This window comes from Myripristis murdjan, chromosome 18 (genome assembly GCF_902150065.1).
Source record: "Myripristis murdjan chromosome 18, fMyrMur1.1, whole genome shotgun sequence".
NCBI classification, from domain to species: domain Eukaryota; kingdom Metazoa; phylum Chordata; class Actinopteri; order Holocentriformes; family Holocentridae; genus Myripristis; species Myripristis murdjan.
In genome coordinates this window covers 18,416,326-18,993,041 of record NC_043997.1, presented here as the reverse complement: position 1 = coordinate 18,993,041, position 576,716 = coordinate 18,416,326, and the positions used below count along the sequence as shown (strand labels likewise).

The window sequence follows — 576,716 nt, the reverse complement described above, 5'->3', positions numbered from 1 at the left end:
GGCACTATAATGCTGAAGCAACAAAAACAGAAGCTAGGTTATGCATCCAGAAAATTTACTAATTTAATAGAATAATTTTCATGCTAGACAGCCCGCTCCTGCAGCAGAGAATCTTTATAATCCCTCATAAAGTCTATTTTAACCTTCATTTACTTTCTTCAGACTCAGCACAATGGTAAAATTATAACTGTGCGGTATACACAGTATTGTATATATATATAAAGAAATAGAGACATAGAAGTGTAGCTAGTGCAGCGCTGAAAAAAAAGCAAAACACGTTGATGGTCTGTTGTTTTTTTACCCACTTTGTTTGGAGACGGCGTTTTTGTGCTGAATTGATGGGAAACCACAGGGAGCTGCAGGCAGGCTGAGACACTGACCACAGGCACCCCAATCCAGACACTGTGACAGACCTTGTGGTGACATCTGCTTTTACTCAGGGAAAGCACTTCAGCACTTAATAAAGCATATAATCACACTGTTGTAACTCGGGAGCAGACAAAGCATCGCAGCGTACAGTAAATACTCCCATAATCTCCTCGATACTCACTTTTTCTGTTTGAAAAAGCTGTCTGTTTTTGCTTTTCTGTTCATTTTAATTTACTCGCAGTTGTACTTTAGGAACCGAAAGAAGAGAGAACGCTGCCTCAGATCGATATGATTAATTATGGGTCTTATTGCACAAACAAGTCATTGACAACAAAAAAGGTGTTGTTGCTCTCTTTTTTTCACATACACCTGCATGCAATTTTCGAGATGTAAGTGCACAGGAAAAGGGAAGGAGTTGTGGTTAACATTTTTAATCCCGATATAATTTGGGAGGGCGAAAGCTGCATGTCACAACCAACAAAAGGGGGTTTTGTGGTCTTCTGAGAGCTCTTCATGACAGCTGGGTTACAGTTCTTCTTTTTTGTTATCACCTGATAGGACATGCTGATGTGGCAGACAGACTTTCCTGCATAGCTCAAATATTTCCCCTTCAAAAGATGACTGATAGACAAAAAAAAAAAAAAAAAAAAAAAAATATCTCCCAGGTTGTCTCTCAGGTTCTGCACTGACACTCCGGTTGGGAAAGTTCGCTTTGCAGTGCAGGCTGAAGTGAAAATCACTTTGAGTGTGTTCTCTGCATCTCTTCTCATATTTCAGCTAAACGGCCTCCGCCAGGGCCGAGGAATGCATCAAGCACCATAAATCAGGGCCTTGATAGGAACTTGGCGGTCGGACAGCGGCGCAGAGAGCTATGTTATGTAGCCGAAGCACAGTAAAGATGTTTTAAGGTGAACATTACCATCTTGGAAGGAAGAGAAAAACGAGGGGGAGGACTCTTTGATTCAGGGGAGTTTTGTCCAAATGACAGAGCAATGAAAGCCTTTCTCACCTCCTTCAGCCCTTTGCATTCCTGCAGTCGCGAATCACTATGATCACTGGAAGAATACAGGCCTCAAAACTGCTGTCTGGCACTGTCTTTAATTTTATTTATACTGTACAGTGTGGACTCAGGGAAGGAGTCATTTTTTGGTGAAAGGAGCGTGCACGCCTGAGTCTTTGACTTTGTTTGGGACCTATCTCGCATCTCTTTCTTCTCACTGTCATGGCGAAAGAGAGAGAGAGAGGGAGAGAGAGAGGTGGTGGTGGTGGTGGTGGTGGCGGTGGGGGGTTCATGTAAAGGAGGCAGCCGGTGCTGTGTGCCAGGTTTGTTTGTCACATCTCTGCCTGTCTGCGCCTTATGCAAATGGGCAGGGGGCTGGGAGGGACGGCTCCATGGGAAACTGCTGGTGCTAATCCAGCATGTTGAACAGGGGAGGAGAGGAGTACTTTTCAATAAAGCGCCCCCACCCCCCTGTCAAGTCATACACACACACACACACACACACACATACACACAAAAACACACACATGTGCGCGTCCACAGACAAACACGGCACGGATGTGTTGTTTTCTTTTTATATATGCACACATGCTCGTGCACAGACATAAACATCACAGAGTGAATCGGAGGCAACACAAAGATGGGGGGACGCACACATGCTTGTACACTCTCTCTCTCTCTCTCCCTCTCCCTCTCTCTCTCGCTCACACACACACACACACACACACACACAAACAAACACCGAACACCTGTTTCTTTTCTGCACATCCAAACAGACATGCTTTAATATGTGAACAAATCCCACGGTCTTAAGACCTACACTCAATCCACTGGGTGTAATACTAGGGCGCTTTCAATGAGATAACAACAAGCCTCAGTGTGATGGCCCTGTACCACGACCTATAGATAGACTAATAACAAGCATTAGCCAGAGTCTATGACTTAGACTATGAAATTTATGCAAATTTGTGTGGGAATACACAGCGCTGAGAGCACTATTTAAGACTAGTGCGGTGCAGAAAGCCCTCTTTTATTCCCCAAGCTCTCTTCAACCAACTTTTTTCGCAAAAGAGAGATGCCGGCTGATGTCTGAGTTCTTGAGTGTCACTTCATGAAGGGCTAAGTTCTCCATAAACAGAGGGCGGCTTTCATGAAATTTCTTGCCTGTTAGAAATCTCCAATTACATTTCGGTGAAGCAAACCCAGCATCATTATCGCAACTGATTATTGTGCCTCTCCCGGGGTGTAACTGCAGCACGACGCCCCCTGCTGAAACACACTTGTCCTGGATTTAGGGGCAAAAGTTTTGCTTGCTTCCGATTTTTGCGGCATTTTTTCTATCAAACATTAAAACCCGCACTTGTTCTCGCACTAATTGGAAAAACAAATCGCATACATAATTGCTGCTTTAATGAATTCCTGGTAGACAGAGTGTGTCACAGTTAAATTGCACGCTGATGCTCACAATTCCAGCGCCTCGCAGGATGAATATGATATTCTGCCCATAAAACTTGGTGATGTGACAGAGCTCTTTGTGTGGGCACTGGCCCGAGTCCAAGAGCCCGGTCCAGCCTCTGCACTCGCAGGTTTGTGTGAGAGTACTCGCTGTGCTTTCCCTCTCCATCCTCCCCGCGTTGCACCGTTGGTCACCGAGGGCAGCGCCTCTTCAAGGTTTGGAGAGCCGCGAGGCGCCGTTACCTCTCGCCGATCCGTACAGGAGAAGAAGTCGAGAGAGGCAAAAAAAAAAAAAGAGGACAAACACAAAGAAAGGCAATCAACAAATCCCCTGCGCTTGAGCCCTGTGAAACATAATAAGGCAAAATCGTCATCTATTTAGCTTCGTCAAATCACTGACAGCAGGCCTTGATAAAAAAGAATGGAAAATATGTAGGGAACAAGACTCTGCCAAGACCCTCACCGACTGGAACCCCCTATTGAAGCCAGATGTTGACTCAACTGCCCAATTTTGATAAATGGCATAATGATTACCATTATAGATCGGGTAATTTTATATCAGCGTGCCACAATGTTGGTCCTATTTAATGATAGCCAAATGAGCGCCGGTTTACGCCTGAGGCCAGGTGGGGGCTATCTGCGCGCTCTGCAACCTGCAGTGCCCTCTCCTGCCATGAAGAGGGCGTCTCGGCCGCGGACAAGGTGTCTGATCTCGCGGGGCACAGCCTCGGGGCGCCACTGACGGTGCCCATTGTTGTCATCGAGTGTCCAGCTGAGCCTTGAGCCTGTCACATGGGCCCGTAATGAGACTTAATTGGCGCATTAGCCCGACTTTTGCCTCCTTCGATGTCCTCAATCCCATTATGAGGGCTTAATAGATCAGAGCTTCACAGACTTGACACAGTGACCCAGATGGGCAGTTACCTCGCATGACCCGCCGGGGTCCCAGCGCACAGGTTCCACCGCGGCCCAAACACCGCAGCCCGTCTCCCATTCCTAAGGGATTGAGGCATTACAGTAGATTAGCTAAAGCAATACCGCGATGGAACACGGGGATGTCGGGTCATGAGAGCACTCCGGGACACGGAACCTGCGAGCTAACGTTTACTTTCAGGGAAACCTATCACAGACACATTTCCGAGAATGAACTCAATCCAATTAGGTTGATACTCAAGTCAAATTGTGGTGCTCCCTCTGATCTGACATTGTCCTTATCTCACCCCTGCATCAAATCCTAACCTTGTTTTCCTCCCTCTGCTTGTTTTTCAAAGGGAACACTTTCCTGAGTGACGTGATCCTGTTAGCTTTCAGTCGGCGCTGCCCCACATAGTTTGCACTGGAAGTACAGGTAGCGCTAGATCCCCCAACGCCTCCCGCCCGCCTCCGTCACCGACCCACGTAAATAACAAAGAACTCACGTATGCTGGATTTTCTTTAAATATCAGGCCAATTAGTGTAAGTACAGGAGGTCGCTGGATGTGACAGTTTGCCCCTTCATCCGTTAACAAGCCCAAAGTGATTCTGATGTTAATCCTCTAACTGGAATCTCTGGGTCTCATACAGTTCAACTGGATCAATCAGGGCCATGCAGGAAGAAACACAAGAAAGAGGCACAGCTTGGAAGTCTTTTTTGTAGCATAGCTCATTTTATTGTTTAAACAGTTTTGCATAGGAAATATATCCACTTCCAGTAATTGACTGCAGTAAAAACAGCTGCTAGCAGTATAGGCTGGATATAACAGTAACAATCACAAAAAGTTGAGCCTTTATTTACACTGATTTTAATCTTGTGGCAATTTTAGCCCCTGCACCAAATGTAACCAGCTTGAAGGCGTCGCCTACTGCTTGGCGTTTCTAAAATCAATAATAGAAGAAGGGATATCAAGGCCTTCGCTATACAGTTCACAATGGACACCTGTGGCTCCTAAACTGTAAATGAAAAGATAAAAAAAAAACAAAAACAAAAACAAAAAACAAAACAAAACAAAAAGATTTCCAAAAAGTCCTCTAAAACGTACATTCAGATACATACATAGACCTTTGCACACACTTGCAGTGTAACTACGATCACTACTGGAGACTGTTTACATATTGTTTTGTTGGTGTTGTTGTTGTTGTTCTTTTTTTTTTTTTTCTTTTTTTTTTTTTAGATTCATAAAGTAAATGTGTGCGCAGAGGGAAGTAAAAGTGCCACAAGACCCAAAAGAAATCAACCCTGCAGAGAAACTGGTGACTCATCTTCTTTTTTAACAAAAAAAAAAGACATTATTTCATCCTTTCACTGCGCTTGAATGTAATGTAGCACTGACCCCTCCCACCCCCAACCCCGAAAATAAATGAACAAACAAACAAACAAACAAACAAATAAACAAAAAGAATACACATTTCCTCTCACAATTGAGCAAGCTTGATGTGGGCATTGTGTGCTGACATTATTTCAAAAAAAAAAAAAAATTGCTCTTGACAGAAATAAAAAGCATCAAAGAATGAAAAAAAGAGCAGATATCCAGATGGGTTTGCCACATTCTGTCCTGTATGACGCTGCTGCTTCCTCACCACATATTTATTATGAAAGTAAGTCTATCACATTTTCATCACTATATACAACGGACACTTGGATAGCTTGAACAGGCACTGCATTGCTATCGGTTTTTGTCTTCTTTTGGTGAATGTTACATCCTGTAAAAATGCTGGTTTTCATGTTTACAACAACCTGATGCCAAGTGACTAGCAGCTAGCCAACGTATGGAAGGTGTGTATTGCTCATGTAAAAATGGAGATGAAGTGCTTGAAAGCGCTTTAATGCTTCATTTGTCTGTCTGTGTTGCCCTCTCAGTCCCTACAGAATGCTTGACATTCAATAAAACAAAAAAAAAAAAAAAAAAGAAAAAGAAAAAAAAAAAAGATCACAGATATTGCATGAGCGCCACAGGTCCTCCTTGCATAAAACTGCGCTGCACTCGGGGAACGCGACCGTCGACGCGATAATACTCCTCTCTGAGGGTCGTGCGAGTCAAAAATCCGTCTTTAAATAAGGCCCTTGAAGCGTCTGATGGGGTGCAACACTGATTAAAATGTTTGAAGGCGTAAAGAGAAGAGCGTTTTGAGAGTGCAGAGCTTGGAGGGGCTGCATTCACACCCTGCTTTAGCTATCATAATGCAAAACCATTAACCCGACGGCACCAGATACACTTAGCCTACCTATTATCAGCCGGAAGCTATAGTCTCCTGTGGGGTGAAGCACCTGCAATGTTAATGTTTCTGTTTGTAGTGTGAAGCGTCGGGTTCCATTAAAGTGAATCTACAGTACATCAGGCATAGGAAGGGGCGCGGAAAGTGCAAAATGAGTTATGCCTCGACACCTTTATTTAGCCTTGTAAGGTACAAGCTTGGAATTTTTTTTAATTTTTTTTTTTTTTTAAAGAGCGTCCTCTAAGTGTGAAAACTCGAAGACGGCTCAGTGTTGGCCGACCTGATTCGTGACACTGTAAGACGTGTAGCACCAAATTCCTTGCATTATTCCTACCGAAAAGAGCAAAAACAAACAAAAAAACAACAAAAAAAGAGAAAACAATTCTGATGGACTGAGCGAGGACTTTTTTTTTTTTTTTTTTTCCGTCACTGCAGATATTACCCTGGTGCTCGCTAAGGTCAGGCTCCGTCTCGGGCCCCTCGACTGGTGTCGTGACATCACACGGCCTCCCATGCAGCTGCTACAGGAACACAATCACACCACGGTCTCGGCGGACAACAATTCACTCCCATTTCCAAATAAAACGAGATAAATCACATCACACTCTCTATGGCCACGCTAATGAAAGAACAACAATTGAAATATTCATGACGCGTTTCCCAAATGGAAATTTATAAGTGCTAATGACAAAATAAAAAGCCTTCATTGTTGTTGTTGTTGTTTTTTTTTAATATCTATGGATCTGTATAGAATATTTCCCCCTTTTTGAGTTTACATACAGGAATATAACAGCTGACGAAATACTTTAGATTCTACTATTCGAGGAAACCTGGATAGTTATTACTCAAATCCGGCCTCCAAAAACAAATAACCTAACTCCCTCCTACACACAATTTATTTATTTATTTTTTTCCTAAAATGGAATTGACTCATTTTTCCCCAGAATTGAAGATTTACAAAGGGCTTTAGAGGAGAACTCTCGAAAAAAGTTTACAGTGTACAAACTCCTGTCCTACGGCAGGCTTTTCGATAGAAAGACCCTCATCTTCTCTCATTGTGTAGTGTCAGAGTCACACTATCATACATCCAGCTTGCAACACACACACACACACACACACACACATGCACGCACAGACACACACACACCCAAGCTGCCAAAGCAGAGTTTAACCCCACAGACTACTGCTATCGACGCAATCATGATATTTACCTTTATATACAGTCTCCTATTCAAATAAACACCAACAGCACAATGACCCTGACACATTTTTATCGCACTCACACACTCACGCACACTCACGCACACACACGCACACACACACACACACACACACCTGGGGACAATGCACTTCAGTGGGGTTTCCAATGGCCAAAGGCTGCAAAGCACTTATAGTTTATCTAAAAAAAAAAAAAAAAAAAAAAAAAAAAAAGTAGAAGACAAAAAAAAAAGACATAAAAAAGACAGAACAGTGCACATAGAACGGGGTGACTTTTTCATTTTGTTTTTGTTTTTTCTGCATAAGAAATCTGGGTGAAGACGGAGAGATTGAGCTTGACTTGAGATTTCTTTTTTCAAAAATGTTTTTTTTTTTTTTTCTTTTTTCCTTTTTTCCTTTCCACGTGTTTGTCCTCTGCCGGAGCGCTCCGAGCCAACGTTCACCATCCTTTCACGATTGTTGGGAAAAGAGTGCAAAAGGTGTCAAGACAGCATCCGGGACGCTGCTCTCCGCTTGTGTACGAAAAGACTTTTTTTTTTCCTCTCTCCTCTAAGTAAGAAATGGGAAGATAATGATTGATATAAATAATGCCCTGTAATACGCCTGAGAGATTTAGTTTGAAACACCATACGAGGGGGGAGAAGACGATTGCCTATGTGCTATTTAAGTGCTATGATTTTTGCCCTGGTGGGGTCTATTTTTAGCTCTACTGGGCCACTAGACACTGAGGAAGGAATAGCTAGAAAACACCGCTCTTCTCTAGTTAGCCGACCACTCGCCTGCTGGGGGAGCGACATCTCAGGACTCGACAGAGGTGCATATCATGTATATACATTTATACAAATCTACTACTTATAAAATACTCTCTAAAGGCTTGCTTGAGCCTGTCGCAAACTGATTTCGACAGGGCTCACTAGCATTCGTCGGTGTGTGATTGTTGCGCAGGTCACAGGCCACTTCAACTTGATGTGTTTTAAGGCATCTACTTGGGAATTGCATTCAGTGACTGTCTAGAATAGTTCGGCGCAGTGTTCGATAAGCGTCAAAGCAACGGAACGTGTTTTTCGGGTGGATCGGAGCAAAGCGCGGACGGGGGGGGGGGGTTGGCGGGCGAATCCCCCGCACGCGATGCCCGACTTCGGTTGCTGCCCCAAGATCTACGACATGAAGGGATTTCTTCTACGCAAAATGATTTTATTAAAATGATTGTCACACTCAAGTCAAGCCGTCTCTCCTGTGAAAATGAGTTCCTTCAAGGTCACACGCTAGCACCCCAGGTGGGAAGTGGAAAGTGAGTCTTTTTTGTCACAGTAGACCAATCAGTGACTTTGCAGCCGTAGAAAGACCAAGGGTGCATCTTTTTACAGACACGCTGTAAGTACTTATAGAAAAATACCACCCCCTCCCCTAACTCCCGAATTCAAAATACACTGGAACACCTCTTGCCATCATTCGGTAGGCCTATACTATAAAAAAAAAAAAAAAAAAAAAAAAAAAAAATACGAAGAAGGAAAAAAAAAAGACCTTGTCATACACTGCATAGAAAGCAGTCCCCACTTTGGTCGATAAAAAAGGAAAACACCCACAACAACAACAACATCATCAACAACAACAACGACAAACAACAATATCAACAAAATAAATGCATTACAATATTGTCTATCTCCAAACTAGCCTCTAATAATTGACGCATCTATAAGCACTACCTACATAGGCAAAACTTGGTATTGCATAATTTTCATAAATCTGAATTCCACCCTCCACAATAGTAACTGGAAGATGAACAAAATGAGCATTGAAAATAATGAAAACAAACGCAAGATGAAAGGTTATTAGAAAAACCACCAAAATACTGAAAAAAAAGAAAAAAACAAAACAAAACAAACAAAAGAAATAATGCTGGTTGATTACAAACTTTAAAACGGCGACTATACACAGCCTTGATATGCAATGTAACTGTGAGATAGAGTAGTACATGAAGTTAAAAATCAACAATTTCATTCAGAGTACAAAACAATTCTTATCATAAAAATGTTAATTTTTTTTCTATAATGATAATAAATGCAGCAAAAACAAGTGTAGTGATGTCTCTATATTCAAAGGCAAGGCACGTAATGTGGACTATATGTCATCGTGCAAATTAAGAGTATTGGAGAGATTTTCTTCGTATAAATATGTCTGGACTGGAGAGGCAATGGCTGTGAACATGCCGTGCACAATTCTAGATTTCAGGGACTGCCACCACCTGGATTCATAATTTCAGTTTTCAACCCCTTCCACTGCGGAGTTAACCTTGCACAAACTGTAGCTTTACACATAAGCCTATTGTAAATGTCCATGATTTAACACTAGCATTCCATATTTTTATTTTTTTTTGTAAACACAAGCTTTAGAAGCTGATGGCCAAATGCATTTGCTCTTGATCTTATCGTTAACACTTAAAAATTAAATGCCATTTTTGCACACTACGTGTGTCTCATTTCTTTACTTATGATCTCTTATTTTTCCCACAATAAATAAAAAAAGCTCCCCATAAGGATGAGTAGGGCTCAATAGAAGTGCTGGTTTTTGCTCAGCGCTGCACAGGTAGCTTAGTGCTTGCCTTCAACCGCCTTTCACACTTGATGTTTTTCCCGTACAAGGAGACGCATGTGACTGAAATTAAATTCAAATGTTTTCTTAAACATTTTACGTTTACTCATAAAAACATTTAATATTTATCCCCCTTCCTTTAGAGTCTTAGGGCTGACAGACTGATAGCTTCCCTTCAAAAATTAAATTGCACTTGCCTCTTGCGAGATTTTCTTTTTTTTTTTTCTGTCTTTTAAATCCTTTTCTAAAGGAGATGCAAATTCTTTAGAGGGGTCCAATCTCAAGTCTAACATATAGTGTTTTTTGAAAACCGCATCAAGAGTTCTTAACTCCTTACTGTAAGTGTTTACATTAATCTTGAAGTAAGTAGCAGTAAAGAATAAACAAGTCAACACATTTCTGAACAAAGAGTCGTATCACAGTAAACTGAAATCAAACGGAAGAAGAAACACTCTGAATTCACAATTTTGTTCCTATGGTGTACACAGTGAATCGTTTGACGTGGGATAGCCTCTTTTCAAGAGGGATTATACAGGTCTGAGTTGGAGAGCTTAGAGTCTCAGAGCCATCCACCAGGCAGCCGTTGTTGGTGCGCAGACCCCTTCACTTGTCTGTGTGCGTGTGTGTGCGTGCGTGTGTGTGTGTGTGAGCGTGTACGTGTGTGTGAGTGTGTGTGAGAGAATCAAGTTTTTACATCTTCCCCCTCGACGTGGAGAATAGTAAGAATCATCATCGCTGCTAACAGACTAGAGTGTCATGCAATAAAACATTAAGGCATCTATACATCACAGTATATTTGAATGGATTGAGAAGTTCTGCAAACACAACAACTGACTGGTGGGTGGTGGATCGGGGAGGGGCGTGGGGGGGGGGGGGGGAGGAGGGCGGGGCGGGGCGGGCGGTGACAGCAGACCTGAAGGCTTTTGTTCTTCTGAACCGACCCTCGTCTTCGCGGCCAGTGTCCGTCGTGGCGGGCGGGCTGGGTGGATGGGCGCTTATTAGGGGTGGGGTTTTGGTGAGGGGGGGCGGGAGGACGGGGAAGGTAGGTGTGTGTTTGTGTGTGTGTGTGTGTGTGTGTGTGTGGTGTTTGTGGTGGTGGTGGTGGGGGGGAGTTGTTACGGGAAAGGACGAAGGCGGGGAGGGGAGGACGAAGCGGCGAGTGCGCAGCTCCTCGTGCTGCTTTGCTGGTTTCATCCATGGCTGCGGACACTTCCGGTGCTACCTCTGAAACGACCCCCCCGACCCCCGCCCCCCCGCCCCCCCCCCATACCCCTCGGCGGGGTCATCCGGCCTCTCTGCGTTCAGTTCCCTGTCTCGGCGTGGACGAGGGGCTCACCAATGATGTTTATGCTGTAGTTCTGGTGGACATTTGTTGGCAGAATCGGAGTCCCGTTCGACACTTGGAATGGAACTAAGCTCGCCCAGGTACCAGGACTGTGGAGGAGGCAGAGGGAGGGGGGAGGCGGGGGGGGGGGGGGGGGGGGACAAGGAGATGGAGAGAGAAAGACAGAGTGATGAGTCAAATGCCATCAACTTGCCTAAGCAGCAGTGAAAATCTGTTTTTTTTTTTTATTTTTTTGTTGTTGCTGAATTCCCCTGACTACCGCTCTGCTAACGCCCGACAGGTCTTGTTACTTCTCCTTTTTTTTTTTTTTAACTCTCAGGGAAACATGAGAGGAGAGACGAGGGGTAAACAAAAAGACGACGACAGCTCTGACTTGTTAATCTAAGTTGTACGTGTGTGTGTGTGTGTGTGTGTGTGTGGGGGGAGACGCGGGGACACGGGCGCATAAACCTCGGCTGCCAGTTCACTCGATCCCCAGCGAAGGACATCACATGACGCCGCGCCACGCAGGCCACCTTCCCACACGGAGGCGTCGAAGGCAGAGCGCGATTGGCGGAGAGGGGCTGAGGTGGGTGGGGACGGGTGGAGGGGTGGAGGGGTGTCAAACACAAAGCTGTCCCATCCCTATTCATCTCACGCTAATGGCAAAACAACACAGTGATTGTTCCTGGGGAGCAACGGTGCTAACTGAAAACGCGAGCGGGAACAAACGGCGTGTTGTTCCCGAGGGGTGCCGCGCTACGTACGTGTCAGATAATTAGCCCCACCCCCCCTCGCCCTCCAGGCCCCCACAGGCCCCCACAGCGTGCACTCATACCCCGACCTCCCCCACCAAGCGTGCAAATACCTGTGTGGCACGACTGCTACCCAGTGCACCGACGGCAAACTTTCATGACGTGTTAAAGTGTGGCGGCCTGCGGGGGGGGAGGGGGGGGGAGCTCGGAGAGATGAAGGGACAGAGAGCGAGAGAGAGAGAGAGAGAGAGAGAGAGAGAGGAAAGGTGGAAAGAGTAAGGTCAGGGCAGGGAAAAGTTTACAAGAACAAGTGTGGGGGGCGAAGAGAAAGAGAGCGAGAAGGATGAGAAGAAGGAGAGCCGTTTTCAAGGGAGACACACACAAAAAAAAAAAAAAAAAAAAAAAAAAAAGACAAGGCTAACTCTGTAGAGGTGGAACACTGGCTTGATTCTTTGTGAAGCGTTCCTATTAAAACAGGACTGTCTGTGTTCATGAAAAGCCACTGATCATCCAGTCTGCATTTTATACAAATCGCTAGTCACTCGCGGCCGGGCCCTTTTACTTAAAACAATGGAGGCGCAAATTCAATTCACCTCGTGGCTTAAAAGGACCAGACTCCTTTGCAAATAAGAGTGAGAGACAAAGAGAAAACAGAAAGAGAGAGAATATCCGCACAAGGGAGACGCGGGGAAAATTAATTCAACGTTAACAACAAACATAACGGGAGTTTAGATGGCGGGGTGAACACAAAAAAAAAAAAAATCAAGGCTAATCTTCTCTGGCAGTTTTTTCCCGTCCAAGCCGTCCTCATGCACTCCTCTCTCTCTTTCTCTCTCTCTCTTCTTCACCTCGTTCTCTCTCTCTCTCTGTCTCTCTTTGCGTTCTTCCCTCCCTCCTTCTCTCGCTCACGCCCTGCCAAAAATCATCGGACAGGAAACGAGGGATTAAGTTTTTCCTACCTTGCTGAACAAAGAGCGCACTGAGCGGCCAAGCACCGCAGCTCCATCTTTCCCCGTTGCTCTCTTCCTCTTCCTCCCTCTTTTTTTTTTTTTTTTTTTTTTTTTTTCAAGAATTTCTCTCAGGTAGTGACTTACATTAGAGCGAGGACAGACCACACAGCTACAGAAGTCTGTACGGAGGACTCTGAAGGCAGCGAAGTAGCAAATCAATCGCTGGCGATCCATATCTATGGCCTATGACTTAAAGCTGCAATATAAAGAAGATTTCTAAGTGAAAATACACCTGTCTTGTCGGCCAAAACCCCATCTAGGCCTGGGCAATACATCCATATTAAATCAATATTGTGATATGAGCCTAAATATCGCCTGGGATTTGGGGTGATAGGGTGTAAGTGTCTTTTCCTGGTTTTAAAAGCTGCATTTCAGTAAAGGGATGCACATTTCTTAGCTGTTTCCCTGGATCTCTGTCTTACGAAACCATATTGCCGCATTATCGATACCCAAGATACTGTGATATTTGATTTTGTCCATATTGCCCGGACCGATTCCCATCCTCACTCACTCAGAGACAGTAGATCTGTCCACCTTAAAGGTTTTCTGGGTATTGAAGTTTCTATTTTCAAAGCAGTTGCCTCGTGCTGCCATTTGGAGCCGCCAACAGGCAAAGTTGCCCGGCGCAACTTTAAAATGGCTCCTGTTTTGTTTTTTTTTTCCTCTCCCCGATACAAGTCGCCGCTTTATTTTTCTACACTTCCTGCGGTGCCCAGTGGCTTTGGTCGGGCCTGAAAGCGTGACCTCCACCGCAGCATTTCCTTAAGTAACCTTCACTGCGGCCTCCCCCCTGCCCCGTCCAGCTCCCAAACCTCACTAATTCTGCTCCCTGCAAGCACAGCCCCGGCATACACCGTGCTTCGTTTAAGGATTAGCTCCCCAAATTAGATTATCTAATGGCATCTTAATGGATTGCTGACCCATTTCCTGCACAATGGCAACATGCAAGTCTGGCAGCGTTTTAATTTGGGGCTAGTACTGCAGAGGAGCAGGCAAGACGCTTGGCATAGCCGAGCGCTCGGTTAAAGGGCAAGGAAGATAAAAGAGAAATCCGACTGATTCCATCTACGTATTGAATGGTTTTGCGTGAATAATCCATAAGTCAGAGAGGGGGGAAAAAAAATAATGGAATTACCGAGCCATCCTTGTAGTAAAGTAATAAATAAATTCATTTGGGATCTGTTCTATCTGTGCTCATTACTGTAGACTCACGTGGAGGAAAGAGGAGGAGCCGCTGGTGTCTGAGTGGAATAAGAGACCTCGTGCTGCTGCAGGGGACATTTTTCTCTGCTACCTCCACTGGCCTATTAGGAGGCCTACTGAAGGGGCTCTGCTGTGCGTGTGTGTGTGTGTGTGTGAGCAAAAAGTCTGTAACTTCACCGGGTGCAAAATGAGCTGTACACACATGTACGCACACACGCACACAGACACACACACATACAAACAAGCGCACACACTTCCAGGGAAAAGGGAAAAGGGAGACGTAACAGGAAAGGTTTAGCTCGGCTTGCTCGCTCTGCCCTGGTGATATGGTTCACTTTTTTCCCCCCAGAGAGAAAGACAGAGAGACAGACAGCTACAGTATGGGGCGAGGGAGTTATTTGGGGGGGGGGGTTGTACCTTTAAGTCAGAGAGAGTGAAGCATGAATTCAGCAGAAAGCTTCATTTGTGGACAAAGGGAACAGGAAAAGGTAATTATACGGCTTAAAGTTTGACCTGAAATGACTTGTGTGTGTGTTTTTTGACATCATTAACTTGACTTGTTTTGATAAACAGTTATAAACCTCGCATTATGAAATCCTAATAGCACGAAAACCGATGTTTTTGTTGGGTGTGAAACCACCGTAAGTAAGAGGAAAGCTATGTTTTGGGAACAGTTTCGTGAAATCATTTTGCAACATTTTCCATCTTTCACTGAGGTACAATGAAGCAACCGTCACAAATGTGAAAGGAAGGCAAGTCTAACATGTTGGACTGCTATTTCCAAACAGCTATTGCTCTTATTGAGGGAAACTGCTGCTTATTATGGCTACTGCTATTATCATGGTTTATTTCAATGTCATTTGTTTCCCCAAAACTACTAAAACACCAAAAGCTGCTCTCTAATGCCCTGCCCTTAAACACCCACACAAGAATGTGAGTAAAATCTAAACACAGTAGGAATTAATTTGTACTCATAAATTTGGGAGAAATGGTTAGCTGAAAAAAAAAAAGAAAAGGAAAAGTGTGTCACAGGACAGAGATGAACAAATACTTAAATGTCCTCAGCCGATCCAAACTCAGCAAAAAGAAGAAGCTAAAAATAGACATTACTGGGAGAGGTGGAAAAGAATGGAGGAAAGAGAAGAAAAAGAGAACGATAGAGACATGAGACAATTTGTGATACTCCATAGATGGAAGAGCCACCACTCCCAAAATGTTGTTTTTTTTTTTTTTTTCCCTTGGACATGCATGACCTCGTCCAATGTGCATAACGTCTGCGACCGCATGTCCCAGTGCTGTAATAACAGTCATAGCTACAATGGAGATAAATTACATTTATGTGCAGAAAAAAAAAGACAAAAACATGATCTCTTTTCTGAACAGTGAGATTATTCCAGAATGTGGAAACATTATAAATATAATCGCTTGAGTCTTCACATTCAGTCTATACAATCCAACACCATCCTAAAAAAAAAAAATACATAATTTCAGGGTTGGGAGGATGAATCTAATGCTATACACATGTTATGCATTTGTGCACTGATTGTGTGTGTGTGTGTCCCTGTGTTTTCTGTGTGGTGTGAGAGAGAGGGAAAGAGAAAGAGGAGGAGAGATGACTTGAAAGAATGAAAAGGTTACCTTTGCCAAGCAATCCCCAAAGTGTCGTCAGTGGCACTGGGGCCATAATGCCTGCCGTTTTGAGTCACGCTCCAGTCACACTTCCTCAGCTGTCAATTGAAACCTAGCAGTCAGATCACTGGGCCAACACAACGTCCACTTTCAGAACAACACTACAACTCAAAAACTGTAAAAAAAAAAAAATGCATGCAAAACAGCCTAGAGCACCACTAGCAGAAACAAAGACAATGATTCCACTTGGCCTAGCCGTAACTGATCAATGTGAAAATATTCAGATGAATCACTATATTCATTATTTGGTGGAAGAAGAAGCAGAGGAAGAAGAAGGAGAAAAGGAACATTTAAATCAAATCTATGGATTAAACAGACACAAACAAAAAAAACATGCACAAGTAGTGGTAGCAGCTAACCTGGAAGTAAAAAAAAAACGGAGTTAGTTACAAAATGTGAGTGGTGTCATATTGGCGGTCATTCATCTGTGAGTGGCTGGGGCTTTTCAGCTGGTTAGCCAATGGGCCCATGCAATCCGCTTTGGGTACATGCATCCTGTCAGTATTTATTGTTTGACTGTGAGTGCTCTTTCCGATTCGATGCGGCGTACGCATGCCCCGAAGCATGCTACGTTTTTTCATTAGCTAACTGTTTTTATTGATTAGGGGTCAAAATTAGTTAGACGGCACACACCAGTAAAACGCACGCACGCACGCACGCACTCACACACGCACCCATACCCACGCTCACGCAAACCCCTTTATTTTCCCTCTGAAGACATGTCGACCCAACATACAAATTACAAATTACTGCAACAAAAAGCCACACACAAACTGTGTCTCTTTTGCATGCATTATGCGAGCGCACGTGTCGGCAATCCAGCTGAGAGGTATCTCTGCCAATACCAACCTAACCTTGCCCTGTGGTCAACACATTCATTTAGTAATGCATCGGGATAAAACTGCACGGTTAGCACTCTGCGCGCAGTGGCAGACGTTTTGCAAAGGCTCTTAAGAGGGATTTAATCAGATATATACGCATACGCTGAATATTCAAAGCCATTTACGGCGGTCAAGAAACACGGTCTTTTCCTTTTCCTATGAGCACCTGGACGGACACATCAGCCACTGACGGCGGATTTCAACTCGATGCCGGATGTTTGGTGCTTGATTTTTGTGGGATACGCCTAAGGTGGTGGCAAAAAATAAAACAAAACCAAAAAAAACAACAGAGTAAATCAGGGGCAGGGAGACACACCCTTTCATTTAATCCCCCTTCATTACATTACATGTTAAAGATATTGGTTTTGAATGATAGCTGGTAAATAAATCATAATGAATCATATTGCAGAGCGGCATTCACAAGCATGAGCCTGATTATAAACAACCTATCCAGCTCCAGCATGTTGTTTTCTCTCTGTATTTATCTCAGGTTGGGAGGCTCAAACCCCCATGCTGCTCCCGCGCTCTCCAGCATGCTCCTTTTGACAAAAGCTTGGAGGGAATGTGCCGGCTGGGCCAGACGCTCGGTGCCACCGCTCCTCGAGGGGCTCGCCATCTGTCCGCTGGCACCGGCAGATCAGAGTGGCGTGGGCAGAGGGAAGGGGGACAGAGCCGGGGAACGTTAGCAAACAGATGCGGGCAGATTGTGGATTAGGATCCTTCCTTAGATAATACCAAATGACATCTGATCACGGATCTTTCCCTGCGGAATGGTAGATGGTGGCATTCCCTCGAGGGGTTAACCAAGGCAAGAGATGAATGGAGGGTTTTCACACATTCGCTGCCTGAGAATCGCAGAGCAGGTGTGGGAGCGTGTGGTGTTGTTGTTGTTTTTTTGTTTTTTTTTTCTGAAGCCTACTTATGTGTGTGTGTGTGTGTCTGCGTGTGAACGTACACAAGGACTTGATTTTAATGGTGCAGCATTTTAAAATATGCAGATTTGACCACTGCTCAGAAAGGTAGGCTGTTGTATAGCCTGCACTACTAACTTACCAGATGGCTAAGTTACTTTGAAGTGAAGAAAGTATGTAATTAAATGTTGTAGCTTGAACATGGGCATTTTTTAATAAGGGCTCAGAAGATCAGGGGGTCTATGTGGCACATTATTTAAGACAATGAGTGCTCTAAAAATTTTATTCCCTTCAGGCGATTCACTCTGCTGACATTTCCCTTAATTTAAAAAAATCAATTGCAGCAGCTAAGAGAAGTAGATACAGTGCAAGGCAAGCGTCCCATCCATCATAGAGACAGATAGACACAAAACTGAGCACCTCTCGCCTGATGCATTCTGGTCGAGCCCCAGTGCTGACCGGGCTTGAAAAATGCGACACCTCGGCATCAATGAATCTCACACACCCCGTGCGGGCATGTGTGTGTGTGTGCGTGTGTGCGCAACGTGCTTCCCCCTTCTCACCCAGCCTAGCAACAAAAGGTCTCGAGAACGAATAGAAGTGTCAATAAGTCTCATGGATCCCACACAACAAACATCCCGCCGACGAACGATGACAATGGCGGCGTATTCGGTGACTGTGCTCAGTCCTGAGGGACTTGGCTCCATGTCGGTCCGCTCCGAAAAGCCGTGTCCCCGAGCTTTAAATCATACCACAGGAAAAAAAAAACAAAAAAAAAAACACAGCTGACAAAGAGAAGAATGATGAATAAATGTGAGTACTGTATACTGTTTCCTGAGCTCATTTATTCATTTGGTTATGACACTTAATAATAACGTTCCATAAGGCGCTATTGTCATGGTGCTTTTATCTCCTTTGAAGCCACTGGGACACAAATGCTCTTTCTGAGGATATTTAATCTATTATGTTTGTCTAATTTGTTAGTTTTCTCTCATCACTCAAATCACAAAATGATGTACTGCTATGAAGAAATGCAGCTATAGTTTCCTTACTTATAAAAAATATAGAGTTAAAATTAATTCAAAAATATGTTGAGAATTATTTTGTGTACTGCTTTGCAGGATAATGTAAATTAAATAGTATACGCAAGAATATATGCAGTGTACAAATAAGAGTAATTGCTCTTAATGTTTGATTTGCTCTTCAAAACGTGGAGCAAACAGGCCTTGCAGCCTCTCGGGGCAAGGCTTTGGACAAAATTCAGCAAGTCATGCAATTTCGCTCAGGACGCTGCTGTCTTGTGTAGTCACTTTGTGCTCCACTGACAGAAGTAGCAGGGCTACTAGAAAATGTGGAAGACAAACTGCGCGACATCAGCCAAGTGTATCCTCCTCTTCCTCCTCCCTCTCCTCCCAAGTGGAATAAAAGCATCCCACCACTGCTGACAAACTCTTCTTTTTTTTTTTTTTGTTTTTTTTGTTTTTTTTTTGACTCAACCCCACCTTTAGCTAAACTGGAAAGAGAGAGAGAGCATGAGCGAGAAGAGAGAGGGAAAGAGAGAAACAGAGAGAGGGGAGAAAAAGGGAGAGGGGCGAGGCAACAGAGGCAGGCTTTGTCATTTTTACTCGACATAAAAAAAAAAAAAAAAAAAACGAGGGGGGGAAAAAAAAGCGAGCTGAGGAGAAACCCAGCGATCATTATGTAGCCGCGTGCAGATGCATTCAATTAGTTGTGGTTGGAAAAGCCTTGGCCTCAGACCAGCACTTTCAATAAGAAGGGGTGGGGGAGAGCACCCTTTCCCATCCGACACCACCGCAACACTTCTAACCTCACAGAATCACATACACACACGCATACATACAAAAACACTCACACACACACACACACACACACGGGGTCACCACATCTGTCCTGGGATCACTGCTGGGACAACCGCGTGACGCCAACACTAAACATTCAGCTCATGTACTGTAAATGAGGGAGGATACTGATATATGTGAGTGTGTGTGTGTGTGTGAGCGTGTATGTGTGTGTGTGTCCGCATGAGTGAGAGAGTGTTTCGGCCTTCCAAAGTAATGTCTGACGGAAACAGAGTTGAGCACATTACACTCTCAAAGACACCCACATGACCCATCCGTCTTCTATGCGGCCACCACACAATGACAGTGAATTTCCTAACACCTTTTTTTTTTTTTTTTTTTTTTTTTTTTTTTTTTCATCTGTAAACTGGATGCCATTTTGTTACGCAAGAATTGGCATGAAAATGACTGAAAATGTTTTCTTCATCACAACAACAAATTCAAGATAAAATGTAGACATGCAAAAAAAATATATAAATATAAATGTTGAGTTTTTCCATAATTTTTTGACACTTAACGATAAAACTGTGAAACTTCTATTGAAAATCCCATTTTAGAGAGTGTATTTTGGCATAAAATGGATCTACTCTACTCTCAAATTCAGCTTGCCACACTCTGAAGATAGTATTATTCTCAGTCATTTTCGGAGTCTGTATCAAATGTAGCTCTGATGCACGGTCTTTAAGAACAGTGTGATGGTTTCACTCCCTCTTCCCTGTTTGTTAGAGCTAAATCAGAAATGCCAGCCACATTGAGACCTCTGCTAAGCATAAGGAGCTCAGTGCAGCATGTTGGAAATTTCAAACAAATGCAAAGGGATTTAAATTATCAACATGAACCGCTCTCTTTAGCTACGTTAAGCCACAAGTCCTTTTGAGGTCTGAAAACATTTGACGTGTCGCTTAATTTTTATGTGCACAGTGACGGGGAATCCTATGCTTGATTTCACCCCAAGAGTCACTGCTAGATGTGCTCTGATCTGGGAAGACAGTTTAATACTTCCTACAAACCAGTTTCCAAGTAAAGTGAGCTTTTACGGGGTAGGGCAGGGTTTTGTCAGGGATTTCACGTCTTATGCAGAGGGGAGGAGGGGATAGAAGATAAAAGGGGGAAGAGGAACAAGTGTTGATGAGTGTTGGAGGGTGAGGTCTCACCTGTTGCTGGTGGAGGAAGGCGGGGTCTCTTGGGCTCAGGCCCACAAAACGATTAGCCGTCGGGGTGCCAGGGGCTGAGTAGCCTGGGTGACACATGATCACACACACACACACACACAAATACACATTTCCATTACATTTAGCAGTCCAAGCATTTAGCTGACATTTAGCGGTGACTTAAAATAAGTGCAACAGTGGAATAAGTTCTTCAATCATCAACATTACAAGCAACCAGTATTAGTGCTGTTAAAGTGCTAGGCCAGCAGACATGTGGGGTCCCACAGGGTTCAGTTTTGGGCCCCCATCTTAATCTCTGTTTACCTGCTTTGACTAGTAAAATACATAGAAGACACGTGGACTCACCCTGATGTTTATCCTGGGGAAATCACCTTTTAACTGTGTTTTGGAGAGTGCTACAGAAATTAAGATTACTGCTATTATTTGTTATTATAAAGGTTAGGGCTTTTGTGGCCTTACAATAATCCTGTAAGGTAATACCTAAGCCTATAGAGATAAAAAGCTAAATCATATCGTGAGACAGAAAAAAAGTGTAGTACAGTGTTTTGGCCATCGGAGGCAGTGCTGGGCACTTGCTAAACGGAGTACAACACATGGCGGTCAGTGGGGCTAAATGCAATAAAATCATTATATTTGCTTCCAACTCTTTATGAGTAACTGGGCTATTATTGTCATTGTCACACAGCCCAACATTTATAATGCAGATATAATTATAAGCTGATGTAAAATCGATGGTTGGAAAATTATGGCAATATCAGAGGATTTCCACTAGCACTGAGGCAATGTGGTGGTGGCTGCTTGTATAACTAGAGGATTTTTTTTTTCTAATTAGTTCCAGATTTCATATGTGAAATCTTCCCCTTTACCCCCCTGTGGCTGACCTGCTATATAATGTACCACGTATGACGGATAAGTCCTTGCTGCAGCACCCTGGGTTCAAATCCGGCCCAGGCCCTTTGCTGCATGTCATCCCCTCTCTCTCCCCTGCCTTTCCTGTCTCTTTTACTTTCACTATCCAATAAAGCAGGAGAGCCAGAAAAAAAAAATCTTTTAAAAAAGAAAGAAATATGAATCTTTTAAACTCTTGTGCGCTGGTCATTTTCACCAATGCACAATAAAAAAAATAATAACCTGGAGAGCTGGAAAAGTCCCATTCACCACTGTTCATTTTATTCTGGTAAGACTTTGATCACATGGTCTGTGATGTACATGCACACTCATGCACACTAGGACAAATGCATAAAGAAACACCTTAAAGTGAGTAATAGTTGTAAAGCAAGTAAATCTGTGTCTCTGGTAGCCACTGCTGTACAGGAGTGAACCTGCAGGGTGAATGTGGGTGCTGGGGGAGTATTGTGTGGTTAGTGGTCACTGCTGCATAGTGGGTGTCCCTGCTGGAGGACAGGCACTATTACTCACCTTCTGTGGATGTGGTGATGGGCTTGGTGTCGGGCATGGAGAGCGAGACGGGTCGCACAGCGCCGTGATGTGGGGAGGGTGCCAGGACTGGGGTGAAGTGGCCCGGGACCTTCCCTACCACCTGACCGCTGCTGTTGGGCTACAGTTGGAGTGCAGACAACCGTACAACACAGTCAGTGCAAATACAGGTGTGGGTGAGCCAAACCGGGCTGCGCACTGAGTAACCGCACCTAGACCACTTGATGAAAGTAAGTCTCGGCCCTCTTCCAAGTGAATTGCAGTGTGGTTCCTTCATACGAGTGAGAACGTAATCCAAACCAACTACAGAAAATGACTCCAAAACACACAATTTTACAGTTATAAAGAAGCGGATGCTGAAATCTGATAGCCAGCAGTTACTCATGCTTGGAAAAGGCTTGAATAGCTAAATGAACTCAGTGTAAAACTGTCTGGACTTATGATGCTCATATGCAGCTGTTTCTTCATACGTTGTTCACTGGTGTGACCAGCAGAAAATTAAAACTACAGCACCAGTAAATTAAGGCAACGAGTGCAGACAAGTCCATCATGCTTAGCTAAAGTTATAGGGACTGGAATCCGATTTGTTTTGACTCTCCACGCAGCCAAAATCCCATGGGACGGCAGGCCTACAGAAACTCCGTCCAAAATCAAGCTACTTTGAGTCCATGTGACTTTTGTTTACAAGGCCCGGTTGCCTTGTAAATGGGCAGTGTGAACGTAAACAAACCAAATACAAAAATGTAACAAAGTCAAGTTTTCCACCGTGGCTCAGACCAAAGAGAAAACCAACCGTAGGTGTAATCACACCCTTAGTGGGGCGGATAAGTTCCCTGCCTGCCCCCACAGACCTCGAATCAACCCCTGCCAAAGCTGTGGCTCCTCAGTTCTGTTTCCCTCTATACTTCCCAAGTGTCTAAAATAAAGCTTATAAATAGAAAAGGTGACTGGACCGCTCACACTCCATATATCAAAAAAAAAAAAAAAAAAAGGAACATTTCTTATACTTACCGCTCAGCCTGAATAAAAGATTTTAGTACTTTCAGTCACTGTGTCGTCACAGTTATTACTAAACCTCTGGGGGGTACGGGCAACAATAGATTCTCAGTCACTGACGATGGATTTCCTACATGATTTTAAACAATGATTTTAATGGTGCTCATAAATGGAATTTAGGAGGAGCGAGGCGTGAAAGAGAGAGCTGCGGAGTGACCTCTCACAATGGCATGAATGTGCGTGTCAGAGAGACGGAGTGAGAGTATGGAGGCAGAGCGAGCGGGAGTATATATGGAGGGGAGAAATAAAGGGAGCTAGTGGGAGCTACTCTTTCAGACGGCTGGAGACTGTCTGGGGCGTTCATTTCAGGGCCGCCCTAAGTTCAAAACTCAAACAGGCCTTTATGGAAAAGAATTGTGTCCACAGGGTTCCCTCCGATGTGAATAGAATGTTTAATTAGAGTGTAATATAATCTGCGTTAAAGCAAGCATAAAAACATTCTGGCGCTCGTCCATGGGATTATAAGCGCTGTGTTATTTGCCGAGGTGCCCCCCCCCCCCCTCCTACCCCTCACCCCACCCAACTGGCCTTCTAGCGCTCTCTCTTCCCTCCCAAAACCCCACCTCGCTCGCCCACCCCCGCACCCCCTTTCTCCAGCACCCCAGCAGAGGGCCAGTTAATTCTGCACAAGAGCTGGGCCCCGGCAACGGCAAATATTTACAACCTTTATCATTCCCCGTGGTTTTTCTCTGGAGTAACAGTCTCTCTCCCCCCACTTCCCCCCTGTTCTGGAGATGGAGCCGTCTATGAGGCCTTTGTTTACAGTGAGAACAGCGGGGATATAAAACTCACATAAATATCACACAGCTCTCTCATCTCATAGAGACACCCGCTCTCTCTCTCTCTCTCTCCCTCGCTCTCTCTCTCTCTCTCTGTCTCTCTTCCCATTGCACACACACACTGGCTGCAGTGTGTACCCCGAGTGTATAAAAGTCCAGTGCTATTTGATTTACACTAACTTCTTAATAACATACTTTTGTACGTTATGTGCGACTGGAACTGATATAGTTTAGCTGACTGTTTTTATCGCGTCTTGTTTTTTTTTTGTACGTGGCTCAAGGATGCGCCATAATTTTTTTTTTGGCATGACCACTATTGCAAACATATTAAATATCTGCCTCTCTGTCAAGGGAAGAGTTTCTAAAAGCGGGGTCTGGGGACCCACAAGGGTCCTTGCAGGGGTTTTATAGGGTGCCCAGCAAAATGAGGAGTAGTTTAATTTCACTTTAATTTGTAGCACGAGAAATTGTCACAATTAGTCAGTGTCTTGATGATTATTCTAATCAAAGGTTTCTCTCTTGCCACTGTTAGGTCGCCACCAATTATAATTCAACTAAATCAACAACAAATCAACAATCTGCCCATCCTCAAATATGGTTCATAGCTTAATATGTTTTTGTTTGGGGTTTGTGACATGAAAACATTCCTGATCTAGGTGATATCATGCTGAACATATACAATTTTTAATGACATTTATTGAACACAGAAATATATAAAAGACTGTAGACCAGGGGCAGGTTCCCCTGTAAAATACGACTGCATTTCTGTGCTCACAAGTGCACCCATGAGACAGCGGGGGAAATAAATAAAAACGACTGCCTAATGGTTTATCTTATCTGCATCTCTTGAGGTCAGATGGGAGTAGAGGCGAACAAGAAAACAAAGAACTACTTAAGGACGTTAACGTCTTGGCAAACCCGCCTTTCGTCTGCGGCCTGCTGACCCGGCTGATTGGTCACACCAGTGATTTCCTTGATGTGCTGAACTACTGACCTGGCTGCTCTGCGGGCTGGACGGGTCGTATGACGGCACGTAGCTCTTGAGGGGATCAGCAGGGTTGAGGTGGGGCGGGTAGCGGATGGTGGTGTGCGAGAAGTAAGGTGACGGGGCCGGGGGTAAGATGGCTGAGGCTGAGAACTGCAGGGGCGAGTGGGGCGGTGGGCTCCTTGTTGATATAACTGCAAGAGAGAGTCAGGAAGAAGAGTCAGGAGAAAGATACGGATTGCTCGCACACACATTCTAAAAACGATCCGACTTCCTTTCGAGGCCGGAGAGCTGGCTTCGATTTGGTGGAAGCTGCCAGTGACAGCAGTGACTCACCACTGTGTCCTACACCTGTTAGGCCTGGGTGGTGGTGCTGGGGGAAAGTGCTGAGTCGTGGTGAGGAGTCTTGCGGGGAGGTGGGGCTGAACAGCGGCTTCTCCGGCTTCTTCATGGTAGGGGAGGACATGTCTGCTCGACGCCCACACACACACACACACACACGAAACACATCAATACACACAGAAACACAAACATTAATACACACAATCAGAAATTTCATCAGTCCCATAGGTCCCATTCGCACAGGACTATGTTAGTGAAACACATTTGCGCAAAACAATGAAATCTGTAAGATCACTGCTGCTGCCAAAACAAGTGTGTTGAGTCAAGGTTTTACAATTTGTCACTCTGGCAAAGCAAAACTTGAAGTTTCAATCCACTGAATTAATTATTTACTTGCCCTGGCCTTATAAGGTTTCCGACAAGCCGCTTCACAGTGAATGATTCTTTAAGGCTCACAAGACATGGAGATTTTCTTTACAAAATGCGTTTAGCTCTGTAAACTCAAGTTCATACAAGTTGTTTACTACTGCTGCTCTACACTTACAGAGCAGTGTTCAACTGCCATGGCTTTGTGGTTTCCAATTTTCCATGGTAAGACAAAGCATCTGAAGGGAACGTGATAACAAATAGATGTAAGAGGAAATGGTCTGTGTCTAGTGGTGGTTCCTCTGCAAACATTCATCAAGTGCTTTTGTGGTCTGTCACAGATTCTCCGTGTGTACAAGTTTCAAATCATCCATCTCTTTCCCCAAATTTAGCTGTACAAACCGTGCTGCTGTGGCATTTCCATACTAGCTGTCTATATACTATATTTTCCAACAATGGGGAGGGATCCACCTGAGTGCTGGGAGAAGTGACTCATCTCCAGAGAAGAGTGGGACAAAGGCGACTGGAATCCAGGGGATTTCCCACTCGGAGTTTGCAAGAGGATGCAGGCTTAAGCACTTTCATTTTTTTTTTTTTTTTTTTGTCAGAGGGAGCTTTGAAGAGAGTGATATCACTGCATCATATCGCAGTTATCAAATATCAAAAATAGAAAGTGTTTTGTGAGGTGGATCCTCAGCTTTGCTTCTCTGTTGGCTTTTACATGTTTAACAGAATCAACTCGCTGGCTCAGGGAATAACCGCGTAAAATTATACATATTACACAGTTTAATTTTAAAAATTAAAAATTTCTGCTTTCTGTTTGCTGGTGTATCACATATGTTAATATTGGTATGATAAAAACAAGCAAATCTCTGGATATGCATTTCAGTACCTCCATTATTAAATGGGTACATATGTGTACATGTGTGTGTGTGTGTGCTACACACAGGCCCGTCACATATGGGGAAAAAAATGTAGTTCATAAAGTGTACAATACTTTCCCAAGGCAAAATACAAGACTGAAACGATTCCTTCCACTACATGGTGAGGTTTTGTCGAACAACAACCATGTGCAAGAAACGAGCGCTTGGCAGTCGGGCGGCCTCATATGGGTTTAATATCACCCCACTTCTCTTTTACTCTCTCCTAACAGAATAATGGCTCTCTTTGGAGGGTTTCCTACCCACTGCTTTCCCTTTCTCTTCATCCGTAGTGTCTAAGTATACACAGAGAAATACTCCCAGGCCTTGTGCACAGGGACAGTGTGGTGGTTGGGGGCTGCTGCCTCTGAAATCACATGCACCCACATTGGTCTGGGGTGGAATCCCACCAGAGCCGTCCCTCCTCTGTGTGTGTTCCCTGATCTGTCACTCTGTCAGCCATCCTATTATTACAGTAAACCAAAAATATAAAGTGAAAAAGACTGCTCAATCTCCTTTCACGGAAAAAAAAAAAAAAAAAAAAGACGGCAACCTTGAGACACCGGGAGCGGCCCAAAAGTTTGAATAAAAGCTAAAACCACAGCGGGCCTTGATGAGGAACGGAGGGACATTTTATCTCCAGTGATTTCATCGGTCACAGTCACACAAAACGCTTCACACCACCTCTGCCGGGTGAATCCAGGGGCTGGAGGAGTGGCGGGTGGCAGAGTGTGGAAAGAAGTCAGCAGAGAGGGAGAATGATCCGGAAACACGGGACAGCGAGGCTTTAATTAAAAGGGCGACGGGCTCTGCTCTGCACCAGGAGACAAGGTAATGAGACATGCAAGCTGTCCCGTGAGGATCTCTCTTTCTTTCTCTCTCTCCCGCTTACAGACAGACACGCACACACACTCACACTAATGCGTACACTTTCCCTCTTGTTCTCTCTCTCACTGTCAGCTGCAGGGCTCGCAGGGCGCGAGGCCGGCCCGCCAACTGGGCAGGCCACCTGTTGAGGCCGACAGCTCCATCGAGACCTGCTGTACTCATCTAAGTCAAGCTCAAACAGAAGCCGTTACACCTGCCCGTGCCTCTGCTGACACACCTACACACACAGAAGCACGAAAAGAGAGCACGCTTCTACGTGATTCCAACACCCATACATTGCTGTCTCACACATGCAAAAAGCCTTTGTATGAACTTATTGTTTAGGCTTCATTTCATTATTACATTCTATCTACGTTTGTGCAAAAAAAAAAAAAAAAAAAAAAAAAAGCAGATGCGTGACCAGGAAGTGGTGGCACATGATCAAATAACAGCACTCCTAATGGGGATTTTCTTTCAAGTTCAGCCAAGATATATAGGCTGATTTCCTGATGAGAGATAATGTGACACGTCTGCCCTGCAGGTCTGACCCCCCGACACACTCCACAGAAACATATTCACATGAATCTAGCAGCGGCTTGAAGAGGCCGAGGCTGCGCATATATGAGGAGATTCATTCGTCCCAAACTGTGATTTCTACCATTTGGGGGGAAAAAAAAAAATCAAACTCTGGCATGAAAGTAAAAGCTTATCACTGAAGTTATCAGCTATGTTAAAACCTTTACATACCAAATATTCACCTTTCAAAAACAACAGTATGTGTGGTGTCACAAATCAAGCTCTGAGTTTCAGCCTGACGCTGTCAAAATGGCAGTTTTGAGCCACATTCTTTGCATGCTCAGGAGACATATGTGCAGGAGCCAGCGATGTGAGGATTGCAGTTATATGTGCGAATAATGAGCGGATTGGGCAGGCCGGGTCATAAAAATGTACATTCTGATTCATCGTGGATCGATTCGTGGTGTGAAATAATACATAATTAATGAGGAAAATATGAATCACATTCTGTAAAATGTGAACATATTTTAAGCCTCACTTGTCCGTGCTTCAATGTCCATGTGGGTGCGGGTCTCTAAATTGGAGAAAATAATTCACTGAGTGGTGAGTGGTGGGCGGAGGATTTATGCGTACATGCGGATTTGGATGACACGAGAGCCGATGTGCGCATCACTAATAGGAACACAAACATTCACACAATAGTTTGAATGACTTCAAAATATTTACTGTATGTGACTGGTGATGCCTAGGGCCATCTATGTAATAGCAGGTATTTAAGTAGACCCGAACAAGTTCATGTTCAGAGAGCAAACAACAAGAAACCAGATGCAGTTTTGCTTCTACGCCACAGTGGTTGATGAGAGATAAAAAACAGGTTTAGAGTTCAGCCCCTGTTAAAACAACACCAAGGAGTTTATTTTGAACAGGAACATTCATATTCAGTGAGCACAGATTAAATTAAATTTGAGACCATAGATTATAGAGGCACAAATCCAAATTAGAGAGACAAAGCCAAAAATTCAGGTTGGCAAAGTGAATGAGCAACACTCGCCGTCCTATCTCTCCCTAAATGCTGTCAAAATAGCCTCAAGCAAGGCGACTCCAGCTGAGCTGCGCTGAAGCCAGCAGCACAACTTTGTGGTTTTACTGGGTTGTTCCCGACTGTGAACGTTTGTGTAAGTGTACAAATGCAAAGGAGGGTGTTGCTGAGGAAGAGCATCCACACTCAGCGAAACCCTCCTTGGGCAAACAAAGGTGGTAAAACAAACGAAAGAAATCACCTCCGTCTCGATCGTGCCAGTTTGCACGACTGCTGGCTGGTGAGCTGGGTGAGGAGTAGAAGTCGGGTCCAGTGGGGCTGGTCTCCATGTTCTCCTCCATGTTGACGGTCTTGGGCCTTTTGCTGTGGACAAGGAGATGTTTAGGGCTTCGCACGCACAATTAGCATCACGATTTTTAAAATGACAGACTAGTTTGGGGTGGTTAGCACTGTAATCCATCTAATAAAAGCAAAAATTTAAATAAATGGTTCAAAAGTAATATCTCACCTCCTCATTTATTTATAATTATTATTGCCATTTTGACAATAAGGTGTAAAAAAATAACTGAGATCTCTTTATGTTAATCTTACCAGAAAAAAAAAATAAAAATAAAATAATGTGGATGCATTATAGGAGGGTTTCTCCAGATTGTGACTGAATGCATTGTGGTTTATTTTCACATTACTGAGGGCTTTGTTGAGTCTGAAAATACGATGTCTCTCTGTAACGCGCTTCTACCAACCTGCCAGGCGGGGAGGAGAGCGAGCGATGCAGGCCCACGCTGGAGTTCAGGTCGTGGTAGTAGGGTTGGCTGGGCATGTCGGCCATAGAGAAGTTTACCCCTGCGCCCTGGGTGATGGGCACTGAGGAGGACCGGCAGGAGAGAGGGAAAAAGACAGACATGTTGTCACCGCAGACGGAGCTCTGTTTAATATAAATCAACAGAGCTGTCAGTTTGGATACTGTATGAAAACACTGTTAATGACGAGTGATAACTACAGGAGAGCACTCAGCAGAGCGCAGACCTCCGCCTGACGTTTCTCCCCTTGTCCGAACTGCAGGCTGCCCCACATGGGAGAGACTCAGCGGCTATACTGGCAAACGCTGTTCAAATTACAAATTAAATTACTGTATGATTCAAATATATTACGGCGGAGTTTAAACCATACCACAAAACTCCCAAAAGCCTCTCGAGTTTAGCTTTTTCTTGTTCTCTCTGTATCTGTTTCAGTTTATTACACAAATTATACCAGTGGTTGGGAGCCTATGGGTCGCATATGGCTTTTGACAGAAACTGCATTTCAAACGGAGCACAAATTAAAATAGCCAAATTCAAAATTATTACTGAACACATACGCACACACACACAAGCACACACAGATTAGGCAAATAGTCTGCTGACATATGAAACCGCGATGGCTGTTGTCACTTATCTTTTTTTTTTTTTTTTTTTTTTTTTTTACAGTCAGGCAATGTAACCTTTTTAACCCTCCACTCTGACACTTTTTAACAGAGTTTTTTCCCCCCATGTCTGCTGCATTCTGTTGACTTCCTTGTCAGTAGAGTGTAAAAAAAAAAAAAAAAAAATGCACAACCTAGATTTGTAGACAGAGAAAGAGCGGTGGTGGTTGAGCAAAATAGACAATGAATGCAGAGAGAGAGTGAGTAGCAAAAACATTTTGCAAAGGTTTCAAATTACCGCAACTGCGAGAGGTTCTTCATCACACAGATGTAACTGTGCCCCAAAACGTTTTAGGCTGACAGGCCCGGTAGTTTCTGAGACTAACCATGAACACACATTCTCCTTTATGCTGCTGCCCGGCAGTGAAATTAAATGAAGGGGCATTTTATCTCATTTTCCATATAATGTATACCCATTTAAAGATAAATAACAAAAAATGCGATTCTCATATTTTTATATCCTAACAGTCGTATCAAAATGGCATCACAGATTTTTGAAAAATCTCACCACCTTTGGTTCCTCTCTTTATATGAAACCTACACCTACTCCCTAACCTACCAAAACATTCAAAGTGACCTGTAGTGTGACAGGGCATTTTTGGGTATTCACCCCTACAACATCATGTTTTTGTCTTGATGGCTAGAATTTATTGATGTTGAAGGACACAAATTTTGTAAAAGCTCAAGATGGCACACAAAGCATTTCTGAATTTCTTAAAAACACCTTTGAACATGATGAATGTTAAAATATGAATATGTTGAAATATGAAAGCCAGACAGCGCTGAAAAGCAGTTTCCTTGTTAGTTTCAATTAAAACACAGACAAAAAAGACAAATGTTTCAGGCTGTAGGCTATAGCACCAAAAGCAGGCCTTCGGCTATAATTACATGTGAGTCATTCTTGTTGCATTTATGCATTTTGGTGAAGGACAGAACGATTTCTTATGCTCCAAAGCGGAAGCACTGAATATTGGCAATGAAGTGCAAGTCATTTCCTGTGCCTTTCCACTTAGGGACTTCACAGGTTGAGACTCACACTCCATGCACTTACACCCCTCATCAGCCAAGGAGAAATATCGACTTGCTACCATTTTATCCATTATCTCTGCACCTTGAGTAAATCGCAGTCAACATTAAAACCAATCAACAACCATCAACATCTTCTCGGCGCTGGAAACTTCGGCACAGTTTGCCTGCATGGTGATTTACAGTGGAGGAGGTGTTCGTTTTTTCACTGCGGTCAAGGTGAGGGATATTGTTTCAAGGGAGGATGGGCCCGTGTTTACAGAACAAAAGCAGTCCACCAGTCATCTTCCTCTCTCTCTCTCTCTCTCTCTCTCTCTCTCTCTCTCTCCCTCTCTCTCTCCAGTGTGTGGCCTGTGAGACAGCCTGCAGCCTGGGCGGTTGGTGGGTTTGGAGTCGATGAGAGGCTGGAGTGTGTGGCGCCGTCTGTTGTGGTCTGAGGTTCACCACTGGCACGATCCCTCCACCAGCCTCCGCCCTGGCAGCCCACTGCAGCCCTGGCAAGGCCCCTACCCGCTGCTACCCATACCAGGCTGTGTGTGGAGGAATGCATCCGGCCCGAGGACGCTCAATACGGGATCATTGTGTTGGTGTTTTTTTTCCTTTCATGGCTGAGGATACCCCCGACCATCTCTCTCTGTTGGTTTCTCTCTGTCTGTCTCTCCCGCTCTCTCTCTCCTCTTGGCAAGGCGGCTTCACTTGTGATGCCACTTGGTTGCCCTGCCAATCATCTCATTTAATAATCTGGGCTTTGACTTCTAAGTTGGAAAAAAAAAAATACACTCCTCGCTGCCTCACAGTGCTTTTCCCAGCAGTTTGTCCTATTCGCAACAGAGCAATTATTACCTTATCTTATGAGGGGATTACAGAGAATGCACTGTGTCTTCACAAATTTACCCCAGCAGTTTCTTTTGCCTTAGTATATACTCAGAAAATATTTTTACAAGTACAGCCTGTGCTCCTGTGTTCCAATAATGAGTGTCCTCGTCGACAGGCTGGATCGCAAGTCAGCCTTGAACTCCACAGCTCCCTTTGATGGACTTCAAAGAATGTCTCAACAGTCTAGAGAGTAGAGAGAGAAGTGCGTTGACGGACAAGCGGCTGCTCAGAAATGTACCCGGGGAGTGACCGGCTGAGTGAGTGACAATTCCTGTGCGTCCGTCGACCTTTTTAAAATTCCAATTTGACTTCAGTCGGCCTCGCTGAAACCGGGCTCGGCCGCATGAGAGCAAACACGCCGTCGCGGCAGCCATCTGGTCAGGGGGCAAATTAAAAATGAAACAAAAACAAAATCTTTCAAAGGATATTTAGATTCTCGGATTGGGTCTGCTTTTTCGGAGCACGTATAAAACGGTCAAGGTAGTGCGTCCAAACACCAGCCACGTCAGCATTCAATCCCAGATTTTATTGGATTTTTGTGGAGCTAGCACCAAATTAATGTAACAATCTGGTGAGCTTCTAATTTAGCAGCACCACGGTTGTGCTTGATTCCAGTCTCCACTCGTAGATTTCTCTTGGTGTCTATGCTGAATTAATTTCTGACTATATGTAACACAAAAAATGTGATTTTATTTATGTTTCACACATTATATCACGTGCAGAAGCCTGTGTACATACTGGCCTTCAAATTTCTATGCATTTATTAGTCGGAAGCTGAACGGCATTGGACAGGGCAGACTAATAGATCAGTCTGCAGCTCTGTTCAACCTTCATTGATTGTTACTTTTACTTTTAAAGAGTCATGCATTCTTTTCATGCTCATTTTGAGTACTTTGCCTCATTCTTGCTCTCGAACAGGACTCAATCTGCTCTGGTGTCTGTCTTGTGTGGATTCCAAGCCCCTTTGTTCCTGGTCTCCGACTCAGCTGAGGTAGTCCTGCCTACACCTCGGGTCAACTCTGAATATGAATTAAAGACCAACCTGAGTCCATAACTCACTGCTCGACAGTAGACAAAATATATACACCGAATTCTAAACAAAAGGGCAGGTTTAAGTGTTCTGGATTACGAAGAGCATTGGTATTCTTCCTGCGAAAGAGGTTGTTGAGGGTGACTGGATTCTTTGTGCACCGCAGACACGTCCCGGGCCCTAGCAGAAGCTCATAAGCAGTACAGGTAAATATTGCCTCGGGGCAACACTGTCCTCATCTAGCAGAGACCAGAGAGAGCGGCTTTGCGCAGGGCAGGCATGTCTATACAGACACACAAGTTCATACACACGGGTGTACAGTCAAGTGTTCTGTTCTTGTAAAGCAGACTGGTCAAACAGGATTTACCACACTGCAACTGTACGGCGGAGTGAAGCTACCAAGGCTTGAATTCAGCAGAGGCTGTAATAATTGTAATTTGTAGTGGAGAGATTTTTTTTTTTTTTTGCGACGGTCATGCAAATGAACGCACATAGGGACGGAATGCAGTTTGCCAAATTAGACGTTTCTGTGCACATGTCCTTGGATGTGAACGAACCTGCTGCAAGACGTCTCAATGCATTCGTCTGCATTTGAATAAATATGAAAAACATGTGAAGACGTCAGTGATGTACTCACTTCTGGACACTCGCACCAGCTCTGCAACACTGAAGACTCCTGATTTGACAAAGCTGTCTTCCAAGTAAACTGCAGATACAGAAACACATGGACAATCATGAGAATAAAATCTACAGTTATATTTAATACTGTGGTGGTTATCAGCTAAATATAGATGAACTATTTCTTTACATTCAGCGAATGTTTATGGGCAGTATCAGATGTTGCTTGCCTCGATACTATGTAAAATGATACATATCAGACGGCTACATGTGACTGACAACACTAATTTTACAGCACTTTCAGCCATCTGGATGAAAAGTTTTGGAACTACAGCCCTGTTTGCTCATTTTCTCACATTACCAGTTGCCACAGTTATTGAAGTGTTGATTTGACGGGGCTGAAAATACCCTCAAATTTACACTGTTCTGTACGGTGAAGAATGACAGGACAAGGAGAGCAAGACGCAGAGCATACATCTTAAGCCAGAGTCAAAGTCTCGCTGTTGTCAGTACAAGGAATGAGCCTTAGCTTGCTAAGCCACGGGCGCCTCCATTTCATTAAATACACCACTAAAATTTAACTACTGTCAATTATGACGGCATTATGCTATGCTTCGCCTTCACCATAAGAAATATTATTCCAACAAGTCATTTACAATTCCAATGCTGATTATTTTTTTTATTTTCGAAAAAAAAAAATCCTTTGCATTGTTGTCAAAATTGGGATTATTTCACTTTTTCAACTTCTTTTCTTGAATTAGACATGACGTCAAATGAGATTATCTTGCTCCACTGCAAACGTTTTCCACTTGTTTGCATCAAAATACTATTTTGTAACTCAGTGCCAAACCTGTTAGGGGGGACATTTTTTGCAGTGTTTTAATTCTTGGGAGCCTACTGTGTACAATACAGAATGACCAGCTCAGGATTCAACAACCCTAATCACAGGCTGTCAGTCAAGGAAAACAGCCATACAAGTTATTGACACCCAAGTGACTCTGGTTTGGCTTTGATGTGATGCCAAGGGCGCTCGGACCATGCCAAAGAGATAGGCAGGCAGAGGGCGGCCTCGATTGGCACCTACAAAGCGTAATGCCTCCAGTGAGCCAACGGCTTTCACAGGGAACCGTGCCACTGCTGAGGGCCTCCCAGGCCTGAGTCATTGGCTCACTAGCATGTTTTCCTTGGCACCCATATCAGCAGAACCTGCTCTTGAGGTAGAAAACTAATTATGCTTCTCAAACTATTTTCATTCCTGGATCGTGACGACACAGTGCAGGTCAGTCCAGGGGAACAACGGGGCTGTCAAAGGATATTCTCAGACAGACGCTCTGCTGGCTTGCCCAGACACACTGAGTCAGCCAAAGGTGCAATCTGCTGTAAAATTTTCACTCCAGATCTCGAGTGTCTTTGAAACAAAAAAAAAAAAAGAAAAAAAAAAGAAGAAGCAGTTTTTTTTTTTATTCACAACACATGTTTGATGTTGCCGCTGGGATAATGACAATGCGACTTTTATGATCTGATAAAATTTTATTCCTCCACAGTCCGTGCAAAAGCTGTAGAGCCATTGGATGCCAAACAGGAGAGTACAGCTCATCTAATAATAAGCCCTGCTCCTTATTATCTTTTACAGCAAGTGTCTCAATTTGGTTTAACTGCAATTTTTAGATAAAGGCTCATTCTTTTTTTTTTTTTAACAATACAGTTTCTTCACTTGAAGTATCAAATGCAGCTGTACACCGTATAATTTTAATGTGAAAACATGCCTTTTTTTTTTTTTTTGCATTGCAATACATTGCTCCATCGCTTACAAGTCACAGAGTTCATGGCAGATCAACGGTATTTGGACTGGGGAGGATATGGTGTACATAGGCCGATGTACCGTAGGGAGTTGTAGAGGAACAATAGGGCGATGACAGGAGGGGAGGACGACTGGTACTGTACATACCTGGAGGAGGGTTCTTGCCTGGCTCATTGTTACTGGGACTTCCTGACTGCTGCGAGTCTGCAAACACACAGAAACACACAGAGAGAGAGAGAGAGAGAGGGTGGAGGGATTAGTCAGAGAGAGGCAGGGTAAGAATAGCATGAAGACGCTGACTGACATAACATCTTACTTAAACACTGTATTCTTGTCAACATGGATTATTTTCAGCACGCATAAAGACCTTGGTAGGGTGAAGACCTCGTAACTCCCATTTTGGTGATTCTTGTGTTTTTTGCTTCAACTGAGAGTACATGGGTTGTGAAAGTTTTACAACTCGTGGGCTTGTGAAAATCTTTCCAAACATATTACACAAGCACAAGGCTGTTTTTCTTGGTCCCTGAAAAGCTGATATTTTGGAGATATAATATTGTTACCTAACAACACCAACATGTTATTTTCAGCATTTATTTTATTAAATCTGATCGTTTCGGGGGGTTGGAGTTGAATTTTGATTATTTGCAAAGCATTTATTTGCTATTCTTTCTACTGTTCACCCTAGTCTTGCGTTAAAGTTCAAATCAGGCTACAATGCCTAGCGCGAGTTCGTTTCATGCCTTTGGCGCAATGCAAATTCCTTTAAGTCAATGTTGACTTCACATAAAATAATAACTTCTGACAAGCCTCTTCTCGAGCGCACAAAGAAAACACAATTTTCATTCTTGAGTGCCAAATGTTTTCTCCCCATCTAGCAGCACAGGGGTGCACTGACCAAGACAGATGTGTGTTTGAACCGCATTATCCTATTAATGGGAGGACAAACCAAAGAAAAAGCTCTGTGCTGGACACGAGATAGCCTAAAAGTTTTTTTACCGACAGACCGACGGCTAATTTTTCAAAGGGGGCTTGAGGAGGGTGTGTGTGTGTGTGCGGGCGAGGTTATACAATGTGTTCGGTCCCGCTGTGCAAGGTACGAGCACGGAACAAAACGTGGAGGGAGGACAGGAGGGGTGTGAGGTGGGTGGGGGGTGGAGGGGGGAATGCGAGGAAACACGAGTGGAATTCTTTCCACCGGCTACGCTGCGCAGGGTTTTGGTATGAGAAGGCCCGGATTGACGTCTTTTACCTCGGAGCCTCTCGGGGAGGGGAATCTGTCATTCCGCGGGCAGTTCCTGTCCGGGGCTGATCGCTGACAGGCGCAGGAGCCCTTTCCCGTTAACATCATGCAACGCCAAAAAAGTTGTGAAAAGTCCGCATTGTAAATGTATAAATCATTCCGATCATACACGCTCTTAAACGTCTACACAGTGCGCCCCCATCATGACTGTATAGGAGAGAAAAACCGAGCATATGTGTGTGTGTACACTAAACTGAACGACTCAACTCGGCAAGGCCCCATAACCATACATGGAACAGACGCGGGGTGGGGGTGGAGGGGGGTAGGCGGGTGGGGGGGCGCGCTGAACTGCCGGACCGCCTAACAGTAAGCGGCTGTGTTTGAGCGGACCCCCGTAATGATTTACACTAGCCCGAGCACCCACGTGCCCTGAGAGAGCCCAATGAGAAACACCAGGGAGATATCATCTGCGCCTTTAACGCATAGAGCCGAGACAAGCGGTGAGAGACAGTGAACTCAGATACCCTCGCCTTGCAACAACACCCCTTTTCCTGCCGCAGCTCTCATGAGCTGTGTTTCAGAGGCACCGGAGAGAGAGAGAGAGAGAGAGAGAGAGAGAGAGAGAGAGCAGGGAAAGAGGGGGGTGGGGGGAGGAGGACGGAGGAAAAAAGCTGAAAGATTTATCCTCTCCCGTTCTCGCTCGGTGTCTCTCTCCCCTCTCTCTCTCTCTCTCTCCCTCGCTCTCCCTCGCGCGCGCTCCCCCTCTCCTAAATTTGACTATTAAACAGCACTGCAAAAACGGAATGTTCTTGGCCGAAGCTCAACAATGACAAAGTAGGGAGAAAACAACACCATACGTTAAGCAGAAAAAAATCCCCTCTTTCAGTATGCTTCGCCCTGAAAAGTCACTAACTTGTGGTCTCTCACAATGTAGATCTAACGTTTGGGAAGAAAGTAAGAAAAAAAAAAAAAAAAAAAAAAAAACGCCTGACTGGTGCGTTCTCACAATGCGGGCCAACAGGTCTCAGGGGGGTGTCCCGGCGATGACGCCTCAAAAATGAACCTTCCGATTTTTATATTTCCTTATACACTTCTATACTGTTCTGAAAAAAAAAAAAAAAAAAAAAATGGCGATCGTGTCTTGTGTGCGCCGTTTCGAGCGATTAATATTTAAATCAGTATTGCATTACAAGTTGTACACGCGTACGTCATTGTCTGGCCCCGGCAAAACAGAGCGCTTGCCATCGCTCTCCGCCAATGAAGAGTGAGTCCCTTTAACTGCCCTTACACACACACACACACACACACTCCCACATATGCGTACACACACTGTGTTAAGCAGCTTTTGTGGGCGAGCGGAGGTTTGTGTGGATCTGGCGCGGCACATGTCCATAAAGTGATTGTGGGGAGCGCAGTGGCCTTGCCTCTCTGTCTTCTCCCACCCCCATGCCACTTTCAGAGTCATCCATCAGTCTAGTTACAACTGCCAACTCCGCGCTCTCTCCCCGGAGAGCCGCTGAGACAGAATGGGCGGCGGGGTGGGGTGGGGCGGCGGGGGGGGGGGGGGGGGGGCGGGGGGGCACGGAGCGAGAGAAAGAGACCGAGAGAGATCGAGGGGTGGCAGAGGCGAGGAGGTACGTCGCGAGAAAGGTGGTGGAGGGGAGGGAGGAGAAGACGCTCGAGGCAGAGGAGCACCGATACGTGTAGATCACATCAGATCAGATCAGATCAGATCGAGGGGTTTTGCTTTGTTTTTTCTTTTTCTTTTTTTTTTTTTTTTGGAAATCCGAACAGGCAACCGTGACAAAAGAGCAGATGGCCGCGGCAATTAGAGATCCCAGGCAGCATCTTCCAGCGCGAGGCCCCACCGCAGCACCAGGAGCGACCACCTGGATGAGTCGAGGTGGGATGCGGGCATATGGCGCATCTGCCGAGCCCCTTCCCCTTCCCTACGCCGAGAGCGAGCGAGGCCGCCGCGTGCTCCGGAGCTGGCAAACACCTCGCCTCTTGCACTACATTCGACCTTTGACCCCTGGAATGGGAGCCTCTTGCTTCCTCCTCTTCCAGGGGTGATTATTTGGTTTAGGACGGCGCTTGGAAGTTTGTCAAATAGCGAGCGAGCGCGCTGATGATTCGGAGCGATCCGGCGAGATCCAAACAAACGCTCGATTTTAATTTCGGCTACAAAATGTTTGTTCATCAAAAATAGGTCGACAAACGCCTAAGTTAAGAAAAGCCCAAAGGCATTTTCGAGTTGGATAATAAGAGGCTCCATATCAGTGTCTGAGAGGTGTCCCATGCAGAAGCCCGGCCAATTCGATAGTCTTCAAATAAACAGCAGTGTAACCTGTAAATAAACAGTTGCGGTTGAGGAGGCTGGGCTTTGCCCTGGGAGCTTGGCAGGGCTCGATCACAGGGCCAGACACCACACACACACACACCCTCCTCGCACACACACACACACACACATAAACACACACGGACATACACACGGCCCTTTTCCAAAAACAACATTTCTTGGCACCCTCCGTCCTTGCCACTTGTTTAAACAAACAAACTGGTCCATGAAGGAAGTGAAAGAAAGTACCACGTATGAATCAGATTATCTGCTGTTACTCAGCAAAGAAAACAAGGGAAACGGGGGCAGAGGGGGATTGTGGGTATTTTGGATGTGTCCTCGAGTTGCTACACCTTCTCGTCCGGTGGGATACTTATCATACCATTCTAACGATTAGGGCAATTAGGTGTAATGGCAACAGAAATCTGGCTCGGCGAGTAACTTTCTCAGGGCTATTGTGAGGTTTCTCCACACCCTGATGTGTTACTCGCCTGGATTTTATAATCGCTAAAACACTCACACACACACACACGCACATGCACACACCCACCCTCTCATTTTTTTGGCATGAGACCCCTTCCATTTCCACTAAATTGCCAAACACACATGCACAGACACAGGCGCACACACACACACACACACACACACGGTGTGAATTAAATTAGCCACATAGTTTGGGAAACTTTCTTTTTTTACAGTGGCGGCGCACGGTCCCAGCCCGCAAACCCTCGCGTACAGATATCCCCCCCTCCAAAAAAAAAAAAAAAAAAACAACAAAAAAAAAAAACAAAACAAAACGGTGCGCACGCGCGACGACGCACACACTCTGCAGATGCATACCGCTGTCGACATTTCAGGAGGAGAAGCCTGTCTGGCAGCCATTTTATGCCGAGCGGGGTTCTGTGCACATGTATAGCACTCTGGCTGCCAGAGGCATGGGTCCCGAGCCAAGACGCATTTCAGCAGCCCGGGGAGGCGAGGAGGGGAAGGGGAGGGGGGAGGATGGAGGAGAGGTGGAGAGGGGTGGACTCCCAGAGAAGTAGGGAAAAAGAGAGAGGGAGAGGGAGAGGGGCAGAAAATATCGACCTAATTACGGAGCAGCTCTGATGCGTAATGTTTCGACAATACAGCTGCTCCTGAGTAAATATTTGATGTGGCCAAGCACACTTTCTGTTCGGTGTCCTCCTCCTTCTTTCTTCCCCGCTGCGCCGGACGGCTGTGCTGCCGGAGAGACTCGAGTTCGTCCTATCTTGGACGTGCCGGGCCGGCCGGAGCGCGTGCACGTGTGTGTGTGTGTGTGTGTGTTTGTGTGCGCAGCGCCGGGTCATGCAAGTCTTGACAGTTTGCATAAGTGGCTGTATGTGTGCTGGCATGTAAGCGTGTGTGCATGTGTGTGTGCATGTGTGCATGTGTGTGCATGTGTGTGTGTGTGTGTGTGTTCATCCCGTGTCCTCCTCTGCTCCTGGTTTCTATCATTCACGGCTTCGGCGATGACCTCACACTACATGGGCTGGCTTCCAGCGAGCCGGCAGAACCTGCTCTCTTCTCCTCCAAAATCTGTCTTTCTTCTCCTCGCTATCTGTCTATCGCTGTCTCTGCGCCTGCAACAGTATCCGTCCTCCATTGTATCTTTTCCTACCCGCCTATGTGCGTATCTACTACTTACTGTATCCGTGACAATATCGCTTTATCTGGGGAAAAGTGCACGCATCTTTTCGAACTTACTGAACCTTTTTTTTTTTAATATATCTCCCTTTCTTATGTTCTTCTCCCGCTTTTCTCTTTTTTAATGTTTCCATCTGTGTTAGTGCCCCCCCTCTTTCTTTTTAATGCCCCCTCTCTCTCTCTCTCTCTCTCTCTCTTTCCCTCTCTCTCTCTCTTCTCTCACTCTTTCTCGCTCCCTCGCGCTTTGTTGTCTAAACAAAGTGGCCTTTATCAGGATGAGACGCAACCCAAACAAGCCAAACAAAAGATATGGGCGAGGAAATCTGCCCGGAGAAGAGGGGAGGATCTTATCGTGCCAGCCATTGTGTGCCAGCCTGCCAACTGCCAGTGCCACCCGCCGCTCCAGCCCCCCCACCCCCCCAAAAAAAAAAATCCTGGCATTTCGGCCGCCCCTCGACTCGTGCGCGGCGTTCTGCGCGGAGGGCTGGCACCTGACCTGGCCGAAGGGAGAGTGATATTGACGCCGGGGGGCGAAAGGAAGGTGGACGCCGGAGCCAAACGTGGCGCCATCTTAGGGTGTCCGTGTTCTGCGGGGGGGGGGGGGGGGGGGGGGGGGGTGAGCTCTGACCGCGCAGCAAAGCAAAAATCGATTTGCAAAAAAAAAAAAAATCTTCATCTAACTTTTTACTTAGCACAACTCTGACTGCCCCGACTGCTCTAGGGTCAGTCACTAAGTCGATATCTTAACCATGACTAAAGAATAAAGTCTTATTTTTAACAAACAACAAAATACTAAACAACATATATAATAAGGATGAAAGATATGAACGATTTTTACTGATATCTGATGTTTCCCCACCAATAACAGCCGATATCGATATGAATTTTTATGATATGAATACAAAGCAGGCGCAGCTTTTCAGACCGGCCTGTTACAAGACAATTGAGTGTCTGTAAACAACACATCCTGTTAGTTTTGTTCTATTTCCAACGTAAAAGGTGTGTTAATCGACACACTCCTTGAAAAAAAAAGGCGCAAATCGCCAAATTTCACAATCGGCCAAAATACTGGCTGCAAAAATACTTTTTGGACCGCTTTTTAAAGCTTCTACTGACGAGCGCCGGTCGTCTGCCAATACATCGGTCTATCCCGAGCAGCACGCAATTCTCATCCAGGCTCAATTTTTCTGACTATGAGAAACAACACACACACACACACACACACACACACACAGACACACACATATATATATTTAAAAACCTCATTTCATTGCTTCTTTCCACTGCAGACAACCCCTGCATTATTGTTGGATTTACTATTAGTGATCCCCCTGCACAGGCAGGACAGAATAGCATTGTGATGCTGTGTTCCCTCAGCGGTGCCTACACACTGCGTGACACTGTAATGATTATCTCATAATTGGAACAAGGCAAGTATTTCTTATTGGCTTAAAGGAGCTTCTGGTAATCCGGGATAGTTACCCTATCAAATGTCTGCCTCTGACTGGGAATGCAGGTACAGTAAGATGAGTTACTGCAACAGGCGCGCGCACACACACACACACACGCACACACACACACACACGCACATAAAAAAGAGAGAAAGGCAGAGAAAGTGAGCGGGGCAAAGTTGAAACGTCTGTAAGAACAATGACATTTTGCCTTCTTTTCTCCAAGACAGACACCACAGACTTGTTCAATAGAGCAGGAGGGAACACACACACACACACACACACACAGTAGGACTGTCAGGGTTTTGAGACTTATGGAATCAAGTGGGATCGCAGCCCAGACAAGAACAATGAGAAGCCACACACTGTGTGTATCTGTGTTTTGTGTGTGCATACGTGCTACGTGTGTGCGTGTGCGCGACCGAGCTCACTTGTATCTCTCCGTACGCGTGTGCATCTCCATACGTGAGCATGCATGTGACTGTTGCCATTTCAGTGTGTGTGTGTGTGTGTGTGTGTGTGTGCGCGCGCCAGCATTTGTCTGTGTTTTTGTCTCTAAGTGGCGCATACTAATGCCGGTGAAGAGCGGGCCCTCTTTCTCTCCGCCGAGTTTCTGTGCCTTCTCCTCCGTAAACTCTCACGGCGGTGAAAAGAGGAGAGCTTTTTAGTGCAGCCGAGAGGACAACGGGCTCCTCATTGAGGTCACCAAACAGTGTGGACGGGGAGGGAGTGCATTCAGTGGCGAGTGGGCCTTGAACAAGGGACTGAATGGCCTGACGGATCATTAGCCACACCGGCCCAGGAGAGGAGAAGGAAGAACCTGGCAAGCACAAAGGGACGCACAGCCACACAACCAGGGACGTGGAGGAGGGTTAACCCACCTCAACTCAGTTTACCCAGCTTTTCACTGGAGAAAGAGAGTTTACCCACATAAATCTGCCCTGACATAAACCTTAAAAGAGTTAGCTCGCAGCATTGTGAGAAGTACTGAACTCAGGAGCGGCTCTTTAAAGAGGAAAAAAGACAAATTCATGTTTTTTTCTTCCTTGAAAATCTAATTTATACATACATCAAATTTAGTTTAGACTGCTGTTCCCACTACATCACCGGCCACAACACATGCATGCAATAAACACAAAAACACCTGGGTATGCATACAAGCACACAGACATTAGCTCATCACATACACTCAGATACAGTATATGTGAGTTCATGTTATCCAAAATGACATATTGCAGTAACACTTGAGATATTTTAGCGTTATTGTTGAATAGTTTGTCCAGCAGACTGCATTGTTTTGAGTTGGCAGAGCAGCTTATCACAGCTGAGCAGATGGTGGTGCGGATTGTGTTAAGAAGTTAATAAGTTTAGTGTTCCACTGTAAAATATCAAGCCACCACTACATGCCTCTTTTGCAACGATTTGATTATTAAATGTAATGATTTCCTGCTATGATTCCAAATAATTCACATATCAGCCAATATATCGTTATTGGGAGTTTTTATCAGCCGCAAAAATCCAGTGCAAGTCGGACTCTTGTACTCACGATCGAGCACAAGGACGCGTCCAAAAGCTTTCGTGTGAACGCACAATGCCGTGCTCGAACTTTGCCAAAATGTACACATGTAGTCGTTCTACATATGTGCACACACGCATTTGATTTACACACAATGACACACATGCACGCACAAGCGGGGGCGCGCCCCCAGCGTCCCGCGGAGAGCTGATCTGTGCTGTACATGTGCTGTGCGGTCAGCGGCTGGGCTGCAGACAACAACACAACACAACGCGACACAGTAGCTCATCTGTCCCATGAAAAATGAGCAGGCTGGCCTCCAGTCGGCACACTGCGCCCCACTTAATGTTTCAGCCTCTCCTCCCTCCGCTCTCTCTCTCTCTCTCTCTCTCTCTCTCTGTTTGTCCTTTTTTTTTTAATAGTGTGGCCTTTCCTTCCTTTTTTCTTTCTTTTTCTTCTCTTTTGCTCCTCTCTGCTCTGTTTTCCCGTCTCTCTCGTCTCAACTAACTGCACGCCGCCAAAGTGTACGTCTCTTCCATGACATTGGGCGACATCATGCACCAATATCTACCCGTGCACAATCATCATTGTTATCTAAACTGGTCACAACACAAAAAAAAAAGTTTTTTTCTGAAAATGTGGTCTCATCAGTCACATTTAAACAGCGCTGGGTCCCGTCTGTGAGAAAAAAGCGTTCCGTATCTGCATTGAAACAATGAGCCCATCAACGGCGAAGCTCGCTATCTTTTTGGTATGCACCAAACAAACAATTAGCTTTGTTGCGGTGTAATTGACTGGCAGGACCGGGTGGCATTTACATTCGCCCGCTGTTGCCACCCTGCCATTCGGCGGGCCAAGGTAAAAAAAAAAAAAAAGAAAAAAAAAAGAGAATAGGTTCCTACATGGGTGGAAGGTTGGCCACATCTCTCTGGTTCGAAGACACCGCTTTTTTTTTTTTCTCCATGGTGGCAAACTTCCAAGCAGGGAGCCTTTTTTTTTTTTTTTTTTTTTTTTTTTTTTTTAAATGCATGGCCATGGAGGAAGGAGGGAAGGGAGGGTGCAGAGAGGACGAGACTATAGATTTAATTATGCATGCGTGTTTTCTCATTCATTGTAGTGCGGTGGGAAGGGGAAGGGGGAAGGTGGGGGGGGGCAGGGGGTGGGGGGGGGCAGGGGGTGGGGGGGCGGACAGACCAATGACATTCCGTCGTTGTAGTCCTCCTCCTACAAGCACACACACACACACACACACACACACACACACACACACACGGAGCAGTCTGGGAGCTAGCCGCTATAGGCTAATGAGGTGACACTCACCGTCTGGAGACTAGCCAAAACAGTCCATTAACTCCTAGCCAGTAGTTAAGAGGAGAAGAAGGAGAAAGGTGGGGGGGGGGTGGAGAGGAAGGGAGGGTGTGTGTGTGTGTGTGTGTGTGTGTGTGTGTGTGTGTGGAGGGGGTTGCAGAAGGAGGCGGGTGGCAAGGAGGTGAGGTGGGCGGCCAGCCGATGGGCCGGTGGGCGGAGCATGAGACGGAAAGGAGGAAAAAAAAAAAAAAAAAAAAAAAAAAAGGGAGAAAGTCTGAAGTCTTTCAGGATGTGAGGGTGGGGGGTATTTTTGCAGTTTTGTAGTTGTGAATGAATCAGCGGGGTGGCTGGTTGCGGGGGGGGGGGGCGGTGTGCACGAGCGTTCACTGTCAGCGATTATGCTCTGTGGAGGCAGCTCTTGAGGAAAAGTAAGTCTATGCGTGTGTGTGTGTGTGTGTGTGTGGGAGGGAGGGAGGGATGAGGTGAATGCAGAGAGAGAGAGAGAGAGAGAGAGGCAGAGCGGGCGAGGGAGATAGATCCCCCCCCCCCCCCCAGTCGGGCAGACAGACCTTTGACAGAGGAGCTCTGTGATTCGCCTCTTTCATCTTCAGAACCCCCCCATCCAGTCGGATAATTATGAGACAAATGCACCGGACCCCTGCTGCTTGAGTGGCAATGGGCATGGGAGGCCAGAAACAGAGAGAGAGAGGGTTCAAACCTGCACGTCTCGACTGGTCCAGAGGGAGGGGGGGGGGCAGAGGGAACGAGAGGTGGGAGGGCGGGGGGGGTTGGGGGGTGGTCGGGGGTCTGGGAAATTCCCCACTCTCCCAGGAGAGGCAAGTTGGCCCACAGATCATAGTTTAGGGACAGCCTGGTTGTGATACTACCGAGGCGAACTGATTTTAGTTGCCCGAATGTTACAGAGCCAACTTCCTTTCAACTTTCACACACACACACACACACACACACACACACACACACACACACACACGCTCAGTTATGAAAGTCTGCATTGTTCCATTTTCAAATGCACCTTTCCCCGCCCTCAAGACGTTCTAAACGTGCTCCTTGGATTCCGAATCGCAGCTGGTGGACTTTGCGTCTGAACCAGTTCACAGCCGCCGCCCCCCCCCCCTTCCCCTCCTCCTCCCCCCTCCCCTCCAAATAATGTACTTGACGGCCGCTCTGCTGTGCCCTGATAAGCAAAGCCCAGTTAGGACTTGCAATGGTACCTACTTCTTTATCTCGCACCGAGCACGCCTCACACCCTGATAGCGTTACCCAAAAGCAAACACTCTGCAAATGCGCTGCTGTTTGCACGCCGGGTTGTAATCATGTAAGACAACTGGAAATTCCAATAGAAAATCAATTAAATATGTTAAAAAAAAAACGCTTTGAAATGAAAACAGCCATTTATGTGAAAATAATTGAGAAATCTGAAAAGTAAGAACAAAAAAAAAAAAAAGGGGCGGAAAATGAGCTCTTGTTTTATGATGTGCGGGTACTGATGGCTTCCAGTTTCTATTTACATCAGAAATTCAGACAAAAGTGAGCGTTTTGATCTCTTTGGGCCTTTTGCGTTAATGCGGCCCAATTGCAGTAACAGACACTTCGTTTTTGGGTCCGGGCCTGTGTTGTGTCTTAGAAGCCCGTGCCAGTGATGTGTCAGTGATTGTCAGCGCTGACGGCGGCGGCGGGGCTCGGCTTGGACGCGAGCGCAGCCAAGAGGAGTTCCCACTGGCGAGAGCGGCGGGCCGAGCCAGGGCGACTGGGTGCTCCCGCGCAGGGCAAAATGGCTCACCTCCAGCTGGGCGAGAGGCCACCAAGGATCTCTGCCACCCATTGCCACTGTTTGCACTCCCCGCGCGGTGCCAAGTGAGCGGCGGTAAATGCATACAAACACACACACACACACACACACACACACACACACACACACACACACCTTAATTAGAACGTGGAAGGAATTATCCGATCATGGAATGCCACCACATCTAAAACCAGATCTTGGCCCAAAACAGACAAAGAAAACAAAGCGCGCACTCATTCAGACGATTTTGCTGGCACTGCTCCCTTGGAACGGGACATAGGGTGGAGAAGAGGGGGGAATCAACCACAGAGTTTAATGTGTCATTACAAGCATAAAAACAGACTACTGACATTGCCAACAGATGTCGAGCCAGTTTATTTCTGCCATTACAACTCCAGTAGGGAATGGAGCGGCAGGTGCAAATGAACACAGTCCTATAGCTTTCTTCCTCATCATCCAGACGACTGTGCTGCCGCATCATCATTCCTCCTGATCGGCGATTCAGACGAGCATCAAGTGGACGAGATCCTACTTGTGCAGCGCGCACGCGAGGACAGTATGTTTTGTTGAGGAGGCGAGAAGCAGCCTGAGGTTTGCCTTTAAATGCTCGCGCTTGACGACAATGCAGCTCTGAGTAAGGACAATTTCCAGGTCACGGGTTTCAATACGGCACGTTATAAATACCAACCTGTCGAGAAACATCTATCCCTGGAATCCAAAGGCTCTGATAACGCTGATGCCTATTCAAACTCTGCCCTGCCCCCCAACCAAAAAGCTTCAGTAATGTCCTCAGGTAAGACATTTAAAACTCTTGAGCCGTGTTCAGCTGCACAAGGGCGACGGAGCGGCATGTTGACGGTTTAAAAGCCGGCTGCGTGCCGCATGGCCAGTAAAACCCCCTCCTTTCCTGTTAATGAGCCTGGAGACAGGGCTTTCGGAGGCCCCCAGTCAGAGCTGGCCTGAATCAAAGCAGCCGTGGGGATGGAGGCTCGGGGGCGAGGGGGTTTGCCGGGGGAGTGGGATTTGGGTGTCTCCGCTGGCACAAGACCAGGGAGCGACGCTGCCGCTCTTACGGCAACAAGGGAAATTATGAAAAAAAAAAATTAAAAAATTAATCAGAGGTGTTGCTGAACTGTGAATACTTTCTTTGTTACCGAAGCATGCAGCTACAGGCTGACACATGGTTGGACAGGGAAAAAAAAAGCCTCATTTGATTTAGAAGCAATTTAACAAACCAGCTACACTACCGGAGGATATTGTGCTTGTGAGGAACGCTTCGTATCGATGCACTGCACCAGGTAAGAGCTCATTTGGTGACCTGTAGTCAGATGCAGAGCAATGGTTAAAAAAAAAAAAAAAAGACAGCACCATAAAACAGGTTCTCACATAACTCAAGGGGGAGTGACAGCGGCTTTGCCCGCCACAAGGTCAGAGTGTTGGCAGTCATCCAGAGACAGAGGAGCTCCTCCACTCCTCATGGACCCACCAACTGTCTGGAGATATCTAGCTAGCAGCAGTGAACTGCAGTAGAGGTGCAAAGCATCTCTGCTCTTTGTGGTTGTGGGTCCCAGATGCGCCACTTTCAAACACACACATACATACTGACACAAATTCAATTTAAGTCAATGGCCCATCACTTAACACAACAAATCACCATATAATCATTGCAAATCAAAACAGCTCAGTCTTAGTAAAGATCAAAATGCAAGTATAATCTTTTGACAGAGTATTTCCTTTCCCATACTAAGAGCATAAGGTGGATAAATCATATTTAGGCACATACTAAGCGACATATTCAGAGCGAGAAAGAGAGAGAGAGAGAGCTGTGTTCCACATTCCTGGCAAAAAAGCAGAGAGCAAATCCGCCCTGTGCTCCTAAGGCCTGCTGGGGCAGCCCCCTCTGCCACTGCAGCAATAACAACATGTGGTTTGGCTGCACAGCGCCAGTTTACAGTGGGGAGAGAGGAGCCGCTAAATTAATTTCAGATTCTGTTGTTTGAAAGTCATAAACAATGTTACACAAAGCCTGGCATTCAGAGCGGAGACCACGCTGTTTTTGTCACATGGACAGAAGTACAACACATTACATCAACAGATTCTCACATTTTGGGGATAAATCAGTAGGCAGCAGATACCCGGACGTTCGATTCTGACGGTGTATTTTAGCTCTCAAATGACATGTGTTGAGTGTTACGATAAAGCAGATCATATCTACATAGAAAACTGTACTTGCATTGTTTGCTCTATCTAAAACAAAGGTGTACAGCAGGAATGCAAGCAGGCAGTATCCTCAGGCATGGCAAGCCTGGTCCTCCCTCGCTGTTTAGGACGAGAATGTGAAGGGCCTTTGTTTGTAGATGATTTCTGGGTTCTTGCCAAAATCCTACGATGATATGAAAAACAAAGGCATCTGTCATCAGCCCTAACCCGGCAGGTTTTCGTTTGTTTGCAGGTACCTGGAATATTGTGGTTTCGCGATCACATTAGTGCTCTGATAAAGTTAAGGAAGGAAGCCTTTCTGTTAAAGTGAGGTTAAGTCGGGCTGTCCTCACCGCACCGCCTCACTCTTTCCCACGAGGCTCCTCAGCTATAATCTCTTGAAATATTTGCATGGATGACGGCAGCGTTTGGCTGTTTTGACATGGAACGGCGTGAGCGAGATCGAGCAGTCACTTTTTCCACCGCATTTCAGCGCAGGAACAGGAATTCCCCTTTTGCCACTGTTCCCTGTACCCGCCCGTCCCCAACAAACCCATCTACCCCTCCCAGCGCTCTTTCCTCTACTTCCTCAGCTCGCTAGGATTTGTCCACTTGGGTCCACACCACAGGGGCCTTTACACCCGCCTCACAGCCAGCTCCCAGAGCCTTGCTTTCCACTCATCCGAGCATGTCGTTTTCACTTTATCTGGGATGCCAAAAGTTCACTCACTGACTGAGATCAGGGATGGGGGGGGACAAACAGGGTTAGGGTAAATGCTGGAGTGGGCGAACAGGAGGAGGAGGAACAGGAGGAGGAGGAAAAGGGGTAGTTGGTTGGGGGCACACCAGAGACAGTCCTCCCCCGGGTTGGGCTCAGGAAGGTAAACACTGCAGGGCAAGCAGGGCTGTTCTGTTTATGTTTCATGGGGGCATGTTTCTGGCAGGGCCGGGCACTGAGCGGGGAGCAGCGAGCGAGCGAGCGCTGCCTAGAAAAAGTGGCCCCTGTGTGCATTCTGAGCTCTGAGTGTGACTTGATTCCCTCGTTCATCACAACTGCTCACCCGCACCCCCCGCTGATACGAGCACAAGCTGCACGCAGCACAAATATACACTGTACACGTGCACTCGCGCCGACTCACACAAACACACACACAGATTTTCCATTTTATCTCTCATTTGCTCTGAGGTAGAGCGCACCAGGCCTCTCAGGCAATCAAATGTTAACAGTCATATTATGCTGCCATCAAATGCACTGATTATTTCTGTCTCCCAAATTCCCTTTGCTCAAAAAAAAAAAACCTGTATATACTTTTTTTTTTCCTTTTTTTCCACTATGCCATCTAACCCTTTGAGCCCTCCCAAAATGTTGAATATAATAGTGACATTTATTAACATCCAGGCAACATAAAAATAGAATATTATTGTAATAATTATAATAATATTCTATCATCACATTCACACACGAAAAACTGTTCTTTCAGTAATGGTAACAAGCAGTTGTTTATTGATGACCAAATAAATACCATTAAAAACTTGATTATTATTTCGATAGGTATTATCAATGAAGATATTTGCTATTAATATTTGATATTTCACCAATATTTCAGTAACAAAGTGTCATATCTACTGTTGAGTTTACTCATTATAGGCTAAGTTACAGCAAACAAGCAAAATTTCAATGCTTAACTGCCTCTCATTAGCAAATGTTATAAGACTAGAGTCTTTATATCAAGTAGACATATTTAATACGTCTATTCTATGGTTTCAAAATCTCAAAAAAAAACTTTAATAGAGAAAAAACACATTTGGTGGTTACATTTATAAGAATAATATATGCATTTTTAATCATCGCTAATAAACATTACTTACAAATTATCAAATTCAAAACAAATCTGCAACCCAACACATCTCGTGTCGACATTAGTTTCTGCATAATTTAGAAGCAAGAAAAATACAAGCATGCCAATCAAAATATCACATATTTACCCAATAATACACTGTTCAACCTGAAAACATTAAAGGATCTTGGTTATACATGCTTTGCCTTTGGTGTGGCTTCTATCCAGAGGCCATAAAAACGTAATCTACACTGGAACTAGCCACAGTGTTGCATCATGGGAACTCAGGGAAATATCAAAGGGCCACCACTGGAGCAGACGCTATAATCCCCCTCCTGGCAAGCGTCCACAGATACATCTCGCCTTGCCCCAACCCTCGGCCTAACCTTTTTTTTTTTTTCTCTGAGAGCCTTCTTGAATCTGTGCGGAGAAAACACTATCTTTTCACTGACACTGATGGCAGGCGTGTTGCAGTCACAACCCTCGCCGGCTGGCAGCCCTGCAGAAACACTTCCCATTTGCGGTGCAGAGCTTAGTCCAAGCCACTTGAACTTGGCAGGGCTTACCTGGAACAGCCTACCCGTAGGACTGCCACAGACTCTCACCCACAGCCAAGGCAGGAGGCGTCACTGTGTGCTACAGTAGCTGATGTCAGCCACAACTCCACATAACTAAACATCTAAAATTATCTCCCAGGTATTCATCAGCACAGAAAATTAGTAGCATCAACTTGGCAGTGTATCCTGTTGGGCTTACTGTACTTCTTATTCTTAGTACATTTTTTGAATTACTCAAAGCATTAACATCAAGTTTAAGATCAGCTGTAATGTGTTTGGAACAACGGCCAAAATTATTTACAGAATGATAAATCATATCTGTTACAAGCACCTGGTAAAAAAAAAAAAAAAAAAGTTTGTAACTGGTTGGGGAAAAAAAATAATCTTAAATGTTACAGGGAGGTACTTACATGTGCAACTAGTACCTTTCACAAAGAGCAGAACTGTGCATGCAAGGTGACTTTTTTTTTTATCAGTAAAGAGAGAATTACACAGATCGTATGACACCATATGGAATTCTTTTTACACATAATGTATTTCCTTTGCAGGCGCTGTGAAAGGCAAGGCCTACAGGGAGTCCTCTTTAGGAGGAGGGAAAAAAAAGCTGTATGTATGGTGTGGAGGGGAGGGGGGTCGGGGGGTTTAGTGGGGCGGTCCAAGCACGCTCAGCGAAAATATGCCTCATGCACTCGTTGAACTTGGGGCCTGCGCGGGCTTCTCTCAAGGTTACAGGAGAGGCCTGTGCAGAGAGGAGCAGGAGAAAGAAACCATGCAGCACCGATCCACACGCAACAAGGTTTCCACTGGACGCCATTTTTCACTACTTCCACTTTGGGAAATGTTTTGTTTCTAGTTTCCCGTGAATGCCAAACAGGCTGAAAATAAAATAAAATGAAATAAAATGAAACAAATAGAATTGTGACGTTACATTTTCCACTTCTCTTGTCCACAACCGCACACTTAGTGGCAAAGACTGAGTATCACAGAGTCGAACTCTGAGTGTCTCTTTGCTCAGACAACAGGAGCAGCGAGCGATCGCCTTTGACACTGAGCTTCCTTCCTTCTTGGAGCCCGTCGGGACCCGGGCCATGTATCCGCTGCTGCACCACTGAACCCTCAAGCACACAAAGGTAGGAAGCGGCCGCCGGAGCTGGGCGCATTGTGACGAGGCCACTAAATCACCTCTCGTTTTATCCGCCGCTATTTACGCACGTTTTGCCAAAGGAAACCATAAAGGCAACAAGGTCCAGTAAATACATCTGCACAGGCTTACTGGAAACAAGGGTGGACATGCTATTAGCTAATTGAATGATATAGTTGGTTTTGACACATGAGCTTTTGTTGTCATACATTGCCGTCAACCGCTAGCATCATGGTAAAGCTTAGGTTAATGATATGGATTATTATTACCTGGGCACATATTAAATACTTGGAAATTTGGTTAACATATATCATTGCAATGCATGATATACGTGTGTATGGTAAAAATAACATGTCATAAAGTGCTCATGCTGGAATAACAACCTGGGACATGGGAATTCACCCTGACAGACAGGGGTCAAAGGTCAATAGGTAGTAAACACTGACTGAATGAATTGGTCACTCTGCCTTTCCCCAAGAATTAGCAGTCCATTAGCACCTCGTAAAAACGACCACTTCTCTGCTTTACAACAGATTAGGCCTGCGTTCTTAAAAACAGCAAAGCAAAGTAATCCAACGCTGTGACATACTGTATGGAAAATAGGGTTCCACCGAAAAAAAAAACAAAAAAAAAACACACACAACACTACAGTGGAATTATGTCTACATACTTCAGTGCACAGATATTGCTTTGATATAAGCTTATTGCAGGGACCAAAAACATTTCTTGACATTGGATCCCAGTTAAATTTCCAAAAACAAATTAGCATAAGATGAAGTGGGTCATTCTAATGTCTTGATTAAAGTAGGCCTCAGCTTTGCCCAAGTGGCCAAGCAGCAGACTGCAAGATGTTCAAGTTCGGCTCGCGCGCTGAAGGCCTTATCGGGCCTCTCTGGTAAACAAGACGAGGAAAAAAAAAAAAAATAGCCCATCAAACATAATAAAGGGAGCATCAAAGGAGCTATAGAAGAGAATCAGTCGGAGTATTAGAAGCCACTTGGGGTTGTCAACGTGATGGCTTAGATGTCACTGGAGAACATCTTCATGGAAGCAAAGCAGGCAAACAAATTAAGAGGGATGAGCTCGCACTTGGTGGATTAGTTTTAGATTTATTGGGCCAACTTGAAGCCCACGCAGCACAGAGAGAAAACAAGTTTGCTCTGGCAAGGCTCTCTGCTCGATTGGCAAGGTGAAACACCCGTGCTGTTACTGTGGCGGAGGCAAATCCACATTTTTAATGATACATAAATGAAGTTTAAGAGTATGGAACTATGTCAGGCTGATTGCAGCGTATGGACCTGTTCCAACAAGCAGGGATCTGAGGTGTATTACAAACCGACTTGACTTGACAGGGCACTTTTAATTAATGAAGATTACAACCTCATTTCCCTTAGTTAACCTTGGCAGCTGCAGTACAGTCTGTCCTGTAAACTAAACTTGCCGCATTATGTGTGGAGTGTGTGTGTATTTGTGTGTGTGTCCTGATAGCAGGGTATGCACACTGAACAGTAGCCCCGTGGCAAACACTCATTCTCATCAGCACTTCATAAAATTTGGGCGTGGTGCAGGTGCTACATGAGTGAAGGCGCCTATGGACACACTCCAACCAAAGAGCCCTGGAGTGCTTGAATGTAAAGTGGGATACATTGAACTCAATGAGGAACTATTTACAAATGTTTAAACTGAATGGCAGAAGGTGCAGATTCTCAAATTTGTCTTTTCCAAGAGAGGAGGGGGACACGGTGTTGCTGGCGAGTAACAGTCCTCAAAGCAGTTTAGTGCCATGATGATTTCAGCAGATGAATTTCATTCCCAGCTGCGGGGGCTACATCGTGGGGTCTTGAACGGCCCAAGACACCCGGCGATCCAAATGTGAGGCGATGGGAAATACACATGCGAGGATATTTTTAGGCCAGCGCTATTTCCCTGTGACACATTTACTGCGAAGGACCTCGAGAGTGACAACATGCACAAACCACAGCGTGCTGAGGGGAGTGACAACATGCATGGAGCCACAGGAGAGACAGGCCAATTAATGCCAAGAAGCCCACTGAGTGCAGCCCTCTGTATAATCCCACAACCTACTTTATGGGGAACACTCCTCTCTTTCGCTGATGTGTGTGATCATTAATCACATATCAAATCAAATGCCTGTCCCCCGCCGCAAATGTTCGTTCCCAAAACTCTGCGCTATGTGTGTCAAGCGCTCCCCTTCTTCGCAAGGCAAACTACTCAAACTTTCCACAATCAAATGAAAATTGTCAGGAGAGACGAGTTTAGCAGACTCGCTGGTTGAGGCTCAGAAAACAGTAAGCGTCATACTTTTGAAATGACGCGTCCCTCCACATTTGTTACTACTGCCATGTGAAACAAGTGGAAATACACTTCAGAGAGGAACTTCCTCATGCCACTGGAAGGTTTTTTTTAAAAAAAGCATGAAGGGCTTAACTTAACCGATGCCACCTAAAGACAAGCTCTCAAAACTGTAGCTCAGCACACAGAACTGGCACTTGAGACATGAAAGGGCAGCTGCGACGTTTGGTTTACATTATATCTTAGTGGTTTCCACATTGTGGCCAGGGGATAAGCATCAGGAGAGGTTTATCTCTGTCACACTGCTCTATGGAATATGTAAACACTATGTGTAATCAGTGCTGCAGTGAAATGGAGTGCGCGGGGTGGGGGGGTTGTGTGGGAAAGTGAAGTGCTTTAGGGATAAGCCGCCATCTTACCCCTTTAGCTCAAGGAAAGATAAGACATTGGAAGCAAAGCTGCAGAACCCCTAAGCCTATACGTTGCATTTTCCCAGTATACTGTGTGCTCTTTGAGCCGAAGAAAGAAAGAAAAAGAAAAAAAAAAAACACTCTCAACTGCTTGAATGATGTATGAATCCCATAGAGGCAGTTTTTTTTATTAAAAGTAAACAAAATAATTTAGTTCCATCCAAGTAGTACTCTTTAAAACTTAGCTGCGGAGGACTCTCACTCTCATCTCTCCCTACCTCAAACATATTATTTTTTAAAATCTCTGAGCTTGGCATGACTGATAGTGTGCCTCCCCACCGTGCAGCCAGTGAGGCAACAACACCCCCTCTTGTGGAGGACGGTACTCTTTTTGGTTGAGGAACCCCTCTCCCGTCCAGAGCCCAAGTTTTAATATGGTGTCCAATCAAAAGTGATTAAGCATCGCAGAGCACAAACAATGCTGGCCCTTAAATCTCTGTGAACCCTCTTTCAGGGGAGCGAATGAAAGAGCACTCTGTCTGCAGCAGCAGATGACAGACGCGCGCTTGGAGATAAGTCTTTGCCATGCCCCCTTATCCTATGAACGCCCACCCTCCAACAAAAATAAAGAAATAAATAGATTAGAAAACCCACCAAATGCAACAGAATGGGATCCCATTTTCGGTTTATGATTTACAAAGGCGTCAATGAGGAAGTGGAAGGCTAGATGTTGTCAGTCAGTGCTGCAGTTTACTGGAAAGTACCTTGAGATGATACCTAAAACCAGCCCCACCAGATACACCTAGATGAGTAAGCAAACCACTGTGGACAACTCAGGTGAAAGGAATCAAGTTAACAATCCAAGACAAACAGAGAAACATCCTCAAAATGCACACACAACTGTAACTGATGTTTCAAACTGGTTCTTTTGCCCAATACAGTGACTGCAATAAAAATCAACCAGTTTGCTGGAGTTGCCTAAACCCATGTTTACATGTAAATGATTCACATGATGGGGCTTGCCCTTCCAGCAAAAGAAAACTTTTTGTTGGATAAAATCAAATCATGGCAGACTCTCACATAAATGGCCAACAATCACAACGTATGGAGTACGCTGTATGTAACATGATACCCTGAACTAATGCATTAAATGCATGCGGTTCCTGCAAGACATGCTACAAAAGGAAGATTTGAGGGAAGCTCGATTTTGGGGGCAGTGAGCAAATGCAAAGAGTGCAACGTTTGTGTGGCGCCTTCACAAATGCCACGAGCAGCTTACAGTGGCATGGCGGCTGACTGACAGTTTTCATCTTGTTCATCTTGTTTCTCATGTTCATAAACTATGAACATGAGAAGTGTATCAACAGTGCTGTCTAAATGCACATTTTCAGCACATGAAATGCAATCTTCATTGCGGTAAGCCTCCGTTTGCAGTTGGATTGACTGGGAAGCAACACACTCATGCTGACTTGGCACAGTTGGTTTTAAGTGTGAAAACAGCCTTCAGTGCAGCATTAGCGATCCAATCCTTCGACTAAGAAAACACTCTGAATGAGCTGTTTATTCCTCATAAAAGAGAAGATGTAATTAAATTACTTCTGCTTACCAATTATTGAAATCAATACCATATCCAAATCGACAGTATTCGTGGGAATCTATAATCTAAACACACACACACACACGCTCACAAACTCAAAACAGAGAGTTAAAGCAGACAAGCATCACAACCAAGAGGTCATGAGGGGGAGGAGCTGGCCCCATGACAACAAGACATCACCCGTCTGCTGCTCGCTGCCGTCAACAAGTCAGCTTGAGCACTACCATCTGACTGGGCTTTCCTAACACTGCCCCGAACTCAGCCAAAACTAGCTATTGCTGCTGCTGCTGCTGCTGCTGCTGCTGCTGCTGTTACTGGCTCCTGCTTTCAATTTCACTAGAGTGGGCCAAGTAATGGCTTCAGCGTTTTGTGGTCTGCCGACACATATGGTCCGTGTAGTCCTCTCGTCCTGTCCCCCCATCTAGTGTTGAGGGAGGTGCAAGGAGACAGACACCCAGCCCCTGGACTGGCCACAGTTATGGAAGGGGTGTATGGTTCTTGTTATGACTGCCATGAGAACCGGGCTTCTTTGGGCCTCCGCTGCAATCACGGGTGTTGCTGCCGAGTGTGGGATCAACAAAATGGTGCTCGTTCGTCTGCGTGAGGAAGCCTGAGGCCTTTGAGAAATAACTGGTGCAGAGGGTGTTATGTTTTACTACAATGCTTTTTAACCCTAGGAGGTTAAGGTTTGATGTCTTACTTTATTCAACATCCTAAAGGTCAGATTCTCTTCATTCTCCAGGAACAGGCAGTCTTAGGGTTAAGTACTTTGCTCAATAACACTTTCACAGGTACAAGTGCCTTAGGAATTAACCCCGTTCCTTCAAGGCAGCATCCCTGACCTCACTAACAATTAGGCAACCCCGAAGCATGGTTAAAACAGTAAAGCATGTACTGTTCAGGATGAGTCTTTGTGGCTTCAATTCTGGGCTTTGCTGCATGTCATTCTCTCTGTCCACCCCATCTTTCCCATCTCTCTCTGCTGTTACTGTTCAATAAAGCAGAAATTCCCCCCCAAAAACCCATTAGAGCTTGGACTGATATTCTGAACCCAAAAGTTTTGTCCAAACCCAACCCAATCCGCCAACCAGAGCAAAATGTTGTCAGAGAAAAGTCAGAGAAAATGAACCTGACCTGAACCCTCGATAAAACTCATAACATTCATTTGTACAAATTTATCTTAAGGCCAATCATTAATTGGAGTCTTATGGCCCATGGGGTTTTAAGATTGTAGTGATCAAAATCAAAAGGCTAAATCAAATCTATCCAAAAACTCAATCCGAAATTAAGTTTAAAAGCCATATTAACATTTTTTTAACCAAACCTTAAGCCTTAAGACATTTTTTATCTACCTAAACTTTGCCTCCAATTCTAAGTTTTGATTTGACTCTGTGGTCTTCTTTGCCGTGTGGTAAAATCTGAAACTTGACCTGACAGAAACACTCAGGTCCCATCAGATCAGTCCTCACAAAACTAATGCTAGAAGCAAAAACAAAAGCTTATTTTGATACGTCTAATCATTGATACATTAACAGTAACCACATTAACCTCCTCTTTATCTTTGTCGCTCACATCGAAACTGATGCCATTACTCTTAGGCTACTGCTGCTGCCCCTATCTGGCTGCATGACCTAGATTAAAGGTTATTTGCTCAAGTCACAGAGGCAGTTCCTTCGGCTCGCCCTTGTTGGGTTTCCTTATCTGGGTTTGTCTGGACAAATCTCGGACACAAAGCGCCCATTTTGTGCTCCTCTCTGGAGATCCTGTTACAGTGTTCCAGACACGACGCGGTGCCTCTGGGAGCACGGCGTTTGGCGGGGCGGCGCGATTAGCCGCTTCCTCAACTTTTACGCATATGATACATGTGCGCTCCTCTTACTTCTCCGAGCACGCTTTTGTGCCGTGATGGGGTAAAATGATCGGCGAGAGGGTCAGATGATGTCATGCCGGGAGAATTCAGATATACCACCTCTCCCCCAGAGCCAAAGACAATATAACACGGGATATACTCACACACACAGAGCATGGAGCACCTGATCCAACAGTGCTCCAGGATTCCCCGTGCTCTGTGTTTTGATTGCCTCAGTAATTGCATTATTGCTCAGTGACCTTTGCCTTTTACCACAAATGAGATATACCTAATAATTTTCATGTCAATTTCCTTGGAAGGTCAAGATGAAATTGAAAACAGTGGATGTTCAAAAAAAAAAGGCAACATACAATTGGACAAAAAAATTTCAAAAAGTGGATACCATGAAAAGTATTTTGCACTTTGTTGCCCCACCACCACCACCACCCCCATTTCACAGGTGAATGTAGGGGCATTTAGGTGCATCTAGTGGCCTTACTGGTCTAGTGCTGTGGAAAGAGAGAGAGTGCAAGTGAGAGATAGAGCAAGAGACAGATAGAGAGAGAGAGAGAGCAGTGTTCACTGACCTCATTCCGACAACAAGCCCGGGAAGAGCCTTTCCCTGGAACCATTTCGCAATACCACCGCTGTTTATACAGGTGGTGGGTGAGTCGAGCAAGATATGCAGAGAGAGCCCGCATTTTGCAACACCTCATTATGAATACTAAACACATACAGCATGTCAAATCACAGATACACAGTCATACACACACATACACACACACACACACAAACACTTTCTCCTGGGTCCAAAGTGTGGCTTGAATTTCATTTTAGTTGTGACATTTTCAGGGTGTGCGTCATTTCATAAGCCGCAGCCAACTCATCCCTCTCTGTTTGAATTTCAAACTCAAGTTCCTTTACGCGATCCAGGAGCTGTCATACGGCACTATCCTCGGGTGTCGTCCAATGAATGCTCTTCCCCTGGAACGGAGGCCTCTGGTTGGCTCGTATGTTTGGCTGTGGGGCCGTCTCCAGCAACAACATCAACTTGGCCAGAGTTCAGCCCCGTGGAAGGCTACAATAGCCCAAAGGTGGCTGCCCAGACTATTGTTTATGCAATAGCACACCAGTGCCAGGCGAAAGGGGAAAGAGCAAAACATGGTGGAGAAATATGGTGGACTACCGCTTGCAATAGAAATGTGGTTTATGCTAATCTTCCCCATACAAGGCCAGCTTAGTAAGGGATTTTACTGTTGCGCTGTAGAATTCTTTCTGACATTTGCCTAACAGCAACGACAGTAACTAGGAGTTGTTGACTGAGGGCAAAGTACAACAAGTGATTTCTTTTTACAGCCACCGGCTTCAAAAACACACACACACACACACACACACACAAGAACGGGGGATTAGCTGTATAGAACATTCAAAGTACTGTCATCTAATGCTGCTACAGTACAATTTAGTTTAACATGTGACAACAATGCAATTGCCACAGTCAGAAATACTGTATAAAGACTATCAGCTATAATTTCTGATTGATTTTGCCCTTGTTTTGTAGAAAAAGAAGTGACATAACGTCGCAGTGATACCAAGTGGAAATCTGGCACATTAACCAAAGCCATTTAACTTTATTGCAATCTTACCCAAAATAAATAGATTTCATGCTGTCATTTCTACAACAGTTGAAGCCTGAAAGCAAACTCATGCATAAATTAATGTAGCGCCTAGCTTGTTATCCCCACTAACCAACGAGGTGAACCAAAATCCATTACATTTTGGAGAGTTGCGAAAAAAAAAATCCACAGAACAGCTGTTTGGTAAACATACCAAAGTAATTGTTCCAAATGCCTTATTTTAACACAGATTAAATGCAATTAGAGACTATTTATGTAACCACAACAAGTCTCTCTGCCAAAAGAAAAACCTCTGTCATTGTTTTGAGCAGCTCCGCTCAGAGGGAATACAGCCGGAGGGTCGGATGACTTTTTTTTTTTTTTTCAAACATGGCTTCCTTATGTACAGGAAGGGACTTTTATACACAAACAAACCATATGTTCATTTCTGGCCGGCCAAGTATAGGGGTGGAAAAACGGTTGGTTGGCTAAGGCAAGGGTCCTCTGAGGTGAATATGAGGAATTTAGGTCAGTGCAGCCGAGACGTTTAACCAGCTCAAGCCGCTGCAGCCCGGGTGGAAATAGCATGGGAGGCCAGAGAGAGGGAAACCAGTGCGTCACGGCTCCCGGCCCGCTTCCAGGCCCCCCCGGCGCAAACAAGAGCCATAACTTCCCTAATGATCCCAGATCATGTACGCTTCACACACATTCCACCAATAGGGAGTGCCTCCTCTTCAACTCTGACCTCCAAGTGGGTGTGTCCACCTTTCACTGGGCATTAAGCTCATAATATGAAAGTTAGTCATGGCGCGCGGGGCGGTGGGATGGTTACTTGTCAAAAATTTAAATCTATGGAGCTGAACATGCCATGTTAGAAAAACCGTCCTACATCCACTTGCGCACAAAATCTTACTGCAGCACTCCCACAAATTTTAGTTTAAAACCTAATGTCTTTCATATTGCAAAATCCTGAAAGTCAAATGCTCGCCCATTCCGTTTTCAGTCTCCGTCACACACACTTGCTCTCTGATTCACACACACACACACACACACACACACACACACACACACACACACACATTGTAAACAGTCTTTATTGAGACGTGAGTGCTTGTATAAACATAGACAAGCCCTATTGAGGGTCCGGGGCCGGGTCGAACAATAAGAGGGGGAAAGTTGCTGGACGTTCCTCACAGACGGTGTGTACAAAATCCAATTATCAGAGCCATGGCATTAACATTCCAGCAGTCTGGCAGGTGACGGCTCCGTCTTTTCAGCCCCCCCGCACAGCCAGCATGGGACAGAGTCGCCCAGCAGCACCCCGACAATACACAACCACACAGCCCTCTCCAGCTCCCCCTTCCAAGATCCCCCAAGTATAGAGACATATATAGAGGGAAGAAGGGCAAAGGGTGGGGAGGCAGGATGGAGGGGTGGGGAGGGGTTGGAGGGGGGGTTGTTCCACCAGCGACACTAGTCTTTTCTTCAGGAGATCAGCACGACCGACCTAGCAGGCAGTATCAGTCAATGGGGCATTCTTCTCCTCTCTGTCTCGGGGTGAGAAAATGTTGATCGCTGATAACGTTGCTTTGATTGCCATAATGGGGAAACCGCTTTTTTGTTTTGAGCGTTTTGCCTTCGAACAGTGTGCGCTTTGTCCGTCCTGGGTGACGTTCGCGCCATACAAGATGTTGATTTAAAAAAAAAAAAAAATGCTGTAACGGCAAAACAAAAACAATGTTGTCATTCTTGACTACAGGGAGAGTTCTATTGATAAGGGTTTTACATAAAGTCTGCGCCCGCGGGTCCCTCGGCGACAAAGAGCAATGCAAATGTGCCACAGGCATCAGCACGCTGCATTTCGAGACATATATTTTTACCCAAGATCAACTTAAGATGTAAATTAAAGATCAAACAGGGAGGAAATGTTAAATTTGATTTCTACATGACTCCTTTACCTCTACTCCCAAACTTCTGACACTAATTTCTTTACCTTTTTTCTTTAGTTTCTTAAAGCACTTTACCTTTAGTCGTGTAATCCCAGGTGATCATGCATTACCAGTTGGTTTTCTTCTTTCTCTTTCACATACATACAGTCCCTATTACAATGGGATGCAGTGTACGTGATAGGGTGCATGTGTTACACAATGCCTCTGCCTGGTGTCCTGCCCTGAACCCTTGTCAGGTCCTATATATAAACATTCAGTACATCTGGCCTCCATTCTGCTTTTCCCATCATGTCACCCGGCCAACATAGGAGAGGGCTGTATGCGATACATACTGTACATGTTCCCCACAGATTTATGACGCCATATCGCCCAAGCACCCTGGGCCGGGCCGAATTTAAGAGCCGGAAGTATGTGCTTGTGTGTGTACGTGCAATGTGTGTGTGGGTGATGGAGGAGAAGATCTGCACCTCTATATAATGGAGTAAATGAAAAGGGAGCTTTTTTAGGGAACATTATGTGCATTGAAATCTGTTTGATGTTGTGAGTAAACGTAGGAATAGAGTGCAGGTTTCTGCCAGGTGTGTTATCTCGCCTTGGCATGCAAATCTGGACAGGAAAACTGACAAAAGACCAGCGATGTAAAATGTCAGTTTCAAAGGGAAAATGCCAACATTATCTGTCTGTGTGCGCATGTATCTGTCTGCAGCTCATCTTGCATACGACTGCATGCTAATGTCTTTGAAAAAGCTGTTTACTGTTTTTACCAGTCCAAGCACCAGAGAAGGGGAGATACAGGAGAGATATGCAGGAGGTGCCTCGATATCTCCCCTGTATCTGCCGTGCTCGGACTTAAGTGAAGAACCAGCTGAGGAGTTAGCACTCGACTATAAAACAGGGTTTTCAAAGGTTTTGAATCACCACAAGCATGGGAGGTCCTTGATCATTCAGTCATAACTGTGCACAAAAAAATTAGGCTGATAGGCCGACCAGTATGTAAGATTAGTTGCGGACAGATACACACGACTAAACGCATGATCCCCTCTAGGCTACCGCCTGGCAGAGAGAAAGACGTGGAATCTGTTTTCTGTGAATATAAATTACTTTGAGGGACTTTAGTGACCACATGTGTTGTTGCTTTATGTTTGCTAGAGGCAAAACCCTTGTTTAAAAAAAAAAAAAAAAAAACACATTTGTTCTTAAACACAATGAACATGTTCAAGACACACCTCTGTGAGCTCTTGACATTGTGTGGTTTCCACTTTGCTTTTGGTTTCAACTGCGCCCTTTCATAGCGAGCTGTAAGTCAGAACTCCCCCAAAACAACACCCGTCGTTTTCTTGCTCTTTCCCTCTCCCTCTCCCTCTCTGTCTTTCACTATCCTTCTCTGTGGTGGGATGTGACTTAAGTGTCTTGTGGCTTTCTCAATGGGCTACATACTGACCAGAAGGCCTGCGCGCAGTTAATTATTCTTGGATGGCGGATGAAAAAGTGAGTTCATTTTTTTTTTTTATTTGCTCAGCAGCGGTTTCCCATTCATAATAGTTGGCACTGGCCCTGCACCGCCTGCCAGACATCACACCCCAACCATTTTCATTTTCCTTCATCCATTTGTTTCATTCATGTCATAGATTTGGCAGAGGCCCGCGTCGTTTTCCTGATGGTCGTCCACCCTTCAACACCCTCCCTTTGAGTCCCCAACTCCTGTTTGTGGCCTTGTTTTGCGTCACAGGGTAGAAAAAAGTGGAAGCAAACATGCATTCTGGTCGCTATCCAAGCGAAGCAGTCATGTAAATTATTACCTCTTTTTTAGGAATATTTTTTTGTAATTTAAAACTGAACCAAAAATGCTTCAGTAAGGTTTTGTGAAACACTGCTGACATGCCCTTGGACAGAGAGCAAGACTTCACACATTGAAACAGTATTCTTAGCAGATTGATACTGTTTGTGTGAGTGTGTGTGCATGGGTTTTGAAAGGGGGTGCATCCACAGACAAAAACAGCCATTAAATTACAACGGGGTGCTAACATTCCCGTACCTCCGAATGTATTTTTAACACCTCTCCCAGTAGCACTGTGTGAAAAAGATGTCTACCTCCACAGAATGGCGTCAGGGGAGAGGGCAAAGAGTGAGATGGTATAACACTGTACTTACAGTGGGGAGGGAGAGTGTTTTACACAGAGCATTCAGCTGCCTGAGGCCCCAAGAAACAGTAGTTTATCATCATACAACTACTGGAAATATGCCCGCTGACAGGAAACCTATATCACACAGACACACACATACACACAAGCGCACACACTGCTCCCACCCACCCCGTCAACGACCACTTTGCTAAATCTATCAACTGCAGCTGTGTGCATGTGTTTTTGTGCATGCACACGGAGAGAATTACACGTGAGTCCGTGTGTGCGTGCATGCGTCCGAGTCCAAACACTCTCAGTTTATATGCGCTCCACAGACGCAGCGTGTTCTCATATAGGGCCGTAACCCAATCCTGAAGAACCCCAAAGCAACAACAAAACCCTGATCTCTCCTAGCCTTGGGAACCAGGATTCTCAACATGGAAACAAACAAGATGGCTACTGTGTCTGCAACCCCGGCAGCCCTCGCGGCGCTCCCCAGCTCCCATCAGGCCGCAGTTGCAGGTGCGGAGGAGAAGAGACTCCCGGGGCGGCTGGCTCGGCGAGCAGGACCAGAGGATGGCTGCACCATGGATTAGGGCCCCACAGTGGTCCATTGTTAATTGGGCACCATGTGTGAAAGCTACAGAGAGATTAGTTTGTACAGCTGCTGCCATTTGTCATAGCTGCCCTTAACAAGACACACATGGCAACCCAAGTTACAGCCAGAGGTTTTACAGAAAAAGGGAGGAAAAAAAAGTCTGGTGAGAAAGAGTCTAATAGTTTGCGAAACAGACCTGGTCATAAACAGATGAAGATGTTCCTGGGAAACACCGAGCAGACACTGCTGGAATCCCATTAGAGAGGAGTGCTGAGGCATTAGTAGTTTGGCCATCTGTAGATCAAGTAGAGTCATTATCATACCTAATCAAAAATTTATTTTAAGCCAGCAGAAATAAAAGGGCTACAAGTTGCAAACAACTCTGTCAAGCTATGAGGTAAGATGTTATATTGTGGTGCTGTTGGCTAAAGCTCAGATTAAACAGGGCCTGTATTTGATTGTACAGGCAAGTACCAAGTAACCTGATGATTGTTTTGGCCTGCCGACCAGTTGTTACCCAAACCAAATGTAGGCTACGTTATCACAGGTTCAAGAGACGGGTGTTGAAGTGGAGTTATTTTTTGGTAAGAATCCGCAGCGTAATTGCAGGTTGTAGGCTTGTGCACATGTTGCAGGCCTAATTACAATCTTGACTTGGTAAATCCGGAACAGGCTTTTAACACAGTCTTACTTTCAATTTTTCCCCGACAGACGTTAGAGCGCTGTGTTTATTGAGGAGGTGCGGATGACTGAATCTAAATGCGGGCTTTTGGGAGTGCAGGTGAGCAATAATCTGATGTGTGTGTGCGTGTGTGTAGTAAGTGCTTTCATGGCTCCCTGTATGCACGTGCAAACAGTATGTGTGTGCGTGTGTGTCTGTGTGTATTTAGGGCTGGTTGAAGGGTTTTTCTCAAAGTCAGCACAGCCTAAATACCAGTCTTACGCCAGTGGAGAAAGCGGGCCAATTTGAAAAGAATTCAAGTTATCTGGAGCCAGATCATATAGGCTTTCGGAATGCGCCATGGAAACAAGGCCCGTTCCTCCCCAGTAAAAATAACGGGCTTCATTAACCATCCTGTTAGTGCTGCAGCGGGCTTTAATCACCGAGTCCAAACCGCACTGAACCTGCTTGTTCCTGATACAAGTAGTCCCACAGTGGTGAAACTATTTCATCACCGCTAATCCCACGGGCCCGGCCATTCCAAACGGGCTATCTCGCTTAATGAATTATTTAAATGCGTGCCACCTCAATTCACGTCACGTCAAGTTTCGCAGAGGTTATGGCAAAGGGTTATGCTTATGCTTAACTGATGAAAGTGATGGACGAAGGTCGTTGATCATGTTGCACGTCTTTGTTTTAGCTGTCCTTACTGCGTCTGAAATCCAGTTTACAGTCCCCTTCCCGTAAGTCCGCTACAACTGGATTATGTTTTCCTGTTTCTGATTTTCTTAGCTACGGGTAAAGCTGTGAATCTATGCCACCCTCTGTGCCCATTTCAGCAAACTTTATGCCCATGTCTGAGTTCTCGCACGTTTATGTGGATGCCTCTACTGAAAATTAGAGGGAATTGTGCATTTTGCCTATTTTTTCTTGCTTTCTCGCTCTGTCTATGTCTGTCTTTTTAATGCCTCTACACAAAGAAGCAGTGTGAAAACAAGATATATTTATCACATGGGAGAGAGTAGCTCTTAAGAAACTTTGACATCTGTTGTTTGGGTCGACTTGGGGATTGGAGATTTTCATGTTGTTCCGACCAACGAGATGTCCATATTTCCTCTCCTCCTTTCGCCATTTTCTATACGTCTCACTTTGATTGCAAACTGCCTCACTGCTTAGCTTCAGATAAAAAAAAAATGTAAAAAAAAAATGTAAATGACTTTCCTACTTCCCAGCCTCTCCTGCTGTTCTGCAAACTTTCTTACAAGACTGCTCAATAAATAACAGGGAAAAAAAAAAAGTATTTGGAGAGTTGTGCTAGTTGCTGTACGGAATATATGACACACTCTGCTTATTTTATATTTGGATCCTAAATTTGGGAGCTTTTTGAGTAGTGAACCTGACATATGTGAGGGAGGAGTGGAAGCGCTTTGGCTAGCTTTGACAACTCAATGGGGCGCTGTTGAATCTGTCCCAAGCAGGCCATTCCCAAGCCCCAGACACCATATCCCCTCTTTGACCTGCTGCACTGACATTAGAAAGAAATCCTCTGGGGATTCTCCCCCACCCCAAACAACAGCATGCCCACCCAAAAGTACATTTTGCACAGAGTTGCGATGGCGGGCCTTTCTTTTGCCGTCCCACTCAGGTCCTGTCGAGCCGTCACAGTGACAGGCCATACTGTACTGCCAGACAAAAGAAGAGACAACCATCACTCTGGGCCACTGATCGGCCCTGTCTGGACTGAAAAGACTTTGATGGGGCAAAGCAGGGTGGGGGTGCTGCACGGAGAAGTTAGCGTCTCCTGGGTAACCACTCTGATTGTCTGTCCTTGCCCAAAGTTCCCCATCACACCCCACCTTCTACCCCTTCCCATTTTTTTTTTCTTCCCTTCGTTGGTTGTTCACAAGGCTCCTTCCTGGGTAAAGGGGACTGGCTTTTGCATGCCTCAGCCTGGCTTTAAAGGACTTCTTTTTTTTTTTTCTTGGCTGACTATTTGGTAGTCTACTTTTTTTGGGAAAAAATACAAGGTCAAAAAACATCTTCGCCCTTCCCTCAGTCAACAGTCCTGTTTCTCCCTCTGTCCCCTTCTTAGCCCTCTTTCCATTACAGGCGCAGCTGTGTGACAAGAGCAGTCTAGTGGGCAGACGAGCAGACAGTGAGATAGACTGCTTGGTAGGCAGTTAGGCTGGCAGGACGGCAGAGAGGAGAGGGCAGCCATTGGATGGAGAAGCTCGGGCAGCAGGGAGGGCCTTTGTAAGGCAGGACAGTGAGGTACAGTGTAGCGCCTGGGATAGGGGGTGAATGTACCCATTTGTCTTCATTTGGGAGGGCTGGCGGACAGGGTGGGGGTGGGGAATCTAGCTGGGAGGAGTGGGAGGTGCCGGTCCTCCAGTCAAGTGGCCTCGGGGGGATTTGAAATGCATTCGGGGTCCTCCCCAAAAGCCTGGGAAAGTGTGGTGAAGCTGAGATCTTAACCATAGACTAATGACACAAACTGCAGCCCTTAACCAAGTGTAGCCACAAACGCTAAACTGAAACTCCAGCTGAGACAGAAAAGGCCTTTGAGCACAAGTCCTGCTCCTTAGAATACCCCTGAAAGGCCTCGTCTTGTTTTTGACAGATGCAACTGCGCAAACTGTGACACAAGAAAATTAAACACATCGTTGCAGAGCAAAAGAGAAGTTGTAAATTTTGCTGAGAAAGAAGGCATCCACATTTCTCTGTGGCCTCTGCTCCAAGTTGCCTTGTTTCCATGGAGATTTATGTACACATGGCACACAAAAGAGGGCTAAGGAGGTAACACGGTCTGTTTAAGCCTTGAGGTATTTGCTCGAGCAAAACCCTGCTGCTAATAACACAAGTTTCATACTGAGCCAGGCAACCTGGCTGCACTGCACCCAGGTTTGCATTTGAGAAAGAGCAGGAGTGAAAGAAAGCAAGAGAAAGTCAGACATGGAGATCACTAACAATAAAGGATCTCGCGGAGAAAGAAAGAAAGAAAAGAAAAGAAAGAAAGCAAAAAGAAAGGAAAAAGAAAGAGAAAGAGAAAGAAAGAAAGACAGACAGAAAAAAGAACATAATACTGCAAAACACACATAGCTCCCGGGTTAAAAGAAGAAGGATCGGGAAGACATTTAGTGGGAAGCGGAAATCAATAAGGCAAGCGGTGGAGCTGGGAGGGAGTTCTAAGTGGATTAGATTGAGAGAATGTGTTCGATAGGTTATGGCTCTGAGAGAGAGGTAGCCAGACACCGCAGGCTCTATTGCATACTAATAAGATAGCCCGAATGAGAGCCAAGCAGAGGGTTGTGCGGTTCACTCTGAAGATTTCCACAGAATGTCTGAAGTATATTTCTATATGGCTCTGGAGTCACCAGTTATAGTTTTCCTATGTTTACAGCCTTGCTTTTTTTTTTATTCCGAACATTCACAACTGCATTATTCTTGCCCCAGAATACAATTCAACACATCGACCTAAAACACCTTTCCTGAGCACTATTTCTAATAAGGTCTCACAATGCAAACACAAGAAAATACAAAGAAGTAGAATAGCTTGCCTTTGCTTTAAAAAAAAAAAAAGAAAGAAAGAAAGAAAGGAAGGGAAGACAAACAGTTGTGTCCTTAATGCTGTCTGCTTACAACAAGTTTTGTTTCACACTGCTGGCATCATCCCAGCCACCCTTTCTCTGGCCAAGCGCCTGGGCCCGGGACAGCTGTCATGGTAGGAGTCTAGGGCTTGAGGGAGAGCCAGAGAGAGAGAGAGAGAGAGAGAGAGAGAGAGAGAAAGAGAGAGAGAGACAGAAAGAAGGAGCAAGAGTCACTTGGCTGGGCAGTGTGCCGCAGGGGTGATTCCTGATGGCAGAGGCGGATAGGGGGACGGAGGGAGGGAGGGGAGGGGTAGATGTTGTGCTTAGTCACAGATCTCCACTGTGACCCAGAAGGTCAGGCCTCTGCACTGGCCGCCTGACCAAAGCCTCCAAGGCAGCCGGGCGGAAAACAAGATGCAAACGGCTACCCCACGCAGCGTGGTGAGCCGGCAGTGGCCGGTGCTTCGGCGCTCGAGACCTGCTACCCTACCCGGCCTTGGGGATTGGTGAAGGAGAAGGGGGGTGGGGGAGGTGTCAGTGGTGCCTACTCCCCCTCACTTAGGCCACTGAACCAAGGGACCACCAGCCAGACCAGAAGGGGTGGCGGGGGAGTGGAGGCAAACAGTTGCCAAGAGACCACCGGTGATCCTGCGACCGCCGCGGTTTGACCCCGTTTGAGGAGGTCAACGAGGGGGGCTTACGAGCAGCTCCGTCGCCTCCACCCCTGACCACCACCCCCAGGCAAAAAGTCTTCCTCCTCCACGTGCCTTGGGCCCACGACGGCGTGTTTTCACTGATCTGTTTTGCTCAATTAAACTTCAGAGGACACCCTGCCACATCTCTTTGCAAAGGTCACGACCCCGGGACCAAAGGCTAAGTCTAGCTCTCGTAAAACAAGGTCTCTGTTAACATGGCAGCACGTATTCGGAGGTAATCCATCTGGATCCACAAACTATCAGGATGGTGTGAGGGGGAAAAAAGCAACGTTAGAGTGGGGGGAAAAAGTAAGGTAATGATGTTTTATGGCCGTGTTAACTTTCAGCACCAGAGTAATGGGAAAACCACTTGACCTTGACCTCTCCGGTCTCCCACTAGACTACCTCAGCAATCCTTTCCTGTCATTGGTTATGAGGGAATCCATTGACAACTTTCAAAATGCCCCTTTGTAAAGGAATAAATTTTCTACACATTACCAATTCAAATTAGCATTTCAGATTTATTGCACTTAAGCTTTTTCTTGTCAGTTTTATTCAAAGTTGTGGTAGATTAGATAACATTATCTCCTCAAAAATTTTTAACATCTCTAAATTCCTAAAGATCCTTAATAGGGATTATTTTTCCATCTTTCCATCTCATTATGAATTATTTCTGTTTGGTTTAATTTATTAATTGGAAGCCTGTGTGTTGAGCACAAAGCATCTACCACGACTTTCCAAAATGAAACACATACACACACGATGAATGCTTTCCTACGTTCGCTGAGGATATAGCGGTGAGTAACATCATAAAACCAAATGAGAAGAGGCCTTCCCTGACATGTCGACACATGTAGATTACCTACATGCCTTGTTACATTTAACACTATTCCCCAAAGCTGTCAAACTGGATATGCAAAATATGAATCCAGGTGGGAGGAGAGGAAAAAAAAAAAGAAAGAGAAAAAACAAATTATAATGTTTGTTTGATCCAGCGAAGGTAAGACAGCGTCTCGGAGAGCAACGACAGTGTGCCTGTGAGAAGCCAAGGCCCTCTATTGAACAAGGCCTGCCAGTTGGCACAATGGATGCCACAACCCCCACTCCCTGCCCCCAGCCTACTTCCCAGCGGGCATTCATCTGGGCATGCACATGGGTGCTACGGCTCTGCCTGGCTAAACGCGTCTGTGCCCCAGAACAAGGGGGCTGAGTGCCCTCTCTAAATTCAGCCAGTGCAGTCGCTGCCAACCCGCCGACCTTTCTCAGGCAACAGCCCACGAGAATCGAAAACAAATGCGTTTTTAACTTCTCGTTTTTTGTTTTTTTTTAACACAAAATAGCACGAAAAAAATACTGTTGACTTAATTATGGCAGCAATATATTTTACGTTTTCCAATTTCACTAAACGCTGCATGTGAGGCACTGCCAAACAGCAGGACAGAGAGGAGAGGGGTATGCGCATGAGTTTGGACCCATTTTTTCTAGCAGTTCGCACAAACCCCACATTCTGTTTCAGAGAGAGCCGTTTGGTAGCGTCTTTGTGTTTGATTGTATGTTTGTTTGTTTCGTGCAGTTGCAGCAGAACAAAGGCAGCGGCTTCCATTCTGCCACTGTCAAAAAACTTTCCAACGTGCCCACTGCATTGCGGATGCCAACCAACGAATCAAAGGCACGCTGCAAGCAGACAAAGAGGGTTTGATGCCAACCTCCGAACCTCTAACAACCATTACTGGTGATTTCCCTGCCTCCCTGGCACAGTGCAAAACAAAATGGCGCCGCGCTGCACGCTACCACAATATGGCTGCATTGTCTAGAGATGGGCACTGCTTGGTAACTTGAAGAAAAGGAAAAGACGCTCTTACTTACAAAAACGAGGAAAAAAAAAAGCATGTCCGTCTCTGTGATCCCGGTGCAAGAATGCCATTTTGCATTTGCCAAAGTTTCAGGCAAAAAAAAAAAAAAAAAATGACGACAACTAAAAAATGAGCGCTTGATGCACAATGCGATGTAAGATCAGACAAAATTATACACGGGCAAAATTAGGCACATTATTCTCACCATTGTGGGAAACCCACCGACACATACTGCAAACACTAAAACTCATCTGCTTCACAGTGATGAGCATTTCTGCCAAATGTATTTTTCTAAAATACGAGCTGGTGAAATGCCAACCAGAATGCACAGCACCACTTTATCATTCATGTGTCATATATTATGAAAAAGCATCACTAAATGGGCGCTCTAAGGTTGATACTGAGCAGTTAAAAATGCAGCAGATGCAAACTAGAGAAGCAGCGGCATCCTACAAAAGACACAAAAGAGGGTCTGATGCCAACCCCGGTGCCAATGGCAACCATTATTGTCTCTCTGCTGTGCCTTCTGCTTTCCCTGGCACTTATCAAACACAAAATGGCGCTCAGGGTTTGATGATAATGAGCTAGCTATACTGGCATTTCTTCCTCAGCAGCACAAGTGTTGGTGGTAACTACTGCGTTTGGAGCAACAGAATTAATAAAGGGAGAGGGGATTCCATCAGTGTAGTTGACGTAAAAAGTACAAAATTGTGAGAGAGGTAAATGGCAGCGAATTATAATGATGTGGAGAGACTATTTTTGCAGGAGACGCAAGACTGAAGTGTGTGTTTGTGTGAGTTGTAACAGGTGTGGGCCTAAATTCTAAAACAAATCAATGGCTTCGGTGTCCACATGGCCCCGGTGTCCTCAAGCACCATTGATTATAAATTTGACAACACCTGTCTAAACATTTTCTGCAGAAATTGCACAGTATTCATCTTGAATTATATCCAGTTTTCCCCTCTTAATATGGAATTTCACATCGGACGGTGATTTTTCTACAAGCACATGGTGGGGAAAAAAAAAAGTCATCCTGTCAATTTGGAACAAAGATTGTCTATTTTCCACTGAGAATTCATAGTGAGAAAAAACTGAATTAAATTATGTTGCATATTATATCAAATGTAAAGGTACAGCCAATTCGTTTAATTGTACAAACCACTCTTTTAAACAGAAATCAAATAGAGTAAGTACACCATATTAGCTGAATTAAGACAAGATTGGTTTTAACATTCATTCAAAAAGGAGAGTGTTGAAATCATTTGCAATGAAGGGCAATAAATCTACTCAAGTACTCATTCTACTTCATATTAAAAAAAAAAAAAAAAAATCACATGCTTCACTCTTCACACTGAACACGTCGATGTGTCCTCAAAAGCCTTTGAGCTAAATACACTCAGCTTTTCAGGAATAAAGAAAAGAAACTAACGTTTTCAGTCCAAAACAAACATACAGACATATATTACACACACACACACACACACACACACACACACACACACACACACACACACACGATACATTTATATCGGACAGATATATGTAAAATGTATATAAAAATCCTAAATGCCAGTAACTAATCAATATTCATATAAAAAATCACTCCGGTGTTAAGGCCTCAGCATGACTTATATCTTCAGTACACAAACTCAAATGTGTGTTACTTTTATGAATTTTGTTAGAGTGTACATTAGTTTTTCAAAATGTGTACATTTTATTTCAGAACAAAACTCTTAGTTTCCGAGTGACAACTACCTTTTAAAATTACATAACATCAATGGAAATTGAGGCACCACAAGCCTGTACATTTTTTAATGCACTGTTTTCCATTAAATTAATTTGTTTATTTATTTTCATTTGAATTGGAAACAAAGACAAGAAAAATTAAATGATCTATTCTTAGATGAAAGCAAGGATATGGAAAGTCAGTATTACTAAAATGTGCCACTGCTGGGTTCACCTTAATCTTATCAGTCTTCACTGCAACTTTCTGCAACAGTCAATGATCAGTATGCAAACAAATAGTATTCTATTTGTGTGTGAGTAGGGGTGAAGAAGTGTGTGTGTGTGTGTGTGTGTGTGTGTGTGTGTGTGTGTGTGTGTATGTATGTGTGTGTATGTGTGTGTGTGTGTGTAACTGTGTTTGTATAATATAATAAATATTCTGTCCTAATCATACAAACAATGATAGTAATAACGATGATGTAATAATCATTATTCTTATTTGTATTGTTGTACATTACTAGGAGCCACTACTAATGTACAACAGTGCAATGCTCATTGTTTTCAGTTCAAAATAAAGTAATTAACTAATTAAGTAATTTAATTAAAGAGCACTTTCTGTTGTAAATATATCAGCTGGAAGTGAAACATGTAAAACATGCACTGAGATTCCGACTTTATTTTATTTCATGAGTTTATTTGGCTGGCCGGTGTAGTGGTGATCCCAGCCAGTCTCAACAAGACTGCCAAAAACTTAACACATGTGACCCTTGACCTTGCCAACCTGTCATCCACACATGCGCGCTGGCTCACACACACAGCCAACCACACACACACATACACACTCACACACACACACACACACATACACACAGTGCATGAACATGAACCTACCTTGGTCCTGGACATAATATGCTAGAAACAAGTCCAGCTCCTTGACCGATACTGTTATGTGGTGTGGCTGGACACAAAGTGCTGGGTTGGTGCAATGCGGAGACTTGACGAGGCGCTCGCCGTCTGTACTTTCCAGAGGGATGCCTTTGAAGAGGATGACCATCACCAGGTCCAGGCGCCAAACTTTGTCGGCCTGCCGCAAACAGTCGATCCGGCGGATCTTGCCCTTCTGGTCCGGGTTGGAGAGCACACAGCACGGGTGCTTCTTGCCCGTCACGCTGAGGACAAAGTCTTCCCGGTACTCCTGACGAATGTCCTTACGGAGCTTGGCCAGCAGCCTGGATGCCCATTTCTGCTTCACCTCGGGTTTCTCGCTCAGCAGCTCGTCCTTCACCGCGCGCTCCTCGTCCTTGGACATCCGTTTCTCGTGCTTCTTGAAGTACTTGCGTTTTCTGGCCTGGAGGTTGAACCATGTGTAGGCGATGGCACGGACGTGGGGGAGAAGTGCCTCGATGAAGGGATGAAATTCATCCTGGAGCATCCGAGGGGCACAGTGAAGAGGGGAAGGAGAGAAAGAGAGAAAGTTAATGACAAACTCATGCCCAGAAACATGGAGCAGATATCTGGATTTAGTCAACTGGTAATATTGGCCAGAAGATAAGTTAAACACCAAAATCACATGTCCAGGCTGTATGATAATGTCCTACTGGCATTTTCAGCAGCTTAGGTCTAGAGACTACTCTGCACATAACAACAGTGGTTTTACCATCCTAGATGTATCTGGACGTATTGCAGGTGTGACAAGGAAATTCCACTGTTTACATAAACTGCCAGCACTACAATAGCACCAAGCACAGTGACTGAATGCACTCGCGTCTCCGCTCCCATTTCCCGAGCATGCTCTGAGCGGGACTCCTGTCCTGCTGCCACAGGGAGCATGCGCCCCTCACGCTTACATTTCTCTTATCAAACTATCCACATTCCATTGTGAACTTATCCCATGTTCACGGAGGATGGGGGATAAGCTGGAAGGGCAGCTGGAGCGCAGTCAAAAGAATAGCTGCACAGCCACGGGAGGATGAGGAGATTCCCATTCTCTTGGCACATGCAAACGGCCTCGTATTTAAGCTCTGTACGCTCAAAATGCATTGAATACACAGCCACAGAGTAAACGAAAAAAAAAAAATCCGGAAATTAATCTAAGACACCTGGTAAGAGGTATTACTTGCTACGGTTGAGTTGGGACTTTGCAATCATGCCAAATCATCTCATGTGTTGACGGTAATGCACGGCGTGACACTTGCCCAACCTCATTCCAAAATCTGAGGTTAAGGCAACGAAAATGTAATCTTGGCCTTGTATTTAAATTCTCTGTCTCTCCTTAACGCCGTGATAATTGCAATGTTTAAAACTGTTTCGCTAAGAAATTGTTTCTGAAATTATTACATTTAATATCAGAATATATTTATTCATGACAAATGGCAATTCTCCGTGTAGGTTAAATTGTTTGTACTGGGCATTTCGACGTGGTGAACTTTATATCACAAATCACATATTAGTTATGATTAAGCTTAAACTGAAATGATGAAAATATGAGTCATAGGTGGAGAAATATTGCACACTTCTTTTGCAATCCACATCTGACAGAATTTCTCTGGAAAGAATGACATCTTGCAAGGTAAAAGGACAAATACCAAAAATTCCACCGCAAGACAAGAGTTTAATCACCTATCATCTCTTATTATAATCACAGTAATTATGACCAACTGTAATCTCTCCAGGTTAATTGTCTTTAAGTTTTTGAATGTGCAATAAGGGAGCAGATGATAGAGAAATACTTACAAATTACACTAACTATAAGTGAGAAGTGGCAACATGGACTTATCTTTGTATTAGGTCGTTAAAATGTCAAACTGAATAACCATAAGCCGCCTCTTCTGAATGGGTCTTTGAAGAGTTAAACCACATATTGTTCTTTGTGTAGGCAGGCAGGCAGGCTATGGGAAACCACAGAAATCCACTCCCTATCTCTGCTCGCCGCTGCTGCTCCTCCGAGAAGCCACATTTCTGCTTCACTTTTTCATGCCAATAAAACTACACCGGCATGCTAATGCCAAATTACAACCAGAAATAATAAAGTGTTAATAAAGGTCTGGATACAATATTATTCTCTACAGATGCTGCTTTTTTTAACTGTTTGATAGTTTAAATACTTTTAAAACACTGGTCTGTGGCAAGTCATGCAGAAAGTTTAAAAAAATAATTTACAACTTATTTTAATGCCATGTCTTTGCTATAATGTTGCCAGTGAACTTGACAAAATTAAGTGGAATTTTGGTTGTAAATAAGCTCAGTAGCAACTGTTTCCTACATATTTTACACTTGTGGCTTCCTGCCCAAAAACATCCAAAATATTCGGTTAATTTTTGCAACCAGGCTAAAGCCAAATGCTGTAAAGATAAATGACTTGGCGGAGGCCTGCGCAGTGCTCTTCAGTTGAGGCCATAAAAGCACAATCCTCTTAAGTACAAACTAAACCACATCTCAGTCAATCACTTACTTATGCCAAGTAAAATATAAACAGTAAAACTGAGTCAGCCAAAACAGTCAGCTACTCTGTCCAACCACTGAATCAACCTTATCGTTCGTTTGATCTTTCTACAGTGAACTTGGCTTTATCTTCTTCCAACTTCACTTCCCTTAAGCACAGGGCTTTTCTCTCTAAATAAAATACACAGGTGAAAAAATAATAAACACGGTTGTGAGCGAGGTTGGCAGTGCATGTGGGCTTATTTCAGGGCGCAAACAACCTAATTAAACCGGAGAGGAAATGCGCATACCTGCAACAACAATACAGGATTATCAAGGTGACAGTCTTGGTCTCCTATTTGAGAAAACTATCTTTACGCACAACTTTACGCACACAAAGAGCGCCGGCACGGTTACTTCAGCCACTCTGCAAGTCTCTATAGGACTGTTATAGTGATTTTTCGTAAGGGGCCTTTCATTGGATTCCCAAATCTTGCATGTTAAAAGCACAACCTCTTCCTAATCCATGCACTTTGGATGAATAACCCGCGTTTGATTTGTTTGAATGCCATAATATTATCTAACAAAGCAAATTCTACATGATTTGGCACGAATTATGAAGATATGTTCACTCAGAGATGGAAGTGAATAATCTTGACGCGTTCATACACAGGACTTGGTTAAATTCCTTGTTCACTGCGTGTTACAGCATTAGATCAAGCGAGCGAGGCATAATTGAGCAGTTTGGTATAAAAAGACACAATTACCTGAGTTAGACAAATCGGAGAATACATGACGAGCCAGTTACACAGAAAATAAATGTACTTGGACTGATTCCTCTGATTACTTTATCGCGCCATTCCTGGACCGATGCGCACCATGCAAGACAGTGGAGCAGTTATCCGCGTAAAAAGGAACAACAACAAAAAAAGGAAAGGATTATCCAAGAACATCCATGAATTTTTGCGATCCAAAGATTGTCGTCTCTGCGTAGAAAGAGAAACTATGCAGGCGATTAAAAAAACATAAGGTGCACATGCACAGTCAGGCACTTGCAAAAAAAATGCCTGTGTATTTCTAAAGCCGGTGCAAACGGGGCTGCGACTCCGCTACTACATGGGATCTCAGCGCTGGTCGCTTTCGTGAGATCTCGTTCATAAAAGCATTGTGGAAAGCGTCTGAGGGCGCGGAGTGTGTGATCTTCACCCCCTGCTTTAATAAACTTGATATGAAATCGACCGGTGCACCTTCGGTCCTGCGCAGCAAATCAGCCCCAACTTTTTTCTTTTTTTCACCCACGTAATTACACAGTCACACTCCTCCTCCTTCTCCAAACACACACATACGCACACACACTCACACACACATATATCCCCTATCCACCATCCACCACCTTCTCCTCGGCTATTTGAAAACACAGCATACAATTTATTTACCCCCTCACTCCACCAGAATTATTTTATGAGCTTCGGGGACTTTGGACCAGAGCCTGCGTAAAATACAAAGTGGATTGATTTTTCCCCTCCTCTTTGCAACTCTTGCACCCTTTTCCCGGACCTTCACGTCGAAACAACAACCTTTAACTTTTCCCCCACAAAAAATATATATATTTCATTTGAACATTTGCAATCCATTCACACTAAAGTGAGCCAAAACAGCAGATCAGTTTGTAGCCATGCACAGAGATACAGTGAAGGGTTAACCCACCAAAACTGTTTATCCACCTTTTTTTAGGCTGATAGAAATCCTTATGCAACACATATTATCATAGCATACACAGTAAAAAAGGAGAAAAATGACAGTTACAGGATAGGACAAGACAAAGTCGAACTGAAGCTTTTCTGGAAATATAATTGATTTTTACTACTGGTGGTTGTTTGTGTCAGGATGAACTGGAGGTCAGAGTTTACCCAGTTTTTTATTAACCACTGCACTGCTGCATGTATGCCACTGTTAGGCAGCGAATAACGCAAAAAAAACATGAAGTTGTATCTTTGTAAATATGATCCCGGGCTTGCAAGAGGCAGCTTGTCGGCTTGCTTTGGGCTGTCCCGGTTACTCTGCACGCATGGCGCTGCAGCCTGTGGAGCTGTATGCAGAAATGCAATGGCCTCTGAACCCCTGACACACCGAGGAAACCCAGCAAAACCAAGCTGCTGCTGCTGCTGGCTGTTGGCTGTTTGTTTGTTTGTTTTTGTGCATGCCGCATCATATCTCAGGGCTAAACAACTTGGCTCCACCATAATAACTGTATTTGTTTTGCTGTTTTGGGATGTGAAAAGGGGGGAAAAAAACACCAACACCTCTGCTGCACACACTTAATGCGAGAAAGGCTGAAAGTTAAACATTGTTATAGTGTGCTGCATTGTGTGTGTGTGTGTGTGTGTGTGTGTGTGTGTGTGTGTGTGTGTGTGTGTGTGTGTGTGTTCTATAGAATTGTCACCCTTCCAAATCAAGTTCATTTGCCAATTAAGGGGAGTGGGAGGTTAACGTAGGCTACTGCAAAACCCGTGCCAAGTTTAGCACTGTTTTTGGCCCTACAGTGTCCGTGTTGTGATCCATGTAACCCACTTATTCACATTTCTCTTGGCACGCGCTATTAGCCTAAACCAAACTGCCGAGGACAATATTGCAAAAAAAAATGTTATCACAGGAAAAAAAAAAAAAAGCCGTTATCACAACATGTCAAAGCAGTAATAATCCATGTTCACGTACCATTGCACTGTACTGCATGGATTAATAGGGAATCCTGGAGCCTGGTTGAAACACACAAGCCGGTAGCTTCACATTTCTCACGTTCAACTTTTTGCTTTGGAGGCTTTTCTCTTGCAGTGCTCGCAAAAAAAAAAAAAGTCAACACCGGAAGACAATTCTTGGCAGAAGGCGGTGAAATCAAGTTAGGAGCGCCTCGTTTTTTTCTCTCTTTTTTTCTTATCTTCCTTCCTCTTCAAGTCTTACTTTTTGGATCGTTTTTTGGGCTTGTTCAGTGAAGTTGAACGTGATCCAGAAGAGGCTGAGTTTTCGGGACTGGGCCGGTCTCCGCCTTCACTTTCACTGTCTGACTGACTGCCGCCCTCCGTGGGGCTCGCGGCAGCCACGGTCAAGTCGCACGGAATTAAACAGCTCACTTCCGATTTCACTTTTCAAAATAAAAGACCTATTGAAGACTACAGTGATGCAACTTTTTGTAATTGAATTACAATTTATTATTAATAAAAAAGAGAACAAAAATATGGCTTTGCCTTAATGTTTTTCCAGCAGGGTACAACGTGTTTTGTTGCCTAATGTGTACACACTGATGTTTGGAGTGAAAAGGTGGATAAACTATGACCTTTAGGGCACGCAAATATATATTCAAAATGATAGTATAAATGAAAAAAATGAGTGAGTGACTAAATAAATAAACAAGATCGCCTCTTCAACAGTGTAATACTATTTAATTCTTCCGTAGCCATCATTTTGTTAAAGCATAACATTAATTTAGATTAATTTTCGACACTATTCTGTAAATTAATTGGTTGGGAAATTCATCTTCTACACGTTTTCCCTCTAAGCTATGCCAGCGCTTTTTTTATTTCGTTTTTTCCTTACAGCTCAAAACCTCACCACACTTTTATTGACGCCAACATCTCGCAACTTCCGGTCGCACTCTTTCCCTTCGTGTCCAGCTTGACGCAGCTAAGTTTTGTAATAGAGCTTGCATTCTTGCCTCTCATTGGCCAGAACCACTGGCCCCGGGACTAAACTCTGTACCCTGGGCCCCTCACTTCCGCTCGCCTGACGTTACCGCTCGGGGCTTGTACGCACTCGCTTGACAGAGCCGCTGCTGGAGAGTCGGTGCAGTGCCCGGCACACACACACACACACACACACACACACACACACACACACACACACACACACACACACACACACACACAGGCCTGCGGAGCACTGTGGAAATCACTGCCTAATGTCGGCGTCACAACATGCATCAATAATGGCAATACTTACTGAAGGTCAATGATGATGGATATTATTATCATTATTATTATTATTATTATTATTATTATTATTATTATTATTATTATTATGTTATTGTTGTAGTAGGGCAGTATATAGTAGTATATATAATACAGTAGCAGTAGTACTAGTGTGGTTGCAGTAATAGTGGAGCTTCTGGTGGTATTTGTAGTAGCTGCATTGGCATTAGCAGTAGATGCAATAGTAGAACTAGCAGTGAAGGCAGCAGTATTAGTAATAGTGATAGTAGCAGCAATAATAATTTGTACTAGTAACAACAGTGGCATTATTTGCAATAGCTGTAGCTGTAATAGTATTAATATAAACCGCAGCAGCAGTGGTGATCTAGTGTGGTAATAGTAAAAGTATCAGTATACACAGTAGTATTTATAACAGTAACAGCTATAACAGTAGTAGTGGCAACAATAGTAGTAGTAGTAGTAACAGTAATAGCAGTAGTTTGATGGTAGTGACAGTAGCAGTAGTTGTAATGGTGGTGGTGCAGCTAACTGATAATTTGTGGCTGTAACCACATACTGGGTACCCATAGCCCCCCAGCGGGTCCCCAGCAAATGGGAAGCAGTCACCATGTGAGGAGAATGGGCATCATGATTATATATTTAACCACACTAATCACTGTTATCAACAAGGCTCTGTGTGTTCATCCTGCATCTAAAAATATAAATGTTTTCTTAGATGTGAGACCAGTTTCTGGACCACAGTCAGGACTTTGTCGCTCACGAGTCATTTTTCACATAACAGCAACAACTAAATTAGGATTGAGTTAAAGATTAAGACTCAGTCCTAAAATGAAAAAAGTGATAATTCAGTGATCAGTAAATGATAATTGGAGGTGCGGTTTGCATCTTATACTGAATGTGTCAAATCACATTAAAGCAGACTTTAAACATAGGGACAGCTTTGTGTGATATAATGTTGCTTTAACATTAGATGCAGTTAGATAAGTTGCTGTCATTGTGATTGACATAGGCACACACACACACACACACACACACACACGCACACACACACAGAGTCTGGGATGATGATACATCCTCCTGACTGCTAGGCTTTTAAAAACTACTCCTCTCCCCCCTCCCACTCAATCACTTCAATTTTCAGGACAGTGGCATTTCAAGGTTACATAGTAATCTTAATTAGGATAGCGGTTATTTTACATTATGGTGACTGGAGACTCTGTCAGCATATTTAATGATAATAGCAAATACATTAAATAAATTTATGATAATAATCTCTCTGGATTGCAGCTGCTTCACATTCAGGATCATAGATACAACAAAACCAAATGAGCTAAAACTCCAAGTTTATTTTACTGCTGGATTTTTCAGAGGTTTCCCTTTAAAATTGTGTTGTTCACCCACCTCCCCCACCCACAAAAGCATTTTTTTTTCTCTGTTGCTATAAATGAATGGGATATTATCAAAGGCCAAATCACTTACACTGGACTGATACTTCTTCTGCCTCCACCTACCCAACATCATATCATGTATCAGTCCGTTGGAGCAAATGATATGAGCCTCAGTACAGTGGCTGTGTTCGTCCCTCTGCTTTGTATCTACCGCCCCCATGTGGCCGTGAGCAGAACTGCCAGCTTGTCAAGGATCTACTAGGAGATTGAAATATTGCAGTTGTGCGTAGGTCAAAGATGGAAAGGGAGGAGTGCAGTGGTGCCATTTTTCATGCAACTTCACAGGCCTGGGAAAAGTCTGAGGCTCACGATGACAAGCCCAAGCTTCTTTTTTTCTTCTTGCAAAAACACTGACAGCAAGGCCACAAAGCTCATTGAACAGTCCTAATTTTAAAAACCCAAGTTACTGAAAGGTTTTAACTGGGAAAATAAATAAATAAATAAAGTGTAGTAGTCTGAAGTTTAGCAGTCCTGACTATTAGAGAGATATTAATAATCAGCCCACTATCCCAGCCAAAAAAAATATTAATCATCTAGTGGTACCCTGGAATATAAAAAAAATACCCTGTGGCACGGCAACCTGAATATAAACTTACTATTCAGCACTGCACATGTGCCTTAAGTCGCCATAGTAACATTATAATGATATTTCTTCAGCAGAAAAATAACATATTATTGTTATGCATGTTTTAAATTTAAAAAAAAAAAAAAAAAAAAAAAAAAAAAGGTGTACCAGTGACGGCAAATCAATCTTATTCTGACCTTTGCTTAGTCTGGCAAAAGCTGTTGAAAGCATATTAGGCTTAGGTGTTTGCTTGTTTGCAATTGCAGAGTAGAGGCTGAATATTAAATTATTTCAGGCCTTGCTTTTTGAGTAGCCTGCCTTTTTGTTTAGACAGTGTGTTGTCTTACAGTGCAAGGACAGAAGTTTCCTGACAAAAGAGTTAGTCTGTAAGTGATAACTGACTTCAAGGTGGATTACCAGCGCCACAGGTTGGAGCATGTTGTGGCTCCTTCATCATACCGACAGGGGGCGACATACCAGTGTTGGAAATGTGAGCAGAGGGGGTACAGGTGGACTCAGCCAGAAACAGTGCTGTGTTGTCTGGATTTTCATATTTTGATCAGCAAAATGAATAATTACCATGATGAACAAAAACATAGATTGTCTAGAAAATGCAAATCACCGTTTGTGATTCCTCAGAGGCATTACCATTCAAGACTGATGCTTCAGCTAGATTGGATTTAATCTGTTAGGATTGAAGATGGGAGTGGGTTGGTTTTAATACTATTATTTGTTTATTTACTTGCTAGTTCAGACGTTTATATCTAAACCTATCCCTGGAGTGCACAAAGTCAGTCTCCTAATTTTTTGTGTTCATAATTATTGACTAACTGTCCTTGGTCACAGAGATTATTTATGTGCATATATAAAAGTAGAGCTCTTCCCCTTTCAGGTAATGCACCTCGTTTAGCTCAGTGGGTGTGATCAGGCTTTGCAATACCATTTGCTGCCATCCTATTGACATGTCATAACTGATTTTAATAACTCTCAGGACAACACAGGAGATCAACTGGTAATTATTTAGTGTTTTAATCTGCAGAGTGAACTTTGAACAGCTTCTTGTGGATCTTATTTTCTCGTCGGCCAATACAATACACAATACAGATTACCAAGAGCAAGAACCTCATGTCACATTTTCCCTTCAGCTCACTCTACCTGCCCAAAAATCTTGTCTACCTTTTTCCTGAGCTCTTATTGTATTTCTCTCCCTAGCACATGATGTTACATGATTGATCCCTGGTCATAGAAATATAATAGGAGGACTAGTAAAGGCTTATTCTATTGTTGCAATAGGGAAGAAGTAAGAGCAAAAAAAATGTCATGTATGATTATTTAGACAGTGATTTTAAAGATTCTAATTGCATTTATTACACATAGATATGTTTACACTACTAAAAATACAATACACAAAAGACAGGCGCAAATTGGCATAGATGATGAGTCAAAACAGGTAAAAATAGGATGGCAGACGACAGAAGCAGCAGGTTTGAGCGAACATTGTTTTAGCCAAATTATGCACCGAGACAGACAAAACAAGTGAAACTTAAACACTGGGATGGAGGACAATAAAAGCTTGCCTGTAGTCAGACGAGTCAATAAATATTCAGAAAGAAATGTCAGCCTGTGTTGCCTCTTCAGCATGGGAAAGGCGCGGGCTGGACAAGGGCTCTTTGTCTGGCACTATCAAATTAACACTGCAGAGAGAGGTGCACTTGAGGAAAACTCTTATACTGAAGCAAGGATGAATACTTCCTTTAATTATTCGTCTCAGCAAAAAAAAAAAAAAAAAAAAAAAAGATAATGCTTTTTGAGTACAGTTCACTCACTCTTTATATTGTTTATTCATTTGCCTTCAAAAGTCCATTGTGCTTTGCAATTAAAATGAAGTGAAGCTGGCTTTAAAAGCGAACAATGCAAGAAAAAGTCTCGTCTTTACAAGTCACAAGTGCAACAGCTCCTAATAGAGGAAAACGCTTATGCTTGAAAGAACTTAAGATTACCGGCCTTGAGGAAAAAAATGAATTGAGAAAGTAAAATTTATTGCCTAGGATGCTCTTAATCTTGCTGAAGTGAAAACTGGGAAACCATAAATGTTTTGAGGAGGGCACTTAACATATGACATCCAGAGCTTGCTTTATTTATTTACCTAAACAACAGCAGTATTCAAAGGAGTGCAACAAGATAAAGTGCTATGGTCAAAACCCCTCATATCTCATATCTCATATCAAACAGCCATAGCCATGATATCCCTCACTTATGTAAGTGTGGCTGAGCTTGACCTGGACAGTGGGCACACGCATACAAAAAGACTGAAAACAAACTCCAAAAGACAATTCAAAAATGGCATTACTGAAGTAAATTCCATTTTGAGACAGCAGAATGTTATATTTGGATGAGTCAGGCAGTTGCTAATTTAGAATTGGACATTCTGTAGACATAGACTTAAAAAAAATATCTCATGAGTCTGCAGCTGTGGCACCACAAAAAGGTCAATAAACGCTGAGACAACATATTACATGCAAAAGAATAGATTTTAAATGACACTCCTCCCAGAGGCAATAAAGCATTCCAATAAAGAGAGTGCATGTGAAAAATATAGAGAGAAAAGAGCTGCACTTACCATCCACCAAGTCCTGGCTGACATGTCATAACAAAGCTGCCATTTAATGGATCTGTCTGCCAGTTTCCCAGCCATCCCTGTGCTCCCAGCTCTCATCGGACGCAGCTCGATGTAAGATAAGACACCTAATCAGGAGGACATCAGGGGAGACATGCTGTGCCACATGTAGGCCAATCCTTGACACACTGCATTCTGGGAAAATAAGCAGCAACTTGACCAGTGACTTGAACCTGACTGTGGTAATTACAAAGAGCCATGACCTGCATCCCTCACCACCCCCCTCCTACAACTACCCCCCCCCCCCCCCCCCCCCCCATCCCCCTTCACCCCCCCTCCCTCGCTCTTACACATGCACAAATGCATTAACTAACACTAACGTGCAAGTACTGACAGACAGTTGAAAAAAATAAAATAAAACCTGTTGGATTGCTGAGAAAACCAATTTGCCGATCTTCAGATATCAGGCATACGCACTGACTAGTATAATGGCAATGCTGTTTGCATAACATTGTCTCATGTAGTATTATTACTACGGTGTTTTTTCCATTTATTATACGTGTTGTATTTTGGAGGAAAAGTAGTATAAATGTAACTGCAAGTGATTCTAAGATTTAAGTGAATCAATTGTAAATGAATAAATAAGCAAATAATAAAACAAGCCTCCCAGCATTGAAGGCAAGCACACACATATATGCTCAAACACAGATACACACACACCAGTCCGGGTTTATTTTGAAGTGGCAGAGAACAGGAGCATCATTCTTTTGTAAAGCCTGCAAATTGACTGGTGGGAGTCAGAAGCTGCTTTGTGAGTCACTGCCTGACCTTAGGCGTGTAGTCTTGTCTCTGTTTCAACCTCATCAGCCCCTTATTTGTCCCGGGACAAGCTGCCAGTGCTGGGAGTTATCCATTGAAGGAGCCGAGAAGCTTGGTGTCACTCCGCGGTATTGCGCTAAAGGCCATTTAAAATATTTAAGTGTCTCTGAATACTCAGATCTTCAGGACGTCTGCAAATCAGAATCGGGCTAACCTTTGGTGCAAGTGTTTTCCTGCATGGCATTTCCAGTGACATTAGATAAAATGTAAAAGGATTATCTAATGTCACTGGAAATGTCTCTTCTTAGTCAAAGATGACCACATCTCTCATTGATAAAGTAGTCGCGGAGATAGAGCAGTCGTCAAGAGTCTTGTTACCATAAATTTGCTTCGTACTGACAAGGCTTTGCACTTCATGCCTTGGAGCTCACTGTATTTTGATACATGTATTAAGACATTTGGCGTGTCCATGTAAATGTTATCTGAATGCCAGCTGAAAAGACCTTTTCTCTCCTGCCACATTCCAAACCTCCTCATTGAGGCCAGTCAGTGGCAGCTGGATTTCCCCACATGGATAGTGGGTGGACTTAGCAACCTCATGCACTAGTTACAAGAAATACATGAGGAGAAAAAAAAAAAACCCTCCAATGCTTGGAAATGAAGATGAGGATTTCATTTTATTTGTAGTTTTGGAACATATATTCCTGTGTGGGTTTATAAACAGCTAGCTTTCACCTCAAAAGGACCACTCATAGTTTTATTTTCTATAGACTAGTCTGAGAATCTAACGCTTAGCTTTCCCAATATTTTTTTCCTTTTCCTTTTTATAAATTCTCTGTTCAATGACATCACATTGCAGGGACAGCTAATGCTGGTGGTTCTGTCACAGTCCCATGGTTTTTGGCATATTTTCTCTCTGTCAGGTTTTGTCCCCGCTGTGTTTGCCATTTGTCTGGTGGGCCCATGTGTCCTCACACACACACACACACACACACACCATCCTCCCCCCACCCAGATACCTGCCCACCAATCATATTTCTCCCTCTGTTCCCACCAAGACTCTTGCCCCTCCTCTCTGCATTGCTCATCATCCAGTCATCTGCTTGCCTACCTGTTCAGCTACACACCTGTTGCCTCATTCGCCCAGTAGTATTCACACCAGCCCATGTCCTTTGTTTTTAGACAGTCTTGCATACAGCTTTGCTTTTGTGTTTCTTCAGTCAGTTGTTTATCAGTTTGCCATTTTTTTTGTTCAGTTTCCAGTCAGTTCAGTTGTCGGTTTTCTGTTCAGTTCACTATTCCTGTTACATGCCAGTCTCACCTGCATATTTGCATCTTTATCTTCAAATAAAAACTTAAATTTAATAATCTGCCTGTGGTCTCTGTATTTGGGGCCACCACCCTGCACCACCATGACAGAACGATCATACCCAGCAGACACCAACCAGTCTCTGGAATTCAAGCCACACATCCATCCTTGTGATGCAGATGGTGAACAAAGACCAAAGAACAAGAGACTCCCAAGCCAGTTGACCGTCCAGCCTCCAACCTTGCTAGCCAGTATGCCCCCTCTATTCTATCTACTGTGTCTCCTCCTCCACATCCACCTCAGCTAACTCCTGCCACAAACCTGTTCCTGGGTTCCTTGTCCCGGGGAACCTCGTCACTGCAGCCATGTCCCTATGCTCTGCTGCCGACTTCCCAGAGAATCCTTGGGTCACACTGCCACTAAGCCCGTCCCATCCAGAGTTTCACCAGTTCCTGTCAATCTCAAGAACCTCCCCTATTGCCTCCTGTGTGTTGCCAGCTCAACTGTCTTCCCTCTGCCACGTTGTCGACAGTACCCGCACCACCTGTGCTTGTCCTGTCTCCACTCCCCACTGTGCCAGTGTTGCCACAGGCTACAGTCCCTGCCTTGTCAGCACCAGCCCTATCATCTCCTGGTCAACCTGCAGCCTCAACTTCATCGCCCCTGCTCCAGCCTACACTTCTGGTCCCACTGTTGCAGCTCCAGCTGGCGGCCCCTGTCCCTGCTCGGCCTGTATCCTCCCAGCCTTGTGTACCTGCTCAGCCTGTGTTATCCTCATCAGCTGTTCCTTTTTGGTTGGCGACCATCCGTCCTGCAGTTCCTCACTTCCTGTGCAGCCTGTAACACTCTGGCCGGCGCTCTGCCTGTACTCCCTGTTCAGCTGCTGAAGTCTCAGCCTGCTTCACCTGCCCAGCCTGCAGCACCCCAGCCTGTTGTTTCAGCGCCTCTACGCCACCTGTGATTGGACTGTTTCAGTCCACGTTGCAGCAGTTTCCACCACCTGAACCTCTGAAGTGTCTCCTCCAGCCTTCAGAGCCTCTGCTGCAGCCATCTCAGTCCTTGGAGCCTCCGCCACAGCAGTCCTCACTCCCTGTGCCTCAGCTGCTGCAACAGCCACCAGCCTCTGTGTGTAAGGTGCAGCTGATCCAGTCTTGTGCGCCTGCAGCTGCAGCAACCTTAATTCCCTGATCTTCTGCTGCAGCAGGCAGAGTCTCCTGTCCCCTTACCAACTATGCCTGATCTGGTTCCAGTCGTCTAGACACTGCTGGCCCAACAGTCAGTTGCTTTGCTGACATCATCTGTCCGGCCTGCTGGTCACCATAGCCCAGCGCCCAGGTGTCATGGGTCCTGTCCTCCTAAGGGGTCCTGTCTCCAACGGCCAGAAGATCAGGGGTCTTGTCTGCCACAAGTGTCCAGCTCCGGTTTCCCCGAGGAGTCCTGTTTCCATCTGCCTGAAGTTCAGGGGTCCTGCTTTTTGGAAGGGTTCCATCTTGGAAACATCTTGGGAGGCTTTAGATAATTTTTTTGGTATTTCTGCTTTATTACACAGTCTCAGTGGAGAAAGACAGGACAGGCAAGACAGGGCAGAGAGAGGGGATGACATGCAGCAAAAGGTCTGGGCTGTATTCAAACCCAGGCCGCTGCAGCTTAGCCTTAGTATTACATGGTACGCACCACAGCGCTCCCTTTTGGACTGATTTCTGAATGTAATAATGGTGATTGTGCACTTCTCAGTGTATTATCCCTTAATTATTATGTTACTTAGGATAATAAAATGACTTGATTCATTTGCACGAATGGTTAATTTGGAGGATAAAAAATGTAGGTGAGGAACATAATATCTTCCAAGCATGTAAAATGTGTGGTTCATGCCTTTGGAGAAAGGAAAGCTGCTGAGGGCCAGGCCTGCACATGGAGGCCGTGTGCATCTTATTGATTTTAAGGGTAAAATCGATACATTTCTTCATCTTGATTGGATTAACTGTTTCAAGTTCAACTTTTAATTGGATTTCTACTTTCTGCAATGAGAGCTTATATGAAAATCAATAGACCAATCAATATTCCCATGTTCACAGAGTTCAGCGGTTAAAAATGGAGGAACATAGCAGGCACGTGCGATTAGCATCCCACACAAGCATTACTCCCTGAGTTCTACCAAATGTAATTATGCCTCTGCACACTTGGAAAAATCAAACTACAGAAGTTTTGTGAGCAAACATAAGTCAAAGTGAAATCAGGGAGTCAGTGAGAGGTTCTTATTTGAAAGTTTTAAAGCAGCAACAGCACAAAGTTGTTTTATAATTTTGGAAAAGACTGGCTTATTTGATTAATTTTTTCAGTATATTAATTCATGGAATATGTGACATCTGAACTGAAATAGTGCTCACTATGTGAAAAAAAAGGAAACTAAGCAGAGCAGTTGCTGGGGGTGGCTTGAAAAGTACAAAATGGTGAACACCCATCATGGTGCATGCTAAACATTCCTGGAGGTTTGGAGAAGATCTGGCCCATATGGAAACAAACCTAAAAATGATCAGGCTACTCATAATTAGCCAACAGTTAATAAATTTGAAGTTCCTTTGCCTGGACTTAATCCTTGTCTGGGCTTGGCGAAATGGCTGCAGAGCACGCCAAGCCACTACCTCCAATCCGAGCATAGTTTGCGTTTATCAAGCATGTGGCTAATTATTTCTTTTGTTCAGCCAGATGTCGAGGACTATAAAATAGCAGGTGGCCATTTATTTAATTAATCCAGTTGACCAACCACAATTAGAGATTAGGAGCACATTTAACTCGTACTGCTGTAGACTACTATTATCTACACCAGGGTTCTCACATTTTTTCATCCCAATGGCAAAATTAAATAATTAAGAAACCAGTGGTCTTTTTCTTGACCAGTTTCATCACTTCTGTAGATAGAGATATTATATCTCTTATGTAATGGATGCAGAATATTGTATTTGTTATTTTCCAAGGCAATGTGGCTAAATGTTTCACAATCAGCATAATGACAGATATTAAAACAGGTTAATTTAAAGGGCCACTGTTGTTATCCTATGAGGGACTCATTTGTACGCTGACATGTGGCCACTTGTCACATAAGACAGTGTCTTTTTGTCTTCCATCCATCTCTAACTAGGAACATATTGCGCAATGTGTGTCTAATTTATTCATGCTTATTCACACTAGTACAATCAAGCACTGACCACAAAAAGGTTGGATAAGGACACGTTTGTGGTCAAAGTGCAGTGCAGGGACACTCAGTGGGGTCCAGGTGCTGACATATAGTGGGACCAGTCCTATTCAGTATAAATCTACAGCAACAAAAATCTTCCCATATAGTTCCCTGGGACAAATGCATAGAACAACCCACAAAATGTCTCTCTTCGGATGAAATTCACATGCAGGTTTATTTTATTTCAACTTGCTTCTCCAGAGGAGTTTGAACACAGACATTTCAGTGTTGCATACCTTCGTCCATGTGTGTTAGGTGAGTAGACAGTTTTTAAATTCTGCTGTTACCAGTTGAAGACAACTCAACCAATAGTCATGGTGCTGCACTGACTGTAACTCAAACTCCATCTGGTGGCTAGACTCTGACGAACAAAGCAATACACCACAGCACAAAGAATTCATATTAACTATGAGAAGCTGCAAAGAAAGAAAAAAATATTTGTTTGTTTTTTTTGAATTAGAATGAAAAATCTGGTGGAGTTCATTAAAGGGCAAGACATACATACTAGCATTTCCCCAGTGTTGGTTTCTTTTCAAGCCAGGACCGAACGATCAACTGTCAAAATGTTGAAACAATCACTCAACCAGCTAATGATTCATTAAATCAATATGTCAATGCTCAGAGGCATGTGAGAAAAACCATAAAGTGACGTAAAAAATACAATTTTCAACTTGATGTCCTGACGTTAATGTGGACAAGATAAAACAATGTGTGTGTGTGCGTATGTGTGTGTGTGTGTGTGTGTGTGTGTAGATGCAACCACTTTAGTCAACATATAGTAGATTATGTTCACAGATCTTGCGCACTGAGACTTAACTTTTTTGAACAGTCAATGTTTGGTATGGGACAACTGATGTGCTGCTTGGGCTTTTATTTTGATACAAAGCTACACTGAAAAAATCATAAATATTCAATTCAGACGTTGCAAAATGAGGCTCAGTGGTGTCACAACAGGTGCACACATGCATCCTGTTCAAACATCGGCATACAGATTCTTATGTTTATGAGACAGGTCTAATGTGGACCTACTGCATTCTTCTTAATGAGGCTTTTATTTTGACACCCTAACCTCAGTGACCTTATTCAGCACAAGAACAAGAAGTAGTTTGCAGCAGTTTTTTTCCATGTGCCGTGTCTGCCACTATGTGGGTATTGCTCTTTCTGTGTACAGTATTTCACTACCTCACCCTTTAAAAGAAATGTCCTTTCCACCAAATAGGGCATATCTCCCTTCCAAGACTAAAGGAGATGCATAATAGCCTCTTTGTTTAGTTGGACAGTTGATAGGTAGAGTGACTGAGCAAGATGAAAGGTCCACTTCGTCAGGTTTGTACTCAAGGTTTTGCTTTACATGGCAATAATCTATTTCTGAAAATATATATACATTTATGTAATACATGTAAAACCAGTTTTTATTGATTTATTATTACAATTTTTCTCTGCTAAAAGTGTTTGGTAGCAAAATCCGCAACAACAAAAACTAAAATTGGCAGGTGGGTTGCATATTCCACCCTCTACTCAGGCACATAATATGACACTTTTGGATCCCCAGGTGGCGCTGTAATAATCAAATTTACGTTGTCACAATTAGCTCACTTGGCTTGGCCTTGAGTCGAAATCCTTTCATCATGTTAATCTCTACAGTCATCTGCATCTTTTCTCAAATGGTCCGCTCAAAAAATGACAAATTTTGTGACCTTTTCACAATTTTCTAAAAATCCTGTTTTCAGCATCTGGTCAGAAACCGCTGGCCCAATCACTCCAAAATTTATTCAGGATCATCAACAGACTTCACTAATCTTAAGTTGTTGGAGGAATTTAAATTTGTCAGTCCATATTGATTGGCAAATCATTTCTTTATATTAAAATAGCTAATTTTCAAAAATTTGCAATGACTCATGAATGTGTTGACGTATCAACCTGAAATTTGAGAAATATGTTTAGGAGGTTTCACTGAGCTTATGTATTAAAGTGAATTGTGCTTCACCTCTAGGGGGTGCCACAAATATGAAAAAAATTATCTCGTAATCAGTTGAATGGATTCATGCGAAATTCTGTGTTTTCATGATCAAGTGTCATAACTCAGTCAGTGCATGATATTTGGTAGTGATCGATTTAAGGGTGCATGGCTTATTACAACAAATCTAAATCTGTAGACATTTCATATTCCAAACCTCAACTTAAAAAAAGCTGGATTTTTTTTCAGCACATCCACTGAAATGTGACAAATGTTTGCTATACTTCAACTTATTATCAATCCAAAACTCTACATTTTTCAAAATATGCAAAATCAGTTTCAGTCTTCATTCAAATGTGACCACAAACTGACACCAGACATTCTTTAGATAATTATCACGTTTCAAATGTTCAGATCTGTCAAACGATGAGCCTGCAGTGACATTCATGTGACATGAGGGCTGACGCTGTGATTTGAAACTCAGAGTTCCTATCGCCTTTGCTTTTCCACTGAAACGTACCACCTCAAATTTCAGAAGTCATAAACTTGTCAATAAGCATCCCAGCTCATTAAGGTCTCATGCTGCTTGGACTCATTGTAGTCATGACTTGAAAAAGAAGTTGAAAAAGAGAAAGAACCACCTAAAACGCATTTATTAGAATATGAATACCTATATGATAACCTCTACCATCACAGTACAATTTCCTAATGTGATCAATAGACAATTTATCATATGTATCCTGTAGATAAAGAATGGGTAACATCTTTTCATGTGAGTGTATATTAACTTCATTAAATAAACTTCCCCCAAAAAACGATGTAGTCCCAGTGTTTGATGTTTCAAGTTTTCATGCTCGCCAAAGTCATCCACATTCACCGAGAAGAAAATAAAGCTGGACGACGCAGCCCGAAATGTACCACGAGGCCTGAGTACCGTGGTACGTGGAGAAAAATCGTACAGATCCAAAGACGGAGGCCAGACGGCGGCTGTGACAGGCAGTGAGCTCAGTCTCTCTCTGATGTGATTCTACTTTTCAGCCCTCCAGCCGCCTGCAGCTCTTCGTTCAAATCAAAATGCACATGTTAGCAGTAGGATTAACCTTGGCTGAGGTGACTCAAGTATAAACAAACACAGGGCTGCAACAGTATCCCAATAAGCAGTGCGAGCAGTTAGCAAGTCAAATGAATGAGGCCTAGCCACACATAGTTCAGATTCCATAGTACACATCAGATTTTCACTGTTACAACACAGACGACTTTCATAACACATGGTACTTATTGCTCTTAAAGAATGACAAAGGAAAGAAACTGAAATTCATCAATAATCTTCTTCCTTTATGTACCAATCGATCACATCTGCGTAACCCAACAAATAATAAAAAAATATAAAAGAGTTACAAAGGAATAGCAGCTCTTACACATAAAAATTCACATAAATATCAGTATCCAAGAATCTGATTTTGATTTATATAAAAAAAAAGCAGGCAAAAGAGCAAACTGTACACTCAGTGCTGACGATTTAACATAATGATTAAAACAGAGAACACGTCTAACAACAGAACATAAAAAACTTCAAGTGAGGAGTCTTTCAAAAGGACCGCTGTGTTATTAAAAGAGAACGCCCTAATGTATAAATCAGTGCATATATTAAGCTGCTACCTCCAGAGTTTTGATATGATCTGTATTGTTTCAGCAGGAAGATGGAACATGCGTTTACTGAACGTTTACGAACTGCAATGCAACGATACAGCCGGGTCTTTGGCTTGTATGAAGACCGACGTCATGACGTACTTACTGAGAACAGAAAACAGCACAAAAACAATTGTCTGGACAGGCACTTTAAACTACTTGGATACTGTAATATTTTCACTGTATGGCAAGCTTTGTTCACCTACAGATTTAGCTAACAGATTGCCAAGTAACATGGAAAATAATGGCTGCACTATACTAGTAATATTATGCACTGAATCATCTTCTCCTTAAGTATCCTGAAGGATGAACAATGAAGTAAAATCTCCTTAAGGGATCACAGAATTACACCAAAAGTCTTACGCTCATTGTTTGGTACTTTTATGTTTTAACAACACAACTCAGCATTTATACAGTCATCCTTTTCAAACATATCTAAGACTCTTATTTGTCAATAGTATAGCATGTAAGGCAATGGTGCAAAAATCATCTGCGCCACTGCATTTTAAGTGCTATGGCTGATATGGAGGACTTAACCTAAACAGACTGATTTAAGATAACCTTTACCACTAGATGTGACACGTGAACCCCCTTTAACATGGAATGCAACACACCTCAACACACACTTTAGCAGGTCATATTAACAGGCTGTGACATGTTTTCAGGGCAACTCCATTATACCTGAAAGTTCAAGCTCAAATTCAGGTTTATTTAGAGCCCAATATCACTACTATTATATATACAGCCTAAGGTAGATTGTGTAGCTTGTGTCTAATCTGTGATTTCTGCCAAAGTATGACTAAATTTTCAGCATTTTATTATTAAACAAAAGTATCACATCAGTAGTCAACGTCTCTTATTTTGACGCTAGCTCACCCTTCATAAAAACATCCCTTCATTGTGTAAATATACCCTAATTAAAACAATCATAAAATAACAGAATGCAATTGATGCCAAATTCTTTTATCCACAAGAAATCTTCAATATAATCTTTTAAAGAATATTTTCACTTTCTCATTGTAAAAGAGCTGACAGTCAGGAGAAAAATTTTGGATCTATTTCCCTGGGAGATGACAAACCAGAACCACGAAGTAAAACCGCTGCTCATGCATGACTAGTAACACATAAATAATAAAAGGAACCAAGACACAAACTATTAACAAAAGCAGCCTTTCTTGTGGACACACTGGAGTTACCATAGTCCTGTCCGTTGTGTTGATTAAAGATCAGTGGTAAAGGCTCTTTATTAAAGTAACCTGAGAGGGGTCCCTTCTGCCAGTGGCTTTCAGGTGAAAATTTCCATCCTTCTGTTGCCGTATCCCATTAAAAGTGGCTCCCAAATGCCAAAAGTAGCAGTCACAGTTAGTAACAATATGTATTCTCGATGTTGCAAAAGCAACACTTCCCCGTCTCTCTTGAAGGTGTTTCTTGACCCTGTTTACTGCCAGCCTGGGCGCTACGGAGAAAGGCAAAACAAGCTTTTTGTGTATCTGTTGGCAAACCAAGACTGCTGCCCAGCTCCCATGGCATAAAAGAGGACGGTGAAGGCGAGCAGATGGATGCTTTAAGTGTGTGTACGGTGTTTCTTTCTGGTTGAACGTGGCAGCCCCTACCATCTGCACAGGCAGGAGGAAGAGCAGAGCGCCTGGTCTACACGTGGGTGCGGAAGTGGTGGCTGGCTTGGAGCGGCTGCCTGCTCCGTAGAGGGATGAACCACAGGACTTTCCAGCGAGTGCCAAACACTTCGGCCAGTGCCCACTGCCAGGATCTCTTTTTTACATATCTGGCAGGGAAAACAAAACAGAACAAAAAACAAGACGGGCAAGTGTTTGTGTGTTTCAAAGCATAAATAGATGCTTAAAGGGCATCGTGATTAAAACTGCAAATAATCTTAGGTAGTGTAGAACAGGTGAAGTTAAAAAGACTCACGTTTCACTTGAGAACTGAGACATTTTCTCAATAGTGGTAGTGTCCTGCCAGGGGAAAACAAGACAAAGAGATAATGTCCACCGAGCTGGAAACTATGTTTTTATTCGGGTTAAAGGTGCACTACGCAAAATTGCAAAGGGTCAACTGAAGCAGGGGCTTCTTAGAACACGTTTTATTCCAGTTGAATCTCTCCTCATTTCAGTCGACCCTGCCAAATTTTGCATAGTGTAATTCTAAGCTGTTTGCATGCTCCCTGTGAATTGAACTGAACTGAGGAGGAATTCTAAAACTCAACTGCTCAAGAGACTTTGTGACAATAAATTTCCGGGGATACACTTAAAAGCCTTCGACTAACACTCACTTCCAAAGTGGTCCTCCACACCCTGTGACTGAGCCTCTTTGTTGCTATGAATAAACCAATAAACAGAATATTCATGTCTGCTTGAAAAGACAAAAAGATGCAGCTGCCAGCCACCCTCTTTTACTGAGTAGAAGGTCACCTCTAATAGAGAGGAGAAAATGAATCCCAATTCTAACCTACTGTAAATAGCAAGTACTGCACACGCCATGCTTTTGGCTCACATAAAAAAAAAAAAAAAAAATACACCCACAATGCTGTGTGAGCCTGACTGAATAAATGCAAAATATCCTGTTTAATCATAAGCAAGCCAGGCATCTTAACTGTGTTTCTCTTATTCAGGATATAAGCTCGCTTGGGTTCAAATTAACCCGAGCATGACCTCGCTGGGTGTTAAACCAAAGTCCTACAAGCATGTACCGTAAACTGCCTGCATGTATAAACAAACACACATTCAAACTCTCACTCACATACTCTTACTCTAGACTTTGTCTCTCCTTTGCACTCATTATTGCATTATGGGTATTGATCATTTTATTTTAGGCGCTGTGCTGTACTGTCTGAAGCTCAATGTGCTGCTTCCTCCTCACTCTCGAAAAGACAGCACATCTGATTTCAACAGGACTGACAGGGTGTGATTTAAATAAATAGCCTTGTGCATATTGTATACATTAATTATTAAAAAGATGGCAAAAACAGTGACATGGTGAGATGGGAAAAGTCTTGTTGCATTCTGGTGGTCTTTCATCAGGAAGCAACATCTCAACTGAAACATAAGAAGTCTTGTCGTCAGCACTCACAGAGAGGATGCCGGTCATCTGAGTGTAGAACAGGCTGCTCATGCCACCAAACATGACCACACCCATGAGCGCCGAACCGCGCAGCAGAGCCAGCTCGTGGCGCGACGTGAACGCCTCCTGGTAAAGGCAAACAGAGGTTACATGGCAAAGCCTATCATTCATTTTACTTTTTTTTTTTTTTTTTTTTTTACTGAGAAAGGTCTAACTATAGAACCCTGAAAAACCTTGACTTAAATAACTATGATTTAAGAGTTTTATTCCAGAATGCATACACATACAAACATATGTACCTATATAAATACAAAACAGTATCTTAATTTTATTGTTCAGTGTTACAGAAAAATAATTCCTGTTATCTGAGGCTATAATTTCGTTTTTAGCCTGAAAATAGTACTGCAATCTATTTATATTAACAAACTAAATAAATAAATGAATAAAATGTTTGATTGATGAATTGTGTCATAAGAGATGAGATGGTGTTTTTTAATACTAACTCTATCATTTCATTCCTTCACTGTAACCAAAGTCAGATGTTGCTAAGTGGTTCTAGAAATAGAAAGATGAATATTTCACATCCTGTATAGATCATCAGTGGAGTTTCAGAGTTTTAAAACAGAGTTTTACTCTCGTCTATTTTTTTTCCCTTTCAATTCTGGGCTGTAGTTGATGTTATCTAATTTCTACTGCGCTGCCTTTACCTGGTCTAATCCTGTCAGTGGCTGGAAGTAATAGTACTGGCAGAAGTCCAGTGCCAAGGTGAACAAACTGAGGACCTGAGTGTAGAAGCAGAGCTGCAGGAAGAGCCAGTGGTTGTCTTCTCCCACACAGTTATTGATCCTGAACGGGAATAAACACAGTGTGGGAAATTTGGATTCACCTGATGCGTGTTTCTCAAGGCTGATACTGATACTGTACAGATCATTTCTGTAAATTGGAGATAGACATTACATGGTGGCAATATTCAATCTCTTACAATTTGACCATTTCTATGCAAAAATACTGCTGGGATTCAGTGTTTCGTCCACAACTGTCTTCTCAGCTCTTAAAGCAAGATTTACACCCTGGAACTCTATAAAAGTCAGGTCAAAGGACAAGCTTTACATATCATAGCTATTAAATACAAGCATCACATCTGCTGTGTAATGTCAGAGGTTTGGCTAACTGTTTAATTTTGGCTTATGAAGTTTGCGATTGTTCTCTGTGTTTTTTTTTCCAGTGTGACAGAGGTCTGACATGTGTCACAGTGTGTGTATGCTTACCAAGGACAGTGGTGGTCCATTCTGCGCACACAATGGCCACAGCGACTGCAGTGGTGGGACCTTTTGGGTCTCATTAGGTTGCACTTGCTGCACAACTCCCAGTGTTCTCGCTCTGTGACAGTTAGCAGGTTATTTAGTTACAGCCGACAAAGTGAAGGAGACTGTAATAACAAATTCAAACTTATCTTTGCACAATGCAGTAAATCAGCTCCTCGGCATCTAATGATTTTGTTTGACAGTCCATTAGCCAAATGCCAAACACTGCAAGAACATTATCTCCAAAACAATAAGACACTATTTCTATGTTTATTTCAATATAAACATAACAAATATATACAATCTGACACAGTAAAATGGGGAAAAAGGTAGAATACTCTCATGACTGATAATGTAGGTTTGTGCAGTGCTGGGCTTGACACATGATTGGCTGTCATTCATGGAATATAAACATGTTCAAAGTTAATAACATTTTATTACCATTTTTTTTCTATTTATAATGAGGAAAAAATAAACTGCGATGTTTATTGTTATTGTTTCACTGCCCAGCCCTGAGTTTTAGCTATAAACTGATAAAGAACTGATAAAGTGTGGCGGTGTCTTCTGCTGTGTTACCGGAGTGAGGTATGTTGGGGTCCACAGGAAGACGGCCGGGGTCTGCCGTGGAAGCTCTGAACAGGGCTGCTACACAGAGGGTTGATGCTACATAATAACCTGAGGGAAGACAGACATGATCCCCAAGTGAACCAGGTGAGCCTATCACATTATTTCAGGGGCATATGGAAATATGTGCAGTTTTAACAAATCCAAAGGACTTATGTTGCATCTTTTAAACCAGTGGCTCTCTACCAGTTTTACATGGTGACCCATATTTTCCCTCAGCTAAGAAATTGAGACCCACTATGTCAGAGCAATACTCTCCAATCTCAAAGTTGCTGCTTGCCAGAAATTCCTGTGACTCACTTCTGGGGTCTCATTTTACACCTGTCCAACCTCAACAAAGGGTGCAAAACGGTGGAAACTAGGGTACTCACAAACAACTATGGCCCAGGGGATGTGTCCTTCATTGTAGTGGGGAAGCAGCACAAGCTTGGGAATGAAGAAGGAGTTGTACAGCCAGATCCCAAACACCATGCTGATGCACAGCCAGCCCATGGGGTCAACCACAAAATGCAGTCGAAGCTTCATGGCTCCTGCGGCTGGTAGGCCTGTAACACACATAAACACTTAGACGCGCGTCTCCAGCTGATGGCTTGTATCGCAGCGATGAAAACACACTGGTAGTTGCTTGAACCCCACCAAACACACCTCTCAAGAAATGGACAGTTTTGACAGCCAGTAAAGATGAATTACATAAAAATTCATGAGATTTTCTAACTGTTTTCCTCCTTTATTTTTCTGGCTCATAAAAGCTCACTGGCACATTGATCCTCATGTTAACAAACACCAACAACTGACACTAAGGCAAATCCAGAGTCTCCTGCTATACTTGCTATAATGATGCAACGTAACTCAACTGGCTGATCTGAAACACCTGCAGAACTAGTTTGTCTCTTACAATACAACACAAGACAATGTGATGCCCTGAGATAAGGGTGTAAGAGCCATAATTTTGACACGGTGAAACCAACGGGCATAAAATGCAAAATGCAATAAAAGCTTTGAATCTGCACTTTGATCTCTTATGAACTGTTATAAATCGGTTATAAATCTAAACACATGGCGCACACAGCCAAATGTTGCAGAAAGTACTTCACTACTCCACTGTGAGGAGTTTTAAAAGTCAGCAAGATGGCTTGTATATTTGGTAGTAGTGTGCGTATTAGCTGTTTTGTTTTACTGTAAATGGAGGTTTGGTTTGAAGCCATATAAAAATACATATCAAAATACCTCATAGACCTAAGATCATATTTTAATGGGGGCTCAGTTACACTAGACTCTAATTAGTATAGTGCATACTGAACACACACACACACACACACACACACACACACACACACACACTGAAACCTGCACTTTCCAGAACAGCTGAGGCTGACATAACCCAGCAAAAATGTATGAAAATAAATGAGGTCCTCACATGGAATTTAATAGAATACACAAAACTGGCAATAAAGGAAAACTGTCCAAGGTTTTTAACTGAGGTTGGACAATTTTTTTTTTAAAAAAGCAATAAAGGCCTTGTTTTTGTTCATGTGAAAGCCACAAACTTTGGGCGGCTTGTGCAGGGCCTGGGAGCCTTGTGCACCAGCGGTACAGTTATAGCAGGTGTGTGTGTGTGTGTGTGTGTGTGTGTGTGTGTGTGCGTGTGTGTGTGCGTGCGTGCGTGTGCGTGTGTGTTCATACATGACCGAACCTATCGCTACTTGCCAGTTTTGCCTCCACCCTCCCCGGAGGAGCTACACTGATTTACCATTAGCTCTCCCAGCCAGAACAGCAAACCCCCAGAAGGCACAGGGTTCATGTCAGCTCGCTAGTTCCCGCACCTACAGTGAGAAAGTGGGTTACTCCATCAATCCCACTCCTGACAGCCGTCATGGGCTTGGCTCTAGCCTGCCTGCACGTTAGCTAACCGTGAACGTCTCCACGCTGTAATGTACATTAGTCACGTAAACTCGTTGGAAAAATACCACTAACGTAACGCCGTGTGTTCTTCTACGGCCCCGTTAATTTCTAACGCAAAAGGAAAAGATACATACTTTTGTCGCTGGCTTATTAAAACACAACGCCGGTGTGACAGGACTTCCTCATCCGAGCCTCTGTGGGCTGGACAGGACCACCGTCAAGCTAGCGGCAGTTTAAAGCACCGTATCCGGTTGGTTTATTTTCAAAATAAAACGTGCATAGGAGAAAATGCCTTCCCGTGATTTCAGTGCATAATGTGTCGGCACCAGTGTGAAAATATCGAATATTTGAGAATACCTGTGACAGGGGAACAGGCGAACTATAGCCCAGCCTATCAGCCTATCAGGGGAACTATAACCCAGCCTATCAAATGAGTTCTTCTACTCATTTGTAGTTCTTCTACTCATTTGTACTTACCCTCTACTTATTAGTTCTTCTACTCATTTGTACTTACCCTCTACTTATTTGTACTTTTTGTATATTGTTGTATATTGTATACAGGTTGTTCATTGTATATAGGAATGTCATATATTCTTTCTATTTTATCTTTATTTTTATTTTATTTTATTTTTTATTATTATTATTATTATTATTATTATTATTATTATTATTATTATTATTTTTTTATTTTTTATTTTTTTTACTTGCACAGTGCTGGAGTTGTTGCAATTACATTTCACTGCTGCTGTACCTGTACATTCATGCATGTGACGAATAAATCTTGAATCTTGAATATCTTAAAATAATTATAACAAAATGATTCTGTTATTTATAGTTCTTGTAATTGTTATTCTATGTTCATTTTATTATCTGTACCCCTATAATAGGTCTACCATCAGCTCGATATGAAAAGGTAAGGTAAAGCTTACCCAGTTTCCCATAGGAGATCAATAAAGTCTGATTGTGATTCTGATTAATAGGAGCGGTTGTGATAGTTTGACTTACTGTTTAATAATAAAATCACTCTTACCCGCAGAAATGAAAAAGGTAGCCGATATAAATCAGTTCTTATTTTATGCAGTAAAACTGACACTGGGATAGTTTATATAGTTTAATGAACTGTCGATAATGTTTTGTACGTTCCCATGTTTTTTTTGTAATGTGGTCAAATGGACGCATTTATTTTGATGGTAAAACAGATGAGCTTCCCGTCTGGTCGCGGCTATGTGTGCATCACTTGACGCATGTGGGAGCAGGTGGAGTCTGCGGGCACCAACCTGTCCCCACCTGCTCTGTGCTGCCTCCTGCTGGTGGAGCCCAGGCAATACAGCAGGACGCGCCTGTCACGTGTGGCTGCTGCAATAGCTGTAGTTTTATGTTTTTGATTTAATATATAATTTCCTACCACCCAAATAAAACGTCAGCGCCACCAATGCAGGAATCCAATGGATGGCGAACGATTGCTCCCACTTATTTTGGTCTTGTAAATTTATATGCAGCCTGAGGAAAGATGTTAATAATTTTACAGTTAACAATGTTTTCTCAGATTTTACTCTCTTCCATAGAAACATTATATTTGGTTGCTATGTTTATAGTAACAAAAAATAATAATGCGTTTTTCTCATTATTTTAATTTGACTTGTTATCGAATTCCACATTCATAAGTGCAATTTTACATAAATAAAGTCTTAGTGTTCATGAAGGAAATAGAGCACGTCAACATTTTCTTCCTCACAAAACAAAAAAGCTATCAAAACAATGAATGTAGGCAATATTTTCAGTGTCTTTAAGTGATTTTTCCCCCCTCATTTTTCATCCTTTTTGTTAGGTTTGTTTTGTCTTTAATGTATTTCTCTCTTTTGCGCTACTTTATGTTTTATTTATCTATCTGTAAACAATGTTATTATTTTAGTAGTTCATTACTTGACATAAAAAATTACACAAAAAATTAAAATGAAAAGCGAAAGACGTTGACGCTGTTTTTTCTTTACGACGGCCGATCCCCCGACGTAGCGTGACGTAACGCAACTTCCGCTAGCATTAGCCACCGGTTTAATTTTGTTGACAGCATCGCTAATTGACGTAGCACTGCTGTAGTTAGTTTCATATTTTTTACCCAGGCGCAAAATGGCATCAGAAAACTCGTTTAAACTCAGGTGCTCCATTCCGGGTCACGAAATGGATGTTAGAGGACTCGCAGCCGCTGTTTTTCCAGACGGAGCTTTTGTGTCTGTGTCCAGAGACCGAACCGGAAGGGTCTGGGTGCCCAACTCAAGGTAGCTAACATTAGCTAACGTTAGCCACAGCATTAGTGATGTGCCAGGTTTGTCTCAGTGTTTTAAGAAGCGCCTTATCTTGGAGAAGCTACAGGCCAAACTAAATTATTTAATTCCCCGTCCGCAGCACTTGTTCCCTTTCGTGGCTAGTGAGCGAATTAGCCATGTTGTAACTCAATTTAGCTTTGTCATTCATTCAGCTGCGACTCCCTATGCAGACGTAGCTTATGTTACTAGCCAAAGTCCAGCTGGATTTATCGATTGTTGTTTTCATGCCAGTTTGTTTCCCACCTGCTAACGGACAAACCGAGTAGTGTCTGAATGTCCACATCATGACGCCTGTCCCTGTCATTCCTGTCCTCCACACAGCCCAGACAGAAGCTTCACAGAGATGCACTGTATGTCTGGCCATTCAAATTTTGTATCCTGTGTATGCATCATCGCACCTAGTGAAACATATCCTCGAGGGCTTATTGCTACGGGTGGGAATGATCATAATATTTGTGTGTTCACACTGGACCAGCCCCAGCCCCTCTACACTCTCAAGGGTCACAAAAACACAGGTAGGTGGCACAGGTGTAACTTTCTCTGAATACTTTCCACACAGTACCACTTCCCGCTGCTGTGAATGATAAATACCTCACATTATATCGACAGCTTGTGGGATGCCAACCCGCTAACCCTCTGAACTGTCTCATCCACAGTTTGCGCTCTGTCGTCCGGGAAGTTTGGGACGCTGCTGAGTGGCTCCTGGGACACCACAGCCAAAGTCTGGCTCAATGAGAAGTGCATGATGACACTGCAGGTTTGCTGATGCTTCTGTAACTGTAGATCTTGCTCTGCTGTTCTTCACAACTGGTCTTTGCAGGTTTTCATATGGAAGCAAAGCCAGGTCAGTCAGCCAGGCGTCAGACACATCACTGCTCTATATACACCCCCGTGCACTATCAAACATCACTATGTTTTTTTTTTTTGTTTGTTTGTTTTTTTTAACCCAAAAGAATAACATTAAAATGGTATTTAACAAAGTATAATTATTTAGTTAAGTTATCCATACAGTTTTGAAAATAGCAACGAAATGTCTTTTGATAGTTTAATATTAACAAAGTGAATTTATTCTTAAATGTAATATCCAAGTAGGACTGTGGTTGCACTTTTATAACATGTCTTCAGATTGTTTTTGGCTAGTTAAATGCAGCTTGTAAAGCCATGAATGTGCTGTGGGCTTGGGAAAAACCTGTACTTTTTAACCTCACTGCAGGGCCACTCTGCAGCAGTGTGGGCAGTGATCATCCTACCTGAGCAAGGCCTGATGCTCTCTGGATCAGCAGATAAGACCATAAAGCTTTGGAAGGCCGGCCGCTGTGAGAGGACGTTTACAGGTGGGAATTAAAGGAGCCATCCCAGCGCAAGTCTTGTGTCAACGTGGCATGTATTACATTTGTCTTAGGTGCTAGATTAAAATTACGTCGATACAAAAATGTGAATAGATGTTGATGTTTTCATTTGCATCGGTCTGGTTCTTGTGGGTAGTCCACTATTAAAAATGCAATACCTTAAAGAGTAATGGCAGCTCATTTCAAATAGCAAAGTGCTTCTGGACTCTGTGGACTTCTGTTAGAGCTAAGATCATCTTGAGATAACTATTAGCTGTGGCAATTGGATAGCTATTTTTGTTAAAAACACTTAATATCGTAAAACCATACAATACCACTTTTCTTGTTTCATCTTCTTTAGGTCACGAAGACTGCGTAAGAGGACTAGCAGTGATCAGCGAGCATGAGTTTTTCTCTTGCAGCAATGATGCCAGTATCAGAAGATGGATGGTGACAGGGGAGTGTGTGCAGGTCTACTATAGCCATACCAACTACATCTACAGTATATCTGTCTTCCCTAATGGCCAAGGTGTGTTTGCGGTGACCCAGTGGCTGATAATTTAGTGTAATTTGTTAGCTCCACAATCTTCAATGATACAATTAAATAGTCAGAAAGACAAACATGCCAGGATGCTTTGGGAATTATCTCTGAAGACCTGATGAAGATTTAGGAGTCTTTGATAATTTCACAAGGAGACTTATGAATTCACATGGATGTATGTGTAACCGGTGATGTTTGGTTTGTTTGCTGCACGCCCAGTTTGTCAGTTTTCCTGTTTCCTGAGATGTGAGCTGGCTGACAGACTGCTGCTTTTTCCATCACAGATTTTGTAAGCACTGGAGAGGACAGAACTTTGAGGATATGGAGGAAGGGGGACTGTACTCAGACCATCCGCCTACCTGCCCAGTCTGTGTGGTGCTGCTGTATTCTGCCCAATGGTGATATAGCTGTAGGAGCAAGGTAACAGAACCACATTTTGCATGTTCATTTTGTTCAATCCTAAAGAATTTTTCTGTTCTTGTTCTCTGATGATCAAATGTTCCTTGGTATGACCAAGGATATTGAAAAGCATCATCATACTACTGCTTGCTGTTTCTGACATTTACATCAAATCATGGCAAGATGAACAGAGATTTACATAGGTTTGTCCCTAACCTGATGCTGCCCTTCTGTCCAAAGTGATGGTATTATTCGTGTGTTCACGGAGGCCGAGGACCGCATGGCCAGTCCAGAGGACCTGCAGGCCTTTGAAGATGAACTCTCCAAAGCCACCATCGACCCCAAGACAGGCGACCTGGGAGACATCAAGATAGAGGACCTTCCAGGAAAGGAGCACCTCGATGAGCCTGGTAATCAACAGATTCAGTGGTGTTTAGTTTTTAGGATCAGGTATATCTCATTTTATCCTGAATTCAGGCTGATAAGAAAGAAAAGCTTTTTGGGAGTGTCATGTTTTTTTGCATGAAGTTGATTATGTTTGCTTATGCATTCTCCAGGCAATCGTGATGGGCAGACACGCCTGATTAAAGAGGGACAGAACGTGGAGGCCTACCAGTGGAGCGTCAGTGATAGTCGCTGGGTGAAAATTGGGGATGTGGTCGGAGGCTCAAACCAGCAGACATCCAAGAGCGTGATGTATGAGGGAAAGGTAAGACTGTCAGCAAGATTGTTTTACGTTAATTGACGTGGCAGTACCGGTACACTCATAATATGAGCCGTCCTATAGATTCGTGTTGATGTTAAATTGAGCCTTCTCCCCTCAGGAGTACGACTATGTCTTCACCATTGACGTGAATGAAGGAGGGCCGTCCATGAAGCTGCCTTACAATGTGTCAGACGATCCTTGGCTGACGGCGCACAACTTCCTGCAGAAGAATGACCTCAGTCCCATGTTCCTCGACCAGGTTGCCAATTTCATCATAGAGAACACCAAAGGACATGTGGTGGGGCCGGCTCAGCCCAGTGCTGTTGACCCATTCACCGGTAAGGACAAAAACCTGACAGGAGCTGCTCCACACGAGGAAGAAATAATTTGAAATCTTGTATTCACAAATGGTTTATTTTTGGCATTAATTGACACCCATTGTTGTTAGATTTACAGTGTAGGAAATGTTTGCATGTTCCAGGTGTACAGTTTTCAATTTTTACACAGTGAGAAGCCACATGTGCATTGTTAACACTGCACATGATTAGACTTTGCTTCAATGTGTCTTTACCTAAAATGCTCTTTTTCACCTTGTCTTTGACAGGGACAGGTCGGTATATCCCTGGGTCGTCTGATAGTAGGACAGGCTTTGGAGCAGATCCTTTCACAGGTACACTTGCTTAAAGATTTGACTGAGCTAAGATGATGACATTTCTGCATTGTAAACATCTGACATTGTGTTTTTTGTTCTTCGTATGTCCCCCTCCCTCAGGCTCTGGTCGCTACATCCCTGGGTCAGATGTGACTACAGGTGCTCCTGCAGGTGTGGCAGATCCCTTCACAGGTGAGCAGCAGTCACTTCAGGAACAATGGATTCACTTTTAACTAGTCAAACGAAAACCAACACACTTCTGGGATGCAATCGTGTCATTCCCGTGCAAATACAGACAGCAAATAATTGCAGCGTAGACTAGACTTTATATAAAGTATACTGTATATATGGACTGAATATATACAGGATCTTGTTTTTTTTTTGTTTTTTTTTTGAAGAATAGCACACCCTCATTGTCAGGGCATTTTGCTGTGTAATTTTATCATTTTCACTTTGAGTGTTGTGTTCCTTTATATTCTCCCTTATTCCACAGGGGGAGGTGCTTACTCCTCAGCAGCACTCAGGCAGACATCAACCAACATCTACTTCCCTAAGACAGATGGGGTGACTTTTGAGCAAGCCAATACTACGCAGATCATTGGTGAGAATTTGTTGCGTTTCTTGGGTTAGAGAATGTGATACTGCACTATAGACAAAGCCATCCTGATCATGTCATCATTTATGACTGCTCAACTCATCAACAGGAACAAATGTAATTACATTTCAAACCCTTTCGTGAAACATTGCACCATATTTTGACACATTAGTATCTGGTATTTTAAAAAAAAAATTAATTAATTCATATTTTTTTGAGAAAACACTGAATAGATTATCTTAGTGTAAAATAAAAATTTTGCCAAAGTATTTTGGAACGTATTTCAGTTAATTTGGCTCACTCAGTGATTGTTTCTGTGGTTTGTCCTCTCTTCACTAGCCAAGCTGAAAGAGCTGAATAATGGAGCACCTCAGAAGCACAAGCTTTCTGAGGAGGTTCTGGAGAGCCTGGAGAAGCTGCTGATGTGTGTGTGTGGCCCCAGCTCCTCCGAGCAGCCCCTGACCATCCAGCAGATCAACCTGCTCTGGAAGGCCTCCCACTGGCCTGAAGGTACACAAACAGCACTCAGCTTGTACTGATTCAGACCAGACCACATTTTATGCAGTTTTGATACTTACTTAATATTAATTAATATTCTTTCATTTTATTTCTTTGTTCAAACTAACTGCCAAAAAATTGTGTGTCAGATATTCTTTGAAAAACAAGAAAGCATTCACAATAAAAATGGCTAATGTCTCCTTCAAATATCAATAAATAAGCACATGAATACAGAGATTCTCCAGTGCATAAACCATTCAGTTATTAAGCTCCTGTTTTCTTCTGCTCTGTAGATATTGTGTTCCCTGTCCTGGACATCATGAGGCTGGCAGTGCGCCACCCGCAGGTCAATGAGAGTCTGTGTGGAGAGGAGGAAGGAGTCCAGCTGTGCAACCACCTGCTGAGCCTGATGAGGCCCGAGGGGCGTCCCGCCAACCAAATGCTGGCGTTACGGACACTGTGTAACTGTTTTAGTGGCCAGCATGGCCGAGCCCTGCTCATGGCCCAACGTGAGACGGTGCTGTCACGTGCTACCGACCTGGCCTCTGTCTGCAACAAGAACATCCACATCGCCTTGGCCACTCTGGTGCTCAATTATGCCAGCTGCCTGCACGGCCAACCCGATCTAGAGGCGAAGGCCCAGTGCCTGTCTGTGGCCAGCACAGCCCTGGAGTCGGTGCAGGACAAGGAGGCTGTGTTCAGGCTACTGGTGGCCCTGGGCACGACTGTGGCCTCAGACCACACAGCCCAGGACCTGGCTCGCTCGCTGGGCGTCAACTCCCAGATAGCCAAGTACTCCTCAGTATCAGACCCAGTGAAGGTGGGCGAGTGCTGCCAGCTGGTTTTAAAAGAATTACAATAGTAAGAATGATTAGACACACTAATGACACTTCTTTTGACCTAAGTAATAATAATAATAATGATAATAATAATTATTATTGTTGTTATTATGATTATTATTATTGTGACTGTTCTGCTCAATCATTTGTGGTGGAGACTTGACTGATTGCATGTGCTGCAATAAAAAGATGTACAAATTAAATCTTTTGAACAAGCATAGCCTGTGTTTTTATTCATGCTATGTCACTTCTCTCCTTCACATAGGGTCACTGATAATTTATTGGGAAAATGTAGCATGGATGTAGGGAACGACAAGATAGTAAACATTAATGATATACAGAGCCATATGTGATATATGACAGCATATTAAGTGATTTCCTTTTATTGTACTTAAGGGATCCAAGTCTGCAGTACAGTAATTTACTACAGGGTGAGCACAATGCTATTTATAACAGGGAAATTAAAACTAAAAACTCATAATTGTGCTCCACACAATGCCACCTTGTGCAACAACAGTCATTGCAATACTGGATTTCACTTCAGTTTAGTAGCTGAAACTGCAGAGGTGATTAATATTATTGCATAAAATATCCTATACATATAAGATTTGCCTCCTACAACCCTAACTCAACCAATTCTAATACACAGAATATCTCGGTATTAATTGATTGATAGCCTTGCATAGACTATGTACAAATATGAATATCGTCTTTTCCACATCCTGTGTGTTTACAAACACAAATGCCATGTAAATTTAATTTCAAAGGGACAAAGTTTAGCTGGAGAGTGCATGCATGGGAGAAATCGGGCTACAGTCTCTTTTTCCGAAGAGGGCGTCGGCTCAGTCACAGGAAGTGTTTATAAACAACATCCGGGTCTCTGTTGAAAAAAATTGGCGGTATGGAGACAACACGACAACTGCACCAACTTTCCTGTGTTGTCGATGTGGAGTTTTCGCTTTGACTCTACACTATGCTACGTTAACTGTAACTACTGTAAACTACTACCGCCGGTACCGGCTTTTCAGTAAAGTTGTTGTCTCGAAAACTTAGTCGAGTTTATGTTGCAAACTCCAGACGAGTCCCGAAGCTAAACTTGCTAACAGTATCCGACGTGACGCGCTAGCTGGCCGTTAATTGTCAACGTTAGCCGGGGTGGATGACGTTTGCCGGTTAGCGGACATCACTTGTATTGAACTTCAGTACTTTATGGTAAAATTATAAAACCTAGGTCCGTTTAATAATGGAGGGGACTGTACCGTTACTGAAGAGCAACGGTAAATATCTGTGGTTTGCCCTGCTGGGTTTGGGATTTCAGCCAGACGCTGCGACGTCGCTTGTGACCGGCAGAGCCAACGTTAAGCAGCTCAATTTTGGAACGTGAGTTTATTGTTGTCTACTGTTTACTGTTTACCTAGGTCTGTTTGGCAGGAAGTAAGCAGACGTTGTCGTGGAGTGTGTAATACGGATTAATTTAGGTGTAACGTTAACTTGGTGGGTCTTTTTGTTTTAGCCTGACAAAAATCTGAAATGTTAGATACAGTTTTTCCTACGGGTGTTGCTTCTAAATAATAGAACTTCTCCTTCTGGTGAACAGGACGATGTTTGAAAAACCAAACAAGGATGCTTTCCACATTGTCATCCATTTCTTGTTGAACAAGCTCAACCCCACACGCTTTCAGGAGGTATACAGGTAAATTCAGACGTGCTCAGATGGTGCCACTTTGAATTCAGCTTTCAAAATTAGAGATGGGTTCGTTGTCTAATTGATGACATGTTTGTGTGTGTGTGTTTGGTTAGGCATTGCTGGCCTGTTTTGAATCACAAAGCAGATGCTGAGTTCCGGAAAGTCACTTGTGCTTGGCTGCGAGAGATAATGGTAAGATAATAGGATTTTTTTCTATTACAAATAAGCAGGAGAACCTGCTTATTTGTAAATTTGGATCGCGGTAGAACCATTTTTGTTTAATTTGTTTATTTTGCTGCATTGATCTGTTTATTCTAGCAAATGTCAATAATCTCATTGTTTTTCACTGTGTGTTCTCAGGATGAAAATGGCAGTGCAGGATCCAAAGTGGTAGCGTCATTGTTCCTCTCACCTGGAGGCCCCAAGTTTATAAATGTGATGCTCCAGTTGGCCAATCATGTCATGCTGCAGGAAATGAAGACCTTCACCACAAGTAGGACCTGATAGATCATCACTCAAATACAAAGACACACACACACAGGCACAATTTTGGTGTTCCATTGGTGCCAGTAGTCTTCTGTCACAATCTGCAAGAAAAAGTATAGCCTAATCATAAACTGCAGAATGACACCAAATTGGCATTGCATGTTTTCATCCCTATTTTTTTGTTTTACTCTTGCAAAGATTTCCCATGGAAGTGCTTGAGGACAGAATGGATGCTTCACAGTGCTGGTTTTCCATTTTGTGTCATTTGTAAACATCAGTCTGGATTGTCAGTCATATGTTGCTCTGCCCGAGCATATGTGGATATTGCCCTTCTTACATTGTTGCAGTACGTGTCACTCCACTGTTGTATAGTTGCAGAGATAGCTACAAAATTTTCAGGGCCATGGAACATGCTTGAACACAATAGCTGAGGAAGAACTACTGAAGTGTACTGCACTTTATTCCTTTATAGAATTTGCTTTTCTATGGACTTGCACAAGACTAATAAATAATGCTGAATATTGTCACTGTTAGATGGCAGCTGGGTTCCTGAGACTGCAGCGACTTCTGTCTCCAAGGACATGCTTTGGAAGAGAACAAAACTGATGAGGACCAGGTTCCTGAAGGTTGCTGTGGACCAGGACAACCTTCTTCAGGAGTACCAGAGACGAGCCCAGTGAGTCTGTCTTAGCAGGTGTACAAAACTGAGTATTCACATCACAAGACCATAGATAAGTTTCATGCTTGAAAATGCTGTTCACATCAGCTTGCAGGTCCTAAATTATGGGGATGTTTGCTTGAACATGGTTTAGGATTAGACTAACATTTCATTTTCAGTGGAGGTCTCAAGTGGTGTAACATTTTAAGCATAAGCAGTCAACTGAAATAAACAAAACTGATTGTTTGCTGGTCATTTTCTCATCATAACTCTTAAAATGTGGCAGAATACTGTTTTTTGAAATTGGCCTCTTGTGTTCTGTGTATGTGGTCCATTTTGTAATGTTAAACCATCTGTAAAACATTTCCAAGAGCATAAGCAGGGAGAGAAAAGGTGTAGAATATTAATCATAAGAAGTCAAAGTCTACAGAATATTGCTGTGGGATGTCAGTGGCTTCAGATGAGTTTGAATATGTGGCCATTTTGTTCAACATTTTGTGTCTTGAACATTTGAAGTCATTCCTGTATAACAAGGATGCAGCAGCATTTCATCATTTGAGCATCGATTTCATTCAAGAATGTTTTGTCCCAACACACACACACACACACACACACACACACACACACACCTGTAGAATCTGTAGAAGAGTAGGAACTGCCTAAATTCTCAATCTCACATTGTCAAATGGTAGTTTAATTGAAATTAGCATCTCACATGTGTAATTCTCCAACACCTAATTGTCTAACCAATGAAGGCCTCACATTCGATTAATGACTGGAAAGGAGTAGGGGTGGCCACAGGTGCCAGAAGCCTATTCACAATCAATGTAATTATACCATGTGTGCAATTTGTGTTGGAGTTTCCAGAGGTTTTGTTTTAACATAAATGTAACTTGATGTGAAACAGTTTTTGGGGTCTGCTTGTTGTACATATCAGTCATTTTGTGTTATTTTGCTGATCACTGTTTTTCTACAACAAGTTTGTCTTTGTTTTCCTCTTGTGAAGGTCCCTGGTGAAGTCTAGTAAAGATATCAGGGCTGAGGGCGCCAAGTATGATGATCTGCTCAAGTATGTACGATATTTTATATTCTCTTAGTTTTTGAGAAAAAGCCTTGGTGCAGTTGAGTCAGTGTATCTTGTTTGCCTTCTCAGGTGTCACATTAGTAATGGTGCACAGGACGGTGCTTCTCAAGCTCAGAAAATCCAAAAGGTAAGTCATCTGTATTTCAAAGAGCCTGTTTACTGCAAAATGGAAAAAGACATGTTCTGTACATCCTTTGTATATCCTTTGTAAAAGCAATCTTAATAGCCTCCTGAATAAGTAAATAGCACACAAACTCACGGGTTTAAAACAGAGGATGTCATGAAAATGGTCAAATCAAAATAAAAATTGGTACAAGCTTGTTTTGCAATGGGCCCCTACTTATTTTTCATCAGATTTGAGAACAGTACTTGGTTGTCTTGTAGGTGCGCTACCTGTGGTCGGTCTTTGATGGAATGTTGTCGACCATCAAAGAAGAGCAGAAGGTGGTGGACTGTGTTGTGAACGGTGAAGTGGACCAACACACCTTAGATGGGACAGACCTCGTTCTCAAGATTCCCCAGACTCTGCTGGAGAGAATTGAGCAGCTCCCACAGCATGTGAGCAGGGGGTGGGGGGTTACTCACAATGCAGCTTATGTCCTGACGTATATGAATCCAGTTATTGAATTGTTTGTGAATCACTTTTTTACTGTACATAGTTTTGCCACAATCCAATCACTGTGTACATACAAGCAATGCAAAGAATGTAATAGACACGTCTGAAAAATGGCCTGTGATGAGAACTAATAATTCCAATATTTGAAATATCGCCAATCATATTGCACTGATAAAACTAAACCTAGCCTTTATGTGTATATGTCTTTCAGTTGAGCGCAGGGAATGTGTACGAAGCGGGTCAGCTAAACCTCCTGAGTGTGCTGGAGCTGATGAACCATGCCCTACTCCTCCTAAAGGAGGAGCAGTCCCGGCTTCCTGAAGCCTGTGCACCCCAGCTTCATCCACAGCACCTGCAGGAGAAGTGTCTGCACATGGCCCGAGGGCTGAAGGGCCTGCAGCTCATGAGGTATACATGGACATACTCTCACTTCATTGTGGAAATGTCACTTTCATGTTACCTCAGTGTATGCCTGTTGACTATATTGAATCATATTGTTAAGATAAAATAAAATATAAATATACATTTCTCCCTCATTACTGTGATCCTTTCCTGAATATTCTGGATAATGAGTTTTCCTAATGGCTAATTGGAACTCTTGCTAGATCTGCACCCTCTTGAGTTTGGGAAATGGCAGTGGTCAGTATTTGGATTTGGGAAGTTCTTATTCATGGAATAGTTTACCTCAAGTTTTTCTGGATAAGTTAAATTAATCATTTTGACCAAGACTGCTCTGACCTGCCCATGCTCTTCTCTTCAGACAAAAGATTTCCAAAGAAGAAATCCCTGAGGTCAGGGGCGCCATTAGAAAGTTGGAGGCCGAGTGGGACAGGAAGTGGATGGATACTCTGAAAGATACACCCCTGATCTCTTTTCTAAATGAGGATCCTGTGAGTAGATTTTGGAATTTGTCAGTAGAGTACAATCCCAAAAAACATACCTTGTGTTTTGAGTTGTTCTCAGCTGAAGAGAAAGGGACACTTAAAGGCAAAGAACTGAAGTGACATCAGGTATTGCAAAATGTAAAATAGAGGATACTCTTACTCATTAGAGAGAACCTTTCATATAATGTTTTCCAGTTTAACAGATTTTCCCCATTTGTCGCCATTTCCTACTGCAACTCTATCCTTGTTGGTAATTGCTCTTTACCATATTCAGGCTCTTGGTTTCCTCTCACCAATGGCTCCACTGTCTTTTGAGCCGGCAACTGAAGCCATTTACACAAGCAGTGTTTTCTCCCAGTACCGTGCTAAGCTTCTTGGTGAGTAGAGAGAGATTATTTTGCAGTAAAATCTATAGATTAAGTTGGATGTGTTGTAACTTGTATTTACTTAAATTTCCAGAGGAGAAGCCTGCAGAGACTAAATCACAGGATGGAGACACAAGTTACTCTAAGCTCAAAAGGTAATGTTTTTTTTTCTCTCTGGAAAACAACCATTAAGGAAGCTGCATGCAAAACCAGTTTTCTTAATGTATAGTTTCAAGTGAATTACGTTTGTTTTAATGAATGATGGGAGGTGGATACCTGGACAGTCCTGAGCAGTGCTCTGTCCATCACTACTCCTCCCTAAAGAATCCCTGCTCTCTGATGACCGCGGCGAATTGAGAGAAATCGTCACGGACAGATACGGGGCAGACATCTCTATTTCCACATAAGTTTGACTTGAAGTCATGGTGATGCAGTGTAAATTACATTGATTTAAATTTTGTAAAAATAGTAGACTTTGAAGGCAGACTGCCACAAAATACAGCTAAAAGGAAAGGTGCAGGGCAGACAAGCTGCATCTGTCACTGTATATACCAAGTGACCTACGACGTCTAACTGGCTCCTAATGCTTACAGACAAGGATGATTTTTCCAGTTTTTTTTAATAATTTATGCTTTTCTCTTGTTAGAAACAGCTTTTGCCTTCCAACAGATGAGAAAATGGAAACTCCTGTTGCCACAACGAAAGCATCCTCGAGAGCAGATACCTCTCTCCATGGGCTTTTGGATACACAGTCCTCACCTGTCAGCACTCCACCGCCAAAACCTCATCAGGTTAGTGACCCAGAGTTTGTGTGGTAAAGGCTTGTCTTTTTTTTTTTTTTTTTTTTTTTTTAAGTGAAGAAAGGTACTGCATGCTTTCAAACAGATTAGATACATCATATGTAACACAAGTCTGTTTTTAGGCCAGCATGAGGAAGACAACTCATTCTCATCCGAGGCCGGTTACCATGAGGACTAAGGCTCAGATATTGGACAGGGAATATGATAACCTCGCCAATCAGGTTCGGTGGCAACTCTTCAGCATATGGAAATCACCTCACACCGTATCTCTATAGCTTTGATCTGAACTCACAGGATACATCATTTTGAATGCTGTTGAATCAAATCACTTCTTGTGTGTGTATGTGTTTGTGTTAGTTTGCAGATGCTGTTACCGCAAACAGTCCGATGGATGGCAGGATCAAAGGTTTGGAGCTGGAAGACCTTCTCAGCACTCTAGGGGGTGATCCCTTCTCTACCAGGAAGCAGTTGCCACGCACCCCAGAGAGCTTGAGTGAGTCATGAGAAATGTTAATCATCACTTGTATTTGATCTGTAGCTGTGAGTTTAAATTTTACTTGGACAAGTCAAGTAAAAGCATAAAGGCCAGGTTGTATTGGAGTGTCATGACACTGATGGAGAAGACAGTTGAATAAATACAGCATTTAATTTTGCAGTGAAAATGTAACTTTTCTTTCTCCATCAGTTTTGGATGTGAAGAACTCCTGGCGAAAGGCAATCGAGGAAGACAAAGCCCAGAAAACACATCTGTCAGCCAAGTCTGATGTCGACAGCATCATTGAATGCCTCACTCCTCTTGCTGACGTCTCACTGAGACCCAGTGCTCCCTCCCAGAGCGTCTCCTCTGACCCCACTTCTGCTGCACACCACAGTAGTCCTCCTGTCTGCCAGCAGGGGGAGTCACACATGTCCACTCTGTCATGGGACTGCTCCAACACAGAGGCCCCTCATAGCCCGAGTGGCACAGGCAGCAGTGCCTTCCACTTCAGCCTTCACCACGAGACTCTTCCTGAGATGCCAGGTAGTGACAGCTTGCTGAGCCTCAGCGAGGAAGCTGCGGACCCCTCAGAGGAAGAGGAGGAAGAGGAGGATGAGCTTCTCCTCCCTGGCATCCCCTCCCTGAAGAGCGAGACCAAGCAAACACTGCTAACTGCACGTCAGCGTCTGGAGCAGATCCAGCAGGCGTGCAGCGATAGCTCATTCATGGACAACAGGAAGAGGAGTCCAGACTGCCTTCTGTCTCGTCACGAAGCACCCAGTTTGGACAGGAACTGGCTAATGGCAGCAACGATGGACGCTGCAACATCAGTGGCAGCCACAGAGAAAGTCTTCTCACTTGATCTGGATACACTAGAGAGCCCCTCGCCCCCAAACAAGCAGGAATACAGCCTCCCCAAGCTGGTAACATTCTCTCCCATAGATGACATGTAGTGTTTCATACTTTACCATGGACCACTTTTGAGCCTTTCCACAACTATGTGCCTCCTGATTTTTTTCAATAGACATATCACAAGTGTTTGCGCATACATGTAAAACTACATGTATTTCTGTCCCATAGTAAGTTTTTCTGTACTTGAATATATCTGTTTTAATTTAAAATTAATAGTAAGACATGAACTGCTTTAATAAAGTTGTCTAATTTGTTTCATTTGTTAGTTTTTATTGTACATAATTAATTAGGAGTGCTAACTGTGACTTCCTCTTCTAGGGATAGGACTAAAGAAATCTGTTATCAAAAGGACAACACTATGATCCCCAGTTATGTTATGGTTAACAGGAACAATTCTGCACTAGTGTGGAACTTGAAACTACCTTAGTAGCTTGAGGCCGTTGTTGGGAGTTTTGGGAATTTCCATCTGTGTGCTTGTGATGCAGTTTCACTGACATTGTGTATTTTTCTTGTGGCATCCCAGGATCTGCTTTGTTTTGAATGGGTAAGACTATCATAATGAAAAGAAACCACAAGGTTATGTTGAGTTATAGGAGGTTTCCAGTGAACGACTCATGACTCCCTCATTCATTTCTAATCTGTTTTATATATTTCTTCACACATTGTCAACAGTCCAGCAGATGTTGGGTAGCACAAATAAGAGGCTTCCTGTAAAGATGTGTTTCAGTAAACTGTTCATCAAGATATCAGTGTGCAGAATTGGTGTCACTTAATCCCCTGCACCTCCCACAGTTGTACTGCAGCAGAGCTTCTGGTTGTATCAGTATCAGTAGGGGTTGGACAAATGAAGGATGTACATGCCAAGAATCCTCTTGTACACTGAAGTATGAGTGATACCTATAAGGTTTCTACTTGTCATGGAATTTCTGTATGTACATTTCTTAAATATTCCAGCTTGGATGAGTTTGTAAATTGTGGCACATCAAGGGATTGCACAAATGGCTTCTTCATAGGACTATAAAAGTGTGTTTTACAACTGGTTTTAAAACTTGAATGTTTAGAAAACCTAGTCACTGACCCTTCTACTGAATCATTTTTGTAAATAGTGTCATGGAGTTCTGTCTTAGGCCCAGGATGGAAATCTAGGTTAATTAAAAGAATTATAAATGGAATTGTTTTGTATATATTGTTTTTGCACAAATGTCCACTTTGACTCAAGGATGAACTCATTAGAATTTGATCGTCAGTGGTCAAGGTCACTTTGACCTCACAAAACACATTTTTGGCAGTAACTCAAGAATTCATACACTGACAGTTTCACATGAATGTCAAGTAGAATAAAATGAAGTAATGACATTTTATATCACTGACTCGATCAGACACTGTCCTAAGTTGATATGAACCATATGAAATAGTCAGAACCCCTATCTCTGGAAGAGAAGGTATAGAGGTAGAAGTGCAGGGTAAAGAATAGCATGCTTGGTGTCCCCAAACCCCCAGACAGACAATGGTTCAAGGGCACTAAGAGTTTTGGTTCTTCTGGGCCTATCAGGCCCTCCATTATTAGGGAATGGGAAATGTGTGAATTTTTTGTCACCTAAAAATTTTTGGTCGATACTTAGGCGCCTATTCAGGAGCACGTTTCTTGGCCTTACTGAGTAGACTGAGTCCCCCCTTTTTGTTTATTTACAGACCATATCCAGCCTCATACTTTTGAAAATTAGATTTTTTGAGAAATTTTTGCTTGCAATACGACCTGTGTCCACAAGGGGGCGACGATGCAACCCCATTACCAAAGCAACTTTTCATTTTTCTTATTTTCTTTCTTTTTTGGCCTGCAAAAACACCAGTGTTAACAGGACGGCGACAATGGTTGGGGTTAAATCAAGGTTAGGGTTGGCCATCAGTTGCTTATGTTAACATATTCCGTCGCTGTATTAGGAAACACCGACTCGCCTCCTGTCCCTCAGGTAGTCCAGCACAAGCTCACACTGAGCCTCAGGTGGTGATTATAGCGCCATGTGACGGAGCTCTGTCAGTCCTCTGTACTTTGTGAAAGTAAGGACAACGTGTTTCTCTCTGGGATTCATATAAAATATACCCTAGTGATAACTTCAATTTCACCAAAAATACACTTAACCTCTTTCATTAAATTGCTTCAAAGTCTTCATTAAAAACATTGCATGAATGTGAACAGTTATGGGTGTATACTGCAACTTTACTGGTTGGCGGAGGTATACAATGGCGAGGCGGTATTTCTTGTTTTCTCGCTTCTGTATCAATGTGACAAGTCATACTATGCTGGTCCGAGCTCTTTATGTGTAAGATTTTATATATTAGGATGAAAAAACGACATATAATTTTATAATCAAGTAATCTTGATTTGTTTAAGAAACCCACTTTCTGCAGTCCAGCTCTTCAGCCCGCTGAAAAGTGGAGCTGCGCAGTGCGAGGAGCCTGATCATCTGTCCCACACCTATAAAGGCACCAAATCATAGCTTTATTTCTTTATCAGAAATAGCACCAAAATATAAAACACCATGAAATGAAGGTTTTCACTTGTGCACCTGTTGCTTGTGGAGTCAGTGTGAAATGTAAAGATAGGGGGCGTCGGAGAGACAAGAAGGGAACTAAAGACCCAGGTGTCAATTGACAGCATTAATAGCCGGAATAAGCACGGAAATTAGGCAATTTTGCTTTCCAAATAAAAGTATGAAATTTTCCCGTTTGATGATATGCCGGGAGAAGAATTTTAAAAAATATTTTCTTTTTTATTGTAATGCATACCAACACTAAATCGCTAGTCAGCGCAGCAAATAATAGAGATAAATTTCCCTCTATTTGCATCCTTGCAAATTCAGGACAATTTGTTATGTGGCGGTTTATGTCTAACTCACCACACTGATGAAAAAGAATCGTGTCAGCCAATATTAAACCTAGGAATTTTGTAATACGTCGAGGTAAGTGGCCGAATCCTCCAAATAAAGTGGCGTCCCCGTTCAATTGCCCAGTCACTAATTTAGCCGGGTCTATATTTTGAAAAGACCAACAGGAAGTTGTGCTTGCACTGTGTCGGGCTTGACGGGTGTCGAGCTCGCTCTCTGTCATTTGCAGCGGGGAGCCTCTTCTCTGTTCTGGGCGGTTCCATTCTGCCTCAACTGCCGAGTCTGAAAAACGCCAAGGAAGAAAGCTCACCAAAACTATCAGCCCGAACACAAACATGGCGCCCGCCTCCACCGACAACTCCAGGTGAAAGTGTCGCGGAAAAGTGTTTAACAAAGTTTCACAGGACTAACCAAGTGCCTTGTGTGCCTGCGCATTTGCTTTAGCGCGTTTCGTTTGCTGTTAGTAGAACAACGGAATATATCGAGCGGGAAACAGCAAGTTGCCTACATGTCAACATTGTCCGTGGCCGCCGTGTAAACAGCTGGTAAGTGCTAATAGTTCCCCGAATACTTTTCTAGGACCTTGCTGTGTTTGTTGTGGAGGCTCAATACTGCAGTTTAACTACTTTTGCAGTGTTTGTGTCGGATGTTTTCAGTGTTAACGTCACCAACTGACACTACATTTTCATGATGTTACGCTGCTGTTGGTTCCTGTGGGCTCCTTCCACCGGGTATCGTTGTTAGCCAACTATGCTTCCCGGAGGAGCTGTAAGGTACTACATGGCTTGATCAAGGTGGAAAGTTCTTTTGTAATATACACGATGGTGTGTCTTTTGTGCATGAAAGTTGACCTACATGGGTTGGACGCAACAGTTGGGAATATAACACCTCCCAGGCTGCAGATAATGAGGCTTGGCTCTCCCGGAGGCTATCTAACCTTGCAGGTGTCTTCTCTCAGAGGCACTTGTCCCTAAAAATATGATTTATCAGCTACCTGCTCGCAAAGTTGGCCTTGGTTAAAGGACGAAGCTGTTTAACCTGTTACCGAGAAGACACGGGCATTTGCATGAGGAGTTGCAGGGCATAAGACGCTGCTTGCTGACAAAACTACTTTGGGCGAAGAAATGGCGATAAACTTCATTGCTATGAGTCTGTTCTTGTAAAGCCTCGCTGCTCTCTTGTCATTTAAGGTCAGGCCAGCGGGGAAACTTGACTTCCCCTCTGAACCACTGAGACTGAGGCTTTCATTCAGTGACTTTGTTTCTAAATATGCCCCGTCTGCAAATGTGTGACCCTTTACTCCGTGCTCAGGGCATGGAGTTGTGTAAGAATTTGGTGTGCAGGGTGAGCTCCAGTGGCATTGAATGCATTTCCAAGGTGCTCACATATCTACGCCTCAGCACTTGACTATCTGCCAGCCAACTGCACTGTAAAGCCCTAAGGCCAGCAAAGTACTCACTTACTCCAGCTTCCCATCAGTTTGGTGATTCATGGCATTCATGTGATGTTCCTGTTCTGCCATCTATGGCATAAAGAACTGTTGAGAGCTACGGATGGCGCTTCCTCACTGATACATTGATGGCATTCATGTTTTGATTCAGGGATTTTAGCACTCAAGGCTGCAATGAGAACATCACACTTGAAAAGAATACTCATGAGGATCATAGGGGGAGAAAACCAAATTGCTCCTGCAGAATTGCAGCAGCAGCCTAAACGTTTGCTTTGAAAAGCACTGAGCTGTTGACACGTGGAAAGAAACACTGTATAAAAATCTCTTGACCTTGACTTAGTCAGATGGCCCACTGGAAAAAGGGAGTGGAGTGAATGTTGCCTCCTACTAACCAGTACACCAGGAAGAAAATGGGTCATAGCTGCACTGTGCCTTTGTGTACATTGAACTTGCACTTTGTCACCGCCATCGGCTGTCCAGAAGCTCTTGTCAGGTGACCAAGGAAATAAGGAAGTAGAGTGGCCAAGCGAGCAGCAACATACAGTTGAAAGACTCAGCGGTTGCCTTGGCAAAAGTCAAATAACATTTTGAATACTATGAGAAAAACCAGTAATTCGTAGTGTGGGACAGTATAAGAACATTTCCTTCAAGCAAGAAATGTCTCTGAAATCTACCCAATATTTAAATGTTAGCTTGATGAAGGCCTGTCTTTTTTGTCACATCAGCCCTAAAATAAAGTGAGTTTGCAAATCTGTGTGTGAGTTGAGTTGACTCAGCAATGAAGGTGGTTTACATGTCTGCTCTCACTTAGTTTATTGTTTTCTTTGTGCTTCACATGTACATATCTGAATATAATGTGTCAAAAAACTGAAGATTGAAATTTCTCTACCTTGACATTGCTACTGCTGGCAGCATATAGGACGCAGCAGTAGGAGAGAGGCATGCAACGATGTGCATGAGCTTGAGTCATAGCAGTGGTATTGCAAGTGCAGTGGCTTGCTGAACTAACAAAAGTCAAAAGTAAACTCCATCTGTTTACATGTCTTGAAGATTTTCAGACGTATCGGCACCAGGCATTCACAGCCAAAGCTACACTTTGCAAAGTATGTAATCCTGCCGAAAACCCTCTCAGGTAACCTATTTCTTTCGTCTGACCCTTGTACTCTTGTGTGATGTGCCAGTAGTGTTTTTGTCCTAGTCTTTCGGCAGGCCAGGAATCTTTGTCTGCTGTGAGCTGGTACAGGCTCAGCTAGTTAGCAAGGGCAATGAGTTTGCCCTCTCTCCCCTTGCTTCAGAGTGGAAAGAATGCTCTGTGTCTGCCGGGCCGTCACGCTCGAGGAGGGGAGGCAGTCTTGTGACGTTTCTGTTGAGCCTGGCCTCACCCTTTCTCAGCTACCCCTCATCTTCTGACTTCCTTTAATCATGAGGTCTCATATTTTGAAGCAAACCTCAAACAGTTTGACTAGATTTTAATCCTCTGTCCCTCTATTGCTCACGCACTCCTGAAATTGCGGTTGTTAATCAGACTTTATGGAAAGTATGTCTGCTGCTGGCTATGCAGGCAAACGGTTGTTTTTGACGCGCAGTGCAGCGCACACACACTCTGAAAGTGTGTCACTCTCACTTGTAAACACACCTGTCTCTTCAATCACAAGGTCATGACATTAGAGAAACAATGTGTGTAACTGAAGACTGCTAGGAGCCAGGAAGTCAAGACGCAGAATTTCTCAGGTTTTGGTTTGGTTTGGTTTTGTTTGACAACCTCTGTCCCTAGATTGTTTCTGGTAATTTTAGGGTTTTCTTAAGCAGTCACTTTGATGTTAACTTGACAAAAGAAGCACACGTACACATTGGCTTTACAGAGGTGTTTTTGAAGTTGAATGCAAAGAGGAGCAGGCAGTTGGGGGTGGGCTTACCATGTGTGTTTTTATGTTCATGTAAACATATGTTTTGCAGTAATGTAATTCTCTTGCACATCAGGGCCACTCAGTACTTATTCATCATGTTAGTAGGCTTTTATTAGTGTGATATTTTATTATTTTAGAAATGACAGATTTTATAGATAGTATGGATTCATTTATTATAATGGCCTCTATGTTTATGTGGGTTAGGGTTAAGAGAAAATTGTTGCTGTTCTGCTCATCTCACACCTCAGAGAAATACTGTGATGTTTGCTGACTAATCCACAGAGGTGTCAGTTTGTCAATCATTGTGGGACCCCTCCCTCCCTCTCTAAAGTAGAAGATACTGAGTAGTTTAGGCCATGAGTAAAAGATAAGAAAATCCTTTATTTTGTTAGTACACAGTTTGAGCAAAGGCTTTGAGCTCTAAAATTCAACAGCATATGCCCAAAGGAACAACTTTGGCTTTAGCAAAAAATGATAAAAACATCAACACTGCATTGTAAGTGCAACCTGTTTTCAACTAGATTTCGCAGTCACTTACTTATTCTTATACAACAGAAATGACCCAGCCATTTCTTCGCTGCAATTGACGGTTCATAAATGAAAACGAAAATTGCACTGATTGCCCCTGTATAAATGAGCAGCTGGCAGGGTTAAATAAGTATAACTGAGGAACAGAGTTCACTGCTGGCCTGCTGCTTTGTTCAAACTCTACAGAGTTATAGACTTATTGTTAACATATTGACATGACAATGCAAAGCTATCAGAAAGGCTTATCTTGAAGACCTCAAACACCACACCTCCAGCCTTCTGTGAACAGCAAATATTGAACAGCGTGAATGTGAACAGTATAATATCTCTCCTACCCTTATTCAGAGCACTTTACCCATGTTTTTGTCAACACTAACAGCGAAGATTAATGTGATAGCACTGCACTGCAGGAAAGACAGAGCCTTTTTTCTCCCGTTGTTTTTTGTGTTCTAAACTGCTAACTGCTGATGTGATGTGGCTTGCTGCTTTACTCTACTGCTTTTGCCAAATAGGGCAGTTTGAGTCTCTTCACAGCACATTGTGAAGATTAATTAGCGTGTTGAGGTTTTTACAGACCACAATGTGAGACCCAACTATGCACACACACGGCATGCACCATATGAATTCAATCAGACAGCGTCAACTGACTTAACTTAATTTCACACCGATTCAAACCTTTATTCCACCTAGAGGCGTATTTGGGATTTTCTGTGGTTGTCCCCCTATAAAATGGAGGTTTCATCACCTCATTGGCACCTTGTATTCAGTCTGGCCTGTACCAAAAGTAGCACATCGTGATGACAGGTGGCAGGGAGGCCCACTTTGCCTCACAAGGTCCTTGAAGGCCAGGGCCATTGAGTGGCACTTGAACTAGACACTGTTTCTGCAGAAACTGTCATGCTGTGGCTCAAGGGCTGCCTGTGGAGCTGACAGTGTAACATTGCAGAGGCCATCACGGCTAAAATAATGTTTATTGCTGTGAGTGGAATCACCTTCTTTCACATTTTTTTTTTTCAGTTCTATTGGCCATATTGTATGCAGTGAGATTAGTAGCAGTGTGTTTCATAGCATATGTAGCATGGTTGAACATATGTTTTAAAAAAAAACAAAACATCTTCAAAATATTTTGACAGTTATTGCAATTGTAATATGATTCACAGTTTTAGTGGGAATAATAATCTTTGAATCATAATTTTGATTTTCATGGAAAACAAAACTTATTACAATCATGGTGATAGTGATGTGATTTTTGCTACAGTCTCTTCCAAACAAATATGTTTTCTGCTGGAGAGTATGTTTGTATGCCAAGGCATCTCTGTAGTGCCACAAAGCTTCATTTATAATGGAATTTTATCGTGAAAAAAATTCCAGCCTCTGCAATTTCGATATTGAATTTGGACATATTGTAATTTCAGTATTTCGATTAATTGTGCAATCCTATGTTTCAACCCTACATTTCACCCAAGAGCCGTTCTGTTTTGCCACAAGGCCACCTATTACAGCAAGGCAAGCACTTAGTTTGTCAGAGTCTGTTCATTATGAGCTCGGCTTGGTCCCTTTTAGCATAATTACTACATGTGTCCATGATCAGACTCAGAACCTAGCTTTTCTTTCTCGTCTGAAATGTGTAATGTACATGACGTTTGCGTGTGCCTCATACTCAGCTGCTGCCTCAGGCAAGCTGTGAGTGGATGTGCATGGCAGGGCCTCTGCTGAAATAACTGAGACAGACACTGCACTGTCTGTTGTCCAGCATTACATGGACACATACACACACACACACACACACACACACACACACACACACACGGGCGCTCGCACCCCTGGGGACCCAGCATCCAGGCTCTTTTGTGTGAAAGGGATGAGATCACTGTGGGGTAGACCATGGGGGATGGAGTTAGGGGGTTCCACTCTATATACTTAACAGGAGAGATCTCTGTTTCTTTCTCTATCTCCCTCTTTTCCTCTCTTTGCCTCTATGTTTTTCTCCACATTGCTTGAATTGAATTTGGGATCTTGGCAACTAAGCAGCTGGCCAGGTGAATGTTATTAACATCGGACAAGTGCTGAAAGTGAACAAACATCAGCTTTGGCGTACAACACTGTGAGTAGGACCTCCCCAGTTTTATTTATGGCAGCTAGAGAGTTTTCCTCTACCCCAAGGGGTTGTTGGGCTGGCGTAGCCAAGTTTTGGCCCATTTGCAAGTCGAGCCCAGCACCTTAGCCAAGAAACGAGACCTTGCAGTGCTTAGGAAAATCAGAGGGCTGGCCTCTTGTCATGGCTATTAGGCCAAATGATTCGAATGAAATCATTTAGGAAGGGAAAAGTGAGGTGTGGTCTTATCCACTGAGTTGAAGTGCCAAATTCTCTTCTCCATTGTGAGCCGTGAGGAACTCAGTTGTATAAAGACTGAGGTTTTAGGTGATTTTAGAGATAAGTAAACAGTGTATTTGTTCGGTGTGTATATAGACCAAGATTGAAAATGGAATTTAGCCACAGGGTATGGATCTCAAGGAGGCCAAAGAACATTTTCAAAATATCAATTTAGAATCTGCAGCCACTGTAGCTTTATAGTATTTTGCTTTCACAATCCGTAACATAGTGACCGTACTCTCTGAGCACAGTCTAAACAAAGACCATGACACCCGATCATCGGGGCTCACGAGTATCAGAGGAACAGGTTTTCAGATGGGAGGGGAGCACCTCTGAGAGGCAGGGGCTCAAGTTACAACACAAGAGTTAATACAGTGGAAATTTAATGGCCCAGTTTGTTCACAACTGACTTGGAAAGCTCAGTAATTCTGCCATTTTCCTAATGACGCCTTACTATTTTTGCCTTGAGGTTCACAAGTATTCCCAATTTTTTTCCTCCCCCCTGCATGCTGTTACAAGTCGAGGACAAGGGCTCCAGAAAATCTCATGTTCACTTCTATTTACAATGGCTAGAAGGCTTTTAGTCTAATCCCCTATCCAACACAGTCCCGATTTATGGCTTGCTTCATATTTTAGTTTTTTGCCAGGCATTAAAATGGACTTTAAAATGACCCTTCCACACCTTTTATCATATTACTATATGGCCATATGAACTTAGACATGGCTTTCAGGTGCTGTGAGTTGGATATTGCACTACAGCACTCATCTCAGTTATACATGTACCTTTTTAAGACTGGGATATCAATTTCCTCCGCCAGAGTAACACTACTCGCAGCTCAGGGGTGCTGCCTGGCATTGTTAGGGCCCAGTTGCCATGGCAGCGTCAATGTTTGTCTATCATGTGCTGTTCACAAAGAGATGTTTGTATGGCACTGGGTTGGAGGTCAGGGGAGCTGTCGCAAATTGTTTCAGCCATTAGTCTGTGCCCACTGTTGTGCATGTGCATAAGGCACAGACACATAATGACATGCACATGCTCATCTTCATCATCTCTACATCTTAAGCATGACAATCCTGCCTCTTAACCTGATGATATTGCATAGAACATGATTGATATTCTACATCAAAATTGATAGCAATTTTGATTACTGCTGAATATTTGATGTTGCCTTCAGTGTAGGGCTGTAATCTTATGGTCGATTGGTTGGTCTATATGCTGTGGGACATATGCAGACCTGTTGTTTATTTGCATGTCTCTACCTTTACAGCTTGGTGCAACTTGAGCTGATTTTCAATGATGTAATCGCTTTCAAGGCACATAACTGATGAAATGCATTGCGATTTGCTGAAAGAGTCGTCCACATGGAGCCTAAGACTCTTGGCATCCATAACTAAATCATCCACAGTGCATTTTATCTCTAGGTTCCAGAGATAGGCTAACGTGCATATTTAGTTTTTTTTTTTTTCTCCATTGACAAATTAATTGGTTGAGGAGTAGTTTGAATTTCATTCGACCAAGATTTTATTTTGGTTGACTAAAACCCTATTTAAGTGTCAGTTTCCGTAGCTGTCTTCCATGCAGTTCCCTCCTCTCTCTTAATAATTCTCACAGATATTCTGGGAATGTAAATTTAGCATTAGCAATATAGCATGACGGATTACAAGATAATCCAAACTTCCGATGATGAGCCATCTGTGACATAGCAGGCATGCTGTGTGATCTGTAGGCTGTGGCCTAGTTGAAATAAATGTGAAGCACTATCTGCTACCCTCCTACCCACTGTTTAGAACAGGAAATTATATGACAACATTACATTTCTTTGTAGTGCTCGTGGAAAGCCCCTGCAACATGAATACATTTTATTCATATGTTTCTAAAATTCCGTACTTTCCCCCTTTTCCATTACATGGCATCAAGTCCACTTGCTTTGGCTCTACCTGTTTTGTTTTTTTTGTTTGTTTGTTTTTTTCATGGGGGTTTGCATTAGGCAAACATTTGAAACAGTATCTGCTACTGGATACTAATTTTGGAACCACCGCCTTTGAAATTGCAACCGAGGTGAGCAGATACTAAAATGTGACATAAAATGCTTCAGACCGTTGATTGGTCAGTGAGAAATTAAACAGTGATGCCCCGCCAGTAGCAGAGACCTGCTGGTTGCTGCTTATAGCAAGGCAATACAAAAAGCGTGATTCATGACATTTATTTATTTATTTATTTAAATAAAACACTGGTCAAGAAGGAAGGAAAAACTAGTCAGTGCACCCACAAGCAACCAGTAGGGCTCACTGTGAGGGGATCCTGTCTACAGTGGAAAATTAAATCCAGAAAAGTAACTGGTACCAAAAGCTAGTAGAGCTGAGGCAAGTAGAGCAGATACTTGTAGTATAACGGAAAAGTGCCCTTGATGTGATAGGAGTGTTAGATCTAGTACTCTATGGCAGGGATCCACCACAAGGAAATTCTTATGAACACTGCACCTAATAAGTACACAATTGGGACACTCCACACACAATAGAACTGAACTTAAAATGCCAGAGTTTTGTCCTGTGTCTGTGTTTTTACATGTAGAATGGTGTTTGTGGGGAGAACTAACAGCAGCAAGCCTTTGAGATTTGTGTGAGTTAAAGTGTTGAGCAGGTAGCCTAGTTTCCTGCCCAGAGCAGAATTTCAAGTAGTTGAGCCAGTTGTCAAGGTAACTAAACATTTTAAGCACAGACACTACATCAAGCCACCGTCAAAACAATTACCTTAGTTGACACAAGAAAACAGATAGCCTAAACATCAGATTTGTGGTGGTTTTTGGTGTATTTAACATTATCTGTAAAATACATGCTTTAGGCAGGAGTGAAAGCACAGGTGAGCCTGTAGTCCATTCTACAGGGTGCAGACCTATTCAGTAGACTATCCAGTTGCCTTTCTTCTCTGCCTGACCATTATATCAGTCAGGCTTTAGTAAACATTGGAGTAAACATTGAGCAAAAGATGGAGGCGATAAACATCAGCTATGATCCTGACCTTATAGACAAGCAGGACCATCTCTGTGTCTATCTCTGCATTCATCTTGGAGGGAGCTGAGGTAGGCATGGAGAGATTGCACACCAGCTTTGATCCCAGCTGCATGGATCTTCTTCACACAGCATTCTACTGGCATTGGATAGTGAGTGGACGACCTCTGTGTCTGCATCAATTTCTAGTGGGATATTGGGAACTGTGGTGTTTTTTGTTTTGCCGGGACTTGGCTGGGTCCTTAAATACTGGACAGTGTCATTTAGTAACCCTGCCTAAAGGATATTTACACCAGGCGCCTCAAGAATAAGGTTAAGAGAATCATTAAAGATCCCAACCTTCCGGATAACCCCCCCCCCACTGCAGTCAGGCAGAAGGTACTGGATAACCAGCCCTGCATTTAGAGACTAAGGAAGAGCTTCTACCTCATGCCACCAGTATCTTAAATGCGACTTATTCCTGTACTTCTATTGAAGGAACTGGTGGGATTACATTTCACTGTGATTGTACTTTTTAATTGATTGAGCCATAGCACATTTATACAATAGGGTTTGTTTTTAATTTTTCTATTAAAACTGGGTTGTTTCCTACTACCACATTTTGTGGCAGTCTGTGCCTATGCTGTCGGGAAGTTGCGTGACTCACAACCTTCACATCTTCATGCCAATATCACCACTATTTCAGCAGGCTAATGCGTTTAACAAAAATTGAAATGTGGCTGACTAGACTTGCATGACAACATCAGAGCTTCCTTGCAAAGTCAACCTGTTAAATTGAGAGAATGCTAATGGATAGCTCTGGGCTCAGTACAAACAGTGCTTTGCTGCTGACCTGTGATCTGCCCTATCCAGTCGTTGTGCAAGAAGAGAAGGAAGGGAACGTGCTAGGAGCAGTGGTACAACTCCAGCGAAAGTGAGGAATGCCTGTGAAAGCCAGCGTTTAAATAAGCCAATTCATGTTCCCTGGGACAGGTCAGTCTGCAGTTGAGAGAGCTCACAACTGGTTCTCACTTAGGGCTGGGCAAAATGAACAAAATCAAATATCAGGATATTTTTGACTGGATACCTTGATATTATTACTGTATTATTATTACAATACTGTAGGGATGACTATGGTGGTTTCTTAAGATACTTACATTCAAGACATTTTTGATAAGTAATCAGTAGTAATGTATAGGAGTGCCACCTGGAAGTTGATGAGTGAAATCATCAGTCATAGACCCCTGCGACTGAGACAGTTTGTCACACTGAAAGGCCGTCTTTGAGTTGACTCTGGAAATTTTGATTCAGGTACAGCCTTGGTAATGTAGATATGATGACCAAGCAGGTTCAGTAAACTGCAGCCTTTTATTGTTGTGCAATCTTTAAAACCTGGAAAAGAGAACTCCCATGCCATATCAAGATTTTACACTTGCAGAATTCCAGACAATGAAGTCCTCACCTGCTACCATCTTCATAAGGAACCAGGCATGTAACCATGGCAGCCATCTGATTTGAGCTCATATTCACAAGTGAATGTGGACATAAAGTTGATAACGTGCCTCTGCAGTAAGCATAATATGAACATTCACTCTTGTGAGGCTAGAGGGGAATGCATAGAAATTGCCTGATATCCTGATATCCTTTGCCCAGTGGATGGGCTGGATGACTGCATTAGGTCGACACAGGAGGCCATTGTGTTTATGAATTTTGATCATTAGGCAATTTTTATGGCAGAGCTCTTCGTGTTGTCTGTGGCCTCTAGTCATGTATTAGATAATCTATGCACAGGTAGACTTGAGCATTTTGCAGCTATCATTGAAGTCCCACCAAGACTTTGATACAATAATGAAATGAGTATGTTAACTGATTTCATAAAGGCAGTAACACTTTCATTTTCTTGTGGAGAAAAATATGCCAAGTGTTAATGTCATGTGGAAAGTCTGTAAAGTAATAGACAATACACCCACACACACATGAAGACTATTTAGTCACTGGCAATACCACCAGAGTAAATTTGCTGGGCAGCTTTTGGTGAGAACATATTTAACAGTGTGGTTTGTTATAAAGCAAATAAAGTCTAAAAACAGCACTTTGCTCTTGAATGGGTTTTGACCAGTGGGACGTAACCATGGATACAGTGCAGTAAATCTGTTCAGAGCAATAAGTCTTACATAGTTATGTCTGTGTACCAGTGTTTTATTCAGATCAAATCTGAGTGAGTCCAAGTCACCATTGTTGAGTCTGAGTCGCATCTAAATCACGTCTGCGTTACCTGTGCCTGAGACCAAGTCACCTGTTCATGTCTGACTTGATTTTCAAGCTGGGCTCTGACCCACTCTGCTACAGTGAAAGAGCTGACATACATTTAAAAGGTTCTAAAATAAACAAAAATAAGAACAAAAGCTGTTCACAGCAATGTAATTTATTAATTAGATGTGCGTCAAAACATATTTATAGATGCTGTACACTAAGCAGATGGGAGGAAGTTGAACACACTTGTGCTTCTAATGCAGCATACAGTATAAAACCACATGAAGCTTGATCATTTTCACTACCTCATTTAAGAAAAATGGATTCTTTATACCGCTGTATGACAAAGAAGAGAAAAGAAAAAAGTTTGAGTCCTTAACTATAGTGAGTCCAAAGAGAAGCTGATACCTGAGTCCAAGTCACCAGAGCTTGAGTCCAAGTTGAATCCAAGGTCCAAGTCCTGGACTTGTATTACATTTCTGCTGTGTACATTAAGTTTGTGCATCATAATGAAGTAAGAGCTGCTCCCAGTCAGAACTGGCATGGTCTTAAGGAGTAGGACAAACAACATTCTTCATTGTGTTGCAAAAATGCACATCTGGAATCATTTAGGCTTGTAAGTATTTTGTTTACAGTTACTAATAAAAACTTGCTCTTCAGTCATGTCAGCCTGAATGACTGTATATCCCAGTTTTTAAGAAAAATATGAAAACCAAAAAATTTGTAGGGCTGCAGCTGTTTAAGAATTGTGTCTGAGTACTTGAAACATGAAATTTAATCACTCACTTTGTCCACTGACCTGGCCAAATCCCAAACACATCCTGTCAGTACTGTAGGGAAGAGGGAATATTTTCTTCCATGCGTCTTTCCCTGCCGCACCAGTGGGATCCAGTGTGTCCCCAGCTGAGCTTTTCCATCCTGCTCCACTGACACAGCTGAAGCTGTTCAAAGAAATGTGGAAGTGACCCCCATATGCCACTCTATACTCATTGTTCGGTTTATTGCCATCTTTGTTAGTGGAAAGTTTTAGTCATTCAGCTTCAGCTTTGATATAACATCAATCTGTTTTTGCTGTTTGAGGCTTACGTAAGATATAAAGAATGCAATTCACACTACACTCTTTGAATGGAGTGGGTCTGTTTGACAGACTGTTTTAAGACGTAATGAAAGACGTCTAAGTGGAATAAGTACATTCTAAGTAGATCCCTAAAACTATTGAATCGTAGTCTAAGAGGAATTCTTTTTCTTTTTTTCTCACCAGTCTTGAAAGAAACTTGGTATTCCTCTATTTGAAACTGAATATTCCAGTATCCAACTGAACTATGGTGCAAAAGAACAAAGAAAAAAAATTGCATATCAACTCATCATACTCAAAGCCTTGAAGAGAAATTTTTTTTGTGGTGGTGACTGTGTAGAAAGTGTGGTGCCTTTCACAGCTGCTTGATGTCTTGGTGTAGCAGACTAATTTTCCTCCCAGGCAGGGCATTGTGACTCCTCCCACACCTTCCACAACACAAGCCAACGGATGTCCTGCTCTACAGTGCAGCCAGTGGACATTACCATACACTCCTGTGCACAGACACAGGCGCGCACACACACACAGAGACACACTGCTTGAAATTACTGAGCAGCCTTACATAGACTGCATGCCATCTTTTGGACTTTTCCGCCCTCGGTGCCGAACAACTGTTAATGCAGTGTGGCCGCTGTTTGTTTAAAAAAGAAAAGCAAAAGAAAGTAGGACAGCCTTACATTATTACGTGACATAAGTTGCCAGGGTGCATTTTGAGCTTCTTTCATGACATTGTGAGCAGACACTTTGCAGATTTTGCTGGATGGGCTCCAGCTCTGTTACCTTGGAGACAGCACTGTTTTGAGATTCCTATCTGTCGTCTACGTGGCGGACTCCAGAGTGTGTTATGAACAGGAAGTAGGTCAGTCGCCGATAATACAATGCAGTGGCCCTTTGCTGCACTCACCACTTTTTTCATCTTTTTTTTCCCCTCCATATTTCCAAATCTTTTTCCTCTGGAAATCTTTCCTTGGTGACATAGCTTCCTTGTCAGAATTTATCCCACATGAAGCAGCAGATTGAAGTCACTCAGTCTGCATTTAAGCCGTTTCGCTTCTCATAACGCCCGCATCATGGCTTCACAGGGATGTGATGTAAATATAAATAGCCTATATCACTGCTTTTAGCTTAGAGTTGGTGCTGAATATTACCATTATTATTGCAATGATAGCTGAAATTGAAAGGGACAGAAAAGAAATGAAAAGATTCTGATTAACAGACAATCTGCATTATAGAGGCAAAGGCTGTCTATGCTTGCCGTGGCAGTTCAAAGTGGCCTTTTTTCCCTCCCCTCTCACCACAGCTGACTCACCACTGGAAAAATTGAACTTCCTGTGTGGGTCCTTGCAGCTCTTTGAAAGGGATGTGGATGTGTTCACTTCTTAAGCCTCTCTTCTTAGACAGCTGTCTGTGTCATTTTTGGCCAATCTTCCGTAAGTCAAGTGCTTTTCTTGGACAATGGAACAAATTTTCCTCGCACTGTAATCCACAGGGTATAAATGATGAACTGCAATTTTCAAAAATGTCCACACCTCCTCCAAAGCACATGGTAATGGCGTGCTTCTTGTAAGCTCTTATAAATTGTGTTGTTTCATGTCTGAAAAGATGCATTCATTTCCATGTCCAACAGGTAAAACTCACCCTCAGACCTTGAATACAAGTTCAACTGTGCAGATTAGTATTGTTTCATGTAGAACCAGCCAATCAGAATCATTATTTGAGATTATATCATTTGGAAATTTCAAGATGCACTTGATGACATTGAAGTAAGGTTTAATTTGCAGCCTGCAGTTAATATGTATGAATGTTGCAGAATTTTAATCAAAATGAAAATAAAATTACAACCTCTGCTGTCAGCCTTCTGCTTATGACCATTTGACGAGTCATTCTTTCCATCTGAATTAAGGTTCAAACATTCATTTGTCACAAGTAGAAATGGCTCATTTTGTAAGTAACATTCTTGAGCTTAAATTCATAGTCATTTAAAAATACATAGCTTTGGTTATTCAAGTCAAAGTCGAGATTGGATTTCCAAAGTGTTTTCAAGACTTTGATGGCTGTGGAGAGCCAAGGAGGAACAGCCGAGCCCAGAGGAATGTTCAGAAATGCCACCGTGAGCATAAATCAAGAGGACACCAAAGCTTTAACTCTCTCAACATGTTTGGAACAGTGTGGTGATATACAACGGCAAGAGTTATGAATGTGGACAAATCCAGCCCCTTCATTCCCCCTCATTCTTCCCCAGTTTGTTTATGACTTTGTAGTGCTACAGGCATAAAGCTTCTTCTTACTGCTTTACGCTTGGTAGTCCATTTCAGTGTCCCAAGCGCGATGTAAGGACCATCGCCATGGCTTCACTTTGACTGCTACAGCAATGTCCTCTTTGGTGGCTATGGCCCAAGTATACGCAATGTGTGTTAATTATACCCCTAGGCTAGAGGCTCCACAGAGTGCTGCTGCAAGATTTGACAGTGTATCTCACAGACTAGTAGAAACAGATTGCTCGAGTTAAAATAATACACAACGTAACACTTCACTGCCATTGATGCACAAATGAATCATTTCTCCATTTAGTGCTGTTAGAATGTGTTTTGCAGGAGGTTTCAGCCATTATGAAAAGCTTTACTGTGGAATGTCCACATAATGCCACTGGAGAATCTGATGATTGTTGCACAAAAAGCTTTACTCAATAGGCTACATAAATACCATTCCAAATTAATCGTACTTATTTGCGTTCTTACTTTACAGGTAACCCAGCCATGATCGAGGACAAGGGTCACCGTGTGACCGACTACTTTGTGGTGGCCGGGCTGACAGACAAGTCCACACCTTTGGAGCAAGACCTATCAGAGACAAAGTCCAGCGGGCCTAAAGCTCCGATCACTGACTTGGCCGTCATCAACAAGTCAGCAGGCGAATCTGTGCCTGAGGGCTTCACCTGTATTGACAGCACATACAGTGGCCAGCAGGCCAACCTCAACCATGGCAGTCTCAAGAGCCCTGAGCTCTTCCTGTGCTACAAGAGGGGTCGCGGGAAGCCCCCACTCATTGACATTGGGTGAGTCTGATTATTTACGTCTTCATATTTACTTTAGATTATATCTGTGCTTTTGATGTGCAGAGTGCATCAGCAAGGGATTCTTTGGAAGTGGCAACATGTGTCAATAGTGATGTCATGGTTTTAGCGTAATGGTGAAGTTATATGGTGTTTTGTGTTGCTTTACATGCAGCATTAGTTGAGAGCCACCCTGTAGCTGTATTTGCAGAGGCTGTATTGCCTTGCCCCATGAAAACCTATCATGATAAGAGTACAGTAGAGTGATGAGATGCATAGAGAGATGCATTGTATATTACTGTTGCTCAGGTTTGGTCTGATTTGTTATATGAGACCCGGTGCAACAGATTTTTAAATGGTTGCAAACGAGTGGGCATTTAAGGACACCAGTTCAGTCGTAATATTCTTGATCCAAACTTTGCCTGTTGCTTACTGTGTAAATATTTGCAGACTTTCTTGATGTTAAAGTTTCCCATTTGTGCAATGAAACACAAACTCCAGGTATTATCCTCTATTTTGCCTTTTTCCTTTAACTAGCCTCGGCTTTTAATGGCGCCTTTGGTAATCTTTTAGGAACAACAGTGATGCAACTGCAGGAGGTTTTTCAGCCCTCTACACACCTTAGTCTTTGCCTAAAGCCAGCTTGTGTCTCCCTCTAGGACCTTGTCAGAGGATTTTGAAATACCTCTCACAATATCTCCTCCTCCTTTCAGTAACTCACAACAAACTGGAGTTTCCAGTTACATCAGTCTACACTCTGCTGGCTCTGTGAAAGCATCCCCCTCCCTCTGCAGACTTGAGACTTTGTGTGAAAGACGAAATGTGTGTTGCAATATGGAGATATTGGTTGTCCCACTTGTAGCCTACAATGAATTTGGTTTGATTAAGCATACTTGCTGGATGTTATTAATGTGATTCCCAACTGCTGGATCTGTTTTGCACTGTAGAGCTATGTGGAACACATATGCAGTCCTCAGAGTATTGAGCATAAACAGCAGATCATATGTCAAGTTGTCTTTCCTTTCAGATATTACGCAATCCTGCAGAACCTGCTGATAGACATTTTGGCGTTGGAGAAAATAAACCCAAACATACATTCATGGAGTTCCCTGAGTTGTTCACCTACTATAGCATGTTTTTTTCAGTTGTGGATGGACCCAGTTTGTCCATGACTGATGTTTGTTGTGGTATGAAGCATTTCACACCCCCTTGTTTTCTGCATTCCCCATGAACATACACAGTGAGTCTCTGTTTTGATAGAAATGACATTTGTCGTGGCATAGTGGCAGTGATTTGTGCATTGCCCGATGGCTCTGTTTTGGTTGAACCAAGGTACTTAGGTGGGCAGAGGGTCAGTAAATGATTTTTCCTTTTTAAATACTGGTATCTTTCTCTCTTTCCCATCACCTGATCTCTGTTCCACCTGCCAGTCATCTCCCCCTGGGAGAATGAATGAAAAACTAGCAGTCTGTAAATCATTCATTCATCCTTCTGTCACTTCTGCTGTCAGCAAAGCCAGCATTCCTATCCGGGGCCTCAGGGCTTCACGACTGACTGTGCCCATTAGGACTTGTTTTTTGTTGCTTAAATTGAGAATTTGTTGGCAATTGTCCTCTTGGCCTCTTTAGGTTTGGGCTGCATTCTGTCAGAATGAATGGTGTGCCAGGACCATTATATCTGCCATGTCTGTGGCCTTCACAAGGTTAATAAAAGTATTTTGTGGTCTGTTTCTGTTTTAAAGAGGGCACAAATCAATGCTTTTGCTTTACCCTGTGGTATAGCCCAGATGGGAAGGGAGGACATGGAGCTTGCTGCTATAGAAGCCAAGCAATCATGCAAGACCAAATACAACACAGTGGGGCACTTTTTGCTCTCCCGACTAAACTGTGCTCATTTCTCATGCACCCATGAGAAATGACAGTTGGGGTATTTTAGCTTCCCTTTACTGTCTGGGACTGCAGATGAGTCAGCTGGTAAATATGTCTGAATCACATAGCCCGTTAGAGATAGGTTTATGTGTGTGTGGGTGTGTGCGTGCATGTTAACACTCACAATACTCCTGACCACAGTCTGACCCTCTCTGAAGAACCAGCAGCATCCCTCACCATAGAGAGCCATGCTTAAGCCTCTTACTTATCATTTCGATATGTGTGTCTCTCTTGGATACCCTTTTTTTCCCTCAGTGACTTCATTAGCATAGATTGAGTTAGAGGGGCAGTATTGTGCTGTCTGCTTTTAGAGGATTGAGATGGAAAAACTAGCACACTTATCAAGATTGGCTCACCGGTCTGAAAAACAGCTTTGGTGCTAAGTAGTTATCTTGTGGTTCCTTTTCACCCTAACCTAGCTTATACCAGAGAACTTTTGGTGCTGGTACTGATAGTGTACAAGCACTAGGCTATAACTTGTAAAATTTAAACCACAAGATTACATGTTTTTAGTAAGTTTGCAGTCTTTTTTGTACCAGTGTGAGTAAGATTGCTATTTATGTGCACTGGTGCCACTTTAAATTAGGTATAGCTTCCTTTCCCACTTTTTTCTTGTCATTATCATCATTCTTCATTCTACATTGCGTCACTTTATCTGTTTATCCTGGGTGTATGTTGGAGATATCGGTGTTTCTTTGTGTTTCTTTTCCCTTTGTGTGTGTGTGTGTGTGTGTGTGTGAGAGAGAGAGAGAGAGAGAGAGCACAGGAGATCAAGTGCCTGCAGCTGTTTCATGGCAGAATACCTCCAGTGCTGCTTCGTTGCTTCACACATTTAGTTGTGCTGGGATGGATCACTCTCTCAAATATGTTAAGAGATAAGATACTTGCGGTGAACACCATGCTTACCCATGTGTGAAAGCCACAGGTCATCCATAGAAAAGAACTGCTCTTTCTGTGGTGTGATTATTTTCATGGCAAATGAAAGCTCTCACTCTGTCTCAGGCTTTGTTTCTCTCCTGTACATACAGTCTTGTCTCCATTATGCTTGGAGGCTCACATTATTGCCATGTTAAACCTTAATAATGGGAGAGTGCGTTCTTAGCTTCTGCAGGCTGTGTGACCTGAGCACACAGTGCTCTCATCAGGGCAGCTGTCCTTTCGTCAGTGAAGTGGCTTATGAAATGATTCCCAAGGTTGTCTCCCCTAGTGCAGGGTATGGTCTATTTTTGAAACAGTTTGACAGAGGATTTTATTGTCCATTGTTGCTCTCCCACGCATTGTAAACTACTGGCTGTCTGTGAGTATGGAACAAGCTTGTTCTAAAGTTGTTTCAGGTCAAACCCTATCCTGCACTTCCATAGCTACTTTCAGGGTCATTCCACTGTTTACCTAGTGTGTTTACACTTTAGTTTTATAACTGTAATGTAGTCAGGTGTGAATATTACTGATGTTGAAGTATTGGTGCACTGTCCTGATTATGGTTGCACTTATTAGGTGGGTGTGGGGCAGTGGCGCTCCCTAAATTGTGGTGGCACTCCTTTGGCTTATATTTTTTTAACCCCTGAAACACTGATATTTTTAAAATCCCCTTTGAAGTAGCTTCAAAATGTATTTTTTATGACAATGTCTCATTCATATTCTGTATCTGCTGGTTGCAGCACTTCATCGAAGCAATACCACACTTAGCCTATACTGAGAGAAATATTAAGACCCAAGATGCAATTGTTTTATGGCTGCAGTAGTACATCAAACAGAAAATATCTATATATCTTGTGCATGATTTTATACACAGTACCCTGTAATTCAGCAGAATACATTTTGAAAACTGTCCACTAGAATGTAAAATTAAGCTCTGTGGGTTTGAACAAATCTCAATTGTGCAGCAGTGACAAACCCACCAGTGGGACCAGCAGGACAGAAGAGGTTAAATAGGTGAATTTGGTTTTGATCATGCAGAATTCATTGGCTTACGTACAGCTATAGGAAAAAATCAGAATATTGGAGGTGTAGTCTGTATCGGCACACTGTCATCATTGATATGAAAGCCTACATGACCTTTTTTCCAATTCTAAAGCATCACATCTCTTTAAAATGAACAGAAAATGTTCAGCTCATCCTTGTAAATAACAGTGCAGCCCTTTTTGCCTCCTTAATTAGAGAGTTAGACTTAGAGGAATGGAAAGTGACAAAATAATTACATTTATGTATGAAAGACATCTTTAAGTTCATTTAAAACCCAGTATCACTGTTTATGGTTTCACAGGGTGTCTGCACGTCCTTTTTAAAAAGTCTCAAAATGCCTTAAATTCAATTGTATAAATATTAGGCCTTAACAGTCATTAAATAGTCTTGAATTTGAATTACATGGAGTACCAGTCGATTGATCTCGATTACAAATCGAAATTCGATTAAAAATCGAAATCGTGACACCCCTAGCATAAATGTTATTAATGCAACAAAGCTAATGGTGGTAGAATGTGCAGGAGTAGGCAGGGACAAAGACAACAGTGAAATATATGCTGTGTAGCCTATTTCAGCCTGAAGTGCAGGTTGTTGAGGGTCAGAGAACTCCCCTAATTTCAAAAATTGCGCCACAACAATGATCATTGGGGGATTGTGTGTGCTGTTCATTCACTGTGCTGTTTTTGATTCTTTATGTATTTGTTTTTGTTTGCCAGGGTGCTGTATGAGGGAAAAGAACGCCTGATCCAGGGCTGCGAGATCATCCAGGCCACACCGTACGGCCGCTGCGCCAACGTCAACAACAGCTCAGCCACCTCTCAACGAATCTTCATCACCTTCCGCCGCGCGCCTCTCGTCCAGCCCCAGAACTCCCTGGCAGTGACTGATATCTGCGTCATCGTGACCAGCAAGGGTGAGACGCCGCCACACACCTTCTGCAAGGTGGACAAGAACCTCAACTGTGGCATGGTGAGTCCAGGTGCTATCAGCAATTTTGCACTTACAAGAGCCCACAAGGGAACAACTGTTGTGTGTTGTGTGTAATCTTGTTTTAAACTTTTCAGTGGGGTTCCAGTGTGTTCCTGTGTTACAAGAAATCTGTGTCTGCGTCCAATTCCATCAATTACAAAGCTGGTGAGTCTGTGATTGCCACATAGATTTTATCTTTAGTTTATATACTGTTGTGACATTTTCAAAGCTCACTCGACATCTTCCTTGTTTTTCATTTTTCTTTGTCTCTCATTATCTGTTCAAGCCTTATCTTGTGGTTTTATATTACTTCATGTCACCACCAGTATTTCATTCATCATTTTCCCCCCCGGTTGCCGCTGAGATGAGTCATAGTTGATGGCTTGCCTCCTGTGATTAGCCTTCCTGTGATCTGCACTGTGTGATAAGAGGAATTACATTGCTGTATGCTGTTTTCCTTCCATCATTCAAATCTTCAGAACCAGCAAAGTGACTCTGTATCTCGAACCATTCCGTCTTTATGAAGCAGCACAGTGTTTAATCTGTTATTGTATGCCACTGTATATCAAAACCGTTCTGTAAAATTATATTTAATGTGGCCCCTCAGAAAAAACTAAGATGCTTGAAGCAAAATGTGGATCCTGTATTTAAAACTTGAATTGCAAACGTAATTTTATAAAGTCAAAGTGAGCAAAATACAAATCTCTGAAAATGTGGGAGCACTTTCATTTCAGGAATTCCTCCTACTAAATTCACAGACTGAAGAAATCCTTATGTTTTTTAAGACATCATTTAACTGCCTAGTTTTTTTTTTTTTTTTATGTTTTTCTTGCTCAAACATTTATGGTGATATGGATGTAAAATGTTATTTAATTAAGCAATGGGTACATCTTTGATTTCCCCCATTTATCATTTATTTTTTGTTATATTTCAAAAATGATGCAGAGAAAGAGGAAATTGCAGCAACATTGGAAGTACTAAGAACAAATATATACTGGAAAAAAGTGTCTCAGCACATGGCTCTTGCAGCTTGTTGCTTACTAATAAATATTTGTCCTTAGTATTTCAAGTGTTGCTGCAATTTCCTCTTTGTCATTGTTAGCTGTCCACACCACTCACTTTATCAGTGAAAATCCTTCGTCAACCAGAATTTTATTCCAGCAGTAATGTTCTGCACCATGATGTTTTATTTCCATTTGTATGGGAGGGTATGAGATTGCTGTGGAAGCAGACAGCAGTTGTCTGTTGCACAAATATGGGGGCTATAAGCTTACAGTTTGTGGCACCATGTGAGAGGGAAGAGGCATAACACAGATGTAACATGAATATAATTACGTCTTTGTATGGTAACATTTAATGAATTAAATCGTGCCATATGTTAATATCTGTTCAGTGTTATGAAAGATAACACATATACCATTATCATTTAGCAGGACTGCTTATCTGTACATTTGAATAAAATAAAAGAAGGTGAATTTGGAATTCAGATAAGCCCCTTTATTTGTGACCCCCCCCCATTTCTAACTTTGTGTTTAAGCTATAAATGCTTTGTTGTATCTGGCATCACATCAGGCCACAGCAGCAGTGCACAGACCTCTCTTAAGTAGTAACCAGTGTTCCTCATTCAAATTCATGGTATTTTGACACAATTACGCACGATCATCCCATATCATGATTTCATGTTGCATGTAATTTTGCAGTAATTGGTTTTTATATGTTCAGTTCCCCTAAACGTCACAGTGTGGTACATGAGGTGCTTCATCCTGCATGACCAGTCACAGCTTTTAAATATGCAACACCCATAAATATGACCAAAAATAAATTTGAGCCAGAAAAGCAGAAAGCTCCAGTGGGGAAAAAAAAAAGAAACATTGCATAAACCATCCAGAGAAAACAGAGAGAGTCAAATGGAAAAGAATGGATTGGCCCAGCCTTGGAGACAAATCATTCCCCAGTCTGAACTTAAAAACACTGTTTTAGTTCTTGAAAGAAGATCATCATCTGTCCTGAAATACCAGGCTTTAAACCAGATAAATACAGAATAGAAGACATGGTATGTAAAGCTTGCATCAGTGTTTTAGTTGTGCCCTAAATTATATTTATATATATTATTTATATATAATTCAATTCAATTCAATTTTATTTATTTGTATAGCCCAGAATCACAAATACAAATTTGTCTCAAAGGGCTTTACAGAAAAATACAACATCCTCTGTCCTTAGACCCTCACATCGGATGAGGAACAACTCCCTAAAAATATATATATATATATAAGTGAAAGTCCTGAAGTATCTCATATTAAGTGTATTCAAAAGTACAAGTCAATTTTGCTTGTTTAAAAAAACATGACAAAAACATTTGTCCAAATATTTAATAGAATGTATTAAAAGCCAGCTTCTGCATAAAAAAACAATAATATATAGATTATTTCACTGCACAGTGAAAATTTTCAGAAAAATAAATTCAAATTTTAAGTGACCTTTACTTTAAAGAGGGATTGCAGATTTTGATAACCATACGAAAAATACACAGATGTGTTTTGCTTAAGAAATAAGGAAAAATATCATTTTATAGTCGGCAGCAACAGAGAACAGACAAAACTCTGAGCTCGGATGTCAGGGTATCACCAATAACATTTTGCAAACACAGCATTTATGTTGTCAACTCAGGAAAAAGGATGCCCTTCTTAAAAGCAATAATTTCTCCTGAGGTTAAATTATAAACTGGGTAATTGTTACTGGTCAGGCAGCAGTCCTCATCCAAAAAAACAAAGCAAACCAAAAAAAAAAATGTAATGTAAAAGTAATGCATCCAGTTCACTCCTGATATTTTGTAACAAGTAACTAAGCTATTCAAGGAAATTGTAGTGGAGTAAAAGTATACATTTTATTTTCAAAATGTAGTAAAGTATTTCTGCTTCGTTACTTTACACCATTGCATAGAATGAGCATTCCTAGGACTGTGTGCACTCACACACCCACACTGACACACAAGTTGGGTTTATCTTCGGCAGGCCCTCTTCCTGTGAGGTGGCTGTTTATTCATCTCAGACAGCAGCACTTCCTGCCACACCCATTATTTGTGTCTCTGCACTCATGTTTATGTATGTGTCTGTGCACGCTCACATAAGGGTGTCTTGTCAGAATGTTGTCTCAAAGCACGACAAGGTTGACAACACACCGGTGAAGCTCAGAGCTTTTCCTTTAACATCAAAACCTGAGCATACCGTCTGATTAATATGAAAGCATGCTCATTGAAAATATTACTTTTATCTTTGCTGGCCTCCCTCTTTTAAATTGTCTTGGGGAATCAAGCCAGAATAGTTTCTGGCCTGGTTATCCCTCATGAACTGCAGACTGTTACTTAAATTGTGAAACTGGAACATGTTTTGTTTTATTATTTTTCGCTACAGCATCACACTCTGATATATGGCATTGTTTCTGTTATGATCACTGGAGTTTATGTGTGTAAACATAGTGTTTTCTCTTACTCTTCAGGCCTCATCTTTCGCTACCCAGAAGAGGACTATGAGTCCTTCCCTCTCTCAGAGTCTGTACCACTGTTCTGTTTGCCCATGGGTGCCAAAATTGAGTGTTGGGCACCAAACACACGTGACCCTCTACCGGTCTTCTCCACCTTCGTCTTAACCATCTCCTCTGGGGAAAAGGTGATTTTCTTTTCATAGTCAAAATATGAAAAAATCTTTCTGGTGGATAACAGCCTGACTCAGTGCATGTATCCATTCCTCATGTCAGGTGTATGGTGCAGCTATCCAGTTCTATGAGCCGTATCCGGTGGAGCTGTTGAATGAGAAACAGAAGATCCAGCTGGGCCTGCTCACCACCGTGGAGAAGAAGATGATCCCCAATCGGCCCGTCAACACCAACAAATGCATCTGCTTGCTCTCCCGCTGGCCGTTTTTCGAGTCCTTCCGCAAATTCCTCATGTTCCTCTACAAACTCTCGGTCTCAGGCCCGCACTCACTGCCTATTGAAAAGTAAGGCACAGCACACAAACATTCACATTTCACTTTGATCAGAAGTGCACTACAGTGCTCTCATACATCTTAGTCTCCCAAGTGGGAATTGAAAGGCTAGCCTTTGCAGAGTTCATGCCATGCTTACACGCATTGAGTTACAAGCTTAGCACAAGGCTGTTATGGATTGTTTGAACAGTTAATTCACTCTGTGATAAATGGAATTTAGCTGCTGCACATGCTTGAAAGTAATTTGTAGACATCCTGCCATGCTTTGACAGATTTATGAAGTTACGTCTGTATATTTTTCCCAATAGGCACATCTCGCACTTCATGCACAGCGTGTCATTTCCTTCCCCTCAGAGGCCCAGAATCTTGGTCCAGGTGAGACGTTTATTTCTTCCCCATCCCAATTTTTATGAGGACCAGTTGCAAGTATAATGGTAAACTGTATGTTTATGTTTTTTCAATTTTTGTGCTATGGCCTGCTGACGCTGTCAAATTTCACCTTCAGCTCTCAGTACATGACACCTTGATCCTCTCCCAGCCTGTGTGTACACCCTTACCCCTCAGGTAAGTTGGGCTTTACAGTGCTGAGCACAATCAGGCTTGTAGCAAAAATCTGTTGAATTTCTCTGTCAAATTACATTTTCACCTTTTTTGTAGTGTGACAGGTTTAGTCTTCATGCTTTCATCATTTCCTTTTCAATTGGGCTAATTATCCTTGTGTAGATATATGTATATAAATAAATGCAAAAGATGAAAAAAAAATTGAGTGGAGGAAAAGAACGGCATATTGTTCCAGAGGAAATAGCTACGTTTAAAATGTAATCATCCATTTCATTTTCCTGGCTGGCTTATGCAAACACAGTTATCCATTTCAGTTTTCCAACAGCAAATGCTCACACTGCAAACAGCCACTGGAAGTCAGGTTTATTCAGTTTAATCTATGAAGGGGCTTTATACACAAGTCAAAATGATATGATTTGGCATTGGAGGATGCACTGTTGGTTACTGTATGGCTTTGTGTTATTTTCTTTACTTTACAAAAAGGATCTATACTATTTACAGTTAAACACTAGTCTCATGCTATTTATGTTTGTTGGTTTAAGAAGCAGCCAAAGTGTCATCCATTTCTTGCTCTCAAGATTATAACCATGGAAACATCTTTTAAAGGTTTAACATGGCATACAACCTGCTATGTTTTTTTTTTTTTTTTTTTTTTTTATCAGAATCTTCAGTATTTAAAAAGATTTTCAATTAATTTTGCCTTCATTTCTACATAGTTCCTATGCCTACCTCTGATTTGACACATGTAGCTCTTGAGAAACTAACCCATTTCTAAAGGCTTAGCCCATTGTTTTAAGCAACATCTATCCTGGCACTGTTTCCGACCTCTCCCGTACTTTCTCTTCTGTGGTCTCCTCTCCATTTTCTCCTTTGCTCTCCATTTTGTTTCTGATTCTACCATCTCCTTCTTTAACTCCTCTCCGTTACCCATCCCTGTCAGTGGGGCAGACTACAGCACTCTGCTGATGAACCTTGGCTCAGAAAACTGCGCCACACTGCTGCACTTTGTCCTGCTGGAGAGCAAGATCCTGCTGCACTCGCTCCGGCCTGCCGTGCTCACTGGGGTGGCTGAGGCTGTGGTAGCTGTGAGTAATTTCCACCTGCATATGAGTCATACTGGAAATATTCAGGAGAATTCAAATGACACCAAGCAAGATTTTCATTAACAATACATCTTTTTTGTCAGCCCGAATCACAAAGTGGAATTGTAATACTGTAGAGTGTCTCATCCTGTAGTGACTCCATTGATTTGTCCTTGTCACCCAGGTAAAATCCCTGGTGACTGGTAGGGGTGCTTCTCCCCCCCATATGTGGTGACACATCAAGGCTTAAGAGTAAAATAAAAACTGTCTCCTTCACAGCGGTACATGAACTCACCGTCTAGACAAAGTTGCACCCACTAATGTTAAAGGCTTCTCTTCCCCTTCATTTCCTTTGGTGTAATGTCAAACTGAGTTGGTTGGTAAACACTTTGAACTGTGTGAAGTTTTCTGACATTTAAATTTTGGAAGCAGTTACCTCTGTTGCCGTTTGGAGACATCAATATATAAAGTTGTCTTGTGCAGTGTTAAAGTTGCACTAAAATGGAAAAAATAATCTCGTAACTGGAGGCATGCAGAAAAGTTCCAACATAGTAAATAGTCAAATTTTTTAACAGCCCCACGCCCCAACCATCAAATATAATCCCGGTATCTGGTTTCATCAGAAAGTGCAACACATTAGGAAGCAAGATTCTCTTGAAATGCACTATGATTGTGACTTTAAGTAACACCTGTATTGTAAGTGCAAAAGAGATTTGTTGTGGTGATACTGCCTCTCTCTCTTTTCAGATGATCTTCCCTTTCCAGTGGCAGTGTCCATACATCCCCCTGTGCCCCCTCTCTTTGGCAGGCGTTCTCAACGCTCCCTGTCCATTTATTGTGGGGGTTGACTCCCGCTACTTTGACCTTTATGATCCTCCGCCAGATGTTGTGTGTGTGGATCTGGACACCAACACTATCTACTTGTATGGTTTCCCATCTCACTACCTGCTTTAATATGTTGTTTGAAGATGTTCAAGAAATACCTGAGCTGCTTACACATTGCAACAAGTCATGTACACAACCAGGGTAGCTTTGTAGCTTATACAGCCTTACCATTGTTCATAGTCATTTACCTTCATGATATTGTGTGTTTTAGGTCTGACGAGAAGAGACACAGTAACTGGAAAAACCTCCCAAAGAAGCCCTGCAAAAGCCTGATCAACTCACTGAGCAACCTGCACCACCAACTGGCCACTGGTATAAACAACATTTCGCCTCCTGTTATGTCATAACTGAACAACACTTGAGAGTTAACCTTTTAGGAGAAGAGAATGTAGTTGTAGATTCATTTGAATTGCAAGAAAAGGTGCATTTGACTTCTCCTTTCTTACTAATCATTCTCTTACTAATAAAATGTCTGTAATATAATCCACACAGCAGTTGTGTGTTTTTCTTTTTACTTTAATGTTCTGTTTGAATGGGTAAAATGTATGACCTGAGGTTGCGTTTTTAGTGCGTCGATCAGCACAGGAAGGCTCGGCAGTAGACATGACACCCATCGAGGCAGACTTTACCTGGCACAAGAAGATGACAGCCTTGGAGATGGAGATCCAGGAGGCCTTTCTACGTTTCATGGCCTCCATCTTGAAAGGCTACCGCTCCTACCTCAAACCCATCACCCAGGCCCCGTCCGAGAAGGCCACAGCTGCAGACTCCCTCTACGACCTGCAAGGTAAACACTAGGCCAGCAGTAGCTGGAAAATTAGGTTTACAAAAGGAAACTTCAAAGCCATGGGGATTGATCTGTAACGTTTTTGTTTGTGGATAATGTCATGGCACTTGGATTTGGTCATGGGTCGTTATCCATCCATTTCTGACTACAGAATTCATGCATAATTCACAGACATTATTCATATAGCTTGATGTAATGCTCATTTTTATTGGCATATCTATTTCAAGAACCATCTCTACCATTACTCACCCAAAGTGTTTTTAGAAATCAATGAGCTGTGTCATTGGCTATAAAGAGGTTTCACTAATGCCTGTCTTTTGGAAAAGGCTTACACTCTTATTTAGGTTAACTCTTAAACGCCAGTACTGGATGCTGAACCAAAGAGGGAAAAAGATCCTAACTCTGGATGTTTTAATGCCTTATAAAGCAGCTACAAAATATCTCAAGGATTTACATAAGACACAAAAAAAAATACTGAAAGACAGGGCTCAACCCCAACTATATGTTTAAATGTATTTGTCCATTTTGGAAGTAGGCTTTTGGATTTTAGTTCATTTGAATAGGATTTCACTTTGACTTAAGAGGTTATACCTTGGCCCTTCCATGTGCTTCCCCAGGCTTTCTAAAAAGCAGAGACCGTGCCCACCAGAAGTTTTACTCCCAGCTCACCAAGACTCAAATCTTCATCCGTTTCATCGAGGAGTGCACCTTCGTCAGTGACAAGGATACTGGCCTGGCCTTCTTTGACGACTGCATTGAGAAGGTGATTCCCATCCCAGCAATCCAATGTCCAGCATACATACAACATTGTGTTTTTAGATTGATTTTTTTTTTAACCACTGTTTTTACTATTGATTTTTTTCCCCACTGCATTTCCTCCCGTGAAAGAGCCTTTGTTTGATGTTGTTTTATTGGCAAAATGAACATGCGTCCTTTGGGAAACTAAGGAAGCCCAAATTTCCTCTGATTCAATCTGTTCCTTTTGCTCTCTTTCCTCTTCTTGCAGCTTTTTCCCTCTGATAAAGGCGCTGACAAGGGCACCAAGGTAATTGCCCACATCGTAATCAAATTTCCTAGCACCTTGTGTTGCAGTGTTTTTGACTAGTTTCAATAGGTACTTTCACCTCACCTCACTTCAACTAGTGGTATGAACTTTGTTTTGCGAGACCATCTCTCTTTCCTGCCTTTCCCCTTTCCTTAAATCTTAATCAGCTGCGATAATCACTATTGAAATAAACTTATTTCACTGGTTAATCAGATTTTATTATGAAATCCCTTAACTTTTAAAGCATCAGGGATTTCATATGTGTGTGGTTGTATCTGTCTCTCTGCCACAGCACCTGACAGGACATGGCCCGTTTAGCACATGCATGCATGAGTATGCTCTTTGTAAAGTCAGAGTGCGGTTTTAAGAGGCTCTAAGGCTCTGGATGTGATCCTCACTGCAGGTTGAAGAACAGTCATCTGAGGACACTCGACTGTTGGAGCTGGACGAATCGCAGAAGAGTGAGCATACAGTTTTTGTCATGCCTCCTGAACCTCCAGCTGAGGACGGATCTGATCCCGCTCCCCAATACAGGTCAGTCTCTTTGACTGAATGTGATTTTTACTGCACTTAGGTTTGATATTTGAATTGCATCTCTTTCCTTTCTTTTAGCTGCTGCAAGGACTTTTCTGTATCCACCCCACCCAATAATTTACCCATCACATTAACATTTTCACTGTTGCTCCTCTTCTGTCAGAGAAAATAAATGTAAAACCTGCTGCTTAGGTTGTTCCCTTTCAGAAACAATTGTTTTGAATTCTTTTGTGGCTTTTGCATTTCTGCATTCTCCACAATGAATGTGCTCACTTCACCTTTCAACAATGCAGTCTTTCTTCCTCAAGCTATAAGAGTTTCCCCCCACTGCGGATGGAGCTGTTTGACCGTCCCAGGGAGTTGAGACCAGCACTCAGCAGCAGAGCAGCAGGGGCCAGCCTATCCAGCAGCCCTGCACTGCTGGCTAAGAGAACCAAGCAGGTGTGCGCACACACACACACACACACACACTTGCACAGTCAGTGCCCTATTTCTGTGGATATTTTCTCTTACAGTGGTCATTTCAGCAAAACCTGTCTACTTCCCATCCCACAGACTGTAGAAGCAGCCATTTCTCTGAATGCTTTGATGAGCTGTTCTTTCACTTGAGGACAGTACATTGGACCTATAATACATCACTTTTCTCAAGTAACTTATTTACTGAATGGCTGGCCTTCACCGGAAGGAACAGTCGTTCAGCTTCAAGCCAAGTGTAGAATAGCCCTGCTGTAAAACACATTGGGTGCAGATGAGTTCAGTGAAACTGTGTGAGAGTTGGGCAAGAGCTGGCTTATTTTGGATGGAGACGGGAGAGGAAGAAAAGACTTCAGTGGAACACACTGTTGAGAAAGACACATGAATAACGTGAATAATATTCCTCTCTGCTCAGGGTAGAACTATGTGCCATTGATACGACAGCAAATGACATGTTTTTAATTCAGCATTTTAATATAAACTACAACCAGATCAAGATATTATCAGCCAATTTACACAAACTAATCAGAATGATTATTTTTTTCAATTCCTTGCTTGACAGACACAAGCACACACATAGAGCATATTGAACCAGGCATATGTTAACCAGAAAGATAAGAGTTTCTTGTTTTTTGTGAGCATCAGGTCAAATAATGTTTGATCATCTCTCATTAAGGGAACTTCAGCAGTGTTTGTAGGTATCTTCAAAGTGGATAGAGCCACCCTTTAGATCCCTTACTTGCTCTCTCTTCTTGATCCTTCTGTCTTCCCTGACTCACATCTGCTCTCATTCCTGTCACTCTGCAAAATACTTTAAATGTAACTGTCAGATTGTCTCGTGTGGCAGGAGATCAAGCTAGCATACAAGATGGCGAAGCGTTTCTATTCCAACCCGCCTCTGTGGGCCCGCTGTCTGTTCAGCCACTGCTACAGCCTGTGGTTCATCTGCCTGCCAGTGGCAGTTCGGTTGGCCAAGTCTAAGGGCCGCGCCATGCATCAGGCTTACAACGTCCTCCTTAAGATGAGGTCCGCTGAGGTGGAGATGCTGGATGAGGTTTACTCACATTTTCATTTTGTCATAAATTAATTTAGACAATGCTGTTAATATTTCTGCATTTATACAGCTTTTATTGTATTATTGCTAGATAAAAGAATACATATTTTTTCATGTTTATCTCATGTTTTGGTACTCACATCCTCTCTCTGGCTTTCAGGTGTGTTACAGAGTGGTGATGCAGCTCTGTGGTGTGTGGGGTCTCCCTGTTATGGCTGTGCGTGTCCTGGTTGAGATGAAGAAAGCAGGGGTACATCCCAACGCCATCACTTATGGATACTACAATAAGGTATAACCTAACACCTATACAGACAAAATATATATCCCAACTTGCAAAGAGGTGCCAGTGAATTAGTAATTAACTTCAAAGAGCTACTTGTAGAAACCAGACACTTGGCTGGCTAATAGAATTCCTAACCATTTAAACCAAGAGTCCCTAAGGGTACAACAGCAACAATTTTGAGGCTTATTCTCTGCTTATTTCCCCATTCTTCATTCTCCTCCCTCTCCAGGCCGTCCTAGAGAGCCCATGGCCTAGCCGGAACCGCAGTGGCCTCTTCATGTGGACTAAGCTGCGCAATGTGGTTCGTGGAGTGGCTCAATTCAAGCAGGCTCTAAACCGCTCACCTTCTACTAAAGGACCCGCTGTTACTCCCACAAGTGAGTGTAGAACAGTAAAATGAACCATTTAGCAAGTGTGGAAAACATGTTGTTCGGGGGCCTTTTTGTGTGGCAGATGTGTATTTTGCAGTTGAACATGAGATCTCAGGTTTAGTATCCTGTTACAACAGATGAGCTTTGTGACGTCAGCAGTGTCATGAGATCTCTCGCTCTTTATTGTCATTCTGCTTCCCTTCATCTATTCACCTCTGTTTTTCAGCATCATCAACAGGTGGTGGATTAGTTGTCAGTGACGCAGACCGTTTGAGTCATGGAAGTGCTGACAGCTCAAGTGAGGTCAATGGCGAGGAACACACACTCTTTGCCCGCAGCCTCGTCATTGCAGACTCAAAAGACAGCCACTGCAGTACAGGTACTGATTCCTCAAAGCTACTGGGTTCACAGCTATAAAAACTGAAGTTCAGAAATCACATGTTCTCTTTGTTTGGGGGTCAAACAAAAGCAAACAAAAATATTTTTAAAAAAATGCTATTTGCTAATAAGATTTGTGTGATTGTTTTATCCACAGGAGGGCAGTCTGATCAAGGCTATGGCTCTAAGGATGAGTTACACCAGGACTTGCCAGACGCTTCCCATGCAGCTGCACCTCTTTCCACTGAAGAGAGCAGCAAGGCCAAAGCACAGCACAATGGTAAGAAGAGCGACTTCCACAAGAGCACAATACACTGAATTTTAGTTCTGCCTGCTGCTCTCATGTGCTGCACATTGCAAAAGATTATTTCCAGCCATGTATTCAAAGTTGTGTGTGTAATGTTTCATTTTGTGCTTTAACGTTAGCATGTCTGTCTACTTGTGCTAGCAGAGGGGGACATGGCCGGGTCAGTGGACAGTGCAGTAGCAGTATCAGAGCCCACCAGACCTGCTGATATCCTCCCGCATGTCCCCAGTATTGTGAAGCTGTCCACAGGGAGTTTTGAAGCTGACAGGGAAACAGGTGAGGGTTAAAGATTATCAGGTTTTACTAAGTTTACAAAGAAGTTGCTTTAGAAGGGGGGAGTTCTACGTATACAGTTGTTAAAATTTAGTTTAAATTCCTTCTCTTCTGCTGCCAACTTCTGCATCACATGAGTAGTTTATTTATTCCCATCTCAAATCTTAAGAGATAACACTGTGTCTGTGCCTCTGCCCCAGGTACTGGAGACCTGTTCAGACTGCGCAGCAAAAGTGAAGATGTGTCTCTCTCTGAGGAGAATGCCTTGCTAGCATCTGCAAACACAAGCTCCCAGTCTCAACGCCAGCGGCAGAAATCCTTTGCCGAGCGCAGCTGTAGCTTCAGCGCTGAGAGCCGCGCTGGAATGCTTTTGGAGAAAGGCGTGGACCATATGGCCAGCCAAATGGGTGCAGATGCTCACATCCTCACAGCATTCTCTGTCAGCACAAGCCCGCCCCCAAATAGTGCATCTAAAACACTTTTCAAAGACCTGGAGGAGGAGCCCGAAGATGAAGGGGGCTTGACATTGACAAACCTGCCAGCAGAAGAGGGGTTGGAAGTAAACATGCCTAAGCAGGCAGAAGGGATGGGACTGGAGAATGAGGCAGAGGGGAGTGAGGCAGAAAAGGAGGAGGTGGACAAGAAGCCCTCTGAAACACAAGAAGAAGAGGAGGAGGAGACTGGCATGCGAGGGATGACCCTGGAGAGGGAGGACGTGGAGGTTGGTGCCGACCCTCTCTCCCTGCTGGTCTCAGAGAGCGAGGAGTCAGCCTCTGTTACAAGCCAGGAGCCACCACGCTCCCTGCCTGCTGTGGTATCCCGTAACCTGGCTGAGGAGATTGAAATGTACATGAGCCTGCGGAGCCCCTTGGGTGCTAAGTCCTCCAGCATGGAGCTCCAGGCAGACTGCACTGATGCTCTTCCAGCCAAGCAGACTCTAGAGCGGAGGTCTAGCCTCCCAGTACCTCCAGTCAAAACTCCCTCTTGCTCCCCAGGTGACACACCCAAACGCAGCCCTAACACTGTTACTCGCTCCAAGACTTTTGCTGTGAAGACCAAGACCCTGGCCATCGCCACAGCCAGTCCAGGCCCTAGATCATCCTCATTGACAGCGCTGGTCAAGTCCTCCCAGGGAGGCTCACTAGGCTCCGTCATTAACACCATTTCTGGCATCAAGATGGATTCCTTACTCTCTGGACCTAAAATCAATGTGCTGAAGTCAAGTATGAAGCAGGCAGCCAATGTAGCCAGCAAAGTGTGGGGGGCAGTGGCTTCAGCTTACTCCTACTCTGATGAAGAGGTGAGAGCTCATGCTAGTTATGTTCTTGGGCCAACAGAGAGACCAAAACACACCATTTACAACACAAAAACACTGCAATAAAACCTCCCAGAATCTGATATTCTGGTAATCTATGATGCAAACCTTGAGAATACTGCTGCATCATAAATTATTTTAACTATTAGCTAGTTAGCAAGTAGTAGATAAAGTGAAATGATATGGAGGCAACGTTCTGGAAAGTTGCCTCCATGTCATTTTGGATTTATCGTAAATATAAACAGACAGCTTTGTGTCACAAAATTGCAAGAGTGGTAAACACAGCTGGGAATCATGGTCAGAAGTCAACATGCTTTTGGCAAAAACACCCTTCAAAGTTCTCAAAGTGCTCATAAATTGAAAAATCCAGGGTCCAAAAATGGCCCCAGTACTTAGGAATATCCTTTATTGCAGTTCACCCTGTTGACATTTTTTTCTGTTAGCAGGCATTTACTCATATGTGAATGTAATTACAGTACTGTTTGCTCCCCTGTAAGTTATTAATGGGTGGCTTTAGCTAGGTGATTCTTTCTAGTGCCTTCTGGCTTAAAGAAATGAGCAGTTGTAATAAGGAAATAATTGTCCACAACAGAAGATTTACCTGATTAACAGTTTGCAGCACAAACCCTCTCTCCTGCTTATTCCAATATAATGTGAATGTGGCAAAAGACCAGCAGGTAGCAGAACGAAAAAAGGAAGTATATGAGCACTGCCAAGAGGTTTATTGACCATTAACTGAGATGCCCTATAATAACTGATTGATTACAGCAGTTTCAAGATGTGTAACTGCTTTGTGAGGATTATTATTTTGATAGGGACCTGTTTTTAGTATTTTTTGGGGGTTGAGCAGTTTGAGTTTCCATGAATCCAGTTTGATTGTCTTGGAAAGCATTGTTCCCTGCAAGGGCATCACGGTAAAAACTATGAATATACTGCCTGTTAACTAGAGTTATCCTCAAAGACATTTACAGAGGACTAGCCAATGGCAAGAGCAGAACAATATGGAGCAAATGAGGCATTTTTCCATACAAACGGGAAAAATCAACAATCTTTCTTTTCTCTGCAGGATGATGGAGGTCAGGGTGGTGGTGGCTTCCCAGCCCGTCTGGATGAACACATACTGGCTGCACATGAGGAAGGGGATAATCCCACTGAGAGAGGGGCTATCCCTGGTTTGGTGGCCAATGGCCTAAACCACAGCCGCACCAGTTTGGGCAGCAGCAGTGGTAGCAGTGACACAGGCCGAGGGACCCACCAGACACGTATGAACTCACTCTCTTATATATGTTGTTTTCTTATTTGAGACAGGTCCAAAGATGAGGAAAAGGTAGAGAGGAACAGGACCTGATAAGGTGCTTTCTGAGACTAGTAGTCCCGTATCTTGTTCTGGGAAGATGTGTAAACATTTTTTCCTTCTCTATTTGCAGATCAGATGCCAGGGCGAGCAGGGAAATGTCCCGACTCTGAGCAAGGCTCCTCACACCATGCTTCCTCATCCAGCATCTACCAGAACTGTGCGCTGGAGGTCAGACATTCGTATATAAATACCCACTTTGTGCTTGCACAGTGACATGTATGTATATATGACTGAATACGCACATCTGTCTGCTGACAGGTGCTGATGTCCAGTTGCTCCCAGTGCCGCTCCTGCGAGGCTCTGGTGTATGATGAGGAGATCATGGCAGGCTGGACAGCCGACGACTCCAACCTCAACAGCAACTGCCCTTTCTGCCGCACAGCCTTCCTGCCCTTATTGCACATCGAGTTTCATGACTTGCGCACCACCTCTGGGTAGTGACATGTCCTGGTTTTTAAACAGTCTTGACAGTTTTAAACCACATCTTAACACTAAACATGGATATAAAGATAAATTGTAAAGCTGACATATTTATCAATCAAATTTTACCATTATATGTTGTAAAATTATTTGCAGAAATGACTTGATAGGTTCTGGTTCTATTCTTTTTCTTTTTTCACTGTCAGGTTTTATATGAAGCCCGGAAGCTCAGGAGACAGTATCCACAGCACCAATGCCCAGCCAATAGCCAGCAGCCCAGCTGAGGCTAAGGCAGCAGACCTTATCACTTTCCCACCGTCACCTGAGGATGAGTCTGCAAAGACCATAGATAAACCATCCATAACACATAAGAGGTAATCCTGACAGAAATTCAAATGAAACAATTCTGAATGCCCAGTGTTACACCATGATCATCTCTGCAGAGCTAGATCTGTCTGATCTAGTCACTGATTTAAGAAAAAAAAATTGCCAGAGGAGGAATGGGCAGGTATTTAACTAGTTTATTCCAGACTAGCCCTCCTCATTTGTTTTTATTTTGTGTTGTCAGTTTGGTTCCAGAGCCAGTGCAGTCGGACCCCCTGGGTCTACTGGAGCACCAGGCAGCAGGGAAGCAGCAGCGAGGCAGCGGGACGTCACTGACACGCAGCAACAGTGTGGGAGGTCCCCTGCAGAGCCTGGAGTCCTCCCAGAGACCCGGACATGGCATCTCCACCACCAGCCTGCCCTGCAGCCTGCATGATGTCTCAGTTAGTGTCCCTTTGCATTCCAAAATTATTCATGCACTCTCAAATAATGTAGGAAAGTTTTAGTTGTCATATCATAATAATTTGCTATTACTGACTGATCCATTTTCAACTTGGCACAGCTACTGTGGATTGATTTTAGGTCAGTTCTTAAGATGTGATAGATGTGTATATGATGAGTTGGGATGGATTAAGATAAGATGCAAATTAGACACTGCTACTGGCTCTACCTTTGGTAGAGATTTAGAGACTGGTTCACAAGTTACATTTACAGCAAATGTAAATTCTCTCTGTGTTTCAGGATGGCATGGGAGCAAAACGGCCAAATCCCAAGCCAGTGTCTGTACCCTATCTGAGTCCTCTGGTGCTGCGTAAGGAGCTGGAGACCCTCCTAGAGAATGAAGGAGATCAGGTATTATAGACAGACAAACATACTATGGTCTGTTGTATTGCTAATATCTGACATGACTACCACATGTAAATAGATATCCTGAGAAACTGCTACTCTCAACCTCTCAGGTGATCAGCCTAACTGCTCTAATGTCTGCCACCAGGTGATTTACACCCACAAGTTCCTAAGCCAGCACCCCATCATTTTCTGGAACCTGGTGTGGTATTTCCGCCGTCTGGACCTGCCCAGTCACCTGCCTGGGCTCATACTGACTTCTGAACACTGCAACAATGGTGTACAGGTTAGAGACCCTTTTGCTCTCGAATTGTATTAATTATACCATTCATCTGTATCCCCTGTCCCTCCTGAGTTTCACTCTTGGTCTTACACACCTAAACAGCAAACTCATATTCTTCCCCAATGTGTCCATTTTTTTTACATTTGTGCTTTACATGAAAAAAAATCTGGATCAACAATTATTGACAAGAATACATTATTATGTTTATGTTTATCTTTGCAGCTGCCTCTGACTTCACTGTCACAGGACAGTAAGCAGGTGTACGTCCAGCTCCTGTGGGACAACATCAACCTGCACCAGGAGCCTGGCGATCCCCTCTACCTGCTCTGGAGAACCTTGCGTGAGTATACACACACACACACACACACACACACAGCAAACCTTGTAAAATGGATGCATTTTGATGTGAATAGCAGGTAAACACAGATTAATAACTTTAATTAATGTTATATTCCATTTAGGTCAAACAGAGGCTCCTGCTATTGTCTATGGCAGCTCACTGGAAAGACTTAATGTCATTATTAACACCTGTGTTTACCTGCTATTCATGTCAAAGTGACTGCTGTGAAAAAGGTCGGATTTGGATTTAATGACTGTGATGTGACAGTTAACTTTCCTCACACCAGGTGAAGATCCTAAAATAAGTCTTCACTGTGGTTGTAGTTCTGGCTTTGGCCAGCAGAGGCCAGAGTTGCACAAGTTTTTGAGCAAGTATTTGATCTCTGAGGTTTGGGATTTTTTTCAGGGGTTTACGTTTAAAGCATGATGTTTTTTTATCATGGCCACTGGTTTCAACTGTAAAGCAGTGTTAAGCACTATATGTTGTAATTGATCAAATATTAGGGTAATTTAAATTGGCAAAGGAATTTCCTCGCGTGAGTGGCACAGCCCATCACTGAGCCCAGATTTATGTGTCCAGTAATTGAGCCCTGTTCTTTGTGAGCCACAGCATGGTCTGAGGACTTCAGCCAGAACCCTGCTGACTGTCCCTCATTCCAAATTCTCAAAGATGGCTCTGCTTTTGCCATCAGGGCTTCTAAACTTTAAGGCTGCGGGACTCTGAGCAGTCTCACAGTTCAGGTCTTGTTTTGTAGTGGAGAAGAAGGGGACGTTGGCCCCAACAGACCACCAGGAGACACGTACCCTCCTCAACACAATTGTCCGCAACATCCAGACCAATGACGTCTATGGACCCATCAACCTGCTAATCCGAGAGGTCAAACGACGACCAGAGGGGGTCAAGCGGCAGAGGTCAGAACTCTTCTTCCTCCTCACAGATCTGTCTGATTCAGTCCTTCTTGAAGCATTTTTATACACACCTAGATATCCTGTTTTAATTGGAAATACATCAAAATAAGGAAGCAAGATTTTCTTAAACTGCCATTTTATTGTGTGTTAATAAGTGCTACAACCCCAAGACTCTTGCAGTGTCAATGAAAACATTCTTCTCTCCTTTTTGTACTCTCAATTTCTCTCAGGAGTATCTATAGAGAAATACTGTTTCTCTCTCTGGTGGCCTTGGGACGGGAGAATATTGACGTGGGTGAGTAAATGTCTACAATGAAGAGACAAGTAGGTAAAGGTAAAATCAGTAATGTGAAAATGTACCATGCTGCCAGTCTGAAATGTGATGGCACCTTCTACAGTGAAATATGAGACCACTTTCACAAAGGCCTGAATTATGATTAGGCTGGTTTCTCATAGTACCTGCCTTTTGAAAAAGGTCTAAAAAATGAAGTATAATAGTCTTAGATGTAACTTGAAACTTGCAGACACCCTCATTTTTATTCTCCGTCATGACTTTGAGTGTTTCCTCCATCCGTGTATCTACAGAGGCCTTCGACAGGGAGTACCGGTCGGCTTACGATCAGCTGAGCCCAGAGCAGCTCAAGTCCCTGCACCGCATTGACAGACCGCCCAGCTCCAGCGTCCAGTGGTGCCTTAAATGCTTTGGAGCCCCGTTCATCTGATCACTGAGGCCTCCTGAAGGACAGATACAGAGTTTGGCGAATCAGGTGCAAGACAAGAGGATGGCCAGAGGGGGAAAAGGAGGGACAAGGCCAGACTGAGGGCCGGCATGTGAGGGAGAGAGAACTTCTGCATTTAAGCACCTCGAATCGCCCAAAGATGGTACTTCTTCCCCGTGTCTTAAAGATGCCTTTTGTCTCTTTTCTTTTTTTTTTTTTTTAAATTTACATCCTTATCATGCTTTTCATAGGCTTTCCAAGCAGCTACCTGCGACTGGGACTCTCTGTGAATAGCTTGGAAAGCTGCAAGTGAATCTCTTGGGACTGTTGGGGATGCGTTTTTCTTACAGATGGTGTATAGAATGATTATCAGCTGTACAGAATGTATTGGCTGTCGCTAAGGTGTGTGTGTGTGTGTGTGTGTGTGTGTGTGTATGCGTGCGTGAGTGTGTGTAATGATGCAGTCACTGCTCAATCTCAGTAGGTTTGTGTTTGTCTTTTGCCCACATTGCTTATTCTGTTCCAGCTATCCCCAGATTAGATTCAGTCTGAGTTGACTGAGTAGAGGACTGTGTACAGACCCCGACTGTTCCTTTGTGCACTTTCTGAAAACAGCAACTCAAGTCCATCTATTTTGTGTACATATTTTTCTACTTCTATGGGGGAAATCTGAAAGCACGGTTGCCTTTTTTTGTTTTGTTTGTTTGGAGGCAAGAAGAGATGCCTCGGCTATTTCTACCGATCCAAGTCTTAATGATGAATGTCTTGTTAAATGTGAGTGTTTCAATGCAAATGTACAGGCTCAGAGTTGGTTTCTCTGTCTCTGTGTAAATATGTGTTGGCTGCTCATGTAAATGGGAGAGGACTGAGGCCACAGACAATCAGTCAGATTGATTTCAGAACATTCCAGATGCTCTTCATTCGAAACAGGTCTTAAACAATTATTGCTCTCTATAGTCAAAATTTCATCCAATGTGTAAACAAACCATTTTGGGGTGGGGTCACAATGAATTCATCAGTTGGAAGTGAAATGGCATGCTGAACTACTGAAAAGCAGCCTTGATGCAAGAAATCCTGATTTTTTTTTGTGCCTGAAAGCAAAATGCACAGTAGGTTCTCATGCAGGGAAGGCAAACAACAGCTTTGTGCAGTGCCTCAGAGGTGGCAGCAGTCGGTCAAACTCATGTTTTTAATTTTTTTAACAGTAACATACTGTACTTGTTCAGCTGATATGTCTTATTGTAAGGATAGATTAGAAATGTATCTCATACGCGCTTGGGTTATTCCTTATTCACTGACTCTAACATAGTCATGGTATAGAGTTAAACGATCCCCTGCTCAGTTAAACCAGCAAGGGTTTTTAAATCTGGCATGTTATATGCTGGCAAGATAGCTTTTAATTTAAGGTTTACACACAATAGTGTATAACGTTGCCTCTCTATTAATATTGAATACCATTTGCAGTGGTAACATTTAGAGCTTTATACGGCACATACTGCAAAGGGCTTTTTTCGTACTGCTGACACTGTGTCAAGGAGGAGAACCTGACGAGATGACATTCCAGTAAAACTGAAAATTGAGGAGGAGAAACAGACATGCTGCGACAGTTCTCCCAACTCCACATTGAACTGCCGCAAAATGGGTGTAGATGGTCCTGTTGTAGACTTGGGAGAATGAGGCTGACTTGTACAGATTCTATAATGTTATTGTAAATTTTTCAATTTGCACTGCATAGATTAAAACCTGATCCCAACCCAGGGCGGGGATCTTGTGTTCTGCCTCGCAGGCTCTTCATTCAGTGAGGCCACCTCAGACCATTAACAACATAGTTTTTCTCTACAAAAAAAAAAGTTATGTCAAAGGAATTAGTCAATTATTTATTTTTGTATTATGCCAAGATGAAATTTGGATTGCAGACAATGTATTAATCCACTCTAGCTATTTTTATGACTAACTCCCCCATGTACCTGAAGGGATTCCACCTTGTACTGACTTTGTAAATTTGATCTTGTGGCAGATGTACAGAAAAGACTATTCTTTACCAGTGGTTTAAAGCGATCTCTTACCGTCCTGTGGAATGGATTTGAATGTCTACACACCATAATTGCGCTGCAATAAAAGAGTTTGTGACCAGATTGAAAACTCAAATGTGTATTTTTTTTTTTTAATTAATGTTCATGACTGTATTGATGGGGATTTGGACTTCCCACCGTTAAGGACTCTGTCTTATTTCTGCATCCATCTCAAAAACATTCCCATGCATCATCAGCATTGTTTTTTTGACTGTATTGAAATCACACATGTATATTCTTAATAGGGGGAAGGGAGGTAGATAATGATCCTACTTACACCATTTTGAACTATTTACAAATGATATGTCATAGGTGTCCGGAAACAGCAACATGGTTGGCCCAGGGTTATTCTTCAGGCTGTGTCGGCATCATTTCAAACAAAACCTTGTTTCCTCCATGAATCTGGAGATGGGGTTCTTTTCCTTGATCACCTCTTCCAACCCACTCACATCCATTCATAGTTTTACATCCTGGAGACAATCAAGAAGAGACCTAACTGATTTTGTATGCAAGCTTAGTGGGAGCATGTAAGGGTAAGATGAGATGGGACCTAAAATGGAGCCTTGTGGTACTCCACAGACGATGGGAGCAGACAAGGAGAAGAGGTTATGAGTTTCCACAGAACTGGACTGGCTACCCCACTGGTGGGTGCTGCCCTAGTGGGGTAGCGCCACACTGGGCCTATTCATCCACCCCTCAGCCCCTTAAAGACTACCTTTTTCAGCAGCAGCCTCCTGTTGTTGGTTATGTGTAAAAAGTACAAAATGCTGGTCGCCCCCTCTGCTGCCTTTTAGAAAGCAGCCCGTTTTGTATTAATTAGCTCAAATACAATGCTTAAATGTAATCTCAAACAGCTCAGCGACCTGAGAGACATTTAAATGATAATGATTTTAAAGATATTTTTCCCTCAAGGTTAGGGTGCTTGGATTAACACTCTGCAATCTGAAAAAGTAATCTCCACAAATTAATGTAAATCACAAGCCTAGTCCTTGCAAGTTTCACTGAGAAAATGGGTAATTCCACATATTGGTAAATTTATAACCACCTGCATTTTATGGAAAAACATAAACTGTGTCTACAATTTTAAAATGATAAATAATGATACTCCGAAATAGTCCTACAGAATTTTATTTGATGGAAATGTAGGGTAAATTAATTTGCCTGACGACCATATTATTGTTTTTTTGTTGTTGTTGTTTTTTTCACCCACAGTGAGCCCCGTAGTGATGTGCACTGAACTCGACGAAGATAATGTCAGCGTCCTGTTGGCAAATCCCCAAATTATTCTGGCCTTTTAAATCTTAAAAATGAAGTTGGTAACTTTTCTATTAAATTACAAGGTTCTGATGTTTGCTTGAAAAGTTGAAGTTACTCTTCCGCCAAGCAATATAGTTCTTGAATACCGGCTGCGCTGTAGATGAGAGGCAGGCCTCGGTGAGCGCATGAATACCAAATTCCTTAATTAACTGTTATAGGTGACAGGTGTGCATGTCGTCCACTGGGTGACAGAGGCTGCCGGAGGAGGGAACTCGAACAGTTTGTTGACATCAACATTTCTGTGAAGGAGAGAACAAGGCGATAAGATGCCGTCGAGACGCACGAAAAACACGGGACTGAGCAGCAGCGCCCAGGAGCAGCTGAGCAAGGAGCTGCGACAGAGCAGGCTGGCGCTTTTCATTCAGCAGTTTGAAAAAGAAGGTTTGTCTCAGTTCAACTCGTCGGTCGTCCATCCTAAAAAAAGAAAATGTAAAATAAATAAATAAATAAATAAACACACGCACTGACCTACCTGTTCTCCTTACAGCGCAAGAACACATGAACGAGATGGAGCGCAAAATGGACAACATGTTGGCCACGGTCGAGAGAGTCTTCAAAGTGGAGTTGATGAAGATGCCGCCTTCTCTTCTAAACGCACGTATTGGCGATTTAATCACAGGTGAGGTCTTATATAAGTCTACATTATCCGGTGTCCGGTTCAAAACAACAGTGTTTGCGACTGAAATCTTGATTTATTTGCTTTGGCCTTCCCGTTGTGTCGCGCCCGCAGAGGATGAACTCTCCTCAGTTGCCCTAAAGGTGAGTGGTGAACCTGTTTTTTTTTGTTTTTTTTTTTGCGCTTATAACTGCTGCCCTCTAGTGGCGACCCCTGGACTCACCTGCATCATCTCTCACCTGTTGGCAGGATGAATCACTCGAGATGCACCAGCCCCTTAAGCGGGCACCAAGTAAAAAAGGTGAAGTTGGTGTTTGGTGTACCATGACAAGTATAAGTAATTATACTTACAAGTTAACATGGTTGAGTTTAAGCATGCAAACATCTCTTGTGCTTTATAATTTTGCAGTGAAACTGAGTGAGCCATCCAAAATGTCTAAGGTAGGTAATATTCTCCGTCTGGGTTCAGATGCTCCGGCTTTTGAGTTTTAGCACATCCTCAGCCCCTCAGAAGTGCAGTATACCACTGAAGCGCAAAGGTTTTAGTCAAGTTAGATGAAGGTGCATATACTTTCCCAAAGTATCTGCCCCTTATTTCAATCATGTGCAGAAAATGTTTGCAAATTAGAATTGATTTCTTCATTTCATGTCAGGTTGATTTTTAAGATGTAGGTGGATGCAAAATGATGGCACAGTTTCAGGTGTCAAAGACTTCCGTCTCATCCTAATGTAAAAATAATAATAATAATAATGAGGGTGCTGGTTGTTTTCCTGTGCAAGTCAGCTGGGTTAACTGAACCAGAAACCTTACTTTGTAGTTGCAGATTTTTATTTCACTTTTAATTTTTTGCTCTCAATTCAGTTTAGTTTCAGTTAGTTTCCAGAGTGGGTTTGCTTGTTTCAGTTTAGGTTTTATAGTTAGAAAAATGTTCAGTTTTATTTTTTATTAGTTTCAGTGCGAGTTTTAATCTTTTAAAAAATATTATAATATGGGGGGTGTTTGTTAGGAGCAAGATCAAAGAAGTTCAGAGTAGGTGTTACATTACAAACCCAACACTTTGTGAAGGCAGTTGACTCTGTCATGTTGACGTCCCAGTCTCAGTAAACATCAACACCAATGCCTCTTCATGTTGTGTTGATAAATTTGACCAAATTGGCAAAACTAAAACTAAAGACATTTTCTGTATATTTTTATTGTAGCTTAGTTACTTTTGTAAGCACACAATATTGTTTGAGTTCATCTTCTTCTGAAGTCTATTTTAAGTTTTTATTTCAGTTAACTAGAATGTTTTTTCACACTTAGTTTAGTTTTAGTTAACTATAATAGCCTTGCTGTGGATTCACATAGTGGCAGGAAGATCATTTATTTTTCCTTGAAGCCCCAGGAGTTGATCACAGAAATGTTGTAACGTCAGAGCAGATCTGCAGAAATATTCCTGGGTTGGAAAAGACGTGTCGGCTGGTGTTGACTTGTTGTGTTTTCTTCATATCAGGGAGGAAGAGGCGGCAAAAGGACCAGAACGTTACCCAGTAGTAACAGCACTGGAAGTCTCAGGTAAGCTGTGTTGTTTGGTCATGTTGACGTGTTGGACTCCGTATGTAGATGCATTGACAAACACCTTGCTTTCTCACAGATCCTCCTCAACCACGGTCAAAAGAACTGTGTCCCGTTTGGCCAAGACCAGTGACCAGACTGTACTGACTAAACCAAAACTGAGGTTTGTCAGCAAACTGTACAGTAGATTTTGCTCAGGGCTGTTAAATCCACAAGGATTATATTTGCATAAAGATTAGGGAGGAAATCCAGATATCCAGATGATTTATGGAAAGCAGTTACTAATTGGGACCATTCTTGAATGCTCTATTCATTTACATTTTCAGAGTTTAACAAAATGGTGTAATTTGGGTTTGTACCTCTTGACCGACAAGGACAGGTTGTTGTCTAAATGAAATGAATTTACCTTCAATAAGCTTGTGTTGCTGCAGGTCTGTCTCCTCTGCTGGCGATGTGTCCTGTTTGATGGCGGGGTGTGCCCCACACATCACTATAACCACTTCACAGGGACAGGTACACTGTTTTTGATTGGCTCTAACTTGGTGCCAGCTCTTGACCTATAGGAGCAGTGTTATTTCATTAGTCAAATATTTCTCCTGTTCAGTCCGTCCAATGGTGGCAATTTAAGTTGTCATGTAATGTGAAAATATCACTCATCACTTTTATAATTGTAGGTCTGGGAGTGCACAATTCCTGGGCTGTACAGTTTTGTTTGTGAGTGCGTTTGATATGGAAGCTGCTTCTCTCCCACATAGACGGTCTGCTTTTCTGAAGAGACCAAGGACACGATCAACCTGGACCTGCTGGATGACGTGGCATGGTGCCAGATTCAGAACCTCACGGTAATATGGTATTTTTGTTTATGTGACTTGACGGGGGGTTATTTGTATTGAAGCACATTGATTGTCGAAATGCCTTTTGAAATATATTGGTGCTATATCTAGATACACCAATAAACATTTGAAAGTGTGAATGCTGAGTTCTGATCAATAACTTCACTGAATAGTGAAGGTTTGGGCCACTAGTTTGGATTACTGGACAAAATAAATGAGATAAAATCCTAAACCCTGGTATGAGAACATCAGGACTTTTTGTCATAGATATTAGTCCTGCATAAAATCTCAAATAGTAATACTAATTTTAGCCTGATATCAGCACCAATAACAAGTATAGTCTGTCATCTTTGTAGTCTAGTATAGTCTGTAATCTGTGTAATCTGTGTATCCCTAACACTTTTTTCCCTCCAAACTGTATTCTGCATTTTCAGAGGCTGATTAACTATCTCTCACACAAAGCCAAAGGCCCCACTGATGTGTAAAGATACTGCATCATCTCCAATGACAAGAATATATCGCATCTCCTTCCCAACTTGAGTTGGCAGTTTTTGTTTTTTTTTGTTTGTTTTTTTGGACATTTGCAAAATAATGTATAGAAGTTGGATTCAGTAGCAGAAATGAGCTATCGCTGTCTGTCCACACTGTTTTAATGTTTCAAAACAAAATAATAAAGGTTATTTATATAATTCTTTGAACGCTTGACTCTCAAATTCTTTGTTATTCAGAAACCTGCTCATACTTGCCAGTAGTAAGCATGAGAATAAACAGGGCTGTTGTCACAAATAGCTGCATTTTGTATCTAAATTAGAATACTTAAGATCCTAGTCTTGCTCATTATATGACGGTCAAAGATGTGGCTACAGATAAAAAACCTGTGTGCCCGTGAGCAGTTGATCTATGAACACAAGGAGTTTCAGTGGATTTACTAAAACAGGAATGGCCCAGGTAACTATTTTCTGTCTTTCCATTTGATCAACTTGCACATCGCATTCCATTCAAAAGCACTGATTGGCTTCAGATACTGCAGTCTAATGAATTTCTTTTAGGTTTGTAATTTATGACGGGTAAAACAGTTTGTTTTCGTTTTGTTTTGGCCTCCCCGTTAAAGATTTTATGTGGATGTGCTTGCCTTAGTGTGACATCAGGATTTAATGAGCAACTCTAGCAGTTTCAGTCATGTCCTATAAAATGCACTGTGGCTTCATACCAAGCTGTCTCCTAAGCAGGATGCAAGCAAATCTGTCAGGGTGCAAAATGAACTTAATGAAATCATCGCTGCTTCATGGCAACTTCATAGGCTGAAGTTTATAGTCTGATCTGTATGTTAAAAAGATACAGTAACTGCAAGTACCTGATATAAAATTTTATTTATGAGAGAACACTGAACTCACATCAAGCCAGTTAATTCTGTGCACGATTTTTAATTGACAAATCCCATCAGAGAGTGGCTGCATCAAGAATACAAGCCTGGTACAAAAACAAAATGTCTAACAATTGTTTTCAGTGCAATATGGTACTCAGAGAGGATTTAATTATCCTACAGTAACTTTTATTCTATTCTAACAGTTAAAATTTAAAAAGTATTTCAACAGAATATGTGTTGTACATCACATTTATTAAACTGTGATGGATCACTGTTGCTGCTTGGAGTCCAGTGACTCCATCTCAACTTCCATGGGATCGTCGTGGCGTGGCGGGTGGGAGGGACGGGTGGAGGGCAGGTCTGGGCTACTGCTGCTGGTGGAGGAGGACGAGGAGGTGGCTGGAGGAGGGGTCAGCCGCGGGTAAAAGGGACCGACCAGCCAGTTGAGCGGCGTGTTGTTGACCAGATAATCCATGACGTTGTCGAGGGAATCCTTCATTTTGCCCAGCTGGATTCTGCTGCTGGTCAGCACGCAGTCTGGCATATCTCTGAAGACAGCGGCCTTGTTGAAGCTCATGTAGACCTCGGCGGCAGAGCGGCTGAGTGAGAGCGCCTCTTGCTGGACGTGGTTGGGAAGGCCTTGCAGTCCAGAGACGAGGACCAGGCAGGTGGTCTGGAGCTGCTGGGTGAGGGAATGTGCCAGAGCCAGGGTGCGAGACTCGATCACCTAGGTAGAGCGGATGAGCGAAGTCAGACAACCTACAATACCTTGTTTTGCTGCTCTGTGCAGAGACAATAGAGTGACTGGATTGGAATAATGTGCAGCTTGTTTTCATCTTGCCTTGTGTCATTCATTCACTGAGATGCTACAAACCTCACTGCACACTGGTCTCCTCAAACCTCTTACCTCTGCATCATGAATGTCGTCCTGGTTTGGACCGCTGGACTTCGACTTAACCCAAGGGTTCATCTTGTTTATCTTCTGGTTGGCCCCGTCAATATTCTTTCTGCCAAATTCAATCTAGTGAAGGAAAACAAGACATTAATTTTAATGGACTTCTCTCCACAAAGAAATAATGTAGTTAACATATGTATTGATCCGACAGCCTGAATGGCATAATAGCAACTGAGCAATTTTTTTCATCTATAATCAATTAAATATCCATAATTTAATGTCACAATATTTGTTTCTTCCATTACTCCCAGTACAATCCTGGTGGTATTCCATACTATGAAGTGACTTGTGCAAAGTGACATTAAATACGACTAATATAAATGACAAGGAGACCCACCAGGTCAACAGTGTGGTTCAGCTGGGAGATGGATTCTAGGGTGCACTGCTTGGCAACTCGAATTTTGGCCAAGGCCCCGGTGTAGGCCCGCTTGCGGAACTTGGTGGAGAGGGAGCCCAGACGGACATAATAGCTGGGCTTCTTCTTGTCGAAGCCTTTCACTGTTTTGGCTTCCAGCTCTGTCACAAGGGAAGCATAAAAATATCCTTTACGGATGCCATCATTACCATGACTTTAACTTTCATCTTTGTCACTGGAGCTTTGATTTGTGAATATCTAAAGTGTAAAGGAGTAAGGATAAATTAGAGAAGCTGGAACAGCAGAGAAAACTGGAAGAGCATCTTCTAGATCGTTTAAATCTACCTGATATATTCAGCTAAGCAATGCTAGAGGATCAGGGTTTGGCATGCTTTAAGTATCTGGAGGCTTTAAAGGCATGAATAATAGTTATTCACTAATAACTCCCCTATAATGGATCCATTGATGCTAACACAGTGTGTAGGATTATGTCTACAAGCTACATTAGTCATCCCGCAGCCCTACACTTCTTGTGTTCACTTATTTTTGAGTGATGGAGAAAATTGGACCCCTGAAGCAAGCTCGGATTCTCAGAAGAACTTAATCCGATAAAGTCATGTTTTCCCTGGAAACTGGACTGCAGCCAGTATCAACACTGCAGCGTTTGCTGAATAACCAATCCTTGATAAAGGTTTAACAAAAAGAGTTACCTCATATCAAATGCCTTTCTGAATGGTATGCACTGTGCTTGCAAAAAACCTGATCATGAATGCATATTCAGATTTCGTAATCTACACATATATCATGCAAATATCTATGTTCAAGCATTATAAAAAGCCTAACAGGACACAATTACTCTCAAATAACTAATTCCCAAATTGAGGCTAATCTTGTAGCTGGTGCTTGTGTCTTGGCTTTGGCACTGACCCAGCTCACGCAGCTCGTCCTCAGTCAGGGGCAGGTAATGCTCCACCAGGTTCTCCGAGGTGCTGAGGGCCGTGTCCACCCCTGTGCTGACCAGCTGGACCACACGACTCTCCAGCACTGTGCTCACACTCCCGTTGACAACAGCCCTGGTCATCTCCACCCCATCCTGCACCGCACCCCGAGTCTTCTCCACCACACTGGTCAGAGTGTCTGAGACTGTGTCCTTGGCACCCGTCACCGTGACCGACACAGCGTCTTTAGCACTGGTTACCACATCCTTGGCACTTGCAACAATCTGGGACAGGGAAAACGAAAGAGGAAAAAAAGTCCTCACTATACATACGAGCTCAGTCCAAGTAGCAGTTGTGTAAGACAGGACACACATGTAGGTCATGGTTCAGCCCTCGAGAGACTGGCCTACGTGACTCTTAAGATGATGTGGAACTTGTAAGCTGTGTAAGACTTTGTCAGAATTGAGCCGTGTCAATCATCTGTTTTAAGATAACATACCTGCTCAGAGGGCTGGTGAAGAATCGGCAATGTTTTCTGAATCTTGTCCAGACCTTTACAGGCCAGGTCATTGGCAATGGCAACTGTGAAATAAAGGATAACAGGGGAAAAAATAAGGCAACCTGAAACAAAGAAGTTGCTGCATGGAAGCAACAGATGAAATAACTGGGTGAGAGGTGAAGATGAGTAAGATCTAGCTGCGTGGCTTGAACTTCCTGTTTTGTCATTCTGCTTGTGTGACTCAGCGGGTCCTAGTAAGGCTATAAATAAGCAGGACAGTGAAAAACGTTGAAGGCGAGATTCTTACTCTGAGGTTCCAGCTTGTCGATGATGGGCGTCGCCGTGGTGAGGGCCACGGAGGTGAAGGTCCGCACGCCATGCTCTGCAGCCTCACACACAGACCTGATGTAGGGGTGTGTGTCCTTGGTGTTGGAGTACACGCTGGACACCAAGCCATAGGTGGAGCTCACCAGGGGAAGGTTTGTCACCCTCTCAACCACATTCTGTGAAGGAATAAGAGGCAACATATCACCACACCCTTCATCCCCATTGCACTCTAAGCAGCTGTATGTTACAGCTGGATACAAGAACACTTTTGCATAACATTGGGATGCTCTACTAACAAAGACAAGAGACTATAAATTGTTTATTGTTGACTCAAAGAATGTATGAGTTGATTCCTGGCTTTAAAAGTTTACCAATAAAACCTAAAGCTGTTATTATTGCTGGAATTAAGCCGCAGTGACTTGTAATGGCCTAGAATGAACTTTTCCTCTTATCGTACAAATGAGCCCACTGCTTCCCAGTTAGTCTAGACATGGAGCATCAACAAAAAGCAGCTAAACAAACACTGTGGATCAGCTCAGAGTACAAAGTCTGTCAGACAGACCTACCTGATGTAGGACAACGTCAGCTGCCGCCATGTCTGCTGAAAAAAACACCTAGAGAGAGACGAGAAAACCACTTTAAGTCTTGTGTATTCATTAAAAATATAACAAAATTGCCCACACAAACCTAGACTGAGCTGATAAAACTGAGAGCGAGCCTGCAGTGCTTCCGTAGCCCGACAGAACATGATTACAGTCCAAATTTGACGCAGCGAGATTAATAAACTAGGTATCAACTCGCGAGAGAAACCGGACAACTGTCACAAAGCAACAACTTCAATCAGACGAAGAATCAAACACAAGTCGGGGCTCACCCGTGTAGGAGTATGAAGAGCGACTCAATGGAGTGACCGATGCTTGTGTGGAGCGACTGCAGTTGTATTTATATTATGTAATTATCGCGAGAGGTAGCACGACTCCTGACGTAAGCGACAGTAATATTTCTAGGACAAAGGTAAGGGGCAAAAGTCAAGTGGGGGAATTCCTCTGAAATGAGCGGTCACATGGATGAACAAGCTATGACACAGATGTGAACAGAATTTCTTTGTTTCATGCTGAACATTTTTTTCTTGCTAAAAGAGGATTATGAAGATTATCCTCATAGCTCCTGGGTGTCTGGTCAGGGTACTGAGTAGACCTGCTATGTATGAAGTGCATATAGGCAGCCCTAACTAAGCCCTGGTCCAGCAACTTTCTAACATCTCCATGTCAGTAATCTCCAAATAAGCAGCCAGTGTGTCCATATGGGCCCCATATGTGTTAAATGTGTGCTTTATGTGGGCAGGGACTCAGGCAGGGCAATCCACTCGGGACCCATGTTGGTCCAACATCTGCTCACAGCTGTGAAAACCCGCATGATCTAACTGTGCAACCTTAATGAGCTCATCGTGGCACAGTGACCGGAACAGATGGACTATACACATGCTGGTCTCAGATAAACCCATGATGTCGCCTACCTGAGAGTCCTGTCTGGGTGATTCATGGGTAATAACCAGGGGATCAAATTGGGCATCACATCTTGGAGCCATCATCCATCTGGATCACACCTGCGTACAACACTGGCGAGCATCACGGGTTCAGAAAGTGCTATTAACATACCAATTTGTGGGATAAACCAAATGGATTACATTCATAAAAAATCCACAGGGGCGAACACTGTGGCACCTCAATGGGATCGTCATCAGCAGTGAACGTTCCCTTCAGTTCCATTTATAGTCAATTATATTGTGTACAAGCAGAAATACCATAAAAAACATCTCTAAGCTCAAAAAAACAAAACAAAACCTAAATCTAAAGACTATCAGAAACACTATAGATTAAAAAGAATAGTAAATATGGCGCTAATGATAGTCTAAGTAACTGTTGTAATGATGTTTATAAATGTATACCTGGTTTATAAATGTGAATTGTGCAGCTAGCAGGTCGACTGCAAATGTGCAGACAGGACGAATAGGCCTACAGAACGGGGAAAAAAGTGGCGCCAAAAGAAGGTTCATTCTCAAATGTGTGTCTAATTGGGTTATGCATGAGTCACAAACCTATATGGGCAGCCTATAAACGCTGTGCATGGGTCTATCGCAGGCAGTAAACTCAGAATATGCATATTACAGCTCTACTCACACATGCAACAAATGTGAAAACACGTTGGCCAAGAAATTTGATGCACAAAGTAGTTGAAATGTGGTGTGATGTAAAAAATAATCAGCAAAGGCTTCTTACAAAAATATATTTTCTGTATAAAACAAATTTTCTGCACAAAAAACAGACTTTTATCGGAGGTAAACCAAACCAAAGTAAATTTTCCTTCATGGGACTCACACCCCCTGCAAAACATTTGCAGTGCAGGGTGCAGCCACAGTGGATTCCCTTTCAGAGAGGTTTTACAGACACAGGTAAGGGAATTAAAGAGGAGGAGGGAGTCCTCCTTAAAGTCCCTGCCATGGTGTGTATGCTGCTTTCACACAGGACGCAACAACTGCATCCACCACTCTTAAAAACCCATTTCTTCCAGTGGCTTACCTGAGCACGAGTGAATTTTCTCTGCATCCATCTTGCCTGCATTTACCCTTGCACTTGCTATAAAAATGACAAGGGATCGAGCTGGCCAGGAAGGGAGAGAAAATGGGGGAATAAATTGATTCCAGCAGCATCAGAATTTGCCAAATTACACAACCCGTGTCTGAAGTTGTAGAAAAGCTCTCTGCCGGAAGCGTGTCTGTAACCGAGTGGGCATACCAGCTGTGTAGTACGGGCCGGAAAGGGACTTTGAAAGCCAGAAATTTCAGCAGATGGTGAAATAATTATTGAGTCATTTGATGTCAGTCAGCGACCCTGTTAACCCTGCGCATTTTACGGTCATTCTGTACTGTGGGACCGTAAAAACCTTATCTCCTCTTTAATATTCACATTTATGTTTTAATGCAGCATGGTCGCTTAGAGGAGGCTTGTGATGGAGGGTTGCCGGTTTGAATCCTGAGACAGAGTGGCAAACTGTGGGTGGGGAAAGTCAATAAGCAATGAATTAAAGGTTCTTAACCCCCAGGTGCTGCTCTGAAGCTGCCCTGAGGAGAATGTGATGTTTTTTCTCAATAAATAAATACAAGAAACAAGATTACCTGGCTCTTACAGTTTTATTCCCTTCCAATTCACCAGTTCTGGGAATTTCATCATCACGTTTCAGCTGCACACTGACATAAGAAATAAAGGAAATGTCGACATGTGTGTCATGAGTACAGTGGTAAGTTGTCTCCCTTTTAAAATCTGTGTCACCACTGTAGTTGACATGTTGAAAGCACAAAATATAGAGCTATGGATTGAATTTTAGTCTTTGGCTTTGATTTGGCGAGGCAGGTGCTCAAGCTGTTGTGTGAATGGTGTATTTAGATCATGGGTGTGATGTATAAACGAAAGCACAACTAATGCTTTGTTTGGATGACACAACACAAGGAATCATGGGACCGCTGATGGCTAATGACTTGGCTCTGAATCTCAGCCCCGCTGGACATCGTGATATTTCAAATAAAAGCATCTGTCTTTCTGAAGTTGCGTGTGGTTTGTATATTTTTGGTCCTCCACCAGGCGCTCAGCTTTTTACCACACTGCATATTTAGTTTTGGAGCACGCGGGACATAAGTACCCTGTTAAGTCCCATAATATCAAATGTCGTGTCAGTGCGGTCTTTGTTTTTCAGCACGTTGTACTGTCCAATTCATTAGAGTTCACTGTCAAAGTATTTACTGGCTCATCAGCGGCGGAGCGAAAGAGGGACGGAGGCCAAAGTAGCTGCACTGATCTCGCTCCTTCTCTCTGCCTGCTCCGCAACTGCCCAAGTTATGTGGAACATGAGGTATTTTTTTATAATTAATGCAAGAAATTTCACTGAAGCAACATATCTCCTAATACATTCCTAAGTACTTAATGTACTGGTTTGAATGGTACCATATTTCAGTCATTTATTCTCACAGATGAACACGGCTGTGTTTGCCAGTGGCTCATCAGAGCCAGATGTCCAGTTCTGCTTGTGATTTGAAAACAGCGCTTCTACATTTAAAAAACTTTTTTTTTTTTTTTTTTTGCTCTTAGGCGTCACTGATCATTTCTTCAAAGAATTTTTGGGGAAGTTTAATGAAAATGAGGTAAATGAAGCAACAGTGTGGATGTGGAAGCCATATGGGGAAATGTGAGTTCAGACAGATGTTATATAGGCTAACACAGGTCAACAAGCCCCATTCAAATCCATTTAGGAGAGCCTCTATAACTCCAATGTATCCCATATGGAAATGCTGTATATACATCACAGACTCCCATTTGATTTAACAAAATTGTCCCACAGAGAGAGGATTTCTTCTTCTCTTAGTTCTGATGCAATGAATAATAACATAACTGTAAACACTTGGTGAGGATGAGCAGTGAAACTTGTGACCAAAACAGTCACTCTCGTATTTAATCAGACATTACTTAACCGGTCTGACAATTCAAGCATTTAGTGAGTCAAATAATGGTGTAATCCAACTTTTCCTTTTCCTCCACTGTTTTGGATGCACTGCTCGTGGCTGTCACAGCTGAGAAGCATGAGCCAGTTGGCATGAGAGATTTTTAGGCTATGTGCCCGATGCCAGCAACTTTAATAAAGTAAGAAATGAACTTTGTGCTTTGATGTGGCAGTGCAAACACAGTCCAAACTGAGAAGCTCTCCGCTTTCCTCTTTGTCTTTTCCAAATAGGTTTTGACAGATTTTACACCATAAGCACGCCCATATGCAGATAATAAATGGCCATATCTCAGTAACGACATGACCATCCATTAACACACACAGAAAGGTAGGCTATGCCATGCTGGACTGGACTCTGACCCGTTCATAATTTATAGTCCACGTCATATTCTTTTAATTACCTTGACAAACCCTCATGTGCTGTGCCAGCAAACAAAGTACAGCCGATCAGGCGTCATGACATCACCCTTAATACTAAAGCTGTGATTTCACCATCACAGGCCCATTGATGAAACAACTAACGAGCTCTGCTGCACGAACAAGTGAAACTGTGGTGATTGAGATGTTCTACATCCTTTACTTTTTTTGTACCATGAATATTTGTAAACAGAACTTCAAAGCTTAATTTTTGCATTCTCCTATAAAATTTTACATTGAGATAAACTTATTCTAGAAGTCTTTTTGTTTCTCTGCTGTTCAGAATTTTCCCCTTTTGAGTCAAGAAAAGGAATCTGAATCTGTTTTTGAATCTGAAGCTAAATATGCTTAAAATATGTGGGATAAAATAGGATTTATTTAAAAGTTAGAATAACTGGATTCATCAAATGCACTTGTAATCTGACCAAGTCACAGTTCAAGAGGAATACAGTATTGTTCGATCCAATCATTGATACATTCACTGTGTAGTAATGTACCAGCAGCACTGTCCCTTTAGTCCTTGTAATACCATAGCTGAATTTAAAATATTACCAACTGTTATGCCCGTGGATGTGGTTTAACAATTTTACAGTTACTCAACATGGGTACATGTGCTGAGAAATCAAAATGACATAATGAGCGTTGCTTTTGTTCACTGTCCTTATATGACTTCTCCTAAATCGTCCAAATAATCACACTCTCCCTCTCTGTCTGGGAAAAGTTAAAACTCACCAGGCCACAGCCGAGTTGACTGTACACCTATAATTTCTGGTTTAGGCTGTTTTTCTTCTCTGAGAAGAAATCCATGTTATTGTAGCAGCATTAGATGTTAGAGTTTGTCCTTAAAGTTAGATGTCATTTGGTTTTTCACCCAATGGTTAAAATGTTTTTTGTCCTAGTAAAACGTCCTGAATGTGAAAATGAAAACATTATTTTAAGAAAATCCAATGAAACTGAAACAAGTGTTCACAAATTGCCTAAATTGAGTGTTTTCTTAAATTGTGTGGTTTTTTTGTTGTTGTTGTTGTTTGTTTGTTTGTTTTATTAATTGTGTTCTAGTATTAGTTTCTGGGTGTTCTTAAATGTTTAGCTGATAATGACCACAAAGAAAAGTCCTTGTATTTATTTCAAGAAAGAAAAAAAAAAAAAAAAAACTCACCTCACTTAATAACAGTTGACAGTACTAGGCCTCATAAGACATTTTAAATCCTGAGATTATTCACTAACTTTCATATTTAATAAGTGTTCCTACCATCCGTTCCTGTGTCTATTAGCTGCTGACACTGCATCTTCACCTCCATGGCTTCATTTGAACAGCGTTTACAAGTGTTGACCACTAGATGGCACCCATGTTGAGTTCTCCTCCTCTCTGAGCATGTGATGTTCTTTCGCTCCCTCTTTTGCCTGTCGCCCTCTCTCCCTGCTTTCTCAGTCACAAAAACATCCAGTTTGTGTGCAGAGTTGAAATTCTACTTATTTATTTGCCTGAGTATAACTTAACTGAAATGAAATGATAAAAATGTCATTTTTCATGTTAAAACTAGACAAATGTCCAGTCCATATCCATCTTTGACGCACATTTTCAGCTACAGCAGATTAATCCACTCATCTTTCAGCAGAAAAATGAATGAGCTTAGTCAGTCACCAGACTATAAACCGATTTTAAGTAAAACTGATCGTTTTATCAAGTAAAAATAGAAGGTTACTGCTTCACAGATGCTGAGATTTGCTCATTTTTCTCTGCTTCATATCTTCATTAAATTAAAACTTTGGGGTTTTTGGCTGCTGGTTAGACTAATCAATCAACTTTAAAGCCTCCTTTTGGGCTCTGCTAACAGGGGTATTTCTCATTACTTTTTAACGATAATAGATGAACTGATTAATCAAATGGATCTAATCTAATGGATAGATTAACCAGCAATGACAATAATCGTTAATTGCAGCCCAGTGTTCAATATGTGCAGGGAGGTTGTTGCAGAGCTGGTAGTGGCCTGGACTGAGCTTCTCTCGTTGCTCTCACAGACAGTAGAGATGAAAAGGGAGATCTGTCATGGCAGCTCTGTCCTCCTGTTTCCCGAGGGGCTGGCTGGTGTGCAGGTGGCAGCAGGGGGATAGAGTCGGTGGGGAGGAGGGGGGGATCCTGACACGACGCCCTCCATTGTGCCCTGAGAGACGGGCAGGGCTTCGGGCAGCATGCCAAGGCTCCCGGCTGGGTAACAGATACCTGTGGGCTACTGGGAAAGTGTCACACCTCCGGATCACACACAGTCAGAGGCGCTGCATGAAGAAAGGCTGCAGAAAAGAGCGGGGAGAGCAGGAGAGTGGCTGTCTCTTTTCATGTTCCTCAGAGCAGGAGGACAAGAGGAGGGGGAGAAAGAAAGTGACACATCTTTGGTCCGGTGTTATGCTTTGGTTAACTCTACCCTCAAAGTGCTACCAGCGGTGCCTCAAACACAGCCGCTGTCAGGCAGCTGTAACTCAGCGAGCCACTAGACTGGCTGAGCCGCCCATCAAACATGTATTAATAAACCCCCAAGGAATCACGGATCAATTTGAGATGCTGACATTACGGCTATAGCCCAGCAGCTGAGGGCTCTTGGAGTGACCTTCCAAAGCAAAAGGTTGAGCATGTTCCTCAAAATGTCACACCCAAATTACAGAGCTAAAAGTACTCTGAAAATGGTTCAGAATAGCATAAGACAAGTGCGGTCTCCGAGCGCTGAGTGCAAACCTGTAAATAAAATGGCAGATGATTGAAAAAAGGCAGCGCACCTTCAGTCAGACAGTCCACTCCGCAGTGTGCACTCTCTGAGTTTGAGCGCTGTTCAACCAGTTCTGATAATTGGAATTACAAAATTAGGATTTCAAACCGTATCCTACTGAAGAAATACTTATGTACTTGTGTGTAAGAAAAAAATGTGACCTGTAGATGCGTTTTTGTCATTCTCTTCCAGTACTTTTCACCTCACATGAGTCTATAGCGTTCAGTTGTTACATGACACAAAGATCTTCTCTTTAATCTTTTTGGGGTTTTATCAGCCTCTCCCGCTGAGCACTGGTATGTGTTTGCTGATGACTTTGCTATTTAAAGAGTAACTTGTTGAAAAATCTTTGCGATGGGCTAATTTGTTCCATTAGCATGTTTCTCTTCTTTTTTTTTCTGCCTTTGAAAACAGTCTTGAGTCAACCGAGGGATCCGTTTCCAGACATGATAGTGTAATGACTGACGGCCTGAAGTGTTGACATCATGATTTTAGCTGTTTGATGGTTACTTAAAAGTAAAGTGTCAATTATCTGTTATCTCTCAATGTGTTGAGCAAGGTTACAGCATGGATTCAGACACATTTTTGTCCACTTCTTCTTAGGATGATATAAAAATTTAAACATGATTGGAAAATGTAATGCTGTTGGATCCTAGAGATTGGAGCAAGTAGAGGAAAGCTATAGGCTGTGCTCGAAAGGCTTTTGCTGGTTGTTGCATTGCATCTAGAATTTCAAAATCTGACACTAAAATACTCACTCGGGCTAAAAATATTTGCAGAGCTGCTGCTAAATTCTGTACTATTGTTCCTCCTGGCCTCATCCCAGCCCTGGAGAGGTCAAACATGCGGAAATGACTTACAGCCCAACTAGATGATGGCGGCCCTCTTGAAATAACCATTACTTCAGCCTCGGACAAACAATGGATCCAAGCAGACGGGATGTGTGCAGTGCAGCAATCAAGGACTTAAGGCTACAATGTAGGCAAGGCCGGGGTCTTGTGAAGCACGGGTCTGTGCACCTGTTGGGTGTAATCCTCAAATAATGACTCTGGCTCATTAGCTAAGACATCCTAGTTAACCATCCATATTTCCCACTGGGAAGATCAAGCCGGAAAATGAATCAACAACTGTACATCGTTAAAAGGGTGCATGAAGGTCAGCGCGGGACGAGGCGTGCTGTAACCATATGTCTCAGTGACCACCGCCATCAAACACAAACCCCTTTAGTTTTCCCTTACATCTCCCCTGAACGCACACCGTACTCCTTAATGAGGTCTTCATTTTGAGATCAGACCCCTTAATTCCACTGAAGTCCATGCACCAGAAAATTCCTTAATCCATGCACAAATCCCCTTATTTTTTTCAGATGTTGTTTTCTTTAAAAAAAAAAAAAAACTGAATTTGAAAACTCGGATTAAGGTGTATTTTCAAAAGCAAATTCAGCACCTCAAACATTTCTTCATCTGTGATATGCAGTAGAAAAGATGATTTTCTAGGAAGTTAACTGAGGGGGTTGGAAATAAATCTGTCAATGCAGATGGGAATGTAAAAAAAAAACAAACAAAAAAAAAACACATTGTGCAGTTACATTCAGTTCTGCTTCTGTTTGCCGTGACATCAAACGGGCTAAAGTTTCACATTGCATCTGCTGCAGCAGCTTTTCGCTGGACACTGAGGGCCGAGGCACAGATATAATTCCTGTGCTGGTCAGTGAGGCAGCAAAGGATTTCACTGTGTGGCTAGAACAGCGTTCCACATGACCCCACCGTGTTTTGACAATATCCCATCACAGGCCGGTCCCCTCCGAGGCAGCAAGCCGTTTTCACACAGCCGTGCTGGGATTAGCAGGCCGGCTGTTTGTGCTGGCACAGGGGCAGCTATTTGCAACTATATTTTCAGGGTGCTGTTGCTGACAACCAGACCGAGTCCGAGTAATTATGATATAATTGAGAATGATCTAAAACCAAATGTCCGAGCTCTGCTGTCCGAGTCGGTGTTTACAGAAAACAGCTGCTTAAATAGGCACTTAGAAGGAATTAGAATAACATATTTTTTTTTTACATCCCAGTGTGTGAGTGTGTCTCTGTCTGTGTGCAAGTGTGCATATATGCGTGGGTTAGCTATTTGGGCACCTAGACAGACAATCTCTTTGTTTTGGATGTGTTCGCTTAAGTCTTTGGGGGCGGACAGGAGCCAAGAACAACGTGGGAAACGGGCCCTTGCTTCATTTCTGCTTTCTCTCCGGGCTTTTCGTTTGCAGCCTCTCTGGCAGGCGGACGCTCAGCTGGCCGCTACAACGGTACCTGAGGCGTGCAGAGGTTGGGAGAAACCAAGGGAACCGAGCTTGGACCGGAGGGAGTAGTTGTAAGGGGAAGCGAGTGGCAGCTGACAGCCCGGCCAAGCTGTCTGTCATATGCCTGTCTCTCCCTCTTTTGCTCTCTCTCTCTCTCTGTTTTGCACAGTCATGCACCGACAGAAGGGAGAGCATTCACCAGAAGACGTGCACCCAGTGAGATCTCTGCCCTGGTGGTCTCTATGGGAAGCCAGTGGTCTGTTAGTCCAGCACAAGATGCTTTGTCTGAATCAACCACACTGGCTGCAGCAGAATTCACTGTGAGGTCTGGGTCTGTGATGGCTAGTGTTGCGTGACCCTGCGTGGCTGCCATCCATATTCAGCAATTAAGTGTTTTTTTTTCCTCCTTCATTTTCCAGGAAATACAGTGGATGAGTCATTTGAACTGTGACACATTGACAAAATATCAAGCACACATGCTATTGACATTACACCATAGCCTCATGTACTGTAACAAATCTTACATAAAATAGTTAGGCACTCCCTGACTAGTTATAATGTGAATTTCATGTAGTGAGGAGGAAGCCTACTGTACAACAGAGGGAAGCAGCTGGGGAGTTTGAGCTAACAAAGGGACAACGAAAGCTGTGATTTTTATATCTGGCCAGCACAAGGGAGATGGGAGGGGTAAAGAGGAAGGAGAGGAGCTGGGATGGGGCGAGAGCACTTTTCTGTTGTAGTGCAGCATGCTTGGGCACTTACTTGACCGATCCTTGTACATGAAACTGATCTCAGGGGATGTTTAGTCCTCCCTGCCCCGACTAACACCGTTCCACTCTCCTGCCAGATACCAGACTGCAGCAGATTTACCGAAACAATAGGCACCCTCATCTTTAGAAAGAGAAGGGTTTTTTCCCCGTTTTTTTTCTGTCTCTTTTTAGTAGTCTCTTGATTATTTTTCTCTGATTTTTGCAGTGTTGTAACATCCATGGAAAATGTGTTGAGAATATATCATATATCTCAGGTGAAATTTGTCATAAGATGATGGGAAAGCCCGGATTTGTATAGAATGATGGCTTAATCCTCTTGCGTGGAACATGATGCCAAAGTAATCCATCACTGACTAGTTTCTTAAGCTAAGTAAATTTGTGGATATTTAACATACCTAACAGCATAACTGGCTTTAGCAGTACAAGTCCGGCTTCATTTTTGCATGTAATTAAGTAAGTCATGATTAAACAGGGCCAAAAGCATATAATGATCTCTGTGGTATTACTTAAATTCACTTTTAATGCAAGCAACAGGTAAGCACTTGAATGGATTGAACTCCTTTCATGAATTAGTTTCAGTTATAAAAAAGCATTGTTTTCCAAATTGCATGACAGCGTCACATACTGTATATATTTTGTATCTGCTGGGTGAAACACTTCATTGAAGCTACATCTCACTTGCATTGAGTGAAAATATTCAAACCCAAGAGTTATTGTTTTATGGTTGCACCATAAAATAATTATGTCTTGTGCCTCATCTTACACACTTTTCCCTGTAATTACGCAGGACATATTTGGTATTTTTGGAAAGCAGCGTAGGTCAATCATTTAATGTGAGGGAAGAAAAATGATCATATACTGTTCTCTGACATCAATAAGCCGACTGACCTTTGGCAACAGAGTGTTAGTGTTTGGGTGTTGGTGCCCACTGCCCACATTTTTGCTTGGATGTGGCATGACGTCCCCACACAGCTCACAGTGGCCGCGACACGCCTGACAGAACGCAACTCTGCAGCTGAAACAGATCCGCGCTGACAGACAGACAGGTTACTGTACCCTTAGCAGGCCTGGCATTCTCGGGACGCTGTGGCCTGAGCCGTGGAGAGGGCTTTCGTTTCCTCCAGTGTCTCAAGCATGAGCGGACACACATACAAACACACGCACAGAGATAGTGTGCCAAATTCCACAGAGCAGTAAAGGCAATCAGGGACAGATGAGAGAGGCAACCAAGCGGTGGTAAACCGCATGCCAGGGGGACTGGAATCTACAACAAGGTGCCACAAGAAGACTCAGAGAGCCTCTCATAAAGATGCAGCACTGAAGATGTTTGGTTTGGGAGAAAGAGACCGAGGCTTTTTCAAAAACGAATCAGTGTTCTCTAAGTTTTGCTAAGAGGTGTGAATGCAAACACAAGCTAGCTGGTGTCATGCCCCATCAAGGCCATTTTCTCTTACTGGTATCTGGCAAATTCCTTGCCCCTCTTTGAACACATGTGACAAGCAGTGCTTTGAGTCTCACGCCAAATATCACTGATCAAACAACTGTGTTTGGTGTCAACTGAATGGCGAAGACAACTAGCTTACTCATAAGCAGTACCTGGTGGCAGTCTGTTTAACTTTGAAATCAGCACATGGGCATGACTCTATATGTGACTCACATGTGTGTTGTATGAGTGCATTCATATGCACTTGTAAAGTGGTGCAGCTACCTCAAAAAAAAAAAAAAGAGGTCTGGAATACATAGAGAGAGATGTATGTATGAACTATCAGACTCTCAGTTCCAAGAGATAACATGTAAAAGTGAAAACAATTATTTCCAATATAGTCCTAAAATGTTAAAAGACAAAGAAAACATTTTTTTAAAAAATCCCCAAACACATCACCACAATTTAAGAAATAAAAAACAACCCCCACATCAAAAATAGACAGCTAAAGTAATGATGCCATTGCAGATTTCATTATAAATCTGTCACCTTATTCCATAAAAAGTCCTAACCTGACTTCTACAAGCCCGTCTCATATTTAAAGACTGAATATGTCACAGGAGGCTGTCGCACAACATGGCACTGGTGTAAAAAATGGAACTTTTGGCTACATTTTTTACTTGAGGCACTTTAGATAAGTGGAAGCATAAACAGCTCATTGAGAATCCAGCCTATCATCACACTCGAACAAAAGAACTTAATCTCAACTAAAAGACTGTCATTTGCTCCTCAACCCCTTATTTGTTTGCCGCACAGGAAAGTCCCTGTAAGATCTGTTGAGCAAACATCTGACAGATGCCGTTTAAGCTTATCGAGTCCCTAAAAATACATTTGTGCCAGGGGCGGTGATTTTGCAACTCAGTTGATGGTCTCTTTTAAACAGGGTCCCACTGAACATGTCCATCAATAAGAGAAACAGTGTTTGTAACATGAGGATGTGGCTTAGCCATGCACCAGCAGTCACACTGAATGTAAACTATTCATGTCTTGGAGCATTATCTGCTGCTTGTTCAGCTTTCGTGGGGTGCCTGTGGGTTCTAGTCATGCTCTTTGGGTGCTGAGGGTGGTCAAAGTTCAACAAGAGGGTCCCGGATTCTGCCCTATTTCAAAGACACTGGACTTTTCATGATGAATGGCATGAGCAGGTAGGCTTTGTATTTCAAGGGGCTATTAACCACGATAAGTCAACCCCCAAGGTGGAGAGGAAACGATTCCAGCTCCCTCCTCAGTCTTCAGGTAAAGATTTTTTCCCTCTCCAGGGGAAAATCACATTTACATTCCAGTGCTCAGTGTGTTAATAGAGATTAAGCTGAATTCAAGCCTGCGTGTCAGGCAGCAATTCAGGTAGCTCATACCACACATACCTGTGCTATTGTGTGGCTCTCAAAGGGCATCTCGCTCAACCCTTTGAGCTTGGCTGAGGACAGATGACATTTTCTGGGGAACATTGTTATTACGGTGGCCCTGGGCAGCTTCAAAAGCGACAAGTAAGTGGTAATGCCTCACTACTGTAGGCTAAGCTTCAAAGAACTTAATGTCTCTTAGTTTAATGAAGGTACGAGATCAAAAAGGAGAGGAGTTGCCAACACCAGCCTTCCACTTTAATATAAAATTCCTTCCTCGTTGAAGTGGAAAATATTGTGGTCCTTATTGAATCAATAAGGAATGTACTTTGTTTATTTCCATATATGGCAGATTTAAGTCAACGCTATGCCATAATGCATCAGGCCATGTTTCTCAGCAAATAGTGTAGTGCATACTACAAAATAAGTTTTTTTTTGTAGCTCATTGCTGCAGTTGCATAAATCAAATACACCAGGTCAGGTAGCACTTGACCTTTTTTTTTTTATACATCATTCTACCCAAGTTTACTCCCAAAAATGCACTGTAATGCAGACGTCCATTAAAATGCACAACAATTAAAACCTGTGCAAATGAAAGAACTACTGGAGCTGGGAGGATATGGCTGTCATGGAGGTAAAGCAGGAGGTAGACCTACAGCAGCGAACTTCAATCATGTGCCGTGGTGGGCCAAGAGTACGCAGGTCTCCTTCCAACCAGTCCATTTCACCGAGTTAGCAACTGAGGAGGGACTAAGTGTTACCCTGGCTGATTGTAGTGTTTGGTTGGGATGAACGCTGCATGCTCCACATGGGTCATGGCACATGGTCAGGATTATATGGCTGCTTACTCCTTATTAAGTAATACATTATGTATTACTCATTAATCATTTCAAAACTAGGCTACCTCCAAGTCAGTTCTGTGATGGGAAACCACAGCGTTGAAATTATAACCTATAAATCGGTTGGCTGATGTTACTGGCTGACATTGGCTCATCACAGATATATCATATCAGCATGTATCTTGGCCGATATGCAAAAAGACAGAATGCGGCACAATGAAAAGCAGTTGACATGTTTGAAAACAGCGTCATCATTAAACAGTTTGTCCAGCCGACTCCAACAAAGCAGACTGTGGTGTGGAACTGTGTTAACAATTGCTCAACTGTAAAATCCCATACAGAAACGCACTACACACACACACACACACACACACACACACACACACACACATATATATATATATATATATATATATGTGTGTGTGTGTGTGTGTGGGTATAGTGGCGGTTTCCATAAAGGGCATACGCGGTATAAATACCCATACATGAAACATATTTGAATTTGGCACAATGTCTTTGACTATATGTTGCAAATACATACATAACCAGGCCAGAGTCATATATGTTCAGATATGCACATATACAGGTTGTATTACACATGTTCCACATAGAAGAGATACATTTTTTTTTTTTTTTGTCTTACCGTATGTCTGTACAGCCGTGCATCTTTACCGTGCATGTACCCTGTCTTACCGTTGTTGTTTGCTGTATGTCCGCATTGTCGTGTACTGTCTTGCTGTATGCTGTTTTGCCGTACTTTTATTCTCCTGTTTCCACTAACCAAACCTCTTTCCTTTACAGCCCCCCCACCCCCACCCTCCCCCAAGAGGTTTATGCCTCTTGACAGGCCATCATTGTAAATAAGAACTTGTTCTTAATGATTTGCCTGGTTAAATAAAGGTTAAATAAATAAATAAAATAAAATATACATCACTATCCACAGGGGTATGTACAGAAGCAAGTATAATGGATAATGTATAATGTATGTATAATAATATCTTGATTTCTTATTACTGGCCAATATGCTGTTATCAGAAGTTGTTCTCACCCACATACTGATAAATCCATATCAGACAGGCTCTAGTTGAAAACCAATGTTTGACCTGACTGTTGGAAAGTAACTTAGTGGCCATATCTCCAATGACAGAACACAGACAGTCCACACCTCATTATCAACTTTTAACCTTTTTTATTTGTAGTTATAACAATCGGTTTTGATAAAAGAAACGGAACAGCTACAATTTCAGGCTGCTGAAATTGAAATAGTGTAATTATGTTTACCTTTACAAGGGGAAGCGTTTGCTTAGCTCTGCACGCACGCACGGCACGCACGAGACTCACTGATGAGAGGCTCGCGCTGCCAGAGGTGTGCTAATTAGTGACATCAGCGAGCATAGCGGCAATCTGCCTCACGTTGAGCCTCCGCGACACACACACACACACACACACGGTCTTACATCACCGTAACTGCGTGTTTCTCGCAGAAGCAGCGCGCAACAGCCGGGAGGAGAGTGTTTCTTTAAGAATGTAAGGTGGGTGAGCCCCTTTTCCTGACGCACGGCTGGTATGCAAACATAAATTTAGCAACAACGTGTTTGCCGCGGACACAAAATATCTGGAAGCGGCCGTTAAGTGTCATGTCGTCTCAGGCATTTCTTGTCTAAGTTTTTTTTTTTTTCTCCTGTAAATTGGAGCTGGTGGAGCGCAGCGCGGCGAGAATAGCCGACCTCTTTCTCCCCGGGTGACCAGCAGCTGGGACAGACAGACAGACAGGCAGGCAGGCAGACAGGCAGCGGGCATTCTGCTGGTCTCTTCACAGTTTGCAGCTACATTTAATTTGTCAACGTCAGAGATGACAGGCGGCTGTTTGTGGACGACTGGACTCGTTCTTCTCGCCGTCTGTGTCAAGGTAAGCTCTCTTGGTTTCCTTAAATTATACAGTCATTGCGATTATCACGCACTTTACAATGAGGGCAGTGAAGCAGACGCGTCACTTCAAATTGATGTATTTGTAAAGTTGGCGCAACACAGCCCCGATGCCCTCTAACTTTAGCAAACATAGTCTGTTTATTTACTGTGTTTATTTACTCCATCGGGAAAATAGCAAGACACCTGTTGCAATTAAATTGTCTTCAACGGTGAAACAGTTTAATACCCCAGGAATGGCATATCATGCTGTGACATTTTATGGCATCTTTCTAAAATTGGTCCTAGGCTTGCTCTGGTTCTTTTTTTTTGCAAGGGGTTCCAGGATTGTGCCACCTTTTTTTTTTACAGGACGTCCCATGGCTGATTGGCGATGTTTTTACGCATGTAACCATGGTACGCCGTCGCAATGCAATGCCTTTCTCCGCCCAAGTAACATTTTAAAATGACAGATTATACATAAATTGCTATTCCGGATAGGATTAAGCAGTCAGGGATGTTATTCTGCTGGCCCCGTCATCCTCCAGTGGAGCTGGAGCAGCTCCAAGGCTGATGCGCTATGGATAAGATGAGGTACGGTGCGAAGTTGCCCGCAAGCCTGTAGTGATATTATGGAGAAGTAAGTGGGTATTTGTGGTAGAATAGAATCAGTCAAGTATAATAAAGTAACATTAACTGCTATAGCCTGATGATAATACACAGATAAATGGAGTTAGTTAAATTCAGCTTGAGTTTGAACACTCAAACAGAATATGATAAATATACAATAAACAACGCCTTAACCATTTTTTATTGTGTCTGGCTTGCAGCAGCTGACAGGACTTCTAATAGAGAGGTCATGGGTCCTCCTTTTAAAGATCATCAGTTATTGGACCTACATTTGAACTGTCTCCCAAAATCAATACACTGAGCTCTCACTAATGATTGATGGAATTGTTTTGCATCATAACTGTTACATGTAGTTCACGTGCGTGAATTATTAATGCAGGCCAAGCTGTCTAAATTCTGGCCCATGCTGCATAACAACACAACAATAGCTGTTTTAAGTGGAGCAGTTGCTTGGACTGGAGACAATTTTTAGGGCTCAAACAGAGGAGCAGGATGCCACTGCCAGCGTGTTTAAATGACCACGACAGGTGGTAATAGAGCTTCAAGGTGATTTGGTGCTTAGACACTCTGGCTGCCACACAGCCCAGCTGAGCATGTCGACACTGTAATCAGCACTTGTCAGTGACAGAGAAGCACTGGACACTTTGTAACTCGTCCTAGGTCACTGTCCAGTGTGGGCCTGTCGAAGTCACCGACCCACTGTGAAATGCTGTTGTATCAAAAGATACAAGTCTTTTGTATGGGTGTGAACACTGGTGTGAGAGTGCCTGTATCAAACCTAGCAGTTCTGGCCCGTTCTGATGTTGGACCACTAATTACAGTAGCCTGACTATCTGACAGGCAGAAATAATTCAAGATCTGCCCTGAGAAGCTAGGCCCCAGTACAATAATCCTGAAGACTATTAGTGAAAACAGTTGTATGGTCAGTGACTCACTTGTATGGGTCAGATGTTTGGAACATGCTGTTGGCATCCGCAAGGGTGTGGGATTTATTCCCGTACATTCACAGAAAGTCATCTCTGATGAAAGCACCTTTATAAATGACTGCACTTAAACTTGATTAGCCCTCCAGTTCCCAAAATGTTTCAGATGATACACCCACACATCAACTTCTGTTTTACGAGAATTTACAATAATTTGATTGTTTTTGTGCCTCTGAGACATAGTAAGATTGAATTAGGTCTCAGTTGGTTTTGCTCAAGAGGCACATGGCTGACACGCAGAGCACAAGCTTCCCCAGCTGTGTGAGGAGTGCACAGCATGAGTCAGCACTAGACATGTATCTTTCTTTACAACACACACACACACACACACACACACACACACACACGTGAGTGAGTGCTTTGCTTCAGAAGCTGAAGATCAACAAATGCTGCTTCCTGGGGCTTTGCATGTGAAGGTATTTCTCTGAAGGCCGTTCCTCTTCATCCTTGCTCTTCAGAGCAGCAGTAGTTGACTCTGTTAATGGTCAGAGGTTTTGCCTTACTGTATGTAGACAGAGGAGTGTATTTGTGCGTGTGGTTGTTGGATGTTGTGCTGTATGTGATTTGTGTGTGTGGGCCAAATGGCCTGTGGCTCCAACCCTCAATAGTACTTTAGGAGGGAATAAAACCTTCCTTTGTGGGTGACAAAATGACATACCTCGCGTGATTCTTGGAGGGTCTTGCTGCTCTCACTCTATTCCCTTGGTCTGTGCAGCAAAGCAAAACTTTCCAAAAAACAGCTTTCCCTTTTGCTGAGTGGAGTTTTAGAGGAGGCTGTGCCCACAAAAGACATCCAAGGATCTCAGAGCACCAAGGTCACTGACCGTAAATAACAATTTGGCACCTGTTGGCCTGGTCTACAGAGCCAAGCAAATCCTTTTCGTATGCTTTAATTTTTCTTCCTTTTTTGGCACTTAACTCCTCTATACACCTCTGTGTTGTTCTTGCTTTTGCCCTTGTTGTGTTTTTATTTTTATTTATTTTTTAAAAACATGTTAGATATTTTTCACAGTTAATTGTAAGCATGTTTACACCTCTGTAATTTACATTATTTGCAAGCGTGGTCCAAATAAAATATAGAAAGTAACACAACTTCATATATTTTCTAAAGGAGATGACAGTCCCCTTTTGGAAATTAATGCTGAAAAGTATGATTTTAATCTGTAATGGGTGTATAATTGGTCTGCCTCTCTCATTTTGACACTGCGTTTATTGCACACTACATTTTACTGCTTTACAAGTTTCCATTGCAATTTATGGCAGTCACAGTTTAACTTATTTCAGTACTTGCCTGGCTTGTCATTACTCAACTGCAGTTCAATAGTAAATTAGCCATAAAAGCAATTGGTTTTGTTGTTTACTCAAGGAAATGGTCCCTCTTAAAATCTGAAGACAGCGAGTTGAGTGTGTTGAAGTAGTGTGGATGTGGTGGCATTGGAGTTTGATGGCTGGAGTTAGGAGGGTCACAGCGTGCAGATGGTCCCAAGTTGAGCGTCCGTCAACGGCAACATCCCCCGCACTCCGATACTTATTGCCCATCTTGATCGCTCGATCATAAAGACCTCAAACAACCTAATTAGCTTTCATGAGTGCCTTTGTTGTGGACACAAGTGGAATGGGAAGTGAATTAATTTTGAGAGGGAATGGTCCCACTTGAGAAGTGAAAGAAAAGGCTTCAGAGAACATCTGGTCGGTGATGGATGGATGGAGCAAGTTTTTGGAGTGCGTTAACAAGACCGAATGTTTTCAGTTACACTGCAAAAGCCCTCATACTCATCTCATTGTTCCCATCTGGCCCTAATCTGTGGAGTGGGACTGAGGGTTGCCTAGTGTGTGTGTGTACGTGTGTGTGTGTGGGAGGTGTGCGCAGTGCTCCTCTCTGTCCAAGGCTAGAATGTTGCAGTGGTACTTATGTTTGCCGAGAGTGCCAAGACACTCACAAAATGGTTCGCTTTTCATGCAAGGCTGTTTTACTATTCATTGTGTGTCCTGGGACTCAGGTGTGCAACAATGCCCATCTTCCAACCCGGAAATCCAGAGAGCATGCATTTTCTGTCGAGTCTGGCCAAAAGGAGGCAGCTTCACACCCTTTCCAGCAGGTCAATATAAGGAAGTTGTCCAGACCGGCAGATTACAGCGGCATCATGCACACAAGCGATAATGGATATTGAGTCCCTAAGCAAAGTCCATATTTGAAGCAACTTTTACGCCAATAGGCCTAGCCAAACTTCAGTCCAACACCCATCTCTGGCTTCACTTGCTTCATTGCTCATCTTGACAAAGAGGATGTATTGTTGAAATTCAAGAAATTCCTAAACAGATCTTCAAATATGTGGCATTTGTGGGTTTACTTACCCCACTATTTGTTAATGGATCCTTTGTGGCCAGAGAGGAATACCCCGCTGGTTATCACTGGAGAAATGAGCTGAATCAATGAATATGTGAAATTAGGTGTGACTAGCAATTCAGTGGATGCAATCCCTGCTATTGTAATTTGTCAGTGTTGCATATTTGTCAAAACAACATTGCCATGTGTGTTGGCTATTTCCACTTTTTTGAAAAATCCCAATGGTGGCTGACATGTTTTCCTACCAAAGCAGTAGATAAATGGAGGCTGACAAATAAAATGCTGTGTCTGTACCTCATGTACCTCATTTTTAGTTAACATCAGGAACTGATGAGTTAACCAGGCCATGTAAAAATTGAAAAGATGCAGAATTGGGTATGTGGCTTCAGAGTTCCCCTCCAAATCTTGGGGAACTTGATAGTGTTGTTTGCCTTGCCATCACTTGATGCTGAGTGCTAATAACATGCCGTGACTGAGTGCCCAAAGCAGCCTGTGCCAGTAAATGGCATTGCTCAGTGGAATCATGTTGCGGCACCGGGCCAAAGTGTAAGCAAGAGGGCATGTTATTCAGAGCACAATATCAAAATGCATAATGAGCCTTTGTGGCAATACCTCCTGTGACGCAGTGAGAGAGAGCGACCAGCAGATGGCAGTGTTACAGCAGAGGGACCCTCGGTCCCCATGGACTTCACCAGTGACATCCTTTGTAGCTCTCTCAGCCGTTACTGATTGTCAGCTGTATTGTAAATTTGCAGGTGGCTGCCCCCTCTCCCCTCCCTGTTCCCCTGTATCCCATCTGAATGTATTTGTTCCCTCATCATGAGGTTTATTTGTCGTTGCTAGTCGTGAGCAGATCTTGAAAGCTGAGCCTCTGGCATCCTGTTCCTCTGGTGAAACATCTTGGGCTCCATCTGTAGAGAGCCCACGTCCTCTCCATCAGTGTGATTGAACGTTGTTGTTTTATCCTGTTGTGAGTTCCTGGACGCCAGTTCAAACTTCGTTTGCAGCAGTGGGCCCTCAGTACATCATCTGGCCTCCACATTTTTCACACAGCCGGCCTCAAAGCCGCAGAACCCAGAACATCTCTGGCTTGGCGTCGGCGCATGCGTTTAGTTCTGTGTGTTCTGCCCCAGCCCTGACCTCAGATCAGTCCCAGGGTGGGACTGTAGCAGGAGCACGGGGGAGTGGTGTTAACGAGAGGGGTGCAGCAGCACTTTACCTCTTTACCTTCTTATGATGTCTAATTAGAGGGGAGAAGCAGGTAGGAGTTGTGTGTGTGTGTGTGTGTGTGTGTGTGTGTGAGTGTGCATGTAAACTGTGAGGATCTTCAGGAGAGGTAAGACCCAGTGATTGCAGAGGTAAGGAGAGGGGAATGAAAGAAGGCAGATGCTGTAAGGGAGGAGGTTAAATGGAAGCGGGGATAATAGTGGTGAAAAAGGTAGAGGGAGAGGGGCAGCGGATATGAAAAAGCATCTGAAAAATACCTTTCGCAAAGATAATTCTTGTGCCATTTGGTCATGGAGTCAGGTTTGATGAGGGGAAAAACAACAATTGTTTTGGAACAATGAGATCACAAACATTCAAAGAGTTAATCTATCAATATGGAAAGTAATGAGACTTACAATTTGAGGTAAAAATCAGTGCCAGATGTGGCAGAAAAAAACCCAAATAAAATCATTAGGGTATAAAATCATTTTCAATCACCAGGGATGAATGAAATCACCAGTGCAGCTGCAAAGACAGAAATACCAGAACAGAGACAACCTGCAGTCAAATAGAGTGAAGCTATCAATGTCTTGGAAAGACAAGTGGAAGGAGACTGAGTGCCACGATAGAGCAAGCAGATGATACACAAGAATAGTAGAATATTAATGGAGTGACACTGATGAGGATTTAAGTGAAAACAAAGAGAGGAAGGGACACACAGATGCTGGGATAGCTGTTGAAATGGGGGAGAAAGGAGGAATATGGATGGAGTGACAGGGGAAGAGTTGGATGAAGAATGCAGAGCCAGTAAAGGCTGAGAAAAGATGGGCAGATAAATGGAATTAGATTTACCAAAAAATAGAGTATGGGTTATTGGTGAGGGTGCACGAATTTCGGAGGAAAACGTGCACACCTGACAGACTAGTTGACAGACATGAAAGACAAACACAGGACCAGTTAACCATCCTCTTTGACACCTTTCTCTTGGGACAGGAGGAAAGGAGCAACAGAGGAGGCTGCACGAGGGATGTGAATGAGTGTGAGAAAGTTTAGGCACAAGTTAGCACAAAGCATGGATAACTAAATCCACTGCAGAGATGAGTGAGTGAGAGCAGGGAGAGGGTCTGCCGTGCTGGTCTCTGACACGGTCTCCACGCCTGGCTGCACTGAATGTTTGTGAGGCTAATGATGCTTCCTGTGGTTCTCACATCTGCTTCCCCCCGTGGCCACATGTGCTTTGGGTAAACGCTGCACCGCCACGACCAAACACCAGAGACCCCGCTACAAATGATCTGCTCTTTGCATTCCTGTGCTTACTCCTACAGTATATTTCTAAGCCTGTAATCATGCACACTCATTTGCATGTGCTTTGGTGTCCCATGTTGGCTGCTAAACACACTCTGAAACATAACTTTGACCAAGATGCGTGTTGATTGTGTGTCTGCGTCTTGTGACGGCTGTGTGTGTGTGACCATGTGAGCCAAGGGTTCATCTGCTTTCCCATTCCCAGGCAGCTCAGAGGGATTACCTAGACCACGGTGCCCTGAAATGCACACACACACACACACACACACACACACACACACACACACACACACACACACAATGGGGTGAGCAATGACACAGTACAGATGTGGCGGCTGCCGAACAGACTTACTGGCCCCTGTAAAGAGACCTTGGTCCCCTCAGAGGAAGCCCCTGCCTGGGAAATTTGTGTGGTCTTGTGTGTGTGTGTGTGTGTGTAATGTAAATGTACTGTATAAGGAAAGCATCTGTGAGTATAAAGTATATCTTTATAAGTGTGTTTATCCATGCATTATTTGCAGTGTGAACCATATGGATTGTGGGCAGGCTGGGGGGTTGGGACAGGGGGGCAGGTAGCAGGCCGTGGGAAATGCAGGCAGCTTCATGCAGCCAGAGATCTCAGGAGATCTGTAACAGTGCAGGCATTTCAACTTAAATGTATATCCAAGATTTGTTGGAGTTAAAGTTGAACGTGCATCACTGAGTTACTGTAAACAATTGTACAGCACATGCGTTTTTATGCACTGGGTTTAACCAAACTTAGCTCTTTCAACCAAAATGATGGTCTAATTGTGGTCCAATTAGGCCACGGGAAAACTACAAGCACAACGCTGAAGCAGGAAAGCATTTGTGCTCTGAGCGGTAACATCTTTTGGAACTATATGCCTGCAGTGGGCTGGAGGCAGGCCTGTACTTAAATTGAACTTGAACTGTACATGAACTGTTTCTTAAATCTTTGTGTATTCAGAAGATGCCTGTTTTATGGTCTCATCTGTTGTGTGTGTTACAGTGATTGATGTTTGACCTTTTAAAGTATTTACCTCTATGACAAAAATGCACACATAGACGACTGTTTTTTTTCTCTTTTTTTTAGGTCAGTGGCTTTCTAACAGCCTTTGTCTCTGTTTGGTCTTGTATTTAAAATGCCACTGTGAAATTCTGTCCCTGTTTACTTCTGAGCGGTGACATCATCCACACTGGCATCTCACTTTCATCGTTGTGGGGATGTATACCATACACAACATGCATGTTCACTCACATGCAACTGGCTTGTTTGAATCTGTCGTGCTGATGTCCCTGCCCCAGAGAATCCTATCATCACCCCTTCCTCTCCTCCCGTCTCCCTGCTGACAGGTATGCAGCTAGAGAAGTATTTGGCAACCGTGACCTGGAAAACTGTACATTTGACATTGAGCATGTCACTCACCCTTCATTTTCTCCCTCTGCCCTCACTTCAATGAGGCGTAATGTTCTCTTAAATAAGACCTTTTGTTTTATCCCCGTGGTTTCTTCTACCATCTCAACATGAATTCGTTCCATAGCTGGAATAGTTGGGATTGTGGTGACCAGGTGGCCTGTGGAGCCATCCAGATGATATGACAGATATTGGAGCGAGCTCCATATCAAGGAACCTTGGATCAAAACAAGGATCATCTGAGCTCAGTGTTGAGAGACAAACAGACTGACAGACAGACAGAGACAGACAAAGTGAACGTGCAGAGGTACTTAATCAGCAAAGTGCAGGACAGTCTCAGGTGAAACCAGCTACAGTGTGCCATGCCCCGAGTCTGTTTTGCCTGCTGCAGTTCCTGACACGGTCTATCAACACACACTGCGTCTAGTTCTGGGAGTGACCTGATGTGTCAAAACATGTTACAGATCTAAAAGACTTTTTTAAATGAATAGATAAACAAATCTAGCCTCAGGTGAAAGGAAAACAAAGAAAAATATTGTCGTACTGTAAAAACTGTTGCGCAAATTTGCAGTGATAATGGGTTACCTATTTGAATAGGTTGTGAACGTATTTGCACATAGAAGCCACATCGTTATTTCAGCATCACATGCACAGTTGCATTCCTCTCTGGTTCTTGAAAGTATTTTCAGCCTCCTGCTTAAAGTATGGCAACACCCCACTTTCGGCAGTTTGCCTACCCCACTAGCACTGGGTAAAGAGAGCAGCTGTGCAGAGGGAAGGGGAAGGGTCAGAATGATTGGCTGTCAGTCTGATGACCTTGAGTCAAAAAAGGACCATATTAATGACACTGCATGTTTAACGTAATATCCACAAAATGTATATAATTCACGTTTCTGCTGATCTTTTCCCAAAGCAATCATTGTATTACAGAACTCCGATGTCATTTTTCCTACTTTTTATCCAGCCACTGGTTTCCATTCATTCCACTACAATATGAAAATCAACTTTCAGGGACTTCAGACTTTCTTTACATCAGTTTTTCATCACCGTCATATAGTCGTCCACATTAGTTTTCCTAAAAGCAGCAGCACTATTTTGTTTCTATGGCTTGAAATTGGGTGGAGTGAAATGGTCTGTCCACCGGTAAATAGTCCTTAGGGAAATGTTTGCTTTACACAGCCAATTATCAGTTCTGTGGTTTATAAATGGTCATGACTTTGTTAGCCATTGAAGCAGAACATTACAGGATGGGTGTTTCAACCAAAAATTTCTTGATGAAATTTGATGGATTTTGATTATATGTTGGGAAATCTTTAGTACCCCTCATATTAACCCCAGTAAAAAAAAAAAAGTTAATTTTGTGCCTAACAAATGAACATTTCACACTCAAGAACAAAGCTAGTTCAGTCAAGAAAGTCTTGAAGCGCTGTAAGATGATTGATCCTCTCACTGCCGTGTTTTTTAGAGTTAACCAATCATCTCACTCCCTAAATTCAAAGACATGTCAGCTTATCTTGGCAGGTTGCTTAGCCACTCCACCGCTGCCATGGCTGTGCATATCCATCTCAAGAAACATGTTTTGTTGTTTTGAAGGCATTTGTCTGATAAATCAAGCAGATAGCTAGACTGAAGCCTTGTAAACCCAGGCACTGCTATAGATGCCTGAAATTGTTAAGCCTTGTTTGAAATTGTGCTCATTTTTTTTTTATGACACAGCCACTATCTGCAGTAGAGCAATCATGCCTGGCTATTGGATCAAAACCTTACATAATCAGAAGGCTAAATTTTTAGTGGCACTCACAAGGCGCCCTGAGACACACCTCAGCAAGGTGAGATGTGGTGAAATCAATAACAGGATTTAAAAATTCAATAGCTTTGTCCCTTTTGCATGAAATTGTCCTGTTTTTTTCTCTATTCCATCCAAACTTGAATTTTCTTGTGAATAAAGAATGCTGATGTTGATAATCTGGAGTCATTCATAGTTGTGATTATTTTGGTTCTGGTTCTGTTTTTTTTAATCTGGAGTGGGAGATTAGTGTGAAGGAACGTGCCGTTCTCTAAGCCCTAACCTCAAGAAAATACCTGTCACACAATATGGGCTTCTCCTTTACTTCATCCACCTCTCATCTGATAAACCTGCTAACATTCCAAGCCACTGGAGGGGAATATGTATCCGTCCGTCTGTCACACTCAATATCTCAGACAACGCTGATCAGATTTTGATGAAACTTGGGAAATGATGCGTCTTGCCTCTGCCTTGTGGTATTTTCAAAATTACACTGGTTGCTGCAAAGGGGAACTACGTCTCTCATTTGTTCATTTGTTTGTCCATGAGTCATGCATTGAACCCACAGACCCCACTGATTATATTTTGATGAAACGATGGCGGTCCAGTAATTGCAGGGTAAAACCAGATGACACGATGATATTTAGGACTGGGTCCGCGTCATTCTCGAGGGACGACGTGTTTGCTGCTGCCTTGTTTTCTTAATGCAGGAGGATGGAGGAATAAAGGCTTGCAGACTTCTAATCAACACAGAGAGAGAGAGAGTGGGACATTTTTCTGACAAAAGAGCATGCCGAGCTAGATGCTGTGTGCTCTATGTATGTATTTGTGTGTGAAAGTTAGAGCGAGCAGGAGACATCAGTGTGTATGTCTGTCTGAGCAAGAGACAGATGTGAGAGGGAACAACAGAGCAAGCTGGTGAAAGAGCTGTGTGTTAGTGCAAGAGAAGTGCGTTACCTGACATTGATTGGCAGGAGGGTGAACCAGGAATGTGCCTGGCTGCAACTTCTCAGTGGGACAGGTACAAACCACTCTATCATCACATGGGAAACTAATCGTTACGGGCAAATCATTACATGATCAGGGAGAGCAGAGTCCAAGCCAAATACATATCTACAGTCCTCCAGAACAAGGGGAGGAGGAAATCAACAAAAGCAAGTGAATGATAGAAAGACAGAAAGGATCACAGATAGAACAAAGGTACGGTACAGACAAAAATAACATTTGGACTTTAACAGGATGAGGCAAGGTAATATAGTGAGTGCTCTAGGAACCCAATAGGATCATTATTTAAGTTTATGCCATATTTTCCCATTCCAACAGTCAAAGGGAATTATTTGGGACCAGTAGTTGACAAAAATTGTGACTGTAGACTGAACCTAGATTGGATCTTAAATGTCCCAGCTCCGTTGCAAACTTATGAAGCACCCCAATAAAAAAAAATCTGTAAAATCCACCATTGCATGTGTAAAGCAATGAGTTTTTCGAAATCTGTTTGGTTTTTGAACATCTTCTAGTGTGTCAGCCTTAGTGGAACATGCCTGACATTTTAATCCTGTCAACCATGTCAGTATCTATGTTGTAATTATTCGGGCCTCCCATTACCTGTAAGTATTTGCCCCGTAAAAATCCTGTCAGGTATAACAACTCCAGTCCAAACAGATATCCCAGATCTTTTTTTTTTTCTGTGTTTTCTGTTTTGGTTGGCATGTTATAGACAGAAGTCAGAGTTTTCATCAAGATGTGGAGGCACATGAGAAACATTTTGTCTTTGTCCTTAGCTCAACTTCAGCCTTGAAGCCTGCTGAGACACGAAGTACTCCTACGTCAATTATGAGACAACAAAAAATATATAATTGATAAGGAGAAACATTTCGAAAGTGCCTGTCACAGCGGCAAGGATTTCTCATGAAGTGTGAAGTCGGCCCGCCTACTCAGATTCTTGACTTGGTTATTGTCATTACAGATGTGCAGAGTTAATAATAACATAAAAGACACTGTGTCCCTGCTGCATTTAAATGACTTGATTTGATTTGAGCTAATTATTTTCTGCACGGCACCCATTACAGTCATGAAAGGCCTTCAAGGTGTGATTCATGACAAGATTTCCTCCTTTTTGCCCTTGTAGCTTTTGTTTTTTTTTTTGTTTGTCCATCATGAGGGTTCAGGTGGGGGTGGTGGGGTGGTGGGTGTTGTTTTGCTTTCTATACTGAGCATGTAAAGCCCCTTTAGACTTTAACAGGGCTCTGAATGAACTTGAACTTGTTTCTGTTCAAATGCAGCAGTAGGAGAAGATTAAATTTGGTTACATTTTATTCATTTTTTCTCAGTACACTAGTACATTTTGGAAGGAGCAGATGTCTTGCATTTCAGGTGGGCATTTCTCTCCATCATGTCTGTGAATTGTTCCATGAACTCATCTTGTTGTTCCTTTTGGTTCACGCCTAAATGTTCTGTACTCAGCATTATGGTACAAAACACGTGCAGCCTCTTAACGTAACAAAGCTTGTCCACCTGAGGTATGGAGTTATTGTTTGCATGTAACACCAGCTGTTAGGTAATTGGAGCTGCTGCACGCAGGTGTGGCGGGGAGACACACTGCCTTGAGGTGCAGTGGAGGATGTGCATTCATGTTCAAAAATGTGTGCCAAAACTGTCACGTCTGTCTCTGTACTTTTTCTTATCTGTGCAACCATGTGTGTCTGTAATGCAACCTTGGGAGATTCATGCACCAACATGCCACTATCCTTTGGCCTGCTCTGAAAAGCAAGTGGGAGAGTGGGAGTTTACATGTCTATTTATTTATTTCATTGTCCTTTATGGTATTGCTTCATCCATTTTATGCTTTTTTTTATGTCTGTATTTGCCTTGTGCTCATTAAGACAGTCCTGTCGGCAGTGTAGCTATATGTACAACATAAATTCCCACTTCATGTTATTCCTTTCATTCCTATCAGTCATATCCTGCTGATTCCTGCTCATGGGTCTGGGGGTTCATCCATGACCTCTCCCTTTTCCTGACTGTGACCTATTTCAGCTGTCAGGCTTCCTGCACCTCACAGGTCAAACTGTGAAAGGCCGGCAGTGGCCACGTCACTCTGTGTGCGTATGAGAGACGGACAGCTTACAGGGTATAGAGCATGTGCACATACAAAAACCATTGGTGTGTGCGTGCATGCCCTCGAGGAAATATATGATACCCATTAGGTTGCCTCTTCCTTGTGAAGGTGTGGACTCTGCACACAGCTGGAGTAAAGCCACTGAGAGCAGGATGATTTCCTCCACCACAGAGAGAGAAAACGACACAAGTAGAAATATGTTAAAGCAGTTTGGCCAGAGGTATGCACATTCTCGTCAAGTTTTCTTTTCTGTTGCACACAGAGTCTTAAGACATGTTTAAGGACTTTGGTGCATGTATACATGCTTGTTTTACACCTAGTCCTCAATCTGCTCTGCGTTGCATTGTGCGATAGTGTGAATTCCTTTGCATTTTGGTTTTTCAACACATTTTCAGTGTACAGCATGAAGGCATTTCTTTGGTTGTCGCCCCATACCCTGCAGTGACCTGTTCATCGACTGAGTTTCCAGCCACTTAGACCAATTTAGAAGGGCATTTTCCTGCTTTCATGTGCTGATGCAAGGGTGAGGGATGGATTGTTTTTCTTTCCATGTCATTGTAGGGGCTTGGCCAGTTAGTCCACCGGATTTAACAGTGCAAGTGAACCCCATAATCACATACACATGCACACTGGGCAGATGAACTCCTCTGTTGGTAGGACTTCCATACTGTGACAGTGTCTGAAAGGTAAAAGGCCAAAGGTCAGACTATTGGATCCTGCTCTGCAAACGAAGGGCACTTGCATAAGAACCCAGTCTACCTCCCAACCTTTGCTGAACTTGCACGCCTCAGTTATCACAATGACGCAAGTGAAGCTGCGCAGATCCGCCACTTGTGTCTCATTAATATCAGGCACACCCAGCTGTTGTCAGAATGCTGTTGTTTGCATGGCCTTTTGTGCTTACATCCTCTCCTACTCCACTCTCCTGTCCATGACCCCCAAACTGATACACATCAAGTGGCTGACTCGTATTTGATAAGAAATCTGATAAGATTTAGTTATTCCATAACTGTTTACTGTGTAGATTGAGATTAACAGTAAATCATGTGAAACATAGGAACAGAGTCTTCTTATATATTCTCTCATTGAACTTCTAGTCAATGAAATAAAAGTGAAAAAAAAAAAAAAAATGTATTCCCCATGTTTCTGAGGACCCCCTGGGACCTTCTCAAGGACTTCTGGGGGTCCCCAGACACCAGGTTGAGAACCGCTGCACTATACAACTGTAGAAATATTGGATAGGAAACTGGTACAGATAGGCCCCATCTGTACCCATTAGGCTTACAGTAGTTATACAACAGCACTTATTGTATGTTGTACTTTTGAAATCATGCAAGGTACCCTAAAGTAACAAGAAAAGAAATGTTAGTGGTATAATTGAACTATAAATTTAAAAAACCCAAACAGAAACAGAGCACTATCTCTGTGGCGCCATAATCAACCCACAATTCGTCAGTTGGACGTTTTATGACTCTCATATTGCTCTCAATCCAAGAGAATGTGACAGTTAAATGTGAGTTTTAAATTAATTTTGAAGCAGTAGGTGGTTTGTTTTCATTTCTGTTGTTTATAGTGGAGGACTAGAGTGGCTGGGGCTGGGTGCTTGATTTAGAATGAGATCTGAAAGTTGGAAAACAAAGTACCTCCTAAAATCAATGTGCATTTTGATAAGCTCAGATGATTTTTGAATTGCGCTCAAAGCACAAGTCAGGCTTTGGAAAATGTGTGTTTCCCTCTCCCTGTCTCCAGAGCATGTTGGTTTATATTTGATTGTATTGCAGTCCTTGGGGTGGGTGGGTGGGTGGTGTGGGGGTTCAGTACAGCAACATCCTTCTGAAGCTGAAACATAAAATGTGAAATATGACCCTCTTTACCGCCAGAAAGAGCAAACTTGTTTGGATGCTTCTTCTTGGCTTCATGGATTCAGTGTCAGTATTTGAATTGATTTATGATGAATGTGGCTGCATAACCTCATTATGAAAGGGTACATTTGGATCTTTCAATCTTCTCATTGTGTGCACACTGTCAGATCAACTTGTATATGCACTTAGGAGCTATAAATTATACATGCTTTGAAAGTGGATTATGTTAATGGGTTGTGATGAGCAGATGCTGGATAGGACTGCACTGTTAACTTGGCACAGAAAGTAGTTGTAGTGGCAGCGATAACTTGGATAGTCTTAAATGAATGTAACAAAGAGCAAAAAAGGGGAAGACATGTAAGGACATTGCCCCTCGAACACTGCCGTTGATGGCAACTCTGCAGTCACTCACCACACACCGCACCTGTCCAGCACAAGTCTTTGCCTCTCTGTCCTTTCAGTGACCCATAATTCCCTTCTTCCTGCCCACCTCACTCTTAAAGATTAACGGAGCGCTCACTACCTGTCCACCTGCTAGAGGCATCATATTTACGGGCACCAGGGTCACCTCAGGGCTCCAGTTGGTTTTCTAATCCTTGGAAAGAGAAATGGTGGACCTCACCAAGGGCGGACTGTTCAATGTCCACGTGGTTCCGGTATTGGAAGTGCTATTGTTTAGTTCAGGAGTCCACCTGTATCAGTATCAGAATTTGCAGTGTAAAATCCAACATTTTGTGGGTTGTTATTGGGTTTTCTTGGCTTAAGATGTCTTACTGTCTTGTTTTTTTGCCTTGATTAGGACTTGTACCTTTTCCAGGAAAGAAAACCAAACAAAACAATGATAAAAACACATAATGGCTGGCACTAATGTAGCTTTGTGTTTTAATTTTCAGTTAAGCAATGATTCAAATACGTTGTATTGAATCGATGCCACATTCATCAGATTTTGTAGAGGTTATGCCCTTGTCCTAAAGCCCACAGGGTGTTTGGTAGAGGCACCAGACTGCTAAAGCTGAACTTTAAACGTACACTGGCTTAGTCTAGCCCTGATTTGAGATATACCCCTAGGGTCTCTGTGTCACCTGGATAGCCGTGGCCAATGGCACTGAAATCCACAGAATGTGAAGCCAGCTCTGTTACACACCAACAACAATGGAAGGCTGCTATTTGGACCACATTTTGAAGGTTTTGGTTGCAGAAGCAATTTTGGAGCTATCAGATTGAAATTCAAGATGCCAGAGCAGGTCAATTCTGTCAGGAATTCTTTAGACGGGTGTGCGGCATTGAAAGCCACTTTCATAATGTAAGAAAAAAAAGGAAAGCCTTTCATAGTCAGAGAGGCCATATCTCTATCACAGTTGAGTTAAAGATGTTTTTCTGTCTCAGATGTCCAATATATTCTGTCTTCAGTATTTAAAGACAACATGTTTAATACAGAGGCTGAGAGTATCCTTCAAAAACAGGTATTTAGGTTGCCTAAAAGTCTCTTATATTTAAGTAGATTCATTATATTAAGTATTATATTATATATTAAGTATAATATAATTCTATTCAAAATATAGATATACTGGGTTACTGCTACCTTTTTTCAGATTTTATTATTCATTATTTCATTTGATTGCTGAAAAATGGTGCATTTTTGGTACCTAAACTCAAACTGAAGTCTTAAACTCAAAATGAAGTCTTTGATTTTCACTCTTTTAGGGTCTGGCAGCTGTGCCCTCCAAAGCAAATGTACACTCATACTGTACTTTCCAACTCAAAAGATTTTTCACTTCTGATGATGTGGCTAAGTAACAGGCTGAATGTTTTATGAGATATCCTCCCTCCCCTCTATGTGTCACCACTGTAAATCAAACATGGTATATTTCCTCTAAACAACACATTTCTGAGGCAGGGGGTTGCACAGTGTTCAGATGCACCACACATGCATACCGTACCAGTTCTCTTGACAGTAAACCTCGATTAGGTGCCTCAACTTGTGTAGATTTCAGTGCTGTTGAGAGACAGCTTCCAAATGCTTGGCACAGCAGCCCGCCCACTTGGCTGCTCTTGGGTTTCATGCCACCAGGGGTTTGCTTGTCACTCTGATGAAAGAATAACTCCTCTTACAGAAACCAATGCCACAGCCATCAAATTTGAAACTTACCTTCCTCAGACAGCTAACCTGTCAAGTTGGTGCTGTTTTGAGTGCGGTTGCAGTCACCCTGTGGGGATGGCGTGCTGTAGTTTCTGTCTACACTCTGTTCCAAAAGAAAGTGTAATGCCAGCTTGTCTACAGCAGGAAGTTAAGGCAACACCAGTGGTCAGCTACAGGGTAGTTCCATGCTCTGTGCCCAAAGCCAGGCATCGTCTCAAGTGTCGCTACGATGCCAGAAGCAAACTCTGGAGGAGCTTGTCAGGTCATTTAGCACCAGAGCTGAGGTGGGAGGAGTGAAGGGGACTGGAAGGACACCTACAGAATGGATCGCTGGCCTACAGCTTTGCCTTTTGAAATTTCCTGTATTTACGTTTGTCAAGAGGATCCAGTCCATATGAACGTAATGCTGATAATGTTTTTTTCTTTTTTAGATTAGATGAAACTTGAATGATACCCATGAGGACACTAGGTTGTTGCAGTAGCAGGAATGTAGATAACACAGCAAGCAGTTCCAACAAGAAAATACTGAGACTATTGTAACAGATAAAGCATCTTGTCGACAGATTTATAGGCTCAAATTGGATGTGGAAGTGTGGAACATGAACTGTTTATATGATCAGGTACACAGATGGATATGGATTTCACTAACTAAGCAATGTTTCACAGTCTTTTTTTCTGATAATTGCTGTCTGGAAATGTCTTCTGGTAGCAGGAGTTTTTTTTTTTTTGTCAATGTAGCGCTCTGTTCGTCTTGTGGGAGCTGGACACGCTCATTTTTGAAAGGGGAAGGACAGGGAGAGGGAGGTGGGTAATGATTCTCCGGTGGGCCCGTACTGTAGCTGTGCCCGGCAGTGCCCAACCCAGCTCCCTGCTGAGATGACCCCGGGCACACGCTCCAGCTGTGCAAACACAACTGCATTGCTGAACACACACTCACGTTCAAGCTGAGCCAAATCCAATTATTTGCCTTGCCTTGAGCTTCCACTTTCTTTTTTCTTTTTTTAAAAATTTCATTTCAGTAGCGCATATTCAGCAGTCAGCCACTTTCCTCAGTACATAGACGCTACACCGCCCAGCTGAATAAGGTGTGGAAACTCACCACTGTGGACTCTTTCTCCCTATATTTCTCTCATATGAACATTCCCCTGCTTGTCAGCTTAATTTCTCACCCTTTTGCTCATTTTTCTTCCCAAAACATCGACGTGACAGTGGGTATCCATTCTGTTTGAGGGAGCAACACCAAAGTCAATAGGGAGGGGATGTGAGCCACTCGATCGCTGGCCAGTTAACACACACAGCGGGCAAAAAATATCTTTATCAGGACAGTCCGGCCCTCCTGACAAAAACATCAGCCATCTTTATTACCTCTCGTGATCTCCGGTGCTTCAGGTCATGCTGCTTTCAAGTTTCCAATCTGTAACCCTGTAACTTTTCCTTGCAAAATTCCCCTCAAACTTCAATGTACTGCCAGGTAATACAACCATCTGATACAGCACAGACCTCCACTCTGAATGGCTCACAAGCTCCAACACACTCAACTGATAAAGTCATTATAGGGAAGTTGAACTGCGTGCCAGTTATATACGCTGCAGTCTCGCTCTGTGTAGCTGACGTTCATTTGATATTCAGCACAAAGGCTCTGTTTACTAGCATCTGTGGATAAAAGCTGCGACCCGTCTCTGTCTACAGAGCAAAGGCTGTGGAGGGAGAAGGGTACTGACTATCACATTGCCATCAGCTTCAGCACAGAGACCGCTCAGGCTGCAGACATGGCTGACATCTTAATGGCCGCAACCTTGGTTCTTGCTCTAACTTTCTGTCTTTCTGTCCTCTTTTTCTCTCTCCTTCTGCCTTAACTGTCAAAGCGGAGAATGTTGCCGCCAAGTATCTGATTCCAACCGCAAAGACAGGCTCGAAATTCAGACACACACTTTATTAAATGGTCAGATATACTTGATTCAGCTCCCTGTTACACGTACAGTCAGTGAGACAGTTGGATGTATACTCTAGGCACTATTAAGCTAGAAAGCCACACATTTTGCATGCAAAGTAAAATATGCACCCACACACAAATCACACTTCGCAGTAACTCTAGATTCAAGGCTGAACATTCAAAATTAGTCAAACACACAGACACAAAGTTGTGTACGCAGCAGCACAGCACATATTTCACCACAGTGCGCATACTTCAATAGTGCTGACTAATTCTCCCCACATTATTGGAAACTGTCACTCTGACTGCACCACAATTGGAACAAGCTTACTGTTATCATAAGTGCCGAATTTGTTTGTCGAGTAATTTCCACAACAGTTTGGGGTGAAACCAAGTGACAGTGACATCCAGACTTAACCTTTTTTTCCATTTTTGATGAATTTTTTATGTTGTCGTATCCCTCTATTTTCTATAAATATGTATTAGACGAGAAATCCAGAGACCCGGAGGCTACTTTTGGCTCTCCAGTTGCTTTGGAGCTAAATGTTTTTCCTGAGATAACAGTGCGCTTGTCAGTGCGGCCCACGGGGAGCCCTGTGCTAACATAAACAAACACACAGCGTCTGTCTCTGCCACTGTGCGTTATATATGGGAATGGCCGGCCATGCCACAAATACAATACAAAACGAGCCATGGAATTAGCACACGTGCATACAAGCATGCACATAGTTGAGCAGACACGTGCACAACCAGAGGGGTCTGTCCACAGACACAAAAAGGACAATATAGAAGGATACACTGCAGAAATCTCCATCTTAGCAAGTCATTTTGTCCCATGTTCAGTCTTATAATCTTGTTTTTCTCAAAACAGCTGAAATGTGGGATGAGATAATCCCATTTGTTTCCAATGTAATTTCACTTGTTTCAGGGGTTTTTCTGGGAACAAGTATAAATATGTTGAAACAAGGCAGACAAAGGCAGATCAACCCATTAGTATCAAGAAATTCTCACCTGATTCAAGGAAATTCTGGAAAAAAGTTAATAAGTTTTGGAAACAAATTGCATTACCTCATCCCACTGACTGAGTTTTTCATTTGTTTGAGGAACAAGATATGAATATGAAACTAAATCACTTGTCAAGATGGATTTTTTTTCCTTATAGCTATCACAGTATCATACCGTAAGATGTGATAAGGTCACTATAACCTTACTGAGTACCAGAGACACACTCTGAATCACAACAGGAATATTGCTGTCATTTTTCATGGTAAATAGATACACAGAGAATAAACACCAGATCATATGCACACATGAGCAGTGTCACACACACACACGCTGACACAGTTAGACAAACAGGAGCCCCACTGCCCATGAAGAAGTGGACAGAGCGGACTGTGTACTCACACACATGGTGTCAGATAAATCTCCCACAGTGTGTTTAAGAGTTCAAATGGCGCCTCCGATCTGTCTCTTTAATACAAAGGGAATGTGAAGGACGAAATGTGCCAAGCTCCCCTCCACAGAGACCCCCCCACCCTCGTGCCTCCCCTCTCCGCTCTCCCGCTCATTCAAACGCCACTTTGGCTGTGGCCCAGATGTCAGGAGCGTCATTCATCAAACCGCTCCCTCTTGCTGGTAATTACAGAGGTATGACAAGGATGTTTGAATAATTTTTCATGATGTGCTATCATTGTCGCAAGTCTCAGCAATCATCCTCTATTATAGGCGTCAACTAGCACGGCCCAGGACACTAATTTTTTCTGCATAATTTTGAAAATCGGTTATCTATTAAAGCTATCTTTAATATTAGAATCGGTTTTGCTGAAATAAACTCTCTAGTCTTTGTAGAGCATCTTCCCTCTTGGCCTTTAGGGTTGTTTTCTGTCAGTCTCCCCGTGTAATTGCACCGTGTGGAATCTCTCCATGTTGACAAGACAATGGACAGGCAACATTAAGTTGTCACATTACATTGACCTTGTTATCATAGACTGGTGGGGAATACACTGTTGTCTCTGATCTTTTGTGTGTCTCAGATCGTTCCCGGGGGTGACTGACATGTTCGTAGGACACAAGACAAATCACTGGGTTTCCCCGTCCTGTTGGAGTGATGTTGCTGTTGTGGTTAGTTAGGCCGCTGGAGAATGCAGAGTCAAGTGGGGATGTCTGGGAATGTCTGTCAGACAGGGACTGGAGCCTGTTCAAAAGCAAATTGAGTTATTGTTAGCACTTGTGCTTTTATTGGTAGTCAGGGCAGCCAAAATGTAATAATAATAATAATAATACTAATCATTCTTATTTACTAAGCAGATTACAAACAGCAAATGATCAAGATTAAACACTACATCAAATTAGTCAGTAATGAATTAGTCACCAACAAATAACGGCAATGGAGGTTTTTGCTCAGGAGGGATCTGCCTAGAGACGTGACAGGGTGCAGGGTTATTGTTGGGTGTTAAAATGTTAGTGATGGTGCTTAATGTTATGCTAATCAATGCATTTTTTAAAATTGGGTTGAGGGAGGCTGATATTGTGAAGCACTCTACACTTGTAACTAGAATATGTGTTGCAGCCCTCTGGCTAAGCTGCAGGCATGAATTGGACTTCAGATTGAGGCTGGGGAATTGCAGTTGTCTCAGTGAGAGGAAATAAATGCATGACAGTCATTAGTCAAATCACCTACCAGGGGCCAGATTCGTAAAACTCAGTGTAGATTCATGACCAAAACTGTGTGTACGCACAAAGCCAGAATTATGCATAGTGCATACACATTATTTTCATCAGACTTATAAAGACATGTGCACGCATGGTTCTGTTTTTTGTTTGCACATGCACAAACCTAATGCCCACTCCCACAATCAGTCATAACTGTAGGTTGACACGCCCCTAATTAGCATGTTTCCATAGAAATACCTTTTGCTGCTCATCCATATTTTTAGACATGGCACCTAAAAAGACTGCAAGGTCCTTTAGTCGCCATCGCTGTCATTACACTCAGCCATTACGCACGGCTCAGCCTGTTTATAGCTCATCATAAGGACTATTAATTGAGCACACATGTGCCTCTAAATAAATCCACACATCAATTAATCTGTTTTATGTGACACAGTGCAACAGGCATATTGTCACTCATAAATATAATAATAATATTAAAAAATAGATAAATAGGCTTATACAGAATCATACAGCACAATGAAATTGGATATTAAAGACACTTAGTGTCTTGAAATAATAAGGTTACAATAATAATGTCTCATAAATTCCCACCTTCTTGTTATTTTCTACCACTTCTCCACCAGCCTGCAGCCAAAACTCTGTATGCCTGGTGTGAAGTTGCAGGAAGGTACACACAGTCTCGCCACACGTTCCTCTTTATAAATACCAATTTCTGTTGAGAAAATAGCTCATGCATGTTTCTGTGGTTATACATCAGGCCCCAGGTTCTTCGCTGCAGGTTTCAAGTTTGAAGCTATGTTCCCCAGTTTACTGTCGATAACAGATTTCAGATTTGTCAGTCGACACTGCGCTCTGGCTGTCTAAAAGGCAGATTATCAAAGATATTTATCATCACGTGACCTAAAACAAAAAGATAGTTGGAAATTTTCACATAACAATAGAGGGACAATTTATAGATTGAGATATTTTCCTTACTCGTAAGTAATATTTTACTAAAATGCGGTGAGGCCTAGAATGCATCTTTATGGGATTGTGTAGGTTATATGTTGGGTGGAGGAGGAGGATTTGTTGGACAGAAAAGCCCCATGCCAACTCGGTGTTTGAGCTGGTTAAGTAGCTCTGTGTGATCAGTTGAATCAAATGCATGCATCTGTCTTGTGGATCAAGATGAAAAAAGCTGCCATGGTAACCATGGTAACTGCCACACCTCCATGCAAACATTCTATCAGCTGCCCGCCAAGTCACTTTGTGATTTACAGAGAGAAATATTCAGTCGAGACGCAGAGCTAAATCTCTGTGGGTTGAGTAAAGTTGGCGATAATAACAGGAAAGAAGTCAGCGAAGGCTACTGGAGGTGAGAGAGGAAATAACTGGCCAGAATTAGAAACTAGAGAATTGTTAAATGTTAGAGGAGAGCAAGACGTAAAAGCACAAATGGACAGAACAGTTGGAGATTCAGATATTTACCAAACCATCACTCTGAGCGCCAGCGAAAATAAAGCATTCAAACCAACTCTTTAAAATCTAGGAAGTTTTTCAGTCACTCATCCATTCCATTGAGCAGCGTAAAGACAAAATGCAGTGAAAAAGGTGCTAAAAAAATATTGTGGTATTAATAGCAAACGGAGCATCATTTATTCTGGCTCAGATTCTCTCTCTGTTTTTGTTTTAACCAGGATAAGAAGTATTAAGACGGCTTTAGAGGGATGGAGAGCAGATTATCTTCATAGTTGAAAAGAGTGGGATAATGGCAAGTGATAAAGGCCTGTTCTTGGCTGTCAGACACACACAAGCATGAGTGAAAAACTATGAAATGGTTTAGATTTTGATTTACCTCTGCCTGTCTGTCTTCCCACCATCCCTTATTTAGTCAATCCATATCGAAGATGCATATCATCAGTCAGTGTCTATAAAATGAAAACAGTGAGAGAAGCCAACATTCCAGTTTAAATCAGTGCAATACACATCAGTTTTAGCGTAGCAGCCAAAATGCCATGGCCGTAGATACAGCGTGCATTCATAGGGCATAGTTCTTATTTAATCAGTCTGATGGTCCTGAGACGAGACAGCACGTACATTTTTAAACTTGATCAGCAGAGATCCTCAGACATGGTCTCCATCATATCCAAGCACGCTTCAGAGCTTATGCTAATCTCAATCAATTAAAAGGATACACATGGCTACAAGTCCTGGGGGAGAAGAGACGTGACCACTGTCGTGCACACAATGTAAAGAGAAAGCATTTCAATGCAAGTCTAAGCAGCAGGCAAAGAACTTACTTAAGTGGTGAAATTGCCAAATTCTTTCCACTTTGTGCCCAATGTGCAGCTGGCCTCCAAAAACGCAGAACAAAATTGAAGAATGGAGTGTGGATTATGATGCAGAGGGCTGGATAGTTAGAGATAATGCCACACTACAGTCGGGGCAGCAATTCGTTATTGCCAACTGGATGAGATCAGGACTGAAGAATGCCGCAGAATATGGAAATTAAGATTGTTAGATGGTCAGGCAAGTCCACAAATGTGAGGCTTAATTTGGGAGCAGGAATGCCACAGTGATTCTGCAGTAACCGCAGACGATGCTCTGGAGAGAAGCGTGGCTTTCATGGCGCATGTTACAGTCGGCGAAAACAGTTTAGGAAACTCTGCGGAACAAATTTGTTGGCCCTTGCAGTGGAATGAGAATGGGGGTCTTCATAGATCAGCTTCTCTCTCTCCCTCTCTGTTTGACTAGTAAGAAAGTCCTTTGCAGTACCTTGCTCCACGCCACCAAGGTTTAATTTGGTTGGCCTTCAGGGATACATGGCTTTAATGCAAGCCAGTAGCTTGCCAGGTTTGTTCTTTGCTTCTTTCAAAGAAAACACAGATTACTGGATAGGTCTTCTGGGAGGTCTGGCATTGGCTGTTCGCAAGGTTTTCATTGAAGGATCCATGTTGGACATACAGTATTGCCAATACTGCAGAGGGATACGACATGATGGTACACTGAGAAAATGGGTGAAAAACAAGAACATGTGCAAAGTACAGAATCAGTCAAGCCCAGACTTTTTGGCTTATTGACTACGGGATCATATATCTTGTATTGCTATTTTGTGTGTTTTTTCCTCATATTGTTATACACTATACATATCACTCATACTGTGGAAATCCCCAAATTACTATCAAGTCTCCAGTGTGCCAGCACAGTCACACAACACACACACACACACACACACGCACACACACATACCTTTGTCAGAGGGACCATAGTCTGGTGATTATTTATATGATAATCAATTGAAAACTAAGTTATTGATTACCTATTGAATTTTTAAATGCAGTTTATTGTGAGTGCTGGATTGATTAGAATTTACTTGCACAAATATTGACAAATCAAAAGATGTGAGTGTACAGGTGATTATTATTAGTGGTATGGTTAGGGAGATTTTACAACGTCCATTTATTGATTTATAAAACGTAATTCCAAAGTGGCAGCAAATTCATGAATAATGATTGGATGGAGTGTGGACATTTAATCAACGATTATTCTTGACATATTTTCATAGAAGATGCCGGTTATAAAAACGTTTTTGAACACTAAGAAAAAAATGTCCAGATGAACTTGAATTTGTCAGTCAAGGGAAGTGGCAAAGAGATTTCAGTCAAGTCCTAAATACTGCAGTTCCTTTCATAACCACTACATTTCACTGAAAGATAACCACTAGGCTTTGTCATATCAATATTTGTTTTAAATGTAATGTAAAATCAGATGTGTTATTTCACATGCGATCAGAGTGAAAAATGAACGGCCAATTGAAAGACAATTTCAGGAGCTACAAAACCACTAACACAAAAAAACAACATGTAAACTGTTCTCATCAGTCATCCACTACTGTCTCTAGCCACCTTTCTGTGTGAAATCAGCCTGGTGTTTTGAATCGGATCGTGCAGGAGAGTGCACATGTACGTTACGGTGAACCCGTTGCCCCGCTACATATGGAACACTGTATTGTAATTGGCTGCCCAGCTGTCAATTCTAATCCTTCTTAGAGTCTATATGATGAGGGTGGACAGCTGTTTCTACGTATGTGTGTTTGTCTGCATGCGTGAGCGTGTATGTGTGTGTGTGCATAAGGTTGTGAATCAAAACCATGCCTCCCCTGTACTAACACACTCTTAATTGAAATCCACTGCGAACTTGCCACCAGACCACCACCGGATCATGAGTCTACATCATCCATCTCCGCAGCTTTTGTCAGAGTGGGGGGTTAGGTGTTCACACGCGCACCCAACCACACACACACACACGTACACTCAGGCTTGCATGCAGCTCCATTACTGACAGAAGTCAATGGTCGCGGTTACTCAACACCAGCGGACCGAGCGGCAGTTGGGCCAATGAATCGATCAAACTAATGAAAAGCTGTGAGGGAGAGCTGTCACACAGCTGCAAGACAGCACTCTCTCCATGTTTTACTGTTGGATCGCTGCCAGTGTTGTGTTAATCTGATAGTATGTAATGCTCACTCTGTCACTACTCAGTGATGCTCTTAGCGCTGGTAAGGCTGTGCGTGTGTGTGTGTGTGTGTGTGTGTGTGCGTCTGAATTGGATGTCAGGGCAGACAGCGGTTACTGGAGTTGTTTACCTTTTGTATATCAGGCTGTGCACAGTGTGTGTGTGTGGGAGGGTTTTGACAATAGCTGGGAGTTTGTCCACTGGAAATGTGCATGCTACTGAAAGCCAATATTTAGACTCTCCTCTCCTCTCCTCTCCTCCGCTGTGCGAGTTTGTGAGCAGTCCCATGCTGATATGGGTTACACTGTGCATGATAACATTGCTAACAATAATGAAGGATGAAAGTTACTCTAGATAAATGGACCGCGTTCAAAAATGCCTTGAGTCAGAGTAACCCACGCACTGATGCAGAACAGTGAGGAGACTGTCCGAGGCTCGCTGATCAGGAAATATTTATTTACAGCATGTGTCCTAGTGACTGTGGTGAAGTGAGGGACTCACTTCCCCCCTTGTGCTTTCCCCCCCATTATCACTCCATACATTTGCACATTTCAACAAGTTTTCTGTTTTTTTTTTCTGTTAAATATATATTTCATTACTCACCTTGTGTTGCAGCTCTGTGCTTTCAACATCTGATACTAGTTACGTACATTCAATTTGCTTAATTAATTTGTTTGCCAGTTCTGTGCATAACATCAAGTTAACATTTGGTGAATGCAACAAACACACACTAATACAGTCTATTTGTTAAAACAGGGCTATTCAATTAGAAATTCAGTTGGACCAGATTTTAAAACTGGGAAATGTACATGGGCCAGACATTTGCAGCAGCATATTTAAAACATTTTTTTTAGCTTTTGGTAATGACAAATTTTAACCATCTCAAATGTAGTTAAAAAGTAACGTTTATTAAAAATCTAGTCTCATATCTGACCCAGGCACATCACAAAGTGCCGAAATATAACAAAACCTATCACTAATTCACACACATTGCAAATTAAAGACACAAGTTATATACAAGTATTTGCCAGCACAGGCAGGGTTAAAATGACAGTTTTCATTGTCAATTTTACATGTCAGGGTTGACATACATATTTTCTAGGCTTGGTCAGAATTGTGTCACATTGATTTGGCAAAGATATCCTGGTGTTTCTTATGCTGGTTTTGCTTTCTGACTGCCTACAGATTTTAGACCACACTGCAGTTGTTTAGGCAACAGAATAATATTGCTTTTTACAAATATTTTTATAAAACAGTATTACAATTAAATTATTGAAGTTGGTATTGAAATAGCTTATTTAATTAGGCTGGCTGGGCCACTTGGAAGTTGCTTCTGGGGCGGATGTGGTCCATGGACCGCCAATTGAATAAGCCAGCTTTAAAACCCCTTTTTATTTCATTTACAAAGTTAACATTCCAGTCCTAATTGCCAAACGCATACGTAACTTTTCCTTGTTTGAACCCTCTACGAGGAACACACAGGTTTTCTTTGTTCCTTTTATATCGGCAGGTGACATCATCAGGGCATACCAAGTACCAGGGGAAGTTTTGTTTTGCTAATTAAGATTCCAGTACATTCTTCACCACACATTTCCCCCCTGAAAGGTCTGCACCCTCACCTCTGCCAGTGGGACAGAAAGTCAGCCACTACACCGTCTTGAACCTGCAAAGAACGTTACCGCCGTGCAGTTTGACCATTAGTGTCCCATTAGTGCACAATGTTCAGTCTCTAGTGCAAAGCCTTTTCCTAACAGCGAATACCTGAGTGTGTCCAGAGCCCACATGACGGCAAGACTCTCCTTCTCTGTGGTAGAGCATTGAATCTCTCTTGGGAAAAGCTTCCGGCTCAAGTACACGTCAGGCCTCTTGTCTCCCCCCTCCCCCTGCAACAACACGGCACCCAGACCAGAGACAGTGGCATCAATCTGCACAGTCCTGACACAAACACTGCGGTCATCCAAAACATCAATTATCTGGGCTTTCTCAGCAGTCTTACTTTGCACTTTGCAGCCAATCAGCCATTGAGAGAATGACTTTAAAACAGTGTCCTAAGCCTATAATTGTGCCCAAATCTCCACCAATGAGCTGGCTGTGTCTCTCCTCATTGCTCATATGGGACACGCCCCACTTAACAGTCGGATTCCCGCCAAAGCAGTTTCTCAAGACACCCCATCCTTGCCCTACAACATAAGTAAATGATATTTCAGAGTTACGAATGATGGAGTTTGCTCCTCTGCTATTGGGCTTAAGGCCAGAGAAGGGGGAGGAACAGAAGATGGATGCTTTTGGGAAACTTTAACTCTGTCTCATCCTGTGAAAAGGTGATTCTGTAACAACTGTCAGTGTCCACCCTTGCTTTACACACACATAAAACACACACACACACGCATGCACACACGAATACACACACAGTTTCACACGCTTATATAACCTGCCCTTAACACTTCAGGGTCCAGATGTGATACATGCTGGAACCAGCTATAACAAAGGGCCAAGGCCATCCATCATGGGCAGAGCCAGTGGTCAGGGAAACGAATGGTGTTTCTGTCTTTAAGTGGGTGTGAGGGAAGATGTAAAAAACTGGGTGTATAACTGAAAGCAGAGCTATTATGTCAGAGGACAGTCTGGGCTTCTCAGCCTATTTTTTTTGTCTTACACATTGCAGGAAGGACAGCTTGGCCCAGAAAACATAGGGGCCAGAGAGGATTATTGTAGGCAGTGGGATCCAGGACCCAAATATTTTCAATTCTTTCATTTAATCTTGATGATCAGGTTCTAGTCTGTTGATTTCAAACATGTTTTTGGCTTTCTAATACAAACAAAGGAGCACTGAAGATTTGTATCTGACAGTGTAATAAATGTCCTTACTTCCAGAGGGCGAATGAGTTGTATACACTGCAATTTGTCTTGTGTGGGATTGTTTCCTCCCCACCTACACCAGCCACAACTTGGTCCCATCATTTCAAACAATAATTTTCCACATCTGTTTTAGGTGTAAAGGCAAACCCTGTAGGCCATATTCATCATACATCATCATACGAAATGACAACCATCAAGCCTCTTGTTTTGAGTTCTAACCAGAATTGTGATTTGCTGTAAAAATACAATCTCTCTTCTTTTTGTGTCTGTTGTTACTCCCCATCGACAGAAGCTCTAGATAAAAAAAAAAAAAATGTCTGGCTTTGTGATACTTGTTAATTAACCACTTAATTTGGCTATTTGGTTTAGCTGCTAAACTCTGCAGAGTCCAGATGCTTGCAGAAGCAAGATGTTTATGTGTGGTTTGCCAGTTGAGGAGAGCAAGTATCTCTATCGCCTTAAAGTTTTTTTTGAGGAGGGGATATGAACAGGAACACAGTGTGCATATTGCAGTGACAGCGATTGCATGACAAGAGGCAGACAGTCTAATTTCTCTCTGTGTCTTCCCAGCCACTAAACTCTTTTAAACAGCATTGACTCAAACTCTCAAATCATCCCATAGCATTCCTTCTGTGCCCTGTGCAGAGACTCTGTGTGTGGCAGGGAGGGCTGGCGTGTTTCAGGAAGTGACACGTGATGTGTCCGGATGTCATCCTCCCTCCCACACTCCGTCATGCTGCCCTCGGTGGCATCACCGTGGGAACCCATGTCGACAGTATTTCCTGCTGCTAGTATATGAGACCCAGAGGTCACGCCCGGCATTCCCCCTTGGCTCGGACTTCAGTTGTCATAAGGCTCTGCTGCAGTTTGCAGAAGGCCTGGTTTAATCTGGTTTGGTTGCTACTACTTTACCTTAAATTGGTATTTATCAGTCCAGGAACAGCCAGACATTCTTCCTGTTATTTTAAAAAATCACCAGGGTTGAGATAACTACATAACTTAAACCTTAGAATAATAGGAATATTTCATAAATAATAAGCATCGATAGGCTGATATCCAATAATATCAAATATGGTGGTATTTGCACCCATCTGTTTTTTTTTTCTACAGTGTCAATGTATTATTGTTGGGCAGTACATGAAAACTTTTAGAAGAATAGACATTGAATATCATGATATTTGAGACAATATTATGACATTAAATTTTGGTTATCGCCAATATTATTAAATCAGTTCATGTATATTCAGACTGATGCCTAAGCAGCCTTTGACAATTCACTGATTATTTTCCCCCCGTTATTTCTGTCTCTGTATTTATTACTCTGTCCTTCTTTCTGTCTTGTTTGTCTGCCTGTCTGTCTTTCTAGATGCCTGACAATCAAAAATGTGCCTCAAACTGCACATATTCCTTCAAGTGCTTGCGCAGGTTTTCCTTTTTTTAAACATTTGAGAGCAGTGCTGCTACCTTGCTCCCCTGGGAAACCTGTACAACCTGACATTTTGTGCCCAGCTGCTTTGCTTGTCCACTTGATTTCATTGGATCTGGAGGAACCTCACAGTGCCAAACAGGATCTCTACAGCTTATTGGTTTTCGGTGCCGACTCAACACCTTCACTGCAGTGCTGCTACAGTACAGGATGCAACAGGATGGGATTTAAATTGGCTGTTGCAGACAAGTGTGTTCTTTGAGTTCAGTTTGGATACCAGTGATTTCCCTGCCAACCTTTTAGTCATATAACCTCCGCTGAGGGAGAATACATGCAGAATCACTGGAGCACAGTGGCTGTGGTATATGTATTGTATTAAGAAAAAATACCAAACAGTGATTTTTAGGTGTTAGGTTTCGGCACTGTTATTGTCACAACTCCCTGTGCTAGTCTCCAAGCTGTCAGAGCTTTTTTGAGGGCCTCATTAAAAACCTCCACATTAAATATAATAGCAGTCGTTACCTGAGCAGGGAAACCACACAATGTCTGGAGCAGAGATTAATGTTAGTGGCTAAGCTATTTTTATATTAAGACTTCTCCCTCCTGACTAATGGGATACAAAGGCCTCAGCTCTGGATTTGATATCTTCATCTGTTTGCATTGTAAGCGAGGACTTGTCGGCATCACGGTGTCACACCACAAAATTAGCTCGGCAGTAAAGCAGGGGGCTCCACGACGAGCCCTCGTGGCCCCCACACATGGTCAGCAGGTGGACTGACCTGTCTGCTTATGTCACAATCAGGAAATGTGCTAGTCATTACCGTTTGCACACTTGAACTGGTCAAGCGCTCAAGTTGCAGTCAGTTTGTGGTCAGTTCCACAGCTAAGGAGTGAAGAATAGTGATTTATTGTGAGGGTGCAGGCAGTGTGAGCAGCTCTGCTGGTTTAGCGAGGCTCTGGTCTGAGTTTGTGTTACAGGCTGATATTTTGCGGTCAGAGGAGATTCTCACAAAGCCAGCGGATAGTTACAGAGAAACAGCTGGTGACAACTATGGCATGACATGATCGATGATGCCCACTTCATGACTTATCCTGGAGCCTTCAGGAATATTAAGCAGTGTGACACCATGTGGCACAGTCTGTAAGGCAGCAGACAGTAAACTCCTTTGGGCAGAGGCTGCAGCAACTTGATTTAACCGTTTCTTCATTGTTTCTTCTTTTTGGCTTAACAGACAATAAACATGGAAACTGAGCTGCTTAACTGAAGCAAAGGGCAGATCAGCAGAATATAAATCATAGAAATGGCTTTGTGATATACAGTAGAGTTGCTGCAACACTTCATAGATCATAACATATAATTTTGTAATGCTGTTTGCCCTGCATTAAAGTGAAAACCACAATGTATGTTGTAATATTGCTCGTACTATTATTGCAGATTACTGTTGATAATGATGAAAGATTACACCAATTCAGATTTAAATTTGGATTCATGTAGTATGCAAAAATGTTTTACATACAGTATGTACAGTATCTTGAACATATTTACACTGAGCGGTAACATCATAAATATTGATTTTACAGTCATTGGTGCTTTAAACAGGCAGTCCATTCATTCATCCATTTCTCATTCCCACTTATTGGGTTGGAGCCTGTCCCAGCTTGCATTGGGTGGAATGTGCATGGACGATCCTACAGCAAAATGCTTTTGAAGAAACAGTCCTTCTGAGAGACATCCGTGTCTTGTGGATTGCTTTCTGTCAGATGAGGGACAGTGCAGCTGAAAAACATGAGAGAAGAAAAAACAGTAAGACGGCGTACAGCTGGTCAGTTTGCCAATCTGTCCATGTTTTGATCATTTTCACCTTCGTTAGCCCAGTCAGCAAGCATTAATAATGTTACACTATCAAGTCGTGTCAGCAGTTACTGAGGGTTGTAAACCAAAGCGTGTCTTAAATACGTCACTCATTCACGTCTTAGGAATGACTTGTTTACGTCTTCAGGAGCCTCTTACTTCACCAACAATGATAAGCGTGGCCCAGTCCAGTTTTATTGCTCTCCTTTGACACAGAAGCGTCATGACTTTACTAAATGTGCGTCATCTGCAGTGCCTCTTCAATTAGATTTTTCCATTTTGCACACTTTTCATTGAGTGTTATTTGTAAATGCTTAATTTACTGAAAGCCTTTTTTTTGTGCTCTTTTTCATTGTACAGTCATTTCAAATAAACTGGTATGTTGTGTCTCCAGGAATTTTAAGCTTCATAACATGATATGCTATGCATGTACCTGAACATTAAGTGCACCAGTTGACAGTCTGTATTGTTATAAACATACATTACAAAAATAGGCAACAAAGTATATGGTTCTTAAAATGCAAACATTTAGTATATTCAGTAAACACTAAAGTACAGACATATTGTAGGTATTAATTTGATCATCTAATTATTTCTCATAACAACTCAACAATATATCTGGTAAATTAAACCATTTCATGTGCTACATTTGCACCAATAATGAAAAACAAGAAACATTTTGAAAAACCTCTCACCTGTTTGTTCTGATTTTGCACTCTGCAAGATCATCAGGGTAAATGTGCTCTTCATCTGCGGTAAGTTGACCTAAAATCTCAGGTAGATGTGAAGAAAGTGTCCAGGACCAGTTAATTAAGTTTGTTGTACAGTGTGCTGTCATCCCTCTGCTGTGCAGCATGCTCCTCAGGAGGGCCATCTCAGGAAACCAATCTTTGGAGTTCCTCTTCCTCAAACACTGACTTTTTTGGACGTCTTCATCATGTATGCAGCTACACCGGACAAAATGAAACCCGTGCTGCTCAGGCAAAGCATTTGATTCAGCCACCATGGCTCTCAACATGCATTGGATGAATCCTCAGATCTGTACCTGCTGTTGCTCGTGTCTGTTGTTTGAGCTCCACTGTGCATACTGTGACATGAAGTGTCTATAGAGTGCCGAGCGGAGTGTGTTGCTGCAAGCGAAGTCCGGTCAAAGTCTTTATTTTTTATTGAGGATATTGACACTATCAAGTTGTGCTAGGTCAAGCTCACATTTTTCCTTTAAAGGGCATGATTGGTCTGATGTTTACCTTAATTATAGATCATTAAATAAAAGACAAGGTGCACCAAACACATACCTTTTTGCTTAATCATTAACTTGCAACTTTGGATCATTTGTGTGTGTCCTTATAAAAAGGTTAAAAAAAAAAAAAAAGTATTACGTCTCCATTCATGTAGGTGGCATTTGAGCCAGTTATAGCCAAATGGGGTAACGATAACAATTCTAGCACCCTTGACCTTTTGTGGAATCAAATACAGGAGGTAGAGTCAGACCAAGAGGAAGTGTTTGCAGACAGTTTGAAGCACCAAACCACCCTCAGGAATGTGAGCTGGTAAACAGAGGGAAGACAGACGAGCTGGCAGGTCATTGTAAGAGCGGTGGATTGTGAAGGAGGTAGACATCGCCACGTTGAGTGCCCAGCCTCTCCGCCGGTGCCCATGTCAAGATGGGACACTAACTTACCAGCCATGAGAGGCTAAACATTTTGACGCCTGCCCTTTGGCTTATATCAGCCCAGCTGACAATGTGAGAATCCGGGACTGGTGGTGTGTCTGCCAGTAATGTGAAGGTGAAGTGAAGTCTAGTCCTTAAAAGGCCATGGTAAAGAGGTGCCCATGCATCGTTAGGGAGATGCCATGCGTCATTATGAAGCATGAAAACATGAGTGCAATAAAGCGTATAAGCAGTGGGATGTGATGACACTACCAGGAAAACTTTTAATTCATCAAAGCTAGTTTTGCCCTTTTTTTCATCCAGGGCTTCTCATTATTCATGCCCTCCAAAATGATAAGTTGTGGGAGTTGAAGAGGGCAGCAATGGAGACAAGTTGAGCTCCTTACTGCTCTTCTTCTCATGCATGCAGGAGACACTGCACTTGGGAGGAAGAGACCAGTAAATCAAGTTGAGAGAAATCTGGCACGGAGGGTGAAGGGAAGGTACATCTTCAAAGGCCCTCAGAGGAAGAAAGTTGAATGTAAGATAACTAAATAATCCATCAGGAATCAGAGAATGTGTTGAAAGTTGTGTTTCATTTTTGGTTATTTTTTCCCAGAGAGCTTAGTCATGGGCTGTTGCATTGCAGGTATCCTGTGGGTAAACATCTGAAGTGAAAATTGTAACCAGGAGTGTTTTTTTTTCTTTTTTTTTCTCTCCTCTTTTACACCGAAGGGTGTCTTGTTGCCTTAGGCAAGCCAAGACTCTGTCATGGCCTCTATGACTTTTACCTTTATCAGTGCTGAAATCCTGGAGTAGCCTAGGGCTTTGGTCTTTAATGAGCAAATATTGAGGTAGGTGCTTCAGAATCCCATGTTTCCTTCATGGTGAATGGAAAAATCCTCCCATGAATCGATGTGTGGGGGCCGGAGTGGATATGGCAGAAGTCCTCGGATGAGAAAAGGGCACCCTTTTTCCCAGATTATGAAAAGGGGAATAGAGAGGGAGAGGAAAAGAACGCCGCAATGTTTCCTCATCCAAAATGTGTTAAGTGAAAGCTCCCATAAATCCCCTTGAAAGTGGATTAGCAAAAATATCTTTTCCTCTTAGGTTTCATTGAGACAGGAGCCAGTCTTGAAAAAGAGTGTCCTTATCTAAACATTGGACGGGATCTTATTAATCAAAGGCAGCAGTGCGCGAAACATAAGTCTAGGTTTTGGCATTCCATACCATGGTAAAAGTCACTCACTTTTCACAGTTTCCACCCAAACAGTGGAAGCTGGCACCACATTCCAGGAAAGGCCAATTATAATATCAGGTTGGTGTTATTACTGTTGATTATGTGCTTTGAAGGCCCGCCTTTGCCCCTGAGTTCACTTCCTCTCCTCTTCCCTGGTTGTGACATGCGCTTTGAAACCTGAGTTGCCTCGGAGGTTAATGAATCGCCCTATTTCACTTTCACCCTTGCCCTGTGTCACAGAGGCACACACACCCCATACACACACCCACACACAGAGTAGATTAAAGACTCACATGAGAAGTTTTTTTTAGATTGGGATGTCTCTTGGAGTGGGCTCTATCTATCACAGGCCACCTTCAAACTAACGCTGTGTGTATGTTTTTTTAACCCCTGTCATGTCCATTTCAAATAACAAACTCAAACACAGCCTGGAGTAAGGCATGTTAGTGTAAGCTTTGCACAAAATCCAACACACTCATTAGCTCCTGAAGAGGTAAAAGCCCCCGTGCAATGTAGTATTGGGAATATGGGTGTTCACTGTCACCCCATAGACATCATACTACCCACCTTGAGGTCCTCAAGTTCACAGGGCCCCAAATAAAGGATGTTCTGAGTGTCCTCCACCCCTTCCCTTACATGGTAGCATAACCTAGAACTTGGGACCTCTTTGGAAACAGAAGATATCCGGACCTCTGCCAGTTCTTAATGGTTCAGTCCAGTGGGGTGTGCAGGATGCTTGACATCGGCACTGAACAACCATCTTGTTTTCTTAGGGAAACGAGTTTGATAGATACCCCTTTTAAGACTCCAGCGAGAGAGAGTTTGGCTGTCATGCACCATTAGCCTTTAGTTCAGCTCGGTTCCAGCCGATCCCACGGCTTTAAGGAGGATGGATGCAGACTTTGAGAGGACAAGGAAATGGTTGTCAGATTTAGACCAGCCAATCTGGTGTCAAGACACTAAAAGTGTGTGAGAAAATAATTGCGGAGAATGGGAGGAAAAAATCTCCTGAGAAAAAGACAATGGGTATGTTCATCTCACTCATGCTTGCATTTATCGTTGAGCAAGGACATCTGGTCATTTAAGTGGTTTTCAGCACATCATAGCTGACAGCCCCCCCATACCCACATTGGCCACCACACACACACACACACACAAACATACACACACTCCAAAGCTTTCTTAATTTTAATATACTTGGCTTGTGCATGTTTGGCTTTACCCTTGGCTCATGGTTGTGCAACATTTTAATTTTAAGCATCACTGGAAAAGAGGACATGCACCAGCACTGTGTTAGTGATGCCAAGAGATTTCACATCGTGCAAATCAGATGTGCAATATGAGGCTGTGATTTAGTAAAGAGATTATCCCATTGTAGTTGTTTGGTTTTCCAGCAAAATTCATTCACTCCTCAGGTGATTGTAGATCAGAGGAGAATAAGTTGTTGAGACAAGCTGAGAAAAACATACTACAGTATAATGATATCCCTAGTGATGTATGCCTCATGTTCCCATTGTGAGGTCTACCACTTTCCCATAACCCTTTTTAGATCACTAGAATGGGACTGAAAGCACAGCCAGTAGATTGAAAGCTATAAAGTGACTGCGCTTTATTCTTGTTCAGCTGATTCAAACTTTTTTACAGCCACTTTCCAGTTAGTGAAATAAAAATGAATTATTGAGTGTAAGTATTAAGTATTGAGTGAATTTCTTGTTGAGGTTGTTGTCATATTTAAAACAAATCAAAGTATTATTTTATAGCCAAGCAGCTTTCTCTGATGGAAATACACCTACGTAACCAAAACATAGTGACTAAACATTATGATTTAAGTTACGCCACATTTCAATGCACCGACCTCTGTGTTGTTACAGATGCCTCCACAGCCTCCACAGCCTAAGTGACCACATCTGAGCAGCGCTGAGTTCAGAGCTTTAGCCCCAGATTTGATTTGTCACATTTAAGCGTCCACTCTGCGCCCCCTTTTCCCACAGTTGGCCGATGTCAGTTTTGCCACAGTCGCTTAGCAGCACTTTCTTCTTTCCCACTAAAATGTACCCCCCCTGTACTCTCCCTCCACTTCCCGGAGAACCTCAAGTACCCTAAACCCACATCCCCTGTTCTCGTTCACTCTGAAATCTGACTTGGCACAGGCCTGGGAGGCAGGCAGTTGACCCGGGTCATTACAGGGTGTTTATGACCCAGGGAGAGCAGCTGAGGGTCCCCGCTCCATCAGTTTGCGCATCTTTGAGAATGAGGGCCCTGCTGTGTTACTAATGGTCCCTATCCAAGATGCCCCCCCTTCCCCTATTAGGTGGGTTACTACATCATGGGATATCAGATACTTGGGGTGTGAATTCCACCAGAGCCTTACAACCATAACCGTTCCCCCCATCGGGAATGCAGTGAAGAATGAGAAACAAAAAAAAAAAAAAAAAAAGGCATCATAAGTGAAACATGGCAAACAGTAACAGGAGTTTTACTGAAGTTTACCAAAATTCCAACATTGCAATCAGATATGCAAAACGGAGATAACACGGCTTAGATCATCGGAGTATTGTGCTCTGGTTTGACCAACTTATTTTTGGTGCAGTGAGTCCAGAATGTGATATTGTCATAATATTGTGCAGTGGTTTGACAGTTTTCAGTGATTGTTCTGGACTCGTATCTTTGTTTTCCAGATTGGCTTGCGGGCTGATGATGGTGGAGCAGTGTTCATCCGCGAGTTCACCCTGATTCGCCGGGACCACCTGCCTGAAGACTCTCTCCATGAAGGCCCCAGCAGCCAAAAGCCAGAGGACCCAGTAAGTCCCAGTAAAACCAGTGTGCTCATCGCTGATTAACACGATGGCGAGTTCCATCAGATTTTCAAACATGGAGTCATTTTTTTTTATTGCAAAGCTGACTTCTGTGTTATAGTTTTTCCCTTTTTATAAGTTGAATAAAAATGCAGATGGCAGACAAAAACAGTCATGTAATCTGTTGTAACATATTTATTTAACACGCCACACCAGAGTGGTGACAAATCAGCCCTGTTGTACCTAAATAATGAGCACAAATGAAAAACGATGGTGGGACACTGGGAGTGGACGCATAATCTGATTGTGGGCTGACCTAGGTTGATATGAAACAGGGTCACACATGCACGCTCACACACAGACTTACCACACACAGTAATGAACAAACTCATTGCACATTCTTGGGTGGGGTGGCTTTTTCTTTTCTTTTTGCATCACATTTCTTCTGCTCTGTCATCGACACTGATGAGACACTAGCCTTGGCCACAACAGTTTTCCAAAGCCAGTCATTCACCCAGCTGTTTTATCTAATGGGGTGGGGGTCAGTGTATGTGTGTGTGTGTGTGTGTGTGTGTGTGTGTGTGTGTGTGTGTGTGGAGGGTGGTTGGTGGACCTGCGTTCATTTTGGCAACCTAAACATCTAACTCACCTATCTCATCATCATCTTTCCAATAGCAAAGGTCCATGGAAAGGTCCCAGTGCTGATTAGAGGGGAATCTGTGGAAACTGACTAAGTGTTTGGGCGGCATGACATTATCGTTAACAAGAATGGTATCTTTTGATGAATGTTAATGTAGTCATTGCACATTTCTGTTTGTCGTAAGCACATGATATAATGGAAGGAGCATTAACTAAGCGGCCAAGACACAGGAACAAATGAATCCTTGATGTTTAACACGTGTTTCAACTATAGACTGACTCGCTGGCCGTCATGATTACATTTATTTAGCCAACTTAATTGCCGTTCTGTGCACGTTTCTGTGGTTGTTTTCGTTTATTTGTGATTTCCCAAATAAATGACCTCAAAGTTAGGGACCTTCCACATCCGGCACAGCTTTCACAAGCTTCCATGCCTGAACGCTCGACCCTTTGCACTTTGCATATAGAATATTCAACATCCTTCTACGCCCCTTTGAACACTGATCAAATACACTGTAGTGAAATTTCTTTTGACACAACATCTGCTTGAACTCACCATTACACTTTAAAGCAGGATTAAAGTGGACTTTAAGGTTATATTGGCTCTAAGAGGAAACCTGTTGTCATTCAGCTCTGAAGACAGACTCTCATATGTAAAGTCTTCTGCACCTTCTGCATTTTAGATATATTAGATACAGTATTGAGATCTGACAGCTTTTTAGTATATGGTCTTTCTCTGCCCAATATACACAATTTTTTGTGTCCCAACGGCAAATTTAATGAAAAGCCTCGTCTAGAAGTCTAGCATTTAGATGCCATGGTACATAGTTAAAATGCTATAGTTAGAAACCACAAACAGTTATCTTTATGGCTTTTGGATCTCATGTTGTAACCGAGCAGCAGCGTACTTTATGATACATTGACCTCAAGCAAATTTTTGAATTTGCATCAACCAGTCGCTGTGACTGGTTTGCAAATCAAATATCACAGATAGGGTAATTTTATAGTCACTCCCACATGCTCAGACTATCCAAGCCTAAATTCCACTCTGCAGATTTCATTTTTATAATGAATTTGGCTCCACTGGTTTTGCCATTATTCCACAGGTGCAAATAAGGGGCTGTGGTCATCAAAGTGAACAATACATACATTCTCTGTTATTGTATCTTGAGGCACTGTCATTTTGTTGAAATACTTCCCTTAAATAAGAACGATGCTGAATTTCTGTCTTGGAATATGTCTTCATCATTTTGCCTTGCGAGAGTGTGGTCTGTTTCAGTGAACACTGAGTTTTGTGTACTGTAGCCAGAAAGGAGAGATTTTCCCCCTCACATTGTAATCTGTAATGTCATTGTAATATGGAGCTCCATCCTTCATCTGTGAGACCGTGAAGGCCTCTGACGAATGTTCTGGATCAGAGCTAATAGCAGTTATAGATGGTTTGTGTTAAACTGTGTGGAAAAAATTTAGACAACTTTAGTCTATCAGTTATCCACCAGTAGAACAGCAACGTGCTGTTTATTGTATGACTTGTTGGGGTGGTTCACACTTGGTCTTCTGGTTTCTGAATGTTCAAGAAACTGACAATAAATTACTGGCGACACAAAAAAAAACAAAAAACAAACAAACAAAAAAAACTCATACAGTGTGAATTCATTGGTCTTAAATGAGCAGTAAGATCGTCCCTGGTTAAATGCATGACTGACAGGCTCATTAACGTGTCTTCACATAAAGATCCTGCAGACTCCTGGGGACCACACTTCTGATTTGTTTCACCACTTAGTAGGTTTCGCTCTCTGTAGGCCTGCAGTCCTGTTCAGTGTCGGATCTTGGTTCAATATTAAGCTTGATCCAAAGCCAAGACAAACGAAGCTTAATTAGCGAGCAACCCAGGAGGTGAATTTCAGATTCCAAAGTGTATTCACTCTGTTGTTTAACTTTCATGAGTGTGTGCCAGGGTCGGATGGTGGGGAATAAAAGTGACCTCCCCAGCACCCTTACCCCATCCCCAAGAGGGGCACAGACGGATTGTTCTCTCCCAAGGAAAGTGTTTTTCCTGGCAGGCTCAGTGCAAGCTACTTCTGCGGAGTAGAGCTGTCTTATATGGCTATGGCCTAACACAGCTTTGTATATTAACTGGTATTTATTATGTGATGCCACGCACATACTGTAGAACCTCAGCAATGTCAGTGTTCATAAACAAATACAGTACTACAGTAGTTTATGAGGTTGTGATTCTGTACCAAAGTTTTGCACGGGGTCTAATGGGTCAATTGCTGTCACTTTTTTTCTTTTTTCCTCTGTGCCATGTCTGAATGAGTGACGAAAAAGACTGTAAGGATAATCAGGAAAAAAACAAACATCAGAACATCTAAATGTGAAATTTGTTAGTTTGATGTCCATTTCCTTGGAGCACTACACAACCAACTCAAAACTATATCACACATGTTTCAAAATGCATACATGCTCGTGTGTTCTCATGTTTTGTTTTGGCCGCAGATTCATTCAAATAATCGCTCAAACCAGTTTAGAGTTTAATCAAAATAATCTCCAGCAGGGAGGGAGCCGATCTGTCACTGTTCAGTTTCACTTTAAAAATGAACAATTCCTGGTTAAAGGAAATGTTGAAACTCAATCCCTCTAAGGGTTTCTATCCTGAAGGAGATATCCAGGTGGCAACTCGGTTTCTGTTGTGTCTCACAGCCTCGGGGGGTGATTGGCAGACGAAGAGGGAAAGAAAGGAAGACGCTGAGAGAGAATGCCAGTGAAACTGCCCTACACTTGTAAACTTCAAAACACTGTCAGCTGGAGAGAGTCAGGATATCAAGAGAAAGTGTCAGGTGTTGGATAAAACAACAGGAGGGGGGAGATAGAAGGAGGGCGGTGGATGGCGCCAAGACGCACCACACGGTTTTCTCCTCAGCCAGCTACCGTCTAGACGGCAAATATGATCGTCCTGTCATCAGGCAACCTTTAAGTAGGTTACTGAAAGATGATCCTTCATTTACTGTGCGTGTTTGTGTACATGAGCGCTTTGCTTGAGATGGTATGTGTGTCTCTATTTGTGTTTGTGTGGCAGTGGACTGTTAAAGTTGTCCCACCAGCACTGACCTCAGTAATTACCTGTGTGGAAGCTATTCCAAGTATGCTTTTTGCTTAGCACGCTCTGTTGTCTGCTCTGTCTTCTTGCATATTCAAAATACTTTTCTCTTTGACTCACCAAATCATTACATTTTTTAATACATATATATTATAAGACGCAAGTTGCCTCTTTACAACAATAACAAAGTAGTTGGTTACTTTCCAAGAACTTACTTGGACTTAAATAACTACTTTTATTTCAAAACTACTCAAAAAAGGAGAGTAGTAGAGATTTATTGGAATATATCCAGTGTAGTTTTAATTAATTCTCTGCTCAAGTCAAGCACCTGATGCTACACCAGTTTGGACTTGCTGATTCTGGGTTACATGATGTACAAAGGAAGGCCAGGATATTATGTGTTGTGACCGCTAAGTGGTAGATAATGACAGCCATTAGCGCCCCACTCTGCAGTAATGACTAGAGGCCTGGTGTGGAGACATTTCCACTTTGCCTGTCCCAACATGTCTTACGGTCAAGTCTTCCCTGTCAGTCTCTGCCGCTTTGTTTTCTCGTCTTTTGTCTCTCATTTTTTAGTGAGTCGAGGCTGTTCCCCCGTGTTCGCCCGCTCCTCTCTCTCTCTCCCGTGCTCTATCTCTGCCTTCTGCCTGTCTCATTTCCACACATGCCAGGCGATTCGGGCCCCAGTGTTTTTACATGCTCAATTGCACCTCAGGCAGCAACAGTCGGGGGCAGTGTTTTTAAAGCCCTCAGGGTGAACAAGTGCGCAGATGGTTGCACCGCTTGGCAAAGTGTCAAGGTTTGGAGTAATTGGGGTGAGGCGAGCGGGGCCAGGGCCAGTAGGGGTGGCTAGTGGAGAGACGGCAGTCAGTGGCCAAGGTGGCGGCAGCTCGCCTGTTGCTAAGCTGCGTGTTGCCTCGGGATCAGATCTGCCAGCTGTGTTTTGCATGGAGTGCCAGGTGGAAAGGGCAGTGATCTCGCACAATTAAACACTTCATTTGTCTTCATTAAAGGGATGTGCATGTTAGTTTTGGCAGACAGAGAGGATGTTTAGGCCCAGGATTTTTCTCAACAGCGCTGGTGCCGCCTGGCATGACACCACTCGACGATAAAGTTTTACAGTAGGTGCTTCCATTTTCCAGGCAGGATTGTCAAGGAAGTTATCGTTAAGTTCTGGATATTTATTGGTCTGATCATGCTACCTACCTTTCCACAGTAAATTTGAATCTCCATGACAAAGTGCTAAGAACAGGGTTCATAAAATTTAGCGGGTCATGGAGCTTTTTCAGTCTTATTACAGCAGCTCAGTGCCAGGGTACATCTGACCTGTAGCATGACAATGCACTAACCCTCAGGATAGGGTGCTTTCTAAAACCTTAATAGTACAGAAAACCCCCTAAATGAAGAGAATGGCAGCAACTCTCCTGTATATATATTTATATTTAAAATCATACCTAATACTGGGACATTCTAATGTGTCTGTCATCTAATCTGGTGGAGTATAGAAATTATAATAATGCTCACCTCTTTCTTTATATATTTATACAAGGTTGTAAGATTTTGTAAACGTTTTTTTCATGTATGCTGGTTGGTGCTTCATGCTTGTTGCTGATTAGTGTCAATAGTCGAGATTGGCAGCACGCAGAAAAAGGAGTGTTTGTTTAGACAACAGAAACTTTTGACAAAGACATGATGTAAAAATGCATTAAGCTTGTAGTCTGGATCCAGCCCTTGTGAATCACTGCACCCACATTTTTTAATTAACCCTGAGTCCCATTGAATTACAGCATGATTCATGGCTTATACTGAGCTTGTGTTTTAACAATAATTTTTTTTTTTTTTTTTTTGCATAATGTAATTGCAGTGGATTCCAGGGAGTTGCTGCCTGTTCCAGAGCAGGTTATGTTTGAACTATTGGATCCAAACATATTACAAGCTTGCCTCCTCATAATAAAAAAAAAGCCCTGCCATCACTGTGCAGCAGAATCTAATTTTCCTTGGAGCAAAATTAGAGTCTGTACTCTGCTGGCATTGCAGAGAATGCTAAAAAATAAATATACAGTTTTAGGTGTCTGTAGCATTTCCTTTTGCCATTTGTCTTCTCTGGTTATAAAAGAAGGCTTGTAGTAGCTTACATTAGTTGAATACAGTACATGAAATTACAATACATGAAATTCTTTGATAGGATAGTAAATATTTGCTTCCATAGAGTGAGTGGTCTAAGAGATTGTACCCATATTCCCATCAGTGAGAGAACATGCGGCTTACTTTGTGAATGGAAAATATTTTCACTGTTTCACTGTTGAGACAGTGAAAGAGTGCTTCTGTTTTTCTATTGATTATAACTCATCTTTACTTTACATGCAGGGACACTAAAGCTATGCAGCGGTGGAGGAGAGCTTACCCAGTAGTTTGGATGTTGATGTAAAGATCCTGCGCGTGGAGAGTTTTGTAACATAATTTTTCATACACAGCAGAGACTTTGCCAGGAATCTCGCTTTCCACTCACCTCTACCTACCATTAATAATCAGCACAATAAGTTCCTTTATTTCCACCCCCTCTCATGCAGTCTTATGAAATCACTGTCAGGTTTCTGTTTGCTCATATTTTTATTCATTATAATTGATTGTTCTTCTGGAAGGAAATGCACTGCTCTGGATCTGTTCATGTTGTTGGATATTTGTTATAAACAGAGCCTCTTTTGTGTGAATATGGGTTAGGGGTAGTTTGGCTATCGTAATGATAACCCTGAACATCCTTCACATCGGCAATGTTTTTTTGCACTCTAAATTGCATGCATTTGAACTGAACATGAAAAAACAAGGAGGGAACAGTGAGTTAGGAGACATTTGTTTTCTTCTCTTGTGCAGTTTGGCTGTCTGACTGGTGTTTGGCAAATGCAGTGGCGTTTGGAGGCTTGGCCCCAGCGCTCTTAAAGAAAGTGCTGAGTGCTGGTGAATGTGGTGTAAAGCCACGTGGCTTTGGACTCGGGATCTCTCTCTCACCCCTGTGTTTGTTCCATCAACATGTGTGTTCAGTAAAGCCTTGGCCCCTGCAGTGCCACAGCAAGCCTCTCCCCCTCTTGATGTGGTCTCACACCAGTGCACTGTGGGTACTGGAGCGGTGCTGCTGAGGTAAAACCTCCAGGGACTAGACCTCACCACAGTGCCCACATAACAACTGGCTCTGTGTGAATGTGTGTGTGTGTGTGTGTGTGTGTGCGAATGTAAGCAAAAATGATTGCACCTAGTACATGGTGTGCCTGTTGCTGGCTACTGTTTATTTGCACATTCCCCTCTGCAAATTTTCACAGTGCAGATCCCCATGTAATCCTGTATTTGTGTTTGTATTTGCATGCTGATATGAACATATATTTGTGTGTCTGCACAATATAGAGGCCCATGTGTTTGGGATTTCTGTGCCCTCACTTTCAACACTATCACATGACACTTCACACATGCACAGCAGCCAAAACCATGTTTTTTATTAATGGGTGCAGGGCCCCCCACCCTTGTTCCCCTCTCTCATCCTGCTCACACTCTCCTCTCCTCACCTCCTGCAGGATCCCCTCCTCTCCTGCTCCTCTGTAGTGTGTGCAGGCATGCACACATTTTTATGGGCATTAACAAAGTGATTGATTTCTAATTGTTTACATTTGTGTTCATATTCCTTGTTGCAGATGTTCGCAACCTCCCCCATGTGCCACACACACACACACACACACACACACACACACACACACATACACACACATACATATTGAGGCCAAAAAGATTCATCAGGAATTTTGGATGTCTTATCTCTGGGGATTTTACGCAGCACTTTCTAATTACCTCCAAGTAAAGGATTTGTTACTATTAAGGTCTGTTACTCCTGTTTTATGGTTTTGTGGGTGAGTGTTTGTGTGTGTGGCTTTTGTGTTTGTGTGTGTGTGGCTTTTGTGTTTGTGTGTGTGTGTGTGTGTGTGTGTGTGTGTGTGTGGTGGGGGGGGGGGGGGGGGGGGTATGTGGGGGGTTAAGTATGGCTGAATGAAAGATCAATGAGAATTGAGAGAAATTCAATTTTCCCACAGTTTAAAAAGAAGACATATAGCCAACAGACAGGTGTCAACATCAGTGTCAACCTAATGTCTTCCAATTCTGGATGGGAATCTGAAAGGGAAGAGGCAAATTTTTTCATCTTAAAAAATATGATGAAAAATTATGACTTATTTTAAAAAATAACAAACAAAGAAGTAAAACTATATTTAGAAAATTGAAAAAGTTAGAAATTGCTGCAAGTCTGTACTTTGTCTGCACATAGTGACAAAAAACAAACAAAAACAAACAACAACAACAACAACAAATTATCTTTACTTGCCAAAGATTTTTAGATAATGTTGACAGCATTAAGGGGAAATTCTTTTAATGGGACATATTCCTTTGAAATAAAAACATGTACAAGATAATTGTGTTTATGGTGTGGTATGGTAGTTGTTTCAGACATCAGAAACAAGTTAGTCACTCTAATGTGTCTTCAGTAGCTCTCTGATATTGCTTCTGCAGAGTTAAGCTTCTGTGTAGGGTGTTGCTAATGGGCACTGGGCAGGCGTGTCAGTTTCATTTTGGAAATATGTTGGCCAAGAAGTGTGTGTGTGTGTGTGATCAGCTCATATACACGACAACAAACCGTGCAGTGAAACTGGCGAGCCACACATGAGTACAATCAAGCACATACTGTATCTTGCCCATGACTGGCCACAATGCAAACACATACTGTGCTTTATAAGTGCATGATAGAAGAGTGTTCCTGTCTCTTACACACAATATTTAATCCAAATAGGCTACAAATGAAAGAGTATTAATCAAGTGGCTGCCACATGAATCCATATGCAATTCAGCAAAAACTCAATGTAATCCAAATGGTATAGCCAAATGAAATGACATAATTTCCAAAAACCACATCATGAGCAGACTAGCTAACAAGCTAACTTTCAAAAACACTTGTGAGCCAAATATAGACTAGATTTGCTGTGGGGGCCCAACTAAGGAGGTTTCCATACAGTCAACAACAATGCAAACATACCACAGTGCTCCCCCTTTTATGTTTGCCTGCTTTGTTTTACCTAATGTGTTAGAGTGGAGAGTTTTTACCGTAAGTGTTGCAATATAGGGGCATTTGTGGGAACATAGTGATTTGTAACTTCAAAAGAATGCAGTACGAGGGTAAAGTAGTTGGGCCAGTGGCCCCTTGGACCCTCTGCTTCCGGCAGCCTTGGCATTGCGCTCAGTCCGCCTGTGTAGCCAATCTCCAGTGTAAGAATCAGTGTTAGCCTGAGTGCAGCAGTAATTACCTGCTGCTGACGGATCTGTGCCACCCATGCGGAGCAGCCTTGAGGTTAACCAGTGGGCAAGGTGCAACCCAAAACGTATTCCAGTCATGACTGTGGGCTCTAATGGCTCTGTTTGGTGGCTGTCGGACACACACACACACACACACACACACACACAGAGTAGAACACATGTATAAATGTCCTATTGCAATATTCCCACCAGGAAAGCCTTGTTGTACTCTCTCTCTCTCTCTCTCTCTCTCTCTCTCTCTCTCTCTCTCTCTCTCTCTCTTTCTCTCTCTCTCTCTTTGGTGTTGGTTTGCTGTTTCATTGTTGTTATTTGTTCTGGATGACGGCAGCGACTAAATCCACAAAACATAACATACAGTGTATCCTTCTGCATGCTATAAGACATTGGAGCTTGTTGTGAATTATGAGAATTTTTCTCATAGAAGAATTTTTATTTGCTGAGGCTGGCATGGCAAATTGGAAGAAATATTGGAAATATTAGCATTTCATACTGGAAGAAATATTGGAAGACGGTCTTTCTCCACAGAAAGAAGCTCGTGTCTCTGTTCTTGGTGCACGCTGAGAACACATCACTGAAAACTGGTTTGTAACTACTGGGACCGTAAACACGAGAAAATTAGGACCATGAGGTGTATGTGCATGCCTTGATCCTACAGCTGGGCCACAAACACACATGCCCGCACACATGTGAACACACACACACACACACACACACACACACACACACATTCATGCACACACAGTCTTTGCTCTCAGGGAGCCCTCAGAGGGAATGTATTCTGTTCACAAACCGCAAAATTGAAAAATGACTCTTGACACCCTTCCAAGCTGAAAAGTGAACTGTCCTTGCAACACGAGAAGGCATACTTAAACAAAATCTTTACACAACACTTAGGTAAGCCTTTGACTTCAAATTAGCCAAATTTAGGGATCCCTGTAACTGAAGAATCCTCCTGGGGGCTCTTGATAATATGAGACACACACATACACAAGAAAGTGGACATTTTTATAGATTTTTAGACCATTTTATCAAACAGCATACAGTGGATAGTGACAGGAAGGATGAAGTAAAATGGGAAGGGGACTTACAGTAAAGCCAGAATGAGTAGAATTTTCCTAAAAAACAAACAAAAAAACAAACAAACAAATTATAATGTAAAATAATCCCACTCAATCATCACTTATGAACCACTAGAAATGTGTGGCGGTGTGTGCATCTGCAGAGACCCTGTCATCTGCCTGGATTTTTTTGTTTAGCTGAGATCAGCCATCATCATGCAGATAATGGCTCCCTTGACTCCTTTCCTCAACATAGATGCATCTCACATCTGTATTATGAGTTCAGTAGCTCTGACTATTATCATATAGCTGGACTTGGCATTAAATTGGGATAACCAATGAAATGAGATTTCTCTTTCCCTTGCAAATCGCAAATTTGCACATCCCTGTCTTGCTTGAGAGGGTTGTTACGATGGGAGCTGTTGTCACCTGTTGGATATGTGTGCGCTTCATCACAGCTTTGCTCATTCACCTTCACGTTTTCTCAGCCATGCAGCCTGGATGGTCAAATCGGCTGCTATCTGGACTACCAGGCTACCACACCATACATCCCTCTTCCCTCCTTCCCACACTCTCATTATCTCCTCTTGCTCTCTGTGAAGCAGTCAGAGGCCAGGCCAAAAAGGTCTTGTCCTGAAAACCTGACCCACCTTCACTCACTTAATGTCCCTTTATTTATATCCATCTTTTTACAGGCCTCTTCTGCCTCATCTTCCTCGATTATTGACACAAGAAGAACCGATTGGATGACAGTGGAAATTATCCAGTGTTTTTATTTTGGAGAAATGGTGTGGACTAATTTACATATTTCATCTCTTGTTGTGTTTGTCACTTTCTTATTTAAATTTTCTATCACTTTCTATTCTTGTTCTTATTATTGTCCTTTCTTTTTAGCCATTTTACAAATGTTGGGAAACCGACAGCATTGCTCACTAACCTCAGTTTGTTTACTTTGAATTTGTTAGCATAACAGTGATTTTGCAGTCAAATAGTTCAAAAACCTGTGCCAGAGACTTTCAAAGTATCCACTTGAAATCCTTTTTTGGGGCAAATGGTGTAATGGCAAACTAAGGGTAGTAGTAGTATGAAGCAGCAGCACAGAGGAGAAATGTCCACGGTGTGTTTGGAGGATATTCAGTGTCGCACAATCAGGATATGTCTGGATAACCGTTTTTTTTTTTCTCCCCACAGAAATCAAATGAAATATCTCAAATGAGCAGTGGCGGTTCATTTCTCACAGGCTTGTTTTGGATGATTTGGCCTTGTGGTTGTTCACCGTTGCAACCAGATCATGCATGATGCCCTCCGAATTGTACAAGACGTCGAATGTGGTTGTGGCTTGATTTGCCTTGCCTCTGCGTACTGATGCACGAGGTTTAGAAATGCTCTCCGGCTGATTGTGAACACACCCCCGTACCCTGATTCGAACACGAGTACAGAAACCACCGAGGCTCCAACCCCCCCCCCCAGCAACGTGGTATTAATTCAAATGATGCTTCCCAGATGCATGTACCGGAGACTGTATTTGGAGAAGCTGATATGTTAAGTAAGGCAAAAGTAGTCAAAGCCTATATGCAATGCCAGAGCGATTTTAAAGGATTAGGTCTTGAGATTTTTTTATTTTCCTGACCAGCATTGTGAACCAGTAAAACTCCTGGGTTCAGAGCTCTGTGCTGTTTCACCACACTGTATCGCTGCCCGTGTCGTGTCATATGAGTGTTACAACATCGCTGTGTCATGTCTCTTTTCTTTTTGTGTTTTGTGACTTTTTTTTTTTTTTTTTTTTTTTTTTAGATTTTTAAGCTAAAGGAATTACAGATGGAGTCTGAGAGGTGCAGAGGTCACACTGCAAAAAATCCCTTTAACAAGTAATTTAGTCCCATTTTCAGCATTAGAAATCTTGTTTTTATTCAAACAAGTGAAAAGATATGCCAACGGGATGATATAACCCCACTTGTTTCCAATGCTAATCAACTTGTTTCCAGAATTTTCTTGACATTTTCCAGGAGAAAAAAAAACAAAAAAAAAAAAAACAAGTGAAACTGCACTGGAAACAAGTGGGATTATCTCATCCCATTGGCACATATTTTTTCATGTGTTTGAAGAAAAGCAAGATTTGAACATTGAATCTGACACTAAATGGCTTGTTAAAATGGAGATTCTTTGCAGTGCTAAAGTCGGAATGCAACCAGCAAACCCAGAAATGACAAGATCATACAGCACATATTCACATATTGCCTGTCAGCACTGTTGTGGGCCAAATACTGTAAAGATGCAAATTCTTTACAAATAGCATCTTGCATGCTGATGGATTGTATTTTTGCTTCTTACTGAATTAAGGTCCAAAAACACAATGAAAGGTGACCCAGTTGAGTATTGAAGCTTCCAGATTTATGGGCCCACTGCGCACAATGGAGGTCCTGCGATGAAAACATTGTCTGGATGCTCGGGCCAGGAGCCAGGGTGTTAGATGACTAAAGACAAATAGGTCACAGTTAATTTGTCCCTGAAGCAACGTGCGCATTCTGATGTTATATGCCTGTCCATGATTTATAGAATTAATCTTTGAATCATTGTGGAGCCAAATGTGAATCTCTGCGGGGAAAAAAAGCAATATCTAGCCATCAATCATTTGATCACTGAGCAAATCAGTCATTTATACCTTAAAGAAAACAAGCAGACACATACAGCTCATCTCCATTTTGTCAAAAAATACAGGAAGAGAATGAAAAAGACATGGTGGAACAGCTGAAATGTATCTTTCCAACCTATTTGCTACTGATCCCCGCAGCATCGGGCCAAGCTTTAGTTTCTCAAAATAAACAACACAAACCGTTGGGTCATGGTTTTTGGCGCCTTGGGTTTTGCAGGTTGAACCACAAGAAACTGAATGGCATTTGTTACGATCAGTTTTGGACTGAAGTAACAGCCACCAAGTCTGAATGACCTCACTGGGATAATGATAGGGGAGGAATTGCAGTTGAAAAGCTTCTCTTCCCCCCCCCCCTCCTCTTACTGGGATGCCACAGATGATGGACGGATGGGAGGTGGGTGGCGGGTGGGGGTTGAAGGGCAGAACAAGGAGGGGTGAAGGAGAGGTTTTAAGACCTGGCGCTGGTTTGCCCTCAATTGCACAGCGGCACGCGGCAGTAAACAGTCCAATTAGAGGGAGGTGCAGAGCGAAGCCCTGTAGATGAGCTCAGCCTGCGGCCCCTGTCTGGCACACACACACACACACACACACACACACACACACACATACACACACACACAGGCACTCAGACAGAGGCCCCACCAGTTGCAATAACTCACATTACTCTTCAGAAGATCTTGTTTGTGAGTATTTGATGATGACTTTAAAGAGGGGAAAAAAATGTCTATGTCTCAGTCCGCTGATGATTTAAAAAGTGTGTGTGTGTGTTTGGATGAGAGAGATATATGTATGTTGTGACTTGTTTTGCATTCACAGCCATGGGTTTATGTAAACACTGGCACACTTCAGGAGGCTTGGACCACCCCACACCCTTCAGACAAGTCGATTCATTGCTTGTCCTTCTGCCATCACAACTCTCCTGGACCCTTTGTGTGTGTGTGTGTGTGAGAATGTTTATTTTTGGAAATTGGAGAGTGAAATTTGGAATTTAAGAGGTGCAGAGCATGAGGGTGAGACAGACCGTTAAAATATTTAGAGTCAAAGCTCAGCTCAGATGATTATGCTTTCCTCTGTAGAGTTTCACTATAGAAACTGGATCTTTATAACAAATTGTTTAAGTGATATTTCTTTGATCCCCCAAAGGAAATTTTATTTTTGCCCAGGTCAGGTCAGGCTCAGCGACAGTTGGATTAATTGCTCAAACGCCTCATCAGGGCGATGCTGGCTGACATGGGGACTTGAACCCAGATCCTTTGGTTTAAGGACGATTTCTGTCACCTTCCTGCTGCAGTTGTTTTACTGTGTATTATCCTGCTTTTGTCTAAAAAAAAAAATTATTATTAGAACAGTCAGCAGGACTTCTGAATGAATGAACAAGGCTGAGTCTGCTGTGGAGAAAAAAGACTTGTAGTACCTGAGTTCAGACACAAGATGCCACTCTTGAGTCGCAGAGACTGCACTTGGAACGACTGCACTTTTCTGCTGTTTCTCTTTGAGATACCATTGAAGGTGATGTAATGTAGTTCAGATTATGAGCATTTAAAAAAATAAGACAAAACGACAATATAATAAATAATTATAATGCTAATAATAAAAACTAAACAACAGACAATGCAGGATCTCTCTCTCCTCTCTCTTTCTCTCGCTCTCTCTTTCCCTCTCTCTCTCTCTTTGAATGAGAAATGCATAGCCATTTGTCATATTTTAAGATTCTCTTCAGTACTTTGGCTTCTTTAAGACCACAGGAGAAAATAAAAGTTGCAGGGTGGTCTGGGGCTCTGACAGTTTGGGTGCAGAGCTCTTGAACTTTATAGTCCCAAGTGTGTCACTCTGTGGGTGTCTGGCTGTTTTACTGATGGCTCGCTGGCCACTGTAAAACCACTGTAGGGAGTCTGACAAAATCATCTGCACATGACAAGATCTGAAGGTCTTTTTTTCCACTGTCCCATTCAAAGACAAAGATACTGACATTACCTAAGAAACACAAAAATAAGAGCCTCTTGTGTGCAGCTATATCCCAGACAGTGATATGTTTATATGCAGATCGATATGAGTAAGTATATGGGAATGTATATACAAATATTGTTAACAAATATGACCAAATAGCAATAAAAGTGTTATCAAAGCCTTTCACACTCTTCTGTGCATGTGCAGTTAAATCATTAGATGTACTCCCATATTGATAATGTATAATTATAATGTATAATTTTCTGTTGCTTCATGGATGAACCAACATCTGACTTCCAGGTAACAGAGTGAATGGTTTAGTGATTGAAAATTATTTTCCAACTGGGAGTCAAAAGACAAAAGAATGGTAATGCCGGGGATCATTAGGTTCAGTATGATCACGTATTTTTCCTTTCTTCTACCCTCTTTTTCCTCTCCTCTCCCTTCCTCTCCTCTCCTGTTTCTCAGTTTTACTGCCTTACTCGCTGACTGTAATGATGCAAACACAGGTTCGGAAGGGAGTTCACTACAGTAGCATATTTAGACAGCTGGAAACCCAAAGGCTCATGGGAAAACGAGGTAAAGGGGTTTTATGTGGTAGTGGGACGGGATGGAGGTGAACTGATGCATTGAAACTCTTTTCCTCTGTGGTTAATCTTCGGCTACACATTCAAATGTTTCCTCTGCTGTCCGTCACCTGGGCGACCTTTGAATTGGTAATATCCTTAGAGAGGGCACATGAGATCTCTTTATACATCTGTGACTTTTTCTTATAAATTATTAAAAGAAATATATGATGAAATGACTTGTAAACACATATACACACTGTAGATACATATTGTCTAGACACTAACACACTGTACACACACTCTCTGATCTCTTTCTATTGCTCCCTCTCACTTGCACATAGATGCCTGCTCTCTTCATCTCTCTCTCTCTCACACACACACACACCACTTAGTTTGCTCTAAATCCATGCCACAGATTATTAGATATTTCCTCCATGCAGAGCCATGCAATCACAATTACAACCCGCAGACCAACAAATATGTGAAAAGTATTATTTAGTTTTATTTACATCAAGCACCAAGAAGGCCACATCTGAAAAATGAGTAGTAGTCCCATCAAAATGTATTGCTCCACCCGCTGTAAATCTATACATTTTGCTGACTGGAAACATTCACGTGCACTTCCAAGACTCCAGTTAGGGAGCCAGTGCCAATGCAGGTATGATATTTACACCAACAACAGAGATATGGGTCTCTAGGTGGAAATATTACCTAAACAATCTGACTCACGCAAGTCACACTGTACTACCATGAGGTATTGGCTTTCTACTTGTCAAACGTGACCAACTCACCTCTCGGTCAGATTAACGACTTCTCCATGTGATGCTGAGAAAAGCACTCACTTGGCATCGATGCTCCTGCGTTACCGTTGGCGGGGATGTCCGCGCTCTCTTGTCTCTCCTCCCGTTACATCCTCCTCCATCCAGAGCGGTGATGTCAGCTATTTTCATTTGCCATTATCTTGTGGTCGTATTTCTTGGATCCAGAGTTCCTTCCCTGAACCTTGGCGTGCAACGCTACGACAGTCTTGTTCCTCCTGTCCTTTTTTTTCCACCTCTAAGTGGAGCTTTAAAGCCCATCCTCACCATTGGGCAGGAGTTTGAGGGGAAATTTGGAGGCAAAGATGGGCATTTTTTGAGCCGTGTTTATCTTGAGGCTTTGGTGAAAACCATAATATATGTCCCGCGGGCCATATTTCCTGGTTGACCTATTATTGAGTGCTCTGTAGTTGATATGCCAGTGGTTTTGGAAAAGAAGGGCGGGATGGCGGGCATGTGAGTGCTCTTTTCCGTATAGGTCTATGATCTCCTCAATGGGTTTAGACAGGCCGGGCTGAAATGCTATCCACGACAGACTGTATTTCATACAGGAGTGAAGGAACGGGAACGAAGACATGATGGAGTGACAGTTTTAAAAAGAGAGAGGGGCTTAAGGAAGAGGTAAGCACAAGGAGAAAATGTTGGAGATGAAATAAGAGTGTGTAAAGGTTGAAAGTGTCAGAGCTGTTGTCTGACACCAACAGAGAATTTATGTAGGCCTAACTTATTTGAAATGAGAGATTAGGTGAGAGGTATGTATGTGCCTTTTCTGCATGTCTGTCTGTCTCTCTTCCTGTATCCCTCTATTGTTCACTCTCTTTTAAAGAGTGGTAAGGTCAGGCATGTTCGATAAAACGTTGATCAGGTTGTGTTGGGTTTCTTGAAAGCATAAACTGCTCCCGTAAGCCTTTCTGAAATTCTCCTTCGTCAGCCGTCCAAAGAGCAACAGACATCTTGCATTATCATCTCCCCTGTGCCTTTTCACACTGACATTGTCCACAGACGCTGCCGATACGGTTGCATCTTCAGAGCCCTTTCTCAGCTGATTACAGAAGCATATGGGCGAGGAACGCTTGATTACAGAGCCATACGGTGGCAGGCTGATGGATTGCTTCCTCTTGCTGAAACTGGGTGCTACAAGACAAAACCCAGTTGACGTGTTGATGTGTGAGGGCTTGAAAGGCTTGTCAGCAGCTCTACAGCTCTATGGAAAGCTGAGGCCTGGGAGGGATATTGTGCATGAACCTATGCTGTATCTATCACTTAACATCGGCAGCTTGCATTATCAGCTCTCTGAGAATTATGGATTATTTGCATTTATGGGTGTTTTCTCATCGCCTTATGATAACATTTCAGCTGCAGGTTCCATATGCACAACTTTATTCCCTTGATTCGATGGACACTTTGTTAACGCTCCGCCATGGAGGAAGTGAGGAACGGTCAGTAAACGCTTCAGCAGACCTCAACGCCAAACACATCCATCAGGGGAAGGAGGCAGCTGAGGGAGACATCAAGACATTAAACACGTGTGTCAAAGACATTTCTCACCATGGTCCTGAAAAAGACAGTAAAAGACAGCCTGATGGATGAGTTGGGGTTACGGTGACGGTTATTCAGCGAGCAAATTAGTCCCTACCTGCTGCACGTGGATTCATCTGGAGGAGAAAGGTTGTGGGGAAGCGGCACCAGATGTCAGTAGGATGATTATAATAACTACTGTAGGCATAAAGCTTTACCATTGTAAATATTATTTCTTAAATCATCAGACCTAAATGTTTAAGAAGTGCACGAAGCCTAAATGCATGCATGGTTTGATTTCTGAATCAAGGGGAATTGAGCAATGTGCTTTATGTATCATCTGTTCTTCTTAACATTTTCTGCATTTGTAGGTCAGGTGCAGGTCATAACAAGGAACTTGAAGTACATACGCCCTCAGCTCTTGCTAGTTATTGCATCATTATTTAACCAAGTGAAAAATGTCGGCTTTTTGGAGGATGCTCCAAGGGTTAAAGCCTCCATCGACCACCTTTATCACTTTCCCTGATTGTCACAGAGCCAAAGACAACACAGAGTACATTTTCAGCAATGAAAAACACATGTTACAGATGTGACTCAATTTTGGGGTTAAACACTGAAACCTTAGCTGCGTGTAGCATATACAGGAGATCAGACATGTGTTTTCACGGCTAGAAAAACTTCAACTAACTTCAAGTGTAAAGACTCCACACTCCTACATCATGAAGAATAAGCTGGTGAAACAAACCAGGCGCCTTGTATTTGGGATCGTTGCTTGGTGTCTCTTCTCAGTAAGTTGCTGGTGAACTGTTGTGTCTCCTCTGTAATTATGAAAGCGATTAACTCGAGTCTGTTTCATGTCTACATTTCAAGAGGACCTGTTTTGCAACGTTGAGCATCATTGCTTTCAACTCTCATGTTGTCATTGTAGCAAACATAATTACAATATTTCAATATTTTGGGGATTTTTTCTAGGTTTTCTGTGTCAATAATCCTTTGTCTTTTGTTCCCCAAGAGCAGTTGAACTAATTTTTTTCCCCAGTTCACTTTTACTGGCAGAGGTGCAAGATTGTGACAGTTGCTGTTTTTTTCTTCTTGGTGTAAGAAAAGTTAACATGATAAAGTGCAGGACTGGATAAAATAGCACTTGCAAGCCCTTATTTAAACCCTCTTTTGGTTCTAGATTGGTGGGATTTTACCATATAGGACAATACAGTGAGCTTTAGGAAGTATATAGAGTCACAGGAAAGTATGGGAAAGTTAATTTACAGCTTATTTGACGTTAGACCAGTTGTCCTGCTGCAGTAAAATCCACTGATGTGGTATTTCAAGCAGGTTAAAAAGAAGACTAAAGTCTAAATAATCCTACTGGTAGCTCAGTAACCATGCCTCATGTGAGAGAGAGAGACAGCACCAAAAACGGTTCAGAAGCAAGACGGCCCAATGTAGTATTATGATTAATTATTATGTCCCATAGCCACTGAAGTTAATACTGGTTCCAGTTTTCACAAGCCACGCATCTGCCCAATGTTTTGACACTAAATTGATATTTTTTTGACAAGCAAATCAGGAGAAAAGTGAGTTTGTTTAAGCCCTGCTCTGTTTCAACTAGCCACTGTCACCCCGCTGCAGAGACGATGCGAGGCAGAGAAAAAGCCGGCTGCGCCCACTTACGAGACAAGGAGTGTTTTGCATTTTCATAACACTGGCGCCAAGGGTAATGCATCAATTTCTGATATTTGAGTATCTTTTGTACTCGCAGGGAAACACAGTCACAGACACAACATTTTGTGCAAAAGAAAACATGAAGAGCAGATACAGTACACTCTCTCTCTAAGTATACTCCTGTTTATTGTAATCTCTACATCCTAGGAGAATCACACTGTTGATTACTTTTCAAATCACAGGAAGCTGAAGTTTTTTCAACAGAGAGCAAGCCCTCTCTCTGCTTCTCATATTGGGAAATCGGTCATAGCTACCTCAGAGTGGCTTGAGTTTTGTCCCATTTTTTGACATACGGGTAAAATCATGCTATCAGCCTTCTTAACACAGAAAAAAGTCTCATCTCCTGCAGTATTTGGGTGAGCTGGAGAGCTGTGCCTTGTTAAGTGTCCCAGATGAAGTACTCAGAGACAAGCAGTAGGAGGCTTTTTGGTGCCATACTGATAAAACAGTAGAGGCTATGAGATATTGGTGCTTAGGTTCCCTGATTGAAATGATGATTTAAATATTAAACCCCTATGCAAGTCTGCACCGTCTGGCAAATAAATAAACCCCTGTGTTGGTTTTTATTTCAGCACCGGAGAATAAAGGACACAGTTGGATTCCTCTTACTAGCTGCCAATTTACTCTCTTGCTTGACTCTTTGACCTGAGCTGATGCAATTAGGTTCTGATTTTACGAGACTGCACATGGGGGCTCGACTGTATCTCCAAATTCCCACATGCCTTAACTGCCTCCGCCACTGCCTTGCAGCATTATGTCACCAGATAGAAGCTGCTGCCTTTGGAAATAGCCTGGTCTCTCTGTCCTCCTCGTAACCCCCGCTGGCATCGGCCCTGCAGCGCCACGACGACGACAAAAGGAGGTACCAGCCTTCCCGCAAATCAGCTACATTTCCACTGTATCTAACTTAAGGCTAATTTAGTATGAAGTACACTAGGAAACCAAAACAAATTAGTCAACCAGACAGGAAGGAGTTTAAGGGGCAAAGGATGACAGGAGCAGGATGCATGTCAAATGTGAACAGCCCCAGATGTGGCAGCGATGTCTTCTGTTCAGTTTCACAAGCCTGGGGAGAGAGAGGATTTGCCGCCAGAGATGGTCCTCGTTGGTCGAGACACACAGCAGTGTCTGTTATGGAAGGAAACCTGTTTTTCATGGGTTTATTTCCTGATTATATATTTTTGTATGAGCAAGATTCAGCTCATGTAAACCAGAGGTCACCAATCTGGGCTCCATGGATCTTCAGGTATTGTTGTAGGCAAAATGAGCAATTATAAAATTTGTCTGTAGTCTTAGCTGCTCATACATAGTCAAAATAGATGGTGAAACGCTTCTCAGATCCCTGGAACTATAATTTAAGCTAAAATGGAATAGGGATTTGTTGGGTGGGGGTGGGATCCTTGGATTATCAGAACCATAAATTGCTGAAACACTTTTTTTTTTAAGCACTCTGTGGGTGGTTTAAAAAAGCTATAGCTTTCACTGATAATGTATGATGCATGCATGTTTTTAAATTGTTGGCTTTATTGATTTGTGTTTAGCTGTTTTCAGAAAATGAGGTACAGTTTCAGAAAACACGCATAAACATTTCAAAAAAGGCTGTAATAACCAGATAATGTGGCAATATGGTCTCCATTTTGAAGCAAAGGGAATCAGTCAAGCTTGAAGGTGGGTGGGAGCCCATAAATAAGCCATAGTCCTTAGCGTCTGCCCAGATCTGAATGCAGGTCCCACGCTCCCAGTTTCCTCCCAACCCACCTTGGCAGGGCAGTTTAGCCGACTCCAGCAGCTTTACACGGCTAATTTATGCACATCCCCTCCTGTCATTCCCCCTTTAAAACGCCATAGTGGCCGTGGTTGGGTTAAAGGCGGGGGTTTGGGTAACAGTGTTGGTTTAGTGGGACCCTGGTGGAGTTTGCCCGAGCGTCCACCAGAAAGCTGCTAAAACATATGAGCTCTCCTGCATGTGCTAATGGGAAAAGCTCCGTGCAGAGAACCTATGAACAGAGTTTCAGGAAGCTGTAAATGTCACTGCTGATTCTTAATTACGTGCCCCATTCCTCCTCTGCGCTGTAGGCTGCATGTGGCGGCTTAGAGGCTCACTCAGGTGGGATCACATGGTGTTTATTGGTTCATTCAAAAAACCACCACAAAGAGTTAATTATTTCAAAATATTGTGTGCCAAGTATATTTTTGATGATTTTTTTTTTTTAAATAATCAGCTGGGATGGCTTATGAAGACAGGAAAATGATCTGTTTTTACAAATTTGTCACAAATGAAATTATATTGATGTCACTGGAAACCTTGCCATAAATTCTTTGGTCTGTTTTTATAGCTGATGTAAAATATTAGCCATGTTAAATGGTGAACCTACCACTGCGAAGCCATCCAGCACAGCGCTGTCCTGCGAATTCCTCACCGGATGTCCCAGGCCTTGCGAGCTGACAAGAGCTTATTTGCGATCGCTAGGAAATTCTGAGAAACAAATCAAATTGTTTTCATTTGTGCTGTAACAGCTTCTGGGAGCAGTATCCATGCAGAACAAATATCTTCCTGCGAGGCGCTGTGGGGAGTTCGACTCTGGGTTCTGTCACGAGGTCTGCTGTGCCGTGTGCCAGCAGAGATGGACCCGTTAAAGGCCAATTTGGCATTTGTCTTTCCCTTGAGTGCATTATTTATCCCCAAAATGGCCTTGCATACAACACTCTTCTCCCCTTCTCTCCTCAACCATGATACAGTATCCTCAGAAGGTGTGTTTATGGCTCAGTAAATCTGTCATCTTCACATTACTACCAAAGTTCGAAACCAAATACTGCCATCAATCCCAGGCCCAACAATCCAATGGACCACCTCACCATAAGTGAGCAAATAAGAAGAAAGATAGGAGATGTGATAATGTATGGGTGACAGATCTAGGGATGAAAAAGGTAAAGTCTTTGTTTAAAAAGTCTTAAAGGAGGCAGAGATCATGTTTCTGAAGTAATGGTAAATGCAGCATCTAGATGTACTTTAATGCCTATATTCCCTGTTTTTGGCATCATCAAAGACAGCTACAAGCTCCATAAAGAGGATATTTAAGGGGTATTTTACATGGTGTCAGGTCGTCGTACCTTTTAAAGTGTCAGTTTTAGAGTTAACCCAGCTCATTCTGTCTTATTTTATATCTTTGAGTTGCCATTCTGCCATTCACCCCCTCTATCTGGCTTATATTGGATTTAGCTTATTGTTGGGGTATTACATTTTCATGTTAATCCTCTGGTTTTGGAGAATGGGGAAGTGTGGTTGGTTATCAGCTGCAGGCTGTAAAAAAAAAAAAAAAAAAAAAAAAAAAAAAATCTCGTCCTGGTAAAACATTTTATGCTGTGGCTCGGAAAGCTTTTTAAACAATGGCTTTGGTGTAAATCATGCCTGGAGCACATAACGTCGTTTGTGGGGTTGGTGGGAGGCTACCATTTATCCCGCCTGAACCATTTAAGTCTCCTCGTGGGAGCCGAGCGTTTAGGCTCTTGAACGTAACTTAATGTCAGTCCTGGGTAACTTTAGCTCCATTACTCTCTCTCTCTGCGAGACACCTTTGAGACCCCAGGGCCTTTTCACTGAGGTCATCACCCTCTGATATGGCAATCTTTTAATTTGACCTTTTATTCTGCCACAAAGGAATAGAGGAAGGGATCAGTTGCTGAACTGCTGCTGAAGGAAAGCCTGCTGGTGACCCGTGACAAGAGCTGAAAAATAATCTCACTTTACATTTATGTGTTATTTTGCCTGGGATAGCTTTGCTGTTTCTGTGACGCTCCACGGTGAATAGCGAGAGCCGCGGTGTTGGAAAGTTTTGGCTCCATTTTCAGGAGTGGCTGGGCAGTCACTGGGCTTGTGTCTCTCATTTTGACAAAAGTCAAGGCAACCAGGAAATTTAAATGACATTGTTATGTCAAATAGGATAAGCAACCCATTTTGTAGGAAGTATATGCTTTTCCTGTGCTGAGCTTTTTTACTTATTGCATGTGTGTGGATGAAAAGGTATACTATTAAATAAAATTATAGCTACCATTAAAATTGCACCACCAATTATCACAGAAACATAGAATTTGGCGAGGATGAAGAAAAAAGCCCCAAGGACTAAGTGGTGACATGTAGATTTAGAGCTGTGGTATAACTTCCTACATCATATTCATTATCTCAAGGCTTACATCTCGCCTCATGGAAACGTTTCGGTCATTTTTCATTCGGAATGTAAAAAGCGTTTATGTGAGGAAGGCTGTTAATTGCTTGTTCAGCCTTTACATTTTGGACAGCAACCTCGCTCCCTGAATAAATAAATCTCCTCAACAGGGGACCTGGGAGGCTTATTCTTATTGATTGCCTCTTTTTTAACATTTGGTAAGGACAGGAATTATGAATGAATTTATTCCTTTATTTCCCCCACTGGAATGCCTCTTTGAGTCATTTTGAGAAGTTTCTGCCGGTAAAAAGAAATATTAAAGAGTGATTACAGTCCAAACATTGTAACTAGCAGTTAATGCAGAGGATGGTTTAAATCTTTTCCTCCCATCTTGACCTTCTCTTATAAAGCACAATATCCGTGCATGCCCTTGTGTAAAATTACAGCGTGCTGTATCGCATTTTCTCGCCTCGTCTTCTTGGATCATTGTTTTCACTGCCAAGAGACATCTCCAGCAATACTGTGGTAGGGAACCGGCTCCAAGCGAGTGTCAATCAACACATTAATTTCCTCCTTGGGTGTTTAGTTTTAAACTCTGGGCACACCATTGATGCCACAGTTTATTTTTTGTAGTCATACGATTGCAAATATGAGAAGGATCTCTTCTGAAAGCAAATATCAGAACGGTATGGATTAAGGGTGCGTGGGAGTATAATTCCGCGTTAGTCAGTGAAAATGTGCGTGTTGATGTCCTTCACCTCCTGCACCACAAAATACACTGGTGTTAAGTGGATTTTAGTGTGTGTGTGTGTGTGTGTGTGTGTGTGTGTGTGTGTGTGTGTGTGTGTGTGTGTAAGAGATGATATTCTAATTCAGAGAATATATAGAGATATTTTTCTCTACCAAGTCAAACAAGCCAAGTGCCATGCAGGGGTGTTTGGTAAGAACTGAATGTAAGACTTCAATATGAATATGGGTTTGTAGTATAGTATCTAAAAGTCCAAATATGTGTGTGTGTGTGTGTGTGTGTGTGTGTGTGTGTGTGTGTGTGTGTGTGTGTGTGTGTGTGTGTGTGTGTGTGTGTGTGTGTGTGTGTACCTGCGTGCATGCATAGTGCTCAAGTGTTGAAACATCCGCTCTCATGTTGTGATTAGAGTTGCTGACTGTTTGCTCTGGAGTGCACCGCATTCCTCTCAACCTTAATTGATAGCAATTATGTGGTTTTTGATTTGGTGTTTGATTGGGAGGTGGGTTTGAAGTCTTGATTTGAAGAGCACAGGGTTTGTATTGTTTTTGGAACTTTTACTTTTCAATGCCTGAATGATATTTTGCCTACTACCTTTTAAGTCACCTCAAGGTGCACCAGTTCAAGGGCTGGCACAAACTTTCACTTCTCTACAACTTTTTTTGTTTAAAGTCTTCATGCTGTGTTTAGTTAAATCTTTTGTCATTGTGTCTTTCAGTTGTAAATAAAGTTAAAACTGGAAAGCTCTTCAGCTTATAGTCTCCCTGTGCCAACAGCTGTCCGTCTTAACAGTTGTTTTTCTACCTAACCGTAGAAATTGTCCCTCCAGGGGACACCTGGCTTGTTCCCCACCTCCTCGGTGCAAATTTTCACTGACTTAACCGGCCAGATGTTATGAAAGACTCTATTGAAGCTTCTGTAGGCTTATTTCCTCACTGAAGCTATAAATGAAGAGAAAAAAGTGACCGTGGTTGAGAAATCTATCCTGATTTCTGTGTCTTTTGCAAGCAGATTGTGTCATCTGATTTACATGGAGCGCTCACATGTTATCTACATTTGGACAGATCATAGTGCAGTCAGGGGCCTGGACATGAGGACATGTGCTCTCAAATACACCTCAATGTGTCCTCAGCATGTAGCTGCCCGTGCATGTAAATTTGAACTGATTTTCCAAAGTTACTCTCTGCTCTGCACTGGTAGTACAGGTGATTGTGCAATTCAGTCCCCCAAAAAGTAGGAAAAGTGGCTTGAAGGAGCATGCTAGAGAAGTAGTAAGAGGAGAATGAGAGACAAGTTTAGAGATAGACTTAAAAGAAAGGGATTCAAGGAAGGCTAAAGAAAAAAATTGGTTTACAACAGTTGCCTGTCTGCCATTATTCCTGCTCTGCATATCATTGTAAGTGCATGTGCACACAGACACACACACACATGTACACACACACGTGTGAAGTTGTGAAGTTGCAGCTGGCCAGCTCCTTGTTTGAACTAGCACGCTTGACTGAGGCCCATTTATTGATTGGCTGGTGAGCCAGACCTGAGGACTCAAGGGGCTTGGATAGCCGATTGCTCCCCCCACATACGTGCACATCAAACACACACAGTCTCTCACACACACACACACACACACACACACACACACATGCACACACACATTCTCACTCTCTCTCTCCTGTTCCTCCTCCCTCCCTTTCCTCAACATACTCCTGAGGAAGAGAGGGAGCAAATCAGAGTGGAGACGGCAGGCAGGCAGGCAGACGGGACCCACGGACAGAGTGACCACAGAGAGGAGCATCATCCACCAGGCTCACACACTCACACACACACACATCCAGACTGCGTAAACACAAACACACACAGAACTGGAGTCATTGGAGTGCACACTTGTCATTGGAAAAGGCATGGAGCAAGATTTCTCAGCTTGCAAGCTACTGGTGACAGCACTTCTTTTCCTGGTACTGTACAATAATATCTACTTTAATTTTTTTTTTTTAATGTGTTGTCCTACTTAAAAAGACAAGAAGTTCACATAATAGGTTTTGGTGTTTTGAATGTCTGTTTTTTTCAGTTGCTACATCTCTTGGGAAAAACTGAGAAAATATATCATGATGTGGTCTAATAGATTTTTTATTGTGCAGAAGTGCTTGCATGTATTTTATGATTATGTGACTCTATACAGTTGGAATGCACTCTCCAGATCCTGGAGTCCTCTCAGCAGTAGATTTAACAAGGCTGTTAAAGTGACACAAGTCATCTTATTTACTTGATGTCGTCATGCCTCCTCGGTGTTTTTGATGCAAGTCATAAAAGGAGACTTGTCATGGAGGTGCCGGCCAGCGAGTTGTTTTCCCTGAGGTTCGGCCTCCCTGTCACGTTACAGTGACCGCCTTGTGGCACGAAGGTGAGTACAGCGCTGCGCGGTGCAGAGCGGAGGACAAGGGATTCAACAGATGTGCAAAGATCATGTGTCTTGCCAACTGAAAAGGCCATCGCATGTATATTGACATAGACTGCCAAAGGAGGCACCAGAGTCGGGTTTCTTTCCCCTCTCGAGGAGTTTTCCATCTTCAAGGAATATGTCCTTAGTCTCAGCTGCTGACAGGTGACTTAAATAGTGGCTGTCCATCAGAATAACATATAACGTGGAGCGCTGTGGTCTTTTATTATCTGCTCATTTCCTCTTCTCCATTCGATATAACAACATGGGAAGTTTGACAGCACGGAGGCTTATGCAATCATATGTATTTACTCTGTTCTTTTCACAGTGCAAACAGAAAACGGAGATGGGGACAAAATAAAGGGCCAAATAAGACTATAAATATTTATCATTGAAAGAGCATTTCAGCAATTTCTTGTAAATATATAAAAGGGACATTTAATTTCGAATGGCACTGTCAAGGGGTCTGTCACATGGAGTTCAGATAGGCCGCAAGGTGTCGTAGCAAGCCAAGTGTGGGGTGGATCCCAATCAAAAAGGGTGCCTGCTTGCTCTATGAAGCCAGCCAGTGCAAATAAAACCTTGGAGATGGATAGGTGGGTCGTGTAGTGATGGAGGGTCGGGAAGCCTCCAAGTGGTTATCTGAGCTTTTGATTATTGCATCCAAACCCCAGCGGGACGGCCATCCGATTTACGCAGCCTCATGTTCCTCTGCTGTTGTTGAGAACAATAGCAGCACGGTCAGCCAAGCAACCTATTACTCCTCTTCTCCCTCTGTTCCTCCGTCCTTCATCTATTTTCCCTCCTCTGTCCTCACCAACCTTCTCTCAGCTCGATATGCCTCTGGCTCTTTTGGCTTCACAACAGAGCTCCCAGTAGTAATTGAGTGCAAAATTCACTGATTGCTTTTCAAAGGAGAATTAAGGCGGCGTGCTACATGGCTGCCCAGAGCGCAGCCTGTGTTTATTTACTGTGGATCCCATCGTCAAGATAGTTGGCACGTGCGGAAAGTAGCACCGGAGCCGGTATGTTTCCCTGTACGCTCCGTTGGCTGTGTTTAGGTCTTGCCGTTTCCCCTCTGCTGTTCCTCAGGCGTCATCAGCACCGACAGGCATTTATATCAGCCCCCACTTTTAATAATCTGAACCCCCCTGCACCCCACTTCATGCCAGTCCATGTTATACAGCAGGGGTGTTTTTGCTACTGTTGCCCAGAGGAAATAATCAGAGCAGTATTCTTACCCTGTATCTCCTTTCCTCTCCAAGATTCATTTGTCATTGTGAGCTAAACAAAATGCCATGGCACTGGGCAAGGAGCCAAGGAGGTTTTTGCTGTGAATCTCAAAATTTTGTATCTCAGAAGGAAGGCCATAACATTGGTGTTTGTCAGCTCACTTGGCACAAGTTCTTTGAGAGCAGGTGTCAGACATAAAGTTTACTAGGCCCCTCCTCAGCCTGCTCAGGGCAAGGCTTGTATTTCATGTCTAATCTGAAAGCCTTGAGATTTTGAAGTCACTGGCAAAAACTCTGCCAGAGGCACGAGTATGGTTCCTCTACAAAATGTTGATTGTCGGGGAAAAAAAAGAAAAAGAATTATGTACAAAGTACTGCCGCCGCATGATTTAGTGCTCCCATAGTGGGGGGCTTTCTAAAGTGAACAATAGCTGTGGTCCAGTCATTTCTGCAATCTTAAAATATCTCTGCATGGTACGCCAGCGCCAATAAAGACGGCCTGTGTGCTTGATTTGATTGTGGGGAATGATAATTTCTTTTGTATCCACATCCATTCCCTTTCATGGCCTCTAAACCTCCAGTGAGTGCCTGATTTTATTCATTGAATGCACTCCATTCAGTTGAGCTGCAGTCCTGCTGCCATAGGAGGTAGATGATTTCTCACAGTGCTGGTCGCAATACCACTAACTCTTTTTCATTTTTCAGGTTTTCATGAGGTTTTCAGGTACAGAACTGGTTTTTCATTGGCTTCAGTCTCATGGGAAGGTTTTTGAAAAGCATACATTTACCAAGCTAAACTGTCCCCGCTCTAGATAACAACTGCTAATCTATTTTCCTTTTCATTTTGGCTGTTCAGGCTTTATTCTCAGACAAGGTAGCTCTGTAACTTCGCTCATGTGGTTCAGGAAAGGGTATTGAGAAGAGATAAATGCTGCGAAGGGCCAAGAGAAAGAAATATAACTCATGCACAGTCATAGATGATCCACATCACATGACAATGCCAATCACCAGACACTAGACAAATAAACACCTGCATGAAAAAGATGAGCCAATCCATCAGTTAAGTCTCATCTGAAAATGCAAATGGCCTTGAGTGGGCAAGTAAGAAGAAAAGAGTAAGAGAGGGTTAAAGGAGTGAGTTGGGATATAGGGGTGGAGGGGATCTTCATTATTTGGCTGTCACGGTACATCTGAGATGCACATTGTCCTTGCAGGCGCAAAATTTATCTTCTCATAATATTGATCTTGGATCCCAGAGTAATACCCCTACTTCTGCTGCCAAATGCAGCACGATGCAATTATAACCGAGAGAGACACACAAGTGAGGACTGGAGCTTGTTAAGAGAGGACTAATATTTCATGGTGTAAAGGATGATTCAGATGTTTGACTGAAATATGCAAGGGGCAAAAGTCGAGAGCTTTTGATTACTTCCCATTGCCGTCTACTTCATCCTGTCACATGCACTCAGTTTCGTTTTCAACAGCTTCTGGATTGTAGTTTAGGCCCTTTGTAGTTCAGGCCCTACCGGCAGTGCTGTCTTTTTTGTGTGTTGTTATAGACTGTTTTGATTAAACAGTTTGATGATTGAATCTAGATTTTAAGGTGGAAACCACAGCTTGGATGGCTGAAGAATATTCAGCATGAGAGGAAATACATCCAGTAGATGCCATTACAGAAGGGAGGCGAATGCCATGATTATAACTTTTATAATCATGTTATATTTTTGATTGGGTCCTGGCAGGAATTGTCAAGACAGACAATCTGGCATGGAGATGGTATTGGTATCCATGCCAAGTGCTTTTTTTTATCTGAACTGCTTTGGCCTTTTGCACTCAAAGTTAAAAAGCCAGGAAGTGGATAAGCTGATGACAGTGAAAATGGGCACTGGTAATAGTTCAAGGCTTTCCATGCAAAGTCCCTTGTGCTAGCTTTCCTCATCAAGTTATGTCTTTTCTCTCCTGGTGTGCAGAGCTCGCGGACAGCTCGGTCAGAGGAGGATCGAGACACCCTGTGGGACGCCTGGGGCTCATGGAGCGAGTGCTCCCGTACCTGTGGAGGAGGAGCCTCCTACTCCCTCCGACGATGCCTCAGTTCCAAGTAAGGCTCTCCTCTCAGCCACACATCATTGACTTCTTCTCCAATTGTAATTTTTTTCACCCTTCTCCCCTGCTTGTTCCATCCTTTTAAAATCTCAGTGTATCTTTGTGAAATCCCATATGATTCAGTTTTTATGATATTGTTTTCAAAGATGATACAACTTAGGGGAAGAAAAATGTTCTTTGTGATGATTTTCAAGCGCAGTTTTTACTGAAAGGAGTACAGTCAGTCCAAAATACTGGACGGTGATTGGCCAGCATCACTGGCTTCTCCAGCTCAAATGAGGCAACCCTGTTGAAGGAGGGTTTTTTGGGGGTTTGCCAGTCAGGACCAAGTGCAGATGTGATGCACTGACACTGAAACTTCAACCAAATTAAGTATTGTTTTGTAATAACTGTAATAACTTTTTATTCAACCAAGTGAACACAATGTTTATTTTAACAATATCTGCATTTACAGGTTTTTGGCCATGTATATACTGTATATAGAGAAAAAATGTAATTCCACAAATATGATCCCTTTAATGTTCGACAGTAACCTCAGCACTTGTCTTTTACTGTTTAAATATTCAAGGAGCTTCCACGATATTCCAAAATTGTGCAGAAATAGTACTTCTAATATGAGAACCAGGGACATACTGTAAAAAAATGCTGACATTTATGAGTACAGTACTCAGAGAATATTGCTCTGTAATAAGTTTCTGTCTTTAAGAGATGCATATATCACAGCAGGTGAGGATATAAATTGAATGTGTGTTATTTCAAATTAGATCTTTATTGCCCTACAGGTAAATAGAAACATCCCATGGGCAATTTGTTAGCCATGTGCTCAAAAACAGTCCAAGGTAATCTCCTCTCTCAAAGAGCAAAGTCCTGACTGGTGTTGGACTGGTTTCCATTAAAGTGCCATATTATGGCTTGAGATTCAGGGGAGGGGCAGAGGCAGTCTCTCTCTCTCTCTCTCTTGCTCACCGTGGTCCTGCCAAATAGACCCAGACAGAGTCCCTAATAGCGTGAGTAAATCTCACCGCTAGAGCCATTCCCAGGGGCTGTAATGGAAGTGTTCAAAATACAGTTTATATGACTGTTAAATAGGCCTGAGGGGTCAACTGAGATCACTTGCCCATCTGCCCCCTAAAAAGTTGTCTAGACGGCCATCTGTGCTTCAATCTGAAATTCATCATTGACAGTAGGGGTTTGATTATCAATAACAGCCAAGGCATGTTTCTTCACAAATCAGAGCATAATAACAATGTCCTTTTCCAAAGTACATGTCACTCTGAATACCTCCATTGTGTGATAAATTTGGGGCTCTGCAAGCAATGAGCCTACATTGGTCGGATTCCCACTGCTCATCATCTTGGCTTAGATCTTGGGACAAACTCGAACTTGCACTTTGGACCTTTCAGTCCTTTCATCTTCATGCCAGAGTCACCCGGTTGGATGGGCTTCAAACTAACACAGTAGGCCTCAAGATTAAAGCTCGGAGGCCAAGTGCGCTGGGCAAAGTGGGCAATTACAAATGGATTTGGGGAGCAACAGAAAGGAGGAGACAGAATGAGTGAGAGAGTATGTTTTCCATAGAAATGTTGTCACATTTATAGACTGGGAAATAACTGCACGGTGACTTCACTGCATTCCTCTTTTTTACATTTCCCAGAACATAGACCTCACTTGCTCAAGGTACTCAGTGGGCTTTGCTGGAAAGGTCACTTCAGTTTGGCTGTTGGGGGTTTTAGAGGGAGCTCCATTGGTGACAAGACCACTCAATGATGATAACAAAAAAAAAAAAAAAAAACATCTGGCCAAAGACACACTGACAAAACAGCGTGGATCATACTTAAGGTCATGACTGGGAGGTCAGGTGATTCTAGCTTACCATATCCATGAATCTATCTACCCTGGGGAACCAGGCTGTGAAGCGACAGTTTTGATTATGTCAAAAAAAAAAAAATTTAAAAAAAGGCCCCCACTTGTGGCAAAGCCTCAAACTCAAAGTGCCAGACCCCCCCCTCGGTGCACTGCAAACATTGTGGTCCATGGCTTCTTGAGGAGTTCATTTCATGATACCAGCAACAGGCATTTCTCTCTGCTTGCCCAGAACTTTTTGGTCAGGCAAACCTCAGAATGCTACTGGCTGTAAAAGCAATTGACGTATTAAGAGGTGTTTGGGGTTTGAGATCAGTGTGGGATGCAGGCAGTATGTCTGCGTGCGTGTGTGTGTTTGAGTCTGGGGGGGTATGTTTACAAACTGGTGTGTCCTTTGGCAGTAGCTGGGGTAATGTATGGGCTCTTAAGCAAGTGGTAGGGACCCTCCATCCCACCTCACCCCACCATCGCGTGGGAATGAGAGACCAGTAGCCTGGCCTGGGTGGCAGATCAAACGGCGTCATTAAAGAGCACAGTACAAGGCCCCTTGTGTGTGTGACTGCTGGGAGAGAGGGGGCTGGAAAAGGGCCTGCAACACCCTCCAAACCAATACCACCCCACTCCAACTCTCTGACCTTTAAACACACACACAAACACACCGTACCTACATTTTACATACTGAAGGGGCATGAACGCACATGAACTAGACAACCTCCCAAAAGGGCAAATGCACAAGCACAGACTAAACACAAGCTGCCTGGCCCTCATTAGTATCGCCCGCACAACACACTTTGCTCAATCACAAGCTCCAATATTAACAAGAGCATAGCTGGTTTGAAGCAAGTGTGGACATATGGATTGGGTGTGATGGCAAGAGAAAGCACTGCTCTATTATTTATGAAGCCACATGGTTGGCAGCTAGGAAATCAGGGTCTTAAAAAAAAACTACCAAGCTGCTATTTGACTGCCCTCCTAACTCACTGGTTGATTAATTGATATTCTTAATTAGTCCTAGGAGTCCTTTTACCTGTGGTTGCTGGCCTTTCTGTATTGGCATTACTTACTAAAAAGTAGGTGACAGTGTCCTTTCTTTATTCAGATAATTGGATAGTAGAGAAGACAGAAAAAGGAAAGTCACACACAATTCATGAGAGCTACACACCCTGGCCAGCACAATGCAAGTAGTTTTGTATGAAGCAAATGATAATCTGGTAAGGTGTCCAGTATTATGGGAAAATAAGGGTCCAGGTGAGAAATTTTTGGAGGTATGCCTTTGTCTACTCAGGTATCTTTTGGGATATTGCTTTTCAGCGACATAGTGGAAAATGATGATGTACTTCCAAAATTCTCTCATTTTCTCTAGAAGTCTTTGAGCCCGAATTTAAAAAAAAAAAAAAAAAAACTCTTGTAGAGCAGCAAAGAGGAGGAGGGAGGTTGCTTGTGTCCAAGCTTCTCCTACCTGTTTGCTGATTTTTAAGTCGCTCTGGATAAGAGTCTCGGTTGTAAACTGCTCCTTGAGGAAAATAATTCAAACATGACAGGCGTCCCTAAGAATTGATAGCCATTCACAGATTTTTGTTCTCATCACACGCTATGATAGTATTTACTGCTTGCAAAGGTTTATGTGCCTAAGTGCTGTTATAAACTTTTCATTGCTGATAATGATGTTTTTAACAGTCCTGGGGTCATTGATTTGCTGCAATTACAGACAATGACACTAAATGACTGTGGCATTTTGGAATTTCACATGCTGCACGCCGCAGCTCTGTTAAAAGGCTGTGTTTTGGTGGCAATTAAAAGTGAATTTTCTCCAAGGCAATGAATTATCTAATTAACTTGAGTCTGGCACCACGAGTATGCCTTGTGTTTTACAGTAGGGGGACCACCCTCTGTGTGGCCTGTGTATTGCTAAAACCACCTTCTCTCCCTTTCTGCAGTACTGCTGAACGTGCTCACTGCCAGAATCAACAAAACTGTGTGCAGGTTATGTTGGATCCATACTTGCATTTTTTTTTTCTATTGTGATTTTCTATTGTGCTGTGTTTTGGAAAAGATATTTCCCTGGAGTTCAAAGCAATTTAGATTAGGGAGGAGTGATAAATGACAATTTCCAGAATCATAAGAGGTATTTATCAACTTGCATGTGGTTATAAAGGAAGGAAGGAACAAATTAATGAAGAAATTAGCAAACAATGAAAGCCAAAAAGAAAGGGAGGAAGCACTAAAGGAAGGAAGCAAAGAAAAAAATGCAAGTAAGGACGCAAAGAGTGATTCGAGAGATTTTCACAGCTTTTCTGTCTCCTCATCTTTCTCGGCCTTTACATCAGCCATCTGAGATGAGTGTTCTTCACTCTATCAAATAACCAATATCAAATCTTGCAGCTATAGCATATATATATTACAACACTGGCCACATTTTCAAGAGCTCATTCATTTCAGATATATCAGTATTATAGCAGCGGTTATGGAGCCCCCCTTGCAATTACATTCAATCTAGTGAGCTGAGTTGATGACAAGTATATGGTTATTACTGTGAATGAGCCAGGCAGTTCATTGCATATCAAATATTATATGGAGCTTTTACATTGGAAGCTTTCATGGTTTTGATAGAGTTCAGTGCGACTTCTTGTCTGAGGATAAGGTTGCTGGCTTGCTAGATGCTAATTTTACTATATGCAGCTGTTTCATGTGTGTGTGTGTGCGTGTGTGTATGTGGTTTTTATAGTCACACATGTATTTTTTGTGTATATTTGGCATAATAAGCAGGATCATGGTATTCGTGTGTCGCTAGCTCTGGGAATTCTGAAATTTCAACCACATTGTTTTTCCCGAGCCTACAGTAGGATGACGTCATGATGAATCCGCAGTCATCGTCCTTTTTTTTGGTTGGCTTCCACTCTGTAGCTTCCCAAGTCAAGAGGAAATGAAAAGGGAAATTCATTTTATTCCTTGACCTCTGTCTCTTTTGTCTAGATTCTATATTGCGCAGCCCAGTGTGATTTTCCACACTGATCCAGATCTTTGCTACCTGTCTCTCAGCTCTTAGTATTTGAAAGTGTCTCGGTTGGGTTCGGGCCCCATGACCCTCTGTTTGGCTTGGCAGTGGGAGCTGTCTGGATTCGTCACAGGCTCTAATGTTCTTGCCATGCCACACACTCCTCATCCACTCTCCCCACTCTCTGAAATAATATTGTAAAAATCCTTGAGCCCTCATTCATCCATGAGTCCAAACTCTGCAACGTTGCCTCCAATCATGATTCCAGATTAGCTAAGGGCAGATGACACTGGAATTCCTATTAAGTTACCAAACTCTAAAGGGTATGCTTTGATTAATTTCCACTGGGATCTCTAGGATAATTTCCCTATCATAGTCACCATTTATGGTTTATCATCACTTCGCATCAAAGCACACAGGAATCCTAATTTTCAGTAAGTGGTTAACTCCATAATTTGGGAAGAGACAGTGCTGACTGTCATCCGGAGAGCCGCACGCCAAAACTGCTCCAATCTGTTCAGCAGACGCAGCTTGGAGAGCCTTTCCATGTATTTGCTCAACTACTGTATTCAGGGTTAAAAAGAAAGGATTTGTTCATTGAAGATGGTTTGCATTCAGCTTTTTTGGCTCGGGAAGTTACCTGCACTGCAGTACTAATTTTTCCAGAGGTTGCAGAATACAACTCATGGTTGTGTTCTTTAAGATTTCACTCAAACTCAAATTTTACTGCTTTTTTGTTCCTTGTAATCCCTTAGAATTGGGCAGTTATTAATGCATGTGTGAAAAAGATTATACAAACTTGGTGAACATACCACAAAACACAGTTGGTCCTGCGCCTCTATATTGTACATGAGCCCCTTTTTGCGGGTTGCCACATCATCACTGTGAGATTCCATTCCTTAAAGGCCATTCATTTCTCAGCAATTCAAAAAATGATATACGGAGTCAATGGTTGAAATATCAGCTGCCTTCAGTCCACCGACCACAGATGACTGGTGTGCATAGTGGTTTGTTCTATCATTCACCCCCAAAGTCAGTTCACCCACATGTCCATTTTTTTTTTCTTTTCCAGGACCTGCGAAGGGCAGAATATCAAATATCGCACATGTAGTAATGTGGTAAGTTCAGCAAACTCATCTTTATGTAATGGACGTCAGTAGCCGTTTCAAGTGGTTTTACTCTTGGAATAAATGGAGATTGCAAACTGATGGAGAATTTGGTGAGATAGGACTGCAAAAATATTACCAGGTTTTATGGTTTAGGAGCGGGCATTTGTGATCCGAGATCTTGTTTTGTTAGAGAAAGTGAGAAATGGAGACATTTGGGTGCCAATGTCAAACTCTCTTTGTTGTTTTCTTTTATTTTGAGTTATATCATTCATGAAGACTGGATATAGCAATCAGATCCTTTATATACTTATAATATCAACAGTTTTCAACAACATCGCATATGGTGTTTTATTGATTTTTACATTTTTCTTGGGATCAAATGTTCATCAGGACTGCCCTCCAGACGCTGGTGACTTCCGTGCCCAGCAGTGTTCGGCTCATGCAGACGTGCGATACCAGGGCCAGTACCACGAGTGGCTTCCTGTGGATAACGACCCGGACAACCCCTGTGCCCTAAAGTGCAAAGCCAAGGGCTCAGGCCTTGTGGTGGAGCTGGCACCCAAAGTGCTGGATGGGACGCGCTGCTACACCGAATCCTTGGACATGTGCATCAGTGGAGTCTGCCAGGTAGGAGAGAGAGTTCAGGTGCATTTCTTTTTATCCAGTGTACCTAGGGAATCACAGAAAGCTTTTAAGCAATAAAACATCAAAAGCGATTTGTGTTATTTTTAGGAAATATTTTGTAGATTAGTTCTGAGTTTATATTACAATGCAAATTTGGCCACTCTGTAGTCTCTCACAAAAGGGGGAGCTTCTGCACCCATTACTTTGTTAAATTATGGTGAAGCAGATAGGACTCATGTTCACTAATATACTTTATGTAAAGGGACAAAAGTAAACTGGACACGCACAGTAAAGAAACATGCACAGATTGTTTCCTTGTACTGTGTGTAACTGAATACTCTGCCTGGGTTTAAAAGTGGACTTAACTGGCATCTGAAAAAGTACGATTTCTTAATTGATATGATAATAGTCAGATCAACAGATTGTGGTGCAAATAGTTCAGTGGGAATAAATTCAAAATGGAAATACAGATTTGACAAAATGGTGTAAACTGAAAAGTAGTATTTTTAGAAAATCTTGCAAATTATGACCAGATGGACACATTTAAAGGGAAACACAAAACAGAATAAATGTGTTCACATATTCATGTCATTTTGGACCATTACAATGTATCGTTACAATAAAAACCAGCTCATGTGAACAGAAAAGCTTATTCTAGCCTATAACACCATTAACGGCTATACATTCTGCACTGTGCACACCTGCCACACAGCATGTGCCATATTTTTACCTCTTCCTCCTCTGTGCTTTTTCACTGCATACCTGTTATCTGCTGCCAAAAGGCCAAATTGTTAAACCAACTGTGGTTTAGCACTGAGTGAGAAGTGAATAAATCCCACGAAATCCATGTGCTGCAAGTTACGTTATGCTAACACCATGCCATCTGCTTTGTGAATGAATACCAAATGAGAATAATATCTCAGATTGGGACTTTGACTGACATTCCAGGAAATAGTTCACAATGCATTTTTTCCTGGTTGAATGGAGCTGCGTCCCGAGGAATTGTGTGCGCGGAGACACACAAGGGTTTTAAAACGCTCTCTTAATGCGCTGAGAATCACACTGTGGTTTTGGCTTCGTTTTACCAACAGAATTTGCGAAAAAAAAATCCATCAGTCAACTGTGGATGGCTGTTTGATAGAAAACATGAAATTTTCTTTTTCAAAGCTCATAGTCATCTCAAAGGGGATGCTGTGCAACTCATTCTAGAGATTCACAAGGAAGGTGTCTGCAGATGATTGTGTGTGTGTGTGTGTGTGTGTGTGTGTGTGTGTGTATGTGTGTGTGTTAAATGATTCTTGGGATTATCTGCACCAAGAGACTTACATGCACACCAACACTCCAATTACTGGGAATAATTATCTTTCGACAGTATACCAATTAAAACATTTAAGTGGGTCAAAGTTAACAGTTTCTCTAACATGGATTCAATTCATAATTAATTCTAATCACGTTGTAAAAGATCTCTCATAATTTTTTTTTTTCCCACAGCATTTCCCCTCCTTTATTGCATTCATATTGCTTAATATATTATTTTGGCATTACTTGTATGTTATTTCATAGCATTTTAACTCAAATGTTCTTATTTGCAATCCCATATTTAGATCTGCTTTGTAAAATGAGGAGATCTTAGATGTAGAAGATCAAATGAAGCAGCCTAGTATCAGAGCAAAGCGTGTAGTAGAGCCGCCGGTCCACACCGGAAAGCATCAGTGCCACGTGACGCCGACACACTTTCCTCTGGTGGACCAGTGGCTCTGTCACACACTTTGGTATAATATCGGCTTGAATTCAGGTGTTTGTATAACAGTTTATTTTGTAATTTCCTCTGCACTGGGCAAAAATCAGGACGCTGAACAACTTGTAGTTTATCGGGTGTTGTTCCTGTTTCTTGTTAGATTGTAGGTTGTGACCACGAGTTGGGGAGCACGGCAAAGGAGGACAACTGTGGTGTGTGCAACGGAGACGGTTCTTCCTGCAGACTGGTGCGGGGACACTACAAGTCCCAGCATTCCTCAGGAAAAAGTAAAGAAACTTCACCCCAACAGTTTTTTGTTTGTTTAAGTTCCAGCAAGACTTGACAATAAACCCCATAGTTGTGTTTGACACTGCATCATAGTTAGATGTTGTTTAAGTTGGATCACAGGATTGAATTTATTAAGATTAATATATTGATTGAATACAGGCTCATACATCCTCTTGTTCTCTTTGTCTCTCTCCCTCGTTCTGTCTCAAGCTGAGGACACGGTCGTTGTCATCCCCTATAAGAGTCGTCATGTGCGTCTGGTCCTGAAAGGCCCGGATCACTTGTGTAAGTCTTGGTAGGTCCAGGGTTCCATCCAAAACAGTTAAACATTAATGATGTGTGTCAATTTGGCACTGCCTTTTTATTGCTAATTTAAAGTACTCTGCACATATTCTTTATTTGAATTTGACTGGAGGTAATACTGTTTTAATGACCTGTAATCCGACAGAGAAGTTACCTTTCTCATTATACATGTTCAGAGACTTTCATTTAGACTTTACAGTATTTTAACCTTATTAGAAATGCAATATTTATCAGTCATCCCAAGCTAAATGCTCTTTACTGGAAATGAGAATTGTTTGTAGATTGCAAAATGTAGAAGCCCAGCACATAGAATACAAAACATAATGGAAGAATGTAGAAAAACCTTGCAGAAAGGAAGAACTTTTATCAACAACCTCTCATCTGGCTGTCTTCAGAATAAATATCTCACCCAAGTAGCAGTCTGTCCTTATCCTCTTGTTCCCTGCAGTGAACAGTCATTATGAGCTCTGTCTCACAAAAGCGACTTTAAAAAGTAGATAACCAGAGGAGGTATTTTATCCTCCTCTCTTTGCTCTGGCTCCAATGAGGCTGATTCTGAGGCCTTCCAGCAGCTATCACTGATGTCAAGGTGCTGGCAGCGAGCTCCCTTCTGGATCAAATTGATAACAAATGTTCCATCTCTCTACCTATCCTTCCCTCCACAGATCTTCTCCTGTGCACAGCCAAGTTTTTTTTTTCCTTTTTCTGAATGGACAGATTTTTCATTAAATATTTCCCCAATTCCATCTGCCGAGGGCACTTTAATCACAACCATCTGTCGGCAGACGATGACTGCTGCCGGTTAGAGGTTGTTTCTCTGTTCTCCGATGTTTTTGTTTTAATGTCCGTGCTGGAATCAGACAAGACCCTGTTAGGCCAAGGTGGAAGAGAGGTCAAACGGTGGAAAAGCTCACTGTAGCGCTGGCCTGCTCGGAGAGCTACGCATCTCCCTGTGGTGCCAAATTAAGCGTGTCTTTGCCTCCAAACACAACAGCCAGTGCTTGTTCTTTGTGTAACTGGATCTATCTGAAGTGTATTTTCAAAGAGGTCATGATAAATGAATGGTCATTATTTCAGTATTTCAACTTTACCTTGGGCTCATTTTATTTACAGTTTCATTACATTTTACATTACAGATTAGATGAAAAACTCAGACAAGAAACAATGAATTTGGTCTCGTTTATTAACTTTGAGCTGCAAAAGGGAGCCTTAGCAATGATCTATGGCACAAACAGTATAATCAGAACACTTGTTATTGGATTAGATTGTTTGAGGTTTTTTTTTTTTTTTTTGGGTGGGAGAGTCTGCACTATTAACGTTGTCAAAGTCAATGACCATCATTACAACTCTCGCTTTCCTCCTTATGCCTGCGCTGTTATTGTGACTTTTGTCCACTGTGCCCTCGCCATCTACACTGTCTCCTCTGTAGATGTGGAGAGTAAGACCCTGCAGGGGGTGAAAGGTGAACTTGAGCTGGATTCGTCGGGACAGTACCACCTGGAGAACACCACCTTGGACTACCAGAAACTCTCTGATAAGGAGGTGCTGAGAATCACCGGGCCACTGGGAGCTGACTTCACTGTCAAAGTAAGAGCTACGACAAACTTAGAAACAAATCAGGCAACTTCAGACCAACTGCAGAATGCCAGCTTTGGTAAATCCCACTTGCGGGCAGCCTGCTGAGCCTGCATCCAAAGCTAATACTGAAAACCTGATTTTTTGAGGTTTTGTTTCAACAGTTTGATTGTTGAACCATGTCAAGTTGCACAGTGTCATTTTAGTTTCTGATAAACAAAATGAACCATTCCAGGTACAGTCATTGGCAAGTCTTGTAATTACCTCACCTGGTAGCCAAAACTAACAACTCTCCTACCGGTTTATAAAGGCTTGAGCTTCGCGAATGTTTGGTTCTTTGCAGTTGATTCCAAGATGCCTTACTCTACTGAATAGATGCTGGATGACATCACCGTCGTTTTGGGTGTTTTTTTCCCCCAGCTTAAGTTAAAACGGTAGTTTTTGCTATGTGAAGCCATGAAAATCGAGTGTCCCAGCCAAATCAGCCCCGGATAAGGCTCTTGTTTCCATGAACTCTTCTTGAACTCCCCCGTGTCACGCAAAGTTCAAAGGGGATTTGATCTCGTATGTTTAGGTTTAAGCATGTGGAGGCGTGTGTACGCCACTTACAAATCAAATGCAAACAATTTCTCGTTTCACTTAAGTCCTTGGAGGGGCCACATGTTTTTGAAGTGGTATGTCATGAAATGAAAACAATAGTAGCACACCGGTTTTTAGTTCCAAAACCAGTGGTTGTTCTTGGCTTAATGACGTGTCTATTATGATATAAATGATTTCATGTCTTTGGCTGTCACGCTCGCCTTAATATAGCTCCATGGTGTAAATGCCCCTAAAGAAGCTAATGTCTGAGTAATGCTGGACTTTTTGAAGGAAACGCTTTGAAGTACATAATTGCATGAATCAGAGTACTTCTGATTATGTGCCAATTTACACATCTCCACTTCAGATTTTTTTTGATCAAGAATTATATATTGGACTTCATATTTAGGATATATGTAATGTTTTTACTAGCAATTCTGTGATTTCCATATGGCGCTACAAATACTGTTATGAATAGAGCAAAAATCCTTGTCCACACAAGGGTTTGTCCATGGAGCTATGGGTAACTTCTTTCTTACCTTCAACTTTGTGCTGATCAGTTAAATTACCTGCTGTCTTGTTTATGTGTGATGAAAACCTGCATATGCATGACTGTTAACGGCACATGGTTATAGATCACTGTAATGTAAAGAGTTTGTGAGAGTAGAAAAGGCTCTGGTTAATGGTGCAATTTGTTCAAAGGTCCAGCAGTGCCCTGTGATTTCATTCAGACACAGCACAGCCAGAACATTTGCTCCTCTTGCCACTGCTTTACTCGCTAATTAACATCCTGGCAGACGTCCATGAGTTGATTACTACCGTGTAAGACTATTTGCAATGTGTCAAACAGCCGTTGGTCATAATGCACTGGCTATCACACTTATAGGTCATACACACACACACAAGCGCTCACACATGCTAGGGCCAGTTAGCGGACATTAGAAATTATACAGGCCATGGGCTGGAAAATGCCAGTGAAAACACCCGCCCCTCCTAAACACAAGTCAGGATAGGACAATAAATAGGAATGCAGGAGACAGAAATCTGAGCAGCTGTAAATGCATAATTTTCTAATCTGTTATGAGGCAGACAGCCAGTTCATATCGCAGTGCTGGAAAAGCCTGGGCAAATGGAAAAGCGTATTAAAAAGCTGCCAGACAGTCTTTCCACTGTAAACAAATGAATGTGAATGAATGGTGGTGGAGTTTGATTTATATGTCTTGTAGGTATAATCTGTCTTTGCATATTTCTACAGTTTGGATGGATGAGGTTAGAAGGAAAATGTTTGCTGAAATATTTAGGATAGACGGCAATATGTCATTTAAAAAGGCATCTTAAATCAATAAAGCTCACATCACACACATACAGATTAATTTCTAGCTTTTTCTTAAAGTAAACACTCTAATGTCTACGTTATTTGTTTCTATTGAGTGTTACGCTGTGCAAATGGACCACTCCCAAGTCGTCACTCATTTCAGCAATTATCAATCCACTTCTGTGATAAGAACTTTACCAAGTCCTCGCTTTTTAGAGTGTTGAACCTTTGAATGTATAAAAATCCACCTTCACCTTATCATTTAGGCGCTGTCATCTTCATTCTGTCTATCCTCCCCTCTCCGCCTGTCCAAAATAGTGACATTAATTTGGTCTTTATGCTCTCCTTATATGTAAAATGCAAAAATAAAATGAAATGAACACTTAAAGATGGATTCCAGCATCCCCCTGTCACATGTTGGCACTGGGTGGGTCGGTGAACAATGCAAATTCCAGCAGCGTCAGCCTTTTTCCTCCCATCTCACGCCTCAACTAACTCTGGCCCAGGAAACTGTGGAAGCAGTGTCAATCCCAGAGTCAGAAATGGAGTGTGTTTCCAATCCTTGTCTTTATTAGTCCTTTGGATAAGCAGAGTGGCTGTTTTTTGTGCCTAACCCTACCTGCAGGCGCTTTCTCAGTCACAGCTCCTGCTCAGTCTCCAGTATTAAGCCCCATCGTGGCTCAGGCTCAAGCACGGACCATGGCCTCACCCTCGGCTCCAGCCCAACTCCAGGCTCATACTCTACCTAACCTCCAGTTTTTAATCCATTCCCTCCACCCATTTAGCTTAACAATACATGACCAACACCCTGTCTGGTCTGGATGGGAAATTTGTCTCATGAAAGCCTGCCCAAAACAATCCATATCCCAAAACAGTCTCCATAAGCTGCTGGGTAAATCTGAGGAGAATGATGTCTGGTAGACTCTTCAGTTCCTTTAAATCTTCACCTTTAAAGTTTATTATAAAGGGGCAGTGAAGATAGCTTACTTCAGGACAGTGTTGCATCCCCAACTCTAAATTCAACATAAGCTTCAAGTACTAATCAAGCAAGTATATTAAGTTGCATGTTAAATCATCATGAATTACTTTGTGAAGCGTGTATGTCCGGAGATGTCCTTTTGTCTTTTCAAAGCGAACACGAAAGCAACATTTTGTCACTGATTGTTAGAAGGTTGTAGTGGTTTATTTTTTCACTTTGTGAAGCCAAGTGCATTCATAGTTTAAGTCTAATTTTATTCTCTTTCTTGCTGAGAAGGCTGCAGAGGAAGGGAAACATTAGAGAAGGCTCTTGGTGGGAATCCAAAACCAGCAGGGACACTCGTGGTCTCAGCCACCGCATTATCTGAAATGCCAATCACTGTCTGTATAATAATATTTTCCTTTTTAATCTTAGTTGTGCGAGGCATATTTCCATAAGGCACTTAGCTGTGAAGAACATAAGCCAAATCAGTGGCCGCTAAACAGATCAGCTGACTGAAGGTGAGGCAGGGTGTGCAGTCATATTAATGGTGAATGTTGGCGCTCAGTATGTTAGCAGTATGTGCTCAGTATTGGAAACATGTCTGACAAATACCTTTGTGTATTTATCATCAGATGATTACAATATACTGTCATTGGGTTAGGTTAGCTGGTTGGCTTGATGGTCACATGATTACTACATCTCTCCCTTCACTTGGGAAGTGTTTGTGTTTCAGTCAGCAATGAGAGCAATTGATCCTGATCATTTGGTTGTGTAGGTGCAGTATGCCAGTGGAGCAGACAGTGTGGTCCAGTTCATCTACTACCAGCCCATTGTCCACCGCTGGAGAGAGACAGACTTCTTCCCTTGCTCTGTCACCTGTGGTGGAGGTATGCCTGCACCGACGGCAGCATTAAAGTATTGATAAGTTACATGATTGTTCGGTGGTACTCCCTGTTTTCAATTTCAATCTCAAGTGAGTCTCAAGTCTCGATGTTTGTCATTTTATTGGGTTTTTGTCTGCCCGTGTGACATGTCTGTGACCACAGGATACCAGCTGACCTCAGCAGAGTGCTTTGACCTGCGAAGTGGTCGAGTGGTGGTGGACCAGTACTGCCACTACTACCCAGAAAATATCAAACCCAAGCCCAAACTCCAGGAGTGCAACATGGAGCCCTGCCTTGCCAGGTTAAATTTCCTTTGAGATTAAAGTGTCCAGTTGACCAGTGGTCATGTGCATGTTCAAAGGAGTTAGAGAAGGCGCACATGTCTGCCTATGGTTTTCTTGTCAGCTGTTGTTCAAGACTGTTGCTGTGTTGATATACAGCACTTTTGATGTTTTTTCTCAGGAGAGCCTATAAACAATGCTAAACTTTACTACATATAGGCTATGCTATTTTAATTTCCCTTACTGATTCTGCTTTTTAGTGATGGCTACAAGCAAATTATGCCATATGACCTCTACCATCCCCTGCCTCGGTATGTATTAAGTAGTAAGAGGTGAAGTCAATGATGCACACAAACTTAAATACAACTACACATCACAAAATCTGTCCATCACTATTCTGCAAATTTCTGCATTAATAGAAAATAGTCTAGTAAGTAAGTATTTGGCTAATATGGGCCCTGATGTTTCTCCTCTAACTGTCAGATGGGAGAGCAGCCCCTGGACGGCCTGCTCCACCTCCTGTGGTGGGGGCATCCAGAGTCGCTCAGTGTCCTGCGTAGAGGAGGACATGCAGGGCATCATCACCCCTACCGAGGAGTGGAAGTGTCTCTACTCCCCCAAGTCAGCTATCCTGCAGCCCTGCAACACCTTCGACTGCCCCACCTGGCTGGCACAGGAGTGGTCACCCGTAGGTGACCTTCCTCAAAGTTTTGGAAAACTTAATCTTACCCTTGAGTTGTTTTCATACATATTAATGGTTATTGATATAGTGAACAAACAGTAAAAAGCACAGAAACCTGTTATTCTAAGGTGAAATGCATGTTACAGTATAAATAGTAATAGCAGTTTAAAGGCCTCACATTCCTGGAAACAAGGTTCAGGACACACTACACAGCTTTCTCTGTTGTAGGGATCTGTACAGTGTGGTGCCACACATTATACAGCTTCAGTTTTATTATATAACTCCAGTACTTGGCATGTTCAGACCAAAGGCGTGGCGAGTTTTTAATGTGGTGCAATTACCTACAAAGTCAATGCAAAGACACAAATAGATGCAAATTCACGGTGGGTGATGTGAATAACGCAAATTTCTGCATCGGGAATAATGCGAAAATACGCATCATTTGCAAATTTGCATGAGTTGAAGTTTTTCAACTTAAGTAAAAAATTTGAGGCCGTACTTATGCAAGTCCGCAATGCAAAAACACACTTCACATTTGGTCAGAACACACCAATATCCCATAAGAACAGAACATTGTGTTCTGTCAAAGCTATGTACACTGGCAACAACTTGAGCCTTAATTGATTAGAGTAGCTGGCAAGTCTGCCGCTGATCACCTCAGTGAGCTCTATGAGGCACTGTGAAACATCACAATATTAGACAGGCTAGGTCTGGCAAAAAATGCCCAGGAGCCAAATAAAAATAGATGTTTTTTGTGTCCTGTAGCTGGCCCAGCAGTCACACATTAGCAAATGACTCATTTGTCTTTGTAGCCTGTGATTTGACACAGTGGGTCTTAATTAACCCGTGGAGCTAGAAAAATAAGAAAACATGATTAATCCTCTCAGGGTGAAACAAAAACACACTCACTAGACAGTTTGACCTGTTATTCTGTCGTCTCTTCACTTTTCAAGCAGTGTTCTTGACAAGACTGGAATACTCGTAGCTGCTAAAGTAAACGTGTGTTAAAAGAGAAACCTTCCCATGTGACCACCAGTAGCACTGCTAACCCCGCGTTGACCGTCCCTCGCCACCCTTGTCCTTGTGTGCCTGAGCGCACCATCCAAAACATACAAAGCTTTAATTAAAATCCCAAAGTCAACAGTGCATATGGAGTTCTTCATCTCCCTCTGCGCCACACACACGCAGGTTATCAAGATGGTGCAGCTGAGGCTGTCCAACACCCCTTGCAGGCTCACCGTCTCACAGGAGAGATGGCACCTGATTCGCAGCATCTCTTGTCTTATCGTGGCCGTCGCACTCACCAATTATAAATGTCCCGTGCACCTTCCTCATGGCGATTTGAACCTCGCCAGTCATGCAGGCACAAGCAGAGGCCCAGGGAACCAGATTTGTGGCCCCCTGAAAACCTGGGACGCTGTTTACCTAGCACATTCTTCCCTGTGAACTTGCCCTTAAATGCTTGTCTTGGCAGAAGATACACAAAAAACACCCCTGAGCAGAAGGCTGGTTTGTAGGGATTTTTGTGGGTGTGTTTTTTTCTTCACTTGAGTCCATGCCTGAGACATTCTATCAAACACAAGCAAAGGGACAATGTCATGGAAACTTGGTTCAAAACAACACCATGGGTTTTGATTAAAGCGATAACTCATTGGGGCTCTTAGTATCACCAAAATAACATGGAGGCAAGTGCAGATTTAAAAAAAAAAAAAAAAAAAAAAAGATAAAAGACAACAAGCTTGATACTGTTTTATTTTAGTTAATATCTCACTTTCAAATGTGAGCTTGGCAGTCACTGAGGCTTCTAGTTTACATCAAGATAATATGATGTCTGTGGGTGAGGACTGTTATCTGGCATCGTTATCTGGACCACACTGAAATCAGTCATAATTCATGGGGTAGGCCTTGACTGCTTTCATCATCTGTCATGTCCCCAACAGTGCACAGTGACCTGTGGTCAGGGCCTGCGCTACAGGGTGGTGCTGTGCATCGATCACAGGGGGCTCCATGCTGGGGGCTGCAACCCTACCACCAAACCCCACATCAAGGAGGAGTGCCTGGTCACTGTGCCCTGCTACAAGCCTGCAGGTTGGTTGAGATCTCATTCTTTTTACATAAAATTAATCAATTCAAATTATTAAACGAGGCAGTAGTACGGCTTTCTCCAATTGGTCAATTTTTCCTTAAGTTTCCTTTTAAGTAGCTTCAAAAAGAAAGAAAATACTTTATCTTATTGTATGAAAGTTTGACATATATATATATTCTATATCTGCTGGTTGCAACGTTGTCATACTTGTATTGTTTTGTCAGGCTTGTATTGAGTGAAATATTCAAACCCAAAATGCTATTGTTTTTGGCTGCACCATTACATCAAACAAATGTCAAAATGGGTCACAGATTCCAGCTCCAATGTAAAGTCAACTGTTCATTTGTTACACTGCCATCGTTTCAAATTAGGGCAATTTTGCACCTTAACATCAAACAGAAAATGTCTAGATATCTTGCGCATTGTCTTAAACATATTTCGCTGCCTGTAATTCAGCAGGACATATTTGGTATCTTTGGAAACCTTGGGATCTCAACTAGAATTTAAAATAAAGTTTTGTGGGTTTGAACAAAGCTTGGCCATGCTGCATGCATTTGTAATGACAAACCCACCAATTGGTCCAGCAGGGTTCAACAGGATGTCAACTTTGTACCTTCTGCTCTGCATAACCAGAATGCCTGTTTTTGTACTTTTTCAGATCCAACTAATAATCCCAGGAGAATGCACACAATTAAACAGTAAACTAGACTTGTTATTTCTTTTGAGATATGCAAGTTTCTGTCTGTTCTGTTTCATTTGATCTAGAGAAAGTCCCAGTGGAGGCAAAGCCACTGTGGCATAAGCAGGCCATAGAGCTGGAGGAGGTTATCGTGACTGAAGAACCAACGTGAGTGCTGAACACACACACACACACGCACACACACACACACACACACACTCACACACACACACACACACACACACACACACACACACACACACACACACACACACACACACACACAAACATGCAAGTATACATACACATAATGGTATGAGCCAAAATCGTCTTTCTTGCTTCCTTGAATTGGAGGCAGTTTATCTGATCGCAGTTCAAGCTTTTGAATATTTTATTCTGCTAACATTAAACTATGTACTCTCAAAGGCATGCTACACTATAACCACCTACTCCTCAAGCCAAAAACATTTTTTAATAAATAAAGTGTTGTACAAACCTATCTGCCATGGCTGCTTCTCCTTCTACAAAACCACTTGCCAGGGCTTCACTTAATCCCAGTGTAATTGTCACCTCGAACTCGTCGCCCAGTTGGAACAGCCGTCTTCTGTCTGAAGTGGATGTTCTGTTGAAACCATCATAGGTGTCAGGGCCATGCAGTAATTTAGGCGGAGGAACACGACTACAGCTACTGCTAAACCTATACAGGCTCTCAAGGTTCACAACCCGGAAAAAGAAAGGGAGATTTACAACATTAAATATCCGCTTTACAGATTTAGTGTCACTCTGCAGGGGTAAAGAAGCAAAAGTCAGCTTCCAGATACACCGTTCCAACAACAGTTTTCACAGTCCCAAGTCTGTGATTTACCTGGAGGTGAAATTGAGGTAGACAGGGCCTGGCGTTGCCATTGTAGCCTCCACAGTATCGTGGTTATGTTCATGTCAGCAGCCATTTTCGTCAACTTCAAGTCAAAATCTACAACTGCTGCTGCCTTTTATTTTGACATGTCTCAAAAAATGCGTCAGTTTGTGCGCATATCTTTTCACACACCTGTGTAACATGTCAAATGGTTGTTATGCATACTGTCAGAACAATTTTTGTCTATGGACAGGCAGGAAAGTGTTTTTGCCTACATTGTATTGACACAATGACGTTATATCGGTTTAATGGTGTAATCCTCCAGTGAATATGTGCATTGCCAGATCAAAGTGATTATTATGCTGGTCAATACACTGTTTAAGGTCACTTAAGGTGAAGCTAAAGGTGAAAGGGAAAAGAGCTTTTTGGAAAGCAGTGGGCCGTTGCTGGCTACCAACATTGCCTCAGAAAGCTTCAGATGTTCCAGATGTTCTTGCCCCACATAACCATCGGCTTATAAAGGCTGTCGTCTGAAGATGGACAACCTTTGGACTATGCCCAGTGTCTTGCATGACTTGTATTAGCTACCATGTTAGCCAGTTCAAAACATCTCTCTCTCTGACTTATCTTTGGAAAGAGTGAGAGACTGAGAGAGCGAGAAATGGAGAGAGAGCGGCACAAATGATCAGTGCCAAAACATATGATTTTGTTCTATTGCAAAAAAGCATGTCTTACCCCCAAAAGCACATAAATATCTGCGTATAATATGCTGTCACTCAGCGGCCAACAACAATATCTGCCTGCCATATGGGGCCAGGTTACGGATGTGAGAGGACGAAGAAGGAAATTCCTGTTTTAGACTTATTGCACCTCGATCGCCAGGGCTTTTGCCTGTTCCTAACCACTGCTGTGCAACTACTTTAAAAATTAAACCTGTGTATGATCCTCGTTTTGGCCAAAAAATGTTTTCACCGCCATGAGCGAATAAAGTATCTATTTTTGGAACTTTCATTGATTTAAACAAAAAAGGGCTTTGTTGGATATTGGAAAAATTTGTTGTTTCCGTCAGTAAATTAAAAAAAGATTTAGCTGAGATTGTTTACGAACCAACAGATGTATCTCGACTACCCATGAAGACAAACATTGCTGTGGGCTTGCTTGTTGACTTTCTTGTTGATGTTCCAAGGTCTAACTTATACTGGTGATTCATTTGTTTATCCAAGACAGAGTGGGTCCTTGAGCCCTCATATAGAGCCAACTTTGATGTAATGAGTTCTTTATTGAGGTATCTCATAAAACCTTTGTGTTGTGGTCTGACAGCACGACACCATGTAAACAGTCGTGCACCCTGCCATGTCAAAATGTACTTAAAGGATCTGCATGTAGACTGAAGGCACGCTACAGGAAACTGCACTGGTACTGTTATAAACCCAGTGGGTGTAATGATTCACTGGGGATATAATAGGGCTTTGGCAAAGATGGTTGGCGGTATTTGAAGCTTCAACGATTGGCAGTATTCTGGAAAGTATTTTGTAAATCATATTTATCTTCTCTTTTCTGTATGAGATGAATACTCTCTTCTCTTTTCTGTATGAGATGCACATTAACTTTCAGAATACAAAGTTCACAGCTATGCCCTCCTTATACAGAGATGGGCAAAATAAAACACCATAGGAAAAAGGGCATTGAGGTAAACCACCTGTATACCCACCATCTGAGGGTGGCAACTAAACCGAAAGATTAAGTAGGAGTTGACCACGCAGATAATTTCCTGTCTTAGTCTTCTCTCGAGCTTTCTCACTATCATTACTTCTTTTACTCTCTCCTACACATCCCAAAGCGATTGAGGGTGTGACAACTCTGTTTCTGGGCCCTATCTATCATACAGTCATGACAGCAGGCCTTCAGGCCAATGATCTACAAGTATTTCCCCTCTCTGATCCATTCTTAAAGAAGAGGAAGGACGCACATCAAAGCCGTTTATCCAAGAGTGGCTGACCCTAATGCCTCACAGCTGTTCAATTAACCGCAGCAGGACTGGATTTCACAAATACTTTGTCAGTTTATGAACTTAGCAGCAAATGACTAAAATCTGTGTGAGGCGGGGAGAATGCCAAAAACCTGTGACTCTCTCCCCTAGACTTTCAATCACACTACTCCCAAGTCAGCACTTCTGTATATGTGTGTGTGTGTAACTGCATGTCTAGGCATGACTTTTTGTACATGTATATATACTTCCTTCATTCACAGCATACTTTCTAGATATGATGTACATGCAGTCCAAGGTCTTTAGCTCATGAATAACATTCTGTATCCGTCATCTCCTGCTTGCTTTCCCAAACATCCCTGCTCACATCGCTAGATTCATCCCCGGGCCCTGGCAGCCCTGCAGCAGGACTTGTGGCGCCGGGATCCAGCAACGGGCCGTCAAGTGTCAGGTATTGCTGTCCTTCTCCCAGACAGTGGCTGATCTGCCAGATGACGAGTGTGAAGGGGTCAAACCTGCAACAAGCCAGCCCTGCTACCGAACCCCCTGCTCCGGTGTTGAGGGCCAAGGAAGAGCAGATGAACAGGAGGAGGAAGAGGGCAACCCACCCCAGAGAGAGGAACTGCACGACTGGGAGTATGAAGGGTTTACGGAGTGCTCAGAGAGTTGTGGAGGAGGTATGGATCATGTCAGCCCTCAATTCATGCATATATAAAGTAGAGGAACTAAAGAAGAGAGGAGTGGGCAGTGGAGAAAAAAGGGTGGATACTAAATCCTTGATATAACCACATGCATTGTAATTGATGTGTGACCTTACATTAAACCCATCACTATATAGTAGTTTTTGTAACATATATATCTAATATATTTTATCACTTAGATTTATGCACTATAAAATTGTGCAGGCAAAGCCTACTCACTCTCTCAGCCTTATTGAATTAGTGCCAGTTGCTGTAATAAGACTCTTGGAAAAGTCACCGCAATAGCTGGTGACACCTTGTCAGTGGGTGACTAAGCCCATGCCTGGTATAGGCTTTGAAGTAGAAGTAAGTTATATGATATAAGATGATAATGGATGAATTCCAAGTTTAACCCTAAAGGTCATACATCACTGACTCTCACAGCAGCAGTGAACATAGCACCAGACAGAGACAACTTTCCCAAACATCCTGCCAGCATTAGTTGAGGCCCACTTTGATCTCCCCACCTCCATATCCAAGCCTACATGGCTAAGTGTAGTATGCCTGCATTATGTGTGTGTGTGTGTGTGTGTGTGTGTGTGTGTGTGTGTGTGTGTGTGTGTGCGTGTGCGTGTGCATGTGTGTGTGTCTATGTGTGTGTGTTCTGCACGCGTTTGTCCACATGAATGTGCAAGTTAATTTCTGCACATGGGCGTGAGCTTCTCTTCATGTCGGTGTGTGTGTTCACCAAAACCTAACAAACTCTCATTCGGGGATGATTAGAGACCCGGATCAGATGTCACATACACACCCTGAGGGCTGCGCTTCTGTGGACCATCACACCACGACAGCGTTTGAAGCGACTGCCTCACTGTTATTGTCCCCAGCATTAGAAACAGGCTTTGAGATTTATGTTACATTGCTTTTAACATGACCTGACATCACACCCTGAAAGTTTATCCATGGTTCAAGCCAGACCTCACGTTGTCCACCATATTGTTTTGAAGTGCATTGTGCCCCATTACATACAATCACTGTTTGCTTTCATAAAAAAAGGACCTAATATCAGGGTTGTTTCATTGCAGTGTCTGGTTGCAATATTCTGGGCTCCATGTTTGTGACTGTGCTAATGTGTTACTAAGAGATATTTAACATGAGCAGCATGTGTTTGCGTTCTTGCCCAGCTAGACATTTATTCGAAGAAGATACAGGAAATGTAGAAGCAGGTCAACATCCGTGTGTGTATTATGTGAAAGTTGAAAACAAGATGAATAAATGAGTGCTCCACTGTAGCCCATCGTGCTATAAATAGCATTAGAGAAAGCGTTGTGACTGTTGGGTGCTGTGTGATCCCAGGGGTGCAGGAGGCTGTGGTGATCTGCCTGAACAAGCAGACCAGGGAGGCAGCAGACCAGAGTCTGTGTGTGAGCTCCCGGCGGCCACCGCAGCTTCTCCAGGACTGCAACACCCAGCCCTGCCCGCCCAGGTAAGACCCAATAATAAGACTTACATTATTCATTTCGAGATTCTTTTAAAATAGCTCATGTGAAAAAATTGCAATACATTTTGTTGGTGATTATTTCAAAGGACAAGGACAAAAGTGTGTTTTGGAAAATAACAGGAAAATAGTCATTTAAAACAAAATTGAAAACTGGCTGCACTCTCTGCCATTTGCCAAAACTATAACCCAGCCAAATATTCAGTGCATGGAGTTGGGACATACAGTACAGTTGGCTTAGCATGTCCTAGACCCCTGATACATGTCTGTATCCCACACCTGCAACTTGTCTGAACTTTGCAGACTAGTAAAAATCACACATCAACCTAGCTGAATCAGAGAATTCCTGCTAATGAAACTGAAATCCACAACATTATCCCTCTCTCCTTAATCCACTGGGCCACATGAAATTTAGGTAGCTTCACTCCCAGTGATGTTGAAGCAGAATGAGTGAGATGGATGGTTGTATCACTGAGAGCAGGAAATGAAGTCAGTAGGACAGCTTGTGGAACCCAGTCAAAGTCAGACACAGTAGAGATCAGATGTCACTGGTAGGAACTATACCTTGGAGGACTGACTGTAGTATTGTCCCTGTCCATCCTCCATGCTTAAGGACTTTTCCAAGAAAAACAGCCGTTTTGACAGAACAGAAAAGTAGAAGGGCTGCTCTTACTGTTGCCACTGTTCCTCTTGGAAACCCACTGAAGCAAAAAAAAAAAAAAAAAAAAAAATCAAACTTTGGCCTCTGATATCATGTAATTTGTATGCCATTGTTGGCCATGATAAAATCTGTATTTGCTAGTGTTCCATCATTCCATCCATCCATCCATCCCCACTCCTTTCCATTGTCATGCCACTCATCCCTCAGAAATATGGTGGGTAACTTCCACCCAATTGTCTTTGGGGTCCCATGGCATTTCCAGGCCATCTGAGAAATAAAATTCCTCTGATTGGGAGGAGGCCTTGAAGTGGACTCAGGCACACCTGCAAAGGGAGACTATCAGTCATTTTGGATAAAAAAAAAGGACATGCAGTGTTATAAAATCGCAAATATTCCTGAACACTACTAGTCACTTTTTGTGTATGTAAAACATGCACAGTTATGAGATATGTAGTTTAAATTCCACATATCATAACTTTTCAAAATGACTTATCTGCACCATTAAACTGCATAATGGCATGTTGTTAATATATCCGAGCCATGGCTGAACAGTGAGTGGATTTTGCGGTAGGCCACACGTTTCAAGTTAACACCGTGCACAGCATCGGTGTTCCACCACTCACACTCTTGTCAGAAAACCCAGAGGCTTGTAGCCTGCCCTTGCCTGTTTTTCCAGGCCTTGAGTCTTGTTTTCAGGCACAACAAATGCTGTATTGGACTTGTTTCTTTTGGCCCAAATACTCCTTCCCAGAGGCCTCCTCACCGTCCCATATTCAGCTACACTCTTTGGATCTTGTTCCCTCTAAAGGGAAACAGCCATAGGCTTTGGCTTTTAGTTTAGCACCAGTCCAGAAACAAGCTCTATTCCCAACTCTCCTCAGTCCCTGGACCCTCATGTAAATATGCATAGTTTTGAAATATCACCCAATCTATCGAGCAAAAAAGCAGAGTGGCTGCCATCTTTCTCCAAGCCAAAGCTTTCAGATCTTTTTAAAAGTCTAGTGACTAAGGCTGAATGCATGCCACTGAATTTTCACTATTAGAGTACTCACAGAAAAATACAGTGAAAGCTTTGATGCTAGATTGATCACTGTGATAGCTTAATATTATGTTTAGTCAGCCCACTGGTATTAGTCTTAATTCTAGTTAATTTGGCTGCAGCAGGGTCACTGGAAAAATCTCAAATTTCACTAAATTGAAAAAACTGAATTTGACGTTTTATCTAACTTTGCTTTGGATGTGGCCCCATGAATAACCCTTTTGTCATTTTTGCTTGTATTCACCTAGCCTGCCATAATGTGACCATTGGAATTTATACATGACTGCATGAAAAAAATCTAGCACTGTGATGGCTCTCATCAGTTTGTGGGTTGCACACTGTGAGCCTGTATATATTCAGAATATGCTTGTGTGCATAAAGCAATTCTTTGGTACAGTGATTGGATAGGAGTGATCAAGGCTGAGGTTTGAAATATTCAGGGCCCACTGAAATATGTTCTGATGAATGTAATTATAGAATAAAATCGAAACAAGCAATTTATGGAACTTGATCCAGACAAACTGCAATTTGGTATTTAGGTGGTTCAAACAAATCTTGTAATGTCTGGTGTGACCTGAGGATTAAAAAACAATTGGCATCACAAGTGCATTACAAATAGTACAAATGTCCTTTTCACAGGTGGGAAACTGGGGTGTGGAGTTCGTGCTCTGCTACCTGTGGGGTTGGTCTGATGACCCGCACTGTGGCGTGTACCCACTCACCCTCCCGGGATAGCAACCACACAGAGACTCTTAGGGATGAAGAGTGCCGGATGCCCAAGCCTAGTCCTGTCCAAGCGTGTAACCGCTTTGACTGCCCCCCTATGTGGGACTCACGTGACTGGGGAAAGGTAAAGGATTTTCTCCTAAGTAAACATGATATACTCATAAACAGTAGCTTCACCGAATGCATATAGCACATATTGTTTGAAGGAGTTTGCATGTTCTCCCGGTGTTTGCGTGGGTTTCCGCTGGGAGCTCCAGTTTCCTCCCACAGTCCAAAGATATGCAGGTCAGGTAAATTGGAGATAATAAATTGCCCCTAGGTGTGAATGTGTGTGTGAATGTGCTTGTTTGTCTGTCTACCTTGTGAGGGATTGGCAACCTGTCCAGGGTGTTTCCCCTGCCTTCCACCCAATTAATTGGAAAATGAATGAATGTTTAAATCTATCCAACCCTGTGTAATCTGTCAAAAACTGCAAATGGCACCTCTGTTTTGGTTGGTGCAGTGCTCCCGTAGCTGTGGTGGTGGGACACAGAGGAGGGAGGTCCTGTGCAAACAGCGGTTTTCAGATGGCAGTGTGCTGGAACTGCCTGACACATTTTGCCCTTCCAAGAGTCCTGCAACCCAACAGTCTTGTGCCAAGCAGGAGTGCCCGCCTCAGTGGGTCACAACTGACTGGTCCCCGGTAAACATACTTTCTACCTTTGGCTAGACTTCCTACACACAGCACACCTGCCAGTCAGGAGTTGCTGTGTGATGGTTAGTTCCCATTTAATATTGTGATATAATATGCACAGTCTGCTTGTTTTCACATCACGCAAACATTTACTTGTGTAGTGTTCAGTGACTTGTGGAGATGGCATTCAGAGGCTACAAGCAGTCTGCAAGAGGCAAGGGGAGGATGAGCAATATCAGATCGTAGCCCCCGAGACCTGTGCCCCAGCACTGAAGCCCACCAGCATCCGGGCATGCTCCCTACGGCCCTGCGAAAGTAAGAGATCCCTCTTGTTCTTGATGAGCTCTAGTTTGTTCACACATTCTGCTGAGTCAGGGGGAGTTGCCAGAGGGTTTTGGTGCTAAGCAAGGAAAACATTCCATAGCCAACTATGAATCCCCTTAGTACTGGCTTGACCAGAAAATTTATTAGTGTAAATTCAGCGGTCGGGTTAGGGTTAGATTACCACTCTTCTTTTTCTAACCTCTGACATCATGATAAATCTTTGATATCTTGATAGGGTATTATAACTAAGCACAGAGTACCAAGTAAGCCATGAACTCACACTATTACTTTCCATCACAGAAAACATCAAACTAGAGGTTATCAAGCCAGATCCCACAATCCTGGCCCAGAGGAAGGTTTACATCCAGTGGAGAAAGGGCAAAAAGCTACAGTTTGTAGTGGGAGGCTATGCCTACCTGCTTCCTTGGACGTCTGTGGTCCTACGCTGCCCAACCCGGCGATTTCGCAAGGGACACATCCAGTGGCTGAAGGAAGGGAGGCCCCTGGTAAGCCTCCCTCATCTCTCTATAACCTCACAAGGCTATATGAAGATCCAACAGCTTCGCCCATCTGACGCAGGCATCTACACATGTGTCGCAGGCCAGGCACAAGAAAATTTTGTCCTAAAGGTTATTGGCAGCAAGCAGAAGCTCTCTGTGCCAGAAACAGGAGAGTCATGGCTGCTCTCAGATGGACAGCGGAAGGCTAGCCAGCCAGATGTGGCCTCAACAGGAGAGAGATTTTGGGAGCTACACATCTCTCTCAACCAATATGACAACATAGTTCAGCGTTTGCTTGACCTCAAAGGGTCTATCCTGGATGAAAAAGAACCTGATCTAACAGACTCCAATGAAAAGAACAGGTCAACAATGGAAGATGAGGAAACGTCGGAACTTTCCAGCCCCCTCATGCTAATTGCTGATACCCACAGGCTGGATGAGATCATCCACAACCTCTCAGAGGGCTTCGGAGGACCACGGGGGGAACAACTCATCGCTCAATTGCTCACTGAGCTTACAATGACACAGGGAGAAAACAATGAGTCTACCCTTCACCCTCCTGAAAAAGCAGAATCTTCCACGCAAGGCCCCCTTCTTTATAAACCAAACATCAAAACTCATCCAACCAGGCTAAGAGGCCCAATGATCATCCACAGACCCAGGAAGGTTGGTGTGGTGTCGTCATCTGAAGTGGTGGTCCATGTGGGAATGCCAGTTCTTCTGCAGAGACAAGTGGCTAGTGTGGAGCTGAAGTGTGAGGCATTGGGGAACCCAAAACCAACCATAACCTGGACCAAGAGTGGAAAAGAGTTGCACTACAATAGCAGGTAAGGACTACAAATTGCAAGCCAACTTGTACCATACCATGAGCAACAATCAGAACCTGTTTACATGATTGTGTTGCAGCTCATTTGACTGCATGATAGGGAAATGGTCTAGTGGGTTTTTCTTCATCTTTGTCTTGGCAGAGTAGGCCTGCTGTCTGACGGCTCGCTAAGGATCCTGTCTCCAAGCAAGGTGGATGAAGGTCTGTACACCTGCATTGCCAGGAACCGTCTTGGTTTCACCTCTCTTTCCTCACAGCTACAAATTACAGGTAAGATACAACAGACCCTTGTTTCGAACATACGTTTGAGTAAATTATGTTTCTGTTCAGATATTAGTTAGTTTAATAAAATGGTTTTCAACCCAGTCCTCAAGGGCCACACACTTTAATGCACTCCCTGTTCAGGTAGACTGGTTTCAGTCAGCATTAAGCTCTTATTTTGATCAGGTGTGCAAGAGTAGAGCTGGAACTTCCGGGACAGGTGGTATTTGAGAACTGGGTAGAGAACCACTACTTTAACAGAAGAGTTTAAATAGGTGGTTTTCTGGTTTGGACACTTTCATGGAATCAGTTAATACCATTGTTTAAAACTTTATGATAGTTAAATGCACATAAGATAGTGTCAGTGTTAACCTAATGAACCTGATGTCAAATTCTGATGGTAATTCTACCTAAAAAAGTAAGTTTTTACCTAAATAATTTCTTGCAGTTCAGTTAAAATGGTGTAGTTCTTTTCTGGTTGAGGCTGGTAGAGATTCTAGGAAAGGATTCTGTTCATTCAACACACACACACACACACACACACACACACACACACACACACACACACACACACACACACACACTGTGGTAGCCCCTTTTACATACCCTAATGGCTTGTCTGGCTGAGTCAGCGGTGGGGAATGTTGAGCATGCCACAGTTTGGGTCACTTCTAAGCTGCACTGTCCCTCCTCTCCTCTGAGTGTGATTATTCACGACCTTTCTGCCTTCCCATCAAAGCACCGCCACCGTTGGTTTCCTGATGATGAACTTAGTTTCCTGATACTCCAGCACTTTCTCTCCCCATATGACAACAATTAGAACTTCCAGGCAGCATTTCAAAGAAGATTAAGCGGGTGTGCCCCATTCGCCTAATCTAAACGGAGAGGATAAGGGGGCTTAACAGTGTTGAAAAATGGCCAAACTGCATCTTCTGAGCTTTTTAAGTCAGGCTCAGCGAAAGGCCACAAATAATGTGTGCTTCCGACATTGTATGCATTTCAATGATAGGGTGTGTAAGGCTTGCCAAAAGAATGTAAATCTCAGTACACGTTATATCTTTACAGGGAAAATGGAGCACAAAATTGAATTAATTCCCAAGTTCTGGGAAAGTTCTTAGTTGTGAACATGAAAAGAACATTTCCAAATATATAACACATAGAGCCAAGAGAGTCACTCTTGACAATGCCATGTCAAGACAAATTTTGGAACTGTTCAACTGACAGTAACTGGAAGGCTGGCTTTCTGAGCAATTTATGATTGATTTGATACGATCTGAGCACATTCAGCTTCACGCTCACTCTGTGCCCAAGTATGTGATGTAGGGTTTTAATGCCTAAATACAAAAGCTTTTTACACATCTCAAAAACTCATTTAACTTTGTTGAGGAAGGAATACACTTTTATTTTAGTGTTGTCCTAAATAGTGACATTTGATATAATATCTGTATAACTGACTTGCTCTCAGTGTTTCTGAGGCATTGCGGTTACTATGACAGATACTTCTAATTACTATTTATTTACAATGACAGCTACTATTTTTTTTTTTGTCCAAGTTCAGGATCAGCTTTATTTATAGCCTCAAGTCACTGTTTGCACTCTCAAATGGCTTTTGGCATAATTGTTAGCACAACAAATACAGCCCAAATAGATTTTTTTTTTTTTTAAATTCTGCAAGTGACTGTCAGTAACTTTGCTCAGAACTGCTCCTGGTTTTCCACAACATCAGAGATCATATTTTGTTTGTCTAGTTTGTAACTCTTAAAGAGAGTTGCTGATGCTTAGATATTTGGATTTAATTGTCTGAGATCTTTTGAAGCTTTCAGCTTGCATGACGTAAACAGAAACTTTTTAATCTACATTTGTTGTGTGTAAATTTTAATTTATGACTTTTGTAGAGCTTGCAAAAGCTGTATTTCTATAGTCACTTTTAAGAGGTTGGATTTTTTGTATTATTAAGTTCCTCTTTAAGCAGATTTTCCTCTTTTTCCCCAAATTTCTCTGAGTACCCCAAACCACATGGATATAGTTTGTTTATTTTTTCAGGTGACAAAGGCAGCAGCTGTGTCCAAGGTAACAGTATGGCAGTGGATGGGCTTCTTTGCCCTGAGAAGAATAACACCAGCCCATCAGTTGAGCTATGCCATGGACAAGCCTGCCCCCTCAGGTATGTTGTAGCTACTGCATGTCAGTGCTGTTAAATACCTAGAATATTTAGCTTGATAACACAGACACATCCACAAATCAACCACCATTAACATACCCAACATGCAAAAATTCTGTTTTTCATGGTTCCCCATCTAATATAACACATATTCATCGACCAAAGCACTTTTTTGGGGAAAATTATAAAATGTCATGGGGACATTTGAAAGGTTTCCAGTCAGGACAGTTTCCAGTCAGGTCTCCTACTTGTCTTTTCTAATCATTACATACAATGGCATTTCCTTGTTTCTGCTGTTGTCAGGAAAATGAGGAGGCCAGTTTTAAACAAGGAATGTTCTCTCCTCATTTCAAAGCTGGTCTCTGTGCCCCGATTATTGCTAAGTTGAGGCACTGATGACAAGCTTCAATGCCTTCTTTACTCCGCTTCGTCTCCTTTGGTGGAACAGGTGGCGAGTGGCCCCATGGTCGCCATGCTCGGCCAGTTGTGGAGGTGGGATTCAGAGCAGGAGGGTCAGCTGTGTGAGGGGGAGCGAGGAAGGGGTGAGTGAGGTGGAGAGCCAGCGCTGTGTGGGCACAGGGAGAAGACCCTCTGACACCAGGCCGTGCAACCTTCAGCCCTGTGCCAGGTGGGCCACTACTCCCTGGGGGCCGGTGAGTCCACTTCATATTGACCAGAAAAAAGTCCTAGCAGGTGTATGACATGTATGAGATGATATTGTTTTAGCCTCTTTGTTTTGAAGCAGGCTGATGCTGAATAGCATGCCACTAAGTGGCACTATAGTATATACATTTCTACTTTCTGTACCTCAAAGTGATGTGAGGGGCATTCCCCTTTTATAATTCAGACAAAAGTCCAGTTTGATTTGACCACATGTTATGCAAGTGGCCACTTGCGGAGCAGGGGCACAGGGTCCTAATGGGAGCAGAGTTTCTGAAACAGAGCATATCTATCCTGCAACAGGCCATTTTAACAATTGTACATAACTTATAAATAAATCTAGTCTATCTAAATTATGTTTATTTATTGACACTTGTTCTGCCTGGTGCCACCACTGTGTGATGTGCGCAGCAAATGATAAATGACCACAATGCACTGTAGACAAGATGCCCTCCCAAAGTCTAAATTTTTATTGACTCTCTTCCTCTGCCATCTCTGGATAAATCTCAGAAAGTGGACTTGAATTATCATGGAAAAGGGGCTCTCCCAAGGGGGAAGTCAAGAGGATGTCAAGAGGATGTTGAGATGACTAATGACACCAGCCTAAGGTTTCATGTTTTGTGTAGCCAGGGAAGTTGTTTTTCTCAGAAACAGTGAGTTTTTTCATCACCCTAGCATCTAACATCTAACATCACCCTGTCACCATCCAGTGAAAATGGTTTATCTCTAAAAACGATGCATGATAACGTGCAGAAGTCCAATATCCATCAGCCACAAGATCAAACTCACGGAGGTTGATCTGCGCTGTGGGGAGAGGATACACACTTTTGTTTGCTTCAACTGGAGCTCTCATTCTACACTGTAAGCAATGCTTGTGACAATGGCCTGGTTACAGTTTTCAGGATGTGGATTAAACAATAGAGGGAGACTCAGATCAACCAAGACCACTAAAAGGTTGCAATTAACAAGAAATCAACTCCAGGTAAAATCTGAACTTGCTTCTAATCATGATGAAATCTCTGTCTCAGTGTCATGGTCATTGTGTGGGTCCCAGTTTGGCCACACAGCACCGCCACGTTTACTGCCAAGACACAAAGGCCAGCAAAGTCCCCCACAGAATGTGCAGTGGACTCCAAAGGTGTGTATTGATGTCACATAATCATACATAATTATTAAAGTACATTGGTTACAGAGTCAGATGGGCATTTCTACACACCATCAAAAAGTAAAACCTGTGTATCATCACTTTGTTGATGCTGTGTCTTAAAAGTAATGAAAATGTGTACGTGTGTTTGTCTGTCTGTCTCTCTGTGTGTGTGTGTGTGTGTGTGTGTGTGTGTGTGTGTGTGTGTGTGTGTGTGTGTGTGTGTGTGTGTGTGCGTGTGCGTGCACAGACCCAGCTCCCTTAAGAATTGCTCCACAGAGGCCTGTGCTCTACAGTGGCGCGTAGGACCATGGACACAATGCACAGCTACGTGCGGACGCCATGGTTTCCAGTCACGCCAGGTGACCTGTGCTCACCGCCGAACTGGCAAGGCCGTGCGTGAACACCACTGCACATGGAGGCCCCGCCCTCCCAGCTGGCAGCGATGCAATGTCCTGTCCTGTGGAAGAGGTTAGATAAAGTTACACTGATGGCAAGTTGGATACAGGAGGTTTCTGACATCTGAGCCTTTGAGTCATAAAAAAGTCACTCAGCGATATTGCACAACACCTCGGCATCAAGTGTTTGGAGTGCATTATTTGTGTTTCTTCCATTATATGTATTTTCACTTTAATGTCAAGCTGTGTACCTTAGAGGGTAAAAGCTTCACCTCTAGCTTATAACTTAGTCACTGTCTCATTTCCACATCTGGGCTCATCCATGTAAGATAAGTACTGAAAAGTAGAACTGAGGCAGAGTCACCTACTCTCACTACTGTCTATGCAATTCTGTTTTCTCCCTTCAAAAATGACATCCATATTAATTATTCTTGACAAATAAATTGTGCTGTGCCTGTGACAGTCCTTACTGTCTAATTTAACTCCTTTAAATGTTGAGAATTAACAGGATTTACAGATTAATCCACATGCCCTTTAAAGCTTATCTTCCTTAAGTGAAATAGCTGGCTTGAGTGAAAGCCCCTTGCCTCTCTATCACACGGAAATGGTGATGAAACGAATGTGTGCGGTAAATGCCATTCTCTGTGTATCCCAGCAGGAGAGTGTCGGGACAGCACGAGGTACTGTGAGAAGGTGCGACAGCTGGAGCTCTGCCCGCTGCCCCAGTTCAAGAGCCGCTGCTGTCAGTCTTGCCGAGACACCTGAGACGGGGACGAGAGGAGGACCACAGACAGACTGGACGGGCCCAGGAAAGGTCCCCAACACAACAAGCAGAGACTTCAACTATTCCCCCGTCTCTTTTATCACCCACAACCGTCCTCGATGAACAGCTTCAGACTGGGGGGACTGGAGCGAAGAGGAACCTTTGAATGGTTGTGATCTACTTTCTTCAAAGATGCTGCGGGTGAATTAGAATTTTAAAGTATTGTTTCATGAGAAGGGACATCACTGTTAATGAAGGCTTCAGTTTGACTCATTTTTTCCAACTGAAGTTCATGTCAGCTTTTCGTTTTGTGCAAAAGAGACTAGGCTATGATTCCATTGTGAGTGATAGAGAGGTATTTAGTTGTAACCTATCTAATGGGCAACTCATGCAGAGGCATTGCACCATTGATTAGCTACATGTCCATATGAATGATAACTGGTGCAGTGTTTGTAATAACCACTGGATAGTAGCAGGTTTGCCTTTACTATGATGGTCTCCAAGAAATATTTTCATGTAAACCAAAATTTCTCCTGCAAACTGAACTTTTATCCATGTGGCGAGTGTGAAATGTCTATAAAATTCCACATACACCATCGCTCATATGGATAAAAAGGTGTGACACAGCTGAAAGCCTTTAGCCCATTTTAACCTCAGTGATTGATCAAGTAATTTCACTAGGTAATGTTTGAATTAGGATATCAGTTGCTTTAATTGCATCATCAGCAAAATAGATAGTGGAACATCACAAAGATTTTTGTTGGATTGCACTAATAGAGGAGTATGACTGAAGCAAATCAATTTGAGGAAAAAGACATGACTTATTTTTGCACTCGAAACTCATCCAAGTCTATGTTAAGAACATGGCTTGTGGAGGTTTTTATATTTGATCTGTTTTGTAAAATTACAGTGTTTATATATTTTGTTTAGTGATTTTGATATTTTGGAAAACATATTTGTCGTTTTAACCACTTTTCGACACCATAGCATGTTTGAACATGAGGCAAGCGCAGTCGTCCAGAGTAGGTTAATTCAGTTTTCCCTCCGAATCAGATTTTTGCTTGATGTAGTTTGATATTGCAGAAATAAGCAGCCTTGCATTTGAAATACTGATCTTGTATCATTCTTTCTCTCGTCTTGCACAACATTCAAACTTGGAGTTGTACTTGTAATCCTCTGTAGGTTCATTTAGTGAAGATGGCAAGCATGTAATATTCAAATCTGGGTCAAAATAGTTTTTGGGAATTTTTTTTATAAACTATTTATATGCTTATGTTACTGTGCCAGATAGGCAGGGTTTGCACTTTTGACAGTTCCATAATGTTTAGCAGACATCAAGTGCATCACAAACCTGAATATAGACACCATTTGGCCTTTCTTCAAAGTGTGGTTATTTGATATTACTGTATATGAGATGAGAACAAACTATTGCAAATGTATTACTCATGCTCTTAAGTTATGTAGATATTTTTTTTGGCAAAGATTTATGCTCTGTTTTGTCTTTTAACTATTTATTATCATGTGCCTTCTTGTTGAGATGTGAGTTTTGTAAATAATTATAGGGTTGGGAGGTGAGTCTTCCTCTCCCCAACAGATGAATCTATTTGATGTGCATGCAATGGGGACCCTCTGCTGGTGACTTGATGTGTTGCTCTTTCTGCCCATGCCTGGTTAATCACTAAACAATAAAATCAAATACATTCCTTTCATAATCTGTTTCTTGTGGCTCTTGCACTTGTGACGCTAACAGTTGTTCATTGTCGACTGCATTATCCAGAAGAAGTGCTCAGATTGTTGCAAATCCTATCAAAACATCACACCGATCCATAATATTCAACCTGAATGCAAGACACTTGGACAAAAATAAACATTGCATAAACTAGGAAAAAACCTCCACACTGACATTTATAATTACAACACTGGATTTGTCATCACGTAATCGCATCTTCAGATTTTGTCAGAGCTCCAACTGACGAGGGAACACAACTTCCTCATGTATATCACTCACTTGACACTTGATACACTGCAGCTCTTTAAAGACACATACTCACAGGACTCGAGGAATTAGTGTAGGGGAATCTATTTACCAACTTCATTTTTGCTACCAGCAGATCATAACTAGATTCATCAGATTTGTTCTTATTTCAGAACAAGCACTGTTTGGCACTGGTAGCGAGTGTGAGGATAGGCATGGTGGAACACGATAAGTGTAACTCTTACTTGAGGACAATTAGAGTCTTGCGAGTTTCACTTGTCGATGAACTGGAGGACCGGATTGACTACCTGCTGGAAATCCTCGTATCAAAGGAAGTGTTCACCCGAGATGACCGTGAGGAGGTGCTGTGCCATCTGGGGCCACGGGCAAGAGTCCGAAAAGTGCTGGATATCCTTGAGTGTAAAGGCGCGGAAGCAGCCAAGACATTTATCTCCATTAGTAGTCATCTCCAAGACACACAGACACACTCCAGAGAAAACAATACACATCAGCTGCAGTCCACAGGTATGTGCAACAAATTATGGGGATGGCATTAAAGATCATTTTTGTTATTTGATTATTTTTGACAATGAAAATGATGTGGTGAGCTAGATTACTTGTCACAGATACAGTATTGCTCATAATACCCTCCTGCATTGCTTTTTTCTGCAGTACTGTCAATTGCTGATGTCAGACATGCCATAGGTAGACAGAGAAATCATACCAATCATATATTTTTCTTTCTCAGAGTACAACAAAGCAAAACAAAAGCATAAAGAAGTCCTTAGGCGCAGGAGTGAGAGCATGCTCTACTACAACACCAGACATGGAGAGAAAATCCTTTTTGCTGAACATTATGTCAATCTCCTCTTGGTCAATGGCCACCAGGGCTTAGACCTAAAAAGACATGAGGTGCTTGCTTTTGGACAAAAGCGACTGTCTTTGCAGCAGAAGTCTACAGTTCATAGGAAAATCACACCTGCCGAACTCTTTCTAAATGCAACTGGACAGCGTCCTGTGAAGAAAGTTTTGGTGACAGGTGTGGCTGGCATTGGAAAAACAATCCTGGTGCAGAAGATGCTACATGACTTTGCGAATGACAAGAACCATCTTGACTTTGACTTCATAATCCACATGACCTTTAGAGACCTGAATCTGATCAACAAACCCACAAACTTCCGAGAGTTGGTCTTGCGTAAAAACAAGCACCTGGCTAGGGAGCTGGACAACATTTTGGCAAATGACAGCAGGCTGCTGGTCATTTTGGACGGCTTTGATGAGTTCAGACATTACAGGAGCTGTGATGTGGACGTCTTCGTCAGTGAGCCAGAGGAAGATGGCGAAGTGGTTGAGGTCTTTGCGAGCCTGATGCAAGGCGAACTGCTGCCCAATTCCTCTGTCCTGCTCACAAGCAGACCTGCAGCTTTCAGCCACATCCCTGTGGGCTGCATTGACCGCTTTGTGCTCATTGCCGGCTTCTCCTTGACTGAGGTGCAAGACTTCTTCCAACGTTACTTCCAAGAGACGGTCCTCGCTGAAAGGATGTTTGCAGTGGTAGCAGCAAATGAACTCATGCTGACACTGTGCTACATACCTGCATTTTGCCACATTGTTTGCTGCATCCTCAAAGAAAGCAAACATGTCTGTGGAGAAAGCCCCAAGACCATGACAGATATTTACGTGCAGTATCTGGTGGCCTTGCTCCGCTCTCACACCCAAGACAGGGCTGAAACGTTTTGCAAGGACCAAGGAGCAGGGGCCTTGAGCCAGCTCTCCGATGTGGTGCTGAAGCTGGGTCGACTCGCCTTCTTCAAGCTGATGGACCATCAAACACTTTTCTACAGCAGCGACCAAGATGTTGCAAGTCTGGAGGAATGCAGTCTGGTGAGTACATTCCTAGACAAGACAGTGGCACAACAGCCCGGCTGCACTGAGGACGTGTACTCCTTTGCGCACCTTACCGTTCAAGAGTTCTTCGCTGCAGTTTTCTGTGCAATGACGGATCAGCCATTTCCCGATGCTCTTGAGCGCAAAGCCAGTCCAGGAGAGGAGACAAACAGTGGCCACTTGGACCTCTTCCACCGCTTCCTCGCTGGAATCCTCTCTGAACGCAACGCCAAGCTTTTGTCAAGGCAAGTGGGACTGCATTGCCACGGTGATAAGGTGGAAAGCTATCGTCAGAGGATGGTCAGAGAAGTCACGGCTCTGTGCGAGAATGGGGCCTACGTGCTGAATTATTTACACTGCCTGTTTGAGCACCAGGACCCCTCACTGGTCCTTGCGGTACAACCAAACACACTGCGACTTAATGTCAGTGATGAAACGCTCTCCCTCATGGACTATAATGCCATCAAGTATTTCCTGAACCTGACAGAAGGGAAAATATCAGAGCTGGATCTGACTGGGACAGATGTAAGTTCTGAGGCACTTCGAGATCTTCAGCCCCACCTGCTCAGATGTGAGCGTCTTTGGTGAGTTATCAGAAGTTACTCAAAAATAATAATGATAATGGTAATAATTAAGCTCCAAACTCCTGTCCTACTCTTTGTTTTCAGGCTTGGAGAAAATAGTCTTGATATGTGTGCAGTTCAGGTCCTTGCTGATGTGCTGCAAGTGACAGACAATTTGACCTACCTAGGGTAAGATAACAGGCGACATTCTTTGTTTTGTAATTGAGAAAATGGGTTTTTATACAATGAACACAATTATTTGTGTTCAGTGAAATAGATTTGCTGGTTCACTGGAAATGAGGGGAAGTGCTAATGTACTTTTATCCTGAAGCACAGAATAACACTGAAAATCTCCCATCCCTGATTATGATTCAAGCCTTCTCTTACCCATTTCTCTTTTTTAGGCTTGGATGGGCAAATATTGGGGATGAGGAGCTGCTGGCTCTGTCCAATGCCATGAGAAAGACGAAAACACTCAAAGAACTGTGGTGAGTGTCATAGTAAGTCTCACAGGGAAGTCTGATCACCCGTCTTATTTCTCTCAATACCACAATATTAGCAGCTATGGCAGAAATCAGCCAAAAACACTGTAGCCATGTACAAAATTAAGCAGCTATATTTTGCACACATGGATGTACAATATACTACTATGGAGACAGATACCTTATTCCTCATGTCTGTTAACTTTTATCCTCAAAATGTTACTGGGTGGCTGATTTTCTTGCGTGTTAAATTGCATTTCAGCTCAGTATGTACTTTATTTTATTATTTTATTTATTTACTTTGGCTTGATGTGGACAACATAGGCATACATTACCCAAATCTCAAAGCCTTGTGATACCAACTTATTACACTGAGAATAAGCAGTTAATATGAAACAAAGCAGGAGCAAAAACAACATCTTCCCATTCATGTTGGCTGGAAGATGAAACCTGGTCATTTGGGTGGCCTTGCTTGTTAGACAGGGAACAAGCTGTGCATTTTAACTTTACATTACAGTGCACTCTATGCTCCTTGTCACATTTGTCTCATATTTATTATGCAAGCAGCATTTTAGCTGACAAATATGATACTGATATTGAAAATGTGATGTTTCAAATGTAATGATTTAATTAGCCTTGTAATTCATTCTGTGATTGCTATAAGAAACTGTAGCTGAGCTGGATGATTTGCCTCACAGGATGGAGGCAAACCGAGTGACCTACACAGGTCTGCTGTCACTGAAGGACCTCACTCCATATCCTCTGAGTAAAGTTGTGTGGGTGAAAGGCTTGTCTCACTGGAAAATAGTTTTTCAAGAATATTTTTTATTCTATGTTTCAACAATTTGAGCATTTTCTGAATCTTCTCCTTTGCCTTTTTTCGTACAGCGCCATATGGAACAACTTGACCGATGAGGAAGCCGAGTCCCTGTGCGCAGCCTCTGAGGAGGGAAGCTTTGCTGTGACCTTCACAGATGACCTGATGTGGGAAGAATGGGGGAAATGGGTGTTTGGCAGGTGTGAGGTCAGCAGCGACGAGAAGCTGGTCATGGTGCTCCGCAACGTGTGCAACATATCAATCCACTGTTTGGAAAGCTTGTGGGCGAAGGCCTTCTACCAGAGACTCTCACAGCTCATCAAGAGCAGGATAGAGCGCTGCACCGAGGACGACATGCGCAAGAAGCTGGAGAAGTTTGACAGCATTTTGAGTTTATGATGAAGGCTTACATAATCACTCTCCTCTAGCTTTGTTTCATAAGTTACAACAACAACAACAACAACAACAACAAAAAAAACAAAACAAAAAACTAAGAGATACTGAAAATACTTCTGACAGGCAAGAGGATACAGAGTGCAGGAAAGAGCAGTACTGATCAACATCAGTACTTTGCTCATGAGACCCAGCCTGTGACTTGAGTGAGTACAAAGTTCCCTGGTGCTTCCCACAGAACAAACTCACATGTTCAGTATTATAACATAGGGATGTTGTGACTTGTTGGGCGTCTGGCCACATGACACCTTTATCTGGATTTTCCGAGCACACACTTTCTGCCCCTTGTCTGGAAATTTAAATCACATGTACAAAACCTGACTGGCCAGTACGGGGATCGAACCCGCGACCTTGGCGTTATTAGCACCACGCTCTAACCAACTGAGCTAACCGGCCATGTTGGACACAGAAAATTATTCTGCCAGCTGATGATTAATATAAGATACAAAAAAATAAAATAAAAATTGGCTTTTGCTACAAATTGACGCAGATCTGTTGAAAATAGTTTAATAGTGACAAGTAGACTCCAGAGCAACTCGAGTGATTGACAGGTAATAAGTTTATGAATGAATGAATGAATGAGGCCTAATGTCTTCATAATGATGACAAAGATGACAACTCAGCCAGTCCAGTCAAAGTAACTCTTTGTTATACAGACAGAACAATGTGAAAGAAGTGCACTGTCTCATCCCCATTCCTCTGGTGCATTATCATAGACTGTAAAAATAAAAACATAAATTCCTAAGGATACACCAGAGAAGGTCCAACTCCACTCAACGTACACAGGAGCGGGTTTGCAGCTCGTGCTGTGGACCAACAGCGAAATGCTCATTTCTGCGATGAAAATTCACTTCACTGTGCGACTCACTGCGCACGTTTCCGACAGCGCTTAAAGGCAGCGGAACAGCTGCGTCAAGTCACACAAAAAACTACAACAAACCCGGAAATGTATATTTTTATTTCAAAATAAAACCAGAGGCAAAAAGACAAATTTTCTCGTCTCCTAATCAAATTGTGATTACTTTCGCTGTCTGCGAAGTGCGCTATGTTGCATGATTATATATAAAATGCTAAATAAATGAGATTTGATTTGATTCACTTCGTGCGTAGTGATCAGTAAAATAAAATAAAATAAAATAAAAATCTTATTTTGAGAATCTTATTCGGAAGCGTAATTTGGTTTGGATTGCCTTGCTTGACGGTAAGTATTATTTCTCTAGGATGGCGAAGTCATTTTCACATTTCTTTTTTTTTGTGTAGTCATCTTGACTCAGTGGTGAAGGGTAGGGTTAGGCTTAAATTAAGATTAGGGATAAACATAAATTAATTATGGGCAAGATTACGGAACAGCTGCAGCGCAGTAACGTGTGTCCTTTAGACCATGCCTTCACCATCCTAGGGAAAAAAGTCCCTGACAGTGCTTGTTACTGGTATGACGAATTTACTATGCGACGTGCCAAAAAAACGAATCAATGCCGTTTGCATGAATCCACAGCAGCGGCTTGCAGTTACATGTAACTTTATCATCCGCTTGCAGGGAACGGGCTCCGGCGTGGAAACAGGGTAAACATGTCGATAAACTACATGTTGTTTAGACAGACTGGGAGCTCCGACTTGCCTGCCTGCTTTTCTAAACAGCCGCTAACTTCCAGGTTTTAACTTGAGGCTTGTTGAAGTTGGCGCGTTTGGCGGTATGGGTTGGTCAGTCTTTGCTAACACATGATTCACGTTAGCTAGCAAAACAGAGGGGAGGATAGTTAACCTAAGAGTCAGTGGGTCTTAATAAATGCGGTGTTTTACCTGTTGACCTTACAGCATGCTCATGTGTCGGTAGTGGCTGGACATGCTGATGTTTTCCATGCACATTTTGAATTTAAACATAGTGATTTTGTTAATGAGACCCCTTTCGCTTCAGTGAGGTTTGCTTCATAGCGACTGAGTGTAAATGTGAAATCTGAATTAGGTGATGTTAGTCTACCCCACAAACTTGCTCTCCCTTTGCTTTTATGTGGAGCTACACCTGAAAGTTTACCTTGAACACATTAATAGTTCATAGAGACTTTTAAACCCTTGCAAACATACACTGATCTTCTTAAGATCATAACAATAACTAGAATTGGCTTCCTGTTAGTTTAGATCTCGATTTCCTTCTTAACATCACAATCTTAATGATTGTGTTAATTCATTAGTTTCAATTCAAATGGTCTTTATTGGCATTAAATATAAACATAGTCCTTGCCAAAGCATACATGCAGTACAAATGCAGGTTAAAAGATAGTGGCCACATAAATGAATCAGGAGAATCTAATGATATTGACACAATTCAGAATAGTTACTCTGATGACAAATTAGAAACATCAATGAGAACTTAAGATACATCAATCTGTGCAGTCTATCTGATGACAAATGTTAAATTTCATCGCTTCTGTCCTTGAATTATGACGTGCAGATGTACTTTTCAGAAATTAGTTGGATTTAGGATTAATAAGACTCTCTGATGTGGTAATATTTCCTGCAGCTGTCTCCACCTGCGTTTTGGTGCAGAGTGAACCCAGCAGCAAGGCCAAGGTTTCTTATTTACTTTGGGATTATATTGTTGTTGTTTATATGGTTATAAAATTGGATGGTTCTTCTTTGAATTGTGCTTATGAGGGGGTATTGACCTACTTCTGCCCTGCATGCAGATTTGTCATGTGTCTCTCTCTTAACTTTGGCCCTTTTAGCTACTACAGTTTCTCCACAGATCCTGGAAAATCTGCAGATTTATAGACTAGTTTTCCACTCATGGGAAAACACCTGGGAAATTCAACAACTGGTTAAATGTGTATGAAAATTTGAGCGAAATCCTGGAACATTATACACTTAGGCTGAGGTTACATATTCAAATGCAGCATGCAGTTTGAGAATTTGGTCCATTTTGAGCCATTCTAAGATGACTTTCTGTGAGCAACAGTGAACATGTACCCACGTCATTCAGTATGTCTTGGAAAATGATTTTCTCAACAGAGTGGCAACCCTGTACTTGTAGTTCTCTACTATCTTTGGCTCATGAACACAGCAATAATATAAATCAACTTTATACTCAAAGTGTGGTTGACACTGATTTTAATTTGAATGTGCTGGCTGGTCATGAGTATGTGTTCCTGTCATGTGCAGCTCTGCAGTCTCGCATGATGCTGGACACAGAGAGGAGCCATGCAGCAGCTGCAGATCCCAGCAGTAAGAACAAGGAGAACGAGAAGAAGAAGAGGTCCCGGGTCAAGCAGCTGCTGAGCGATGTGAAGAAGCAGGTGGAGTTCTGGTTCGGTGATGTCAACCTCCACAAGGACCGCTTCCTCAGACAGCTCATCGACGAGTCACGGGACGGATGTAAGGACAGCTTTGAGAATTTTGTGCTCTGTAGCATTTGAAGTTATTTTCACTATTACAGTTTAAATTGGTGCAGCACTTTGGATTTTCTTGAACAAATGTTTCATCTGGAATTTAGGATGAAGCAGTTAGCCAGGTGAAAGGATGGCTGACCCCCAACTCCCTCCAATCGGCCTGACAATATGATGCTGCTGAATTAATTATATATATATATATATATTTTGTCCAGCATGTTTTGTTGATGTAAACTGGCTCTCACTGTCACAACATCCTCCCTCCTAAGAGATGTTCGCTTACAGGCATTGGATTTTGTGTCTAACATCGGCCTAAATCTTTTGTTTTTGTCAGATGTTGACATCTCCGTGCTGACGAGCTTCAACCGAATGAAAAAGCTCACAACTGACACCAAGTTGATTGCCAGAGCGCTGAAAAATTCATCAGTCGTTGAGGTATTGTTATAAGATCATTACATTTTGTTTTACATTATTTCTGAGGCTGAAAAAACATACCTTTGAGTTGTTGCACTGGTACAGTTTTTTTTTTAATTGAGCTTAAATCAGTTAATATTTTCCATATTTCAGGTTAACCTAGAGGGAAATAAAATTAGGCGTCAGCATCCAATCGGAGAGGAACCGAAGAATGTAGACAGCCGCACAGTCTATGTGGTAAAGAAAGTTTCCTCTTTTAACCTTTATTTGCTGCACACATTGCATGGACTCCTCATTTTTCCAATAATAGATGCTTCTGGTTGTGGCCTAAAAAGTTACTACTTCCTCACTGAAAGGCAATAATAGCATGTGGTTCTGTTTCTGGTTTTATTTCATTCATCTTCAAACAATCAAAGTGCCCACAAATATGTTAGTGAGTTATTATGTTAACTCATCAGCTCTCTGATGGTGCTGCAAAACACCATCTCACTTTTTCAAATGCTGCTCAAGAACTGAGATCATGTCCAAATATTTTGAAGGCCTCAGCATTCTTGGCACTAAATTTAGTAGAAAAAAATTAATCAGATAAAGGTGATGAACATGGAAATCTTGAGCCTGCTTTACTGATTTCTCTGAATTTAGATCTATATGAATGATCACTGTGGATGATAACATAGGAATTAGCAACATCATTACCTGTGATAAACCTTTCCCTGGCTTTTATAGTGGGGAGACTTTGTTTGCCATAATCACAAGAACCAATGCTCCTCAAGAACATGCTTGAGTCACTTAGTAATATGTGTAATTTATTGTTCAGGAACTTTTGCCTAAGGATGTGACACACGGCTGGATCGAAAGAGTGTTCACGAAATGCGGGAACGTGGTTTACATCAGCATCCCCAGATACAAGAGCACAGGAGACTCCAAGGGTTTCGCCTTTGTCGAGTTTGAGAAAGAGGAGCAAGCACAGAAAGCCATTGAGGTGAGATAACTCAAAGTTATGATTGTCACTCCCATGTTTGTATTGCTGAGAAAAAAAAAATGCTAATAATAACTGGAGGCTTATCTTTGGAACAGATGCTGAACAACCCTCCTGAAGATGCTCCCAGGAAACCAGGGATTTTCCCCAAGACAAAAAATAGGAAGCCTCTTCCTCTACCAGCTGACAATGCCCCACCAGGTATGATTAGGAAACACAGAGCAAACGCAGCATTCTTTTAAATTCCTGCCACTTAGTACCGCAGTCATAATCTCTGACTCACAATAAACCTAATGATGTAATATTGAGAAAGCTTGTGGACACTATTTGGTGTGTTCATGCCCTCCACTTGACATTGTCATAGGTGAGGAGGAGGAGAAGAAAAAGCGCAAGAAGAAGAAAAAGAAAGAGGGAACGGCAGCACAGACGTCCGCAGATGAAGCCAAGGAGCAGGAAATGGAAACAGAGCCATCAGAGCGAAAGAAGAAGCGCTCGGTGGCAGAGGGCACTGAGGCAGAGACCAGCAGCTCTCAGAAGACACCGGCCAAACAGTCAGACAAAAAAAGACGGCGGTCACAGACGGCAGAGGGACCTGAAAGTGAAGAGGGAATACCGTCCAAGATGAGGAAGACCAGTGAAGGTGATGATGGAGGCAAAGACAAAGCAAAGAGGAGTGGCACACAAAGTAAGTGGTCAGGGCATCTGTGGGTCCCTCAAAAGTCTGAAAAATGAAAATGTCTCATCATGGTTAGTAATACAATATACAAACACATTTTTTTCTTCACTGAATCCAGTTGAACTTCACGCCCAAACAATTTTGATTTTATGCTCGTTTATTTAACACATTTCACAAGTTCAATTTGCTGTGAAGACTGCCGATGCCAGATTTGTTTCTTCTAAAAATTGTCCTAAATTTACCTTTGTGAAACTTGACAGAGTAGACACCCTGGTGAAGTCTTTACTTATAGAAATCATTTTTTTTTTTTTTTTAATTTTTGCTGGTTCACAATGGATACACATTTTACTTCAGGGTATGAATTTTGTAGATAAACCTAGGTCATTTTTGTGTGGTGAGCCCTTATTTGTCTTTGGAGAACTCAAATCCTGAAGCGCGTATTTGCTGTTGTGTCAAGTGCATTTATTCTGTTTTAGATGCACCTGCTGAAAGTGACAAGCAGACAGAGGCTGAGGAGGGGGATGAGAAGGGAGATGCTTCCATGCTCAAAGCAAAGAGGAAGAGAAAGAAGAAACACAAGGAGAAATTGAAAATTGGCGAAGAGGTCATCCCACTGCGGGTTCTCACCAAGTATGCTCCCTCATTTCATTAACATCAATGAAGTCAGAAGTCAAAACTCCTTCAGACTGTAAATGAATATAATGCACTGAACATCTTGGGGCAATAAATGCTAATATGATCCATTTTGCTACCTCTTTCTTCCCTCTTTGCCCTGCTGAAGGAAAGAATGGCTTGAATTGAAGCAGGAGTACTTGACCTTGCAGAAGCAGAGCATGGCGTCCCTGAAGATGTGCATTTCGAAGATCGACCACAAGGAAGACAAGAGTCTCAACGAGACAGATAATAATCTACAAAATGAAAACCGTGAGTTGCCCCTGTGCTGACTTGTGCTCATGTGGACCATCTGTGGCCTACATGCCAGAAAGGGAAAAGAGCACCACTGGTTCACAGACATAAGAGACATATACATTACGGGGTTGAAAGCCATATGCTTTACATTTATACTTGTCTGACAGAAAGATATTGAAATAAAAATCCCCACTACTTGGCTTCTTGCTGTAAAACCCAGGTTTGCATCAATTCAAAAAAAGTATTTTTTATTTTCAATTTGTGTAATTCTGTTTTTTTTTTTTTTTAATTCAGATCATGTTTATTTGTTTGTTTATTTTGTAGACAACCAATTCTATCAAACTACAGCCCTGGTTAAATAATAATACTAATGATAAAGATAAAGGATTAATATTTTTCAATTCTGTTACCCTCATTTGGTGGAATCTGCTTTTTGTCCCCTTGATATTCTAAATTTTATTACGTTAACTTCTTCTAAGGTAACATCCAAATTCAGTGCATCATTTAAAAAATCTAATCAAATTAATGACCAGCTAGGGGATGTCGAAGTTATACTTCTGACTGTTCACACCTCAAAGTAGTAAGACATATTGGTAAGAATTGAATAATATAATTAATAGATGTAGTATTTTTTTGGTGCTGGTGATAAAAGGAGTTCCTGTTATTTGTAATTATGTTTCATACATTTACTTATGTATGCATTTTTTTTTCTTGCAGTTCCAAGTAGTAAAAAGAAAGAGACCACCCAGGGTCCTCAGTTTACAAGTGGTGTCATCCTGAAGATTACAGACACCAAACCACTGCCAGCGAGGAAGTTCATCAAAGTTAGTGTATTCATGGCATTTTATGATCCCCTTTCAGCATGCAGCTGTATTGATTTTTGATTATACAGCTGTTCAAAAGGAATACCTACACCATAGATAAGGACTTCTATTGAAAAACTTTTATTTAATGTAAAATGGAAACCCCCAAGTATGTAGATATTACTTTTTTGAACCAGTTTAATAGTGGCATCAATTACAGAGATTCAAGTTGTGCGTTAGATTCAGCATCTTTGTATAAAATTGATAATCTAATCATTATAAACTCTAAACAGGCTTCAGACTTATAATGGGGGCTGCACTCTCTCTCTCCCTCAAAAGTAATAATTTTTCTGAATCTGCATAACATGAATTGTATAAATATCCATTATCACTAGGTTGTCATTTGCTCATCAGTTAATAAATGTTTGTGCTTGTTTTGTATAGGATGCTCTTTCCAAAATATCACCAGTTGCATACATCGACACACTGGATGGGGATGCTGAAGGTCACATCCGCTTTCAGACTCCAGAAGACGCCAAAGCCATTGTCGGTGCCAAAGCAGAGCTACAGAAAGAACATAGCTGGAGACTTGAGATTCTTACTGGTACAAAGTTTATTTTTAATAATAACATTAATATTTAATATTTATTTCAAGGGAGAGATGTGTTCATGCACTTTACTTTGTGTGTAGTACATTTGTGTATAGTACACTTAATGTAGCTGGTGTGCATACATATAAACAGTGAGGGTCAGGAGAGGGTGTGAGATTTCTGAGTTAGTGCTCTGGTTTTCATAATTGATGACAGCATAATAATTTATTTGGAGAGTGTCTGCTTTTCTAAGTTCTTTCAGGTATTTCACAGTTGAGGTTGTACCACTTAAAAGCTTAAAAATGAAATTTACCTTTGAGTGAACTGTAACAGTCAGGCAGTAAATTTTTTCTTTTATAGGTGACCATGAACAAAGGTACTGGCAGAAGATCTTGGTGGACCGCCAAGTCAAGCTGAATCGTCCAAGGGAGAAAAAGCGGGGTACAGAGAAGGTGGGATTTTCCTTTTTAAAATTTCCATTTAGAAATACCTCGTGTTTACATGCGCAACAATATATCTTGGTCAAATATTCCGTATAGGTACATATCCTGCTTACAATCACATGAAGTAGGTCTTACCCAGATTTTGAGGAACCCACATAAAATATTTGAGGTGTAAAAACATAATTACACTGTGGCAGTTAATCCCAAACACAGTCCATTATGAGATACAGTGGGCTAGCACAGACAATAATGTGCACATACAAACATATAGTGACGTACCATCACTAGACCTGAAACGGTGTCTCCTTTTCACTTGCTCTTGCATCTAATTTTGGTTTTCTGTTTTAAACTCCAGCTCATATCTAAAGCAGAAAAAATCATCATATCCCGGGCCAAGGAGGCTAACAAGCACATCCGTTTCCAAGAAGACTGAAACTGTCAAGAATGGTCAAAACTGGTCCTTGGGGACATTTTTAACTCTGTAGTAATTACATGATCTGATGTGAGGGAACAATCAGTGCCTGTGTGTACATTTAGGTAGACATACATCCAAAACAGAAGTTTAACAAGTTTAAACCAGTTTTAAAATGTGGAATGCCCCTTTATCTACTTGCAGAGGAGCCCCCCGGTAATGTACTTGTTTGCCCTGTTTTTAAAACCTGTATATGTTGTAAATACAATAGAGTTGTCCCGATTAAGATATTTGATGTCATGGCATTTCCTTTCGAAGATATTTGATTTTTGTTTTTTTTAATAAACATCGTTTGATGAATACAGTATTTTTTGTCATAACTTAATTGTTCCTATTGTTTTGGAAAAGTGGAAAAATGTAAAACAGTATTTCCTTATCAAAGTAAGGAAATGTATGTAAGAGTGTAGGACATGGATCAACTTTGTGTCAACATATTCAATTTCCATTGCAAAAAAAATATACATAGTCCAGATGGAGAGTTCATCCCAATATTTAGACAAATGTGAATAATTCTCCAGTTTTACAGTGGGGGTATATCATGCCATTTTTAATCTTTTCATTCTTGTCTATCATTTGAAATCATAATAATGAACATTAAATACACAGAAGGTGTTATCTGTTTGCTTCCCACCTGACCAATCAATTCAGTAAGTAATTGCAGTTTCAGTTGTGAACATGAATATTCATAGCTCATCTACTGATTGAATAATTAATGCCACAAGACTTACCATAACTGCAATGAAAACCTGTCCTCATTTAAACCTGACATGACCTCAATATTTTAGACTGCAAAATATTCAAAATGACACATGCTGAGGAACAGGCATTTAAATGTCGAGATGAGATGCTTGTGAACACAAAAATAGCTGCCGTTACATCATCTGCTCACTACCATTTATTGCTTGCATTGGTAGAAAGGTAGAAAATACCTGAGGTATTGTGCCACATGACTATCAAAGAGCACACACTGAGGTGTGCTCATCAGTGGTCTGGTCTTTAGGAAGCCCTCGTGGTCCTGCTGGAAACCATGCAGGGAATTCTTTGGTGGGACTGAGATGGCTTTTCTTCAGTGCCACCGTACGGCTGAGTCACCCCTGTGTCTGAGATGATCTGGTAAAGCTGGCGTCCTTCCACGCCTGTGGATTTATGTTGAATGCCAGCAGAAGCATGACATTGAACAGGACAGCGAGGCATTTCCTTGGCTGTGTAGCTGGAACGATAAACTGTTGTCTTCTCCAACAGGGACTTGGGGCTCGGAGGCCTGGGTGCTGGCTTGCAGCTGACAGCACGATGGACAGTCTTAGGTGTGTACGCAGATCGGGAGGTTGTGGTTTTCTCAAAAGCTCCTCTGGGTATCTCCCATTCTTCTTTGTGGATGATAGGGGAGCGTCGCATTGCACTCCAAATTTTGTAATCCTCTTTCATGATGGATTTCGCCTTAAAGGGCCCCTTGTCTTTGACCCAGGTTTGTATAGGTGGCCGGGCTGACTTGGAGCGCTGGCCTTCATGCACTGTATAGTCTGCATGTGTTGTGGAGAGGAATGCCATGCGGCCCTCTGGTGGTCTGTACTCTTCAGGTTTGTGATGGAACTTGGTTCCCAGGGGCCACGTCTTGAATTTGTCACTGAACTCACTCGTTGCCTCAAAAACTGTTGGGTTTCTTGCCCAAGACACTTTGGGCTTAAAAGACTTTGCAGGCTCTGTTGGAAGATGCTTATAGTCTTCATGGCTACCAATGACCCTGGTGAGTGGAGTGCTGTTAGGCTGGTAAGCTGGGTTGTCCCTGGGTTTTCTGAGCTGTACTGGAAAGGTCACATACTGGGATCTGCAGTTAGTGGTGCTATCAAAAGGATGTGTTTCCTTAATCTGTGGGACTGGTTTGAAATTCTCTGTAATGTTAACAAGATGTTTATGGCTATAGGAATCCTTAGAGGTAGTGGTTGTTTCAAATGTCCCCTTGTTGAGTTTCAGGTTGTCACATAGCCTATACGGCTGGCGCCTCTGTACATTCCATGGTCGGAAATCATCTTAAAAAGACAATGGGAACAGCTCTGAATCATGACTGTTTGTATTCCCACAACAGAACAGCTTGTGGTGAAAATGGTTTATATGTCATTTGTAATATGTTTCAGGCTGTTTGATTAAAATGCCATTGACACTTTATTAACAAAGATTTGTGTTTTGCACAATACTGATGCCCAGGCTCCTTACCTTTGTACACTGATTGGAAAATGGTTTTTGTTGTTTGGGCATCCATCTTGGCCACTACAAGCCTCTCCACAGGGTATACAGGATCATCTTGAGCACAACAGCTGGTCCATCTCGTGTGGTTTTCAGGTGGCACATATGGCTTCGAGACCTTTGTTGTGTGGGGCGTCAGTTTATGGGTCAGAGAATCTGATCTGAAAAACATGCCTGAAATGTTTGCAAGACACTATTGGCACAAAAAGTGCTATTTGCCAGTTGGAAGAAAACTGCCATTTTTTTTTTCATGATATTTATTTATTTATTTATTCATTCATTTTTGCTTTGGGACTTAATACCTCACACCTATTTTTGGCAGACTATGCAATTTCAGAATGGAGGGCACTCCACCTTGGTAAGATGTTTTAAACAATAATGAATGCCACTCAATTCTCACAATAATACAACTTAGAAATGGCTCCAGAGTTTGGGACTCTTACCCCATCATAAACCAAAATAAAAGCGCATTTAGCTCCATTTTTTAAGTTTTTTGTGCACATTTAACACAAAAACATTAGATTCATGACAGGCATTTAAAGGTTTTCCATTAATTCTATGGGTTATTAGTCTTAGCGTCAGGTTTAATCCTTCCTCAGCTTAATCCTTAACGTTAGTAACATTAGTTAACATTTGAAACTGTAGTCTGCCTTTAACTTGTGTTATCATTCATCACTCCTTTCCATTTTTGAAAATTATCTTTGTATACACCACAGTATTCACAAACTATCCTGTATCTCAAGGGAATCAGAAACTTTGCTCCAGCTCTACACTCCCACACTCACAGAACAGGCCCAGGCTTCTTGTATCCAGCTCAGTTAAAGTATTTCTCTTTCTATGGCCATGAAAGTATTTCGTTATTGGGTGTGGATGTACGTCGACATGTAGGTCAATTTAGCAAACCAAGAGTGAAGCCTTTTATTTAAAAAACATGCGCTGGCTATTGGGGCTACTTTGCTGTCTACTATCTCTGCGTGGTTGTTAAACATCGGTGAAAAACAATACAGAGTCCCAATTTCTTTTCAAAACTGACTGGCATAAACCTATTGTTTATGTTTTATATGTCTATTTGTTTTTTATAAGGTAATTTTGAAGTAGTCTTTTGCTTGTAGCAGCACAAGAAAAATCTGGACGTGACCTCAAAAGGTCAAAATCTGTCAGTTACTACTGATGTTACTGAACATACAGCGTACAACCTTTGAATTTACACTGAACAACAAAATGGACCTAGTAATTCAAGATACACTGAAAGTATCTGTTTGGACGGTGTATTTATGTATGGTGTATATTTTATTTGTTTTTTAGGCCTTAAATAGAGAATTTTTCTGAAACTACAGGTACATTGGAGCAAATTTTCAGAGCCTAGCTTAAAAAAAAAAAACGGCCAAAGCTAGCATAGCAACGTCTAGCGTAACTATCGCTACCGTTGTTTGATGAAAATATCAAATAGATGTAATTGAATTCATTTTATGTAACAATAAGAAAAAAATGCTTACGTGAGAAGGTGATCACATCTGCATTCTTCCTCGCCTATGGGTCGTAGTCATTTTAGTACTGGTCCGCTGTGTAGGGAAGTTTTGTTGGTACCGTCACTCGGTGGTCGTGCAGGCCGGCGGCTGAACGCATGGCTCCTCGGTGTGTGACAGCACTTCTTCCTGGAGGTAACACACTATTCTGATGTAACGTGTTTAATTTTGCCTCAGTATGGTCTGGCATGAATAACATCACAAAGTAAAATGATAAATATCTTAATTAGGTTACATTTTTGGGTGGTGCGTCTTCCATCGCCAAAATGTTACCTGCACCAGCTCCAAAAATTTCTTTTAATGGCACAATATCTCTATATATGCATACACCGCTTAGTAAATGGACATGAGAGCCCCTGCAGAAAAGTAGAGACCTTATAACTATTAGAAGACAGCGCACATCATGGCAAAAGTTTACACTACCATATGGTGCTGCTTCTAGGTCAATGATAACACCACAGGAAGCTTTAGATTGCATTGGGTGAGCAAAATATTAGGTACAAGCACCACATTCTGCATGTACCACAGCAACTTACCTCTGAGTGACCTCACCTCACTGATGTGTAGACGGCCAGGTGTGGGCTGCTGTTGTGCCGTCTACATCATTTTGAGCTGCGTCCGTGCGTTTTTGGATAGGCGTCGGTGGCCTGTGTGCGTTTTTACGCCCGTGTGCCTCAGAGTCGCTCCCTGCTCCCTGCTCTCTGCTCCTCGCCGTAGGCCTACAGCGTTTGAATTATTGACCAGAGGAACATGGGTTGTGTTGAGTAAGAGCAGCACGTAGCCACCGAGAGCTTCTAAAAATAAACTCCGGTGGATTACTCTTTCTGTGATGCGAGGCAGGAGCAGTTGTCGAGGGCGCCGCCGCCGCTGCTTGATGATGATGTTCCGTTTTGATGCGTAAAGAGGATTCTAGGCTGTCCTATGATGGCTATTAGTGGGTTTGTTATATAAAATGTGTTTACTACTTAAAAAATACAGTGTCAAGTAGTCCTACAGTGCTATGTGCGCCCTGTTCAAGAGTGGAGCGCATTGTGACTGCTCAGTATTGTGAAACATGCGACACTGTCACTTTCTCTTGCATCAAAACGGGCATTTCTTAAAAAAGGACTTGCTGAATGTGCAAGGTACACATGGGCTGGGCATTTTTCAACGTGACTTGGCTGGCTGTGGTCGCAGCACTCTCCATCTGTCACTTTGACGCACGTCCAGAAAAAAAGGGGAAGAGAGCAGGACACACAGGGGAACGGGGGAAGTTGTAACCTACTCACAGGTTGGCGCAGACATCGGGTGAAGCGTGGACAGCGACCTGCTTTTTTTCCCGCGAGCCAATGATGTGCTATTTCCCCAGACAGATGATGCACTTTGAAAAAAAAAAAAAAAAAAATTAAATTAAATTCCCACACCAGGCCCACTCTCGTCACTATGATCCACAGCCTGACAGATTGCGCAGAGGCTTCAGGATGGGATGATATATGGTTTTGAGATTTGAAATTAATTTATTACAACATTTTAATCCGTGGACATATGGAGGAAGGGGGGGTGGGTGCGGTTCTGGGGGAGTTCAATTATTTTAGTGGCATGTAGCTGCTTTTGTCCACAAGATGGCATGCATGACTGAAAGAGAGGAGTTCAGCCTTTTGGAATACAACTTAATGTGAGCTGAGGCCTTATCATGGAGAGGCACTGGTGCGACCTGGTTTTCAGTTCCTTACTGTGGATCAGCTGATATGGATTTCTAAAGATCCATAACAATGTTAAGCGGCCAATATTTTGGACTTATATATATATTTTGATTATAGCTGTCATTATTTTCAGTGCTGGATCAATCTTCCAGGCCACGGTACTGCTGCAGTATTGTTGATGCACTTCATTATGACATCTGCATTTTATTTGTCATGTGATCCTTGCCAATACTCAGGCTTGCTTTCAATCTGACCATATTTGTGCCAAAACATTACAGTAAGCATTCAGTGTTTTACCTATCATTTACTATTGGCACAATGCAGCCTCTGAGAGAGCATTTAGATCATCAGGTGAGAATTAAATACAGTTAGACACATTATACCTTTAAAATAATGCATTAACAGTAAAACTTAATTGAACCATTAAATTAAATAAAATGTGCAAAGAAATCAAACTGTTATCATAGATTTTATGTTATAGACTTTATGTAGGTGTGGTCAGGGAAAAGCCTCCAGCATATCAGAGGTGGTTGCATTACTTGTGAATACCTGTTATCCAAAATTGCCAATAGCTTACTGGCTGATGCTTGTCTAACCTTACTGTATGGATTTGCAAAGGCTTGTTTGGGACCACAAATACTGTTTTGAGAGCAGCAAAAGTGTAGACGCTTTTCTACAACTGAAATGGATCACGTAATGCACAAAAGGGATTGAACTGTAATGGTATAGAATGGAAATGTAACGGTTAAGTAATTATGTCTTGTGGATTCCTTGTGTACTTTTCCTGCAGAATTTGTCATTTTTGCAATTTGTTGAGCCAGTCTTTCTTTGGTGCTGACATTTTGCAGCATTTGTTCAACTGAATTTTAATTTCATTTCATTTGTCTCAGATTTATCACCAGGAGAAGTAGTGATAATAGAAGTAGTTTGATTTTTTTTTTCCAGACAATACATTCTGATTGAATATTTTGTTGCTGTGTACTTCTTCAGAGTATTTTTTAATAATCTTTTCAAACTCCAAGACCTAACAAGACAGCAAGCACAGGGCCAATTTGGCAGCCTGTGCAGTCAGTGGATGGGATTTCAGTCCATACATTCAAAGCTCATGGCTTTCTGCACAATTGAACTATAGTCTTCTCATGCAATGCAATCTATATTCTTAGGGGTGGCTGTGGTCTCTGCAGATTGGTGTTTTCTGTGAGGATTTAGAGAACAGGTTTGAGCAGTGAGAAATGGACATGAAAGTGTGTTTCCACATTCTTTGATTAACAGTGTGAGTCAGCATTTTCATAATCCACAGTCATGTTGAAAAGGGAAAAGATGTTTGAATTTTATGTGATCAAAAAGAGCTGCATGACCAGATTTTGTTTAACTTATTGTATGCCATGATATTTCTATGACTTCAGAGAACACACAGGAGAGAAACGTTTGCACTGGAATGGAGATGACTTTGAGCGACCTTCAGTATCAAGGAGTAAGACACAGAGCATGCCATGACCTGGAGGTTCAAAAGGTAGCATAGATCTTTTTAATAGCAGCTTATTCAAAAATGTATTGAGTTGCATGGGAAACCTTGTAGGGATTAAAAAAAAACTAAGTCACATGATGATTCTTAGCTAGACTGATAGCTGAAATCCTTGTACATTTTTTACTTGTGCTCTCCAGCCATCTGCTTCATTTTCTCTCAGAGTAATTTAGAGTCAAGATGAAGCCTCACAAAGGTGCATTAAAATGCAAAAAAGTTGGAAAGAGATGCTGACAATCAGAAGTAAGGAGTCAGGGGAAGTTTATGGGCTTTTGAAGTCATTGCACATTAAGACATTCTGTCTGCATATGAGGAATGACTTCTTCATTGAATATAATCTGCATCACTCAAAATGCTTTTGGCATCTTGAAATGGGTGAACCATGTAGAAAGAGAAATGCGGTTCTCTTACTGTTCATTGAACATACCGAAAACAGCCTCAAACTAAAGCTAAAAGAATCCATTTCAGCCTCTTTGTGATATCATCTCCTATTCAAAGTAATAAGAGTTTGGAGCAAGAACAGAAGACAGTGAGTCTTTGTCCGAATACAGTAGTTACTCATCAGTCGCTCCCCCAGGGTTATACAACCAACACATGAATATGAATTTCACCCCTAACCTTGCAGAAACTTCGGCTCATCAAATTTGTGGTGCTGAAATATTAAAAAATGGATACTTTCCCCAAATACATAGATTCAAGTGTTGATGCTATTATTTCTTGAAATGCAGAGACAATAGAAAACATTCATTCTATAAGAATGTGATTTTGTGTATATTTCCTACAGTTTATATATCTCTTAACAGTTTACACTGTTCTCTGTTAAACGTGGACTGGCTCCTGTTAAGCAGATATCAAAAAATATGTGAATACTTATACATGCCAGAAATCCAGATTACAATAGCATACAAACTGTCTACAAGAGAATTGTCTACTGCTGAGTGCATGACAATTAAATAACAAGCCAGACGGTGGTGCCAAAAGCCAGTAAGTAAAATTAGATCATTGTTCATTCGTAGACTTTTTGTTGGATATCCTGATTAGAATGAATGCAAACTGCAAGATATGTGTAAAATAACTCTTTAAGTCAGTAAACACGCTGTTGCGTTTCCACGTAGTATTTTCAGATAGGACACATGCAGGGGTTAGTCCGACAAATACTGTCAGCATGGAATTTCACCCCCATTTCAAAAGTGCAGCATGTTGCGAAATTCTTGTTGCCTCTAATGCGAACCACAGTGACAATGTCCAGCTTGTGTGCATTGTCTCATTGTCTGCATACCCAAACTAACCAATACACGATAGATGATGACTAAAAACTTGTAATTAGTATTCATGTTATCAGCACAGTCCAGAGATGACACAGACGGACAGTGGGGTGGCCAGATACCACAGGCGCATCTCTGTCTGAGCGCCTGGAGGGGCTTTGCGGCGCTGCTCTCCACATGAGCTCGATTGAACACAAGCAATCAATAAGCTGATCTCTTCTCCAACATTAGAATAATTTAGTGAGTGCCTCTAGACCTTTCATACCCAACTCCTAAAAAGAAAACAAAGACTAATTAAAAAAATAACATATGGGTGACATGCGCGTTTTTACGCAGCATCACGGCACCAAAAAGCAACTATTCACCTTGCCGTGCATCGGCTGTGCAAAACATACTTACATAAAGTGAAACAACATGATCATATGAATTACTCAACGGATATGAAAGATGTTTGTAATAGCCTAAATGCGTTTGCTGTCTCTATATGCCCTTGTAATGAAAAGCCACTTTTCACAAAACGGCAACTGCATGTGTGCGTCTTTACGCAGCGTTCCAGGATCCCACACTCTGAGTGCATCTCTCACATTAATACAATATAGCATAGAAATGTGAGTGATTCTCACTGTTATACAACAACAATTGTCTAGAACTGTAGGAGCGCAAAAGGAACTCGTCAATAAATTATGTTAATCAGTCCGGATGGATTTGGAGGCGTGTTGTTGCCGTAATAACGAGGGGGAGCATGGCTGCACCGTGGAAAACCAGTTGCCCCGAGTGGTAGTGCTGTCTCTGCTAGATGTACGGTGCCTACTGCTGTCCCAGTCTGTCTCTCCATTTGATTTTACACCTTAGTAATTTACTATACAGTGGTGAGGTTGGCGCAACAAGTTAGCAGGAGCCCTAACAAGCCGTGGTACAGGTTGCTTTGGCTCCGGGCAGAGCGGAGTGGGCTCCGCTCATCTATCTGTCGCTGTCACCAGAACTCACTGTACGTGAACGCCGCGTCGGTAGGCACACAGACATAACAGAGTGCCATAATTTCGTGACTCCGTGCCAGATGCAGATTGCTCCCAACAGTCCATAGTTAAAACGTACTTATGGAGATTGCGGAGGCAAGAGGAGCGTCTAAGTGCGTGGAAAAAATGGAGCGAGAAGTGGCGCTTCAGAAGCGACAATATTGCCGAACAACAGTGTTCAACATTATCTCGTCTTTATGTTCAGTGGCGTCCATTGCCTTTTGCATTTTTCTGAGTATTAACACTGCTGATATCAAGAACCGGGTTGTGGATTTGGAGAGTGGAAATGGCGAGAACACCTTTATTCGTACCGCCGGCTACTCCATGGATGATTTTAATTCATTGATTCAGCAGAGAGTGGACGAGCTGCTCTCACAGGTAAGATGCATCCTTTGGATCGCGCACTTGTTCTGCTTTAGTAAACTGTCTTGAGCATTTTGCCCGCCTCTGACCTGGTCACTGTCTCATTCAGAGGACATTAATATAAACCTTGCTCAAAATATTTAAGTTCTGCACAACACTGACAACACACATTCTTTTGCATTTTCAGCGTTCCTATGAACATTTCGCCAAGATTCGCGTTGCCCGACAGACACCACCTGAATGCAACTGTCCCCCAGGTAAACGGAAATGGCCACTTCATACTTCTTGCAGTGCATTGTGCACACGTGTGTCTGTCTGCGTGGGTGTGTGAAACGTGTTGGGTTTGAAGCCTGCGTGTGTTTTGAGTTTGGTAGTAGAGTTGGCTTAGGAACACATGAATGGGATAAGCTGCACAGGTTCATAGTTTAGGTTATTTCATTGCAGCCAATGACACAGCTGCTGCAATGTATTGTGTTGATAGTTGTGGGACAGGGGGTGTGAAGGATGCCAACAGGTGACTGACCACAACGCTAAACTCAAAGAATGGTATTTAACAGTGGTCTATTCATAGAGGCGCTGAGAGGTTGTTTGGTGCTGCCTGCTTACTTGTCCTCTCAGAAGACGCTTGAAATTCACAATTTCCACCAGTAGATGGAAACATACATTCCTTAGTCTGGATCAAAATTCTGATCATTTTGGAGTAATGTGAGGACTGTATTTGTATATGTCTGTGGAGGGTTTTCCCTGTGGTATCACAGGGAATACTACTGAATTTAAGTCCACAGGTCTGTTTTATTACATCTAAGGATGTTTTAATTTGTTTAAATGAGCGCTGGCTACTGTGAGTCCTAGTCAGAGGATAGAGAAGCATTAACCGTGCCTCTGAATATGTAATTTTATTGATTCACTGCTCCCGTGAGAATGAATGAAGAAGAAGCAAATGGTGATTTAACAGAGCCCTGGAGACTTTGCTCCGACAGTATCGGCACATACTGTCTTCAGGGTTGTCTCCTCTGCTAAGTGAAGCTCACATGGTTGTGAGGTTTCATTCAAGGTTTCAGCAAGTCCAGAAACGTTTCCTCCCCCTCATTACCATGGATCAGCTGAGGGTTGTATGTCTTAATGAGGTCACAGATTAGAGGTGTGGTCCTGCGAAAATGTATTTATTTGCCTTGAGGCTGAACTTTTGATATTTGTATTGATTAAGCGGTTGTAACTCAGAGGAATAGCACAAGTGAATTCTTTCATTCAGCAGTATTCCCTATTAGGAATACTGCCAATCATGCCTAGATGAAGACTAGCTTGCGTTTCAGGATTGCTGGCAGCCTTGCACACTATAATTCAAAGGATTCCAGTCTGAGAAGAACAATTTATTCTTAAAATTGGAATGCTTCACTCCTCCTGACAAAGGCCACATGCCAAAACGTGTTGGTTTTAAGAATGAATTGTTCTTCTCAGTATAGCATATGTGACCGGAATCCTTTGATTCTCAGTTTTTCTGCCCTTCCCATGCACTTTGCTAGTGGGTGAAGTTGGGTCAGAACATAAACTCGGCTTCAGCCTTGCACACTAAGCCAGATGTACATGTGAAAACAATGTTTTAAACGTCTCAAACTGTCTTTCAAGGGTCAGTCAATCATCAGTGTCTGAATTTTGAGGGAAGCTTACATCTTAAGTTTGTTGCTTTGGAAAAAAAGGGAGTTCCTTGTATGCGTGTGTTATGTTGTTTTAGCAAATTACATGTCACTGCACCCAACAGCAGCAGCACCGAGAGCTCTCAGTGAGCCACATGTGAACCGTATGTCTTTTTAAGACAGACTACTGTCAATGTTGCTGCTCCACTGCACTACTAGGTAGACAATATGCTACTGCAAATTTACTTTCCCCCCCAACTTTTAAACTTTTATGAAGGGAATTTATCCCCATGACACCTTCACTCAACTGCATCTGAGAATTTAAGCCAAGCTGTGTGTTTGAGTCACGCACTACAAATTGTACTTAGTGCTACTGTGCCTCGTTTAACATTTTAGAGTGCTAACATTGAACCTCAACCTTAGCGTTCAGGTGACCGGTTGAAAAATTCTGGTTGTGACATAGATGTGGGTGTCAGGGTGCATCTGTCAACTGGACGATTGGGATTACATCCTGTCGTGGCACGCATCCGCCCTGCTGAAGTGTCCTTGCATAACATTAAATCTGTATTAGTTTTAGGGATGGTGTTCTGCAGCTGACCCTCACCTCTGACTTTCCTACAGAGTCAAGCAAAAAGAGATTTTCCCAAATGGGTGAATACAGTATCACACTGAACAGACTGCAGGAGCTGTTTTATCTTAGTATGAGAGTTATTATTTTCAATCATGCTAAAGTTTGAACTGTGTTGACTCTATTTCAGTCAGAAGTAGGTGAAGGGAGTTTTGCCGGTAAAACTGGCTAAAGTGATAATCCTACTCTTAAATGATCAAGAATTCTTGTATTTTCACAAGTGGTTAATCAGTTGCATATGATTCATCTGCAGAGTGGGAATGTCTGACTTAATGAGCCACAAGTACTGGAAGTATTAACCATAATGAGACGCTCACAATCATGGCACTCTCTGTTCTAAATCCCTATCATATGTGTGCTATTTATTTTCCCCCACCACATTTCTGTTAAGGGCAGAAATAAAACAATGAAAACATTTCACATCAAATGAAGCGCAACAATGCTGAAACCAAGGCGGCACACAGCTTGATCTTCAAAACTGGCAAGAAGGCAACTTCTCAAATTTGATTAAATCCTTCATACCCTGTATTTATCCCTTTGTTTCTGTAGTTTTCCCTTTGTTTCTGGATCACGACTACATATGCAGAGAATACATGTCGTGGCCATTGTTTGAATACACCAGTGAATGACTACTGCCCAATTGTTCATACTGTATAGCCTAACGCATGCAACTTCTATCATTCTTTGTTAATGCTTGCCTGGGGTGACCTTTTAAAGGCCATGTGTCTTTATGCTCTGTATGAATATCTGAATGGGTTCACTCAGTATTTATCCATCTCTGAGACAGCCCGTGGCTCAGATATGGTCTTTTTCAGGGGAAGGCCATAATGCCTTTCTCACAGTCTTCACTGTTTTGCTGTCAAAGAAGATAGAGTGGATGCATAAATAGACAAGGCTGTATAGCTTCAAGACATTATAGTTTGCTTTCTCAGTGAGGGGGGCAGTATGCCCTGGGCCATTTCTGTATTCTCAATCATCTTGATTCAGGTGGAACGCTGATTTTTTTAATTTTATTGATTTTTTATTTTTTTGAACCAGTTTCTAAAGTATATTTCACTTTATGCTAATGAAAATATTGCTTAAACAAAGTGCTAGTTTTTGGGGTCTATTCTTTTGCTGACATTCTCTGGTCTCCCCTGCCATTTAGTCCTCACTTATTAGCCTGTCAGTGACTAAGTCACACCCACTCAGTGTGCCATGCTGTGTAGTTGGTCCCTGTTGCATTGTGTTAATTGTTTCAGTATTGGCAGGAGAATTTTTTGTTTGTTTGTTTGTTTGTTTTGTGTGTGTGTGTGCACCCTCTTTTCCTGTGGGATGTGAATTCCATTCAAGCCGTGTTGTTTAATGGAACCTTACTAAATTGTGCACTCAGCAAGCAGTGGTGCTTTGCTTTCTCTTTCTTTACTCGCCCATACACCCCAAACCCCCTCCCTTGCATCCTCTTTCCTCGCTTTGCAGCAGTGCCTTAAGTTAACGCTTCAAAAGACATAGCAGCTAAACACAGGCCTAAATGCTCTTGAGAAAAGTGCAGCATACAACAAGAACATATAGCGTGGGACTTTGTTTTTCCTGATTAACGCCCAGCAGTCCACGGCATGGTTGTCACGTGTAAAAGGCCAGCAGAAGGTCATATCAGCTGGATGCTATTTCAAAATGCAAGCATGAGCAGATGCAACAATATCTGTCAGGCTAGCTTTGTGAAGTACTAATTTAAGTCACCTGCTATTGCTCTATAGTGCTTGCTGTTGTCTCCAGTAGCAGCAGCAAGACACAAAAGTATGCTCTCCTTCCCCCTCACAAGGCATGTAATTCCAGCAGCCTGACATAGTTGCAGTCCTGCCAATCTCCTCAGATAGTCTCCACTTGATGGACAACTCAAACTGGTAATTAATAACTGACAGGTTTTGAATTAAGCCCTCTGTGTGGTTTAGTGGTGGGAGGTGCATGAATGGCTGTGTAATTACTGAGTGCTAGGTAAAGCTGAGCAGACTTCCAGCTAGCCATTGCGGCCAGCTGCTTTTGGTTAGGTAGTAAGTCAGGGTAGACTGCCTGTGTGAGCAAGTGAGGTCTGAGACATACAGTGGAGCCTGGGAGCACAGTGGGGGGCAACCTGGCGGAGAGTCATTGGTAGGACCCCATTTAGAGTGTGTGTGTGTGTGCGTGTTTGTATGAGAGAGGAAAGGGGAGGTTTAGCAATGATTGCTTTTTTCTTTCATCTTTTGCTGTTCCGTTGTTGAAAAGTGCATTCAAAATGTACATGTAACACACAAGCGTAATACACTGTACATAGTAAAAAGGCAGTCTCCGCAGGCATCTTTTGAATCATGGCATTTAGTGCATGAAAAGTCCCTCCTCATTCAGCACACAATTGACATCAATCCTGATTAATTAATATGACACGATTCACCATGAGTCATCTGATGTGGCAGATTTGCCCTCAATTCTCGATTCTCACACAAAGTTTATTATCGAGGCCAGGATGCTGGAAATAGTACACATAGCCTATTTATACCTTTGACACAGCAATTTTTCATTGGTGATGAGGAGGAATGCCAACTGAGTGCATTGGTAATGACTGCAGGCTTTAAGAGGGTGGCACACTTTCTCTCCATTCACTGTACATTAACCTGGGGGGGCATTCTAAATAGGGAGGCAAGAAAAGAGACATGGCATGATTTTTATATGAGCAATGTCACAACAGCATGCTGTGCAGAAGATTGAAGTACCTCAGGCTGCCATAAAATAGTCGCAGAGGAGAATGGGGACGGGGCCATAGGAACAAGGAGAGAATAGAAATGTTCATGCCTAATGGTTCGGCTCATGCGTCCTTGAACATTTCCTGGCAGTGATCCTCAAAGTTCATTTTGTATGGAATAAAGTAGGGAGATTGGAGATCCTGTCCTGGCTATTTCTACATTACAGCTTGGAGATGAATACAGGGGTTTCCATGACCACAACATAACGGCGCACCCCACAATTGAATTAAAGAATTGCCCCCCCTTTTTTTGTTTGACACGCAGTTGCTCCAACAAAATGTGGCTGCAAGAATTTTTTTTTCAAGCCTTTATTGTAGATTCAACATCATTAAAGCATAAACTTGGATAATGAGCTTTGAGCTATTTAAGGTGAAGCAGACTGATTCCAGTTTGGTTTTATGCCTTTAGGTTTGGTTGGATAGATTTTCAGTAAACTTTTAGTCAATATATGTCACCTATGTTCTTTGATTACTTTTGAATGGCTTTGAATTTAAGATAGGCTGCACTGAAACTACATTCTCTTGGGTCTGTGTGTTTACTCATGCATGATGTTTGAATGAAGGCCTGAGAGGGTGGGAAAGTATTTTGTGCATTTTGGTCCCTCTGCTGGCCACATTGGGTTTTTTATGTAGATGCTTTGTTTTCTCTTAGCCCTGGGTGGAAGATACTGTAGCTAATTTGTTGTTTAAATATTGAGGGGCTGGTAAGTATCTGGGTGTCTATACTTCACTTGGGACATTCAAAAGACTCTTTGGTGGTGGTAATGACACAACATTTACCCCTCCTTCCACTGCCATGTAAACTACACTGGAAGCAGGGAATCGCTGCTGTTGGTCCCCCCTCCATGCTCCTTCTCCCTGGCTTGTCTCTTTGGCCTCTCTGTCAGAGTTGGGTGGCAAATCTTTCACAAAAGAAGGCTCACACACACTCCGAGGCCACATCCGCTGGATGCCATCTGACGCTAGAATGAAAGTTCCAGTTACACACATACTAAAGTCTCCTTTGTAATGGCTAAAGATGACCTCCCTTTAGCATCCCACATACTCATCACTGACCCGTCATGGTTCACACAGAGTATGACAGACAGAGGAAACTGATTGAAGTATGACACTCTTCCATAATAGATGGTGATGAGGCTTACTGCTCTTTTTCTCTGGAACTTGAGGCCACTGCAGTTTTTCCAAAAACTTTAACATTGCACCTAGCTGGAAAAATGCTAAAATAATCTAATATTAACATGATTTTAATGTCATTTTAACTCTCAACAAAGGTCTGCTAATGAAACCATGGCATATAGTCAGCTTTTTGCTGTTTGTCAAGCATCGTTGGCATGATTCAAGCAATCTGGCACACATGCAAATGCAAAGTATGTGTGAGGGTGTGTTACTCACCGCTCACTGATTGAGATAATAACTAAGCCCCGATCCCTTGTCTCCATGGAGCAGGTTTTACTTTCTAGTTGTTATGGATGCAAGAACGAATTTCCAGTGTCTGTCATCAATTTCAAAATTGCAAGCAAGCATGACAATGCCAGTGTGTACTCGTATCATGGAAATTCTGGACTCTAGACAGGCAAAGGGGACTAGGCACCCCTGAGGTGCTCTCCACACACTCAGGCCCCTCTCTCTTACTGCCCCTCTCCCCCCAGCCTGTGGCTTGGTGCCCCAGGCCTTATAGACCTAGCAGGCACGGGGGGTGGGTGGGTGGACGGGGGGTGCAGATGCTGCTGTTCTGCACTCTGTCAGCCTAATAAGAACAGGCACTACAAATAAAACTGGCTGGTGTGCGAAAAAACATGGGTACGTGCCATGGCAGGAAGCTATAATTTTGCCAACGTGTGCCTGGCATGCAAACTATGGTCAGTATGGTCTCCAGCATTCATGAGCATCACCAACAACATACCTGTTATCTTCAAAAATAATCAATAGATGGCATATACACATCTGTAAATGACATTTATGTGTTTTTATAAGGAGGTTTTATATATATATATATATATATATATATATATATATGTGTGTGTGTGTGTGTGTGTGTGTGTGTGTGTGTGTATATATATATATATATATATATATCATTAAAGTTAATAGATTTACTTTAGAGCTATTGCTTGAAACTACTAGTTGCTTGAAACAGTTCAAAATGACCAAATTTGACAGTTCCAAGAAAGTTGTTTTCATTTAGGTGCTGAACTTGGATCCTCAGCTCCATCCAGTAGATTGTCTCTCTCAATTAACTTTCATCAAATACAACTAAACATCAATACAGACCCAGAAGTTGAATCTTCTTTCACTTGTATGAATGTAAATGAGGAGTTAAGGAGCTTAGTTTTTGTACAAAAGTAATATGAAAGTTATACTTAACTGTTTTGTATTAGTTTTTCAACAGATGATAATTCTTTAATGTTTAAAACGTTTCTTTGTCGTGTAAAGACAAGTTTGAAACAGATTCATGTATGACATCTTGGCCCGTAATCCTTTCAGCGAGCATTTATTTACAGCAGTTGCAGAAAAGTTACGCGAGCTGACATTTCAGAGAGTCCCCTTTTCAATTTTAAAGCCATTTATTCTCAGCAAAAACTAGCAAGCAATCCCTCAAACTATCCAAAGACAACAGCGATCCAGGCAATTTCTCAAAGTGGAAAAAAGCGAAGGGAACAAATGAGGTTTGCCCAGCAGCCAGCCAAGCGATGTGCACTCCCAGACTCCCCTGGGGCATCACCAAGAGGTTGGCCTCAAAGAAGAAAGGTTGGATCACACTGTTGGCCTTTCCTGTCTATCAGGCCACACACCATTAGACATCTAATGTGTTTGTCACTGAAGGAGACCCTCCTCATTTCTCCTCACCCTTTCCCTCTCCCCTCCTGTACGTTCAGTTTGAGATATATGAATGTCTTGTGGCTAGCCTGGGATCTTCTTTGCTTGTTCGGTGCCCCCTCCCCACCACTCATGTCCCCACTCACCAGGGGACATGTATGCTGCCAGCCAGCTCTTCCTCCTTGAAGCTGTGCTAAATGTGATGTGAAATATGAGTCATGCAGTAGATCTGAAAGGGTCATAAACACACCAAGCAAACATACACACATGCTGTCACACTCTTATGGACACACTGAGCCCCCAAATATGCACACATGTGTACAAGCACACACACATACCAAAGAAGCATGAGTGCAGTGCAGAAACATGCGGTCATCTGTGATGCCCCTGCAGTTCCTAGTTCAATCTTTGTAACTTTTCTAACTTGATCAATTAACTGTCTAAATTTTTTAAGTTACTTTTGATAGTTTCATTTTATGTTCATAGTAAAAACAGGGGGAAAGGAGGAAATGAAAAATGGACAATTGGAGTGGAGCCATACTTAATTTTCTCAAGAAGCTGTGGTTTTTTTAAGTGGTGCAATGTGGTTCAGTAGTTACGGTTTACGCAATGACATTTTTCCCAAATATATAGGAATATACTGTTTTTAATCATGTCCCCTTAGCATTCAGTAATTCCAACACATGCGATAAGCCAGTTAATTCTGCTCCAAATGTAACGTATTTGTCCATTGTTGTGCTGAAAAGCAGCTACTGCCATACTACCAGGTTACAGTGGATGTGTGTATCCATCCATCTGTTGCGCCAGTGTCAGTTGAGATGACGCTCATGTGCAGAGCGTTGCTTCATGTTGTAGCGTGAGTCTTTCTTTCAGGGGCCCCTTCAATTGTAGCTGATGAAGAAGAGGTTAGAAACAGCTGTGTAAGCCACAGTTAAGGCCTGGAAAACCCAGCGGTGAGACAGGCAACCCTTTGCACTTTAATTTAATAGGTCGGTCATTTGATATGGGCCAAGCAGGCTAGACGGCTGGTTAAATTGTAATTTTCAACAGCATGATAAATGGTGGCGATGCTCCATATGGTGGCCTGAAAATAGGTTTGTCTAATTTCTAGTCTTAGGTGGATAATGGCATTCGTCTGAGACTCTGTGGCATATAGTATGTGGTCAGAATATGTGATTGTACTTGCATTGCTGTATGTGTTTGGAACAATGGACATAAGATGCATGGATTTCGGGAAGTGAAGATACGTTAAGTTGTCAAGCATGTAGTGATGGAGGTTTAGGTGGAGAAAAGGGGTTAGGGAATTAATCAGCCCAGAAGGTCGTCATGCTGTATGCAGCACATCTACAAAACTATTTGTGTGAGTGCATTTGGTGGTATATTGGGAAAAAGAAATGACTATTTGAAATATCTCTACGTTTTATTTTAAAGTGATTTTAACATAATGGTGGTGCATTTTCTGCTCTGTTTGAATGAGTGCACACAGTGCAAGACTGCAAAGATTATATCCATTAATTCTGCAGTTCAGCTGGATTTGTGTTGTTTTTACTCTGAGGTTGATGGGTTGTTGGTGTACATTCATGAGGTGGTGTTTGTTAGGTTTTAATGAATCAGGCTTGCTGCCTGAAAATGTTATGAGATTGTAAATCTGAATACTTCATGCATATTTTATTCCTTTTTCCTTGCAAACATAAAAGTATAATGTTAATTTATGCAGGATGTAACCTCCAAATGATGCACTGGCACAAAGAAAAAAAGTCAGCTGTTATCTGAGTAGCCTTTTAAGTGTTACATTTTAAAGTTTTCATGCATCCCATTTGTATATCGAGGCATTTTTTTCTGAAGCGACCCAGATCCTCTTCTTTGGCAGTATATGGACCACTCGCTATTATATGGGTTTTATTTGAGCTGTGTGCTGCATAAATTTACCTAAACTCCAAAAGATGTTTTCTGCTCCATCGTCCACATACATTCATTACATTCTCATTAAAAAAGCTCAGAATACAGGCTCCACCTGAGGTATGTGCCTCACGTCCCCTTTTAGGTTTTGTTGACAGCTGCTGTCTCCTGACATAATGCATATACAACAAGACAAGGTCTGCACCACCTTCACATCAGCCCCCGTTGTCGTAAGTGATAGAGTTGACAACACATGGGAGTTTTGACAGTAAAGGCGGCGCCTCTCTGAAACACAGGCACTGTTATCAGAGCTGCCCTATATCTTATGACCTTTTTGACTCTCCACTCAATCACCGTGGCACATTGCAAGGCCTGCTGGGATCCAGATTAATGAACTACCTCCCAAGAGCTATGCCGCTATCTCAAGTAAGTTCACATCTCTTTTTTTCCTTACTGCAACAAGAAGTCAACTGTACTTTGTCAATGAGTTGTTAACCCCTTCTTCTGTTGCAAGGAATACAAGGGTGAAGCCTGGGTATGGCACTTTTTTATGGTTAAGAGATGTTGCGGTTTTAATTATAAAGCACTGGTGCAGCTTATTTGTGCAGACTGCAATGGATAGATCAAGCCTACATGCCAGTCAGCATACCCATATGTTCAGCATGAGTCAGTGAGTTCAAGAAGCCCACGAACATTAATTAGAAAGCATCATGATGTAATATGTTGTGTTTGCTGGATGAATGCAAAGGGCAGTTCGACAGAGCAAAGCTGGAAAGAAGGGCTGCCGAGCTTCTTAGGTCTTAGTCAGCATGACGGGAGAACAAATATTCGCTTGATGTCTGTCTGTCTGTCACACCAGTGGTGATTACTGGCTTATCAAAATTCCCTTAAAGTACCTTAAAGCATTCTAAAAGTAGTTACACCCATGGGTGAATAAAGATCAGCATGCCAAGAATGTTGAGCTTGCAGATCACCGAGCAGAACGTTCAACATATGCGCACAGGATTGAGAGGGATCAATGGATGAGAGCAGGGAGCTAATTAGACTTTGAGAAGCCATTATGAGTTTTGTCATTGGCAGCCTGGGGTCCACATACAGATGGTGTGATGAATGATAACGATATTCATGTCCATCGTTTGAGGCTACAGGACAATCGAGGCGACTGGAACCCTGTAAAGTAATAGTTGGCAGGAAAATGGACTAGCCTCTTCTTTGGAAAGGTTATGGTCTACCCTGCTGTTGTGCCAGTTGTATGGTCAAGGTTATCAGAATTATAATTCTCTGGGGGGGAAAAAAGGTAGTAAGTAATCTTAAGCTCTGAGCAGATATGTAGGGTGTCAGTGTGACTGATTTGAAGTGCTTCAGGGAGCGACTATCTCTTTCGCAGTGTTAAACAGCAAAAGATGAGTAGCGATCCATCACCGTGTCCTTGACCTTGAAAACAAATTACTTTCCCAGTAGCCTCCTAGCCTTAGCTGCCACGATGAACATCAGAACCTTTTTTAGATAGTTCTAGAAGAGATTATGGAGAGCAGATACAACTTTGTACATTTAAATATAGTGATAAACCAAATAAGACATTACATGCCAGCAATTTTGAACTTGCAACCTGTAACATGTGATGCAATTTTTGGATAGCAACATGGTTTGTCTCTCCAACAGAGCCAAATGCATATGTATTGTATTGAGTGTGAGGACTGTTATTTTCATTATCTTTAAGTCTATTTTTGGTTTTTCGGACTGAAACAATGAAACTTTAACTTTAACCTTAACTAAACGTTAACTTAAAATTTAAAAAAAAAAAAAAAAAAAAAAAAAAGCCCCATATGAGTTAACCATTAAATCAATCTGTCAGTCAATTTATGGATTAAGTGTCTAAGCATTTCAACACTACAAAACATTTCATAAATTGTGTCGCATTTACTGCATACTGGCTCAAAAATGGCTTGTGGTTTTCAGCTTGTTCAAATGGTTCTGCTGTTGAAAACATTGTTCAACAACAAATGTCTGGGACGCTACATACGTTTGCATTTGTAGTCATATCCCTAGTGTGGAAACAGAGTTGTTTATACACTATCACTTAGCTGTCTCTAATACAGAGTTATTCATAGACTATTGTCTGGCTATTCCACCTATGAACCTGAAGTCATTTTTTTCAGTTGTAGATCAGTCAGGGAGAGTTGGCATGGCTGTGTGTCTGTATTACTCCAAATGTCAGACCCTTATAAGGTGAGGGTGTAGATTTCATCTGAGAGAGAGAGCAGGGAATAACACAGCATAACTCAGTGAAACTCAAGAGTTAAACTAAAGACGCATTGGGCTCCATGCAGTCCCAAAGGAATTAAGGCACCTTTTCTCATGAATCTCAAACCCATAAATCTAAATTTTGTCAGTCGTAGATTCAGTTGCAGTTTAAGTGAATGCTGTTGTATTGGGTGAAGCTGAAAAGGCTTTTGAAAGTCTTTTAATCCCAAGAAAACACAGTTCAGATAGCATTAATTTAAGCTATTGTACGCTAGAAAGTTAATGGTAAATATAGCCAAATCCCTACCAAAGGATGTTAAGGGGAAAGTCTCGTTAATTTTACAGTGCGAAATGTCTGCTCAGCATATTGCTGAGTTATCTTCTGTTTATCCTAGTACTGGTGTGAATATACTAAAATATTTCACCTTAATGGAAGATGACTGAAAATCCTTACCACCCTCTAGATCTCCATTACCTTGAAGTGTTGTGTTTGATGACGTATGTGGTTGTGGCCTCCTAAGTTGTGTTTTTTCTGGTGGCAAAGCAAGTCAACATTAGTGGGCCGGATATGAAGCTACCTCAGAGGTGCTGCCTGAGGCAGGGCACAGCGTTGACAAGAGGTCAGGGCTGTAACTACCAAATCACTGCAAAGTTTTAGGTTGCAACACTGCAGCATTGGCAGGAGTGTTTATAGTTGTCAGTCACTGCATAAGTCTGATTGAGACTTACTTGAGAAGTTTTCTGGGTAACAGTTGTGGAAGCATGCTGGCTTTTTAGTATAGTACAAAGTCAGAACTCTGGCATTTGGTATGTAATAAGGCCATGAGTCTAACCTACATGGTTGTATCCAAAACCCCTCTCGCTTTATAGTAGACTGCTCCCCTTCGGCCTGTTCTTGGATTTGTGCATGCTCGCCAAAGTCAACAAGAGAGGAAGTGGAGAAACTACATCCCTCATTCTCACCAAGACCACTAATGCCTCACCAGAGCTGGTGTGAAAGAAGTCAGTTTGAAATATATAATTTGTGTTGACCATAAAACTGTTATCAGTCTGATCTATGAGGTAGGAATTTTATGACTATAATTTTGGTTTTGAACAGATAATAAACTGTTGTGCTCTGTGCCGCCCTGTGCAGAAAATATTCAATAACGTTTGACAGCATTAGGAGTTTTACATCTACATTTTAGAGGCAAGAGGGAGAGATTTCAAAGTCTTCTAACTGAAGCGCCTCGCCCGTAAAACAGGTGATGCAGAAGTCAGCAAATAACATTGCTGAGGTGCTGCTTCCCACCTCTTGATGTCAAAATTGGGTCATGTTTGAGGCCCTTCCTAACTCAACCATGTTTAATTGCCATGTGCTAAAGAATTTCCCATGTGCACACAAACCAGTCAAGTCTGGTGCAGCCTAATAATTGTTCACTTAACTCGCCTCTTTGTGCTGCTGTCTGCACTTTGCCTGCCAAGATTTTTTTCCCCTTTCTGCACTCTTCAAATGAGATGTCCCCCTGCTTGCTCTAGCAAAGCCCTGATGGCGCAGAACGAGCCAGAGCAAAATGTTCCCTAATTGACAGGAGTTATCCACTCAAAATCCTTGCGCTGCCCTTTGCCACTGTCCACTACCACATGAAAGACTTGTTTAGACTTGTTTGATTTTGCCCAGGAGCAAAATTGCGTTTTACAAGCAATCTTTGTATCATGAAGGGCACAAAGCAGACATTTATCATTTCCTCCACCAACATGCCCCTTCTCTGTGCCTTGTCTTTATCCTGCTCAAAGGCTCTCTCTAGTTTCAGTGAGAGGAGCATGGGGAAGTGTACTCTTTGGGGTCTATGGCTATTTACTGGGTTTATCGACTGGGCGAGACAAAAAAGTGGCCAAAATCAACAACAAACCACAAACACAGACCGGACTGGTGGGGAAAAAGCACATTCACTTCCAAGTGGAGCAGCTTGCATGTGTGCTGCTGATATGGATCCCCCACGAGATGGTCAGGTCACAGAATCCCTCCTCAAATGGGCCTCAGCGCAAAGATTTATTTGGATTTTTTTTTTTTTTTTTTTGCTTTGAACTTGGAAAAAAAGAGGAAACAAACAGGGTTTTAAGTATGCTCTGCGAAGGAGTTTGAATAGGAGTTCTTTGACGCTTCAAAATGATAAATTATGTTAAATGTCTTTGGAGCCCACATTAAATGGTTCATCAAAATAGTAGGCCCTGTGAGAGTTTACTGTGCCTTCTCTGTATAGAGAGCTTTGATGATAGTAAAGGGCACACTGTTCTATCCACTGTGACAAAATGTCAGAGCTCTGAAAGGTTTCATCCAAAGTAAATTTCCCTGTGTTGGTGTGTTTTCTCTCCAGTCACCATGGCAGCATATCTAAGTGACTTTTATTGATTGGTGTTGACTCTTTGATGACATTGTATTGTCATGAATACCTTGGATCCTGCCTACACTCACCACATCCAGAGGAAGCTGATGAAACTCGAAACTTGCCGCAGAGATGAAGCAGTTCAAATTGTGCCCAATATTGATGTCTCAAAATATCAGATATGTCAGTTAGGGCTCGTTGCTTGTTTTTTTGTTGTGCATGTGTGTGTGGCGATTCAAGCTCGGGCTAGACAGACAGTTGGCATGACTCCTAGTTCTCACCAAAAAAGCAGCCCCTGTCAGATTCCCAAGGATTGTGGGCTGGAGATGAAACAGAGAAGAGTGTGTGTTTGTGTGTATATATATGTATATGTGTGTATGTGTGTGTACCTATGAACCCTGTGCATTGCCGGCATCTCATAGGGACATTTCCAACTGGTGTTGGTGTAAACAAGGCTGCCAACCACAGCAGGTGTGGGGAGCAGGGGAGGTCTGTGCCTCTTCAACCCCAGGCCAGAGTGAAACCGTCCTGGAAAAAGTCAATATTTGCACACCGTATCAAAGCCGGCCCTGTTTTGTATCACCAACCATGCTGTACAGAAGAAGGCTTGTCCATGAATGCAGGAGATGCCCAGGATGCTATATGCAACAGTGGCACTGGGGCAACACAGTTTCATAAAATTTTTCTGAAATGAGCAAAACACAGAAACACAGATTACAAGTTATGGGCATAAATTATGTCAACATTATGTTTGTCCACCTCAAATTGGACTATGTGACAGTATTATGACTTGGACATGGCATTTTTGTTAGTCACAAGGAAGGGTTAGCAAACAGTTTAGGCATGCAAAACAATATGCTTAAGTCTAAGGTTAAGGTTTGGCAGCTACAATTTGAATAGTTTTGGTCAAATTAAAACTACCAGGTACAATTTCATGTCCAGAAGAAAACTTGGCTTGATCTGACAATCAAACCCAGGTTGTCAGAGTTGAAGGCAAATGTATACACCCGTGCACCATATTGACCAAAACACTCATGCATGCAGTATGAAACTACATGCATGTATCTCATTGCTATAGGCTATAATCTTTCATGCTTGGACGATGTCTTTTTTTAACTTTGAGTTCCTTTCACAGAATTTTGGAAGTCCGTAATGCACTGGTGTCTGGGTGCGTCTCCCTGTCTGTTGAAAGTGTGTGGAAAAACACTTACATGGCTTTGCTTTGATTCTCAGTGTGTACAGATGGTTCAGGGGTTTCCATCGCAGTCCCTTTCATGTGGTCCACTAGTCCTGCTCCTGTCTGCCCATAGAAACCATCCTCTCACAGAGTTCAAGGACAAGGACGTTTCCTGACTCTATCATGGACCATTTCGGCCTTTTTAAGTTTAAACAACCTGAGTTCCACTAAAGTAGTTTTGGTAATCTGGGAACCAAAGAGACATAAGTTAGAACAGTAGGAAATTCATTTATGTTAGGGATAAAATATTACAGTATCTTGGAAAATGTACCAGAACACAAATTGCTAAAGTAAACAGGCTCTTGAAAGCCATTACTTAATTGTACAATTGTGAACAGACCACATGAGTCACCGACAGACGAGCACAGGTTAACATTTGCTGAGACACCGTGAAGCTCAATTTGAGACTTTGCAATTAGAACTTGAGGATTTGCACCACCTTGGTTTACACACACCTTTTCTATGCCAAGCACATCACCCACTCTTTGACTAAAGGTGTCACATTAGTGAGACCTTGTGGTAAACAAGTTAAATCCAGCAGGGCACTGCTCCTCCGTCTCTCTTGTGTTGCACTCTTTTAGTGTCCTTTTATAGCCGCCTTCCTTCCTCCTCACACTCCTCAGTCCTCTGAGGGCCCATGCAGGCACACTGGGGAGTGAGGAAGTCAGCATGCTTCATTAAGTGAACGTGGCACACCACGCATGTCATTGAAAACAACAGAGGCTCTGTTCAGTAAAGAAATGACACTTAGAAATAATACGGAGCCAGAAACTGCCTGGAGGGAATGGCCGACGGTTACAAGGCCTCCAGCTGTGGTTCACAGAGTTTTTTTTTTATTTTGTGTTTGCAAGCTAGATGTGTTGAAAAAAGACCCAGTTCATTTCATGACTCCCTCATCAGCTTGAAAATGAAGACTTGATCAGGTAGTAGTCTTAATTATTGTTCAGAGCAATAGTAGTTGTCATTTAATTTACTTACTTCATATAGTCTTTTTTATTCCACACCCTGAATTGCAAAGAACAGAACCGAACATAAGAAGACCATTAAAAATGTACTATTCAATACATGATTTCCCAATATATTCCAGATAGGGGTTTGCCTGACAACCAGATCTCAGTTGGTGTCTTCTCACATAGGCATTTAGTTAATTTAAGTATCCCTCTTGAATTTTGGTCTGATGAACCAGACATTAGCAAATTTCTGAGCTAGAATTCCAGAGCCCCCCGAAGAGCATGTCAAAATTTAGCAATCATTAAACAGCGGATTAACAGAGAGCATGTCCGATGTATCTGGGTGGCAGCCAAGATGGTGGATTAACACCTCTCTTTAAAATGAGATGATAGTGGGGATAGATGTCCACTAAGCCGCCACAAGCCTAGGGCTCATGCCTAGAATGAAGTCCAGCGATGAGAAATTGGCTTTTAAAATACACACATTGAATTATTGAATATTATTCATTCTATATATATATATATATATACACAGTTTCAAGTGCTAAGGTAGAAAACAGCTCTGGATTGGTGAATTTGTGACACAGTTGATAGTATTGTTCATGGCTACAGGAATGAACAGCCCTTGCAGTTTACATTATATGATTACATCAAATTGTATGATTTGTCAAGAGATTGCCTCCATAATTAATGAGGGAGCACTTACACATTATTTTGCTGGGAATTATTCTCTCCTGAAAGGACAACATTTACTCCTCGGTTTTTGTGATAGGTGGTAGAGACTGGGAATGAATCCCCAGAGACAGGTGCGTGTCTGCTGCACCTCCGGGGTGGCTGTGCTGGAGGATTAGACAAGGTGAGAGTGCTGGAGCTCTGCCGCGAGGCCTGTCCCGGCTGCTGCTGTTTAGTCCAGACAGCACCAGTGAAACACAAAACAGATGACAGAGGAAGGGGGAGCTGAAAGGCTGGCTTGTGTTCCCCATGTTTTGTGTCTGTGTTTACCCTGGAGGGGTGTCAATAGGATATGTCTACCATATTGTGCATGATATTAACCATGTTGCGGCATGGTGTGGCTCCCTTATTTGTCCTGCTTTGCTGGTTACTGTACCATCAGTCAGGCCCAGTGCATACTGTGAAATCCAATAAGGACTTCTCAGTTTGTGTCAAAGCTTGCCTTAACACATGGTCCCCACTGCTCACATTTAACCTCATCATGTTGTGCTCCTTCCTAGAGTTCCTGTGACAATGGAAATAGAAGCATTGTTTGAAATAGTGTATTTAAAGTGTATTTAAATACCAACACAATACAATAAAATGTTGTGGATGGACAAACTCTCTGAGGAATGAATACTTAGTGTATCTGGTATCATTATTCTAGTTCATCTCCTCATTTGAAAAAGCACCCGTGTGCAGTCCACCCACCTTGCAGCTCTAATTGTCCATTAGCCTCAATTAGGAATTCTCTGCCCTCTCACATTTTGTACAGGCTAAACTGGTAGCTGCTGAGCTATGGGAAATCAGACTCTTAAGTATCTCGATTCATTCTGTCCAGCAGTGCAGACTTGATTTTGAATTGATTCATCGTTCATGTGGTCGTAGTTATAATGGTAACGTTAGTAAATGACCAGCGATGGCAAATCTCATAAACCATACACAAACAAGCGAAATGACATATATATGTTGTCACCTTACGTCACACACACACTCACACACTCACACACTGTCTGAGAACAGCAGGCCAACTTCCACAGTAATGACGGGGACCTCTACATCCCTCCTCTCCTCACTCTGCTCAGTGAGCTCATGCTGGCACCTCTTGAACAGCAGCCCACAGCCAGCGTCCATCTCTCTCGGCTCATTTATTCACATCACTCGCTGACCAGATCAGTTGGCCTAATGTGGAAGATGCTTGGTGAAATCAGATACTAGTGTTTGACAATGTTTAAGGTGAATGACTGTGATTAGGCTTACAAATATGACATTAGTATGAATAGTGTCCATTTTATTTTAGGGGGTGACTTCTTAGTTCTTGTTGTCCAGCAGAGTCCATTGGCTGAACTGCTGCTGGTCTGTCATTTGATTCAGTCGCCCGTTCAGTGAGCGAATCAGTTCTACCATGCCCAGCTCGTTTTCCAGGATTGAGTTGAGTCTTTTGGTTCACTGACTGAACCGCATCTGGTCTGCGGTTTGATTCAGTCCCATTCAATTGGTTATTCAGCACTGTGAACAAGAATGAGAGCTCTCTTGGCCCGCACTAGAGTGAATAACTAGACACAAAAGTGAAACAGGAGGTGCCAGGAGGAAGCAGGTAATACTAGATGTTCACTGTTTTTCTCTCTTTCTTTGATTTGGTTCAAATCAGTGAATCGATTCAACTCACTCTTTTCAAAGATTCATTCTTTTTGACTGTTTTGTTCACAAATCAATCTCTGCCCTAATCCTGCACAATCACATATTGTTTTCCTTCAGGATTTTTCAAATGATGTAATGTTCCATTTTTTCTGCCCCAAAGCCCAGACCCTAAACTCCATATCCTTGGAGCATCCACTTCACTGGCTACAGGATACTCTTAGAGCGTTTTCTTTCACCGACCTTAAAAGCCATGGAGCCATTAATATCCAGGCGTGTTCAAGTGGCTTGTGAGTATTGGCAGCTATTGTAGACTCCATTAGGACACAAAACAGATCTCAGTACTGTTCACTGATGAGTTTTAATGTGACCATTGTAAGCTTTTCATGGATACCATGCCTAGCCAGTGCTAAGAAAAATGAAGTTACGTTAAGTCAAAAAGAGGTCAGACCTACTTTCCCTGACAGTCAGTTCATGATTTGTGCATGCATATCACGCACTACATGATGAGGGTAACCATTAAATTGTATGGCTACAATTAACATTTTTTGTAATCGATTTTTTTTTTTATTATTAAAAGAAATGATTAAAGTGTGTTCAAATACATCAAAAAAGCCTCTCAAGTTTTTGATTGCTGCTGCTGTTTTAGCCCCTTGGGCATTTACAGTGATGAATGAGAGCTGATGAATTAGCTCCAGGGTACACTGACATGAGGTCCCCACACATGCTTGTACGTGGCACAAAGCCATCAAATTGGCCACTCAAATGTTGACAAGCTCAGCCAGAGCCTGGACAGGGCAGGCGGGTGGGAAGGCAGACAGACAGGCAGACTCTCTGCTGTCTGGCACAGGCAAGGGGAAGAGACAGACGGCCAAGCCATCTTTGACGATTCCCCAAGCTCATCCATCAATCGCCACCTTTCTGAACCCACAAGGCTCTTTGGAGATGCCGCAGATACCACCTCTGACGTCAGTCCTGACAAATAGAAGAAGAAGCTGGGAAATGGCTACCTGCTTGTTTATGGTCTGGTGCACACAGAGTGGACAAGGCCTTTGACCTTGGAGATCTCACATTAGAATTGCGAAGCAGGCGGCAGAACAACATTTTGGACTAAAATAGAAACAAGGGAGCAACATGAGATTTCTTCCCATCTGTTGTGATGTCTAAGTCCCAAAGAGATGTTGCTGAAAGAAATATTAACAGTGCTATGTGCAGTATCTGTATTGTAACATTTTAGGAGTTGGATCTGCATTATATTTTCTCCTCCGTGGGATTAGACTCTATCATAGCACTTGTGTCACTCTCATTCCACATGAAAGGGTCAAAGTCATTGGAAGAAGCCCAGATGCTTGGGTCACTGCTCCAAAATGGAGAATGAGACACATGCCTGACAGTGCAATCCTTGCATCCCTTGAAGTATTGGTGAGGTGGCAGCGTGAATGAAGAGATTAGTCTCCAGCTGGCTTTAAATCCCAATGACGACCCTGGTCAACTTGCCACACTAGGTCATTTTGATAAACAGCGCTGTCAAATGTATGCTTTTGTGACTGAATCGAATAAACTTCCTTTCTTTATGTACATTTTGAATTGTAATGGCGGGTGCACACAATGTGACATTTCTCCAAAAGGCCTTACAAAAGCAAACTAGGATGAGATGCCAGTGCTTCTGTCTCCTTCAAGAAATGCCAAGAGACATAAGTGTCATTGGTTATTTAGAAAATGAAGTGTTATTTAGCCTTTTGCCCAAAACCAAAATAGAATGTTTGCCTTCTATGTGCATATTTTCTTTTGTGTATGTGGTACAAACTTTGGCCCGGATCACATTTTGCAAATCTTGTGGAACCAGTTTATGTGCTGTGCCTTGAAGCTACAGAGGCAGGGAATCTCTTCCTTCTCATAGTCCAGCGGTTCCCCTCCATCCTGTTGCATTTACTCCAAACTTACCGGCATTACCAGGCCAAAACACACTGTTACACCATAGGATTGATGGGTGCCAATGATTGCCCCTTGTTCTGGGAAACATTTCTCCAAATGAGAGCTTGTGGTGAAACGTTTACAATGTGGGAACTATCACCAACCTTCAGGGAGAAACAAAACAACGTGGTGTAATCAATACTTCTTTTGTTTTTTGAACCCACACACTCAACTCCTGAGTCTCTGACGACCCAGCTATATGGCCTATGGTAAAACGTTTCAGCGAAGCAGCTGCTTTCATATCTGATTTTGTGAAGGGTAATACTGAGTTTTAGAAACATGTAATTGGGCTTATTGATGTGTCTGGCTTTACACAGAGGACACAACTGTAACACTGGAATACTCTGCTTAGGTTCTTATTACTAGCACCATAGGACGGTCACCAGGTTTACCGGAAATAGAGTGCTCATCACTCCTGGATCTTTTAAGTGTTCAATTGATTGAACTACTGATATCTGTCTGTAATCCAGTTATCAGAGAAATGCACCAAAGACCACAGATGCCGACTTTGTGCAAATCCATCCTTTGCAATAGATGCCAACATGGAGCGTACGTGATAATGGGAGTGATTAGTGTAAAAACCTGTCATGCAGAATTTGGCACTACGGGTACTGTAAGTTGAGTGCTGGTATTTCTTCAGCAATCCCCATTCACAACAGCTGTAGATATACACATGTTCATTTCCGTTTGTGGACTCATGCACATAAGTCTTGTACTAAAGACGTCCAAAGCCCTGTGTGCACGCAGCAAACTGGGTCATCCAGTTACACCTGCTTTTGGAATTTTAGGATCACCACTCACTCTATACCGGCAGATTCCTCTCTTCCCTCAAATCCCAAATGTATCGGAATGATAAAACAATTGCACACATGGAGAGTAACTGCTTGTCTCAAGCATCACTTCACACCTCTCTGGAAACAGTCTTTCATGTGCCTGTGATGCAGGTATATTGCTCAAACCATGCTCTCAAGTGCCCAGTAGCCCAGCAGACATACTGTAATTCCCCCACTATAGTAAAAATTGCCATGCACCTGTTCCTTCTTTGGCTCACCGCAAAGTCCATGACAACTGGGCTCAATGTGGAAATCTGTGGGGCTGAACTGAGATCAGTCTGTCACTGGATCCCTCAAACTTGTGCCTGTTTTCCCTCTCAAATATCCCCCGGCAACCAAGGTCTAGTTAAAGACTATAAGCTTGTAATGTAGATAGCTGAATTCCGCGCATTTTCCTTACAGACTTAATTGAAATGCAGTATTTCTGCTGGAAGGTGTAAGAATAACCTTAAAAGTGTTAAAGAAACAATTGAATAGAAGGTTATAAAGATTATGCTCCATCTGGCAGTTTTTTAGGTGCCTTCAAAAACAGGGAGATGGATTATGCTTAATGAGGCAGTCATTGATTTTTTTCTTGACAGGAAGGTTACCTGCCTAGTGAGAGCAATGGATTATTGAGAACACCATTGTTCATAACTCTCATTAAAGTCATTGTGACAGCATCAACTAAGCTTCCCTGTCCAATTTTACCTAAAGGTGTGAAATGCCAAATGATATTCACAAGATGAAAAAGCGGAAAAAAAGGTGAAATATTACCTTTCTCATTCAACATTTGTTGAGCATAAACATTGGAAATTTTGCAAGGATGTTGCCGTCCTTCGCAGGTAATACATTTTTAAAATCATTTTAACATCCCTAATCTATTAGATTCTAAGATTCTCCAAAGGATCTTAAAATAGTGTTATTAAGTTTTCAGATGGGAGAGGGCATGGTAAAGTCTGCCAGCTAGCTGAGGACAGCTGTGAACATGAGAGCTCGAACACTGGCTGTGTACTTTTCCCTTTATAGCAAGCCTACTTTTTGATACTACAGTCATGTGTATGCCTGGAGTATGAATTACAGCCATTATTTCATAACATCTCAGAGCGTCAGTGGGTCATCCAGGTTATGCTGTTATCTGATTATCCTGGTTAATCTTACAAGTAGGTGGTTTATTTATAAAGTAGATGGAGAATTTGAAATATTACTCTGTGCGCTCTCACTTATGGGTTATATGTTTTCACCAAATTGGCATGTACTGTATCCTTCAAATACAGTACATACAGTTCATGCTCTTCAAATCTAATGAAGTCAGAAAGATGGTTAAATCAGTCACACAATGCTGAATACACACGGTCCATGTCTGGTGTGCTGTGACTGACATGCATTGTTTAATTTACATTATTAGATGCACCTACAGCTTCACTCTCGCCGTAGGCAGTAGGCCCCACATTGCATACTCGCTCAAAGGCATGTGTGTTGATAATTGAAAAATGGTTCTTTACATGAACTGTGCACCACAGCCAAATCAATCTCTTGACAACTTACAACACCTTGCAGCTGTTAATAGTTGGTTGGCAGCAACATGACCTGCAGTTTAGGAGGACAAGGGACACATAATAAATCTCCTAAATAAAAATAAAAACATATGTGGCCATTAACAACATTACCCTTGAAACAACAGCAACATTTTCACCAACTGATACCATGCAAGAAAAATGTGACAACTGTGAACAGGAAGAGTATAGGACCTTTTTTTGTCAACCTGCAAATCCTACCATGAAATTGTACTGCTTTTCTGATCCTTGTTTAGGATTCCATGTTATGCAAGTATTGATATTTCAGGAAAAGTTTTTAGATTTTCCCTCAGGGAGCTCTAAGCACATAATAAACAAGGTCAGATCAGTTAGGCAGGTTAATTATAAACAAAATCTCAGCCTTTCGTCATCATGACATAACATCGACGCCGATGGTATTAGTCACTCCTGTACGGTAAACACGGGTGCTCCAGCGCTGGACAAAGCTAGGCTCTGACTCTTGAAGCAGCGTGGTGTTGTGCTTGGATTTAAAGTCGTATACCAAAAGCACCTCAGTAGAGAAAGCGCCCGCTGTATATGGAGGCATGGCACCCTCGACTCCCCCCTCCTCTTCCCAGAACACTACTTCACACTGTACCTTGCTGTCAAATCAGAGCTGATTCCATACATATGGCATCTCTTCATTTCTTTATTTGACCAATATACAGTAGTCGTCAAAAAATCAACAGAACATTAAAGTTTAATTGAATTATGTAATTTGCTGTCTCTGTTTACATTTATCCTGGCCATTCAAATGTTGAAGCTGTTAACAGTCTTAATCTGCCTTAATGTAAATGAAGCCAGTTTGAGTGACTCATGTCTTATAAAATCCATAATGCTCTGTAGTTTAAGTTATGAGGCATACCATAGGCCCGTCAGAGCAGAAATCTTTTTAAAACTGGATCACAATGAAAATATTTGATGAGAAACTCTATCTCACTGAGGTGCCCGTGTTTACGTCTTACTACAAGTCTATTTCTAATGACTAAACCATGGGAGCTGGATCGAGGATGCCTCGTAGATCACTCTTCTGCTTCCTTTCATGTGTTGGCCAAGAAAAAAAATCTAACATAGCCAAAGAATGTTTCGTCATCCCAGATCGATGGTGAGAGTAACCTTTGCACCTTAATGAAATATCAAAGGGCTTCACCAGCCAGTTAAAAACAGAGAGAATACGCAAAGGAAATATGATCACACTTTTCCAACAAGCTGATTACTTCTAGTCTCTTGCCGACCACAATTTAAAAAACACTGGTTTAACGACAGAAATTCCCCTTGGCACTTACCATAATCATTTCAGGAGAAACACATTGTGGGATCATATTTTCATTAACTACTCTATGCAGCCTTTGTGTGGCACTTGAAAATGTTGAGATAGTCGTTCTAAGGTCGGGCGCCGGGCTGTAAGGTTAGACATATTGCCCCCGGGACAGCACCGAGTTAGAACTTGGCGTTGATCTGATATAGCTCAAGTTACTACCAGCTGCCCACCCAAGATTTGCTGGCAGGTTAAAGTGTCCAAAACCAAATCCCTGCCAACAGTGAGCTCAAGTCCAAGCCCGGAGGAGAGTATTGTGTCTCTGGCAAACCCAATGCCCAGCTGCAGAAAAGGCTTGACAGTGGGGAGCTAAGTGTTCCTAGTATACCTAGGTTAGGAAAAGCCACAAATCAAAGGTACTCCACCCATGGAAAGAGATGCCCAATAAAAATACTGGAAAATGTGGGCATACAAAATTAAAAATAAGCAGCATGATGGAGGGTATTATGAATAGATCTTGATCTTGATCTTGAGAAAACTCACAGGGGAGTAAAAGATTTTGGAACATGTAGATTCAGAAACCACATATATGTGCATTCTTATATTGTGCATTGTATGACGATAAACACATAGGCTAGATTGGTATGGTGTGTATGAACTGAGAGAGAGCAGGACAGACTTTATGCATGTTTGTACAGAATGTATTTTTTGTTTGGGTTCTCTTGTCTTTGTACTTATTACATAATGTGCTTAACACTGCAGTAGTTGCTATATAAGACACACAGAAAGCTTCAGCGTCTATGGGGAGAACAAATGGTTTTGCCAAGCAGCTAGTCAGCCTGCATTAATGACCATGACCAGCTCACACTGGTATTGATCTAGTATACGTGAAACTCAATGAAAGGTTATGTGAAAACCAATAACCTGTGTGGAAACTAGGCTTAATGGACCTGGCAAAAAACCTTTTGTGAGTTTAGAATTCCAGCTGTAGTGTCCAATTAGCTCGTAGGTAATAAGGCTTGAAATTAAACAGCAACACTGCCCGTGAACTATTTTCTTGTTTCATGAATTTTGCCTTCAACTTTGTGTGCTGTCTCCTCCTCTCTGTTCCCTCTGCCTCCTCATGCATGTCCTCCCTAACCCCTGCTCCTCCCTCCTTTGTCACATCAATTTTTAATCATAAGATTTAACCAAGCACATTTTTATTTGGAATCTGGATTCTAGACAGTGGCCCTGTGATGGCCCTCTTGTGCATTGCTGGGTTTGTGTATTTAGTGTCATGGCAACTAGTTGGGGATTGGGGTGCGGTGAAGGAGGTCTGTTGGGTGGGCTTTTGAAGCAACCATTCTCATTCGATGAAAGGCCAACATTGTCAGCATCCCAAAGATCCCTTTGTGTGCGGATGTGTTTGATGGGGGCCTTGTCATCTTCATGAGACAGCATGTTTGTTGACTCACGATGGGAGGCCTTTGTGAGGGCCTGTCACTACAAACGCCAGTTTTCTCCAGTGCCAGCGCCATTCTCCCATGCACTGTTACAGTACAGTCACCTCAAATGAAGAGTCATTTATATTTGTGAGCATTCTGGACTGTCTGACTATATAACTGTACGTGTGTCCTGTACCTGAAGGAAGAAACATTTCACTCAGCAAACAACAACATTGATTTCTGCCGGGAGCATAACAAGGTTTGACAAGTTCAGAAAGCCCTGGGCTGTATCTAAAAGATTTGGCAATTTGGACTAGTTCCCCTGCTGATTTGTGTCCATGTGATGAGGCTGAATGTTGTTTTTCTTCGATTCAAGTCCATTTACCCCCAGTTTGTCTAAATTGTCCTTCTGCAGGCTAACAAAACCTGGCTGTGCTGTAATCGTGAGTGTGCTAAATTTGAATTTGAGATTAAATTTCCATCAAGGCATATTGTCAGATTGCAAGACTCTTGAAGAAGAGCCACAACTGTTGGGAGACAGTCTGTCTCAAATCCTGTCATCTGGAGATGCTGCTTAGAGTGAACAAGTGGCCTCTGCAGAGAACCTTGGTTAGAGTTATTTGTGTCGGCTCTGATCCATCGTATTTGCAGCTCATGGTATCAAGTACAGAATGTGTGTGTGTGAAGGGTGAGTTTGGTGAGGGAGTTGAGGTTAGGTGTGTATGTGTGTTTGGGGGTGTGGGTGTGGGGCTGCTGAGGTACTAGAGCAGCTGGTAACTCCAATCTCTGTGTGTTTGAAATGTCTGGCACTGAACCCGCAGTCAGGAATCCAGCCATTCATTCCAAGTGAGCGTAAACAAGACCAGGTCAGTATCTGCCATCATGGCCCCTCTGCTCTCCTTTTGACTTTCATGAGTTTTTCTGAAGTTTTGCTTTGTTTTTCAGGAGAAGATTTTTGAGCAGAGACTACTGCTGGCCATAGATTGATGTGTTGGCCCAATTTTTTCTCTGATCACATTTTTCTTGGCCCTCCAGGAACTTCTGAAGAGTGTTATGGGTTTATTCATTTGGTTTATTTCAGTGAATCCGAGCAATATTGGAGATGTGTTTTGATTTTCTCAGGCACATTAACAAGCATTTTTGGTGATTTAAAACAAAACAAAACAAAAAATCAAAATTAACTACTTCTCAAGGTTATTTGCAGGTAATTCCACGTTTGGCACATGGTCCACTTGAAATGTTGCGCCTCAATCCTTTGGGCACCTTTTGTTTAGACTAACAGGGCATACTGTATTTCCTTTCTTTTCATTTTATGTTGTATTAGAAAAATAGACAAGGGCACAAGTCATCGCTGTGAGACAGTGGATGAAATATGTGTTGCTGAGGTAAGTCAGGATGTTGTGAGTTGCATTGGCCAAGTCCTATGCACCAGACTGTAGAGACTGGGGGAGCGGGAGTGGTGAAAGTAAAACATGGACTGAATAGGCCGCGTCCACTGGAGACGAAGACCAAACCTCTGAAATACACAGGGAGTGACATTAATCTTCATGATCAGTAAGAGGCTTCCTGTCTGTCAGACTAGGGGCTACTTTGATTAATAGTGAGGAAATTAGTCCCGTTTGATTGCGTGTGCACTTAAGGTACCCTAGAAAGGCTTTAACTAGCTCCTCTTTTGACACATGCTAAATGAGGCAATTATGGAAGAGCCACGTTATCTCTCCACTTTGCATCAACCTAATCTAGCTCCATTCACTCGTCTCAGGGCAGTCCTAAATTTTTTTTCCTCAGAATGAGACAGCAAAGGCCACAGATAATGTCAAAAGATTTACCCATGTCCCTGTAGGCATGTCTGTGATTATTGTGGTATTATCACTGCTCCTGGAAATCTGAGGTGGAACATGTTGGAATGATTTTTTTTAAAGAAATGCTGAGAAGTCCTTTGCCCTTAAAATACCTCACCAGAGGCACAGAGCTGCCTCTTCCCTTGGTTCAACTAACACCTTCAGGAAAAAGGTCCTTTTGAAAGGAAAATAAAGAAACAAGCCTCTACCGTTTCCCCTTGATACCTTTCAGGCCAAGTTTGGGAATGACTGACAAGAGTTTTCGGTTTCAAACACTCCAGAGCTGTCAGCATCAGACCTCAACATTCAGATGCTTACTGCATGGCCCCCGTTTGAAAATTTAGTCACAGCTCTTCCTCTGACCGCAAACATTACCTTGCTGGTCTGACCCTCTTTGTCAGCCAAACCACCACCCATGTGGGGCTCAGGGGGCTCGTCCCAGAATGCTTTGCATCTGACACAGGATCAAGTATTTCTCTTGGCAGTTTGGGGCCAGCAAATCCCTCCTCCTTATACTGTAAGTCTGTGCCACTGCACTAAAAATGCCATCAAACAGGCATAATATCTCCCTGGTGCCTCATCTTGCACTAGCCTCCTAGTTTTCGATCCTTGGCAGTAACGTGTTCTGGGTAGACAAGCGGACAGAACTGGACCATTACTCAAACTTGTCATAACTGTGCCCAGGTCACGTCCATGTGTCAACCGAGCATGACACACGTTGCCTGGCATGAGCCTTCCATAGAGCTCCTGGACTTTTTTCCTCAGCCTCTGCTGGCACTAAGGGCTGAGTCCTCAAGAGAACTGCCCAGTTTGATTTATGATGAAGTGATTGTGTTACATGGAGTGTGTTTGCAGCATGTATTTGCTCTTCAAGTGCTGTTGCTGGATCTACTTCAGAGAACGAGGTATTGGAATAGATCAGGCAGAATGCATCTGAGGCTGAATTAGTCTCTGATGCATTCAGTCTTCACACCTGTTTTTTAGTGGCATATTAAATTCTTAATCCTCTGTAACATCATTACACGGCATGCCAGAAAAAGCCTGTGCATACTTGGTTGATCCCGGTCCCATAAGGGCAAATCTCCATACAAATATGCTTGTACATTATACAAAAGGCAAACTTTGCCACAAAAATTACCTCAAGAATGATTCTAAGCCTTTGTAGAATCATCTCTATGTACTAGTAAAGTTGATGCAATAGTCACGGTCAAATTTTGCACATTGGTGCAGATGCATATCAGACTTGATATATAACCTCAATTTTAGATCCTAAAAGATGATGTTTTCATTGTATTTCTGTGCCTGTAAGCAGTGCCCTCAAATGTATTACACACATGTTGAAAGTAGGCATGACAATGATAAGTCCCATGTGCCAACCCAGGCATCTTTATGCTGATGACAGACAAGAGGGTGTGGTGTGTTTTATGGTTTAGGTGCCAGCTGACATAACCCCCACCCCCCAGCTTATCAAGTGTGTTTTGAACACACACGTCTGGAGCAGAGACCCCTTTGCCACCATATCAACAAATGGCACAAGGTTGCTGTCACTGAAACAAATCATCATTTACACAGTCTCAGCTGTGTTGGAAGACTGTGCCGAAGTCGTTTTTGTAATTTATGGTGGGTAATACCTGTTCCGGTTGCACCAAATACTGAAATTAGGGACACTTTAAAGGGATAATGCTGCTTACTGTACAACAGCTGTACCACATCCCACAGCTAGTATCCTTACCCTTCATTCCAGTCTGGCCCCTAAATACTCAGTGTAGACACAAACCCCCCAGATTTCATTCACACAAGCCACTGCCATGTTCAATGGTGGACCATTACCATGTGAGCCAAATGAAGCAAGGGTGTGTGGCTGTTCAGCCTTCTGATGTTCCACTGAAATTGAGGAAATTAAAGCGCTCGTTTAAAAGCAAGGATTGCCCAGCAGGCATTGAGACCAGCCAAAATGATCTGCAGTACCGCAGCAAGCTAACTTCCCGTAAATGTAATTATAGAACTCTAAATTAACTGTCTACAATTCAAATTACTGTGGGATAGCTTCTTATTTTAAAAAATGTTTATGTATATATGTACAATAACATGGATAGGTATTGCACTATTTTCATGTGACTGTTGGAGAACCATGACATTCTCATAAAGACAAAAACATGGCTTAACCATGAAAACATAAAAACAAAACTCTGAAATGTTTATGATACAAAGTTGCCGCAAAATTAAAGAATATCCTCTTACAATTGTGTCATTCATTAAATTATTCTTCGCCGATCATTATTACTACTAGTCCTACTTATATGATCCAATACAAATGTACAAACAGTATTAAGAAAATGCACAGGAATACTCTTCCTATGGTTTATGGTTTATGGGAAGCGCCGCGTATTTCCAGCAAAACTGAAAACATATGCTGCAGCCATGGCAACCTCCGACTGGTGACGAGCCATGTCAACAGGAAGCGATGACAGAGGGAAGTGCGTCCCAGAGCTGTTGTTGCAATTCATACCATCTCCTCGCCTCGCTTCCTCGCCTGTGAGTGGCCCCTCTGAAACATCACTGACACTTCTAAGTGTCACTCCAGACAAAGAGGGAGCGTTTAGGAGCCAAACCGGGATGGGAAATGCTGTTCATGACAGTATGATACTATTACCTCAGGGTTTACAGTATGTCTGTTTTGGATGTGGGCGCCTCTGTGTACAATTGTATCGAGTCAGTATTGGTTTAGTTGCAGAACACAGTATTTTGTAATGCACCCTCGACAGTAACTGGTTTTATTTATATGTATCTATCACGATTGAGTCAGATTAATGACTTGTTTATGTACCTATCAGATATTCATAGAACTAGAGAAATGACTGGAAAATTATTTTTGATGCTGTCGTGATCGGCTCAATGACTTAAATTGAATGATGATCCTGAAAAGACGTTCTTGATGTTGGTGCTCTCTGCTTTTGGAATAATGCTTACAGCTTGGAAAATATTACCAATAATCAAATTGCTAAGTTGTGTATCCCACACATGAATTCGAACAACTGTTTGCATTCTGACATTTTAAGGTCTCCTATGAGCTTTATTTGAATAACTTCTGCCTTGTGTGCCAGAAAAACTGATAAATCAGAAAGGGAAATCATTTGCAATCCTTCCACAAACACACACACCATCCAATTTCCTCAGCTGGTGCACTCAGGGAAAGCGCAGTATTGCCTTTCTGTTTTGCCCAGTATTTATTGAAAAGCACAGCATGGCTGCATTTCATTTTGTTTGGAAACTGAACTGTTTACAGCTGAGAGACCTCTTCTAAAATAAATGCATAATGTTGGGTGATGAAAAGTTGAGTTTCTTTGCATGTCAGGAGTGGAAATAAGTCATGTCATGGCTGTGATTTTTTTTTTTCCCTCTAAGTTTGCCTATTGATAGTCACCATAATTCTTAGTGCTTAATGGCCACAACCAGGTCTTAAACAGCTATTGCCATTTATGGACTGGCTAATGAAGCTTGGTGTATTTTACTGGCTTGAGGCAGTTTCAATATCTTTTCTCCTGTATCTCAGCAAGAACAATATATCATCTGTCTCATTTCCCTCCTTTTTACTGCCAGTTCCGTTACCGTGATGCTCCTTTTAGCTTTGTGAGAAGTTGGGAAAAGACTGCAGCTAAAAGTAGACCTGACTAGTTTTTGACAAGCCAAGTCATGTCCTTGAATGCCCCATGCTCATGCAACAATTTCCACAGGGATAGCTGAAGTGTAATGTGGCCCTCATGATTGATTGTGATTATTTTGATAAGTCTGTAACCTTTATATTGTGCCAACATCCACTACTCATGGAAGATATATTGAAATGAGAGTGTACCCTCAGTGAAGGAAATTTTAATTCATAACCTTACCTTGTTAATTTTGCACTATCTCAGGTCATAAATCAACTCTAGGATAATGTCTCATTCAATTTGTTGAACATGCCTTGTATTTATTTATTCGTTTTTTCTTTGTTATGATATTGTTACTGCAAGAAGACATTTTAATATATTTTGTTTATGACCTGTAATCAGAATCCTTGGCTTAACATGCTTGTGTGTGTTCAAAGGTACCAAAAACAGGATGACATAATGCATCACAAAAGTGAGTTCAGTAGTCCACCGAGAGCTAATTTGTGAGGAGACAGACTTGCTCAGCCTAAACCTTGCAATCTTATAAAACTGACAAAAAAAGTCTCAACACTCTGGTGCATACTTTTCTCTCTATTTCTGACAGTCGAATGACTGCTGTTAGCCCACTGCTCTTTATTTAGGAGATGAAGGCAGCCACTTGCCAAGGTTTCCTGCAAGACATTTGTTTATTTTCATAGAACCAGAAGGCACCGAGGGCCACACAAGTGGAATGCTCGACAAGTGCAACAAAAAGATAATAAACAGAGACTTCCTTGGAGCAAGGGATTTTCTTGCAGAAGCATTCCCTTGCACAGGCAATTGGATTCCTCAAAACAGTCACAGACTTTGATATCCCTGCAATTGTTTGTATCCCTTGAAACCACAGAGGAAGCTGCAGTTCACAATGACATAAGCTTGTCTATGTCTGTTAAGTGGAACAAACAAGATGTACATGTATTGGTGCAGAAAATGATACTTTTTTCAAAATTCATAAATGACTGCAGTGTCCTATTGATATTTTGTGTAACAATAAGCAGAATATTTAAGTTTATGATGCATGACCAATATAATATAATATGAAGAGAGAATGAGAAGAATCCTGTCTGATTGCATGTGAAACCTGTGTATACATTATTCTGCAGTGTAAAGGCTACAATTCTGCATTCACCTCTTACAGCAGGCAATACATGGAACTGCATTCAAAGAGTTTTTCATGCCAGATTGTAGCACGGATGCTATCTCTCACCCTCCTGTTTGTTTTCCCTGCACTCACAGTACTACCTCTGTGCCACTGTGCTTCAGTTCAGTGACAGTGCACAAGGACGGTCTCTACTTAAAAACTCATCCTCAAAAACCAAGACAGCAAACAGCATCTGGTGACCTAACTCTCCCTCATCTGACGAGTACTTTTAACCATGTGTTGTGGGAAACCAACATCTTGCAGCATCTTATTATTAAATTAATTCCAAGTGCATGAAAACACTCGAATGGCTGAGATTCTCAAAATGAAGCCAGAGCTTAAAATATGAATTATGTAATAATACAATCACTGTACAACTGCCAGTAACCACATAAAACATCAATAGACGTCACAGGATTACACATGAGATGTAAAACTCACAGATGAAAAGCTAATCACCTTTAGGGCATGTTCACATAGCACATTTTTTCTCTACTGTTACTGTCGAATGAAAAAAAAAAACACTGTGGAGAGTTTTTGGACTGATACTTTAAATACAAAAAACAAACAAACAAAAAAAACATATCAACTGATCCTACTTGTTAGTTAGCATTTTTTGGGTAACCCTTTTTACATTTAATCTTATTAGGGTTTAATTGGCAGTCATTCAAAATTTAAAATCAGTTCACAATTTAGATCCAAAAAAGACAAACTAGGCAAAGACCAACAGTAGTGGGTCTTACCTGTTTATTTGTTCATTATTAGTTGACAGAAAGGCAGAAGCAGCCATGGGCCGATCGAGTTAAGTGACTGTAATATTTTCAGTGGTCCTTATTGAACCGCGTATGTCTGAAATGCCTCTGATAGCAACCCTTATATTCCAGCTGCCTTGTAAGTTGCCCTAATTGCTTGTCAGTTGTCAGTGCAAGCTATTTGAAGTTTAATTCCAAGTTTCTCGGCCTGCTGTTCAGGTAAGTTGTGTCATTTTTTTCAACAATAGATTGTTTGACTTAGGTGTTGTGTACAGCATGGTTTATTGGACTTGTTTATTCTTTATTGTTTACAGTCCTGGCACTGGACCTAGACTGGCCAAGTACAACTAGTGTTCAGATACAGATCCTATACTGTCCTGTACTCCTGATGGACGCATGTACACACACCAGTCTGTCAGTCTGCATCACAATTATTGTAAACTAATGTAGAGGCTTTGATCAGAACTTCATTGCTATTTTCAGAGAGCTGCAGAACCCCTCCCACACACACTTATGGGATTCACATTCCAACAATGGGATTATAGATGATGAGTTTGTAATAACAGCGCTGTTGTCCATCATTTTCATCTCTGAAGTTAGAGTTTATATGCAAAAGAATAGCGTGTATAGCGCTGAAATTGATTAGCAGTTCAGCCTCACACGAACCGTCCTGTGTGGCTCAAACATTAAAGCATCTCTGTTCAGCTACACCTTGCATTTTAAATGAGAATATCTGAATTAAGCAACACCATCCCCCTTTAAAACAAATACCGTTTTACAATGGTATGGCTCATAAAAAAGGCAAACGTTGCCCTTTGGCATTTGTGGTCAAACATGTTTCCAGTCAAATGGAGACAATGCATAGTATACGTTTACAGCCAGAATATTGAAGAATCACAGAGAAGTGAGTAACTCGATCTGCAGTGCTGGAGGTCTTACAAAGCAACAACAATTTGGTTGAAAAAAGCCTGTTCTAAATGGCATTTGATCTCTTTTTGGTGGTAAAACCATTTTGGCTTTGATATTGCTTTCTGCCAGAGATGTTTCCTGATGAAGTACTGATTTCATTCGATGGCAAGACATGACAAAGTTTGAATAAAGGGAATGATGAATGAAGGCATCATTATGAAGATGCTCAGTGAAATGCCTCCAAGTTAGAGAGTCACTCAATTTTTAAAGCAAGAGTAGCTCATCTCCATTAGATCTAAGTGAGAAAGTGAGTCAATTTTTTTTCAGATCCTTTCAGACATGTTCCTACAAAATTAATTAGGAATTCCCAAATGTGCTCATCTCGCACTGAAATTGGGTTAACCAAATGTTCAAAGTGTTACTATTAGTCTCAAGTAGGTTATCTGGCCATACTCTTTTTCTGTAGACCATTGTCCAGCCACAGCATTAGTCAATCTGCTTTACTGTCCGGGTACATACAGTTTCACTTCCTGGAACATGTTTATGCTTTCTCCCTCCCTACTCATTAGTACTCCTGCATGTACTTCCTGAGGTTTCTGCCCCATCCGAGATGCATGGGGCCTTTGTCTGCACCGTGCAGATGAAAGGTCCGCGGTGGAGCGGCAAACCGCGTGGAAACAAAAGGATTCTTTCTCCTGCACTCACACATTGGAGCAATCTCACAGACAGCTGTTCCCCTTGTGGGTATCCCCACTCTTTGACGTGCACCCTCTCTCTCGCTCTCTTTTCTCCCTCTCTCTCTCCCTCCCTCTTCATCTCAATCTCTCTCTTTTTCTATCCCATCCACACTGCTTACTTTAATTTTGATTTATGAAAATATTAAAAGTGAGATGAATGGGCCCGCCGGGGTAGAGCCCACTTATCTGAGAATAGAAAACAAGTATAACCAAACCACTCTCCCCTGTTTATCGTACCTTCAGCTGTTCAGATGGATCATCTAGTTCAGATAACTGGGATTCTCAAGTGATGGAGCTATCTAACCACCACAGAGGACGTTGTCCCACGATAAGTTCCCCCACCGATCAGGACAGATGACTTTTCATCACCCACAAGTATTGAACTGGAAGGTGTGTCTGTGGGTAATGAAGGAAGACTGGGATGTAAATCAAAGTTGTATACTGTTACTGTTGCTTATGGGTTTATGTGGAAAGGCAGAGGACACTCCACATACTGTCTCTGTCACTGAGGCATGATCCAAGTCTTCGCTGGGAGAGCTTGTTGCTCAGACAGGAGACTCCCCTGTTGGCGGAGAATGAGTCTGTCCAAGATTAAAAGCCCCCAAAGTTGCAGTTTAGTCCAGGGAATTAGTTGAATGACAAAACAGGATTTATATTCAGCACCATTTCATTGTAAGTTATCACAGTTTCTGAGAAAGCAGGCTTGCAGCTATTATCAAATTCACTTCTCTTGGTAGCATTCTGTCAAACAGTGTAATAATTAAGTCCAGAGAGAGCAGAGTGTTTATTTTCAACATTCTGTTAATGGACTGTCAAATGAATTGCAGTGCATTGTGTATGAAATTATTTTGTGTTAAATCATCACTCAAAGAGACTTGAACTCCTATGGGATGTCAGTATATTTATGTCTCTGCACCCCAAAACGCTAAACCAAAATCATCTGGCTCCTTCAGTGGCTATTGAATTTACACTATACTTTTGCACCATTATGGCATATGTAATGCATTACAGAAGCTCACTTGCAGTTCAAAAACGAATTCACCCCTTGCCTTAAGAATAGCCTCAGTCCCTTTTGTAATGTCATATACGTTCTGAGCTGCGCGTAGTGAGACACTAGGCTATTCACCTCTGGATGGTAAACGGAGGCAAACAACCACAGCATCCGTGGGTTATTCTGGCACGAATCGGGTAAAATGGGAATTCTAGAATTCAAGAAGGAAGCCCTTCATGCGGCGCTTTGAAGGAGAAAGAATGTGGAAATCTAATTTGCGCTCTCTGCTGCAGAATATCCCATGAAACTTCAGTGATGTTTGTCTACTGGTTAGGGCCATGGAAGGTGTTCAGATTTCTTGAATTCGCTCAGTAGAGTAAATGTCGGCATATTGTCCTGTATAATGGCAACATCATGAGGAGTGGTCCACCTAGTGAATGTTTACTGTAAAATGGCCTCACGTATGTCCACTGTATGGCCATGCAAAGTAATCCTCTCACCCCAGTGACTGCCGGAAAACGGCTGCCCATACCATCCCAGATCAGCTGCCATGTTTAATCGTTGGCAGACATTTCCTTTGGCTTTCTCCAAATGTAAACATTACATGACAAGATCATTACTTTTTTACACTGGGGTCCAGGTTTTGTGCTCATTATGCGTCTTGGTGCGCTGGCCTTGGATCCAAGTACTCTTCACATGACAACCCTGCTATAAATACCATCTTTGTGAAACTCACAATGTACATTTCTTTTTGAAACTGTGTTACAAAGGTGATTCTGTGAAGTGTGTGTGTGTGTGTGTGTGTCTAGCCTTGTGGATGTGCTTCCTCCTCTGATTTTTCCTGTTGATGCAGTTTGTCCGTGTTTGGCGCATGCTGACAGGATATTTGACACTGCTCCCTTTGCCACATAAAACAGTTTAGCAGTTCTTGTAACTAATGCATTTACAATTTCAGCACCACTTATTTGGCCTGTTTGCAACCCTGTTAGTCACGTTGCTTTCACTCTCATATGAAAGTGTTGGCTGTCAGAGTGCTGTTAAAGCTGACACATGCTGCTAATTGGCATTCAAGTTGATGTAACTCACTGTGTATCTGCCATTCTAATTATGGCTCAGTTTCTTCAAAGTTGATCTGTTTTCATGTTGTGTCTGTATTATTTTACTGTGTTATTTTTCCTGCCTTGTGTATGTCGCAGCACAGCTTGGGTGAGCTTTCTCCTTTGCAGCCTTTAACAGGATCAGCATCAGCTTTACCTGATGCAGTTAAGTCTCCAAACTATGACTTACTGTAACCTCAAGCTTGTAACCACAGGCCTTAAGACATTATATGAATGAACATACACAAACAAGCTTGATTAGAGTAATTAGATTGCGTTACAGCTCACATCTGCTTAATGTTTCTCATTCAGTTACAGTTTTTCTGAATATGTTGGATTCATGATTCCTATGCCGTACAGAATCCAGACAAAGAATGAGTAGAAATCAGGTCAAAGTTGTGCTTTGACAAGGCAGATCACCACGATCCAGCTCTGAACTAAACAGAGATGGAGTGCAGACCCACTTGCACCCTGGAGCTTGGAAAAGACGTCGGCATCCTTAGCAAAACCAGAGCGCAGCAGGTTTACTAGTCATAAACACACGAAAATATTTAGGAGCCAAACGTAGGATTTATGGTTCTCCTTCAAGTCATCTGGCACAGTCGCACATTACGTGAGACATGTAAACACCCACAGTATGTAAAGCAGACGTACCTCTGCCCTTACGTGGTGTGTGCTGAGTTGACAACGGTTAACATTTTCTTATTATTTTGTCTGTCCACTGGCAGTGTAAATCATGTAATCCCAAGGTGCAGGTCCAAATAGAAGCTGGACTTGAGATTTGATCCTTTTCTTCAAAACGTTCGCTAAAATATTGTACGGTGTATCCTACTCATTGAACCCTCAAGCCTAGACGAGTGTCAGGAATGAGTTCTCTTATTCTGCCCCAGACCACTTAGGAGAGGAGCAAGTCTGCCCAACTTTAAAAAGAATTACTTACCAAAATCCAGAATAAATGTGCGGAGTAAATCATTAATTTGAAAGAGGAGGGGAATGAGGCATTGCGTGACTAACAAGCTAAGCACTAGTTTTGATACCGCTGGCCACCATCACCTTCACTCTTCCCCTGGCAGCGCTACGAGTCCATAAACCTTGACCGAGCATCCACATGATTATGGTTAGATTTACTGAGACATACCATAGTCATCGCCCTGCACTCCACAGACAAGCATGTCTAGCATGTAGAGTATAGATCAGCATGTAGACAGCTGGGCTCCAGGATAGGACAGAACTATGAGGATAAATTGCCTTGCTTGGTCCAGTGGAAAACTGCAAGGACTTGAGGAAATATATGCCTACTCTTGTATTGCAAGCAGGATCTCACTTGTAAAAAAACAAAACAAAAAAAAAAAAAACAATGTGCACAAAAATAAAAATGATCAGAAATAAACAGCAGAGCTCATTGGCAATGCAATAGATGAACAAGTTGGGAGGTGAGGTGTAATACACACCAAACAAACAGATTTGCAGTTAGTGTGAAATGAGGACAGCCAGAAGATTATGTAGTTAGGACTTTGTTCAATAGTACACAACTTTCACACAGAATGCCGGCCAGGTAATAACAAACACAGTCAGGCTTATCAATCTGGCATGTACCAGCTGAAATCAGTTGAGGGGAAACTGTTGCCCTGAGCTGAACAATGAGCTGAATTTGACGTGGAAGACACCGCCTGTCTCCTCCAACATGTAGGTCTGGCACTCATCAGATAGGATTGTGGAATTGTTTGTGCTCTGTTAATATCCCATGTATTTATGCATGCTGTCAGCAGCAAAGTTACAAGACTTTGCCAGCATGCTAAAAAAGCATCAGCAAATCCATCTGGATAGAGCTTTTCTTTTTTTTTTTTTTTTTCAGTCAGGTAATATATCCTTAAGTAGACCCCTCCACACCCGCCCCCTGTCTCTCCTGACTGCTTGCAGACATGTAGCAAAGAGAGAACCAGATATTTGACTTGGAATACTTGCCCTTATACATAGTCATCATCTATCATGACAGTGTTCAGAAAATGTCAAACCGTGATAAGGGGAGGGAATAGAAAAATGTGGTGAACGATGGCTAAAGATGGAGGAGGCAAAGTTTCTTCATCAGCTTTAGTGAATCCTTGTTTCTTTTCAGTAGAAATGTCAACGAGGAGATATAGTTTTGTAAGTGTTTCGATTTTTTTTTTTTTTTTTTACATCAAGGAAGTACATGCACAATAGTCCACGGACCCTCATTTAAGAGGATTTTGTCCTAAGGAATCCCTACACTGTGGACATTTTTATTGTAGGGTTTAGAGAAGACAAAGGCTGGTACAACCAAGCTACGATCAAACTAGGATATATTTCAAAATGGATCAAAACGGACATCATTTCCTTGAGTTTAATTTCTAGAAAATTACATGGAAGTTAAATTCCTCCTTTTGCCGGGAACCCCTTGTAACCTTCTCAGGGACCCCTATCCTGGACTCCAAGTTGAAAACCACTTTTACTACACTTTTTACTAACCATGTTTAGACCATTAATGGTGCATGCACTTGAACTTTGTTGACAGCTGTGGAATGTTGAGTATATGTTTGACTGACAGACTCTGGTTCTGGATGAGGAATCTGTTTTTGGGTGATTTCACAGCTGCTTTTCCATGAAATAAAAATTTCCGTATTCCTGAAAATGTCAACCACATTTTCTATTTCAGATCCCCTCCCTTCTCTCTCTCTCTCTCTCTCTCTCTCTCTCTCTCTCTCTCTCTCTCTCTATCCCTCTAACAATTTGGCCCTTTGAATCAATTGCATAGCACTGCTAATTAAACTATTCTTAACACGTGAATTACAGTATTCATCACCTCCCCACACTTTCAAATGGCAGTGCAATATGCCTATAACACAATACACCAGGAATCAACACATGATACATGACATGAACATGGCACAGTGCAGAAGTTGCAGTTCAGTTTTGGTAATGCTGCCATCTATTACCATTACCACAACTTAGCAGAAAACCTGAGCTAGCATCTTGCAGCACATGGCTATTATGTAAATGAATATGTAATGCAAATAAACACATTAATTCAGATCAAAGGGTGCTAAGTCTCTGGTGGGGACACTAAATAAGGCTTTGAAGTGGTAGGAATACCACAGACCTTTATGTTTTTTTTCCATGTCGATATCCAGTGCTTGTTCTGCACTGTAAGAATCCTCCCGATGCTGGTGTTTTCAGTGAAGAAACGAAGACTCTAAGTCCCCTTAAGCCCTTATGTACTGTATCTCAGTGTTGCATAACCAGCAATTTACACCCCACTTTTCAAACAGAAAACAAATGAGGCGAGGCATGGTGCAACCAAATTCTCAGTTTGCGTCCCCCCACAGAGCAAGAATGCTTTTTCTTTTCTTTTTTCTTTTTTCTATTTTCTTTTCTTTTCTTTTCTTTTTTTTTTTTTTAACAAAAAGCCATGATTTATACAATAACAGAGAAATAGCAGAGGGAGTGAGTTTCAGTTATATTGGACTCCCCTCAGACTTTATACACATTTCCTTTCCACTGTTTCACTTTGCAGTGTAATAAGGACCTGTATTTTTATCAGAGCACCACCACCACGACCAAGAGAAAGGAAAAAAAAAAAAAAAAAAAAAAAAATATATATATATATATATCTTGGCTGTAAAGGCAAATCAAAATGGATGGTGACAATAACAGGGAGGTTTTTTTTTTTTTAATACTGACAGAACCAACTAAGAGATCAAATGAAAATACTTACAATCCTGGACACTTAATTGCAGGGTTCTGCCAGCCATCTGAGGTAGCAGACAGCACCAACTAGGGCAATCAGAATGTAATCTCACCAATTTGCTTGATACGGTCATTACAGTGGGGATTTAGGATAACGCTATGATTGCTATTTACTTTGTCATTTGACAGTGTTAGAGTGCAAGTCTTAGTGAGGCCAGATACTGCACTGAATAGCTCTGTTGGCCCTCGTGATGATGAGGTTGATTGCTTCTTTCCAAACTAATAAAATATACAAAATGCCGCCATGAGTTTGTGTGGTGCATATGTCAAAGTAATGGCAAATTTCGGTATTTTGTAATTAGCAGTGAATAAATAGTAATTCATAGACAGAGTTATGGTTAGGGACGGAGCTGTGCGCTGAACAGCTCTAAGCTGCTCTCCCCACCCAAGCCTCTTTCCTGATTTACACTTCCCTCACTTCTTGTTGCTGCCTACTCCAAATCTGCTTTCTCCCTCGTGGAGCCGCATCTTTCCCTCTCTCCTGCCCGTCTCATCTTGCTTGCAACATTACCTCCATGTCACTCCATCCTCCTGACAGGAAAACCTCCTTTTCCTGCCAGGTTCGCTCTCTTCCCCCGTGAATACCCCATTCCTCTCTCTCTTCTCCTTTTGTTACCGTTATATCTTACCCCACAGCCCCCAAGCTTCTATCCACTCTATTCTCTACCCACTGCTGGCTCTGTTCCTCATCCTGGCACTATGAGCTCATCATAAACAATGCCACCTGTTGGGCTGTGTACGTCATTACACTCCTTTAACAGCACATCAATGAGCAGGGGTAGTAAGAGTAGTAAGGGTGCCCTATACAGGCAAGGCATGCTACTGGCACAGAGACGTCTGGCATTCACTGACTCATGCATTAGTTAGTGAGGCCAAGGTTAAAGCAACCTCTGCTCCTCTGCAGAGAAGGGGAATTTCAAAGAGAACGAAGGGCCGAAACGGTGCAGAAATACACTTTATTGCTCTTACGTTATCTATTTGCACTGAATGCACAAAATAGCAGTTTTCTTAAGGATGAAACGAATATTTCCTCTGGACTGTGACCGCAAACCAATTTGATCTGCATGCATTTTAAAATGCAGTCATGTTAAAAGCACGGTGAAGTTGCATCCAGCCTGTATGCACAACACCTCTTGAAGAATATATTCCAAGTTGCGTCTGTGCTCATTTGAGGAATTCTGTAATGGATACATGTCTCTCGCTTTAAAGTTGAGATCATGGTGCAAGGGTTAGAGGGTAGAGCACACGAAAGCATGCACAGTGGGATGTGATCAGGGTGTGGGTGAAGAGGTCAAAGGTCAACTCTCTCGGATAGCCTCGGTGAGTACAACAGCCATCGGCTCCTTTGGCTTTGAAATGGGAGGCGCTGCTGCCTGCTCTCACATGCTGCTCCTGCTGTCAGCATGCCACAGCCTCCGACCAGACGCAGTTGTCACGTCAGGTGCCCCCATGGACGAGGTTATTTTTAAGATGATGAAAAAGGGATTATCAGTGTATTTGATGTTCAGACGTGCTCTGTGTTACGTCTTCCTACATGAGTGGTTCTCTGTCTTCCGGTTTTCTGTGCTACCACATTTTTAACTGCGTTTAACTGCCTTCACCTTAAATTGTTAGATAGGAAGTTCCATAATCAGAAAAAAGAATACAGCAGATTGAATTGCAGTCATGCCATGTCAAGCCACACTGTATCTACAACATGAAATATACAGTACATGATGTATTTTGCACTTTAACCCTCCTGTTATGTTCAAATTTACTAACATCTTTTATGTTTGAGGTCAGTTTTACCCCAGCAGGTTAAACCTCCACAAAACTACTTAAATAGCCCTTTAAATAAAATATAACCCCCCCTCACCCCGACTTATACATCCAGTATTCCTATTACGTGACTATTGAAAAATATGCAAATCACCATAAAATCTCAATGATTGGCCAAAAATTGGAAAGAAATATCTTTTTGGTGTTTTAATGGCTTTATATTATTTCTAAGTACAGATTTTTATTATTTAAAACAAGTGTGTACAGGACATTGAAAACATATCATGTGAATTTCATGTTTACCCAGTAGTACCCATTAAATTAGGAAAAGTCATTAAATATGAAGCAAAAAAAAAAAAAAAAAAAAAAAGAAAGATGTTAATCATTTATTTAGAGACGTTAAATACTGAATGGTGTCAAATTGACCCCAAACATAATAGGAGGGTTAAATGATGATTTGTACAAATGAGCAAGCATATAGAAATGATAAGTTTGACTTTATATGAAAAATCTTTTGTGTTAAAGGCTAGGAATAACATATGGCTGGTAAATTATCTCATTCTCCCCCACCATTAAAGACTAAAATGCCACACAGCTCCAAAGGACAGAAATCGACGGCGTTCTAATGACATCTATCTTCAGGGCACTTTTGTTCATCTGCTAATTACTGTCTGATAAGTCTATAAAAGAACAAAAACGGTTCCTTTCTCCTTCAAAGGGACACACCATGTCAGCTTGTTCTGTATGCCAAATCAATTAGTCATCAAAGTCCCCCAGAGAAGAACGGTTAACCTTTATCTCCATTAATGTTTCATCACAGTTACCTCATTCTGGTACCACATGATGCTCCTTTTCTGAAGTTCAGGAGGGACCTTGTGTTGGTTGATGTAAGCAAAAAAAAAAAAAAAAAAAAAAGTAAAAGCAGTCATTAGTATTCTCACTATCCTCTCGCCGCCACAAATCTGTTGTATTGTAAGCGGTTCTGAGGTACAAGTAGATTAATGAATGCCTCTGGGCCACTTTTTCCCATGGATTATTCAAGGAAAGCGAGTTTACACCACTGATTGTTTACGTGACGGATGGCAACACACATTAATGCCCTATGCGAAATGTCGTCCTGTCTCATGCAAAATCTGGTTCATACACAGATGAATTCACCGTGCTGCGCCCTGCGATTGTGACTAAATAGTCCCAAGAGTGTCTTTCACATGCACGTGCACATTTGTATTCATACAAAGGGAAGCTGTAATTGACAGGTTTGACAAAAAACATTGCTACAGGCAGAATCGACTCCTTCATGTAGAGCAAACCGCAACAATATTTTAGCACAGCAATGGTTGGAAAGGTTCTTTTTTACCTTTTCCCCCACTTTTTGTTAACTGCTCTAATGTCCTGCAGACACACTCCCTTCACTGATGGAATAAACAGGAATGATTAGTGGTCAACCAGTCAGGGTGTGTGTCATCTTGACGGCAAGTTGAGATTTTAGGCATGTACTCAACACCTATGCAGAGACACTTTTCAACCCCAAATATGCACCAGATAGCATCAGGTTATGTGCAGAGATGCTGTTTTCACCATTAAAGGGAAAGTTTGGGATTTTCAGAGGCCTCTCCCACTGATCACGAACCTGTAACTTATCTTTTTTGTCAACATCAGACATAATCAATTCAGTTTGCTTCCACTAACAAACTGTTGTAATGATAGGAAATTTGTCAGTTTGAGAGCGTCTCATCCCCCCTCTTGGACACGCAGCTTAAACAAATGCCAGCTGGAGACGGGTGCCAGTTTTCTAAAATAAATAGATTTGTGATATACAGCAAACACCACTGTGAAAATGTTTTGAATTTCTGAAATGAGACTAAGTTTGTGATTAGTAGGGTAGTTCCAAAAATCTACTTTCTATAGGAACTTTTCATTTTAAGTTAGTTTCCTCTGGTGATAATAAAGTTGGAAGGCTGCACTCACATCACAACACACGCCCACACAGGTGATAAGTGGGGGGAAAGTCTGAAAAAAAAAAGAGCTTGTATAAAGCTTCATGCTGGCTCCCAACCTCGAGCTGGAGAACATTAATGATGCTGTCACTTCATGTTGCCAGAATGCCTTTTTTCTCTGTGATCTCTTAATTGGATCCTGAGAAGGGTGACTGCTAGGTGGGATAACCCTGCTGGTCATATTCTCCCCACTCACATAGTGCAGTCATGTCTTGCTATCCATTGTGCCCGTGTCCCGTCCCGTTAGAAAAACCCTGACAGTAGGCGCAACTGACAGCTCCAAAGAGGAGGAACTGGAGGACTGTCTTCTCTGCTCTGTGTCTGGTGGAGACTTTTTGGGATAGGTGGCAGCCAGACAGACTGCAGCTGGATGTGTCTCAGCTCATCACATCGCTGCTCTCCCAGCGCCAACATAGACATGTCCTTACTTCTTAGAAGGCGGCCCATTCCTGAAACCACTTATTGTTGACACATGGCAGTGTAATATGGGTGAATGTGGAGTCATTAATTCTGGCATTGTCTGCGCCCACGTAAAATAACTGAGCCAATGTAAGCCAGCGGAGCTAGAGTGCCAGTCTATCAAATCAGCGAGGAGAAAGTTGTGCGGTTAATTTTCCTTTCTGAAAACTTTTGGAAATGACCCCCAAAATTAAATTATCTTATGATCATCATTATTCAACGAAATGTCTCTAGTGTCAGCATGAATACAAACTCCACTGTCAATGGAATGACTTTATGAGGAGGAGATTCTGTATAGTCCCACAGTGCATCTGAGGCAATGACATATACATTAATTATTTAGTTTATTGGTTTATTAGCTGGTTTGGTTTATTGAATGTGATAACAGCTCTCTGGCTCCTGAGTTGATCAGCTACACTTTTCAATGGAGAACACACACATAGGTGGTATAACATTATATACATATGAAGAAATGCTGCTTGTACTGTAAAGATTAAATGAATTAGATTTGATTAGATTTACCTTTACTGATCCCCCAAAGGGGAAATTCCAAAATTTTGTCAGCCATCATATATAGTAAAAAAAAATTCTATATTGATATGCATATGTGTATCACAGCAGTTTTATCGTAGTGTAACATCATTTGAATGGAAAGAGGGTTGAAATTACAGCACAAATGTGAACATTTATACTTTAATTTTTCACAATAAGACAAGTTTTACTTTGTTTTGTTAACTAGAGTTGACGCTAAATAAATAAATAAAACTAGAACCGATTTAGAGAATTGTCACACCCCCTGTTGGTGAATTTGGCTCTTGAAGACCACACTGAGTTAGAGAGGAAATGCTTCCACTCAATGTATTTTCTCTCTTCCTCTTATCTTGGTTATGTGCCTGCCCTGACTCATTAGCAGCCATACAATCTGCCAGGCAGAGGCAGTCATGCAAATGGGCAAAGGTCCGAGCTGATGGGTCTTGTCATCGCACATTAATGCTGCCGATGGTGATTAGGGAGAAAGAAAAAAAAAAAAAAAAAACGCCTGCCAAAATTCCTATGCGATGGAATGCTCATCTTGAATGGAAAAGCCACTGTAGATGGTCCACTTGTTTCCTGTTTTCATCGTCAGGATTTTATAGTATTAATGAAATGCCACAGCAAGAGTTATCATAAATCCTGAGTGTCACAAAGAAGCGAAGATAATTTTGACCGCCACTGATAGTCACTGCCAACAGTCTTGAGTGTGAATTTGATCTGTTCTTTGAGGTTTATCAGAGCCTTGTTGGCTATTGTACCACATATCCGCCATACATAAAATAGGTAATCATAAATTAGGTGCCTTCCAGTTTATATCGTTGTAGAATACGTGGTACAGGTTGGAAGGAGTCAGACAGAAATGCTGTGCTATTACTTCTGAAGAAGAACAGATACACCACTGCATTTCTCGATTCTGCACAAGGGCGCTGTTTTGTTCTTGTCACAAACGTCCCCATCCACCCCTCTGTCCCCACATTTCAAAATATGTCGCTTACATAAATTCACCTACCCAAAATTGGAACTGTCGCCAAAACTGGTAAACACGACTGTACATGGGAGAGATCGTTTCCCTGTGTCAGCAAAACAGTCACATCCAGAACAAAGACCATCAATTTTTAAAGTTATTGTGGTGTGGCAGTCATGCTTGCAAAACAGCGACTTTGTTAAGGGATAATTGTTTGCATCCAGTACAGAGCATTGAGCATTTTTTTCCCCTCCTCTAACCAAACCACAAAAGTAATTGGAGGCTACACCTGACACAGGAGTCCTCGCTTGGCTGATAACCCCCAGTGATTAATATTTAAGTAAATACTGAGGTCTTTTATTAAAGTAAAGCTGTCTTCACCCCCTGTGGTTGAAGTTATAATTGATTTCAGTTCGAATAAAATGCTCATTAGCAAGAGCTGTCACGCTTCTGTTAGCAGCGAGGCGGTCTGATGATAACATTAATTCTGTGGCATAGCAAGAACATTGTGTTGGTATACCATCCCTCTGCAATTGACATGTAATCTATTTCCACAATGTAATGAAACACAACATGTTCGTCTGAAGTGGTTTCACGTAATCTTGCGTGATATCCTCCTTATGGGCTGAGCATGACTAACAGACCTGATCTGTGGAGGGCTTCACGGCTTGGCGATCTGCTCATCGAGTTAAAGCCACTTCAGTTTCCCTCACTGTGACAAAATGTGAGGGCGAAGGCTGTTTATATATTTGTTTACCGGAACAAATGAATGAAACAGTGTTTATCAGAGCTACTTCCTAATTATCATCGCCTTACATGGCCTCCTGGGAATCCTCCTTGTAACACAAGAGCGTATATTGCGAGCAAGCAGCTACAGAGGAAATAAGGGAGACAAGTAGAGTATGGAATGTTTTTTCATGTGTTAGCAAGTGGGGGAACTATCATATGCAGCCTCTAATTTGAAATTATGAACACGGTATGGTATATGGCCAGTGGTGGGGAGCTAATTCAGTGGGGTGCCATCATGGTCCGGTCTGCTTTTATTTGAAGTCACCTCAAGTGATTCATTAAATGATCTTGGTGACACAGGGAGGTTTTGGGAAGGAAACCAAAGCCACAGACATTCCTACTATCTCACCCACCCATTCCCATGCAGAGATGAGAACGAAAGGCCTCGTGCTGGCGATGTGCTTCAGTGGCTTTCCCAACTCATTTTTCTCTCTGTGTTAAAACTGCGGTATATTCCATTGTAAAAACTACAGCTTGCCATCCAAAGAACTCAAAAGCCGTGCTTATGTCTAATACTTCTACTGAGAGCTCGACTGACAGAGGGAATCACGAGAATATTTTACCACACTGTCTCATATCCAGGGATCAGTTCGTGCTTTTCATGTACCTTTAGAAGTAAATGCTGCATCAGACCATGAAAATCCCCACCAGCAAAGTGGTGAAGCTGCTACCATTTGGAGAGTCCAGTCTTGATGCAGCGCAATTTGTGCTCGTCTCTTTGTGTGCAAACAAGCCCTCTCAATCACTGCGCTGCAGCCCTGGAGCTTGTGGTCTGCATTCTCCCTGTCCTAGACACAAGCTGTGTAAATAAGTGCCTGCCATTGCCTTTTTTATTCTGGTGGCAGCTTGAGTTGAGGGGCCTCTGATGCTCTCATGCCAACATCCATGCTGCACACATGCTCGCTAACATCCACAGACCAAAAACAGTGGCATGATACCAGGCTAACGCATACACCAGACACCAGCTGGAGACCTGTTAACAGCCAAATAGCATCAGTCTGTCAGTGAACAGCTTGACGCTATAGCTGCCTGTTCATTCCTGTGCCTGAGTGCATCAGTTGCAGCCGTCCGGAGCTTTCAGCTGGCGCTCATGAGTGGTGCCACTTGTGCTACCTTTGCCAGTCACTATAGCCTTGTGCTCTCTGCTGAGGCCGTTTAATTAACCCTAAGAGCCTGTCTTCCAACACTGCAGACAACACCTGCTAGGGTCCACGGGGACTAAAATGGATTCTTGAATGCTCCTTATGATATTTTAAGGTGTGGGTGCATTGGAGTGAACCTGTTTACTCTTTTAAAGGGGGTCTGCCTTATGTTTGGGGGAAGGGAAGCTGCCAGGTCAAAGTTTACGGCTTCAGTTTAAAGCAACACTGTTGTTCTGGGCTCCTTGCTGCTCTATTTTGGATAAATCTCAGTGGTGTTCATGCATGCAAAAACAATCCTCTCTCCTTCACCCAATGACCTCGTTCTTTACACTTTGCTGTGTGGTCCAAGCTGGTGACATCTAAAGAGACCCCACCCTTGTTCTAAACACCAAGGCACATGTTCAAGATGTAAAAAGCGTCTGACAGGAAAGCATTTCATTTCATCAGCAGTGATTGCAATGTTATTCATGAGGAGAAGAGACCTTCATCCCTTTCATAATGAAATGATGATAGGAAAAAATGGGCAAACTGAGCCATCCAAGACACTGGATATGATTTTTTGCAGATGTTCAGGTCTAAAAGTAGAGTCTCTAATAATTGTGCTTAAAAATTATCTTGAAGGGTCCTGGGACTTGGGTTCCAATTATTGGTAGGTGAAGCTACTTGCTACTATAGCAGAATACATGAATTGTGTCCCTGATAAGGTCAAGGGCTGACTGTGTCCACTTCAAGAAATATGACAAATGAGAAATGACAAGGGCACTACAGTCTCTCAACTGGTCCTTCGAACAATGAAGGAACAGCCATCGTTGTTTATGTCATTTTATGGAATATTCCGTAAAAAAAAAAAAAAAACATTTCAGTGACTGTGTTAACTTAACTTAACTAACATTCCCAGGTTCTCTCTTGGAGTGATGTCATGGTTTGTTTTAGAAATCTCTGGAAAATCGTTTTTACTTTTATACCTCAAAACACTACAGTTAGGTCTGCATTTATCTGTGAAATTTTGATCATGGCTTCCCAAAAATGATTAAAGAGTATTTTAACATAATAACCCTCTTGTGTTTGCCTACGTTTTTTTTAAGAATTAATGTTTGTAATGACCTAATGTAGTTGTATGCATGGCAGTTTAGACTACTAGTATATTTGGTGTATTTGGTCAGCGCAGATAGGGAATAGGACCTTCACTGAGACTTAAGGAGAATATAATTCTCTTAAAAAGGCTGCAAGAAGAGCTCCAAAAAGTTTGTTAACTTGGAATCTTCCCCATTCCCCCTCTTGTGCATAACCACAGAAAGAGCCAAAGCCTTGGTGAATCAAAAGCACAAATTGACCCAATGCCATCTCTTGTCATCGCGTCTCATTTAAGGCATGGTTTTGGAGGCCAGAAGCATCTGGATTTAAAAATAGGTCCCTAAATTGCCATGTTGTATCCCTGTTTGGTTTATTTATTTATTTCACTCTGGTTGCGCGTCATGCAAAGCGTTTTCTTGGACGCCTTTTGTTCATTATGCTTGTTTGCACGTTGTTGCACTTTGGTGCAAATACCTTGATGAATCAAGCCCAGATGTCGGGTTTAGAATGCCAGAGGTAGGCCTTGGCAAACCTTAGTGCTCTGGCTACCCCTCAGCTCAAATAAATACTCTCAACGCTGAGCATGTCAATTATATCTGCCTCTGTGGCCAGAGTCAACAGCGACAAACTGCAGTGTCCAGCAATTACACGTCTCAAAATTAATGTCATTATGAATTTTGACAGGGAAATAAAACGGTAATGGTGCTGAGTTTTAAAATGTGGGTTCTAATGACTTGTACAACAGCTGCTTCGAACAATGTCACCCACCAATATAAACTATTCAGTGCGCTGCTTCAGTGGGTGCCAGTTGAGATAGCAGTCACAAGGTCCTGCCAGCTACAATGATACCATCAAGTGGGATCTGATATGGAAACTTGGCTCTCTTTTGCTTTCTCACACTTTCACTCTCCCTCCCTCTCTCTGTCTGTCTTTTACACACCATGAAGTACTCCAGTATACATATCTGAATTTATACAGATATATGTTGCAATTTGTTTTACTTTCTGGTGCAAAAAATGTTGGCAAGTGAGGTTTATTCAACCAGGCACTAGTCCTCATGAGAATGTTGATCATGGAAAAAGAGTTTAAGCAAAATTCAATTTGACAGAAGAAAGCAAGGGCTAAATTTGTAATCATTCCTAGGCACTGTCTGTTTCCAGATTGTGCTGGATGCCACTTTTTTAATCAAAACTTGTTTTCCCTCAGGTGTGTTTGCTGAAGAAGGTAGATTGGGCTGGTTTGACTGGTTTTGACTTGAAATTATGAGTTGGATGTTGTTGCTCCAGACTTGAACCTGCCTTCGTGAATGGATGAAGGCCAAGGAGTCCTGAGTTGTGAGATTTCAGGTGTCTGCTGCCACTGTCCGGTGCATATCTTTTTATGCATCAGCAGTTTGATTTAAAAAGGGTCAAAGCTTGCTCACCTCTTATATCAAATACATTTCCACAATCCTGCGTGCCTGTCTGGTCTCGGCTACATTTTATTCAAGTCAGCATTTCTTCTTTAAGAAAACTTTATGAAAATGTTTCCCACTGTTTTCATGGGTATCCAACTAAAACACTGAGATATACCCAAATTGTAAAATGCAGCCTAATCTGAATGCAGCATCCTGGAAAAAAGAGTAACGTGGATTTAGCAATATAAATGCCAGTGGAATATCATGTGTCAGACACAAAACTGCAATAAATCTTTATCCATTACTCAACACACCACCTCCCAAGATCCCCTTGTGCAATGGATTCTCCCTTTCTCATTTGGAGCTGAATAGCCTACACTCCGAGCCTCAGGAGTGGACATGCCCTAAATGTTAGAATAATTGTTGCAGCCTGTTTTGGGGTTAGAGGGGTCAGTGCACAGTGGTTTGAAGGTCACGTACTCAGTCTGGCTCCCTGCTGGTAGTGTCAATCAGGTTAACAATTGCCCACTCATCAGGTAATCATAGGAAGTGTAACCCACAACAGCGCCTGTGGAGGAATGTGTACATGGGTGCTTGAGTGCAGTGCATTGGGTGTAAGATCCTACTAGTGACTTAAGGTGTTTGCCAATCCCATACTGATAATCATAATAGCATTTAAATGAGGATGACAGTGTAAAGTTGTAAGCTCAAATATTAGTCTACAGTATGTCTAGGTGACATTTCCCCCAGTCATTTTGCAATGTGTCAGATCTAATTCAATTTGTCAGTATCAAATCTAACTTCTTTCCTGGCTAACAAAGCTGTTATAAATAAGAAAACACTGATGTACCAGTAAAACTTACAAGGCAGCATGTTTTGAGGGTTTATTTCTAGACTCGGACTTCCATTTCTTCCTGAGGTTGCCAGGTGATTGGTAAGCAGGAGATAACATAATGTAGGCAATGATGTGCAAACACAACTCTATCACAATGAAATGATGATAAAAAAAAAAAAGAATTTCGACAAAACCAGATTAAGTCATCATGTCTACTGTGATAGATAGTCAAGCTTAGTCAATGTTATTCATGATGTGCGTGTGAATGGCTTCTGCTGACGGTAGAAAAATGAGCCCTGATATATTTGACTATGCCGACTGTGCAACAGCACTGGTGATATTTTTTAAAAGATGGTAAAGAATAGCAGTAACGTCATTTCTTAGGGTGAAGATGTCAGGCAGTGTATATTCTGTCTTTTTGATGTTTATAGGGCCATGACTTTTACAGTGAGCATAAATACCTTTGTGAGCGTGGAAAATTGTATATATGGAACATTGCCTTTTCCACAAGCAGTCATTTGGTCCTAGTTACTGTTTGGACAGCCAGATATATCCTTGTTTCCTACCACTTCTGTCCATATGACATACGGTTTCTTGAGACGATTACCTTAATGATCTGCAAACTACCCTGAATTGAAAGTAGAGGCTCGTGCAGTCGCTGGCTGTCCTCATGAGCTGGGCAAGCAACTGAGTGCCCAAAGGCTGAAGAAGTCCAATCTGCACTCCAGCAGACCTGTACAGCATGTCGATAATTTCCCAATCCCCTTCTCACTTTGCAAAGTAAACATACGCCTGTTCTCCAATTAAGCACTATAGTTCCCTGAGTGTTACTGGTGTGTGAGTAAGTGGTGCCTACAATTATGGAGTGTACTTCAGAGTGCTCGACAGTACAATAACATTTTTCTTTGCCGCAATTATCACATTGGACCAGAGAACAAATTAAAGCTCTTTTGTGTTGTGTTACAATTAACCTCCCCTGGGTAGGCCTCCCTCGCTCAGATTCCAAATGTGTTTGTAGAAGCTTTAATATACTTGTTTAAGGAATGAATGGGATTTCACTAGCAGGGCTGGGCTCACCTTGAAGGTTTGACTGATGTCTCACAATCTGGAAAGCAAATTTGTGTGTGGCAGCTCATCCCTGGATATGTGGCTGCATCATATTGCTGAGCTGCCCTGTGATATTTTCAGTGATACACTGCGCCATAACAAGTCACATCGTGTGTAACCGACTGAGATGGCTTGAATTGAACTGGACGAAATGTTTCTGTCCCAAACCACCTAAACCTATGCATGAAGTTTAAGAATGATATTGTAGGATTTTCTCGTTTCTGCATAATAGAATGTCACTTGGTGTTAACACACTCTGTGGTATTGGATATGATGTACTTTTTAATGCAGCTGCCACTGCTATTAATATGAGCAGCAGTTTGCCTAGGATCTTCTGGAAGAGATTAGTTATTTCCTTCCTGTCTGCTATTTTCAGTTCAATGCAAGCAAATTGATGCAGGTTCAGGAGGCAGGTGAGCGGAAACCGCTGGATTAAGTCTTCAGGAATTGTTGGGGAAAAAAGTGAAAGGAAGCAGGAAGCACAATTAGCCAATTAGCTTGGTTTCATTTTTAAAAGGAAATGGTCAATAATGCGGTGCTTTGTCAGACTGACTTTCTCTGCCCACTGTCTCTTTATAGCTCTCTATCCAAATTTATTGCCTTAATATCTGTCTGTCTCTCGTTCTCTGTGCCTCCCTCTGTCCTCTCACTCTCACAAATACAAGTGCAAAAACTCACTCTCATCATTGTGTTGTTATTGCTTTCTCTGTGGTCATCAAGAGGGCAATTTGGAGAGGATACACTTCACTTAACTCCTCTATTCTGCTGTAAAACTTAACAATCACCGGGCACAGCACTCAAGAAAATCATCTTCTATTGCTACTTTCTTTCTAATTTATAAAAGGAAGTAAAAGTTTTATTATCAGGGAAATTGAACCTTAACTATGAATCTTTACACCCTAGCTGTAAATTCATGCAGCCCCCTCTATCTGTATTTTTATAATGAACTGTCACATCATTGCCTTGAATGTGGAGTGGGACTGCACAGAATCTGCACTTGTCTTCTTCCAATCCATTTTGCTCCTCCCTCGTGTCATCTATAGTATCTTTCCTGCAGCAGAAGGCACTAGTTATCCTTTCTGGCTAATCAACATCCCCTCTGACCCACTTGTTTACCCATCCCTTCCTTCTGGAGGCAGACACGGGTTGGTAATGATTTTTCCCCCCTGAGTTTGCTCCTCTCAAATCCCCCATCTTCTGTTTGTTGTGGGCAGCCCACTCATGGAGTGCTCAAGCTTTTCTATCACATATGGTAAACAAACAAACAATTACTGGCCCAATGACCGTTTACATAGCAACAGTAATACCAGTCTTTAGTTTGGGATTACTGCACTTTGAAAATATCTCCTCTTTTGCGAAGCCACTCAAATGTCTGGTTTATGAAATGTCTCAATGAAAAAGCTCACTTCCAAATGCCAAGTTAGAAAATATTTTTGTGGAGGGGGAAAAAAGATGTAATTTGAAGCATGTGCATGGCTTTGAACAAAGACAACTATGTTCTCTTCTACTGTACCAACTTCCTAATCATCACTGTTAAAAAGGCAGCCCCATTTCCTCTTATTTTTCTGTATTAGTCTTTTGGACGAGAGGCAGGGATTCCCTCGCCAAATGTGAAGGAACGTCTTTGGTGGTTCTCTGCACTGTAATCAATACACGGGGCCTGGAATTAATCAACCCTTCAATACAGTGTTAACACAACAATACTGATTGGCTTACACTGCAGCAGAAAGTACATTGTAGTTATTGCCGTAGTTTATGCTTTGCTGATACAACAAACCACTTTTCCGCAGGGATCAAGTTTCATCTAATCGAATGTACAGAGATTAGCTGACAAAAGTGTCTGTGACAGTAACCAGGATGCTTTTGCAGTGCAGGTACTTTTTCTTATTCAAAACTGATGCCGTTGCTGCAGCTCAGTTGGTTATACAATTGTGTTCAAGGTGTCCCGCTCACGGTCGTTGCAATTCAAAGCTGGGAATCAGCACCAAATAGGAACCTGTCATTCTTGCTTGATTCTTCTTCTTCTTTTTACTGAATTGAGCGTGAATTGAGTTCCACTTTATATGTGAAAGGAAACTACAGGAGTTACTGCTTTGCTAATTTCCATGGTCCAAATGTCCCATTCAAAGCCTGTTAGACGTTTTCAACAATGAATTGGTGGAAATATGTGGCATTGACCTTATCCAGTGCCAAAGAAACTGCAAATATTAAAATTCTTATTTAAAGGATTTTTTAAATACATATCTTTTTTGAGGGGCATTTCTGCTTTATTTGATAGTCACAGTACAGAGAGACTGGAAAGGTGGGGTGAGAGAGGGGACGACATGCAGCAAATGGCCTGAGGTCGGGGATTTGAACACAGGACACTGAGATCAGGACTCAGCCTTGGTGCCTGGTACGCGCTCTTATTCAGGGAGCCACCGGGGCGCCCCTACAGGAAATTTATCCCAGGGCCATAATTGATGATAGAAGAAAGTGCATTTGAAGGAATAAATAATAAAGATTATTTGTTACCACATGACCTTGAAGGAATAAGTGGGTATGGAAAACGGATGACTGGATTATTTGTTAGATTGCTGGCAAAACTAACTGTGCCTAGTTATCTTCATGTTCTGTGGTTTTCAGGGACTTTTTTTTAATGTTCATCACATATTGCAGTCATATCTGCCTTTGTCCTAGGATACTTTTTAGTTGAAGATGGCACTTGAGTCCTGATAATAGGAAATAGGTAAAGCAAAATAGCCGATCTGTATTGTACCCCAGGGAGGACATTCAAAGCAGCTTCATCTTAAAATTCACTGCTGTCAAAAGTAATGTACAGCCTTGGTGTAATGCCATCCTCCATTTTGGTCTCTGGTTGTTGCATTGGAGAGGATGGATGATTTGCCATGTTATTACCTTGGCTAGAAAAGATCATGCCTTATCTCTGGAAAAGGCTGTGACAAAATACAGCAATTACCCCAGAGAATTGAAATGTCAAGGCAGGTTTAGCATTTCCAGCAGCAGAAATTGGATTTCAAACATACTTTTGAACTTTGCTAGAGGAAAGTATTATGGGGTGTTTTTCCAGCAAAAAATTCAGCGTGTAGCACCTGACCAGGTGAAGAAAATCCCTTGAGCAGCTGGGTCCGCGCTCACAAATGATGGAATGGAGGAACATGAGGATTTGATGTCTTCGTTGTCTGTGGTGGCTGCAACTCAAAGGTTGTGGGATACTGTAGAACTTACTTACAAACTACATTATAGGAACCGCAGCTTATTAAGGATGCCTCTGGATGAACCAATATAACTCAAGTGACCTGCCTGCTGCTTAGCTGTTGCCAAAATCGTGTACATCAACTTTGTCTTAATTAGTTATCAAACCTTTGATTAGGGTGGGTGAAAGGGGCCAAGAGAATGGGGATTAATTAATTTCTCAGGGCATCGGTTTTAATAGAACATTTTCCTTGCTATTTTATTGGCCCAACTATAATTACCTTGGTAGCTGTAGCAAGCAATTCCATTAAATTTTGCCATGGTTGAGGAACTGTTCGTGTTTGAGGATAAAGATACTCTTAAAAGTCAGACAAGAGCAAACTTCTACTTTTCGTGTAGATGACTAGTCTGCAGTATTGCAAAATGTTGAGTTTGTTGTGGTAAGAAATCACAACAAAGATAAATCCAGTTTCCCAAGATCAGTAGATTGTGCAGTATAGGAATCAAGAAAATTAGCAAGGGGTGAAATGATGATCGTCACGTGCAACTGGGTTAGGGTTAGTCTCTCAAAAAAATAAACAAGTGTTAAAAGTCCACCGTCGGCCTCAGACGATTTTGAAACCAAGTGGAAGCCCCATTTGCTTACATCCAGCTGTCGCCACCTGCCAGAAAATTCACAGAACCAGAGTGGTGAAGTCAAAACAACAGAAGACCTTGTCTGAAGTATCTGACCTCGCTCCAGGTCCCCAAAGGTCTGACTTTTCAATGTGGAAAGCACCTGTCTCTCCAGCTTCCCCTTATAATCCACAAGACGTCATGCACTGCTATATTTACCCGTAAAAATTACTGCAAAACATGGAGCTTAGGGAGCTTTCTGTCCATCCACTGAGCATATGCTGCATCATTAGTGGACAAGACAGGAACTAAGCATTTTCAAGGAGGATGCGTTGCGGAGGGGAAAAGGAAATGTCTCTGGTATGGGAAATGTCAGCTGTCTGACATCTGCCTCTATGGAAAGCTTGGGGACTGAAAGAAGATATTATTCCAATAAGAATCGTGACGTTGATTATGGTCAGTTTTATATCTTTTGATAGAATATCATGCCGCCAACAAAAGCCTTGTGTCAGACACAAAGATTTCAGAAAAGTGAACGTTGTACATTTCATACTGCGCCTTTTTAAAAAGAATCACTGATATGACCTGGCCCTCAAATCAAAGCAGAACACAGAACAAGAACTTTCCCAGGGGGTTGCCACTCTCTGCAGTGATAAAATACAGATCCACTTACATCCTCTCCTGTCTCTCCACACCAACATTACAACCCACTGTCTGTCATAGAGTGAATATGGAGTAAAGACAGGTTTCAGGGTTGGAGAGCCATGTAGAAGGCTGAATTCCCACACCCTTAGTCCTGCCCTTCTACGTTCTACGTTTCTTTTTCCTTTGCATCATAAGCCTGGCACCATCACAGGGCCCATGATCTAACTCCAACTACCCACGCCACAAATCACAAAACAACAACGGGTGAAGGGGCTTTTTATGATGGGGTGTATTCTTACTCTCTGCGCTTAAGTTCCACACACTCACGTAATGTCTCCTGGAAATGTCACACTCAAGCCCTAAGTCCTGTTATGTGACAGCATAACAGCTGAGCTGTTTACTGATTGTACAACAACACCACTACTGCACACTACCACTACTGTGCGCTTTGACATAGACTTCATAGTTCCACTGCAGAGAAGAATGCTACTGGCAAGCATTGCTTAGCTACAGGAGTAACTCTTCTATTTACCCACATATCAGAGAGACCTGACAAGCTGACTTGGTATTAAACATGGCTGATCTCTGAATCTACCTTTAGGCTATTAAGAGTCCATCTGGGTCCATTACAGCATTTGGAAATGTAGCCAGTAGTAGAAACTGATAGCTCAGATTACGGTTTTGGCTTTTCTTAGACGGTTCACCATTATTGAGCTATTACATCTCATGTCCTTTAGCTCTTTCCAGAACAGGGAATTTAACAATCACAGTGACATTTTAACAATGAGATCCTTAAATTATGTAAAGTTCTAGTAATAAGGTGGAGGCTAGTGAAGTTTTCGCATAAATGCTTTTTTTTTTTTTTTGTCTAAGCAATTGCGCACACATACACACACACACACACACAAAGATACACACACACAAAGATACACACACAGCAGCAGCAGTGAGGTAAACTTTGGCAAAGCCCCGTAAGGACCACTTACTAGCCTGGTCCAAGATCCGTCCATAAAGGCCCATTCAATCAAACATTATGTGGAAACCATTGTTACAGGATTATTGTAGTGTGGTTGTAAATAGTGTGTAAGGCTCGGTATCAAAGGAAAGCTTTGGCACAGGGGAGTCTGACAAGCCAGGGTCTGACCATCTGTAGGTGGGGTTTGGGGATGGTTGGGGGAAAAAAAAACAACAAGTGCTTCCTTCTGCTTCCGCTGTGTACAAGCATTAAAGGACTTTCCTCTTGGGCTAAGGCCAAGGCTAAATAACATTTCCCAAGCTTTATTGGAAATGGCAGAACCTTTGGGCATGGTGAATCAAGCTGCAGGGAAAACTGAAACTGCAGAGCTTAGCGAGGCATTTGATGCTAATGAAATATTTAAGTTTTAGGTAGAAAATACAATGAAACTGTTAATGATGCGACACAAAGAACTTTCTCCTGTATTTGTCTGGATAATGAGTCTGCAGTTTCCAAGTCGTCCTGCTGTCTAGCTGAATGTTTGTCGTGAAGACTCACTGTATAATGTATATGTGCCTTGTCTACCCTAATATCTCAAGACACATGAATAAAAATGTGTGTTGTTTTAGTTATCTGTTGGTCCTAACAGCAGACATTGATCAATGTAAAGAAGTTGAAGTCAGTCTACTAAGGCAATTCCTTTTTTTGAAGTTCAGGTCCAAGGTTTCCAGAGTTTTGCCCGCAAAACTGGGAAAAAAAAGAAGATTTTTTTTCCTGACTCCATTGTGAATGGATTTGTACATAAAGGGATAGGAAATACTGATTCCTTTATGGTTAGATTACAAGGAAAATGTCAGCCTGGGGACATATTATGTGGAAATATTCCATCTTTACAATTGCATAATTCTAAATGAATGAGAAAATGTCTTCCTTATAACACGACAAAAACATCACCTGTTTTTAATAATATACTCCCCTTTTTAGGCCAAATGCCTCGCCAAAATTACGGGTGATGGCTGCTGTTCTGGCGCTCTTCCGGTGATGGTTGATAAAATGGAGCTTGAGAAAAAGGCAGACCATCAGGCTGGGTGTTAAGCAGGCAGTAGAAAAGACATCTTCACAGCCAAACACGGAGAGAAAGCTAATGGTCGGTAATCACAGGCAGTTAAACAGTCGAGCGAGTTGCTGTGCATGACAAGTGCTGTGAGAACCGGCGTGTGTTGGAGGGCCGATAGATACACCAACCCATCCTTTCAGAGTCTGATAAATACCAGAGAGAATTGTCGAGGATGGGTTGGTGTGGAATTTGGACCAGAGCATCTTCACATGCGGTCTTCCAATAATTTAACTTCTCTTTAAGAGTACAGCAACACATTGGCTCGCCTTTCATCTGTCTCCCACAAATGCAAGGCAGTGGCAAGTTCTCATGGAACATACGCAGCAATAAACAGCGTAACATGGCAATTGTAATGTGAACAGTATGCTGCCACTTGAATGAGTAATCGACTGCAGCAGACCCACAATCAGTGCCCTGTTTGCAGAAATAAAAACCTAAGCCTTTCCCGTAAGTTTACAATATTGGTATGAAGTTTCTTTTTAATGCATGACTCTGGAAATGTTTGCCTTATCTCTCGATGCATACCCAAAGGAAGGAAGAATTGATCTGATTAAAGCAATACTAAATCTGCATGGCCTTTCTAATTGGCATAATGTCAGAAAGGAACGCAGTTACACCCGTCAACACAGGCCATAGTCTAATGTATTTCTGCTGCTTTAAAGGGTGGACATCAAAAAGCTTTTGTGCACTCTGATCTGTTATCACCCAATCTCTGAGGATGCCCTTCTTTATTAAATGCTCAAAGCGAATGGCCTTTTCCTTTCTGTGAATGGAAAATGCCCATGTATCACGTGTGTGGTCTTGCCGATGTTCCAGTGGTCCCCGGCTGTAAATAGGGGAAACGTGCATATTCTACTGTCAAAACCCGTTTTCATTAGTCTTTCAAAATTGGAACTGCGCAGGACTCAAAAGACATGCCAGTCACTTGTAACTTATTTGGTCAGAAAACCAAATCTGATCCCCACCCATAAGTTTCTTTTTCAAGCAGAAAGTTTCCCAATGCCATCATCTCTGGCCTAGTTCTGTCTTTTAATGAAGCAGCCCGATGCTTTGTAGTTTGATTAAATGTAGAGTTTGTGAAAGGTGACAGCCACATACATGTTCAATGTTCTTACTTGTTTATATAAAAAATAATGATAGAGCCATTTAAAGTGCAGAATATGAGCCACTTAACTAGAAAATTACTTTCTTTTCTTTTTCCTCTTCATATTCTGTTTGTGTGGTTGCCCATTATGCCAAGGTAATCCAATGCAGAATGCATTCTTGGATCCTCCTGAACACACACAAGCTCTAAATGAGAATAGATTTTATCACAGCCTCATCCAGGAACTCAATAGCTGCATTGTATGCTGAAGGATTTCTACTTTGGCATGGAGTCTAACAAATGGGTGGCCTGAAAATAGCATCCAGGTTGCCCTCATAAGCCTTTCAACCAAAAGATCCTCTACTGCTTCACTGTTTTTGTTCACTGTTTATCTAATTATGATCTTGACTCCTTTCACTTTGCCATGGCTATTAGTTTGTTTGCCATTTACTGGTATAGTCCGCCTCCCCAAATTTCTTCTGTAAATACCTTTCATACTGAGCTCAGGGTATTTGGTTTGGTGTGTAATTTCCGTGCTGCCAAGGTTAAGCGAGCAGGGCTAATTGAATCTTGCTTGTCTCCTTATGATTTATAGAGGAGTAGAATAGATTCAGAGGCTTGATCTCCAATAATCTCTCTCATTACAGGAGATGTAAGAGGAGATGATTGTCCGGCTTAATTTAAAACGTCTGAAAATTTCTCATAACCTCTTTGATTTCATGCTGGCTCTCATTCTGTGAAGGAGCTATCATATGGCTGCCAGGTGGACCCCGTGCCAAATAAGGTGCTCCTATCCTTTACTTTTAAATCTGTCTAATTCTCAAGCTCATTAAAGTGGAGTTTTGCAGAATGGTTGTTCTTGTTTTACAGTGAAACCAAGGCATAATTCAATGGAAGACATACCTTGTTAGAAACAGAAGTCAACCTTGTCAGAAGTCAACACAATGAAGTCAAGACGAAGTAAAAAATGACGGGCTCTTTCATGAGGTTATTTTCCAGATTCTGATATACACCTCTTCGAAAATACATACCAAAAATGTACAAAATTTGACTTTTGACTTTTGAATTTGACTTTTCCTTCCCACCACATCTCTAGTAACTGCTGTATTGCGTGTAAGTCTACCAGATTAAGATTGTTCAACTATTGGCTCCATGCCCCCATCAAAGAAACCTTACCTTTCAGAATGGCATGAGTGGTAACACCGGATATAAAATAATCTTCCTCTCCTTCTTTCACCTCAAATATTTTGTCCACTGCTTGCTCAAATAACAGGGTTAATGGAAATGTTGGAGGGGGTCATTTAAAATGGCATGCAGGCCAGCATCCAGGTCTTCTGAGTCACTTTCCACATTTGTGATGCACCCTGCCCACTTTACAACAAACCCTCTGCACCTTTTGTCCTGCCCAGACACTGGGTTTCAACTCGAGACACATCCAGTTATGGCAGCAAGATACTTCCAAACACCACATCATTTGTCCTTAGACATTTAAAGCTAGTGTAGGTAACTTTTTTCTTCACCGCTGTACAAAAAGGATCCCATCCAAACTAAATGTTCTGATAAAAAAAATCCAGTCTTCCAGGCTGTTCCTGGGGCTGTCATTTGTTAAAATCTGTTCCGGACAAATCAAACAACCAATCACGTCAATTAAACATCGCAATCTCAGCTCTGTCACATCTTGTGCATAAGACGAGATTGGACTTCAGCCCCCGAAAAAAATTTCGCCTAGCCTACCTTAGCTGGAATATTTTAGTTTCCTGCAGCTTAACTGTAGATAGCTAAATATTTTTTCCAAGGATGGCAAAGTCATTTTTTTACATTTTGAGTGGTGATTGACTTATTGGTTAGATTTGGTTTAGGATTAGGTTAAGGTTAGGGATAGGCATAAGTTGGTTATGGCTAGGATTAGGAAAAGGTTGGTTAGTTAGGGTTAGATAATGAATATAAGTCAGTTAGTTCATGCCTTAGCCATCCTATGGGAAGAAAATATCGCTTCCTGTAGGCTTGCCAGTTCCTGCTTCTTCATTGCATTGGCATTGGCGCCACATGCATGAGTGTGCATGTGGGTGGGAGCAACTTGGACGAGGCACTGGATGTTAGGTGGGTGCTGTTTGAGCTGTTTGAGTTCAAATTTTTGACAAAGGTCCGCCCACTTTAAAAAGTTACCTACACAAGCTTTAACTTATTATGATATAATTTTGTTACTGTGGCCTAATGTGGCTTCCATATTCAGGTATCTGTTTCCTTGATGTGGATGATACGTGACTGAATTTTAGGTGTCTCCTATGGGTTTTCCTTTGTTTTTTGGGGTTTTCCTCTGGGTTTTGCTCTTTCAAAGTCTTCAAGAAGTCTCAGATGTAAACAGTTTGGGCCTCATGGTTACCATTTACAATGAGGAAGAAGTAGCTTGCATTTATCAACATCAAAGCTTGCATATCTTTTTCAGCAAGCTTTTGGGTCACCCACTTCTCTATCCTGACATTACCACTGCCATGAAGCCTCTTTAAAATCCTAGGAAAGGAAAGCTGTCTTATACTATCCTAAAACTGCTTTACTTTCGGTAAGAGAACGGGAGTGTTTATACAACGGCAGCCATTGCCATGTGTTAGAGCTGAAGAGTTGGCCAGTTGATAGCTTGGTGGTATTTACTTCGTCTTTGCTTAAACCCTTCAGCATCAAACCCATAATAAGAACAATGTGCACTGATGAATCGCCACCCACCACCTCCACTTTGGCCCCTCCAACCACCTGAAACTACAGGTCTGGATTAACGATTCTCCCAAGGGGACGCGGCTCCCCACCACCCCCTTCAACCTTTGACCTGGTCAGTCTGACTGACACATGAAAAGGAAACATGATGCAATGGTACTTTCCTCAAACATTTTCAAAACAAAGCCTTTGTTGTCTTTTTCTTGGAACTCCTCGAGAACGGGAAATGTCTTCTCCAGTTACTTCTCATGTGGCATTGTGATTTCTGCCATTTCTTTGTTAATCACAGAAAACAGACTCATGCACATGAAACAGCCGCTTGCGTGCTTGGATTGAGTGATGAACACCGACTGCCAGTTTCATGTAATGTCCTTAAACCTCCCGGTGTCACTTACGATTTACACATTTTTTTTTGCCAATACCTACTTTACCATTGAACAATCTCGTTTAGACCAAACATTTTGGTAAATATAATTACACTAATGCGTTCCCTCATATTGCATTAAGCTTCCCGAACATTTTGATTGTGTTTGCATGGTGGCGCATGCCCTGTGTTTGATGTCTCTCAGACCATGAAAGCAGCAGACGCCGTGGTTCGTGTTCTGTGCCATTCGTCTTACTTACAGCAGCTTGGGCCTTGGCACTGCGGTGATGTCACTCTCACAGCTGGACTGTGAGCGCCATGCGAAGGGAGAAAAGCCTTATGAAAAACCTTATTTCTCCTTCTGCAATTTAATAATGGTCGCCTCCGACAGGGATTTCCATAACGGTTTTGCTGTTGTGTTTTGTTGATGACACACAAAGATACGCTGCACTACATATTTCCTGGATCAAGTTCTGGGTCAGCATTGGATTTGCTGTGTTTATCTGATTAGTCACAGGTTGTTTGATTTTGTGTACCTGAATAGCAATGGCTTGGCCCCTAGAGGGAGAACTGTATACACAGAGAACTTTTGCCCTTAGATCATTTGAACCTGAATAAGTTGGTGGTCTGATATTTAGCCCCTCTCCTCTGTAAATCCTACTTTGGCTGACACGCATAGTTTGAGAAGTAATGTGTTTAAGTTTGTGTGAGTGTGTGTGTGCGTATGTGAAGGGTAGTGATGCAGTAGTGTTTAATAGCATTTGCCGTGTAAAGGTTTCATTCGAAACAAAGTGGTGTGATTTTATGCCTGTTTATAAGGTTCTCCTGACTGAATGCATTGAAATGGGTTTTTATACCATGTACTGCAGTAAAAATGAATGGCTTGTATTAAACTTGTTATTCAGTGCTATGACTCAGCTCCGGAGGAAGATCCGACCAAGACCCATGATTGCTTTGTGAACAAATAGCCCTCATTACAAGGAATTAATGGCTCACAAAAGTAACTGAAGGCCCTCTGGTTTGTGTGTTTTTAAAAGGAAAGGTTTAGAGAGGTTAGGAAAACGGGAGCCTTGTTCGTTTGCAGACACTTTCCCCGCCAATTCTTTTCCACTGAGAATTGCATTGCTGCTGCATGTTTTTCCCTATTGTATCCTTCCTACAATCCTTAGATTCAATTCATAATTACTATAATGTATAGTAAGGTCTTTCATTATTTCTTATGTCTCAGCACAGGTGTGAGCAATAAGAGGGCTTCATTTTGATTTAGTTGCTTTGAGTAACACTTCTGGAAAGGAGAGGAAAGATGCATATCCCTGAGAGCTCTGCAGAGGGATTTCCTGGGCCGGGAAAATAAACGCAGAGCTGGCTGACTCTCAGCACGTCTAGGGCTGACGGCCCAATGATGACACTTTATTTTCGTTTCCACTCAGGACCCATGAAGGGCTGGGAGACACTAACAGCATTCAGCATTCACACAGGGCTCATCGACACAGTTTTGAGTTCATTTAGGAACCTGTGAAATCCTGCAGTCAGGTACATCTAGCCTTATTTTTTGCAATATAAGTGCAATATAGCCTTCTTAAGAGATTGCCTCTATGTGATATTTCACATAATGTCAGATGTCCTTTATATATATGCTCAGACACTCATGATTCCTCTGTTATTCACCAACATCTACTCCAAATCTGTCTTATAAGTTATGAGAGGTTTTTTAGAGGCAGACAGCTGGTAGTTTTCATACCGACTGGGGGACCTGGTGAGCGAGGTCTCCCTCTATTCACAGCCTGGACTTGACACTTAGTTTATACTTCAGCTAATTCAACATACTGCACAACTATTTTGTGGGTAGCTGGAGTGTTGAATGAAAAAGTAGACTATTTTTTTTATATATCCTGTGCCCAGTAGAGGGCTAAATTGGTTCTAATATTTGATGTGGGCGGTTTTGGATGTTCAGTGGAGCATTGTCATTTTGATGTGATTCAAACTGTAGTTTCATATTTTAATTACAACACCCTTGCTGGCTGTTTGTACAATGATTAAATGATCCCATAGCTGTCATTTCATGTCAAATGTACATGGCTGGTGTGTAACACATTTAGTTTAACCCGAACAGAAGAGCTTTACGAGGAGAGTGACTTCACTAACTTCACAAAAATGATTCAAAACACAAAACATTAGACTTTCCATTTTGCTCCTAAGCCTTTCATCCCCCTATTCTACTCTCAGACCCTCTTTTCTGCCTTTGCCCCCTTGTAATCACAACCCCTCGTTTTTTTTCTTATCCTGTTGACAAGATAGGGTATCTGTGACATAACAGCCTGTACCAGTTATGCTTGCGTGCCCCAACGGCTGCAGGAATAATCCAACATGGGTCATGCAACGCTCGAGTAAACATGGGCCCAAGACCACCAGTGCTGGCTGATCATTTGAAAGATAGTGAAACCGAAGCCCTCAAGGGTTGAGGATGTGACATACAGTAGAGAGAGGAAACTGTCTGCACTCACAAACATTTAATGCAGATCAAATGGAATGAAAACCATTCCCTGCGAACCATTTAGACAGTAGGGTCAAACTGGTAGGAGGTGCACAAATGTTCAGGAGGATTGCTCTGTGTATATATACAAGAATATAAAATTGGACTCTGGCTGTGGGTGATTGTTTTGCATATTGTTGTATAGAATATTATTTTGTAGCTGTGGTTAATGGCAGTCCTCAATTCTGCTCCATAATATCAGATTTATTGCTACTCATTTATGTATGTATGGAATAATGGCACCTACAGCAAACACTAAAACTGCAGGACAGCAAGCGAATTAATCTGCAGTGATGTCAGTGCATTAAATCAGATTACATTAAATCAGATCATATTAGATCAGATTCAATGAAACTTTAATGATTCCATAGGGGAATTGGGTCATTACAGCATAAATTATGGTATACAGCAAAGACAAAAATGAATATTAATAGAACTGAACACATGAGGGTTATTGAATATACTAACAGAAAAGTAATTCCAGCACATGAATAAAGTACATAAAATTGTAAGAATAAAAAAAAAACAAACAAAAAAAAACATAAGCATTGAAAGTCGCAGCATGTATGTAACAGTGGCAGAATCTCTGATGATAAAGGAAATGAAAAAAAATGCACAGTAATAAAATAGATATTGCATGTGGTTATATATATTGCACAGTGGTTAGACTGAACTTCTGTGTTTGTTGTCTTTGTGTGTGTGTCTGTGTGTGTGTGTGTGTGTATGTGTTATTTATTTAGTAGTCTTATGGCTTGGGGGAAAAAACTGTTCCTCAGTCTTCTGGTGCGTGTATTTAGACTGCTGTACATTCTACCTGAGGGAAGCAGGGAGAACAGGCTGTTTAGTGGGTGTGTTAGATCCTCAGGGACTTGCTGAAACACCACTGGGTGTACAGTTCCTGTAGGCTCGGCAGCTCACACCTGGTGATGTGCTGGCCCGTGTACATCACCCTCCCCAGCGCCTTGCGATCCATGCTGGTGCAGTTGCCATGCCAGTTGGTGAAGTGGCCTGTCAGGATGCTCTCAGTGGTGCCCTAGCAAAAATCCATGAGGATTTGGGTGCTTGGGTGATTTCTTGAGGCGCCTGAGGCTGTACAGATGCTATTGAGCCTTCAAACAACAATGGCGATGTGGCTAGCCCATGTCAGGTCCTTGTGAATATTTACCCCCAGGTATCTGAAATTGGCTCTGTCTCTATCTCTATGTTTGTAATCCACAATGACATCCTTGGTCTTGGTCAAACTTTCAGGGAGAGGTGGAAATCCTGGCCCCACCTGTTCCAGGGTGGTCACCTCCTCCCTTTAGGCTGTCTCATCTCCCCTGGAAATCAATCACCAGACAGCACCACTGCTGTGTTGTCTGCAAAACCTCCCAGAGGTGTTTGAAGCCAGTTTTTGGCCAGCAGTCATGGGTGGAGAGGGAAAACAGGAGGGGACTGAGAATACAGCCCTGCGGTGCTCCTGTACTGAGGTTTCAGCGATGAAGAGGTGCAGTTGTCCACTCTCATTTCCCGGAGGTGGTCTGTCAGAAAGTCTAGGATCCAATCACACAGTGCTGTGTTCAGGCCCAGATGCCTGAGCTTACTAACAAGACTGGGGGGCACTGTGGTGTTGAACACTGAGCTGCAATCCATAAACAGTATCCTCACATACGTGTCCCTTCCTTCATGATGGCGTCCTGATTGAGCGGTATGCAAATTGCAGGGGGTCAAGACTAGTGGTTGGGGGGGGGGCATGGGGCAGATCAGCCTCTCAAAACACTCACTGGGTATTGGGGTGAGAGTTATGGGACACCAGTCATTGAGACTGGCTGCTTTCTGTTGAGAGACTGGCACTTTCGGTTATATGCCAATACATTGTAATAGCTGAGCATTGTAATAGCATTTTTGACATCCATTAAGCCAAAACCAGTTGGCTGTTCTCCAGTGACTTCAAACTGTGGTGACTCTGTCCTTGAGCAGTTTGGGGCCCCATGGTCCACATTATAGCTCTGCATTTCTAAATCCATCAGTTCATACACACACACACACACACACACACACACACACACACACACACACACACACTCACAGACACATATATATTCAGTACACACATCCACATGCGTATGCACACAGCACATACTGGCTCACACGTCTCTCATGTTGAAAAGGTCAGCCAGGAGTCATGTCATCCTTTAGCAGCAGGTATAGAATTACACAACGATTTCAATGTGATATTCAATAGCCACAGAAGTCTTAAACACAGATAAAGTATTTCATTTGAACTTGAACAAGAGAAGGATCATTTGATGCTGCTCATGCACTATACGTCCCATTTGCCTTCTGGCATCCCAGTTGACAATTACTTCCAATGCCCAGAAATGCTCTTGTAACTATTTCAACAGCTCAAGTGTGCTCATGCACACAAGGAAAGAGACACAGGTCTATGTGATACTGCTCATGTTGCTGTTGGTGCCCTTGGTGCTGTATTCACCAAGCACACCCTTGGTAAGATTTAACGGCAGCTGCTGGCCAGACTCCAGGAAAGATTCATTTTGCCACATGTATCTGTGTGTGTCCTCAGGTCCATCGAGGTCACATTCACTCTCCTCACATGTCAAAGGGAGAAGTCAAGTTTTTACCAGCAAGAATGCCCCATCACTTCGCCTTGTGATAAGTGCTAAAGATAGCGCGATGTAGGCTTATTTGCTGGCATCTGCTTTTCTTCATTTTGTGGTCTAATTAGAGCTATTGATCGACTACAAGAGTAGTTTAGGTCAGAGGGTCTCACAAGCTTAAATCAGTCATTTGTAGTGGTTAATCAATGTTTGCTAGGTTGAGATTGCTTTCCCTTGTGTGCTCCCGTGCCGGCTGGATTAATTAACTCTTGGTCATGTCTGAATACACTATCCCTCATCCTGTAATATTGTGACTGTTAGTCCTTGAGCCATTGGCTGCTCATGCTTGCTTTTACCATGAAAACGCCTCAACACCCAGCAATTTTATTGGAACAAGATGATGTAGTTCAACCCAATGTTATAAAATGATAATTACATTTTTGGCAACAGATATTCACTTTTTTATGATAATGAGATTTGCACTTAAATTGTTATGGTGGATTGCAAAAGCCCCATTGTGTGGTTGTGTATCAAGATATACTGTAACATGGTTAACACTCACAAAGAAACCATGAAGTCCTGGTTCACATTGCACTTTAATGCGCTGCCCCTTTTTCATTTTCAAGCAGTGAAATTGGCAAATTGGATTTTTCCCATCTCATATTCCCCAATGATTGTTAAGTTTCCCAAAAGTCTCTGTCACACATGGTAGTTCAGGTTCTGTTGCTATGGAAGTGTCTACAGCTACGCCTTCTGGTAAGCGATAGAGCCATCAGGATGACCGCCTATGCCCATTTAACTTGCTACATGAGGCAATGAGACCTGATTGGCTTATTATTGACCTGTCCTCATCAGGGAGTGTGTTCAGCTTCCACCCTGACCACAGTCAGTGCTGTGGGGAGGATAATTGCAGTGTGCAGCATGCAGGGTGGGTCTCAAGTATCCCAGCACTCCACCATAGCCAGAGGAAAATACATTGATCTCTGAAGGTGATGAAAAGACTCTCCCAAAGGCCTTGCTTCCTCCTCAGGAGTGTTCCAGCCTTGACACTGAACCGGAGCAAAAGCGTTGATGATCCATGCATGCCTGCGGGCCATAGTCCTATCCATGTCATTTATCTTCTGTGTGTGCATGTACATCACAGAATGAGAGAGGAGCGGCTTGTTTGATTTTCAGTCCCTGCAACTTTGTGTGTGTGTTCGGGGATTGGAGGTAAAAGAATACTGCAGTGTTGCTACGAAACTTTGCTGCTCAATCAAACAGACTCTCCGGTGCAAAAACATGAGTTATTGTGTCTGCAATCATTAAAACACTGGGCAAGGCTATTTTCAGTCTGGTCGTACAGGAGGAGAAAGATATATTTTTAATATTAGTTTCAATCTGCTTGACGCAGTGTTAATGGAGCCCACAATGACAGACACATTCCTCACAGCCTAATGGACAAGCTCACAGCTTAATGAACTGATAACTGGCATCTGGACAAAAACACAGTAGAACCCAAGCTCCACAAAAATTAAACAGCAGACATTTACAAATTCATCAGGGGAGGGCAGAAATATGAATTCATTTCAAGTTGATAGCATACTCTGGCCACTACTGAATATGCACACAGATAAGTTTGCAGAAAGCACGCATCATTAACTTTTTTTTAATCACTTGCTGCCTTGCGTGTAATTAATGCTACTTCATATAATTAGTCTGAGATTCCTGTTGGGTGATGTCTTGACACCAACTGAAATTAACAAGTGTCCTGTTGGTACCGTGAATTAGTCTTAATTTTAACGTAATGATAATAACACTGGCTTGTACTCTTGAGTGTATCAGAATTCAGTTTAGTGTTTTCATGATGTCTTATAATTGAAAACTGCAAAACTGAGTTTCATTAGCATTTATGGTGCAGGCGTCACTGTTCATTACCAGTCATGACTGTTCGTTAGTTTTAATTCAGACCCTAATCAGCGAGTCGTTCTGCATTAAGACTGTTGTATAAATCAAAGTGTAAATTTCCAGCTCAACAGTTATACTCTCTTGAGCAGAAATGTAAACGCATGTCTATCCAGACATAACAATACATTTACTACAGGGAAATGTAATTGTGCCCTGTATTAAAGATGTGGATGTGAATTCAAAACAGTTTAAGAAAGCCGTGCTACATTTTATTTCCAGAATAGACAGGCTGAGAGCACAGGCTGAGAATGGCAAGATGCAGCCTGCGTGCATGTGGTTGAGTGTGTGATGAAATGAGTACATCAAAAAATACAATGAGTAAATGTTAAAATGAGACACAATGGTCTCTTTCTGGGCAACAGATTAAATGTAATTGTGAAGAATTATTTAGGAAATGGCTATAATCATCATATTTATTCAGGAAATGGTTGCGTTGGAGTGCAGTGTAGTTGGAAATAGGTTTAATGAGGATATATGCCACAGAATCCGAGAATAATGTGAAATATGCTTTATAACATTGTTTTTCAAGGTCTGGGTTGGGACTCAACTGTGGGTCTTTGGGAAGATTAAAATAGGCCCCAAATTCTTAAGCAGAAATTGGTATTTATGTTGTGTTGCCAAGCCTCTCTCCAGTCACTTGCAGCATAAAGCAGACTGGATTTAATGCTGTAGCCCAGTAGGTTAGTAGCCTTCAGACAGGTCAAACCCTGATAGTCAATACAATGTAACACAGCTCAGTTTTTGGCGTCCAAGAAAAATTACTCTGACAGCGTGGGTCCACATACAAGTTTAAAAACCACTGCTTTAAAACAAGTTGATAATAGGGTTGGTCTTTGAAATGCCTTTAATGGTAACATTAGCTGTGAACCATGCTGTAGTCTGTTGCTGCTATCAGATTGCAGGAAAATGGTAGCCTACGTCTAATTTCCAGGAGTTGAACTTCCGTTGACACAAGTGATGCTGTGAATCCCAAACTATATCCATTCATCTCATGTCTGCCTTTGGAAAAACCCCTAACAAGAGGTTAAGTTCAGGTTATGTCTGAAGTCAGGGCAATACAGCTCTCAAGTGCCTTCATGAGAAATGTGACAACCTATAGTTGACCTCTCCAAAGTTAACTTGTGACAGACAGTTGAGTGTCCTCCAGAAAAACGAACCCATACGGCGTTTGTACAGCAGTTTATTACAACTACTCTCACTCAGGTAGCTGTGGGTTGTACACGCTACAAAATTAGGAAACACTCCTGTTGGTCATATTGGAGAGTTGGAACAAATGCTCTGTGTGGTTGTATGGGTTGGAGGACTTGTCTCTGGACAGACAATAAATGAGCAGCATGCCATTCTAGTGGAAATCAAGCACAATCAGCCCTACAGGGTGAACTGAATTAACATAAGACAGACTTCAAGCCTACAGGTCATGGAAGAAATATTTGGAGAATGATGTGGTGACGGTCCTGGAATGAGGGCCTGAGAACAAGCTCTTTCTGTTCTTTAAGGGATTAGTAATAGTTAGGAAAGCCAGTCAGCATGCTACAAGAGCTTCCCTTCCGGAGTTAACAAGACTCTCCTGCTCCCCTCACCATTACCCATGACAGATAACCACAAATGGACTCTGGGAGGGAATTGGTAGGGACACGGTCCAGATCTTCATCCTATTGTATCTGTTTACTTTGTCAGCTGAAGTTTTGAACGGGGTCTTAATGCTGAAGTTCAACCTCAAAGGTTAGATTCTTGGTTCCTTCATGAGAGGTGAATCTTCCAAATTCCCCTGCATGTGACAACCTCTAAAGATTAAGTGAAGTTTATGAAACACACTGTGACTGTATATCTAATGATCTAGGACTATTGCATCCGATGCACATAATTTATGAGTAAAGGACATACCACTCATTCCTTTCTTGGAGAGGACACAGACGCAGACTCAATATCTTATGAGTATACATCCCTCTAATGTTTTTTTTTTCTTTGGGAAAAGTGCAGATACTCCATAATAGTTGTTGGCCAGATTTTCAGGCCAAGCAGCATCGCAATCCATATTCCTGACAACAATGCACATCCCCCCTTAAGACGAAAAAAGCAGTGACATTCACGGATGAGGCTGATTGTAAAATTGTGGTTCAATTTCCATTTTTCCCCTAGACAGTGGACCCAGTGTTCCATGAATTAGCATTTTATGTATTGATTTATTCATTGTCATGCAGAGTAATAAGAATCTTGGATCAAAAGTGTTGCCCAGTTTGCCAGACTTTTCCACAAAAATGTACTTGTAAAGTAACAAATGATTGTATAGTAGAAAGCCAGCTTTTGTGCAGCCTAAGTTCTGTTGACCTGGATACCCAAGTGTTGCCAGGTTTAATAAATTCGCCCATCCATGTTGTGGGATTAAATGGACTATAATGAAGTCTATTTAGACAGACCAGCAGTCCCTGTTGAAGGCCTCTGACACCCACATTCCCCTGTGTGACTTTTTAGGATTGTTTGAACTCATCCAATGGCTCCTTGTGATAAAGAGATAGCAAATTGCCTCTTAGTACATTATTGTTGATCACCCCTCCCTGCAAGGATCTGTGTTTTGCCCATCTTTTGTTGTCGTTAGGAAATTGATTTTGAAATTGATTGACAGCGCTCTTGGTCAGATAGATTCATTTTACATGCACGTTAAAGATTAAAAAAAACACGCATTTGTAGTTTTAGCAGACAATGTATTTTGACTTACAATGGAAACTCTGTGACAGGAACACTATCGGTGTATCTGTACACAAGTCATCCTGCAGCATCTAAACCAAAGTCTATTACAACAACAACAAACAACACGATAATAGAAACTGTATCATATAATATCATAATCCAATTTCATGCTCTAACTTGCAACACTGTGCTCAAAAAGATGATAGAAATGCTTGGCTGCTGTGACAGGAGACACAGTGTAGCCTTTTCCAAAATGGCACTCTGATACCAAACACTGTTTATGCGTAAGAGCGAAATCATTCAAGGACATTTTTTTTGGTATTTGGGGTCCATTACATCCTTGGTGCAAAGTTAACTTAAGTTGGACAAAGCACCAGCCATGTAATTTAATGTGAGTATTTGAAAACATTGGTACTGGAAGCATTGTGCTGGCATGACATTTCTTCCAAACATTCATCCGCACATTGTATTTGTATGACTCATATGTAAACATGAAGGTCAGCGTGCAGCCCCCCTGGTATCCATGAAATGGCTTGATTGAACACATTAATTCAGCATGACAGCAATGCACAAAAAAAAAAAACCCTCATCAAATGATTCATGGAAAAAAACATGCACAAAAATGGAACATAGATGACTAAAACCAACCCCATATCCTTTTATGCATGGTATGAGCTTGATATATCATTATCATTAATGTCTGTGTATTACAAAGTCATTGGACAGTGCAGGCCATTGGCATTTGTGGGTTTAGTCTTCATCAAGCACAAACTGTTAAACTGTCTCCTTAACATACACCTGTAACTTATTTGTCACATCAATGCGAGTTATCGGAAGCACAAACAGAGATCATTGTGATATTTGTGTGCTGATTATTTGGATGACTTTAAAGTGTTTTCACTCATACAAAGAGAACCTGATAGCACGTGCCTATGTTCTAAGAAGCAAAACCAATCAGAAGTTGACATCAGTTTTACTTCTCAGCTGAATCAGATGACATTTTTCACATGGGACAATGCAAACTATGTGCTATGGAACTCAGTCGCAGAAAAGGTCTGCATTCATTTACATCTTTTCCGGAAAGGTGCAATTAGGTTTGCTGTCTCAGAAGTATGAATTCCCGTTCTCTTTAAACCTGATTTACTCTGGAGATTGGATCTTGTACCCAGTTTGGTATTTTTGGCACGACGTTTGCTTTTTTTCTGAGGAGTAGCTGTATTATTTTGAGAGAGAAGTTTTGAATGGTCTGATTATGTATATCAAGCTCTGAAACAATGCTGGTTTTGTAAATGAGTCCGTGTGGGATTGGTTCAGTTAAAACTGATTGATTTAGAGGAAAAAGAGAAATTGAGTACTTGCGCAGCATTGTTCGCAAGTCGAGGCCAACCAGTATTTTATGGATGATGGTAAACGGTGAAGTGTAACATTGTCTTGGATACATAAAATATGAATAAGGAGTTTATTATGTCAAGCAATGCGTAACTTTCAAATAATGTCATAATCATCAACATAAGCTAAGTATATCGGAAAACAATACACCCTTGTATGCTTTTGAACAGTTTTTTTTGCAGCACTGCCAAGTACATGGGACTGTGGTGTGCCAGCTAACATTAAAATTACTACCTCTTTCAATATTTGTGACACACTGCATTCTGTGGGTTTGTAAATATCTCATATTCTTTGACCATTCCTGAAAGAGCAGCAAATCTGAGAAGTTACTCCACAGAGTAGGGTTTTTTTTTTTTTTTTTTTTTTTGAGACTTGAGACAACTGCACTGGTTGGTGATGGTTTCACGCCGCTCTTGCAGCCAACTTGGTGAAGCTCACGTCACAGTCTATTACTGTCAAAGCAACAGATGCAATGACTACCCTCTGGAAGCTGCATCGCTTGTAGTGGTTCATTGTGTTTGAGCAAACCCATGTGACAGCATTATGAGATTGTTTTATTCACTGCTCTCTCTCATACTGGATGGCATACACTAGTCTGCTTTCAAGGCTGGGAGTAATGATGATCTTAACATCGTCACTGGTTAAAACTGTCAAGATCTGTCTGATGTGTAATTGTAGTCTGCAGTCTACATATAATTACCATTCACAACTGCTGAAGCTGTTTAAATTCACTCACTTCATCCATCTTTTTGTCAGTCACTATCTAGCTTTTCTACTAACCTTAAAGCTTAAAATTGTCTAGAGCATCTCATTCAAGTGTGTGCTGCCTTCAGTTGCCACTGTAATAATGAGTTGAATATACGAGTAATACATTTCTGAGATACCATAGCGATTACTGTTCTAATACATATTTCTAGTATATTTTTTGTTTAACTTTTATGAGCAGCACAAAGTGCCTCGGTTTCTAAAATAAATCAGCCCACAAACACAATGTAGAAACACAAATCTTCCCCACGATCAGTTTTGTTATTATTTGTGACTGCGAAAGAGAAACCCCATGCAAGCACTTCTGTGCTGTACACTGCACTTAAATAGCTGTTGAGCTGTCAGCCTCCATTATTTCTGACCAAAAGCACTTGAAAGAGCCACAAGTCATATTTACGATTATCAGAAGAAAGAGCTTGGGAGGAGCACTTGAAGGCAGCATCAGACACTGTTTGCCAAATCATTTGAAAACAACAGAAGAGGCAAACACTGGCGAGATGGAACTGATGCTGTAAAGTTTTAGCCAGCAAAATGAAGGTTTCATAGTTTGCTCATGCTTGTTGACCTCTTTGCAAAGCACCCTGCCACATTTTTTTTTTTAATGAAACTGCTCTTCCATGACTGCACTTGGAATGATGGGAGAAACTACCAGGCCAACTGCAATGTTTTGAAGCAACTTCAATATTTTCCCACAACAAGCAACTTCAGGTCTGTCAGAACTTCAGCACCCTATTTGAGTCTTGCTATTACTTTTATTTGTGATACGAAGCTATGCAGTAATAATTCAGCAAATTAGGTCTGAACTTTCAAAGACCCCATTGTCTTTGTTGAGTAAATTATTTTACTTTATTAAACTCAAATATAGTTTTTTAACTGTTGGCATATACTTCTCTGCAAAAGGACTGCTGCACTGTTGGGAAACAGTTTTTAGTACCTTGCATCCTTTCCTTAGAAAAACAAAATGAAGACTATTGTGATGTACAATGTAGATCATGATAATATCTGAAAATATCTTGTGGTATTTTGTCCAGATAGTCCGCTCCCATGTGTGCTCAATATGTTTTCTCCACAGCTGTCAAAAATATACCACTAAAATCAGAAGGATGTTGTATCGTCATACAAAATATGCTTCTCAGAGGTGTCAAGTGTCTTAAAATGACATTTCAAAGTAAGCAATAATGAATTGACTGCCAAGTGCAGTAAACTTCTTTCCGTTTCTTTTAAAACCCCACAAACAAACCTTTGGAGAAACCAGGGTCGATGTGAACCGTAGTAAAGTGAGAGTCAAGCTCCACCTGTGGTTACATACTGTAAGCCATGCCTGGACCCTTTGCTGGCAGCGTCTGACATTATCCTGGAAACCATCCAAGTGAGCAGAGTTGAAGGCTGAAGCCGAGCCAAACAGTGGGAGCAAGTCGAGGACTAAACATCATACAGAGAGTCGTGCAACACAAGCCTGCATTTTACACCCCAGTAACACATCTGGGGTGCCATAAATCACCCAAACACTGAGTAAAAGGCATTGGGCTTTTTCACTCTTAGTTTTTTTTTAAAAAAAACTTTCAATCCCCACACTTAAAGGGATGTATACAGAGACTGGAGACTGGGGGGCAACTGGCAAATATATTCCAGAAAGCTGATTACACAGATGAGGCACTGAAACAAAAGGAGAGACATGTGTATGGGGGACTGTGGGTCAGGCAGTGTGAATTAGTAATTATCATGGTGTTTAACTATTTTAGGTCTGCTATTTCAGCTGCCTGCCTAAGCCCAGTGTGATCGAGTCATCATCACTTGAAGGCAGAGTGCAGCACCTTCAACACCCAGACAAACTAATGCTGAGCTGATGACTCTATTCAAAAATTTCTCCAGCCATGTTAACGTAATTATCTTGACCTTTTCGTACAACAATGAAACACTGTTCCTTTGCTGGACGGGGGTCAAAAGAGTTTGCAAAGTGATTTGCATAATAGCTGTTAGCGCTCTTCTCTGAAACTGGACCTGGATCATTCCTCTGCTGCAAAACCAAGCAGAGCAGATTGTCATGTGTGGTTGTGTAGGAACAAATCGAGCCTTCAATCTTCTGAAACCATCCTGTTGAGTGAAAAGTCAAATTTTCATTTTCCCCACACCTATTATGTTTCAAGATATTGTCCATTCCATTGCGTACACACAAGCCTCCTCAAAGATGACGATTTTCCCATGTACTACTGTGTAGCTAATATAATAAAGCAACTTTTCATTTCCTACTAGTCGGAAAGTCGTGGCCTCACCCTTTGACTAAATTGTGAATGTACACAGTTTTTTGGGCAGAGAGCAAACAGAATGCCAAATTGTTTCCAGCAGTCAGCCTCTGCAAAACAATATATGTATTCTTGGGAGGAAGAAGGTCATTTGGGCAAAGATATTCTTACGTTCTTCAGGGGTTTTTCCCAAAAGAACTGAGGGCTGCCTGTGTACATTTCAGTCAACTCCTCAACACGTCAAAGTTGGCAAAGCGTGTAATTGTTTTACTCCTCTGACTGAGCTTTACTAGATTGATGCTGTTCACAGAAAGCAGAAGGGGAGGGGCAAGCTGAAAATGACTGTTTATACGAACAAATTAAAAATCAGAGCATCCAAGCTGAAACGAGCAACGGCAAGCCGCTCACTTTTGTGGCAAGACAGTATGCGTGCCCTGTTTCCACCTCAGTTTATGTCTAAATTGAGCCTAAATACTTAATGAAGCTTGAGATTTCGAGGTGCGCATCAAGTCCAAAGACAATATTTTCACACTGCCTCTTCCTCATCCTTTTCTAGGGTAATTTCAGTGCGAGAAAACTTGAATGTGAGCATAAACTGAATAATGTGAAACTTAAATAAACAGGACAATCAAATTACTAACCAAAATGTTCCGTATTCCTGTCTTTACAGGCCCACCAGGGAAGCGAGGAAGAAGAGGCCGAAATGGAGAACCCGGTATGTGTGTGTGTGTGTGTGTCACAGAAGGAGACAGACCAAATATCACTGAGTTTCCAATCCAGAAAAGTAAAGAAATATCTCAGTCGAACATTAACAATGCATACTGTACTCAACAATTATGCGAAAGTATATGGTACATCTTTGCAGGCCAAAATAGGTGATACGTATATAATTTGTGGTGAAGTGTCTCCAGACTTCGGAGCGGATTGTTTCAATCTACACAGCTACATTCAACCAGGCTTCAATTACTATAGAAACACTAGAATTTAACAGGAAATTTGAAAGACCTTAACCCATGCCCTTGTCTTTTATACCGTAGCAAAGTGAGGGTAATCGCCACCATTGCAGTCGCCGATCTTAACTGTGTCTGAGACTATGACCCTCCCGTGCTGATTGCAGGCATAGTGTGCTAATGTTCAACAAAATCACATAATGGGTCAGTCTCGTCGGCCTCCACAATTTTAGTCGCAGGTTGTTGTAATGCGTTGATGCCGTTCCAAGTTTACAGGATCTCCAAGTGAAACTCCGTCCCTCCCTCCCTCCTCCCACACTCTCCTGAGCTGACTCAACAAACTTGGCCCCGTCTGGGCTCAAGTCCCCAGGAAAGGGACATGTTGTGCAGTGACACTCCCACAGACAGAATGTGTTACCACAAATTGAATTCACAGCAAGAACACGTACTTGGCAGGCCGTTGCATCCACACTCCCCACACCTAATAGTGAAAGTGATAATGGGCATTGGAGTCAAGCGGCACTCCTATGTTGAGACTTTACAGCAGTAAAGCCGAAGGCCAATCCACTGGAACAAAAATAGCGCTCTTGTAAAAACAAATCAGAAAGACGGGGCAAAGCTAGGGCCCAATTTTAAGTGAGGTATAGAGAAATAAGACAGTGGTTGGGTTTCACAGCCTAAGAAATGAACACCAAGTCTGCTAGAAAAAAGAAACAAGTTTTTTTTTTTGACTGCTCGTGTTACCACTAATTCCAGCGGCTACTTTTTAAAGTCGCAGGAATCAAACATAATCAGCTGCGGGGCTGTATTTCAAACAATCACTGCTATGTGAGTATCAAAGTCTCTATTACCTCCTTCATTTTTGATTTTGCCAAATTAATTTCAAATCCTGTTTGTGGCTGTGTTCTATGTTACGGGTCCCAAGCATAAAGACACGGATCAGTGCGGTATGGCCGCCTGCCTCTGCTTTTTTTTTCGGATTTACATAATATTGAAGTTATCCAGTGTATGACTTGAAAGCCAGGGAGGGCGAAAAAAGCAAAAGCAAATGACAGATAGACAACAGTTCAATGTTCTGGTTGGCTGCACATCTGAGATACTGCAGCCCTTGTTTATGCAACACTTAACTTTCCAATAAACATCCGCCATGCCAGCATATTTCGAATGGCACTATTGTGCAAAGACAGTTCATCCACTTTTTCCCTCTCCCTCTCCCTCATCGGGCAGGGCAAATGCGGAGAATTTGAATGGCTTCCTCTTGACAAATCAATTGGAAACAAGCAAACAACCATACCCTCACAATGTCTGGAAGGGCACAGTGGTCTATTAAAGATAGACAATAGAAAACATTGGGATGACAAGCCTTGCCATTGTGTTATGCATAATAGCCCCATCACAGCACTGCACTGCATGGAGTGTGTTGTCGGCTCAGAGTGATTTGGGCCAAATCTGCGGCACTTTCTTCCACTGTACCGGCATCTACAGTAAGAGCCAACCAGAGAGACTGTGTTTCATTCATGTATGAAAATCTGATTGGTGTCCAAAGAAGCTTCTGTCATTGTAATGATTACCACACCACGTAAATATCTGCATGTTCATCGGCTGTCACGTAGACTTCTACAAAAACATATGCCGAACTTCAAATGTGTAGACAGTTTTTTTAAGGGCCACAATAACACTTTACAGTGTTGTATCCCCAATAGATTGTGATTTGCACTGCTGGCCCCATTGGTTTATATACTCTAGATGTAGCGATCTGCATATTATCATGCAAATGTGCAATTCCAAATCACTACACAGTTCCTTCTGCACTGCCGCAGAAGTGAGATAGTTAAACATTATTCTGTGAGAAACTAAGAGAAGCAGTCGATAGAAAGAAATACGATGGCACCGTGCTGCATTATTGCCACCCAGTGTCAAACTGCATGCTCCCGTTCCATGAAAAAAGAAACATTTAGGAGGCATTATAAACCCAATAAATCCAGTCCATGATGGGCACACTACATTCTGCACTGCATGGGATGCCTGTGCAATACCAATTTACTTCTTTTCAGTTCTTACCACTGGTAGAGATTGAAGGGAAATGTATTTAATACATGATTTCTCCCAGCCAAAAGCAACTAGGTCTGTGCAAGTTTCCCAAAAAATTCATGGTGAGGTGTCCTGAGCAGCAGAGTTTACTCATCCACAAAAGCAGAGGAAAGCTTGCCCCCGGACTTGGCTGCAGCTGACACAGAGAACAAATAGGAAAAGAACACGGTGATATTTACCTATGCATTAAAAATGAATGGAATACTTCATTGCAATCTCTTATTTATTTACCCCTAACATATGGAAAGGAAAAGTGTGGTATGACAGTTTAGGAGAGAAAAAAAAACTTAATATAGTGGTGAATACCACAGTCTCAACTGTGGTTGTCTGAAACTGTCCTCGCGGATGGTCAAAGCTGGAAAGTGTCATAAGTTTCCCTTTCCTCCCATATTTTCCTAATGTGAATAATCACAGCCTTTTCATGTACCTGTCTGCACAAAATAAGGAACTGATGCTTAAGTTGAATAATTTCACATGACAGATGCACGTTATTGTCCAGTACATCAACATCGAAAATGGCTGTGATGTGCAGAACCAGCTATTGCTGCACTGCAGCAGTGAAGTCTAAGCTCTCAATGGAGGAAAAAAGAGAGACACTTTAAACGTCCCAGGGCAGCTGCTGTGTATTTTAATCTCTGTGTCATTTTAGAAGATGATTACAACTCTCAGTCATGTGAACAGACACATACCTGTGCAGTGAGACCAACAACCTTTACATTCTCACATGGTGACTCCGGGTCAACGTAAACACTGTGAGAACAACATGGTAGCGTGAATGAATATAAACTCATAGACAGACCAATAGATAGATACATAGGCTGATTGATTTTATAAATTATCAGACACAAAAATCCAAGGCATAACATGTTAAAGTGAAAACACATATTTCCCACATGGTCCCATACATGTCTTTGTTTACCAGTATACCTTAAATAACAGTTGCTGGTTCTGACTGAGGCCACAGATTTCAAATGTGTTATGTGAAAACTGTTTTACATTTTCCATAATTGCTATTTGCACAATACGCACTGAGGCATTTGACACAGTGGGACATCTGGGACAAAAACGCACCATTGAAGCAGGTTTATTGTAAAGCTAAGTGGTCTACTGTAACACAGCGATCCATAAAACAACACTACAGAAGTGCTACCCAGTGAGTCTCAAACGCGGAGCCCAGCTGCAGCAGTGATTTGCACTTTCCCTCTGGTCGCAAGGAGGAACAGTTCAACAGCATAGGACTTGTAAAAAAAAAAAAAAAAAAAAAAAAATCCCCTCATCTTTCTGGGGTTTGAGCATCTGGGTTCCTTTAATAAGAACCTTAAGACCCCAAATGATTTGCAGTGTTCTGGGGAGCCGTGAAGTGCACTGGCACACAGTCCTTTGAGCAGCAGTAATTGGGAAAAGGACAGGAGCGTCACCTCGCAAAAACGTGGGGGGATTTTTAACAAGCGCGCAGCCCCTTGTAGTTGTGAAATTAAAGCCACTTACTAATACAAAATGTGATCTCCCCAGGCCTGGTGGTCATTGTTGGCCCAACAGCACAGAAACCAGATAGCACAATGAGCATTCTGCCACGACGCCAGCGGTAAATGCCATAGATAAAAATACAGGTGTGATTTTGGAGTTATGCTCGAACAGAGCGCCTATTTATGGTGATTGAAACCTGAGTTTCCGGTAGCACTACTGTTGCTACTGTATTTTCTCCCCACTGCATGTTGTATTAAAGTGACTGGCACATTTTAAACAGTCGCTCATAGGGACTCACGTGCTTATGAAATGTTAGACATTATGACAAAGTGAAATCTAACTCTCATGCACAGGCGTGTACACGACACACATCCCTTACAGTGCCATTGTTCTGTGTGTGCTTTCGTATCAGGATTATTTGGTGGCTGTTGCGCGCTGATTGGTGCTGATAGACAATAAACAAATTAACAATGTCTTTTTTTTGTTTTTGTTTTTGTTTCAGGACCTCCTGTAAGTATGCCTTCTTCACGTCCTCTCTGATGGTGATAGCCAGGCTGAAGGTAAAAGCTCCAACCAAGAAAACAGTAAACTATGAAAGAAGGACCCTGCAGCAAAGAGTGACTCACACCCAGTGCCACTTGGTAGTTTTGTGAGAATGATTTCTAGCACCAATATTTACCAAGTAGAGGCCTTAAGCTTTACTATTAGCTTTATTTAAAAGAAGGTGCAAGTGATTTAGATAAAGATGTGGACACACATTGATTAGGCAGCCTTAAAACAGAGCCAAAAAATGATTCCTAACAAAGTCTGAGCTGATTCTCGATCCTTTATCCTTCCAGTTAATAAAGGTTTGCTCAGATGGAGATGGAGCAAAGTTATGGGCGAATATACTGAAAATATGGTAAAAGAAGTTACAGATTTTGACAAATTCACTGTCAAAAAACCTCTCAGCTTCACCATGCAATCTGACTATATTATTAAAATAATCTTTTCATCCCTGCCTTCCCCTAATAGGGGACCTTTCCCCGTCATCTTGGGCAGTCTGGTTTGTAATATCCTTGCTACCAAATCGTCTCTGCCAGCCCCCTGCACCCAAAGAGATTATCTCACTTCATTACATTGCCGGGTGATCACAGATTCACTCGCCTCAGCAGATGGAAAACTTCTGAGTTTCCCCGAAGATGAAGACAAACCCATACATAAGCACCGGGGGTTGTGACAGTTAGCTGCAACCGGGTCAAACGGGCACTGTGTGTGTGTGTGTGTGTGTGTGTGTGTGCTCTGTTAAAATTATTTATAGAGTCAGGAGGCAAGTGTGATTGAATAGGTATAATAGCGTGTGCCGACTGAGCCGTAAAAGTCGAAAGTTAATCCTCAGAGCCTTCTCAGCCGCTCACTCCTGGGGTTCTGGGAGGTAAGTAAATGCAGGTGGTCTTGTGTTTTCTCAGCCTATTTTGTCAGGCCTTGCATCTGACAAATAAAGTCGTACTGTACAATATCTCAGCGGCAAACTGAAGCACTTTTTTTTTTCTTGAAACATTCTTACAGTAGGAGTCTTGGTTTTGCCGGAGTGTGTACAGATGCTGGTCTTTTGGGACTTTTAGGATTGTTCCATTGTGCGAGAAATGGCCCAGCTCACATAAATACCTGACTGTGCTCTAGTTGTGGCTGGCAAATCGCTCATGTTGATGAAGTCATTATAGGTAGCAGAATGTGCTGTAAGTGGTTGGTAGGGGTCCTTTAAGTTGCACTGTAGCTTGAAGAGGTAAGAGGGGAGCTGGCAAACTGTAGCTGGCAAAAGTGCTGTGGCGACGCCGCACCAAACAAAATAAAGACTTTGATTTACGGGACGAAAAGCTGAATATATCTGCGTGGATGTCTGTTATTTCTAAAAACAGATTAGACAGTCGATGTCAAAGAACGCAATGATCTGACAATGACTCACCCAATGGTTGCCCAATCTCGGAAATAAAAAACCTGTGCCAGTTTCTTCCTTTTCTACTTCATCTCCTGCTTCTCCTTCTTCTTCAGAAAAAGTGTGTGATCTCATGCAGTTTCTCATTTGCTGTGCCCACCCAGGGGACGGCAGGGGACGCGTCTCTATGAATATTCAAAGGCTTCATCTTCAACTCTCAGAACATTGTGTAAATTGTACCCAGCCTTCAAAGCCAAACAAACCAGCCCTGGTGAAGTCATTACAGATTTCTGACTTAATTGTTAGTTAGCCGCTGATGAACGGACAGGGACCTGTGGTTCCGGAGACAGAAAGAGAATAGCTCGCTTCAATCAAATCATCGGGAAAGATCTTCATCAGCGGTTAATGTACAGCATTCAGACATGGAAAAGTGATTTACTCTGTTTTCATTTCCCTTCTTTTTTGCCTGCTAACTTCATGCTTCTATGTTAATTTTGCATGGGATCATAGGGTCAGTTGTCAAATGTTCGTGGAGCTGATTGGAAGGAAATGTGAAGTGGGATTGGAAACATATTAATGGAGAAATGCAACAGATGTGGTCGAGTTGATGATTTTCAAGTGCAGCTATATGGAAATGTTTAAAAGAACTGAGGTTTGCTTTAAATCACAGATACACAGTATTTTATATACGGATTAGGAATGACAACTGAGGCAAAAATGAGTTAACTTCTCCTTCATTATCTCTTTTCATATCTTTCTCTGAGTCTTCAAGTGAATGTAGCTTCAAAACATCAACCCCAGGCACCCACCACTGTGTGCACACCATTTAGCACCAAGTCAAGCATAAAACACCATCCCTGAGGCTGCTCTGTAGTTCCCCACTAACACCACCCATTGACTACACGTTTTAGCAGATACTGTTTGCCATTCTAAGTTAAAATTATACAGACATCCAGCTAGGCTGCTTTTAAACATGATATTATATCAGAAGGAAGAGGAAACCCATGACAAAAATAATAATGATGTTGGAAATACCGAGCGCACTTTAGCTCGCTAAGCTGACACATTTGTAATAAATTGGAACCTTTAGCCAACTCAATTACTTGTGCATGGCAAGAGCTCCATCATGATCTCAATAGGGTGAATAAGACCAGCTAATGGATCCACAAGGTTAGTCCGCCGTGTGACAGATGTTTGTTTCTACCTTGCTGCTTCCACAGAAAGCAGTCAGGATCCCAACACCGGAGGTTGAGGATGATCTGTCACAACGTATGAATTATGCAGCGGCAGTACAGGGATTAGAGGTGCGTGGGGGTGATGCATAGGCACCCAAGCACCCTCAACCTCTCATCCCTCATCTGGTATGCACTGCAGCCCCACACCTGTTAATAAAACATATTCCAGCTGGACTTTGATCACTTTTTGCCCTGCGGAGGAGGAGGAGGAGAAGGCGGAGAAGGAGAAGGAGGAGGAGGTGACGGGGGACATGCCAGTTTATCTAAGCAAGAGGCTGTGAACCGCTGGCAAACGCAGAGAGAGAGCTCCCGCGTGCTCCGATGCCGTGTTAATTTCCAGTTCCTGACTTTCTGAGCACAGAAGTACGGCATATTGTGAGCTGGAAGCACAAAATACCCATAAGCATTCTTGCAACAACCACAGAGGGCACAGAGGCATGCACACACACCGCCTCTGGCACTGCCTTTCAACACCGAGGAGGCCCAACGAAAGCTGCAAGTGGATCTATCTGACATGACAGTGTTTATTTGGGCTCATAAGGGCACCGGTGCCTGAGGAGGCCTGCTGGCACTGGATGTGACAACATTAAGAGTTTGACCTTTTAGATGTCAGTTCCCTGCTCACGCTGTGCCCATCAGCAACATTTGTCTCTCAGCAAGTGACGAGAAGCCACGTTGGAGCCAAGCATGAGGTTTAGTCATCGTGATTTGAAGGGGCAGTCTCAATAGTGCGCTTTGACTCGCTGACTACGCTGAATACGCAGCACATCACAGTTTAATCTGACGGTGACTACTTAAGCTCGGTAGAAGAGCTAATGTAACAGTAGTGTGAACTTGATGCTCTGAAGTTGTGCAAAAACTGCTTTTTTGATTGAGAGAGAAAGTTTCCTCCGCCTCATAATGTCCAATGATGAAAAACGTAGAGCAACCCATCTCTCTGTCCAATATGTGGTTCTGGTGGTGTTGACAGAAGAAATGAAAGAAACACTGTGCCAACTGGAATATTCTCCCCTTATTCATAAGATTTCAAATCCATGACAAGAATTTTATGGGTCAGAAATTTGCTTATGTGTATTGCACGGAAAAAAGCAGTGTTCTCATTTTTTTTGTACCTACTTTTTACCCTGATCTTTGTCTGTTGGGATCCTTTCAGTCTCCCCTCCTCAGAAATAATATAAATGTATGAGACCTGCGAAACTGTGAATAGGAATCTCTTCGTTTCCAGCTGCAGAGTAACCGTCCCTCAGGTCCTCATCACGAGCGGAGACTGCTCTCTTCATCGCTAACTCCCTAATTACAAGGTTACTCACTAAATTAGCTTGACCGGCACAGAGCTAGACCTGTAGGGGCTTCTTTGCCACAACACTCTGGAGTAAAGCTGGCATTTCTGGTGTGCACACACATACGCACATGCATGCACACACACAAACACTCGCACATGCACATGCACACGAGGGTTCTTGTACTGACACGTGCACACTGACATACGGTACTTACAAACATACATACAAAGACACCAGATATCATTAGTTTCACTTTCACTGACAAACATGCGTGTCTGCATTCTCTTGTCCCACACTTTACTTCCAGAGGAACATCCAATACATAACAACAAGCAGACACATACGCACACAAATACACACACACACACACACACACACATACACACATTAAAGTCATTTTATGCCGGCTAATTGTGATACACTGTGGATATGGGAACCAGATGCCATTCCCAAGTCAGTTTTCCAGTGTGGTTTTCCTATCCCTGCCTAACCTCTGCGTCCAGATTCCCTCGACAAGCACCAGCCACTTGTGGTCGTCCGTTCCTGCCCATTCTGCTCTGATTACTCACATCCCTGTCCCCCATTAGTTTCCCGCCTTGAAAAAAGTTCCCCCGGGGCCCACGGTAATATGATTGAGGGTTCCCATGCAGAACTAACAGATGGATGTGTGGAGAATTAAAAAAAAAACTGGACGTTTTTTACTCCGTTCCAGGTTTGTGCACATTGTTTGAAATTCAGCAGAAGTGCTTTCTCTTATGTAGATCCCCACATCAGTCTCTTGGCTGGGAAGAGCTAAATGTCCATTTTGCAATTATCACCTCCTCCGTTCTTCTCATCGTGTAAAGTGATGTGTTTGTTTATCTGGAGGGATGCAATGGGGTAGCACCGCTTCGCTTGATGTGGAGTGTATGGGAAATGTTGTGAAAGGAAAGATGCCATGTGCACAGTCCTCCCACCCAAAACAGTGAGAATCACTGCGAAGACAATCTCACTGACGCAAGATTCATTTTTAAACTCTGAGTCAGTCAGAGCAAAGTAGATCCAAACGCGATATGAATGTGCCATTGTACACATTCATATTCAATCAATTCCCCAGCAACATCACTCAGTGAAGAGTATTTAATTTCACCATCAGTCTTTAAAGATGGCAGTTGCTCTGATTTCAGTTGTTAATCTGTTATTTAATTCAGCAGTCATGTTTTCCTTCATGTGAGGGTTCAACCTTTAGCAGCACAGAATTCTGTTAGTACAAATAAAAACTATCTCACATGTGTCACTCTTAGCGTTGTTTATTGGGAGATTTGAACAGTGGCAAACAAAATGAGCCAATTTACTGTGCAGGGTTTCATATGTCAAGGCGTTATCCCTCCAAAACCTTTGCTCATGTTCCACTGAGCAGCGCTCCTCACCTGCAGCCTCTTCCCCAAGTCCCTCGCTTTCAACACTCGGTGCCTCAAGGAAAGCTTTGTCAAACTTCCTGTGTACACATATGCTTATTAATATTGTGTTGCTGTGTGAAAAAAACTGTATGGCTCTAAAGAAGTGGTTGTAAAAGCAGTAGTCGTTGGCCTGTACTCCCAGGGATGCCAGGACTCCAGGGTGAGATGATTGATTCCATGTGGCCAGCAGTTCAAGCTACAGCAACGGCAGCCAGCCCAGTTGGCACAGTTTCCATGACATGGATGTGAGCTCTGCTTGATGGATCGATTTGCTGGATCTCGATACATTTAACAGGTCGCTATGATGAAAACTAATACAGCTCAGTCCAGACAGAGGTTACATGCAGATCTCCATTCCTGACTTTTTGCGTCTTGTTGGATTAGGTGGATTGCCTCACGAAATCATACTAGCATCTTTCAGCCAAACCCACTAGTGCGATTTCGCTCGTGTCAACAACAGCTAAATCTATGGATATGATCCAGCCCCTTGGGCTGCAGAGTCAGGCGAGCACTGTCAAACTTTCATCCATCATGTTTTGAGAAAATTATAGGAGAATAAGGAATGTGAAATATGGATATTCAGTCCCTTGACTTCTATGTGAAACTATTTAAAATGAGGCTGACAGAAATAAGGCTCCTTTCAGCGTATGGGTTGATGTCAACACTGCCCGGAGTGATAATAGCAGGTTAAACCATTTCACTTGGTTGATTACAGGGCTTTGTAAGGGGTATCTGGTCCTGTCAATAACACTGAGAATACAGTGCGTGCGGTTGAGATTTTGACATCAAGGGTTGAACTAGAGAAACTAGCTTGTCCAATCAGCAATTTAGGAAAAAAGTATATTTCAGCCAAAGCTCTATCTCAGAATTAATTAAAAAGCAATTCAGTCGTTCTTTGTTCTGACAGGCCAAGACAGACCAACACATGAACTCATGAACTCATTTGTGCAATATTTTAATTTCAAGGTAGTCAGCAGTGCAAGAGCCACATATGACGTCTACCCCAGACCCTCAGACCCATGATGGTTTTACTGAACATGTACAAGGAACATACTGTTTTCTTGTAATATAAAGTGAAGAAAGTTACATTATCAGATTTGAATGGCATTGATCTCCATGTTGCCTGTGGGTTTGGCCCACAGGCAACATGGAGACATGGATTTTACAGACCTTTCCATGTTCCTTCTCCACTCTCTTTTAAAGGTGCCAGGGGTTTCCTCTTCTTTTTTTTGCCAAAACAGCTAATTTCAGGCCATTGGAAGAGACGGTGGTCATGGTTTGGCTTGGAATCAGAAGTTAGACATGTGTCTGGATAGGACAGAGCTTAATACTGATCCAGTGGTCCACCATAAATTTGAAGATAACATGTGCATAGAATGCTCTGTTATGAATCATCCCAAGATTGAGGTTTGACATGTATTTGCCCAACATCAAGCAGCAAAAGATGTGAGGCTTACCATCAACGTGATATGTGTCGTTTTCAATCAAAAAGTAGTTTGATACGGCTGCATTGTGTTTATCACCAAGCAGGGAAGCAATGTATCCAATATTTTTCAAGTCTCTTGATTTTCATGAACTAATAAAGGTATTTTTGAACACAGGCTGAATTAAAATGTCCGTTTCATCATTTATAATTGTACAGTGCATGTAGCCTGTAGCTTTAGTGACAAGAAACTCTGCATTCTGCTGCAGCATCTTGTTAACTGTTAGCCCCTTACACAGTCCAACATGACACTTGCTTTCAGCCTCAAAAGCGAATTCAATTGTCCTTTAATTGTCCTTGGATGTACAAAAGGCAATACATTATAATGAATGTTAAAAATAAATCCTGTTTGAAACCATGCTTTGAAACCTTTGGTTTACCAATGGAAAACTCTTGGATTCCTGTTTTCAAAAAGACAATTATAATGTTTGAAGCTGAAAACATTGCACTGTTGCTCTGTTTTCTTGCTAGCAAGAAGCTGTAGCAGTGAGGTTGTGCTATGTGCAATTATAAAAGATGGGAATCAACATTTTAATACGGTCTGGTTGAAAAATATCAGTCCTATCCCATATGAGAAGTAATAGTCCCTGACCCTCCTTCAATGAACAAAAGATGCACTACATGCATTAATTGTATGCCAAATCTAGAATACAAAAGGATATTCACAGTAACTTTGGTTTCAGTTCCCATAGAAACCCATAAAGTCCGTTAGAAATAATCTCTTCATCAAGTTCATCAAAAAGAAGCATGCTGATAATCCATGGTGCACCTGCTGGACGGCTGCCGCTGACACAGAGCCAGAGCAGAAGCAGTAAAAGGATGTGAATAGCATACGCAGCTGCTGATTAGAAGCCATCCTTGGGACAGGCTGACACCACATGAGCTGCACAGGTTTCTTGAGTAATAGACACCCATCACAATTCTACTGTACAGTTTGTTCCTTTCAAACAGTCGTTGCAGGAGAGCTGTTTAATAGTCTCTATAAAAGACCTTCACTGTACTCACTAAAGCTCTTGGAAGCACTCCAGTCGATGCTGCCTGTCCAAATGATGTGCAAATGATGGAGCATATAATGAGCAGGTGCAGATTGTATAGTGAATTCCTCATGCATTACTACCAGATGGAAGGCTAAAATCAACTGTATGTTTTTGGGCAAGTGATGGAGGCCGCATATGTGGCCTCAGCGTGTTAAAAGCACTATGCCAAGTATAGATATAAATGCTGAGGAGTGAATTGCACTTACCAAGTCATGATTTTTGATTTGATTAGTAAAGATCAAAGCAAGGTTCCAGCCTAAAACACATTAACGAGACGGTATTTAGAACCTTAGATTAGCGATTTACATTGTGTTTATGGTGCCATTTTGATGTTTGATGTTATATTTTTGCTATCCCACTATTAAACAGCAAAAAGTAAATCCACTGATGTTGCAGAGAGATATACTCAGCACAGATAAAATGGCATTTAACCTCTTCCTTTCCGCCCCTATTTCTCAGAACCATTTGAGCGGGTGGAATTTCAGGAGAAGATAAAAGCTCAGCCAAGAGTAGATGCCAGATAGAAGTGCTAGACATCATCTGAAAGTTGGGAGATGCAGCTCAGCACAGTGTGTCAAGTTCTTCTAGTCATAAATCTGTAATAAACAGTGTTTTTTTAGGCATCTATTCAAATTTTGAAAGTTTAAAGTGTTTAAAATGGGTTTCGAACATTATGATTCAAGTATATGGTAGCCATACCCATATCTAATTATGTCTTATGTGCAATTGCAGCAAATTTTGGGTTGATGTCCCTTGTCACACAGATTTGGTGCAAAATGTAACCATTTTTGACCACTTGAGAATTCATAAACATGGTAACAATCTCTCCAAAAAGCCACATGAGGGCACCGAGACTTTGAGGGCCACCATAGAAAGAGGGCCACCATAGAAAGTGTCAGCTCCTAAAAACAAATCAGCAAGAGCTGCAGCGATGTTAAACAAACATACAGGGAGAAATCCAGCATAGAAGAGGGAGAGCACACCTCTTTTTTCAGTTAAGCTCCTCTGAAGCTGCGGCTTCTCTGTGCAACACGTTTGGTGAGTTCACCAACCAAGAGTTACTTTATGCCCTAAAACAACAAAACGGCACCAGGAATGCAACGTATGTCACCAATCCCTGTTCCAGTGGTCATGTATTTTTAGAATTACTGAAGATTATCATTTCTTAAAAACACACACAAGATTGAGCACTGTTTATCACGGGATAACTGCTCCTCGTTTAATTTGTCCACATGAAAAGAAAAAGAGGGCATATTCTTTTGCCCTATTATGGAAGCTGAGCAAGTTTATTTCAGAAATAATTCAATTAGGAATTCCAATTTAATCAATTTCCACTATGTTGCAGCAATAAACATAAAACAATCACGCTTTATTGACATGTTAAATCATATAAACTGAGGGTAATTTTTTATTTCTTTCCACAAACTTGTGCCCAGTGTTTTGGGGTGCCAATTGCTCTGTTAGCTCTGTATTTTTTCAATGCCAGACAAAATATGCAAAGCGTGTGTTAAAGCTGTAATGGGAATATTTATGTATTCATTTGGTCCAGCCAGTCATATGTTTGTGGCAACAGCTCGTTAATAGCTTCCTGTGGTCCAAAGGCAATTTTCCCTCACAACAAAAAGCCCATAATCATTTGTTGTTGACCAATTCAGCTGCCTTCCTGTTTCAGGAACACGCTGGAAACTTATAAAGCATCCAGCCTCTTTAAGATTACACTACATCACAATAAAACGAAAAAAAGTCACATTTGATTCCAATTCTTCGCCTCTGTAATTCACCCCCAGGGAACCACAATCGGAAGCAGTGTTTTCATAATGGTGCATTTTGTGTTTACAAGTGCATTGTGGCTCTTTGTTTGACCAGTCAAGAAAGCAACAGGACCACCTCCTTAGTTTTGTGTGATTACAGAAGTTTATTAAATCTACAGACTTTGTCAGACTATGTCCTCTCTTTGCTGCAGTGGGACCTATCATGCAAACAGTTGCAGTGCAGAACAAACGAACCTCTATGCATAATCCAAACTGATAGTTAAGCACACATCAAAAATGATGCCCGCAGGGGATGGGGCGGCAAAGACTTGGCCAGAACCGACTTCCCTCGGTCCAGTGTGGTGAAACTTGGCCGAGGAGGATGGCTGCAATACCTCTGGAGTACTTTCATTTTAGACTGTGTGCCAGTATACAGCACAGTCTGTGTCTGCAAGCCTGTTCAAGCTTGTTATTCAGGGTCACTGAACTCACACTGTAAAAGCACACAAGTCTTATTCTACTGCTATCAATCCATCCATCAATAAATTACCATCTCTGCTGTTTGCTGTGTATGTCTTTCCATCTCTGGAAGCAGACTTAATTTTATCATTACTAGGCTAAAGGTGTAACCTATTTAGAGTTATTACTGTTGCTATAAAGATCACTGTGCCAGAGACCTTGTTTATTTACTTCGTAATTACCAAAAAACACATATTACATTTTGCTATATGGCACATTTCCTTAATTCTTAATTATTAGTCGGTAGTTACTTTCACAGCGGCTCATCAGCTGAGTGGGTGATCAGTCAGTCACTCTGCCTGCATTGATCTAATAGAGATTTTTCCAAAGACTTTTTCCTGCAAAAGCTCAGCCTCAGAGAAGGAAAAATCCCAATATACAGGGTACTGCGTTTGACTGCGAGCTCATTAGACTCCGGCATGTGGATGCACACCCTATCGTCAAATCCTTTCGTTCACCCATGACCTTTTACAGGGCCCACCCAGGAGCCCTTGCCCGTTGATTGACAGACATTGGAATATACAACAGCCAACTACCTTGCAAAGGCTGTTGTGTAAAAAAAAGCAAAAAGAAAAATAAGTGTTTCCCTTCGTTCGGGGAGCATTGTTGCGATGTTCTTGCCAGTATTTGGTTGGAGATTGCTGGATTTGAGCCTTTGAGTAAACATGGACTTGATTTAGCCCCGTTTTTGGTTTTAATTGTGTGTTTATGTAAGCCTTGCAGTCCATATGGCATCAGATGCGGGTTCCTGACCTGATGGAACTGGAGATTTTCAATCAAATGTTAAAAACATCAATGTCAAAAAAAAAAAAAAAAATCACTGCATTGATTTTATTACAACCCAATTTGTTAGGCTTTTCATTATGCCGCCTTCCTTTAACTTAATGGCACTCAGGCCTTGCCCAGCCACTCCATTTGTTTCCTGTCTTGTATGATTGGTCACACTGGGCCTTTTATAGTACATAACAATCCTAGGCAATCAGTGTCACAGTGTCCAGTCTAATCAAAGCACTGGCATGATTTAGACTAATTGACATGAGGTGTAGTTATTATTATTTAATTCATACTTACAGTTATTAAAATAATGTATTCACAAATGTATTGTTTTCTCTCAACAGGGTCCTCCAGGTCCAAAGGGTGACAAGGTGAATAATTTTATATTTTGCTTGAATTGTTAATGGAAGTGCTTTTTCACAAACTTTACAAAAGTCCATCATCCTTCACATTTTGCACCACATACATTTTTAGGTGTCAAGAACACATATCTTTGCTTTGCTCTGAGCTGATTTGTTCATAAAGGGATTAATTTTGCACGTTGTGCTGTAAGTCGCACTGAAGGCATCCCGAGCTTAAAACTCAAACTCTGAATATTTAAATCCTGCTGTTGTTCACAAATCCACAGCACAGTACATTAATGACTGAACTCCAGATCCCAAGCTGAAGTCCTTAAACGCTTCGCTGAGAATTCCTCCATAAAACAGCAGCGGAGCATGCAAAATAACCGCACTGTCTCTTCATAAGTCTGCAGGACTCGGGGACCAATCTGTGCCCATGCCTTTGCTTTGAAATATGAAATCCATGAGTTCCCTTGATTCATACTGTCAGCGATGTTGCACTGGGTAATCGAAAGCCTGGGAAAACGGGATGTTTCACCGGCCAGCAAATGAAACAAACAGCACATAATCATGTATTGCATGTATGGTATGCACTCAAATTGATATTTTTTATTAAAGTGTCTTGCATCATGGTGCCTAGACCATAAAGGTTTGCAAGACTCGATGTATACTAACTATATATCTATATGTATATTTTGCGATGTATGTATGGCATTTAAAAAGTATGAAATGTACATACTGTTTATGCTTTCTGTATTGTGAACAGAACTACAGATCCCACGACATCTTGGACAATAACCCATTATATTTGAGGGGATTAATGTGCTTTAGAGAGGTATTGTCAGAGAGTTAATCAGGGCTAATGTCAAACAAAGAGAGACAGATGATTGTTGTCACCAACATCAAGCTGCACTCACTGGTAACTGATGATCTCTGGTAATGTGGACGAATGGTTCCCGTTGATCAATATAACAAATGAGAGTTCTAGTCTAGTATTATTTTTAAATTTGTGGGCCGACGGTATTGGCTCCACTGTTGTTAAAGTGCTAGTTGTGGGATAAAGTTAGCAGATCAGAACTTATTTGCAAAGATCACATCAATCATAAATGTGTTTTTTTTTTTGTTGTTTTTTTTTCGTATTTGGTGCCTCTTGAGAAGAAACAGATTGAGATAACTGTCGTGATAACAGTCACACACGACTGAATCTTGACCGTTCGATGCATGTTCTTGCCTCTGGTTGAATCTCTTCATCTGTTTGATGAAATGAGAAACAACTGTGTTACAAACTGCCACCCAAGACGAAGAAAGCACTCGCCCTGAGTTTGCATCATTGCAGCGGTCATTCTCAACTGTTTTCCCATTAAACCGGGATTTGGACCGACAACCCAATGAAAAATTACACATTCCAGAGGAGCTGTTTTATTTGACACTGTTCAGGCGTTACATTTGCTTGTTTGTGCAAAATTCCCAGCCAAGTATGATAAGTTGTTGGGCTCATTTTACCAGTGTGGCTAAACTGGGGAATGAACTGTATCAAAAAAAAAAACTTGCACACATACGTCCCACACTGGACAGATCCAGGTTATAATGCAGAGTGTCCAACTGTTGTTCGTCTTCTTGACTATTTCAAACTGCAGTGTACTTTTGCTTTGCTCTACTCTAATGTAGTAAATTCACACCACACAACTTTTCACCATGCGCTGACTCATCTGTTGGCATACACACACATTTTCACACAAATGCAAATATGAAACCGAACCTCTTTAGAGCTTCTTCTTTGGGAACAGGCTCCGTCCACAGAGAAATATCCCAAAAAGGCAGAGAGCCAGAAATCTTTGGGGCATAAAATTTGGACCTACAATACGACTCGCCCCCCCCGTTCAGCCCCCTCACCAAGCACACCAAACCTCACACCACCAATCTCTCTCTCTCTCTCTCTCTCTCTCTCTCTCTCTCTCTCTCTCTCTCTCTCATACCCTATTCATGTCAGTCTATGTTATCATAAGTGATTTTACTCTCAACCGCAATGAATAGTTGAGGGCTCCCATATTATTTTTCTTCATCAATGTGTTCTGAATTATGCCTCAATGATTTTAGTGTGTGTCTCTGTGTGTGTGTGAGGATATTAATAGTACTATATTGTGTGTTTCACATGTGCACGTGTCTGTGTGTTTATTGAAGGGCATGAGTGCATGCATTGGCGTGTATGCTCAGTGTCTGATAGACCCTTGTACTTCAAGACAAATTCTTTTTGACTCTTGCAGGGCGATCAAGGCGACCAGGGACCGCGGGTATGTGGTTTACTCCGACTTCTTGTCCTCTCATGATTGGCCGAGTGTGACTTTGTGTTGCTGTGTCTGTCTCCCCAGCAGAATTGTGGGTAAAAGGTTTGAGATGCATGAGATTCCTGGGATAGTGTTCTTCTCGCCTGGCCAAACACAACAAGCATTTCAGCACTGCTTATTTCTAAATCAAGATTGGGCAGACATAAGTGCAGATAGAGGGTGGTACACTTATGAGATGCAAAGTTATTCTTTTCTTCACCTCCCGGTGCTTGCTCTTCCTCAAATTGTCCATGAATACATCCTCCTGCACAGCAGCAGCACTGATACAGAAAATATATCTGCAGAGTCTCAGATGTAATCAAAAGCCAACTCTCTGTCTGTATAATTACTCATGATTCACTTCAGTCCTCGACGTGACACGGCGTATTTGGAGCCTCAATCATTTCCAGCTCTATAGTTTGACATTTTGATAAAAGTATGCCCTCTAAATGATGATAATGTGAGCGCGTTTCTGTGCTTGACAAACTCTGAAATGAATGACTCTGTCAGTGCCGGCACCTAGCAGTGTGAGCGCCTGTTATGCAGCCCTCATTTTTCTCAGCTAAAGGCTAAAAAATGAGCTCTCTTCCAAAACAGACTCCGACTGCACGCGTTTGTTTAAACTCGATTGCATTAACCCCAGTCATGCACGTGGACACCCACCCACCCACAAACACACACACACACACACACACACACACACACACACACACACACACACACACACAAACACACGCGCGTCTCATTTTCTCTGCATTTGTTGTCATCATCAAGGATAAATTGTAAGGGGTCACAGCCACTTTCAGTGCCTGTAATTGAGTTCCCCAAGGCCAGAGGGCACACAGAGGTCAGATCACAAAGACAAAACAAGACAACAGAGAAGTTTGTGTTGTCATCAGACCACCAGCCGTCCCCCTCGCTCGTATCTGATCCCGATTCTGTCCTGGCGCCTAACCAGACCTTTGTAGTTTGCTGCTTAACTTTCTCAACTCACCTCCGAGCCAGTTGTGTACGTCAGAGCACCGCGTTATTTGTGGAGCACAAGGCCATACACTCGACTTTCCCCAGTGAAATTTGATTTGTGGTCTCGGTGTGAGAGGATACACGTTTAAAATTACACACAAGTAATCCTGCAAATGACAGGCGAGTTTACGGAGACTGCGGATCTCCTGATAGCTTCATCCTTTCATTGGTAGCCTAAGATAGATAAACACAGCCACAAAGATTTTGATCTGCTGGCTAGCCCTGGTTAATTTTTGGATAATATAAAAACCAGTGAACAGCCTTCGCAAATGAAAAAGAGGGCGAAAGGAAATCTTTGCTGACTTAACTGAACCAACTGAAGTGAACAATCCCTGTTTAGGTAGAATTTCTTGGTTTTGGCCTATAATTTGTACCCCTTTAACCCAGGAAATGGAGTCATCTGTCTGAATCTATTAAACAATTTATACTTTAGGAACACCTGTGGAGTTGACAGATACATAATAGGGACCAGCCAGGTCGTATTTATCTTCCAGAATAAATAAATAAATTGTCCAGTTCAACATACAATTTCATTAACTTCCAGTTACAGAAAACCTGTCCCCTATCAGGTACAATTTGACACGCACACAAACACAGACACACACATACACACACACCCCTACTGTAGGGGCATGGAACCAGTCTAGGTCACCACCAAATCACATTACCTTCTCAGGATGACATATTGACTTTGCACATTAGATTAGTAGCTAAATGTAGTGGAACAGTATTACCAAGATTTTCTTAATGAATGAAGGCACAATAGGACCAGTGCCTTGACCTTGACTCTCTATGGCTGGAGCTCGTTTCACACGCAGTATTGACTTTGTGCAGGGAGTCAATTAAAGCCATGTGAAGGTCCACACACACACACATTAAAAAAATCTGCCTATCTTACTGTGGAATTGAGGCAAATAACCTTTCTGATTCAAAATGATGTTGCAAAAGATCATGATAGATGTTTGTATTTGTAGTTTTACTCAGTGTCATCTGGAAGACATACTGTGTGTGTGTGTGTGTGTGTGTGTGTGTGTGTTTGTGGGTCAGATGGGTCAAGTCAGAATCACTCAGACTATCTAACCACAGTTAATGTGAGAAGTGCCACATGGCCAGCAGAGTTTCCTTGCAGACGACCGCTTCCGTTGTCTGTACCACACATGTCAGGGTCACCCATTTGTCGGCCTGAAAGGTCGGAGGCAGGTTCAAAAGGTCAAAGGTTAAGCAAGCACCAAATAATAAATTGACCAGTTTTGGCAAACAAATATGTGGCCACCTCTCAAGCTCCTGTGCTGGGGTATAATTAACTGGAGATACCTGTTATGCCCATCACTGAGGATGGTGTGTGGTCTTTTTTTTTAAGGAATTTTGCAAGCGACAGCTGTCAGACACAGGTTGGTGAATTCCTCTGTGTGACAGTTCACTAAAAGGAACATGGCTAAGACTGAGAAAAAAGTCTGACCAGGTTCAGAGCCTTTGCTATTCTTCCCCAGAGGATTTACAGATGTTGGGCTCCAACCAATTTGCAATCTTCTTCAAAATAGAGAGGCCATTATGTAATTTCCAGCATTTGAATTGTAAGTTATGAACAAAGAAGTGTTTTACATTGTGCTCTTCGCCTGAGAAATCAGAAGCCTCAAAATGAATTTCATTTGAAATCAATTTGATGATGTAGCAGAAAGATGCCAAGTCTGAGGGCTCAAATGAATGTATCATTCCCCTCTTAAACACATTAAAGCCATCTGGACACAGAACGGATAATCCACTCCACATATAGGAACATATGAAAAAAATGGCACAGCCTGTAGCTGGTTGAGATGTTTTGTGTGTTTGGTGTGGTTGTAGGGATACTGGTTCTGGCGAATATCCTACAGCGGCTGTTTCTGATTGTCCCCATATCAAGCTTTTTTGTTTACTACAGTTGCAATCATTTTGCTGCAGGCAAATAAACAGCAATAGGATTCCTCACCAAATAACTAACATCCGTTTTGGAGGGGGGAAACAAAACAAAGCAATCTGTGAAAGGTTAGGATTCTTTGTCAACCACCGTGTCATTATCAATCTCATTGATAGACATCACTGCAGACACTATGTGGCGTAAGTGCCAACCCACACCTATTCAACGGTGTGTGTGTTTCCTCTCCTGTCTCTTCCCTGAGGAGAGATGATAGTCCGCTTGTTTATGCCAGATAAGCACACTTTTTTCCACCGTTCTAATACACATTGGCAGTGTCAGTGAGGTTGATGTAGCTAAACTGTGGCCGAACCAACAGTGTATAACAAGACCTTACACACACTGCTGGCATGTCATAAAAAGTGGGGGGATTAATTCCTAAGCTCTACTGTCTCCCACAGCAAATGTATCAAACAGATCATAAAAGCAAACAGGCTCAAACCCAGAAAGCTGGCACAGTGCTAGCCTGCATGTTAGGACTGCGCCACACTACATTTTCATGCCTAGACTCTTTGTGTTGCCTGTTCCCCCCCTTACACTAATCCAGCACTTGTTTTCCCTTTCTGTCTTCAAGATGTTTGAGGTTGTAAATAACTCGATGGGAAATATCTGCGAGTCAATCCCAGTTACACAGCGCAGCTATTGTCCGCAGCGCAAGAGTATCCATTGCTCTTTTATGCTGCAGGGTTGAATTAAGTGAGCCTGCCTTGAAACCCATATTCTTAATGAGCCATGCTTTTTGAATTATTTCTGGAAATCCAGAGGGATGGCACCGTGTACATGTTTGGATAGGCAGATTTTATCTGGAGCTCGAATACAAAAGTAAGGGCGGTCTCCTACTGAGAATGTTTTGTGCGATCAGGGTAGTCTTTGTGAAATAATTGCATTAGTTCAGTCAGGTTTGAGTATACACACTGAGAAGGAAGTGAACCAGAGTAAGAAGAATTGGCTGTGATGGACTTTTCCCAAAATAAACAAAAGAAATTACAGTGTTTCACAATATGATGATTGATATGACGCCGTATGATCTTTGAACCTCATTCTATACACGGAGCATTATCGTTCAAAACACATTAAAGATTCATATTTCATTGGACATGTGTATGAAATTGTGATTGACTGTGTAAGACTCTCCACTGTCAGAAACCTTGTTTGGCAGACGTGCAAGATGCCTCAGATATAGCACATGGAAACTGGAAAAAAATACTGAAATCTATTCATATTGTCCAAGGATGGACAATAGCCCAAAAGAGTGACTGATGATGGTCGGTGAGAATTACTGGAATACATTTATTTGAGCAAAACATGCAAATCACCGCCTGGGACTGAATATATGACAGTATTCCTGGCTTCAAACTAATGTTGGTGTTCAACTATAAACTATTGTCTTTTCTTAACAAGCAAGGCATAATGTTTTTCCCCTTTGTTCACTTTTCATGAGAAGATCACATCTATCATGAAGATTTTAGACAGGGACATGGGAAACGATTTGATTGAATTTCCAGTCAATGTCTAAATTTTATTATGCTCAAAACTCTATGAGCATGACTGTTTCTTAGTTTACCAGCGTATCATAGCTCAAAGTCTCCTGTAAAGCAATCATCTCAACAAGGACTCTGTCGTGTCTCACATCATATGAGAGGAAACAGCCGAAAACATCTATTTAACCATCTATGACATTGCAGCATACCCTACAATGATGGAAGTGATTGGAATGAATTAAATGTTTAAATAAAATGGTATTGTTTTGTATGCGTGGAAATTTAAGGAAGTTTTTTTGCATCAAAGAAATTTTTGCGAATTAGTTTGGGTCTGAATTGAATTGTCTTTGGCCTGAGTCAGAGAACCCTCAGAACAAATTACTTCTCAGTTAAATTTGATGTTGGCTTTTGACAATTCCATGAAATTCTATTACATTTCACTCTCAGAACCGTTTCCTGCACCCAGTGGTTTACAACCAATAATTCAAAACTTTAAAGTCTAATTTCTAGCAAGTATTTGTTTGTGCACCAATATAAAACCTCAGCTTAGGCCATTTACTGGTGAGTTTGAGTAATTGGTAGTAGGATGCTTGACTTCTTCCTCCTTTAATTGTTTGTGTTTACCTAATTTTTTGAATGTGATGCGTGTGTTGTGCCATGTTCTGCTGTTTGTCCCTATAGGGATTGCCTGGTCTCCCTACGCTGGCTGCTTTGCACAGCAATCAGATCCTGACTGTCAAGGTTTGTCGGTGGTGGTGCGGCCTGGCTGCTCGGTCCGACCCCTAAGCTGCACACACTGGGAGCGAATGAATCACTGTCAGGTTATTTTCTCAAGGCCCGATGAGAGAGTAGGCACAGGCATAACCCCAATCTAATTAATCATGGCCTGTCAATCATTATCCTCTTCCCCTCTGCTACCACCAGTCTCTCACTCAAGAGATTTCTGTTCCATAAGAGATGCCAAGACTCCCATTGAATGCAAAGGTAGCTAATGCGTAGCTGACTAGAACCAGAGTCAACATACTCAAACCAAGACATGGTCTGGCTCGTGTCCACTGATGCTAAAGTGAATGAAGGAACTCCAGTAAGATCACTAAATGATCAACCGGAGTGGCAAAATGTTATTTATTTTTTTTTTTTAAAGCGCATACCCATGGTTCACCACAAATCCTTCAATCCACCAATTCTAACTTCAAGATTGGTTCAGAGGTGGATAATACCACTAAATACCAATGGACACTAGCAGGGAGTAATTCATGTCTTTACTCGAACAGCGTTAGGAAATTGACATCACCTCACAAGGTCGGCCACGCTGGCTTCAGTGTGTGCAGCTCCTGGGGTCTGACTTAGCACTAAGCACTGTGATGATGATGACAGCGCTTTCACAGAGTAGGAGAACGTGCCATTTTTCCTGGGACTGTGATCCCACTGTGATGCCCTCGCACCCCCGAGGTGGTAATTATGGCCTCTGGTTGCCCAAAAACCACGTCCACACTTCCGAAGCAAACCACCTCTGTGGTGGGAAAGTGTGGATTTCCCGTCCCTATCTGTGAAGGCGCTGGACTGGGTTTCATGGGCACAAGCCTCTCTAACAGAATCCGTTTCTTTTTGCCTTTGCCTTCCTCCTTCCTCTGCTTCTGGGACCTCATCCTTCTCCAACCTTCTCTCACCTCTGACCTCCGACCTCTTGACCTCACACACCTGCTCAGATGGTCTTCCCTAAGATAAATCATGGCTTTCTTTCTGCTGACCAGCAGCTCATAAAGCGACGGCTCATTAAGGTAGTGGCTGTGTCCTCACTCCTCTCTCTCTCCACCGAATGACTTCTCCCCGGCCATTCCGCAGTTTGCATGCAAGCCTGTAGACAGACCTGTCATGAGCACTCAATATTCATTCTGTTATTGTAGAGACAATTATGGAAACTTATTTTTGAAAACATTGTTTTTATTATGTTAAAATGAATTTCACCATGGCACCACTTGAAGCATTTTGCCATGCAGGTTAAATTGCTGAATATTTTCTTAGAACTCAATGGACCACACATCTACAGTATACTGATGCCCTCATTGTTGTAGCTCTACATTGACAAATGTGGCTAAAAACTTTTAGCCAGTGTAAGAATAAACATCATTAATTCCATTTGGGAATGCATGAGTGCAGCATAACAGATAGTTTCAAGCCAAGTATCAGAAAAATTGCAGCATCATTTTTGTTGTTGTATGTTTAACTTCAGCTGTAGGACACTAAAATGCAAACTCTCCTCCATGTCATAAATGGTGGGTGCCCACACCCAACCACTTCATCATTTCACTGCTCTCTCCATTATCGTTACACTGAGCAGGGTCTCCAGTCTCTGTGGAGCCCACAGTATCTCCATATAATGATGTTAAATTGTCTTATTTGCTGCGCAGGGTGATCAGGGCCAAGCAGGACCACCAGGGCCGCCTGGGCCACCAGGTCCTCCTGGCCCACGGGGGCCTCCTGGGGACACTGGCAAAGATGGGCCAAGAGGTGTGCAAGGTCTACCAGTGAGTACTGACCTTCAACCCACATTGCAACCAGATTGTTATTAAAAACCACACAGGATTTTAAACTCAGGATTTGTCCTTTGAAATAAATGTATCTTCAGTTATCACAAGTACAGCTAAAGTGAAATGTATTTGAATAGGTATTTTTTTATGTTTTGCCAACATGACTTTGATTCAGTAACAGTAGGGTGTATCTCGTCCCTGTTTAGATCAGTGAAAACCTTTTTAATGACCTCAACACAAGTTATGTTGCAACTCACTGCCTTAATATCTTCGGCTAAAAACTCAAATATGCTCCCAAGAACATGCCTCTCTGTATGGATTTATGTTTACTTGGTTGCTTTCCATTATAACGTAACATTTTCCATGTCTTTAAGGCTGTCACTGGCATCACACTAATTTATGTGCACTCTGCCTGTGAGAGAAAACGCAAGTAGGAACATAAAGACCTGTCAATTATTTTCTACCATAAAACCTTCCCAAGGCTCCAGCTGATCTTTGTTCTTTTGGCGGAGTTTGCTCTGGGAGTGCAAAAATATTAAGTGTTGTTTATCTGTTTCCTTCCAAGGTTTTGATGATTATTGTTTTCAACTCTTCCAGTTGCTCATTTCAGCAGTTGAAACAAGGTTGTAATGGTTGTAGCATTTTTTTTCCCCTCAAGAAGTTAAACTTTTCTTGCTGGAGCACTGTTTTTCTCTCATGATTTATTTCTGTCTCCATGAATCACTCTGAGGGAGTTCGGCAGACATTGTCTTGTGAATGTCACAAAGAGGCAAAGAATGAAACAATGTTCATGCATGGTTTTTGGCCTAGAAATTTGGACATGGCATATTGTGCGTGAGTCTTTTCCACCCTGAGAAATGCAGAAACATCCAACATCCGACCAAAAAGAAAGACTATAATTCGATTGTTGGACAGAGGCATTGAGGTAGGCAGGTGGCACGGCTCGATAAACACCTCTAAGCCTTTAAGTGTATGAGCAGAACAATGCACAGCTGTGCTTGGCAGTCTAGAGCTAATGCACAACAGCGGCTGTTAAAACACTAAAAGGGCTGAAGAATACAATCAGAATGTGGAAAACACTTGTTTTACTTTGAATATTGTTATCGATCATTTTCAAACTTCACCACCTACACAGTGTCAAGAGTCTCTGACATACTTTGCAAGGATCTTTCCTCTAGACCCAGCAGTGTTCCAGGTTTTCAGAGATTTTCCCCAGTTGCTGCTCCATTAATTGGGTATTTTGTATTTCCCATAGGGTGATCCAGGGACCCCTGGAGAAACGGGACCTATGGTAAGCACGTACCTTTTTGAAATCGCATTTTGCTTGCGATGTGTAGCTGAACTGGATTGCCAAGTTGATTTGGCCTAACTCAGTTGTTTGAAATGTTGGCTGTTGAGTGGAAACAGTGAGTTTCAACTCATGCTTAAAGTGCAGTATTTAATTTTGCCCCAGTTTCATGACAAATGAATATCCTACCAACTGCATATGCAGAATGAATTCACTACAACATTACATTTGCCATATAAAGGAAGGGTGTTTTGTAATATTAATTTTCAAATAATAATGGCCACAAGTGTCATATGTAGACATTTTTTTCTGTCAAAATAAAATGACACCGATTACATGTTGTGTTGTTTAGCATCATTGAGGTGCTGCTTGGATTACTGTGAGAGAGTTACTCTGTCACATGCTGTAATTTGGTGAAATGTTGCCTTGTCACGTCTGTTATCCTGGAGATATTTATGTAATTTGCAAACCAACCAGCTGTGACATAATCTTAAATAGACTACGCCTATTTCAATTCCACTTTGTGAAAGAATCTATCAGTTTAATGTCTTGTAATAATGAATCACACACGCAGTCACTCAGGGATGCTGCCAATCACTAAGTCTTATGGTAATCACATATGCATGTTACTCTTTATTTTACATTTAGTTTAATGAGATATTCAAAAGTTAGTTTATTGTTAGTATGGAGAACGCTAATGGCACATTTTATGACACTCTGTGAAAATGTTTATTTTCACACACAAAACACATTATAGGAGCCAGCTGGTCCAATTAGCAGCAACTGGATACTGCTTTTGGTGATTAACAAATAAGCCATTTGATTCCATTTTCCTCATAAAACTGCCTGAAATAGGTCATGCCAAATGTTTCCTCTGATGCCAAGAAAGCAAGGACGGGAAACAGGACATAGAAAAACACTTGATGATGTCAGTTTTCACAAGTTCATGGGGGAGGCAGGGAAGCTGACAGAAGAGGTGCTATCAAGGGCTTTCATCTCTGATTCCTTCTTCACTGATTTTTTTTTTTTTTTTTTCTCTTGGTGTGGAAAAAGTGGGTGGATTGGAAAGAATTGCACAGGGAAAATACAGGATGATGGGCCTTAGGTTGAGAGAGGGAGTAGTTGTGAGTTGAAGTTGCTAATCATTTTGAAATCCTTTAACGTTTTGCCCCCTTGTCAAACTGACATCCTCTCGCTCTCTTTAAAGATTTCGGCTTTTGTAGACTTTCACTGGCGGATTTGCCCGTTATTTCACCATTTTACAAATTCTCACGGCTCTATTGAAGTTAACAGAGCCTTGTCTTGAGATCCATAGTGCGTCTGTGAATGTAACATTAGCAGTAAATTGCACATTTGTCCCAGGTGCACTCTCAAACATCTCCAGTGCTTACACAACAGGTCATGAGAGCAGCTGGTGTATTTCTCCCAGAGATGAATGGTGAATCCCATTCAAAACGAGTTCACAGCACTTCTGCGCAGAGCTTTGAATGAAAAATATACGCCGCTCCTTGCAATTTGTGAAATAAGGCATACTATTTCACTAGTGTATACACGCTGTGACACTAATGTACTTTTAACAAGGAATAATGTCATCATTTGGAAATCCATCCACCTTTAAAGCAGCGTGAGATGAGCATACACACGTCCCAATGGTCGTAAAAAAATGTGGCGTGACCGCTCAAACTCACTGAGGTTGCCTTGCGCAGGTTGTCAGATGTCTCAAATTTCGGATACAGCTTCTGTTTTCTCCAGCCAGCAGCGGTTCATCTTGGTACACCTCTATATACGCCTCAGACTTGCAGAGGAAAAGTTTCAAAGATATTGTTAAGATAATGGATTTTTACGGTAATGTTTATATAATTTCACGTCAGTCAGGTAATGATAATTTGAGCTGTTGTATTTCTGGAGAGGGAATAGAAAAATACGTCTTGGTCCGGAGACAAAACCCCAGCCCACGCCCTTCATTGGCCGTTGAGAATCAGTTTGAATTAGATGGACGTAAGCAACGAGACAGATAGGCTCCACTTTGTGCAGCAAGCTGAAAGGATGATCTTTGATCCGCATTCTCTGATCTGCACAAGCGTGTGTGAGGTAGGGATTTTGAGATCAGTTCCGAACCAGCTTTTTGCTTCTTTTCAGGGCACTCCAGGAGCCAGTGCCCACTTGACACAGCTCAGTGTTTTTGATGTAGATGCTATTGTTAAAGAGGCAGAAGTGGATTCCAGAGTTTTCCAGCAGCCTTCCAGGACATATGGAGCTGGTTAGAAGGATTAAGCTCTTGCGGAGCAAAAGGGAGGAGGGGGAGGTGGGAAGGAGAAGGAGAAGAAGAAAAAGGAAATATTTTCAGGACTCAATTCAAAATCATCAGTGCCATAAGGTCTCTCTGGGGTAAATTAAGGGGGTCCTCGGCTCTCTAAAGGTGGCTTGCAGCCTCGCACACAGTTTTCATTTGGGACTTGATTTCGCTTCAAAAAAAGCTAAATATGGAAAACCAGTGGGATATTGTATGCGGTATTCCATCCATAACTGAAACAAAGTCTTCCATCTGCTTCTTGGTGTTATTTCCAGTCATGCTCAAGGAAAAGTTAGCAGCTGCACTATATCCTACTCACTCCAAAGTTACCCGCAATGCAGCAGTGACTCACCTTAAACATTTGTTTAAATGCACTTCAGGGATGCACTTAGAGATCTTACTTTTATAATATGCCTCTATAATGAGGACATACTTTTAATATTTTGGTGTCCTTGACATTGTAGGTTTTCTTTCATGCCAAGCCAAACATGAGGAGCAAAGATGTGCATAAATGGCTAAAGACATGCTTGGTAGACTCCAAAGACCTATGTTCCCATTGTGGTGACTGTTGACATCAATAAGCAAACCCATTTTTTCTTCTTTTTTTTTTTTTTTTTTAAACGTAGATCCAGTCTGCTTGTTTTCTGTGTTCGTAAAGCTGGAAGTATCCTGACTGAAAGTAAACAAGAGCATGATATTGCAAAGCTATTTCAAAGGCCCTTCAAGGGAAAAATGATCTGTTTGAGGAAAAGGCTCTTAACCTGCACTCCAAAGCCCCAAAATGTGAGCTTTCTATGCTTTGATCAACCCAGTTTTTTTCCCCCTGTAAGCAGCAAACAAGGCCTGCACATTTGGGGAAGTTTTTCAAGTTCTTCAAGTGGGGAAGGCTCAAGTGCAGACTAAGTGAGGGAATTGACCTGGTAATTTCCTCATTGTTTGTCATTTCCGAGTCATGAATAACAGTGCCAGACATTGAGGGCTTTGTGTGCTGTGCCTGGATGCTCTACCTACGTGGGCATCTGGTTGATATTGTGCATTTGCAGATTCCTTTCCGTTCTGAATGTCAAATGAGGCATTTTAGGTGCTCTATGCTTGGCACGCACTACAACGCAGTACCATGATGAATACTCTCAGTATCATGATGAATACTTTCAGTATCATGATGAATACTTTCAGCTGAGGCAATTAAACTTTTTATTAAAGATCCCTGGAATATCCTCGACATTATATTTTAGCGAATGTCAAGAGCCAAAGCCAGGAACAAAAGAGCAATAGCCAGACTTCACAGGAACCCTTGACTTTCTGAAAACTTTCCTTGTCAGTCAGTAGCTCCTGAGTGCTCTCAGATGTAGCCAAGCTAATTAGCGCTTAGGCAAGTGGCATATGCTCTCACATACCAAGTGGATCATAAAGATGTTTACCCAGCCCTATTGAGGATTGCGAACAAAGGCTTTTAGAGACAAGCTGAGGAAAAGCTTTTTTTTGGGGGGAGGGGTTGTTTGGTTGGCTGGGAGAAAGAAAGTTGTTCGCTGAGGTTTCTCTAATAACTGCAGAAGGTATGCACTATAAATTTTTTGCAACTGTGTGGGCCATTACTGTAAATGTGAGAACTTGTTGCTGCTCTGACTTTAACAGGCTTGTTTCTTTTAACTTTGCGAACACACACTATACACATTGTCATCTGGAGCTTCAGAGCAGGAACACTGTAGCTGTAGGTTGAGGCTGAACCGTTTTGTCAAAAGATAAACTAAATAAGATTATATACGAACAAGGAAAAAAAAAAAAAAAAATCCCCTCCCTCACTGGTGCTTGGCATAGATAAAACTGAAGATAGACAAAAGTAGGCCACCACAAAGCAGGACTGCTTCACAAAAATGTGCACATGCAGTCAAACTTTTCAACCTGAATAGGTCTTCATCAGCTACTTTTGAGTACTATACAGGCATGCTGGCCTTGTACACCCATCAGGAAACCAAATCTGAGGCTTTGCCCATAATACTGTATCGACATAAATATGACTAGGCAGAAGGGTTGTTGATGAGGGCTCGTGGGGCATAAGGTCTGTCTGGCTGTGTCCCAACGTAGAGTGATGAGCCAAATGGCACCATCTAGATCCTGAGCCGACAGCGAGAAAAATGTTGGCCAACAAGAAGTGTCATAACAGCCGAGCATGAAGGTGTTGATGAACTGCTGTGGTCCCGCAGTACTTTAGTAGAGTCTGGTCTGGCCAGCATGGAGGGAGTTCACTCTAGAAAAGAGAAACTTGTTCAGTGGAGGGATTTTCTCCTTTTGGTCATCAACGTCTCCTTCTATTTTTCAGCAAGTTATCGTCTACGAACTGATGGAGAAACATGGGCTGCAGTCGAATAGCCTTTTTTGCTTTGGAAGGTTCCTAACTGAGTGAAATGACCCGGAAGTGTCTCAGTGGCAGCCATGATTAAAGCTGGTCCAGTTCTCTAAATGTTAAAGGAAGATGCTCCAGTGCTTCCTTGCCTGTCTCCTTTAGCACAGGATAAACTAGGCATCCTTCACGAAAACAAGGTGTCTACTGAGTTTTCTGGTGGCCCTTATGGCTTATAATCATCATAACCAGAATATTAACCATAACACAGAAGTATATCTTTTAAGAAAACGGATATGAGACGTTTTTGGCCAGATGATGTTTTCAATTCAACATTTTTGAAATTTGAGAACGATTATATGTACAGTGGTAGATTTCATGGTCATACATGTTATACCTATCTTTCAGGAATCTAACATTGATTATCATTCAATCATGGTAATTTGGATTCATGTTGATAAATATGAGAGGACAGGGGGGTGAGCATGAGCAACCGTTCTTAGTGTGGCAGGCATTTGGTTTAAGTTTTGTGACTGGTAGTCTATATTCCTTTTTTATTTCAATTCCAACCTTGGTAGTAAAGTCAGATTTTTCACCATGTTGTCCATGATCATAGCACCTGAATTAACCAACGCTTTTTGTGGTATATTTTCAGAACATTGTAGTTTCACCACAGCAGACCCATAATTTCGTAGCCTTATGTAAGGATGCTTACACCAAGCAGTCAGATTCTCTTTGCACCACGGTTGTCCTTTCCTAAGTCCTTATGAATTCTCTTTCACATTTTTCTTTGACCTCATGACATTTTCCATTAAGGTCAAGAAAAAGTGGTGAGGAAAGGACATTAGATTTTTTTTTTTTTTTTTTTTGACTATTCGACTGCAGTTATTTAAGGTCTTCTTTGCACACAGAAACAGTCCATCCAGACGCAAAAAATCATCGCTTGAAATCTCAATTTCTATACAATACATGGCACCATTTTTGCCCGACCAAACTTAATACTTTTAAGGTTTTCCATGGATCATTCCACTGGGGTAATGAACATCTTCTCTGTATCAGGCTATAGATTAGAACTCAGAAAAGTCATATCAAACTCATTTTTAAGAGCCACTAAAAGAAAAAAAGAGAAGGATCAACATAAAAGATACAATCGTAAATTTTATTCATGAGCTCATTTAAGATTCTTGTTTATGGCTCAGCTCACGAAAAGCAGAACAGAGTGAATGTATTTTCATTCTTTGTCACAGAAGAAAACAAGGCATGGACTGTTTGTCTGTTCTGCCTGAAGGGTTTGCGCTCACTATATGAAACCCTATCACAGCTTGCCAGGTTCCTTTGTCACTATGTTGACTATGAAAATCTTATTATTTCAGTTTACATTGATTGTGTTTTCCCTTTCATTTTCAGGGGCCTGAGGGGCACCAAGGCCCGAAGGTAGGTTTCTGAGAATCTCTTTTTATTCCATCAGTGTCTCTGGAAATTGCTAGATTGTCCACCGAGTCTTCTGCTGAATAGCAACCAAAACACTTTTCATACTGATCCTGTGCTTTGTTATTCCCATGATCACAATCTTCTGCAAAGTTTTTTTCATAGAAATAGAAAGCAGATTTTTTTTAAGCCCTCAAATGATGTTTTGAATGTGATTATGACTGTGCATAAGGGGATAGAGAATGAAGTTGCACAATTACCCAAATAAAAAAAAAAAGTCAAGGCTGCAAAATTATCACCAACGGGCATGTAACATTGTAACCTGCGAGAGATTTGTGATACAGGGGCACAGAGAGGGCAAGCAAACAGGCCAGGGAAGGAATCAAGTCTGAGACAACAAGATGGAGATAAAGCCAGAGGTGGAGAGAAAGAGAGAGACCCAGGAGCAGATAGACAGGGAGAGCAAGAGTGAGACAGAGAACAGGGAGGCTGGAGTTAAGTGCAGCGATACAGACTCTGTCCCATGCGGCGCTGATGTGAGGAACAGATGTAAGCCATATCCAGCCATCAGGTAGCTGCCAGTGTTTGTTCAGTGTAACCCAATCAGACACTTCCTGTCTGCGCTGTCATCTGTCGGCAAGCCCTCCCGTCGGCGGCTCGGGGGGGCAGAGGGGTCAATGATGACACACCGTCGTGTTAATGACTCATAAGCCAGGCCCCGGGGCTGCTCCATTAGATTTGCTGCTGGTGTAGTGCTGTGTTCAGCAGATGGACTGCGTCAACAGTTTTTATTGAAGTTTCATCACCTTGGTGATTGATTCACTGCTGTTACATGATAAAAAAGTAGTGTGTGAATCATAAATATCCACTGATCTATACTGGAACAGTAATTCTTACCAACACTGCTGACCCTGAATGAAGACAAAGTTGGCTGACCGTTCTCCTCAATCTCAGAAATATTTGTCTGATTATGTATTCTATAGACGTCCTTGCCTTTGTGAGCAATGACCCATGCCTCATCACCTGAATCCTTACTAGAAATAAAAGTTTGATGTACAAAATCTAAAGGTAATATTCATTCCAGTGATTATTTTGGCTACTTTAAGTTTATATTCCACCCAGCTCCTACTCACCAACATAAATGTGGCCACACTAACATCACGTTTAACGAATCTTTCCTTCGAGAAGCACAAATGAGAGAGCTACTGCGCAAGAGGAATAGAGCTCATTAAATAGTATGCAACTCCTTAGATTGTAAATCCTCTTGTCTAAACAAGTTTAGGAGGTAACATGGCGCAACTATGTAGCCTTTTTTACCATCTCTTCTCACATTAAATCTGAAAACTCAGCAGGATAATACTCAACTCCCCGTCTTACCCATGCCTGTATCGCCCATAATTTTGCCGTTTGTCTTAAAATATGACATGTGATATTTGTTCTGGCTGGGTTGTAGGACATCAGCGCACACTCAACCTGGGAGGATGAGGATGGGAATGAAAGACATGGCGGCTTGAGAGTGTTTTTGCAGGCTGTTTTCATCCCACATCCGTTTGCGTGTGTTGTCTCGTGAGGACTCTTGATGGTGCTAATGCATGAACCCCGTGTCTCTTGGATGGGTGGGTCAGACGAGTGGATGATGGCTTAAGCGTTTCTCCGGCGGACAGGAAGACAAAGTGCATTTTCATGGCATTTAACGGAGAACTTGTGAGTTGTACTTGTTCTTGAGCGATTGTATTTTGTCTCGACTGTAACGTCTTCTGTGTTTCTTTGACAGGGTGATCTTGGCCCTCCAGGCATTTCAGGTGCTGATGGACAGAAGGTGAGGTCGTTCATAAAGACAGCCACATAATGCAGACGGTTCAGCTGCTGATTGTAGCTCAGATGTGTGTCCCCTTCCAGATTTACTGCCTTGTCGCTACATTCTCACCAAAACAGTCACAATGTGTCCACCACACTACAAAAATGCCCACAATCATTTTGGCTTGTATTCAGTCCTAAAATCCTTTTCATCCTGTTTACGCTGTTTTATTTTCAAGTGAAAGAGTCGACTTCTTGCGTAACATTGTATCACAGCTGCTTCAGTACCTTATGAGGCAAAATAAGGCAGACTGCTATTCATGTATCAGGAAAACACAGTTCATTAAAGAAAATCCTTGAAGCCTTTGATCCTTGATTTTCATAGCAAACAGGCTAAATCATTTCACTCTATTATCAACCAGTCTGCTCAACTTTCTATAAGAGAAATGAGATTCTCAAAACTCGATTAACTGCAGAGTTAAGATGGGTCTTTTACATTGTGCTACTTATAATGTTGAATAGTTTGTCACATTGAGCAGCCCCTCATTATTAAGCCTAAACACAATATCTATCTTTCCTCTTAAAATGCCATGCATGAATTGTCTCAAAAAGCTAATTTCCATCCACACCTGAAAGCGTTTTATGTGAAAAAGAGACACTTTAGTACAGCCTCTTAGCGTTTTTCATTTGCCTTTTTGGCCATGTAATGCAGTATTGTTATTAGAAGTGCACCGCCATGGATCCTGACAATTTCAAACCACTATCCTATTTAGGAGAAATCCCTTGGGCTGCATCTTCAAGCTGTAACCACAAAGTAACGTTTGAGCTGTCTGTGAATCAGCTCACTCTTCTAAGCGTCTCGCTGTATTTCATTCTCAAACCAAATAAAGGAGACGCAGTGCAGGTATTTCATATTAGGAAAACGGAAAAACCATATTTACTCCAGGACAAAGATGGTGTAAGTGAAGTGAAAGAATGGGGAGATGATTTGAGAGGCGCCATCTTTCTAATCTCAAGCATGTATTTATAAAGATATGAGAGGAGAGGCACGCATGGCTGTAATGGGAACCAGAGTAAAGAAGTTTCATTTTGGAGTGAAAGCCATACACACTTTGGAGACAGTAAAAGCTGAAAGCCTAATTCCATACTTGTGTCAGGCCTGGAGTTTGCCAGCACCCATGAAATAGAACCCCAGTTCTGTGCAATGCTGTTATAAAACAGAATCGGTTATGGTATGTAAGTGTCACTCATGCAGAAAGTTGACCTCCCCAGCAGTCGGTTCATGCAGCCGCTCTGCCAGCAGTGGCAGGTTAACTGGCAGACGTATTGATCTGACATGTAGATCCACCAAAAGGGGGATGAGCACTAATGCAAACCTTATCAGCCAGCCAGTTTAAGAGTTTTTAATCAGATCCCATCATCGTTGTGGCAATTTATCATCATCATTACGTCAATGGCTCCCATGTGTGAGCTGATAGATGATACAAGATTCCAGGATTTATAATGAGTCTCGCTAGTGTGTAGCCTGGGATACTCACTACACACTGACTTATATCATGCAGACTGATATTTCCACAGTCTTACATGCAAAACAACCTAATAAACTTCAAAGACTTTTGGTAAAAAACGCCCATGCTCATGCGCACACAAGATGAAAACAAATAGAAAAGCGTAGATAATGATAAACAATGAGAAAAATAACAAGGAAGAAAGAAAGCACACAACCCAGTTTTTCACATATGAACAGTATTGTACGACCGTGAAATTACATTCCCCATTTAAATGTGTTTTAATCCACATTATAAATTGCCTATTTTTTCATGCTGGGCACATTAATCTCTTTCATCCTCCAAAGTTGAGGATGACAGATGAGGAATAGTAGCTACCTTTGTAAAAGGTTAATTATGTGGTAGTTTTGCAAAGGTCAGAGGGTTAATTGTTTTTGGCAACAGATGGGCCGAGGTTTGTTTCTCAGTTTTCTCAGACAGTCTTTGCCCGAAGAGAGCATGGATGCAAACTAACGGAGATGGACTGGCATTCATACAGATGGACTTGGCTTCCCTCCTTCACGCATGTATAAAACCAAGCCAGAGATCACAAGGCATATAAATCAACTTGCACACGCTCAAAGTTTTCCATCTCAATTTACAGATTGCTTTAGTTTCAGATTTTGTATCTCACTCTATCATTTGAACTTTAGATAATTTATTGATTCAGTCATACAGTTATGTACATAAACATGTGGAGGGTCACTGCAGGCCAATTCCATGCCATATATTAAAGTATACTGTCCATCCGCCTTTAATAGCGATATCTATCTAGGCTCCGTCGTCAGCTGTCCTGCAAATGCATTCCACCTGTCCCCGTGAACCAAATTTTATAACACAAACTTGACCTCTGCTGAGGTTATCTGTATCCGGTGAGAAAACCTTAAGCTTTTTGTACCTCGTGACCTGAGATAAGTGTTCACATGGCTTGCACAGCACACTGAATGAAGCCACTGTATGTATGTCGTGCTGTCCGTAGGGGGATGTTGGCACCCCAGGATTGGACGGTATCCCTGGAGCCAAGGTTTGTTGCGCACGTACCCTGCGCGCCCTTAGTCATGGTGGTCATGATGTTTTTGTTTTTCTTTTGAACCATATGTGTCCCAGCCCTGTTCAAAAGCAGACATCCTTGCATTTTCAGCTTTTTTTAAAATTATATTAGTTTGTTTTTCCTGTTGTTGTTTTTTTCTTTTTTGTCGCATCTGTTGTTGGTACACGTCTTTTACGTTCTTAATCAATTCACGCATCATTCTTGCAGAGCTTCTTTCATGAGGAAAATCATGTTCCGCATGACTATTGATATTGTGTCCACAATATCAATAAAACCCTGATACCTTCATCACCGATGTCCTCGACAAAATGTAAATTAACTGTAGTAATGGTAGTTACATACAAGCTTGAGCATTTGCAGTCATATTTGTCTAATCTGCAGTCACCTGGGATATCATCACTTTATAGTGGCATCACGGTAACATGTTATTTTAACTGTAAAAAAAAAAAAAAAAAAAAACTATTTGTATTGACAACTAGATGTACTGGCTTTGTGGGGGTATTTTAAAACACAGAGCACAATTTAATGAATATCTCAAGTTTACACCCAAGGGTCTGTCTGGGGAAAGCAGCTGAAATATGAGAGCATTTCTATAATCTAACATGATTTAACCCGAGATACAATCTAACCCCAACTGGCTGCAATAATTCCCCAACCTCACCCAGCACTCCTGAGGTTTTTGTATATGTAATACTCTGCTTTCTTTCCCAACAGGGTGAAATGGGAGAGCGAGGTGAAAAGGTAAAGACTTAATGTGGATCACCAAACATTATGCTTAGCATCAGCCATGTGCTCGCTGAAGCCATTTTGTTTACAGCCTTCATTACGAAACGATGGCAGCTCAACTGTGTGTGGATGTTGGCACCGTTCGAAATATCTTGGAATCTGTCTTATTTCTCACAACTCAGCTTGGCAACCAATTGTTTTTCAACGGGGACTCCCTTCAGTGATTTGGCCATGAATGATTCAATAATGTTGAGTCACTTAACTCTCGTAGGACCCAATTTCTTTAACTCCGGTGTTGGTGGAGACCAAAAAACCCAAGCAGGAAGCCCCACAATAGCCACACTGAGCAAAAACAGCCCCAACTCCAGCCTTATTCTCTCCATTCCCTAATCCTAATGGTTTTTATTCACTCTTGTTGGACAGCCACGAATGGGAGGTGCGAACATTGACCAAGTCCAGAGAGCAAAGGAGGTTGGAGAGGGAGGTGATGACTCAATGTACTTCATTGGCGCCAATCATAAAACTGGCCTTTAGACAGTCGGTCTCAATGGTAGCTTGGAGTTTTCTTCCAGTTTGGATCTTGTGTCAGTCCCTATCACCAGCACACCTGACTCCCCCTGTGCTGGAAGCTTTCCAGTCACATCACAAAACTCCTAGGACAGCTGGCAGCACCGTGGAGGTCTTGTGGAGAATACGCCGTGTGCAAATAATGTCTGAATGTATAATAAGCGAGAGAGATAACTAGGCAACATTGCTGTGGTGTGGGCGCAGGCCAGTTCAATAAAATAATAAATAAAACTAGTCTGAAAACAGATTTATTTTCACATTTTTGTTCCTGTGAAACTGTCTTGTCTCTAGCTCTAGCACTTTGGCTTTTTTAAGGCTTTTGTATGGCCAAAGGAGTCTAATCCAAAGCACCACCACCAAGAATCAGCTCATTTTTTAGGAAAAGTAATTTAGTAAAGCAATCAATTTTATGCGTATATATATGTATGTATATAGGAATACTCAGCCTTTTTCCTTCTTACCCAGACTTAGACAAGTTGTTCGATACCATTTTCACCTCTGTATGCCCAGCAGTTCAGTTCCTATGGGTAGCATTTTGTGTCAGCTTCTAATAGGTGTCCACCAGTACACAAACCCAAAGTGTTAACAAGAAAGTAACGGTTATCTGAGCAGGTACTACCGGCTTATCTCGGTATGCCCTCTAGCGCATTGATGTAATCCCCATGACATACCTTAAAGCCCAAAGCACGATGTCAAATCAAAACAAACCCGAAGATGGACAACGGTTTAACGTCCCAGAAGTTTACTTGCCAAACCACGATAGATTGTTGGCTCATTAGAACAAATGAGAAACCCCCAAGATTAATTGCAAGTACAGCACATCACAATCAGACCGTACAGACTTTAATACAGAGGTGATTGAAACAGATGGGAAATTGGAGAGCTGGGTATTTTAATTGACTTTGTGATGTCATGCACAAGGTCCATCCAAAAACTAAAAAGATGCTTCTCTGTGCTCACTTTCGTTCTCTCTCATCCTCCATGAGCAATCCACAACTGACCTGGATTTGTTGGATTTGATGTTCACCTTATTCGCTAGGGAGCAAACAATGTTTTCCACACAAACTAAGTCAGATTTATCAGTGGCAAAAGGATCAGTTCCCAGCCAAAAAAAAACAAAGAAATGATCAGTTCCATACTGTTGTGATGACCTGGCTGTATGTTTAGAAATGCAATCAGCCATTGGGAGCTGAGGTACCCCGTTATGACCCCCAGTGAGGGTATTATGTCACCTGAAAGTCCTCTATAGCTAGATATGAACCAGTTGGTGATCATGGTAAGTCCTACAAGTAATGCCACATCATTTTACTGCTGCAATGCACCAATCACTCCTTAAAGCGTTCATTAAAAAGTTATAAAGTGCAGAGAAGAGTTAATCAAATTTCTGCTTTATTATGTCCATTACAGCAATCCAGCACACCCTTTTATGCTCACTCTCTTTGAGGCTTTCTTATTTTTTTCAGAACCGTATTGTTCGTAAGCCATGTGAAGCAATTTGGATTCTCTTAGCTTTTGATAGTTTTTTTTTTTATTGTTATTATTTTCACTAGTACATATTCTTTCTGTCAGAAGACTGAATATACTTACCTCTGTGTGATTTTACCACAGGGCGATATGGGTGAAGATGGACTGAGAGGTGATGTGGGGGAGAAGGTATGTAAATTTAACTCTACCTTCCGTTCTCTTTGTTTATGTCTTGGAAGCTGTTCAAGAGAGCAGGAGAGAGTGTCTAGCTCGGTCCAGGAAGCATAAAGAAGTTAATGTTGGCCATGTGAGGAGGGGGGGAAGAGCAGCAGCAGGAGTTTCTGTGGTAAAGTGCCGTCAAGCTGTAGTCAAGGCTAGGCAACAGCAATCATCCTGGCACTTGCTGTGTCCTCTGCGCTTAATGTGGGCTTAATTGCTGTGCTACACTGGCGCTACATTTCCTGGTTGGATGGCTCCTGCATTAATTTGGGACCATTTATCATCGAGACAGCTTGTCAAGTTGTGATCCATTCCTACAAAAGGCAGGGTAGAGCTTTGCTGGACAGATTGTCTGAAGCCCAAGTCAAGGATTCAGATAATGGCCCAAGGCTTTGTTTTTGTCTTTTTTTTCTGTATTAGTACAATTGACATCATGTCCAGAAATGGATTACTCATCCTATCCAGAACTTGTCATGATGCCTTCATTGTTATTATTTCCTCAAAGCAGCATTTATGGAAATAAGGGTTGGGACTGAAAATAGGTCAAGCGCCTGTTTATTCTGGGTGACCACATCACAAAATGTGGGAGCTGTGCATTAAAAGTTTAACATTCCCTTTTTCCTAAACCTCGTAAACATCTTGTAAAACAATGTGTGACACATGTTATTTATTATAATTTCAGTGAATGATTCACTGGAAATGTTTATCAGATGTAGCTACTCAGCCCATATATTAATATCTCACCTTTAGGGAAAGATTGTGATATTTAAAAAACATTATGAAGGTAAAAGATAAAGACTGTACTTTTAGACAATACAAAGATTCAATAAATTACTGAGTATACTGAGCTCTATTTTAGACTGTGATTATACATATTCTGAAGTTGCTTCTTTTGCCAGGAAGAGAGTTAGGTAGAAAAACAAAATATTATTGATATACTGGCAGTAGTGCAGAAGGAGTGTACTCAAAATGTCATAGCTAATTTATTGCTTTTCAGTGGAGAACAACTTTGATAACTTCTTACTTTACGGTTAACTCTGGTTCTAAAAGACTGCTGAACGCCGCTGCCAAGAGAGACACCGTACGAAGGAAACACATGCAGGATATCATCTGTGGAAAAATGAGTGAACAAAAAGAGAATGGAGGACGATAAAACTTTGCAGCTCCAACGCGGCTTTGATCTGGTCTACCTTCGCGCAGTAAAAGCAAGAATATGATGGAGTTTCGCTGCAGGGGTAAAAAAAAAAAAAAAAATGGAATTGAGTACCATGGGAAATCAAACTTCTGTAGCGAGTCACCTGCCATTCATTCTTCCACTGCATTCTCATTTATTTCGTAATAAAAAAAGAGACAAAGTGCTGTGAAGAATTGGAAAAAGTAGGCATCACGCTAAAGGAGCTCAAGGAGTCTGTCATTAGTATGGATCAGATTACCTTACCATCCTAGATTTTTAGTGTCAGGGTGTAAAATTGAGACTTTTTCCCCCCCTGAGAATTTTTTCCCCCCTTTGAGCAGATCAGCAAACATATGGTGGGAACAATTGGTTTTCACACAAGTTGGACATAACTCAATACCTGAACATAAGTATACAGGACTCTAACACAAGTCAGACACACAAAAGGATTGATTGATTGGTCGGTCCAGTGAGGACAGTGTCTCGCACACCCACACTTACACACATCCACTCAGTTGTGTTAGGCCACAGTATGTTCTGGTTAACCGTCTTCAAAGTGCTTCTGCATCCACTGGAAGAGAAAGTTGCTGGGCGTAGCGTGCCATCCCACAAACTGAAGTTCCTGTCATCATCTGAACAATAGAGTTTGGGGCCTGATCGATTGCTGTTCCCAGTATGCTTGTCAATGGTCTATTGTTTCACTGAGAGGAGAGGAAACCGGAGCTGAGAGGGAGTGGGACGGGGAGCACATCTTTCATCTGCCATGCTGAAGATGCCAAGGTTAACAACACACAGTGCATACACTATGGGGAAAATGTGGCGATACAGGGGTGAGAGGTGAGGTAGTGAAAGCTCTGGCGTGGTCGGCCGAGAGACTGCAGGGAATATGGTGGAGCCTCCCGGGAGAGAGAGTGAAATAGCAATGCAAGAGATCAGACTGGGCTTGGCATGATACAGAGGGAGATTGTTTTGACAGGGAGGTCTGTGGAGTGTGAAAGAGACTAAATGACAGGACACACATGCACAACACATACTCACCCTCGCTCGCATGCACGCCAGCTCTTCCACAAAAGCACGCATGCACATGCACATACATGCACACACACAGAGAATCTATTCCTCTTGCATCCTGTCAGATACACACGTCGGCGTCAGCAGCGCCGATCCACTTCTCACTGCTGCAGTCTAGGACATGAATGGCTTGGCATAGCGATCAAGAACTGGCTGAAAAGTCTTGCAAGTCACTCCAGAAACATCAAGTCTGACAACTTTGCGGTATGTTTCTATCACATGTAGCTTGATAAGATAAGCCACTGCCAACTGGGAGAAACAATCTTTCCAGCAGGCTTTGCATGTCTGTCTGAGGACTGTCTGCAAATAAATCTTGCCCACAGTTAAAAGGCATGGTCTTAGCTCCCAAACTATTACTTTTGGTGTAATGTGCCTAAATATTTAACAAGGTGTGAAATTGGCTGTGACTAGTCTTGCTCAGGGGTGGGAAAAAAAATCCTTGTACGTTTGACAATGAAAAAAAAGAAAGAAAAGAAACCAAGTAAACTCTTTAATTTGTTATGGGAAGTTCCAGGCTGCAGGAGCCTTGGCAGTGGCCGGTGTGGCACAGTGGTTGGTAGAGCTCTTGACTCCTGACCAGTCCAATCCAGCCCCTTGTGCACTGGCCACATTTCAACCACTGGCAAGAACCGAGGAGCCAATCAGAATCTGTGTCGTCTCACATGTACCCGATTAGACAGCGGCTGAAGTCAACATTCAACCCAGACACTGAATTTGGTCAGCTTTGCTAATGAGCATAGTATGACCATTTCATGTTTAGATCCGTCACAACCCTGCCTTAGGCTTCATTGCTTGCTGATTAATTCACCCCATCTCAGTCGCTCTTACCAAGCAACACGGCTGGAGAACTGCCTGAATCACCAAACATACATTATCTTTAAGTGCCAGTATACAGTGTGTGACACAGTCATCAACAATTATGGGTGCCCATAATGAAGTGGTGCTGTAGTGATAGTGCCATTTCCTGCTGTGTTTTGTGGTTAAATCACAGGCTGCAGCCCGACTATGGTAATTGGCCCAATTGGGACACTTCAGCACTCTAAGCCGCGCCTCAGCTCACCTCCCAACTCAACCGCTTTTTCCATCTCAGCTGCTTGCATAGTCCTTCACTTGGAACTGATTAAGTAGTGCGAACCCCTCACTTGGTTCTTGGGCGTTGTGCCACTCGCGCCGCAGCTGTGCCATGTCCCTGGCATTTATCAGTTTAGCAGCAGGAGGGGGAAGTGTTGACTGCTCGTGTAGCATCCTCTGACACTTGTTTTTACTTGGGTCTTCATCTGAGTGGCGGCGTCACCCCAGGGGTTCACGTCAGTGTCAGATATTTTTTAGCGATGGCAATGCAAGAGGCTGCAAATTTTGCAGTTACTCATGCATTTGTCACCTTTTACGCTAAAACCTGTGATTGACCTGAGCATTACAAATTTCATGGCTCACTATAAATATACCAAAAGATTTGACTCTCTGAGGTGTCATGTTTTATTTTCAAAATCCATGATATCAGTAAAATTTAACAGTATTAGTTTTTAATGTCTAATCCTCAGTTAAAAGTTAATAACGCTTAAGACAGTAGGAACTTAACAAGATGAGATCTTCTGGTGGTGTTGTTGTTTTTTTTTTTCTCCAGACCTAATTAAGTGCAGATGTAAGGCATTGTTACACATGCATCTCTGCCAGAAAGCAACAGGTGTACACCAGCTCTGACTTTGATGTTTGTGCTGTTAAAACAAGGCATTATTCTATCAAGACAACAGAGACTCAGCGTTATTGGGGCCTGTGCGCAGTTTCCTGTTTTATCACAATTCCTAGGTCAACCACAAGATGATATCCGCAGCTCTTTGACCAAATATTTGTTTACTTTGCATCATGGTCCTAATTATGAAATCACTTCAAAGACTTGCACCCATCCTCTCCCCCTGTGATAAAATATTATGAGTTTTACCGAGTCTGGGAACTATGACCAATTCTCACCATAAATGTCCATCCCCTCATATCTTTTGTACCCTCAATTAAATATGTAACAAGCGAGCGCTAACTTGTGAAAACGTCCATATAAAAAGTGGGACTGATAAGCCTTAACAGGGGGCTCGCAGCGCACTTGAGCATGCAGCAAAGCTCAGCTGTAAACAGTAACACAGTTTATTGTCTGCACGAAAAAAAATGCTGCAATTAAACATGCCTTGTGTGCTATGCATCATAATGACTCCCATAAAAAGCTGAGGGCGGGAGGCATTCCTTCAGCAACTTCTGAGCATGAGGCGTATGTGTAGTGTAACCACAGGATCCGCACCAGAGCTCAAGACCCAGTCTCTTTCTCCCCACTCCCTTTTCCCACCAACCGCCCATAATTATGCTTATTGGCCCCTCGTTTTATGTCTGTTTTTACTGTACACTGCAGTAGTAATACAGTTCATAGAGAAGTCCTGGGTTCTGGATGTCAGGAAAAACAGCCAATATGAGGAGATGCGATGGTAAAAAAAAAAAAAAAAATGTATTTAAATTGCTTTTGGCAGCCCCTGCTGTGTTGTTTGAGCCCCTTATCTTTTATAATGCTGTGGATTTGATTGGTTTTGCATGCAGCTACATTGTGGATGTCTAAAAAGATGCCAGTGTCTAAAAAGTGGCCTGTAGTCACACACAGGGCGCCGTCTCAAGAATTAGTGAGCAGGACCATTCAAAATGAACGCTGTTTGATCCTCCAATTTCGTTCCTCCATCTCCATAATGACTGCAGTCACAATATTACACAATATTGCATTGTTCAATAAAAATTGAGCATTCCCCCTCTCTGTTGCTTTTTTTTTTTTGCAAACGTAATTGCACAGTACTGTTTGTTCCTGGTCTGACCATACAAAAAAAAAAACACCATCAAGTGCTGTAATCATCTCCACCACCATTTTCCATTTTCCACCTCTTCAAAGTAATTTTAGGATGTTTTGTGTGTTTTTTTTCTCTCGCTTTCAGGGAGATGCAGGCTCGTCTGCTGCAGGCATCAAGGTGAGAGCTTATGTTGAAATTGGTCACTGGCATTAGCGTGATTGTTCATGTCTGTTCTTTGTGATTTCTATGGAACGAACTCATTGCCTGTATTGCAGGGTGAACCTGGAGAACCTGGACGAAGCGGACAAAAGGTAACGATCGCTCGCTACCACCACTGGCTCCATGACGTAGACATCAGTCCCACAAATAGCAGTAGCAGTAATTGTAGTAATAATTGTGAATTTGTAGAAGCTTTTTAGATTGCTGGGAACCAGTTTTTAAACAATTTATACTATAGCCATAGTAATTTGGCAGCAGTAGTTTTAATAAGCGCTTTCTGTTTTGAGAATAGTGACTAGAGGAATAAAATCTCCTGCTGTTGCAATAACAAAAAATGCTCAATATAACTCTGTGAACATATTTCTTCAGCAGCCTCACAGTATTGTTATTGTGCGGCTTCACAAGGCTGCAAACACATTTTCATATACAAGGTGAAGTCGTGATCTCTTTTGCATCAGGCTCACTATGTACAACTTGGATTTTTTTTTTTTTTTTTTAACAAGAGCAATATAAAAGTGGCGGTGACTCTGTGTTTAAAGTGCAATAAGGGCTTGAGATTCCCGAGGAGGAAGCCGACACTTCAAATTGAACTCTAATGCATCACAGCGTTCTGACTTGTCTTGTATTTACTTTGCCCTGACTCTTGATCTGAGCCACAGCGAGGCCCCTCGCATCATACTAACACTTCTGGATGCACTAAATCTTTTTTGGGGGGTGTTTTCGCTCGGTTTAGTGAGACCTGCAGTCGTCACACTCTTTTGATATCATAAAGTCGATTCATTACTTACCTCAGCAGCCAAACTCTCTGACATCTGCATATGTCTTTGATGTTCTAAGCATTCGCTCGCTAGCATGGCCGCATCTCCACCCCTAACCCAGACAATTTTGTATTCTGCCGTAGTGTTTGACACAGTTTTGATGGCACCGTAGAAAATCAAGGAGATATTGCTGAAGATAGATGACGGTGAGAAGCCTGTGCTACCTTTTCCGTGAAAAACAAGGATGCGGTGGAAGAAGAGCAATTTCCATGCAGCATAAAAGTTATTAGTTGTCCTCCTGGCTGGGCTGCTGTCAAGACTGCACCACTACCCCATCTAATTACACTTTTAATCCCAAGCGCCACACCCCATTAACTCCCCCAGTCTCTTCTCTTCTTGGAGGCACACACAGAAGGACTTTTAACAGATGTCTCTTTCTGCTGTGCTGCAAAGCACGCTCATGGCTGGACGGACAAACTGCTTTATCTTATCTCGCATTTTACAGCCGTCCTGTTTGTGCTGACACGCTTGCGATTTTTATTCCTTATCATTTTGGACATTATGAAGTGAGTTGTTGATGTCCATTAAATATTACCACTGGATGATATTCAGTAAGGTTTGGTGAAGTAGTAACCCACAAGAGAGACTTTTATTTTATTTTATTTTATTCATTACGTTTACAATGCTTTCATGAGCCACAATGGAAATTTACAGCACTCTCTCTGATCCCCTGAGTGCCATTACAGTTGATCATTCTCGTGCAGTGTTAATCATTTCTTTTCATATGCCGTAAATATAATAGTCTTAATAGAGCGTTAAATTATCCCGAGTCAGAAGTTTTGTTTTGAAAGTCTCTCAGAAAGCTCTCAAGGGACTTGACCTCTGATTTTTCCACAGTTGAATCAAATGACTCTACTGCAGTCATACTTCCATGCAATGGGAGTCTAGAGTTCTCCACTTGACAATGACCTGACCTTGGTAATGGAGAAAAAAGACCAACTTCGCTTCTAGCCTCTAGCGCTGCCAAACTCTAATCACCTTAAAGCCACAGCAGCTCTCCAAAACAGCTTTTGCAACTTTAATCCAAAACATTTGATCATTTTCACTCCAGGAACCAGAACTTGCATACCTGTGCTAACCAATGAAATAACAATAAACCTTGATTCCAATTGCGAAAGCCTGAATGATCCAGTAAGTGATTGAGATTTGCTAAAAAAGACCTTGGTAGTCCAAAATAACAAACACTAATCACCCTATCAGGCCCGTGACTGCATGAGTTGGTATGAAAGTGCATGTGCAGTGCCTTCTGCTGGAGCTTACCACAACCGAATGACTGTCGCCATACACCAGTAGACATCGGGCCACTCTTCAGTATCTGCGATAATAGGCCGAGAAAATACAAATGGAAAATGGAGTCTAGAGCAGCGTAAAGCCCTAAAGAGCCTAGCAGTGAGGCTTGACTCAGCTTAGCTTGGCTTGGCTGTAACATGTCACACTTTTCCTGTGTAGGGAGAGCCAGGACTTCCAGGGCTGCCTGGGCTTCCAGGGATAAAGGTAAATGCTTCGCTGTTTTCATCCCCAGTTATTCCCCCAGTCTTGTCCCTGTCCATCCGCTTCAGCCCATCTCTCCCAGCGCTCAGCCAGCCCGTAACCAAACTCAGCTGACCCACACATACAGTTACGCCTCACGTATGACATCCTGAAACCCATCCTGACCATGTTGTTATCTTGCTTCTCCTGCTGTGTGGGATTCATACCTAGGCTGCAATGTAGCGCTTGCACATTTGAGGTTTTAAGCAACGAGCTCGAGCAGAAATGACTCACAAGTAGAGTTCTCATCGGGCCTGAAAATTAAGACCCGACCCGACCCGGGCTCGACTGGGCCAGCCCGAGGCCCGACCCGACCCGACTAATTAGCCGAACTTTAGGCCCGACAGCCCGATAAAGCCCGAAAAAAAAAAAAAAAAAAAAAAAAAAAGCCGGTCGGCCGCGGCACCATCAGTCGGTATCAGGCAGCTCACCTGTCAGATCCGGCAGACCTGACGGGTGGGCGCGGTATCGGACGGTGCCGCGTCCGGCCCGCCAGATGCCGACTGATGGTGCCGCGGCATGTGCGGGTCAATACATAGCAGAAACCGTCCCTGCTCCGAGTCTGCCAGCACAGCGGGATACTGCTGCAACTCTCTCACTTGTTTGCGCTGCGCTCGCACAGCTGGTTGTCTGTCACTGAAAGTTTAGCCTCCAAATCCAATCCAGTCTCTCACTCTCTCCACCAGTCACATAAAAATGAAACGTCACAATCAATAACAGAACACATAATTCTATTTTTTTATTTAGAAAAAAAAAAAAAAAAAAAAAAAATCCCCCACAGAACCCGAAGCCCGACCCGACCCGCCCAATTCACGTAAATTTTAGGCCCGACCCGACCCGAAAATGTCGGGTCGGGTCGGGTCGGGTCGGGTTCGGGCAGAATATGAGAACTCTACTCACAAGGGGGAAAAAAACGTATCTGTGATGAACAAAGCAGAAGTCGCCAAGAAAAGTGGCTTGTTCAGATGGTGAGAAAAGTGGCCTATAAGGTAATGAATAGAATCGCTGATCGTAATCTGCACCCCTGGTAGGTAAACACTGCAATCCACATCTAAAAGAGCCTCATCATTGTTGAAGAGAGGCATTTTCATTTTACTTAGTCCTAGGCTTTTTGTTTTGTAAGTACACAGATAGGGATTATTCATTTGCTGTAAGAGAAACAGATACGCTAGAGGTACACAATGTTTCACAGTCATCGGCATACTTCCAGTATAGCAAACTCCTCAATGCTCCTCACGGTCATCAGCTTGACATATACAGCACCTGAATGCAAGGAATGCTCAAACGGACACAATGAGATAATGCCTGTTGCTGTTTTGTTTCTGTTTTTCCCTTTTGGTATGCTTGTAACCTGCTGGCCTTGTAAAAAGCCTTTCATTTTATGTACTCCTGTTTTTACTTAAGGGGCCTGAATGCTTGATGGAATCTAACAGCATTTTGCTAACTTAGCACTCATGAGGTCTGAGCTCAGCTTGCACTCTGGTCTGCGCTGCATTCTTCCTTGTTTATCCAGTCACAGTTTGAGAGGCAAGTGTCCATTGCCATCCCGAAATTCTTCAGGGTCCCTCATGTCAGTGGGAAGCATTAGTTGCAGATGGTACAGTATGATAAAAATGTTAAAATGACAGTGAAATCATCATAAGCGGCAACGAATTTGCCTTGCGCATCAACTTAAGCAAAACACTTTTGCAAACTCTGATGACTTTCTAACAAGAGCCTGCTTAGTCAGAAATTACAGCTTGAGAAGGCTCATTCAAAGAGGGGAATCGCTGTATGTGAAATGAGGGGATAAATTAACAAGCCACTGGCATTGATTATTTGTGTTTGTGTGTGTGTGTTTGTGTGTATACGCGTGTGAGTGCAAGCATATGTGCATGTGTTTGTGCATGAGTGTGTGTGTTTATATGAAAGTACGTGCATGCTTGTCTTTTTGAATTTGTTTTCCCATGCATCACATGTGTTTGGCGCTCATTATGAGTGGGTGAAGGTAGTGCAACACTGATATAAATACCCCGTGGAAAAATAAATTATATCTTGTTGATTATTCCAGGGCGAACCTGGATTCCTTGGTCCCCAGGGAGAGCCAGGGCTTCCAGGACTCCCAGGAACGAAGGTGGGTGGCCAGTGACGAGCGCTCATCACGTATGCACACATATGTAAACTACAGCCGTCGCAGTCATGCAGAACAATAAGAAAGACGCAAGAGCAAGAAAGCGCTTAGAGCAGCACTCTGAATGTTTCAAGTCAATGACCAGGAGATGCAACAGCTCTGACAGATTGTTACAGCCCATTTTATTGCATTACTGTCAGTGCGATAATGACTGAAATCACTAATCTCTCCATTGCAAGCGCCCAGCATCGTAAGAATCAGCTAATCTTGTAGTCATGACTTTATCAGACTGCAGAGCCAGTGCTGATGATGCAGCCACACTGGAATTAAAGTTCCCATTGTCCCATTTCGTTTTCCATACATCGACAGTCAAGATGGGGTTTTTCTTTGTCCAGTGTCACGTCGTGTGTCTGTTTCCTAATCAAATGTCATGGTCTAGAAGAAAAGAATTTATCTCTGGAAAAACTTGGTAACTACATTGTGTCTTTGTTCGCCGCTGTTGACACATCTGAGGCTTTTCTCGGTTTCTACCTCGCTGTTCATGCCCAACCACTGCAGAGCTGTGAAGGGGACTACTGTAGATGACAGTCTACCAAAGAGTTTGAAACATTTTCAATCGATGTAACTTAATTCTCCAATTATATGCATCTAAATTACTATTAGTAAGCAGCTGCTTAAAGAGACTAAGACAGGAAATGCTCTACGGATCCAAGCGTGCTGGACAAGGAGCGTGATAAATGATGGCGAATATGGGCTCTAACTAAATTATACCACATCGCCCTCTATTGGCCTTTTTGTTGTGAATTCATTGAGGGAATTGGAACATAAGGTGTACAATCTGAATGAACAATGAGTGCAGGTCTCAATGAGCACTTTGCTCCCCCAGGTTCAAAATAGAGGAGGAGGGAAGCTTAATGCATTTGATTATTTTGGGGCCTTGTCAAGGGTCACAAACCACCAGACTCTTCTTTGTTTTTGGCGGCATATTCATAATGAAAGGTTATGCTGATTCAGCATTTGTAAATATCCATGAATGACCATGGAAACCCATTAAGTAAGCAGACTGTTAAGAAACATCAGACCAGGAGAGACCACAGAAACCACAGTCATGTGATTCAGAAAGTTTTTCACCAAACACTGACAGCAGCTCTGCTGTTCAGAAAGAGCTAAGAAATTAAACTGATCCTTGGTCTGTAGCTCTACTCTGGTCCACTAAATCAATGTTCAAGATGCAGACACACAGTTATTTGTAAGTTACCTTTTATCTGACCCTCTTGAGTAAAATGGCCAGATATGTGATCTGTTACCGGGGCGTGTGCCAGTTTACATATCAGTACATATTATTAATGTTATTATGACGTTATAGGGTGAAAGAGGGGACCGCGGGGCGCCAGGCAAGGGTGAACGAGGAGACATCGGACCCGTTGGACCAAAGGTCAGTGTGTACATGTATGGAATGAATGTGCATGTCTTTTTTTGTATGTCCTTTTGTCAAAGTAAAAGCTGGCTCCATGTGTTTAAAGAGACTCTTGCTCTCAGCTGCTCTTTGTACTCGTGTGGCTCAGTGGTTGTTTGCTGCCATCTATAGGCTCCTCAGTCTAAGCACACAGTGATGTTCATAGAGCCCGATGTCATGAGTAAGACAAAGCAGAATCCATTCCCAAAGCACCGGTTTCACTCTATTCATCAACTATTCAGTCGTTTTAACAAAGAGAAATGAGTATACCATTATAGCCAATAATGAGTTCAAGGCCTTCCCTGGGGTCCAAGTAAAGTAAACCAAATATAAATGAGTTTACCATTGTTTATGTCTGGCGCTGACCTGGCAGGTGGTTTCAGCTCCAGTCTAAACTGAGACAACCCTTAGCTCTGTTTCATATCCTATTAGAAACCCCAAAAGAGCAACCCCTCCATTATCAATGATGGAACTCAAATAAACACTCTCTCCATTGCTCTGTGGTTATGGCATATTAAAAGCTGCTTCATTTAGTGAAGCTTACCATGCTGCTCTCCGGGGAGGCATAAGAGAAGCTGATGACATTTGCTTTGTCAAATATGCATGAGAAGTTCATTGACTTTATGGTGAAGTATATGGGCCGAATTCCATAAAGAAAGCTGTTATAATCATATGTGCATGTCTAAAGGATGAATTTTACACATAGCGTCCATCAAACTCTACTATTTCTGTTGACTGTGATGGCAGGGATCACAAGGAGAGGCTGGTACACCTGGCCCTAAAGGTTCAAAGGTAAGCATGGAAATAGACAACAATATTAATATTGTTATTGTTATTGTTATTAATGTTATTAGTACAACTGAAAGAAGACCGTTTTAACCCTTGCAATCTCCACTATTAGATGATATATCTGTTATTTAAGCCATAAATAGTATGCAGCATTTAATTGCTGGCGGGATAGCCAAACATCTGGGACTTCCAAGTCAGCCTTCAAACAGTGTCCAATTCATGTGCTTGGAAATTTAAACCCCAAAGACAAAAAATGATAAACAAACAGATGCCTGCAGCTTTGCAAGCTGGAGAATTGCTCTTCAGGTTTGCACTCCACTGAAGTACCCTCTAGCTGTTACTAGCAGCGGTAGTTTGATTATTAATGGTGATGCTGTTGTAGCTGGTATAATTTGGTACATCCCATTTATGGCACACTATGCAGGCTGTAAATACTGCAAAAAAGCTTCAAAAATGGAAATTATTAGGAATTAGGAATTGATCAGTTAATTAACAGCAAAGCAGCAGAATTATGTTGTACTGAATACCATTCAATTTGATGCAAAGAGGTATGACATATTGTGATATAATGATATGTTATATGACAGCATGTAGAAGCCCACTTTATGCATTTTTACATTTTAAAAAGCTTTTGGACTCTGTTGGAAAATACAGTTAAATAAGTAATTTTAATTCAGTTCCTTTTATGAACATTTCTTTGTTTATCATCTCACTTTAGGGAGAAACTGGAGATAAAGGAGACTTGGGATCTGGTGGCCCAAGGGTACGTGTCAGCACTTGGGAAAACAAATGACATGTCTTCAACCCTCACTGCACACTGAGGAGAATCAGCTCAGCTTTCATGAGTTCAGGATTGTGCATACTATATGTAGTATACTGATGAATTCCTGCTGTCGGCATACATTTTAAATCCCATATCAATGTTGGATTCACATTATGTTGGCACATAGTGCGAGAGGGAGAAGCACATCAGCATTTGGCAAGCAACCACCAGGGGGCAGCATTCAAACTAATCTAGTGCTCTTTGTGGTTTGGAGCTGGCACGCAAGTTTCAGCATACCAAGCGTTGTGCACGATCTCTGATAGCATATATGAATCAAGTTTAGCAGGTTTTGGATACAGTAGTAAATGAAAGCACATGTGATGTGTTTAAATGTGTTTCCTAATGTCAACCATGTGCAGGGGCCCCCTGGGCAGAAAGGAGACCAAGGAGCCACTGAGATCATTGACTACAATGGAAACATCCAGGAAGCCTTGCAGGTTAGACACGCCATGGACTAAGACTAAGACATTTCCCCTCTAGTTGATGCATGATGTTTCAGAATACACAGCCACAAGATCAGATGTTCAGTAGAGTAAAGTTAAGCTTGTACAACTCCTTGTGCTGTATTTTGTTAAGTACTGCAAGCTAAAAGAGTCAGAGTCAGTCTCTTTCATGTGTTATTGCCCCACTCCACATTTTCTCATTCTTCTATCTCTGGCTTATAAAAGCTTTCATAAATTTAGACCCCATTGAAGCGCAGGGCTCTCTAATAATCATTACTATTTAAGGCTCCATTTTGTTCAGATGATAGGCTAATTACCCTTGTTTATCTGTTCAAATATATGCTGACACAAAGGTCTTTTTTGCTGAGTAATCTCTGCAATCTTCTCTCACCTCCTCCTCCCCCTCGCCTTCTTTGGCCCTCTGCAGAAGATTACCACTATTACAGTAACGGTAATTCAGCTCTATTGTGTGTATTACATCATCTCCACAAGCGATGCACCTTTGTCCTCGCATGGACTCCAACCCCAAACCCAACCCTGATTTTGCCCTGCCCTGTTCCATTTGTGCTTTCTCACCCAACAACTCATATAGGCCTATGTTTGCCATGACCAACCCTGGAAGCAGCCTGAACGGCTGGTTCTTTAAATATCACTACAAACCAACCCTATGAGAAAATATTTGTGCCTTACTCTGATGAAATGGTATCCTGAGTTAAAAGCAACAGTGTGTGGGTTAATTCTATTCTAATTCATGTTATATGAATATTACCACCTTGAAGGCGCGTTGGACTGACTTTTGATGTAAGACATGTATATTGCAGATAAATCCTGTGCAACATTTTGAGGAATCATTCTTGTTTACTGAAACTCATCCTGCCTTAGCAAGGTGTAACACTCCCATCCTTTAATGACAATCCTTATTATCTTCCTCCTCCAGCTAACACATTTATGATTTTAGCATGTGGCTTGCAGTTAAGTGTAAAATCATGTCCTGTCATTATCGCCTGTTAATGATTCCTAACATTTATTCTGTGTCGTTTGCAAACCATTTCAGTGCGATAGTTCCATTGCTGTTGATGAAGTGCGAATCACGACTTTGTCCATTTTCACCACGAATGTCTTGAGGCCTTGCTGTTCCTAAGATGAACTGACATCAGTCTGACATCAGCCCAAATCAAAAATATATTTGCTGATTTGAATTTAAGAGAAATTAAATCTCTTTCTTTCTTTCTCCCGCTCTCTCTTTTTTGTAATTTAGGGTCCCCCTGGGCCTCCTGGACCAATTGGGCCGCAGGGTATAAAGGTACCGAGAATTTCCTTTGAAATGATACAAACTGTGCCTCTTTAGTTTTGTTTATCCATCTAAAGTGTTGAACTTTTTCCTTGTGTGTGAATTTCATGCTATAAAATATATTTGAAAAACAACTTTTCTATTTGGAAATTTCACACAAATGACACCTGAGAGGTCAGATGATGAAGTTGGAAAATATGAGAAAAAAATTGCTCTCCAAAACGTGATGCAATGATCCTGCCTTGAACCTTTAACCTCCTCACCATGGAGAAAAAAAACGACCTATGTTTGAGCCACTGAAATGGACTCTCCCACAGCTGTTGTGCTTACTTTCCTCTTTATTCTAATGAAGAAATTAGTAATAGTTTAGCGAGTGTTTTGTAGAAGGTAGCCAAATCCACATTCTCCTTTTGAGAACGTCCATGTTTGTGTGTCATTTGTCGGGCAACCTGACAGACAACTTCACATTCTTTACCTCATAAAATCATCTGTCTTGCCTGCTGTGCACTTGCAAGTTCACTGATAGGGAAATGTTATCTGCTTCTCATTTTGTGTGTGCAAACATTATGATGTGCATTGCTTTCTTTGTCTTAGGGTGATCAGGGAATGCCTGGCCTTCCTGGACTGGACGGTGAAAGAGTGAGTTAAACTTGTAATTTCATTTATGGATCAATTTGTGTGATTTGCTTAAATCAGTCAACTCTAGAATAATGTGAAATTATTTTTTTACATGAATATGTAAATACATAAGATGTAAGATAAAAGCTTTGTACAAAAGTAACAAGCAACAATTCTTCTGTGCCTTTTGCCTCATTCAAATTGAGACATTTGCAGCATTGTCCTCGGGGTGAATAGTTAAAACAGTCGTGCATTTATCGTCTGTGTTTAACCTCTAGCAATTTTCCTTCAGGGCTACAAAGGCTCCAAAGGAGACATGGGAATCCCTGGTTCCTCAGGAGAGAAAGGAACAACCGGTTTGCCCGGCCTACCAGTAAGAATCCACTGTAGAAAACACTGTGGCTGTCTTACTGCAGTGTTCGGTAGAGTACAGTATTAATGCTCTTGTTCCTCAGGGTGTCAATGGAGTGAAGGGGGATAAGGGAGATCCAGGCCTGCCTGGTCCTGAAGGTCCCTCAGTAAGTCAGTCACCATAAACAGACTAACAAATGTTATTGCCACCTTTCACAAAGCCTTATTTTGTGCTTATATTGTGAAATGCAACCCAACAACAATAACCTCAATGAAATATTAATTATGATACTAAAGTATTTACATCTAATATTTGCAGATCATTGGTCCTCCAGGGCCACCGGGGCCCCACGGTCCCCCAGGTCCCATGGTAAGTTTACCCCTTTAAAAAATTACATTTTGTCAATGTAAAGGTTATACTGCATCTCCTCAGGTGAACACATACACACACCTGCCTATACAATGAATAAAATTAATAAAACATACATGCAAATGTCCTACATGTCTCAGCAGCTCTGACTATATCAGTGCCGTAGGTGAAGCACTAATGTGTCAACACTGCCTGCGGTGAATCATCCACATCCATTTATAGCCGAGTGTTTTTCATTCCTGTTGTTGCAGGAACAAAGCAGACAGTGCGGTGTTGTCTCTGCCCACTCATTAGTCACAGCAGCCTACACAGCATATACAGTGCTATAGTTCACACTGCAGCACGTCCACATTACAGCTGCACTGGAAGTCTCAGCGCTGACATGTTGGAAATCCTCCCTTTGCATTTGCGCTGACCTTTGCTTTTCAGATTCCTTAGAAACATGCTTATGCATCTTGGCATGTTCTCTTGAATAACCTCACTGGTCAAAAGACAGATTATTAATAGCAGTTGGTGTCATACTTTCTTGGGGTAAAGACACAAGGAAAGTCATTACAAAAGAGACATTCTCAATACGTTCAGTAAACCCCCCAAAAAATGGAAATGGTTAGTTAGCTACTTGGTCCTACTTGGTAGCACACACTACAACTCAGTATACTGTGATTGACCACAAATTGCAAGGGTAATTTAGATTAACAGATTAACAGTAAAATAAGCCGATTCCTATATAATCTAATATGTTGCCATGTACACATTTTTTTCAGGGCCCCCATGGCTTCCCTGGACCAAAGGTAAATCTCAACAAAAAAGTACAAAGTGCCACCTGCTGATGCATTGCCAACATTCTGGTCAACACAATCACTGAAGCAAAACAAACATTAGTATGATTGCCAAGTATCTTTTCTTGACACACGTTATTATTTCCAATGCCGTGCCAAGAAACTGATTCGTGAGCCCTCAGTCACCTCAGTGAAAATGTATACTGTCTATTATGGATGATGTATTGATCATCAGAGTCATAGAATTTGTATTAACTGGTACAAGTGGTGGAGTGTCCAGCAGCAACCCTGTTGAATTTGCAAAATATGAGAAAAAAATTGCTTTCTAAAACATGATGCAATGATCCTGCCTTGAGCCTTTAACCTTCTCAACATGGTGAAAAAAAAACAACTTATGTTTGAGCTACTGAAATGGACTCTCTCCCATAGCTACTGCACTTTCTGTCCTTCCTCCTTGAAGAAACTAGTAACAGTGTAGCGAGTGCTTTGTAAAAAGTAGCCAAATCCGCACTGTCCTTTTTTGAGGATGTCCGAGTTTGTGTGTCATTTGTTCTCCTGGGTTTGACTTGAAAAACCAGCGCGTGAAAGCAGTTCTGTTTCGCACTTTGACCGGGAAGTTCCAGATGTCAGACTTTCCTGCATTCCATTTCGCTTGGAACTCGGAAAGTTCCGACTCGATATTCCGACCCTTTATCGTTTCAGGGCTTTTGTGAGGAAAAACACGACTGCTTCTCGCTTAAGCACAGCACCTGTGTGCCGACTGACATTGTGTTAATCCACTAACATTAACGTATGAATAAAGCCCTCTACAAAGGCGTTATAGCAAATTTCCATCACATATTAAATGCATATCTACTAAAACAAAGTTTATGTTCAAACTGGGATTTTTTATTTGGACTGCCGTTCAGTCGGACATTTGAGTAGGATCTGACTTCCAAGCACAATCAAATGCAGGATAAACATGCGAGTAATGTGTGCATCCTTTCCTCGTTCCTGATCCATCTTTTGTTAATCGTGTCCTCAAGGGTGAAGCTGGATTGCATGGCACAAAGGGTACGCGTGGAGAGTCAGGACACAAAGGAGACCGTGGACCCTTGGGTCTCCCCGTAAGTGCTTCATACAGTCATGCACCATGGGATTTCCCCAACCAGTTTCACCCTGTCCTTCATGCCTACATCCATCTCATTCTCCTTAGAAATCCTTCTTTCCTCTTTCAGGCCTCTGGTCAGGTTTCTTGTTCATGTGTGCATTAGTGCACAAATATATTTCTGTGTGTGTGTGTGTTTGTGTGTGTGTTTTCAGTATTTGTGTCCTTCTGCCTTCTACATGCTCTGTCTTCATCTCCATCTGCCTGAGCTCACTACTTTTTCCAGCCTCCCTGTAACGTACAGTGTAATTTAGCTGTTGTATACCCTGCCATCAACCTGTCCTAATAACGGCAATTAAGTGTCTGTTTTCACTGTGTTCATCTGATACTAATCCCGCCTTGTTCATGTCACTCATACCTCCATAACCACGCAGGGAGCCTCCGGCTTGGACGGCAAGCCTGGACTTAGGGTGAGTTTCATGTGACCAAGAGGCTTCACCACCCAATCCCCGTCTCCTCCTCTCACCCTCCATGCCGCCCCCCTTTTCCCCTTCAAAGTTGTTATTGACATCACCCATCCTCTGAGTAGGTACTGTGTTTCGTTGTGACTCAGTAGAAAGTTATCGGGTCTTGATATAAAAAGTAGGCTTCGTTAGTCGAATTCAGCCGTGTTGAGTTGAGCTCATCAGATCGTTAACGAGTACGAGAAGCTGTGACAGCAGGCATCCCAAGGCTCTCGTTTGTCCCGTGTGCCATTAACTCAACTCATTAACACACACTCATACATTAACTGTGTCAGCAGTATAAATGTCTGTTGTGGCCAGTGCATGTCAACTAGCATCAGTTCTGTTATAGATCCTGTGTGTCAGTCGCGGCTCAATCCAGAATCAAATAGCTGTGGGTGACACTTGTATGAGTTTGTACGATATTGTGCAAATCAGGATGCTGAACATGACGTCTGCGTTCTACCTGGTGTTTGATGGGAAAATCGACACTATTTTGAGAGAATTTTAGTATTGTTTTCAGATGAGGGTTGTAAACTCACCATGATAACGCTGCTCTCTGCAGGGCATGGATGGGCCTGTGGGGCCAGCTGGGCCCGCTGGACCGAAGGGTGACAGAGTAAGTGAACACTTTCACTCCATCAAAATAGCTGCTGTTTATGCTACAAAACATTATATAACATAAAATATATGTTATATAATAAATATATATAATGTATATATATATATACATTTTTATGAGGTCATTTGTTTTCACCTCTTTACTGCTGATACTGTACATGATAAACCTTAATTTTAAGTATTTTTACTGGTTGAACAATCTAAGTAGCGTTCTGAAATATTAATTTGATTGAGCATTATTTACTGTTCATATTGCTATTTTTTATATATTCCTTGTTTATAGTGTATATATTGCTTGCTGCTATTTATCATCTGTCTATACTGTGAATTTGGACATTGCCCGCATCTATGCACATTGTATACATCGATCCACACTGTTTTTTTTTGGTTTTTTATCATCTATTTATCATCTGGGTGCTATTTATTTATCATCTGTTTATACTGTAAATTTGCACATTGCCCTCATCTATGCACATTGTATACATCGATGCACACTGGTTTTATTGTTGTACTCTGTGGATACTGCTGAAAACTGTGAATTTCCTTCGGGATGAATAAAGTATCTATCTATCTATGTATCTATCTATCTATCTATCTATCTATCTATCTATCTATCTATCTATCTTATGTGAACGTAACACTGACCTGTTTATTTAGGGTGAGAGAGGAGCACAGGGGGAACCAGGACCAAGGGGACCTTATGGACTTCCTGTAAGTTTGTTGACAAGGATACACACATATTCAAGACATGTCTCTACACAAATATTACATATACAACATATCTTGAAATGAACAGCCAACAAAAATCACCAAGAAGCCATCTTCCTATCTTGGCTTGTCCAAGATAGTCTTGGACCAAAAGCAGCATTAAGTTACAAGTAATGTTTTGTGTGTACACTAAAATATCACATTCTATAAAGCACTATCTTAAATGTTGGGAGACAGATAAGGATGCTGTCTGTCCCTTTTATGTTTTGCTTAAAAGACTACGCCGTTTTGGTCAAAATACCCTTTTCTCAACTTAACCAGAGGTGGAAATGGTATCCAACATCTTGTCTGAGTCTGGATAAGTCAGAAAAGGCGTATTTTGCCCAAAACTTTGGAGTATTCCTTTAAACGATAGAAACTGGCATTCAAGAAAATGTATTTACACACACTGCTCTAAGTAATTGTACAAGATATTAACTATTATTTTCTGCTGCAGGCTTTAATTAACAAATCAAATGCATGTTAACTACCAGGGTGATGGTGACACATTTACCTCTTGATTTGCAGGGAGCTGCTGGGACACCAGGCTTGGATGTAAGTATCTGTAACATACCATGTCTACTGTCCGGTTCCTAAACTATGCGTTTTCTTTTCCTGAAATATCAGAGACACATAATATCAAGTTTACAAAATTGGTTATTCCCTTGTTGCACATCCCTCCACGTTTTCTTTATTGCTTTTTACTTTTTCGTCTTACCCACCGTCCCCTTTCCAGCCTCTTCTGTCATGTTTGTCACTGTGTGTATTTAATTAAAGTTCAACTCTGTCCGAGGGGAAAGGTAACCTTCTTTTGTCTTAGTGAGTTCAGTTCCCTTCCTGAAGCGAGAGTAATTAAGTGGAGTTGTACTTTTACAGGGCTTGCCAGGCTTAAAGGGAGAGAAAGGAGACCTTGGTGAAAGAGGAGAAAAGGTAGATGTAGAAATGCTGTATTGGCTTGTCAATTCCTTAACATTGCAGCAAAGGACTGATGTCAATGGACCGAGACTGTGAGAGGAACTGTAGAAAATATATATAGTTACTATCCTGGGCTGTAAATTCTTTCCCCCTTTAAATTTATTGTGGTATAAATGGTAGTTCTAGGGGACGGAGTAGGACGGCATTCATTTTTGTCAATCTCATACTGAAACAGTATTTGTTTTCTGTATCCTAGTGTCCATTGTCACAGAGATACTGGACAGGCTTCAATTAGGATTCAATTAAATATTTAAGTTTGACATTTTTGGGCATTTTTGCCTTTTGAATAGATGTGCTCACCAACCAGGATCTTGCTTATATAACAATTGGATAATGGCTCTGTGTAATGTAAAATCGTCTCTGCATAAAATGTCATCCCCAGTCCTCTCAAACCAACTTTTGTTCTCCACCATCGAATGATTTGCCATCTCATTTCTCATTGAGAACCATGAGTCAAATCACATTTTGAGACATCCAAAAGTGATTTCTACACATTTTCCTTATCAGTAACAAACGGCACAAGCTGTTAAATAAGATCAAGTCCATTGACAACAGGCAGTTTCAACTCACCTTTGTGTTCTTTTCCACTGTTTCCATGCATGAACTCGACACGTTCAACATTTCAGTTCTTTGTGCTCTTTAACCCGGTGGTAACCCCGCCCTTGTTTGTGTAAAGAATAGCGTGGCTTTTTGAATCTGCTTTCAGCGCTTAGTCTGTCTCCATTATGCTGACTAACACTTTTATCATGTTTCTTAGATGTTTAATTTCGCCGAGAAACTGTATCCCATTCCTTGGCAGATAAAGATTAATATGATTTGCCTTGTTCACATCTCCAAACTCATTAAAAAGCTACTTCTGTTCCAGGTTATTTACCCAGAACTGTCAAAACTGACTTTGACACATTTAGGATGATGTTCTCTGTAAATGTTGCTGTTGAAAAGACACAATAAATGAATGCGAGCCGGTGTAGGGGAAGACGGTTTTAATTGTGAATAATGATTACGGAGCTCCTAAAACCCTTGCATGATTGACCGATTTTCATTTTCACTGATTTAAGAGAAAATTTGATATTCAGACCTTGAATTGGAGAACTGTTTTGTTCAGTATATTGTCTTTTATTCGTGCATGCACTGAATGTCAGACTGACGGGATACAGTTTTAATTCTTTCAGTTTTAAATGGATTTCATTAATTCTGTCCCTCTGGAGGTGTTTTCCCTGCTACTCTTTTGACTCCCTTGTGCCCTTGACATCCCTTTGGTGACCGGCTCTCTTTCCACTCCCTCCTACACTGCTCCGCTTCCTTCCCCTGTACTATCTCTGAGGAATGTTTTGGAATACCCAATTCCATCTGGCATAGCCTCCTATCTAACATTGACCCTGTCTTTTCTCCTTTGTGGACCATAGCCTCCCTTTTTTAATCTCTCCCCTCCTAATAGCAGTGCTGTCCCAAATGTGATCAAAAGTGATTTTAACATAACCGAACCATTGTATCCACAGGGGGAGAAGGGAAAGAAGGGCAAAAAAGGGCCCAAGGGCGAGAAAGGAGAACAGGGTGCCCCTGGATTAGATGCGCCCTGCCCATTGGTATGTCACAGTTGTGAGCTGGAAATCACCTCCCAGCCATGTAGAACAGTGCACCAGAACAGGGAGGAGCACCCCGCGGCCCAGCTGACACCCGGCCTCCTGCCCCAAGAATGATAAAGTCACCTGACCCAAACAACCTGAAATGACCAGTTCTCTGAAAATCTGCCCCCACGCCAAAATGTGACGTCACATGCACTCAAACACAAGCGCATGACGGCGAGTTGGGCTGGATTGTGGTATCAGCGAGCTCACGGGGCAGCTCCTCCCTCGCCCCCACCCCCACCCCCTCCCCTTGCGTCCTCCTCAGTGGACGGATGCACGGGACTGGCGTCGTCCACCTGTCTCCCAGTAACACTCCTAGGTCATCTTTACAAACAGGGTTTCCGGGGCTTTAAGGGTGAAAAGGGGGAGCCAGGGCAGCCAGGTCTGGACGGGCTGGATGCCCCATGCCAATTGGTACAGTATTTCTCTTTTTCCTCCACCTCTTACCCATGCATGCCTCTCACCAATCCTCACTCAATCAAAACCATGCATGGCTTGGTCGGTTGACAAGCATGTACACTGGTTCAAACACACCCGCCCATTTTTTTTTTTTTTTTAATTAATACCTACCTAAATGAATTCCACACAGGCATGTCAGTCACACCTGATCTTGCTCACAACTCCATTTTCCCTGAATGAATCGCTCCCATCTTTTCCAACATGATGGCACTCCAGGGCAAGAAAGGACTAACTTTCTGACTGCAAGCTGCCCACTTTATTTATAGATTAAACAATAAGATATATACAACGAATATTTATGTTGATGCATTTGATACTGAAAGTGAATCCCTCTAACTAAATCCTTCCTTACCCTTTATTTAAATAAAAGAAAGTTCTGCTTAAATCCTGTTCCCCTCCAGCTGATTCGTAGGTTCTCCTTTAACTTGATGCTAACACAAACTCCTTTACTGAGTTGCCCATGCGGCAGACGCATGGACCCCCTTCTCTACTCTTTTAACTCCCTTTTCCCCACTTGTATTTGTACCAATTGGGCCAGACCATGTCCAAGGAGAGAAGATCAGAGACTCAGTCAAATGCTGCCCCAGACCTATTTAAGTGACGACATGAATGGTTCCTTTATGCCTTTCAAGAGAAGTAATGTTTTCTGTGTGTAAAAACAGTGCTGCGTGGTGCATAGAGGAACCACATTCCTTTAGAAATATGAGTGTTATGGATGAACTGGAACTCATGTGCCTCAGTATGTTTGCTTTTGCAGTGTCATAGGGATCGATCATGTTGACATTGATTTAAAGAGTTGATACAGTCACACAGTGGCACAACACTCATACATCACAACTGTCATCAGTAAACGCCGTCACCTCATTGAATTACATTCACATTCATTGATTTACATCAGATATATTAACTTTATTTTAAGCACCAACATATTACCTTGCATGAGACGTATTTTGCTGTGAATTACCTGCATGAATGAGAATACACTGTTGCAGTTTTCACAATATTTTATGGCACACAGTTGCATATAATGGCTGAAAGATGCTCTCAGAAACAAGGCAACAGTAAACATGTCATCCTCCATGAATGATGCATCAAAATCTGATGTTGTGTATGACACACGGGTGAATGAACAAACAAACGATGTGGCCCGAACGAGTGTCATTTTGAAAATGCCTTAGTGAGATGCATCTTTTCTTTGGGTGAGAGACCGATGAATAGTCGCCATTGTGGTTGACAGAATGACATTGACAGTGTCACATGCACAGTGATTTACTCAAAGGCTAAAGGGCTCCAGAAGTGCAGTCAAAGGAGTTACTTTCTCATGCTTTTGTATCTTCGGGGTCCTTTATACCCTTTGAAGTGCTCACTTTGTATCCCACCAAACACAATCAAGGACAGTTTGTACAGCCAGTCTGCCTGGTGCCTTTTCCTTCCCTAAAAAAGATGTTGGAGTTTGAAAAGCAGTGTTTCAATTCAAACTCAATATTTCAACTTGGACACAGTATTGGAAAAAGCTATATTTGGACTGTTAAAGCTGCACTATCATTTTTTTTTGTTGTTGTTTTGTCTCTTTGTTTACACTCAACATTATAAAAGATACAAAATAAAATAAATTAGCAGGGAAATGTGAGGGAGAATTGCCTAAAACCCTCCCTGGGCTTGAAGAAGGGCATTCTACAAGCAGCATATTACAGGAAATAATTATTCCAATGACATATATACTATTTATATGTATCTACCAATAACTGTGGAGTACATTACATTAGTCCCCACAGGTCACAAAAAGCACAAATAATGTGAGATGCATCCACAACACAAGTATTAACTCACACAGTGATAGCCCTCAGAAGGTAAACATTTGAATTTGGACAAGCTCTGTCACCAGAAGTCATGTAAATGTGATACTGGTGTCGTGTGTGCATGTGTGCCAGTGGCTTTACCTGACAACACTGTTGTAAATTAGAGAAAAAGGTTGAATCTGCCGCATCTCACACAGACGTGATGGGACTGTTTTCTCTGGTTGCAGGCCTGCTCGGGGATTTATTTTTACATCAACGTTGCACACAGAACATCTTTGAGCGTGTCTTGGCATTTGTAGGCTTACTTAAAAGTGTATTTGTAACATAAAATCTACTTGTAGATACGCGTGCCGTATTCCTATTAACCGTGCACCTTCAAATCCCTGCTTCAGTCTCGAGTGTTTCTAATCAGCGGTTTCTTCCTTGCTGCTCTTCCTCCAACAGGGCCCAGATGGATTACCAATGCCTGGGTGCTGGCAGAAGGTAAGACATTTTAGAGTAAAGCGATAGACTTCAAATCTGCAAATACAGGCCACAGATGTATGGAGTGAACAAAATGTTAAGACCAAATTAAAGCTAAAATTATTTCTAAAATCCTTAATCTGGATCAGGGTATGTAATACAATGAAGTTGATGGATGAGATGAATCAGGAAATGTAGTTTTGACTGTAATCCACCTGCTCTTTACCTTTAAAGAGAATGTGCTCCTAATGTTTTGTGCATTCAGTGTCAGTCTATGTCATTTAGTGTGGTTTCAGTTTCTCACACACTCGGCCCAAACATTTGCATGGGTTTCCTTTCATATAAGTGCCACCTCATAACAATGAGTGACTGTTGTGTGAAAGCTCTCACTGTGTCAAACCAGAATGTAGAATGAAGTTAGAAACCAGTGTGACAACATCTTCCGCTCCATCTTCATGTTGTTCTCTCTCTTGTGTTTTTCTTTGCAGTGATCGCTCTAACCTGAAACGCATGGAGTTTGTAAATAATGCTTCTTTTATGGTATTTATAGTTTTTTTAATGGGAAAAAAAAATCTAAAAGAAAAGAAATCTATGTGTACAATGATACCAAGCGAAGATAGCCGTCCTGAGTTTCGCGTCCTAAGCTGCTTCTACTCACCTCGCCGTGTGGAAAACGTGTGTGTCCGCTCTCTCTCTCTCACATCCACATCGTGGTGGAGTTCAGATCCGTGGCAGAACTTTGTCTCTTAGTCTTTGCATGGCTCAGGCTCGGAGTGTCGCAGCCCGGTCCGATTCACGGAGGGTGAAAGGAGACATGGGAGGATGAGGAGGTGAAGGAGGAGGAGGAGGAGGAGGAGGAGACATTGGAGGGATCTGGACTGGCTCTCTAACACCAAGCACTCGGTGTTTTTGTGTGTTTTTTTGTGTTTTTTTGTCTCAACAAGCTCACCACCTATCCACCATAGCCTAAAAGACTAAAAAAAAAAAAAAAAAAAAAAAGACTCAAAGAGGACATTTGCACCCCTGACCCTGCAAAAAGCATGAGTAGCTTACTGAAAAATATATTTATATGTATTGTACATACATGTCACCGTTTTGTGCTTCTGATATGGCTTCTGCAAAAACAAAAACTAACCTTTTTGCTGTCAACAAAACAAACCCCAGAGCTCCGAATATGTAATTTGTGTCCCTTTTGCTTTTCCTTTAATCTTCCCAAGGGAGTCACGCCATGGCTGGTAGCCTGAAACAAGTCGATCCCCCAGAAAACAAAGCAAAGATGGGCTGTTGATTGTTGTTGCTTTATTGTGGTGAAAAGCTGCAGCGGCGTACGAAGGCTGCAAGGCTTTCACTGTTGCACTCGTGTGGTTCAGCGTCACACCCGTGCCTCCGCTCTGAGGGGCGTTTTCCCAGCAGCCCACAGGTCGCTGGGCAACAGGGATGACTTGGAGGGTTGACTGCACTGATAGGGAAAAAAAAATTAGGCTGACGAGGATTTGAGATGGGACAGGCCTGCTCGGGATCCCTCAGAGCTCGGGACTGGATCACGGAGGAGAGTTCGGAAAGAGTCTCGTCGGTCTCCATGGAGACCAGCCAGAGCATCCGCCTCCAGGTCTACTGAGAGCGTTAACGGAATGCAGTCATGTTTATTTTTAATTCTGATTATTATTCTGATTATTTTTATTTTGAATTTTTACTCTCGTTCTTACTCATTGTTTATATTTTGTGTATGATAGCCTTCGGTGCCTCAAGCTTTTATTCATTCCTTTTTCAGAAATGTACAACTTTTTATCTTTTTTTTTTTATTGAGTTACTGGAATGGTGTTTATTTGCTGACAGTATTGAAAAAAACAACACAAATTGCATACTGTTGTTATGCATTGATTATTGATTTTACTGGATGTTGGAATGGCATCTAAATTACAGCTTCATATGAAAGTGTGGTAAGATCTCGGGCAATGTTAAATGAATTTTAGATGGTCAAGGAAAAAAAAATGCATCCAGCCTCTGGTCTTATTGGAGGATTGAAGAAGCTCATTTTGTTTGTGTGAGCACTCACACACCCCGTGTTGTGATGAATATGCTACTTTTTTGTAAGGGATGTTATTAGTGCTCTCATTTCCCTGCATGAACACAGTCGCCTGGATTTATTTCATGTTATTTTCTGAATATTGAGTATTGAAACTGAGCATCGATTTGGGGAATTATACTGGGAGGCCTAGCGCACAGTTTTGTTTTCACAGGATGTGGTTCTTCTAAGCTGAAAGAGGTCTTTTGATCAAATCTGAAAAATAATAATAATAATAATCATAATAATGTCAAGCTATTTTTGGATGAAGGTTTAGCTGAAAATAGTCGATATTTTCAATTGTGTCAGTAGAAAATGCAGCTGAACAGAGGAAACAACCTCAGCTGGGTTAGTCCGTTGTTTCACAGGACCTCATTTAGTGTCTTAAACACAACAGAGGACATGGTTTTACAGGGCAGGACGAACTGAATCTGACAGAAAAATGTTGGGTTCAGTTGATTTTGGCAACTTCCACTGCTTCATAACTCACAGTTGGATCGGTGGTCAGTTACGTCACATTCCATATCAGAAGGTGCAGCGCCGTGATTTATCGATTGTCATGTTACTTCTGTTCAAAAAAATGTGTTCTGACATAGTAAACGAATATGCAAGGTAGCTCTTTTCTTCAGTATGTCACTCTTGTGACAGATTCATGCGAATATGTCGAGGGGTTTGCTTGGAAGGGCAGATGTGACAAACATCAGCGTTTTATTGTGACGCAGCAACAGGAGGGTGTCAGCTCGGCTATCGGCGTCCCAGGACAGATGCTCGTCCTGACTATAACAATGGTGCTATCTGCTCGTGGGTCAACAGTCGGCACACTATCAGTGGCAAGAACTACATAACAAGTTTCTTTATTGTTGAGTTTTGTATGTAACAGTTTTCAGTGATTTTGTGCATATATTTGTATTTTAAGTGGTACATTATTTATTTTTATATGATTTCTTAAATGGAGGCATTTTGGTTCTTAACAGGCATTCCTTTCCAGCGGCAGTGACTTTTTCTTTCTTTTTCTTTCTTTTTCTCTTTTTTTTTGGGGGGGGGGGGGTTGTATCTGCTTCTTCACCGTGCATTTACTTCAGCTACAGGCCTTACCATGGCATTCATCCGCTTTTTCTTTAGTTTTGTGTGTCAGAAAGCAGAGTATGACAACAAAGCACTGCTGGCCTGGATGTTGTCGGGCCCTCGCCAACGCAGCAGCAGAAATAAGTCAAATATCACAGCTTTTTTTTTTCTCTCTCTCTCTCTCTTTCTCTCTCTCTCTCTCACTCTCTCTCTTTGCATTGAATGTAGTTTGATATATGTATAGTGGATTATTAATGTACTGTTGAAATGTGTGCTCATTTGACAAAAAAAAGTGCAATTTATACTTTGGTTAATGTGTGCAGCATCAAATGCAGCTTAGATATCACATGAGCGTGATTTTATATAGCTTCATTTGTTCAATCATGCTACCCTGTATACCACTACCTTGGGGGAAAAAAAAAAGTTTATTAAAGAAACAAATGTAAATATTGACCTTTCATTAAGACATGATTTGGACTGATTTGTGTTTTGAGGTCTCAAGTACTGTCCCTTTAAAGTTTTGTTTCCGTTACTTAATTTCACTGAGCTTTTGTTTTGTTTTTATTTTGTTATTTTTTTCAGTTTTGTGGTTTGATTTCCAGCCTTTGTCACAGTACAGTAATTTGCTCCCACGAGGTGCTGTCCCATCAGCACGTGCAGCTAACTGATTATTATTATTTTTTTAATTAATGTATTGTGATAGATGGTTGTTTCCTTGTTATGGTTTCAAGTATTGTTCAGTCAAGCTACTAACAGAAATGCCAAAATACAAAAGAAACATTTATTTCCATTATAAAGCTGATAAGGGGCTCCAGAATTATTTTGAGACCGGTGAACAGCCACAGACTCTCAAACAGCCAAATTCAAACCCAGGCTCTGTGCAAGAACAAATTTTCCACTTTGCGGCTTATTTTTAGTCCAAATTGCATTTCTGTCACCGTGGTATGTTTTATTTTCTGTTCTGCTCCTTTTTTTGTTTGTTTGTTTTTACACACTTTATTGAAATTTCATTGAGGATCGTCATGATCACACGTTATTTCAAGATGACATTTCATATGACTGTACTGTTGGAGCCAAATAAATGCAGTCTTTCAAATGCATCATGGACTTGCCTTGTATTGATGTCTCTTTAAAACTTTGTGACTTTTCAATGCAGTCTACACAGGCTATGTGCAGATTAAAGAATAATAATAAGAAGAAGAAGAATCCTTTATTGTCACTGTTAAAATTGTTAACAATTAATGTCGGTTAGTATTGTTGTTATTTATGTATCTATTGCTTTTTTTCTAATTATTTCCTGTAATATACTGTCTGGAGAATTTCATTTTATAATCTCCTTGAGGGTCTCTAGGCAGTTCTCCCTCATATTTCTATATGAAGTCCATATGAAGCCTTTTTTTGTCACAGTAATAGAGGTGTTCATTCATTTCTATGTTTAGCATTGAGCGCATAGTTGGTGGTGCTGTTGGACTGCATTTTATTGAGGTGTTTCCACTATTCTGTCCCGCTCATGCAAATAAACAGGGGAGGACAAAAAAAATTAGTAACACTTCAACAACCTCCAGCACAAGACCTCTGCAAACTACAGCCTCAGTAGTAAACACAGAATTAAATTCTCACATTCTCCACAATGTCAACAAAAACTGAACATGATAAACTTTCTTAAAGGGTAGAATTTACGGCAGAGCTTTTGTACTGAACTGCATTAGACAGTACAGGTGGAGCTGATAAGAGGATATAAAACTATTATTTATACCAGGATATACTTTATATTATATATATTGCAGTATATTTATGTATCTTTATTTTGATTTGTAGTGAATGTATATTTGACAGTCATGTAAAGTCTATACACATGCATAGTCGCTCATATCTGTAACTGGTGTGACGTCAGAGTCCACCTTCGGTTCCTCGCTGCAGTAGGTGGCAGCGTGAAGTTGTGTGTGTGCGTTGCGTGTGTGCGTGCGTGCGCGCGCGTGTGTGGGAGTCTTTGCCGAGTCATTTCTGCTGCAGCTGATAAAGCTGACCGGGGCTGAGAGGAGAGACAAGTGGCTGTCGCCTTCAAGTTGAGCGACAGCAGGATGTCGGCGGAGATCTTCACCAAGAGGAAGACGATCGAGCTGAGGAAGAAGCACATCGGGTAAGATGATTAACATTCTGCCTTCATTTGCTGCCGCCGGCACCGCAGCTTCTTCTGCAAGTTGGGGGATTCAAAGTTTGCCAGGAGGATGCGGGTTGCAATATTACTCACCTCCCCGGCGTCCGAGCCACTTTTCACTCAAGGAAGGAAATAAAAAAAAAGATCCGATACACTTTCTTAAAACCACATGACGGTTGTTTACCTCAGAGCTTGGCATTCGCTCGGTTCTGTCAAGTCATACGCAAGTAACTGTTACATAACTAAATGTTTCAACTTTTTTTTTTTTTTAATGCAGAAACTACCGACTTCGACGAATGAGTTGCCAAAAAACAAACAAACAAACAAAAACTTTCTTCTCTCATCTTCAATTAATCTAAAATGTCCACTGGTCATGTAAAAACTATAAGCCTACCATCTGTCATTTGGGTAAAAAAAAAAAAAACTGTCACAATGTATGTATGTCATTCTATTATAATTTTAACGTATTAAAATTAACAAGGAGATTTGACTTCCCATGATTATCTCGTGAGCGCACAGAGTGAAACCATCTACTGCTGCAATTGTAAGCCAGTTAAAAGGATAAATTTACTGTGATTATAAGAACCATTTTAATCATTTATTATGTAAAAATGACCAAACATTTGCAAATAACAGCTATACAGTTGCAAAGATTTCTTTGTTTGTTTGTTTGTTTGTTTGTTTATTCATTCATTTTGTCTATAGTAAACCATTTAACCAGCATTTTTTCACTTTTCATTTTGTTGACTTAATCTATTAATTAAAAAAAAAAAAAAAAAGACTTGTTGATCCCTTAGTCAACAAAAAATCATAAGCTGCAATTTCTCTCTCATCTGTAACCAGGCCACAATCAAACTGTCAAAACAGAGTGAAATCTGCACTTTACCCACAGAGCATACCATTATTAATATTACTGGCTACCATTATTAATGTTATTGGCTGAATTGCAGGCCATCTTGTAAGATTTTCTTCAGCCATGATCCCATCAAGATTGTGAGAGCCAGAGGCCAGTACATGTATGATGAAAAAGGACAGCGGTACTTGGATTGCATCAACAATGTGGCCCATGGTAAAAGCACACACACACACACACACACACACACACACACACACACACACACACACACACACACACACACACATGCATTGAAACATGCAAACACACTTGTCAGGTCAAATCTGTCAGGTCAGAATCTGCATTTATATTGTCACCACCAGATATTGCAAAAATGCAGCTGTATTCCTGATTTCTGGTTAGTCGCATCATATTCGATGCTTATGAGCTGGCATTCAGCCTGACAGTGGGTTGGAGGTGTTGTATTTTAGGATCTGTGTTCGTGCTGTTTTTGGCATTTCTTGATGTCTCATCTAAATAAGTCGTGGGACACCGGGACCCCCCGCAGACTCATCAGTTGCACACAGTTGCCCTGTAATGCCCTCCTAATTTGTAATGGCTGGAATTGATGCTACTTGCAGAGCGGATGTTTTCCTGGCCTGCCGCATTCAAAACACTTTAATTTAAACACAAGACCTGCAATTTTGGGCCTTTAACATCAGGTTTTGTGCAGACCTCAAAGGCCAATTACAACCCCACCACGTCAGGGCTCATGCCAATCCTGTGTTTATGTTCTGAGCTTGAGGTGGGCTTCCCATCCTCTGCATGCGTCCCTCCTTGTTTTCTCAGTGGGCCACAGCCACCCAGATGTGGTGAGGGCCGGAGCGCAGCAGATGGAACTGCTGAACACCAACTCACGTTTCTTGCATGACAACCTCGTGCTGTATGCCCAGAGACTACAAGCCACACTGCCTGACAAGCTGTCTGTCTGCTACTTTGTCAACTCTGGGTATGACCGCATTTCTTTCATTTTTCAAACATCAACTGGTGCACCGATCTGCTTTTAACCCTGCCTTAAAAATTTCCCTCTAAGTGGCAAAGAAAAATATCACACACCATACATCTTCTGTATCTGGTTTCAACAATTTATTGAAGCTGTAACACTCTGATATTGAGTGAATTGAGCATTACATCAGATAGAAAATAACTTGTGCATTGTTTTATACACGTTTCCCTGTAATTCATCAGGACATATTTGGTATCTCTGGAAACCTTGGGATCTCCAGCAGAATTTAAAATAAAGTTCTGTGGGTTTCAACAAAGCTCAGCAGTGCAGTGATGATGAACGCACCGACAGGAACGGTAGAGTTGGAGAGATTAAGGCTTTTCTTGATGCTTGTGACTCAGAAAGTTGTGGGAAGGGCTCAGTTAATGGCACAATAAAAAATATTTACCCAAAATATATGACCATTAGGCTTACTGTGCTCAAGAATAACCTTCTTTTTAAAGGAATACATTTTGGGTAAAATACCATTTTTCCAATGAATGCAGACTGAGACAAGATGTTTGATACCATTTTCGCCTCTGTGCGTCCAGTGGTTCTGTTCTTATGGGAAGCATTTCATGTTAGCTTAGCATAAATGCTGGAAGTTAATAGGAGTCATTAGCCTAGCTCTGTCAAAGTGTAAAACTCCTCCAAAATGACTCTTGTTTGTTTGTTTTTTTAAATTCCAAGATATGTATTTCAAAAACATCATACATTGTTTAAAGAAGACAGCCTCAGAGTTTCTCTAAGGTTTATTTGTTCACTTTGATAGTGCTAGGCTAATGACTCCCATAGGCTTCAAGTCTTTACGCTAAGCTAACACTAAAGGCTACCTGTAGGACCTGAACCACTGGACATACAGAGCTCAAAATCTTGTTAGGCATGAGAAGAGCAATGATGCCAATCAAGTCTAGCCATCTTTATGGACTTCATTCATCAAACTGATCAGCACTGATCTGGTTACTCATTAACTACAGTGCCGGATTGGCGCAGTGTGAACAGGAACTATCCAGGGTAATAATCTAATCCATCCAAGCCACTGCATGGCTCAGAAACATGTCATCCCTGCATACCCATGCGTCTCAATGCTCTGTTCAAAGATGCAAAAGCATGCTCGCATACCACCAAACCAACTTCAGATGGAAAAACAAACAAACAAAAAAAGAGGACACTGAAAACCACACGGGAGAATGATAAGAAAAAACAGACAGTGGCAAACACAGTGAATCCACACCCGGTGGCTGCTGCCGTGCCAACCCTGCTGTTTTGCAGTGTGGCCACACGTGCAGGCAGTGATGAAAAACAGGTCTAGACAGTTAAGTGTAAATGCACTCTGCACGTGATAAAGATGAATTAAGGGTTAGGTTTTGATCACAGGTTACAAAAACATGAAAAACACAGGGCGAAATGCTTGTAGTAAACAGGTGCATGCATCTGTCACCAATTATGTGAAATAGATGAACAAATTCTTTGTTTTACCAGTGGCGTGTTTGTGCATTTCCATGAAGATCAATGACCTGAGGATTGCAATTTTTATTGTTTTTATTGTATTCTCATATTTCAAAACAAAAACTTTACAATCCATACATACAATCCAATCTCCAGTGGTCTACAAATTTAATGCAAATATAATTTACACATTAGATCTGAATTGTAGCTCTTCCAATGAATGTTACATAGCTCTGCCTTGTATGTCTCCTGTCAGTTTAATCTCCAAATTTTAAACCGGGCTGTGAAATATCAAGCCATGTCATGCTTGCTGGTGATATCCATGGCTTCACCTGTGTATTCTGTGGTGACTGAGTAACTCATAGTAACCCTTGCCCCTTTGAACTTCAGATCCGAAGCCAACGATCTGGCCCTTCGACTCGCCTGGCAGTACACGGGCCACAAAGATGTCATCACGCTCAACAAGTGAGTGCGACTTCCTGGCAGTGTTTCAAAAAGACTGGCAGTTTGAGTATGTGTGAAAGTTTGACTGTGTGAAAGTAAAACAGAAAGAATGATATAGTGTAATATAATGTTATAGTATGCTCATCATCATTTTGTAATCCAGTGATTTTCATTTAATGTGCCAGTTTAATGTTCTTGATTCTGATACTGTAGTATTAAACAACATATTGGGTGTAATCTCCTGTGCCTCAGTGCCGGCCATCATATACTGTCACTGTCAGTGTGTTTTCCCATCCTCGGCCTTTGTTGTCTGTGTTTGCAGTGCATACCACGGCCATGTTTCATCGTTAATAGACATCAGCCCATATAAGTTTCACCAGCTGTCAGATGCTGAGCAGAATCAATTTGTTCACGTGGTGAGTGCACCTTTCTGTCTGCCTGCACTCTATCAAAACATCACACCTCAGCTTGCTCTGTTGGCTTCTTGCAGGTTACTGGGCACGCACCTCGGCATGCCTGCATGGGTTTGTGTGTTTGTGTGTGAGGAAATGCCTGTGTGTGTATGTGTGCATATGCTTGCATGCATGGATATGCACTTAGTGGCTACTTTATAAGGTTAAACTCCGTATTAATAGATTTCTCTAGATAGGGAGCTACATTTGAATAAATTGTGAATATGCATCATGCCAGAGGTTGAGTTATCGTTACTGTTTGATCTAAATGTTGAAGCATAATGTTAGAGTTTGTGTATGTAGCGCCAGACACACCAGTTGTCTTGGGTCGGGAGTTAACTGAGGATGTTGTGAAGAACAAAAATTCCTGTGGCATGCAGTCCTGAGGGTGAAAAGATGCTATTAAGAGGCTACAGGTATACAAATAACATCATAACCCTGTACTGCCAAGTATCTCCCAACAAAAATCTAGGTGAGCCAGAATACTGTGAGAAGAGGTTACACTGGGCGCTGGTGCGAATATGCTGCTAGTTTTGACAAATCGTGGTTTCTCTTGTAACAAACTGAGGACAGAAGTTGAATCCGTGGATTCATCCTGCCCTGTGTCACCAGTACAGGATGTTTTCTTCGAACAAATTAGGCCCTTAGTACCAGTGGAGCATCATTTGAATATAGAGCCAGGCAATGTATCGATATTATCTTAGTATGGCGACATGGACTGGGATCATAATATCATGACATGGCATTATCATTATCTTTCCCTGGTTTTAAAGACTGCAATACACTAAATGGAAGCAACTCTGAAAACTGTTGTCCCTCTTCTGTGCTCTTCCATATTTTGCCTCTACCTGCTTGATCTTATCCACATTTTAATGATTTTTTTAAATGAAAAATCTCTTGTGTGTGCATTCCTTATGAAAGCACCAGTAGTCAGCTCTACAATGTTGTCATAATCCCGATATTGAGGTATTCATTCAAAGATATTGTGATATTTCATTTTGCTCAGCCCTTGAATGTCGCAGCAAACCTAAATATTGCTGCAAGGTGCGTCTTTTCATGGCCGCAGGCTAGCGTTTGTCCAGTGGATACTTCCAGCAGGGGATTGTGCCATCATACAAGGCATGCGTCACCGCAAGATTGTTCCAGAAACAGGACTGCAGTCGACTCCAGTGGTCTCCGCAGTGTCTAGATCTCTACCCAACTGAGCAGATTTGGGATGAGGTGTTTGTAAGACAGAAGTTCTGCCAAGAAGTCTGCAGGAACTGAGTGATGCTGTTGAGTCAGAATGGATCGAGACCCCTGTGGATGGTTTCCAGCAGCTTGTTAAATCCATGACTCAGAGAATTCAGAGGGGATCCGACTAGATGTGCGTACCTGACAATGTAGCCACTCAGTGTATGTGTGTTTGAGTGCAATGAGCGCAGTGATGCAACAAGCAGTTCCTCCTACAGGTAATGTTCCTGTGCTTGTCCTTGTTCAGATAAGATAATCTGTGCACTGTGGAAGCTATTTTTCCGCTACAGGAATTAGAGAAAGTAGGCATTTAAACAATCTTGATGATACTTCTACCATTTTGATGCAGACTGCAAACCACAGATCACTCGATATTGAAATATGTTTCCATAAGACAGTCTGAATGATTGTGAGTGAATGAATACCTTTGACAAAATTAGCTGGGTTGATTGTACAGGCGCTGACTCATCAGTGCATCATGGAGTGACCAGCTTGCATACTTTATTTATGCTCATACAGTTATAAGGCCTTTGCCTACAAATTGACTAGGTGACCAGAAAATTCGAGTGTGAATGTCACCAACCCTAAGATGATAACAACATGCTTTTTCTGACAATTTCATCAGGCAGTTCTCAAACATCACCCAGCCATGCTGATTTGTCACAGATATTCACAGAAATCCTCACATGAATGCTCAGTTGGATGGTAGGGAAAGGACAGATATTTTGACATATTTTGGATCGGGCCTTGTTTTGTTAAACATTAACGTACTGTAAAAGGTCACTGAGAGGCATATCGTGTTAAGTCAACAGCCTCAAAAATCAACAAACCTGTTTTCATGTTGTAGCACATTTACATGAGTCAGCCAGTGACATGTGCATCCAATATTATTTTAAACTGCTATGAATGAAGAGCCTAAGGACCAAGATGAAAATATGTTTAGACAGTTTTTAGACTGACTGACTACACCTTTTGGAGCTTCAAACCGCAAAGAACCCAACCCTCTTTCCCATTACTGAAGACATATATGAGCCATAATCCTCTCTATTCATTGGTTTAATCCTCATACAGGCACCAAGCCCAGATGTGTACAGAGGCAAATACAGAGCGGATCACCCAGACCCTGCCACAGCGTACGCAGACGATGTCAAAGATATCATAAACAAAGCCCATGAGAAAGGAGGCAAGGTAGTGCTCATGTTGTTGCTGGAATTAACTCTCAAGATTGACCTACTACAGTTTCTTTGTATAAAAAACTGTAGTATGTCGTCAGCATACGGCTCTATAAATCGCTTGCTTTGTTATGAACTGCATGGACTTTTTGGAAAATTGTCCTGTTGGTCAGCTTACTTTTTATGTTATAAGAAGATCGACCGTTGATCATCCTCCTACATTTGTTAGTATTAGCTGCAATAGGAGGAGCTTCCATCATAACATGTAAAAGGTAAGTTGACCAACAAGCCGGTTTTCAACAAAAGAGGGTGTAATCCTTTGTGTGTCTTTCAGACTGTCAGCCATAATGACGCTGACTACACACAGGAGAAATCACAGTGAATACAAACCTCAAGAATTCCATCACAGTGGTCTTAAAATGTGAATTATAAAATCGAAATGACAATTAAGTCACAGAAAATCTGGTACTCAGCTCTCAAGTGCTTTATAACTGTCTGGACCATTCCTGAATTCATGGTGTATAAGCCCTAAAAAGTGAATTAAAACTCCCAAATGCACAGTTCAAAGAACATAAATGTTCAATTTCTTCATCAAGAGCCAACCAAAATAATTCCTACTTTATATTTCCTACCACCGCATGGTTATATGGATTTTATTTTAAAACAGTACACACTGGAAATAATTCTCTTGTACACCTGGCCTCAACGAATGTCACAGGCATCAAGATGCATTGATGCCCCTCTTTATTGATTTTCTACCCTTACTTTTCCCTTTTCTCCTCTTTCATGTCTCACTATTTTCAGGTTTAGGCCGAGGACTCGGTCACATAGCACAAGATCTTGCACTGGGCCTCTCAAGCGTCCAAGCTTGTTGGCCATTAATTCTGTGTTCAAAAGCCCAAACCAAGGAGAGGCAAGGAGAATAAGATTCATTCTGTTCAGATAATACAGAATGCCTTTAGCCACGTGTAATGGATGTTAGTGAAGCCAGAATGGGCAGTTTGATGTACGATTGCAACTTTTATGAAAGGGGATGTACTAACAGTTGTAGGGAGAAAAAAAATTAATACTGGCTTAGATTAGAAATGTACAATTGTGTAGATTTGATAAGTTTGGGAGACTGACCAGTTTTCTCTTATTGCCATTTTGTCTAAGACCTTTAATGAGAACATTTAGAAAATTTAGCCACGTCCAAGCATTATGTAACTGCCTCTGTCTTGTCTGCTGGGTGATTTTGGGACAACCCACTGATAGCTAGAAAGCGAAATCCCCACTTTGGAGAAAAAGGGAGATGCACAAGTTGCAGGTATCAGGACTCTTCCTCCCAGGCCAGCAGTGTGTTGGTCTGATGTGCTCTTCTCTTGTGCAGATTGCTGCTTTTATTGCCGAGTCGCTGCAGAGTTGTGGTGGGCAAGTCATTCCCCCCTCGGGCTACTTCCAGAAAGTGGCAGAGTATGTACCCAAGAGATTGCATTCACGTCTAAGCTCAGTGCCTGTTTTTTTTTTTTTTACTGTTCAGAATGACTTTGACCGATAAAATGTAGACAAGTTTCCATTGTGTAAGAGCTGATGGAATTTCAGAGTATGCAAAAGACACAACCAAATCAGATGTTCAGCTTGTCTGGGTTGCAAGAACTCTTAAATTAATGAACACAAAAGACACTGCCTGCCAACCACACCTTACCAAATTTGGTTATTTAGAATAATCAAGGACTTTGCACCCAATGTTGGGGCATATTTCACAAGATATGCATCAGTGATTTGGTAATATGGTTTCAACAAATTCCTCTTGCTAAATCCTGAAATTGCAGCAATGTTTCTTTAAGATGTGCACTTTAAAGGCACTTGGTCAGTGCTAAACAAATTTTGACAGATGGACTTTTTGTTTCATGTGTTACCTCTGTGTTCTAACCTTTGTGCCCTTCCACCACAAACAGTGTAGGTGATTTCCCCTTATAATCCCTGGTAATACCCTTAAACAAACAGAAAATGAACATGCGTAACAGACTGAGTGTGTATACCTGTACACTTCCTGACTCTGCTTTCCTTTTACAGACATGTTCGTCAAGCTGGGGGCGTATTCATCGCCGATGAAGTCCAAGTAGGCTTCGGGCGTGTTGGCACCCACTTCTGGGCCTTCCAGCTGCAGGGAGAGGACTTTGTCCCCGACATCGTCACCATGGGCAAACCTATCGGCAACGGGCATCCCATGTCATGTGTGGTCACCACCAGAGAGGTGGCGGAGGCTTTCATGTCAAGTGGGATGGAGTACTTCAACACTGTAAGGGAATTTTCTAGAAGACCCCAGCCCCATGCTACTTCAACAGATTTGAAATGGATAGAGTCAGTGATAGAAGTGTCAATTTGCCTCAGTGACACTCCTCTGCTGAATGCCAACTTGCAGCTGTTTGGTTGATTTTGAACTTTTTTTCCTTTTAATCAGAAATGGCAAACGGCAGAATCAAATTAATGTGAGCATGCACTTTGTTTTGTCTGCGATGTTGACCAGAAATAGCACTGACCTGACCTCATCCTTGACATGAAGTTCGTGTCCATATTTGCCCAAGCATTTAAACACATCTGGTTTCCTCATTATGGGGAAAAATACATTCAGTACAAGCCAGAGTTGTTCATTGACAGTCTCAGTTTACAGTCGTTTCCTGTGAAAGGAAAGTTGGGGGAAATTGTCCATAGTCATAATAGTCATATTGGAGTTTATTCAGCCAGACTGCTACTGTTAGGACCTTTTCCAGTCATATAATGCAAATGATCCCTATGATTTGATTCTAAAGTTGACTCTCAATTAAGCAAAAATGTCATCATGCAAAACAGCAAAAAGCAAAAACAGACAATCTACAATGGAACAACTGTGTTATGTGAAACAAAGCCAACAGTCTTTAGTCTCTGTTTTGAAGTCATGTGCAGAGTTGCCTGACGTTGCATATTGAAGCGGTGTACCGAATCCTTCACTGATCATCCAGCAGACTTCTCAGGTGGTGTGAACCTAATCTCGGTGTCATCTTTCCTCTGTGTCTGGGTTTTGAATTTCTTAGTTTGGTGGTAACCCGGTGTCCTGTGCCATTGGTCTCGCCGTTCTCGACGTGATTGAGAAAGAGGACCTGCAGGGTAATGCACTGCGTGTGGGGAGCTACCTGACCGAGCTGCTGGAGAAGCAGAGGGAGAAGCACCCACTGGTGGGCGACATCAGGTGGATAAACACAGAGAAACACAGACACAAAACAGAGAATTACAATATGCATGCTCCAAGGTCTATCTATATGCTGATAATCTCATTGTTGAGGCAAGTTGTTATACTGCTAATTACACCTGATCAGATAAAAATATGCACATACCGCAGTTTTACATGCAGCACTAATGTTGAGTCATGCTTCCCTAATCTCGTGACCCTAGTGTAAACTAATGATGTGACAAGACATTTCAGTTGTAATCTGTGAGGTTCTCCTCGAAAAACTTACCACACAACAAATGTAGCAAATGTAAAAGTTCCTTTTAACTATTGGTTGAATGGCTGTTGCAATAAAGACGCTTGTTTCTCTGATATTATTGCAGGTTATTGCTTTAAAGGTTTGGTCTAAAACATGACCATGGTCTATAAATGTCTAAGAGAAAACCATTTTCTTGAAGACAGTAGAAAACTTTGGATGTTTTTTTCGTCAAATGGCCCTTTGAACCACAATTTCTTTGGAAGCCTTTGTGATGCAACACCTCTGAAACACAGCATGTTCATTTGTGTCATGTCTGGCAGAGGCTGCGGCTTGTTTGTGGGGGTGGAGCTGGTCAAGGACAGGGTGAAACTCACTCCTGCAACAGCAGAGGCTCAAGAGATCATATACAAGTAAGTGTTTAGTCCTGTGTGTGTGCTGCCTCAGATGTTCTGCCCAAGCTCGGGTGTGGCTACCATGTACTTGTCTTGGGTGCATCACAGTTGCAAAGCATCGTGCTTGAAGCAACAGGACAGGCTTTATCACATTTTTTGTCCTGAACTGCAACACAGTGTCATTTTCCTTTAAATAACATGGCCACTTAGAGTCTATAAACCATGCCAGTTTTAGTGAAACTTGCTTTTCAAGTTAGGACGGTTTGCAAAAATCAACAAAAAGGATGTAGTTATATAAGAAGTAACATTCAGGATTAATGATTGCAAGTATGCTCCAACCAGTATGGGTTTTTAAGGCCCCTATGATGCCTATATGTTTGTTTTGAAGCTCACAATAATTGATTGTGCACCATTATGGAATTCTTTAAGGGTTAGCAACTCTTTACACCTTTCCAGTAGAAGGGGAACTTGATTGAAAGCTGAGACAAGACAGATTTTCATCCCCGATTTGTTCTTCTTCTCTCGTTGAAGGTGAATTAATCAGTGAAATCACCTGGTGCAGCTGAGAGGAGGAGAAATCCCTCCTCCTCTCAGCTCCCCTGTGGCACATGGGGATTAGGGCCTTCAAATGAAGAATTAGTTTCACAGAAGCTGAAGAAGTAAATAGAACAACTTGTGTCCTCAGTCTTAAGGAACAGCACATCCTGCTTAGTGCGGACGGACCTCATCGCAACGTCCTTAAGTTCAAGCCGCCCCTGTGCTTCACGAAGGAGGACGCTGACTTGGTGGTGGAGAAAATCGACCGCATCCTCACAGGTACTTTCCATGTTCCCGTGAGTTTGTGTTCTGTTCCGCTTTGTAGGAACAAGGTGGACCTGGCAGGTCTCTCTCTTGCCCATTCATTATTGAAAAGGCTTGAGGTGTACCGTGATACGATGCAAGGTCCTCTGCAAGAACCCTCATTCACGTGTGGTTTGTGTGTATCTGCTTTTTGGTGTTTCCAGACTTGGAGAAAGCTTTGGGCTTGAATCTGCCAAACACAGCGAATCTAGAGAATGGAGGCTGTAGCAAAAAGGTAAGAAGTCTGGCTCGGTTTCATTTTTGAGCACCTTCTCTTTATCTTAGTGTTTCCTCTGCCAAACATTAGAGACAATTCAAATGGCTTCCCATCAGATACCAAAGGCAATAAACCTAGAGAGGATTGTAATTATTTTACGCAGGAACTACACTGGATTGCTCTAAACTGTCTTGAATTTGCACCTTATTTTTTTTCTCCCCTCTTAATTCATGGATTTGTCCCAAGCTGGCAGCAGAGGAAAATGGCCACCAACATCACAACGGGCTGTTACACGGCAGGGAGAGCGGAGGACAAGTTCTTCAGACCAAATGCCTCAAGACATAAAGGTGCTCATGACCGTTTTAGTGGAGTCAGACGTCTGTTAGCTGCGCCTGGTTTCACTTCAGTGTTTTACAAGACAAGTGTTTTTTGCTCAAGTGTAATATATACAATGTAAAATACAAATGAACAAAAGTTTTTATGTATTAATAATATATAATATCTACAAGACGCAACGTCCTCTCAGGTATTTTTAAATTACTATTTTTCTTTTGATCAGCACAAAGCTGTAATGACATCAGTTTTTATCGTGGTTGTAGCTTTTATGCAGAAAATCTCCTAAATTGCACAAATTACAGTATAACACTAGTTATTACATATTCTTTACTTTTTTCTCTGAAATCACTGTTTTCATGCCTAATTTAATTCTACTTTAAGTAAACTATAACATTACAAAATGAATACATGAATAGGGTAAAATTTAAATCATTTCTTCATTTGGCATTGGCATTTGGTGATTTATCATCACTTTTCTTGATATTTGTGTTGAACAACATTCAGTGATTTATAAACCAGCACAAGATAATCCAGAGCTAAAACCGGTGTATTCATTGTTGCTAAAATTCATAAAAGGCTAGCGAAGTTAGTGGTTAATTCAGTATTCGTATGTGAATTATCTGAATTAAAAAATTGCATGTTGTGCAATTAGTTTTGAAAGTAACTGTGTCCATTTTCTGTGATTTTTGAGATAACAAAAAAGTCGGTGACAGTGTTTCTGAAGGCGATCAAAGTTTTAAAGTGCAACAAATATCACAAGACACCACTGGGAAAAGTGGCTCCTAGTGGGAGAAACATAATCCATTCAGGAAAAATATACATTGCATATGTATTTGTAGTACACATAACTCTAAAGAGAATATTACACTGTGTATAAACATTTTGAATGGCCAACATATATTTAGTAAATATACGCATGGTCAGCAAGGCATTGGAGGACAATGTATTTGGCCAAACCATCATTTGAAAGAATACCATCAGAAATACATGTTTTGTCAGTTTTTGCACATTTGGAAACAAATCCATGCATATTTTCAAATGTGTGTGTGAAATATTGATGAATATTAAATGCGGGTGCAGGATTATACTGAACTGGCTCCTGTGCTTCAGATCAGCATGTAACTGGACAATGGGTCAAGACCCACCAAGGGCACTGTTGCACATCATTTTAATTTTTATTATTCGGTGCCAGCTCTCATTTCAACGTCACAGCGTCTTCATCAGAGTCAGACATGTTTGAAATTAAAACTGTGCACTCCAGTGTCCCTTGTGGGTTTTTACTCATTGTCCAGTTACACTCTAAATTAATATACACTACTCACAAAAAGTTAGGGATATTTGGCTTTTGGGTGAAATTTATGGACAATGTAAAAAGTTCACACTACAGTGATATTATATCATGAAAGAAGGGCATTTAAGTAGACGCATACACTGGTGATTTCCTCATCTCAAACAATTTCTTGAAACAAAAGCTAACAACAGTGGTGGGTATACCACAACAAAAAATGTCAGTGTCAATAACTTGTCATGTGCCCTTGAGCATCAATTACAGCTTGACAACGACGTCTCATGCTGTTCACAAGTCGACTTATTGTCTGCTGAGGCATGGCATCCCACTCTTCTTGAAGGGCGGCCCTCAGGACATTGAGGTTCTGGGGTACAGAGCTCTGAGCCTCTACACGGCGACTCAGCTGATCCCATAGGTTTTCTATGGGATGCAGGTCTGGACAAAGTGCAGGCCACTCCATTTGAGGTACCCCAGTCTCCAGCAGCCGTTCCCTAATGATACGACCTCGATGAGCTGAAGCATCAAACACCTGATGTGAATTTTGCCATTAAACTCCTTGTTAGAGAACAGCAACTTGTGCAAAAAGTACTGAAACACTGAACAGTTGGACATGTGCATTCAAAAGTTTACAGAAGGTCACATTAAGTTCACCTGTAAAGGTTATAATGCATTTTAGGTTCATCCTGAAATTTCACCCGAAAGCGGAATATCCCTAACTTTTTGTGAGTAGTGTATTCTTGCAGAATGATGAAGAGCACAAAGAGGCATGTATTTATTATGAGCATGGACCTGTTTAAGTCAAAGAAAATCTCTGATTTATTTACTGAGAAGGATGTTGTTTGTTCTCATGGGTGACATTTATGAAATTGTTCAGATGCTTTGTAAACTGATCAACAGAATTACAGGTTTGAAAACCAGCTCAGCCGGCAGTGGAGACCAATATTGTGATGCTAATAGCTGAGTGTCAGCCTCATCCCACTCTGTCTTGACGAAGCAGTCATGGAAATTGTTTTATCATTGTTGGACAGCTCAGAAATGATTGACCAGTAGTCGTCACTGACAGACTTTGGCTTTGTTTCCCTAAAGGGACCTTAGTGCAAGTTGTATGTTAGAGTGCTTAAGTCTAATCATTCAGAAAGAGCATCTTGCTGCCCTGGGAAATATGGTGGAGCTCATCTTAATAAAAGAGTAATATGTTCTCTCAGTCTAAGAGGCAAAGAGCTGGCCAGAGTCCCAGGCTGTTCTCCACACTCTCTTCAGTGCATGAGGGACCTCCACTGTCACAGTGGAGTGAAAAAAAGGGACACTTTGGAGGTATTTAACAGCAAAAACCATCAACAGTGAGAAGAAGCAAACCAAATCATGAGATGGAGGCAGAGAGGGGAAAAGTCTCAAGGAGCAGTATAAAGTGATTCTGCTGTTGGAGAGGAAAGAGACAGCATTTGTACAGCTTCAGGTTCTTTTCAGCTTCCAAAGATTCACTACATTTCACCTCAGCAGTGAGCGCTGTTGGCCTCTCTGACAGCAAGCAAAAAAAGAACCTCGGATGCTTGCTTGCTTGCATGTTTTTGGGCTGGAAATACAAGAAACACAAGATCGCAGAAACTGAAGACTCATAAACATAAAATTCCCAACCAAAATGCACTGAACAGGATGGTGTGTCATTCAACATCGCCATCATTTTTCTCTGTGAGGATGTCGTCCTTGTGTTTTAACTGGGGGAAAAAAATAGTAAAAGAAAAACTACATTCATAGCTGTTAACTCCAGGTAAATGCAAGGTGCTCTTGGGCTTACTTGAGGCACACTCACTCGGAGCCAAGAATGTAGTTAAAATGCCTTTTGTAAGTTTAGGGCCCATCAAAGAAACGCCGGCCAGTTTCAAGCCACACTGGATCCACCTCAGGGTGTAGCTTTTGTGATTTTGTTTTTTTAATTACATCCTTGGCTCAGAGTGAGTCTGAGACTCCTCTTCCCTATAGAATATACGTCTGAATACAATGGTTGCTATGATAACAACATAACTCTATATTTGATTGCTGACAGCTGAGAAAAGGACCACAAGTCTCAGATGATGTGCTATGGAGGGTTAAGACTATGCAAGTTCTCGTTCCAACCACACATCACCAGCTGATTTCACTGATCAGTCACCTTCAATTAGAGAATGAGCTAATCAGTGAAACCGGCTGGAGCAGTATTTGGCTTGAATGCAAACCCGTAGACTCTCTGCCCTCAGTGGCTCAGGCTTTGAACCCCCTGCTTCAAGCTCCGTACTGCATTCGAAAATTTGTTCCTGATGGGGCAAAGTCATTTTTCTCAATCAAGCAGGAGCAGCAGTGCTTATCGGACGACAGCACCCTCTCTCCCTGGCTCTGCAGTCTTGGATTCCATTTCTTTTGTTTGGCCAGCCACCAGCTAGAAAAAAAAAAACGGGTTATGAACAGAGCGAGCACACCTTGCACACCTTCTCAAGAATTTGAATGGCAGAACAGTGAAACATTTACCTTACCTGAGCTATGATGGCATGAATTTAAAAAAATTGGATAAATAATCAACCAAAATCAGACCGGAACAGAAAAGAGGGAAAAGAGGGATGTCTGAGGATGTTTGGGTTCTTTCTGCTTTCTGAACCATAGTATTAATGGCGAGAGTAGGTGTTCATCTTAAGTCACTACAAAGTGGAATGAACCTCTTAAATCTAATCCTACAAAAGGCAAGTGTGCTGCATTATTGTAGCGTGATATCGAGCCCTTATTACAGGATCAGCGGCTGATCAGAGGGTCATGGCTGCCTGCCGTTCTCGGAGTGTCACTTGTGTTTTGACAGCAGACAGAAATAAGGTCAAAGGCATGGACAGCTATTTTTCACCCATCGACAGCTGAGTGAGCATATCTCCAGTAGATCCCATGTCTTTTCATTCTGTGAGCAGCAGCAGGTCCTGCATCAATCTTGTTTAACTGAATGCTTTTCAAAAAAAAAAAAAAAAAAAAAAAAACATCCCCTGATAAACCAGATGTGAAACAAACAAGATGTTCCACTCCTCCCTGGTTAAACAGCCCCGCGCTGAGGATCAGAGGTACTAATTGTGATCAGGGAATTGCATCAGTAAGCTATTTCAGAGCTTTTGTAACACTGGATGGGCTGTGTCATCCTTTTTTACAGAAGTGTTTGCACTTCTAACGACAAAGATCTGCCGCCACTTAGCATGTGCAGAGCTGTTGCCTCCACCTGTGGTAATATAGGAGAGCCTGAAAGGTGTTGTTAGCCATTAGCAATTGTCAACAGATGGTGTTTTGACCAAACTGGGCATCTCCAAGTGCATATAATGGGGTGCACATGACACACAGGCACAGTGCCGAACTAAATAGCAACAATTAGGCATTACCATGTAATACCTCTGATTTTGATCTCAATTAAGCAGACAAAATTGCAGACCAGGCTACTTCATTTCCTGATGTTCATTTTGTCTGGGCTATCGTCTTTTGTAACCATATAATCTCAAGAATTTGAGATGGTAGGGATGATAATAACTTAAGTAAATTTACTTTTAGACCATTTTCCATGGCTATGCAGAGCTCCAACAAACTGTTAATGTCATTAATGATTAACCCCTACCAAAAGTCCAAAACCCAAAGATATTTAGTTTACTGTTGTAGATGACTAAAAAAAACCCTCAAAATATTCACATTAGAGAAGCTAGAACCAGAATTTGGAAATTTTCTTAAATGGCTCAAAACAATTAACTGATTATCAAAACAGATAGGAATTAATTAAGAACTTGGCAACTAATCAATCATTTGACTAATCACTGCACTTGAGACTGAAGCGCTCATTACTGGCCAAAAAACAGTCTTTCCCCTGAGAGGATCAGCCTAAATGCAAAAGTACCCTGGGTTAGGAAGAACTGCTGGTCAAAAGCGTTGCTACATCTATACTGACACCTTGTGGGCATTAAACTGCATCACATGATCCATGTGCACTTAATTCTCCATTTATCTGAATAGACCACAACATAACAGGGAGATATATCAAGATGAAGTCAGGTTCATCTTCACTCTAACTTATAATATATAATTTAATATATGAATGTAAACAGTGCAGCTGAGAAAAAGCATTTCCCTGTGTGTGTGTCTATACCTTTTTATATATATAATAAAAAAGACTATTGCCAGAAGCTCTGGAAAGAACATTTATTTCACACCCTCATACAAAAACGCTGTGACAGGTTCAAGGCATTTTTAAAGATTTCTTTACAAAATACAACAAACACAGTGCCCATAGTTCTCCCTAAACCCCATCCCCGAATGTACTGCCAGTTCAAAATATCATGGAATAACTCAGAGCGCCTCCTCTGGTTGAACATCAGTGGCTCCATCTCAACAGTGTGCAGTCACTTCCTTCCCATCTCTCCTCTCTAATGTTTGTTTGACAGAGTTGCCCCGCTTTGTAGCACCTAACAACTTGTTTCAACAAAGTGACAATCAAAATAGTAGAATAGTCAAAGCACCAGCATCAAAATACTGAACATGACTGGATATTTTACTCTTTTTGAAAAGAATTTTGTTCAAAGATAGACTATGATGTTTTTAAACTAATAGTGATGTTTACAACACGATTCGAGACTTGCATCAGCCTTCAGTAATTGGATAATACTTAGTGTTCGGATTATGTATTGATATAACGGATTATGTTAAAGTAAAAAGCAAAAGTAGAAAGACAACTGCGTCGAAAACCTGCTTAAAATTCTCTGCTGTTCCATTTATTTATTAAAGTTAATGTAGAGAGGAGACTCGGGGAGGGAGGCACTGCACACTGTGAGGCTGCCATAACGGACAAGTCGAATTTCTTTATCAAGGTCAGTGCTTTCAATCGTGTAAGAGTTGCTGATTTCACAGAAGCTCGAGTCCACACCAAATTTGAGTGTAACTGCATGTTGGACCCTTGTATAATAAATTCAGTAATTTTTACAGTCCTTTGCCCATCCAAAATTAATCTGCGTCCGTTGATGTGTGTCGTCCATGCCTTTAACCCATGAGGTATCCTCTGAAAAGACAAGGGTCAAAATTTTAACACAGTGACACAAAAAAGTTGAGCAACCAAAACTTCTGCTTTGTTATCAATATAAAATATAGATGCCAAAGAAGGGATATAATGCCAAAAGAAGGGATTGACATTTATCTTATGAGTTCAACTTAGTATAGAAACGTGTCCAAGTATTACTACAGTAAATGGTGTGTGTGTGTGTTATAAAGGCTGAATTCACTCAGGCCCATGGAGGACACAAACACCTTTTTTTTTATTAATCTCTCTTCACCATTTTGGGTCAAGCTGTTATTTTCAGATTAAGTTTTAACTCCAAACACTGTGGAGAGATGTGTATGATTCTGGACCTTTGCCCATTTGCTCTAATAGTTAAATGAGGAACGATTTCAGTCTGTGCTCTTTCAACAAACTGACAAACCACAAAAAATGTGCACAATTTCTCTTTGCTTTTGAATAGCTGTAATTCTGCAGGATGTGCATGGGTTTGGGGCATCGTTAAAAATATTTGATTCGTAGACATCTATTATGGCGTTAAAACAAGCGTATATAAAGGCATACTCACGGCAGTTTCATGCGCATGAACACTCTGGCCATGAAGAAGCTGAGCAGCACGCTGACGAAGCCGATGAACAGCAGCAGGAAGCGATTGAGCTTGGGAATGTTTGGCGCGTTGGAGCGATCCAGGATTATAAAGCCCAGGCCTCCCATCGTGAAGAGGAAACTGGAGGCAAGCCCTTCCATAATGTACTGGCCATTTACTCTGGAAAACAAATGCAACTGCATTAGCAACAGGGCTGGGACGATATGCTTATCCCCTGATGTTGTACTATCACAACACTTGGGTGCTGATTCGATATGTATTGTGAGTCGATATTACTATTTATCGAGATTTGTGTTCTTCTCTGTGCTGGAAATTGCTCAGAAACGCCCCTTATTGTCAATATTTCTAGAAAGCCATACATCCTCTAAATGCCCTAGGTCTCTTGTTTGTGGATGTCAAGTTTCATGAAGCTCTGATTCTCTTAAAGCTCAACTCAAACCCAATTTATATAACTCCAAGACTGTTTAGGCCCCAGTATGCAGAAGCACACACAGGTGAAAATAACAGATTTGTACAGCATGGGATTAGCATGAGGTGGTTATGTCTGCAAAGGGGACACCCTTGGCTGCCCAAGGAATCCGTTTTTATTCAGATATCTTGAGGTCAGAGGTCAAGGCACCTCTCTGAAAATGGCCATGCCAGATTTTTCCCTTGCCAAAAATTAGGTGAGCTTTGGGGCAGTTTTTACCCCCGCCAAAAAATGGATTAAAATTTTAACAACTGTGGTGCTTAAGTGAATCTATTTTTTCCCCCAACCCTAATTAGCAACACTTCATCTTCAACCATGTGAAAGTTTTTTTTTTTTTTTTTTTTTTTTTTGACTTGCTAATCCTGTAATGGTGTTAGGTTTTCTGTGGCTGACACACCTGTATGCCAGGAAGGCGACAGGCCGCTGGTGCCCATGCTCATCAGTCATTGAGCCCACACTGGGAGGCTCCACAATCACATCGTATATGATGCCTGCAGAGGGAGAGAGGGGGACACAGCTTGTGTTAGACTGCAAGAAGGGAAGCAGAGCAAAGTGTAATCCAGACAGCGTTAGTGCCAGTGATTCACACATTTGTCATTCCAGTTAATAAAACAAGATGGGGCTAAGGGCTAAGATGCATTCAACTTGTATTACTATTCTCAAGTTAGCTTAGCCTCTTGTGCACTCTCTGAAGTGCGCACTACAGTTCTAGCTGTAACTTAACATAACACTGCCTGACATTACTTGAACAATTAGCTTTAATACAGGGCTGCACGATATGGACAAAACCTCACACCTCGATATGCCAAATATCTCAGTAACAATACGGTATATGACATTACAATGAAGTGACACTTATTTTAAATGTTAACTGTATAAATAGTGAAAAATAAGTTCTTTAAATTCTGAAAAAAAAAAAAAAAAAAAAAACGAATAAAAAAGACGAAATGCAGTTTCTTCAGTGTTATACTGACCACCAGTGTCTTCAGCTAACCCTAACTCTAAATGTAATATTGTCCATATCTTTGCTATTTTCGATATGCGGTTAATATCGCGCATGTTCATAGACAGATGAGGATATATCGTTCAGCCTTATTTTAATATAAAAGTGAGCTGCGACGCTAACACCAACACTAGCCAGCTAGCTAATGTTAGCATGGTTAGCTTAGCGCCTCCGTTTACCTCCAGTGATGAGAAAGTAGGACACAATGACGATGGCGTACACCGTCATAGCCGACGGCATGTGCAGCCACGACGGCTTCTTCAGCTTGATGTTGGGACATTCAAGCACAGCGAAGGGCAAGCCGTATAAAGTCTCCATGTTGGTGAAAACAGTGAAATCCAGTCGCCTCGGTGGCCTGCAGCTGCTCTCTCACACACACCGGCTCCGTGTGCGCCGCTGCTAGGGTGACGTGTCCAGGAAGTACGAGCCTCCCTCTGCCAAGCGGATTTAATGTGGAAACTTAGGGCGCACTGTATAAACTTTAATTTAATAAACTTTAACTCTGTCCTCCGGATACAATGGCACTTATTTAAAATCTTATATGCATTCTGTCTTAATTTTGTTAAATTGTTTTGTATGTCTGTGCGGACCTGGGGCGGTGACGTGATATTATGGCGACATGAATAACGGGCTACTTTACTATGTAGCGGCTTATTTTGTAAACAACACACACGTTTCTTAGTGAGACTAGTTGCAGTTATACGACTTACTTATTAAATAGGCGGCTTCCACCTCCAGCATGTATATGAAAACAATGCAACTGTATTTTCAGTGGACTGAACATCTTGATCCATTATCCAGGCTCAGGATTTCTTCCTCATAAGGATTTCAGGCTCTTTGGCCTTTTTCCATCAGCAGCCTTTAACTTTCCTCACATCCTTCTGGCTACACTGAGTGCTCTTAAAAGCCTGTAGTGAGCACAGTCTCAGGATTTATCATCAAGAATTGGTTCCATGTGAATCTTTATCATAAAGATACTCAATTTTATATTGCTCCAGTTCACATTGCCAGTTTTTAAAAAGTTATTGATTTGGCGGTAGTTCATGTCACAAATATAAATTCAGTCAACTCAGAATGTGTCTAAAACCTCATCACTGCATCCACGCAGCTCAGCAGGTAATGAATGTAGTAACTCAGCTGATATCAGTAAAGCAAAACAAACAGAAAACAATACACCAAATCAAAGTCGTAGTGAGCACAGTCACAGGATTATTTTTTTCCCATCTTTTATTGTAGCAGTACAAATACATTTACTTAGATTTCTGGCTCTGTGCCTGTGCCTTGAGCACTTTGACGACGATCTTCTGCTCCTCAATCAGGAAAGCACGCTTGATCCTTGAAGAAAAAAAAAAAAAACACAAAAGAGGCAGTTTAGACAAAGTTTTACTGGCGCTGAGCATCATAACTCCCCTCAAGTCTGTACACACAGTCTGGCTCACCATTCCACACCTGACAAAACACTTCTGCCTACAAGTCTGAATGTGGATCAGTATTTTTTCAGTCATTCAAAACCGCTTCAGTTTCTACAACAAAGTTTCCGGAGTTGAGGGTAGATGCTTGTCTCACCTGTCACGCACACACTTGGCGCACATGGAGCCACCGTAGGCCCTGCTGACGTGCTTCTTGGTCTTGGAGAGCCTCATCAGAACCTGAGGTCTGACAGCCCGGATCTGCAGGAGAGAAAAGTAAACACAGATCCTGGATGAGAACAGAGCCGGTGTCAAGATGTTTCACCTGGCAGCCAAGACGTACAGCGCCAGGATGGAAAGCGCTGGTACCATCGACTGAAGGAGATCCGTTTATTTCCAACATTCAACAACCAACACACCATCTGTGCTTCAAATCAACACAAGGAAGGAGTAGCTTGCCATTGTGCCTCCCACTGAAGATTATAAACTTGGGCTAGTACAGTGCTTGTGTGTAAGCCATGGCAACGCTGCAGCTCAGCACTCCCAGCCAGCATATATCAGGTTCAAGACCACTGTTCATGCCTACAAGCTGACTTATGTTTTAACTCTAAATGTAATTCATGGGCATTCTGATAATTAAATACAACACTTGATCTGTTGTTGTACAACATCTGTCATATTATTTTATTCTGTGATATCCACACTGCTCATTTTGGATGAGGCTCAATATCTTGGCACATATTTTTATTGTCCTTCTCCTTTTACAAACACCTTGCTATAGCGTAAGTATCTCTTCTTGAGTGAGCAGAGATGGTGCATTTGTATGCATTATGGAAATATTGCGGCTGCAGGCTTTTTACATAACAGCACCATTCATATCATCTTTCTGGTGGTCCTTACTACTAGGACGTAGGGCTGTACCTAACTACATTTTCTCAGTCAAATCAGAATTGACATTCAGCAAGATGATCCAGCTATCTGCTTATGGAACGCAAACAAAAGTGTCAAACATTTTCAGTGTCACTGTGACTGAGTAACAGGTTTTCACAGTCCTCAGTGCCAACAGCTTATCCTACCAAAAGCAACCATTTCAACCAAAATATTTCTTAGCATGGTGGGTCTGGGTCATTATCTTACCACAGTGGCCTGCACAGTAAAACATAACAAAAACACCAAATTACAAATACTGCTCAACTCAATCCATTTCTGAATTCTGATTTCACCAATATCTGGAGTCAAGTGTTGGGAGTAATTGCAACAAAATTTACAATTTTAGCTTTAAAAAACTGTCATTGTTTTATTATTTATTTTGTCACCTGCAGTAGTATTTCAACCAGCATTTCTGATTTAGTCCTCTGCCATGGTAGTGTTTTTTTCCTCTTCTCCTTCCAAGTAGTTTAAATTGCAACTGTCTGATCAGGGACTGCTTTAGACCCAGCAGGTGAATGCAGTGAGCTACCTGGTAGTGTCGTGGCCCTTTTCCATTAGTATCTACTTGGCTCGACTCTACTCGCCTCGACACGGTTTAGGTGGTTTTCCATTACAGTTGAGTAGCACCTCGCCATGGGTGGAGTCGTCTTAGCAAGGCGGCGCACCGTCCAGCTCCCTCTGGATTCTTTGGGCCGCCACCAAGCTCAGAAAAGTCTCCACGTCTTTATTTGACCGCGGTAGCGGTGTGCTTGCCATTTTCCGACTTTGACAACTTCACTGACAATCAATGTGCACGGCCGCTGTTGCCGTTTTTTTTTTTTTTTTTTTTTAAATGTCGGGTTTTGTTTTCGTGCAGGAGTCGCTCTCGTCACTCCCTGTCCAATCAGTTGCCTGCACGGCGTTAACGTCACATTTTCAGCTCGACTCAGCTCGCTTGGAACCCCGGCTGAGTAGGTGCTAAAATGGGACCTGCTAGCAGGTACTACGACCTAATGGAAAAGCTCTTAAACCAAGTAGAGTCGAGCCGAGTCGAGCTGAGTAGGTACTAGTGGAAAAGGGGCATAGGAAGCCTGCAGTGCTCTAGACCAGTGGTTTTCAAATGGGGGTGTGAGTACCCCAAGGGCTACTTTCGGGTACTGCAGGGGTTGTGTGAGATTTAAATTTCACTCTAAATTTAAAAAAAAAAAAAAAAATCAGTCATGCTTAATTCCTAGGATAATAAGCCTATGCTAAAAGTTCAGTAAAAATTACACATAAGTCTGATAAAACCACATTTTATATTTAGTTTTCCCCCCAGGTTTGCTTAAGGTGTTACATGTGTTCCTGGTTTAAATCTGCTGCTGTGGTAGTCAAGCAAGGATGTATATTCACTGTGACAAGAGAAGCCAGACAGCAATCAAGAAAATTAATTTGTGGTTGAAATGATGCGGCAATGCAGCCAAAAACAAGGAGAAAAGTGAAAAAACAAAAGCAGAGCCAGTAAGCTGTCGGCAGTATCAGGTCGTTGTCGTTGCAGACACTGATGGCACTGTTTTGTGCATGCATACTGATCTAGGTTTTTTCTCTACCAATTTTTTTTTTTTGCACTGGTCAGCGGGTATTTGGTTTAAGAAAGAAAAATCAAAAGGGGGTACACTGATGAAAAAACAAGTTAGAAAACATTGCTCTAGACCTCCAAGGATCAGATTGGAGGACCACTGATTTAGACTATAGGTCAACAGCACAAACTGATCCCACCCCATTTATACAATGGCAGACTAAACTGTAACTTTGATTACCATTTTAAATTAAGAACTATATAACATACTACTGTAACTTTAAGTTACCACAACAATCAAGATCGTATGTAGCCATGGATGGACTGACAGTGCAAATGGATGACTGGCCAGTATCAGCCCATCACAGTCACACTCTAACAAACAGGAGGCAGGTTCACTCCTCACAGGACTCCATGATATTCTCAGACTTAATTCCCTGGCTTTCAGGGACTCGATTTTCCAGAAATTCCCTGACAAGTGAGGACTCTGATGAGACAAGCATCGTGACAGGACAGCCCAGTGTGTGGAGGGAAGACAGGAGGCCTCAGCCAAAATAAAGCCAGTGAATGTTCACTTACTCCACGCAGCCTCCCTGGGCAGATGCCACATGCTGACTTGGGGGGTTTGCCAACCTTCTTGGTGTACAGGTACACGATGCGGTTGCCAGGTGTCCGGGACCTGCATGTGAGCAGAGGCCAACATCAGTTTTCACCGTAAAGCACCAGGGGCACCAGCTCCAGAGGAGAGCTGTGCTTCAGGCAGGCTAACACCAAGCATGGAGCTGCAAACTCTTCACTTACAGTCTGGTTTTGTTGGAGGCGGTGTTGTAGGAGAGCCTACGACGGTAAGTCAGGCGCTGCACCATCTTGAACCTGGAAAAGTAACAGCACATAACAATTGGTCAAATAAATAACGCTGCAGACATGCTAGCTTCTGGCTAAGATGCTAATCCGACTAAAGATGGCATCACTATGGTGGCCCAAAATTAGTCGTTTTATTAAAGTAAAACAACTGCAAAGACATTACCCGGGTAAGTAAGTCGAGTAATTTTACTTAGGAGAAACATTACCACTATATTGTTCTATAATAAATCAAATCTCACAGCTATACAAAGCACCGCTGGTCTACAGCCCGCTGCTCTCGTCCGGCAGACGGCCTGTTTTAACGGACTGACTAACCGCAACTAAATCTCGCCACTGACACGGTACAAACTTATGATATTCACATCAAAACAAACAACACTTGTTCTTTATCCCATCAACTCAGAATATAAGCCGCATTCGCTTTTAAAATTGCGGATTACAACGGATTTCTAAAACATTGTATGTGTGGGGAAAACACAGCCGCCATACCTGCTGTCACCGTAACCGGAAGAGGAAGGAGTCGCGGCGAGTGTCAAAGTTAAAGTCCCTCCATGCCGGTACGACCCAGTAATACTCTGCCCCCTGCTGGCGGGAGTTGCTGTAATTAGAAGTATGAGTCTTTTTAAAACTTGTTCATTAACAAATCCAAGGGCACAAATCCAAGACACATACGTTTGAATTACATAATTCAAACGTATGTGTCTCTGTTAAAAAAAAACAAAAAAAAAACGCTAATGTATTTTAATAAAATGAATCGGCCTACATCATTAGGTTCCAGGTCATACTGTCTGATTAACTTCTGACTTTTGTCAAATAATTTTCTCCAATAGATAGATAGGTAGACTTTATTGGTCCTCAGAGGGGGAGGGGGGGATTATGTTGTTCCAGCAGTTGTGATATTGTAATATCACAAAGACAATATCACAACAAATAGAAGAACCGGGCATATCAGTTTACAGTCTAATGGTATTTGTAAGACCTGATAGAGTTTCATTAAATAACACAAGCCTATTGCAAAAATGATGATACTGGGAGGAAAGTATCACAATCTAGCTGTCGTGGCTCTCTCTGCCTGCTTCACTTGACAACTGGAGCGGGACTGATTTATTTGAATTCCTCACAAAAAATGCATGACGTAAATCTCAAATAATCATCGTGGACAAGCCCTCATTTCCACTGATGTTGAGAGTACAATTAAAACCAGAAGGAATGGTTTGTATTCATGGTTTTAAACTGTCATTTAAGTGCAAGGGTGTCAACTTTTTATGTGTGTTGTAAAATGCCCCAGCGCTGCACAATGTGTGCAGCGCTAAAAATAAAGGCAGATTTCCCAAATTCTGTGCCTGTACACAGGATTTCGAGCATTAGCTGACTCTAACCCTAATTTCATATTATGAACTGAATCTTGCAATTTGAAGAGCCAGGCTCTCACATATGAAATATTGACATTTGAGAAAAACAGGCTTGTCATAACACTGTGAGACCCACGTCCAGAGGCGTCAGTTATCCCCCCCGCCCACAAAAAAAGAATGAATCAATCAATCAATCAATCAATCAATCAATCAATCAATCAATGAGTAAACAGCCGACAGCAAAGTCTCTGCATGTAATATCACTTGCGCTCAAATTTTCCAACTTAAATTAATCTCTGACGGCAAAGTGGAGCAACGGCTGATGATGACAGACAAGACATTATTTGATCCGTATGAACTCCGGGTGAGTAAAACCTTGTGACCAACATGTGTCCATTCATATCCGAACCAAACCCCTATCTAAAAAAAAAAAAAAAAAAAATAGAAAGATTACAACCTCAGGTTACGTTTTGTAAGTGTCATCCAACTATGATACTTAAATGAAAATATTTCCCACAGTATCCATATAACATGTTAAACGTCACCTAACAATAGAAGAGTAGCAGACTGATCAGCATAGTAGCCTACAAAGAATGTCGCTCAATTTATCGTTTCTATTTATGTATTCATTTATTTATTTGTTTGTTTATTTATTTGTTTGTTTAATGTAGCCTGTGTTTACGTAGCCTACATCGGGAACTTTGTCATCTCCGCATCTCACCCCCGTTCCAACCGCAGGTGCGCGTGTGTTCGTGTGATGACCTTGCACTATCGTAACGTCATAAAGGACCCCTGAGTAGATCTTGGGAAGATGTCAAAGTAAGACATCAAACATGATTTAAGACGGAGACACAGCTCGCCCCACCCCCCCAACCCCACTTTTCCAACTTTCTTTGTGACACATAACTCTCACATCTAAAGACCAAACCCCCAACACAATGGCTCATCCTCATTTCGGTGAGTATGGTCATGTAGTTTATAATCATGAGTATGATCATTATATGTATGATGACAGTGTGCCCACAGAGGAACTGCTACTGTTCAACTGCCACTGTTCAGCTGGTTTTATGATGTCTGTGTGCTTATTAAGGTTAACCAGCAGGCAGAGTTTAACCAGTTCTTTGATGCCTGTGCATCCATAGAGCCTGATCAGCCTCAGTTTTACTACTTGTGTGATGCCTCGGCAATCATGGAGATCCACCAGTCACAGTTTGACCAGGTATATGATGGCTGGGTGACAACAGCAGGTGACTCAATACAGCCTTGCCTGTCATTTGATGGCTGCACCACCACAGAGGTTCAGCAGACAGAGTTCACCGTGGTGAGTGATACCTTCATGTCCATGGAGGTTGAAGCACCGCAGTTTGACCTGTCCCATGATGCTTGGGCAGCCATGGAGACTGACCAAACACACTTGGACCTGGAAGCCTATGCACCCACAGACGTTGAGTCATCATGGCAGTCATATGGTGGCTATGTCCCCACTGAGGTATACTACCCACTAATTGGCCTTGGGTATACTGCCTGTACCCCCATGGCAGAATACCAAGCTGTGGTTGTTTATGGTGATGTCCCCGTTCAAGTTGAACCACCACAGCAGTTCAACAACTTGTACGATGTCTGTGTGCCAATGGAGACAGAAGCATCACATGATGTGTACATGCCCACGGGCATTGACCAGATACCCTTTAACCTGGATTATGCTGCCTGCGCACCAATGGAACTCGACCAGATGCAGTGTAACCAGGTTTATCATGGCTGTGTATCCACCAAAATTTACCAGCCACAGATTAACGACTTGTATTATGTCTGTGAAGCCATGGAGGTCCACCAGCCGCAGTTCAACCAGGTATATGATGGCTGTGTGCCAACAGAAGTTGACCCAACACAGCCTTGCCTGTCATTTGATGGCTGCACCACCATAGAGGTTAACCTGACAGACACCAGCCTGGTGAGTGATACCTGCATGTCCATGGAGGTTGAGGCACCACAGTGTGGCCTGTCCCATGATGCCTGGGCAGCCATGGAGACTGACCAAACAAACCTTGACCTGCAAGCCGATACACCCACAGAGGTTGACTCATCATGGCAGTCATATGGTGGCTATGTCCCCACTGAGGTTTACTACCCACAAATGGACTACGAATATGCTGCCTGTGATCCCATAATGGAAAACCAAGCCCTGTTTTTTTATGATGTCGCCACACAAGTTGAACCACAACAGCAGTTCCACCACTTGTATGATGCCTGTGTGGCAATGGAGACAGAAGCATCACATGATGTGTACATGCTCATGGACATTGAGCCAACCCAGGTCAGCTTGTCTTACAGTGGCTGTGTACCCATGGATGTTAGCCCACCACAGTCAAACCAAATGTATGATGGATATAGGCTCCCAGACGTTGATGCAACACAGCCTACCCTGCACTCAGCCTATAATGCCTGTGTGCCCTGGATGGCTGAAGCACCACCCTCTTACCTGCCTTATGATGCTTGGGCACCCATGGAAATTGAGCAAACATACTTTCTCTTGGATTATTATGGCTGTGCACTCATTGAGGTTGACTGCCCAGAAATGAATGACATGTATACAGCCTGTGCCTCCACTGAGGTTGACCAAGCCCAGTTCAGCCTGGTTTATTATGGTGAGGTACCGACAGAAGCTGAACCATCACAACAGTTCAATTTGTACCATTTCTCTGTGCCTATGGAGACTGAGGCACTACCATTTAACATGGCACATGGTACCTATGTGACTATGGATTTTGACCAGTCACTCTTTGACGAGGATTTCGCTGCCTGTGTGTCCATGGATGTTGATCAGCCCCACTTTGACCAGTTTTGGAGTGACTCTGCATCTACAGAAGCTGAAGTACCACAGCTGAGCTTGGCATCTGAAGTGGCCACAGAAACTGACCAAACACACTTTAACCACCTGGATTATGCCGCCCAGGCACCAGTGGACCTTAAATGACCAGTTCCCTTCATTTACAACAGCTTTTTTTTTTTTTTACTGAGCTGTTCCCTATCCATGTTTTCATTTTAATAAACTGCATAACCCACAAATCACACCTACTATATACAGAATTCTTATTATTGCCCATACAGTGGAAAGTACATGGGCAGGTGCAAAATATGACTTACAAACTACCAATAGAGTGGAAACATAGCCTTTTGCTTCATCAGATATTAAATGACAAAATGAAGGCCCAAAGTCCGTAGTTGGTGGAAGGGCAGGATTTTGTGAGGTATGACCTGCATGATATGCATTATCTCCTGTAAATTCCTTTGTTCTGTCTGTAGTGACCAGTATATCTTTACTGTCACACTCTGAAATACTATCTGAAATACTATCCTATGTTAATATTTATGTTAATATTTATTATAGTCTTTATTTCCTTCCTCTTCCTAAAAACAGAAGACACCCTGGAAATTCTAACAACTAAATACACATCCACAAATTAAACAGCAAACTGCGTTGCAAAGACAATGTAATTATGTGTATTGTCCACCAGATGGCAGTAAAATATCACTTTCTGCAGACACATTGAATTCTTCCAATCACAGCACACAGCCTCTCTTGTATAGTCCACTGATTTGGCAAAAGTCACATTTATATGTTCCTTAGTTGCACTAAATTAGTTCATAACATTTATTATATAAAAAACACAGACAAAGACTCAGTTGACTGTAGAAACAGCTAAAGGGAAGCAGGGTGGTGTCTAACATTTAAGCCATTAAAGTGTCCTTGAGCAAGACGCTTTATCTTAGGGGCGTGCTCCATGATTGACCCTGACCTCTGACTTCGCAATGCAGCTGTGAATCACATTATTAGCAATCTCAGTTGGTCTGAATAAGCAAGGAAATTATACATATAAAGGAACCCCTAATTAACAAAGATGTAGGGATTTAAGTTTAAGTCCAACGTAATCTAGTGGTGTCCACGGCAAATGAGGGTGTGAAAGTTTTTTGCCAGCCAAAGGCTTAATTTATCATGAATTCTTAAAAAAAAAAAAAAAAAGCAATCAATTAAATCCGTTAATTTGCGATTTTATTCTATCGTATTACCCAGGAGCCCTGCCTGCCACAAATGCTCAGCATGGAATCAGCACATGTAATGTGCATTTGATGCATCATCACAGTTAAATGTTTCTTTAAAAAACAAAACAGAACAAAATACATGCCAGCAAACATCATTCCTGGCTCTAGAAACTGTACAACATGAGAGTAATAGCTCAAAATGGCTCCCCGTCAAAGAAGTGCTGTGTCACAAACAGACATTTGCCAAGCTCGGCCAACAGATGGTGAGCTTGGCATCTTTTTAGATGAAGCATTTAGCAAAGGCAAAGTTCAGAGAAAAACACCATACCCTGCATATTGACACATTACGCTATCTGTGTGTGGGAGGGAAAGCCACTCTCTGGTTGTACTATCAAATCAGATGGTTTTTTTTTTTGGTTTTTTTTTTCATTTTATTTTTTTTCATTTTATGTAACAGCAGTTAGTTCTTTTGCTGATGCAGTAAATCATTGATAGATAGGCCTCTATGTGAAAATATTGTGCTTTACAACTGCTAAACTCTTTGGTTTTTGAGTTTCTGTCAAACAGGCCTCCAGTAAATTTTCTCTCCCCTACAAATGACATATTCATCTCCTTTAGACCAGTTAGTGACAGCAGTTGAGTTGGTTTATGGGACATCCAATGAGTGGCTGATAATGAGTTAAATATATCTGTCCAAATTCATGGCAGTATATCAATCAAGGTAGATAATTTCCCTTTCCATTTTTTCAATAAATTGCTACATCATATCCACAGACCAGTCAATTAAAGACCAGATGCATACCCTTACTGAGGTTTTGCCGAAATCCAGTCTCTCACCCCACCCCCCTCCTAATCTGGTCTTTGTTTACTGGAAACCAGTTATTACTGGTGACCTCTAGAGGTTGAAGCATGTACCACATGGTCAGTTAAGAGATTGATTTGATTAAATCCAGATGTGACATGGCCTCGGATTAACCCCTTTTTCACTGGCGGGCCAAAGCACAAGCACCAAGGGCTAAAGAAGATTTGCACTATGACTCCAAGGGATACTTCCCACGCACACACACACGCACGCACACACATGCACGCACAAATCCAAACACAACAGAATCATGTCCAGACAAATAAAACCATCTGTGGGCAGTCTGTCTAAATCTTGTAAATGTAATTATTCTAAAAGACCCCATCCAAATCCAAACAAAATGTCCAGATGAATCGTGATGTTCAGATACTGTGAATGTGCAGCTAAAATTTGATGCATTTTTTTTTTTTTTTAATGAGCAGGCGTGGGCACTGGGAAGGGGCAACAGAAGGAGTTTGTTTATTGAAACACCATCTGACTTTACTCCTCACATTTAGAGGAGCTCCGTGACCCCCTCAGCCCCTCACTCTCAATCAGTCCTGACTAGCGAAAGATGGACCATATCACCTTAAGTGCACTTGATTACACAAGCCTCTCCACATCTTGGGCCTTCTGTGTAATCTGCTGAGATTTAAACCTGCTGCTCCTGTTTAATAAATCCACTGCGATTAAAATAGGATTACAGCTCTGCTTTTGCTTTCCTAATGACATCAGCACATGAAACATTTTTTCAACTTTTTATTTATTTTATTTTTTTCCAGTTCTCGGGTTATGCCTGATCTCACTCGTTTTCAGCTTCCACTTGTTGTAGCCAGAAAGGCAGTGGTTTTCCAGCTTCTCCACCCTCGGAAACTTCATCCCGTGTGGCTCGGCAGGTCAGCCCATCTGTGTGGCTGACCTGTGTGACATAGGGATTAACCTTATAATGCAGTGCACATTCTGTATCAATAATATCCTGCCTCTCATCAAATTTCTCAATGACAGTTTAGAGACAAAGACATAGATATTCAAGTGTCAGGTTATAGTGTCAGGTTGTTTGTTTGAACCCTGAAACCTTAACAACAACTAACAGGCGTCAAAAACCACAGTCCGCTCTTTCAACATTTGATCGTTGCTTTCCGTTTCTTTGCAGCCAGGTCTCATAGATGTGACAGCATCAAATATTAAACACCATATTCAGCTGCCAAAGGTCATCAGGACACACCACACGTGTTTTCCCTTCCTGCTTTTAGCATGGACTTCCGTGTAAAGTGAAATGAGGGATGGAGCGAACCAATCAATAAGATGCTTTTGTCCTGCTTGTCCTTCCCACAGCATTGTCCTTGAACGGTTGAATATTGCTGGGTCATAAAAGGCAAAGGTTGATTGGATTTTTTTTTTTTTTTTTTTTTTAACTTCAGCTAAGCTCCAGCAGAGAAATCTCTTTAGGATAAGGTATTTTGTATAATTACGTAATTGTAACTCACTGCATTCAGTCAAATGTTATATGCTATGTAACATTCTACTCTCTCTTATTAAGGGTAGTTTCTACAATGTTTTCAGTGTTATCAATGTAATGTAAGGTTGCTGATTTAAAAAGGGTACAATTCCACTTGGTCATACTTGAAAGCAGAAGACAATCCAGCTCATTATTGCCAGTTAAATAGCCTTGCAAAATCTGGAAGTTACCTCACCCAAACACACAGAAACTCTAAATTGGTACCTTCTCTTTAGATGAAACTGACAATGTGGTTTGTGTCGATATCTGAACAAACTAGAATCTGCTGTGGAACCGCCATAGAAACAGGAGACTTGATCACAATATGTTTTGGAAGTTGATGGAAGAGGTTATATTTTCAAGTCCCACTACTGATAATGGATGATTACTTGCAAGAACATCTGGCGCTCGGAATTACAGATAGTTGGTCTGCCAATAATGGGACCAGTGTTTCACCTCTGAATGAGATAACCAATTGTAGTGCATCGCTGCTCTGTTGCCCACGTGTTTAGGTGGCCCACCAGTGAAGGTGGGGTCTCACTTTCATAGCCTGTGCCTGTATCTAATCAGCTCCAGTACTTAGTGATCAGACCTGCCTGTGGATTATCACTCCGTTAATCTCTTTAGAGGTACCGCTAAGATGAATATCCCCATTCACCCCCGTTTTCAGCCTAAATGGTCTCTTCCACATTGATTTCATGTAATATTCCTTTATGGTTCTAACTTCAAGTAGGGCTAAGTATTCATTTTGTTTTGAAATGTACCTACCATGTCTATGGCGTATTCACAAATAGCCTCATTGGTTCACAATATATCGACAATTTACAGAGTATTGCATTGGTGCCTATCCCCATTTTGTTCTGCTGACTGTGTTTTCCTAAGGGGCAGGTGGTCTGCCCAAGCCTCTTTGTGCAGACTTTGTGGTGGTGGTGGTGGTGGTGACGGAGGGTGCTAATATGATGCATCCAACACCTAATCCTAATCGAGTCGCTTTAAAAAAAAAAAAAAAAAAAGCTTATGTTGGGACTCTCCACTTTTACCATTTTCTACATCTACAGAGCCAAAAAGCCTTTGGCTACAGTTATTAATTAAAATCACTTGAGTCCTGTTTAACATAACTAATTCAGTACCTTGGCAGAGTGAATTTAGGCCGGTGCCAAAGAATGTCCTTTCCTCGCCACCGGAAAAACTTGCATGGTTATCATCATCGTGGCCCTATCTATCCCCCTTCACCCTGCCCCATTGCTGACAAATCCATACAACTATGTGGGACACAAAAGCTTGGATTTAGCTGTTGGGCCAAAGCGAGGGTAGACCAGGCGGGGGGCAGGGCCAACATGGATCTTTCTGTTGTTTTGTCACAGTGCAGATTTCAGACAAATCAAAACAACTGCCTCCATCACCCCACACCCCTCATTGCTCATCCCTTACTCCCCCCCACATGACCAGTGACCAGTCATCACTTTCATGCTGAAAGTGCAGCCAGATCAGGACTGGCCGGTGTGGAGGAGAGGCTGGGGCTGGGCTAGGGGCCATTGTTGAAAAAGAGCTGACATCCTGGATGGGATCTCATTTGATAGGCAAAAATAGTGGCAAATCTGAAGTGAAAAGCATGGGCCACAGGCTTGGAGTGGGCAGTGGATCATGCATGTTGATCAGATGTGTGTGCCCACTCCCAACAACATCCACAGTCATTTCAAACAGAGCAGCAATTATGTCAGCTTTTTTGTGTGGTCCAGTCAATATTCAAACTAACATCCTGATTTATCCATCACATTTCAATGAAGCCAGATGTTTTGCGCAAGGTCAGAGCACCTGAAATCAAGCAGTGTTTTCACAAATACAGTCATGTCTATCACTCAAGCAAAATTCAAGCGCTGATTTTGGAGGCATTAACAACCAAAGACATCATAGTTGGTCATCTGGCTCAAAATGTCATTTGCTGAAACTAATATTCACCAAAGCTTAATTCTTCATCTTGACAGATGGTCAGTGACAAAAAAACTGCCTCATAGCGCAATCTATCTCCCCCAACCATCTGATCGATCATGTAGCCTGCTTATCTGTCCATCCATCAATCTAACTCCCATTTTAATCAGCTTGTCAGATGGTCGCCAGTTTATTCTGGTTGGGAAATTTTCAAATTGGTCAGGAAGGAAGCCCAGTGGCAAGAGCTCTATTATGGAGAGTGCACACCAGTGCTTTATGGATCAGGCAAAGCGATCAAACTCAATCCTTTTGCAATAAATAAATTGTGTTCCAGGCTTTGGAGTGTGACAACATGCAGCAGGAAGGCATGAGAGAGAGAGAGGCATAAATGCTATTTCTCACAAGGGTTTAGTTCTTAATAGTTAGTCTTTCTTTTATTGAAAAGTGATATATGCAAGTTATTCTAATTTGCAAACACATTTTTTATATCTAGATAATGAGGCTGTGTGATGTGTTTGTGGGGCCCTCTTGGTCTCACGTATACCTGAACCACAACTTGCAGCAGGCACAAAAACATCGGTAAATGTGTGCAACACTTTTGGGGTATTGATAATGCGAGGTCAGACAAGTTTATTCTGTCTCACTCTGTGTGTCCTGTTAGGTAATAAGAGGCGGGGAGGGGAGGGGGGGAATAAGTGAGGTCAGTGAATCATGATTTATTATACAGCACCAGGCCATTACTGTTGCACGTACTTTGTCATGCTGGGTAAAGATTGCATGTCTGTGGCTATCCAACAGGGCTCATTCGACCTGCCGACGAATGCAAAGCCATGGTGTGGGTTTTATTTCATGTGAGGGGGAAACACAGCAACCTGGGGTTCAGCTGATGATGGTCACATCAGACAAAGGCTTGGCATTAGATTTGCCTCTTTTCATTCACTAATGAACCACACTTCCTCGTGAGGCATGTATGACCTTGAAGCTGTAGGGTAAAAACCCTGATTGTGGCATCAGCAGGAGAGAAGTGCCTTTCCTCTCTGAATGAGATGTTGAATTGTGGTGCACATCAGGCTATTTTATCAGTCTGCTGCACGATTTCAGTGTTGATGGGCTGGACACTTGCATATGACCTTGAGATGACACAAATAAGCCACCGAACTGAGCTAAACTGAACACCACAGCCACCTGTTCCCTCACTGGACTAGAAAAAAAAAAAACAAACACATTCCTCTGGCTGGCCGTTTCTATCTGTGGAGATATCACACTGCCTTTGCTGTGTAACCACGGCAACTCCTCCCTCCAAGTGCAACATCACTTGGGCTGGCTGCATCCCGCACCGCATGAATTAAGCGGGGAAGGATGCGCTGGCTGCTTCCTACCTGGCTTTATTAATAAAACGTGGTCAGCCCAGCCCAGCAGAATATTCTGCTAGATTAGCAAGGTATTTTCGACTGAGACATTTTTTCCCCCACCCGAGATGGGAGGGATGATGCTCTGAGAGAGAGAGAGAGAGAGAGAGAGAGAGAGAGAGAGAGAGAGAGAGAGAGAGAGAGAGAGAGAGAGAGAGAGAGAGAGAGGTGGGTGAGCGCAGTTAGCAGAGCAGTTTTTTTCCCCCCAAAGCTCCTCCTCTGTCGTCGGAAAGAGGAGACCAGTCACATTTGTGCTCAATGAGAGCAAGAAGGCAAGAGAGGATTTGCTAATTTCCAACCTGCGGCGCCGCGCGGCTGTTTTCTCGCCTCTGTCAAAGGTAAGACATGGAGCGCGTGTGTCTCCGCGCGCCATGCGTCTCCGCCTCGAGACAGCGGTGTTGTGGTCAGGTGCGACGGTTAGCTGGACGAGGAGCCGAGAGGACGACAGCACTGAAGGGCAGACAGGGAAAGAGTTGCCACTGCAGCTGGACAGCCAGACAGGGAGAGCACCGAGCTGCAGAACAGTCAATAACAGTCACTTTCTGTTTATTTGTGTTTTAACGAGTCGCAGCGTAGAAGCATTCCGACAGTTTTATTCAAAAATTTCACCCTGACTGTGACCAACTGGACCTCTGTTGCGCAAAGGTGGCTTTAGTGGAATTACACTTAAAATTAAATTGAAGTTAAAATTGTATTGGGCGTAAGTGAAGTAAAAATGATTTTTTTTTTTTTTTTTTTTTTTTGTGTAGGTTACATTTTCAATGGGGGACAAAAGATTTGCCTGTAGCAGCATAGCATTGTTGAAGCTAACATAGGGCAACGTACTAAAATCGAAATTGGTGCTCTTAGCTTGGCTCTGTGTCACCACACAAGTTTATTTTTTTATACATCTGCCAGGAAAAAAAATTATGTTATCGTCAAAAATGCTTTTTGATGTTATTTCCTTGGAAATTATCTAGGCTTGTGCCATCTTTTTAGCGGCTTGTCACCTAGCCAGACCATTTGGCATAAGGCAAAGTGAATCTGTGAAGAACAGTTAACTTATGACTAACATTAATGACATTGTGACAAGTTAAGTTACACTTAGTTTAACTTTGTTGCAGAAGCCTAAGTTGTGTTATAGTGTATGCTGAGTAATTTTCATAGTCAGTATATATTTTTTTAAAGAATAACACACTGTTATTCCATAAATGCTTGATTTTGCTTTGATTTTTGATTTTTGATTTTTTTTTTTTTTTTTTTTTTTTTTTTTTTTTGCCATCTTGTGTTTTAATAGCCAGTGGTATTGGCCTACAGTTGTGTTTCATTTACAGTGAAGGAATAACATCAATGTTGAGGCTATATAATGCCAAGCTGGCCAGCATGTTGTCACACCAAAGCCAATCATACAATGTAGGCAGAGTTATCCATTTCCATAAGAGATTTATACTTTATAAAAGATTTATACTTATTGCTGCTTCCCAATATTGCAATTTGAGTGTCATTTACCTAGTAGCCTTAATGAAATACTTAGCATTACAGTATTTTTAACAAACCTGGCCTGTTCATTTTATTTTTAATTTTTATGTGCTGTTCATACATTTTGGTTCTTTTTCCTGGTGATTAATTAGGTTATCTTCTTTTTTAATTTCTTTTGACATCTGCAAGCAGAGGCTAATATGAAGACACCATTTGGCAAACCAGACCCTGGAAAGCACCTAGAATCATTTCAACTTATTTGAAGCCGAAGACAACACCATGGATTGTTTCCGGTAAAACCTGCCCCCCACTCTCCCTTCTTTCTAACTAGCCATTGAGAGTGAGGACACAAAGACCTGCGCAGAGATGGGTTCAGACAACCCCTGTATGGTTACACGGGAAAGACCCATATTGGGTGCTACCTGTCAGCGACATGGCCACCAGTATCTACGGAGAAAGCTGAGGCCTGTGCGAATCTTAGGGTTCGTCCTCAGCTTGGTGGCCATAAGTGCTATCTCCTTCTCCTTCAGTGCCTTGACCTGGAGCTCAGGGGGTCTCGGTGAGCCACTACTCCCCCAGGAGAACCTCCGTCACTTGGCCCCACATAGGACTCTCCTCTCTACCCAGCACCAGGGGGACCCCAATATCTCAGCTGACATGCCAATAGCCATGAAGTCTTCAGCAGATAGCAACGAAAGCCAAGGGGAATATCCTACGGACCTTTTCAGCCTTGAGAAGAGGCGCCAAGGTGCGGTGGTCCTCCACATGTTTGGCATGCTCTACATGTTCATTGCCTTAGCCATAGTGTGTGACGAATTCTTCGTCCCAGCCCTGACAGTTATCACAGAGAAGCTGTCCATCTCCGATGATGTGGCAGGTGCCACCTTCATGGCAGCAGGTGGCTCAGCCCCAGAGCTCTTCACCTCGGTTATTGGCGTCTTCATCTCGCACAGCAACGTGGGCATTGGGACCATCGTGGGCTCAGCTGTCTTCAACATTCTCTTCGTGATAGGGATGTGTGCCATCTTCTCCAAGGAGATCCTCAACCTTACATGGTGGCCCCTCTTCCGTGATGTCTCCTTCTACATCCTGGATCTGATCATGCTCATCATCTTCTTCCTGGATAACTTAATCAGTATGTGGGAAAGTGCTGCGCTGCTGACAGCTTATGCAGCCTACGTGATCTTCATGAAGTTCAATGGCAAGGTTGAGGGCTTCGTCAAAGGTTGCATGAGCAAGAACCAAGTGGTCGAGGTGGAGGTGCAACCCAAGGTGAGTTTGTTTCTTAATCTCTCCTCTTTTTCTCCTTTCACCCCCATCTTCTCAGAAACAAGGCTAGGAAAGGAACCTCTCATAAATAATAGATTTTTCAGGATGATTTTGGTTGATAAAATTTCAGATCTCATGAGGAAAGTAGGTATGCAGTAAGTAGTAAATTGCATTTTGACTGATTGAAATTAACTTCAGTGTTTCCTCGTGTGCGCGCGCGCACACACATACACACACACACACACGCATAAAGCTGGCCAATGTGTTGAGTCAAACTTGTTCAATGAGGCACGTCTTTTTTTCTACATATTTTTATTTTGTTCTCATCCAACAAATCACCATTTTAAAGTGAGACATTCTGGCCAGTCAAATCATTCAAATTGCAGCAATTGACTTACAGTAAGATATTTCCCTTGCAACTGGGTCATGTTACACATATCCTATTGCTTCACAACGAGTACAATGACAGAAACTCGAACTAGCTTCAGTGTAGAGTGCCATCAACTACATGGTATTTTAGTGTGGTTGGAGGCATGTGGCACTGTACAGCCATAGAGTATTCCACTGTAGGATTAATAAAACAGAGTCAAATGTCTGTGTAATACTGGGTTAAGCTCCACAAATTGTGTCCCAGTTTGACAAACAAATCCCTGGAAATCTCAGGAGCCATTTTTTCGGAGTTAAAGATTTCCCAGATAAAGAGTTAAGTCTGCACTGAAACAAGTGTAAATCACATACAAGGCTTAAAGCTTATTGAGGTATTATTTTATCTGTTGAAATTCTGAGTATTACTTTCCTCCCTATTGGCTATGACAGAAAACACTAGATCCTTGGCATCCCATATCACAAAAGGAGGCTTTAACTGTCATACAGTGGAATGTGAACTGGAGTGACAATGTGACTGTTTGCGTGATGGCAGCAAATATTTCAGTGACCAAACTGTAGGAATAAATGCATGGCCTCATAACATTTACCCCTTCAGTGACACTTAAGGGCATAGCAAAGACACTGTGGTGCAATTGGATACCGGTGTAGAGATTATCTGGATGGATTTAGGTTTCTTTGTGACATGAGATGAAAATGAAATTTTGAGAAAGTTGTATTGTAAAGCTTTCAGTAAATCAGGATTTATTATGAGTACATAAAGGACATTGAATCCGTGGGTTATACAGTGTTGGGAATTGAGCCCCCAAAAGACTCCCCAGAACTCTCAGTGTTTCCAAGGAAGCTGACAACAAGAATCGCCATTTGCTACGTGCTGTGTAAACCGAGATCATCGCAGTAAAGCCTCTCTTGATTAAAAAGACAGCATGGAAATAGCAGTTTTTAGTTTATGTTATGTTATTGCGGTGTTATTGTGGCATTCACTTGATTTAAGGCTAATGTGGAAGAACAGAGTGAAAATTGAAAGGTGCACAGGCGAAGTGCCAAAGCAGACTTAGGTGACCTTGAGCTGCAGTGGATTTTGGGTACTTTGGCCAAGAGATGTGTGTGTGTGTCTGTGTGTGTGTGTGTGTGTGTGTGTTGGGGGGTGGGGAGGGTGAAAAACAACTTTTGATTGGAAAAAGGAGAGGGAGATGTGCGAGTCGATCAAACCTTACCACATGTCATCTCCGACGTTGTTCACAGCAAATTTAGCTTCTCCTCTCTGGCTGAGGCATTGTGGGTAACCCTCTCGTGGCTGCATCTAAAAACTCCCTGCTTTGAGTCACATCCTTGGCATTATGGACCTTTTGAGTTTTCTTAACTGTAATTTATTTTTGTGCACAGATTATCATATGTGTACTAGTAATATTTGTAAAAACAAACAAACAAACAAACAAACACATGTATCAATATTATAGTTTTGTACTTAAGAGTCAATATTTTAGTACATATAGGTTGTCAGTTAACCCAGCCTCAGTGTTATAATTTGTAGTCTGGGTCTCTTGGGTTAACAGAGCCAGAAAGGCACAAATATTATTAGAATATAATTTTCTAAACATCATTTTTTTTTTCTAATCAAGTTTTGACACTTTGGGGACATGTATATTTCAAGACACAAGTGTTATTTTGAGATTTAATTGGCAATTTAGTAAGCGTGTGTCTGTGAGGACAAGGGCATTTGTACGTGTGTGAATTTATGTGCGGTGAAGAGGATGACAGGATGGTGAGGAAAAGTGTTACTTAGGTGACTCATAAGACAGCGTTATACAAAACCCCACAAGCAGAGAAAATGCTTCATCTTGCTTGTTTATTTGATCTGTTGTTTCATCATAGTGACTTTCATTGCTGTGAATTGGAGCAGTTATTAGACGAGTTTCAGTGCATTGTCACACGTCAGGTTTCCTCACTCCTACATACAGGAGAGCTTGAAATATTGTAGTGTAAGTACAATAGGGTGTCATTTGACATTGTGCCATTGAGCTAAAACATTTGATCAAATGGGCTTCCCTGAAATAATAAGAATTACGACATTGGGTTGTCCCCATAGTATGTTACACTGCTGGCATAGGCAGAAACTATACATAGGCACTCAGCAGAATGAGAAGGGTGGGGAAAACACAATCGTGCTGGCAGCAGGTAACTGGCAGGTAGCCATCAACATACAGAGAAGGACAGGTGGGCACAGGCAATTCATGCTGAGATTTGGGGCGTATGGCAAGTGTTATTGTGCTCATTGTGTACTAATCAGAATATCGGGTGCCATAAAACACAAAAAACAGTGGAGTCTGAAAGTTACGAAGCTGGCAGTGTGATGCTGAGCTTTCTGAAGTCACCAAATCTGGGCTGTCTAGTGACGGCTGCCTTTCATGTCATTATATAACCGATGATACTATGATCTGTTTTTGTAGCATTAAAAGCATTACTGTACTTTCAGAACTTGTTTATTTGCTATGACTGGCAACATAAAAATAGATTTTTCTCTTATTTTCTTAAAAATAATGCCTTAGCTTCTGGCCAGAGAGCATTAAATGGTGAAATCAGGGCTTGCTTTTTGATCACTTGACAGACACTGACTGGATTTGTGTTTTTGCCCCAGGAATCAGGGCTAGTGCTATTAATTCAGTCCACTCACAGTTTTGCTCGGTGCATGCCTCAGGAGCAGCCGCAGCTCCTTGCAACACACACACACGCGCACACACACACGCACACGCACACACACACACACACATAAAAGTGTCAATCAACCAAACCGCAGCAGTGTGGTTTTGGTTTATTTCACATTACACATCCACTAGCTCTATTAAAACCATTGTCCTGTCAGCAGCTCACTGACCAGACACTGAACCATCATCATCAAAAGTAATCCACAGTAAGCCCTCAATCCAATTAACATAACCATGTATGCTGCATGTTACTGTGCACTTACATTGACTTGAAATTGAAGCCAAACAGCATAGACATTTGTTTCCAGGACATTATGAAGTTTCATGCAAAGTGGAAGAAGTTCTAGGAAGTCTGCGAGAAATAACCAGACCTCAAGTAATTTGCAGCGTGACAACATGGAGAATGTTTCATGCTCTTCCCGTTGGGCTAATCTCGGTACAGTAAATGCACTCTGAGCCTTGAAGAAATCCTCATGAAATCCGTTATTAACTGCTTGCCACTGATGATGACAACTTGACACAAAGTCTTGGAGACATGTAGCTTGCGTAACCTCTGGTACCAGTTGACGAGTGAGTCAGCTGGAAAAGGAAAAGGAAAAGGAAATCTGCTTGTACAAAACACCAGAACACCATGGCACTATTCTAAGAACTGTGACAGTATAATGTTATGTGACTATCTACAAATCGGTCTATTCTCAATTGTAGGCATATCTTAATAATTGAGAATGATCATTAAATAACGTGTATTAAATTACAGATCAGAAATTTAAAATTTACAGGACTTCAGTAATCATCAGACAAATCCAACCATTCTCACAGTTTTTCTAGATGTTACAAAGAACAGCCAACAGAAATGAAATCTTTTTGCAGTTACCTAAATATATAATTGAATTATGTAATCTTTGTCAATTAAGTTGATCTCAGTGCATCAGACGTGATGTCATTTGTTCACCCTTGACCAAATGAATGTTTGGAGGATGTATTTACCCATTAATTCTGGACTGATTGGTGTCTAATACTTTTTGTATCCATGTTTACCTAATGAGTGCTTAGCTGCTGCTAATCTCATAACAAGGGCACTGTGCTGTAGCCAAGTAAGTTAGGTTGCCACCTGTGCCATTCTAACTGTTATGAGACTGTCGAAATGAGATTGTTGGCGGTGTTTTAGCTGCTGTCTTCCAGCTTGAACAGTTCCGGTGTTTATAATGATAAGTCTAGATGGTTAGACAATTTAGCAGTAGGGATATTGCAGTTTCCCTGATTGAATAACACAAATTTAAACGAGCTAGGGATACTAAGTAAGTGGGACCAACCTAATGCAACTCTCAAAACTACTCATAATCCACTAAGTTCAAAAGGAAAGTCTCTTCATTGACTTCATTTACATTTAGACTAACTATATTTGCGTTGTCCAACCTACTTACTGCACAATGCTGCCAATGGCTTGTCTGTATGCACATGTCACATCTGTTGCAAGTCAGATCTCCCTTCATTAGCACATAATTATTTTCTATGGCCCATTATCCAAATACAACACAGAGTGGTCCTAAGAGGGTTCACAGTTCAAAGATTGAGTTAGTTTATCGTATTACAGGACTGAGCTGAGCCTCACCCATCCATGGAGGTCTGATTTCTGAACATGGGTCACTTGCAATGAGCAGTGGGGCTAAATGAAATCACCCAAAGCCTGTTGCCGGAGGTGTAGGGTCCTTTTTGGCCCCATCTTAACAGTCTCCTCTTGTATCCTTACACACACATACTCTTTCTCTGTCTTTCTCTCTCAGAACATGTGCACACATTTTCACATTGATAAACATGTGGATGTGGGGTAAATTGTTCAGGGTCAACAGAGCTAGAGGCTCTGACTTACGCCTCACGGTATTAGGCCCTTAGTCCAGCGCAAGATGGTGGTTTGTGAATATCATTTGCACGTACTCTCCTATTTTCTCTGCTTTACTCCTTTTTTCACTGGAAAAGCAGCAGATGTATACCAGAGTTGTCTTTGTATGCTGATGGTGTCCCACTGAAGCAATCATTCACCCAAGCCCATTCTCATTCCTGCTATGTGCAGAAAATGGCCCAGAATGCCAGACCAATCAGTACTGGCATCTTAACCACACCCCACGATGAAAAACACCATATTTCCATTCCAGTTTATAACCCTTCTCTTGCTATAGCTGTTGTTGCAGGTTTTACCTTTTCAAAATCATTGTGTATTCATGTAAAATTGTTATGACCTCTCGGCTCTGTTAAAACAGCTTTGCTACTAGTGCAGGCTTGTTCTGTTGTAAAGGGCATTAGAAGGGTCTTTCATCATATGGATGGCAACCATATGATGGAAGACCCCCACCCACCCCCACAAACACACATACACACTCACACACACCCCTCAGGACCACCTCGCCAGGCAGGCTCAGGCTTATCTTGTTATCTTGTGGCCTCTCTCATTGTTTGGCTGATGGACTGACTAGCTGCTTTTGAAAATACTGGCTCAGGCAGATCAGATTAGCCAGCAGTTTGTGCACCATTGTTTTAGGAAAGACAGCAGGGTTTGCATTGAGACAGATTGACAAGCCCCACTGCTTGTTATTGTCATCATGACGCACCAAAGTGTTTGTGGCTTCAGAATTGTTCTGTCATTTTAATAAGACTTGGGCGCGTCTTCTTGTTGATGGACTGTATGGGTAGTTCAATGGTATGTTTTATGTGAAATCACCATTCAGTGTTGTAATTAAACCTGAATGTGATGATGCTGGTCTGTGACATTAACTCCTCAAGAGCATGATGACATCCTTTATGTTCAGAGCAGTGACTTGGCAAGTCAACGATAGCTCTGTCTGTAAGACATGTAGGAAAGTGAGGGAATATATAAGAATGCGTCAGCTACCTGTTGGAATGGATAAAGTGGACAGAATGGGTTCTTAGTAAGATTTTACACCCAACCACAATATTAGATGTCTGTTATCTTCCATGTTGGATAAGCCAGTGTGTACTGAGGCAGATGTTGGTTCTGCAGAGATGGAAGGTGCGACCTCTGATGCATTACCACGCTATAAATAGCATCATGGAGGCGAGATCCTCCATCAGGATGTGCTTCAAAGATCAGTTACAAAGCGGATTCTGTGCAGGCAGCAGACTGTTTGTGTTTCTTCCCCATGGATTTGGACATTTGGGCACTTGTGTTGATGCTGTACACCTGTATATTTATGGATGTGTATGTTCATCTTATGGCTGTTGTGCTCATTTTCAGCTTTACTTAGGCCAATCCAAGTGAGCTCATACCTTGTATATTATAATGCCAGGTTCCACTGGATGAACTGTTAGCAGTGGTCTATTTTAATGGTGTGGCATGTTCATAGTTATTTTCCATTACGTATGTTGTAACGTGTACCATGTCATTATAATCAGATTACTTTTCCCTTTGGGACGATACAGGTTTTGATAGTGGATTGTGGAAAAAACACTAATGAAAAGTTGATCATAGTGAATTTTCATTATCGGGATAATCATAAATTGGGATAATTGTGAATATCTTCACATAAATGACTTGAAAGAGCTGTTTAACTCACTAACATGCAGTCCTATATCGATTTCTAGATTTATTTTGAATTGCTACAAAGGAGATGTTCACTAACCAAGGATTTGTGTCCTATTTGTGATACAGTAAAAATATTTCTTAACAAAACGTAAGGTAAAAAAATCCAGTATGTTTTTGTGTCAGTATAAGCAGAAGTTCATTTTAATGAATTTCAGGATAATATCATATGAGTTGCTATTATTTTAGCTAGGATAATCATGACATGAAATTTTCGTTTCATTCATAGTTTAAGATTTGTGTAGTTTACTACAGCCTTATGTCAACTTTAACATACTACCACCATAAACAACAACAGTAATAATAATAATTATGATGATGACATCAACAACAACAACAATAATAATAACAAAGAATAAAAAGCTCTGGAATCAGATCAATACTCAGCATTGGCTGATTGCCAGAGCAAAGCCCAAGTATCAGAAACGGATTAAAACTGAAAAAATAAGTGGCTCGTGCATCCCTAGTGGGAGAATTCTAGCCTAAATAATTCTGCACATTAAAAATGGAAACATCTACTACAGGGATAATGGGGATAAGGTACAGCTAGCTGATCATTATTGCAAATAATCCGTGACACGATGAAACACATCCTGAAATAACAGACCTTAAAATGTGTTCATTGGCCAGGATTGAGTGTTCAGCATAGCTGCGTAATGAATTGCGGACAGTATAACATGCAGCAAAACTGGAGGGGACTAGTAAGAGGACATACTTTCATAGATGATTTGATTCCTAAGTCATCAAGGAAATTTTATTGTGAGAGAAGCTTTCCATTTCTGTCAGGACAGCAGTTTGTTTTTAAGGTCAAATCTACGCGTGTATGCCTTTGAACACATGCATTTTCACTTGGACACGACACACAAACACAAATGCACACACTTGGCCACAGAAACTTTAGTTTTTGGCTCATGGGCTCAGCCTGCGACAACACAGCCAGAATCTAATAATGCTTTAAAAATAGAAAGGCTGCAACTTTGATCTCACCATGACGATGTGGAGTCCAAGTTTTATCATCTGTTCCAGCTGTGCTTCCTTGTTGTAGGAGTTGGAGGTATAGTTTTGCTACAGAAACAGTAATTAGTTTTCCTATTTTGTCTGTTTTACGTTGTTGTGGGACTGTTACGCCAGTCAATAGAGACAAAAGTGTTTGTCAGAATAAAGTATAGGCCATTCAAAACACACACCATAGCTTGGATGGTGGACACTGGGTGTATAGAGCCAAGGTTGCTTCTTTTTCTTCACCTTTATGCACCCTTGCTGTGTGAGCTTTTTTAGTGATGTCATTGTTCAACAGTAGCTCCTTGCTTTTGTCCATATTCAATTTAATTACATTGAATGGGAATAATTGTGTAAATGAAGTTCTCATTTGCATCATAGGTGATGATAGCTGCTTTTAATGTTGTTCTCAATTGGTAATTGTACTATTTGCCCCCTGCCATTCCCCATTTTTCCATCCCCTTCCATCCAGAGGGGACAGTGGCTGTGCTGCACTCTCGGTGTAGTTAATGGTTTGAAGGTCACTCACCTACTTATTCCAATGTGTGGATAATAATCAGCAGCACAAAAGAGTCTAAGACAAAGAAAATGAAACGGTGAGACTTATAATTAATGCCGTAAAACTGAGCAAGCCTACTGTACATGAAAAGCAGACCCATAATTAGCTGTACGCACTTCAAAGATGTTTACACTAGAAAACAGAATTATCAGTGTGCGCCTTGATACCGATGCCTTCCAAGGTCATTTCCATGCATGGTGTTGCAAATTGGTGCTGATGGCACTTGATTAGATTACAATAGTGCATAGGAAATCAAGCTTTCAGTTCAATAGCAAGCTGAAGATGTGGCAGGGTGGTATAGGCAACATCAAATATCACAATGTCTATGACTGGATACCTCAGTATCAGTATGTCAGATATTATAGGGGTGGCTATTGGTGCTGTCATCAGATATTTACACACAAGAGATTTTTGTTCATTTTTAGTAATGTGGATATGGTCACCAAGCAGGTCGAGGCAAATAATAGAACAGTTAGAAGAAGTCGAATAAGTACAGAAAATTGTTTTACAATGATCCATACTCAGTATAACTAATATATCAGGGCCAGTGCACATTCATGTTGTTTTTTTTTTTTTTTTACACTAGTGCCATGTTGAACAGCCCTTTGCTACATCTCCAGTCTTTAAATATGAGAGGGGCTGATCTTTTAAAAAAAAAAAAAAAAAAAATTGGAGCTAGGGGATCAGAAAATTACAGAAAAAGTGTCATCTTCGGTGATACCCTCTGTCCCATTACTGACACTAACGTACTGATCCCAGTCTCCCAGTCTCACCCCTTCACTCTCCAAGGTCCTGTCCCCTTTGTACAGCACCATGGACAGCAGCTAGACCAGCTTGTGGTCTCTGGTCTAGCGTCAGCACATTTAGATATTAGTGACTACAAATCACCCTACAGATGGAGGGTGGTTTCCTGAAATAGATTTAGTTGCTCTGGGCTAAATTACAAAGCTTCGATCCAAGAGCCTTCCTTGCCTTGGATTTGTTGGAAAAATCCAGCACTGGGAGCGGGCCACGACACAAACTGCCAGATTGTCAAAAGCCGCCTCATTTATCTGAGACTCCTAGACCATGAAGCTGCTTACCTCTTTCTTTGATGCTTAATGAGTGTGTATTCTGAAGTGGTCTACGTGGCTCTGAATTGCTCTGGCTACAGCTTTAACTGTTGTCTTCAGTGGAGGACATTTCTATCGATTTTGTTTGACTTTTGTTGTTGTTGTCGTTTTTTTAGCTTGTGTTGCTGGCACTGAGCCACATCATAGGTTAAATATATTTTTTACTGTCCTCAATATTTTTTCTGTTTTACTTTACAAACAACATCCTGCACAGTAATGTTTGAAATAAATGGAAAAGTATGTTTGATGAATATATTATGGTATCAACCTGTGATGAATTATTTTCACAGCCAAAATACAATGTAATATGTCCTTAATTTACTTAATGTCTCAAGGTCACAAAGGTCAAGGCAATCACCTGTCCAAATTTAGTCACACAGACCCCTCTGATGCAGGTAAAGCAACTCTGTGAACTTGGACTGTGTGTTTTTTTTTATTATGCTGGAACCCTGTCATATCCTATGTGGGGAAGGGGAGACTGAAGGTGAAACATTGAGGCTTGCAAGAAACTGAACGCCTTATCGATCAGTGGCTATTTTTGAAAGCTGGGGCTGAATTATCTAATGTAACTGCACTGTAAAAGCATCACGTGAAGGGCAGCCAGATCTTTGTCTCATGGGTGTTTGAAATGACATGCCACCCAGCGAGATGGAGAATGTGCATGTGGTTGGAGGTGGCTGAAGACGGGCTTGCTTAAGCCACACATGCTTAACTCATTCCTCGGGGGGATTTTGGACCATAAACATCAGCCTCACTAAGCCGTACCAGCTCAACATTACATCAGCTTCTAGAGTTATGGTTCATATAAAACCTGTAACTTGTACAATCCAGGGTGATCATGTCTGCATGACTCAGAGCGCTGTTGTTTTGATACCACAGTCAGACTGACCTGATATTGCAACCTCTGATTTTTTTTCTTTCTTTCTTTCTTTCTTTCTTTCTTTCTTTCTTTCTTTCTTTCTTTCTTTCTTTCTTTTTTTTTTTTTTTTACCAAACTTAAGAGAAACAACTCTTAGAATGGAAGTGATTGCAATCAGACAGTCTTTAATGAGCTAATTAGCAAAAAGCTCTGGAGCTCATATCGCCTCTTCTCCTCCATGAGGGTTACCACTTGTCATGTCCATCAATGAAAGAGGAACGTTACATCTGGCTGTCCCTCCACTCACGTCCACTCCATTCCACTTCACCCCACCCCCTCCTCACTCTTGCCCACCAAGGTGACCCAGGACGGCTTCATCAGCATATTGCTCTGCCTGTCCTAAGTGTGGCTGGCCAAGTTGGCCACGTGTCTCTGACAGTGATGGCAGCAGACAGCAAGCTCCCTGTGCTTCCACCTCCGCTTGAAGATAAGGTTCTTCTGTCTGTGCACTTTCCCTGAGACAGAGCTGACCATCAGCTGACTTGCTAACAATGCAGCAGTCAAGCTTACGTGGGCGATGTGCCATCAGAAAATAATAATGTTAAATGTGTCTCAATAGGGAGATTGACATGAGAAACAGCACCTCCTGATGTGGGCTTTGCATTATAGATATTTGATGCATTAGTAATATTTGAGTGGGACTAAATCACAAAATTAAATTAAAGCTATGCTTTAAAAGAAGGTAAATAATAATTGACATTTTTCCAGATTATTATGACTTGAAGTAAACAAAAGAAAGCATCTGGGAGATTGTGTTAGATTTTAAAAGGCATCCAAATAAATCATTCAGGTAGGCAGCATTGCCGGTTAGAGAGAGGACACATGAACAGAGAAAGTGCACATAAATATAATCCTATTTTTTCATGTCAGATTACCAGCATAGAAAAGAATAAATCATTGTAGATGCTAAAGACGAAATACACTTTCAATTTGTATGTATCTTTCATATTAGAGTACTGTGACTTGAAATTTTACATTGAGCTGTCTATCTCCTGGCTGTGGGTGTTTGTCTCCGACACTCAGTTTTAAACCAATGCATGTTTAAATGCAAATTGACAAAGTGTATTCAGTGCCTTGATCAAACACAGCTTTGGGAGATTGCATTTACTTGCAAAAATGACACAGCAGTTTTTGTTCCCCTATTTGGCTCCTAGAAGCTTGAGTCTGATTGGTCTGTGGGAGGGGGGGGTGTAAGAGGAAGCAATTTTGGCTTAGTCTTGGTGAGCATTGCCTTGTGGGAAATCAGCGTCATGGCAGCTCCTGTAATTAGTTCTGCTTGTTAGAAAAATGAAGGGGTTACTAATTAGCAAGTGGATGGCTTCTTGACTTGTTGTGCATCTTTTCCCTCCTTTCCTTGAAGATCATCATTATCGTCTCCAGGCAGAACGAGAGCGAGAGAGCAAGAGAGAGAGAGAAAGAGAGAGAGGGAGAGAAATGCTGCTCAGTCGTGCTGCTCAACAGCTTTGCTCTAACATGATGCATCTAGATGGACAAATCTCGAAGGGGGCTCTGTCATGCTCTGACAGACAGGCTGCCTACTGTATGCACGTGCTAGCAATTGCTCGGAGCTGTACAAGATTTCACCATTCAAGTTTACTGAAGATACAAGGAACCCTGGGTTCTCACACGGGCATTTTTAGGAACAGCTTACCTTACACACTCACACACACACACACACACACACACAGTCCCAAAGATGGTTACTGATGCTACATACATTTCCATCAATACAAAAGCAGATACCGTGCAGGACTAGCCAGATCAATACTACATAATAACAATGCTTTGGAGTTTCCATTGTAATCCCCTGCATGGAGAAGATATTTTATTATCCTTTGACCAGCACAAGCCATTAAAAACACATTGTAAAGAGCCCATTTGGCAATTATTGGAAGCTGTCTGAGAGATACCCAGTGTGAGAAACTACAATTAGGTGTGAGCTCCAGAGAGATGTTTACTTTTACCTGTCACATGCAGTCTGTTCTTGTATCTAAAGCTCTGACATTCATTTTCAGGGTAAAAAAAATGTCCTCAGTGCAGTGCATCACCCTATAGAAAAGGCTGTTGGATTAATGTATACTTGAATACTTTGTACAAGTCATGTTCAGGAAATTATTTTGAACTCTGTATTCACCTGAAAGCTCATTTAACTCTGTATTTCCAATATTAAGATGCTGTGGGACTTTTGATTTGCTGTTCTGATAAAGCAATGAATGCTCATGAAAATCACTGTCCCCAGTGCTGATTCATGATTTGGTCTGGTCCACATGTAAAAAAAAAAAAAATGCTTGATTTCCTACAAAAATCCCAGTATAAAGTAGTTCATAGGGCTTAGGCGTCAATTACACTAATAACACTGGCAAGCAGCAGCAAGGGAGAGAATAAACTGACGTGCATATCCACCCTACCTGCCTCTGATTGGCTAGTAATTGCTGCCTTCATGGCTTAGGTTGGTTAAGGTTAGGATGGGTCTTCCTGTGACATGCATGTCCACTTTGTCAAATTAGTCTCTCCCAGTGACGTGATTCCCATTGTATTCTCTGACTTGGAAGCCATGGTTGCGATGCGATGCTCGCCAGTGTCACTTCAGCATAACCTGATCAGTCAAATCATCCAGATCTAATGCAGCAGGACTTATATCAGCAACATCTAAAATTCCAGCTCAAGTGAAAGTTGATGAGCCTCTTGTTGCTAGTGACCAGATGGAGCGATAAGCTGTACCTTGAAAATGACTTTTCAATACAGCGTTACATTTTGCTGCTAATGCTTTCACAATTTGATTGCAGCCTTACTGTCAGGCAAGGGATGATATGCAAAGATAATAACAAACATAACTATATCATTCTCATTCAGTATTGTCATTGAAAAGTTCTCATAATATAATTTTGAGAGCTGAAGAAATTGTGATGAACAAGCTATCTTGTGTGATTGTTGTCGCAAAAGAAAATGTAGCAAATATTGCAATACATATTTCTGGCCCATGATCTAAATTGAAAAATTTTTGTATTGTGATACAAAAATCTGTATTGAATTTTAAGTGTCCCGTCCCTAGTTACACAATGTAATGCTGACAGTACTGATCATAGTTCATAGCAAATCTACAAATATATAGAGGATTCCATATATAAACTAAATCATTCATGGGCTACCTTATGCAAAAGTTACAAAAATACAAGTGTGTCCTGACAGGCCAACGTATTAATCTCCCTTGTAATCTGGCTGGGTGTGTTGAAGGGAAATGAAATGCAAATAAAACATGTACATCTGACCAGTAACGAATATTTAGAGTTGCCTCTTGCCATTTGTATTTTGTTAATGTTGTACTGACTTGTCATGCACTGATATAAATCTGCAATCTGCCACCCCATATTGCCGTGAAGTATACATCATGGCAATATGGATGCAGGCCGAGGACAAGCGTTGCCAAGCTCTGCGGCTGCTGGCTAATAACTAAGCTAAACCAGCCGTGACATGTTTTGTTGTGTTGCTTATCATGTTCTCTCCCTGAGTCAAAACATGGCCTTTTCAGCTTAGTGCCACCATTTGCCTTTGTTGTTGTGCTCACTCCCTTCATGCTTTCAGTTGCTGTGATTTTTCAGAAATGGAAGGTAAGAGTGCGTCTTTTAAACATTAGGGGAAACAACGGGAGGAGCTTCAGTTTGTATGTTTTTTTGGCAAGAAACTACGGAGTGGAGGAGAAAATGACTGGAAACAGCAACATGGCTGGTCTGCGCAAGTTGGTGTTGGTTTATATCATTAGTTCTTAAAAAGTGTCCACCAATCACGTTCCACTCTTCTAGATTGTTAATAGTTTTTGAAATGGTATCAGGCATACTACAGATATGAAGTTTTACAGAAATGGATCATTTTGTGCGCTCAGATTGCATATGAGCAGACCTGTAATCCACTGGTAAAGCTCAAAAGTCGGTGGTTTCAGTGATACACCAGTGTGCTGAGATTCCTACGAAAGTCTCCCCTAAGCTGTGGGCAATTTGTGTTATGATAGCGGAAGCAGCATTTCGCATGATGTGATGCTCCCTGTCCATAATTCTCCGTAATACAGCATTACATGCATGTGACTGCAGAGGGACACCCCAACCCACCCCCAGCAGATCCGTTTCCAGGAACGATCCTGATGTGACATTATGTAAGAACTGGAAGCAGAGCTGCTGGGATTAGAGCACACACAAACTCCTAAGAACATATTAATCTCCCTATGTGATTATTAGTCACAGCCTAATATTTAACGCAGCCTTAATGAGCAACCCATGGCGTAGCCTAATCTCTGTCTGGCACACTCACCTGTTCTTTCCTAACTCTGATGACTTGCCTCCGGGGAGGGAGATAGGGAATGAAACAGAATACCTACAAATCGTGTGTGGGGTGGAAGTACATTTCAGATCTAAAGAGAAAAGGGGGTTATGACAGGCTAGCTCTGTGACAAATTTCAGGATTTGCTCAGCTTCTAAGCATGTAAAGATTTTTGGCAGCCCTTTGAATTCAGCTCTCTCATCTCCGTAGTTATGCTGTAACTGTACTGCAGCAAAATCTAATATATGTTAAATTATGAGTTGTTAAACAGAAACAGTGGAATACTAGGCTCTGACGCACACTGAAATGACAGTGGTTGATTTTTCTCAAGATGTAACCAGTTCAACCCATCTGACCAGTACATCAAGTGAAGGTGAATATTGTAAGATATTGTAAATGCATAGTTTTATTCTAATAACTGAAAAAGGTAGCTGTATTTTACAACGTTGTAATTGTTGTTTTGCCAAGAATCTGTTGGGGAAAATGTTCACACCCACAAAACAAGTGTGATCTCATGTACCAGAGTTCACCACAATGTCCCCAGTCTTACACAACACATATGACGAGATTTGATATGCAATGCAAAGCGGTGATCATCTATGTTTAGCAGACTTTCCTTGGATGATGTCATGAGCATGCAAATGAATTACCGCTGTGACGAGCCTGAAGGGCCTTGCCTTAAATTTGTGTGTTTACTCTGCATTTTAAACGCTGACAGGATCAAACCAGATTGTTCTCTGCATTTCATTTGGCATTGTTTCCCTTATCAACACACACCCTCCACCCTCACAGAAAATGCTTGCGTACAATTACTGTGCACGTTATGTCTGAAAACTGAGCAGGCCATTCAACAAAGTCTTGATATGTGAAGCTCTCAACAAAAGCTTTCAGTTTGCAGTTAGAGCTTGAGGCCTCAAGTGATTAAGTTATTCAAGTTATTTTACACACACACACACACACACATACACACACACACACACATTTTTAGAGATGAACTGAACATCCAGTCGGGCAGAGTGAAAAAAGCTTTTGTTCAGAAAATAGACAGTTGCCAAATAGGCTTTCGAAGAACGATGGCAGAGAATTGGGTGTTCGTTAGCAGGCTTGACTCTCATGATCCGGTTGGATGGGAGAGCTCGTGTGTCTATCCTGAGAGACATCATTAATATCCTGCGAACTCATAGAAAGCTGCCAACACTGGACCAGGCCAAAGGGGTGAGAATTTTCACACAGTTCTGGTCAACAATATTTTAGGGAACCTATTTCATCATCCTTACCCTGTTCTTATTTTAGATATAAAAGCTTATTTTATGTTTATTTTAGGTTTGGAAGTGTTAAATCTAAACTTCCCTCTTGCTCTCTGGCCCTGTGCCCCATGGGTCACATTCAGATGAAAACGTACTTTGTGTTCAGGCAGCCTTTTGAGTGGGCACTGGCTTTCCGAGCACTAACAGTTAGTTTAGGCACAATTTTTGTGTTGGTTAGTTTATGAATCCAAAGCCAGACTTTAGGACAGCTCTGGTAAGGTTGAGGTTTCTATTTGTGATGCTGAGTAGAAGCGATCAGTTTGTTTGATGGGCTTGAAACCGGCCGAGAATTAAAAGAAAAAAAAAGTTCTGTTGCTTTTGGGCTTTGTTTCCTGAGGTGATATGGACAAAATAAGCTTTTTTACATTCTCTCATTTACATATGTACTGCATGTAACATCATTTTTTCTAGATAAGCAAAAAAATCTGACATGTTTTCTTGGCTGTATCAGATACTTGGAATTGAAAGACATTTGTAGACACTGAGCAATCTTTGCTTTGGCTTTGTTCACACCACAGGGCAAATGTGATGTGATTCTCAAATGTGATTTTTAGACTGTCCACATGACACCACACCTAATAATGAGTGGATCTGATTTGTTTGTTGAAATTGCACTGGCTGCACTATATGCAGGTGATGTCCAGTCATGGTGCTGATGTTATTCACCACAGACATCAACATCAATAAGGGAAGAAGTGGCGTTTGCCATATTTCTTGCTGCTATCACCACTGATACCAGTGAAGCTAGGGACATGAACCAATGACTGGTGGAGACATGTGGTCTTGAGGACTTTGTTGAAAATGGGTGGCTTGCCAAGTTTAGGATATGGAGGTGAAATTTCTGATGCTCTGTAGTCTTGCAAGATCCATCATTTAATGTTGAGACATGCGATTAAAATGCTGCACAAGATAAGAAAACCTGCATGAAACCGTTCTGATAGTTCAAGCCGAGGCCCGTGACAAGAAATTCGATTTGAATAGCATTTAAAACCACATATGGTCTGAAAAAAATGTATATTTTTGTGGCATTTTGCCATTCAGACTGCAGAAAATCTGTCCAGCTCAAATCAGATATGCCAAAAAATAGGATTTGAGCTGCCCGTCTGAGCATAGCCTTTGTGACTGACGCAGTAGGCAGGCGCAACACTGAGGAGATAGCAGTCCCTCAAGTCTTGTCCACTCACATCATAATCAGTCATCACCATCACTGTAACTGCACTGTAATGTCTCTATCGTCTTTTCATCTTGTCTGTGTGGTTGTGTGCGGCATGCTTCACATCTATGTCCTGTTTTCTCTCTCCTTCTCCCCCCTTTTACTTCTTCTCTCTTTGTGTTGGATGAGAAGGCAAGTCCTGGGGCACCGGAGGATGACAGCAAGCTGTCGGTAGGTCCTGTCTGATTGACACTCTTTCTGTCTGCTTCAGTGTTTGTCTCTGTAGTGTAACTTCTGTTTCTCCCACCATACTGTGAGCGAGACATGTCCACTGTTATCTTTAACCTTCAGCCCTCCTGTGTAGCTTTGCCTGGTTCCTGAGGCCACTCTTGCAACAGTTTAATTTTGTATATCACATGCAAAATACAGTCTAACAAGCAGCATGTGTTTAGAGAAGCTAAGACACACCTAACACCTCTTTGTAATTCCTAAACTTGCAAGAAACATAAGCCGAAGTGTTCAGGTTTTATTTTATACAAAGGTGGAAGGAGAATCCTCGGCAGACTGCGCTAAACCGCATCCTTGAGACCTTACACAAGCCGTGCCAGTCTACATGTCTCCCTTGCCGCCCGCTCACACCCATATGGGCTTGCGAATTAGCAGCTGACACCTCCAGACTGTGCCTACGCATCACCGGTGGGGGAGCCGAAGGCGGACACACTCTAAACAGCTGCTACCTGCAACGGTGGCTAATTTCCCACAGTTCTCAAGTTCAGCTCCAACTGCTGGAGTGACCTTGGCAGGAGCCTCTGGGGTTGCTTTGGGACAAAATGTTAAAAAAAAAAAAAAAAAAAAAAAAAGCATAAGCTATTTTAACTTTGAATGTGTGTCTTCACCCACAGAGTTTAAATTTTGAGAGGGTGGGGTCTATTGTTTCTGATGCGCGGGATTTTATGCAAAGGAGGGGTAGGGAATCATATTCAAACCATGAGGATAATGGAATATGTTGGCAACACTACAGATTTGTGAGCAGATTTTGCAATGCCATGAATAGTTTTCTCTGTATTGTACAACAGACAGAGAAAGGAATAAAAAAAGATTCAGAATTGAACTGCATGCCAGCTTATTAAACACTAACTGTGTCCTACACTCAGACAAATAAGTTTATATTAGAAATGACTAAAGTCCACACCAGCATGTATGCTTGAGGACAGTGACCCAACACGTATTCATCATTTGTTTGGAGAAAAAGAATCCCAGGAATTTTACTCTCATGGGAGCTGAAGGATGTTTGACTGATGCTGTCCTTCTTGTCCTTTCACAGGCCAGGCCTCGGCTGCAGAGAGGGGGTAGTTCTGCCTCCCTTCACAACAGCCTCATGAGGAACAGTATTTTCCAACTCATGATCCACACACTGGACCCTCTCAGTGAAGGTAAGACCTTTGGCCACATAACAAAACACACACACTAGGGTTCGATCGATACAGTTTTTTTTTTTTTTTCAGATAAATACTGACATCAATATTCTTTTAAGTGAAGCTGCCAGTTGCCAATACTTGTCCTGATATGTATTGGCTTTAAAATTTAAAATTACTATGCCAAAAAATAAACAAACAAACAAACAAACAAACAAAAAAGAACTATAAATAATGTAAATCTCGTTTGAATGAAATGTTTGAATTAATATCATGAACAAAAGGATAGTGCAAATGCAAAATACTGTCAGACAGTATTAACAATATTTTTCAAAAACAGCTAGAGCCTCTTTCACACAGGAAAGGGGAGAGATAGACATGACGATTTTGAATGTTGAAATATATATCTGTAAACTGAGAAATCGGTCTAACCCTAATGCACACAGCTCCTTGATAATGGCTTTCAAATCCAAGTCTCTTTTAGGGCCCCTGACAGATGTTCATATTTTTTAATGTTCGTAATTGTATCTCCATTTTCAGGTTTTTCTTGCTTTGACCTTTATCTTGTCATTTTAGAGTGGCCTCAGATCAGTTAAAGGGCTGATCTGAATCCTGTTTTCAGGTCACAACAGCAAGAAGGAACTCAGGACAATGATTAACACGAGCTCAATCTATCATCAGAATACAGTCGAAAAATGAAAATGCTGATCAATGTGCTGTGAACAACGTCCAGCTTCCTTCTTTAGGATTCTGAAAAATCTGTCGGCTGCTTTTTTCATTCATTTTATTTGTGTATTTTAAAGTAATACCTTTTTTAAATCTTTAAGTCTTTATGTCTTTATAAGTCGATGCAAACTGCAACCTGTCCGAACACAGCAGAAAGGTGAGATAAATTTCCTTTAATCCAAGAAGGCGGCGTATTAGCTAGGCTAAAAGAAATGCAAAATGGTAGTGTCAGTGCTCGGTGCAGCAGATGAATATGCTAATGTGCCAGGGGAGGTGCAGTGCCATTCCACTCTCAACCGGAGAACGAAAAATGATGCGATGCAAACACACAGGCAGGTACTTGAGCAGTGTTTGAAGAATTTATTTCCAGTAGATTTTCCGCTCATGAGTTTTGATGCAAGGTTTTTAAGTTTGATGGCAGAATATTAGCTTGTGTTGCTGATGTGTTGAATGGTAATCCTTTTAAAATGAATATTAATGCTGATATTAAGCCTTCTACTTGGTTGATGGCAGAGGCTTTTATCCTCAATTTTTACTGAGGTGGTTTCTTTTTGCAGTGTACTTGTTTCAATGTCAATAAGAAATGACATATAGAGGTTAAGCCCCATTCCAACAACTTGAGAAGTAAGCAAAGAGCTCTGTTAACCCGATGGCGACACAAAATCTGCCCTTTGAATTGTTGGTAAATAAATACGTAGGAGCCCTGTTGAAGACTTTTGGTGGATACTGGCTCCTTTCTCTTCCTTTGTGAGGATGTATTTCAGCTTCTTACAGACTTCAAATTCCTTGAAAGCCGGACCAAGAATGAGTCAGCTCAGCAAAGATTAATTAGCTGTGCTGCAACAGACCTCACAGTGCCTATTAACATGCATCAGCCTGTTGTCACACGCCAAATCCAAGCTGCCCCATCACTCAGTGTATTCATCATCCCATCCCAGCGATTAAACTGTAAATCATAACTCGCTGGTGGCTTGGAAATCTATATACGGTTTACTGTATGACATAGATGGTAGCGATTTGGTATCTGTCAAAGGGGAGGGTACGCATATCCTACCTCATTGCCTCTTGTCGAAACATTTGTCATTTGGTCTCAAAAGGAACATCTAATATTATCCACACAGTCTGCCATTATGAATTGCATTTAGTGTCTGCTGATGAGTAAGCTGCGTCAGGATACTGCAATTTAAAACGCTGTAAAAGGCAAATTCTGCGTCATTAAAACAACAGTAAAAGTGCTAGGACATTGTAATCTCCTGTTTGATTTGACATCAACAAAATATCAACTGGAAATTTAGTGTGACACGACATGATGATAAAATTAACTAATCACAAACAGCAAAAACAATTTGATATCAACTAGCCTATTGGTCTCTGTATGGTTTGAATGTAAAAAGTTGAAATTTCCATGTAGGATGTTAGAGGGGTTTTTTTTTGTGTGTGTGTATGTGTGTGTCTGTGTGTGTCTGTGTGTGTGTGTGTGTTTTTTATTCATGCTGCAGTGCACATACTGCTGCAGTTTTAGTAGTCTTAAGCACTATTGGTTTACCAAACCCATAATTGGTTTTGTGTGTTAATAGTCTCCTTAGATGTTTTTTAGAAGGGTAAAAATAAATAAATAAATAAAACGGCCGGTCCCCTGCAGTGTTGAGTGAGTCTGTTCCATGCACGTTTTCTGATGTAATGTTTGCAAAGGAGCATTTTATTGGTGAACTCGGTGTGTGTGGGGAGAGAGAGTGAGAGAGAGAGAGAGAGAGAGAGAGAGAACTACACCAACACTGGGGCAGGATGAACAGGTGCATCCATCAAAGACAGAGGCAGTGCTGCTTGTCCTTGCGTGCTCTCAGGCTTTAAGTGTAGCTCACTGGGGCTGCAGGGAGTTGGCAGGACTCCATCCATCCATTTTGCGTATAACTTTCTGAAAATAAGTTGTGTATGCTGTTGAGCTGAGGGGAAATCTGAAGTTGTTTCCGACTGCCTGGAACTGGTTACCTCATTTGTTAGACTTTCACACTGGTGTGTGTGTGTGTGTGTGTGTGTGTGTGTGTGTGTGTGTGTGTGTGTGTGTAGGTTGGTATGCGGGCATGGCTGTGCACTTTTCAAGTCACTGAATGAATTATTAGCTGTTAACTTTTTTCCCAGCTTTAATGTACATTTTTCATGATGCAGTAATACGGTCCAATGAATCAGTGTGGTCTATCAACTTAAGTATCATCTGGATTTATTTTTTCTTTGTCTCTGTCTTTCTCTCCATCTCTCTTTGGTCTACTGTCCCCTCAGAATTTGCTGACTCTGGTGAGTTACTTCTCTAATTTCTGTATCCCTCTCCCCCAAATCTGTTTGTTCTCATTCCAACAGCCTGGAGGCAACATTCTGCCCAACTTGTCCCCTATATACATTTTCCAAGCGCTGCTGTATGTCAGCTTTATGTACTGTCCATCCTTGCAGGCTCTTTCCTCCAAATTTCCATTCTCTTCTGTGGATGTATTCTCCCTGGAAACCCTCTGTGATCATTTCTGTGTTGTTTACCCCATTGTCCCTTTCCTCTCTCTCCTCTTATGTACCCCTTTGAATCCTAGCTAAGTATTTTATGTCATACTAACCAGCCTGTTCTCTGTGAGGCACGTAAAGGGCCCAATACGAGTGAGTTGGGTTTGTGTGTCCATGTTGTCTATGTCCAGGTTTGTGAGGACTAATAAAGCCTTGTATTGCATGCATTTACCGCTGCAAAACACAGAGAAGACATGAATTGCAATAAGTCGGTGTAGTAAGGAGATGCAGCACCAGCTCTGATGCTTGATTTGACAGGGTGTGTTTTGCCCATGTATTTGTGCATAAGGCAGTTGAAGGTGTCAGCTGTTTTCTCAGCCCTCCTCAAATGCCCTTCCTTTGGACTCAAAGTCAGTAAGATTTTGACAGAGCAATTAATGGCAATGGGCTAAACTAGCTTCCTTCAACGAGCTTTTACAATTAGGTGTTCTTCCCAATTTTATATTGATTTGTTTGAACAGTTATACTCATACTGTACTGTTTCCCGGGGAGACATGCTTATTCAGCAATCATATTCGTTTCATGAGAGCTTATTCTTGCTATCTTAAATACTCCTTCAGTTTCACAGTAAATCTTAACTTCTGTCTTTCCATGTTTTTATTTGGGATAGCATTGTTCTGGTCTGGCTAACTCCCGATGCAATTACTGCGAGGCACATCTGCCTCTGCACTCTATCTCTTTTTCCATCAGTGCAGAGGTACAAACAATATCACTTAGGAACGGCATCAAATATTGAACTACAAAGAGTGATGGGAAGGGAGGGTAGCCCTCACGCTGCTGCCCGAGTCAGTGGATGGTTCAAACAAGCCAGACAAAACAGCACTCAGCATTCAAGTTGCATACATGCCTTTGGCTTAGGCCCTTTGATAAGATTCATCACCCCACGATCTGAACTCTGAGTAGGCAGCAGTCTGTACTGGCAGTGAGTCCTTACATATTCTGATCTCACAATGCAGCAAGGTGGGGCATTGTCGAGAGATGACTACAACACATACATTAATGGTAATTTCATGAAATTGTATGCATATCTATCAATATTCTACCTGTGTCGTCTTGTGATGATGGTGTGCAGTATTATAAATGTGGTGGCACAGAGCAGAGATCTCATTGGATGTGTTACGGCAGATCATTTCCCCGCTGAGATAGACTGGAATGATCCCTTCTCAGTGCTAGTGAGGACATGGACGCTATTGTTGATGTTATGTAATTTTTATTGACCCAACATCATAAGTCCGACATGGGCTCAACAGACGGGACAAGGTCATTTGGCTTAATAATCACACGCACGCACGCACAGCCGCACACACACACACACATGCGCACACACACACACACACACACACACACACACACACACACACACACACACACACACACATACACACACAGACATTGACAGAGAGCAGTGTTTAATTTATTAGTTAAGCCTGTAAAATGAAACAATATGTGGCCAACTATTTAATAGCGAAACCTTTGATATATTGTAAATCAACACAGTTGCTTTAGGAGGTGAGCCACAGGGCAGCAGATTACACACAAGAGCATAAGTACACAATTCTGTGAGGTCTAAGAGGACAAACTAACACACAATCATTTAAAAAACCAAAACAAATAAACGACAAAACTAAGACATTAAAGGAAATCAGTTGTGATAAACTGTATTGTATCCCATTGCACTGCCACTCTTTTGGGTCTGCATTTTCTACTGTAATTGCCCATATGATCATCCGCTATTTTGATGAGAGATGAATCTATGCATCAAGGCAGGGTTTCCAGTTTCCCCCATGCCACCATCACCGATACTGTCTGTGTGGTCATCTACAACCATATTGATCACACTGTTCAATACTACACTTTCTGTCACTGACCGTCCCCGTCCACCCCTCCCTCTGTCAAAACTATGGCCCTAAAACATGAGGCATTGTCAGTAGATGCTGAAATGACTTTTAATTTAGTTTTTTTTTTTTTTTTTTTTTTTTTTTTTTTTAATTAGTGGCACACACAGAAATCATTAGATAAATGATTGCACATCACTACATTATGTAATTCCCCATTTTGACTGGCCGGCCAGCACCCAACACTCCACAACCCCACCATGCTCTCCTCACCCCACCCCTCCCTCACTTGCCCTCTGCGCCACTCCATGTTGGCTGGGCCAAAGAATCAATGTTAAAAGCCTTTTTGCTCCAGTACAGACTGTGAATTTCCCTGACACCCCAACCCCCAGCAGACAGACAGACAGACATGCACACACATGCAGGCTGCTCAGCAGAGGTTTAGAGGTCATACCGCAAGGACAAGAGGCCCGCTCGTAAACAACAACAAGCCTTCCTTTCCCTGTTGCAGAGGGCAAACACACGACTGCATGCCCGGTGATTGTGCTAAGGGTTAATTGCCCTCAGATCAACTGCTTGTTAGGAGCCAACCTTAAAGTGATAATGCACTTAAAAACCAAATTGCTTAACCAATCACAGGGATTGAGGCTCTTTTCTCGGGAGTGCAGCTGATTGGCAGGACACTGAAATGGGATGTGTGTCCATCTCATTTGACTGTATTTTCAGGACTGCCAACTCATATTTGACATGATCATGAATCACACTCTGATCCCGTCACATATGAATGAGATGGGCGTTCATTGTTGTGCATGAGTGTGCATGCATGTGGGTTTATATGTTTTGGGCATACACACGCACATACATCATCAAAACTGGGAATCTCGTGCTTGTGAGAAGACTTGAGGAGGCAATTATGTTTTGTACTCATGAAAAATTACTACTTACTCATTGTAATTTGGAGGGGGAAATAATGTACTTTGTTTTTACACTAATACACCAACTAATACACCAGTCCAGTCAGCAGTGTTTTTGCTTTCATATTGTTTAGAGATCGCTTGTACCAGGTACCAAGTGGTAAATGAAAAATACTAGGGGTGCCCCCTGAAAGTTGCCAAATCATCAGTCATAGATCTCCACAGTCGACTCAGAGGATCGAGTTGAAGAATCTGAAGAATCTTTATTTATTTATTTTTTTCTTGGTTTGTTACTGGGCATTACAATATAACAATAAAACGAGGGAAGGCAAGACTTGCTTTGCTGTGTCGGAGGACTGACTCCGAGTCGACTCTGGAAAATGTGAGTCGGGTGCAGCCTTAAAAAAAAAACCTCAACAGTAGCAAAAGTTGGACAGAGAGATGCTGAAAACTGAATCCCGGGCCATTAGTTATTAATTGTTGAGACAGGCAGAACACCATGTGTTAGAGTGCAGCTCCAGGGTGCCAGCTCGTCTCCAGAGACAGAATGCAGTGTGGGAGGCAGAGGCTTGCAGTGTCTTCTGTTCTTGGTGCTCCATGTTCAGCTATTGCTGCAGGTTTGAATTCCTGGCCAATTCATCACGTAGATGTGCTGACCATCTACTTACTGTACCATGAAGAACTGCTACAGTAAGGGAATCAAATTAATTGTTCCAGTTTCATTGTGGAAATAAAATGCCAACTCATCAGTCCTTTGAATAAGCATGTGTGTAGAGGAGAGGAGGACTCATCTTTTTTGTTGCATGTTGACCCAGTAAATTCTCTTATGCCTTTCCTGTTTCCTTTTTTTTCTTTAGTCTATCATTGTATATATCTTTATTATTTCTGGTATATCGACCCCCTCTACCCCTCTCTTGCAAATCCTCTTTAATAGTCATCAAAGCTATCGGCAGGCTCTTTATCAGTCTGATCTGTGTATACAGTATTTTAATCCACGTGTTCGCTTCAAGCAGTTATTGTAAGAATATGATGCATTTTATTTGTTATTGTTGTAAAACTTGCTGCTGTGTTTTGCACTTATGCAGTGATCACCTTGAGGGAGAGCAACTTTTTGTCCTCCTGTATGTCACATTCTGTGCCTGAGTGTTTGTATGTGATGTAGAACCTGCGGAAATGTCCTTTCTTTTCATGTTCACTCTTTCCGTTTCTCTGTGTCTCCGTTGCCTTACCCCTGTCTTTTGCTGTGATGTTGTAGAGCTTGGGACTTATGGGAAACTAAAATATTATCACACAATGACTGAGGAAGGTAAGCTTTAAAGTTTTCACTTGATTCTTAGAGTCAACTTTTTTCATCCCTCTTGTTTTCCTCCATTTTAATCATGTAACAGCAACTCAAGCCCCATTGTTTTGTGCTTGTGACATACAGTTTTGCTTTCAGTTTGACAACCTCTCTGAGATTTCACTGACATAAGTGCAAATCGTGGTAGCCATGACCATTTTTTCTTTCTTTTTTAAAATTTTGTTTTTTGTTGCTTTAATGTTTTGTTCTTTCAGCTCGTAGAGTATGTACTTTAAATTGTGTTACTGTGTGTAGTGTTTTCGAGTATTAATTGTATTTGTTGACAAGGTTATATTTGATAAGGCTTTATTTCACAGTCCCTCAATTATTTTAATTATATACCTGAGTATTACCAGGGAATAAGTTGGTAATAGAAAATACTTACTGTGAAATTGTCTGAAATATGGATTGTAAGTTCTAAATAAATTAAAAATTATAAATATTATAAATTATAATTTTAGTAAAAATTTATAAACTTACTTGGAAAGTAGATAATAAAATACTGAACTCAAAAGAGTCCATTATTAAATACCAGGTATTTACTCGGAAATAACAATAATAGTAAGAAATAGCATGGCATTTTACATATCCAGCAATGGAAAGTTGGTTTTTGAGCACTGGTTAAAAAAAAAAAAAAAAAAAAAAAACTACATTCATAAGGAAATATCTGTGACATGTGGTTTTCAGGTACTTACTGGGAACATATGTATTACTTCATACTCAGTTTAGTGGGGCACCTCCCTCCTAACTGCACAACCGGTCATTTAATTGTTACCCATAACCAATCTTTTTTGTTTCCTCATGGTTCTTTGCTATGTTGTTGATTTTCCTGAGCTTACTGTATAATAACTTAGTAAATACTCTGAATGTACATATCTCTTAAGTGTAATTAATGATAATATTTGATTTACATATACTTTCTAAGCAAGTTTCCAAAAACATACCAGTAATTTATTTAGTACTTGCGACAAAGTTGCCAGCTTATAGCCTAGTAAATACCCGGTAATTAACTGGCTTTAATGACAATAATTTATTGCCATCTGCTTTCCAAGAAAGCTCCTAAATATTTACCAGAAATTTGTGTAGTGCTTCAAATTTCTGCGTAACCACTTTTTTTTTTTTTTACCTAGTTATTTCTGAGTAAATACCAGGTAATTAATGGTCTGATAGGATAATATTTCACCACCACCCACATTCCAAGAAAATTTCTAAAAATATATTACGCTTTTTTTTTAGTACTTGTAATCCAGTTTCAGTACAATTTCCCATTAACCAATTTTTTGTCACCAAGGCCTAGTCATTTCTGAGTAAACATCTGGTTATTAGTAAGAGACTATAATGAGTACAGTTGTAAATTTATTGCCATCTTCTTTCCCAGTATATTTCTAAATACTTACCCGGAATACACTGAGTACTTAAAGTCCAGCTTATACATGATTTCCCTCTGTACTTTTTGTCCCCCGCTTATTCCCTTGTAAATACCCGGTAATAAACGGACTGTAAAATAAATCTTCATCATACAAGTTGCAAAAACGTCTCGATAATTGCTGTGCTATCTTGCTTTTTTTGGACTTAATGTTAACTACAACTTGTTTGGAAATGTCATTGGTAGAAAAATGTAGTCTCAAGCAATAAAAAGAAAATCTCTTGCACACACACACACACACACACACACACACACACACACACACACACACACACACACACACACACACACACACACACACACACACACACACGTACACACATACATGTAAATAAACAGTGTACAATCCCCCACCCTACACACTCACACCCCAATCAAACCCAAGGTAGAGTCTTTATTTTTTGAGCCTACATGGCCCCATAGTCCACACCACAGGGCCCGCTTGGAGCTTCCAGTAGCAGCAGCAGCGAGCACATACGTACACGTAAGATGTACGTCACTGAATTTGGCAAACTGGAGTGACTCATCCACCAAGTAGTTGCATAACAGGCGTGGCTGACATGGAAAATGAGGCGTGGGAGAGGTAATGTAACAATGGCCAGGGACAAGCTGCCAGTGACAGGAGCTGGTTATTCTTGAGGAGTCCTTTCCTCCCACCTCACCAATCCACATCTTTAGCAATAAGTGGAAATGCACTTTATATGCATTTCCTTGGAAGCATACATTTTCATACGTCATCCATTTGAATCACTGGACAATCATTTGATCCATGATTCCTCATCCCGTTCCTTTTCATTTCTACTTGACATGTTTTTGATTTTTCAAACAATACCTCACAGCTCCTGTGGTTCGTGCTGGACAGACAGCAAATGCAAGAATAGAGAGAAGGATTTCAGCTCCTCTCATATGGTCAAAGCTCTAACGTTTAAATAAAACACAATGTTTTCAGCTGTAATAGTCATAGGCAATGCATAGGTTGGCATGCGTAGCAGAATGAATGGATCTGTATCACCTTCCCGAGAGTGCTATAGGTTTAATAAAGAAAATCAATAAGGGTTAAGGGACATCAATTCATCTCGTCACTGCCATTCATAAAAAATAAATAAATAAATGTCCCTAATATTATGTACATGAAGTGTTTTCTCTGGACTCAAAAGATGACCCACACTCCAGAGATTTTTTTTTTTTTTTTTTTTTAAACATCTGAAATGTGTTGGTTTTCAACATTAAAGCCTTGTCCAACCAAAAGTGGTGGATGTCCAACCTTACAACCACAGATCCAACCATAAACAGCGATCGCACATTCACATTCATGTACATATGCACATAAAAACACACACAAACACACAGACAGAACTAGATGATGTTGACCTCCCAAGGTGAGTGACGCCAAGGCCGTGGAATCTATGATTGCTATCTTGAGAAAATGTATGTTTTCCTTCTGCGTATTTGAGAGTGTGTGTGTCTGTGTATGAACGAGAGAGAGAGAGAGAATCACAGAAAGATGAGAGAAAGGGTGTTTGCCAAAGATAAATGAGTGAGAAAACATGAGTGATGGAGAAATTGATAGTGTGGTAGAGGAAATGGGAGGACAGCCTGGTGGTGACTTGGGATGGTTAATGATTTTGCCAGAAGGTCACAGACGGTGATGACATGGTTGGATGGAGTACATATCGACACGTCACTGTGTCAAGCACTGACGAAGCAGGCGTTTTTCAGTGGGAAAAAAAAATCTTTCATATTGATTGCAGTGGACTGAAGTTGGCATGCAAAGACTGGCTCACAGTGAACCAGTGAAATGAAATATGGATGCATGACAGGCGCAAGGTTAATGATGCTGATAGTTCCTAAGCAGGCCATATCCTCATCTGACCGCCATTTGCAAATCCACTTGAGGAAGCTGGCTGTATTTCAACAATAAAACACTGAAAACAGTCAAAAGAAGGGGCCAGCATTAGATACTACTACAGAACACGCCTAGCCAACACTCACTGGTGGACATGAGCTATCAAATATTAAAATCTTCTGTAGGTAGTGCATTTGTATCGCCTGGAATCGTGAAAAGCTGCCCGACATGGTATCAGTGCACTGGAATAACCTTTCCCTTTGTTCTTTATGCGTGTGTGCCACATTGGGATTTCAGGCGGAGGAGAATTTCTTGGAAAGTCATTGGTCCACAAGCTGGTGCGAGTCATTGCTCGTCATTGCTCGTCATTACGGCGTGTGGGGGGGCGGTGGGGGTGAAATTGCCTTGCATGAGCCATTATTCTGAAAGTCAAAAGGACACATTGCTTACATAAACCACAAGGTCATGTCGTTCCGTTGATGAATTCCAGTTCCAGTTTAATCTACAGTGTCACAGCTTTGTCTCTTCAATACAAATGTGCTTTTTGAATCAATAAATAAGATCGATGCTAACAGCAAAAATATATTGCGGTCATTACTAGTAGTGATTTCCAGTCTGTTCAACTTAGCTAATTAGGTCATGTCATACATCCTGCAGTTTTATGTCATCGCACGTAGCCACTGTGCTACAAAACAGGAGGCGCCTCTTTACAGAAAGGCTATAACCAAAATGATACTTGATATTTTTATTTTAGACTATAAAAATGATTTAATAAATTGGTTGCTTCCTTTTTGTATGTATTACAAGTTTGAATACAGGTTATCTCTAAAATGATTAATTTGTTTATCTGTTTGATTTGATGTGCTGTGATGCTGCCCTCAGCTAAACCTTTGGTTGCTTTTGGCTCCTCGTTATCATCTAACTTCTCTTGTGAGTTTTTGATCTGATGTGAAAACTGAATGAGCGCAGGAGTGACTCTGACCTCCAAAGACAGATCTGTTCACAAGAGATACTTTCCCTGCCGGCTTGCCTCCTCCCAGGACCGGGACATTGCAGGGTCATCAGTATATGATATGCACTATCATATTGACGCTCAGCATTGTTTCAGCGGCAATATAATATGAACCTGTGGCCTTGTATGCACTCTGTTTTTGAAATGTGAACAGTCTGGGGTCAAAGGTGACAAGCAAAGGAGCTCTGGCTTGATGGAGATGGTAACGCGTTCAGCTGTCTTTTCCAGGCTTAATTGCTGTGGTGATTCTTTTGCAGGCAAATTTAGAGAGAAGGCATCCATCCTTCACAAGATCGCTAAAAAGAAATGCCAAGTAGAGGACAGTGAGAAGGCCAATGGAGTAGCAAGCCGCTCAGGCAAGTACTTTTACTCTTATTTTGTTAGTGAAAGGCTTTGTTCATGGACTGGAGTTTCTCCAATGTCAAGAAGAAAAATATTACAAGCAAGAGAGGAATTAGTCCCTTAAACTTAAGCTTAATGTTAAAATAATTGATTATTCACAATTGTTGTTTTGTACAAGTTCCTACAAAGACATTTCCCTGATCTATATTCAGCATATTAAGTCAATGGGATTGCCCACTGATATTGTTAATGAGCCTTGCATCCGATGTTAAACAAGCATGACATTATCAAGAACTGCCAAATTGATTGCAAGTGTTGTCTTCAAGCAGTATTTAATTCAATCGCAGCCACTGCCAAGTGTAATTCATGTGTGTTTTTCACTTCAAAGAGCACTGGACCAAAGGATAAACAGCGGGGTCTAGAAAGAGCTTTCATGAACACAACATACCCGTAGCAGCGAAATCAAAGCGAGACAGATATTTATCACCAAGACAAAATTATGCTAACAGCGCCGCATTAACATATTTCCATTTAATCAAAATACATGACTCTTTGTGATTGCTCTGTCCTCTGTTTTGCAGGTCTCACATTTCTTGAGATTATTTTGTGGAATTGCCTGTTCATTAAAAAAAGGCTTTACTGCAAATACATCTCACTCCTGTACTGCCCAAAACTTTTTTAAGTACCTGGTAACATGACCAGAAATAATATTTTAATATCATCACGAGTTCAAACTTATTTGTCATTTGTCTTAGTTAAACATGTGATTAAAGAAGTATCTCAGGTTCAGTTGTGATGTGACGCCATCCATGTAAATGAGAGAGGTCATCCATTGTATAAAAGTGCTATCGGGTCACGGTATCTATCTGAGAATCTCCCCAACCGTGTCACAGCCACACTTGGATTAGACCAATTTCCACAGCAATTATAGTTTAATCATCAGATTACATGGCTTTCGGCTCATTGTATTTTAATAAGGGCTGTTAAGTAAGTCTGCCCTGAAATGAAATGGAGTCAGCCCACAGGAATGGATGAGGAAGAGGCATTACAGTAACAGCCTCAGACGTGTAAATGCATATACACAGACAGAGATGCTTTTAAGCCTGGTCCTTACAGCCATGAAGTTCGATCCGTTAGTTCCTTCTTGTTGCGAGAAGGGTTTCACCAGGAGTGCCCTGCTTCAAAATGAATTAAATAGATATGGACCGGAAAACACAACGATTTTGATCAGAACTATTTTTTATGGTAGAAAATAGTTGTGCCATTTTGGAAACCAAAGGGCTGAGAAGAACCTTGAAAGTAAAACCAAAACAAGCATGTGTTGTTGTTGTTGTTGTTGTTGTTGTTGTTGTTGTTATTGTGCGTCCTTCAACAAAATTTTTCAAAATGGTGTTTTTTTCCGGTCTGTATCTACTTCTTTCATTTTGGAGCAGAACGCTTGCCGTGAAAGTCTTGTTTTTCTGGTTGGGAGTTAATGGACCAAACATAAACCAACAAATACTACTAAAGGGGTCAAAATCCAAACGATCACTTTAAATGCTGTTATGTGTTAATATTTTCATTCAGTAAATTAAAGTGTATGTACAAATGTGATTCATATTTAGATTTCCCAAATCTGCTTTCAATACACAATGATTTCACAATAGATGAGGCTTTGGATTTTTTGTGTGTGTTATTTGTAATTATTTCACATGCACTATTGTGTAAGTTTATGCACATTTTCACATTTTTTCACAAACATATTTCCAGAGAGCATTAACATGTGTGTGGGTATTGTAAAAGTTATTCAAAATGTAGTCTTGTCAAGCTAAAGTGCTAGTACTTGATGTAGTTGATGTCGTAGTAATGCCCTCATGTGTATGTGTAATTTACACATAGATTTCTGCTTACACCTAAATTTTGCTATACACTTCAATTCCACAGTCGAAATACCTTCACACTTTTTCCCTGTAGAGCTCATAATTTTTAAATATAATATGCACTGACATAGTGTTTTTAAATTTTATGTTGAACATTTTGGTGTTTGATTAATATGTTATAAAACCGAGATCAGCCAAGTTGAGTGACATAACACATGGGGCACAGAATCCGAGCGAGATGTGGACATAGATCTATGTGTTGGTGCCCTGCCAATGAATGAAAAATGAATGGAAAGTAACTATCCCCCCACCATCTGTCTGCTATTGGCCTGCGCTCTCTTTCCACTGTCCCATCGAATCCTGGCTTGGCTGTGGTGCAGACCAGCGCACATACTGTACATGCACTGATGCACACACAGGCACATTCAGTTTGGAATTACCCCCACTTTTAAAAAGCAATTTAGATGTAGATTATGTAGATTATCGCCCTTTGTTATGTATCTGTATTGAACTGCTTGTGCTCAGTCAACTACTAAACATTACTTAGGTGTGTCTTATTCCTCTGAGTGATGCTCACATAATGTTACCTCTAAATTTTTACACAGATAAGAACCTCCCAAACAGCTCCAGTGTGGAAGTGGAAGTGACGCCACCCATGAATGGAACAGCGGGGCAAGAAGGGGAAGCGGTAAGAAACCACAGCACATCACACCAAACTCCTTTATTACCCAAACTGCCTTTTTTTTTTTCTGGCCACAAAATGTTTTCAAAAGGCAACAACCTGATGGACGCTTCCGAAAGGCAGAGAGAGATATTTCTGAATGTTTTATGTCTCACACTTTGTCAGCGCTCTGCCTTAAGTGTGATTGATGCGAAGGTTGCAGTAACCATTGCACAGGTCACTACTGCTGATAATTTCCCAGCATGCAGTTGGGCAAGTTCCTCCATCTTCAGCCAGACGTGCCAAAGACCCGCCTCCTCCCACTGAGCTCTGTAATCACACTCCTGACTCACCTGCTGCTCTCCACCGCTGGATGCTCAGAGTGAACACACACACACACACACACACACACACACACACACATATATGCCGTAACGCATACACACACTCTTGATGCACGCTCCGCCACAGAAAACCTCCGAACGGTACCTGCAGTGGTTGTGCTGGCATGACTGATGACAGCAGGAAACAGAGACCCGCCAGGCCAACAGATGGTCCTGGAGCAAGAGGACACCAAATCAAAGTCGCACGCTGAGGAGGAAGGAAGCGGAGGAGGAGATCACCGTGTTGGTCATCCTGCAGGCTTCTCACGCATCACACCACCACGGCCAGAAACGACCACAAAATTAAGATGAAGCATTTATTATCACTTCCATCAGATAAAAGTCTTCACACTTTGTTTAATGGGATACGACAACATTTTGGGTAAAATACCCATACATTGTGTAAATAAGGCAGCGTCGGTGTTCCTGTAAGGTTTCTTTTTTCACTTTAACAGAGCTAGGCTAATGACTCCCATACGCTTCAGGTCTTTATGCTAAGCTAACACAAGATGCTACCCATAGGAACTGAGCCACTGCACGTACAGAGATTAAAATGGAATTGAACATCTTGTCTCAGTCTGGGTAAGGTGGAAAAAAGGAGGGGTATTTTGCCCAAAATGTTGGAATATTCCTTTAGCCTATGTATTACATAATAGTGCAAGATGCATCTGATAACACAAAGTTTCAATAGTGGTCACACCGGATTATCAATCCTTGGAAGTCAATGAAAACTGATGATTAATTGTGTAATTATTTGACATTGCCTTACAAAATGCATAAAGTATAAATGGATTATTCGCTCTGTAAGGTTTTTGATATGACGCGCTGCTCTCAGTTGAAAAGTTCATACAATTCATAAATCTGCTTCAGTTCTCTCTTAGATTTATTTCTTAGTGCTGCCATTGCATGATTCTTTCTCTTATATAAAGGTTTTCAAATCTGATTTCTGGCCACCCACATTTTCACTATAATTGTTCTCAAGGCCCAAAACTAATTTCATAGGCTGTTCTCTAGGTTAATCTGGCACAAGCTACTAACCCACTACATTATGGGTTTTTTTTGTCTTGTTTTGTTTTTTCAAATGATCCTATATTACAGGGATTTGGAAGGGCTTTGCCAGTATAGTGTAATATAGCCAGTGGCTCTACATATTAAGTTGTCCACAATACTTTAGGGATGGATTTAAATCCTCTGTGATGCACCTCTGGGCCCTGGGCCAGCCTTTGAAATTCACTGTTTTGATATACTATGTTTTGGGAACTGAATGATTCTTCAAACGTGAGATCTTTCTCCAGCCGCAAATCACTTGAGGGGAAAAGCTTCCCAGTTCAGAAGAAAATCCTGAACAGTTAAAGCTGTAAAACACAGGGGACACATAGATAGCACTTTGACATCACGCCCTCCTCCATGTGTTGACCTGCTCCAAAGGAAGATTGATTTTACACTCAATACAGAGTTAATTCATGTGCTTTCTCTTTCTTGAGCCCCCATTAAACTCAAAATGATTGAGAAACATGGAGGAGGATCTCAGAATAGATTTACACAAGTACGACCATAAAAGTGAGCCCTGTTTGGCAGTATTACCATGTGTGCATCGATCTGTTCTGCTGCAACGGATTGTTTTGAGATTGATCTCTCACTCGTGGGTTAATAATCAGCACCACAGATGAAACTGTCATCACTTACACTTACACGGCATCCCCTGCAGCTCAAAATATTGGTATCTTTGACAGAGGGACTGAAACCTTAAGACATTTTTAGGCTACCAAACTTTTGAGGTGAAGCCAGAAATCGGGATGTCAAGCCAGTGTTTCTATTTTATGGTGATGCACAAAATATGGAGGAGCAGGAGACTTGCTGGAATGCTTAATTCTTAGATACTGCTATTTTTAGAAGGCTGTCCCACAGTGCACCTGTCTGTGTCAGCCAGGAAGTAGCTGGGAGCAGCTCACACCTTCATGTGCCGCCAGAGGCCCTGTCATACTAATTGTTCAATTCCTCCTGGATGCCTTGGCAACCAAGATTGGGGAATAAGGGGATAGTTAAGGTCAAATTAAAAATTACTGCAGACTTACAGCACAATTTCCTGGTTGCCTTTTTTTTTTTTTTTGTAGTTAAAACCCCTGAGGTCTGTGATGACAGAAATGAACATATTCCTAAAAACAGCAGAAATTAAAAGGCTTATTTTTCATGACACTTATATTGTATAGCTAGTACATGTTAATCAGTCTCCACTTTTCTAAAGCTCTTTTCGTAAAGATAAATAACAGGCAAATTTGGTTTTTATGAGTCACAGCAAGTTTTATTCTTTAAAAAAAAATATTCAGGGCATTCTATTTTCAGTGCATATTTTAATTTATTCACGAGAGCACAAACCACCACTAATCACGTTTTACGTAAAAATCATCATGGGACACAAAAAAACATGATCACCAACAGACTTTTCTGACTCATCCTGACTCCTCCATCACGGTGTCACAGTTAAGATGATTTAAGAGAGCTACTGTATGTGTGTATCATGGATTGATTCATGGAAATACCACCTGATCTCAGTATTTGTTTTTGTTTTCCTCCTCTTTTTGCCAAGTGGTAGGCAAAATTTTGAGATGGAACATTAGTGCCAAAGCGAATCCAAATAAAAGATGCTGATAGACCAGGCAGCTTTTGTAGTACCTCACATGTTGAGCTGTGCCATTTTCACTGAAGTGTTTTTATTCTCCAAAATGTTCACCACTTGAAAAATGTGTCACTATTTTAACAGCAAAATTCTTACAGTGAATCCTATCAAAACCTTATAAGACACACTAAAAACAGTGTTAAACTTAAATACATGTTGGATAATCTGCATTCTGAAGAAAGGGAATCATACATTTCAGGTAATTATTTCCCCCCCAAAAAAACTCTTCACATATCTATGTGCTTTCAATAGCACTGCTCACTATTCACTCTCGGCTTTTGTTAACATGTAAATTACAGCTGTGGCATGGTGTTACTATTAGCATATCAAACCAGAGTAATCCCAAATGGATATGGCTGCACCCTGCAATCCACATTCTTGTCCAGTCTAACTTCTTTGTTGGAATAAAATCCGTACTGTTTTTAATGTCCATGAATAGACCAAACAACTTCTCTCGAAATTTGGGAGAGCTTGACACCCACCCTAGTTTTACCCATGATCAGGTGTACAGCCTACCTGCAGCTGAGCTTGTGGACAGCGCTCCTTTGACCATTTCAACTCCTGCAGCTATTTTGCCCCAAGCCAGGGTTTACAGCACATGCCTCCCTCTGGGGAAAAATGAATTTAGTAAATGTCACGCCTCCTCTGAAGCTCTGTGGTGACTCGTAGAACTCAATGCCTTTAAGCCTGGAGTTGGCAGTGGTGCCAACTGAGGCACCACAGGGCAGGAAGGGCCCCCAAGGGGCTGGCATTTGGGAGCCAACTCTGAATGGGGAGCACCAGCTCTGTGGGGCACTTAAGCCTCGAAAGCAAGCACCAAGTTATAAATCAACAAATGATAAAACCTTTCTATGGCAGTGCTTTGGCATTGGCTTGGCATGGCAAACACATATCAGCCAGTGAGAACAGCTTGCATATAGCCCTTATCCATAAGAGTTGGAGGTCAACAAACACCCTCCATGCTCTTGTGGTAACCTTGATCAGTGATTGGAAATTGTAAGGTGATATTCCCTCCAAGGAGATCAAGGTGAAAATATTTTTATTGTTATGCTGCAAAACACTACTATCAACCTCCAATTAACAACAATTAAAACCTCTCACTTCTCCCCATCTTTGAGGTTTATGGACATGGATTTCATTTAGCACTGATTGTTGTCAAACCTCAGTTTTTGGTTTTAGGCCTTTTAACCGACAACAATGCAGCCATCTGGATATGGAGAGGGGGAGAAATCAGAATGGCAAGCATAAGCAATTCAAGCACTGCCTTTTGTTAGGCAGCAGCTGATTACCAAGGTTACCAGGCAAGACTCAACAGCAGTCACTGTCACTGCAGGATAAACTCCATATGATTCATGTTTCATGCAGCAGCCATCTTTAAAATCTTTTGCGTCACACCGAGTCATGATTGATGAGATTAAGGCTTTGGCCTCGACATGCAATGATGAAAAATATTATTATGGCATTTTAAAGCCCGCGCCTCTTAAGTTTACTGAAACATATCTCATCATGCTTTTCTTCCTGAACATACCCTTTTTCTTGATCTGTTTGTTTGCATTTTGGCTTGCATTACTCTCAAAAGGTCCAAGGGACAAAGTCTGCATCAGTGTGTTAAGATCTGCATGTGTGAACCTGTCTGCAGGTCCCCAAGGTACCCTGCCCGCCTGTATAATTGGATACAAAGGGACCTTAGACATCTTTCCCCTATCAAAAGGGTTTGTGTTAAGAGTTTTCAAGTACCAGTATACCAACTGAGTGACCCTCATATTTAGTATGTTCACAGTATAGCCTCATATTGAAACTGTTTGTCTCAATCAGATAGATAGACTACATGACTATGACCTCATGACATTTACAATAAATAAAGAAAATTCTATACTTTTGGTACATATGATGATTTATGTGTGCTGTCTTGCCAAACAAACAGGAAACATATCGTGTCTGCTGGGAGGGATTTTCCCCATTCCCTACTTGGGTATCTTGTGCCATAACGCGATCTTGAACATGACATGACTGAATGCTATTCATTTTACTGCCGTTAATGAAAAAATTCATCTACACATAGTGACATCCTTTTTCATGCTGATCTGGAGTGAGATAAAGGTCTTTAGCTCACTTAGCATTCCAGTGGCAGGTCCAATCAGACCCTGGGGCTCCGCTGGTGCAGACAGCATTAACAGTATCCAGTGATGAGCCCCGGATGACTGGAGTGGCACAGCTCCCCAGGCTTGGTGCAGTTTTCCAAATCAGTTATCAAACACCTCCATCTCAAGGTCACCCCACAGTGCAGGTATGCGGCGTGCCAAGTCTCGCCATTAGTTTATCCTGCCTTCTTCATCATCTTTTCCTCCTTGAGGTCCCAGGCTTCTCAGGACAGTTTTTATGGAAAGATGTTATCCCAAACGAAGTCATCAAGCTGAAGGAGACCCTTGTTGAGGAAAAAGGTTGTTGAGCCTGTTTTGTCATGATGTGACACTCATAGTACATGTGAAAAAGCATGATTTGACTCTGTGTGTATTTAGTTGATCCCCACTGAATTTTGCAGAGCTCAAAAGGAGGGGTTATATCAGCTTGTTAAAACCCTAATCTCTGTCCTCCTTCTCTGCTCTCCCCTCAGGCTGAGGATGAAGAGGAAGAGGACCAGCCTCTGAGCCTGTCTTGGCCGGAGTCTAACCGCAAGCGCTTTACCTACCTCTTCATCATGCCTATTGTCCTCCCCTTGTGGCTCACACTGCCTGACGTCAGGAAACCGGTGTGTGTGTGTGTGTGTGTGTGTGTGTGTGTGTGTGTGTGTGTGTGTGTGTGTGTGTGTGTGTGTGTGTGTTTTGGGGCGGCACAAGCCTGTCTTACTAGTAGTCCTTTTAATTGAGCTACATTAAAGCAAAGCATTTCAAACAAAGTGCCATCAGTTTTATGTGGATGAACATCATGGTGGTTGCCAAAGCTGCACCTCCAACGGTCCCTGGTGGAGTTCCAGGGGAGTCCCCAGCAAAACCAGGAACAGTTAAATTTTAATTTCCATTCATCCTGTTCCAGCAGAGATTACAGTGAGAATTAGAAAAGCTTTAAGGTTGACTATTTTGTACGTACAGTTTTCACTCTCCGTATTTTCATGTCCCCATCAACTGCAATAGTGTTGTTGCCAAGAACAATTGCTGAAGGATAGAATGATATTTTTTTCTTACGTTTACTGCTAAATTCACCATTTGGCCTCTCTTCTTCTGTGTCTGTCAGACTGCCAAGAAGTTCTTCCCCATCACCTTCTTGGGTGCTATCTGCTGGATTGCAGGCTTCTCCTACCTGATGGTGTGGTGGGCTCACCAGGTACATAATACACAAAAAAAAACAAGAGACCAGTTCTTCTCTAATTCTAAATAAATTGTTCCAGTCTGTCTTGTGTTATAGGTAGTTTGTAGACCTCTCCATTTATTGTTTTATCCTTGGCTTTCAAAATTGCACCATACCGATTACTCCACACACAAATAACCACTCCCTCATTCAAAGAAAAAGGAATATATATATAATTTCAAAGTTCAGGTTCTCTCAACCACACTCACTAGGTAATAGAAAACAAATGAAACAAGGGATTAGTTTTTATTTACCTCAAAGCTTTGTTTTCTTTTCCTTTTTTACAGGTTGGAGAGACCATCGGGATTACAGAGGAGATTATGGGCCTGACTATGTTAGCAGCTGGTACCTCCATCCCCGACCTCATCACCAGTGTTATTGTGGCACGCAAAGGGCTGGGTGACATGGCTGTCTCCAGCTCCGTTGGTTCCAACATCTTTGACATTACTGTTGGGTATGTCCATCCTACCATGATTTCAGTCTGCACAGGGGGCCTCGTGGTGGTCATTTTGAAGCTGTAGTTTAAAGCAGTAGCTTTAAGTGCACATTTGAAAAAAACACAGAGGCAGGCAAAGGCAAAAATTTTTAGATTACAGCTCCCAATGTAGGAATTACTCTCATAATTTTACAAATGTGAGCTGTTGAGGCACATTATGTTTGCATGTTAGAGTATTGGCCTTAAAGGATCATATTACTGTCTTTTCATTTTTTGCCAATCATGCATGTTGCCACTACCCTTAACATTGTTCCTGATGGTGTATGCACATGTCAGCAAAGTTGGGGTGATACCAGGGCTCATTTTCCTGTGTTGACAGCCAATTTTCTTGTATAGCATGAAAAACAACTTCCATGGACTTGGAAATTGCCCAAGCTAGATAATCCATCACTAAACATGAGGCCTTAATTTGGTTATGTCAGACTTTCTGTTTTATCATCATTTCAAAATGCCCATGTTTCCATGCCAGTGCGTACGTTACGTTACTCTCTGCGTAGTGTCGATCACCTAACAGCCACAGGAAGAACTGGAAGTCTCCACTAGCGAATAATCCCTCGAAACATGTTGTGCTACAAACTTTATTGTCACATCCATGTCTTCATATGTAGAGCTGTTAATTTCAAGATAGGTGAATGCTGTATTTTGAAAATGATGCAAAATGATTATTTGTTCCAAAAATGTCATTACCATCAGAATATATTGCAAAAAGATTTTGTTCCATTCCTGCCTGCAGAATCCTGCAGCAGAAAGCTCTTTTGAAAGCCCTTAGATAATGCCTCCAAGTTTTAAGTCTGGGATTCCAGCCAATGTAGGCTTCTAATAATAATAATATTAATTATAACAACAACAATAATAATAGTAACACTGTATGTCGAGTTTAAAAATATTTATTTTAACTTAACAGAGCAAAAAAGCTCTTCCAAATTAAAAAAAAATGAATTGAAAAGAGAAAAGGAGAGTACTTGCCCACATTTACGTATGTCTATGTGACTACATTCATAATGAAGCGTGAAAGGAGAACGCTAATAATGAGAAAGAGAGGGAGAGAGAGATATTATTCTATCCAATTATTATTAGTGTTTTTGTGCCGCTCTTGCCTGCACTGGCTAACTTGACCACCCACTCCTGCCTGCAGCCTCCAAAAATTAGCCGCACCTGCACATTGCCGCAGGACTCCCAGGAGTGCAGTGCTGTAGTCAGGTTCATGGTTATAATGCCATGGACTCCTATAGGACTTTAATCCGCTGGATCAGAAGATCCCACAGCAAGAACAGACGCTCAAGAACAGCATGTTGTGTGTTCCTGTGTGTGCGTGTGTGCATGCGTGCGTGTGTGTGTGTGTGTGTGTGTGTGTTTCCAGACTGCCATTCCCCTGGCTCCTGTGGTCCTTCATCAACGGCCTAAGACCGGTGACAGTCAGCTCCAACGGCCTCTTCTGTGCCATCGTGCTCCTCTTCCTCATGCTCCTCTTCGTCATCATCTCCATTGCCGCCTGCAAGTGGCGCATGAGCAAGCTGCTGGGCTTCATCATGTTCCTGCTGTACTTCGTCTTCCTGGTGGTCAGCGTCATGCTGGAGGACAGGGTCATCAGCTGTCCAGTGTCCATCTGAGGGCCGTCTCTACTTGCTGTCTCCTCATCACCACCACCACAACCATCCCTCTTGTCTGCCATCACTGTCACGCCCCCTGACCCTGGTAATCCCTGACCCCGGGACTAAAAAGAAGCTGGATGAGAGAATAACACGAACATGTGGAGTCTACCTTTGTTTTGAGTGGGGTGGGTGGTGGGGGAGTTAAATCAACGAGGGCACATAACTTTGGTTTGGCTGATTTAGTAGGGGCCCGACCTGAGTGGATTTCTTTTTTTGTTTTGTTTTGTTTTGTTTTGTTTTTTTGTTTTGTTTTGTTGGGAGGGGTGGGTGGGAGGTTATCAACCAGATAAAGAAGCATTATGTATGCCATTTGTTTCACTAGATCAGCTGGATTCACGACTACGCCTAGTAGGCTGAGGAGAATGACCTCTTGTAAACTTGGGAAAACCAAGAAATGCACTGTATTAAAGTCTGAATAATAATTGCTGTGACTTGCACCAGAGGAGCTCTTTAATTTAGGACTTGAACGCACACACCAGTTCGGCGGATTCATTCTCAATCAGCAGTCCACACTGTCGCCAGGAGTGAATAGGAGTTTTGTTGGTGAGAAAATTGAAGACTGTGTGGATGAAGGAGATTCTGCAAATGCTGAAAAGCATCAAAACACATTTCCCTGAAAGACTTCAAATACTGTACTGAGACTCTCCTCTCCTGTGGGCATCGCATCTGAGTGACAAGGGATGAAACACTCAAGCTTTGCATTGCAGTACTTTACTGGGCGGATAAACTACTTTATTTCTTTTGCAAATTAATCTTGTGTTCAGTCTGAAAGACTAGTTTAAGCTTTCCCTCTTCCCTGCCAGATGTTATTTTTCACCACTGAATGTCTATTCAGAGGATTCTTTTTTAATTTTTTGATTAGTGAACAATTTTCATGAAATATATACAAGTAGCATCAGATGTACTGTAGCAGTATTAGGCATAGAGTCCTCCTGACAACCCACTCCTGGGTTACAGGCTTTTTCTTCACATCATCCTTTGCCATTGAACACACATGCTCTGATTGTATAAAGCTTGTCATGCCTCACATACACCGACTGATAAAGTGAGCTCTATAAGGAAGTTAAAAAAAAAAGAACAACAACAAACAAAGCCTAACTGAATTTAGTCTCTCAAAGTATATCCTAGCCTTCAATATCTTTCACTGGTTGACAAAACAAGCATGAGTACCGTAGACTCATAAGAGTTTCATAACTGATAAGTCAATGTCAGAATAGTTCATTTTAAAAGATCTGACACTCAGTGTTTAAGAGTCATGGTTGATTTAGATTAGTCAATGTGTAGTGCTTTGTTCACAATAGGAACTGGGTCAGCTCTCTGGCTAGTGAAGCTCCTGGAGTAGTAGCTTCAAGGAGACAAATGCATGTAAAAAAAAAAAAAAAAGAAAAAAGAAAAAAAAAGACATTTGGAGGTGAATTATACCAATCAACCTTTAAGAAGTTGTATACCAAAATGTACACTTTTTCAAACATCTCAAATTTCATGACTTGCGCAAAAGAGTGCTCAGTCTCTGTGTAGAAAATGTCAACATGTATGGTCAATGATATCTATCAAACTTGTGCAATTTATTTTCGAATCAAAGGTGCTTTTGTCTGCATGTGTGCAATCTGTATATTAAGGCATCACACTATTACCATTCCTGAAATTTATATATGACTAGAGATGATACTACCAGTATTTTGCAACTAGCTGCAAAAAAGAAAATATACATCAATCTGTGTTTTATACTGGAAACAGAGGAGTTATTACATGACTAAATCTGATGCAGTCATAATCACAATCTCTCTTAAGCTACACGGAATGTGGACATCACAAAACTAACAGCAATATACAGTGTGTGTCGTTGTCGAGAACTGCATTTCCATGCGTCTGTCCCTGCTGTCTTTCCTGTCTGATGTATCGCTGCCCCAAACTGAAACATTTCTCCTAAAACGCCCCCGCCAACCCCCTTCCCTACCCCGCCCCCTACTTTCCTCTTAGAGATCCAAGCTGGCCAGAAACTCCCGCTTTACCTCAGCACAGCCTCTGTACAGTACCTTAGTAGGAATTATCTGTAAAATAATCGTAAATAGATTCTCTCTTGAGTGTGTGAAGAAAAATGCATGCGAGGAATTTGGGCTGGTTACCCACTGACTGTACAGACGAGCTAGACCAAGTATTTTATGTTCACTTTTATGCATCCATTCAGAAGGAAACACCAAGTACTCATCGATTTTAACCTTGTAAATACAAATTCCTAATTTTGCAAGATTCACCTCTGTGAACCCGGGACAAAAAAAAAAAAAAAAGGAAAAAAATGGTTCACATGTGTATTTAATTTACTTTTTATTTCTTTTTCTTTTTTTAATGGATGGAAAAGGATGAGGATATGCTGGTCCCTTAGTAACATTGCAGTTATTGAACAAAAAAAAAAAAAAAGAAAAAAAATACACATACACACATACACAAGGACATTTATTTTTAGCATACTCTCCAACATCTCAAGTATTCATTATACTGTAAACATGCCTATTTTTTCTGGCATGAACAATACAGCTTGAAATACCATATTGCCTCCTCATACTCAAGCATGCAGCTTAATGATGCTATTATGTTTTATAGTGCCACAATTTTTTTTCCTTTTTGCCATCGGGTACAGGCACCTTTGAACAAAGTAAACAGGAGCTCCCGAGCATATAAATACCCAGTAAAGACGTGAAAGAATGGCGTGTTATTATATCCATACAGCTTTGATCATTTCCACTGCGACGTCAGCTTGCCCTGCCTTATCCAGGAGGAAACACCAGATTCAAGGACTTCATTTAAAACCCTTACAAGCAAGTCTTGCGTTTGGTTCCTGCTCATAAGGCACACATTTGCCATAAATTACCCCCACTCTCATCAAGGCGATCACATCTCACCTCACCTCTCTGCTTCTCCCTCTCTTCATCCAGATAGGAGGTTATTTGCTTCTGTTACACTCCCTCACCCTCGCACACCTGCCAGTTCAGTTGTGCAAACCCAACGTGTGCACTTGCATTCCTACTGTACGCTTCCTCATGTCAAGATTTGGCTTTTGTTTTTTTCTCTCCCTCTTTCGCCAAAGTCCCACGGTTTACTTTGTGTGAAGACAAGAATGACGAGCTGACGACAACTTCAAAAATCAACCGGTTTAGCACAAAGAGCTTGGCATTGATTGTGGATTCCTAGGGTATGCGACCATGAAAGTTGGCCACTAATACACATTCTTGCACTGTAAATGTTTTTATTTTCTTGGTGTTAATGTAAGATTTATCTAAGGTGTACATATATACAGATACAAATTAACCATATAATAATCTATATGTGTAAAAGAAATATGTCTCTTTATGTAAAGACGGAAGTATATATAATAAAAACAAATAAAGATATTAATGAATCTATGCCAAAGTGATGTGCATGTGTCTTTGTTGACTCTGACATAATTGAAATATATTTAACACTGAACAGTGATTTGTTGCTTTCCTGACAGAAGGACTGTGGTTGTGAATGTTGGCTTGTTATGCACTGGTGCGCCCTCTTGTGGTCAAAGCCTGTCCATACACGCAGTTACAGTGGAGCAGTGACCCCACCCTCAGGCGATGAGAGGACGTGTATGAATTCTGAGGTAATGCAGATAGGCCACCCACCTCAAACTGATAACTATCTGACTCGCAGGGATTTTACATTCACCTTCCACAGAAATATGCCTCACTGTCTCTCCAGATTTCCCTCGATACACAAGACCCTGAAGCAAACCTCTGAGTCATGTGTTCTCTGTTTTGATGTTACAAAAGGGCACAAGATTGTCTCATATATCAGGATGTTCTATCATCACTTTCCCTTGCTCGTGTTTATGGGATGCCCTGATTTTGTTTTACTATCATTTTATTATTTAGTGTTATTTACCCATTTCCAGAACTGTATGGTCAAGCTTGACAAGACATGCATGAAATTCCCTGAGAAAAGCTTAGCCCTACAAAAACTATTAATGCAAAGTATATGTGTTTTCTTGTGTGGGTGTAAATGTCAGTGTGTAATAATTCCTGGAGAAACATGGAATTCCCCCAGTCATTTCCTGCTAACAGCTGCTGTTTCCTGAAAAAATTCTTTCACAATTCAAGCTAAAAATGAATAACCAATTAAACAGAATAATCACGTCTTGTACTAAAGGGTGGCAGTGAGGTCATGGTGACGTGTGCGGGCAGGACATAATACTTCATCTGGCTGCGTTGTCTTTGTCTCATAGGCTGGTTTGAGGATATGTTACACAAAGGCCACAGTTTACAAGGTTTTCACTCCGGGACTGAAAGCAGCGAGTTTCACTTTTGGTATGTCTTCTGAAACTTGCTGTTGGGTAACGCTGACTGCTCTCTTCCCCAGCTTGAATCAAGGCAATCTGTCTCACTCTCTTATCTGTGCAGTCACATCAATGTGCATCCCCTTAGAAATCATCTCAATATCTTATTTGGAAGTGATGAGACAGAAAGCTCAGTTGAATCTACAGCTTGACCAAAAAAAGCCTCTACTCACAGTCAGCAGTGGGTGGCACAATGTTGATATTCACTGCAGTGATTCCCCAGAATCAACGGTATACCTGCATGTTATTTTTCCAGTTGTTTCCTCTGAAGCGGCCTCAGTCTTCCAGGTATTTCCCCATTATTATCTGTTATACAGAAGACAGATACCGCATGTCGCCTCTGCTGCTGTAGTGTTGCAATGAGTCAAGTTTCTGAATCACTGCTCCCTGGTCTGGTTTACACTGTGCACTGGGAGCGGATCACAGGCTTTCTGCAGAAGAGCAAAGCATCTTCCTTCTCAGGAACAGGAGCAGATTTCACCTTTATCACCGACCACGCACGGTCTGTGACCTCAGCCCAGCGAGGCGCCTGTTTTAAGTTTCATTTCAAAAGTCAACAGTGGTGCTTTTCTTTTCCTCCTTTTTTGTTCTCTTTGCTTTGGATTGTTTTGGAAAGAAATCATGATCAGGTAAGCTGGTAGTGTCCCAGTAAAAGCTATGAGCTGAAGATTTTGAAATCAGAGTCATAGTTTGCTTATTGTATTGTAATTAGTATGTTTAATGAGTTTTTAATGAGCAGGGTGGGATTAAGACACTCAGCAGAAGTCTTGAAGGTGTAAAAACTGAAAAAAAAAAATTGAAAGGGTGAAAAGACTAAATTAAATCACCAAATGTCATTGACATTTGAAAAACAAAATAAGTGGATGAAATAACTAAAGTCTGAGTAACTTTATAAACCGGTTCAGAAAAGTTTATTTATTTATTTATTTTTAGAAGAAAAAAGTTGAACAAAGCTCAGCTGCTCATATAGACTATATTTGTTTATATAAACAAAACATAATCATTGTATATTACTGTTATAATCATCATTGTCACTTTTATAATATTTTTTATTTCATTTTTTGGGGGGGGTGTATTTTAGTTTATTTTATCTTTTTTCACGAGATCTGCTGTTTCCGGTGCTGCTGCTGTTTTGCCCATCCTGCTGATTGTGCTTGTGCTTTTCATGCTTTTCATTCACATATTTTTTCTTGATATGTGTCACTGTCATTTTTCATGTCGGCTTGTCACCCATTTGTTCTTCTTAGTTATTTAGTTTGTTGTGTGTCACTTGAATCTTGTTTTTTTTTTTTTTTTTTTTTTTTTTTTTTGGTATAGCTTTCCATTTTTCTTAAAAGCTCAGTTTAGTGTTAGTTACTTTTCATGGTGGTTTGGTATTCATTTGTTTTGTTTTATTACTTTTTTGCAGATGATTTTTTTTTTCTAAAGATAAAAAAAGCTTGTGTTGGAGTGCAGCCCTTATTTGTGGCAAATGGTTTTCCTCACTGTCGTTAATGGCTGCACTGCCTGCTGTGGGGATCCAGCTCCTTTGGATGAATTCCACTTGGACTGCCTCGGTGTCTTATGGCGTAACGTTCGCCTGGTTAGCAGTTCCCTGGCAGCTCACTTTTGTGGTTCAGTGTCACCTGTGTGGCCGTGACGCTCCTGACATTCTGAAATTCCTGTCACCACCAGGTATAGGCCTTCTTAATAACTTTAATTTCCCTATATTGGTTAAGTGGGTTTTCCCCCATCAGTTGTTTCATGTCCCTGTGGTTGGAGGCTTGTTGTCAGACCTGGGCATCTTTTGTCCAACCACACAGACTTAAAGTGCGCCCTTAAATGGATGAGAAGCACTTAACTGTTGTTTTTGAGGTGTTAACTGATGTTTAGACCAAGTTCAGTGCAGACAGAAGACAATAACACCATTCAGTGTTTTAGACGCAAAATCAACAGTTCTGTTTCTGGGGTTAAAAAGGAGAAGTAGATGAACATCACAGGGTGTTTTGTGGTATTTTCCTTTCGGCGCACTGTGTGTAATCCGGCTGTTTTGATCACCACATCTAGCGCTTCCTCTGAGGGCCGAAGGTCACGGGGGGCGAACACAGTCATCTATATGATCCTGGCATGTGGTGGCAGAGTGAAAAGGCTCTTTCACTGGGGCGACACCTCCATTGGCCCGGGGCTAACAGTGATTTTTGGGGGATAGCTCCAAGACGTCAGGGTTTAAGTCTGTAAATAAGTATGAACTGAGGTTAGAACAAAAGAAACAGCATGTTTGTCTGTACTACAAGTGTCAGGATGTGACCCCGGGTTGTGACTTTCAAGTGTGGATCCTTAACCCAGGGCTAACTTTAAGGCCTGGGTTGGTAAATATGATCGATCCTGGGGCTTAGGGAAGCCTATAGGGCTAAAAATTGCAATTGTGAAAGTGGCTAGATTCTCCACTCAAAATTCATTCCCTATATAAACTATGGAAAGACATGAAGACAAAAACGATGAACATTTTACATTTTAGTTACAATAGTTCCAGTGAAGTTTTAGTTTTCATAGAAAGTCCAGTTTCATCTAATCTAATAAAATGTGATACAAAAATTCCCCTTTGAGAAACAACTGAAATACTGAAGAAAAAAGCACCATGTCAACATCACATCTCATCACATGTGACATTTAGGTCAAATTTAAGTTGATCCAATCATTTCAACCCCTTTGAAAATATTTGTCAATTTAAAATAATTGCATACACTGAGGGCACAAAACACTGGGTGCACATGAAAAGAGGTGAATCCAGGTTTAAAAAAAAAAAAAAAAAACATCATCCCACTTTGGTTTTTCATACAAAGCTCAAAGTGGGGCAGAGCATATGTAGACCTATAGCCATGGTTTACAGTGTATACAAGATCAGATGTCAGGTTCAGTGTAATCTAGTACTTAAAAGTCAAACTGGCACTGCTAAATTGAGCTTGAGAACTTTTTTTTTTTGGCAAAACAAATATTTAAATGCTTTTAACAAAACCCATGTTGCGAAACTGGCCAAGAGTTACACGGTGTGGTGGCTGGGTGAATTGGTTTCTTCTAAAAAAAATGTTTAAAAAAGTGAAGGACTTGATGCATTCTGATTCACTACCTTCACCACAGCAAAAACACAAATCAAGCTTCCTCAAAACCTCTGAGTCAACTGTCTTGGCGATGTCCGTGGGGATTTTCCCTCGTCCCGCTCTCTCACTGTGCGCCAGGGCCGACTCACTTTCGAACTAATTTGCCCGCCGTTTAATAAGCTCCATATGGGTGTGAGGCCAAGGTTAGTAGTACTGAGGGCGGCTTGTTCAGCAAGTCCGCTTACTATCACCAGACTTTGCTCAGTGACTTCATTTGGTCGCTGTTACAGGGTGTGCTTGCATTTGACTCAGCAAAACGTTTGTGAAGTGGCTCAAGGCCAGTCCTGCACTCTCACTCAACCCCTGCTCTCAGCATGGGAAGAAATGATCCATGTTGGAGGCAGACTCTGGCTGCCGAATGACAAAATGTCCTCGCAATATCTCCAGTGCGGGCGAGTCATCACCAAAATTGCCCAGTTTAGCTGGATTTTCAGATTTATGTGGGAAGTTATTTTCATTGCCCCTTGAAAAAAAAGGCCCTCAGCGGAGTAAGACCATATGATGACTCACACGAGGGTCTGTGTTGATCTAAATTGGAAATTCTGCACATATGGCTGTGTGAATCATCACAAGAATCATCACACAGGGGTTTTATTTTGCAACACAGAGAAAATGATGTCCAGGCATGGCAAGCTGACAGACATTAGTGTAACATTATGGCATTTAACACTCAGTTTTGTGCCTATTAGAGGAGCACCTTACCTTGTTCAACAGGTCCCATCAAGAAGGCAAAGCTTCACCCCTTTGCCTCCGGGACAGTGTCTCTTTTATGATAGGAACAGCAAAAAGTAGAGCAGAACTCAGTGAGCCAACCTTGACTAATGATAACAAATGATATACTCATGCAAAAAAAAAAACAGAACAAAGAAAAAAAAGAAAAAAAAATACACTTGGTTCCGACTTTTGAATGTGCTGTTTTTCCAATTTGGTTTTCAATCTGGCCTGAGAGCACTGATTCAGTTTTAGTTTTTCCATTTTGACAGTTCATAATTCTGTTTCTGTTCATCCTCGCCAGCAACATTTACTTGGCCATCATGCAAACATGCATCACAGTCACATTCACCGTTACACCTCCAGTGCACTCTCAAACACGGCTAAACCTCTGTTCCCAATGTTCTTACTCCTTTATTTATTTCACCATTTTGTTGATCACAGCAGTTTATCGCTTGTTTTTTTGGCTGCGACTTTGTTCGCCTCGCAGAATTCCTTGTCAAGCACTTTGTGACATGACTCAGTTTTTACTCCTGATGATCAGAGGAATTGCTTTTAGATGAGCCACGGCCGAGCGTTTACTCCAACAATCAGAGCATGCACTTTTTCTCCTTTTCTTGAATTCGGTGATTTTTAGGTTGACTGTCTTTACAAGCTACAAAATGCAGGAGACAAAACTTGAGAAGCTCTTTGTTTTAAGTTGACATTATCATGGATGTGTGCATTTCTGTGTGAATCAACGCCAATGTTAAAACAGCTCGCTACATGTAGCAGGGTCACTGGATATGTAATGACACGTTTTACAGCATTTTCCAGTGGTGATGGCGGGCATAATGTAATGTTTTTATTTCGTTTACCTGGGTAACTTTGTGCTCTGACACGTTCGATTTTCATTTTAACTCCATTTTTGTTCTGCGGCCCTCTCGGTCAGGTTGAGTCTCTACCTCCAGTTTCTATTTACCATACTGTAACTATGATAAACACATACATAACTCCACGTAATGGAAATTTGAACACTGTCAGGTCCTGTAATTGTCCTATTACCTGAGCCTATTTGCTATGTGGGAGTTGGCAGGTGCGGCCTGTGTAGGCTCCTGAGGAAATGAGTCACCATCTTTATGAAATCTCCATGAATCTCAGTGACAAAAGTTCCTCCGTCAACTGTATGACTGTCAGATTGTTTAAATTCAGAGGATCACGTTTGGTTCATCAGGTTCATAGTGCAGGAACAAACCCTCAAAAAGAGAGTTCTACCCCTACCTGAAATGGATTGTCCCGAGTTTTACTTTTAATACAAAGGTCATGAAATTTATCCATGAAGTGACTCACCATATAGCCAAAAAAAAAAAAAGTGCTAAAAAAACACCTGCCCTGAAAGAGGGACATCCAAGTAAACCCTTTGTCATTTTCTACCTGCTGGTTGGTTTTACTTCATACTTGCACAGATGGTCTACAATTAGTGTCCCTACATGCCAAAGCAACCAGAATGACAATATTTGGTTCTATTTTGACTCAACAGCCTTTTATGTAAGGCCTTATTATAGGCGAGAATAGCTAAAAGTTATATTTTCTGAGGAATATTCACATGTAATTCTGGTCCTACTCTTCTATCAGGGGTGGAACCAAACCTGACCCTGTTTTTTCATAACTTTTACTAGTCCTCTTCATGAAATGGATGATCACAAGTTTTACTTTAACTGCAAAAGTCATGGAATTCTTCAACAAAGTGATTCATCACATTTGCAAAAAAGTGCATCAAGTCTCAACCTTCCCTGAAAAAGGGAGTTCAAAGTTATTCCTGCACCATTTTCCACCTACTGGTTGGATTTATTTATTTGCATATATTGTCCCAACAGCCAAGGAACCAGAAAAATATAAAGTATGCTTGTATTGTGAATGAGTCAGCTTTTATTGGCTTCTAGGCCTTGTTAAAATCGGAAAAAGTATTTTTTCCCTCTATTTTCTGAGTTACCCTCTAATTCTGATCTATTAACACTGTAAAATGTCTTCAAATACAACAAAATGACTGCTTAATAACAGGGAATTCAATTTGATACCATGTTTTTTAACCAATTCATTTTCATAATTATGGAATTTATTGATGACTGTCAGGTAGGCTTGGGGTTAGGGTTAAGATATCAGTGAAGATATCAGTGTCTCAGGGTTTGGGTTGGATGCTTGTACTCTAACATGTTTCAACACTCAAAACATTGGCAACTGTTAAAACTTCATTTTAGCTCAGCTTTATGTAAACATCATAAGCCTGCTTCAAGCACAACACCACTTCATGTAAGAATTTGAAGTATGACATCCATACGGCCTAGGACAGACCACTTGGCAAGCGTGAGGAACTCGTACCCAAAATTCTCTTGTGTTATGACATGTTTTGACAAAAGAACACAGCTCCCTGGCCACCGGAGGATGGATTGGGCTTGAAAGATTACAAAACTGGGAAAGAGAGCGAACAAGACAAAGAGAGGGAGGATGAGGGGGGTGACATGGATCTGAACCCAGGATATTGCGGGTTCATGGTATGCACTTGGGCCAACTGAGTCACCGTGTTGGGCTGAACAGTGACATCCAAATAAGTTGTAGCATGTAGAGGAGTGATTAGTCTCAAACTGGAGGAAATATGCATTCATCACCAAGGGAATCAACCTGGATGGAGTCACAGTGACCAGTTGGGCATGTGTGATGGGACAAACTCCTCAGCCAGTCTTCATTAATCTAAAACAAATCTGAGAAAAATCATTCTGATCTACAGGACAGGCAGCAATAGCCAAAGACGACCACAGGAAATGTATTGATTAATTAATGAATCTGCTCCATGAAACAGTTGAGACAGTTTAATGAAGTGATGCTGCAGTCAACAAACAGGCCGGCCGCGGCTCGGTCGTCTAGACTGCGTCTTGAATCACTCTGTGATTCATTAATGAAGCGGATCCTGCAGTCACGGGCTCGAACCGGTGCGCGAATCAGCAAGTCAGAGTTTTGGCAAGCTGTCTGCCTCCACATCTGCCTGCTGCGTCGCCGCTTGCTCTTTATGAACAACACCCAGTCAGAGTTGTTTTGCATTAAGAGGGCAGCCTGAGCAGAGGCAGGGTCCGGGCAGCTTGTCACTCAGTACAAGATGAAGTTTGAAGGGCTTTAACTGGGAAAATGGACTTTAAGAGAAGGCCTATGATCGGCTCTCAGCTGTGAATTTAGTGGTAGCCTAGTTAAGGTATCTTGGGGATCTATAATATTTGGGATATTATAGGAATATTATAGAGATATAACCACCTGTAGTGAGGGGTATGAGACCTTGTTGGCTACTTAATGGTGCGCTTTCAGGAATTCCCTCTCTACCTGCCGCTTTGTAGCCTACTTCTGTTTATCTATTACAGGATTACCACGGCTCTTTGTCGATGATCTCCTTTCGTAATATTACAACGCATAGGGATTTTCTTGCAGGTTTGGGCGGATTGGCTCATCGATCCCAGTTTCTCACTCCCAGCAGGTGTCCTATAGGCTCAGCCGGGCCAATCGTGTCCCAGCGAGCGCCCGGAGCCGCCCCGCCAGCCAACCACACACACCTCTGGAGACGCTCACTCATTGGAAAGCTGACATTACACACAAGTGGGCGGCGGAAAGCTGACTTACCTCCTCCAACAGCCGGGCTGCTCTTGTACTGGTGACGCCTGATGCCAAGGCGCATGGATCATAGGACAAAGAGCAAGGAGCAGCCGGATAGGCCGCCGTCTCCCAGGTAAGTTTGATGATGGACTGGAGTAGCACCGGAAGGCGGGACTGGTCAGCAAAGTATGTGTTTGTGGTTATTAGTGGCTTTTTACACCAGTTGCAGGCCTGTCCGTCTTTTTGGAAACCCATCCAAGCTTTCCTCCATGTTTGTTTCCTCCTGATTGAAGTTTTGGTGGCTGTTTTTCATGGTGTCAATGAGGGTGGAGGACTTACGGGTGTAAAGGCTGCAGAAAATCAACTTTTTGGCAATTAAAAAAATATATATATTGATTGAGTATAGAGACCAAGAATACAGAGGGTGCCAATACAAGAATGGAAAAAAAAAAAAAAAAAAAAAAAAAAACACATGAATGAGTATACAGTTTATGCATTGTGAGTAGGCTAGTCAAAACATTAGGTATACGTGTATGGATCTACTGTGGAACAGCATTTAGACTAAATTAGGTCTTCTTATAAGAGATATACAAGTCAAGTTAAGACAGTGGCATGTGTTATGAAAATGTGAATTGTGTGTGTGTGTGTGTGTGTGTGTGTGTGTGTGTGTGTGTGTGTGTGTGTGTTAAGACAAGAAAGGAAAGCTTCAGCCATTTTTTGGTTTTGACTTAGGTTAGGTTGGCTGACACACAGACACACACACACACACACCACCTGCAATTGTGAATGGAGGTGCACCTATAGGCCTGAGTTTATGAATGGAGTTTGGAAATGGGTCAAGGAAGGGAGGCAAGATGTTGGCATAGCTGTTGAGTTCAAGGCCCTGCTATGCCATCAACTTGCCATCTTTCTCTCCCCTTGGCTTCAGAGAGCTGGCAACACCTCCCAGAGCTGCAAAATAAGTCTGATGTCTTCTGCCCCTCATTATATGTATGTATGTAAGGTGTATATGCCTTTTCACTTTTTTTTTTTTTTTGGTCTCGTAATTTCTGCTGTGCCCCTTTGCTGTATGCCTTGCTGATTTTAATTGTGAATCTATTATGGGTTACATGTGTAACCAATCTCAAGTTTATGGATAAAGAATACATATAATTAAAAATATTGCTTAGAAAAATATTGTGTGTGTGCATGTGTGTGTGTGGTGCATTTTTTGTGATTTTAATGCAAATATGTTGCAGTTTGCATGGTAAATCCATGATAACCAATCAGGGCTGAAGAGGGAAGTAGGAAACACCTGATTAATTGCAGACTGAAGAACCAAAGTTGGCTGTTTGTTGCATTTTTTTCTTTCTTTTTATTTTTTAACTGCAGAGTCAGAAGTACTTTATAGTGCCACTTTGTTGGTCCTGATGGTTCCAAGTGTGTGTGTGTGTGTGTGTGTGTGTGTGATGCAGCTTTGGGCGTATATCGTGTTCATTTTGTTACACACTATCATGTTAATAAATTTGATTTGACAGCGTAAATGGCTCACATGCTTCTGTAACTGTCTCATGTAGGGTTACGGCTTGTACGGATGTCATATCTTGTAAATAAATAGTTTTATTTATTTAAAAAAGTGGCTTTTTAGATGTGGGCTTGTATAAAGTCAGAAGATGTTTTAATAAATCACATGTAGGCTGAATATTTCCAAAATATAAAGATAGGCCTACTGTTGTCATAATTATAGCACCCCCCCCCAAAAAATAAAAATGAACAGTTTCTTTCTTCTTGCTCTTAGCAAAATGAGTTTGTTTGTTTGTTTTTTGTTTGTTTGTTTGTGTGTGTGTGCTTTTTTTGTTTTTGTTTTTGTTTTTTGTTAAGGATATTGGGAAAATAATATAAATGAAGACTATGGTGTCCCTCAGTTTGTATTGTATTTCTCTACCACGCATGTTTGAAACAGCAACAAATTATCACGGGGCAGCCAGGTGCTGGACACGGACTAGGATGGACAAATAAAACTTTGAAATGAATGAATCATCATCTGCTGACGTCTATTTTATTTACTGTTAATATAAAGGCTATTGGAAATAAAACTTTATCGATGAGCCGCAACATAACCGGCTCATCCTCATGAATCGACACCTCTTCACTACCTGCTCAGGTGTGCGTGTGTGTGTTTAATGAGGCTAGTGGTCACATACGGCGCACCTGCAGTCCCCGTCAAAGATTGTGTATGTCGACAGAAGTGGACTCACTCAGGGTCAACATCTCTGGCTAGGTGCGTGCACTCGGCGCCACACGCAGAGCAAAGATGGCGACTGACGTGAAGTTCAGTTAAAGTTCAGTTCACAAACATTGACAACTAAAACTGTTAGTTCATGAATATTATTATTATTAATTTGTTTATTTGTGCAAGCAAAAGTGGCAAGTGCAGTGAACACAAAAGAAGGAAGAAAAAACACAAGGGAATTTAAAGAAGGAATAAAAAAAACACCTGAAGACTCTAAAGTCAAAACATGGCTTACAAACAACATGCTTGCAACAGCATTTAAATGTAGTAGATGACTTAATAGATTTTAACAAACAAAATATTAATATATTGTGCAAAATTGGTTTACACTCAACTGAAAAAAAAAAATAGAAAAAAAAGACGCAGAGAACCATGTGGAGTCAACCATAACATTTTTTTTTTTTTTTTTATTAGATGGTCCTCACTTCATCAGAAACCTGGTGTAGTGCACCTTTAAACTAATCAATTAATTACATTCAAGGACATTTTTTTTTTTTAACTCCATGAGCCAAGCAGCTCATTTTCCAGTATAAGGCTAAAATGCTTTCCATACACACACTCAGTGGCCACTTCAGGTCCTCCTGTACTGTCTAATGCAGTTCAATGCAGCAGCTCTGCCATAAATTCTACCTTTAAAAAAAAAAACTTTATAATGTTCAGTTTTTGTTGACATTGTGGAGAATGTGTCAATTTAATTCTATGTTTATTACTGAGGTTGTAGTTTGCTGTGGTCTTGCCCTGGACTACATTATAGAGAAAAGTGTTTCCAATTTTTGTCCTCCCCTATTTTTTTTTTTTTTTTACAAGAGAGGGACAGAATAGTGGAAACACTTCTCAACAAAATGCAGTCCAGTACAACAGCAGCACTAACTATGAATTCCATGCCAAACATAGAATTGAATGAATGCCTCTATTACTGTGACAAAAAGAAAAGTTGAGCATTATAAGCATCAGAGCAGTAAACTTTATGCCACAGCAGTTGTATTGGATTGTATTAGATTGTACAGGTGCACCCAATCAATTGGTCTCTAAGTATACATTCTGCAATATTAAAATAACCAACAGTAATACAGCATTCAGACAATTACTTTATTTATTATTGATTAAAAAAAAAAAAAAAAAAAAAAACAGCAACAACAACAAAATGCCTTAGCAGCACTGGACCAAATAAATAGATACATTTAGAATTATTTAGATGTAGCCGTTTTTTGTAAAATTATTATTTTTATGATTATTATTATTATAGTCATAGCCTACTTTTTTGTCCCACTCCTCTTCCTCGCCGAGATTCACGATGACGTCAGCAGCACCCGGAAGCCCAGTCAAAGCGAGAGCTCGGCGCCTCTTCCTGCTGTCGGCTCTGACGCGTGTTGAGTGTGTGGAGTGGGAAATCCTGGACAAAACACGGGTGAAATTCAGAGGAAGGGCTTTTCAAAAGGTAAGGTGACACAGCGGCGGGTGTGAAGTGACACAAAACAGGCCTGTCGCCTGTCATTCCGCTCGGCGCACTGAGTAAACAGCTAGCATGTTTTGTCGCTAGCATGTTTTGCACCGAGGTAAACATAACGCGGCTGCCTGACCAGCTGCCTCGCCGTAGCTAATGTAAGACACCGGGAGTGACTTTCAGTTTTCACCATGTCTGATAAAAAACCCTGTTGAAACCTGAACCGGCCAGCAGAGGAGTCACGACAAACTTTTCTAGGCGCTAAACCCAGAATAAACCCAGCATAAACGCACCAGAAGTTTCTTTAAGTCTCTGTAATATAGAGGCTATGGAGAGGGAGGATAGTGCATATGCTGTGTAAACAGTAGCTACACAATTTTATAAAATGTATTTAATTTTGTTTCAAACATAAGGAAAAGGTCCATCTATGATTGTAACTGCTCTTATTTAAATTTGAAAGAGGGTAATGCTGATTATTGATGTCATGCTGTAATTTGATGTTTTTAGTGTATTCAGTATATATCTACATGTTTAGATATCATTATGTAGTATATGGTGTATGTATGTTTTTTGTACATTTGATACCAGTGAAAATGAGGAGAAGTTGACAACTGATTCTCTTAAAATAAAGATAGTAAGATAAAATAGATCTATATTTGTAAATGATATAAGACAAGATGTTGTCAGGGATTGGGATATGTGTTGTCTTCCTGGCTTTAAAGGTTGTGTTACAGATTCCTAAACTTACTAGACTGTTCAAGCTGTTCTGTTATTTCCCTGCTTGGTCATCGTGTTTACATTAGTCATGGTGGGTTATCAAAATTTCTATATGCACCAACAGTCATCCCAGCGAAATCGTTACCAAAATATCTTGATCTGTGATTTTGTCCATGTTGTACAGCCCTAGGTGTAGTGAATGAGTGAACTCCTGGTGACACAGTATTATTTCCTCGACAGGCTTTGCAGACATGAACGGTGAAAACTTCACCCTGAGTGAGAAGCTGGTCTCGCCGTCCTACGTCAGACAGGCGTCGCAGGCCCGCCGCAGCCACGAGCTGCTCATCAGACAGCTGCTGGAGCAGGTGAGACCCGCCACCGACGCTGTCAGCTTCACCTCAGGCCGCCGCGGTCAGGCCAGAAACGTTCAGTCGTCACGCTCTGTGTGTTGCAGGGCAAATGTCCAGAGGAGGGCTGGAGCGAGAGCACCATCGAGCTCTTCCTGAACGAGCTGGCTGTGATGGACAGCAATAACTTCCTGGGAAACTGCGGCGTCGGAGAGAGGGAGGGCCGCGTGGCATCCAGCCTTGTGGCTAGAAGACATTACAGGTTCATAAATGAAGTCGGAAAATAAGAGATTATGATCTGAGTTGTCTTTGCCATTTATTCTTCCAAAAAGAGCCGTCATCTCCCCAAAAAACACTTAGTCATAGAACAAAATAAATGTAGACGACACCTGCAGGCTGAGAAAGAGGATTAAATAGCAGACAATGGAGCAGATGCAGCAACACTCTTAAATTTCTCTTGTGGTTTCTCTTGTTTTTCTGTTTAGAGAAAAATAAGAAAAGTCAACTCCAGATGCACCAAACCCTCTTAACCATCCAAATTTGCTCCTACCAAGGTGTGCTGAATGATGAATCCCACCTGTAAACTGGAGGTGTGTGTCTGAGCGGTTGCTATTAACAAAAGGTAATGCCCCCTAACTACCTTATTTATAAAAAGGGCAGCTGTTGTGCCGTGTGCAGAATACTCTGCTACACACACAGGAATTGGAGATGCTAACAAGCAAAACTGGAGGAAGAAAAAGAACTGGAGCAGCTGAAATCAGAGCTCATTGTGATTGTGTGGTTTGTGCAAGTCACAGTTCCCATCTTGGGACAATAAAGGTCACTACTGGTGTTACAGGAGAGTCAAAAAAGCCAACAATGGCAAAAAAAAAATCCATGATTCTGTGAAGGTCCTCTCAGCAGGGGGACGCACAGCTGCTGAAATCAAAGGAAAGGAGTTTCTAAAACCGACAGAGATGCAGTTCTACTGTATAAACTCTAAATTCATTTATTTATTTCAACAAACTCTCAATATCTCATTCAGATATCCTTATTTTAATAATCTGTTCCTTATAATTACTGTAAAACATAAAATAATCTCAGTGATTATGCATTGATATTCATTTGATGGATTTTTTATGCTCTTCAGTTTTAAAATTGATCTTTCCATGTGTTGGACAACCAATTTGTGGACTGTGACACTGAGAAAGCTTTTTCTTATCTTAGTGAGAGTTCTCTTCCCCAGTCGTAAAATTTTCTCTTACCTCAGACAAAAACAAATATTAGAAAACACTGACGAATCCCAGAAGTCAAAAGGTACCAACAAAATAAGAATAAATCATGTATATAAACAAATAAGAAGAAATGGGTTGGTAGGCCTATATTGTTTACTGCATCTGGCCCAGTGATTTCCATCTTACTTTTATTTGTACAGCCAACATTGCTCTCAACACCAAAAATGTCAGTAATAATACGTTCTGTAACAGATGATTGTCTGTTATTCAGTCCTCTTTCTCATACTGAACCTGGGCCTTTGCTATTTATATTTTATGAGGATTGAGATTCATGAAGTTTGAAAATAACTTCATGATGGCAGAGTATTGTTAGTCTGCAAATACAATTTTTAGGAGCACTTTACAGTAAGGTGCACAAAATCATGAGTACATACCAAGGAATGAGTGGGGGAAAAACTGTTACTTCCTTGTTATCTTCAAATGATCTCTGTGTCCTTCTCAAGTAACCCCGTCCAACTGGTGATTAGGCACCAACTCATTACTGGTGATGCATCATCATGATGACACAAAAATTCAAACTACTGGTCATATATCCTGAAGCAGTGTTGTATTTATAGTAGTGACTAAGTAGTTACTTGTTAGTTGGGAAGGGTGATGCTTTACTGTTACTTGAGTCAAGTGACACGATGATGAATTATGACTCAGTGCGATGCATTACTTTACATGAGGGGACACAAAAATAGTAAAAACGCCTAATTCAGTGTTCATCAGGACAGGAACCAGGCATTAAGTAATTAGTCATAATCCAGGAACTAGTGATTAGATATTGGTTTATAAACATGATAAATAAGAGTCTGTTCTTAAAGAATTTATCATTATTTATTGTATAGTACTTGATTCAGTTACTCATGGCATTAGTGATTTGCTCCTCACACATTCCTTGGTATCTACTAAGGATTTTGTGCACTTTACCGAAAAGTGTTCCCGATTTGTTTATTCAACCAGTTGAGCTGCCAGCTTGTGGTAAACTCATGTATTACCAGCTAGCCTGCCTCACAGATTAGAGGCCCTCCTGTTTAAAAATGATTAGTAAATGATTGAACATACATTTTGTGTTATTTTTACAATTTGTTTCAAGTGTTCCCCTTGTAAGTAGCTTAAGCTGCGTTTCCACCCGAAGCACTGGAACTTTTAGTCCCAGGGATGACTTTTTCACACGCGGTCTAAAAACCCACAAAGATTAGGCAAATTACTCCGCTGATCCGTAAAAAGTGATGGCTGTTAGTTGAAGCACTCGAGAAGAGGAAATATGCAGGCAGTGTCTCCATATTTTCCCTTCTTCCATTGACCAAAAAAATATGGTGGTTTGCCAGAGTGTAGTCGTCGGTCCATCTGTTGTATGATTTCCTTTCTCTGTTGAGGTGTTGAAACACAATGGACAAAAAGCAACCTTGTATGTGACTGCAGGAAAATGGCAGTTAAAATAAAATCCTGCGAGTACTCGACCAATCAGAAATGTTCAGCACTGCAAGCCCCACCCACAAAGTTCCTGTACTTTTTTGAAGTACCGCCCCCCGAGCAGGGACTTTTCTGAGGGGTAAAATAATGTCCCAGGCACTTAATTTAGACCCATGATCCCTGCGGTGGAAACAGTGAATTCCTTTAAAGGTTCGTTCTGCAGTCGGAAGGCGGCCTTAGATCGAGAAAGATCATTCAGCGCGAGTCCCTGTGATGAACGTCATGAAACCGAAACATCGATGAACACTGTGAATAAATGATCAGAAGCAAGGGAACAGTGTGCAGGAATGGTCCATCCAGATCAAAGCTACTTGCATTGAATTGATCTCCTGTGCACCTGTGCTGGAATAGCAGGTGTGTGAATATGAGCTGATAAAGTGTTCCCGTTGTGACACTTCCCTGTGTGCACTGTGATGCAGGTTGATTCATGGCATAGGTCGCTCAGGTGACATCGCTGCTGTTCAGCCCAAAGCAGCAGGATCCAGCCTGCTTAACAAGCTGACTAACTCAGTTGTGTTGGACATTTTAAAACTCTCAGGTGTGTGCAACAAAGCCTTCTTTAGTCAATATCTAAGTCTCATTAATAGTATCAATCAAATGAAGTGTTGAAATATCGTCTTGGGCTGGATTGACATATAACTCTTTACATTTGAAAGTGTTGCTGCATATGGATGAAATCTAAACATCTTGCGTCTTATGGATGACAGGGGTGCGGAGTGTGGCCAGCTGCTTTGTAGTTCCCATGGCAACAGGAATGAGCTTGACTCTGTGCTTCCTGACCCTTCGTCACCGGCGGCCCCAGGCTCGCTTCATCATTTGGCCCCGCATCGACCAGAAGTCCTGTTTCAAAGCCATGATCACTGCAGGTCAGTACACGAGTCGCACGCTGTTTCCCCAGTCGTCCTCACATCCTCTGCACAGAGATCCTGCTGAGCCACACTGATGTTTCAAATGTGATGATGAAAGAGAAAAAAATCCTGTGTAGCATTTGCACCTGCTGGTTGCTTTTTAAAAATGAAACCAGCCCTGCTTTTTTCATTAAAAAATTCCTTCAGACTTGTAAGAAACCTTACATCCCATTTTAAGAACCCGATATTTTAAAGCTTGTCACTGCCTTTTGAAAGCCGTGAAACTGATATGAAATATTGGTGTGGTGCAAATCGATGTTGGTTTTCTGTGCTCAGCCCTGTTTAATATGCAAGTGGAGCAACAGCTGCTAGATGAAGAGTTTTTGTACCTGTCAGTATCCATCACATTAGTCTCTTATTTAACTTCCATGATCAATGATGATTCCCTCCCATTCAGTCCTAAATTCTTGTCTTTGTCATTAATTTCACAAAGTTTCTGAACTGAACTTACAGGAAATACACACTACACTGTTTTATTGGCCGTGGTTAGGCTTTGAACCCGTGGTGGTGGAGAACGTTCTGGAGGGTGACGAGCTGCGGACAGACCTGGAGGCAGTTGAGCGCAAGATTGAGGAGCTTGGAGCGGAGAACATCCTGTGTGTTCACTCAACTACATCGTGCTTTGCCCCACGTGTCCCGGACAGGTAGATATAAATAAGCTCTTCTAAAAAAAAAATTTGGAAATACAAAGAAAAAGGTCACAAGTGTTGCTTTTAGGAGGAATGAATTCAGCATTTTCCTTCACCTCTACAGCTTAGGCCCAACTTCCACTCTGTGAGAGAGCTGAGCAAATTAAGAGTTAGTTTTCCTAAATGTTTTTTTTTTTTTTAAAGCATTAACTGAAAACAAGAACTTATGTTACTCACAAGGGGTTACTTTTTTCAAACGGTGGGTTATCTGTTGTGGATGAAATCTCTGAAAATACAACATTGATCATCTGGTCGTCATCCTCCACATCTCCTCCAACCCCCAGAGCCTGAGAACAGAGCGCTCACTCTGTCACAAGCTCAAAGGAAAACACCCTTGATACACTTGGCAATTACAATGTCTGGAGAAACAGTAAAAAGCAGTATATATGATGATGATGACAGTCATTATTATTTTTTTTTTCTGTTAAGTGATGTACTGAATAGAGGTGTTGTTTGATATTTATAATAACAATAATAACCTTTATTTACAGAGCATTTATCCAAACATGTGAAAAACTATTAGAATCAATAAAATCAAGCACGTAAACCAAGAACATAAAGTACAGTAAAACAACAGTAGGCATGTGAACAATTCAGCTGAAGGCAAGCCTGTTAAAAGACATTTCTAATAAATTTCAAATACATCTCCAAAGTTGTCTCAAAAGAAAAAATTTTACAAACCCAGTGCCACAATGTGTTGATGACGTCTGGCGGTGTTGACACTGTGTTGCAAATGTCAAAAGTCTCATTGGCTTGCAGGGCCGACAGCAGCAGAGCGGCACTCATCTGTCACTGTCCAAAGGAACAAATGATTTTGGGGTTTCTGTCCACCTAGTGCCGCATAAAAATGTGAACAAAGCATTAGATATCCCTGTGCACCCGGAGTCTTAAGTATCTTTACAGGCGTTGACAAAAGTGGTAGGATAATATTCAAATTGTTGCGACTGTGAATCATGTATCATCACAGGATAAAGCTTTGGTGAGATGTTGAGTAAACCACAGTGCAATTAGAGGCAGATGTAACAGGTTTGTGTGCCTCAGGACATGGGCGTGTCTCTCATTTTGCCTGTTTCTTGTCTTGTCTTGCAGGCTGGAGGAGCTGGCCACCGTGTGTGCCAAATATAACATCCCCCACATTGTTAACAACGCCTATGGAGTCCAGTCTTCCAAGTGCATGCACCTCATACAGCAGGTTGGTACCACTAACGCACAACCCGCCTCTCACACTCGACTCAGTCAGGTGTTTACTTTGCCCTTCACTCAGCAGATTTCAGTACAAATGCCTTTGCACTAATCTCACCTTGTTGACAGTTATGACAATCACACAGACTTTTATGTAATTATGTAATTTGTATGGCAGTGTGGAAAAGTTACACATTATTGAAAGTATTTCTCCTGAAGTGAAATTGTTTTTTTTTTTTTGTTCTGTTTTGTTTTGTTTCATTTTGCATGACCATGATGATATTTCTCAACTCTGAACTCTGATTTTCCCTTAAATGTCCCTGAAGTAGCTTCAAAGTTAGTATTGTTCAACCGTTTCACACACATGTTCTGTATCAGCTGGTCGCAACACTTCCTTGAAGCTGCATCACATTTACATCAAGTCAGATATTCAAAGCCATCGGTCTATGGCAGCACCATTAGATCAGAAAGAGAAAATATCCAGATGTCTTGTGCATCATTTTATACAATTTATACAATTATATAATTTCCCTGAAATTCAGCAGGACGTATTTGGTATCTTGAGACCTTGGGATCTCCACTAGAACTTTTAATAAAGTTCTTTGGCTTTGAATAGAGTTTGGCTAAGCAGCACTGACAAACCCACATGTGGGAGCAGAGGAAGTGAAGATCTTAAGGAATGTAGTCAGACACTCCCTCTCTTGTGTTGGATATAATTACTGTATGTATGATAAATGCGTTTATGTATTACTGAACTGTGGATCATTGTATTCACTAAAATCAGTGCAGCTGTGAACTACATTTATAAATAAATGTCATTACTGTCTCAATCACCTCATTTGAAATGGGGTTTAGTTAGCTCTTTAGCTCATTGCTGGCAGATGCATTCCTACCTCTTTCTTGAACGGTTTTTGTTTTCTGTCAGGGAGCTCGTGTTGGAAGAATCGATGCGTTCGTGCAGAGCTTGGACAAGAACTTCATGGTTCCAGTAGGTGGTGCCATAATAGCTGGTTTTGATGAATCCTTCATACAGGAGATAAGCAAAATGTACCCAGGTTAGTGTTAATCATGACACCGCTGTTGTCTTTTTTTTTTTTTTTTTTTTTTGGTCATTTCTTCTCATAATTAGTAGATCCAGCAAGTATTTATTAATTTATTTATTTATTTTAGCGAAATGCAACTGAGTCATAGGTAAAGGACTGAGTCTTAATTGTGCAATATGTTATTTGTTTGCATTTAACAAAGTTTTTTGGATGGTAAGTGGAATTTTGTCGTTGGACGTCTGTTTCCAGGTCGAGCATCAGCATCACCCTCCCTTGATGTTCTCATTACCCTTCTCACCCTGGGAGCCAGTGGCTATAAGAAACTCCTGTCAGAAAGAAAGGTGAGCATGTACACACACACACATGTTAATAAGCTCAGTCCATTGTTAAGTTTAAGTTCAGAGCACTTTGTTCAACCCTGAGTGGCAGTTTGGCTCCGAGCCAACAGTATTTTACATGACATATGCAGTCACACTGGGGTAGAAGGCAAGAAAGTAGACAAGAAATAAATACACTAGAAAGTGATAAATGAAAAAATTCTAGAGTTGGAAAATATACGTTCGAATAAAATCTACTCATGAAAAGTAAAGGAGTTAAAAAGGAGCTACTGTAAAGAGGTAAAAAAGTAGGCAAGCGGTTGTTTCGTGGCTTTGTGTGATTTTGTGGACGATCAGAACGGCTTGGGACACAAAGGTATGTCTGCATCTTTCGGAGGGCCACTTTGGGACTCGTAGTTGGCAGCCATGAGGGAGGAGTTCAGATTGTTTTGCCAAGCCTGTTGCCACATGAGCAGCACCCCAAGTTTCCACACATTGCTCAGGTATCAGATGTGCTGTTTGTTTTCTTGAGGCATAACTGGAACAACAGGGCTTGGCATGAAGACGCCATGTAAATAAATGTCTGCCATGTTTTTTTAGGAGCACAATGCTGTGTGGAGGAAACCGCCATCTGCTTTAGAGTCAAACTAAACATTTTCCCATGTTCGCTGAGACTGTGCCCCTGAAGAACACAAAAATCCAGCTTACATAAGTTATTTTCACTGTGCCTGTGTTTAGCTCCCTGTGCTCACCTGTGTAGAGTGAGACTTTATTCTTCACCGAGCTGTGTGCTTTGTAGTGGGAGTGGGAAGGTATAGAGAGATAAAATTGATCCAGGAGTTTCGAAAACATCCCCTGGTGGCTCACCACTCAAATGCAGAGCGACTAACAATGCAGCATCCTCCTCTTCAGATTCTATGCACTGCACCATTCTTAGCCCTGTGATGTACCACCTGACGTACCACAACACCGTCTCTTGATGCTCAGGCTTCAGGGGGACGCTCAAATTCTATAGTGTTACCTGATGCTGTTAAAAACACAAAAGATGCATGTCAGGCTTTTGTAAATACATCTCTGCCCTTTTCCTTGGTTAAAATACTTTCTGATTCGTTTGCTCTTGAGATGCTGGATGTGGGGAATCTGCTTTAAAAAGAGTGCATCATAGCGCTGATGTGATTCGCTCACCGCTGTCTAAAAATGTCACTTCTTACGGGATGCTATACAATGCCAGAATGCTGTTAACCTAAAACCCACTCCACTGCAAGGAAATCCGTCTAGGAAATTCCTCTGGCCTCTCACATGACCTAACGGCTTATTGATTTCTCTCAGTCCAGATTATGCATAATTAATGTACTGGACCAGTTTGCCATAGTGTCTGCAGAAATTAACGATTTGCTCACATAAGCACTGGAGTCTCAAACTTTGAATAATTCAAACCACCGATATGGCTTTTTTCATGGCCGGTATGCCATGGGCTTGCAGTTTGTTTTGCAAACTGCAAGCACGCACCTGATGTAATCCCAAGTACTGAAAATAACAAGGTCCAGTATGAGGATGGATTAGCTGATGTGTGTTTATGTGTTTTATAGTCCCTGGTAAGTTTGCGATAGGATTTAGGCACCACACACAGACACACACACATTCTTATTGTCTGCAGTGTCGTGGCCATGCACACACTCTCCACCACTTTCACCCCTCCTCCCACTCCTCCAGGGGTAATAGTCACCCATTGTTATTAGAGAACAAGGGACATTTAGGGACACTTGACATCATTGAAAGGCTATTTGTGTTCGACTCATGACAGAGAAAATATTTTCCTCCTTGATGTTTTCAAGCAAAGTGTGAGTCAGCAGAGTACACTGTTGTGCACTGGTACCCGCCCTCTGTTCCTAGAGAATGGCCCCTTAATGCACAGTGCTGCACCAGAGAAATTACAGCCTCAAGCCAACAACAGAAACACTGCTATTTCTTCTTGTGATGCAGCTCCTCCGTATCCCGCTCTGCGAACATTTACAAATGTCCAGAATCCCCTCACCTACTTCAGTTCTGCAGGGACTTCAGCCGGAGCACACATTGTCAGCACGTCTGCAGAATTCAGCTCTCAGTTAAAATCTAAAAGCCTGTACGCCCCCCCTCCCTACTTTCTAATTGATCCCAGAGGTAGTTGTGTGATGTGAGCAAAGATCATAACCACAGCTGGAGAGGAAGTGGACGCTTGATAATTCTAGCTTAGTCAGGGGAGCTGCTGCACTGAAGCTTGGTGAGAGACGGAGGCAGGCAGGCAGGGAGGGATGGCGGAGTTGGGGGATGGGACAGCCTGCTTGCTGTGGGTAGATTTGCTTGATTAGCAATAAACCAAGACCGCTGCTGCTAAAATTAGGCTGTGGTAGTGCATGAAGGGAGAATCGTGCCACTATTTATAGTTCTTTGGTGTGATGCACCCCACTCCCTCCCTCTTCACTTTCTCTCCATGCGTTTTCCCCTGTCTGCATGGCCTGAAGGAGATTTATTCGTACCTGGCTCAGGAGCTGAAGAGCCTGGCATCGGCACATGGGGAGAAACTGCTTCACACCCCTCATAACCCCATTTCACTGGGTAAGCTCGATGCAGTGGATGTAAGGATGGTGTTACACATTTGTATATACGATCTGTGCATAAGGCCACAGCACTAGCCCCATTTTGTACCTGTATGTTAGGAGTTCTTGTTTTTTCAGCTGTAACGTCGCTGTTTTTTTTTTTTTTTTTTTATTGTACTGTAGTCTTTTAAATTTCTGGCTATTTTGTTAACTCATAGTGTGTATGTGTGTTTGGTTGATGGGTGTGGCAACTTTCTCCTCCAGCCATGTCTCTGGACGGTCTCCAGGCCGAGAGTGACAAGGCAGTGACTCAGCTGGGCTCCATGTTGTTCACTCGGCAAGTGTCGGGAGCCAGGTACCGTATGAACCCACGCGCCTCCACAGGGCATGACCTCTTTCTGCCCGGACATGGAAAGAGAGGGAGTGGGGATGACAAACAAGAGAAAACATTCAGAAATGGGATGAAATTAAGGACAGAAATTGTTAGGTTTGCATGTATATGTGCTGATGTGGGGTAGAATTCTCTTAAAATCTCAATAAAGCTTATTTGGATTGAATTAAATAGATGGGGGACAAAAGCAGCAAGAGCTGAGGTTAAGACTTGACACACACTGCAGCAATAGTCAAGAACGAGTTTGTCCATGTCCTCTAAATGCAAGGGAGTGAACGGGTCGGTGTCAAACAGAACAGCCAAAGGAAATCCGCTGTCAGATAGATCTGCTGAATAAGGAGGTACAGAAGCCACTTTAGATGATTAGAGCGTCAGTTCTATCAAAGCGATCTCCTAATTATAGAGGACGCATCCATTATGTTTCAGCAGACTATGCCAAGTCCCCATAAAGCAATGCTCTTTCCAATAAGACAACAACAAACACAAGCTTTGATGTAAGTTGAGATGGACAAGTTCTCGCTCCCGTTGGTGGTGTTTCTGCCGGCGGTAAGGAGTATTTGTCAGTTCTTCATTGCTGTTTTCTGCCTCAGTCACTCAGCATGAAAACATAATGTGCAGGGGGCACGAGCTGCTGTTTGCCATTTGTTTTTCCTTTTTGTGACCAAGCATGGGAAACGACATCAATATTTTAAATATCCTCATGAATGATTGAGTGTCATTTCTGTTATGGCTATATTGTTTTGTTTAAATTTAAATGCATCATGGCATTTAAATTTAATTAAATTATAGATGTGTCAAAGGAATAGCCACTCTTGCTCTTTTCCAAATGAACATGTTCATTCTCAAGGTCAAAGTATTTAACTTATTCCCAAATCTATGATTCTTGTCTCTCAGTTGCATGCTTAAACTGAGGGGTATTGATGAAAAGTTTGTACCAGTTATTTTTTAATATTGAAAAATCATTAACTATAGCACTTGGAGATACACTTTAAATGCTAGACACATGTTTAGCTCAAAGACATCACCAAAATACAAACAAGGCCAACCAAATGTAGTTGGCCTTTTTAGGATCAATGGTAACCTCCTCTCTCATGCAGCAAAGCAGATTAACTGAAGCCATATCAACTCGTGATACATTCACTTTCATGAAGCTCATGTACACACACACTCAGTATAGCTACATTAAAATCACACTGTGCTGACAGTGAGGCACCCTACCCAAAATTCAGAGGCATGGGTATTGAACACTACGAGTTGAACACTTTGAAACTAGCCCCAGTCCTGCAACGAAACAACACACACACACACATAACACCCATCCCTGAATCGGAGTAGTGTTCATTTTAGCTTTGATGTATCACTCGCTACATCAGAATAACACCGGCTGTTTTTTGAAGATGATTGCTGTAGAGTCCAGGCTGCAACTTGTTCACTGATAATGCTGCAGTGCCTCATTTCTCTCAAATCTGCTTTGAGAGAAATCAGCAATATGGCCACTGCTGAATGAAGAATGATTTTCTGTGTCTTGCGAGATGCCCTTTTCCTGTGAGGATTTTGGAAATGTGTACAGACAAGCAAATTGACAAGATTGAATTTATGATAGTGACATTGTGTTTTAAGTGCTTTTGCTCCCATGTGTTTTCGAGTAATTTGCAGTGTTGTTGGCCAAGTGATAGTACTAGTACATGAATCATGTACGTGGGAAGTCTGTCTTGTCTAAAAGAAGCTGTTGTGCATTCAAGATGAAAGCAGATTTTCAGATTACCAATGATTTACAGTCAGATAACACTGCTGTATGAGACCAAAAACACTTGTACTTGTAGGAACTTGATGGTGTGACTTGATTTTTTTGTTCATATCTATGAGGGTAGGTGGTTAAAAAAGGGAGAGCGATGTGTTTTTAGGAGATGCATCCTAAGATCACCCTTTGCTCAGTGAAAGAAAATAAATGGTGCATTCATTTAACATGCTTGGTTTATAAATGCTTACAAATGCCAGTTTTACATTACTGTGTTCCGTAAATAGCACAAGTGCACGGAGCTAAATGCGCACAGCAACATCCGAGGTGCATTTGACCCCTTTGCTGACTCACACGATGCTAATTGCTGCAAGCCCATCAGAGAATCTCTTCTGATTGAGTGAGTACAGCTGTTGCATTGATTTGATCCCAAGTACGAAGCATCCCAAATTGTTTCTCCACTCCCCCTAAATATAATTGTTTTAATAAAATTTAAGTATTTTAGGTGCTTGTGCCTGACTTTACATAAGAATCTGAATAGCCAAGCCTTCAGCCCGACCAGCTCTATTCTTTATGTTGCCCACCATGATAAATAATTACACTCCACCTGTACTAAATCATCGTCGCTTTTCTTTCTAGGGTAATACCTCTGGGCAAGGAGCAAACCATAAGCGGGCACACATTCCGCGGCTTTATGTCCCATTCGGAGGCGTACCCATGCCCCTACCTCAACGCTGCCTCAGCAGTGGGCATCACTCGAGAAGATGTGACACAGTGCATCAGGAGGCTTGACAAGTGCCTGAAGACGCTGAGGAAGGAGTGCAACGCGGCGAGAAGCAGTTCACCTTTGCCCCAGTCTTGCCAGGAGGACTCCACTGGAGAATGAGTGAGCGACAAAAACAAAAATAATCTCAACAGGGGACGACAGCCACGATTGCGCTGCTCACATGCTTTATAAAAAAGACACATAGAATTTGAGATACTACCCATACTGGAATTCAAGGATGCGCAGGTGCAGGTCACATCGTTCAGCAACGACAGTAGAGAAAGCGATACCTATTTTGTTTCAAACTCTAACCTCTGGAGCCTGCAGGAGCCTGCCGACCTAGGGCTGGCAGCGTGTGACGCATGGCACTTTTTAATGGATGTTTTCTGGTTTGTCATTCCACACCTTTTCATATGAAAATGCTGAGATGTTCATGAGATAGCTTTTCACATCCACAGCCAGGGATTAAACTGCTATTTGAAACGTCCTAATTTCACTGATTAATGACCCCTGTCTGGTTGAAGAAGGGCTTATCGGTGAAATCAGTGGGTGTTGTGTTTGCTTGGAATGAAACTCTGCATTCCAGTGGCTCTCAGGGACACACTGGAGTAGAGGACTGATCTGAAGTTCGACTGAAGCCTCTTAAAAGACTTGTCATTCAATGTTCTGTATGGATTTGATCAAGATGATGAGTTCTGTTATTAATTTGGGACTAACACTTGACTATGGCCCCATTAATAAAGTATCTCTATAATTGAACTTTGCTCCCACAGTGTCATTTTTTCATTAATTAAAGGCATTGAAGACTGATATAGCTTTGAAGAAATATTAGATGTCCATAGCTAGAATTGAAGCTTGAAAACAATGCTACGATAACATTAAGTGAGAAATCCTCTTTTTCTTTAATGATTGCCAAATATAGGGTCTGTTTCTGTAATATGCAGCATGTATTCTGTTTTGACATCTGCAGTGCATTACATTTTGCCTTTGTTTATGTGTGGAATGGTATTGTTTCACTCTATAATATGTTGTGCTAGGTCTTCTCTAGCAAGTGTAATGTGATACAAATGCCTTGGGAGCACTGACTCCATTTCAGACCCATTTTAACCCTCCATATTTGATTATCTAATTCATTTTCCAGCTATGTTACAGATAGTAACTAACAGAGATAATCAATGAAGTATACCAAACATAGCTCACTGAACTGTATTCATATGTCCATCTGTCCTTTTTACATGCCTGCCTATTCCTATTCAGGGTCGGAGGGGGGCTGGGGACAATCCCAGCATGCACTGGGCAAAAGGCAAGCAACACATTTACTCGTGGGCTATTTTCACGCAACCAGTTCACCTGATCTTTTGACTGTGGGAGAAAACCGGAGCATATAGAGGGATCCACACAAACAGTGTGTTACTGTATGTCATATGAATAAGAGGCACCTAACTAAATGTTACAATTACCCATATACATTAGAATGAATTCAGGACACCTATCTCACACACAGCACTTGACCATGGCATTTGGCATAAATTGGCATGTGTCCAAGCAGTTTTGTCCATGCCACGTGGAGTTTTCTTGAGTCCTTAGTCTTATCATGTCTGTTCTCCAATCTCAGCCATTGAGAGGCTGGGCAGGTAGAAAAATAGACTGACTGACGCTCTTCTGAGTGATGACTAATCTATATTTTGCATCTGCACCGTCCAAGTTCTCCCTATGTGCTCCCAAACATCTGCAGGAGATTATCAGTGTTGATTTCATGTTGACAAGCCTGAAGTACAAGTCAGTGCAGACAGGTATGGATTAATGTGTAACTATACTAGTATTGTCTTTTGCAGCCACACCTCTTGTGCCTCAAAGCATTAAGAGACAAGCAGAAGCAATGCTCCTCAGTGCTTAAGTACACTATCTGGTGTTGCGTTACATAACAATAAACGATGATATTTTTCATACACAGAAGTTTTAAGTACATGCTGTTGTCCTAAAAGGCACCCTCCCTCTGTTCTGTATTTTTTTCCCTTCCTCGGTCACAGCCACTACTTGTTTTTGCAGTTCTTCCTCTTCCTGTCAATTCGGCCCATTTCTCTGGCTGGTGCTGATGTTGCAGCGATGCTGTGGGGACAGACCCCCACCCTCCTTCATTGTTCAAGTCTGCTGCAGTATGTAAATCTGAGGAGGCCTGCTGCTGAAAAGCTTCGCTGTTATTTCATTCGAGATCCCCCACATTTGATGACTTTCAAGCTGCATCTCTGGGCAGTGCACAGTCTGTAACTTCTTGATGTTTTGCACATTTAAAAGTTATGGGAGCTGTTTTTTTCTTTTTTTTTCTTTTTTCTTTTTCTTTTTCTTTTTTTTTTTGCCTGATGAATGATCGGAGTGTTATGTTGTCATTGAAGACGCATTGCAAGAGAACAGTGCTCAAATCAACAAAAGCCACAGTGAACTCATGGGGTCGGACATGCCACATTCGGTCGCCACTGGGGTAGCATTAGCATTTTTGCCTGTTTTCTGTGTTTAAATGGCAATAGGTTCTGGCGGCCTCTTGGTTCCCTGCAACCCAACCAATTGTTTGCCCTCATCCATCCTCTCCAAAATAGACCGCCTTTAAAAATAGCCCTCCTAAGTCTGCACTCTGCATTCAATCATAAGTCCCAAGTACCCCAGGGATGCTGCTGCATGACAAATGGCCCGTCGCTTCTGGCTCTCAGCAGCTGCCAGGTATGGTTCTGTGACGATAGAGCACCAGGCTGGTACCCACAGGGACGACATGGGGCCCAGCTGGCCTTTTCAAACTTCCGGTTTGGTCTGGCCCTCACATTAACTCAGACCTGCACAGGTAATAACTGAGCTGCTCCAACCATAGGAGTGTATCCCAGGCTGCTCTGCCGGTGTCCGCTGTCCATGGTGCTGCAGTTAATGCGCCTGTGGGCCTCATCCAGCTGGCTCCTGTTAATACCGTGCTGCCTATAGCCAACTGTACGTTATGGTAAATGAAACTTTGTTAATCAACTCCTGATGTGTCCCGTAAGCGACTTGGCTTTATCGAGTGACTGTCAAACCTACTTCTCAATCTTTGTCACAGACGCACAGCCTGTTGTAAGACTAAATAAATAAAGAAAATTAATCATAGGTTTACATTTGCGTTTCTAATTCTGTCAAAACAAGCCAACAAATGCCTTTAAAGATGAATTCACAATGTAAAGAGAATTTTTTTTCACTATATGCGCTATTCATGATATGCTGAATATCTGCAATATATCCTAAATTTACTTCAGTGTGAGCCGTGAGAAATGTACGGGTTAATAAATCGGATGCGGATGGCGATAAGGAGCCTCCTGATGTCTTCCTTTTCAACGCACGGATGTTTAACCAACACTTATCCTATTGAAGCTCCGGCTAAATAAATAATTAAATTGGGCGAAGGGGAGCTGCAGCTGATTTGCTGATGTCAGGGATCCAGTGCAGCATTTCATGGTGCAGGGTGTAAACGCAGTGCCATCTGCCTCGGTGTTCTCAGCAAAACCTCACACATGCAAGCCCGACAGGAAAGATGCTGCCAACTCTTCAGATTTGGGCATTGTTCTCTGTCTCAATCTTGTACCTGTTTCAGCCGGTTCATTTGAAGAAGGTTTTCCGATGTCCTTCAGCATGCAGCTGCTCCAAGGAGTCTATCATTTGCGTCGGGTTCTCCTACATCCCAAGGATTACCCCCAACGACATCAATTCTCTGTAAGTAGCCTACCCATATGGTGCACATAGTAAAAATATCGACCCTAACCTGCGTTTGTAATGAGCAGCAAAATTTGGCAAGTTGGGTCCATGGGCGACATCCTGCTGTATGTTCACACCTCCTTATGTAAACCCCGAGCTGGGCTTAATTCAATACAGCACAGACTCTTTTCTCTCTCACTGAAATGCTCACTTTTAAGAATAGCTATTTAAGAATAGTTATTTTACTTTATTTAATTTCTGCATTATTTTTCTGTCCACTGACTATGCTTTTTCCTTCAGGAGCATCGTCAATGGGACTTTCTCCGAGGTCAAGGAGGCGATGTTTGCCCACATGCCGTCTCTCCAGCTACTGTAAGAGTTCTTCAGTTGCCTACCATCAGTATCAGGCTATGAATCAGTCTTTAAGTTATGCTATACTAATCGCCCATAACTTGTTGCTGAAGGCTTGAGATCAGAAAATGAAAACTGACACAATGAGAGAAATATATATATTTTTGGCATTCGTTCAAATTCCATGTGTCAGTAACCACAGGGCAACAATATCTGCATGTTTCTGAAAGTGGTGCTTGCCAGATTTAACAGGATGTAGTGTAGTGATAGATCTGATGATGGGAAATTCCTGAACTGTCCCAAGTAATGCATCAATCAGGACACTGCTCGGTGCTTAGAGTATACTGATACCATACAGAAACATTCACTTATTAAAGACTTGATCCTATACTAGCCCAGTGGTGAGGCCATGAACATATTCACTGACTTCACTCATCACACTAAGAACTTGAATCTGATGCAGATATACATCCTATTTAAAGGGTATGCATTTATTTGGTGTGTGTTATAGATGTAATAAAACCAGAGAAGAGTTCTGATACAGTGGTCACTTTGGGCCACCTGGGAATGAAATCAATAACATGATGTCTTTGCCTCCTCCTAGTCTTTGCTGGAGGCATGCCATGGATACATAACATTTACAGCTGTCAAGACGCCCCTAAATTATACCTGCATTCCCCATAAAGGAAATGGGCCTGAGCTTTAGAGCAAGTCCATGCCATACTAATCATACTTACCATCGATCTGCTTTGTTACTGTAGTGCTCACTGTTGTGATGTCAGCATAAACAAAGGCGTGGCAGGTATGCTACAGAGCATTAGGGGACACACATTTCATGACATGAATGCATTTGCTATCTTAGAATAAATTATTCACTGCCAGAATATCTTTTTAGTCACAATCACCATTTGTAACTATAAAATCTTCCCCAGCTTAAAGCTAGGATGGACAAAATGGACAACATCTGTTATATTTTGATATATAGATATCCATAGTGTACTGCCATCTCATGTTTATTTTATTTACAGCTAGTGTGTGCTTATGTGTTGATCTTCACATTTTGCAGTCCCTGCCACAGTGCACTGAAATGGTGATCGGAGGTAATAAAACATCTTGTGGCATGACTGCTCTTGCAGTCTTGGTCTGAGAGAATTATGCCTCCTGTGAGAATATTTAATAAGCTGTAGTGGCTGTATTAGCTGTTATGAGCTGCTGCCCTGTCACTGCCTGCCTTTGTCATTGAGGATATGGCTCTCCTGTGTTTGTCAAGGAGAAAGCAAATGATCTGCTCTCCACCTGTGACAGTTAGAACTGGAGCAACAAATCAAAATATGAATGGTATTCCAATGTGAGAGTTAAAATGGCAATACTATAATTGTTGCAGTAAATCCACAGGACTGTATTTTTTCGTTTCCATATTGACGATAAGAATAACATTACGCAGAACTAAAATAACAGACTAGTCCATATGTGTTTGGCATTTGTGCAATATTGACGTCTGAATTGATTTCCTTCAATAGGCAAGTCAAATCACAATTTGAGACATTTTTACTTGCATCTACCATTTTCCTCAGGTACATACATTTTTTATTTGAATGAAGATTTTGTTGTGTTGTAGCAGCTAACATCATTAATGTTTTTTTTTTGTTTTTTTTTTCATGATTCATTATAGGCTTTTGAACTCCAATTCACTCACAACTATAAGGGATGATGCGTTCGCTGGCCTTCCACACCTGGAGTACCTGTAAGTACTTTTATGCTGTTTCTTGTCTTCGATGTATTACAGAGACATTCAGCAAAATACTGTGATAACTCAGCACGCAGACAAAGGCCTGTGCTCTCATACAGTAGCTGCATTTTTCAGCACTTTACTGTGGCATGGCATTTTTTAAATTTGTGTAGGAGTCTTTTCTGGGATTGCTATCATGTGCATGGGGTTATATTGTTGGCAGTAGAGGAAATAAAAAGACAAATACAGGTGCTGATTGTGTTCAAAGAAAGTTTATCACATTCTTACCACTAGTTGGCGTTTTATGATTCCCATTATTATTGGAATTTTGTTATTTTTGGAGCACTGTGTTATAGCAGTTACATGCAACTTTATTCACATAATAAAACAAAACTCAAGTGTTTACAATGGAACAAATCTAGTATTTTATTTACAGAAGTGCTGCTTCTTTTTCTGTCTTGTTACGTTGATATGAAAGTGAGATTTATTTTTCCCCAAATAACCACATAATCTTCTATGTTTTGTTGGCATGTTCCACAGGTTCATTGAGAGTAATAAGATAGAGACTGCATCCAAATATGCCTTCAGAGGTCTCAGGGACTTGACTCACCTGTACGTTCCAGTCCAACAACTGTTTCAGTTATACAACCTGTGATATTTTTATCTGTTGAAACTGATTTTTTTAAAACAAGATGACGATATGCAGAAGTTGAGAAAACTATTGTAAGTGTTAAATGATTCTGAATTGTTCAGTATTCTATTCTATCAAAGGACTAACAGTAAAAACCTTCTGCTATGTGTTAAACTTTTCTAGTGATATAAAAGACTGAAAAAAAAATGCATTGCCATTTTTTATTTGCCCAGACAATTAAATATGACTTGGAAACTGGTTTCTACACAGTATCTTTACATGTAAATCAGTCTTTCTCATTGGTTTTCAAGGATTATCTCAACTGGATAGAAGTTATTGTATTGACCAAAGGTTACTATTTTTAGGTCCTTGGCAAATAACAACATAAAAGCCTTGCCCAGGGACCTCTTCATGGATCTGGACTCACTGATAGAGCTGTAAGTTTGCCCTTCATTTGTAATTTTTTGTATATGTTTTCCTGTTCATTAAATACTGTCTCTGTCAAAATCGTTGCCAGCTCACAAAATGCATTTATGGATTCATGGGTATTGCATTACAAGAACATTAGAAATGCCATTTGCAAGAAAACATAACATTTGAAATGCGGCTAATAGGAAACACATGCCTCTCTGCAGGGACCTACGAGGCAATGCCTTTGAGTGTGACTGCCGTGCCAAGTGGCTGATGACGTGGCTGAAGAACACCAATGCCACAG

At 42.0% G+C, this 576,716-nt stretch overlaps 18 protein-coding genes and 2 non-coding genes across 38 annotated transcripts in view; 13 read left to right on the top strand and 7 right to left on the bottom strand.

Moving 5' to 3' along the window:
- Nucleotides 1-10,805: 10,805 nt before the first annotated feature.
- LOC115376500 (nuclear factor 1 B-type) lies at nucleotides 10,806-80,193 on the bottom strand. Of its 3 annotated transcripts, none has more exons than XM_030076118.1 (12): nucleotides 77,977-78,003; nucleotides 74,681-75,212; nucleotides 35,898-35,954; nucleotides 33,969-34,037; nucleotides 29,681-29,801; nucleotides 29,179-29,300; nucleotides 25,224-25,355; nucleotides 24,897-25,081; nucleotides 22,050-22,188; nucleotides 20,613-20,695; nucleotides 15,757-15,845; nucleotides 10,806-11,260 (listed from the first exon to the last, which is right to left on the bottom strand). In XM_030076118.1, the coding sequence occupies exons 1-12, from the start codon at nucleotides 78,001-78,003 to the stop codon at nucleotides 11,128-11,130; spliced, it is 1,689 nt and encodes a 562-aa protein (XP_029931978.1). In that variant the 3' UTR covers nucleotides 10,806-11,127. The 3 variants fall into 3 exon arrangements, with proteins under 3 accessions (XP_029931978.1, XP_029931980.1, XP_029931979.1); XM_030076119.1 differs by lacking the exon at nucleotides 77,977-78,003 and adding an exon at nucleotides 79,925-80,193 and having other exon boundaries at nucleotides 11,128-11,260; XM_030076120.1 differs by lacking the exon at nucleotides 15,757-15,845.
- A 13,587-nt stretch (nucleotides 80,194-93,780) lies between these two features.
- On the bottom strand, nucleotides 93,781-101,963 carry zdhhc21 (zDHHC palmitoyltransferase 21). 2 transcript variants are annotated; one of them, XM_030076057.1, is made up of 8 exons: nucleotides 101,874-101,963; nucleotides 100,209-100,373; nucleotides 99,790-99,888; nucleotides 99,178-99,289; nucleotides 98,617-98,755; nucleotides 97,919-98,035; nucleotides 96,761-96,804; nucleotides 93,781-96,614 (listed from the first exon to the last, which is right to left on the bottom strand). In XM_030076057.1, exons 2-8 carry the CDS (start codon nucleotides 100,360-100,362, stop codon nucleotides 96,482-96,484), a joined length of 798 nt encoding a protein of 265 aa, XP_029931917.1. In that variant the 5' UTR covers nucleotides 100,363-100,373; nucleotides 101,874-101,963; the 3' UTR covers nucleotides 93,781-96,481. The 2 variants fall into 2 exon arrangements, with proteins under 2 accessions (XP_029931917.1, XP_029931916.1); XM_030076056.1 differs by having other exon boundaries at nucleotides 100,209-100,382; nucleotides 101,874-101,939.
- A 1,784-nt stretch (nucleotides 101,964-103,747) lies between these two features.
- Nucleotides 103,748-109,839, top strand: plaa (phospholipase A2-activating protein). Its single transcript, XM_030076055.1, has 14 exons — nucleotides 103,748-104,015; nucleotides 104,385-104,578; nucleotides 104,720-104,820; nucleotides 105,277-105,397; nucleotides 105,753-105,920; nucleotides 106,217-106,352; nucleotides 106,572-106,741; nucleotides 106,889-107,040; nucleotides 107,156-107,375; nucleotides 107,642-107,707; nucleotides 107,810-107,881; nucleotides 108,183-108,290; nucleotides 108,624-108,794; nucleotides 109,076-109,839. Exons 1-14 carry the CDS (start codon nucleotides 103,867-103,869, stop codon nucleotides 109,642-109,644), a joined length of 2,397 nt encoding a protein of 798 aa, XP_029931915.1. The 5' UTR covers nucleotides 103,748-103,866; the 3' UTR covers nucleotides 109,645-109,839.
- A 666-nt stretch (nucleotides 109,840-110,505) lies between these two features.
- On the top strand, nucleotides 110,506-117,849 carry haus6 (HAUS augmin-like complex, subunit 6). Of its 2 annotated transcripts, none has more exons than XM_030076776.1 (16): nucleotides 110,506-111,001; nucleotides 111,219-111,314; nucleotides 111,422-111,500; nucleotides 111,669-111,801; nucleotides 112,329-112,470; nucleotides 113,459-113,521; nucleotides 113,606-113,663; nucleotides 113,921-114,094; nucleotides 114,364-114,560; nucleotides 114,913-115,042; nucleotides 115,311-115,413; nucleotides 115,496-115,556; nucleotides 116,054-116,192; nucleotides 116,324-116,422; nucleotides 116,559-116,694; nucleotides 116,887-117,849. In XM_030076776.1, the coding sequence occupies exons 1-16, from the start codon at nucleotides 110,865-110,867 to the stop codon at nucleotides 117,630-117,632; spliced, it is 2,493 nt and encodes an 830-aa protein (XP_029932636.1). In that variant the 5' UTR covers nucleotides 110,506-110,864; the 3' UTR covers nucleotides 117,633-117,849. The 2 variants fall into 2 exon arrangements, with proteins under 2 accessions (XP_029932636.1, XP_029932635.1); XM_030076775.1 differs by having other exon boundaries at nucleotides 116,048-116,192.
- LOC115377257 (small Cajal body-specific RNA 8) lies at nucleotides 115,664-115,794 on the top strand. The gene has a single exon (XR_003930002.1).
- Nucleotides 117,850-120,750: 2,901 nt separating the features above from the next.
- dennd4c (DENN/MADD domain containing 4C) lies at nucleotides 120,751-161,636 on the top strand. Of its 3 annotated transcripts, none has more exons than XM_030075849.1 (34): nucleotides 120,751-121,021; nucleotides 135,797-136,106; nucleotides 140,710-140,962; nucleotides 141,058-141,127; nucleotides 144,461-144,630; nucleotides 144,719-144,960; nucleotides 145,257-145,323; nucleotides 145,454-145,512; nucleotides 146,450-146,594; nucleotides 147,339-147,514; nucleotides 147,688-147,788; nucleotides 148,045-148,263; nucleotides 148,881-149,026; nucleotides 149,270-149,308; nucleotides 149,712-149,842; nucleotides 150,151-150,283; nucleotides 151,164-151,370; nucleotides 151,531-151,659; nucleotides 151,883-152,030; nucleotides 152,251-152,403; nucleotides 152,560-152,682; nucleotides 152,854-152,985; nucleotides 153,183-154,282; nucleotides 155,364-155,559; nucleotides 155,725-155,822; nucleotides 155,913-156,088; nucleotides 156,281-156,448; nucleotides 156,643-156,841; nucleotides 157,140-157,250; nucleotides 157,393-157,530; nucleotides 157,750-157,867; nucleotides 158,622-158,778; nucleotides 159,006-159,070; nucleotides 159,361-161,636. In XM_030075849.1, the coding sequence occupies exons 2-34, from the start codon at nucleotides 135,808-135,810 to the stop codon at nucleotides 159,495-159,497; spliced, it is 5,805 nt and encodes a 1,934-aa protein (XP_029931709.1). In that variant the 5' UTR covers nucleotides 120,751-121,021; nucleotides 135,797-135,807; the 3' UTR covers nucleotides 159,498-161,636. The 3 variants fall into 3 exon arrangements, with proteins under 3 accessions (XP_029931709.1, XP_029931708.1, XP_029931710.1); XM_030075848.1 differs by having other exon boundaries at nucleotides 152,851-152,985; XM_030075850.1 differs by lacking the exon at nucleotides 149,270-149,308 and having other exon boundaries at nucleotides 152,851-152,985.
- A 1,411-nt stretch (nucleotides 161,637-163,047) lies between these two features.
- cdca9 (cell division cycle associated 9) lies at nucleotides 163,048-166,585 on the top strand. Its single transcript, XM_030076272.1, has 10 exons — nucleotides 163,048-163,264; nucleotides 163,371-163,502; nucleotides 163,614-163,642; nucleotides 163,749-163,800; nucleotides 163,909-163,940; nucleotides 164,993-165,054; nucleotides 165,134-165,217; nucleotides 165,486-165,567; nucleotides 165,810-165,896; nucleotides 166,322-166,585. The coding sequence occupies exons 1-10, from the start codon at nucleotides 163,150-163,152 to the stop codon at nucleotides 166,370-166,372; spliced, it is 726 nt and encodes a 241-aa protein (XP_029932132.1). The 5' UTR covers nucleotides 163,048-163,149; the 3' UTR covers nucleotides 166,373-166,585.
- Nucleotides 166,586-167,249: 664 nt separating this feature from the next.
- Nucleotides 167,250-171,258, bottom strand: plin2 (perilipin 2). Of its 2 annotated transcripts, none has more exons than XM_030075586.1 (8): nucleotides 171,202-171,258; nucleotides 170,894-170,941; nucleotides 170,308-170,503; nucleotides 170,001-170,083; nucleotides 169,500-169,785; nucleotides 168,546-168,724; nucleotides 168,161-168,274; nucleotides 167,250-167,980 (listed from the first exon to the last, which is right to left on the bottom strand). In XM_030075586.1, exons 2-8 carry the CDS (start codon nucleotides 170,921-170,923, stop codon nucleotides 167,522-167,524), a joined length of 1,347 nt encoding a protein of 448 aa, XP_029931446.1. In that variant the 5' UTR covers nucleotides 170,924-170,941; nucleotides 171,202-171,258; the 3' UTR covers nucleotides 167,250-167,521. The 2 variants fall into 2 exon arrangements, with proteins under 2 accessions (XP_029931446.1, XP_029931445.1); XM_030075585.1 differs by having other exon boundaries at nucleotides 167,251-167,980; nucleotides 169,491-169,785.
- Nucleotides 171,259-186,406: 15,148 nt separating this feature from the next.
- LOC115376919 (ADAMTS-like protein 1) lies at nucleotides 186,407-289,231 on the top strand. 3 transcript variants are annotated; one of them, XM_030076754.1, is made up of 26 exons: nucleotides 186,407-186,694; nucleotides 224,288-224,410; nucleotides 254,316-254,443; nucleotides 260,379-260,424; nucleotides 260,806-261,042; nucleotides 262,938-263,064; nucleotides 263,276-263,350; nucleotides 264,798-264,955; nucleotides 268,574-268,685; nucleotides 268,845-268,983; nucleotides 269,224-269,274; nucleotides 269,447-269,651; nucleotides 271,586-271,733; nucleotides 272,497-272,578; nucleotides 275,629-275,930; nucleotides 277,290-277,419; nucleotides 279,771-279,981; nucleotides 280,360-280,539; nucleotides 280,692-280,845; nucleotides 281,155-282,181; nucleotides 282,323-282,450; nucleotides 284,485-284,605; nucleotides 285,051-285,255; nucleotides 286,291-286,400; nucleotides 286,657-286,877; nucleotides 287,463-289,231. In XM_030076754.1, the coding sequence occupies exons 1-26, from the start codon at nucleotides 186,638-186,640 to the stop codon at nucleotides 287,567-287,569; spliced, it is 4,584 nt and encodes a 1,527-aa protein (XP_029932614.1). In that variant the 5' UTR covers nucleotides 186,407-186,637; the 3' UTR covers nucleotides 287,570-289,231. The 3 variants fall into 3 exon arrangements, with proteins under 3 accessions (XP_029932614.1, XP_029932613.1, XP_029932615.1); XM_030076753.1 differs by having other exon boundaries at nucleotides 287,460-289,231; XM_030076755.1 differs by lacking the exons at nucleotides 275,629-275,930; nucleotides 277,290-277,419; nucleotides 279,771-279,981; ... (7 more) ...; nucleotides 286,657-286,877; nucleotides 287,463-289,231 and having other exon boundaries at nucleotides 272,497-272,582.
- A 526-nt stretch (nucleotides 289,232-289,757) lies between these two features.
- Nucleotides 289,758-293,690, top strand: LOC115376830 (protein NLRC3-like). Its single transcript, XM_030076619.1, has 6 exons — nucleotides 289,758-290,067; nucleotides 290,291-292,013; nucleotides 292,098-292,181; nucleotides 292,397-292,480; nucleotides 293,173-293,250; nucleotides 293,363-293,690. The coding sequence occupies exons 1-6, from the start codon at nucleotides 289,758-289,760 to the stop codon at nucleotides 293,688-293,690; spliced, it is 2,607 nt and encodes an 868-aa protein (XP_029932479.1).
- A 376-nt stretch (nucleotides 293,691-294,066) lies between these two features.
- On the bottom strand, nucleotides 294,067-294,140 carry trnai-aau (transfer RNA isoleucine (anticodon AAU)). Its single transcript has one exon. It is a non-coding gene; the product is annotated as a tRNA-Ile (tRNA).
- A 1,021-nt stretch (nucleotides 294,141-295,161) lies between these two features.
- Nucleotides 295,162-302,718, top strand: larp7 (La ribonucleoprotein 7, transcriptional regulator). Its single transcript, XM_030076747.1, has 13 exons — nucleotides 295,162-295,307; nucleotides 296,901-297,113; nucleotides 297,462-297,562; nucleotides 297,695-297,778; nucleotides 298,359-298,523; nucleotides 298,619-298,721; nucleotides 298,885-299,205; nucleotides 299,673-299,826; nucleotides 299,978-300,120; nucleotides 300,823-300,929; nucleotides 301,353-301,512; nucleotides 301,859-301,950; nucleotides 302,297-302,718. Exons 2-13 carry the CDS (start codon nucleotides 296,915-296,917, stop codon nucleotides 302,372-302,374), a joined length of 1,707 nt encoding a protein of 568 aa, XP_029932607.1. The 5' UTR covers nucleotides 295,162-295,307; nucleotides 296,901-296,914; the 3' UTR covers nucleotides 302,375-302,718.
- Nucleotides 302,719-303,409: 691 nt separating this feature from the next.
- On the bottom strand, nucleotides 303,410-306,848 carry LOC115376246 (stabilizer of axonemal microtubules 1-like). Its single transcript, XM_030075739.1, has 4 exons — nucleotides 306,717-306,848; nucleotides 306,151-306,309; nucleotides 304,625-304,815; nucleotides 303,410-304,440 (listed from the first exon to the last, which is right to left on the bottom strand). Exons 3-4 carry the CDS (start codon nucleotides 304,668-304,670, stop codon nucleotides 303,410-303,412), a joined length of 1,077 nt encoding a protein of 358 aa, XP_029931599.1. The 5' UTR covers nucleotides 304,671-304,815; nucleotides 306,151-306,309; nucleotides 306,717-306,848.
- Nucleotides 306,849-311,422: 4,574 nt separating this feature from the next.
- On the top strand, nucleotides 311,423-455,827 carry col25a1 (collagen type XXV alpha 1 chain). 2 transcript variants are annotated; one of them, XM_030076969.1, is made up of 36 exons: nucleotides 311,423-312,046; nucleotides 312,219-312,288; nucleotides 390,449-390,493; nucleotides 394,789-394,796; nucleotides 406,067-406,093; nucleotides 408,328-408,354; nucleotides 413,524-413,583; nucleotides 415,254-415,370; nucleotides 416,629-416,664; nucleotides 422,703-422,729; nucleotides 424,498-424,542; nucleotides 427,833-427,859; nucleotides 430,020-430,064; nucleotides 435,300-435,332; nucleotides 435,431-435,466; nucleotides 437,642-437,686; nucleotides 439,773-439,835; nucleotides 441,199-441,267; nucleotides 442,036-442,080; nucleotides 442,796-442,840; nucleotides 443,260-443,337; nucleotides 444,602-444,646; nucleotides 445,229-445,273; nucleotides 445,545-445,625; nucleotides 445,708-445,770; nucleotides 445,923-445,973; nucleotides 446,738-446,764; nucleotides 447,778-447,858; nucleotides 448,274-448,309; nucleotides 448,908-448,961; nucleotides 449,621-449,674; nucleotides 450,239-450,265; nucleotides 450,587-450,640; nucleotides 452,185-452,271; nucleotides 455,016-455,054; nucleotides 455,522-455,827. In XM_030076969.1, the coding sequence occupies exons 1-36, from the start codon at nucleotides 311,750-311,752 to the stop codon at nucleotides 455,522-455,524; spliced, it is 1,992 nt and encodes a 663-aa protein (XP_029932829.1). In that variant the 5' UTR covers nucleotides 311,423-311,749; the 3' UTR covers nucleotides 455,525-455,827. The 2 variants fall into 2 exon arrangements, with proteins under 2 accessions (XP_029932829.1, XP_029932830.1); XM_030076970.1 differs by lacking the exon at nucleotides 437,642-437,686.
- A 4,363-nt stretch (nucleotides 455,828-460,190) lies between these two features.
- Nucleotides 460,191-472,808, top strand: etnppl (ethanolamine-phosphate phospho-lyase). The gene is made up of 13 exons (XM_030075555.1): nucleotides 460,191-460,303; nucleotides 461,272-461,390; nucleotides 462,006-462,165; nucleotides 464,041-464,115; nucleotides 464,417-464,510; nucleotides 466,851-466,967; nucleotides 468,321-468,403; nucleotides 469,007-469,232; nucleotides 470,005-470,159; nucleotides 470,718-470,807; nucleotides 471,475-471,605; nucleotides 471,794-471,864; nucleotides 472,093-472,808. Exons 1-13 carry the CDS (start codon nucleotides 460,245-460,247, stop codon nucleotides 472,189-472,191), a joined length of 1,479 nt encoding a protein of 492 aa, XP_029931415.1. The 5' UTR covers nucleotides 460,191-460,244; the 3' UTR covers nucleotides 472,192-472,808.
- Nucleotides 472,809-477,643: 4,835 nt separating this feature from the next.
- On the bottom strand, nucleotides 477,644-481,025 carry ostc (oligosaccharyltransferase complex subunit). Its single transcript, XM_030076304.1, has 4 exons — nucleotides 480,764-481,025; nucleotides 479,979-480,072; nucleotides 479,074-479,271; nucleotides 477,644-478,511 (listed from the first exon to the last, which is right to left on the bottom strand). Exons 1-4 carry the CDS (start codon nucleotides 480,900-480,902, stop codon nucleotides 478,493-478,495), a joined length of 450 nt encoding a protein of 149 aa, XP_029932164.1. The 5' UTR covers nucleotides 480,903-481,025; the 3' UTR covers nucleotides 477,644-478,492.
- A 768-nt stretch (nucleotides 481,026-481,793) lies between these two features.
- On the bottom strand, nucleotides 481,794-485,899 carry rpl34 (ribosomal protein L34). 3 transcript variants are annotated; one of them, XM_030076301.1, is made up of 5 exons: nucleotides 485,814-485,899; nucleotides 485,262-485,333; nucleotides 485,040-485,139; nucleotides 482,151-482,254; nucleotides 481,794-481,919 (listed from the first exon to the last, which is right to left on the bottom strand). In XM_030076301.1, the coding sequence occupies exons 2-5, from the start codon at nucleotides 485,324-485,326 to the stop codon at nucleotides 481,835-481,837; spliced, it is 354 nt and encodes a 117-aa protein (XP_029932161.1). In that variant the 5' UTR covers nucleotides 485,327-485,333; nucleotides 485,814-485,899; the 3' UTR covers nucleotides 481,794-481,834. The 3 variants fall into 3 exon arrangements, with proteins under 3 accessions (XP_029932161.1, XP_029932163.1, XP_029932162.1); XM_030076303.1 differs by lacking the exon at nucleotides 485,814-485,899 and adding an exon at nucleotides 485,488-485,738; XM_030076302.1 differs by lacking the exon at nucleotides 485,814-485,899 and adding an exon at nucleotides 485,564-485,737.
- Nucleotides 485,900-496,566: 10,667 nt separating this feature from the next.
- Nucleotides 496,567-540,891, top strand: slc24a2 (solute carrier family 24 member 2). Of its 6 annotated transcripts, none has more exons than XM_030076153.1 (12): nucleotides 496,567-496,732; nucleotides 498,045-499,124; nucleotides 516,358-516,396; nucleotides 517,490-517,598; nucleotides 520,584-520,598; nucleotides 524,858-524,908; nucleotides 529,483-529,581; nucleotides 532,032-532,114; nucleotides 537,762-537,896; nucleotides 538,379-538,468; nucleotides 538,780-538,946; nucleotides 540,349-540,891. In XM_030076153.1, the coding sequence occupies exons 2-12, from the start codon at nucleotides 498,219-498,221 to the stop codon at nucleotides 540,596-540,598; spliced, it is 1,944 nt and encodes a 647-aa protein (XP_029932013.1). In that variant the 5' UTR covers nucleotides 496,567-496,732; nucleotides 498,045-498,218; the 3' UTR covers nucleotides 540,599-540,891. The 6 variants fall into 6 exon arrangements, with proteins under 6 accessions (XP_029932013.1, XP_029932011.1, XP_029932012.1 ...); XM_030076151.1 differs by having other exon boundaries at nucleotides 516,349-516,396; XM_030076152.1 differs by having other exon boundaries at nucleotides 498,042-499,124; nucleotides 516,349-516,396.
- An 11,633-nt stretch (nucleotides 540,892-552,524) lies between these two features.
- Nucleotides 552,525-570,341, top strand: sepsecs (Sep (O-phosphoserine) tRNA:Sec (selenocysteine) tRNA synthase). Of its 2 annotated transcripts, none has more exons than XM_030076665.1 (12): nucleotides 552,525-552,593; nucleotides 557,134-557,258; nucleotides 557,348-557,502; nucleotides 560,392-560,510; nucleotides 560,680-560,838; nucleotides 561,371-561,524; nucleotides 562,659-562,761; nucleotides 563,677-563,806; nucleotides 564,044-564,135; nucleotides 566,613-566,706; nucleotides 566,952-567,042; nucleotides 569,456-570,341. In XM_030076665.1, the coding sequence occupies exons 2-12, from the start codon at nucleotides 557,145-557,147 to the stop codon at nucleotides 569,700-569,702; spliced, it is 1,458 nt and encodes a 485-aa protein (XP_029932525.1). In that variant the 5' UTR covers nucleotides 552,525-552,593; nucleotides 557,134-557,144; the 3' UTR covers nucleotides 569,703-570,341. The 2 variants fall into 2 exon arrangements, with proteins under 2 accessions (XP_029932525.1, XP_029932524.1); XM_030076664.1 differs by lacking the exon at nucleotides 552,525-552,593 and adding an exon at nucleotides 556,017-556,170.
- Nucleotides 570,342-573,106: 2,765 nt separating this feature from the next.
- Nucleotides 573,107-576,716, top strand: part of lgi2a (leucine-rich repeat LGI family, member 2a) — a 6,163-nt gene continuing 2,553 nt past the window's right edge. The window contains exons 1-6 of the mRNA XM_030076666.1: nucleotides 573,107-573,308; nucleotides 573,591-573,662; nucleotides 575,314-575,385; nucleotides 575,911-575,982; nucleotides 576,367-576,438; nucleotides 576,637-576,716. The exon at nucleotides 576,637-576,716 is cut by the window's right edge and continues 90 nt beyond it. Coding sequence (XP_029932526.1) covers nucleotides 573,130-573,308; nucleotides 573,591-573,662; nucleotides 575,314-575,385; nucleotides 575,911-575,982; nucleotides 576,367-576,438; nucleotides 576,637-576,716 — 547 coding nt within the window. The 5' untranslated portion in view covers nucleotides 573,107-573,129. The remainder of the gene's footprint in view (nucleotides 573,309-573,590; nucleotides 573,663-575,313; nucleotides 575,386-575,910; nucleotides 575,983-576,366; nucleotides 576,439-576,636) is intronic.

Bases quoted from the DNA above. Each gene is read 5' to 3' on its own strand.
- LOC115376919 (XM_030076753.1), top strand. From the start codon at position 186,638: ATGACAGGCGGCTGTTTGTGGACGACTGGACTCGTTCTTCTCGCCGTC. The intron at 261,043-262,937 runs GTAGGAGAGAGA...GTTTCTTGTTAG, and splicing joins GCATCAGTGGAGTCTGCCAG to ATTGTAGGTTGTGACCACGA. The intron at 280,540-280,691 runs GTAAACATACTT...TTACTTGTGTAG, and splicing joins TCACAACTGACTGGTCCCCG to TGTTCAGTGACTTGTGGAGA.
- etnppl (XM_030075555.1), top strand. From the start codon at position 460,245: ATGTCGGCGGAGATCTTCACCAAGAGGAAGACGATCGAGCTGAGGAAG. The intron at 461,391-462,005 runs GTAAAAGCACAC...TTGTTTTCTCAG, and splicing joins CATCAACAATGTGGCCCATG to TGGGCCACAGCCACCCAGAT. The intron at 464,511-466,850 runs GTGAGTGCACCT...ATCCTCATACAG, and splicing joins AGAATCAATTTGTTCACGTG to GCACCAAGCCCAGATGTGTA.
- zdhhc21 (XM_030076057.1), bottom strand. From the start codon at position 100,362: ATGAAGCTTCGACTGCATTTTGTGGTTGACCCCATGGGCTGGCTGTGC. The intron at 99,290-99,789 runs GTAACACAGCAG...TAACTGTCACAG, and splicing joins CCCCAACATACCTCACTCCG to AGCGAGAACACTGGGAGTTG. The intron at 96,615-96,760 runs GTGAGTCTTTTT...TTTCCCTGCCAG, and splicing joins TCTCAGTTCTCAAGTGAAAC to ATATGTAAAAAAGAGATCCT.
- dennd4c (XM_030075848.1), top strand. From the start codon at position 135,808: ATGATCGAGGACAAGGGTCACCGTGTGACCGACTACTTTGTGGTGGCC. The intron at 150,284-151,163 runs GTGTGCGCACAC...CTCGTGTGGCAG, and splicing joins TGGCTAAGAGAACCAAGCAG to GAGATCAAGCTAGCATACAA. The intron at 155,560-155,724 runs GTATGAACTCAC...CTCTATTTGCAG, and splicing joins CCGAGGGACCCACCAGACAC to ATCAGATGCCAGGGCGAGCA.
- cdca9 (XM_030076272.1), top strand. From the start codon at position 163,150: ATGCCGTCGAGACGCACGAAAAACACGGGACTGAGCAGCAGCGCCCAG. The intron at 163,643-163,748 runs GTGAGTGGTGAA...ACCTGTTGGCAG, and splicing joins TCTCCTCAGTTGCCCTAAAG to GATGAATCACTCGAGATGCA. The intron at 165,218-165,485 runs GTTTGTCAGCAA...GTGTTGCTGCAG, and splicing joins CTGACTAAACCAAAACTGAG to GTCTGTCTCCTCTGCTGGCG.
- haus6 (XM_030076775.1), top strand. From the start codon at position 110,865: ATGGAGGGGACTGTACCGTTACTGAAGAGCAACGGTAAATATCTGTGG. The intron at 114,561-114,912 runs GTATACATGGAC...TCTTCTCTTCAG, and splicing joins AAGGGCCTGCAGCTCATGAG to ACAAAAGATTTCCAAAGAAG. The intron at 115,414-115,495 runs GTGAGTAGAGAG...TTAAATTTCCAG, and splicing joins GTACCGTGCTAAGCTTCTTG to AGGAGAAGCCTGCAGAGACT.
- sepsecs (XM_030076665.1), top strand. From the start codon at position 557,145: ATGAACGGTGAAAACTTCACCCTGAGTGAGAAGCTGGTCTCGCCGTCC. The intron at 557,259-557,347 runs GTGAGACCCGCC...TGTGTGTTGCAG, and splicing joins TCAGACAGCTGCTGGAGCAG to GGCAAATGTCCAGAGGAGGG. The intron at 561,525-562,658 runs GTAGATATAAAT...CTTGTCTTGCAG, and splicing joins GCCCCACGTGTCCCGGACAG to GCTGGAGGAGCTGGCCACCG.
- col25a1 (XM_030076969.1), top strand. From the start codon at position 311,750: ATGGAGATTGCGGAGGCAAGAGGAGCGTCTAAGTGCGTGGAAAAAATG. The intron at 413,584-415,253 runs GTTTGTCGGTGG...TTTGCTGCGCAG, and splicing joins ATCAGATCCTGACTGTCAAG to GGTGATCAGGGCCAAGCAGG. The intron at 442,841-443,259 runs GTACGTGTCAGC...AACCATGTGCAG, and splicing joins TGGGATCTGGTGGCCCAAGG to GGGCCCCCTGGGCAGAAAGG.
- slc24a2 (XM_030076151.1), top strand. From the start codon at position 498,219: ATGGGTTCAGACAACCCCTGTATGGTTACACGGGAAAGACCCATATTG. The intron at 537,897-538,378 runs GTGTGTGTGTGT...TGTGTCTGTCAG, and splicing joins TGCCTGACGTCAGGAAACCG to ACTGCCAAGAAGTTCTTCCC. The intron at 538,947-540,348 runs GTATGTCCATCC...GTGTGTTTCCAG, and splicing joins ATCTTTGACATTACTGTTGG to ACTGCCATTCCCCTGGCTCC.
- LOC115376246 (XM_030075739.1), bottom strand. From the start codon at position 304,670: ATGGATGCCCAAACAACAAAAACCATTTTCCAATCAGTGTACAAAG. The intron at 304,441-304,624 runs GTAAGGAGCCTG...TGTCTTTTTAAG, and splicing joins TTTCCAATCAGTGTACAAAG to ATGATTTCCGACCATGGAAT.
- LOC115376830 (XM_030076619.1), top strand. From the start codon at position 289,758: ATGGTGGAACACGATAAGTGTAACTCTTACTTGAGGACAATTAGAGTC. The intron at 290,068-290,290 runs GTATGTGCAACA...TTTCTTTCTCAG, and splicing joins ACATCAGCTGCAGTCCACAG to AGTACAACAAAGCAAAACAA. The intron at 292,182-292,396 runs GTAAGATAACAG...TCTCTTTTTTAG, and splicing joins GACAATTTGACCTACCTAGG to GCTTGGATGGGCAAATATTG.
- plaa (XM_030076055.1), top strand. From the start codon at position 103,867: ATGGCATCAGAAAACTCGTTTAAACTCAGGTGCTCCATTCCGGGTCAC. The intron at 104,016-104,384 runs GTAGCTAACATT...TCCTCCACACAG, and splicing joins GTCTGGGTGCCCAACTCAAG to CCCAGACAGAAGCTTCACAG. The intron at 106,353-106,571 runs GTAACAGAACCA...TTCTGTCCAAAG, and splicing joins GATATAGCTGTAGGAGCAAG to TGATGGTATTATTCGTGTGT.
- LOC115376500 (XM_030076118.1), bottom strand. From the start codon at position 78,003: ATGTATTCTCCGATTTGTCTAACTCAG. The intron at 75,213-77,976 runs GTAATTGTGTCT...CGGATGCTCCAG, and splicing joins CTCCGATTTGTCTAACTCAG to GATGAATTTCATCCCTTCAT. The intron at 29,301-29,680 runs GTTGGTAGAAGC...CCTTGTCCACAG, and splicing joins CTCTCCTCCCCGCCTGGCAG to CAAAAGGCCCAAGACCGTCA.
- ostc (XM_030076304.1), bottom strand. From the start codon at position 480,902: ATGGAGACTTTATACGGCTTGCCCTTCGCTGTGCTTGAATGTCCCAAC. The intron at 480,073-480,763 runs GTAAACGGAGGC...CTCCCTCTGCAG, and splicing joins CTACTTTCTCATCACTGGAG to GCATCATATACGATGTGATT. The intron at 479,272-479,978 runs GTGTGTCAGCCA...TTTGTTTTCCAG, and splicing joins GTCGCCTTCCTGGCATACAG to AGTAAATGGCCAGTACATTA.
- plin2 (XM_030075585.1), bottom strand. From the start codon at position 170,923: ATGGCGGCAGCTGACGTTGTCCTACATCAG. The intron at 168,725-169,490 runs GTCAGTGCCAAA...CCCTTGTGACAG, and splicing joins GGACGAGCTGCGTGAGCTGG to AGCTGGAAGCCAAAACAGTG. The intron at 167,981-168,160 runs GTAAGAGGTTTG...CGCTCTACCTAG, and splicing joins ACGACATTCATGATGCAGAG to GTGATCGAGTCTCGCACCCT.
- rpl34 (XM_030076301.1), bottom strand. From the start codon at position 485,326: ATGGTGCAGCGCCTGACTTACCGTCGTAGGCTCTCCTACAACACCGCC. The intron at 485,140-485,261 runs GTAAGTGAAGAG...GCTCACATGCAG, and splicing joins GCCTCCAACAAAACCAGACT to GTCCCGGACACCTGGCAACC. The intron at 482,255-485,039 runs GTAAGTGAACAT...TCTCTCCTGCAG, and splicing joins GCCCAGGGAGGCTGCGTGGA to ATCCGGGCTGTCAGACCTCA.
- larp7 (XM_030076747.1), top strand. From the start codon at position 296,915: ATGATGCTGGACACAGAGAGGAGCCATGCAGCAGCTGCAGATCCCAGC. The intron at 298,524-298,618 runs GTGAGATAACTC...TCTTTGGAACAG, and splicing joins AAGCACAGAAAGCCATTGAG to ATGCTGAACAACCCTCCTGA. The intron at 300,930-301,352 runs GTTAGTGTATTC...TGTTTTGTATAG, and splicing joins CAGCGAGGAAGTTCATCAAA to GATGCTCTTTCCAAAATATC.